Genomic DNA, 553549 nt, shown 5'->3' on the forward strand with positions numbered 1-553549 from the left:
TAACATCACCGTGCCCCAGACACCTCCAACATGCATTCCCATGTAAATAACATCACCCCCTCAACTTTCAGTCACATGTAAATAACATCACTCCACCCCACTGTCCCATGTAAATAACTTCCCTCCCTTCAGCCCTAACATACAGTCCCAGTTAAATAACTACAACTCCCAGCATTGCTCTGCCTCTCCCTTCACTTACCTCTCCTCATGTAGCAGACCTCACCACATCTTCTTCCCAGGAATTCTCTTCACTGCTGTGCCGTCCTCTCCTGCACTGGTCACATGATGGTGACATCATCGCAGGTCCTTTTCAGCTACTGCATTAAGAACTGATCACATAGACTGTGATGTCATCACAGGTCCTTAAGCTCTTGCAGGGCATTAGATTCAAATGTATTGCCGTCCTGAGTATGGCAATACAGTTGTATCTATCTGGCAGGCAGTACGTTCGGGGCCTGGGACAAAACATCAGGGGCCCCAAATGTTTTAACCTAGCAACGCCCTTGTTCTGCTTATAACGTTAGTGCAGCGATCTACAGTCAGAACCATAGTGTTATAAGCAGGATATAGATCTCATTACTGACAGCTCTCACTACATGCTCTCTCATGCAAAGTAGAACTGGCTTAGTTGCCCATAGCAACCAATCAGATTCCTCTTTCCGTTTTTAATGGAGCTGTGGAAAATGAAAGGTGGAATCTGATTGGTTGATAGGGGCAACTAAGCCAGTTCTACTTTACACCAGTTTGATAAATGACATATATATGTGTAATAAAAAAAATAAATGACAGCACTCTCAAACACTTTATTCACCCCTGTGATCACAATGTTTTTAGCTAATTCACAAAGCTTTTTTTTCAAGCTATGAGCTAAAATGTTGCGACTAGTATTGAGTGAACTTGTGTTTCAAGTTCAGTGTACAAGGTTCAGATTATCTAAGAATTCAGTTGTGGATTCCGCTACCACAGACCATAAGGGTCCATTCACACGTCCGCAACAGTTTTTCAGTCCGCAAATTGCGTATCCGCAAAACACGGACACCGGCCATTTATATTAGGGTGATTCCTACAATATATAAATCTTTTGCTAGAGGTGTGTGTGTATATATATATATATATTACTCTTTTTGTGAGGCAAGGTAACCAAAAAATTGCTTTTTATTTTTAGTTTTTTACAATGTTCACCTGACAGAGTAGATATTGTGATATTTTTTATAGAGCAGGCAATACCTAATATTTTTTATTAATTTTTTTTGGATTTGAAAGCCATATTTTTTTTTTCTTTTTGAGCGATTGTCTTATGTAGGGGCTCAATTTTTGCGGGATGAGATGATGGTTTGATTGGTATCATTTTGGGTATAGTATTAAAAAAATAAAGTGTTAAGAATACATAAAATACGTCCCCTATGATAGGGAGTCTGGTCTGGAATCCTGATCACGTTTAGTGAGAGGGTTATACCAGGCTACCTACCCCAATATTAAATCAGATATTATCTTCAAATATTATTCAATTATAAGTTCAGGATTGTCCACTGCACAATGATCTGTGTGGAGAGGGTAGTCTTAGCATACCAACACTGTATCAATAATAAATAACCTACATAGAAAATGCCAGACCGCTGGTACTAAATTAATCTTTATTACAAAATTACATTAGACAACATACATGATTAAAAGAATCAGTGCAGGAGATAAAAAGCAACATCACTGGAGGAGACATACAATGAACGGAGTCCCTATCCTTAAACATGATATTCAGAAGAGATGGTTATGCAAACATGAAAACATACATAGTGGGGAAAAGGGACATTTACCCATACAAAGTCTCCTCCAGGATGGCGCCAACCCCAACGCGCGTTTCGGCGTACCTTCGTCTGGGGGTAGCGTCATCACTGGAGGACATGGTTTAAATACAAATGACGGCCAATCAACATACCGGTAATCATCAATTCATACATCACCGGACTGCGCCGGATTTTTTGTCAGATGGACTTCCTGGATGCCGGCATCTAGAGGAACACGTGACCACCCGGAAACATGTGATCCGCTTCTGGTCACGTGATCCGAATGACGTCACTTGAGCGCGCACTAGCTAGTCGCAGCTCAGTAACGTCATCCAACCTTACTACATGATTCGGATCCATCATATTGGTATATCCCTGTATTCGACAGGCCCAACAGACGTACATACGCAATCAAAGTATATCGAACAAAGCATACATTAATCATTTGATGTAGACATACAAGTTGATATAAAAAGGTTTATACACAGATTTCCCCCACATATACACATGTCATATGTCAAATTATGCCACAAACAGTATCAATAGACCAATGGATAAAAAACACCCTATCTCTCATTATTATAATAACAGATGCTACATCTATCATATAGGGCTCATACCCATCCATAACATCTGTTGAAAATATACTATACAAAGTGATAATAAGAAAGTGCAAAGTGCATGGACTATTTAAAAATATATATATACTAATCCATAAAAACATCTATATATATATATATATATATATATATATATATGTGTAACCCGCAGTGTGTATACCACTGATGAGTAATATATCAGGTGAACAGATATCTATATAGGAAAAACATATTATGTGAAATACATTATATATTATATATACGTGTACCTTCACTGTATAAACAGTGATTGTGAAAAAAGTGCAAAGTGCCTAATAATAAATGTATCAACTCAAATACGTGTACAGATTCAAATAGTGTCCTATGGACCACTGATACCTTGGGAAGGAATAGGAAAGGGATGAGGGGGAAAAAAGGAAGGAAAAAGAGGGAAGTGGAGGGGGAAGAATGGGGGAGAGGGAAGGAGGGGGGGGGGGAAGAGGAGGGAAAGAAGAGGGAAAGAAGAGGGAGACAAATTACTGAAGTAAAATCCTTCAACCATATGAGTGTTGGTTGTACCCTACCAACTTACTGTGCTATCTATGATATACAATTATAGTATTCCATCATTTGCTTCGATATCGGTCACCACATCACATTCCCCGAAGTGTCTAAAAAAAGACAAAATGGGAAATGCAAGGCGGGGACACGACACAAAAACAACGATGCACTACATCAGTCTGCTAGATGATTGCATAGTCCGTCCATACATTGGTCACCGCATCGCACTCCCCAGCACACACGGAAACATGTGAACTGGGGAATGCAAGGCGGGAACACTAGATCCACTCAGCGACGACCCTAGAAGATCAGGGGTAACAAAGTGATTAAAACAAAGTTAAAAAGCCTAACTTAAACCCCTTTTGGGTGTGGAGACCCATGTGAACCATAATGCCTATAGAAAAGTGGAGAAGCCAGTGGATTCATTCAAACCGCCCGGGTACAGTGTATTCAATTTCCAAATCCACTTGCACTCGAGCTGTCCCAATCTTTTAGTGATATTACCTCCTCTGATGTTTTTCATGACACAGTCAATTGCCCGTACCTTCAAATGCACGGGATTACAGTCGTGATATGTCTCAAAATGTCTTGCAACTGGTTTTAGATTACTCAGATCTTCTTACTCTTTTGCTGCCATTATATCTCTGACATGTTCTCGTACTCTCACCTTCAATTCTCTCGTGGTTAAACCCACATAAATTTTTGGGCGAGAACATTTTGCATAATACACGACTGCCGTACTCGTGCATGTGAGGCATTGTGTGATTTTAAAGGTTTTAGTATTGGCCATGTCATTGAAGGAGGTAGCCCTCTCCATATTTGGGCATGCTATACATTTCCCACATGGGACAAAACCCCACTTCGGCTTCCCCAGTCCTGGGAACAAAGGTTGTTTTTGTTTTACATACAGGCTGCGTACAAGATGGTCTCTCAAATTCTTTGAACGTCTCGCCGTTATCATAGGATATGGTGCTATAAATTTTGTCAAAATGGGATCGGTTAGTAAAATCGGCCATGATTTTCCCAAAATGTCCTTCATCTCTCTCCACCTTCCATGATATCCTGTGATGTATCGTGTCTTGTTATCCTTGCTCTTTCGGACTTCAGAAAAGAGTAAGCCCTGCCTGGAGCATGATTTTGCTCTCCTATAGGCCTTCTTAATTGCACGTTGGCTATATCCACGACTTGAGAATCTTTCTTTGAGTATTTTGGCCTGTTGCTCGAAAATTTCTTCCGTCGAGCAAATTCTCCGAGCCCGTAGGTATTGTCCAATTGGAATTGAATTGATCATCTGTAGAGGATGTGATGAGGAAGCATATAAGTATGAGTTTATCGAAGCAAATGATGGAATACTATAATTGTATATCATAGATAGCACAGTAAGTTGGTAGGGTACAACCAACACTCATATGGTTGAAGGATTTTACTTCAGTAATTTGTCTCCCTCTTCTTTCCCTCCCTTTCCCCTTCTCTTCCCCCCCCCCTCCTTCCCCCCCCCCTCCTTCCCTCTCCCCCATTCTTCCCCCTCCAGTTCCCTCTTTTTCCTTCCTTTTTTCCCCCCCATCCCTTTCCTATTCCTTCCCAAGGTATCAGTGGTCCATAGGACACTATTTGAATCTGTACACGTATCTGAGTTGATACATTTATTATTAGGCACTTTGCACTTTTTTCACAATCACTGTTTATACAGTGAAGGTACACGTATATATAATATATAATGTATTTCACATAATATGTTTTTCCTATATAGATATCTGTTCACCTGATATATTACTCATCAGTGGTATACACACTGCGGGTTACACATATATATATATATATATATATATATATATAGATGTTTTTATGGATTACTATATATATATTTTTAAATAGTCCATGCACTTTGCACTTTCTTATTATCACTTTGTATAGTATATTTTCAACAGATGTAATGGATGGATATGAGCCCTATATGATAGATGTAACATCTGTTATTATAATAGTGAGAGATAGGGTGTTTTTTATCCATTGGTCTATTGATATTGTTTGTGGCATAATTTGACATATGACATGTGTATATGTGGGGGAAATCTGTGTATAAACCTTTTTATATCAACTTGTATGTCTACATCAAATGATTAATGTATGCTTTGTTCGATATACTTTGATTGCGTATGTACGTCTGTTGGGCCTGTCGAATACAGGGATATACCAATATGATGGATCCGAATCATGTAGTAAGGTTGGATGACGTTACTGAGCTGCGACTAGCTAGTGCGCGTTCAAGTGACGTCATTCGGATCACGTGACCAGAAGCGGATCACATGTTTCCGGGTGGTCACGTGTTCCTCTAGATGCCGGCATCCAGGAAGTCCATCTGACAAAAAATCCGGCGCCGTCCGGTGATGTATGAATTGATGATTACCGGTATGTTGATTGGCCGTCATTTGTATTTAAACCATGTCCTCCAGTGATGACGCTACCCCCAGACGAAGGTACGCCGAAACGCGCGTTGGGGTTGGCGCCATCCTGGAGGAGACTTTGTATGGGTAAATGTCCCTTTTCCCCACTATGTATGTTTTCATGTTTGCATAACCATCTCTTCTGAATATCATGTTTAAGGATAGGGACTCCGTTCATTGTATGTCTCCTCCAGTGATGTTGCTTTTTATCTCCTGCACTGATTCTTTTAATCATGTATGTTGTCTAATGTAATTTTGTAATAAAGATTAATTTAGTACCAGCGGTCTGGCATTTTCTATGTAGGTTATTTATATATATTTATTGCCATAGGCTTGGGCATTACTTGAATGTTGATTCAACTAACGGTCGAGGTATTTATTTCGGTTACTGTATCAATAATGTCTATGCGGCTACACTGTTGCAAACACACACTATTAAGATATAATGTTGTCAGTGTTAATTTACATCCATTCACAGTTGCGCAAACTTTTTCTGGCCCACCGTTAAACCTTCAGTGAGTACGGTATATAAGAATAATGTCCAGTTGGATATGTGGAGATAGTGTCCGTATCAAATACTGAGTAATGTACAGCTTATGTCCGTTAGGTAATTAGATAACGTAATCACTATATACTTATATTCAGGTATTTACAATCCCACATAAAGGTCAATGCATGGTTTAGAATGTAAATGTCCGTAATCTCCAGCAATATGCACACAGACTAAAGTTTAGTCCTTACTCACAGTTTGATGTAGAGGAACCTGAGTCTAGTGCCTGTCGTGGCGTCCCATGGGGTCTTTGGCACAGAGAGATCTTGCCTCCGAATATTCACTCCTATCTGAGAGTCCAATTGTGGTGTGCTTGTCTCGTGTGCCGGAAAGGATGCAGTCAGCGTACCACGTGGTAAGTGGAACCGAGCCGGACCGCCTCTCAGAATCTGATGAGGGTAATTCTGGAGCGCTCCTTACAGTGTGCAAGGGAGCCACCTGTTTATCATATAATTGTATATATGAATTTTTTATCGCTTGATATCACACTTTTTGTGATGTAAGATGATTAAAATTGCTTTTTTGGCACATTTTTTATTTTATATTTTTACGGTGGTCAGCAGACGGGTTGGATCACATGCTATTTTTACAGAGCAGGTTGTTACAGACACAGTGATGCCTAATATGTGCATTTTTAAAATTTTATTTTACACAATAAAAGCATTTTTGAAAACAAAAATCATGTTTTTGTGTTTCCATTTTCTGAAAGTCATATTTTTATTTATTTTTGGGACGATTGTCTTAGGTAGGGGCTCATTTTTTGCAGGATGAGATGACGGGTTGATTGGTACCATTTTGGGGCACATATGACTTTTTAATCGCTTGGTATTACACTATTTGTGTTGTAAGGTGATAAAATGGCTTTTTGGCACGGTTTTTATTTCATTTTTTTTTTACGGCATTCACCAGACGGGTTAGCTTATAAGATATAATTATAAAGCAGGTTGTTACAGACGCGGCAATACCTAATATGTCTGTTTTTTTTTTTTATATATTTGGGTTTTACACAATAAGAGCATTTAAAAAAAAATCATGTTTTAGTGTCTCCATATTCTGAAAGCCATATTGTTTTATTTTTTGGGCGATTGTCTTAGGTAGCGGCTAATTTTTTGCGGGATGAGATGATGGTTTGATTGGTGCTATTTTTGGGGGTACATATGACTATTTTGATCACTTTTTATACCATTTTGTGGATCGTGCGGTGGGCAAAATTGCAATTCCATCATAGTTTTTATTAATTTTTATTTTTTTATTGCGTTCACCGTGCGGTAAAAGTACATGATCCTTTTATAGATCAGGTCGTTATGGATGCGGCAATACCAAACATGTTTAGTGTTATTTTTTACATTTTAACCAATTATATGTGCGGATATAGGAAGAAGTTTTTTTTTTTTACTTTTAATTTTTTGACTCAGACCCAACTTATAGTGTACTGCAGTGTATTTTCATTCACAGTAAGCCTGATCAGGCTCAGCTATAATATGGCAATCCGTTTGTCTGTGAAGGCGTCCGGTTGCCACGGTAACCATTGGGACACTGCCACAGCAGCACAGCGACCCGATGGTTATCCCCTCCATGCAGCGGTCCCTACGGACAGCGAAATGGAAGGGTTTAAATTTACCCTTCAAGCATCGGGACGCTGCACAGCAGAGCAGCGGCCCGATGATTATCCCCTCCATGCAGCGATCCCTAAGGACATCGACATGGAAGGGTTTAAATGGCCGACATCAGTGCCAGCAACGATGTAGGCCGTTTCAAGCAGAGTGTCAGCTATATGTTTGAAGTAGGGATACCGGCTCACTGTTTCTGCGGTTGGAATGTATCCGCGTGCTCGGTGCTTTGGTTTTTCAACCTCCCTATACAGGTACAGCGACAAAATAGGAAGATTCAGACTCCAGCACTCACTTTTTTGAAGTGTCAAATTCTCTGTCTTTATTTAACAATTGTGCACAGACAATACAGGACTCAAATTCTCTCTGATGTAGGCTGTTGACGCGTTTCGAAAGGTTCTTATTCGTAACAGTGGTGTGCGTTTGATGTTCTCAGGTATAAGTAAGAGCAAGGGTGTATGTAATTAGCGCTAAAGTCACTCCCACCTCTCACTATGCAGAAGGTGGGGGAGGGAAGCAACATGAGGTATTGAGATTCCTCCCCTCTGCGCAGCACTTGTCTCTAATAATTATCACCTGGAACATCAGATTCATTCCATTCGAATATCTGACATACAGAGATTTACATAATGTTACTTTAAAAACAAACTTAGTTCAATACATACAGATTGTCTCTTCTAACATAATAAAAGTTATGTAACATACAGATAAAACAATAGGAAAAGGGAATTAAGAAAACTCTGCTAGCTGGTCCACTGCGTTTAATAGGTACCCATTCACATAGGAGTTACGTTACTTCTAGGTTTGGCTTTTGAAGCAATGCTACTAGATATTTTGATGGGAGATATACATAGTTGTAAGGCATACATAATACACCTGTTTCTGCATATTTTTAAATATATATACAAATGAATGATAGAAATAAGAGAAAAGAGAAAAGAAAAGAGCGACTTTTAATAAAAGTGCATGATTTCCCTTCTCATATTTAATCCTTTTGGATACCTTGTTTCTAATTTAAATATCCAAAAGGCCTCTCTCAGATTTACTTGGTGTTTTATATCCCCTCCTCTAATAGAGGTTTTTACATGTTCTATGGCATATGTTTTGAAATGCTTGGGGCTGCGACTATGTTTCTCAATAAAATGTCTTGCCACATTCGATATGTTAGTATAAGAGGGATTGTCTATATAGTTTAGATGTTCCAAGATTCTGTTTTTGAATTTTCTTATAGTACACCCTATATACATTTTATCGTATTGTTCACACCAGATCGCATAAACTACTGCTTTTGTATTGCAGTTGATGTAAGACTTGATATTATAAGTCTGTGTGTGATCTGTGTTAGAGAACATCTTTGTATTTTGCTCATAATTACATGTGCGGCATCGCTGACTACCGCAGCGTGTGAACCCCTTATATGTCAGCCATGTGTCTGTTTGTGGACAAATTTCCCGTACAAACATGGACGGGGACAGGGAATTTCCTATTGTTGGAGGTCTTTTTGATACTATCCTACAGCCCTCTTTTAATACAATATTCAATATGTTATCTTCATATAATACCAGAAGGAATTTTTTTATTATATTTTGAATTGTATTATATTGACGGCTGTACGTGAGTACCAGGGTGGGTTGTGTTGTTTTATTCTTATTGTCTTCCATTATGTCTCCCTTTGTACATCTTTGTTCATTGTTATTATTTCTGATAACATATTTTGGATGTTTGTTTGCCATTATATTTTTGGGGTTGTTTTTATTATTGTTGAACAACAAGAGTTCCCTAGTTTTATTTCTTGCTATTTGGAGGCCTCTTAAAATCATCCATTCTGGATATTTTCTTTCTGAAAGGCGCTCCCATATTACATGGCATTCCTTTTTAAAAGCTTCTATTGTGTTACAATTTCTCCTGGCCCGTATGAATTCACCTACTGGGATAGATTTGATGGTATGATGTGAGTGATGTCTGTCTGCCCGTAAAATTGTATTCCCTGCAATCTCTTTCCTGTATGTTTCTGTTTGGATGATTTTATCCGGAATACCTGTAAGTTTTAAGTCCAGAAAATTTATCGTACTAAAGTCCTCACTAAAAGTAAATTTGAGATTGTAGGTATTATTTTGTAAATACTGTATGAACTCTTGTACGGCAGGCACATCGCTGCTCCAGATTATGAGCAAATCGTCGATGTACCTGCCGTACCAGTTCAAACAGTGGGCAAAGGGATTATTAGTACTATATATGTATTTTTGCTCCCAGTAGGTCATAGTTAAGTTGGCCAAGGCTGGGGAATATTTGGCCCCCATTGAAACTCCCTGCGTTTGGAGGTAAAACATATTATCAAATGAAAAATAATTATGGGACATGAGAAAGCGGGTTACATCAAGGACATAATCTATGAAGTCATCCCCATATCCACTGTATTTGTGGAGATGAAACTCCAAAGCTTCTAATGCAATGGAGTGTGGAATTGAAGGATATAATGCTACCACATCTACCGTAGGCCATCTGTATTGTGATTTCCATTTTTTGTTGTAAAATGACCTGAGGACCTCTGATGTGTCCCTGATGTAACCCGGTGTCCTCTTGACCATCGGTTGGATTATGCAGTCCAGCCAATTACCAAGTCTTTCTGTTAAAGACCCTATGCCACTAACTATAGGGTGCAGGGGTGGCGGATTTAGTTTTTTATGGATCTTTGGGACTGCATGCATGATCGGGGTAATTGGGTAGTCTACATTCATATAGTCATATTGTTTTTGTGCTTGATTTAAACCTATCCCTAGAATTTGTGTATATTCTATTTGATATTTCACAATAGGGTTTGAGGGGAGTTTGATATATGTATCAGGCTCTCCCAAAATTTTCATTACTTGATTATAGTATACATCTCTGTCAAGGACGACAACAGATCCCCCTTTGTCTGCCATTTTTATTATTATTTTTTATTGTCTGATAGCTCTTTTAGAGCTTGTTTTTGTTTTTTGGAGACATTGTGGGATATGCTGGCGTCCTTGAGAGTATCATGCACTTGTTTTAATTCCTTCTCGACTAATTCCTGAAACAAATCCATATTTGGAGTGCGAGACATTAGTGGATAGAAGGGAGGATTAGGCGTTTTAAAGCTTTGCATTATAGGAGGATTTATCTCCTGTTCACTCTCCCCCTGGAGATCCTCCAAGCATGTCAGAGTTAATTGCTTCTGAAATTCCATACCAACATATTGGTTGTGTATGGTTGGAGTATCCGACACGCTGGTGGGATGTTCAGGGGAATGGACATCAAAAAAAATGCCTGACTACTGTCAGTTGTCTAATAAACCTGTTTATATCCAGCAATGTCATAAATAAATCAAAATTCACACTCGGCACAAAATTCAAACCCAATCTCAATATTTGTTCTTGAGTTAAAGTCTCTTGGGACAAATTGATTACATCATTATTGTTACTTTTTTCTCCGGCTACGGGTACATTAATTACCTCTTCTTCTGTCAGGTTGCCATTGAATGTCCTTTTCCTATGTTTGCGTCCCGCTCTCCGGATTCGTTTTTTGCTGGAGTTGAGTAGTAGTTTTTATTCAGTTTGTTCTTTTTATAGTATGAGGTTTTAGATCTTGTTATTTCATTTGTTCTTTCTTGAGGAAGTTCCTGTGTGGAATCTTGGGATAAATCACTAAGTTCCATAGTATCCAATTCCGATGAAAAGTTCACTTTTGGTGAGTATCCTTGTCCTTTACCTTTTTTTTTTTTTTCTTTTTTTAAATAGATTTTGGGGTGGAGAAGGGGTTCTCTCTCCTACCCCATTCATAAATCTGATCATGTTTGTAATCATATAAGTCCCTTTGGAATTTTTTATGCTTCATTTCAATAATGTGTTCTTCCATTTCTTTTATGTTAGCACTCATATTTTTTTGTAACGTTTCATATTCCAATATATTTTCAGGCCTGTTTAGTTTTTGTTTTAGTGCATTAATATCTGTTTGTAGATCCTGTCAGCTATATGTTACAGCTAACACTCTGCCCCGCTGCCGCTCTGCAAACCTTGACTTGGGGAGTGGGGTGAGGGGGGCTTGTTGCATAGGAAGCACAGCAGGCTGTAGAACAAAAATGAAAAAAGATAGATAAATAAAACCAATTGGAGAAATGATTTTCTCCACAAAATAAATTAGTGTAAAAAAAATAGTTTTTCTTTACAAAGGTGTCCATATCCTTTAATTTATTTATGATGGGGGAACTCGTCCACGTCTCTGGTCTCAAGCCCCAAGATAGAATATTGGTTCAAAATTATTAGTATTTCATATTCATGTCTCGCATGTCTAAGGCCATTGTTTTGGTCCGCATCCGAGCCGCAGTTTTGGCGGCTCGGATGCGGACCTATTCACTTCAATGGGGCTGCAAAAGATGCGGACAGCACTCCGTGTGCTGTCCGCATCTGTGGCTCCGTTCCATGTCCTATTCTTGTCCGCGCTTTGTGGACAAGAATAGGCAGTTATATTAAAGGCTGTCCGTGCCTTTCCGCAAAACACACCACGACCGTGTGCATGTAGCCTAAATCTGTAAAAATATGCTGAAGAACATTCTAGTCATATTATAGGAGGTTCCTATGAGAAGATATAATATAGGCCAGAATTGTGTCTTGCAACTGTTTTGTTGCATATGATTAGCCATCCTCCACACGACCAGGTGGGACGGTTGAACCGGCTTTCCAGGATAAAGCGGATTTCGCAAATCCAACATAATTAAACATAACATGCCTTTAGGAGAACGTTTTAATATGCTTACCATTCCCCGATAAGCAAACGTTGTGTCATTTAACAGGTTTCTGGCCTAAGCTATGGAAGGAACATCAATTCTGCTGTGAATAGGGCCAGAACTATTCCTCTTCCTAGTGTATGTGCAGATGAGGTGGATTCTGGAATTTGTACATGCCCCAGAAAGAAGAAGAGCTCTGGCACCAAGCACAGTGGAAGAGACATCCCATCCATAGCCAAGGCTGAAAATAAAGGATGTAATATCAGCGGAAGCAGGATTTTTAGAAGAGGAGCGTCACATGACCGGGTTCCCAGGATGTTTATATTACAGATTTCGTATATTACAAATTTTCTACTACAAGAGAGTTATGTGTAGTTGAGGTGGGTTTGTGGGAGCTGCTAAGGGGAAAACCTATTTAAGAGGGTCTGGCTGAGAACTTTGAATATACAGACTTGGTTGGATGCTAGGAAGCAACAAAGATAGCAAGAGATCTGTTATTCTTGATTTTATCCCTTTTTATTTGTATAACTTATCTGTATGTCATTTTATATAATCATTTTTGTAACCTTCTTTTTATGCACTAAACTTTTGTATGTTAAAGCTTAAAAATTAATGTTTGTCCTTGCCACTCTGATTTACTCACACCGTTAAAGAGTAAAGCATCTCTTAACTGCCTTAAATACGGGCATTTTTTTTTTATTAGTGCATAGTACTCATTATGAGCTAAAAATCTAATTTTTCACTTAGTCTTTATTAAAAATACGGAATTCTTTTCGTTGTACAGAGCTGAGATGTTCTACTTGCAGGATCTGAATTTTCTCTTTGCTCTGTCAGGCAAGGAGCTGACGGACTTCTTATCTCTGCTCTATGACATTATAAATACTCATTAAAGCTCAAACCCTATCTTACTGATAAGAATGCGGCTTAAATAAATGTTTATGACGTCTTAGTAATTTAGAGATAAGGGTTATTAGATGACCGGCACAAAGTGAAAGTAGGATGCAAACAGAAAAACAGTTAACCTTTTGTGACAGAACGGCTCAATATTTTTAATAAAGACCAATTGAAAAAATGATTTTAAGCCCAAAGAGTAAAATGAAATCATAAAAAATGCCCCTGAAGGAGTGCATAGCTGTTAACCCTTTGAATGGCAAGATGCTAGAAGTTAACCTCTTTGATGCTGGAGAACACAGTGTGTGTCTGTGTATACTGTACTTGTACGCTAAAGTGTTGACATCTCGTTGGCCATAATATCGAGTGGGGGCAGCATTTTGTGTGGATGCTTGGACTGATTTAGGGTTACACTTAACTTGAGTGTAGCCTTGGAGGAAAGATTTGTGTAACATGAAAGTTAAAACCTGAGCTATTTCTTCTAGTTGCATGCAGTGGGACACTACAAATGGTTACCTATTGTTACAGCATGTAACCTACTGTTATTTAGTGCAATGTTGTGATTTTTTGTAAATACTTGTTTTCCCTATGTTTTGCCAAGTCCCATGGCAAGTGTACAGGCAACTATTTGGTTACCATTTGTTTATCATTCAGGTTGTCAGAGAGATTGACCCAGGTCTGCTACCTGTTAATTAGTTATAGGAGTCTTGTCTGAGGAGAGCCTTAAGATAGACATGTGTGATAGATGCTCTGCAGACAAGGCCTCAAGTTCCAGATCTCTGAGACTTTAATTTACCAAAGAACAGCTCTAACACTAAAGTACTTCTGACAGAAGGAGACATCTTGAAAAGTTCTAGAACCTGCAAGGTTGTGCAAAATAACTCCAGTAAGGTACCAACTGTTTATGGCAAGAAACCTTACTGCTTTGGGAGGCATATAATGATCAAGTATCTGCCACACTTTAATATGAACTAGTCATTCATGACTTAATCTACATCCCTCAGTTCTGGAACTGCATTTGAAGTTAAGAACCTAATTGCATGCCTGTGGTTGCTTGCAAAGACTATAAAGAGTATATATATATATATAGAGAGAGAGAGAGACTGGAAGTACTACTACCTCCCTCGTTGTGTGCCAGCATGCTGTTGGGGTAACTGTAAGATATTTCTGAACTGTGAGTTTGCTGCTACTAGTACTACAACTCTCATCATCCATTCAGTGAAGAGACTCATTTATTACAACCCACAGCTCTGATCATTGTCTGATCACAGCTCTGATCATTGCCAGCCCTGCATCCACTCTCCTGCCTGGCACCTTACCTAAACACCTACCGTTAAGGGCAACCCAACTACCACCAGGCAGGAGACCAAGTACTAGGGTGTCCCCTGAGGGTAGAAAGGGTGCACAGAGGGACCCACTGTGAGTACAACTATCTCTCTTAGGGCCACAACTACCATTTACATGCTCCATTCACTCCTACCTGGGGTGCATTTGCTGTGCGTGGTGTATGTGACATCCTACAAAATGGTTATAAAAAATTAAATGGCTGCACACCATTATACATACAAACAATAGAGCTAAGAAATGAGGGTCATTCTAAATAAAAGTGGTACAATACCGACTATAAATGAGTTAATGGAAGCGCGCATTTTTGATCAAACGTGTGTCGGGCCCATCTACCAGGTGTCAAGGTGGCTTCCGCAGATGGGTCCCTATCACTAAAGAAACTGCCTCACTTTGGACTTACTTAAGTCTACAATATTCAGGGCGGTGTAGGAATCAGCTACAAACATACTCTGCTCAGAAGTCCCAGGTAGATGGGCGTGTCCAGTCTAAAAGGGGTGCCACCCCCAATATATACTACAAGATAATTTAGACTAGAACCTTCAGAATCACAGGTGCATATCCACTTTTACTTAAAATGACCCCCATTTCTTAGCTCTATTGTTTGGATGTATAATGGTGTGCAGCCATTTTCTTTTTTATAATCATGTTTGCTTCATGGATATGCACCTGTGATTTCTGAAGGTTCTAGTCTAAATTCTCTTGTAGTATCCTACAAAATCTACATGAAATTTAACATTCTGGGTGGTCTTCTATGTGGACCAGGAAGGAGTTTGCAAAATTTAAAGAAAATGGGGATTCAGATGTTTGGAGACATGTCTTTGCTCTGGAAATCATTGGTAGTAAAATATCAAAAATTTTTATCTTCTCCCATATATTACATATCAGAAAATAATTTGGACTGGATTAATTCTTTAAAGGTGTTGTACTATCAGGACATTTATAGCATACTAAGCATATCGAGCTCTCAGTGTAATTATACTGCTGTGCAGTAGATGGCAGCACTCTGATGTAAAACATTACTTTGCTTCAGTTCCAAACGTTTCAATGCCCAGTATAAATACACACACTGAAGGCAATTCTACACTGCGTGCAGAATTATTAGGCAAATGAGTATTTTGACCACATCATCCTCTTTATGCATGTTGTCTTACTCCAAGCTGTATAGGCTCGAAATCCTACTACCAATTAAGCATATTAGGTGATGTGCATCTCTGTAATGAGAAGGGGTGTGGTCTAATGACATCAACACCCTATATCAGGTGTGCATAATTATTAGGCAACTTCCTTTCCTTTGGCAAAATGGGTCAAAAGAAGGACTTGACAGGCTCAGAAAAGTCAAAAATAGTGAGATATCTTGCAGAGGGATGCAGCACTCTTAAAAATGCAAAGCTTCTGAAGCGTGATCATCGAACAATCAAGCGTTTCATTCAAAATAGTCAACAGGGTCGCAAGATGCGTGTGGAAAAACCAAGGCGCTAAATAACTGCCCATGAACTGAGAAAAGTCAAGCGTGCAGCTGCCAATATGCCACTTGCCACCAGTTTGGCCATATTTCAGAGCTGCAACATCACTGGAGTGCCCAAAAGCACAAGGTGTGCAATACTCAGAGACATGGCCAAGGTAAGAAAGGCTGAAAGACGACCACCACTGAACAAGACACACAAGCTGAAACGTCAAGACTGGGCCAAGAAATATCTCAAGACTGATTTTTCTAAGGTTTTATGGACTGATGAAATGAGAGTGAGTCTTGATGGGCCAGATGGATGGGCCCGTGGCTGGATTGGTAAAGGGCAGAGAGCTCCAGTCCGACTCAGACGCCAGCAAGGTGGAGGTGGAGTACTGGTTTGGGCTGGTATCATCAAAGATGAGCTTGTGGGGCCTTTTCGGGTTGAGGATGGAGTCAAGCTCAACTCCCAGTCCTACTGCCAGTTTCTGGAAGACACCTTCTTCAAGCAGTGGTACAGGAAGAAGTCTGCATCCTTCAAGAAAAACATGATTTTCATGCAGGACAATGCTCCATCACACGCGTCCAAGTACTCCACAGCGTGGCTGGCAAGAAAGGGTATAAAAGAAGAAAATCTAATTTCATGGCCTCCTTGTTCACCTGATCTGAACCCCATTGAGAACCTGTGGTCCATCATCAAATGTGAGATTTACAAGGAGGGAAAACAGTACACCTCTCTGAACAGTGTCTGGGAGGCTGTGGTTGCTGCTGCACGCAATGTTGATGGTGAACAGATCAAAACACTGACAGAATCCATGGATGGCAGGCTTTTGAGTGTCCTTGCAAAGAAAGGTGGCTATATTGGTCACTGATTTGTTTTTGTTTTGTTTTTGAATGTCAGAAATGTATATTTGTGAATGTTGAGATGTTATATTGGTTTCACTGGTAAAAATAAATAATTGAAATGGGTATATATTTGTTTTTTGTTAAGTTGCCTGATAATTATGCACAGTAATAGTCACCTGCACACACAGATATCCCCCTAAAATAGCTAAAACTAAAAACAAACTAAAAACTACTTCCAAAAATATTCAGCTTTGATATTAATGAGTTTTTTGGGTTCATTGAGAACATGGTTGTTGTTCAATAATAAAATTAATCCTCAAAAATACAACTTGCCTAAAAATTCTGCACTCCCTGTAGATTTAGGGATCCATATCACATGGATCAGACATGAGTATATTGCTCTTGTATTTCAATAGGGCCATATGTAATGCCACATAAATATATATGCAGATTAAAATCACAGCATGCGCCAAAAGACTGCAATTGCAGCCAAATGGTGTATGAGCCGGGAGGGAAAATATCATACAGAAATTTGCTTATTAATTTTACAGAAGTTCAAGCACAGTCCATTATACAGCCCTACAGGGAAAAATCAGTGCAGCAACAGATAAGATATGAAAATCTCCTGGATAAAGTGAGAGACACTTTGTCTCACACAATGTTCAACAAATATGGGCAGGTCTGCCGACAACATTTAACATCATCAACCTATTGGGAACCATCTGGCCCTATATCAGCTTGTTGGAGACACAAGGCTTTCATGCTCCAGCACCCCGAAGCTGGTAACTGAGGCATCCCCTGTGCCCCTCCCCTGTGCCTGGGGCTGCCACTCATCAGCACCATATTTACAGAGCACAGCCCATCCCTAATCATACCTGCCCTATCAGAGGAAATACCCTGGAAATGCAGTAAAAATGTGGTATGACATTACGCAATTGTCAAAAGTAACAACAATCCATATATAACATGTATAGTGGCCGGGTTTGCTGTGTTCCCTACCCTGGGTCCCCCAGACATCGTCTAGGCGTCACCATATGTTGCTGCTCTCCGGACGGGATAGTTAAAAAAAATAATAATAGGGTGAGAGGGATTTGCAGTAAAACAGTGTGCTTATTTACTGGGGGTCTTCAAATGCAAAACAATACAGACTTCTCCAATTTCCTCCCTGGCAGAAAAAGGTTCTGTGCTCAGGAAAGGCCTGAGATAGCTGTCCCTCTCTCAGAAGGCTGATACCTTGGCTAAAGGTCTGGTGACCCAGGTCCTATCTGCAGACAACTAGGGTCTCTAACTGCTCTCCTTATATACAGTTTCTAACTTAACTAGAACCTTCTAGTAGGAGGGATGGAGTGGAGAAGCACAGCATAAACAGTAACAATGCTGCAATCTCAGTCTGTCATAGACTTGTATAGGGTTTCAATACAAGTCTATGAGAATGACTAAGCAGTTTTTCCAGACATAAACAAGTCTTCAGACGTGAATAACGAAGCTAATCTGTAATTGCAAACTATAACCATAACTAAAAAGGCCAGACGGATTCCATTGAGTATAATGAGGTTTGTTGTGTTTCCAGTAGGGAGTCTGTAATTTTACAAAAAAAACTAGTCTTGCATGCAGAGCTTTTTTGCCAATATTTTTTACCGGAGGCCACTAATGTAAATGTTAACTCTTTTGTTTGTGTTACCACTATTATTTTCTGGTTCACACATTAGCACTTCCCTGGACGTTATTTCATGATATATTGTCTTTAGTAACAACATAGTAACATAAGTTGAAAAAGGCACCCATCCGTCAAGTTCAATCCATTCTTCTACAGTGTTTTGATGCATACACATTTGTATATTTAGCTGACTTTGCTGCATAAATTAAAGGGAATCTGTCATCAAAGATGTCCTTCTTAGACTATTTGTTTAGTCACATAACTGTGGATCACCTCATTAAAACACAGTTTTTTTTTTGTTGATCTGAGGCTCCATTCCTGATTTATGGTAGGTTTTCTTAATATGCAAATTTGGCCTTTGGTGCAATGAGGGCAACACCATTGCTCTTGTTGCACCCAAGCTCTGCTCCTTTCTGTGGCCAGCCCCTCCCTGCTACTTTGCCACTGCCTGGCCCTGTCAGTCAAAGCAGTTAGATAGGGAAGTATTTGGTGACAGATTCCCTTTAAAGCAGGGGTGCACAACCTTTTTTGGTCTGGGGGCCGCATTGTCACATCGCACTTCAAGGGGCCTATTACACAGGCTAATGTAAAGTGACTGGAGAGGAATGATCACTACCACACTCACTTCTATTGATTATCAGTAGCACATTCCTGATTACACGGTGAGATGTGCGGACGATAATTATACATCTTTCATCCTGATAAAATATGCAAATCAGCCGACAAACAAGTGATTCTTTGTTTATCATTGGCACGATTATACCGCCAGATATCAGGAATGAGCGCTCCTATGTTCCCAGTAATTGTCCTGAATATCGTGCCATGTAACAGGGGCTTAGAGATTTCCTGGTAAAAAAATATTTTGACACTTGCAGCACGGGCCTGAAACAGAAAATTCATACTTTCCTGCTCCCGGCCGCTCCCGCTGTCTCCATCTTCTGGTTCCAGCGCTGTTTACATCCGGCTGGCTATGGGCATAGTCACTTGTACCTCTCCAGCCAATGACTGGCTTCAGTGGTGATGTGGCCACAAGCAGCGTGTCAACGCCGCTCCCGCTGTCTCCATCTTCTGGTTCCAGCGCTGTTTACATCCGGCTGGCTATGGGCATAGTCACTTGTATCTCTCCAGCCAATGACTGGCTTCAGTGGTGATGTGGCCACAATCAGCGTGTCACCGCTAAACCAGGGGGATGGAGACAGCGAGAGCAGCACGGAGCAGGAAAGTAGGAATCTTCTGTGTCAGGGGCTATGCTGCAAGAACTGGTTAAAAATCATTTTAACTAGGAAACTCCTTTACGTGGCGACGTTTCCTTCCTGCCTCCTATTCACAAATGAGCGCTTTACTTCACTGCAGAGGATGGAACTCACTGGTTCTTACCGCCTCCTGCACCCTCAGATATACTGTAGGTGCCCTGCAATAACCAGTAAGCACTTCACTGCAGAGGACGGCGCTCACTGGTTCTTACCGCCTCCTGCACCCCCAGATATACTGTAGGTGCCCTGCAATAACCAGTAAGCACTTCACTTCACTGCAGAGGACGGCGCTCACTGGTTCTCACCGCCTCCTGCACCCCAGATATACTGTAGGTGCCCTGCAATAACCAGTAAGCACTTTCCTTCACTGCAGAGGATGGCGCTCACTGGTTCTTACCGCCTCCTGCACCCCCAGATATACTGTAGGTGCCCTGCAATAACCAGTAAGCACTTTCCTTCACTGCAGAGGACTGCGCTCACTGGTTCTTACCACCTCCTGCACCCCCAGATATACTGTAGGTGCCCTGCAATAACCAGTAAGCGCTTTACTTCACTGCAGAGGACGGCTCACTGGTTCTTACCGCCTCCTGCACCCCCAGATATACTGTAGGTGCCCTGCAATAACCAGTAAGCACTTTACTTCACTGCAGAGGATGGCGCTCACTGGTTCTTACCGCCTCCTGCACCCCCAGATATACTGTAGGTACCCTGCAATAACCAGTAAGCACTTTACTTCACTGCAGAGGATGGCGCTCACTGGTTCTTACCGCCTCCTGCACCCCCAGATATACTGTAGGTGCCCTGCAATAACCAGTAAGCGCTTTACTTCACTGCAGAGGACGGCTAACTGGTTCTTACCGCCTCCTGCACCCCCAGATATACTGTAGGTGCCCTGCAATAACCAGTAAGCACTTTCCATCACTGCAGAGGATGGCGCTCACTGGTTCTTACCGCCTCCTGCACCCCCAGATATACTGTAGGTGCCCTGCAATAACCAGTAAGCACTTTCCATCACTGCAGAGGACGGCGCTCACTGGTTCTTACCGCCTCCTGCACGCCCAGATATACTGTAGATGCCCTGCAATAACCAGTAAGCACTTTCCTTCACTGCAGAGGACGGCGCTCACTGGTTCTTACCGCCTCCTGCACCCCCAGATATACTGTAGGTGCCCTGCTATAACCAGTAAGCACTTTCCATCACTGCAGAGGACGGCTCACTGGTTCTTACCGCCCCCTGCACCCCGGATATACTGTAGGTGCCCTGCAATAACCAGTAAGCACTTTCCATCACTGCAGAGGACGGCGCTCACTGGTTCTTACCGCCTCCCGCACCCTCAGATATACTGTAGGTGCCCTGCAATAACCAGTAAGCACTTTACTTCACTGCAGAGGACGGCGCTCACTGGTTCTTACCGCCTCCTGCACCCCCAGATATACTGTAGGTGCCCTGCAATAACCAGTAAGCACTTCACTGCAGAGGACGGCTCACTGGTTCTTACCGCCTCCTGCACCCCCAGATATACTGTAGGTGCCCTGCAATAACCAGTAAGCGCTTTACTTCACTGCAGAGGACGGCGCTCACTGGTTCTTACCGCCTCCTGCACCTCCAGATATACTGTAGGTGCCCTGCAATAACCAGTAAGCACTTTCCATCACTGCAGAGGACGGCGCTCACTGGTTCTTACCGCCTCCTGCACCCCCAGATATACTGTAGGTGCCCTGCAATAACCAGTAAGCACTTTACTTCACTGCAGAGGACGGCGCTCACTGGTTCTTACCGCCTCCTGCACCCCCAGATATAGTGTAGGTGCCCTGCACTAACCAGTAAGCACTTCACTGCAGAGGATGGCACTCACTGGTTCTTACCGCCTCCTGCACCCCCAGATATACTGTAGGTGCCCTGCAATAACCAGTAAGCACTTTACTTCACTGCAGAGGACGACGCTCACTGATTCTTACCGCCTCCTGCACCCCCAGATATACTGTAGGTACCCTGCAATAACCAGTAAGCACTTTACTTCAATGCAGAGGACGGCGCTCACTGGTTCTTACCGCCTCCTGCACCCCCAGATATACTGTAGGTGCCCTGCAATAACCAGTAAGCACTTTCCTTCACTGCAGAGGATGGCGCTCACTGATTCTTACCACCTCCTGCACCCCCAGATATACTGTAGGTGCCCTGTAATAACCAGTAAGCACTTTCCTTCACTGCAGAGGACGGCGCTCACTGGTTCTCACCGCCTCCTGCACCCCCAGATATACTGTAGGTGCCCTGCAATAACCAGTGAGCACTTTACTTCACTGCAGAGGACGGCGCTCACTGGTTCTTACCACCTCCTGCACCCCCAGATATACTAGGTGCCCTGCAATAACCAGTAAGCACTTTCCTTCACTGCAGAGGACGGCGCTCACTGGTTCTTACCACCTCCTGCACCCCCAGATATACTGTAGGTGCCCTGCAATAACCAGTAAGCACTTCACTGCAGAGGACAGCAGTCACTGGTTCTTACCACCTTCTGCACCCCCAGATATACGGTAGGTGCCCTGCAATAACCAGTAAGCACTTTCCTTCACTGCAGAGGACGGCGCTCACTGGTTCTCACCGCCTCCTGCAACCCCAGATATACTGTAGGTGCCCTGCAATAACCAGTAAGCACTTTCCTTCACTGCAGAGGACGGCGCTCACTGGTTCTTACCGCCTCCTGCACCCCCAGATATACGGTAGGTGCCCTGCAATAACCAGTAAGCACTTTCCTTCACTGCAGAGGACGGCGCTCACTGGTTCTCACCGCCTCCTGCAACCCCAGATATACTGTAGGTGCCCTGCAATAACCAGTAAGCACTTTACTTCACTGCAGAGGACGGCGCTCACTGGTTCTCACCGCCTCCTGCACCACCAGATATACTGTAGGTGCCCTGCAATAACCAGTAAGCACATTCCATCACTGCAGAGGACGGCGCTCACTGGTTCTTACCGCCTCCTGCACCCTCAGATGTACTGTAGGTGCCCTGCAATAACCAGTAAGCACTTTACTTCACTGCAGAGGACGGCGCTCACTGGTTCTTACCGCCTCCTGCACCCCCAGATATACTGTAGGTGCCCTGCAATAACCAGTAAGCACTTCACTGCAGAGGACGGCTCACTGGTTCTTACCGTCTCCTGCACCCCCAGATATACTGTAGGTGCCCTGCAATAACCAGTAAGCACTTTCCTTCACTGCAGAGGACGGCGCTCACTGGTTCTTACCGCCTCCTGCACCCCCAGATATACTGTAGGTGCCCTGCAATAACCAGTAAGCGCTTTACTTCACTGCAGAGAACGGCGCTCACTGGTTCTTACCGCCTCCTGCACCTCCAGATATACTGTAGGTGCCCTGCAATAACCAGTAAGCACTTTCCATCACTGCAGAGGACGGCGCTCACTGGTTCTTACCGCCTCCTGCCCCCTCAGATATACTGTAGGTGCCCTGCAATAAACAGTAAGCACTTTCCTTCACTGCAGAGGACGGCTCTCACTGGTTCTTACCGCCTCCTGCACCCCCAGATATACTGTAGGTGCCCTGCAATAACCAGTAAGCACTTTACTTCACTGCAGAGGACGGCGCTCACTGGTTCTTACTGCCTCCTGCACCCCCAGATATACTGTAGGTGCCCTGCAATAACCAGTAAGCACTTTACTTCACTGCAGAGGGCGACGCTCACTGATTCTTACCGCCTCCTGCACCCCCAGATATACTGTAGGTGCCCTGCAATAACCAGTAAGCACTTTACTTCACTGCAGAGGACGGCGCTCACTGGTTCTTACTAGGGATCGACCGATTATCGGTTTGGCCGATATTATCGGCCGATATTGAGGATTTTGAACGTTATCGGTATCGGCATCTATTTTGCCGATATACCGATAACGTATGGGGAACACAGAACGCGCTGCTCTCAGCGCGTTCTGTGTTCCCTCCGCAGCACAGGGGAGAAGGAAGCAGTGTCTCCTCCCCCTGTGCTGCTGCTGCTGCTGCCGCCAATGACAGAAGAGAAGACAAGAGGAGGGGAGGGGCTGTGGCCGCTGCGCCACCAATGAAGATAAGCCTTTCATTCATTCATATACAGGAGGCGGGAGCTGGCTGCAGAATCACATAGCCGGCTCCCGGCCTCTATGAGCGATAGCTGCGATCCGCGGTAGTTAACTCCTTAGGTGCCGCGGATCGCATGCTACCGCTCATAGAGGTCGGGAGCCGGCTATGTGATTCTGCAGCCAGCTCCCGCCTCCTGTATATGAATGATTGAGAGACTTATCTTCATTGGTGGCGCAGTCCGCCCCCCCCCAAGCCCCCCAGTATTAATCATTGGTGGCGCAGTGCGCCCCCACCCCAATCCCGGCCAATAGTAAAAACATTGGTGGCGCAGTGCGCCCCCCCCCCCACCCAGTATTACTCATTGGTGGCAGTGGCCACAGGATCCCCTCTCCCCTGCTCCTCCGATCGGAGCCCCAGCTGTGTAAGCCTGGGGCTCCGATCGGTTACCATGGCAGCCAGGACACTATTGAAGCCCTGGCTGCCATGGTAAGCTCCATGCTGCTGTGTGCACTATGCACAGAGCAGCAGGGACAGTGTGAGCTCCTATTCACCCTGATAGAGATCTATCAGGGGGAATAGGACAAGGGTTCTAGTCCCTAAGGGGGCTAAAAGTTAGTAAAAAAAAAAACACTAAAATATTAAGTATAAATGAAAAAGACTTATAAAAAAAAAATACACATTAACAATAAACAAAAAAATACACATTAACAATAAACATATTAATTTTCAGCAGATTTGTGTAGGAATTTTTTTTTTTTCTCAAAAATGAAAATTCCCAGAATATCGGTATAAATTATCGGCTATCGGCCTGAAAGTTCACAAATTATCGGTATCGGTATCGGCCCTAAAAAATCAATATCGGTCGATCCCTAGTTCTTACTGCCTCCTGCACCCCCAGATATACTGTAGGTGCCCTGCAATAACCAGTAAGCACTTTACTTCACTGCAGAGGACGACGCTCACTGATTCTTACCGCCTCCTGCACCCCCAGATATACGGTAGGTGCCCTGCAATAACCAGTAAGCACTTTCCTTCACTGCAGAGGACGGCGCTCACTGGTTCTTAGCGCCTCCTGCACCCCCAGATATACTGTAGGTGCCCTGCAATAACCAGTAAGCACTTTACTTCACTGCAGAGGACGGCGCTCACTGGTTCTCACCGCCTCCTGCACCACCAGATATACTGTAGGTGCCCTGCAATAACCAGTAAGCACTTTCCATCACTGCAGAGGACGGCGCTCACTGGTTCTTACCGCCTCCTGCACCACCAGATATACTGTAGGTGCCCTGCAATAACCAGTAAGCACTTTCCTTCACTGCAGAGGACGGCGCTCACTGGTTCTTACCGCCTCCTGCACCCCCAGATATACTGTGGGTGCCCTGCTATAACCAGTAAGCACTTTCCATCACTGCAGAGGACGGCTCACTGGTTCTTACCGCCCCCTGCACCCCGGATATACTGTAGGTGCCCTGCAATAACCAGTAAGCACTTTCCATCACTGCAGAGGACGGCGCTCACTGGTTCTTACCGCCTCCTGCACCCTCAGATGTACTGTAGGTGCCCTGCAATAACCAGTAAGCACTTTACTTCACTGCAGAGGACGGCGCTCACTGGTTCTTACCGCCTCCTGCACCCCCAGATATACTGTAGGTGCCCTGCAATAACCAGTAAGCACTTCACTGCAGAGGACGGCTCACTGGTTCTTACCGCCTCCTGCACCCCCAGATATACTGTAGGTGCCCTGCAATAACCAATAAGCACTTCACTGCAGAGGACGGCGCTCACTGGTTCTTACCGCCTCCTGCACCCCCAGATATACTGTAGGTGCCCTGCAATAACCAGTAAGCGCTTTACTTCACTGCAGAGAACGGCGCTCACTGGTTCTTACCGCCTCCTGCACCTCCAGATATACTGTAGGTGCCCTGCAATAACCAGTAAGCACTTTCCATCACTGCAGAGGACGGCGCTCGCTGGTTCTTACCGCCTCCTGCCCCCTCAGATATACTGTAGGTGCCCTGCAATAACCAGTAAGCACTTTACTTCACTGCAGAGGACGGCACTCACTGGTTCTTACCGCCTCCTGCACCCCCAGATATACTGTAGGTGCCCTGCAATAAACAGTAAGCACTTTCCTTCACTGCAGAGGACAGCTCTCACTGGTTCTTACCGCCTCCTGCACCCCCAGATATACTGTAGGTGCCCTGCAATAACCAGTAAGCACTTTACTTCACTGCAGAGGACGGCGCTCACTGGTTCTTACCGCCTCCTGCACCCCCAGATATACTGTAGGTGCCCTGCAATAACCAGTAAGCACTTTACTTCACTGCAGAGGACGGCGCTCACTGGTTCTTACCGCCTCCTGCACCCCCAGATATACTGTAGGTGCCCTGCAATAACCAGTAAGCACTTTCCATCACTGCAGAGGACGGCGCTCACTGGTTCTTACCGCCTCCTGCACCCTCAGATATACTGTAGGTGCCCTGCAATAACCAGTAAGCACTTTACTTCACTGCAGAGGACGGCGCTCACTGGTTCTTACTGCCTCCTGCACCCCCAGATATACTGTAGGTGCCCTGCAATAACCAGTAAGCACTTTCCATCACTGCAGAGGACGGCGCTCACTGGTTCTTACCGCCTCCTGCACCCCCAGATATACTGTAGGTGCCCTGCAATAAACAGTAAGCACTTTCCTTCACTGCAGAGGACGGCGCTCACTGGTTCTCACCGCCTCCTGCACCCCCAGATATACTGTAGGTGCCCTGCAATAACCAGTAAGCGCTTTACTTCACTGCAGAGGACGGCGCTCACTGGTTCTTACCGCCTCCTGCACCCCCAGATATACTGTAGGTGCCCTGCAATAACCAGTAAGCACTTTCCATCACTGCAGAGGACGGCGCTCACTGGTTCTTACCGCCTCCTGCACCCTCAGATATACTGTAGGTGCCCTGCAATAACCAGTAAGCACTTTACTTCACTGCAGAGGACGGCGCTCACTGGTTCTTACCGCCTCCTGCACCCCCAGATGTACTGTAGGTACCCTGCAATAACCAGTAAGCACTTTCCTTCACTGCAGAGGACGGCTCTCACTGGTTCTTACCGCCTCCTGCACCCCCAGATATACTGTAGGTGCGCTGCAATAACCAGTAAGCACTTTCCTTCACTGCAGAGGATGGCGCTCACTGGTTCTTACCGCCCCCTGCACCCCGGATATACTGTAGGTGCCCTGCAATAACCAGTAAGCACTTTCCTTCACTGCAGAGGACGGCGCTCACTGGTTCTTACCGCCTCCCTGCACCCCGGATATACTGTAGGTGCCCTGCAATAACCAGTAAGCACTTTCCTTCACTGCAGAGGACGGCGCTTACTGGTTCTTACCGCCCCCTGCACCCCAGATATACTGTAGGTGCCCTGCAATAACCAGTAAGCACTTTACTTCGCTGCAGAGGACGGCGCTCACTGGTTCTTACCGCCTCCTGCACCCCCAGATATACTGTAGGTGCCCTGCAATAACCAGTAAGCACTTCACTGCAGAGGACGGCGCTCACTGGTTCTCACCGCCTCCTGCACCCCGGATATACTGTAGGTGCCCTGCAATAACCAGTAAGCACTTTCCTTCACTGCAGAGGACGGCGCTTACTGGTTCTTACCGCCCCCTGCACCCCAGATATACTGTAGGTGCCCTGCAATAACCAGTAAGCACTTTACTTCGCTGCAGAGGACGGCGCTCACTGGTTCTTACCGCCTCCTGCACCCCCAGATATACTGTAGGTGCCCTGCAATAACCAGTAAGCACTTCACTGCAGAGGACAGCAGTCACTGGTTCTTACCACCTTCTGCACCCCCAGATATACTGTAGGTGCCCTGCAATAACCAGTAAGCACTTTCCATCACTGCAGAGGACGGCGCTCACTGGTTCTTACCGCCTCCTGCACCCCCAGATATACTGTAGGTGCCCTGCAATAACCAGTAAGCACTTTACCTTACTGCAGAGGACGGCGCTCACTGGTTCTTACCGCCTCCTGCACCCCCAGATATACTGTAGGTGCCCTGCAATAACCAGTAAGCACTTTACTTCACTGCAGAGGACGGCTCACTGGTTCTTACCGCCTCCTGCACCCCCAGATATACTGTAGGTGCCCTGCAATAACCAGTAAGCACTTTCCTTCACTGCAGAGGACGGCGCTCACTGGTTCTTACCGTCTCCTGCACCCCCAGATATACTGTAGGTGCCCTGCAATAACCAGTAAGCACTTTACTTCACTGCAGAGGACGGCGCTCACTGGTTCTTACCACCTCCTGCACCCCCAGATATACTGTAGGTGCCCTGCAATAACCAGTAAGCACTTCACTGCAGAGGATGGCGCTCACTGGTTCTTACCGCCTCCTGCACCCCCAGATATACTGTAGGTGCCCTGCAATAACCAGTAAGCACTTTCCTTCACTGCAGAGGACAGCAGTCACTGGTTCTTACCACCTTCTGCACCCCCAGATATACTGTAGGTGCCCTGCAATAACCAGTAAGCACTTTTCCTGATGGATCACACACACGGCCATTGTTTTAGTCCGTATCTGAGATGCATTTTCTTTATGTGGCTCGGATGCAAACCCATTCACTTCAACGGGGCCACAAAACATGCGGACAGCACTCCATCCATTACTCCATTCTGCAAAATGCAGAACACACATGGCTGGTGTCCTGCGGACCAAAAGAAAAGGTAGGCTCGTGTGTATGAGGCCTTACTAGCCGGCAAAGCACTTATTGGTTAACCGCTGAAAAGGCCTTAATGACCAGTCACTTTTTTGTGATTTAGTGCAGGTGATTCAAACACTTGTAACTTTTTTATTTTTTGGATTACCAAAATAACTTTTGCAGCTTTTTATTAAATAACACAGGGCTTTTTAATATATTTTTTAAATTTTATTAGGGAAAAACTGTACACTTAATTATTTTTTTTAAGTCATTTTTATTCAAACTATAGCTCATTATTTAAATATGCAAATTATTATAATTAGTTCCCTATATGTGTTGGATCGTTTTATTATATTTCACATGAATGGGGTGATAATTGTAATGGTTTTGGTTGGTGTGGGTGTTTTCTTTTATGTATTTTACTATTTTTTCATTTTTTCAACTTATTTTTATTTACCGTATATATTTCTGCTACAAAAAGACCTTTGGGGACACTTAAATTTATAGAACTACACAAGATCTAGTGGTAAAGCATAGTGATTTACTGATCCTTGACAGGCAAACAAAACATGAATCTGTTCTCTGTTCAAGTACAGAATTAAGATTTAATACAGCACAGAGACCTTGCTGAATAGGAATAAACATTTGCCCAATATAATTATCTTTTACATAAAAAATAGCCCCATGTAAAATATGCTTTAGTTTGTGTGTTTACGATATTGACTTGTGGAAAATCATATCGAGAATTGTCTCACGACTGCTAATAGCTGACTAAGCTGACCATTCACATTGGATAAATGTTGGCCAAACCTGACAATTTTGGTGGAACCTCCTGACTCTCTGACTCTCCCCTGATGACAGATGTCTGGGGAGAGAAGAATCGAGGAGTTGAAATGATGGTGATGGTGAATTCACATAAAGAGTTCAAGAGGGGCCTAGATGTATTTCTGGAGTGTAATAATATTACAGGCTATAGCTACTAGAGATGGACTGTTGATCCAGGGAGTTATTCTGATTGCCTGATTGGAGTTGGTAAGGAATTTTTCCCCCCTATCTATCAGGGGATTTTTGCCTTCCTCTGGATCAACTTGCAGGATAACAGGCCAAACTGGATGGACAGATGTCTTTTTTCAGCCTTATAAACTATGTTACTATGATTTCAGGACGTACCGAAATCATTGTAAGAAACATTGCTTCAAATATCTGGATATATTTGATGTATAGATAAAGCTTTACTAGATATGTATATATGATTTTCACATGGTTTTAAAAAAAATACTTTATTATTTTTTTTTTTATCTTTATTTTAAATTCAGAAACAAATGTGGTGGTATGTGACCTAGTGCAAACCCCTGAACAATCAGTGACCAATTTTGCCCCCCTCCCCCCAAGAGCTCCACAATTGGAACAGTACATAAAGAAATTCAAAGGAATCAGAGAGTAATAGCAATATTAAAGGGAACTATAGAAAATGTCCTTTCCATTATGAAAGCCTAATAGGCATTCGACCAGAGAACTCTTCTTTCAGGAACCAGTCAGTAAATTGGAAGCAACGAAAGAGGGCTCATTTAGTACAGAGCGTAATGACTCAAGAAATTTTGACCACATCACGAAAAATCTGTTGGTGTGTTTCTCTTTGTCCAGTAATGTCTCAATCCAACTTTATTGGAAATAGGACTTAAAGGGAACCTGTCATCAACTTTATGCTGACCTCACTGAGGGCAGCATAAAATAGTGGCAGAAATGCTGATGCTGATGAGCTAAAAGTAAGTGGTTGCTCAGAACCACCATCATAATCATTGCAGCCCAGGCCTTGAAAAGAGTCAAATCTACCTGAGAAGAGTCATGGTTATTAATAATCTCCTGCACATTCACCCATCTGCTGATGATTGGCAGTTCTCTCCTGGAGAGAAAGGGAGAAAACTAAGTAGAAGACTGTCAATCATCAGCAGGTGGGCAGGAGAGCAGGAATTCATGAATAACCAGGACTCTTCACAGGTGGCCAAGACTCTTTTCCAGGCCCAGTCTGCAATGATTGTGATGTTGGTTCTCGGCAACCACTTACTTTTAACTTTTAAATGACAGACCGCTGAAATCAACTCGCCTATCTCTACTTTATAATGCCGTTAGTATGGGCAGCATAAAGTTGATGACAGATTCCCTTTAAGGATTGTTTTGCAGATTGACCCCATAATTACAATATACTTTTATAAGTAGCTGCAGACCAGATTGTTAACATGCGTTTCTCAGAGATTGTATATCTATGACTCTCATCATCTGGAAAGATACAAAAAATTGTCTATTTAGGGGCAGGAGGAGCATTAATATTGAAAAAATCTCTAAGATGTTGTTGAGTCATCTTCCAGACTTACTGTATATTATTAGTTTCCCATAAACAATAAATAATATCTGCAGCTAGTAGAGCACATTTCGGACAACTATAATTCCCTGTTGAGCACATCTTAGATTTTGACCAGGATGTTATATTCGCTCAATGAAAGATCATCAATGACATGTTCTTATAGTTGTCGTATAATAATATAGCATTGAGTTTGAGGTTGGCATCCAACATGGCTTGAGCTCAGATAGTGGACAGCTGAGTGGTCCATCTACCTGGACCTGGAAACTCCAATTAATAGCAGGTTTAAACAGCTTACAGAGATAATTAAGTGATAATGGAGATTGCTTTACCCCTAGAGCTCTCTGGATTTCATGTCTTACCGATTTCACATAATGCCTAATTTGTAAATATGTAAATCTCTGATGAACCAGGAGTACAAATTTAACCCCTTTGGGACACAACCTTATTTCACCTTAAGGACCAGGCCATTTTTTGCAAATCTGACCAGTGTCACTTTAAGTGGTGATAACTTTAAAACACTTTGACTTATCCAGGCCATTCTGAGATAGTTTTTTTGTCACATATTGTACTTCATGATACTGGTAAAATGAAGTCCAATTTTTTTTTTTTATTTATAAAAAATTGCAAATTTCCAAGTTTCAATTTCTCTACTTCTAAAATACATAGTAATAACTACAAAAATAGTTATTACTTTACATTCCCCATATGTCTACTTCATGTTTGGATCAATTTGGGAATGATATTTTATTTTTGGGGGATGTTACAAGGCTTAGAAGTTTAGAAGCAAATCTTGAAATTTTTCAGAAATTTTCAAAAACCCACTTTTTAGGGACCAGTTCAGGTCTGAAGTCACTTTGTGAGGCTTACATAATAGAAACTGTGGCGAAATCAACCTCGCCACTGGGTTTCGGAGGGGCCTGGCTACCAGCCTCTTGCCTCAGGATTATGGCCCATACTAACTTTAAAGGAGAAGACAGACCGGCCGCACAGCTTAAATCTGTCTTTGGAATTGTATTTTATGTTATGTGAGGGTACCCAGATAGCTAATTTTATTGTATTCGTGTAGTCTGAGTGCCATTCACCTAATAATATGCACTCAGACTTGAGCTATCTGGGGATATGTTAAATGTCTGTGTTTAATGTAAGGGTTGTGACATTGCATGTTTAAATGGTGATTTCTGTCCTGTTGTCCCCACATGTGTATTGGCGATTTCCCTTTGTCTTCAGAGATAATTGAATTACTCCTCGGGTGTCTCCAGGGCAGAGAGGAGGAAACCATGATGCATTGTGGGGATGTATTGTGTCTGTGTATCCTGAATTGCTGCATATCTGTCCTGTGTCACAGTCTTCCTTCTGGTCCCCTAGGGGCGTGTCCACCAGATGGGGACCTGCATAAATACGGGCGGGTAGCCCTCAATAAAGTGTGCCTGTTTTATCCTTCATCATGTTGAGGCTGGTGTTTGGGTAACTAATCAACACTGGGGGATTGCTATACGCTGAAGATTTGCTATACTCCCCTGGCTTTACTACTAGCTCTTGTAAGAGCTGTTCCTGCTCTCTGGTTTTAGGAGAGGTTCACCCACTGGAGCCTGGAGCCTTGTTGTAGGTCCAGGGTGGGTAGGAGACGGTGAGACCTCAACCAAGCTTCGGCGGTTCGTGGGGTCTGCAGTGCGTATGGTGTCAAGTGGAGTGCTTGGAGTCCTCGGAAAGCACTAGGAGCATCTATCAACGGAGGTACCAGGTCGGGGTGCCAGGAGATCCGTTACAGAAACCACCCAAAAATGACCCCATTCTAGAAACTACACCCCTCAAGGTATTTAAAACTGATTTTGCAAACGTCTTTAACCCTTTAGGTGTGCCACAAGAGTTAATGGCAAATGGTGATAAAATTTCAGAATTTAGATTTTTGGCAAATTTTCAATTTTAATCAATTTTTTCCAGTAACAAAGCAAGGGTTAACAGCCAAACAAAATGCTATATTTATTGCCCTGATTCTGTAGTTTGCATAAACACCCCATATGTGGCCGTAAACTACTGTACTGGCACACAGTAGGGCATAGAGGGAAAGGTGCGCCGTATGGTTTTTGGAAGGCAGATTTTGCTGGACAGTTTTTTTTTACACCATGTCCCATTTGAAGCCCCCCTGATGCACCCCTAGAGTAGAAACTCAATAAAAGTGACCCCATCTAAGAAACTACACCCCTCAAGGTATTCAAAACTGATTTTACAAACTTTGTTAACCCTTTAGGTGTTGCACAAGAGTTATTGGCAAATGGAGATGGAATTTGAGAATTTCAATTTTTTGGCAAATTTTCCATTTTAATCAATTTTTTTCCAGTAACAAAGCAAGGGTTAACAGCCCAAAAAAATGCTATATTTATTGCCCCGATTCTGTACTTTGCAGAAACACCCCATATGTGGCCATAAACTACTGTACTGGCACACAGTAGGGCGTAGAGGGAAAGGTGCGCCGTATGGTTTTTGGAAGGCAGATTTTGCTGGACTGTTTTTTAATGACACCATGTCCTATTTGAAGCCCCCCTGATGCACCCTAGAGTAGAAACTCCATAAAAGTGACCCCATCTAAGAAACTACACCCCTCAAGGTATTCAAAACTGATTTTACAAACTTTGTTAACCCTTTAGGTGTTGCACAAGAGTTATTGGAAAATGGAGATGAAATTTGAGAATTTCAATTTTTTGGCGAATTTTCCATTTTAATCCATTTTTTCCAGTAACAAAGCAAGGGTTAACAGCCCAAAAAAATGCTATATTTATTGCCCCAATTCTGTAGTTTGCAGAAACACCCCATATGTGGCCATAAACTACTGTACGGGCACACAGTAGGGCGTAGAGGGAAAGGTGCGCCGCATGGTTTTTGGAAGGCAGATTTTGCTGGACTGTTTTTTTTGACACCATGTCCCATTTGAAGCCCCCCTGATGCACCCCTAGAGTAGAAACTCCATAAAAGTGACCCCATCTAAGAAACTACACCCCTCAAGGTATTCAAAACTGATTTTACAAACTTTGTTAACCCTTTAGGTGTTCCACAAGATTTAATGGAAAATAGAGATACAATTTCAAAATTTCACTTTTTTGGCAGATTTTCCATTTTAATAATTTTTTTTCCAGTTACAAAGCAAGGGTTAACGGCCAAACAAAACTCAATATTTATGGCTCTGATTCTGTAGTTTACAGAAACACCCCATATGTGGTCGTAAACCGCTGTACGGGCACACAGCAGGGTGCAGAAGGAAAGGAATGCCATACGGCTTTGGAAGGCAGATTTTGCTGGACCGTTTTTTTTTACACCATGTCCCATTTGAAGCCCCCCTGATGCACCCCTAGAATAGAAACTCCAAAAAAGTGACCCCATTTTCTAAACTACGGGATAGGGTGGCAGTATTGTTGGTACTAGTTTAGGGTACATATGATTTTTGGTTGCTCTATATTACACTTTTTGTGAGGCAAAGTAACAAGAAATAGCTGTTTTGGCACCGTTTTTATTTTTTGTTATTTACAACATTCATCTGACAGGTTAGATCATGTGATATTTTTATAGACCAGGTTGTCACGGATGCAGCGATACCTAATATGTATACTATTTTTTTTATTTATGTAAGTTTTACACAATGATTTCATTTTTTAAACAAAAAAAATCATGTTTTAGTATCTCCATAGTCTGAGAGCCATAGTTTTTTTATTTTTTGGGCAAATATCTTGGGTAGGGTATGATTTTTGCGGGATGAGACGACGGTTTGATTGGTACTATTTTGGCATACATACGACTTTTTTGATCACTTTTATTACCTTTTTTGGGAAGTAAGGTGGGCAAAATTTCAATTTCATCATAGTTTTTTATTTTTTATTTTTATGGCGTTCACCGTTCGGGTAAAGTAACATGACCGTTTTATAGATCAGGTCGTTATGGACGCTGTGATATCAAACATGTGTAGGGAATTTTTATTTTTTTCATTTTTAATTAGTGGTAAATGTGTTTTTTGATTTTTACTTTTTTTCACTTTTTTTTACCCAGACCCACTTGGTTCTTGAAGATCCAGTGGGTCTGATGTCTGTATAATACAGTACAGTACACTATATAGTGTACTGTACTATATTTTCACTTTACAAAGTCTGATTAGACTTCTGCCTTTAGCAGAAGTCTAATCAGCATCATGGACAGCCTCTGATTAGTACCATGGACAGCCGGACGCCTGTGAAGGGGTCCGGTTGCCATGGTACCCATCACTCGCTGCCACAGCAGAGCAGTGGGTGATGCGGAGGGAGGGGGGCCCCCTCCCTCTCCCATCGGGGGCTGAAAAGGCACAGCAGCCCCCGATGGGAGAGGGAGGGAGCTCCCTCCCTCTTAACCTTTTCCATACAGCGGTCCCTACGGACCGCGGCATAGAAGGGGTTAAACGCATGGCATCTGTGCCAGCACAGATGTCAGGCGTTCCGAGCAGAGTGTCAGCAATGTGCTGACACTCTGCAAACCGCTTGGCCATCCTGAGAGAGGATGGCCGAGCGCCCGCCCTCCCTGTCGCACTCCCCACATTAAAATAAAGCTTATTTGAAGTTTCGGATCAGAAACTTCCGAAACCGCAGCAAACCGCAGGTCTGAATTGACCTGCGGTTTGCTGCGATCGCCGACATGGGGGGGGTCACAGGACCCCCCGGCGCATCTAGCCAAGGTGCCTGCTCAACGGGCGGTGATCGGAACCATACATGACGTACCGGTACGTCATGTGTCCTTAAGTACCAGGACAACATGACGTGCCGGTACGTCATGTGTCCTGAATAGGTTAAGAGAGGCTTCTTCATATGTTTAAGGGAACTGTCTAGAAAGTAAGAAATTAAAGGGGTGGCCACCTTTTTTTTAGGGGGAGGGGGGTTGTCATAAGCCCTCCTGGCCAGACTGCAAAAGGGAAACATACTTACGTGTTCCCGGGTACTGCCTACTTTACTCCCTGTTCTCGTCTGCCCCTCTTTGTTCCCTACTGTCAACATCTGCTTTGGCACCACTGCAATAAATCACTGGCTGCAGCAGTGACCTGCCTCCCTTGCGTCATATGACCAATTGACCTGGTGCAAGGGGAGCAGGTCACCACTGCAGCCAGTGATTGGTTTCAAAACAGATGTTGACAGTGGGGGACCCGAGCAAGGTAGCTGAGGACAGGGAGCGAGGGTGGCGGAACCCCATGGTGGAGAGCAGGTAAGTATGCTTCCCTTTTGCAAGTCTGGTTAGGAGGGGAGTTTGCCAAAAGTCCCCCAAAAGGTGGCCAACCCCTTTAAGCTGCAACCTGCATTATCTAATAAATCCTAGGAATTTTAAATTGCCCTTAAAAAGTAGCGAGAAAGTATCATAGTCCAGAGTAGAGGGTTGTCTCTAACAGCGACCTCTGTGCGGCGCTGTTCCCCCACTCATCACCGTGGTCCCTCTGCCTCTTCCTCCGGTTCCTGTCTTGTTGCTCCTGATAACGACCCTGCCTGTCTGACCACGTCTGTACTGTCGGTACCTTCGCAGGTACCTCCTGGTCTGCCTGTACCAGCTGCCACTGACTAGTTTACACTCACCATCTGAGGCTCTAGTGAAATCAGGGTAGTTGCTTAGTTACTCCCCTTCAGAGTATTGCTAGTCAGTGGCACAGTCGGTTCACATCTGCTTATCCGTGACATTGTCTTTTAAGAATTGTGGAGCTTCATGGTCATATACTGTAAATGTAATAAAGCTAAAAGGTTTATTGGTGTACTAAATTCAGCATCCAGTCCGGAATTAGTGAAAAGCATTCTATAACCAAACCAGTCCATATCACTGTAAGGTTAGGAAGGTTAATGTGGTGGTATCGATAGCAAAATGTCAGGGTAACCATAAACAATCTGGGTGACCCTTTAAGCTCACATCCGGAGTCTTAATCACGATTCCTGACAGTGCAGCTCTAATATATTATGACCTTACCTGAGGATAGGTTATCTATATCATATTGCAGTGACCTGGAGGGGAGGCAAGGATAGGAGGAGTGGTAAAGGCTATGATGGTGGTTGTACTATTCACAGACACCCTTGCTGTCCCTGGGCCGTGCACAGTGAATGGAGGGCACACCTTTTCTTTTCTCGGGACACTGCCTGATTTTCAGAGGCTCCTGCCTGATGGTAGTTGGGGTGCTCTTGATGTTAGGTGGTTGGCAGGGTGCAAGGCTGGAATATGGATGCAGGGCCGGTAGATACATTATGGAATCAATAATCAGACCCATTAATTGCAATAAATAAAGTCTGTCTTTACTAAATTGGTGATAAGCATTGCAGTACAAGCAGCAGGAATGAACCCTTTACACAGAGAAAACTTCTCTTGGCATAAACGGGCAATACCTTACTGATGTTATCTTGCAGTACCTTAATGGTTATATGAACATTCTAAGATGGCTGATCTATTTCTCTCAGGGCTACTCTTTGCCTCTTTGGCAGCTGTAGTCTCAGAGATAAAGGTTCTCTGGACTGGGGTCTAGTCTGCAGGAGATTGCACATATAGGTCAGCTAACCAGGAGAAGATCTCTCGACCCTGAAAACCATCCCCCGGCACTTCAAAATGCATCATAATTGTAACGGGTCACTCCTTAAGGTAAGGGGGTTAAATAGAGTTTTGATAGGCGGTAGGGGTGGGGATTGGAAAAAACTGTTAGCACAGAAGGAAGTCAAGTGGATTTTTGAATTGAATACTGTGATGCCACTAGGTCTGAATAAGGCCCTTAGTTTTACGCCCTATCTTGGATAGAGGCCTTCTTAGTTTTCATGCATTTTCATCCTCTGTAGGTCTAAGTGGTGTTTATCTATTTTGACCTTCTTAAATGTTTTTTATGTTGATTTTAATTAAAATGTTTGTGTCATCAGGTCTCCCTTTTAATTTACACGGACATTTATCTCATGTGGACTGTTAAGACGTTCCGCAGTGGGATCATCCAAACACCAGGGGGTTCCTCCGTTTGAGGAAGAAAGTGGGAAGAAGAGAAAAGGAAAAAAGAAAAGAAAAAATATATAAAAAAGGAAAAAAGAGGAAAAGGAAAAGTAACAACAAAAAAAGAAAACAGAGGGGATATAGGGAAATAGTCTCCTATGGGAGGATGATGAAGAAATCTATATTTATTATGAGGGATGGATTTATGGAAGTCTTATTGCACACCTTTGTGTGGTGTAGTATTTTAAATATCCCACTAGTTGGGATATTATAATAATTGTATATTACTCACCTTTATGCACTTTTCACCGTCACTCCTTAATTTCACACCTTTTTTTTCACTTTTTTATTTTATTTTTTCACGATTTGCTTGGTTCACTTTTCGATTGCACAGATTTTTATCACATGATCTTTTGGCATGTTCATTGATATGTGTGCACGTATATATATGTATGTGTAGGTGCATGTATATACACTCACCTAAAGAATTATTAGGAACATCATACTAATACGGTGTTGGACCCCCTTTTGCCTTCAGAACTGCCTTAATTCTACGTGGCATTGATTCAACAAGGTGCTGATAGCATTCTTTAGAAATGTTGGCCCATATTGATAGGATAGCATCTTGCAGTTGATGGAGATTTGAGGGATGCACATCCAGGGCACGAAGCTCCCGTTCCACCACATCCCAAAGATGCTCTATTGGGTTGAGATCTGGTGACTGTGGGGACCATTTTAGTACAGTGAACTCATTGTCATGTTCAAGAAACCAATTTGAAATTATTCGAGCTTTGTGACATGGTGCATTATCCTGCTGGAAGTAGCCATTAGAGGATAGATACATGTTCTCATTCTGTTTACGCCAAATTCGGACTCTACCATTTGAATGTCTCAACAGAAATCGAGACTCATCAGACCAGGCAACATTTTTCCAGTCTAAAGAATTATTAGAAACACCTGTTCTATTTCTCATTAATGCAATTATCTAGTCAACCAATCACATGGCAGTTGCTTTAATGCATTTAGGGGTGTGGTCCCGGTCAAGACAATCTCCTGAACTCCAAACTGAATGTCAGAATGGGAAAGAAAGGTGATCTAAGCAATTTTGAGCGTGGCATGGTTGTTGGTGCCAGACGGGCCGGTCTGAGTATTTCCCAATCTGCTCAGTTACTGGGATTTTCACGCACAACCATTTCTAGGGTTTACAAAGAATGGTGTGAAAAGGGAAAAACATCCAGTATGCGGCAGTCCTGTGGGCAAAAATGCCTTGTGGATGCTAGAGGTCAGAGGAGAATGGGCCGACTGATTCAAGCTGATAGAAGAGCAACGTTGACTGAAATAACCACTCGTTACAACCGAGGTATGCAGCAAAGCATTTGTGAAGCCACAACACGCACAACCTTCAGGCGGATGGGCTACAACAGCAGAAGACCCCACCGGGTACCACTCATCTCCACTACAAATAGGAAAAAGAGGCTACAATTTGCATGAGCTCACAAAAATTGGACTGTTGAAGACTGGAAAAATGTTGCCTGGTCTGATGAGTCTCGATTTCTGTTGAGACATTCAAATGGTAGTGTCCAAATTTGACGTAAACAGAATGAGAACATGTATCCATCATCTGATGGCTACTTCCAGCAGGATAATGCACCATGTCACAAAGCTCGAATCATTTCAAATTGGTTTCTTGAACATGACAATGAGTTCACTGTACTAAAATGGCCCCCACAGTCACCAGATCTCAACCCAATAGAGCATCTTTGGGATGTGGTGAAACGGGAGCTTCGTGCCCTGGATGTGCATCCCTCAAATCTCCATCAACTGCAAGATGCTATCCTATCAATATGGGCCAACATTTCTAAAGAATGCTATCAGCACCTTGTTGAATCAATGCCATGTAGAATTAAGGCAGTTCTGAAGGCAAAATGGGGTCCAACACCGTATTAGTATGGTGTTTCTAATAATTCTTTAGGTGAGTGTATATTGATGTATTTTATTGTGTCATCACAGCTGTATTTATATATTGAGTATTATTGAGTAATAACCTATATTTTATAAGTGGATTGTCACATCTGTGGTTTTTTATACTTCTGTATCCCTCATGATTAATATTTTTATATATATTTTGTATATGATGTATAGTGTCTTCCTTAGGTTTATAACTATTTATTCTGGCGATGGCTACTTACAATGGTTACCTCTGTTTTTTAAAAAGACCGATCCGATGGACTATTGAAGGCTTGCATTCCACAGTGGAACGCAGTGCGATAATACTGATTGCACTGTGATGATCTCGCTAGATGAGCCAAGCATTCTCAGTATGTGCTCCCGAGTTCTCGCGGTAGCACACTGGGGATGAGGTTGGAAGGGGCGGATCGGGTCTGATGTGCTCCACGGTGGAATACCGGATATCCTGTCCGGTTTGTGCGGCCTTCTATGGAGTGCCTTGGATCCGGTCCCCCATGCAGGCATCTTTTCCTAGTTACCATGTTTTCCCTTATGTACTTGTCTTGGTTCCTTGAAATAATCTATTGATGCATATTGAGCGATCTTGTTTATTTACTTCCCTCACTATGGATATAAGAATGTGTCCAGACACTGGAGAAACCGGAAGTGATGTTGTGCGTTCCACGTTGGAACGCACACCACTTCCTCTTCCCCCTCCTTCCTCCCTGATGTGGGTGGGTTTTTTATTCCATGTGTGCTATATATAGGTAGTGAATACACACCACTTGTATCACTTGAGAAAGCGACCGCGAAACACGTGTCGGGATTCAGGACTGCTTTGGTCTGTATATTTTACTTTATTGTCTCCTATATGTATTGATTCATCATGTGGCACTGTGCACTTTATTTATGGCTGAGGTTTACTGATATCCTTTGCCTATGGGAGTAATTATGTATCATGAATGGCTGTGGGTATTATTCCTGTGAATGTAATGCTGCTAATATATATGTGATTTTTTTTTTTAAAACAATTTGTTTAATAAAATTTGTTACCTTTGTATCATACAATTGCTGTCCTGTTCTTTAGTTTTTGGGTATACAGCTAAGGCTATTTTCACACTAGCGGCAGGACGGATCTGACAGGCTGTTCACCCTATCGGATCTGTCCTGCCGCTATTTCGCTGTGCCGCCGGACCGCCGCTCCGTCCCCCATGACTATAATGGGGATGGGGGCGGAGCTCCGGCGCAGTGCACGGTGAAAGGCCACCAGACTAAAAGTACTGCATGTCTGACTTTTTAGTCCGACGGCCTCTCACCGCAAACTGCAGTGCTGCATCGGAGCTCTGCCCCCATACCCATTATAGTCAATAAGGACGAAGCGGCGGTCCGGTGGCACAGCGAAATAGCGGCAGGACGGATCCGACAGGGTAAACAGCCTGTCGGATCCGTCCTGCCGCTAGTGTGAAAGTACCCTAACCAGGGGGCAGATTAAGTCCTTCACCCTGGCAACCTAACCAAATCCGCCAATGTTAACGACATATTGCCCAGACATTATTATTAGGTATATACAATGCATAAGGAAATAAGTGCCTTAACAGCAGATCACAACATTTAGCTCAGCAACATTAAGTTCATCCTTTTAGCACTAATTACGGTAACCCTTTGTAGTTATCCTCTGGGGCACTGTAATAACGGTGGTCCATCTCCCAGCAAACCTGCCGATCATCTGTTTTAAAACACTGTTTAACTGCACTCCGTCTAGATTGTAGTAGCGGTGTAGTGTAACTTCAGCGCTCTCCTCACTCACTTCAATGGTACAAGTAGTTGTAGTTATAGTGCACATCCACTATGATCTAGACAGCATGCAGTTAAACAGTGAAGAGGCCGCAGCATTGACACGAGTGCCTCAGCCTCTTCAAACAGCTGATTAGCAGGGTGCCCGGAGTTGGACCCCCACCGATCTGATATTGATGACCTAATCCAGTGATGGCGAACCTATGGCAAACCCTGGATAAAGTCTGTGGTGCACCAATATACCTTAGACTTTTCCTGCTATTCATCAGCCCCAGGACACACTATGAACAGCACAGGCAGCGCACTGAATGTAGGCAGACTATTGCTTAACCACCTCAGCTCCCCTAGCTTAAACACCCTTAATGACCAGACCACTTTTTACAATTCTGCACTACACTACTTTCACGGTTTATTGCGCGGTCATACAACTTACCACCCAAATGAATTTTACCTCCTTTTCTTCTCACTAATAGAGATTTCATTTGGTGGTATTTCATTGCTGCTGACATTTTAACATTTTTTGTTATTAATCGAAATTTACCGAAATTTTTTTAAAAAAAATGACATTTTTCACTTTCAGTTGTAAATTTTTTTTTTTTAAAACTACATTTCTATATAAATTTTTCTCTAAATTTATTGTTCTACATGTCTTTGATAAAAAAAGAATGCAATAAGTGTATATTTATTGGTTTGGGCAAAAGTTATAGCGTTTACAAACTATGCTACAAAAATGTGAATTTCCGCATTTTGAAGCAGCTCTGACTTTCTGAGCACCTGTCATGTTTCCTGAGGTTCTACAATGCCCAGACAGTAGAAAAAACCCACAAATGACCCCATTTCGGAAAGTAGACACCCTAAGGTATTCGCTGATGGGCATAGTGAGTTCATAGAACTTTTTATTTTTTGTCACAAGTTAGCGGAAAATGATGATTTTTTTTTTATATTTTTTTTCTTACAAAGTCCCATATTCCACTAACTTGTGACAAAAAATAAAAACTTCCATGAACTCACCATGCCCATCACGAAATACCTTGGGGTGTCTTCTTTCCTAAATGGGGTCACTTGTGGGGTAGTTATACTGCCCTGGCATTTTAGGGGCCCTAATGCGTGAGAAGTAGTTTGAAATCCAAATGTGTTAATAATGCCCTGTGAAATCCTAAAGGTGCTCTTTAGAATTTGGGCCCCTTTGCCCACCTAGGCTGCAAAAAAGTGTCACACATGTGGTATTGCCGTACTTAGGAGAAGTAGGGCAATGTGTTTTGGGGTGTCTTTTTACATATACCCATGCTGGGTGAGAGAAATATCTCAGTAAAAGACAACTTTTTCCATTTTTTTATTTTATTTCTCTCACCCAGCATGGGTATATGTAAAAAGACACCCCAAAACACATTGCCCTACTTCTCCTGAGTACGGCGATACCACGTGTGACACTTTTTTGCAGCCTAGGTGGGCAAAGGGGCCCAAATTCCTTTTAGGAGGGCATTTTTAGACATTTGGATTCCGGACTTCTCACGCTTTAGGGCCCCTAAAATGCCAGGGCAGTAAAAATACCCCACATGTGACCCCATTTTGGAAAGAAGACACCCCAAGGTATTCCATGAGGGGCATGGCGAGTTCATAGAAGATTTTTTTTTTGGCACAATTTAGCGGAACAAAAATTTCAATCTTTCATGGACTCAATATGCCCCTCAGCGAATACCTTGGAGTGTCGTCTTTCCAAAATGGGGTCATTTGTGGGGTGTTTGTACTGCCCTGGCATTTGAGGGTCTCCGCAATCATTACATGTATGGCCAGCATTGGGAGTTTCTGCTATTCTCCTTATATTGAGCATACGGGTAATGAGATTTTTTTTCCGTTCAGCCTCTGGGCTGAAAGAAAAAATGAACGGCACAGATTTCTTCATTCGCATCGATCAATGTGGATGAAAAAATCTCTGCCAAAAAAAAAAGAAGAGGGGCAAGGCGTCTGCCAGGACATAGGAGCTCCGCCCAACATCCAAACCCACTTAGCTCGTATGCCCTGGCAAACCCGATTTCTCCATTCACATCAATCGATGTGGATGAATAAATCATTGCCGGGATTTTATTTTTAATTTTTTTTTATATACAAAGTGTTTGCCAAAGCATATGAACACCGCCCCTCAGCTCATATGCCTCGGCAAACGTATCTTTTTTACTGCAGAGGAGAAATCTCGTCTTGCAGCGCCGCATACACCGACTTTTGTGTAATCTGACAGCAGCGCAATGCTTCTGTCAGAATGCACATCAGTGCTGCAGCTCGTTCATCGGTTGGTCCACCTAGAAGGTAAAAAAAAAAAAAAACAGCCCGCAACGCAATAAATTTATTAACATTAACTTTTATAAACTTTATTTAACTTTTTAAACAGAACATTAACTTTTTTGCAATACCGGTGATTTTTTTTTTGTTTTTTTTGTTTTACCTTTATAGGACAAACCTCTCCTTCCCCATGGGACAATGTGCAAAGCGCAAATCGCCCAGAGATGTGGCGAAGTACATTATGCACTTTGTCCCAGGTGAAAGGAGAGGATTGCAGCAGCTGTGAGTGAAAGGGCCCTAATAGCCCTGTGTGCATGTCCTGTGTAACGCAATCCCTATGCTAAGTGTACCTGTGTGTGGTACTTCCGGAAACACTCCCCTAAGCATGGGCAGGGTGGTCAAGGCAGTCAGAACAGAAATAGCGGGTGTCACGCCTTATTCCACTCCTGCTACAGACACAACATCTTTTTCGGGGTGGCGCTTGGGTTGAGGTACCAGAAACGACACTGGGGAAATGTCGCTCGTGTAGACGGCTCACTACACTGGTGGATGGGGCCACGGAACCGCCTGGATACAGGAGGTTCTCGATGATCTCTTCCTGAAATTTGAGGAAGGATCCTGTTCTCCCAGCCTTACTGTAGAGAACAAAACTATTATATGCAGCCAATTGAATCAAATATACAGACACCTTCTTATACCAGCGTCTGGTGCGTCGGGAAACTAAATAAGGAGCCAACATCTGGTCATTGAAGTCCACCCCTCCGATGAGAAAATTATAGTCGTGGACTGAGAGGGGCTTTTCAATGACACTGGTTGCCCGTTCTATTTGTATTGTCGTGTCTGCGTGAATGGAGGAGAGCATGTAAACGTCACACTTGTCTCTCCATTTCACCGCGAGCAGTTCTTCATTACACAAGGCAGCCCTCTCCCCCCTTGCAAGACGGGTGGTAACGAGCCGTTGGGGGAAGCCCCGGCAACTAGGTCGCGCGGTGCGACAGCAGCCAATCTGTTCTAGGAACAAATGCCTGAAGAGGGGCACACTTGTGTAAAGATGGTACCCCACATAAAGATGGTACCCCTTGCCAAAAAAGGGTGACACCAAGTCCCAGACTGTCTTCCCACTGCTCCCCAGGTAGTCAGGGCAACTCCAGGGTCTGATCTTTACCCTCATAGACACGAAATTTGTGCGTATAGCCTGTGACCCTTTCACAGAGCTTATACAATTTGACCCCATACCGGGCGCGCTTGCTTGGGATGTATTGTTTGAAGCCAAGGCGCCCGGTAAAATGTATAAGGGACTCGTCTATGCAGATGTTTTGCTCAGGGGTATACAAATCGGCAAATTTGGTGTTAAGGTGGTCTATGAGGGGCCGAATTTTGTGGAGCCGGTCAAAAGCTGGGTGGCCTCTGGGACGAGAGGTGCTGTTGTCGCTAAAGTGTAGGAAACGCAGGATGGTCGCAAATCGTGTCCTGGACATGGCAGCCGAGAACATGGGCATGTGATGAATTGGGTTCGTGGACCAATATGACCGCAATTCAGGTTTTTTTGTCAGGCCCATGTTGAGGAGAAGGCCCAGAAAAGTTTTAAATTTGGAAACTTGGACGGATTTCCACCGGAAAGACTGGGCATAAAAGCTTCCCGGGTTGGCGGCTATAAATTGAGTGGCATACCGATTTGTTTCTGCCACGACTAAGTCCAAGAGCTCCGGAGTCAAGAACAGTTCAAAAAACCCCAGTGCCGATACGATCCGAGCTGTCTCAACCCGAACTCCAGACTGGGCGGTGAAAGGGGGAACTACAGGTGCGGCTGAAGTTGGGGGCTGCCAATCAGGGTTTGCCAGCACCTCAGGGACTCTAGGGGCTCTACGGGCCTGTCTGTGCGGTGGCTGCGACGGGGGAACTAATGCACGTGCCACCGTACCAGCTTCAACTGCCCTTCTGGTGCTCGCCACTTCACCATGTTGTACGGCAGTGCTGGTACTAGGTCCAGGATGGGCTGCGCTGCTGGTGTATGCCCCAACCTGTGGTCTAGCAACACGGGGCCGGGTACGCCTGGTGGTATCAGGGACCTCAACCTCCTTGTCCGAACTTTGGGTCAGACTGCCACTGCTTTCTACAGGTCCGAATTCTGACCCGCTGGATTCGTCAGATGAGGGTTCCCATTCCTCATCCGATAAGGGTCAGAATCCTGTAGGCCTCTTCAGAAGAATACCCCTTATTTGCCATTTGGTCAACTAAATTTAGGGGTATTCCCTGAGACTACCCAAGAAAAAAAGCAAGCCTGTCTTACAAATGGGAGGCTAGCGAAGTACCGGAAGCCGCTGCAATTGATAAAAAATATCAAAACTGATTTTTTTATCGCTGCAGCGCTTGTAAAGTGATTGTGCAGTGATCTGCGGCGGGGCGGGCGTGGGTAAACGCACGTGTGGGTGACCGATCAGGCCTGATCGGGAAAACACTGCGTTTTGGGTGGAGGGCGAACTAAGGTGACACTAATACTATTATAGATCTGACTGTGATCAGTACCAATGCTGATTAGCGATACGCTAATCAGCGAATCAGTGACTGCGGTGCGGTGAGCTGGGCGCTAACCGACGCTAACTACCTAACAAAGGGGCCTAAACTATCCTAAACCTAACCGTCAATACTAGTGGGGAAAAAAAGTGACAGTTTACACTGATCACTTTTTTCCCTTTCACTAGGTGATTGACAGGGGTGATCAAGGGGTGATCAAGGGGTTAATTGGGGTGATGGGGGTGATCTGGGGCTAAGTGTACTGTTTGTGTGTACTCACAGTGATGTGTGCTCCTCTGCTGGGACCAACCGACGAAAAGGCCCAGCAGAGGAGCACAGAAGCCATTTAACACATTATATTTATAAATATAAGGTGTTATATGGCTTGTGATTCGTTTTTTTTGAAAATCATCAGCCTGCCAGCGACGATCATTGGCTGGCAGGCTGATGACGAACTTGTCCTCTAACTTTTGCCGGCCCGCGATGCGCATGTGCGGGCCGGCTGTGAGCGTAATCTCGCGTCTCGCGAGATGACGCACCGGCGCGTCCAGGAGGAATGAATCGACCGCCTCCGGAACGCAATCCTGCGTTAGGCGGTCCGGAGGCAGTTAATGATAAAGTACATGGAAGATGTATACTATATTGGTATTCAGGTTGAATTGCTGTGTCGGAATTTTGCGATAATTAAGTGGGTTTTGTGTTGCAGTTTGGGCACTCTGTCTATAAAAGGTTTGCCATCACTGACCTAACCTGAGTATAGGTCATCAATATACTAGCGCTGCACAACCCCTTTAATAAATTAATCATTCATATCACTGATTACTGTGTGCTATGGATCCCTCCTATTGTATTGAGTATTATTGAGTAATAACCTATATTTTATAAGTGGATTGTCACATCTGTGGTTTTTTATACTTCTGTATCCCTCATGATTAATATTTTTATATATATTTTGTATATGATGTATAGTGTCTTCCTTAGGTTTATAACTATTTATTCTGGCGATGGCTACTTACAATGGTTACCTCTGTTTTTTAAAAAGACCGATCCGATGGACTATTGAAGGCTTGCATTCCACAGTGGAACGCAGTGCGATAATACTGATTGCACTGTGATGATCTCGCTAGATGAGCCAAGCATTCTCAGTATGTGCTCCCGAGTTCTCGCGGTAGCACACTGGGGATGAGGTTGGAAGGGGCGGATCGGGTCTGATGTGCTCCACGGTGGAATACCGGATATCCTGTCCGGTTTGTGCGGCCTTCTATGGAGTGCCTTGGATCCGGTCCCCCATGCAGGCATCTTTTCCTAGTTACCATGTTTTCCCTTATGTACTTGTCTTGGTTCCTTGAAATAATCTATTGATGCATATTGAGCGATCTTGTTTATTTACTTCCCTCACTATGGATATAAGAATGTGTCCAGACACTGGAGAAACCGGAAGTGATGTTGTGCGTTCCACGTTGGAACGCACACCACTTCCTCTTCCCCCTCCTTCCTCCCTGATGTGGGTGGGTTTTTTATTCCATGTGTGCTATATATAGGTAGTGAATACACACCACTTGTATCACTTGAGAAAGCGACCGCGAAACACGTGTCGGGATTCAGGACTGCTTTGGTCTGTATATTTTACTTTATTGTCTCCTATATGTATTGATTCATCATGTGGCACTGTGCACTTTATTTATGGCTGAGGTTTACTGATATCCTTTGCCTATGGGAGTAATTATGTATCATGAATGGCTGTGGGTATTATTCCTGTGAATGTAATGCTGCTAATATATATGTGATTTTTTTTTTTAAAACAATTTGTTTAATAAAATTTGTTACCTTTGTATCATACAATTGCTGTCCTGTTCTTTAGTTTTTGGGTATACAGCTAAGGCTATTTTCACACTAGCGGCAGGACGGATCTGACAGGCTGTTCACCCTATCGGATCTGTCCTGCCGCTATTTCGCTGTGCCGCCGGACCGCCGCTCCGTCCCCCATGACTATAATGGGGATGGGGCGGAGCTCCGGCGCAGTGCACGGTGAAAGGCCACCAGACTAAAAGTACTGCATGTCTGACTTTTTAGTCCGACGGCCTCTCACCGCAAACTGCAGTGCTGCATCGGAGCTCTGCCCCCATACCCATTATAGTCAATAAGGACGAAGCGGCGGTCCGGTGGCACAGCGAAATAGCGGCAGGACGGATCCGACAGGGTAAACAGCCTGTCGGATCCGTCCTGCCGCTAGTGTGAAAGTACCCTAACCAGGGGGCAGATTAAGTCCTTCACCCTGGCAACCTAACCAAATCCGCCAATGTTAACGACATATTGCCCAGACATTATTATTAGGTATATACAATGCATAAGGAAATAAGTGCCTTAACAGCAGATCACAACATTTAGCTCAGCAACATTAAGTTCATCCTTTTAGCACTAATTACGGTAACCCTTTGTAGTTATCCTCTGGGGCACTGTAATAACGGTGGTCCATCTCCCAGCAAACCTGCCGATCATCTGTTTTAAAACACTGTTTAACTGCACTCCGTCTAGATTGTAGTAGCGGTGTAGTGTAACTTTAGCGCTCTCCTCACTCACTTCAATGGTACAAGTAGTTGTAGTTATAGTGCACATCCACTATGATCTAGACAGCATGCAGTTAAACTGTGAAGAGGCCGCAGCATTGACACGAGTGCCTCAGCCTCTTCAAACAGCTGATTAGCAGGGTGCCCGGAGTTGGACCCCCACCGATCTGATATTGATGACCTAATCCAGTGATGGCGAACCTATGGCAAACCCTGGATAAAGTCTGTGGTGCACCAATATACCTTAGACTTTTCCTGCTATTCATCAGCCCCAGGACACACTATGAACAGCACAGGCAGCGCACTGAATGTAGGCAGACTATTGCTTAACCACCTCAGCTCCCCTAGCTTAAACACCCTTAATGACCAGACCACTTTTTACAATTCTGCACTACACTACTTTCACGGTTTATTGCGCGGTCATACAACTTACCACCCAAATGAATTTTACCTCCTTTTCTTCTCACTAATAGAGATTTCATTTGGTGGTATTTCATTGCTGCTGACATTTTAACATTTTTTGTTATTAATCGAAATTTACCGAAATTTTTTTAAAAAAAATGACATTTTTCACTTTCAGTTGTAAATTTTTTTTTTTTAAAACTACATTTCTATATAAATTTTTCTCTAAATTTATTGTTCTACATGTCTTTGATAAAAAAAGAATGCAATAAGTGTATATTTATTGGTTTGGGCAAAAGTTATAGCGTTTACAAACTATGCTACAAAAATGTGAATTTCCGCATTTTGAAGCAGCTCTGACTTTCTGAGCACCTGTCATGTTTCCTGAGGTTCTACAATGCCCAGACAGTAGAAAAAACCCACAAATGACCCCATTTCGGAAAGTAGACACCCTAAGGTATTCGCTGATGGGCATAGTGAGTTCATAGAACTTTTTATTTTTTGTCACAAGTTAGCGGAAAATGATGATTTTTTTTTTATATTTTTTTTCTTACAAAGTCCCATATTCCACTAACTTGTGACAAAAAATAAAAACTTCCATGAACTCACCATGCCCATCACGAAATACCTTGGGGTGTCTTCTTTCCTAAATGGGGTCACTTGTGGGGTAGTTATACTGCCCTGGCATTTTAGGGGCCCTAATGCGTGAGAAGTAGTTTGAAATCCAAATGTGTTAATAATGCCCTGTGAAATCCTAAAGGTGCTCTTTAGAATTTGGGCCCCTTTGCCCACCTAGGCTGCAAAAAAGTGTCACACATGTGGTATTGCCGTACTTAGGAGAAGTAGGGCAATGTGTTTTGGGGTGTCTTTTTACATATACCCATGCTGGGTGAGAGAAATATCTCAGTAAAAGACAACTTTTTCCATTTTTTTATACAAAGTTGTCATTTTAGAGAGATATTTCTCTCACCCAGCATGGGTATATGTAAAAAGACACCCCAAAACACATTGCCCTACTTCTCCTGAGTACGGCGATACCACGTGTGACACTTTTTTGCAGCCTAGGTGGGCAAAGGGGCCCAAATTCCTTTTAGGAGGGCATTTTTAGACATTTGGATTCCGGACTTCTCACGCTTTAGGGCCCCTAAAATGCCAGGGCAGTAAAAATACCCCACATGTGACCCCATTTTGGAAAGAAGACACCCCAAGGTATTCCATGAGGGGCATGGCGAGTTCATAGAAGATTTTTTTTTTGGCACAATTTAGCGGAACAAAAATTTCAATCTTTCATGGACTCAATATGCCCCTCAGCGAATACCTTGGAGTGTCGTCTTTCCAAAATGGGGTCATTTGTGGGGTGTTTGTACTGCCCTGGCATTTGAGGGTCTCCGCAATCATTACATGTATGGCCAGCATTGGGAGTTTCTGCTATTCTCCTTATATTGAGCATACGGGTAATGAGATTTTTTTTCCGTTCAGCCTCTGGGCTGAAAGAAAAAATGAACGGCACAGATTTCTTCATTCGCATCGATCAATGTGGATGAAAAAATCTCTGCCAAAAAAAAAAGAAGAGGGGCAAGGCGTCTGCCAGGACATAGGAGCTCCGCCCAACATCCAAACCCACTTAGCTCGTATGCCCTGGCAAACCCGATTTCTCCATTCACATCAATCGATGTGGATGAATAAATCATTGCCGGGATTTTATTTTTAATTTTTTTTTATATACAAAGTGTTTGCCAAAGCATATGAACACCGCCCCTCAGCTCATATGCCTCGGCAAACGTATCTTTTTTACTGCAGAGGAGAAATCTCGTCTTGCAGCGCCGCATACACCGACTTTTGTGTAATCTGACAGCAGCGCAATGCTTCTGTCAGAATGCACATCAGTGCTGCAGCTCGTTCATCGGTTGGTCCACCTAGAAGGTAAAAAAAAAAAAAAACAGCCCGCAACGCAATAAATTTATTAACATTAACTTTTATAAACTTTATTTAACTTTTTAAACAGAACATTAACTTTTTTGCAATACCGGTGATTTTTTTTTTGTTTTTTTTGTTTTACCTTTATAGGACAAACCTCTCCTTCCCCATGGGACAATGTGCAAAGCGCAAATCGCCCAGAGATGTGGCGAAGTACATTATGCACTTTGTCCCAGGTGAAAGGAGAGGATTGCAGCAGCTGTGAGTGAAAGGGCCCTAATAGCCCTGTGTGCATGTCCTGTGTAACGCAATCCCTATGCTAAGTGTACCTGTGTGTGGTACTTCCGGAAACACTCCCCTAAGCATAGGGCAGGGTGGTCAAGGCAGTCAGAACAGAAATAGCGGGTGTCACGCCTTATTCCACTCCTGCTACAGACACAACATCTTTTTCGGGGTGGCGCTTGGGTTGAGGTACCAGAAACGACACTGGGGAAATGTCGCTCGTGTAGACGGCTCACTACACTGGTGGATGGGGCCACGGAACCGCCTGGATACAGGAGGTTCTCGATGATCTCTTCCTGAAATTTGAGGAAGGATCCTGTTCTCCCAGCCTTACTGTAGAGAACAAAACTATTATATGCAGCCAATTGAATCAAATATACAGACACCTTCTTATACCAGCGTCTGGTGCGTCGGGAAACTAAATAAGGAGCCAACATCTGGTCATTGAAGTCCACCCCTCCGATGAGAAAATTATAGTCGTGGACTGAGAGGGGCTTTTCAATGACACTGGTTGCCCGTTCTATTTGTATTGTCGTGTCTGCGTGAATGGAGGAGAGCATGTAAACGTCACACTTGTCTCTCCATTTCACCGCGAGCAGTTCTTCATTACACAAGGCAGCCCTCTCCCCCCTTGCAAGACGGGTGGTAACGAGCCGTTGGGGGAAGCCCCGGCAACTAGGTCGCGCGGTGCGACAGCAGCCAATCTGTTCTAGGAACAAATGCCTGAAGAGGGGCACACTTGTGTAAAGATGGTACCCCACATAAAGATGGTACCCCTTGCCAAAAAAGGGTGACACCAAGTCCCAGACTGTCTTCCCACTGCTCCCCAGGTAGTCAGGGCAACTCCAGGGTCTGATCTTTACCCTCATAGACACGAAATTTGTGCGTATAGCCTGTGACCCTTTCACAGAGCTTATACAATTTGACCCCATACCGGGCGCGCTTGCTTGGGATGTATTGTTTGAAGCCAAGGCGCCCGGTAAAATGTATAAGGGACTCGTCTATGCAGATGTTTTGCTCAGGGGTATACAAATCGGCAAATTTGGTGTTAAGGTGGTCTATGAGGGGCCGAATTTTGTGGAGCCGGTCAAAAGCTGGGTGGCCTCTGGGACGAGAGGTGCTGTTGTCGCTAAAGTGTAGGAAACGCAGGATGGTCGCAAATCGTGTCCTGGACATGGCAGCCGAGAACATGGGCATGTGATGAATTGGGTTCGTGGACCAATATGACCGCAATTCAGGTTTTTTTGTCAGGCCCATGTTGAGGAGAAGGCCCAGAAAAGTTTTAAATTTGGAAACTTGGACGGATTTCCACCGGAAAGACTGGGCATAAAAGCTTCCCGGGTTGGCGGCTATAAATTGAGTGGCATACCGATTTGTTTCTGCCACGACTAAGTCCAAGAGCTCCGGAGTCAAGAACAGTTCAAAAAACCCCAGTGCCGATACGATCCGAGCTGTCTCAACCCGAACTCCAGACTGGGCGGTGAAAGGGGGAACTACAGGTGCGGCTGAAGTTGGGGGCTGCCAATCAGGGTTTGCCAGCACCTCAGGGACTCTAGGGGCTCTACGGGCCTGTCTGTGCGGTGGCTGCGACGGGGGAACTAATGCACGTGCCACCGTACCAGCTTCAACTGCCCTTCTGGTGCTCGCCACTTCACCATGTTGTACGGCAGTGCTGGTACTAGGTCCAGGATGGGCTGCGCTGCTGGTGTATGCCTCACCACGTAATCCGACAGCGCCAGCCCCACTCTGCTGCCCTTGAAGCGGATTCTGCGCAACCTGTGGTCTAGCAACACGGGGCCGGGTACGCCTGGTGGTATCAGGGACCTCAACCTCCTTGTCCGAACTTTGGGTCAGACTGCCACTGCTTTCTACAGGTCCGAATTCTGACCCGCTGGATTCGTCAGATGAGGGTTCCCATTCCTCATCCGATAAGGGTCAGAATCCTGTAGGCCTCTTCAGAAGAATACCCCTTATTTGCCATTTGGTCAACTAAATTTAGGGGTATTCCCTGAGACTACCCAAGAAAAAAAGCAAGCCTGTCTTACAAATGGGAGGCTAGCGAAGTACCGGAAGCCGCTGCAATTGATAAAAAATATCAAAACTGATTTTTTTATCGCTGCAGCGCTTGTAAAGTGATTGTGCAGTGATCTGCGGCGGGGCGGGCGTGGGTAAACGCACGTGTGGGTGACCGATCAGGCCTGATCGGGAAAACACTGCGTTTTGGGTGGAGGGCGAACTAAGGTGACACTAATACTATTATAGATCTGACTGTGATCAGTACCAATGCTGATTAGCGATACGCTAATCAGCGAATCAGTGACTGCGGTGCGGTGAGCTGGGCGCTAACCGACGCTAACTACCTAACAAAGGGGCCTAAACTATCCTAAACCTAACCGTCAATACTAGTGGGGAAAAAAAGTGACAGTTTACACTGATCACTTTTTTCCCTTTCACTAGGTGATTGACAGGGGTGATCAAGGGGTGATCAAGGGGTTAATTGGGGTGATGGGGGTGATCTGGGGCTAAGTGTACTGTTTGTGTGTACTCACAGTGATGTGTGCTCCTCTGCTGGGACCAACCGACGAAAAGGCCCAGCAGAGGAGCACAGAAGCCATTTAACACATTATATTTATAAATATAAGGTGTTATATGGCTTGTGATTCGTTTTTTTTGAAAATCATCAGCCTGCCAGCGACGATCATTGGCTGGCAGGCTGATGACGAACTTGTCCTCTAACTTTTGCCGGCCCGCGATGCGCATGTGCGGGCCGGCTGTGAGCGTAATCTCGCGTCTCGCGAGATGACGCACCGGCGCGTCCAGGAGGAATGAATCGACCGCCTCTGGAACGCAATCCTGCGTTAGGCGGTCCGGAGGCAGTTAATGATAAAGTACATGGAAGATGTATACTATATTGGTATTCAGGTTGAATTGCTGTGTCGGAATTTTGCGATAATTAAGTGGGTTTTGTGTTGCAGTTTGGGCACTCTGTCTATAAAAGGTTTGCCATCACTGACCTAACCTGAGTATAGGTCATCAATATACTAGCGCTGCACAACCCCTTTAATAAATTAATCATTCATATCACTGATTACTGTGTGCTATGGATCCCTCCTATTGTCATGTGGATAGAAGAATCCTTCCACCAAGCACCAAAAATCGAAGGTACCATTTTATACAAAAACTGCAAAACCGAGTGTGTAAGCGTACCATAAGACAAGCTAATGAACAGAGGCAGACTCCTTTCAGCCACCTACTGTATTGCATAGCTGACAATACATTAGAATGTCCTCCATGTAATACCATACCTCTCTTGCAGCAGATGTGATATTTCTTCATTCTGGGAATCCTATTTCTATTTCTACTCCTATTTCTATTCACTCTTACCTATTGTTTAGGCATTACATTCTCAGTAGCGGGATTATACGCTTTATAATGCTATGTCCTGTTTATATTTGTACAGTTTCACACTGTGATGGTAGCAATCAGTAACAACTAGAAGGCCGCTCTTTGCTACTGTGATGCCACAGGGACCCTCTAGGTCCTGTGTCACAACTAGAGCGACCAAAGATGAGTCTGGATTAAACATAGTGACGTTGTTCTTGCCTTTATCTGCTACCAGAAAATTGCCATTTACATCCACACAAACTCCAGATGGATTGATAAAATTGAAATGGTTGCCATATGTGGGTCCGATAGTTTTTTTAATTGTACGCTCATTGTCTATAATCTTGAGGCAGCAACCTGTGTGTTGTCCAAACAGTTGTCCTTCTGTCACCAGCAAGTCTTCATCCTACAAGAAAAAAATGTTATATACAGTATGAATATGTGAACTATTACGGATTTCTACAAACTTAGCAGTGTGCATTAAATTATTAATTATTATTAATTTCTGTTGTTCTGCTCTGTTATAGGCCATTTCAGCCAAATGACAAGTCAACAGCTCCTAACAGACCCCACTGACTATGGTTGCATGCATTGGGTTTCCATTAGAAAACCTGTCATTTTTAATGGAATCTACAAAAGAGGCTCCTAATGGATCCTTCAGCTCAGATGTGAACATAGCCTTACATAAAATTTAATTGAAAATGGAAGTCCTTTAATTGTAATCTTCTTTTAAAAACTCACCTGTTTGTTAATTATGATTATTGGTTATTTACTGGTAAGGTATATGTATTTTTATTTTATGCTGTTTCCACTGACCTATTCCTTCTGTTTTAAAGGATCTATGATGCGCTGTGTTATTTGTCACAGGTCCTGACTGATCCCTTTGACTTATAATGGGATTTATCTTTTTTAAGGGCTTTTAACAAGCTGAAGACCTATGCATATTAATCTGCCTATCAATGGAAACAGAACCTAAAAACCACTGATTAAACAATATAAAAAAAATAAAAATAATAATGAATGAAAATATTTAAACTACATGAAAATTTAGACTAGCACATTCATGGTCACAGGTGCATATCCATAAAGCAAGCACACAGAGAACTAATAAAAGCATGGCTTCACAACATTTCACATGCAAACAATAGAGCTGAGAAATAGGGATTATTCTAAACTAAAGTGGTATTATACCTACTATAAATGAAAAAATAGAAGGTCTTTGCGCACATTTTTGATCAAACGTGTGTCGTGCCCATCTACCAGGCGTCAAGGTGGCTTCCGCAAATGGGTACCTAACACTAACAGAAGTGCCTCTCTTGGACTTACCTAAGCCTACAATGTTCAGGGCAGTGTAGGAACCAGACTAAGCAACTCCTATCTACCTGGGGCTTCTGAGCAGAGTATATATGTAGCTGGTTCCTACACTTCCCTGAAAATGGTAGGCTTAGGTAAGTCCAAGAGAGGCAGTATATTAGTGTTAGGGACCCATCTGCGGAAGCCACCTTGACGCCTGGTAGATGGGCCCGACACATGTTTGATCAAAAATGTGCGCTAAGAGCTTCCATTTTTTCATCTATAGTAGGTATAATACCACTTTAATTTAGAATGATCCCCATTTCTCAGCTCTATTGTTTGTATGTGAAATGTTGTGCAGCCATGCTTTTATTAGTTCTAAAAATATTTAAAGAGGATATTCCCTTCTTAGGCCATGTTTTCTTTATTTCTGTTCTGGTCTGTTATAAGAACAAATAAATAAAAAGAATAGAAAATAACTATAACGGAGTCCATCAGGTTTCCATCATGCTGAGCTGTTTTGTTCCATATTTTTGACAGTCTGCATCAGAGGTCCCAAAAGGAGCCACAATGGAGAGGTGAACACAGCCTTAAAAGGGTCTTCTGAGACTCTGATATTGATGATCTATGCTCAGTGAGGGTCTTACCTTCGGGAGTCTCAGAGGGGTCTCAGGTCCCCTTACAGCAATGCCAATGCTTTCAATGGCTGCTTCATTGTCTAATAGGAACAGCAGTTATTTTATCTTCTTACTAGTGTTTGAATAATTTTATTTTTAATTTGAGAACATTTAAATGGAGGTAATGTTTTTTTTTTTATCATTTGTGAAATATGCCACATTTTGTATAATTACACAATATCACAGTTTTTTGCTGCCCATCCCAAGTATGATCTGTGCCTTAAAAACAACATTTTCAGCGAAGTTAGAAAAGCCACACAGAGAAGATGGTACACTAGACATGCTTTAACAAGTCTTCCATCTATCAAGTAAGGACTGGTACAAACAACAGAAAACTTCAAACACTTTTAACATATCAGTTTGCCAACGCCCTAGACAAATCATGCAGGAGATATGCTAAACTTACAAGAACAGATTTTGTGATGCTTCCCATCAAACAGTGCCGCAAGCCCAGGAGGAGCGGAGTGGAGAATGGGTGTGGTAGTGGCTCTGGCAGTGACAATGTTTCACAAAAATCACAGTGGAAATCCTCACACTGATGCCCCCCTAGGGCCAGGCAGTGACAGGAGGGCACACCCTGCTGTTGGGGTTGCCCTTAGTGTTAAACGTTGTTCATGGGTGGTAGGAGATATAGATGCAGCAGCCGTCAAATGGTGCTGGAATCAGTAACCAGTGCAGTGTAACACATAATTAAGTCTCTTTTTACTAAAGTGCAGGATAGGAGTAGTAGCACACCCAACCATTTCAAGGCATCGTTCCAAACTGTTTGCAGTGCAAATCTTCCCCGATAGCAATCTATGGATAACAACAACGATGGGAGTTGTGGTACTTCTTCCCTCTATCTTTCTCTCCAAAGTCTTTCTCTGCTGAATCTAAGGCTGGCAATAAGGTTCTTGAGAAACTTGTCTGTAATTCCCAGGCTGAGGATTAAGAGACGGCTGGCCAGGCCGTGTCAAAATGTGGAGGGGTGTATTAGCAATGTTCCTCTCACTGCAGTAAAGTCTCTGACAGCCTTAAACGAACACAGTATCTTATTAACTGACTTCAGTGCACGACCTTGCAGATTCTGGACCTTCTATTTCTTCCTTTGCTATCTCTCACTGAGTACTGTAGAATAGAGATGGCTTTCTTGCCATAAATCTAGTCTGACTAGTCTGCTCAGTAGGAAGTGCTTGCATCTTCTTTCTATAAGCTAGACTCAAACTCCACTGAACTAGGGGCAGACGTAAGTCCATCTACAAGTATGCCAGAAGGGGCAGAGTAAGGATGTCATGTTACAGGGGTCAGGAAAACCCTTGAACATATCACAAGCGTACACAGAACAGACAACAAGTTCCAGAGAAAGCCAAAAAACGAATGTTTTATTAAACAAAACGAAACAAAAAATCAGAAGAAACCAGGCCAGAAAGGAACTGCAAATAAGATGGACAGCGATTTTCGTAGCTGAGCAAGCTGTATGGATCATGCAGATCAGAGGCAGAAGTCACATGTGACCCTGGCCTTATTGTCAAGGTCTAGTATTAGAAACTATCCTAAGACTCCCCATCAAACACACACAGATTATATTCTCTTGCAACCTCTCTCAGATGTCATACAACAGCTAAGAAGCGTGAGAGTGGGAAGACATGGGCTAAAATCAAGATTTTTTTAAAACAACCTAGCCACTATTTATTTTAGCTACACAGCAACATAGCCTACATTTACTATGGTTATTGCGCCTCCTTTTTGGCGGTAATCAATTTAGACAATTTTATTATTGATTTAATCCAAAATAATGGTCTAAAGTGAGCAAACTAAAGGGGAGATTTATAAACCGCTTATGCCAGAAAACTGGCATAAAAAGTTGCAAACTGCAAGATTGCGACTTCTGAAATGCTATTTGCACTTCATTTTTGCACAGATGCTGTTTCTATGTCACCCTCATCACTTTCAGAAAAGGGGGAGATTTTGTTCTAGGTGCACTGACTGGTGATGCCATTCATTTTATAATGTCGCATGGAAACAAAGAGGGTATCAAGACTGGCTTAAAAATGCCTGTCTTGATAATTTTCCCCCTAAGAGTTGGCTTAAAAAAGAAATGTCTATCTTCTAGCAAGATCCTAATTTATCACACAGCATACACAGTGATAACATTGGCACATCTAGTGACTGTGGGATCTAAGTGTATACTGTTTATTACATTGCATTTTTAAATATGTCAGTGTGTTGAGGTGGGCTACCATGCACACTTTTTTTTGTCAAGACTAAATTCAAACAGGAAGACAAGTAAAAATCTTTCCTTTATACTTCTTCCTTTATGATCTAATTTTAGAAGAAAAAGTTTTTTAATTATCATGCCCAGAAACTTGCTATTGTGGTACAGAAAGACCGATAAACTGGGCCCAAACTACAAAAACATCCATGCCCTCGTAGAACGGGATATGAGAAATTGTAGTGTTATAATACTATGCCCACAAAGATCAGCTGAAGTTCACAAAATTAAATAAAATTCCTTAAAAAGGTTTTACGGTATTAGTTAAATTATACTTAATCACTTTATGTTTCAATTCCTCAGCATTATCAAATACAGGTTGCCAGGCATACTGTTATATTAATGTCAACCATGTTATCTATATCTCAAATCATTTACAAATGAAGTATGGCATCATACATGTACCTTATTAACGGCAATATGCTCTGGCCTTTGAAGACCTTCCACAACATTGGTTTTCACAACAGCATTCATTCTCCAATCCACTCCAACAATGTGAACTTTTCCCCCATCAGTCCAATCTGTCACAGCGATGCTGTTGGAGTTTAGTATAGCCAGCCCATAGGAATGTTTCCAATCTGTCTTAGAGGACTTCAAGAGATGGATCATTTCTCCTTCCTTAGAAAAAACTTTTATACCCTTATATCCATTGGACACCAGTAGAAGACCTTCTTCTGTACACACTACATCTCCAAGGCAGTTGCTTGTTTCGGGGCCATATATAAAAGTCTGCTTGTGTTGACCTTCAGGAGAGAAGATCTGAATTTTTTGATTGCCACTGTCTTTGATGGCAAGATCACCATCTAAAGTAATTGTCACACTGGTCGGCCAAATAAATTTTCCATCCTCAGAGCCATAACCTCCTAGCCCCTCAACTAAACTGTTGTAGTAAATTCTTTGTATTCCTGAAAGCTTCCAATCCTTATTGAAATCATGCATGGCCTTCTAGAATAAAAATGAATGCATTTTATGAACATTAGCATGAAAAGTTCAAATGCATAACCAATAATTCTGCTTCCTCGCTCTCTCACATGGTATCATTGAAAGTGCAATTCAAAGTATAAAAATCTAAAAGAGGCTATTGCTAGAAGGTATACAAAAAAGCAGGAGAAACATTTCATACCTCTTCCTCATCCAGCTCCTGCAAATAGTAAGAATCTAACATAGTTTAAACTCAGCTTCCTTAGGGACAGCATGAAGAAACACAAGAGAATGCAAATATTAAAAACAGCAAAAACAAGGCGAAAACTGTACAACGCTGTAAAATTTTTTTGCATCTGATAATGTAGAACTTGTATGGTAGTTCTAAACTTAACCTCAAATGTTGTAGCCGCGCACTCAGCTACATTGTGCATGCCTCTACATAATGAACTTTAGCAGATTTTATTTTTAAGCTACAAACAATTACTTGCTCACCTATTGTGCTGATAACTCCCCAATAGACAGAGGCCAGTGAAGCAGTTGGGAATGAGAGGGCTCCTGCAGTATCTCTCCTTGATCGTAATGCAGTTACCGTGGAGCAATGCCTCAGAGAATGGCCCTGCACGGTGCTGATACACTTCAGACTATCTCATTTGTTCAGCTCGGATATATTTCACACTCCCTGCTGACAGTGTAACAACTTGTTTGTGTTATGCTCAGGTCATGGTTCCCTGGAAACTCACAATGTTGTATTGAATATGGAATTATTGGCCACTCTTTCTGGGTGACGTTTGCAGTAAATAATACTACAGTACACCCGAGACAGGAGGGTGTTGGTTTGTTACCATGTGCTGAGTGTATAATACTGCAGAAATACAGCATAGTCTAATAAATTTGGAGATTTACTGTATACGTACAGCACCTTCAGTTCCATCAAGTACCATCTTGCAACAGACCAAAGCTGGCCCTACACTTTAGAGGGTGCACCGCACTTGCACAGCCACAGCTCCCATTTCTGTGAGCCAGCTCTTGGCTATTTTTGGCGGCCCTATAGAAATGATTGGAGGGCGGTGCACCCTCTGTGACTTTCAAGGCTCCGTTTACAAAATAGGTGCGGGTCCCAGAAGTGGGACCCACCCCCTATCAGACAATGGAGGCGTATCCTTGTGATATGCCCCCACTGTCTGAGATGGGAGTACACCTTTAAAGAACCTGCTGCATATGTGGACCAAACTTTGGTAGTCTGTTCTGGCAGAAGAGTTTACTGTATCTGGCATATCCTGATACAGCCACATACTGCTGGATCCCATTGACTATAACTGTATTCCACAAGGATCCGACAGTTTTTTTTTAATAAATCCTGACTTTCAGCTGGATAAAACTACTGTGTGCAGCAGTATTTTTCCAGCTAAAAGGGAGCATTTGTGTGGGAAACTGGCAGATCCCAGTTGGGGCCGTTTTGTAGACACAAGGTGGACCTACAGAGTATTAGGCATGCAGTTTAATGTAATGGCTGATTGGTGTATATAGACATATACAAATATATTTACATATTAAAAAATGTTCAGCAGCATCTAATACAAAAAGTATTCTGATTATATCATATGCATTAGTTTTATTCAACAACATAGGTAATCCTTTGGTCAAAATGATTTTGCCAAGACACAGCCTATTGCCTGCATGCTGTTCAAATGTACGTACGATGTAGACAATCACATTTTGGATTTACTTCTTAGTGTTTTACTCTGTTTCAAAGTTGTAATATAAATAGAAGTGCAGTTTCACATTGATTTCACATACACTTTAAAACAAATTGTCTGTCATTCACTTTGCTTTCTCTGTCTGGTTGACCCCCATTGGACATATATATTTAGAATACTTAAGGGGGTTATCCGAGACTAAAAAATTTACCCCAGATGCCCAGGCCCCTCACACTGAATATACTTACCTGGCTCTCCGCGCCGCTCCTGGTCCCCGCACTGCTGCTGCTTCTCCCAGTGCGGGGATGAAAACATCCGGTGTCAGGGGGGGGGAAAGCAGCCAATGGCAGGTGTCACCTGCAATGTTAGGGATGCTCGTCCCCGTCACCGCCTGCCATTGGCTGCTCTCCCCCCCCCTCCCCCGGCACCGGATGTTTTTATCTGCGCACGGGGAGAAGCAGCAGCGGCGGTGCAGGGACTGGGAGCGGGGAGCCATGTAAGTAGATTCAGTGTGAGGGGCACAGGCGTATGGGGGACATTTTTTTGTCTCGGATAACCCCTTGAAACATAAGTGGTGTTTCTGCTAAAATTATACATTATAACTTTTTGATTCAGTTGCCTCACTCTATATTGTCACTACCATTAAGGTAACAAGAAGCCTAATAAATCATGTTGCAGGTGTAGGAAGAAAGAAGACTGTACATGAGCTGCTATCCGAGTATTGCAGTGACATTGGGTAGTGAGCAGCCATAGGCTTTAAATCATTCTTGACAAGTGGCATATGGCCAGCGCTATACCAGATTGTTTTGGTCCATTAACCAAAATGAAGAAGTGGGTTATACATGGCTGAATAGATAAGAAGTAGATAAATAGACACTACTTAGATGGATCACATTTGAAAAGCTACTCTAGGTATCTGGTGGCACCTCCCATCAGTCATTGGGTTTCTTCTGGTGAGATCATCTGACATTTCGTACTTGCATAAATAATGACAGATGATAGTTCCTAGAAACTATTAAGCTTTAATGCATGATTGTTTAAGTATCTAGCCATTAGATATTGAAATGTTTTGTTCTTGCAAAGGTCTTATTAGAATTTATCTATCTATGCATCTATGATAATAATCATTTTTAAATAACACCAATTGCATAGATGAGAAGTACAAGTGCATGCAGCATAGGTGGTTACTGTTGGATGAAGTGATCAAGTAAGGAATAATGAAGACGAGAGGAAATGGAGAAGAGTTAAATAGGGCAAAGAGATTAGGGCGGCTGAGACTACTTAAAGAGGACCTTTTATTGGTCCAATCATTGTAAGATAATTATCAGGCTGTGTAGAGCGGCGCCCAGGGATCTCACTGCACTTACTATTATGTCTGGGCGCCGCTCCGTTCGCCTGCTGTGTCCTCCGGTATCTTCACTGAATTGGTTCTACTAGGCGGAGTCTGCCCTGTTTCACCCTGGGAGTTCCTTCTTCCAGGCTGTAGCGCTGTTCCAATCGAAGCGCAGAGCTGACAGCCTGGGAGAAAAAACTCCCAGGCTGTGAGAGTTGGGGTACATGGGGTTGCTAGAGCACTACACAGGTATTTTGTCTATGGCTCTACAGTGAACTATTTAGCTTTAGCTATCCATGTACTCTGTTATATTTGCACCTTGCACTTTATATGTATATCTTGGTTACCATATATGATACCCTTACTTAGCTTCTGTAGTTTTGCCTGACTATATGTATTTTTGATATCCTGCTTGGCCCACGTGTGCTATACTTATACACCCATTGTCTGTATCCATTTGCCATTCTAGGTGTTAGTTGTGCTCCGGGTTATCTTGTGTGCTCGTTTTACCACCATCTACTGTTTTCTATGTGCTTTTATTGTGATTTGTCTCATATGGAGACGCTAATAAAATTTATACATTTATAATACTACTGAGTGCGAGCCCCATTTTTCTCCCTTTGGCGTACTACCATACGTGCTGGCTCTGCACGGGTACTCACTTCTGTGAGTCATTTATTATTGGTGCTCACTGCGATTGGACAGCTCTACAGCCTGGGAGAAGGAACGCTCAGGGTGAAACAGGGCAGACTCCGCCTAGTAGAACCAATTCAGTGAAGATACCGGAGGACACAGCAGGCGAACGGAGCGGTTCCCAGGGATAATAGTAAGTGCAGTGAGATCCCTGGACGCCGCTCTATGTAGCCTGATAATTATCTTACAATGTTTGGACCGATGAAAGGTCCTCTTTAATTCTGTGAATCTGTGAGTATTAATCTGATTGTCTGGAATAGCACATTCTAGAGAACTGGTGCAACTTGAGAGAAGTCTTGAAGATGGGAGTAGGAGATTCATATATAATGGAGCATGTTAAACTTCTCAACATTGAAATTACAAGACCAAGAAGGACAAGCTGTAAGGTTATGCAAATAGTGGAAGTGGCAGGTGACTGTCATGACTGAGAGTGGGGCAAACCCTCAACTGTGCGATGTTATAGGAATAGGGAAGCTGCTAGGCCAGGAAAACAGAATCAGGGAGCAGGTCACCTCCTAAAGTGTCCCTAACTCTGACCCTGACTCCTAACCGTATGAGCCAACCCAGAAGGTAGGAGGGCTCATACTCAGGAACTTCGGGTCCCTACTAGTCCTCAGAGAATCCCTGGACTAGGAGCTGGGTAAGACGACCTGTTCCTCCTAGACACGGACGAACAGGAGTCTAAACTGGCCAAGCTGCAAGGAAAGGGAAACATATACAATATATGGATATGGCAGGTGAGTGAAACCACTTCCACACCTACCTGCCACAGACACACTGACTGGAACCCGTGCTCAAATGCTGATGTCCACACCAAACATAGAGGGAGACAGCACACACACATTAAACACACAGGAACCAGATCCATAGCTGCAATAAGGTAAAACACCACACAAACATACGCTTAACATCAATACATGTTTTATGACCACAAGGGTGGCCCTCACTGGACAGATGGTAAAAGACCAGGCGGATGACTCCAGCATAAGGCATGGCTGGACTACCCCCCAGCTACAGGAATGCAGCAGAGGCTAAATAGCCCAAGTAGCCACACCCACACACACAAACTAGGAAAGGAGTTAACCCTTCCAACACCAGACAAGGTAAGTGTCACTTAAAGGGGAAATGCACACATAACATAAATCCCGTGCACATAGAAAGTGAACACATACATACATATGTTGCCAGATGCAACCGCATGCCTTGACAGCGAGCCGCCTAGCAACCAGCTCAGGCTGCTACACTGCCAAACCTCATTATGTTGCCAGCGGCAACCACACGTGAGACAAACTTAAAAACTGTCCTCACCTGCGATAGACAACAAGCAGACCGCTGGCAACTGCATGCGACACAAAGAGTCACAACCATAGGCCGTGACAGTGTCGCTAAGAGCATAAAAGCCAGACTGAAAAGTTTTTTAGCCACATGAAACCTCAAAAATTGGACCAAGTCATGTCGGATGATTGTGCAATGTCTTCTGTTCGTTAGAGTGCCAGTTATTGCCACTTGTCGCAAAGTGAGAGGGAAAGAATCCTTGAACGGTGAAACCTTGTTTTATCACTTAGGCAGATCACCACGTACCTAGGCTGAGATGTCAGCACTGTTTATCATTGAGTGTCCCTTTGGTTTGGAGAACAATTACAAAATGGAATGACAGCACAATCCATCTGCATGGATGGATTGTCTGATTAGAAGAATGGTGCAAAGTAATCCATTGTGTACTGCAAATAAAATTGGACATCACATCCCAGGCCTAGGGCAGCAAATAGTGTCTACACAAACATCAGAAGGCATTTGCATGACTTTGGACTATAAGCCAGATGTCCAGCAACAGGTGTTCCATTGACCTCATGCCAACGTTTTACAAATCTATCATGGTACACAGCAAGATGGCAATGGAGGCTGGAATGGGGTTTATCCTCTTCAGCAATGAGTCTCAAATGCAATAATAGCCGGAGACTGGTTTGGGGACTCCATGGGCAATGCCATGGAGAGTCCTTCACAAGTGAAAATCACACTGGTCCTACTCCCAAAATTATGGTGTACAGTATCCAGACCCCCTTATTCTTCATTTGGAGTACACTAACGTCTCGGTGTTACATTGATTTGGTCATGGAACCAGTGGTACTGTCACGGATGATGTTGCAGAAAGCTGGAACTTATAAATAAACATCCGACTGGCTTGATCCCAAACTAAGGAGCCTATGGGTGAGCCCTATAAAACCCCTAGAGCTCTCCCTGACTGCTATGCCCATGCAAAGGTCTCTATGGTAGACGACTGCATGCCCACGTACCTAGACTGTGTGACACCTGAAAACCCTATAATAGTGAGGGGACACGACCACCGGCTCCCTGCACTTAATACGGACGGAGTCAGGGTCACCTAGAATCAAGCCAGCAAGGAAACACAAATAAAGGAAAAAGACTTATCTGAGGAATCAGCAGTAGCAGCCTCCAGCAGTGAACAACTCATCCAGGAAGAAGTATAAACCGCAAAGTGAGGCAGTATGGGAGGGAATATAAAGGGAGACAATTAGTATAAATAGGTGACAGCTGAGAGAAGGAAAGGAGATAGCAAAGTGAAACCAAAACAAAGAACGTCATGCAAGAGGTAGAGAAGAACGTCTAACAGACCTTCTCACAGAACTGGTGGTGACAGGTACAGCCATTTCTCCAAAGACTCCCAGGAGCCATGTTTCAACAGGATTCCAGGCCGCATGTTGCTCATGTCGCTCTGAACAGTCTGCAGGGCCTTTATGTGCTACTGTGTCCTACTGTATTTCCAGACTTGTCTCCCTTCGAGAACATCTGGGATGTCATTGGTGGGCAATTGAAAATGGCACTGCCACTAGCGGATCTTGATGATTTGCAAGTGCAGTGTCCTGAAACACACTGCTTAAAGGGGTTATCCCACTTCGCATTTTCATACTTACCTACTGCCAGTGCGCCGTTCACTTCCTGGATTCTGGCTGGGGGCGGGCTTCATCTTGATTGAAGTCCTCTCCTGGCCGCGCCGCGCGCTGGACTGAATGCGCATGCCGCCGCGCATGCGCCATGGTGACTTATTCCTGGCCAGTATAGTACAGAGCCGGCGTGAGTGCTGGCCAGGAAGAAGTCACCATCGCGCATGCGCGGCGGCGTGCACGTTCAGGACAGCGAGTGGCCTGGCCTCGAGAAAAGAAGGAGTCTTCTGCGCAACCGCGGCCACCGGTATTCCGGAGAAGAGTGGTGGCCGTAACCAGGGGAAACCGAATGACAACAATGAGGTAAGTGGGGATTAATTTTCTCCTAAACAGTGGGAATTGGTTAATCAAATATATTTACAAAAATTATCACTGTCAAATCATTAACAGATTTAACTGTGATCATTATGATGGGATAACCCCTTTAATGTTGTGATTGTGTTTTATGTAAACTGTCCTTGTAAAGATGTTCTCATAAAGTTGCATAGGGAGTGGGAGGTTCTAACCTGCCTCCCAGGGCTAACTCCACCCTACACTGTGTGTGTTCAGAAAGCAGGAAGAAAAAAGTCTGTGTGTGATACCTGAGGACAACCTGCACCTCAGCTTCCATCTTGGAGGGTTACAAAACCTCCATAGTTAATTTTATGTACCATCCCATAGAAGGAAAAAGATCACAGTATCTCCAGACAACTCAGAGAAGTAATGAAGATATTGAAAAAGTCCTGTATGTGACTCCAGCCTCCTTTGCATTAGGTGGAGAGATCTCAAGCTATCAGCTACCCACCATACTTAAAGACAAAAGGATCATTTGTCTGAATATAGCATTCCTATAAAAGGAAACTGAAGTATAGGATTATACAGTACAATAAAAACAGCATTAACCTCCAAGTTGGAGCATTAAGAGAGAGAAAGATTGATTGTCATCAAGGACTATTCCCCCATGCAACTTCTGAGAACTAATGGGAATCCTTGTAAATGCTGCTCTGATGTAAATGACTTTTCATACATTGATAACCTGTGGATCAGCTTCAGTAAAATACAAGGAGTTTATTTAAAATTTTAGTCTCTTTATTCCATATCATCTTAACTACTACTCTCAACATTTGCACCTAACGGTGCTGGAGTCAAAAACCAGGGGCCCAGCCACAATGACCCTAAACATCACCACCATCAAGGGCACCTCAACCAACATCTGGCTGGTGTTCCCTGCAAAAGAGAGTGCCCCAGAAGATCTCGTGGTGTCTTCCCATCCACTACACTGCCGGCCCAAGGGACAACCGTGAGTACTACTATCCTCGGCACCTCATTCACTAGTACGCTCTCACGCCCGCATCATCCTAAGGCCTCTTTCACACTTGCGTTGTCCGGATCCGGCGTGTACTCCACTTGCCGGAATTACACGCCGGATCCGGAAAAACGCAAGTGTACTGAAAGCATTTGAAGACGGATCCGTCAGTGTTACTATGGCAGCCAGGACACTATTAAAGTCCTGGTTGCCATAGTAGGAGCAGGGAGCGGGGGAGCGGTATACTTACAGTCCGTGCGGCTCCCGGGGCACTCCAGAATGATGTCAGAGCGCTCCATGCGCATGGATGACGTGCAATGCGATCACGTGATCCATGCGCTTGGGGCGCCCTGACGTCACTCTGGAGCGCCCCGGGAGCCGCACGGACGGTAAGTATGCTGCTCCCCGCTACACTTTACCATGGCTGCCAGGACTTTAGCGTCCCGGCAGCCATGGTAACCATTCAGAAAAAGCTAAACGTCGGATCCGGCAATGCGCCGAAACGACGTTTAGCTTAAGGCCGGATCCGGATCAATGCCTTTCAATGGGCATTAATTCCGGACCTGGCCTTGCGGCAAGTCTTCAGGATTTTTGGCCGGAGCAAAAAGCGCAGCATGCTGCGGTATTTTCTCCGGCCAAAAAACATTCCGTTCCGGAACTGAAGACATCCTGATGCATCCTGAACGGATTTCTCTCCATTCAGAATGCATTAGGATAAAACTGATCAGGATTCTTCCGGCATAGAGCCCCGACGACGGAACTCTATGCCGGAAGAAAAGAACGCAAGTGTGAAAGAGCCCTTAGGGAGCCCTGGCACGCTGCACAAGCTCAAGTGCATTTAGTGTGACAAAACATTCCTCAGACAACCATTAATACCTGACTGATAGCATACCAATGTGTTTAAGTGTATTTCTGTGCTTGGTGCTCATACTCAATACTAAATAAATCAAGATGTTTGAATAATTTGTTTCCTTTTTTATCATTTGCATATCATTAGTATGTCTATCGCTCCTGTGATTTCCATAATTTCACAACTTTTCCTTCTTGGTGTTGCAATTTCAATGTTGAGGAGTGTATTTTGTTGGCACAAGGTATTGGTAGAATAGTAGAGATGAAGAAAGAGATATTGGGTGATATTGGGAGTGCTCTGTCCAGTAGGTGAGAGTGAGAAGTTGTGTAAATTGTATTCTGAGGGTGGATACACAACTAGTGAATTGTGAAGGTGTCAGTATAGCTATTGGACAGATAGGTGAGCCTGGTTGCTGCTTTCAGGACAGATTGGACAGCAAAGAGTTTAGTGAGACGAAGACTGATTACTAGTAATGAGTTATAATAATCATGAGGAGAATGAATAGAGCAACAATAAAATGTCAGGCGGGGGAGCAGCCTGCCGGATTCGTGCTGCCTCTAGTGCACCATGCCGCCGGAAGTCCGCTCCGGCCCCATTCACTATAATGGGGGCGGGCCAGAGGTCCGGCCGCAGCACGGCAAACATGCCGAGAGAAGGCCGGAATAAAACTACGACATGATAGTGTGAAAGTAGCCTTAAACGGGAAAATCATATTACTTTTTAACTTGGTACTCAGGAAGCATTATTACTTTTTTTTGGAAGGGGAAAATTTTTAGTGGGCACCCAGTATCTTGAGACCAGCTTAAAACAGATGACTGAGAAATGTCAGAATCGTGAATATCCTGTAACTTTATTGGAGAGAACTAGGAGGAGAATTGAGAATATCACGGTATTCCCTAATATTCCATGTGTGAGGAACAACAACAACAATATTATCCAATTTATTACCGCTTATAATACTCTAGTAATAGGATAGCCAAAATTGTCCAGGGGAACTTGAATTTTATGGAAACGACTAATGATCTGGGGATCCACTTCAGCCACATGAGGTCTAGCATTGTCTTGCATTAGGAGGAACCCAGGGCCAACCGCACCAGCATATGGTCTCACAAGGGGTCTGAGGATCTCATCTCGGTACCTAATGGCAGTCAGGCTACCTCTGGCGAGCACATGGAGGGCTGTGCGGCCCTCCAAAGAAATGCCACCCACACCATTACTGACCCAATGCCAAACCGGTCAGGCTGGAGGATGTTGCAGGCAGCAGAACTTTCTCCACGGCGTCTCCAGACTCTGTCACGTCTGTCACATGTGCTCAGTGTGAACCTGCTTTCATCTGTGAAGGGCACAGGGCGCCAGTGGCGAATTTGCCAATCTTGGTGTTCTCTGGCAAATGCCAAACGTCCTGCACGGTGTTGGGCTGTAAGCCCAACCCCCACCTGTGGACGTTGGGCTCTCATATCACCCTCATGGAGTCTGTTTCTGACCGTTTGAGCAGACACATGCACATTTGTGGCCTGCTGGAGGTCATTTTGCAGGGCTCTGGCAGTGCTCCTCCTGTTCCTCCTTGCACAAAGGCGGAGGTAGCGGTCCTGCTGCTGGGTTGTTGCCCTCCTACGGCCTCCTCCACGTCTCCTGATGTACTGGCCTGTCTCCTGGTAGCGCCTCCATGCTCTGGACACTACGCTGACAGACACAGCAAACCTTCTTGCCACAGCTCGCATTGATGTGCCATCCTGGAAAAGCTGCACTACCTGAGCCACTTGTGTGGGTTGTAGACTCCGTCTCATGCTACCACTAGAGAGAAAGCACCGCCAGCATTCAAAAGTGACCAAAACATCAGCCAGGAAGCATAGGAACTGAGAAGTTGTCTGTGGTCACCATCTGCAGAACCACTCCTTTATTGGGGGTGTCTTGCTAATTGCCTATAATCTCCACCTGTTGTCTATCCCATTTGCACAACAGCATGTTAAATTGATTGTCACTCAGTGTTGCTTCCTAAGTGGACAGTTTGATTTCACAGAAGTGTGATTGACTTGGAGTTACATTGTGTTGTTTAAGTGTTCCCTTTATTTTTTTGAGCAGTGTATATATATAATCCTGTAAAATGGAAACATTTTCCTTGTCTTGACTGCAGTCACTGCAATAACTTGACTAGAGGAAATACATTTGCACTTCCACATACTGGAAACAATACAAGATCAGGGGTAGGTACACCTGTCGGACTAATTTTGTAATGTATCTCAATTCTCATCCACTGCCCATGTAGTCTGTATTATGTAGGAGAGATGACTAATGACTGTCAGGTGAGGTTGAATAACCATACGTCATAGATTAGAGAGAAGGATGGGCTTCCATGTTTCAAATATTTTGTTGAATGTGGACATACATTAGTCTAACTAATGCATGAACTAAGATTCAGGATAATTGACTTGGTCCCTCCATTGTATAGGGAGGATGATTGGAATAAGCTTTTAGAAACAAAGGGAACTATGGTGGATTAAGAAATTGGGCTCTTAAAGCTCTAGAGGTGGATTTTTGCCTTATACTATTTTTGTAATAAGATTCTCTATGACTGTTGATAGATAAGGGGGGGCGAGGGGACATCCTCTGCGTCCGGAGGAAAGAAGGTTTGTACACAAACATAGTAGAGGATTCTTTACGGTAAGAGCAGTGAGACTATGGAACTCTCTGCCTGAGGAGGTGGTGATAGTGAGTACAATAAAGGAATTCAAGAGGGGCCTGGATGTATTTCTGGAGTGTAATAATATTACAGGCTATAGCTACTAGAGAGGGGTCGTTGATCCAGGGAGTTATTCTGATTGCCTGATTGGAGTCGAGAAGGATTTTTTATTCCCCTAAAATGAGGAAAATTGGCTTCTACCTCACAGTTTTTTTTTTCTGCCTTCCTCTGGATCAACTTGCAGGATAACAGGCTGAACTAGATAGACAGATGTCTTTTTTTCTGCCTTATAAACCATGTCACTATGTTACTATATAAGGTGTCTGTGCCCAGGAGATTGGGTCTTGATATATCCTAGATAAGTGTATGCAGTTATTTAAATGTTTTAACATTTTCCTTTTTCTCTTTATTTTTAGATCCATAATGATGTGGTGCACATGCCGGATGAAACTTTTATGATGCCTTCTTCACTAAGCTAAAAGCTGACATGCAGGTCACTTAGCTTAGCGGCGCAGGCAGAAGCAGGAGCCCGCTCTGCTCAGCTAATCCTGGCATAGCACGTGGTTACAGGGTACCCATGTGCTATGCCAGCATTTAGTCACCCTCATGGGGCACAGGCAGGAGATGCAATGTGTGCTCCTGCCCGTACTCAATACCTTTTGCAATGTATCTTATTAATGCATGATTAGGGATATTTTTCGTAAAAGTTCAGTTACTCTTTAACAATATCGACAATCGCTGTCAAATTAGGGTGAATCACCAGTAGTAAGGTCCCTCAGGATCAGTTTGCAAAAGGGGTGAAGATAAATATTAGGCAAGAAAAGCTAAAAATGTGCTGGAGCGCAGTACCGAGGGGTGTTCACTTTTTAGGTGCCACAGATCCCAGGTATTTAAAAGTAGCAGTACAAACTGGGTTACCAGTGTCAGTGGCCCCCAGTGTTCCAATTATACAGACCCATGATATGGCACAGGTTTACGTCACATCATGGGGTGCAAGGTTGCACCAATTAATAAAGGTATATGGTGGTGATTAACATGAATCGAGGTACCTAGATCTTTTTGGGGGGTCAGGGTCCCAACAAAGAAAAGCAATCGATCCTGGAGGATATATGACAAAGTCAGGAACCAGAAGGACAAAGCTATAGACAGGAAGCAAAGGTATTTTCTTTCTACAGCAAAGGAGACAAATAATAATTCTCATTATTAATTTACAGCTGTAGTTGCAGTACTAGATGAATTAGCACTAATAACAGCTAAGTTTTAACCCTTATTACACTATGCACTTTTCTATGCTCGATTGGACTCAATCATGCATAGACCTGACACCATTGAGACCTGGATCTATTGTTGTGCAAATCATGTCTATACATTATGTATGTTATTACTCTTTCGTTAATTTTCACTTTGATAATCTTGTCACTTGTTAACCCTTAATTATGTACGTATGTATGTATATAAAGCCACACATGGCACCACCTCATTGCCTTGGGAATAAATGGGTCAATCACCCATTCATTACATTTGGAGTGCTGCTTCATTTTTGTATTTAAGATCTTTTAGTGGACTACTGCCTATTGACCCACACCCAAGTATCACGGTTTTGAAGTTTTTATGTATTGCTAAATATACTGACTCTGAGTAAAGGACCAGTCCAGGACGTCCACTTCTCAATAGCCCTGATTATTGCACATCTTGGGCTGGATCTTTTGTCTGTGATGACAGACAATGGCAGATTACAATAGGGGTGTTCGAGTCGGCAGCCCGAGGTCCAGCATCGCATACTGCGGTGGAGCACAGGAGCGCATAGTTCCCTGCCCCGCCGCCAATCACCGCCTAGTAGGCCTGAGGCCTATGAAGTAGTGAAATCCCGATGCAGGCGGGCGTGATGACGTTATCGCTTGCCTGTACCGGGACGCAGCACTTTGACGTGTGCGCACCTGCCTCATCGGCACCGGCCCGTACCATCTGCGAGCAAGTACCTGGCCCTGGGCATAGATGAGTATTTAGCTTTTAGTTTTTATTTTATTTTATGTGCCTACTTTGGGGGACATGGGGGGGACACAGGAGGACATATTAGTGAAGAGACATCGAGTACATTACCATATTGGGGCTGGCTGTATGGGGACAAATTACTATGTGGGGGGAAATTATTATGTGGGGGCAAATTATTATGAGAGGGATTACTATGTGGGGGCAAATTACTATATGGGGCAGTATGGGGAAAATTACTATGTGGGGTCAGTGTGGGGGAAATTACTATGTGGGGGAAAATTACTATATGGGGCATTGTGGGGGAAATTACTATGTGGGGGACAGTGTGGGCGAAATTACTATGTGGGGGCAGTGTGGGCGAAATTATTGTGTGGGGGCAGTGTGGGGGAAATTTCTATGTGGGGGAAGTGTGGGGCAAATTACTATGTGTGCGAAATTACTGTGTGGGGGCAAACTACTATATGGGGCAGTGTGGGGGAAATTACTATGTGGGGGCAGTGTGGGGGAAATTACTATATGGAGGCAGCGTGGGGGGCGTTGCTATTGGGGAGGCACTGTAGGGGCAATTCTATTATTTTTGGGGCCACTATACAGGGATTATTACCTGGAGCATAATATAGGGTGTTATTATTACTGGGGGCACTCTAGGGGACATTATAACTGCTGTGGACACTATAGGAACATTTGGGGTAATTTATCAAACTGGTGTAAAGTAGAACTGGCTTAGTTGCCCATAGCAACCAGATTCCATCTTTGATTTTTGACAGCTCTTTTCGAAATCCAGTTCTACTTTACACCAGTTTGATAAATGACCCCAATTATGTCTATTGGGGTCACTATTTTTTCAGCAGTATAGTACCTGGGAAATTGGGGAGCACAACAGGCACAGCGGCAGCAGGATGACATTGTCGGGACACCAGGATATGGAGGTTGATCGAAAAATTTAGAACGTGTCTATGTTACAAACTCTGTAGAGACGAGATGTGGCTGAAAGAATTTGTCATGGAGGTCTCGGTCAAATGGAGAAGAGGAAAGAGAAGGTCTACATGACAGGAGATGCCCCTGGATGTAAGAGGTAGGTGCTGCTGTATTCTCCTCCAAGTCTTTTTTATTATAATTATTTAGGAGCCAACTTGGGGTAATTTGGGTTACTTTTTTAGTCTGGAGATGTCATATGGCCTAGGAAGAGACTGTGGCGCTCACGAAGCACCGCAGTCTCTTCATAAAAAAAGAAAACTAAACTAAAATGGAGGGAGGGGCCCAAATTGGATAGACTGCCCCGGGACTATAATGCACTTAATCCGCCCCTGATGACATAGAAGATCAGTCGGGCAAAAGGTGGCATCGCATGACTCATGTAAGCCTAGCGAATGGGCTGCATAAAACTCTGACGCAGCATGGGGTCAGGAGCATGAGGAAATCTCCACCCTGCTGTCTCTTCCTCTACAGGCTCCAGCATCTCATTAGGTGATTTCAGCCACTGGTGATATCAGTGCCTGCAGAGTAATGCACATTTCTCTGAATGATGAACAGACATCCACAGCTGCAGCTCAGGAACAAATGACTGAATATTATGTACCTTTGTACCAGTAACTGACTAAAATATAATACATATATATCACTGTCACGACAGGACTGGTGGGATATTTGAGGCAAATTTCTCTGACCTACAGTACAGATTTAAAGTTTGGACACACCTTCTCATTCAAAGAGTTTTCTTTATTTTCATGACTATGAAGGCATCAAAACTATGAATTAATGTGGAATTATATACATAACAAACAAGTGTGAAACAACTGAAAATATGTCATATTCTAGGTTCTTCAAAGTAGCCACCTTTTGCTTTGATTACTGCTTTGCACACTCTTGGCATTCTCTTGATGAGCTTCAAGAGGTAGTCACCTGAAATGGTCTTCCAACAGTCTTGAAGGAGTTCCCAGAGATGCTTAGCACTTGTTGGCCCTTTTGCCTTCACTCTGCGGTCCAGCTCACCCCAAACCATGTCGATTGGGTTCAGGTCCGGTGACTGTGGAGGCCAGGCCATCTGGCGCAGCACTCCATCACTCTCCTTCATGGTCAAATAGCCCTTACTTTCAAAGTTTTCCCAATTTTTCGGCTGACTAACCATCATTTCTTAAAGTAATGATGGCCACTGGTTTTTCTTTACTTAGCTGCTTTTTTCTTGCCATAATACAAATTCTAACAGTCTATTCAGTAGGACTATCAGCTGTGTATCCACCTGACTTCTCCTCAACGCAACTGATGGTCCCAACCCCATTTATAAGGCAAGAAATCCCACTTATTAAACCTGACAGGGCACACCTGTGAAGTGAAAACCATTTCAGGGGACTACCTCTTGAAGCTCATCAAGAGAATGCCAAGAGTGTGCAAAGCAGTAATCAAAGCAAAAGGTGGCTACTTTGAAGAACCTAGAATATGACATATTTTCAGTTGTTTCACACTTGTTTGTTATGTATATAATTCCACATGTGTTAATTCATAGTTTTGATGCCTTCAGTGTGAATCTACAATTTTCATAGTCATGAAAATAAAGAAAACTCTTTGAATGAGAAGGTGTGTCCAAACTTTTGGTCTGTACTGTATATTTGGTGACCCCCTGCCTTCTTGGACCCCAGTGGTATTAGGGTAATAAAGGAGAAGCTAAGAAGACAGTGGGATTGCCCTTGTCAGGGCAGCAGTTCTGCTCTCAGGCAGGGCAAGAATAGGGACATTATAGGGTTTTTTACTGTGGTTAAGTTTTCATTTTGATGAATACTATTGAAAGTTACGTCTTCCTGCTGTGACGCTGATAATTTTAAAGACCTCAGCTAGACATACACCTTGAAGAAGTTGGCTCAACCTGAACCAGTTGATCATATAGGCTAGGATATGTTATTGTCAGATCAGGGGAGTACTACTCTTGTGAGCCCCAACTAGAATGAAATGGAAGGAAGTGTTAGCTCCTCTCAGCATGGATTGATTATAGTCAACTGTAAAAAAAAGTGTTCACACCATTGAATTCAACACTGAAGTGAAAGGGTTAATGCAGCAAGCTCCTGAGGAGACGGTGCCGAAGATGGGAGTTATAGTTATATAGTTATAGGATATCCTTCCACAAGCTTCTCACAATAGTTGGTCTGAATTTGGGCCCATTCCTCCTGACAAAACTGGAGTAACTAAGCCATGTTTGTTGGTTGCCTTGCTCGCACCTGCCTTTTCAGCTTTGCCCATAAATTTTCAATAGGATTGAGATCAGGGCTTTGTGATGGCCTCTTCAAAACATTGACTTTGTTATCCTTAAGCCACTTTGTAAGGCTACTTTCACACTGGCGTTTTGGCTTTCTGTTTGTGAGATCCGTTCAGGGCTCTCACAAGCGGTCCAAAACGGATCAGTTTTGCCCTAATGCATTCGGAATGGAAAAGGATCCGCTCAGAATGCATCAGTTTGCCTCAGTTCCGTCTCCATTCTGCTTTGGAGGCGGACATCAAAACGCTGCTTGCAGCGTTTTGGTGTCCGTCTGACGAAACTGAGCCAAACTGATCCGTTCTGACACACAATGTAAGTCAATGGGGACGGATCAGTTTCTATCACACAATCTGGCACAATAGAAAACGGATATGTCCTCCGTTGACTTTCAATGGTGTTCAAGACGGATCCGTCTTGGCTATGATAAAGATAATACAAACGGATCCGTTCTAAACGGATGCAGACGTTTGTATTATCTGAACGGATCCGTCTGTGCAGATCCATGACAGATCCGCACCAAACGCGAGTGTGAAAGTAGCCTGACCAGTTTGGCAGTATGCTTCGGGTCATTGTCCATTTGGAAGACCCTTTTCGCCCAAGCTTTAACTTCCTGGCTGATGTCTTGAGATGTTGCTGCAGTATTTCCACAAAATCTTCTTTCCTCATGATGCCATCTATTTTGTGAAGTGCACCAGTCCCTCCTGCAGCAAAACAACCCAACAACATGATGCTACCACCCTCATGTTTCACAGTTGGGATGGTGTTCTTAGGCTTCCAAGCTTCATCCTTTTTCCTCCAAACGTAACAAACGTCATTATGGCCAAAAAGTTCCATTTTACTTTCGTCAGACCACAGGACATGTCTCCAAAAATGTAGGGCTTTGTTCCTGTGTGCATTTGCAAACATTAGGCCTCATGCACACGACCGTTGTGTGCATCCGTGGCCGTTGTGCCGTTTTCCGGCCGGGAGCTCCTCCTACTGGTAAGTGACAGGTCATTAAGCAATGCGCCGCACAGACCTGTCACTTACCAGTAGGAGGAGCTCCCGGCCGGACGCAGACATCGCAGCTCGCAGGTAAGTATAATGCTGCTACAAATTGCTAAGTAACCATGGCAACCGGGACAGCAGTAGCGTCCTGGTTGCCATGGTTACTGATCGGAGCCCCAGCGATTAAACTGGGACTCCGATCGGTACTCTCCGCTGCCACCAATGATAGGGGGGGAGATTTTAATTAGGAGGGGGAGGGAGGGGAGAGGGTCCACTGGCCACCAACGAGTTAACTACAGGGGAGGGAGGGGGGCCCACTGGCCACCAACGAGTTAACTACAGGGGAGGGAGGGGGGGCCCACTGGCCACCAACGAGTTAACTACAGGGGAGGGAGGGGGGGCCCACTGGCCACCAACGAGTTAACTACAGGGGAGGGAGGGGGGGCCCACTGGCCACCAACGAGTTAACTACAGGGGAGGGAGGGGGGGCCCACTGGCCACCAATGAGTTAACTACAGGGGAGGGAGGGGGGGAGGCCGGCCACACTGGCCACCAATGTGTTAACTACAGGGGGGGGGCTGCCCCCTGCTGCCTGGCAGCACCTGCCAGGCAGCAGGGGGCAGTCATGTACACAGTTCTTTTAGTTTATTCTAACCTGAAGCGTCCCCATCACCATGGGAAAGCCTCTGTGTTAGAATATACTGTCGGATTTGAGTTTCACGATGTAACTCAAATCCGACGGTATATTCTAACATAGAGGCGTTCCCATGGTGATGGGGACGCTTCAAGTTAAAATATACCATCGGATTGGAGAAAACTCTGATCCTATGGTATATTAACTCCTGACTTTACATTGAAATTCAATGGGGGACGGATCCGTTTGAAATTGCACCATATTGTGTCAACGTCAAACGGATCCGTCCCCATTGACTTGCATTGTAATTCAGGACGGATCCGTTTGGCTCCGCACGGCCAGGCGGACACCAAAACGACTTTTTTTTCATGTCCGTGGATCCTCCAAAAATCAAGGAAGACCCACGGACGAAAAAACGGTCACGGATCACGGAAAAACGGAACCCGTTTTTGCGGACCGCAAAAAAATACGGTCGTGTGCATGAGGCCTTAATCTGGCTTTTTAATGTTTCTTTTGGAGTAATGGCTTCTTCCTGGCAGAGTGGACTTTCAGCCCATATTGATACAGTACTCGTTTCACTGTTGATATTGACACAATCTTACCAGCTTCCGTCGTCATCTTCACAAGATCTTTTGTTCTTGGGTTGATATGCACATGTCGGACCAAAGCACGTTCATCTCTGGGATACAGAACCCGTCTCCTTCCTGAGCGGTATGATGGCTGGACATTCCCATCTTGTTTGTACTTGCATATAATTGTTTGTACAGAAGAACGAGGCACCTGCAGGTATCTTAAAATTGCACCCAAGGTTGAGCCAGACTTGTGCAAGTCCACAATTCTCTTCCTGATATCTTGGCTGATTTCTTTAGACTTTCCCATGATGCTACACAAAGAAGCAGTGTGTTTCAGGTGTGCATTTAAATACATCCACAGGTGTGGCTCTAATTAACTCAGATGTTGCCAACAAACCTAACAGAAGCTTCAAAACACATGACATCATCATATGGCCAGTCCATAACTGTTTAAAGGCATAGAAATCTTAGTGTATGTAAACCTTTGACATTGCAGAAAGTAATAAAAATGCATTAAAACATTCTCTCTCTCATTATTCTGGCATTTGGCAAATAATATTAATTATGGTAATCCTAATTGACCAAAAACAGGAAAGGTGTATTCTGATTTCATGTCAGATATTGAGAAAAACATGCATATGTGTCTTTTTATATAGTGTATGTAAACTTCTGGTTTCAACTGTAGACTAGCAATCCCTCCTTGCCAGACAATAGGACCAGCCCAGTCCTACCAAGAGGGGAGGAATAGAGTGGTTAGCCCCATCCCTATGCCAACCATATGTCACCTACTGGTGCAAACATTACATAGGATGGCAAAACATAACATTGCAAATATTACATAATAAACCAAATGCCCTATTTCAAAGCTCTATTTCATACAAAGGCTATGTTCACACGTCAGATTTATATATATGTATATACATAATTAGCATGAATATTAGCCCAATGGTCATTCAATGGGACTATGCTTCAGCTTTTCTGTGCAGAATCTAGGTAAGTAACATGCTATGTTTTTCAAATAAAATTTACATGCACATCAAAAAAGTGTGAACATTTTCCATATTATGTGAACAAGGTTGTGTAAATGTGTAAGTGGGGTCTAAGGATATGTTCACATGTTTCTGTGACTAATTTATGGTGTGAGAATGCACATTTAGGGTACAGCAACTCAGTGGGGCCATGACATGATCGATGTGCATTTAGAACTAGGCGGCCATTAACAATAAACAGTGAATAAACAATCAGTTTGTAATGAGTTAATTGAATACCGCTGCAGCTTGCATGGCCGCATGGTTCTTACTGCACGACAGGCAAGACACATCCGCCTCATGGCCATGTGCACTTACCCTTACATAGCTAGTTAGGCTTTTGAGCTGGTTTTCTTGACCGTATTATGTTGTACAATTAAAGTGGTTGCCCAGGATCTTTAAAAAACTTAGACAAACCCTCCAATTGCCTTAAAACATAACAAATGCTGTTATGCTCCCCCCTCCCTCCAGTGCTGATCTCTGCTGAAGACATTGATTGGCTGCAGCGGTGATGTGCCATGTACCTGTATGTCACTGCTGCAGTTTGTAAACAAGCAGTAGGAGAACTGGATCAGCTCCCCAGAGAAAGGGGCGAGTATAACATAATTTGTTATTTTACGGCAAATAGGTGCTATCAAAGCATTTTAATTATCTTGGACCAGCCCTTTAAGACTTGTGGTCTTCAGTGTTGATATTGTAATGTATCCAGGTACTTGAGTTAACAATTGAAGCCTTTGATATTACAACAATATAACTGTTCTGAAAGGAAACCACTGCCAAGCTTAAAGTGTTCAATATAGTGTAGTCCCATGTGAAGATCACGTTGAGCAGATACTAGTCGTAAAATTAGAAACATGTTTGGTATTCAGCTAGATGTTTCTCTTGTCGTTGCATATTCCAAGATTACATTTAATCTGTGTGATTCATTAGAAGTAGGTCAGCTTCTATATTCCTACAGACTCTTACAGCTGCACGTGTAGGAAGTTGACATTCATTATCCCAGTTACACCCCATACATCCAAATAGTTTACATAGCTGAGGCTAGTGATGGGTGATGTGCATAAAGTATAGGCTTATCTTTGATGAACCTATATAAACCCACATGAAATACAGAGGGATTGTTCCAACAATTCACTAGGGCAGACTGGTAAATGACAATTCTTTGGGAATGGCCACACGGTCAGGTTTCCTGATGCAAGCCAAAACCTGAACTGAAAAATGAGAAGTCGTATCTTTATATTTGCCCTTCTTTTTTGATCCACTCCTGATTTAGGCTTCCAAAACTGCATCAAGAAACCTGTGGCTATACTCCTAGATGTCAGCAGACATCTACACTAAAACTCCTAAAACAACACTAACTAACTCATTTGCCAGGATTATCAAATTTCAAGTATATACCAATGAAACCTAAAATTTAATAATGTATTTTCCCATATTCTTGCAAGGTGTTTTTATTGTTGTTTTATTCGTTTTCAGCTTATATAATGCACCTCCTTTGAGCCCATTGAATTTGGTGTTTCTACACTAAGCAGACTAGGTTGAGTCTACTTTCACACTCCCGTTTTGGCTTTCCGTTTGTGACATCCGTTCAGAGCTCTCACAAACGGTCCAAAACGGATCAGTTTTGCCCTAATGCATTCTGAATGGAAAAGGATCCGCTCAGAATGCATCAGTTTGCCTCCGATCAGTCTCCATTCCGCTCTGGAGGCGGACACCAAAACGTTGCTTGCCGCGGCCTTCTCGCTGTTTCCCTCAGGCCCAGTGACGTCACGACTAGTATCAATGGCATGGGCGGGGCTAAGCTCTGTTCACTTGAATGGAGGCCAGTGATACTAGTCATGACATCATTGGGCCTGCGGTAAACAGCGAGAAGGCCGCGGCACTATCACCAGCGCCGCTGCCTTCTCAAACAGCTGATTGGCTGGGTCCCGGGTGTCGGACCCCCGCCGATCAGATGCTGATGATCTATCCAGAGGATAGATCGTAATTTAAAAAAAACTGCAGAACCCCTTTAAGGGTTGAACTTATCTCATGTATCTTATCATAATCAGGTTGGAAAAGTCCAGTGGTGCCCCCATGTGCAGCCTCCTTGCTGAAGCTGCAGTAAGTTGTATTCTATTCATTTAAGTCTCTGTTCTTTGTGCGTGTAGGAGTCCAGAGGGCATTCATCCGTGATTGACAGCTATCTTTGTATACATAGTCATACAGGAAAGCCTGTCAACCACAGAGTAAGGCTACTTTCTCACTTGCGTTTAACTTTTCCGGTATTGAGATCCGGCAGAGGATCTCAAATACTGGAGAATAACGCTTCAGTTTTCTCCCTATTCACTGTCAATTGGGACAAAACTAAACAGAACCGAATGCTCCAAAATGCATTCCGTTCCTTTTAATTGCGTTCCCATACCGGAGAGAAAACCGCTGCAAGCTGCTATTTTCTGTCCGTCATTGGATGCGGAGCAAAACGGACCCGGCATGACACACAATGCAAGTCAATAGTGCTGGATGTGTTTTCTCGGACATAATAGAAAACGGATCCGACACCCATTGACTTAGAATGGGTTTAATGCCAAATTCGTCACTGCTATTTTAAAGATAACCATGCAGTCGGTTGTATTATCAATAATAGAAGCATTTTTGATGATCCCTGCTGCATCAGGCGAAAACGCAAGTGTGAAAGTAGACTAAGACCACTCACTGGACCCCTACAAATAGAAAAAGCATGAATTTACATTAATAAAAGTAATACAGAATCATTTTCTCACAAAACTATATACAGTATATATCAATCTGGTCAGCTTCTCCTGTTCTATAGCATGCTGCCTGCAGTTCAGACACCTCATTCAATGTGACAGGTTCCCTTATAGCAATGTTAATTGATCACTGTATGGCAAACCATAAGATAGGGGTGTCAGTAGATGGGACTGCAATGGGAACCCCTGGCCAGTCTTCGTGGTCACCTTGCTGACACATTGTCTTCAGGCTTCAGCCATTCTACGTGCCTGTCGTAGAATAGGAACATTATTTTAGCACACAAGAAACCAGTCATGATAAATTTGGGCCTAAATCTAACTATAGTTGCTGGAGGACAGAGTATTTAAAGGCTATGTACACCTTTGGAAGCAATTTTGGTTTATGATTGCATTTTACAAATTTTTGGTTAAAAATCATATTTTCAAAAATATTGAGCCATTCTGTCACAAAGGGTTTTTCTTACGGTGTGACTGGTACTTTCACTTGGTCATCTAATAACCCTTATCTCTAAGCTACTAAGATCATAAACATTTATTTAACCGCCTCAGGACCGCCGTACACAGGATTGCGTCCTAGCGGCGGCCCTGCTATTCTGGGTGGACGCATATACGCGTCATCTCGCAAGAGGCAAGATTTCCTGTGAACGCGCGCCCACAGGTGCGCGCGTTCACAGGATCGGAAGGTAAGCGAGTGGATCTCCAGCCTGCCAGCGGCGATCGTTCGCTGGCAGGCTGGAGATGCGACTTTTTTAACCCCTAACAGGTATATTAGACGCTGTTTTGATAACAGCGTCTAATATACCTGCTACCTGGTCCTCTGGTGGTCCCTTTTGTTTGGATCGACCACCAGAGGACACAGGCAGCTCAGTAATAAGAAGCACCACACTACACTACACCCCCCCCCCGTCACTTATTAACCCCTTATTCACTCCTGATCACCCCATATAGACTCCCTGATCACCCCCCTGTCATTGAACACCCCCCTGTCATTGATCACCCCCTTGTAAGGCTCCATTCAGACGTCCGTAAGTTTTTTACGGATCCACTGATACATGGATCGGATCCGCAAAACACATACGGACGTCTGAATGGAGCCTTACAGGGGGGTGATCAATGACGGGGGTGATCACCCCATATAGACTCCCTGATCACCCCCCTGTCATTGATCACCCCCCTGTAAGGCTCCATTCAGACGTCCGTATGTTTTTTACGGATCCACGGATACATGGATCAGATCCGCAAAACACATACGGACATCTGAATGGAGCCTTACAGGGGGGTGATCAATGACAGGGGGGTGATCACCCCATATAGACTCCCTGATCACCCCCCTGTCATTGATCACCCCCCTGTCATTGATCACCCCCCTGTAAGGCTCCATTCAGATGTCCGTATGTTTTTTACGGATCCACGGATACATGGATCGGATCCGCAAAACACGTACGGACATCTGAATGGAGCCTTACAGGGGGGTGATCAATGACAGGGGGGTGATCACCCCATATAGACTCCCTGATCACCCCCCTGTCATTGATCACCCCCCTGTAAGGCTCCATTCAGATGTCCGTACGTGTTTTGCGGATCCGATCCATGTATCCGTGAATCCGGAAAAAACATACGGACATCTGAATGGAGCCTTACAGGGGGGTGATCAATGACAGGGCGGTGATCAATGACAGGGGGGTGATCAAAAGTGTCACACATGTGGTATTGCCGTACTCAGGAGAAGTTGGGCAATGTGTTTTAGGGTGTCATTTTACATTTACCCATGCTGGGTGAGATAAATATCTTGGTCAAATGCCAACTTTGTATAAAAAAATGGGAAAAGTTGTCTTTTGCCAAGATATTTCTCTCACCCAGCATGGGTATATGTAAAATGACACCCCAAAACACATTGCCCAACTTCTCCTGAGTACGGCAATACCAGATGTGTGACACTTTTTTGCAGCCTAGGTGGGCAAAGGGGCCCACAGTCCAAAGAGCACCTTTCGGATTTCACCGGCCATTTTTTACAGATTTTGATTTCAAACTACTTCGCACGCATTTGGGCCCCTAAAATGCCAGGGCAGTATAACTACCCCACAAGTGACCCCATTTTGGAAAGAAGACACCCCAAGGTATTTCGTGATGGGCATAGTGAGTTCATGGAATTTTTTATTTTTTGTCACAAGTTAGTGGAATATGAGACTTTGTAAGAAAGAAAAAATAAATAAAAAATCATAGTTTTCCGCTAACTTGTGACAAAAAATAAAAAGTTCTATGAACTCACTATGCCCATCAGCTAATACCTTAGGGTGTCTACTTTCCGAAATGGGGTCATTTGTGGGGTGTTTGTACTGTCTGGGCATTGTAGAACCTTGGGAAACATGAGTCAGAGCTGCTTCAAAAAGCGGAAATTCACATTTTTGTAGCATAGTTTGTAAACGTTATAACTTTTACCCAAACCATTTTTTTTTCACCCAAACATTTTTTTTTATCAAAGACATGTAGAACAATAAATTTATAGAAAAATTTATATATGGATGTCGTTTTTTTTGCTAAATTTTACAACTGAAAGTGAAAAATGTCATTTTTTTTGCAAAAAAAACGTAAAATTTCGATTAATAACAAAAAAAGTAAAAATGTCAGCAGCAATGAAATACCACCAAATGAAAGCTCTATTAGTGAGAAGAAAAGGAGGTAAAAATTCATTTGGGTGGTAAGTTGCATGACCGAGCAATAAATGGTGAAAGTAGTGTAGTGCAGAAGTGTAAAAAGTGGTCTGGTCATTAAGGGTGTTTAAGCTAGGGGGGCTGAAGTGGTTAAGCCACATTCTTATCAGTAATATAAGAACTGAGCTATAATGAGTGTCTATAATGTCAGAGAGCAGAAATAGGGAGTCCGTCAGCTCCCCAACTGAGGGAAAATAGAGAAGATCCACAGGCTGCTACTAGAGTATCTCGGCTCTGTACAGAAAAAGGATGCCATATTTTTTATAACGACCAATTAAAAATATTTTTAGCTCAAAATAAGTACAATGCAATAATACCCCCTAAGGTGTACATAGCCTTTAAGGGGTATTCTAATAACAAATGCATCACTAACTCACTTGACATCCACCAATCCCTAGTGCACACCACACCATATCCCTTCTTGGCATAGTTTCCACATGGAAACCACTGTTAACTCTCAGGTGACTGAACACAGATTAGCTCCATTGAAAAAGGTTAAAGCTGCAGATGCATTTACTGCATGCACAATGCAAAACTGTGGCAGAAACCTGAGGATCAGGCTTGAATTTTTGCACATCTTCTGCAGTAGAATTTGAAAGGCCCAACAGTGCTATGCTTGACTGCTGCTCCATGCAATCTCCTCCCTACCATGGACGTCTGTTTGGGGGGGAAGACCAGAGTTCTTAATTTTAATGATCAGTGTTGTTTCGAGCAACTGGGTCTCCACGATTAAACATTTTATCATCTATCCAGGGATTGGATGATAAATGTTAAAGTTGAGGACAAGATTCTATCAATGCCTTTGGTGATGTGTAGTGTATCTCTGTTACCTAGAAGAATGCAAGCTTATCACAATTGGTATTGGCACTGACACACAGAGATATACACCTGCTTTATAGGTCGACAAATAAGAAACTGAATACTAATTATAATTGCTTATTTTTTTTATGGTAAATTAAATGACTGCACGTTCTACATGATGTGTAAGCATTCTATGGTGTAAAGAAGTACAGGTGCACTAAGGTGACCAAGTTACAAAGGCATGTGTATAAATATGTGTTACTCATCACCCTTTCTTTCACAATGTATTGCTGGAAATCAGAAGCAAATACAGACTGATAAGGGCTAGGCTTATATTTGCTCATCTGCCCTGACACATTAATACAGTCAGGATGTGTTCTTTCTCTCTATTGCCTCCTGATAAAGATGAGCAGTATAATTACATATAATCACTACTGCATGACTGTGACTCAGTTTCGAACTATCATGTCCTTTATGTTTCACTGACCCACATGATTCTAATGCAGTGTTACAAAATGACCATTGATCCTTACAAATGACCAAATGAATTGATCACACTATTAAGTAAATATTAAAATATAAAACATGAAAATGTCTTAACATCTTAAAGGGGTTCTCCAGGCTTTTTTACAACACAGTGCTCTCTTCAACCCTGGGAAAGAAAGATAGATTAGTGAATGCATACCCATCCGCTGCCGCCGTCTTCGCTCATAGGTGCTGCAGGCCCTTCCAATTGGGTCCCGACTGTAAGGCCTGTTTCCTAATGGCAGCATAAGTTCCAGCAGACTGTTCTGGCAGTGAACAGCATGCCGGAGCTATCTGGATCCAGCGTTGCTGGATCGACATCGTGGATCGGGTTGACAGATTACTGGGAGGGGCTGGAGAAGATCCATCAGTCATGGTCCATATCGGAACCAATGACAAAGTTAGAGGCTTTATGTCACAAGCTCAGGGCAAGGACCTCAAAGGTAGGGTTTTCCAAAATACTACCTGTACAACGAGCCACACCAGAAAGGCAGCGGGAGATTAGGGAGGTCAACAAGTCGCTCAAGAACTGGTGTAGGAAGGAGGGGTTTGGGTTCCTGGAGAACTGGGCTCACTTCTCTGTTGGCTACAGGCTCTATCGCAGGGACGGGCTGAACCTCAATGGGGAAGGGGCAGCTGTGTTGGGGGAGAAGATAGCTAGAAGGTTGGAGGAGTGTTTAAACTAGGGAATGGGGGGGAGGGTAATTACGTTATAGGATGGGAAGATAGTGCTGATAGAGGCCGGAGGCAAGGTAATGGGACTGAGGAAGGAATGGAAGGAGGGAATAGAACAGTTCAAAAGGAAAGGTGTAGGGTAAAAAATATACATAAACCTCTTAATTGTATGCATACTAATGCCAGAAGCCTGACTAATAAAACTGGTGAACTGGAATTAGTGATGTGTGAGGAGAACTATGACAAAGTGAGAATAACTGAGACATGGCTGGATGATAGCTATGACTGGGCGGTTAATGTACAGGGTTACAGTCTGTTTAGAAAGTATTGCAAAAAATGGAGAGGGCGAGGGGTCTGCCTTTATGTAAAGTCCTGTCTAAAGCCCACAGATATAAGTGAAGGACATGAACATGTGGAGTCACTGTGGGTAGAAATGCATGAAGGCAAAAACAATAATAAAATACTAATAGGAGTTTATTATAAACCACCTAATATACCAGTGTCCACAGAAAATCTGCTACTAAACGAGATAAATGAGGTGGCAGATCATAATGAGGTTGTTATTATGGGGGACTTCAACTACGCAGATATAGACTGGGAAACTGAAACTTGTATATCTCTTAAAGTAAACAGGTTCTTGGCAATAACCAAAGACAATTACCTTTCCCAACTGGTTCAGGACCCGACTAGAGGGACGCCCATACTGGACTTAGTATTAACCAATAGACCTGACAGAACAACAGATGTGCAGGTTGGAGGACACCTGGGAAATAGTGACCATAAAGTAATAACCTTCCAATTGTCATTCAAAAGAGTGTTTCTTCAGGGAGGAACAAAAATATAAAAACTTCAAAAAAGCAAAATTTAGCCAACTAAGAGAGGCCATAGGCCTAACTAACTGGGACAAAGTCCTCAAAAATAAAAATACAGCCACAAAATGGGATATTTTTAAAAGCATCCTAAAATCTAATTGTGAGAGGTACACACCTTATGGGAATAAAAGGTTAAGGACCAAGAAAAAAACAACGTGGATAAATACAACTGTAAAGAAAGCAATAAATGACAAAAAGAAAGCATTTAAATCTCTAAAACAGGAGGGTAGCGAGGAAGCACTGAAAAACTATAAGGAAAAAAATAGAATATGTAAAAAACAAATAAAAGCAGCCAAACGAGAGACCGAGAGATTAATTGCCAAAGAGAGCAAAACTAACCCGAAAATGTTCTTCAATTAAGTATAAAGTATAAATCTGAAGGTGTCGGCCCTCTACAGAGTAATGAGGGGGAGATGCAGAGAGCGATGAGGAGAAAGCAAAGCTATTAAATATTTTTTTTTCTCCACTTTATTTACTGAGGAACATAAACTGTCAGATGAAATGCAGAATGTAAAAGACCCAGGAAGAAGTACAGCGGCGTCTTAAAAAGATTAAAATAGACAAATCGCCAGGACCAGATGGCATATCCTTAGAGAATTAAATAATGTCATAGCCAGACTCTTATTTCTGATATTTAAGGACTCTATAGTGACAGGGAGTGTTCCACAGGACTGGCGCATAGCAAATGTGATGCCAATATTCAAAAAAGGTCCAAAAACAGAGCCCGTTAACTAAAGGTCGGTAAGTTTAACATCTGTCGTGGGTAAACTGTTTGAAGGTTTTCTAAGAGATGCTATCTTGGAGTACCTCAATGAAAATAAGCAAATAACGCCATATCAGCATGGCTTCATGAGGGATCGGTCATGTCAAACTAATTTAATCAGTTTCTGTGAGGAGGTAAGTTCTAGACTTGACAGCGGCGAATCAATGGATGTCGCAATTCTGGACTTCTTCAAAGCATTTGATACTGTACCACATAAAAGGTTAGTATATAAAATGAGAATGCTTGGACTGGGAGAAAACGTCTGTATGTGGGTAAGTAACTGGCTCAGTGATAGAAACAGAGGGTGGTTATTAACGGTACACACTTAGATTGTATCACTGTCACTAGTGGAGTACCTCAGGGGTCAGTATTGGGCCCTATTCTCTTAAATATATTTATTAATGATCTTGTAGAAGGCTTGCACACTAAAATATAAATTTTTGCAGGGTCATGTGTGTCTCTGCAGCCAATAACTGGCCTCAGCAGTGAGGTATCCCCAAGTGGCACATCACTGCTGGTCATGTGCTGCTTTGGGGCACTCCACCACTAAAACAACTATAGTTACCCAGATTATAGCATTTCGCTACACAGTAACAATTCCACCAAAAATGCACCCAAGACAGTAATAGAGTCCTCTTAGTGCCCTTCACATCACTAATGCTCCTTTTCTATCCCTACAAAATAATAATATCCCATAATGCTCCTACACAGTAATAGTGCCTCCTCAGAGCCCTCACTTAGTAAAGGTGCACTGTACCTAGTAAAAGTACCCCTCTTAGTGTCCCTTCTTAGTAAATGTGCCTCCTTAGTGCACACTAATAGAGTGCCTTTAGTGACCCAACACTGTAATAGTGCTCAATATGTAAGAATCAACACAGTAAAAACAGCATCTTTAGTGCACATTCTTAGTGTCTCCGCTTAGTAAAATTGCCCACTGTGGCCTATGAGAGCAAATAGCGGGAAAATGGGCTGCTCCGCCATGGTATTCAAATGTATTCACATCCTGAGGACATATAGACAGAAAAAAGTGGCAGGGGGACAATTGGAATAGTGCCCTACCAACAAAAAAAACATGCCCTGGCACCATGACATGACTGGTTGTTATGTCTTTACAAGATAAATATGTTTTATTACTGTATATATAAGTACAAAGATCAGTTTATAACCTGTAATATTCTGGTTCCTGTGACACCGAGAGATTAAAAAAAAAAAAAAAAAAAAGCCAGTGCAGAAATGTGGCCGAGAAAATGAACTAGAGTGGCTGGGGTAAAAGAGAAGTAGTAAGAACAGCTGAGGTCTGTAACAGAGCCCAGGCAAAACTGGCATGCGGTACCATTAAGTAATCAGAAATGTAGTGAGAGAAGTCAGAGGTTAAAACAGATCAAGTCACTAAAAGGTATCAAGCAATAGAAGTAAAGGCTAACGTACAAGCCAATACAGAGTGCAAACGGCTATAGAAGGCCAGCTTGAAGTTTCTTCAAATAGTCAACCTATGGTTTGATTGGCCCAGTGGCATTGTGCACTACTGAAGTGCCATTTGCACCCCTACTTGTGGTATGCCATGGCCGCCATGAGGTGGAGGATGCATCATTGGAGCCTGGACATCTTTAGCAGAATTAGACAATTTTTGTTTTATTTCTGCTGATACAAATGTGAAACAGCAAATATCAATCCATGCAATACATCAACCAAAACTGCTGTATAAGTTAATCCCAAAAAAAAAGGAGTACCAGTTCTTTAAATTTTATCCTCTCTTTGTAATCCATTTCTGGCTTTGGTAAAAACAAAACAAAAAAAACAACAATAATAAAACACCATCAATAAGTGTGATGTATGAACCTAGTTTATTCAAAATAATAATACCTGCTGTATAAGAAGACGTTTCTGACACGCAAGAGGTTAAAATTATGTTGGCTTAACCAACAAATAGCAAAACTTTGAAGTTTGCTTAAGGCAATAAAATATAGAAAATTGTATGATTTTCATACATTTTTACCATGTACACCATAATAAAAAATAAAAATTTCTAAATTACTGAAAAGCCATGAAAAACAGCAACTTAGATTCTGTTCACTTTTCCACTTTGAACTTCTATTCAGGCATTGTGTCACATTAAGGTCTCATGCACAGGACCATATTTTCAGTCCGTGGCCGATCACAAGTTTTTGCAAAAAAGATGCTGACAGCACACAGTGTGTCAGGATGTCCTTTCTGTGGGCACTCAGAAAGATAGAACATCTCCTATTCTTGTCCGTTTTGCAGACAAGGATAGGATGTTTCTACAGTTTAAAATAAATGGTTGCGGACCACAAAACACTTATGGTGATGTGAATGAGGCCTAAGAATAAAGAAGTCAAAGGGGTTTGTTGGGTGTAGGGGGTGTCATATATGGATCCAGCACTTCATTTTTTTTGTTCTGTTCCTCTGACAGAGTTGAAAATAATGCAAACATTTACAGAAATATGAATACAGCCTTTAGCTCAAATGAGATGAGGTATCATAGTGTTACATAGATGAAAGAAAATATGATGAAAACTGAAGTGACGAGTGGTAAAAAGCCAAATAATCCAACAGGACCTTAGATCTAGCCTTCCAACAGAAGAGATTAATAGAGTTCTGAAGATTATTTTTTTTAGTATTTACCATATATTAATTTATGCTGTAGATTTTTCATCTGTCGCTGTGCACAGAACACATGTAGAGCAGAGGATACTTTTACCTAGACAACTAGTTAGTTTATGTTAGCATTAAAGCAGTACAGTAATTTTAATGCAACTGACAAATCTGGTTCAAGAGCCAGTTTTTCCTGTTTGTGTCTTGTGAAGTGTTCCTAGCTGGGAAGGGCCAAATGCTGCCTTTATTGTGGGTGATTAGACAACACACGAAATCAGTATGTAGACATCAGTACAGAGAGAGCTGTCAGAGAAGAACAACTGATCATGAGAGATCAGCCTGGACCCTGTTTGGCCCTTGGAAACTATCCAGCAGCAAGAAGGTATGTTAGAGGCAGGAAGCCGCCACCTATTATCCTGTGGTGTATTGGCATCATTACCTGTTTACTTTTCATGGGGGCTGCAGCCATGCTGGCGATAGGATACCTAAATCCTTTTGGGACAGTTGGTCTTGCTATATTAGGAGTTGGAGCAGTTGTTTACTTTGGAGCAATTCTTTTTCTGGTGCTGTCATGTTTATGGGTGGAAAAGAAGTACCCTGGGATGCCGGCTCTGTCCTTTAAAATATATTCCAAAAAGCCTAACAGAATGCCTCCTACAGCATTTACTAATCCTAATATCAGTGGGCAAATGCCAGGTGACACCACACCAAGATATAGAGCGCATAATGAATTACCTATTCCGGTACCAGGAATCAGTGATGTGAAGGGAAAGACAGATAAACCAAAGGAGAAAAAAGATGATAACCATTCAAGTCATGAGGACTCCTCACCAAGCCAAGCAGATAATTCTAAAGGTCAATCTACAGCTCTGGATATGTTGCAAGAAGAGGACCATAATGGTGGCATTAGTGAAAATGACAGTCCTGACATTAGACAGCAGGTTCAAACAAATCATGACGATGTAAACACGAATGAGCACACAACAGCAGATTTAATCAGTGCTGCTGGAACAGAGGAACAATCACAATCTCTGCAAGAACAACTAAAGACTAAACATGATGAGGCTGCTGTGGAGAGTGTGGACCAGAATAAAACTGCTAAACATAAGCAGAGTCAAAATGACAACAGTGTACCTCTTCCAAATAGAGAAAGAAAAGTGAAATTTAAGACCCATCACATTGAGGTTCCATTGGAAGACTACCCTACTTCTGACAGCTCTACTTCTCTGAGTAATAAGAAAGACAAATCTCAGGAACCCAACTCTAAAAATAATTTCCAGCAAATCAGAAGTACTACTGAAAATGATAATTCACCTACTACAGGTGCATCTAAATCTGCCTCTCCAACAAAACTATCTGCTATGGATAAACAAAAGGAGACCTGTGGCAGTTTGGATAATCTGACTCATGCAAAAGACAATTCCCATCAAAGAATAAAAACGGCAGCACTTTCAACTGTTATAGACATTAACCAGGAGTCCTCAAGCCCCTCTAGCACACAAAAAAGTAGGTTTATTGAAAACAATGAAACACTTCAAGATGGTTTCAGGCCACCATCAAGTTCTAAACCTGTAGGATCTTCTCCAGCCTCCACAAGAAAACAACTTTCTGGACAGCATCAAAATAACCAAGAAAGTCCACAAAAGGTGAGAAGTTTAACACCCACAAACTCTGCATCACCAACTGCTTTTAGGAAAACTGCAGAACGTGAAAGCCAAGCATCTAAACCTACAAATTCAGTGCAGAAGGACTCTGTACTTACATCAAAATCATCTCCTGTAAGTGCCAGAAAACTGTTGAATGTTCATAAAAAGAAAACCACAAACCTTGATCATACTCAGGAATCTGTTCAAGAAAAATCACAAGCACCTTCTCTTTTGAAAACTGGGGAGAATATGTTGCCACACAAAAATAACCTTAGACATGATCAACAAAATATGAAAACATCAGCCAAACATCACACACAAAATCCAGAATCTCCAGGTGGCTCACCAACTCGTCACCAAAAGATGCAATCACCAGAAAGGGCACAAAGAATTAGAAAAGACAATGCCGTTTCAAATTCTCCTATGATAAATAAGAAAGCTGATGGTTCATCACCATCTCCAAGTCATCATAAAAAAAAAACTGATGATTTTTCAAAAGCTCAAGGGACTCAAGAACAATCTATAACAACACAAACTCTTTCTTCTAGTGGAAAGAAAGAAGAAATACAAGAGAAAAAAATCCTCCACTCTTCACCATCTTCACAGTCAAGTGATTTTCCATCTTCCTCATCTCCTCCAAGGCAATGTCAAAGAAGTCCAAATAAATCTCCTAGACTACCAAAGAAAGAAGATCACACTTCCAGCATCAGGATTAAAGAGTTTTCTAACAGACAAAACCGCCAGACTTCAACATCTTTACAATCGAAGGATGTCCCATCTTCCCCATCATCATCACCACAAAGGAATCAGCGAAAAAGTCCTGTTCTGTCCAATAAAATACAAACTCAAAGTCATAAAGAGATACCTGTAACAAGTGTAGTATTATCATCTGGCAATAAGAAAGATGAGCTACATAAAAGGCTTAGTCAACAATCTTCCCAATCCAGTGATGTTTCATCTTCACCTACCTCCACACTGCTTAATGCAACAAAACTGCTACATTACAAAAAAGAACAAGCTAATCAACATAATTAAAATAAATCTGTTCCTCAACAAAGGACAAACAAATGAATCTACTGGTTCTGGAAGTTTACATTTGAAAGGAATGAGCCCACAGATGTCCAAGCTTCTTCCATCTCTCAGAGAACATCCTAGTTCACTATATAATGGTAGATAGAACCTGACATTTACAGGGATTATCAGCTAGTGAATGTACAGTAATAGTAAGCACAAAAAGTTCAGTTTGGGTATTGTGAAAAAGCACATGAGCATGTTTCCTGCTAGAACAGGTAAGCCTGAAACAGTTTATATACTGTACATATGACTTCTGGACTCGCTAGTCTCTAAGGTATTAATCATTTACGGTACTTCATATATGAGGCCAGAATCTGAACATCACTTTCCCTGGAGAAATGCTCACTAATGACGACAAACTTCCACTGAAAGAGCAAAACGTACAAATAAAAATCTTCAAAATTTTTGCTCTGTATCTTCACGAAAATTAGACAGTATTATTACTAATGCTTTATTTATTTATCATGCCATATTGTATAATAATCATAGAAACATTTATGATGACCTATCTATTCTCCATTAATTTATCAGCCAACCACATGTGAAATAGTCTGCTGTTGTATATGCCTCTTAGTTTATTTTCTATAGACATGGTTGAATTGTTTAAAATAATTGTAGTTTAAAAGAAATTTCTCAGATATAATGCTTCATTTTTAAAACACTGTATCATAATGTGCATCTCCATGGAAGATGATGACACAATATGGTACACATGAATTAAACTCTGACATTTTTTTTACATGTACTGTAAAAAAAAACGTCAGAATAAGCACTGTAGGGTTTTTTGTCACCTGTGAATTTTGTGGTGTTTTTCTGGTGCTTTAGACCAAGTGGGGTAGATTTATCAAAACTGGTGTAAAGGAAAACTGCCTTTTTTTGACCATAGCAACACAATCCCCCTTTTTAGATTCCACCTTTCATTTTTCAGAGCTCCTTTGGAAAATGAAAGGTGGAATCTGATTGGTTGCTATGGGCAACTAAACCAATTTTCCTTTACACCTGTTTTGATAATTCACTGTATCCTTAAGGTTTTCTTCATGGCGTTTTTACCTTATGGAGAAGATGTTGCCAAAATGCCTGAAAAAATGTCAAGAGCCTAAGCATGCTGCATTTTTAGAAAAGAATCCAGAAAGACAACACCACCTAATGAACTAAAAATGCTCATGTGTCCTGCATTTCATATTTCCCATAGACCTTCAGCTAACATTTGGAGGTGAAGTTTTTACTGCAAAAACGGGATGAAAAGTGTTGGTGGCAATGAAGCCACTAAAAACCTACCTGTGAAAGCACCCAAATAATATATTAATTATTATTTATTCTACTATAGAAATGGGAAGTTTTATTCTTACATGTTTTATAAGAAAATTTGTTATATATTTGTAACAAGTATCAATAATGTTTAGGTTCATTCCACAAACCAGCAATAACCAGGTTTTTTTAAAATTTTTTGAATGTTGTTCCCACTAACAAAACTGGCTTAAAGCGGTATTACACTGGTCGATTGTCAGCCAGATGATCCGTAATAAGTGTTTGTAGGAACGCTTGTTAGCGATGATCTGGCAGTGTAAGGCCTCATGCACAGAAACTTATTTTCTTTCCGTGTCCGTTCCGTTTTTTTGCATACCGTATACAGAACAATTCATTTCAATTGGTCCGCAAAAAAAATGGAAGTTAGGCCTCATGCACACGACCGTGTTTTGTTTCCGTGTAAGTTCCGTTTTTTTTGCGGATAGGATGTGGACCCATTCATTTCACCGTGTGCTGTCCGCATCAGTATGTCCGCTCTGTTGCCCCGCAAAAAAAATAGTGCATGTCCTATTTTTTTCTAGTTTGCGGACAAGGATATGCATTATTACAATGGATCCGCAAAAAAAAACGGATCCTCAGAAAAAACGGATGCTATATGGAACGTCATCCGGTCGTGTGCATGTAGCTTTACTCTATGTGCATTCCGTTTCCGTATGTTTGTATTTACGTTCCGCAAAAAGATAGAACATGTCCTATTATTGTCCGCATTACGGACAAGGATAGTACTGTTCTATTAGGGGCCAGCTGTTCCATTCCGCAAAATACGGAATAAACATGGATGTCATCCGTATTTTTTGCAGACCGCAAAATACATACGTTCGTGTGCATGAGGCCTAATACAGCCACCAATTGCCTGATGAACGAGCAAATGCTCTTTCATTGGGCAATCCAGATTTTTGAGCTCACTTAAAAATCAGGTGATACCCTAAAAAACAAGGGGAGTGCGGTAGGACACACAGATGGGTGCTCACTTGGTGTCGTTGAGCTGTTTGTCCTTTGTAACTCAAGTAGGGGCAGGACCCCAAAATCTACTTTATGTATGGACTTCCAATTATACTTCAATAATACCACTTTTTTTGGATCAAGCACGGGTTCCAGTGATCTTTTTGGTTTGTTCTACTATTCAAAAACAAAAGTGGGACATGAATCAGTGGTACAAAAAACTAACTCTGCAAAGAAACATTTTCTAAAACTGAAATAATATGCAGACTGACATAATTGTTTTTAAAGATCTAATAAATCAATCTTTTGATATCAGCTATGAACATAGTGTCAGTCTACATACCGACTGAACAGCTCAAACACCGAAGAATGGTTAGAGAAACACTATCTAAGGGCTCATGCACATGAACGTATTGTCTTTCCGCTTCCGTTCGTTTTTTTTGCGGACTTAAATGGGTCCGAAAAATCACGGAAGGAACTCCGTGTGCATTCCATTTCCGTATTTCTGTTTCACAAAAAAGTAGTGCATGTCCTATTATTGTCCGCAAATCACTGTCCGAGGCCACATTAAAATCAATGGGTCCGCAAAAAATACGGAATGCACACGGAACAGATCTGTATGTCATCCGTATTTTGCGGATTCATAATGTAGAAATGCTATGCCCAGCCCATAATGCTCATGTGTTTGGTGATTAATAAGTTACTGTTTCCGTTTGCGATCTGCAAAAAACGGATCGCATACAGAAACAAAACGGATATGGTTTTTGGAATAACGGAACAGAAGAGGACTTAAATCAGAGAAAAAAAATACCTCAGATACGGAACAACAGATCTGTGAAAAACAGACCGCAAAACAACAACGGTCGTGTGCATGAGCCCTAAGGCCTCTTTCACACGAGCGTGTCCGGATTAGGTCCGGATAAGGTCCGGATGCGTTGCGGCAAACCCGCGCGAGTAGGTACGCAATTGCAGTCAGTTTTGACTGTGATTGCGTTCCGTTGTTCAGTTTTTATCGCGCGGGTGCAATGCGTTTTGCACGCGCGTGATAAAAAACTGAATGTGGTACCCAGACCCGAACTTCTTCACAGAAGTTCAGGTTTGGGTTCAAGGTTGTGTAGATTGTATTATTTTCCCTTATAACATGGTTATAAGGGAAAATAATAGCATTCTGAATACAGAATGCATAGTACAATAGGGCATGAGGGGTTAAAAAAAAAATAAAAAATTTAACTCACCTTAATCCACTTGTTCGCGCAGCCGGCATCTCTTCTGTTTTGTTCTGTGAGGAATAGGACCTTTGATGACGTCACTACGTTCATCACATGGTCCGTCACACATGGTCCGTTCCGTTATTCCACAAAACAATCACAGGGATGTAAATCAGATTATGTTTATGAGTTTTTATAAGGTTTTCCAACATAGTATAGCCCTCAGTGATGTTGTGTCCACAGTGAGGCTGAGTAGCCATGTTGTCCAATAGTTATAGATTGCTGTCATGTTTTAACACATTCATGTTACAGTAGCCATTGTTGTTGCATACGGTGGTTGATAATTTTTGACCATTGTCACATGAATTAAAACTAAGGCTATTTTCACACCTGCGTTAGGTGCGGATCCGTCTGGTATCTGCACTGACGGATCCGCACCTATAATGCAAACGCTTGTATCCGTTCAGAACGGATCCGTTTGCATTACCATGAACAAAAAAAAAATATATATATATATTTTTTTTTGTTCATGATAATGCAAATGGATCCGTTTTGACTTTCATTAAAAGTCAATAGGAGGCGGATCCGTTTTCAATTGCACCATATTGTGTCAGTGAAAATGGATCCGTCCCCATTGACTTACATCGTAAGTCAGGACGGATCCGTTTTGCTCCGCATCGTCAGGCGGACATCAAAAAGCTGCAAGCAGCGTTTTGGTGTCTGCCTCCAGAGCGGAATTGAGGCTGAACGGAGCCAAACTGATGCATTCTGAACGGATCCTTATCCATTCAAAATGCATTGGGACTAAACTTATCAGTTTTGGGCCGCTTGTGAGAGCCCTGAAACGGATCTCACAAGCGGACCCAGAAATGCCAGTGTGAAAGTAGCCTAATTTACTCTGTTAGGTCATGCAAAACTGTTTTGAAGTTGGAATCATTGGAAAAATGTTCGAGTGAGTAGATATTGTGGTTCCAGGCTTGTTATGGAGGTCCTTTCTGTAAATCCACCTACTATGTCCAGTGTTGGTGGACATATATGCTCGGTAGTTCAGCCCCACAGTCTGGAGAGGAAACAACAGGAACACCAGGGAACATCTTAACAAATACTGTACCTGTATGTAGGCACTTTTTTTAAATACCGATAACTCCAACTGAAAAATTCTTATGTTTCTGAGTGATCTAACAGAGAAACCACATTAATCATAAAACAGTTTGTTACATTTTCTTTTGAGACTGCACTGAATTTATTGCATTATTTTACATGGTAATATATTACAAGGTACATGAAACTGTGTATATTATATAATTTTGAACAGTTTGTATATACATTGTAGGAAGGCGCAAGGGTCCGTTGTTGACGGAAGGTATGTGTCACCGAGGTTCCTGGCCTCGGTGAAGTAAGAGCCGGTATTTTCAGGTGTCAGCGGCAGCTAATGCTGATTGACACTTTACTATTTTAGTATGGCTGTATAGCTGATCAGCGGCGGCTCTTACTGGGAGTAGGCAAAGTGCTGGGTGGGTGACTACTCCCCGCATTCCAGGCTGGGTCTTGACTGGCCTTAAAAAACCCCAGCTGGCAGTGTCAGCTGAGAGTGATTACCTCTCTCTGACAGAGGAGCTCTGGCAATAGCTGGTGTGGGCTGGAATGCTGAGACCTGTGTGTTGGGAGTGCAGGCCACCTAAAGCCTGCATTTGGACTGATGGAGGCAGAACCCCCGACAAGGTGACGTTTTTTATGCACAAACTTTCTACTCGGTGTGAATAAACACCAACCTTGCAAAGAGTGTTTTTGTTTGACCTTATGTGTGAATAAACATGGATATTTCAATTGCGAATTTGTACTTTGCCTCTGTACTGCACCCGCTTATCCCAACTACCAGAGCGAATACCCACAACATTTAATATTGTTTGTTCAATACTAAAAATAAAAATAAAATAATTATGAATCCATATCACCACAATTGTTGATTTAAAGCATAAGTCATTTACGGTTGGCAAGCAGTTCGTTTATAGACCAGGGCACTGAAAAATAAAATTCACAGTAGAATATAGACTGCCTGTTACTGCCACCTATATTCTTTCTAAGGTGCTGCTGACACAAGCATTCACAGGAAGCTGTCTATGAACCTATTAAAAATAAAGCTATTTGATTTCCCTGAATCTTAACTTCTACATATTCACATCTTACAAACAGAGCAACTCTGATAGTATAGATAGTGTAGGATAGGTCATCAACATCAGACCAGTGGGGATCCAACACCCGGCACCCCCAATGTACAGATGTTTAGGGCAGCTGCAAGTGCCTGAAACTAAACAGTGGACAGAACCGGAAGCAGAATATCCATGCACTGTGCAGTGACGCTGCCGGCATATTTCAGCTCAGCCCCCATTCAAGTGAATAGTAGCTGAACTGCAGTATGCTGGACTGACCACTATACAATGGACAGAGCCTTCTGCTTTCTGCTCCATCTACTGTTTAATTACTGGTGCTGGCGACTGACCGAACCATCTGGTGCCAGATATTGACCGATGGATAGGTCAACATCAATATCAAAAAGCTGGAATACCCCTTTAAGGTAGTTTGCAGCTCAAAAGTTTGAAGTGATCTAACTCCTTATTTTGTACCAATAGGACAGATTCCTTTCACTGCATTTTGTTTTTAAAGAGGATGTTTATACCACTACCAGGCCATATATGTCACTATTACTTTAAGATTACTAAAGATGGCTTGGCATTAAAGAGCTTGAGATTAGTTCCATACAGTCCTAGGAGACCCCAGAATGTCATCCGCAACTTTTGGCAATTGGAGCACATTGGATTTGGGTTGAATTTTTAGTACCTGAATAGAATCCAAACCGAATTTCAAGAATTGCAATTTTTTTAAATATACTGCTAAATATACATAGGTGGCATTGCCGCATCCGTAATGACACGAGTTATAACATGATCAGGTTACTTATCGCGCACAATAAACCTCATTAAAGAAAAATAAAAAAACTGGAACCTCCCAAAAATGATATAAAAAGCGATCATATGTACCCTATCATGGTGCCTCGACAGAAAATTAAAGGGGTTGTCTCATCTCAGACAATAGGGGCATATTGCTAGGATATGCCACCATTGTCTGATAGTTGTGTGCCCCAACGCTGTGACCCGCACCTACATCGAGAACAGAGCCCCGAAAGTGGTGGAGGGGGGACTGCACATGTGCAGCCGCCCTCCATTAATTTCTTTGGGGCCACCGCTGGCTCAGCTTTTTCCATCGGGCCCATAGAAGTGAATGGGAGTGGTGGCCAGTCATGCGCAGTGCACTCCCATTCACTTCTATGGGGGAGCCCTTGGTGGTGGTCGGACCAGAGTCCTCCAGCCACCACATTGTGGGGCTCTGTTTGGGACCCACACCTATCAGACAACGGGGCCATATCCTAGCGAGATGAGACAACCGCTTTAAACATGTTAAGGGTAAAAAAAACATTAAAAGAATTTTTGGCAACCTCAGCTCCCCAGAAAATGTAATAAAAAGCTAATGATATCAATAAAAGCTACCCCCTGCTGTCGGAAAATTAAAAAATTAAATTTAAGGGGGCCTCAGCAGTGATGTGCGCAGGCACGTTAACCGACCACTGCCACTGCTGAGGACCAGGCCCAGCCTGCACATATTGGGATTCCTGGTGTATGAGAAGCCCTTTAAGGCAAAAACTGGCCTCTCTGAAAGCAGCATTCAGAAGAGAGAGGCATGCTGATTTGAACAGTGTGCATTTATTATTGTGTGGTTTGCCTAAACTCACTGGGGGTCATTTACAAAGACCAGCTTTTCATGCGTGCCCTTTGGCATACCTGCGGCAGTCTGTGCGCCTGCAGTAAAAACTACTTCAATCAACGACTGGAGTAGTTTTTAGCCCTCTTTTACGCCTGTTTTCAAGTGTAAATGATAGTTAATTTGCCAGAGCTGAAGTCCCACCTCGGCCACCGTGACTCCTTTGCCAAGAACTTACCTGCAACAAAATACTGTTACATGGGCATTTCAAGAGATACAAAAAAGGTGTCTTGTACCTATTGTAGGCCAAAAACTGGTATAAAAATGTTCATTGTGTAATCCTTGCAGCGTGCAGCCAAAGCTGTACAGGAAGAATCGAATGTCTTTCTAATATGCAGGTTTCCCCGCTCACCTCCACCCACTGAGGTTATGCTCACACGGTTAAAATACACAAAATCAATCAGTTGCAGAACAGCAGCTGAGAACAGGTCGTTTTTGGTGGCAGAAATGTAATTTGGTGGCATTTTAGATTAGTTTTTACAAGTGTTTTACAAGACTTTTTTGGTTGAGGTTTCTCTGCTTCCCCATTGATTTCTATGGAATCCACAATCAAATCTGCTTCCAAGAAGTAACATGCCACTTCTCAATCTTTATTTAAATCAGCCGTAAAAAAACTACTATTTTTACACTGTGTGTACAAGGTGTATTTTATTTTACAAGTCAATGGAAAACTGTTGGAGTTTTGGATGTGGATGGGATGTGCCATTGTTTGCCTCTTCCTACCACAACTAGGCATTCCTTACAGACATGCACCAGCTACTTCATATACATCTGCCCTGTACCTCACATCACAGCATATATAAATTGGAGGTTATTTTTTTTAGTCATAAAAATAGTCGCAAGTCTATTTTTTTAACCAGCCATGCGACAATATTTAGTAGGGGAAGTCGCAGCCCCGGCAAATTTACTAACATTTACACCTGGAAGCAGGTATAAACATTGGTGGAAAAAAGGGGGAGATTTATCAAAACCGGTGTAAAGGAAAACTGGCTTAGTTGCCCATAGCAACCAATCAGATTCCGCCTTTCATTTTTCAGAGCTCTTTTTGTAAATCAAAGGTGGAATCTGATTGGTTGCTATGTGCAAGTAAGCCATTTTTCCTTTGCACCACTCTTGATAAATCTACCTCCTAGTTTTTGTCTCCAGGCACACGGACTGCCTTAGGTCTGACAAATTTATGACGAGGAGCACGCCAAATCTTACGGCAGTGTGGGGGAAATCTAAGACTGGAGTAAAAAGCTGGCCTTAGTAAATCACCCCCATTGTCTAATATAGTTTCTAAAGGACAAAACCCATTTAATGTGGCAATTTAAATGAACGGGGAAGTTCCACAGTATCATAACTTTTATCATCAGAGTCACTGTTAACATTTCACCTACTTTAACAGGGAAGTATGTTGTCAAAGGGAAGTATGTGGTCATACTGTTCAGAGTTTCATGTGTCATCCATTTCATCTAACAAAACATGAATGTAACTATTAGGGAAGCTTGTCATGCACACAACCTTAGGCCTCATGTATGAATAGGTCCGCAATCCGGAAGGTGTTGTGCAGAACCGAGGCACGAAACCCCATGGAAGCACTACGGACCGCAAACAAATAGAACATGTTTTTTTTTGCGGTGCGGACGGATCACAGACCCATTCAAGTTGAATGGGTCTGGATCTGTCTGCGGAATCCGCACAGATGTTGTCCGGGCATTGGGGACAGCAAATTTCTGGCCCCAATGCATGGAAGAGCCGTGTGCATGAGGCCTAATGGGGGAGATTTATCAAAATTAGTTTAAAGGAAAACAGGCTTAGTCACCCATAGCAATCAATCAGTGGGGCGTGGCCTACACGCTAATGGTGCCGGCTGCTTAACTTGCTAGCTCCGCACCAGACACCCAGAAAGCAGCTCATATTGGCTATCCAAGCGAAGATTCAATGCACCCAGAGCAAGCAGAAGTATCCCAAAGGATGGGGAAACTTAGAAAAAGTCAGGCACCTGAGATCTCTTCTCCTGTATCAACATGAATGAGTATTGAGGCATATAAAGACAAACTTCTACCACATGAGGGACAGGGCAGGGGCACTGCTCACTCCGACTTAGACGCAGAGCGGCAGAAGCTAGAATAGAGAAGCTTCACTATAATGCCTCGTGGTCACCCACCCGCAGGGGATCGCAAACGCGTTTGCCTTATATTATACCTGACTGTACAATTGGCATAGTGATGACTCCACTCCTAAACCTACTCAGAAGGACATTCAGTCCTTTCTAGCATCAATAACCTTGCATCAGTTCCAATGGGCTCCATTACCTATTTAGGAGTGGAGCTTTCTCACTCTGTATCTGAGATACTGTCAATATTTTTTTGTAATTTAAAGGGACTCTGTCACCACTTTCTAACCCCCCCTTTTCAAAGTATTGTTATCTGCATGGCGCCCCTGTGATTATAAATGTGTTGTTAGAAGTTAAATTCGCCGTCTCCTTTTGATAAAAAGAGCTTTTATCTAACCTGTCAATCTTCTTGATAAGGTGCCCAGGGCGTTTCTTTTCGTCTCAATCTGCCGCCCGCCGCCGCCACCGTTGGTGCCCAGCTCCTCCCCTCATGCTTTCAGCGCCGCCTGAATGTAATCAAATACGCCTCCGGCTCTCTCTCAGTGCCCCCTCCTCCTTTTCAAAGATCCCGCGCGTGCGCACAGGGCTGTGCCTGATGCGCCCGTGCGGACATTTACAATCAGCCTCATTGAGCGAAGTGCGCATGCGCGCACTTCGCTCAACCTCCTCATCAGACGAGCACTGCAGCCAGCCGGCTGCAGTGCTCGTCTGATGAGGAGGTTGAGCGAAGTGCGCGCATGCGCACTTCGCTCAATGAGGCTGATTGTAAATGTCCGCACGGGCGCATCAGGCACAGCCCTGTGCGCACGCGCGGGATCTTTGAAAAGGAGGAGGGGGCACTGAGAGAGAGCCGGAGGCGTATTTGATTACATTCAGGCGGCGCTGAAAGCATGAGGGGAGGAGCTGGGCACCAACGGTGGCGGCGGCGGGCGGCAGATTGAGACGAAAAGAAACGCCCTGGGCACCTTATCAAGAAGATTGACAGGTTAGATAAAAGCTCTTTTTATCAAAAGGAGACGGCGAATTTAACTTCTAACAACACATTTATAATCACAGGGGCGCCATGCAGATAACAATACTTTGAAAAGGGGGGGTTAGAAAGTGGTGACAGAGTCCCTTTAAGGGCTGATCTAAAACAAGACTATGCAAAAATGTCCCAAGTTCACCTATCCTGGATCGCTTGCATCAATGTGGCAAAGATGTTAATCCTCCCTAAAAAACTATATTATTTTCGATGTCTCCCGCTTCAGTTATCTAAGCGATTGATTACTCAACTTCAGTCTGACCTGATGAGCTTTATATATTGGGTAACTTTCGACCAAGGAAATCAAAACTAGCTTTACACCCCCAATTAGATTTGGAGTACTAATACCTAGCTAACCTGGCAGAGCAGGTGATTGTGTGGTGGTCTCCATCTTCCCCCCAATGCTGGCTCCAGATTGAGGAGTCCTACACCAGGAAGCAATCCCTAAAAGCTGCTCTAGCTGCTTACGGTATAAAGCGTTTTCAACATTCAATGCCATTAGTAACCATGCAGGCCACAATGTTTATCTGGTCCCGCTTCATGGACTCTGGGACGCTCTTACATATACAGATTTTTGACTTCCCTATAACTCCTCTGGAATATCATATTCCTACTATATCCCTATTGAGCTGGTTGTCAAAGGGCATTCACACGATTGGATGCCTATATGATAAGTCCTTGCTTGTGGACTTTGCAACATTGTATGATAAATACCTAATCCCACACAAATTATTTTACAAATATCTTCAGGTCCGCCATTTACTGAATATTTTGCTGCCCCTGCTTTTCCAACATGTGAGCAAACCATTGAACGTTTTGTTTGAAACTCGCACAGTACTATGACCCAAGTTATCTACTTTTTACTCTTGCTTATTAACCACCTCAGCCCCCATAGCTTAAACACCCTGAAAGACCAGGCCACTTTTTACACTTCTGACCTACACTACTTTCACCGTTTATTGCTCGGTCATGCAACTTACCACCAAAAATGAATTTTACCTCCTTTTCTTCTCACTAATAGAGCTTTCATTTGGTGGTATTTCATTGCTGCTGACATTTTTACTTTTTTTGTTATTAATCGAAATTTAACGTTTTTTTTGCAAAAAAATGACATTTTTCACTTTCAGTTGTAAAATTTTGCAAAAAAAACGACATCCATATATAAATTTTGCTCTAAATTTATTGTTCTACATGTCTTTGATAAAAAAAAAATGTTTGGGTAAAAAAAATGGTTTGGGTAAAAGTTATAGCGTTTACAAACTATGGTACAAAAATGTGAATTTCCGCTTTTTGAAGCAGCTCTGACTTTCTGAGCACCTGTCATGTTTCCTGAGGTTCTACAATGGCCAGACAGTACAAACACCCCACAAATGACCCCATTTCGGAAAGTAGACACCCTAAGGTATTCGCTGATGGGCATAGTGAGTTCATAGGACTTTTTATTTTTTGTCACAAGTTAGCGGAAAATGATGATTTTTTTTTTTTCTTACAAAGTCTCATATTCCACTAACTTGTGACAAAAAATAAAAACTTCCATGAACTCACTATGCCCATCAGCGAATACCTTGGGGTGTCTTCTTTCCAAAATGGGGTCACTTGTGGGGTAGTTATACTGCCCTGGCATTCTAGGGGCCCAAATGTGTGGTAAGGAGTTTGAAATCAAATTCTGTAAAAAATGGGCGGTGAAATCCGAAAGGTGCTCTTTGGAATGTGGGCCCCTTTGCCCACCTAGGCTGCAAAAAAGTGTCACACATGTGGTATCGCCGTACTCAGGAGAAGTTGGGGAATGTGTTTTGGGGTGTCATTTTACATATACCCATGCTGGGGGAGAGAAATATCTTGGCAAAAGACAACTTTTCCCATTTTTTTTATACAAAGTTGTCTTTCGCCAAGATATTTCTCTCACCCAGCATGGGTATATGTAAAATGACACCCCAAAACACATTCCCCAACTTCTCCTGAATACGGAGATACCACATGTGTGGCACTTTTTTGCAGCCTAGGTGGACAAAGGGGCCCACATTCCAAAGAGCACCTTTCGGATTTCACCGCCCATTTTTTACAGAATTTGATTTCAAACTCCTTACCACACATTTGGGCCCCTAGAATGCCAGGGCAGTATAACTACCCCACAAGTGACCCCATTTTGGAATGAAGACACGCCAAGGTATTCGCTGATGGGCATAGTGAGTTCATGGAAGTTTTTATTTTTTGTCACAAGTTAGTGGAATATGAGACTTTGTAAGAAAAAAAAATTAAAATAAATCATCATTTTCCACTAACTTGTGACAAAAAATAAAAAATTCTAGGAACTCGCCATGCCCCTCACGGAATACCTTGGGGTGTCTTCTTTCCAAAATGGGGTCACTTGTGGGGTAGTTATACTGCCCTGGCATTCTAGGGGCCCAAATGTGTGGTAAGGAGTTTGAAATCAAATTCTGTAAAAAATGGCCAGTGAAATCCGAAAGGTGCTCTTTGGAATCTGGGCCCCTTTGCCCACCTAGGCTGCAAAAAAGTGTCACACATCTGGTATCTCCGTATTCAGGAGAAGTTGGGGAATGTGTTTTGGGGTGTCATTTTACATATACCCATGCTGTGTGAGAGAAATATCTTGGCAAAAGACAACTTTTCCCATTTTTTTATACAAAGTTGTCTTTTGCCAAGATATTTCTCTCACCCAGCATGGGTATATGTAAAATGACACCCCAAAACACATTCCCCAACTTCTCCTGAATACGGGGATACCAGATGTGTGACACTTTTTTGCAGCCTAGGTGGGCAAAGGGGCCCACATTCCAAAGAGCCCCTTTCGGATTTCACCGGCCATTTTTTACAGAATTTGATTTCAAACTCCTTACCACACATTTGGGCCCCTAGAATGCCAGAGCAGTATAACTACCCCACAAGTGACCCCATTTTGGAAAGAAGACACCCCAAGGTATTCGCTGATGGGCATAGTGAGTTCATGGAAGTTTTTATTTTTTGTCACAAGTTAGTGGAATATGAGACTTTGTAAGAAAAAAAAAAATAAATCATCATTTTCCACTAACTTGTGACAAAAAATATAAAATTCTAGGAACTCGCCATGCCCCTCACGGAATACCTTGGGGTGTCTTCTTTCCAAAATGGGGTCACTTGTGGGGTAGTTATACTGCCCTGGCATTTTCCAGGGGCCCTAATGTGTGGTAAGTAGGTAAATGACCTGTGAAATCCTAAAGGTGCTCTTTGGAATGTGGGCCCCTTTGCCCACCTAGGCTGCAAAAAAGTGTCACACATGTGGTATCTCCGTATTCAGGAGAAGTTGGGGAATGTGTTTTGGGGTGTCATTTTACATATACCCATGCTGGGTGAGAGAAATATCTTGGCAAAAGACAACCTTTCCCATTTTTTTATACAAAGTTGGCATTTGACCAAGATATTTCTCTCACCCAGCATGGGTATATGTAAAATGACACCCCAAAACACATTCCCCAACTTCTCCTGAGTACGGCGATACCAGATGTGTGACACTTTTTTGCAGCCTAGATGCGCAAAGGTGCCCAAATTCCTTTTAGGAGGGCATTTTCAGACATTTGGATACCAGACTTCTTCTCACGCTTGGGGCCCCTAAAATGCCAGGGCAGTATAAATACCCCACATGTGACCCCATTTTGGAAAGAAGACACCCCAAGGTATTCAATGAGGGGCATGGCGAGTTCATAGAAATTATTTTTTTTTGGCACAAGTTAGCGGAAATTGATATATTTTTTTTTTTCTCACAAAGTCTCCCTTTCCGCTAACTTGGGACAAAAATTTCAATCTTTCATGGACTCAATATGCCCCTCACGGAATACCTGGGGGTGTCTTCTTTCCGAAATGGGGTCACATGTGGGATATTTATACTGCCCTGGCATTCTAGGGGCCCTAAAGCGTGAGAAGAAGTCTGGAATATAAATGTCTAAAAAATTTTACGCATTTGGATTCCGTGAGGGGTATGGTGAGTTCATGTGAGATTTTATTTTTTGACACAAGTTAGTGGAATATGAGACTTTGTAAGAAAAAAAATAATAATTTCTGCTAACTTGGGCCAAAAAAATGTCTGAATGGAGCCTTACAGGGGGGTGATCAGGGAGTCTATATGGGGTGATCACCTCCCTGTCATTGATCACCCCCCTATAAGGCTCCATTCAGATGTCCGTATGTGTTTTGCGGATCTGATCCATGTATCAGTGGATCCGTAAAAATCATACGGACATCTGAATGCAGCCTGACAGGGGGGTGATCAATGACAGGGGGGTGATCAGGGAGTCTATAAGGGGTGATCACCCCCCTGTAAGGCTCCATTCAGATGTCCGTATGTGTTTTGCGGATCCGATCCATGTATCAGTGGATCCGTAAAAATCATACGGACATCTGAATGCAGCCTTACAGGGGGGCGATCAATGACAGGGGGGCGATCAGGGAGTCTATATGGGGTGATCACCCCCCTGTAAGGCTCCATTCAGATGTCCGTATGTGTTTTGCGGATCCGATCCATGTATCAGTGGATCCGTAAAAATCATACGGACATCTGAATGCAGCCTTACAGGGGGGTGATCAATGACAGGGGGGTGATCAATGACAGGGGGGTGATCAGGGAGTCTATATGGGGTGATCACCTCCGTCATTGATCACTCCCCTGTAAGGCTCCATTCAGACGTCCGTATGTGTTTTGCGGATCCGATCCATCTATCAGTGGATCCGTAAAATTCATAAGGACCTCTGAATGGAGCCTTACAGGGGGTTACCAATGACAGGGGGGTGATCAATGACAGGGGGGTGATCAGGGAGTCTATATGGGGTGATCTGGGGTGAATAAGGGGTTAATAAGTGACGGGGGGGTGTAGTGTAGTGGTGGTTGGTGCTACTTTACTGAGCTACCTGTGTCCTCTGGTGGTCGATCCAAACAAAGGGGACCACCAGAGGACCAGGTAGCAGGTATATTAGACGCTGTTATCATAACAGCGTCTAATATACCTGTTAGGGGTTAAAAAAATCACATCTCCAGCCTGCCAGCGAACGATCGCCGCTGGCAGGCTGGAGATCCACTCTCTTACCTTCCGTTCCTTTGAGCGCGCGCGCCTGTGTGCGCGCGTTCACAGGAAATCTCGCGTCTCGCGAGATGACGCACGGAGGCGTCCAGGAGGAATGAATCAACCACCTTCCGGACGCATCCGTGCGTTAGGCGGTCGGGAGGTGGTTAATACCTGAAGTGGAGCGCAAACAGTCATTCATGTTCAAATGGGAGAAGGAATTGGGGAAATCCTTCCCAATAGCTCAATGATGGACAGCCCTCTATTGGTTCTTTAAGTGCTCCAAATGTGGTAATCAGGTAGAGTGGGCAAGAAAAATCCAACTACGTTGGTACCTGACCCCTAACAGACTGGCTCACATGATTCCTAACTATTCACCCTTATGTTGGCGGGGGTGTGGAGAGGTAGGGACCCCAATGCATATGTGGTGGTCATGCTCATCCGTGGGTACTTTCTGGACTGCAATTACTGATATTATCAGGGATGTTACAGCAGAGAGTTTAACTCTTACCCCGGAACTGTCTATTCTGGGCATAGGACTAACAGATATCCCTAATAAGTCACATTGGGTAGTTGTCTATATCCTAAGTGCAGCCCGCAACACCATTGCCCGCCAATGGAATCTGGCACAGAACCCCTCAGCCACTGAGGTGGTGCAATCTGTTAACTCTCACATGCACTGTGAGATGGTCTTTGCCTCCACTTTACAATCCAGAATGGGTGCTCACAACTAGCTCCCCTGGTTATCCAGTCAATTTGCCACTGCTCTTCCTCACTATATATTGTAACCTGTGACCTACGCTCTAATCTGATATACAGGTATTAGCACTTTATTACATGGTTATTTTAATATATTCTGTTACACGATGTATCACTCTACGGAAAACTAATTTTCCTTTACACCAATTTTGATAAATCTCCACTTACGTATTTTGTGGTCCACAAACCATGGGTCCACAAAGTACGGATAACAAACATTTGCATGCCATGTTTTTCCCTGTCCCAATAGTAGAAATGCCTATACTTGTCTGCAAAATGAAACATAACATAAAAAACGTAAAAATACGATATGTTCTTTAATTTGCAGGACAGGCACACAGGCATGGACAGCATAGGGATGACATCCATGTGCTTACTGTATTTTTTATGGTCACATAGAAATAAAAGGGTCTGTCACATGCAATCCGCAAAAATATGAGATCCCAAAATATGGTCAGATCCACAAAATACCTATACCTTCCGTGTGCATTCTGCGTTTTTCTCCCTCTCATCAATAGAAATGACTATTCTTGTATGCAATACAGACTAGAATAGGAAAATCTGTGGAATGGCTACAAGGATCCGCCAAGAAAATACAGGTGTGTGCGTGGACCCATAGAAATGAATGGATCAGTGTGCCATCAGGGTCCCATTACAACGCCAACCATAGCAAGAAAAACCACATCTGGAATGACTGGACACCAGTAACTCCAGGGGCAAGTATGGCTTCAGGTAGACAGTGCGGTCGAGCCCACCATGGCCCTGCACAAGGCAAAGGGCACCTAATATATGGAAAGACTAAATGCTAAGGGAGGTAAAAGAATTTTATGTCACAACACGGAGACTCATATTGCTTAACCCTTTCTTTACTGTCCACCAATAGCAGCAAAGAATACAAACAGTAAGAAAACGGTAACCATAGTGATAGACCACTCCCATACCAAGTCCCAGTATAATAGTCAGCACCTCCCCATACAATTCCTCTTTCTTTGCTGCTACCAAACAGATAAGTACATGACTAATTTATTTTCCATATATTTATGTTTCTATACTTTATCCTATTGTGGATTTTATATTGTGTGTGTTATCCTTGAGCCCAGGGTCCCAGACCTCTTTTGGTATTATTATCTGTATCCAGGGTCGGTGCTACCATGAGGCAGACCAAGCGGCTGCCTTAGGGCGCACCCTGGAAGGGGGGGGGTGGGCGGAAAAATGTCCTTTTTTTTTTTTCTTTTTTAATCATTTACTCTTGTGAGTTGCGCTGCAGCGCCGCCGGCCGCCCGCCACAGCCTGCTTGCGCCGTGCGGCCCCGCCCCTCACTCACAAAAGAGCGGCTTAAGCACGGCAACACAGTCAAGGGGTCAAGCCAGGGGGGTGTGACTGGCGAGTGGCGCTGCGGCGGCGGGCGGCAGCAGGGACTGGAGCTGACTGTGTCTGTGAGTCTGACTCACACACAGCCAGATTGCCGTAGGACAGGTGGGTAGGTGATCACTGATGAGCGCACTAGCGCCAGAGCGCACGTCATAAATGTGTTTAAAAAAAATTATTGCACAAACAACAATCATAAATGGAGGGGGGGGGGGATAGTGACCGTGACATGATGCGAGGGGAGACAATGTCTGTAGTCTGTGACATGGGGATGGGGCCAGGGCCGTCTGGGGGGGGATCATGTGCCATGGGGGGGACTGAAATGTGACACAATAGGGGGTAATGATGTGATCATGATGTGACACGAAGGGGGTGATGTGACATGGTTTGGAGGGGAAGAAATGTGACATGGATGGAGGGGGAGAAATGTGACATTGAGGGGGTGAAATGTGACATGTAGGGGCGATGTGACATAGGTGATTTGACATGGAGGGGGAAAAATGTGACATTGAGGCCTTGAGGGGGAGAAATGTGACATTGAGGGGTGAAATGTGACATGGAGGGGGAGAAATCTGACATGGGGGGAGAAATGTGACATGGGGGTGATGTGACAGAGGGGAATGGGATTATGTAAAAAGGAGGGGGAGAAATGTGACATGGAGAGGGGGAAATGTTACATGGAGGGGGAGAAATGTGACATGGAGGGCTGATGAATAGGGGCTGATGGCTGACATGGAGGCTAATGGATGATATGGGGGGCTAATGGCTGACATGGGGGCTGATGTCTGACATGGGGGTCTGATCTGAGGTCTGATTGCTGGTCTGACCTGAGGTGTAATGGAAAATATTTATTTTCTTATTATCCTCCTCTAAAACCTAGGTGTGTGTTAGAGGGCGAAAAATACAGTCCTCAAACCAGCGATTGTCTAAAGCAGAGAGAAGATACCAGGACCACACAGAGGAGAAGCCAGCTGCTGCAGACGGGACCAGGGCCAGGTGAGCTGTGAGGTGGAGGGGGGGGGGGGGGGGCGCAAAAATGTAGCTTCGCTTGTGTTGGCAAAAATCCTTGCACCGGCCCTGTCTGTATCTCTTCTCTTTTCTCCGTTCGCCTTATCTCCTCAGGCTGGCTGTGACTCCATTCAGTGGCGTAACTACCAGGGAAGCAGCTGCTTCGGGGCCCGGGCTGACAAGGGGCCCGGAGCAGTAGTAAACAGTCAGACTGGCCACACCCCCCTCTACACTCACTTCACTGCTGCTTTAGAAAGTCCTCGGAGCAGAGCAGGGAGCTAAGCCCCGCCCATCAGCACGGACCATTAATAGAGGAGCCTGGCTGCTTAATAGTGCAGCCAGGGCTCAGTACAGTGTGCTACAGGGAGATCCTGTCTCCCCTCCCTCTCCTAACTATTAGTACAGCCCAGCTTCTGCTACAGAGACTGCTCTGTAGTCGGCAGTAACAGGAGGGAGAGGGGAGACAGGAAGTGCTGCAGAAAGAAGATGCTGTGCCTGTCACTATCAGGAGCCCATACATTCCAGGCTTATCCTGTACAATGCACCGCTAGTTCACATCACATTTTTGTCCCACATTTAAGGCTGGGTTCACATCACATTTTTCCCATCGGTTTAACGTATACAAAAAAACGTATTCGGATGCCTCATACTGATGCCATGACAGTGACATCCGTTCACCATAGAGTTTCATTGTAAAAAAAAAAAAAAGTATCAATTTTTTTTTACCGGATTGTGCAGGATAAAAGAACGTGGAGTACTGCATTTTTGTATCGTGTACGTCATAGTCCAGTAAAAACACATGTATGTTAAAGAATCAGATGCCACTGTATGACGCCTGCCTGCCCGTTTAAAAATTTGCTGTGGGGCCCAGTAATTTCTAGCTACTCCACTGGTTACCAGGGGCTCAGACCATGGGGACAGACTACAGTCGCTGTCAGCCCTGCAGCAATACATAGAATGGGCGCCTATCCTACAGCAGGGGTCATACTGTGCTGTGCATACAGTGTAGTGTGATGTCATCTTCACCTCTCTGGGTATATTACCCAGGAAAGCACAATTCTGCAAAAAGGACATGTTCTATCTTTTGGTGGAACGGAAGTGCGGAATGGAACCCCACGGAAGCACTGCGTAGTGCTTACGTAGTGTTCCGTGATTCCGTTTCGCACCCTTCAGCATCTCCGGATTTGCGGACCCATTGAAGTGAATGGGTCCGCATCCGTGATGCGGAATGCACACGGAAGGGTGCCAATTTATTGCTGATCCGCATATGCGGTCCGCAATACGGGAATGGCTGGCCCCTTTCACATGAACGATACGGGTTGGCTCCATATGCGTTCAGGGTGCATTCAGTGAAACTCGCACCTTTTTTCAAGCAAGTTCAGTCAGCTTTGTCTACGATTGAGTTTTTTCTACGCAGGTGCAATGCGTTTTGATGCGTTTTTCATGCACGTGATAAAAAACTAAAAGTTTACAAACAACATCTCCTAGCAACCTGGTGGTGAGAGTGGTGATGTCGGCGCAGGTCCTGCTGAATGAAGATAGAAGATTTCTATCTTCATTCAGCAGGACCTGCTCCGACGTCACCACGTTGTGAGCGCGGTGACGTCATCAAAGGTACTTTTCCTGCCAGGTCCTGAAAGAAGACGAGCCGGGCTGCGCGATCAAGTGGATGAGGTGAATAATTATATTTTTTTATTATTTTTTAACCCCTCAAGCCACATGTTACTTAGTATTCTGTATTAAGAATGCTATTATTTTCCCTTATAACCATGTTATAAGGGAAAATAATAAAGTTCGGGTCCCTATCATCTCCTAGCAACCATCCGTGAAAATCGCATTGCATCCGTAATGCTTGCGGTTGCAATGCGATTTTCAAGCAGCTCCATTCACTTCTGTGTGGCCTGCGCTACGTGAAAAACGCAGAATATAGACCATGCTGCGATTTTTACGCAACACACAAGTGATGCGTGAAAATCACTGATCATGTACACAGCCCCATTGAAGTGAATGTGTCCGAATTCAGTGCGGGTGCAATGCGTTCACATCACGCATTGCACCCCCGCGGAAAAGTCGCCCGTGTCAAAGGGGCCTAAGACTTTGACACGGCCCCCACAACAGTATGATAGATTGACACTACATGACAGATAGGGTGTGTGTGTATATAATATATATAATAGGAAAAGGATGGCGTGGCAGCTTGGTCCGGTCTAGATCGTAACTAGCCAAAGGAGCGGGGTTTACACAGGGGGGGGGCCTATACAAAAATTTGCTGTGGGGCCCAGTCACCTCTAGTTACGCCCCTGACTCCATTGCTCCTTCTCGTGTCTTTTTGGCGCCCTTTGCGCCAGTTTTTTCTCCAGCCATTCGGCCTATTCTTCACATAACCTTTTCTTTTCGTTAGTTTCACTGATTTACAGCCTTGTTCGCCTCTTTACCGTGTTCAACTAATTTTATTCGAACGGCCGGCTTATTCTTCTGTTTCCTTCTATTGCTTCGTCTATTTATTTCGACAAATTTTTGGGATTTTGCTGCGAATCTCGCGAGATTCCGACTGCAATTTCTAACATCCTGTCTTTCAGTCTCTTTGCTATTCCTCGTGTCCTCTTCCTATCTACCGGTCTGGGCCCTGGTGAGCTCCCTAACTTTACCCTTTAATAGGTAACTAGTCTGGGGTGATTAACTCCTGCTTGCCTGTGCTATCCCTGTCTTTTAGTTTTAGCTCTCTAATACCAGCAGCATATGTTACTTTTTATATTACTATTTTAAATTTGGTGTCATTGGAATAAATCTCACAGCAATTTTATTATGCCCAAATCCAAAGTGCCTGCCACCCCCCTGTCCCCTGGGGAAATTAATTTACCCCATGTGTTGGATAGCCCCCCGGCCAGCTTGGGTCCCCCTTCCTCTGCAGGTGACCCTATGTCTGTACCTGATGATGCCCAATCCCTGACACTACTTGCGCTCCGTTACGGACGCCATTATGGCCGTCATGGGATCCATGTCCTCCGCCCTTTCCCAGACTATTTCTCAAGCCTTACTGGCACACCCTGTGGCCGCAAAGGGCTCGGCCACGCCGACGTGCTTAACGCATTCTGCTTTAAACCCTACAGGGGATATCCCAAGAAAGGCTATGGCCCAATCCAGGCACTTAAACCCTCCTGCCTCCAGAAACAATACGACTGGTGTGACTATTTCCATCCATGATAGTGTGCCTATGTCACGCAAGAGAACCTTTCCACGGCAGGCAGAACGGGCGCGGCAGTGGAAATGTGCTAGAGCACAACAAGAGAGCGACTCCGACTCAGAAATCGGGTCTTGTGAGGAGGCTGATGCTGAGACCGTACGTGACTCCAATAATGAGAATGGCGGGCAGGACACTGACCCTTTTGCCTCTGCCCTATCAGGTTTGGTAATGAGCGGCTCTCACAGCGATTCCCCCGCTACTGCGGGTTCCGCCCTCATGGATCCATCTGGGGAAACTATGTTTGACCCGGATGCTCTCCATCACCCAAGGTGGGCAGAATGGCTCCCAGCGGACCATGTGGCAAAGTACCTTGAGAACTGGGTACGGTGCCCCCTTAGCAAGGCGGCGTTCAATAAACTCAGGGCAGAATGTCCTAGACCCCTGGTTCCCAGTAAAGTCTGTGAGACCCCCATTGTAGATCCCAAAATGACCCAGCTTCTTTCCAAGATGGGATGGAATCCCCGCAAGGGTCTGGATTCCACGCCAAAATCATGCCAGGACAAACACCTGGACATTTTTGGTCCTTTGGCCAAAATGTTTGACCTGGCTGAACTAGCCAGAGCCGAAAACAGGCAGGTCGACCCAGAAGAACTCTGTGGTTGGGTGCAGAGGGTGATCTGCATAGCAGGCAGTGTGAACACCTCCCTGTCTATAGAGTGGCGAAAAGCCATTCCCTTTAAAATCAAGCCCAAACTGGCTAACCTCGCCCTCACTGAGGCGGGCAAAGACGCCCAGGGTCTGTTGCTTGGTGAATCCTTTATAAAGAATCTGGGGCTCTTTGTGGGTGCTTTTACAGCCTTGGACAAGGCTCAATCCTCTATGAAGAGGGTATTTCAGGGACGGGTCTCTACCAGGGCCGGCAGTTTCAGGGGCCGTCTTTCCGGCCGGTCTAATTACCACGCCCGCGGATCAGGACGAGGCTCCTACAACCAGAGACCACCCTACCACGAGGCGAGACAGCAGTCCCCTTTCTTCCCCTCTAGTGGAAGACCATGGCGCTCCAGAGGCTTCAGAGGGAACCCCGGTTCCAGACGCCTTTACGGTAAGATTACATCTACCTCATGCTTTTTCCAATATCTGTGTAGGGGGCAGACTCTGTCATTTTTTCCAAGCCTGGTTAAACATCTCATGGAATAAAGAACGTGACTTTTAAAAATACCTTTATTTATAATAGGAAGGGTATAGGTAGGTATATACCATTAAATTGTGCACTACAATTACCAAAATTTCTTTACAGGGGAGTCGTAACCCCTAAGAGAAAACATTCATAGTGACAGGATAGAAAAAGTGGTTCCGGGGGAGGTCTTATTGAGAGGGCAGGGCAGAATAAACTTACCCTAGTTGCCCTAAAGACTGCTTAGCCCAGGGCTACCCCCTGATGGTGGAGGTTCCCTGTCCCCGAACCTAGTGCTATCTGGTCCCTAATAGACCCTAATAAGGGAAAGATAGTTAACATACAGAGTGTAAATGGTTTTCCTAGTGGATAGATGCCACTGCCACTCTCTAAAAAGAGAGAAAACAAAAACCCTGACGCGTTTCGTCTAGAACTTTCTAGGCTCATTAGGGGGTGATCTCAATACCAAGATAGATATACCAAATATTATACAGAGTATGATACTTAGCTCCAAGCCAGATGCAAAAAACAGGTTTTGTGGACCACCAGGAATAGGGCTGTTCCACTAAGGATACATGTGGACAGGTGATGGAGTCCCCACAAGAACCAAAATGCTTGGCCCATTCCTGGTGGTCCACAAAACCTGTTTTTTTGCATCTGGCTTGGAGCTAAGTATCATACTCGGAAAAATGAGGAGGCAGCACACTGTATAAACAAGGGGTGCACGTCCGGCTGATGTGGACCAGCACCTAGGTCCAATAAACTGGAAGTAAAAAATATCCAGCAGCACTCCAGGAAATCAAAAGGCAAACAGTGGTTTATTAGACCCAAAGTCAAGCGACGTTTCGACAGCTTGTTGCTGTCTTTGTCAAGCCTTTTGATTTCCTGGAGTGCTGCTGGCTATTTTTTACTTTAAGTATCATACTCTGTATCATATTTGGTATATCTATCTTGGTATTGAGATCACCCCCTGATGAGCCTAGAAAGTGGCAGTGGCATCTATCTACTAGGATAACCATTTACATTCTGTATGTTAACTATCTTTCCCTTATTAGGGTTTATTAGGGACTGGATAGCACTAGGTTCGGGGACAGGGAACCTCCACCATCAGGGGGTCGACCTGGGCTAAGCAGTCTGTAGGGCAACTAGGGTAAGTTTATTCTGCCCTGCCCTCTCAATAAGACCTCCCCCGGAACCACTTTTTCTATCCTGTTACTATGAATGTTTTCTCTTAGGGGTTACGACTCCCCTGTAAAGAAATTTTGGTAATTGTAGTGCACAATTTAATGGTATATACCTACCTATACCCTTCCTATTATAAATAAAGGTATTTTTAAAAGTCACGTACTTTATTCCATGAAATTCCCTTTGAAATTAATGTGACAGAGTATCTAAGCAAAAGAAATCCTAATGTTTGGTGGTGCCTGGTTAAACATCACCTCAGATGCCGGGGTTCTGTCCACAGTGAGGGGGTTTCACATAGAGTTGGTCGACACCCCGTGTCCTATTTCTCCCCCTCACCCTATTGTACTTTCAGGGACAGACCGTGCCTTAATAGACGAGGAGCTATTGGCCCTTCACACGAAAGGGGCGGTAGAATGCGCCCCAATGTCCCCCACTGGGGTTCTCAGCAACATCTTCCTTGTAGAAAAGAAAGGCGGGCAGATGCGCCCAGTTGTCAACCTCCGGGCCCTGAACACTCTAGTGCGCTACCCCCACTTCAAGATGGAGGGCATTCATCTCCTGCGGGATTTACTCCTTCAGGGAGACTGGATGGCAAAATTGGACCTCAAGGACGCATACTTGACGGTCCCAGTGACCGAGACTTCCAGGGACTTACTACACTTTCTCTGGAAAGACGACACTTGGCGCTTCACATGCCTCACTTTCGGACTCTCGTCCATCACCAAATTGATGCGCCCTGCCATGGCTTGGTTGCGGAGTCGAGGAGAACGACTGATAGTATATTTGGACGACATCCCCCTCATGGCACAGGACCGCTTGGTCCTCCTGAAACACCTACAGTGGACGATGGATCTCCTCTCTTGCCTGGGTTTCCTCCTCAATTGGGAAAAATCCTGCCTGTCCCCCTCCCGACGCATGGAGTTCCTCGGGTTCACGGTGGACTCAGAAGTGGAATCTCTCAGCCTCCCTCCGGCCAAAATACGCTCCATCCGCAAGGAACTACGCCGCACCCTAACACGCCCCCGGCTGTTGCTGCGTCACCTGGCATGAATCATCGGCCTACTGTCCTCCCCAATCCAGGCAGTGTTTCCAGCCCCTCTCCATCATCGTGCCCTCCAACAACTGAAGATCGCACATCTTTGCAAGGGAGCATCATATGCAGACATGGTCTCCCTGGATTCGGAAACCCGAGATGAGCTGACCTGGTGGATCCACAATCTATCCGCTTGGAATGGCAAGGCCATCTTCGGTTGGGGGGCTCACTGCAACGGTGTGACTACCGGGGGACGCTGGTCGGAGGACAAATCCCGTCTCCACATCAATGTCCTGAAACTCCTGGCCAGCTCCTTTGTTATCCGGAGCTTCGCGAACGGGACCGCCAGTGCGTGCATCAGACTGCGCATGGACAACATGTCAGCAGTTCGCTATGTCAATCACATGGGCGGCACGCATTCGGCTATGCTGGCTCGCTTGGCAAAGGACTTCTGGGCCTATTGTCTGACCAGGAATCTGATCGTCCAGGCGTAATACCTCCCCGGTCTCCACAACACCCATGTGGATTGGAGCTCACGCTATCTATCGGACAGCAGCTATTGGAAATTGGATGAAGAGGCGTTCTCCGCTATCTCGTCTCTCTGGGGACCTTTTGCCATCGACCTCTTTGCTTCCCGGCTCAACGCCCAGCTACCTCAGTTCTACAGCTGGCGCCCAGACCCAGCCGCGGAAGCAGTGGATGCCTTCCTGCAAGACTGGACCGGCTCCTTTTGCCATGATCCCTCGGGTTCCACTCCAAGTACGATGCCAGATGGCCGACTTGGTCCTGCTGACCCCATTCTGGGGCACCCAATCATGGATCCCACAGCTCCTGGAACTGGAGATAGATGTACCCAGATTTCTGCCAGCCTACCAGGATTTCTGTTGGACCCATTGGGCCAACAACACCCCATCCTACTGGGCAGGTCATTGCTGCTACTCGCATGGAGGATTTCGGGGACCCCAGGGAAATCCAAGGAGTTTCGGACGCAACTTAACGCCTCCTGGCTGACGCATGGGCTCCCGGCACTAGACGATCATATGGGGCATCCTGGAGAGCTTGGTCTGGCTGGTGCCTGGCTCGGGACTTGGATCCCGTTTCGGCACCTGTGACAGCAATACTCTAGTTCCTCACTTCGTTATTTGAGGCTGGTCGGGCATACCGCACGATTAACCTGTTTAGATCAGCCATCTCTGCGGCTCACCAGGGTTTCGACGGCTGTCCAGCAGGCCAACCCCCCTTGGTGTGCAGCTTACTTCGGGATTCATGCCTATCGCATCCCCTCAGGCCTCGATACTCAGCTACATGGGACGTTTCCTGCGTCTTGTCACTGTTTACTTCCTGGCCTCTTAATTCGGATCTCACCCTGCGACAGCTGTCGGCCAAATTGGTTTCCCTGTTCTGCCTCATTTCCTGCAAATGGGTCTCGGATGTACAGGCTTTGGACTACGATGCTAGGTCTTTCACTCCAGTTGGAGTGACTTTTAACATCTCCAGACACACTAAAACGGATCTACGTTCGGTCTCGTATTCGAGTTTTCCAACTTCCGCAGCGTTATGCCCAGTGACCTGTTTGAGGGAATATGAGCTTTGGACAAAGGCCCATTGTTCAGTCTCGTCCCCTCAGCTCTTTCTCTTGATTAGTCAACCCTTCGCCCCGGTGTTCAGCACTACCTTGGCTCGTTGGGTGATGTCACTGGCCGACATGGATACATCCATATTTAGCGCTCACTCCGCACGAGCCACGTCCATGGTGGCTTCGGGAGCACGCCTGGAAGACCTGATGAGGATGGCGGACTGGTCCCAGGAATCCACCTTCAGAGAATTTTACTTTCGGCCTCCGCCACATCTTTTATCTTCTGTTATCGATCAGCTTTAAACTTGCAATATGAGCCTCCGTGTCTTGACATAAAATTACATGATTTTGCTATTTCATGACTAAAAGACACAGAAGCTGTAACGGTCACGTCCACACACACACACAGGGGGAAGGATAGTGACCACTGCGCTCCACCCTCACCCCTGGCCCTGCCTACTTGCCTCAGTCCTGATGACAGGGGACAACTGGACGACAGTCCCTAACTTAGGATACGTGCAGGGAAGACAGACAAGACAAAATACGGAACATGAACGGACCGGGTCAGAACCAAGAGAGCTACGCAGTACAAAGGGTTAAGCAAAGAATGGTCAGGAGAAGCCGGGGTCAAATACCAGGAGAGTAGAGAAATACAAGAGGAGTCCTAAGAGAGTAGTCAGGTGGGAGCCGAGGTCACAATACCAGGACGGATGCGCAGTACAGGAGGAGCAGGCAAAAGGATCGTCAGGGAACGGAATCAGGTGAGTATTCAGTAGTCCAACAAATAGCCAGGAACCTAGAAATTAACAGGCAACCTGTGGCTAGCAGGCTGCCTGTATTTATAGTGGGGAGTGAGGGTCATGTGACGTGGCCAGCGTCGCATGACCGACAGACCAACCAGTTGAGCACCTTGTGATCAGCTCGGCGCTCAAGGCAGACTTAGGAGCAGGGAGCCACCCAGCAGTAAAGCCGCCCTGGGAATGAGGTCAAACACAGATCCTCATTCCCAATGCTAAGCAACAGTTCTGTGGGCAATGGGGGACCGAGTGCACCTTCGGAACCCCGTTACAGAAGCAAGTGTTGTCCCACCCTATTAATTTTCTGTCATTGTATTTCCCCCCCTGTTGTTTTATATCTCAGGTTGGTAAGTTTTGCATTGAGCTCTGCATGATATGGCCTAGTATGTGGATCTGAACTGTTAACGTTATGTCTGCCTGGTGGTTCTTAGTCTGACATTATGGGCACTGTGTTGTTTCAGTTTTTTAAATACATTATGTCTGGGCAGGCGCAATTGGTTTAAGTACCGCTTTAACGTTTGGGTTCCTGTTTTTTATATCTTCACAGGTTGATTTTGAGTTGTTGGTGCTGTATAGAGACCCTCGCTTCTTCCCAAGACTTCACCACGTTAACTGGAGATCTATGGATGCTGCTGTGATGGACTCCCTGTTGTTGACGCTTTGTCACCCAATGATGGTTTAGTCCCAGTTCACAGATGGTTCCTGAAAAGTATCCATCTGGATTTCGGGATGGTTGGTTTTACGGTGTTCTGGACTGTTCTTCGGTTCCCGTTTGCTGGTTTGGTGTCGCATCTCCAAAGAAAGAGGAATTGTATGGGGAGGTGCTGACTATTATACTGGGACTTGGTATGTGAGTGGTCTATCACTATGGTTACCGTTTTCTTACTGTTTGTATTCTTTGCTGCTATTGGTGGACAGTAAAGAAAGGGTTAAGCAGTACTCGCCTCCGTGTCTTTCATAAAATCATGACTTTTCGTCATGAAATAGCAAAATCATGTAATTAGCCACCCTCACTGTTGGGGGCTCTACTTGTATTTATTCTGTTGTGTTCAGCATTGTTATCAATGCATTCAGGAGACTGCCGTGTACAAAGACTATTGCATATATATAATAAGGGAGAACTTCTTCTTCCATTTGTCACTGTGGCAATACAATTGATCAAATTGTTCCAGTAAAGGAAGAGTTAACCCCACCTTATCTGAGTCTGTTTTGTTGCCTGTCCACCTGTACCTTAAGGGCTCATGCACACAACTTTATGTATTTTGCAGTCCGCAAAACACAGATCGGCTAAAAAAAAACGGATCACATCTGTGTGAAGTCCACATCACATCCGTTTTTTTTGCGGATCCATTGTTACAATGCCTGTCCTTGTCTGCAAAATGGCCTAGTTCACCCTCCAGTTATTGTGAGACAGAACAGGTGCAGATCTTTCCATTTTACACTCAGACAAGTTCCGTATTTCTCGTCTGAAAGAGGCCTAAGGCCACCTGCACATGTTACGGAATGTGTGCGGCTTTTCCACACAAATTTCCATGAAGAAAAACCACAGCATAGTACAGTACCAGCAAAGTGTATGAGATTACACAAATCTCATGTACACTTTGGATCTTTTTCAGTGCAGAAATTGACCTGCAAATCCACAACATGTCAAATAAGTCTGTGGTTTTAGCTGCGGATTTCACTCTTTTCAAATGAAGGGGGAAATCTGCGGCAAAACCGCATCAAATCTGCACCAAAAACCGCTGTTAGGCCTCTTTCACACTAACGATATAGATTGTGTCAGGATCTGTTTAGGATAAGGGCTCATGAACACACGCGTATTTTCTTTATGTGTCCGTTAGTTGTTTTTTTTTGCAGACCGTAAGCGGAACCATTCATTTCAATGGGTCCGCAAAATAAAAACGGAAGATACTCCGTGTGCATTAGCAGTAGAGTTTCAGTATGTCCGTACTTCCGTTCCGCAAAAAAATAGAACATGTCCTATTATTGTCCGCATTACGGACAAGGATAGTACTGTTCTATTAGGGGGCCAGCTGTTCCGTTCCACAAAATACGGAATGCACACGAACGTCATCCGTATTTTTTGTGGATAGTTTTTTTGCGGACCGCAAAATACATATGGTCGTGTGCATGAGGCCTAAAACTGATGGTTTTGCATGCAAGTTCAATCAGTTTTGAATGCAATTGCGTTCAGTGTTTCAATTTTTTCCTCGCAGGTGCAATCGATTTTTGATGCATTTTTCATGCGCGCAAAAAAGCCCCCTAGAATTACAAACAACATCTCCTAGCAACCATCAGTGAAAAACGCATTGTATCTGGATGCAATCTGTTTTTCACGCAAGCCCCATTCACTTCTATGGAACCAGAGCTGCAGCTGAAAACGCAGCATATAAAACACCCTTTGAAATAAATGGGTCAGGATTCAGTCCAGATGCTAGTGTGAAAGAGTAACAGTAAATTGTATATGATCAGACAAATCTCGTGTACACAGGGAGATTTATCGAAACCGGTGTAAAGGAAAAGTAACTTAGTCGCCCATAGCAACCAATCAGATTTCACCTTTCATTTTGAAAATGAAAGATGGAATCTGGTTGCTGTTGGCAACTAAGACAATTTTCCTTGATACCAGTTTTAATAAATGCTGATAAGTGCTGTTTGGTGCAGATTTCATGCACATAAATTCTGCACTGTGTGCAGCCTCTCTAAAATTACACACGGCAAATTTGTTGCATAATGTTCTGTGATTGTCTCATTCACCTTTTCAGAAATCCATGCGCTTGCTGCTGAAATAACACCATTAGGCCCCTATCAGACGAGCGGGTGTCACGCTGCAGACTCGCAGAGCGGCACCCGTCCTGACATTCCAGCACTGCCTGGGTTGCACAGCAGTATATTGATTTATGATGCTATGTAACCCTTAGAGGTCGGGAATGTACTGGATAACACTGACTTGTGCTCAGATCGGCTATCAGAAGGTACCTAACCTATCTCACCCTAGCTACGCTTAGCAGTAGAGTTATGCCACCACTTCCGGAGTAGGCCGCCTAAAAGGGGGCAACCCTAATATGAATGATTGTAAGATGGTGTGGGTGGGTGGGTGAAAATCGGCAAGCCAACGTCAGCCTGAGGACGCAGGTGAGTATAAATAGGCCCGTCAATCAGCCTCCCCTCCCACAAATCCGGCAAATGAATTGGCCTATCATTTGTGCTCGGATCGGCTAACCAAAGGTACCTAACCTATCTCACCCTAGCTACGCTTAGCAGTAGATGCCACAACTGCCACAACTGCCGGAGTAGGCCGCCTAAAGGGGCCAAAATTAAACAGACCATAGATTCAGAAAATATTTATATCAACCTACCATTACAACACCAACGTCTGAAAACCAAGACATTTCACGATGAAGGTCTGGAATGTATCGTACATAGCAAGATGAGCCCCGGGTGCCGGCTCTAACGGGGGTGCCAGCAGGCCCAGAAGCAATGAGCGCTTCCATCAATACAGATGGAAGCGCTCATTGCTGAAGCGCTGACACCCGTGACCCAGTCCCACATACTGCAGCAGGGCAGGGAGCGGAGCGCATAGTTCCCTGCCCCGCCGCGGTAGTGAAATCCCGGCGCAGGCGCACGTGATGACGTCATCGCGCGCGCCTGTGCCGGGACTCAGCATCACAGTGCCGGGACTCTGCAAGCAAGCGCAGATAAGTATTTAGCTTTTAGGGTTTCCTTCTTTTTTTTTTTCTTTTATGTGCCAACTTTGGGGGGACATGAGGGGGCTGGGGTGCACAGAGGATGTGTGGGGGCAAACTTTTATTTTATATTATAATGTGGCAACTTTGGGGGACATGAGGGGGCCGGGGTGGACAGAGGATGTGTGGGGGCAAACTTTTATTTTATTTTATAATGTGGCAACTTTGGGGGACATGAGGGGGGTGCACACAGGAGGACGTGGGGGGAATATGGTGGGATACTGTGTGGCACAGTGGGGGGGCAATTTATTATGGGAGGGATGGCAATGTGGGGGACACTACTGTGTGGGGGACACTACTGTGTGGGGGACACTACTGTGTGGGGGCAGTGTGGGGGACACTACTGTGTGGGGGCAGCGTGGAGGACACTACTGTGTGGGGGACATTACTGTATGGGGGCAGTGTGGGGGACACTACTGTGTGGGGGACACTACTGTGTGGGGGCAGTGTGGGGGAAATTACTGTGTGGGGGGCAGCGTGGGGGACACTACTGTGTGGGGGCAGTGTGGGGGAAATTACTGTGTGGGGGGCAGCGTGGGGGACTCTACTGTGTGGGGGACACTACTGTGAGGGGGGCAGCGTGGGGGACACTACTGTGTGGGGAAAATTACTGTGTGGGGGGCAGCGTGGGGGACACTACTGTGTGGGGGGCAGCGTGGGGGACACTACTGTGTGGGGGGCAGTGTGGGGGAAATTACTGTGTGGGGGCAGAGTGGGGGATACTACTGTGTGGGGGGCAGTGTGGGGGAAATTACTGTGTGGGGGACACTACTGTATGGGGGGACTACTGTGTGGTGGCAGTGTGGGGGAAATTACTGTGTGGGGGGCAGCGTGGGGGACACTACTATGGGGGGGGCAGCGTGGGGGACACTACTGTGTGGGGGGACTACTGTGTGGGGGGCAGTGTGGAGGAAATTACTGTGTGGGGGACACTACTGTATGGGGGCAGTGGGGGGGGACACTACTGTGTGGGGGGACTACTGTGTGGGGGCAGTGTGGGGGGACTACTGTCTGGGGCAGTGTGGGGGGGCAGCATGGGGGACACTATTGTGTGGGGGACACTACTGTGTGGGGGCAGCGTGGGGGACACTACTGTGTGGGGAGACTACTGTGTGGGGGGCAGTGTGGGGGAAATTACTGTGTGGGGGGCAGCATGGGGGCCTTGCTATTGGGGAGGCACTGTAGAGGCCAGTCTATTATTTCTGGGGACACTATAGAGGGATTATTACCTGGAGCACAATATAGGGTGTTATTATTATTACTGGGGGCATTCTAGGGGACGTTATAGCTGCTGTAGACACTATAGGAACATTTGGGGTCATTTATCAAACTGGTGTAAAGTAGAACTGGCTTAGTTGCCCATAGCGACCAATCAGATTCCACCTTTCATTTTTGACAGCTCTTTTGGAAATCCAGTTCTACTTTACACCAGTTTGATAAAGGACTCAAATTATGTCAATTAGGGTCACTATTTTTTCAGCAGTATAGTACCTGGGGCATTGGGGGCACAATGGGCACAGGTATTGGAGGTGGCAGCAGGATGACACTGTGGGGACACCAGGATAGAGAGGTTGACGGAAAAACTGAGAAATCTAACGTGTCTTTGTTACAAACTCTGTAGAGACGAGATGCGGCTGAAAGAATTTCTCATGGTGGTCTAACGGAGGAGAAGAGGAAAGAGAAGGTCTACATGATAGGAGATGTCCCTGGATGTAAGAGGTATGTGGTCAAGTATTGGGGGGGTGCCAGAGAAATGACCCGCCTCGGGTGCCAAACACCCTGGGCACGCCACTGGTACCTCGTGATTTGTGACTTAATGGGATATGGAGATTCTTACAGGTGATCAAGCTGTCTAGGTGTGTGTAGCCCTATTTGGAGGGGGGGGGGTAATATCCCTCCCACAACAGACTCTGGTGCTGACCTGTGTGTATAATGGGACCTAGAGCCTTCGCTGAATGGAAGAGTGGGAACATAAGTAAAGTATATCAGTGCCTCCACCCAGGTTAAAGCCTCTGTATTACAGGGAGGATCTCTACCTGGGACTTACATATGAAGTATTGTTAGCAGCCTTAACAAGGATTACTGTACTAATCTTTATAAGGGTAAGAATGATAATAGTACATACATGTAGTATACTGAGGACACAGCAGTATTGCAATACCCAGAGATCCTGCAACAATCTTAAGTTATATACCCGGGTATATATATATATATATATACATACATATATAGAAAGAGTCCTGTGTACGATACCTCCAGACAACAGAATAAATGATCCACGTGCAGGGGCCCCTGTGGATGACTGTAGATCCAGGACTCTTTCAGATGATAGATCAGAAGAAGACGATGATGAAAGGATTTCTTCCAAGCAGCAAACAGGGCAGCAGCAACAGTAGTAGATGCAGGCCTGACTACCCTAACACTGAGTCCTTAACCTGCCAACTAATCTACCAGTGCAACTGGGCCTCTAACTATCTAGTTGGCCGTCGGAAGCCTAACCTAACGGGTTCAGTTCCAAGGCACCAAACATTAACTTCGGCTCATCGGAGCCAATACATTCTAATACTGTACAGAGCTCCTGCTCCGTACAGTATTGGAACGAACTTTTATGCGAATCGACTTCGTATGTTTCATCCGAAGTCAATTCGCTCATGCCTAGCCACAATGGCATGGTCTACTATTGGCTGCTGCTCCCCCCGTCACCGGATGTTTTGATCCGCGCGATGGGGAGATGCAGCGGCAGCCGTGCGGGAATCACAAGCAACGCGGATGGCGGGGGAGCAGGGCAAGTATAACCTATACGAGGGGCCATTATAGGGGTTGTATAACCCCTTTAAGAGGGCCCATCAACTCTCTTTAGTAACTATTTACATGCAATGCCAATTCTGGAGCATCTATTCTTATGACTCTATGTTGTGAAGTTTAAGAATGGTCCGCAGTATGCAATGAAGGCCAAAATGTTATCCAATGAGTACCAGTGTCAGACTGTTCAGGGACACCCCCCCCCCCAACTGGTAACACCCAGTTGGACCTTTATTGCAGACTGCTGGCAATTAATTTCTAAGCTTCTAGCAGCAAAAATAGAGGATAAAAAGAAGATAAATGTTTTGTAGCATTGTTCAATGCCCATAAGACTGCATTTTCCATTAGAATATGTAGAGGCAAATAATAATGGTTGTTAACCAGGGTTCACCTGGCATTAGTCCTGTGCTAGGGGGCTGTAATATTATTTATTTGGTGATATAATATATATATATAGTATGACATGCACTAATTATCCAATAGAACAGTGCAAAATGTGCCAAACCGCAGGTCGGAGAAAGAGGCTTAGATAACATGCTTGCACCAACTTGTATTAATAGACATGAATCATTTGATTAGGCACTTTAGCTTTGGGAGCCATACATATGCAGAGATGTGCTATCATTTTTCATACTAACATCCATGTGCAGTGAGCCAATGAGCAGCTGGTGCAGATGATGGGAGTTGTACTGGCCCTGATGAGATTAACTCCCCTCATCCAATTGATCGCGCAGCTGGCATCGTCTTCTTGTTTCTTCTTTCAGGACCTGCAAAAGGACCTTTGATGATGTAATCGCGCTCACCACGTGGTGAGCGCTGTGACGTCAGCGCAGGTCCTGCTGAATGAAGATAGAAATCAAAGGTCCTTTTGCAGGTCCTGAAAGATGAAGAAAGAAGACGATGCCGGCTGCGCGAACAAGAGGATGAGGTGAGTTAATTTTTAAAAAAAATTTAACCCCTCAAGCAACATTTTAGTAAGCATTCTGTATTAAGAATGCTATTATTTTCCTTTATAACCATGTTATATATGGGAAAATAATACAGTAAATTGACTTTTATCAATTTACTAACATCATCTCCTAGCAACCATGCGTGAAAATCGCATTGCATCCACACTTGCTTGCGGATGCTATGCGATTTTCACGCATCCCCATTCATTTCTATGGGGCATGCGTTGCGTGAAAAATGCAGAATATAGAACATGCTGCAATTTTCACGCAACGCACAAGTGATGCGTGAAAATCACTGCTTATCTGCACAGCCCCATTGAAGTGAATGGGTCCGGATTCAGTGCGGGTGCAATGCGTTTACCTCACGCATTGCACCCGCGCGGAATTCTCGCCCGTGTGAAAGGGGCCTAAGGCTGTAATCTCACTGATCACTCTCCTGTCTTGACACATGCTTTCTTGAAGCCGTGTTCTTGATACTGCAGATCTCTCTGGAGTAGTGGTCTTACAGGAGAACTGGATCTGGTTTCTTAATATGTCTATGGAATGTTGGTCACACAGGAGATTTGGATATTGCTCCTAGGAACTCTGCATGTGCTTTCTCACTCCTTGCTGTCTGGACTGGAATCTGTCAAGAAGTAGGAACAGCCCACTCTTACCAAAAGGGGAGGAAAAGGGTAGTCAGCCCTGTTCCTGCCAACCATTGCCCACCATACCTTCCCTAGCTGGAGCAAATGGCCAAAACATTAAAATACATAATAATAGCAATACATGACCACAGGGTCGTTGCTAGAGTCTCAAAAGATCAGGGGCCCAAGCCCCAATAAATATGGCCCAATTCTCTAAGTCTCCCCCCCTCCCCCCACACACCGCATTTTGCTGTACTTGCTATACAGCAGCGCATACCTGTCACATCCAGGGCCTCCAGGTGACGTCTCCTCGGATGTAGATCTTCTCTGTCATCATCTTCTCCATTAGGTTCGTATAACTTCTCTCAGCTGCCTCGTCTCTGCAGAGTGTGACACACAGACATCTTAGTTTCCTCACATTTGTATCATCATCTCCCAACCTGGAGTCCCCACAGTGTTATCCTGCTGCTCGCTGTGCTCCCCAATATCCCCAAATACTATCCTGAAGAAATATGAGTGCCCCCATAGTAATAGTGCTCCTCATAGTCCCACCAATAGTAATTCCCTTCTAGAATGCCCCCATTAGTAATACTGCCCCCTGCAGTGCTCCCAACCGTGATAATGCTCCCCAAGATTGCCCCCATTAGTAGAAAAGCCCTCCAGTATTAATAATACCCTCACAGAGCCCCCAGTAGAAATAAGGCCCCCTATTTTCCCCCCAGTGGAAATAAAGCTCCCTACAGACCCCTCAGTAGTAATAAAGCCCCCATACTGCTCTTAGTAGAAATAAGGCAGATCTATATGTCCCTCCTATAGAGCCCCCAGTAGTAATAAGAATGCCTAATGTCCCCTGTATTTATACTGCCCCTTACTGTTATAATGGTCACCCTGAAGTGCCCCCAGTATTTGTAATGCCCAATGCAGTGCCCCCTGTAATTATAATCCTCTGTCCACCATGCAGACCCATGTAAATAACATCACACCATCCCTCCTGCCCCCTCCAAAATACAGTCCTATGTAAATAACAACAATCCCCTCCCTTCAGCCCCTCCAACATACAGTCCATGTAAATAACACTATTTCCCTCTCTCCGCCATTGAGTCCCATGTAAATAACACCACACCATCTCTCCAGCCCCCTCCAAAATACATTCCCATGTAAATAACATCACTTCCTCCACAGCCGCCTCCAACATGCAATCTCATGTAAACATCACCCCCTCAACATTTAGTCCCATGTAAATAACATCATTCCCCCCACCAGCCACCTTCAACATACAGTCCCATGTAAATAACATTGCCCCCTCAACATTCAGTCCCATGTTAATAACATCACTCCCACAGCCGCCATCAACATCTTCTTCACCACAGCTTCTTCCCCCAGGTCTTCTCCTCTTCACTGCCCTCCTCTCCTGCACTAGCCACATGATGGTGACATTATCGCAGGTACTTCCTAACCACTGCCTGTTTTGCTGGTCACATGACCTGTGATGTCACCACAGGTCCTTCAGATCTTCCAGTGTATTACATTCAATTGTATTGCTGTCCTGAGGATGGCAATACAGTTGTATCTAGCAGGCAGGCAGGACATTCGGGGCATGGGACAAAACATCAGGGGCCCAGGCCCCGAATGTTTTAACCTAGCAATGCCCCTGCATGACTACATACAATAAAATATTAGCAGAAACCCCCAAGTCTGAGGTACTGAACATGTAAATTTGCAAAGTCAGACACTGGCTGCAGCAGACATAATCTTTACTTGCCTTGTTTGCATGGTATTGATGAATGAAGTTGCTTTCAGGGAAAATATACAATGGTTCTTGGATACAAATGGTATAACTAGTTGGCAGGAACACAACAGATAGAGGCAGGCAGCCTTTGTGAAGTCTCTTTCTGCAGTGACTGGGCTGCAGGGGCGTGTGGGGGAGCGGGTGACTGGATTTGCGTAGTAGTAGTTGTACTCTAGGCTCTGGGGTCCTTCTGCTTGATGGCAGTTGAGGTGCCCTCATTGGGGAAGGTTTTTAGTTGCACTCCACTAAATCACTCTGACATAAACATCCTGACATGAGGTGTAATATTTTACTTTAGGCTATGCAACCAACGTGTAGCTCTCTCTCACGACAGGCAAACATTTCTCTGCTCTATTCTTTAAACTGGTTGCAGTCCATTTCACACGATATCCATTGGGATATGGAGATTCTTACAGGTGATCAAGCTGTCTAGGGGTGTGTAGCCTTATTTGGAGGGGGGGTGAGTAATATCCCTCCCACAACAGACTCTGGCACTGACCTGTGTGTATAATGGGACCTAGAGCCTTCGCTGAATGGAAGAGTGGGAACATAAGTAAAGTATATCAGTGCCTCCACCCAGGTTAAAGCCTCTGTATTACAGGGAGGATCTCTACCTGGGACTTACATATGAAGTATTGTTAGCAGCCTTAACAAGGATTACTGTACTAATCTCACAGTCTGAAGAATACATATAGATACCTCATAAGGTTATAACAGTAACTTTATAAGGGTAAGAATGATAATAGTACATACATGTAGTATACTGAGGACACAGCAGTATTGCAATAACCAGAGATCCTGCAACAATCTTAAGTTATATACCCGGGCATATATATATACACTGCTCAAAAAAAAAAGGGAACACTTAAACAACACAATGTAACTCTAAGTCAATCACACTTCTGTGAAATCAAACTGTCCACTTAGGAAGCAACACTGAGTGACAATCAATTTTACATGCTGTTGTGCAAATGGGATAGACAACAGGTGGAAATTATAGGCAATTAGCAAGACACCCCCAATAAAGGAGTGGTTCTGCAGGTGGTGACCACAGACCATTTCTCAGTTCCTATGCTTCCTGGCTGATGTTTTGGTCACTTTTGAATGCTGGCGGTGCTTTCACTCTAGTGGTAGTATGAGACGGAGTCTACAACCCACACAAGTGGCTCAGGTAGTGCAGCTTATCCAGGATGGCACATCAATGCGAGCTGTGGCAAGAAGGTTTGCTGTGTCTGTCAGCGTAGTGTCCAGAGCATGGAGGCGCTACCAGGAGACAGGCCAGTACATCAGGAGACGTGGAGGAGGCCGTAGGAGGGCAACAACCCAGCAGCAGGACCGCTACCTCCGCCTTTGTGCAAGGAGGAACAGGAGGAACACTGCCAGAGCCCTGCAAAATGACCTCCAGCAGGCCACAAATGTGCATGTGTCTGCTCAAATGGTCAGAAACAGACTCCATGAGGGTGATATGAGGGCCCGACGTCCACAGGTGGGGGTTGTGCTTACAGCCCAAGACCGTGCAGGACGTTTGGCATTTGCCAGAAAACACCAAGATTGGCAAATACGCCACTGGCGCCCTGTGCTCTTCACAGATGAAAGCAGGTTCACACTGAGCACATGTGACGCCATGGAGAACGTTCTGCTGCCTGCAACATCCTCCAGCATGACCGATTTGGCATTGGGTCAGTAATGGTGTGGGGTGGCATTTCTTTGGAGGGCCGCACAGCCCTCCATGTGCTCGCCAGAGGTAGCCTGACTGCCATTAGGTACCGAGATGAGATCCTCAGACCCCTTGTGAGACCATATGCTGGTGTGGTTGGCCCTGGGTTCCTCCTAATGCAAGACAATGCTAGACCTCATGTGGCTGGAGTGTGTCAGCAGTTCCTGCAAGACAAAGGCATTGATGCTATGGACTGGCCCGCCCGTTCCCCAGACCTGAATCCAATTGAGCACATCTGGGACATCATGTCTCGCTCTATCCACCAACGTCACGTTGCACCACAGACTGTCCAGGAGTTGGCAGATGCTTTAGTCCAGGTCTGGGAGGAGATCCCTCAGGGGACCGTCCGCCACCTCATCAGGAGCATGCACAGGCATTGTACAGAGGTCATACAGGCACGTGGAGGCCAATACACACTACTGAGCCTCATTTTGACTTGTTTTAAGGACATTACATCAAAGTTGGATCAGCCTGTAGTGTGTTTTTCCACTTTAATTTTGAGTGTGACTCCAAATTCAGACCTCCATGGGTTGAAAAATTTGATTTCCATTTTGTTATTTTTGTGTGATTTTGTTGTCAGCACATTCAACTATGTAAAGAACAAAGTATTTCAGAAGAATATTTAATTAACTCAGATCTAGGATGTGTTATTTTTTGTGTTCCCTTTATTTTTTTGAGCAGTGTATATGTATATATATATATATATATATATATATATATATATAAAAAAGGGAAAGTAGTGGCGGCACTGGAGACAAGCAATGTGGGTGCTATGTCCAGGGATATTGCTGCTTACCCCAGATGAACAAGAACGAAGAAAGGACAGCACTCCAAGTAAAAAGTAGTGGTCTTTAATCACCCATGCATGGGTGATTAAAGACCACTACTTTTTACTTGGAGTGCTGTCCTTTCTTCGTTCTTATATATATATATATATATATATATATAAAGAGTCCTGTGCACCATACCTCCAGACAACAGAAGAGATGATCCAGGTGCAGGGGCCCCTGTGGATGACTGTAGATCCAGGACTCTTTCAGATGATAGACAGCCAATCAGAAGAAGACGATGACGATGAAAGGATTTCTTCCAAGCAGCAAACAGGGCAGCAGCAACAGTAGTAGATGCAGGCCTGACTACCCTAACACTGAGTCCTTAACCTGCCAACTAATCTACCAGTGCAACCGGTCCTCTAACTATCTAGTTGGCCGTCGGAAGCCTAACCTATCACTACCTTGAACTATATACAAATTTTTTTCATCCTCTGGGGAAGAGATCAGTAAAAAGAAAAAACTTAGAAGAGGATGTAGGGGAGGCAAAAGGAGGGAAAATGCAGGACCATGAAATAAAAATCTTCAACCTATCCTCTCATCTATTAAATATGGAGGAAACATCACTCCTATCAAGGGGCCTCTCATTTTGTCTAGGGGTTTTGATTTATTTTTAGATCTACACAATTTTGTCAGGAAATTAAAAAGACATTTCAGTCTATTAGATAATTCGAGTAAACCAAAAATTTAACACATTGCTGAGGTTCCTTCTATCTCGGCAACAATACACTATGTCTCTACTAGTTTGAAACCCCCTTCGACCATTTACCCGACCCACCACAAGGGGAATTTTATAGACACTTTTTATAACCTAGTGATGGATGACTTTCGATCTATCCATCAGAAACCTATATTGAATCGTAACCTCAATCCCAAAGAATTTAAGGCAGTCCAAAGCCTACAGTACGTGAAAACACCTCAATTGTCATCCGTAACGCTGATAAAGGTGGAGGTGTAGTCATCCAAAATAGGGATGACTATGTTAAAGAAGCCCTCCACATTTTATCTGACACCGACTACTATCTCCCTTTGGAAGAGGACCCCTCTGGGGAACATAGAGTCGCATTAAGATCCTTGATTGATTCAGAGAAACACATACTTACCAAAAAGGAACAAGAATACATTCTCAAAACAGACTCAGTCATGGCACTTTTTTACCATCTACCCAAAATCCACAAGGATACCCAAAATCCCCCTGGCCGCCCCATTATATCTGGGATATCCTCGCTGACTTGCAATTTGTCTCACTATGTGAAAATTTTGTTACAGAAATATGTCATCCAATTACCTTCATATTTGAAGGATTCCACTTCCTTAATAAAAACTTTAAAAGGAATTCCATGGAAGGATACATATTCGTGGATAGCCCTTGAATATTAATCATGAATTGGGGATCAAGTGTGTTGATCTTTTTCTTAATAAAGATCCATCGGTGCCGGATGACCAGAAGTCGTTTATACTAGAATCCATCAAATTTATCTTGACGCACAATACATTTTCTTTTGATGAACAACTATATCTTCAATGCAAAGGTACCGCGATGGGTACGCGTTTCGCGCCCAGCTTCGCGAACCTTTTCATGGGAGCATTTGAAGATAGATACATCCATAAGTCCACCCAGTGGTCAGATAATATTGTCTTATTTTGACATTATTTTGATGACTTGTTATTCATATGGGATGGGGATTCTAATTCTATTGAGAATTTTATCAAATATTTGAATTCCTCTAATTGGGGTATGACTTTGTCTGGGACACATGACTGTTCAAGAATCGAATTTCTAGATCTGGAATTGAATAGCAATGGTTATGAAATTGAAACCCGTACATATTTCAAAAAGGTTGACTGTAACAGTTATCTTGAATATTCTAGTCTACACTTTAAAAAGTGGAAGACAAATATCCCTTTTGGACAATTTAATAGATTAAGAAGGAATTGTTCCTCGACCAGGGATTTTATCCTACAAAGTGACATTATTCGTAGGAGATTCCAGAAGAAAGGCTATCCTCATGGAATCATCGAAGCTGCCTACAATAGAAAGGCCCTTACACAGGAGAACTGTTTATCAGTCAGCCCAAAACATCAGATAGATGATAAACAACAGCAAAATAACAAATAGAGTACCAATTTCATCACCACTTATAGTAGTAATCAAAAAGATGTAAGAAATAACCTTTCCAAACATTGGCACATTATTAAAAAAGATCCTTTTATAGGCAAATCTTTACCTACCCGTCCGCCCCTGACCTTTAGGAGAGCAAAAACCCTAAAAAAACCTGTTGGCACCTAGTAGATTGCGTGAACCACAACTTAATAAAGTAGCAGTACCAACTGTTAGCTCCTTCTTGCTATCTAGATCAGTGGGTAGCTCAAAATGCAGACAACCCAAATGCTTGTGTTGCCTCTTAATATGTAATTCCACTTCTTTTCGTAATAATACCACTGGAGAAATTTTCAATATTAAACAAGAATTGGATTGCGGATCCAAAAATGTGATCTATGTACTTGAATGCCAGTGTGGATTACAGTATGTGGGTTGCACTACACAAACATTTCGCAATAGGCTAAATAAGCACCGCTCCAATACCAAGAAGAAATTCATGCAGCACAGTGTATCTAGACACATCACTGACAAACATCAGGGCCTTTTTTCAAGTATTTCTGTTTTGCCTATAGAACAGATCTATTCAGATAGCCGGAACATTATGAAAACAATCAAAAGACGGGAAATGTTCTGGATCTATAAATTGAACAGCCTAAACCCTCAGGGTTTAAATGAGGCCTTTGAAATCAATTTATAATCTATAGATCTATCGTAACTAATCAAAAACAACAACAAATATTATATATTATTCATAAAAGCAAGAGAAATAGGAGTTTTTTGCAATTATATCAGGTCCGGGCACGCATTAATTGTTTGCCGGATCCTCGGGTTCCCAATCCCTTTCCTACAAACTAATGAGTGCATTATTAGGTTGTATTATTATCATCACTATTGTTTTTAGTGGTAGTCACACCGTTCAGCATCTGGAAGAGTGTGTCGATGTATGCATGCATCCGTGTGTTTCATCACAGACGTGCATGCGTCCATGGAACCACCATCATTTCTAGGATGATACGGTGATGACTATCAATAATCATGTACATTGATCATTTTATGTAGTAATAATTTTTCTGGTCATGATTCATTTCACCAGAAAAAATCTTTTATGTGGTATGATTACTCCTTATCACCCTAGAGGTGTTGTAATATACAGGGAGTGCAGAATTATTAGGCAAGTTGTATTTTTGAGGATTAATTTTATTATTGAACAACAACCATGTTCTCAATGAACCCAAAAAACTCATTAATATCAAAGCTGAATATTTTTGGAAGTAGTTTTTAGTTTGTTTTTAGTTTTAGCTATTTTAGGGGGATATCTGTGTGTGCAGGTGACTATTACTGTGCATAATTATTAGGCAACTTAACAAAAAACAAATATATACCCATTTCAATTATTTATTTTTACTAGTGAAACCAATATAACATCTCAACATTCACAAATATACATTTCTGACATTCAAAAACAAAACAAAAACAAATCAGTGACCAATATAGCCACCTTTCTTTGCAAGGAAACTCAAAAGCCTGCCATCCATGGATTCTGTCAGTGTTTTGATCTGTTCACCATCAACATTGCGTGCAGCAGCAACCACAGCCTCCCAGACACTGTTCAGAGAGGTGTACTGTTTTCCCTCCTTGTAAATCTCACATTTGATGATGGACCACAGGTTCTCAATGGGGTTCAGATCAGGTGAACAAGGAGGCCATGAAATTAGATTTTCTTCTTTTATACCCTTTCTTGCCAGCCACGCTGTGGAGTACTTGGACGCGTGTGATGGAGCATTGTCCTGCATGAAAATCATGTTTTTCTTGAAGGATGCAGACTTCTTCCTGTACCACTGCTTGAAGAAGGTGTCTTCCAGAAACTGGCAGTAGGACTGGGAGTTGAGCTTGACTCCATCCGAAAAGGCCCCACAAGCTCATCTTTGATGATACCAGCCCAAACCAGTACTCCACCTCCACCTTGCTGGCGTCTGAGTCGGACTGGAGCTCTCTGCCCTTTACCAATCCAACCACGGACCCATCCATCTGGCCCATCAAGACTCACTCTCATTTCATCAGTCCATAAAACCTTAGAAAAATCAGTCTTGAGATATTTCTTGGCCCAGTCTTGACGTTTCAGCTTGTGTGTCTTGTTCAGTGGTGGTCGTCTTTCAGCCTTTTTTACCTTGGCCATGTCTCTGAGTATTGCACACCTTGTGCTTTTGGGCACTCCAGTGATGTTGCAGCTCTGAAATATGGCCAAACTGGTGGCAAGTGGCATCTTGGCAGCTGCACGCTTGACTTTTCTCAGTTCATGGGCAGTTATTTTGCGCCTTGGTTTTTCCACACGCTTCTTGCGACCCTGTTGACTATTTTGAATGAAACGCTTGATTGTTCGATGATCACGCTTCAGAAGCTTTGCCATTTTAAGAGTGCTGCATCCCTCTGCAAGATATCTCAATATTTTTGACTTTTCTGAGCCTGTCAAGTCCTTCTTTTGACCCATTTTGCCAAAGGAAAGGAAGTTGCCTAATAATTATGCACACCTAATATAGGGTGTTGATGTCATTAGACCACACCCCTTCTCATTACAGAGATGCACATCACCTAATATGCTTAATTGGTAGTAGGCTTTCGAGCCTATACAGCTTGGAGTAAGACAACATACATAAAGAGGATGATGTGGTCAAAATACTCATTTGCCTAATAATTCTGCACGCAGTGTATTATGATATTGTAATATAATTAAAATTTAACATATATATGCATTTTATTTATCTTATATACTTATTTAATCATAATCATTTGTTTTCCATTTTTATCTTTTTAGAGTTATATTGCCTTAGTATGCAATGAATATTTTTTATCTAGGAGTCTTTTTCCTTTGTCTCTAGTGCATAATCATATTTAAGATCTAATTCTGCCCCTCCAGTATAAGTCACACTGATTGAACCTCTTGTCTCTGCTTCCGTAAACAGTGGACTGCTCCCATACCATCGGAGCGTCCCTGTTACCTGGCAGCGGCTCTCACGTGATCTGGCATCCGTCACGTGACGCTGGTTCGGAATCCATACGCCTCTAAACAACAGACTGCTCCCGTGTCATCGGAGCGTTTCTGTCACCCAGCAACGGCTCCCACGTGATCCCGCCCCGCTCATGTGATGCGGGTCCGGAACACGTGGTAGCAATACATCATCATTATGCGCGATTTTGGACGCGGTAGATGCGCTCCTTGATGCGCTTCCAATTGCTTTTCATTCTAGACCGGCCTCTTTACGGGCACCGCCCCGTCATGTGACCATGAGGTCTTTATTAAATAGGCAAAGATGCTGTTTTTTTGGTGACATATTGCGCAAGCCTATTAAGTTTGTGTATACTAAGTTCTTTATGAGTTCTTTATAAGGACCATGTTGATATACACATTGTATCTGTCCTTTATCCCTTTAGGGAACACCCATCCTGACCCTGTGACCCCTTTATGGGCGGTACTTTGTATGTATAAATATGTGTAGCTTTGTGCTGGTAAACTTGTGCAGCTTTTTTGTACCTGATGAAGGGGAGTGATTCCCCGAAATGTGTTGTATCGCTGCAATAAAAGATTCCTTTCCTGATCCTGGTGACTGGCTGATGTTTTTTTGCGCCGTGGACGTATCCGTTTTCCTTGTGCCAATTATCTTCTTGGGGACTCCAGGCATCTCCAACAAGAAGATCCTTTGTGATCCCGTGGCTGCAGACCGCCATATCCAGGCGTCCAGGTTATCCTGTTAAACTCTCATTAGTGTTGTGCCTACATTTGCACAACCATACAAGGTGAGCCTTGCAATTCATCTCCGCTTACACCCTTGTACTCACAGAATTACCCTGAGGTGCGCACATCTGTTATATCACATTGAACTATATACTGATCCCTAACTACAATCACTAGCTCGATTCTGTGAGTATATAAGTAACGCAGTTCAAAACTACCGGCTCTGTGTGAGGGAGACAGAGAGAAGCAGATGGCAATCTATTGTTATACACTCCAGCCTCACTAGCTGATCTTAAGGATATAGATACTCTAAGCTCTGCTTATCTTTTCCTCCTAGTTATAAAGATTACACATGCCACTTGCCTTAGACTTCTGCAGACATAAGATGTCTTCTTACTGCAGCTCTGTCCCTCATGGCTCTGACATACTGTGTTTACAAAATAAACCTTGTACTGAATCTCTGAGGTTTCTGAAGCAAGACAGCAGGGGCAAAGAGGCTAGATACACTACATCTGAGCAGTATTAGCAGTTCCCTACACTCTCACTTTGGTGAAATTTTCAAGTCATGGTATACAGTCAACATTACCAATGACAACATCAAGATGGTTGCTTTTTGCATTTACAGAGGCACAACAGGTTATTTGGTATACATGCCAACAGGAGCGAAAATTGGTAACATATCGACCAAAGTGGACACTGCACCCACCCAAGCATGATATAAAGTAGTAAATCTGAGGTCCCCCAAACTATCATATGTCAGAATAGATGGGGGGTGTCTGATTCTCTCTCTTCTCCGTACCTCTCTCTGAGGTAAACTAGTATGCCTAGGGCCTAAACTAGGGTTGTTTGCCATGGGAAGTGATGGTGCTGGTGGCATGGGAGAGCTAGATCTCTGCTCATCCGTAGATACAGATTTAAGCACAAATTCTGGAGTTTGAGGATTCATAGATCTCCCTGAAGGAGAAGATATTGGTGAGCTAGAAAATTCAATTCAACTAAAGCAGCCATGGCACACAAAGCTCCTACTCCCGGACTTGGTACTTCTTCCCATTCATCCACTTCTTCTGGACTAGGTAGGCCTGGCCGTCTTGATAGAGCATCTGCCCCAATGTTCTTAGTCCCTGGTTTATACTTGAGTGTGAATTGTTATCTGTTCTTACTTCAAATGTGGCTCCGTATAAGTAGTCATGTAATTTATCAATAATGGCTCACTTGAGGGCCAAAAACTCAAATTTATGCACTGGATAATTTTTCTCGCTGGGGGAAAGACTTCAACTTATAAAAGCTATGGGTTGTAACCCAGCTGGGTATTCTTGGTGCAGCACGCCACCTAATCCTTCAAGGCTGGCCTTCTACATGTAGTACATATGGCATCTGTGCATCAGCATGGACCAGAACAGGAGGTTCTGTCAATTTCTTCTTCAACGACTTAAAGGCTTCTTCACAAGCCGAAGTCCACCTATTTCCAAACAGGCTTTTGGAGTAACCTTTCTTCTTTCCTGGATCTCCTGCATCACTTTTCAACAGGTCGAGGAGGGCTCAAGCAATTTTTGAATATCCTTCCACAAATCGTCGATAGAATCCACAGAACTCCAAGAAAGATTGCAATTCCGTAATATTTTGTGGTCGGGGTCAATTCACCACAGCTTCAATCTTATCAGGATCAGTAGCAACTCCTTCAGCAGAAAAAATATGACCTACATAGGTGACCGAGGATCTACAAAACTTGCATTTGTCAACCGACAACTTCAGCCCCTCTTCTTTTAAGCATTGAAGTACTCTCATGAGTAGTTCTTCATGTTCTTCCAACGTCTTTCCAAACACAATAATGTCATCAAGATCTACAAGACATTCCCGAGGCACTAAATCACCTAACACTCTTTCCATCAACCTCTGGAACGTTGCTGGTGCGCCTCTTATACCTTGCGGCATGCAAGTGAACTGATAGAAACCCAAGGGACATATGAAGTCTTTTCCTGATCCTCAGATGCCATTGGGACTTGATAGTATCCAGATCTTAGGTCCAATACTGTGAACCAACAGTTCCCATTTAGAGCTACCAAAGCTTCTTCAATTCTCGGCACTGTATACTGATCAGGTAGGGTTCTTTGGTTCAGAGTTCTGTAATCCACACATAGGCAAATTGCTCCCGATTTTTTCCTTACCACCACAATAGGTGAGGCATAGGGACTTTTACTATCCATGATGATCCCTTGATCTTTCATTTGCTATAGAGTTTGTATTAACTCTAACAACATCCGTGGTCGCTCCCGGAAGGGAGTAGAATCAGTCAATCGAAAAGTGTGTTGAGCACTTTTAGTGCTAAGAGTCTTAGCACAACCTACATCTGCATCATTAATGGAGAATACTTCTGATAATTCTGACAACATATGTGTCAATCGCTGATTCCACGCCTTTGGTAAATGTGTATCACTCAAATCAAGATTGAGATTAGGGATTGCATCTCTGATTTGAATCCTGCACACTTTAGCGTATGAATTTACTCCAAGCACAGGGTAGCAACGGGCCACATTCTGGTATGGTCCAATTACAATCGGGTGCGGTGAACAATTCCTCACTGTCACACACGTGGATAACCCAACTTTATTCCTCCAGTCTTTTCTCTCCGGGATCACCATCCAGCCATTCTGGTTAATCATTTCTTCAGGGGTTTCCATAAGGACATAACTCCCCCCTTCAAGCAAGTCAGAAGCAATGCTGGAGGCTACTCTAAGAACTTTCTCTCCACCGGCAGGAACTTCTACGTTTCTCTCACCAGTATGATATACTGTTCCATGTCGATAGCCAGCAGACAGGGTATCACAGAGTTCTCGGAGATAAGGGGATATATTCACTGGCCAAACCGCAGGGTTCCAATCTCCTCCAATAAACTTCTGAAAAGCATGATGCACTGCGGAACAATTAGTGCCAAGAATCACAGGAGCTGCACTGGAATCCCCTGTGTCAGGACAGACGAGGGCTGTAATCTTCATAAGAGCGACACTCTGATCTTCTAATTCAGGAATAGCTAAAACTACTTGTAAGCTCCAATCCACAGGATTCTGATCCTGAATTAAGACCCCATAATTCCATTCGTCAGGGCAGAAGTGGCATGACCATTGACTGTGACTTTGACAATGGACTTGGAGCCCACGATAGCTCCTCTGGCCTTTGATCGGCCCGTCTTCCCTTTCGGTTCTGAATAGGGAAGGCAACACTATGCCTCATTTCCTCAATATCCTCCTGACACTGTTTGGCAGAATGCCCCGTCTGACCACACCTATAACATGTTCTAGCATCCTTCCTCCACTGAGTGGTAGTGGGTGGAGCCGCAGACTGGCTGGGTTCAGGACGCTCCACTGGTTTGTTCTTGTTTGAACTGGAAGGATCATCTTCTTTAGGGATGCTTTTCGCTTTCTTAGGGGTACCAAAATTAATGTAAGCTTCTTGTTTCTTCACTAACTTCATTAACTCAGGAAATGGGAGAACCGTGTCAGATAGTAGGACCTTGAGCACTTGGGCAAGATATGAGGTTGTAACCCTCTCACCAACTGACTGGTTCTCATGGTATCCACCTCTGAAATAGATATGGCTGTGTGGTACACCAGACTTGAAAGGAGTAGCTGTAAACCAGGCATGGCCAACTTCTGGCTCTCCAGCTGTTGTAAAACTACAGCTCCCACCATGCCCTGCTGTAGGCTGATCGCTGTAGACTGTCCAGGCATGATGGGAGTTGTAGTTTTGCAACAGCTGTAGAGCCTCAGGTTGGCCATCCCTGCTGTAAACGGTTAATAAAAGTAGAGACATTTTCCCCTTCCTTTTGACGAGTTATTCGTATTCAGCAACCATCTGTGCAAGGTTAAAGTATGGCTCAAAGTGATCAGACAGGACCTGTATATAGACCAATGCACTCGCTCCTTCATGATAGTCTCTGTACAGGCGGATCAATTCTGCAGCAGGAGACCACAGACTTTTACTGATACGCTGCCTCTTGCCTTCTTCAGAGCAAGACCATTCCTACAGGCATTGAAGAGTATGATCTTTCCATATTTCAAAGTTTTCCTCCCCTTGTGGTACCGGAACATTATCAGAGAATACCTTTAGTTTCTTGTAGTGAGTGGCCTGCAGGCCCTGAGCTAACATTTCAGTCAGCTTGGCTAAAGTGTTAATTGCACTAGGTGAGCTGCCAGCACTAGCCATACTGGGGTAGGGGAGGGGGGTGAAAATGGCTGACCGGGGTTCTTCCTTTACCTAAACCAGTGGGAGGAGGTGAGTAATCCCATGTAGCAGCTAATGGGAGGTGCCCCTCTGAGCCATATAGCTTCTCCATATCAATGACTATTCCCACTTCTTAATCTCAGCAGTGCCTCCAAGTGTAGCCCTATTTGGGGGAGGGGGGAGTAATATCCCTCCCACCACAGACTCAGGTGCTGACCTGTGTGTAAAATGGGACCTACAGCCTTCGCTGAATGGAAGAGTGGGAACATAAGTAAAGTATATCAGTGCCTCCACCCAGGTTAGAGCCTCTGTATTACAGGGAGGATCTCTTCCTGGGACTTACATATGAAGTATTGTTAGCAGCCTTAACAAGGATTACTGTACTAATCTCACAGTCTGAAGAATACATATAGATACCTCATAAGGTTATAACAGTAACTTTATAAGGGTAAAAATAATAATAGTACATACATGTAGTATACTGAGGACACAGCAGTATTGCAATAACCAGAGATCCTGCAACAATCTTAAGTTATATACCCGGGTATATATATATGTATATATATATATATATATGTATAGAAAGAGTCCTGTGCACTATACCTCCAGACAACAGAAGAGATAATCCAGGTGCAGGGACCACTGTGGATGACTGTAGATCCAGGACTCTTTCAGATGACAGACAGCCGATCAGAAGAAGACGATGACGATGATGAAAGGATTTCTTCCAAGAAGCAAACAGGGCAGCAGCAACAGTAGTAGATGCAGGCCTGACTACCCTAATAAAGATGGCCTTGCGGTTCGCGGCAAACTTTGCGTGTTTGCGATTCGCTGAATATGCGAACATATGGAGAAATTCGCGCCCGCCATATTCTTTTACATTGTGAAGAACTTTGACCCATGACACATCCATCAGGTGGTACAGGACAGCCAATTGAGACATTTCAGCACATGGACGTACCCCCTACCTTATAAATAAACCTGATCTATCCGCCATTTTACATTCAGTATTTTGCCAGTGTAGGGAGAGGTTGCTGTGTGGAGCAGGGACAGGTTGTTAGAGACACCAAACACTAGCTAATAGGGCCACAAAAGTCATTTTAAGCACTAGTATAGGTGTGTTATCGATATGTTTGATACACAGAGGGGTGCGATATACTTATAATATACTTTTATAATGAGTCAAAAACACATAGATCTATATAGTGATCACCTGGAAGTCATGGGCCTAGGGGCTAGGGGCTTACTAGGGCCATTTTTATATAGGGTAAGGTTCCAGACGGGGTTGCTCTCATCAGGGCGGGTGGTCTGTGGTTAGGCTATCAGGGCCAGAATAGCACCTCCTTGTAGGGCAATATCAGGGACAGTTCTTTGCCCACCCTGTCCTTCAATACCGCATCATCATCTAGCCCAGGGATGGATGTTTTTTTGCTTTCCCTCCTGGATTCATCGATGTGCACTGGAATTCCCCGGATTGTGGTAGGACATATGGTTTCTGATTTGGTGCCGCCGAGCACTTGTTATTGCCTACCACATCTATGCTTTTTGGTTAACTTTAATAATTTAATATATTTTCATTTTGAGGGATATCTTTTCCATTCACACGTCCGCAAAATGGGTCCGCATCTGTTCTGCAATTTTGCGGAACGGGTGCAGACCCATTCATTTTCAATGGGGCCGGAATGTGCTGTCCGCATTTGCGGATCCGCACTTCTGCATCTGTGCTTCCGTTTTCGCAAAAAAATAGAACATGTCCTATTCTTGTCCGCAATTGCAGACAAGATTAGGCATTTTCCATTATAGTGCCGGCATGGTGTGGTCCACAAATTGCGGAATACACATTGCCGGTGTCCGTGTTTTGCGGATTCGCAAAACACTTACGGACGTGTGAATGGACCCTCATAGTAACATTATTAAAGGTTACGTTTTATCTTCATGTATATTCTAATGGATTGCCTTCCTTGTACAATGTTATAATATACTTTCTATGTTAGAAAGTATATTATAGTGCATTTGTATTGTGCGGCAGTAGTGTGCGGTTCTGCTGCGATACTGCAGATATATAGGTGGACAAGCGTTATTGGAACAAATAATTTCTACTGGTGTGATATACCAGTCGTCCCACAAAAAACCCAGATTGAAGCGGGGTGTTATAAAGCAATATACTTTCTTTATAGTGCATTTCGGTACTGTATAGTGCATTTCGGTACTGTATAGTGCATTTGCGCATGCGAAAATTGAATTGCCGATATTTTGCATTGCAAATTTTTTTTTATGGAGATCGCAAATTCGAATAATACATCTGGTATGTCACTGTCCATGCTGTGGGACTATTTGTGCACTTCTAGTAATTATTTCTTGGCTGCAAATATGAGCTGAAGGTTTTTCAGGTTCGCCTGCCATTAAAATGAATGGGACCCGCCACGAACTTGCAGTTCGCGAACATTTGATCGCGTTCGCGAACCGTCCCGGCAGATGTTCGTCCATCACTAAACCCTAACACTGAGTCCTTAAAGGGCTTCTGTCACCCCACTAGTAAAAGTCTTTTTTTTTTTTTGGGCTAGTTAAATTTCTTATACTGCGATATATAAAAATATAATAGTCTTACTTACTTTCCTTCAGCAGTTTCTTATAAAAACGAACTTTTATAATATGTAAATTAGGTCTCTACTTGCTGGTAGCCGCCGCAAAAAAAACGCCCCCTCGTCGTGTTGATTGACAGGGCCAGCCGCGATCTCCTCCTCCGGCCGGCCCTGTCAGTACGTACCACAGTGTTAAATGAAAAATATTTAATATACTCACAAAAAAACACAACTTTTTTAACTTGCTACTATACTTGTGTTTTTTTGTGAGTATATTAAATATTTTCCATTTAACACTGTGGTACGTACTTCACCATCAGTGTGACCTCCTTTCTTTGAGACTTCGAAGAGTGGGGAGTCTGGTGTTATCCTGTGACAAGTGGTTTTCCATCTTCGGGATCGTGGACATTTGCAGGATTCTACACATACGGTGAAGCCCTCCGTCCGTGCGGTTTCTTAGGCGGCAGCTAAGGGTCATCTACCAGCTTCGGCACAAACCTGCATCCGTCCTCCTGACCACTGCAGATTTACTTTCACTTCAGTGTGTGAAGTTCCCTGGTGGATGACATCGTTGAGCCTGCTTGTTACGCGCAATACCATCTGAGTTTTGTGAGTATAACCTGTTCACAGGTGACACCTCCTTTGAGAAGTTACTACACCATAGTGCGGTTTCTATTTTAATTCAGATTTCCACACCGTAGCTGTGATTGATGTGCATAGATGAACCTGTTTGACTGAGGATTTCCATAGACAATAGAACACTAATACCATTGGATTTAAATACAATAAGAACACTCTCCTGCAGCGCAATCCTTTTTTCCTATTTTACTGTGTGGACTATTGCTACTCACTTTGTCCTGGGATTTGCAGCGCTAGAGGGAATAATATCTCAACAGGGATTGTACTTTATAATTTTGAATCTTCTGGACATAGGTGCTGAAGAGCCTATGTCCTTGACAGTTGTCTCTACTGGACCGTCTCTACACCTCTCCTTTAATCCGGTCTGCTTTTTGTAGTTGTTCTGGCTCTATCCAGGGTGGTACCACTACCAGGTCCAGGATGAGTTCAGTCACAGCTTCTCACATTCAGTGTCGGACTAGGGTGCCTGGGGCCCACCATTAAAATTGATTCTGGACAACTACATGCAAATACTACATGCTCACACGGTGGCAGCAACAGCAAGAAATTCAAGAAGATTGATTATGGAGGTCCCTGCAGTGACTTTGAGAAGGCAGGTTCCTGGGGAAAGAGGACAGTGACTTAGCTGCCTCTATACCTAGAAGTCATTGCAACCACTCCATGCATCTATAATAATAAACTGGATATCTTGTTAAATAATATACCCAGTGTTTTATACTGGCATAGACTGGCTGAGATTCTGTATGCTGTCTTTATGTAATGCAGTCAGTCTACTATGCCACGTATTACTTATGCAGGGAATGTGGGACTGGGGCACCACTATACTCAGGGGCCCACCGGGCAATTCATCTATTCCCCTGTGGGACAGTCTGAGCCTGCACGCATATGCTTTATTCTCCTAGCCCTACCTAAGCTAGACTCTAAAACTGAACTCTATGCAATGTGCTGTCTCTTCTATTTAGTTACACCAGCCCCATCTAGTGGTTACTAGTAACATGGCCTGTTGTTACCATGTGCACATACAGTACAGACCAAAAGTTTGGACACACCTTCTCATTCAAAGAGTTTTCTTTATTTTCATGACTATGAAAATTGTAGATTCACACTGAAGGCATCAAAACTATGAATTAACACATGTGGGATTATATACATAACAAACAAGTGTGAAACAACTAAAAATATGTCATATTCTAGGTTATTCAAAGTAGCCACCTTTTGCTTTGATTACTGCTTTGCACACTCTTGGTATTCTCTTGATGAGCTTCAAGAGGTAGTCCCCTGAAATGGTTTTCACTTCACAGGTGTGTCCTGTCAGGTTTAATAAGTGGGATTTCTTGCCTTATAAATGGGGTTGGGACCATCAGTGGCGTTGAGGAGAAGTCAGGTGGATACACAGCTGATAGTCCTACTGAATAGACTGTTAGAATTTGTATTATGGCAAGAAAAAAGCAGCTAAGTAAAGAAAAACAGTGGCCATCATTACTTTAAGAAATGAAGGTCAGCCGAAAAATTGGGAAAACTTTGAAAGTAAGGGCTATTTGACCATGAAGGAGAGTGATGGAGTGCTGCGCCAGATGACCTGGCCTCCACAGTCACCGGACCTGAACCCAATCGAGATGGTTTGGGGTGAGCTGGACCGCAGAGTGAAGGCAAAAGGGCCAACAAGTGCTAAGCATCTCTGGGAACTCCTTCAAGACTGTTGGAAGACCATTTCAGGGGACTACCTCCTGAAGATCACCAAGAGAATGCCAAGAGTGTGCAAAGCAGTAATCAAAGCAAAAGGTGGCTACTTTGAAGAACCTAGAATATGACATATTTTCAGTTGTTTCACACTTGTTTGTTATGTATATAATTCCACATGTGTTAATAAATAGTTTTGATGCCTTCATAGTCATGAAAATAAAGAAAACTCTTTGAATGAGAAGGTGTGTCCAAACTTTTGGTCTGTACTGTACATTTTGTTAACCTTTTGCAGTTTGCAGTATATGGTGACTCTGGGGGCAGGATGTTGCATTACCAAGCAAAGATCTGTTATGTATTGTCAGTAGTGAATTCCGGAGCATATGTAAATGGGCTGGTAAATTCAAGATGTTTAAAGGATTATTAATACAAAAAAAAGGAAAATCATTTTTAGGCCTGATTCATACCGGCGCATTTTACATCCATGTGGTATCCATGTACACAACGAACTGCATGGACAGCATGGACCCATTCAAGTTGCAGAAGTGGGCTGCAACACAAAATATTACAATCTGTTCCACTGAATTATAATCGGGTCCATTGGGTCCTGGGGTGGTGCCTGTGTTTTGACTGTAAAAATACAGCTGTATTGTATCTGATGGGATATGCATCAGATGCCCCATATGAAGCCTCTGGCGGAAGTGTGAACAGAGCCTTGCATATCCAAAAATCTCGACCTAAGTGTTTAGACTAAACTAGGAATAAACTTCTAAGACAACAATTTTACAGTTTAATTACTTGCGGACAGTGTAACATATGGAGCAATCAAGATCAAGCAAGCATGGGCCAGAAAAGAGACGAATATGCTATTAATACACTTGGGCCTTTAGGTCAGACCTCAATGCTGACATTTTCATTCATAGACTTAAATGTTAACTCTCTTTTGAAGGCCTACATTAAAGATTTCAGCAGTAGCACCTAGGATGCAGTGTATCCCTGCATCTGAAATATTCACTGCGTGGCCGTACCCTTAAAGCAGTGGCAGAAACAAGGGTAGGCAGAATACACAGTAGTCTTTGAGGTGGATCGTAAGTTATATGCTGGCATAGTGGGAGTTGTAGTTTTGCAATAGCTGGATAATGCATTTGCGGATCAGAAATCATCATGCACTTCCTAAAGTGTAAAACAAACAAAAAAAAGATTTAGCATCGCATTTACAAGATGATGTTAACTAGTTTAGATTATAAACCAGAAATCATGTGGAGGTCCATCCTCTATAAAAGACTTTGAAATTAAGATTAACAAGATGTGAAGAGATCACATTCCAACAAATGTTCCAGTTTTTAATAAGTTTCTGTTTGAAACTAAAATAACACTCTTGACCTTTGTGTTTGATCCTCATAATGCCAAAGGTATTGCGTTAAAAAGTAAATAATAATAACAGACAAATAGTGATGGAGAGCAGGAAAGAATATAGAAAATATAGGGGGGCGTGGCTAACTACCGTCTGAGGAGGACGTCTATCTCCCCTGCTATGATACAACAGGCTTAATCAGACGCCATCAGCCTAATATACAAAGTCTGATAGCTTTATCTTGGCTATCTGATGTTAGCTGACATTGTTTGCGTTGATTTGAGACCTCTCTGGGACGTCTAAGCTGCTCCGTTCAGGAGTTATGAGTGAGGCCTAGCCGAGACAGAATCCCCGGCCTAAATTTTGAAGCGGTGTGCATACCGGAGCTTCACCTGGGATACAGACTGCTGAGACTAAAGTTTTCTGCAAGTCCGGAGCAAGATAGTGTACCATCCAATGTACCTATCTCTCACCCGACTCCAGCAGTTATCCTAATCGTTATACTGGAGGCTGCCTTCATTACCCAGCGCCATTTTGGGACACAGAGAAGACCGCTCCAGACTGGAATCACAAGCTACATCTAAACAGTAAGAACGATCCGAGCCCTGACAGGATCAGGAGCGCAAATAATCATATATCTATGCGGCTCTTACCCCCCTTAAAGCTGTACTACAGAGTCATATTAACAGCACCCACCTTAACATCGTCATAACGCTGACTGCTGGACAGAGCCGGCGCCATCTTAGTTCTAAGAATAGTGACGATACTGCTAGTTCCCTAATTTATCAGCAACCCCTAGATAAAAGTTAAAATCAAATACAGACCTGTCAGCGGGTGCCCTGCTTAACGATCAAGGAAGCTGTTTTCTTAGCAGTGCTGACATAAGAGGATCGGTCACAACACTCTGCAGCCACACACTGTCTCTGAAGTATAAATACAATATAAGCTGCGCTGAAGTAGTCCCACATAAACAGAGCCTAAGGTCACCTCATACAACCCCCTCTACCACAAGCACCGCATCTCAGGATACAGACAGCGCCTACCTGGACAACGTGGAGATCTGCCATCTTACTCTGCAGGAGAGATCCGATTATTAACAAATCTGAAAAACCAAAAGATGCATAGGTATTGCTTTCTCTGAACTTTCCGATTTAAAGAGACAGTGACCTATTTGTTCTGTCAACCCAAAACGACAGAAGATATCTAGCTGAATTCACAATCTGTTTTAAAACCTAAAAAAAGGGCCCGGAGCCTAGCCGGGACTGCAAATGGCTGTGTGAGAACTCGGCTCCTCCGCACCCAAGCAATTTAAACCATTTAATTAACGGTGACCCACTTCAAAATGGTCAAACATGGGAGAGACAGGAGCTCTGATGCTCCCGATACACCAAGAACCCAAAAAAGCCAGCAGACAATGCAACGCTTCCTTAAGAAAAAAGCGCTCCCTTCACCAGGCGCAGGCACTAAGATGGCAGCGGCAGCTACATGCGCTGAGGAAGAGGAGGACACAGATGCAGACATCTCTCAAGGAGACACATTGGAATCCAGAGACCCATCACCCGTCTCAAAATCATTCCTCACAAAGATACTGGAGCAAACACTAGAAAAAGCTATAAAGCCAGTACTGGTGGAACTTTCTGACATTAAATCGGAAATCACTCAAATGGGGCACAGAGTAGAATCTCTGGAAACTGCAGCACAGGAACTTGTGTCGCACTCCACGGGAGTAGAAGAATATCTCAACTTCCACACTACAGAGCTCAACAGAGCGATGCTTTTACTAGAGGACCAGGAAAACAGAAGCAGGAGACGGAATATCCGCATCAAAGGCTTACCTGAATCCTGGGCCTCCGAAGCACTGAATAAAGTGGCAATGGAGATCTTCGCAAATTTACTAGGTCAAGAGTCGGCCGCCTCGATTATAATAGAGAGAATCCACAGGGTCCTAAGACCAGCCCCGAGGCCGAATGAAAGACCCAGAGATGTTGTCTGCGGTCTATTGTCATTTGTGGACACTGCTCGTATTTTGACAGCAGCCAGAGAGAAAAGGCAAATCTCACATGATGGGGTGGACATAGCCCTCTACCAGGATATCGCACCCTCCACACTGGCAAAACGACGCACTACTACTTTCTATCTTATCTTTTTTATGTATAAATGGCATATGGTCCAGACAACCATGGTCCCCCTTGATACTTTGATATACTTTGCTATGCAATTATTAGGTCTTTACTTAACACCTCTAGGAGTCATATAGGGGACTGAGATCATTGCTATACCGCATGATATTACTTATGGATCTATAAAGATACGTCAAATAGTTAAAATATGTAATGTATATGACCTGTGATATCAACTTTGTATACTACTATATATGGCCAAATGGTCATTGTTTGTTTTGAAAAATTCTGAAAATAAAGAATTAACAAAAATATATATATATATCATCTGAAGGCAATCGTCTATGCTGTGAAGATACGAGATGTGCAGCAGCTGAAACTACGGATACTGGAAGCCTGTGCTAGCATTTCTCCTGCGGTGTTGCTATCAGTGTGTGAAGAGTGGGAGAAGAGGGTTGCATTGACAATCCAACACAATGGGCAGCACATTGAACACATTTTATAAGTTGTCAGAAACTTGTAAATAACTCATGAAAGAATAAAGTTACGTTAAAACCAAGCACACCATTGTTTTTCTTGTGAAATTCCCTATAAGTTTGATGTGTCACATGACCCTCTTCCTATTGAAAAAACAAAAGTTGGATTCAAAATGGCCGACTTCAAAATGGCCGCCATGGTCACCACCCATCTTGAAAAGTTTCCCCCCTCACATATACTAATGTGCCACAAACAGGAAGTTAATATCACCAACCATTCCCATTTTATTAAGGTGTATCCATATAAAGGGCCCACCCTGTACATGTGATCATTGACCAAGTATCACTAGCAGTTTATACTTTCTCAGTCTCAATCACATTAGGTTTTCCATGCTTTTTTTTTTATAGTATATGAATATTTATTTTTTATGATTTATCAAGATGTTAAACGCTCTGTTCACACTAATGTTAGTTTGCCAAGCATGCAAGCAGGGGCATAGCTAAAGGCTCATGGGCCCTGGTGCAGTGCAAGAATTCAGCTTGGGCCTCCCTTCCCGCAGAAAAGCACTGAGGCAAAAATTTAAACGGCAACCCCCCCTCATGCCAAATTCTTCACCTAACCCTTTCCCTTCAGCGAGAGGTGTAACTTGACCAGCATGCACTTTCTATAATACTGGTGTCTTCTTACGTGGCACAAGGGTCTTTGGGTCCCCTCAGGCTCCTGGACCCAGTAGGGACTGCTACCTCTGCACCTCCTATAGCTACCCCCCTGCATGCAAGAGTATGGGGGAGATTGTAAGAAAGCTAATGTGTGTGGCCACCTTAACACCCACCATATACATTACAGCAAAGGTTGGAGGGAGCCGTTGATCTTGGTGATCACCGTCCAACTATCTTATGGGTACCAGCACCAGTTCTCGACACTTTCACAAAGGGATTGTAATTGCATGCATTCTTTAAGCTGGCCAATAATTGCCATTGGAATGCATTTTTGGCAGACAGTTAGTTTTTTAGCTGAGCATGCATGTTTATTTCAATAGGGAGAGAAGAATTAGCAGTCATCACATACTTCAAGCAGCAGCTTATATCTCATGGAACAAAAGATTGTGGGGGTCATTTTACTAATTGATATGTCAGTTTTCTGGAGTATATCTGTACCAAATTGGGGCACAAAGGTTATTTGCACCACAATCTGCAACTTTTCCAATGCATTCCTCATGTCAGTTCTAAAAAAGAGAGCAAAAAGGGAGATATGAGATCTGCACACCCTAAGTGGTGGGTGCTCGTAGAGGACATACGTCAATTGATTCCTAGGAGAAATCCACGGCACACCATGTGTTCTTCATCAGATAGTGTTTTTAATACATAGTAGTTTTTACATCATTTTTGTTCCATCCAGAGCAAATAATAAAGCAATACAATTGGACTAGCAGTACAACCCCAACATTTCGGTCGATTGTCGACCTTTATCAAGGGATCTGAAAAGAATATACAGCAAAGTTATAGTAAGTATTATGGACCAAATAGTGATGTAAAGCTTAATACTATAATCCAGGTAGAAAAAGCTAATGACTGCTGGATGGTGTCATCCTACAAGAGGAATCTAAATCTGAGACGTCACGCCACATCCGCTCAGCAGTCCAGAACAGAATGGCAAAAAATGAGGGAAACAAGAAACAAAACTTAGCTAAAAAAACTGAAAAATATCCAATGTATACAATGACAAAATATAAAACATGCTACTAGCACCTTGGTATATGAATCAATAAATGCACGTGATCACTTCATTTAAATGGCAAATATTGCTATTGGGTATAGAAGAGATATATGCAGTCAAGGGTAATATTGGAAGATAAGAGGCACTAGGTGGTGGGAGAGGGATAAGACTAATTGACACAGCACAAAATAATTGCTATATAGGAAAATATTATGTGGAAAAGTTAGAGGATACACTCATCAGAGGGATATAGAAACAATGTGGGTAAGTATGGGTGATGTCCATATAATAGGATAGAGTAAGTGGGCGCCAGGAGGGCCTTACCTGTGGCTTAAGTCATTCCAAAAAGTGCTCTGGAGGTGAGCGCCTGTGCGGGGATACATCCATTATATAGGGGCTTAGAGTGTAGCGTCTCCCCTGAGGTGACGCCCGTAGCGTCTGACGTCAATGTTACGTTCAGTGTGCGCATGCGCATTATGACTATTAGAGACTTCAGAGGGCCGTAATGTCCGACGTCATGCGTCGGTGTTGTGTGAAGGCGGGCGCATGCGCAATACGTATATTGAAGGCAAAGAAGGGCAGAAGCTATGCCCTCCCTCTATGTGAGCGCTGCTAATGAACAATACATTGTAATGTACCGGGACTGGATGTAGAGGGTAATCTGAGGCAAAGACAAGAATAAGTGATGGGTTAATTGAAGGTAATTGGGAACCTTTATTGGAGCACAGGGAATGTGTGTGGTTGAGGATGGAAGTAATGTTATATAATATATGTTATGGGAAAGGTAGAAAAAGAGTATAGTAAAAGCATAGAGTATGAAGGGGGAGAAAGGTAAAGGATGGGGAAGGAGGTGGGGGGCGAAGGGGGGGGGGCAGAAAGGAAAAGGGAAAAGACGGGGTGGGTAGGGGTATGGTTCTCACCCATGGCTAGATCACTATGGACCGAGATCAAGACTAACTAATCTGAAATAAAAAAGGGGTAATATATCAGACATATTGTGAACACACCATAACATTAAACAATATTATAGAAAAAACTTGTTGTGATGTAAGTCTCATGGTGTGGTAAACCCATCAGAGGTTGCAAAAAAAGTCACATTCCCTGTTAAGTCCTTTGGGTGATAGCGTATCCAGGCAATGTATCCAATAGGACTCCCGTTGCTTAAGTAGTAATGTCCGGTTGCCTCCCCTCCGAGGGATGGGAACCTGTTCCAGGACTTGGAACCGCAAAGAAGAAATTTGATGATTGTGTCCCTTAAAGTGGGCGGGAATTGGTAATAATAATTGGTCTGTTCTGATGGTGGATTTGTGTTTGGAGATCCTATCCCTGATGTGTTAAGTGGTCTCACCAATGTAGATCAATCCGCAGGGGCATTTAATAAGGTAAACTACATGGGTAGAATCGCATGTAAGATATCCTTTAATGGAGTATTTTGTACCCGAATGGGGATGTGTAATGGTGTCCCCCTTTATTACACTAGAGCACTGCGCGCAATGGAGGCAGGGAAATGTTCCACACCTGGGGGAACCTAAAAACCTTTGACGTGGTATCTTGTAGAGGGGGCCTATGTCAGCCCGAACTAGTTGATCCCTAATATTTTTGACCGTTTGTAGCAGGTTAATGGTGGGGTCTGAAATTCTTCTATATCAGGAAATGCTCTGGAGAGAATGTGCCATTGTTTTCTGATGGTGTGTTGTATCTTTCGAACAAGAGGGTGGTAGGTCAGAATGCATGGTATTCTTTTCTGTGTCTGTATCTTCCTAGCCTGTATCTGTGTATTTTCACATTGGACTGATTGTACTGGGTAGCCCCTCTGTATAAACTTCAGAGCCATCTCATCCATTCTTTTTATCTTTGTTGAAGGATTTATAACAATTCGATCTACGCGTGTTAGTTGGGAATGGGGTAATGATTGTTTAGTCGCTTTTGGATGGTTGCTAGTAAAATGTAGGAGACTATTTCTGTCTGTGGGTTTACTATACAGATCGAACTCAAAAAGGAGTGCACTGTATAGTGGTCCTCCCCAAAGGCAAAAAATGTCGTCAATAAATCGTAGCCAAATGATGGCATGTTGAAATAATGAATTCGGGTATACAAACTCCTCCTCAAAGTAAATCATGAAGGCATTCGCGTAAGGGGGGGCTACATTAGCCCCCATGGCGGTCCCCCGTTTCTGGGCATAGTATTCGTCCCCAAAAAGGAAATAGTTCTTATGTAGAACCAAGGAGAGTAAAGACAAGCAAAATTCTTGTTGTTGGGTGTTGAGTGAGGAATGAATAGAAAGGAGTTTTGCTGTGGCTCTCATGCTCTTATCATGCTCAATGCATGTGTACAAGCTGTTTACATCCATAGTCAACAAAAGAGAGCGTGCCGTGGGTGAGGAAGGGGGCGGGCCTCCATGCCCATCTCATTTATCATTTTTATGCCTGTTTTAGGCATAGTAAATGTTCTAAATGTATGCCAGCAAGGAAGCTGGCATAGATTTAGGCCGGCGGTGGGTGTGCCCAATTTATGTAGAGGCCGGCACCTCTACATAACCTCTGCGGATCCACCGCCAGTGCAGGGGTCTAAAACGCCGGGCCTAATAAATGACCCCCGGTGTTTGTTGAAATCCAGCATACTCTATTCTTTTTTTTCCTCACATCTGCTATCAGGAGACCACCATACACTTTAGATCATTGCTGAACTTCTATCTAATGGGTATAGCCAACATAATACCCCTGTCTACCAAATGTGAGACTGATAATGAATGTTTTCATTGCCTTTCTTCTTGATAAACATATTTACTTCTTACCATGGGCTGAACTTGACTAGCCAGGTCTTGTTTTCAGCCTCACTGACTATAGAATAGAAATGTGACTAAAATGCATACAAATGTTTTCAATTTTTCACGTGCTCAGACTGCACATTATCATTATATTGCACACTTAATATGATGGCTGATTATAATCTCCTGTCAAGTTAAATCTGCTATGACTACTAGTTCTGATATGTATTTTACAGTAACCATTTACTGCTTAACCACCTAACTATTTTGCAAGAGCTGCTCAGGCTCTGGGAAAAGTACTTAACTCTTTTGCCACAGTGCAACTCGGGCAGAAGAGGAAGGAGGGTTCTTTAGCTGCTCATATCTACTGATTGGTAGCAGCTAGAGACAAATCACTGTTACAAATCGAGTCGGGAATAAACCAGTAAAACCTGCTTTTGCTTTCACTTTCAGCTGCATTCTAACAGTGATATCTTCCCATGTTGTGAAGATAATGTTGTGATACAAAGCCCATATCTCTTGCTGCTACCAATCCATAGATATGAGCAGCTAAAGCAGCTGCCCCTTTCCCCTTCAGTCTGGTGGGGGAGAAAGGGGGTAGAGTTGGGGAGCTGACAGGCTGCAGGAGGAAAGGAAAAATAGTAGAAAAATATATAGAAAATGTGGCATTATCATTATAATCATTGTACTGACCCACATAATAAAATTATGTTATTTTTACCACACAGTGAATGCTGTAAATAAATTTCACAAAAAATGTAAAATTTTAAAATTGCTGTTTTATCTTTCCCCCTAAAATTAAATAATAAGTTATTTAATGTACTATATATACCTCCAAAATGGTTCCTAAAAAACCTACATCTCATCCCAGACACGCATTAAAAATAAAAAACATTATTTTTTTTTTATTTGAATGTGACTTTGAGGAGGTTAATGTGCTTGTCTGTATGCACTATACTGTTCGTTAATCACAGAAGGACACCCAAAGTGAAGAACAGTATGGCTGTCTTTGATTTTCAATAATCCACCAGCATCCCATTAATGGACACAATTTGGGATGAGTGAATCGACTTTTGATTCGCATAAATCTTCGTTAGAATACTGTACGGAGCAAGAATTTATTTACTTCCTATAATAACTTTGTAAATTAATTTCTACTGTAAAAAACCTTTGTACCGAACTCAGGTTTGGTTCCAAGGTTCCATGAAGTTTTATGCAAATCAACTTCAGATGAAGCATCCGAAGTCGATTCGCTCATCCCTAGACACAATCATACTGTTTGCAAAACTAAAAGGACATGTATGGCATGTAAAGCTGTGGTATTCAGTGCTTTATCTTAAAAAATGGGTGGAGGATGATTTTTAGAACCTGTCATTAATTTTATGCTTACGTATATCGGGGGACCGCGCATATACATACTGATCTTTGTGAATAAGGACCCACTTCACTCTTGGGATTCGCTGCAATTTGGACCATCCAGGCAATGTATTGGAAACAATTAATTTTATGCTGCCCATATTAACATCAGCATAAAGAACTGACAGATGAGTTGATTTCAGCAGACTGTCATTCATTAGATAAAAATAAGTGGTTGCCGAGAACCAACATCATAATCATTGCAGCCAGGGCCATGAAAAGAGTCATGGCTGCCTGAGTCATGGTTATTCATGAGCTCCTGCCTATGCGGTGAGCTGGACCGGGGTATGCACTCTGATGCCCAATTATGCAATGGCTGGGTCAGGTGTAGGTGATAGTTTATAGTTTTGTTCGTGACGCCAATTTCAGCGTGCGCAGGGTACGGTCACAGGGCCCTTTAAGGTGTTGTAACTCACGTACCAGGTTAGGAATGCCAGAGTGGTGTAATGTCTCTGTATGGTAGTGTTAATGGTGTCAACAGTGTCTCCTACCTGGGTACGGCTGGACTCCTGGATCCTGGCTCACTTGCAATAAATTGAGTGTGGTGCTAGTAGGAGTAATAGAGGGATTTGCAGCAGTAATTGAGATCCAGACCCTTGGTAAAGTTCAAACTTGTCTTTACTGATGGTAACTTTCATCCAAGCAAGATACAGCTTTAGTCTGAAGTCCCAGCAGGAATGGTTGGCAGGAATTTATCTTCCACTTTCTCATGTACCTGGAGCTTCCAGGAAAGGACGTCTGCTTTGTTAGCTCTAAACTGTGGCAGGAATTTGGCTTCTGCACTTTCTATCTTCTGCTGTATGGGGACTGACTAGCTGAAGAGGAATATGGCTTCTCCTGGGTCTCTGGATTTTACTCACAGTTATCTTCACAGGGTATTTTTTTTTACTGGAATTCTGGATTTTGACTGCTTACTTCTTCCAGCTGAGGCTGAAGGGCTCAGGCTGGGGATGATGATCAATGTCTCAGCCGAGACAAGATCCTGGCTTGATTCCCTATATCTGGGAGCTCCTACACACACAGCCTTCCCCTAGCAGGGGTGGCTGGCACACTAACTCTAACTTCCTTCTCTCCCATGAGGCAGGATGTGGGAGCAACCCACTTTGCTCACAGAGGGGGAGCTAAACTGGAATGAACTATTCCAGTCTAGAAACACTAGACTGAAACGGACTTAAGTCCCTGCTAACACATTGATGCCACCTGCTGGTGACCATGGAAATTACAGCAACATACAATTAACTAGGCTTTCAATGCACAATTGTGAGAATATGATGTAAAATTACATGAGATGACAAGGTTAAGGCTCTTAAGAGATTGTAGCGGGGTTAAAGAGTTTAGTAATACAACTCTGGGGTGTTACACTTACCTAACCACCTGCTGATGATTGACAGTCTTTCCCTTGTTTTCTCCCTTTTTCTCTAGGAGAGAACTGACAATCATCAGCAAGAAGGCAGGGAAAGCAGGAGCTCATGAATAACCATGACTCTTCCATACTTCTATACCTCACAGTGCATTGGTGATACCACTATGGAGGCATGTGAGTGTATGGCTGTGAGTTGGTCCACACCCTGTTCACACACCACAGGCAGTTGAGTGGTAGGACCCCATGCGTGCTGAGACACTGTGACGTGGTGCATGAGGGGCTCCGATATGTACCTGACTGGAAGATATTGGCAAAGTTCTCAGCTTTTAACATCGGCCTGAGGAACTAGCTAGTATTGTCAGTTGCGTATAATTTTGGTGCATTTTTTGCAGTGATTTTTGTATGTATATTTTTTCATCTGCACAATGTATCATTTTGTGTAAGATGTTATTGTGGTGCATGTGGTCCGCTCCGGCATCCTCCATTGTACGCAGTTTTTGCTGGGGGGAATGCCGTTCTGCGGACGCATGTGGAGGAATTGCACCCCCGGTTATAGACACGCTACGGTGTCTGGGTTTGGAGCATTTTCACCCATTTAGGCCCTTTTTTCAGTGAGTTTTTGTCTTTATGTGTATGGAATGTGCCACTTTATTTTGTTGGTAACATTCATTTGCACCTGGTAACTTCTGTGACACATGGTCTGTTGTGGGTGCGGCTCACAGCTTTATTTTACCTCACAATGCATTTGTGATACCGCTATGGAGGCATGTGAGAGTCTGCCTGTGAGTTGGTTTCTAGCACTGTTCAGACCCTGTTCACACACCATGGGCAGTTGAATGGTAGGACCCCATGCGTGCTGAGACACCGTGACGTGGTACATGAGGGGCTCCGATATGTTCCTGACTGGAAGATATTGGCAAAGTTCTCAGCTTTTAACATCGGCCTGAGGAATTAGCTAGTATTGTCAGTTGCGCATCATTTTGGTGCATTTTTTGCAGTGACTCTTCCATACTTACCAACATTTGAGGGAACCACCAGGCTGCTACCTCTTGGTGTAGTCTTTAGGTTTGTTCAGGAGAAACCAGTGCAGAGCAACAAGGGATCAAGAAAACTTGTAGTGAGGAAACAGGCCACAGTCAGGGCCAGCAGGTTTTATGCAATCCGATAAACAGTTCAAGGCCAGGACTGGCAGCTCAGGGTCAGTATGAAGAGCAGGCAAAGGTCAAGTCAGAAAACTTAGGGTCAAATACAGAAATCAGGCAGAAATCGATAAACAGGCAGATGAATGAGAAACAGCACATTTTTGCAGGAAACTAGAGAACCTATTGCTCAGGCACCCTCCCACAGGTGAAGGTGTCTTAAATACCTAGGGAGGTCTGCCATATACTGTTGCTGGTGTGCACGCTGGTCCTTCAAGAGCCCCAAAGAATGTGCGTGTGCACCCTATGGGCAGCGGAGAGCATAGCAACTGGAAGTTGGGTCACAGCCTGTGTGTAGTGGAAGGAGCAGGACCACTCCAGTGGCCATATCTGTCTAGTAGGAAGAGAGAGAAGCCAGTGGGTCTGAGCCACCAGAGCCCAAGATCAGGAGAGTGTGTGAGCAAAGCAGTGACCGTGCCCACTGAGGGGAACGGAATGGTTGTGGGCACATACTGTCACCATAATAGTGTTCATCCCACACTGAGGATTCATGTAGATATACAAAAAATAAAAAGTCCACCTAGCCTGTTTGGGGTTGAGTTGTTTGGCAGATTCCAAATAGGTCAAATGTTAACAGAAAGTCAAAACAGTTATGAGATGACTAGCCCCTTCTAGGAAATGGCCCTATTCTTCCATGTCCAACGTGCTAGGAATAATTTCCTGTGTGATTATTCCTATTGGTAGAAGAAAATTTCAGAAAGAAGAATGAAGATCTAAGATTAAACAATCAAAGAAGGAGAATATTGGAAATTAACCGGCTACAAAGATCAACTGGTGATACATCACCTGTGGTATTGCCAATTCTGGGGCTTTAAAGGAGTTGTCCAAGTTTTTCCCTGCTTTTTTTTAATAGCAGGGACACATAATAATAAGAAAAATTATACTTACTGCCAGTGTCTGACTGAAGTCCATTGGGCCCACCAGAGGAAATGATTCTGAGGGCCCACCCTTATTGGCCCTGTTTTACTAGGGCTTCATTACTGTCAGAGCTTGGGCCCACGGGAGAATCCTCAGGTGGGCCAGTTCAACCCTGCTTACCGTTTCGAGCCTGCTTGTTCCAAGACTGCTATTCTGTCCTTCCCACTTGTCTTCGTTGTTCCGATTGCAGTGGTGATGTTCCCACATCATGCATATGACCGCTGCAGAAAATCAGTGCTGCAGCCAAATCATTACTTTATGGATGTAGCGTCAGGGAGAGAGGGAGTAGCGGCACAATAACGGAGGAGTCTTAGGAGGTAAATGTAATTCTTTTTATTATAACCATTTTCCTACCATTTGTAAAGTTAATAATATCTTGGATAACTCCTTTAAAGAGGGGAATTCAGGCAATACATCATAAGGCAACTGTATATTTAACTAATTTTTTTTAAATGGATTTGCAGCAGTACAATGATGTTTTAGTTCATGTTAAACTCTATACTAAATAAGAAATAAGAAATTCAGAGTGCATTATACTGAATGGGGTTCTTATGTGCATACACTCCTGATGAGACTGTACTATGGCGCCATCTGGTGGATTATAGCTAATCAGTGCACAACCAGCTACATACTCTCAGAACTCAAACCACTATTTGTTATGTTATAGCATAATATAAAATGTGTAAATATGTATATTACAAAGTTTGGACCTTAATCCAGATCCATTTTTTCAGTTGTACCTTCCTTATTCTAATACGGACTGCCTGAAGTATATAGGCCATAAGCAATCTGAAACTAGTTGAGAAAAACAAAGGGGTAACTTGAAGCTTCTGGTCCCCTGTACAAAACTTTCTTGATCCAGCACAACCTTCCCTTGAAGCAGCGAGGCCATCGCAGGCAGTGTGATGACATCATTATCATTGTGCCATCTAAGCCGCGCAGCACACAATGCGGGGCACCGACCGGAAGAGGCCTGCATCGCATCACTGACAGCTGCATGGAGGTAAGTATTCGTGTTTTTTGCTTTTTTTTATTAGCCACAATGCAGGAGAGGAGCACTATGGGGCACTAAGAAGGGGCATTTTTTTTTACTGGCACATTATGGGGGGCACTATGGGGGCATCAACTGAGGGCACTAAGAAGAGGTATTTTTTTACTGGCACATTATGGGAGGCACTATGGAGAATGGAACACTATGGTAGCATCTAGTGGGGGCACTAAGAAGGGGTATTTTATACTGGCAAATTAAGGGGGACACTATGAGGGCATCTACTGGGAGCTCTGTATAGGGGCATTTTATACAGGGACATTATATGTGGTACGATGAGGGAAGAGGAGCACTATATAGTGGCATTTTATACTGACACATTATGGGAGCACTATGAGGAAGGGGCATTTTATAATGGCACATTATGAGGGCACTATGGGGAAGGAAGGAGAGGAGCACTATAGGGGCATTTTATACTGGAACATTATGGGGGGCACTATGGGAAATGGGGAGAGGAGCACTATGGGGGGAATCTACTGGGGGCACTATATCGGGGCATTTTATACTGGCACATTATGGGGGACACTATGGGGAAGGGGGAGAGGAGCACTATAGGTGCATTATATAGGGGTATTTTATACTGGCACACATTATGGGGGGACTATGGGGACATTAGCTCAACTCAGGGCACTAGGAGGGGATATTTTTGGTACTGGCACACAAAACAGGGTTATTTTTGTACTAGTGCACATTATTGGGGGCATTTTTTGCACTGGCAGACATTATAAGGGGGCATTTTTTGCACTGGCAGACATTATAAGGGGTGTGGGGATGTGCTCGTGGTAGGCTACGGTAGCGGCGGCAGTATTGAGGCAATCACAGACAGTCTTTGTGGTTCACCGTGACTTTATTTACACCAAAGGCATAACAGGCAATGTGCAGACCACACAGGTGCATATCCACATAGTGCATAAAACAAAAGTCCTTCCATAGAAAATAAACAGCAGGTTTGAGTCACCTTGTTTTGGACAGACCACAGCAGTTTCTGCAGGCTTGTAGGCTACCTGCCTTTGTCTCCCTCAGGCCAGAGCCACTTCAGCTCGTAGCACCACAGGTCCCAGGACTATCCTTCAATGTGTGCTGCGCCCAGACTCTCCTTCTCCAGCACTGACTCTGTCTGTGGAAATCTCCAGCACAGCAAGACACACCCCACCCCCATCATCAGCAGGCTGGGTTCTTTAAAGGCCCAGCTCCACCAAAAACCTGGGCTGGCCGTGGGGAACAGGCACCCCCCCAGCTCTTTACCTGTTCCCAGTAAAAACCGGCCCGGACACGCTGCGCCAGCAGCATTCGCCGCTGTAACCGCAATGATCCGGTTCTTACTCCATCGAGGCCAGGACCTCTGGTGGCACGTATCGTCCGTCCATTATTATTCCGGGGACTCTCCTACATATCCCCTCCCTTTGTTCACCCCTGAGGGCTTGAACATACTGTTCAAGCCTGAGGGGGTGAACACATGCACAGCAGTGTACCCGGGACAGGGCATCTGCGTTCCCCTGTAAGCGGCCGGCCCTGTGCTCAACAGTGAACTTAAAGTTCTGGAGGGACAAGAACCACCTGGTAACCCGAGCGCTCCCCTCCTTAGCTCGACTCATCCACTGGAGAGGGGAGTGGTCGGTCACCAGACGGAACCTTCTCCCCAGAAGGTAATATCTGAGAGACTCGAGTGCCCACTTGATGGCGAGGCACTCTCTCTCCACAATGCTATACCGGGTTTCTGCTGGGGTAAGCTTGCGGCTTAGAAAAACCACGGGGTGCTCTTCCCCGTTGAGCTCCTGGGAAAGCACAGCCCCTAGTCCTACTCCCGAGGCATCTGTTTGAACTACAAACTCCTGCTTGAAGTCGGGCGTCACCAGAACCGGGGACTCACATAGGGCCGACTTCAAACGGGAGAACGCCTCCTCCTCCTGCTCCCCCCAGCGAACCATCACCGACTTTCTACCCTTCAAGAGGCCGGTTAACGGGGCTGCCAAGGTGGCAAAATGGGGAATGAACCTCATGTAGTACCCAATCAGGCCCAAAAATGACCGTACTTGCTTGGACGTACGAGGCCTGGGCCAATTCCGGATTGCTTCAACTTTATTCACTTGGTCCTAATGACTCCGCGTCCAATCACATACCCCAAATAGCGAGCTTCCTCTAGTCCCACCGAGCATTTTTTTGGGTTGGCAGTCAACCCCGCTTTCCTTAGAGAATCTATCACTGCATGAAGTTTTGACAAATGACCCTCCCAGTCCGGGCTAAACACGACTATATCATCCAGATACGCGGATGTATACTGGTGATAGGGCTTGAGGACGACATCCATCAGACGCTGGAACGTAGCCGGAGCGCCATGCAACCCAAAAGGCAACACCCTATACTGAAAAAGCCCCTCCGGGGTGACAAAGGCCGTCTTCTCCTTTGCCGCCTCCGTCAGAGGTACCTGCCAGTAGCCCTTCGTGAGATCTAGGATCGAAAAATACCGGGCTTTTCCCAGCCGCTCTATCAACTCGTCCACCCGAGGCATGGGATAGGCGTCAAATTTTGATACCTCATTTAATTTCCTAAAATCATTACAGAACCGTAATGAACCATCCGGTTTGGGAATAAGGACAATCGGGCTAGCCCACTCGCTCTTTGACTCTTCTATGACCCCTAGACGTAGCATCGATCTTACCTCCTGCGAAATGGCCTGTCGCCGAGCCTCCGGTACTCGGTATGGTCTTAGGCGGACTTTCACCCGGGGCTCGGTGACAATGTCATGCTCGATCAAGGTGGTACGTCCAGGAAGGTCAGAGAATACGTCCCTATTCCGACTAACGAATTCTCTCACCTCTTGTGCCTGTTTGGTCGACAGTCCGTCCCCTATCGTCACCCCAGCGGCGTTCTCCGAAACACCTGGTGACCCCGGGTCACTCCCTGCCGTCCAGACAGAGGGCGGGCTGTCTCCAAACAAATTCTCTCTGTCTCTCCAAGGTTTTAGTAGATTCACATGATATACCTGTTCGGGCTTCCGCCGCCCTGGCTGGTATATCCTGTAATCAACTGGGCCCACTTTCTCCTTAACTTCATAGGGTCCTTGCCACCGGGCCAGGAATTTACTCTCGACCGTGGGCACGAGTACAAGAACTCTGTCACCCAGGTGAAATGTCCTTACCCGGGCGGATCGGTTATATACCCGACTCTGGGCCAGTTGTGCCGCTTCCATGTGCTCCCGGACGATCGGCAACACGACCCCTATTCGGTCCTGCATTTTTCCTATGTGTTCTATCACACTTTTATGAGGCGTAGGCTGTTGCTCCCATGCCTCCTTAGCGATGTCCAGTAGTCCACGGGGATGTCGCCCATATAACAACTCAAAGGGCGAGAACCCCGTGGACGCCTGGGGCACTTCCCGTACCGCAAACAAAACATAGGGCAACAGTAAGTCCCAATCTCTCCCGTCCTTAGCCACGACTCTTTTTAGCATAAACTTCAGGGTCTTATTAAACCGTTCTACTAACCCATCGGTTTGGGGATGGTAGACGGACGTGTGCAGGTGTTTAATATTTAATAGCTTACACAATTCCTTTGTTATTTTGGACATAAAGGGTGTCCCCTGGTCCGTCAGAATCTCCTTTGGTATCCCCACCCGGGCGAACATACTCATAAGCTCTTTAGCTATTACCTTGGCCGACGTATGTTGCAATGGGACCGCCTCCGGATAGCGAGTGGCATAGTCTAACACTACCAGTATGTGTTGGTGAGCTCGGGCTGACTTAATAATGGGGCCTACCAGATCCATGGCGATCCTTTCGAAGGGCACCTCTATAATGGGCATAGGTACCAGTGGACTGCGATACTGAGGGTGGGGGCTAGTCACCTGACACACTGGACAGGACTGACAGAACCTCCGGACTTCCTCATAAATCCCAGGCCAATAGAACCGTTGTAGAATTCCACTCCGACGACATGTGGTACCTCCTTCCCACACACCGCCAGGGTAACCTTAGTGGTGGGATACTCCCGGCGATCCCCATGTATACAGACAATGGTAAGGGTTCGCCTATCTGGGAGTTTTTCCGTTACCAGCGATTCATGGACCAGAGTTACCAGGCTCCCAGAGTCCAGCAGGGCCTGCACGGAGTGACCATTGACAACAACATCACACAACGGAGGGGTGTCCGCAGCCAGCAGGGGGTCAGCTATATACACCGGTTGGGCATAAAAAGAGGACCGGCGAGCGAACCCGCAGTCCCTAGGGCAGTTGGCTGCCACATGTCCCCAATCCTGACAATGCCAACATCTGATCCTCGCAGCCTCCCTCCTCCCCAGGATATTCCTCCCACGGACTGGAGATCCACTCCCCTCCTTATGAGGTGGGATCCCTTTTTCAGGATCCCGGGTCGGCAACGGGGGCTGACGTGACTTCGGTAGTACCGCTGAGTCCCGCACCAAATCCTGAGTGGCCATATACCTCTCCACCAGGCTAACCAGTTGTTCCAGGTTGCCTGGATCGCCTTGTCCCACCCAGCGCTGTATGGCTCTCGGGAGGGTATGCACGAACCTGTCGACCACGACCCTTTCAACCATCTGAGAAGGGCTCAATATTTCAGGCTGAAGCCATTTTTTTACTAGGTGAAGTAAGTCATAGGCTTGTGACCGGGTGGGTCGGGACTCGGCAAACACCCACTGATACACCCTGTGCGCTCGCACATAGGTGTTTACCCCCAACCTGGCCAACACCTCACTTTTTAGCCTCTCATAGTCCTTGGCCTCATCGCGGCTGAGGTCAAAATAGGCCTTTTGTGCGTCCCCCACCAGAAAAGGCGCCACCACCTCGGCCCACTGTTCCAATGGCAGCCTCTCTTGCTCCGCGGTTCTTTCGAACACCGTCAGGAACGCCTCTATATCATCTTCCGGACCCATTTTCCTCAGGGCGGATCGGACTTTATCCCTGGCGGTAGACACAGTCGGGGTTGTTGCGGTTGAAACTCCTTGCAGGGATGTTCGCACCGACTCTTGCATGGCTACCAGCTGCTGCATTAGGAGATTGTTTGTTTGCTGCTGTGCACACATAGCCTCCTCGTGTCTTTTTTGCTGTAGCTCATTATTTTCCCTCTGAGCCTGCAATGCCTGTTGCTGCTGTACATTACTCTGAATCAGGTGCTTAATGGCCTCCTCCATCTTGTCAGGAACCATAAAACTTGCAGGCCTGATATATGACATGCAGTCCAACACAACTTTTGCCTCAGGCCTGCCTCACTGCAGGAATGCCCGCTCCAAGCCACCAATTGTGGGGATGTGCTCGTGGTAGGCTACGGTAGCGGCGGCAGTATTGAGGCAATCACAGACAGTCTTTGTGGTTCACCGTGACTTTATTTACACCAAAGGCATAACAGGCAATGTGCAGACCACACAGGTGCATATCCACATAGTGCATAAAACAAAAGTCCTTCCATAGAAAATAAACAGCAGGTTTGAGTCACCTTGTTTTGGACAGACCACAGCAGTTTCTGCAGGCTTGTAGGCTACCTGCCTTTGTCTCCCTCAGGCCAGAGCCACTTCGGCTCGTAGCACCACAGGTCCCAGGACTATCCTTCAATGTGTGCTGCGCCCAGACTCTCCTTCTCCAGCACTGACTCTGTCTGTGGAAATCTCCAGCACAGCAAGACACACCCCACCCCCATCATCAGCAGGCTGGGTTCTTTAAAGGCCCAGCTCCACCAAAAACCTGGGCTGGCCGTGGAGAACAGGCACCCCCCCCAGCTCTTTACCTGTTCCCAGTAAAAACCGGCCCGGACACGCTGCGCCAGCAGCATTCGCCGCTGTAACCGCAATGATCCGGTTCTTACTCCACCGAGGCCAGGACCTCTGGTGGCACGTATCGTCCGTCCATTATTATTCTGGGGACTCTCCTACAGGGGGCATTTTTCTACTGTCACGTTATAAGGAGAATTATTACTACTGTGGGGCATTATGGTGGGCTTTACTACTACTGGGGGACTATGGGGAACATGATTACTAGTATGGGCACTTGGCAGCATTACTACTTCTGGGGCACAGTGGGGAAATTTTGGGAGCCCTGCAGGAACAATATTACTACTACAGTAAGTGCACTCTGGCAGAGAATTATCTCTATTGGTGGGACTTTTGGGAGTACTATTATTGTGGGGGCACAGCATCAGCTTAGCACAGTTATTTTGGGGGACATTATGTTTACATTATTAGTGTCAGGGACACTTTTTGCTGGGGGCAGTTATTTTAGGACACTATGTGCCAATAATTATTGAAGGGCGCTATCTGCATGGTACTAGTATTATCAGGGGGTTATCTGATTCTGCAGTATAATATTGGGTAGCACAGCAAGCACAGTATTGGAGGTGGTAGGATAATTTGTCCAGAAGATGGGAGGATGATAGAAAATAAGGAAACTAAGATGTCTTTTTGTCAAACTGCTGAGACGAGAGATGGGTGAAAAATCATCAAGGTGGTCTTGTCTGAATGGAGAAGATGAGGAGAGAGAAAGTCTACATCAGAGGAGACATCACTGGATGTAAGAGGTATGCGGTGCTGTATGCTTTTTCAGTTTTCGCCTCAGGCAGCAGAAAGGCTAGGTGCAAACCTGGCCACTGTCCTGCTCCTCCGAGCAGGCATGGGTGCCGCATACTCATCCAACTGCTGTACCAGCAGTCTGGACCTGATTGCCCTCCTCTGCTCATTAGCAACAGGCCCGACTGCTGGAGTCCGACATGTTTCTCCCTGCTGCAGGTCGCCGGCCTGCGCATCCCGGCCAGGTCTCTCGGATATGTCCCAAGGGTGCAGCTCTCTGGCTCTGTCAGAGCCATTGCACACGTACCCTAGTCTTCACCAGTGGAGGGTGCCTGAGCAATGAGTAATCTGGTTTACTAGTTCTCTATAAAGTTATGCTATTCTGTTTGTCTGCCTGTGTACCAACTTCTGCTTGTTTACTGAATCTGACCCTCCACTGACTGACTACTCCAGGATGTAGCAGCCTGGTGGCTCACCTGCAGTGAAATCTAGATCAATGTATACAGGTTACAGGGTGAATACCAGGGAACTGCCAGGATAACACCCTTAGGATTAACCCTAATTCAAACTGGTCGGTTGACGCAGTGGTTCCACACCGACTGCCCATGACAATATGACATTCCTATTATATCCAGTGATATCTCTGCTGATTATATCCAGTGTATATCTTCTCCATTGTCCCAGGCTGCCATGATGACTTTTTTCAGCCATGTCTCATCTCTGCAGAGTTTGCCACAAAAACATTTTAGGTCCCTCACTCCATCATCCTCCCCCTGTTATCCTGCTACTATCCTCAAAACTGTGCCATCTTTGTTCCCCAATGCTTTACTGCAGAAATAATAGTGTCATACAGATTGTCCCGCCATAGTAATAGTGCTCCCAATAGCCCCATGCTGCTCCCGTAGGAGATACGTATCTATATTTCTTGGGTGTTATATATATATATATATATATATATATATGTAAAAAAGGCCAAGGCAGCACTCAAGTATCCGTGAAAAAAGGGTATTTTAATCACCCATGTGGAAAACAGCAACGTTTCAGCTCACTCCATGGAGCCTTTGTCAAGCCATAATACATAGTGCAAAATCAAGTGCTTAAATAGCGTACATAATTAACAAAGTGATTACATAATTATACATAAATTTTTACAAAAACACTATTAAAAACAATATATATCAAGTGTACATGATTATATCTCACAACAAATAGACCATATGTCATAAAGTGCTATGTGCCAAAAATTCTAACCATAAATTCATCTGGTTACAGTGCATAACATCATTAATCAATATTACAAATCAGGTGTACATGATCGTGCTGATTAAAAACAAATAATTCATCTAATAGAGAAATTTTGCACTATGTATTATGGCTTGACAAAGGCTCCATGGAGTGAGCTGAAACGTTGCTGTTTTCCACATGGGTGATTAAAATACCCTTTTTTCACGGATACTTGAGTGCTGCCTTGGCCTTTTTTACATATATCTAATAGGATCAGGTCCGTGGTCTGTTTCAAGGAATTGCACTGCTTTGGATTTGTGTGCTGCTCATCAACTTTTATATATATATATAAATATATATATTATATTATATGTTGTTGCTGGTATTTGTAGTCCTTCTGTGCTACCCAGTCTTCTATCTTACTGTCCACTATCAATAGGTGTCTTTTTCCTTCATCTACCCAGCTCTCCCAAGCTCCGTTTTAATTCCCTCCATTCACCGTCTGTTTTTCCCCTGTTACTGGGCAGTTTATCTATTTTTAGCATCCTATCGTCGCTACTGCTTACTTACCTCACGGTCGCTGGTGTTACACCTACGTGCGCTTTTTAGTCACCTCAGATTTCGTTCTCAGTCAGCCGGTGTTCACGTCTTTCTTCAAACTTCTTCTTCCCCGCTCTGAATAGCCTAGTCAGCCATCCTCTGGCACCCTCTAGTGTTCAGACACCTACAGTATCCTTATTCAGTGTTTGTCTACTGCCAAACTGTCTTCTAGCTGTGGTTGTGGCTCAATGGTTTGAGCAGCCATTATTAATGATTACAATAGTGTGTGGGAGACTAGAGTTCTAACCCTGTGTTCTCCCTCAGAAATCTGTTCATTTAATTTCCTAATTGCTAATTTGCTAATTGATTTTGTTTCATATTTAAAAAAATATATAAATTTATTTTATTATTATTCCAATATTATTTCTTTATTTCACTAATAATTAGTAATTATTTTGTTCATGAATTAGTTATTTCTATTATTTATGTGCATTAATATCCTCGTTCCATAGAAATATATACATATAGATATTTCCTATATGCCCTTATATATTTTACTATGTCTAAAGAAGATACCCTGAAGACTCCTGCCACGCCAGGCGTGGAAATGAATGAGAGCGTACTCCAATCCCTAGTGGATACATCTGTTGCTAGATCTGTTAACATTGCTGTTCGTACAGCTATGAGCTCTATGTAAGACGCCATTACTAAGTCCGTGGCCCTACCTATCGCTTAGTCACAACCCACTCAGTCTCCTCAGAAAGGTCCTTCTACCCCATTGGACCTTTTCTGGTAGGCGGAGGATTCTACCTCCCATTTTATGGAAGGCATGAAAAAAGATAAAGCCTCTCACAAAAGGCGACATTTTAATACCGATTCCCTGCCGGTGAAATCCCTGAAACGGCATGATAAAAGGGATCAGGTTAATCTTACAGCTTTTTCAAAAAGCAATACCTGTGCTGCCGAAGCAGCATTATTAGCACCCTCTGCTCCTGAGGAGGTACACGTAAAGCAGGCTAATAAGGCTTTCAGAGTCAAGACTGATTCTTTCAACCCTGCTCCAGACTCTTCTGACAGGTTCGGACCTAGAGACTGACTCACTATACAAGGACATCTCCGATGATGGAGGCGACTTTTTGGAAGAAGGGTCTGAGAACCCTGTACTTTTGGACGGGTCTGGTACACATTTTTTCGACCCCAGGATGACAAAACATCCTAGATCTGGGGAGTTGGTCCCCCATCCACAAGTATCCAAATTTGTATCCTTGTGTATCTCCTTTTGTATCTCCCACAAAAGATAACAGACACCCCAGAGTTGGACCCAACGTTAGTGAAATTTCTTTCAAAGTCAGGGAAGGACCCCAAAAAAGGGGTGGATCGTTCATTTAAAGCCATCCAAGAAAGACTCCTTGACGTGACAGGCCCGTTAACAAAAATCCTGTACCTCTCTGAGACTGCCTCTAACACCGGTGAATCTATTGATCTCCCGACTCTTAAAGGATGGGCCCAAAGGACAATTTGTCTGCTAGGGAATGCCAATGCATCCATTTTCGCTGAAAGGAAGAGGTCAATCCTCATGCCCCTAGACCCACAATTGATCCACCTGGCCACTTCTGAGATTCGTCCCCCATCAGATGGCTCTTTTTTTGGAGATAGATTTGTTAAAGAAATTAACATATATGCGGGGCTGTTTTCGTCTTTAGAAAAGGCTCAGACGTCTTTGAAACGTGTACTTGAAGGACGTGTTTTTGGCAGGGCTGGGAAACGAAGTGGCCGGTTTCCCAGCCACCAATCCCAAGGAGGTCAATATTACCATGCCCCCCCCCCCCCGTCCAGATAGATTCCCTATCCCATCTGCCTCCTATACAACAGCTCCTTTCTTCCCCACCAGAGGACGCCCATGGAGGGCAAGAGGACAGAGGGGCTTCTCAAGGTCCAGACCCGCTACAGGTAAGCAAGTTTCTTCTTTTAGTTTCTTCCCATCTTCCCTTGGGAGGACGAATTGCTCATTTTATCCACGTTTGGGCTATGATAACCACAGACTCATGGATTCTAAACACTGTGGCGGGTTATCAAATAGAATTCATATGTCCACCAGTACAAACACAGACCCGATCCTATATTTTTCTCAAAAATAGACCGAGATCTAGTAAGATCGGAAATAAAGGTACTGAGTTACAAGGACGCAATTACACAAATCCCTTGGCAATCCCAGGGTTATCTGAGCAATATTTTTCTGGTCAAAAAGAGAGACGGCGGTCACAGACCAGTCATCAACCTTAAAACTCTCAACGATTATGTTTTCTACCGCCATTTCAAAATGGAGGGCATTCATCTATTGAGAGACCTACTAATACAACACAATTGACTTGCCAAGGTAGACCTGAAAGATGCTTATCTCACGGTGCCTATGCACCCTCTATCCCAGCCTTACCTTCAATTCATATGGGAAGGTCAGAAATTCCAATTCTCAAGTCTACCATTTGGTCTGTCTTCGGCCCCCTGGTGCTTTACAAAGCTATTAAAACCAGTGGTCGCCATGCTCAGATCCCAAGGTGTTCGTCTAATTATTTACCTAGACGACATTCTTATCATGGCTCAGTCTCGGTCATTAATTCTACTCCATATTCAATGGACTAGAATTTTTGGGTTTCCTGATCAACACTCTATCAGCTAGCTATCCTAAGCCTTCCATCCAGGAAGTTGAAGATCATCCGGAGAGAAATCCGATCTCTGCTCAACAAGAAACTAGTATCTCTGCGAGCTATCGCTCGGATAGTGGGCCTGTTGTCAGCTTCAATCCAAGCCATATTTCCTGCACCACTACACTACAGGGCTCTTCAACGTCTGAAGACTCGCCACTTACAAGAAGGTTTAATGTATTCGGACGAGATCACCTTAACCCCAGACACCAAGGAAGAACTCCTGTGGTGGTTACAACATATCCAGGCCTGGAATGGGAAGGCCATCTTCAATTCAATCCTGGACATGATAATAGAGTCAGACGCCAGTCTCCAGGGCTGGGGGGCTCATTGCGGCTCCCTTTCCACAGGAGGGAAGTGGTCCGCAAAAGAGGCCTGTCTTTATATCAATTGTCTCGAACTTCTGGCCGGATCCTTTGCCCTCAAGAGTTTCACGAGGGACAAGTCACACTGTTGCATTCTCCCGAGGATGGAAAACATCTCAGCAGTGCAATATGTCAATTGCCTTGGGGGCACCAGATCAGAGCGTCTGGCCAACATTGCCAAGGAATTTTGGCACTTTTGCCTAGACAAGAACATCATTCTCAAGTCAGAATATCTTCCGGGTCTTTCCAATTCTATTGCAGACTGGAATTCCCGCTTCCTGGTCAACAACAGCGACTGGAGACTGGATCCTCTCCTCTTCAAACATCTTCAATCTCTTTGGTGTCCTTTTCAGATGGACCTTTTTGCGTCTGAATTGGCAACTCCCTCAATTCTTCAGCTGGCGCCCAGATGGACCTTTTTCCGTCTGAATTGGCAACTCCCTCAATTCTTCAGCTGGCGCCCAGATCCAAATGGTCTAGGCACCGATGCTCTCCTCCAAATTTGGCCCTCGGGGACTCTGTATGAGTTCCCTCCATTTGCCCTAATCCCACGAGTCATTCTTCTGACAAAAATTCAAAAGGCAACCCTGATGTTGATCACTCCTTTATGGCCGACCCAGACCTGGTTTCCCCAGATCTTGGAGATGGCGGTAGACTTTCCCCGCATCTTTCCATCTCATCCTTCCATTCTCATGGACCCCTTTGGGAATCCACACCCCCTGGTTCTAGCAGAGATCTTGTCCCTTGTAGCTTGGATCATCTCGGGCCAACAAACTCTGATTTCGAATTTTCACACGTTACTCAGTGCATCCTCTCTGACGCCTGGGCTCCAGGTACCCGATCTTCTTACGGATCAGCCTGGAAAATTTGGTCTGATTGGTGCAATCAACGGGATCTGGATCCTGTACATGCACCTCTAAACCAAATATAAAATTTTCTTTCCGCCTCTTTTGAAGCAGGGAAAGCCTACTGAATGATTAACATCTATCAATCGGCTATCTCTTTCTATCATTCTCCCATTCAATCTGTACCTGTGGGCAAACACCTCTTGGTCTGTAAACTGATGAAAGGAATTCGATTCCGTAGACCTCCTTTTCCTAGATATCAATCCAAATGGGATGTCAGTCTTGTGCTCAATCTTTTTAATTCCTGGGAGAATAATGATTCTCTATCCCTAACATTTTTGTCATTCAAACTTGCTATGCTTGTATGTCTCAGATGTTTCAGATGTTCATGCCCTAGATATTGCTCAGAGACAATACTTACCTCAGGGAGTAAAGTTCTAAATCGTCCATCGCACTGAGACCAATATTTCTTCACTGTTCTACCCAATGTTTCCCCAACAAGAGAAATTGCGTGTAGTCCACTGCTTACAATCCTACGAGGAGAGATCTCTTCCTCTTAGAAATCCTTCATGCTGTAACGGGGTTCCGAAGGTGCACTCGGTCCCCCATTGCCCGCAGAACTGTTGCTTAGCTTTGGGAATGAGGATCTGTGTTTGACCTCATTCCCAGGGTGGCTTTACTAGCTGGGTGGCTCCCGGCTCCTAGTCTGCCTTGAGCGCCGAGCTGATCTCTCGGTGCTCAACTGGTTGGTCTCTCGGTCATGTGACGCTGGCCACGTCACATGACCCTCACTCCCCACTATAAATACAGGCAGCCTGCTGGCCACAGGTTGCCTGTTAATTTAGGTTCCACCTGTGATTTGGTCTTTCCTGGCGTACTTACCTCCTGCTGAATTCCTGACGATCCTCTGCCTGCTTCTTGTGTACTTTGCTGCTCTCCTGGTATTTGACCCCGGCCTCCTCCTGACGATCCTCTGCTGACTCCTTTGGTACTTCACGTCTCTCCTGGTATTTATGACCCCGGCTTCTCCTGACAATTCTCTGCTTGCTCCATTTGTACTTTGTAGCTTTCCTGGTATTGACTCGGTCCGTTCACGTCCTGTTGTTTGTCTGTCTGTCATCCCTGCACTTATTCCTAGTTAGGGATTGCCGTCCAGTTGTCCCCTGTCATTAGGACTCGCGAGGCAAGTAGGCAGGGCCAGGGGTAAGGGTGGAGCGCAGTGGTCACTTCCCTCCCCCCTGTGTGTGTGTGTGTACGCGACCGTTACACATGCTCGCAACTCCTTATTTCCTACTGCAAACCCCATGCTCCGGTTTCTGCTTCTACTTTATCCCGATGAATATCTCAGACTATGTCCCTAGATGGGATTGATACTTCCATCTTTAAAGCCCACTCCACCAGGGGCGCTATGTCCACTAAAGTCAGGCAGGCAGGAGGCTCTCTTACTGATATTCTGAAGGCAGCCAACAGAGCTTCTGAATCTTTTTTTTTCAGAACCTTTTATTTTCGCCCTGACCCTCATGTGTCCATGGTGCTATTTGACTGATACTAGTCTTATGTTGTCTTACTTAACTGTTATTGTTGATTGCATATTTTAGAAGTATAAGCTTTAAACATGCATAATGGAGTCTCCTGCCTTGAAATAAAATCTTCAATTGTCTCCCAGAGTGCTGTTATTAGTAAAAATGGCCATACAGTGCTCCTTTTATTGTGGGCAGTCTAAGGCACACCTGTGCAATATTCATGCTGTCTAATCAGCACCTTGATATGCCACACCTGTGAGGTGGGATGGATTATCTCGGCAAAGGAGAAGTGCTCACTAACACAGATTTAGACAGATTTGTCAACACTATTTGAGAGTAATGGGTCTATTGTGTATGTAGAAAATGTTTCAGATCTTTGAGTTCAGCTCATGCAAAATGGGAGCAAAACCGAAAGTGTTGCGTTTATATTTTTGTTCACTGTAGATAATGCTTCCCGAGTGATACCATTAGTACTAGTGTCCATATTGTGCCCAATAATGATAATGCAACCCATTTTTCCTCCCATAGTAATAATGCCCCCTACAGAGTTCCCAGTAGTAATAAAACCCCTCATTTACAATACATACTATGGGCCAGATTTATTATTACTCTGACAGCTCACTCCACTTTCACATATGGCTAAAGTCAGTTTTAGCTAAGTCAGATTTATGATCGGCCCTTTAAGAGTGTGATAAATGTGGTTTGACGATAGCAGTTTATTAGTCAGTAAGCCGCTTTAAAAAAGTTGCACGTCTTTACAAAAAAGTTGCATGTTCTTTTAAAAAGTCGCATAAGATAAGCATGGTCCACACTGGAGTGATTTAGCGAATTTTTTTGCAACTTTTTAAATTGTCGCAATAGTAAATCTGTCTAGAGATTCATTTACATAAGAAAACACACCTACTTTCAGAAAACTGGCGAGCATAGTGCAGAGCCAATAAAAGTCGCACATTTTTGCGCAGTTTTAGCGATTGCGCAAATTTTTTTGACTTTTTCACTCCATTATTCTGACTTGAGCTAATGATAAATCTGGCCCTATATGTCTTTTATGTAGAAGAAGGTCTTTGGGTCCCTTCAGGCACCAGGTCATGCATTCAACTGCTGCTTCTGCACTCCTAATTGCTCTGTCCCTTTTAGCTACATCCCTGAAGTTAAAAGTTGTGACAGAAAAGTTAAAGGGGTTTTGCCAACATTAGAATGTTGTCTCACTTCAGCAAATAACATTTATCATGTGGACAATACAAGACACTTACTAATGTATTGTGATTGTCCATATTGCCTCCTTTTCTGGCTTTAATTAATTTATCCATCACAATATACACTGCCCATTTCTAATCCAGCAACGGTGGCCATACTTGCACACTATGGGAAAAAGTACCGGCTTCTCTGGTGGCCAGGAACGTGGGAGCGTACATAGGCACGCATGTGCAGCAGCTCTTGTCTCGGCCACATCATATTTGCGCTGCAGCGGTGGTCGTAACCCCTGGAAACTAGCAGTGTACAGTGCCGTCTTTAATATTGATTGTACCCTGGGCAAGAATTTACTTGGGCCCCCTGGATCCCGCCTTCACACACCCTAGCATGCAATCACGCCCTCCATGACAACACACACAAAAAAAAAAAATCCACACACCTCGTAGAGTAGTGAACTTTAATAATGTAAACAAGAACTGGTTCCCTAATAAGGCTCCTTTCACATCACCGTTTCTCCTTTCCGTTCTCCGGCTCCTTTGAGGAGCAGGAGAATGTAAAGGACGGAATTTGCAGATAACTGAGACCTAACTGAGAGTAACAGAGCCTAAAGACCCCATAGACTATAATGGTATCCATTCAGTGTCTGCTCAGAACATGATTTTTGAGCGGAGACGAAAGTTGTGCATGCAGGACTTTCGTCTCCGCTCAAAAATCATGTTCTGAGCAGACACCTAACAGACCCCATTATAGTCCATGGCTCCGTTACGTTCAGTTAGGTCTCAGTTATCTGCAGAATCAGTCCTTTCCATTCTCCTGCTCCTCAACGGAGCCGGAGAACGAAAAGGAGAAATGGTGATGTGAACGAAGTCCTTACCTTGACCTATTTACCACTTGTAGCTTCTTTTAACCTCGGTAACAGTGCAAATCAACATTATGTTTAAATTATAAAACAAATAACCATGTTAGCTAGTAATATCACAAAGATAAATAAATAAATAAAATAGAATTAACAATGCAACTAAACAATGGAATTAAATAAACAATATTAAACCTTATAATTCGTAGAATACAAGTGCACATTTCCCATTCCAATATGGAGAATAGGGAATCTAGTACCAGTGTTACATGGTGAACCTTATTATAATTCCTGTTAGGTACCAACTGCTGCAGTAGCAGACCATTATAAAAGAATACGTAGTGTGAAAACCATCAACGTAAAGTGCATAGAACTTTTACATAAAATAATAAAGAAATATTTTAATTAACTTTAAACAATGAGTTTACGTGCTTTCTGAGCAGCAAAGGTCTTTGTAATGTATGAAAAATCACGACCTCGAAGTATATCAGATTCAGCAGACATTATAGTCAGTTTGTTGAGACAGCTCTGGCTCATGGTTGTGCGTTTTATCAATTTCATTTTCATTAAGTTTTTTTATCAATTTCATTTTTGAAAAAGATCTTTCACCTGAACTGTTAGTGATCATTAAAGTGAGGTAGATTTTTAAAGCAATTTCCGTGTTGGGAAAAGTATCTCTTACATCCTTGTCATTAATTGTACTGTACATGAATTGCTCTATGCTGCAATCGTCTGGTTTTTCATCCAGGAAAAGAGAAATGAATGACCGAAACTGAATTAGCTCATCACCAAATGTTGTGCCCAGATCATGCTTGTAGAAAGCAGACAACTTTTCTGCTGCAATTTTAATGGATTCAGAGTCCATCGCTGGAAAGTTTATAAAGAAACCAAATAAATCACACACTTCACTGTAGGCTCCTAGGCGATGTTCCAGACACACTAAAAGTTTGTCAACACACGGGAGAAAGGCCTTAACATTAAAGGCCTCCTTTGGTGTTAAAGGGGTTATCCGAGTTATGGGAAAAAAAATAAAACCTAACAAAATTAATCAGGATATACATATACATTAGTCAAGCTTGATTTTTTGAAAAAAAAAAACGATCTTTACACCTTTTCTAGGTTCTGTTATTGCTGTGTTTACATGCAGCAGTAACAACAATGACTCATCTCTCCCTCATGAATATTTGTGGGAGGGGTTGATCATCATGATGGCACTGTTTAGGGGAGGGGGGATCTGTGGATGGCACTGTTTAGGGGGGAGATCTGTGTGGATGGCACTGTTTAGGGGAGGGGGATCTGTGGTCTGTGGATGGCACTGTAGGGGGATCTGTGGATGGCACTGCCTGCCATCCACAGACCACAGATCCCCCTACAGTGCCATCCACAGATCCCCCTCCCCGACGCTCACAGCAGCAGTATAATAATAAACTAATCAGTCACTTCATTTCTCAATGCAGAGCTATTTTCTTATTATTTTGAAATCTCTGAGTCTCTGACTCTTACTTTGGCTTAGCTCCGGTAACAACAGCAGGCAGTGCAGGCGGCGTTCACTCACTGACGTCACGCGCCTGCTCCGCCTAGTGGGAGGAGCAGGCGCGTGACGTCAGTGACAGTGAGTGAGCGCCGCCCCCCGAACTGCCTGCTCTGCTATTACCGGAGTACAGAGCTAAGACAAAGTAAGAGATATCCTGTAATAATCCAAGTAAAGAGCTCACTACAGCGCCCTGTATATTCTAACCCCCAGGCAAGCGTCCCTGTCACCATGGGAACGCTTGGGGGTTAGAATATACCATCGGATTTGAGTTTTTTACGATCTCACTGAGCTCGAAAAACTCAGATCCGATGGTATATTCTAACCAGGCAAGCGTCCCCGTCACCATGGGAACGCCTGGGGGTTAGAATATTTTATACCATTGGATCAGCTATTAGCCGCAGGGAGGAACTTGGAGGTAGCCGCGGCACAAGTGAGGATCGCGCATGCGCGATCAACTCACAGCCGCACGGACTGTAATCCAGAGAGGTGGGGGCGTGGCCAAGGCTGATGACGTTCCGTTTACATGGCTTAGTCACTCCGACAAGCAGAGAGCTCCATGTAAACGGAACGTCACAGCTGATGACGTGGGCGGTCACATGACTGTTTAGTATAGCAGAGAAACGGCACAAGATAGGTACTGCAAGTGATTTAGGAAAACTAATGTATAGGAGAAATAAAGCCATAGAGAGAAATTAAGTTAACTCGGATAACCCCTTTAACTGAGCTTCTTCACTGTGTCCATAGTCAAGTGGCTGCTGACGGACATTCCAGCGTTGAAGATGGCGGTGTTCCACAATATACTCCTCAGTATCTGTTAGACGCTTGCCAGCTTCTTCAAATGCATCAAATTTAGTACGCTGTTCATTAATAAAATCTTTTAACGATTTTAAAACGCCAACAGCAGCATTTAGGTTCAGCTGAACAGACTGCAGAGTTTTGCTGCTGCTGTTGAAACGATGCAAAACAGTGTTCCAGAATTCTGCAAAAATTCCTGTCTCAAGTTTGTTTATCTGATCAAATAGTCCTTTTGCGGTATTACGGCACTCAAATTTTTCTTCAATGTCAGATGAAATTTCAAACAAAATCTCCATTATATCTTCATAGCCATGGACTAATGCTTGACAAGCATCTGCACGACATGACCAGCGTGTGTCACTTAGCTTTTTTGGCATGGACACAGAGAGGCCTTTCTCGTCAAACTTGTCTTTAAGCTTCTTGTAGCGCCGAGTTGAACCAGTAAAGAATGTATAAAGTGCTTGTACAAAATTAAAAAACCTTACAGCCTCACTACACGAATTTGCAGCATCTTTCCAACAAGGTTTAACGAGTGTCCAAAACAAGGTATGTACTTAGCATATTTATTCATGTTAATAATTCTTGCTTGCATACCCTTGTAGTGGCCAGACATGTTGCTTGCATTGTCGGAACTTTGTCCACGGCATTCTTGTATGGTAAGTCCAACACTATTAAGAAATGCTTGGAGCGCATCTGCCATTTCTTCTCCTTTATGCCCTGTTGAGGGTAAAAAAGTTACAAAACGCTCCACAGGTCGATTTCCTTCTAAGTATCGAAAAATCACTGTGAGTTGGTCAGTATGAGAAGAATCTTCAGCTGAATCCACAGAAGCAGAGTAGTATTTTGCCATTTTAATACGGTTGATGACAACTTCTAAGATCTTATCCCCAGTAATCTGTATGAGTTCCTCACAGACATTTGCTGATAAATAACTTGTACATCCTTTGCCTTTGTTTGGATGTGTTGTGCTAGGAAAGCATCATACTCTGACAGTAATTCCAAAATACTGAGATAGTTGCCATTGTGTGGGGATCCAATAGTCTGATCATCACCTCTAAAAGCCAATCCTCTCTCAGCAAGAAAAATGATGACACTAAGCAAACGTTTTACTAGGTTTTGCCCATAGGTGGTCAGCTCTTCAATCTGCTGTTGCATTTTATAGTCAATCCGACCTTCCAGTTTTGAAAATTTGGCTGTATCAATAACAGTGTGTATATGATGTTGAGACTGTTCATGGGATGAAATTCGTTCACTGGCATGTTTCCAGTCGCTGAAGCCATCACTGCAAAATGCATTTGTTGATGAACTAAATAATTTGCAGTCAAAACAGTATATTCGGTCTCTGTTATATGAGTAACAAAGCCACTTCCGTTCAACTTTGTCCCCATTGGGACAGTTCCGAAAAAACATATCTGCTGTACAGCAACGTCCATCTTTTATTGATTTTTGAAATCCTTCATTGCGCAGTTGTTCCAGAGGTTTTCTTACTGAGAAATTTCCATTTTTGGACCAATACTCCCGCATTTCCAGAGTAGATGAGTTGGGCCACAAACCAATGTCAGTTTGGAAACCTGGCTTTTCCATGGATTCTGGCAGTATATCAACTGCTTCAGCAGTAGCGTCTTGCATTTCAACAGTATGGAAGCTAGGTTTTTCAACTTCCATGGGAACTGGAGTGGTTTGTAGTGGCATGGGCTGATTAGAAGAATCCATTGTGTCGGCTTCAGAGACATATTCAGCTTCACTTTGAGGATGAATCTCTTCCTGAGAACATCTACTTGCATGCTCTTGAGAAGATCCACAAGCAGAAGGCTGTGCAGAAGATCCACTTGTAGGTACAAGAAAACCAGTTATTTTTGGAATTCTACATATTTTTTCTTACAACTCCTGCTTCTTCTTCCGCTTCTGAGCACCACTCAGAGGTTTGGACATGTTGAGGGCAGTCAGGCTCCTGAATAAATAAACGTGATTGACACTTCTAGTAATTAAATGTCCACAGAGTGAAAATGCATATATTATAATAGGATTTTTGCATATTTCAAATTTTGATGTTACAACCAAGCATGCTGTTTAACTTATTACAGATGCAAAGTTCCCACAGAAGGCATCTAACGATGGCAGCAGCGCCACACCAATCCACTTCCTCCTCTTGCTCTTCTTCCATGCTTTGTCTTCTGTAGCTGTGCTCATGACTGTTGCATGGATCTTATCTCTGATGGGTTAAGACTCCAGTGCATGGGTGTATACACGCAAGAGTAAATGTGCATGCCAGTGAAGCTTCATCTTCTTTCATCAAATTATTTTGTCCAACATTATTACAGCGCAATGTGAAGTGTATCAGTGTATCGCACGGCTCCACAGAAATACAACTCACAGTAATGTGCGATGTGCAAGTACATCACAGATCACCTCATAAATACAATGCACAGGAATGTGCAGTGTGTGAGTATATCATAGCCAACCCACTGCTTTCCCATAGGGAAGCATTGGGAGGCTATTGCGCATGCGTGGCTTCATAGAGATGCTTTGAATCAATGCATTTCTATGGGGAGTGTTTAGCGTGAATGCCACTGGACTAGGAAGCACCTCTAGTGGCCGTCTGATGAGTGACCACTAGAGGTGTTCCTTTGCAGTAATGTAAATACTGCCTTTTTTTTTCTAAAAAGGCAGTGTTTACAGTAAAAAGCTTGCAGAGACATGCTATAGACACCAGAACTACTACGTTTAGCTGCTGTGGTTCTGGTCACTATTGTGTCCCTTAATATAGAGAAAAAAAAGAATCAGCACAAAAGTATCAAATAAAATGGCTGTATTATTATCATTCGCAAAATTTTAAAAAAAGCACAACTTCTGACACAAATATATAGTATTTTGCAGATTCCTTTTTTTTTTTTTTACAATGTGCAGATAGTACAGTACTACTAACCCCTCCATCCACCCCTCCCTCCACCTTCTCCATCCCCCCCTTCTCCACCTTCTCCAACCCCCCAGCACCCTTACTCACATAAAACAAGTAATATATATAATATAATAAGTCTAAAATAAACATCACAAGGACGGCAAAGCGACTAGATACGTAAGTGGACCTACTCCCACCAGTAATAACCATATAACGCCTATACTACTGCACCCTAATATACTAGACACTCAACCAAGCCCCATAGAACTTTCCACAATTTTTTGGGAAGTATACCAAATATAATGAAAATAACAAAGGGTCGTAGTCTAAAATATATATTATAAGCTGCGAGAGCTCTGCAGCTTAAATAGAAAGGAGGGACCGTGACTATTACAATAACACTGTTATTTTGTTTTGATTTTATATGCTATATTTTATAACTGTTTTATATTGGTCTTATATTGCTATATGTCAATACATGATAGTGTAATAATTTATACATGATTAGCCACACAATAGGCACAATTTTATAAGTTAGAAATAAATAAGATTTAGGTGACTTCTTGTGAGCTGGCCCTTTTTTTGAATATATATAATATAGCATACAGTGAATTACTGGAAATACTTACAGTTCTGAAGACTCCAGCAGACTCAGGATCAGTGTTCTGGCCAGCTGGGCTCAGGGTTGGAAGTGGGCACCGCTCTGCAGGGAGAAGACCGGGGCTAGGCTCACCCTAGAGTTGCAGTGCCTCCGCGAAGTGTCGGACTGGGATACTTAGGGCCGACCTTAGGGCTCCTACACACTAACTTTTTTTTTTCCATGTCTGTACCATTCACTTCACTTCAATGGGGCTGCAAGAAAAAATAAAAAAAATACTCAGTGTGCATTCCGTGTCTGTATGTCCGCATGGCCGTTCTGCAAAATGATAGGACATGTCCTATTATTGTCGGCATTACAGACCAGGATAGGACGATTCTATTAGAGGCCGGCCTTTCTGTTACGCATAATGTGGAATGCACACAGCCGGTATCCATGTTTTGCAGATCCGCAATTTGCAGACTGCAAAACATCCAACGGTCGTGTTTATGAGCACTTACAGTGATAACAGAAATATTAAAGATGAAGGCAGACACTCACAGCAAAATGCACAAACATACATGTGGCAGAATTTACACATATATGGATATCCTGCACTTCAGTCACACGCAGCGCACACCAATCAATCATTGGACAGATGTAGCACACAAGACACTTATACGTGGCTCACATGCCACTGATGCATACAGTATGTCACATACTGCACATGAACCACTAATACATAGATCATATATAGCACACACCAAGACATTTATGCCTAACCCTATTAAGTGTAGCACACCTAAAGGGGTTAAAGGGGGTTCAGCAATTGGCATTTATCATATAGAGAAAGTTAATACTAGGCCCTTACTAATGTATTCTGATTCTCCATATTGCTTCTTTTCCATCACATTATACACAGCACGTATCCGTGGTTTTGACCACTCTGCAATCCAGCAGCGGTGGCCGTGCTTACACACTATTGGGAAAGGCTGGAAGTGGCATAGGCCAACACCTTTATCTATAGTGTGCAAGCACGGCCACCACTGCTGGCTGTCCTGAGGATCGGTGATAAATGCCTGTAGCTGGGAAACATCATAAACCTACCCATTCCCTAGTCTAGATCAATAGACATGATGGTGGCCAGTATGGAGACAGTAATATGTGGGTATTACATAGCAGCGTGCTGCGTGTACCTACTATGTGGCAGTATTATGTAATGTTGGTGTTATATTATTATTAGGTGAACACTGTATGGGGTTATTGATTATATGTGCACATTGAGCAGCAGTAGTGTATGGTTGCTAATCACTGCAGTCTTATTTATTTAGGGACTGTAAAGCCTCATGCCCACGACTGTGCTGTTTTTTGCGGTCCGCAAAAAACGGAAGCCGCCCGCGTTCCATTGTAGACATGCCTATTCTTGTCTGCAAAACGGACAAGAATAGGACATGTTCTATTTTTTGGGCGGGGCCACGGAACGGAGCAACGGATGCGGACCCAAACAACGGCCGTGTGCATGAGGCCTAAGCACATGCAGTCTCAGGAGTGGTCCACACCACACCCTTGCCTTGCAGCCTCACAGGAGTACAGGACCAGTATCTGTACACGTATGTATGGCATAATTGGGATGCACATCACACATCACACAGGTCTTTACCAGGCTGCAGGCCAGCAGACACATTATTATTGCCACATGTGTCACATGCCACTACTGACTGTACAGCCATTCAGAGTTCAGACAGTTCACAGTTCCACTTCCTTCAGAAAAGCGAGTCTCAGATATTGGCGTTGCTATGGCTGGTGTCACCCTTTGCTCAGGGGGGCCCTCATGGTGTGGTGTGGACTGGTCATTTTTACTAAGGAATATAGTTTAACCGTTTATGTGCAAAAGAGAAAAAAAGAAGTCACTAAGTCAGCTCCAATCAGATATCTGCACATAGACCCAGAGTCTTGGTCTATGTGCAGATATCTGATTGGAGCTGACTTCTTATTTTCTCTTTTGCACATAAATGGTTAAACTATATTCCTTAGTGAAAATGACCACTCCACACCACACCATGTGGGTCTTTATTTATGAGGGCCCCCCTGAGCAAAGATTAGTAAATGTGGCCGGTGGTGGCCCCAGGCCACAGTTCAGCAGCAGACAGAGAGAACCCAACCCCTTATGTCTCCTGGGGCCGTCTGTCTCTATAATAATACCCCACTAATTTATGAATGGATCTGGGGTTAATTATTAATTCAGTGACCTGACCGGTCTAAATTTCTAATATAAAATAAAGTCAATATGCGTGCTTTTTGCTTTACCTACCGAGTCCTCCCCTCCTGGCGCGGCAGTGGCAAGTCTGGTCTGGCTGTGTAAGGTAAGGTGAGTGAGTCACTGGTGGTCTGGTCACGTGAGGCCGTGACTCACCACCCAATCCCTTTAGCTCCGGACCAGAGGCGGAGACTTAGTCCCTGCTGCTGGCTGCTCTGCCGTGGCGCCACTTACCAGGCTGCGGTGAGTCACACACCCCCTTTTACCACGTGACGGTGGGGCGCCAACGTGCTTGCTAACTAAGCAGCGCAGTTGTAAGTTGTTCTAAAGACTGCTGCGCTGCTGCATAGTGAATGGGAGTCGCGAGTCGGGAAACGGAGCTCCCTGGGGCTCCCAGGAGCAACTGGGCCCGGGGCAGCTGCCCCTTTTGCCCTGCGGCAAAGATGGCCCTGGCAGTGTATAATGCGATGGAAAAATGAATCCAGCAAAGGAGGCAATATGGACAATAACAATACATTAGTAAGTGCCTGGTATTAACTTTCTCTACATGATAAATGCCATTCGCTGAACTGAGACAACCCCTTTTAAAATGAAAGGAATTATGCAGCACTAGTATATCACCTATGCTCAAGTGAACGGGACTAGCAGTCGCAGTTACACTGTACCACTGCTATGATTTAGACGGCGTGTAGTTTAACACTGAAGAGGTCACAGCACTTTCAGAAGCACCACTGTCTCTTCAAGCAACTGATCAGCGCAGGGCCCAGGAGTCAGACCCTTCAACAATCTGATAATTATGCCTATTGCAGTTGCAGTGTCCCACTCAAGTAACCATGGGCCCCGCAAACGTGCTTTTATCATGTATTAATGTCATGTGATATGCCTGTATTTTGTATTTTATCTCCTGTCATATTCTCCATGTCACAATGTGATTTTACATGCAAATATCCTTTATACAGGCCTAGTCAGGGTGCACTACACTTGTTTCTCCACAAGATGGGGCAGTGTCAGTGTGTATAAATAGCTTAGCTCAGACCTAAGTTAGGCTGCACAGTCATGTGAAAATGTGTTGTTGTGTGCTGTGCAGAGCAGTTCAGTTCCTGGTTTAGGTGAATCCAAACCAGTGCAGATGAGCTCAGGTAAATCCAAGTGGGAGTTCAGTTGAATGCAGTTCTCTCATGAGCCTACAAGAAAGTAACAGCCATGTAGCTGAATATCTGGAGGGAGGCATATTCCTAACCTCTCTACTCTGTCCCTGTCGGTTCCATAGCCGAGGGTTAAGGCCTGCAAGCATTCTTCCTAGAGGTGAGCAATCCACTACTATAGATCGCTCTTCCCGGATGACCAATGTCTAAACTGTATGCAGCCGAGTATTTGAGGAATTATCACGTTTATTTAAGACAAAGGATTAGCAAGATAGTCATAACCTGAGGACTTATTAAGCACCTTTGTAGTAGGTGTAGGAGATCGCTTGAAGCATCTACATCTCCAGTTTAAATCCTGAGGGCAGTCAGGCCAACTGTCAGAACAACATTGGAATAAAAGTTTCAGGATTCAGAAAAGCACCTTTGAGCAAGGATTAGAATCAGGCCGGAGTTGTTAAAAGTGTACCAGTTTCATTATTACCAGCCTAGTCTGAGCAGTAGCTTTCTTATGTATTACAAGAGCCTGTACTTCATTGAGGATTTGCATTTCCCTTTCTCCATATGCATGGGAGATTGTGCTTAATGCTGGATTGTATCAAGAGACTGTTTAATGCCTATGGATGTATTGTAATCAAGAGTCATCATCAGTAAAGTGCCATTTGGAGTTTTACCCTGCTTGCCTCAGACTCAGTTCCTCTACTAACACTATAGTAAATGGTTGTACCTCCATACAAAAGGTACTGGCGTCACGATTACAAGGGACCTTGCCACTGGCACTTTAATACAGACCACCAAGGGCACCTCCAACCACATTCTGCCCAGTGTCCCTTACACCAGAGCGTGCCCCAGAGAATCCTTGTGCCATTCTCCGTTTCACTTATGCGATCCTGCCCAGGGACGACATAACCGCGAGTAACCAGAACTGTATTTACCTCGGCCCACCTAATGATCACACCGTGACCTCACACATAATTCCCCTGCAAGGTCTGGCATACCACACAGTGAGCCCACGAGAGGAGGAGGGATAGTAGCAAGACTGTTGGTTGTAGTACTCAGTCACTCCCCTGGGCTGTGCAGTGATGGCAAAAATGCTCTCTGTTCTTCTCTTTGGGGCTGTCTCTGGGTTCGTGGTCCTCCTGCTTAATTGCGGAACGGGTGCGGACCCATTCATTCTCTATGGGGCAGGAATGGATGTGGACAGCACAGAGTGTGCTGTCCGCATCCGCATTTCCGAAGCGCAACTGATCTTCCGGTCCGCGGCTCCGTAAATTTTTTTAACATGTCCTATTCTTGTCCGCTGACAAGAATAAGCAGTTCTATGGGGGTGCCGGCCGGGTGTATTGCGGATCCGCAATACACTACGGACTTGTGAATGGACCCTTAAAGTGTCCTTGATGTTGAAAGTTTTGAGGTGCAAGACAGGGTTCCTTGGTCCAACTGTAGATGTTGGTGCATTGTAGTGTGCAAGAAATAATGAAGGCAGGTTGAAAGCAGAACAATTCTTTACTGAAGTATTAAAGGGAATCGGTCACCTGGTTTGAGCATATTAAGGTGTTACTACTGCCATGTACAGTCGTGGCCAAAAGTTTTGAGAATGACAAAAATATTGGAAATTGGAAAAGTTGCTGCTTAAGTTTTTATAATAGCAATTTGCATATACTCCAGAATGTTATGAAGAGTGATCAGATGAATTGCATAGTCCTTCTTTGCCATGAAAATTAACTTAATCCCAAAAAACCTTTCCACTGCATTTCATTGCTGTCATTAAAGGACCTGCTGAGATCATTTCAGTAATTGTCTTGTTAACTCAGGTGAGAATGTTGACGAGCACAAGGCTGGAGATCATTAGGTCAGGCTGATTGGGTTAAAATGGCAGACTTGACATGTTAAAAGGAGGGTGATGCTTGAAATCATTGTTCTTCCATTGTTAACCATGGTGACCTGCAAAGAAACGCGTGCAGCCATCATTGTGTTGCATAAAAATGGCTTCACAGGCAAGGATATTGTGGCTACTAAGATTGCACCTCAATCAACAATTTATAGGATCATCAAGAACTTCAAGGAAAGAGGTTCAATTCTTGTTAAGAAGGCTTCAGGGCGTCCAAGAAAGTCCAGCAAGTGCCAGGATCGTCTCCTAAAGAGGATTCAGCTGCGGGATCAGAGTGCCACCAGTGCAGAGCTTGCTCAGGAATGGCAGCAGGTAGGTGTGAGAGCATCTGCACGCACAGTGAGGCGAAGACTTTTGGAAGATGGCCTGGTGTCAAGAAGGCCAGCAAAGAAGCCACTTCTCTCCAAAAAAAAACCCATCAGGGACAGATTGATCTTCTGCAGAAAGTATGGTGAATGGACTGCTGAGGACTGGGGCAAAGTCATATTCTCCGATTGTTTGGGGCATCTGGAAAAAGGCTTGTCCGGAGAAGAAAAGGTGAGCGCTACCATCAGTCCTGTGTCATGCCAACAGTAAAGCATCCTGAGACCATTCATGTGTGGGGTTGCTTCTCATCCAAGGGAGTGGGCTCACTCACAATTTTGCCCAAAAACACAGCCATGAATAAAGAATGGTACCAAAACACCCTCCAACAGCAACTTCTTCCAACAATCCAACAACAGTTTGGTGAAGAACAATGCATTTTCCAGCACGATGGAGCACCGTGCCAAAAGGCAAAAGTGATAACTAAGTGGCTCGGGGACCAAAACGTTGACATTTTGGGTCCATGGCCTGGAAACTCCACAGATCTTAATCCCATTGAGAACTTGTGGTCAATCCTCAAGAGGCGGGTGGACAAACAAAAACCCACTAATTCTGACAAACTCCAAGAAGTGATTATGAAAGAATGGGTTGCTATCAGTCAGGAATTGGCCCAGAAGTTGATTGAGAGCATGTCCAGTCGAATTGCAGAGGTCCTGAAAAAGAAGTGCCAACACTGCAAATACTGACTCTTTGCATAAATGTCATGTAATTGTCGATAAAAGCCTTTGAAACGTATGAAGTACGTGTAATTATATTTCACTACATCACAGAAACAACTGAAACAAAGATCTAAAAGCAGTTTAGCAGCAAACTTTGTGAAAACTAATATTTTTGTCACTCAAAACTTTTGGCCACGACTGTACAATAAAATACCTTATTTCTTGCTGTAGTCTTCATTTTTCGTTTCGTGCTTTCATTAGCGATAAAATCCACTTTTTATGTTATGCAAATGAGTGTCCAAGGTGCCCAGAGGGGCGTTATTATTCTAATCTGGAGCCCAGTAACTCCCCAGTGCCCAGCCCGCCTTCCAATAGAGCCCAAGCACGTCTCTTCCAGCATAAGTAATTGCCCACACCCAAACTCTTTGCCGCCGCCCCCCTCCGCTATGTGAAATCTTACGCAGGCGCAGTACCGCGGACTGCCTGCGCCCAGGGCCGTCTTTGCCGCAGGGTAAAAGGGGCAGCTGCCCCGGGCCCAGTTGGTCCTGGGGGCCCAAGGGAGCTCTGTTTCCCGACTCCCATTCATTAGTGACTGCGTCGCTAGGTTAAAACATTCGGGGCCTGGGCCCCTGATCTTTTGTCCCAGGCCCCGAATGTCCTGCCTGCCTGCTAGATACAACTGTATTGCCGTACACAGAACGGCAATACATTTGAATCGAATACACTGGGTGTAGAGGTGAAGGACCTGTGGTGACATCACAGGTCATGTGATCAGCAAAGCAGGCTGTGATAGGATGACCTGGATGATGTCACCATCATGTGACCAGTGCGGGATTGGACCGAAGTGAAGAGGAGGAGGAGCCTAATGGTGTACACGAGGAGAGGTAAGTGAAGTGAGAGGAGTTGTAGTTATTTAACTAGGATGTATGTTAGGGCTGAAGGGAGGGATGTTATTGACATGAAACTATGTGCTTGAGGTGGCTGGGGGAGGGAGTGATGTTATTTACATGGGACTGTATGTTGAAACTGGATGGTGGGGGGGGAATGATGTTTATGTACATGGGACTTAATGTTTAGGCTACGTTCACACTTGGGTTTGGGGATCCGCTTGTGAGATCCGTTTCAAGGCTCTCACAAGCAGCCCCAAATGCATCAGTTTAACCCCAATGCATTATGAATGGATGCGGATCCATTCAGAATGCATTCGTTCGGCTCCGTACGGCCCCCCGTTCCGTTTTGGAGGCAGACCCCAAAATGCTGCAAGCAGCGTTTTTGTGTCCGCATGGCCTTGCGGAGCCAAACGGATCCGTCCTGACTTACAATGTAAGTCAATGGGGACGGATCCCTTTGCATTGACACAAAATGGTGCAATTGTAAACGGATCCGTCCCCCATTGACTTTCAATGTAAGTCAGGACGGATCCGTATTGGGACTTGGAAATTCTAATATAATACAAACGAATTGGTCCTGAACGGATGCATTCGTTTGTATTATCGGTGCAGATCCGTCCTGTACAAGTACAGGACAGATCCGCATGAACGCAAGTGTGAAAGTAGCCTTAGGGGGTGATGTTTACATGGGATTGTGCGTTGGAGGCGGCTGGGGAGGAGGTGATGTTATTTACATGGGACTGTATGGTGGAGGGGGGATTAAAACTGCAGGGGGCACTGCAGATCCAGGGGACATTATAGGCGGTCTTATTACTACTGGGGGCTCTATAGGAGGGTCTTATAGATCCGCCTTTTTTCTACTAAGCGCACTATGGGGGCCTTATTACTACTGAGGGGTCTGTAGGGAGCTTTATTACCACTGGGGGAACAATAGGGGGCCTTATTTCTACTGGGGACTCTGTGAGGGTATTATTAATATGGGAGGGCTCTTCTAATAATGGGGGCATTGTTGAGGAGCATTATCACGGTTGGGGCAGTGTTACTAATGAGGGCATTCTAGAAGGGAATTACTATTGGTGGGACTATGAAGAGCACTATTACTATGGGGGACAGTAATGTTTCTTCAGGATAGTATTTGGGGGGGATGGGAGGGGGGCACAGCAAGCAGCAGGATAACACTGTGGGGACTCCAGTTGGGGGATAATGATAGAATGTGAGGAAGCTAAGATGTCTGTGTGTCACACTCTGCAGAGACGAGGCGGCTGAGAGAAGTTGTCCAGACCGAGTGGAGAAGATGATGAGAGAGAAGATGATGACAGAGAGGAGACGTCACCTGGAGGCCCTGGACGTGACAGGTGTGTCCTGCTGTATAGCAAGTACAGCAAAGTGCGGGGGGGGGCGGGATCCAGGGGGCCCAAGTAAATTCTTGCCCAGGGTCCAATCAATATTAAAGACGGCCCTGCCTGCGCCATGTAGAAGCTCCTGAGGGCAACAGCTTCAAATGTGTCACTGGGCAGCTTATACATCGCGCAGACAGTCTGCTCTAAAGGAAGGCGGGCTGGGCACTGTACGGGGGAGTTCCTGGGCTCCAGATTAGGATAATAACGCCCCTCTGGGCACCTTGGACGCTTATTTGCATAACATACAAAGTGGATTTTATCGCTAATGAAAGCACGAAACTAAAAATTAAGACTACAGCAAGAAATAAGGTATTTTATTGTACATGGCAGTAGTAACACCTTAATATGCTCAAATCAGGTGACAGATTCCCTTTAAGAAAAATGATCAGATAACTAAGACAGATAAAACAAGTCCTTACATATAACAGTCAGGAATAGCTGCTAACTAGCAACTAATACAGCTCGTTCACCAAAGAAGTGGTCTTGAGTGGTTGGGTCTGACACATTGTATATTGAGTCTAGTTTCAACTTACGATGTGTCAGAAAAGACTATTATATGTTGAAAATATTGTTTGCTGAGGCCATTATATCTTGAGGGATCATAGATCATACATATACAGAAATGCATTTACCATACAAAAATATATGTTTAACCACCATGAGGACAGGTCATCGATATACTAGCACTGCATAACCCCTATAATACAATACAAAGTTCCATCTATTGTGTAGTGGAAGGAGATGGTTACTGTGATACTACTCCAATTGAATTAAATGGGAGCAGCATGGCAGTATCCCGCACCACGCACTACACAATGGATAGAATTGTGTAGTATCAAGGTATATTTCCGACACCAGAGCTACTCTCGAACCCGCTGATCATCAGGGGTGAGAGGTGTTGAACCCCCACCGACCAGATATTGATGTGCCTCGATATAAAAGGAGAGAAAAAAACCTGTAATGGTCCTCTGTGGGATGTTTAATGATTGTGTTTTTGTTTTTTTTATAAACCCAACCCTGTTCTATACTTTTCCACAGTGTTGTCTCTGACCTGTCTGGCGAGCTCCTTGGTCTTCAAGTTGCTCTCTTAGCAGTGTTGCAGATGCAGGGGCCATTCAGAACAGGAGTATTTATACTTACATCATGTGACACTGTGATTGCACCTTATTCAATGAATTATGCGACTTCTGAAGTTAATTGATTGGACCAGACCTTATTTAGATGTTTCATAGGAAGGAGTGAATAAATATGCACTCAAAACTTTTTCATTTTTATGTATTATATTTATAAACTAGATACTTTTTATTCCACTGTAACGATCTGGACTAAAATCTAAATTACAATCCAATTTAATTCCAGGTTGTAATGCAACAAAACATGAAAAACACCAGTACGGTGAATCCTTTCCAAAGAACTGTAACTAAAGGTGTCAACACTCCTTTAATTTCTCATAATTCCCACATACACATACATACACATTAGTTCAGAGAGAGGACAAAGATGCTTATCTCCTGGGAGAATAAAGGGTTATGGTGCAGAAGTTCTGCAATGCTGATGCCTCTCTCCACCGACATCATCTGTCAGGGGGAAAGTCTGGAACTCCCCATACACATTTGATGGTTGGCCAGCTCAGTATCAATAAGTACAATGTGTATGAGGGTCTCTAAAAACACTTTTTGTAAAGAAAGTAAAGAGACGCCCTGCATACTTCATGAGAAAGGAGAGGTATGACACTGAACTCTCTCTAATTGTATTATTCAGTTAACATAGTAAGGCTGGTAGATCAGGGCAGGTGGCAAATAGTGAGTTTTTGAAGCTTTAAAAGGGCTTTCCTAGATTTCCTCTGAAAAGGTCATCAGTATCTGGTCAATGGGGGTCCAACGTTCGTGACTTCCACCAATCAACTGTTTTGAGAAGGCAGCAGTGATCCTGTGAGCGCCTCTGCCTTCTCGCAGCAGCGACTGTACTTGGTATTGCAGCTCAGCCCCATTTACTTGATTTCCTCTGGAAAGGTCATTAGTATCTGGTCAATGGGGGTATAATATTTTTTCATTTGATGTTTGCAATAAATACACTTCCCTATAATACTGGACTAGGAAAAGCAGAGAGAAGGCGGTAGTGCTCACAGAAGCGCCACTGCCCTCTCAAACAGCTGATCAGCGGGGTCCCGGGTGTCGGACCCCCACCGATCAGATACTGATGACCTATCCATTGACAAAGGCTGAGATACAGCCGAAATGTTGCTGCTTAATTTTATGGCACACTTTCTGTAAAGTCTGTCTGAATAAAGGATTCACCATAGATGCTGCCGCTACCTCTCGTTATTTGCTATATGGTTGACTGCTGAGGATCTGCGGTCGTGGTTTGGCTGTTGCATTGCCATGGTGGACGTTTGTGTCCGTGGGTGCTGCTCTACAAACACTTTTGTTTACTATACATAGGATAGGCCATTAGTAAAAAAATCTCCCTTTAAGGCCCCTTTCACACGAGCGTGACGGATTAGGTCCGGATGCGTTCAGGGTGCGTTCAGTGAAACTCGCACTATTTTGCAAGCAAGTTCAGTCAGTTTTGTCTGCGATTGCGTTTAGTTGTTCAGTTTTTTCCGCGCGGGTGCAATGCGTGATAAAAAACTGAAAGTTTACAAACAACATCTCTTAGCAACCATCAGTGAAAAACGCTTCACACCCGCACTTGCTTGCGGATGCAATGCATTTTTCACGCAGCCCCATTCACTTCTATGGGGCCAGGGCTGCGTGAAAAAACGCAGAATATAGAACATGCTGCAATTTTTACGCAACGCAGAACTGATACGTGAAAAACAATGCTCATGTACACAGACCCATTGAAATGAATGGGTCAGGATTCAGTGCGGGTGCTATGCGTTCATGACACGCATTGCACCCGCACGGAAAACTCGCTCTCGTGTGAAAGGGGCCTAACAGATTTGTAATTTTGTATAACCATACTGTATGCTACACTAAACATGGCTATATAATATGGTTGGAGGGGACATTGTTCCAGGGCATGGGCAAGCAAGAAAGAGAGATGAATGATCCCCCTTTATTCCTCTTGGGTAGGAATTCCAAGACCTGAATTGCAGTGACTTTCTAATCTGGCCTCAAGTGTATCCTTATTCTTACTTAGTTACACTTCAGGGATCCTGAGATTTGTTTAATTCTGTAGTTTAAAACTCCATAGCTAGTCATGTCCCTCAGCATACCAAGTACGGTATAAATTATCCATACTTCTTAGGGTAGAGTCTTTTCTGAAATGAGATGGTTGTTGGTGGCTCATCATCTAAAATTCCTTATAAGTTGTTGTAAGAGGTGGAATCGTTATTTGGCTCACAGATGGGTTCCTAAGGGGGAAGCCTGTTTGTACCATTCTAGAATTCCCCTACATACCAGCTCCTTTAGGCCCCTTTCACACGGGCGTTGCGGGAAAATGTGCGGGTCCGTTGCGGGAACACCACATTGTAATGCGTTTTGCACTCGCGTGATAAAAATCGCGCTTGTTTGGTACCCAAACCCGAACTTCTTCACAGAAGTTCGGGCTTGGGATCGGTGTTCTGTAAATAGTATTATTTTCCCTTATAACATGGTTATAAGGGAAAATGATAGCATTCTGAATACAGAATGCATAGTAAAACAGCGCTGGAGGGGTTAAAAAATAAATAAAAAATAAAATTTAACTCACCCTAGTCCACTTGTTCGCGGCCCGGCATCTCCTTCTGGCTTCATCTGATCTCTATGCAGCAACAGGACCTTTGGTGACGTCATTCCGGTCATCACATGGTACGTCACATGATCTTTTATCATGGTGATGGATCATGTGATGACCGGAATGACGTCACCAAAGGTCCTGTTGCTGCACAGAGATCAGATGAAGACGAAGGAGATGCCGTGCTACGCGAACAAGTGGATTAAGGTGAGTTAATTTTATTTTTATTTTTTTTAACCCCTCCAGCTCTGTTTTACTAAGCATTATGTATTCAGAATGCTATTGTTTTCCCTTATAACCATGTTATAAGGGAAAATAATAATGATCGGGTCCCCATCCCGATCGTCTCCTAGCAACCGTGCGTGAAAATCGCACCGCATCTGCACTTGCTTGCGGATGCTTGCAATTTTCACGCAACCCAATTCATTTCTATGGGGCCTGCGTTACGTGAAAAATGCACAAAGAGGAGCATGCTGTGATTTTCACTCAACGCACAAGTGATGCGTGAAAATCACCGCTCATGTGAACAGCCCCATAGAAATGAATGGGTCAGGATTCCGTGCGGATGCAATGCATTCACCTCCCGCAACGCATACGCATCACTTGTGCGTTGCGTGAAAATCGCAGCATGCTCGTCTTTGTGCGTTTTCGGGATGGTTCACGTCACGGATTGCACCCGCGCGGAAAACTCGCTCGTGTGAAAGGGGCCTTAGCAGCAAAAAAATGCTACAGACATGTTACATGTTTAGAAATTTCTAAAATATAAACACTTTTTTTGTAGTAGTGTTTCAAGCCGTCTTACTTTAATTTCTTTCAAAAGACAGGAAGCTCTGGCTGTATATTTTATTTTTTTAATTTGATATTTGCAATAGACTTCTCTATAAGAACAAAAAGTCTGAAAAAAAACACAAGTAAAATGTATAATTTAAAAATACCACCCCAAAAACGCTAAAAGAACCCTCTTAGTGTGGAAATTTTAAAGATGTTCTCCACTTTTGCTATATTGATGGCCTATCCTCAGGATCATCTGATCAGCAGGAGGGCCGGCAGTCAGGCTCCCGCCAATCAGCTGTCTGAAGAGAAACCAGTGCTCGCCATCAAAATTGCAGCAGCGAGCAGGTGTAATTGTAGCTCCGCTGCCCCATTCACTTCATGGAGCCATCCCATTGAAGGGAATGGGACAGTGGAGCTGTTATCACATCTGCTGATCATTGCAATGTTGACGGCCAGCAGGTAAACAGAGAAGAGAACACAGTGCTCGTACAGGGGTGCCGGCAGTTGGACCCCTGCCAAACTGAGGCTACTTTCACACTAGCGTTCGGGTGTCCGCTCGTGCGCACCGTTTGAAGGTGCTCACGAGCGGCCCCGAACGCATCCGTCTGGCCCCAATGCATTCTCAGTGGAGGCGGATCCACTGAGAATGCATCTGCCTGCCAGCGCTCAGCCTCCGCTCCGCTCAGTGAGCGGACTCCTGAACGCTGCTTGCAGCGTTCGGGTGTCCGCCTGGCCGTGCGGAGGCGAGCGGATCCGTCCAGACTTACAATGTAAGTCAATGGGGACGGATCCGCTTGAAGATGACACAATATGGCTCAATCTTCAAGCGGATCCGTTCCCCATTGACTTTCAATGTAAAGTCTGAACGGATCCGCTCAGACAACTTTCACACTTAGAAAATTTTCTAAGTTTTAATGCAGACGCATCCGTTCTGAACGGATGCGAACGTCTGCATTATCGGAGCAGATCCGTCTGATGAAACATCAGACAGATCCGCTCCGAACGCTAGTGTGAAAGTAGCCTGATATTGATGACCTAATCTGAGGTTAAGTTATCAATATAGCAAATGTGGAGAATCCCTTTAAAATGCTAGCAAAACGTGGAATCAATTTAACAGTACACTGTCCCTTTAAGCCAAATAACTACACACTCACGAAAGAATAAAAAATGCATCTTATCTTGGTTTGTGCATATTCTAAATTCTTATCAGACGCTGTACATTCCTTCCTGATAGATGAAAATAGCGAAGGAAATAGAACATAATCAGTGACATAACTACCAGGGAAGCAGCTGCTTCAGGGCCCGGGCTGACAAGGGGCCCGGCTGCCCAGGAGCAGTGTCTCAGACAACTTAACATACAGTCTTAGGCCCCTTTCACACGAGCGAGTTTTCCGCGCGGGTGCAATGCGTGACGTGAACGCATAGCACTCGCACTGAATCCTGACCCATTCATTTCAATGGGTCTGTGTACATGAGCGTTGTTTTTCACGCATCAGTTGTGCGTTGCGTAAAAATCGCAGCATGTTCCATATTCTGCTTTTTTCCCGCAGCCCTGGCCCCATAGAAGTGAATGGGGCTGCGTGAAAAACGCATTGCATCTGCAATCAAGTGCGGGTGCGATGCGTTTTTCACTGATGGTTGCTAAGAGATGTTGTTTGTAAACCTTCAGTTTTTTATCACGCGCATGAAAAACGCATCAAAACGCATTGCACCCGCGCGGAAAAAACTGGACAACTGAACACAATCGCAGACAAAACTGACTGAACTTGCTTGCAAAATAGTGCGAGTTTCACTGAACGCACCCTGAACGCATCCGGACCTAATCCGTCACGCTCTTGTGAAAGGGGCCTTAGTTCGAAGCTGTGCCCGACTCCTTCACATACTGTGCGTTGAAAGTCACATTGGGGGCCCTCGCCAGGCTTGTTATCCATCATCGATCATCCATTCATTAAAAGAGGGCCACCCAACCACTCCACCCCATCCCCATACATAGATTCCTTACTGGCACTGCCAGACTGTGCCTGCATAGCGCACCACGCCACCAGCTAGAGAAAAGTACAAGCTGGCAGGCGCAGAGCGCTATGCTAATTAAGCCCGCCCACCAAGTTCCTGACCTAAAGAAGAAGGGAGCGACAGGCAGGGGAAGCAGAGCAGCAGGCAGTAGTAGGACAGCAGCGCACATCACTCGGCTTTTCAGGTATGTGCGCACTGCCTGTGCCCCCCTAGCTCTTACCTGTACCCCCAGCCATTGCCTGCAGCCAAGTTCTGGGCATGAGGAGGAGGTAAGGCAGTGGGCATGCAGGGCAGGGTGGAGTAGAAGAGACTGTGGAGTCCTGGACACTGTGTGAGACTGGGAGAGTAGAGGAAAGCAGGCCAGGTACAGCAGATTGCAGGCAGTGTAGCTGCCACAGCCACCCCAGCCTCCTGTATTATATGCATCTCTGCTATAATACATAACAGAAGGCTGGCACAAGAAGGAGTGGGCAGAGGCTTCGATGGCTTCCTGTGCCAACTGTCTGTAATAAAGCATGCGGTAAATGGCAGCCTCCCCTCTCTGCTCGCTGTTCTGCCATCTATTACTGCTTATTTTGGCACTTTTATATATGCACACGTGAGGGCAGGATGGTCCTGGGCTGGCATCGGGTGTGCACTTATATGTGCCATAATAAGCACTAGTACAAACAGCGGGCAGAAAGGGGAGGCTGTCATGTACTGCAAACTATAGACAGGAGACTGGCAGAGATTGGGATGAAAGTTCAAATCACCCCCTTCCCAATGTTTTATATAAAGATAAACCTAAAAAAAAAAACATTTCACTATTAAAATATAAAAATACTAAAAACACGGTTTTGGTGACCAACTCCCCACCTCGCCAATACACACATACACCAACCAAAAAAAATAATTAATAAGGGCCCATGGACACGACTGTATGCCCTCTGAGACATACGGTTTGTGAACGGGCCGGGGTGGGGGGCCCGTACAAAAATTTTCTGTGGGGCCCAGTCACTTCTAGCTATGCCCCTGAACATAATTCATGTTAGTTTTCACTGTTACTGCAGCAAAACTGCAACAAATCCATAGTACAAAATGCACACTATAAGGTATTGTTTAATTTCAAGTACTCATCATTGCTCTGTGTGAATAATTTAAGTGGCTGTCCCGGATTAGGAAAAATTGGGGCACAGATAGGGGATGGCATAAAATAACAAAATAATTATCAAATCAATGTCAAGCCCTCACTTGAGCTCATGGTGGGTTCTGGTTCATCCCTTTAGCTCAGCGGTTCTCAACCTGGGGTCGCGACCCCTTTGGGGGTCGATCGGCCCTTTCCGGGGGGTCGCCTGAAGCTTCCTATTGTGGGTCGCCCGCACAACGGCAGCGGCCCCTTATCCTCGTGCACAGGAAGTGATGTCCTATCACTGCCTGTGCTTGAAGGAGCCTGACGTCTGGACGGGTAAGTCGGGCCGCCTGTCTGCTGAGGTCCGAGTTTTTTCGTTAATGACACCGCCGCTGAGCACCACTGCCACCAATGATTTAATTGAGCCTGGCTAATTTTATTTTAATTATTTGGCTGAGCAAGGCTTAATTTATTTGGGGGGACATGAAGCACCGCTGATTTATTTATTTGGGGGACCCTGAGCACTTCTGATTTATTTATTTGGGGGACCCTGAGCACCATTGATTTATTTATTTGGGGTGGGGACCTGAAGCACCGCTGATTTATTTATTTGGGGGACCCTGAGCACTTCTGATTTATTTATTTGGGGGACCCTGAGCACCATTGATTTATTTATTTGGGGGAACCTGATGCACCACTGATTTATTTATTTGTGGGTACCCTGAGCACCGCTGATTTATTTATTTGGGGGAGACCTGAAGCCCCGGTGATTTATTTATTTGGGGGACCCTGAGCACTTCTGATTTATTTATTTGGGGGACCCTGAGCACTTCTGATTTATTTATTTGGGGGGGACTTGAAGCACCACTGATTTATTTATTTGAGGGGTACCCTGAGCACCACTGATTTTTTTTTTTTTTTTTTGGGGGGGGGGGGGGGGGGGGGGGGGGGGGTCTACTGTGAGCACCACTGAGTTATTTATTTGAGGGGTACTATGCGCACCACTGATTTATTTTTTAGGGGGTTGTTTATTATTTATTTTAAAGTTTTATTTATTTGGTTTACAAATATTTTGTATTTATGCTAAAGTTCTGTGGTTATGAATGAATACTTGTGTATTTTAATTAACATTTGGTGTATTGGTGCCTGTGCGTGTTTTTGGTGGGTCATCATAACAGTAGCAAAATTAGTTATGACGTAGCAAGGAAAAAAATGTAATGGTTGGGGGTCAGCACAACATGAGGAACTGTATTAATCGGTCACGGCTTTAAAAAGGTTGAGAACCACTGCTTTAGCTCAAGAAGATTCTAGTGTTCTTGGAGTAGGCAGCTGTGAGGAAAGGCCTGGAGGAGAGAGGAGCTGACTTCAGGTGCTTTTTCCCCCAGGCATTTAGCTAGAAGCTTATGGAGACAACTAGTTCACCGTGTGTGCTCTGCTGCTTTTACAGAAAGAGAATTTTATAGCTACAGTTTGAGGTCAACAAGGTAACCAGTGTAAACCTTTACAAACGTTGCTACTGCAACAGGGAAACAAGTTAAGACACTCCATGCACTTCAACATTTTAGCCAGTAAGGTGATCTACGTACAGCTTTATTAGGCCCCGCTGCAGTAGAGGGATAACAAGTTCAGACACCCTGTACACCTCAGGTATGATGTAGCCATGTATCATATTATAGGAACTGTACGCATGGTACTATGCAAATTGAAGACATTGTGAAAGATTACAGTTGTTAGCCAGAAATTCCAATACTAGATAATGTAGCAAGAGAAAGAGTAATCTGAGGGCCATTACTTCCAACTACTTGCATGGACATCTGTGTGGATGTTACACTGTGTACAGATAATTGCTGAATGTACTACAATTCCTATTTGGTGCACAGTAAAGAGATTTTTCTTAAGTTCAATCAGGTCTGGTCAATGACTCTCCTAGAACCACACCCTGGCCATTGCACCATTTCAAGCCCTGCCTTGCACCCTCATGGACATTTAACATCAAGAGCAGCTACAGGGAGTTCCCCTAGTGAACACAGGGTGCCCCTCCTTCACTGGACCAACTCCAGGGAGCAACAACCTGAGGGAGTATATGGTGACACAACATCATCATCAGGGCCACTACCACTCAAATTCTCTTCTTTTGCTCCTCGGGTGCTTGATGCACCAGGAGCATAACCAGAATATGCTGGGCCATATTCGTCCTCAAGGCAGATATCATAAATATCTACAGAGGGTCATTGAATTTAATAAATATAAAAGAAAAAATGGCAGATCACACTACTAGGTGAAATGTATATAGAGATACAATTAAATAATCAATATCAGATTGGCAAGGGTTTGACTGTGAGGAAGCTGCTGCACTCATATGAGCACAGCAGTCTCCTCACAGCTTACCAAGCATAACACCGTCCCTTGGATAGTGACTGTGCATGGTATTGCAGTTCAGCCACTTTCACTTGAATGGGACTGAACTGCGCATAGCCCATGAGACCAATCAACGTGATGTCACAGCCTTGGAAAAAGCCATGGTGCTCATCGGAGCCCCACCGTCTCTTTTAACAGTTGATCAGTGGGGGTCAATGAGTTGATGTGCCATAGAGACATATTAAAGGTTTTGATTGGTGAGGGTCGGAAAGTTGAAAACCCTCACAATTACTAGAATGAGGAGAGAGAAGCACTTCTCTCTCTCTCTCCTCACTGCAGGAGACAGAATGGAAATCGACTCATAGGGCCAGATTTATCATTACTCTGACAGCTCACTCCACTTTAACATATGGCTAAAGTCAGTTTTAGCCAAGTCAGATTTATGATCGGCCCTTTAAGACTGTAATAAATGTGGTTTGACGGTAGCAGTTTATCCGTCAGTAAGCAGCTTTACAAAAGTCGCACGTTTTTATGAAAAAGTCGCATGTTTTTATGAAAAAGTCGCATGTTCTATTAAAAAGTCTCATAAGATAAGCATGGTCCTCACTGGAGTGAAATTGGGACTTTTTTGCGACTTTTTTGAGACTTTTTTAAATAGTCCCAATAGTAAATCTGTCTAGAGATTCATTTACATAAGAAAACACGCCCACTTTCAGAAAACTGGCGAGCATAGTGCAGAGCAGAAAAAAGTTGCAAATTTGTGCGCAGTTTTATCGTTTGGGACTTTTTCACTCCATTATTCTGACCTGAGCTAATGATAAATCTGGCCCATAGACTTTCTATTGAGTCTGTCTTGCTTTCTCTTCTGCAGAGAGGACCATATGTGAGTGCTTCTCTCTCATCAGTTTATTAAATGTGGAATCTCCCACCAATAAAAACTTTTGAAGTGTCTCTATGACATATCAGAAGTTTTCTGAAAACTCAGCGACCCTTTAATACTTTAGCACACAAAAACATTTTGGACATTTGTAAATTTGCAACTTTGTGGGAATAGTTTGGGGAAGGCAGTTTTCTGTTCCAGCATGACTGTGCCCCAGTGCACAAAGCAAGATCCATAAAGTCATGGTTGGGCGAGTTTAGCATGGAGGAACTGGACTGACATGCACAGACCTGCCCTATTCCAGCTTCTCGATCAAAATCCTTGTTTGATCTCACAAATGTTCTTTTGGCTGAATGAGCAGTCAAAATCTAGTGGAAAGCCTTCCCAGAAGAGTGAAGTCTATTATAACAGCAAAGCATGCCCCAACTCCATATTAACGTCAATGGTTGCAACTAGTAAAGGTGTAACGATCATACAGTATGTTCACATAGTTTTGGCCAGTTCGTGTAGTTGTCCTTTCATTTGGGATTCCAGGTACCACATTCCTAGTGATTTTTTTGATCATAGTTTATTTAGGAGAATGTTCCTGTCCCATATTCAATAGCCCGGAGGGAAGGGCCAGGGTGCAGTATGTCTGTAAGAATATTTTTGCATATAATACCAATTAGTCATTACAGAAGCTTTTCTTTGGAATCAGACCAGTCAGAGATATCTCACAAGAACTGAATTGGTGGAATACATGGCAAGTGTAGGCACAAATGCTTAAAGGGGTTGGCCACTATATAAGTACTTTCCACTAGAGGTAGGGTTAAAAAAAAGAGTTTCCTAATATACTTTATTAAAAAAATCTGAATGGTAATGTTTTTATAATGAGCCCTGCCCCTCAGCCCCGCTCCGCTCTACGCGACATAGAGGAGCTTTAGAGAAAGCTCGTCCATGGCTTTATTCTAACTGCACATGCGCTGATTTTCCTAATAAGAGCAGCGCATGCCTAGTCTGCCCCTGGCTCGTTCCCTGCTCCGACTCTGTCTCTACAACTGGTTTATTCCTGTCAGAGTTCAGAGCGGGAAGAAAAGTAAGAGCGCGTCTGAACCCCGGGCTCATTATAAAAACATTTCCATTCGGAATTTTTTTATAAAGTATATTAGGAAACTCTTTTTTACCCTACCTCCCACTATATAGTTGAAAGTACTTATATAGTGGCCAACCCCTTTAATGGTTACAAGTTTGTCTAACACAGATGGTAAATACAATCGGTTGTTACAGACACATCAGGCTATTATTGTTTACAATCATTCTGGGATGGCATGGCCCTTGCAATGGTACTCATGAAGAGGAACAGTTCTTTGCTCAATGTAGTCCCTCCCTGATGCACAGTGTTAGTCTCTACCACCGGATTAGTCTATACCAGTGTTAGTCTATACCACCGGATGGTAGTTCCTTTTTGGCAGCACTCCCAACAGCTCTGCTCTTGTTCCCTTGCAGCTAATTGTGGAATTAGACAGATTGGAGGTATTTTACCAGCCCCGCTCATCACTTCTGCTGTCTTCTGGGCACTCTGATCCATTCTCCTGCAGACTCCGCTGTGGCACTCCTTCTCCAGTGTTCACCTCCTAAACACTGTTACTACAGTGACCATCTCCAATAATCCCAGTCAGGGACCTTGATTCTAAGCCTGGACTGCCCAATCTTTGGCACATTCCCAGCAGGTGCTCTGAGGACATGTGCACAAAATTCCAGCAACACTTCTTGCTGTAGAAACTCTCTTCTACAGCCATGAATCTAGCAGCCTCCGTACGCTGCTCTGCCCTGCCACAGTGCAGTACTCCAGACACAGGGGGTATCTGCCATTGGTTGTTTTTTTTATGTTTTACCATTTGTATACACTGTACACCAGTAGGTGAGGTATGGCTGGCAGTGTTTGGTATTAAGAATGGGACTAAACATCCCATTCTTCCCGTCTTGGTAGGAGTGGGCTGGTCTTAGTCTGGATAGTGAGCAGCAAGGAAGCATGTCCAATTGCTCCTGCTCCAAGGATCTTAGGAGATCAGGTTTTGATCCAACTGTTCTGTAAGACTACTACTCCAGAGTAACTGCAAGAATACGAAATATACAGATACGTGAAAAGCAAAATCATTCTACAGTCAGCAGTGACCAGTAAGACACAGCTCTGTAGACCCTGCTGCAAGTGAGGAACTATGGCTCAGACACCCATCGCCTAGATTACCTCCCGGCCAGACCAACTCAAAGCCTGCATTACAAAGTGGACTCCTATAGCCACAAGTGCCAGTTTATAGTGTTAGCTGGAAGTTCAGGAGAGAGACATCAGCAAGACCGCATATTAGAGGTGCCATTATCTGCCACTTTGCCAGCCATCATACTTCATCATCTGGGAAGAGGAACTGCACTGGATACAATTACTGCTGGATGTAAAGAGAAACTTGTATTCTTCTACTTATGGCCTGATTTCTTAGACCACCTTTTCACTGCACAGATCCCCATGAAGCAATGGCCTGAGTGAGAACACCATGACACATTGTCTCATCAGGGTCACTACTACTCCCATCCTCTGCTCCAGCCTCACACTGCAACTGGACAAGTTGCATCTAACCACCAAAGCCCCATTTACACTTCCAGTGGAATCCAGACATTTTCTGGAGTTTACCTGGAGGGGCTATATGTGTGAACGCACACATCCGCAATATCTATTCCGGACTTTACCCAGACTTTTTCTCTCCAGAGCCCTAGTACTGACCCCGGGTTATTTCTGAGTGAGTGAATGTGTGAAAACAGCAGTCATGGATCTGCACAAACGCATCCGTTCAGATAATACAACCGCATGCATCCGTTCAGAACGGATCCGTTTGTATTATCTGTAACATAGCCAAAACGGTTCCGTCTTAAACACCATTGAAAGTCAATGGGGGACGGATCCGTTTTCTATTGTGCCATGTGAAAACGGAAAAGGCCAGTGAAAATGGATCGGTCCCCATTGACTTACATTGTCTGTCAGGACGGATCCGTTTGGCTTAGTTTCGTCAGATGGACACCAAAACGCTGCAAGCAGTGTTTTGGTGACCCTCCAAAGCGGAACAGAGCCAAACTGATGCATTCTGAGAGGATCCTTTCCCATTCAGAATGCATTAGGGCAAAACTGATCAGTTTTGGACCGCTTGTGAGAGCCCTGAGCGGATCTCACAAACGGAAACCAAAACACCAGTGTGAAAGTAGCCTAAGCTGGCCAAGCATATCGCTCAGTGTATAGTAACAGTAAACTCAATTCGATCTGAACACTAGTACAAGAAGAGGGAAAGGAAAGTAGGAGGGAAGTAGAGGGAGCTCAGCATACTTGATGGGCGTCTCTTTCTCCACCCAGTCACTAGCAATACAGTGCAGGTTTGCAGAGTTGTGTGCTTCTCTTTCTTTTATCTCTGAAATCTTCATTCTGCACTTACATTACAAAGCAATGAAGGTAGTGACTCCTACTCCTAGGATGTGAACTGCATGGATTCATAAAGAAGTCACATCTGCACTTGGAAGTGAGATCCCCAGGGCACCTCTGCATAGGAAAACATCAAGAAGGGCTTGAGATACTCCTAATAGGTATGTCTGTGTAAGCTTCCCTTTGTTGCATCTAGAAAGCCGTCAATGCTTTTTGAAAAGTGTCATCGCAAAGGTTTCCCACAATATATAAATGTGATCTGAAGAGCTGAAGGTTTCTCTCCAATGTGGCCTAGTTTAACAGACCTTAAAAACAAGAATAAGCTGCTGCTGCTTTGGTTTTTTGCTAACTGGCACTTTGCCAAGATAGTTTGGAAAGCGATGCACAAGATCACTTCCTAGAACGGACATTCTCTTCATATTTACGAACCTTTGACAATTTATATGATACTGAATATTGTATGTGGTTTACAATTTTCATCTATGCATAAAAAACTATTAATATTAATGTCTATTAATTCCTAACCCCTGAGAAAAGTGACATCTTTTGCTGCAGCCTTCTAGGGCGGTCCCTAGGATACTCTGGGTGGTACAAAAATCTTACAGTAACTTTACTGTTGAGTGTATATATATATATATATATATATATATATATATATATATATGTCTCAAGCTGCACTTTGCTGTCAACTGAAAGATCTAGGGGCAGATATTTAATGGGAGAAAGTGAGGAAGTGGGTTAACAGAGTTTTAGGGTCCATTCACACGTCTGCAACTATGTGCTGTCCGCATTCGCATTTCCGGATCCGCAATTCTGTTCCCGAAAAAAATAGAACATGTCCTATTCTTGTCCGCAACTGTGGACAAGAAAAGGCATTTTCTATTATAGTGCCAGTGATGTGCGGTCCGCGAAATGCGGAACGCACATTGCCGGTGTCCGTGTTATGCGGAACCGCAAAACACTTACGGACGTGTGAATGGACCCTTAGTGACGGATATGGAAATCAGTGACTTAAAAGGGGTTGCCAGACCCCCAAAGTAATTGTAGTAGTGTGCCAAAATCTGCATATCCTTAGGAAAGAAAGGCACCCCCCAAATCACCAGCATTCCGTTCCAGTGCTGAGGGTTCGGTCCCCACCGTTTTTTTTTGTCCCCTGTGAACTGGAAATGTGATACCTTGTTTATAGTTATGTGGTCCACTGCAGTCATTCAGTGTCCTCAGCAGCAATGTATCCCCAAGTGGCAAGAGACTGCTGAGGCCAGTTAATGGCTGCATTGGTCAACATGATGACAGATGGGATGGTACATTTCCGGTCAACAGGGAACTGGAACCAGTGGAGGTCTGCTATAAATAAAAGCGGTCATGCTTGCAACTTTTTAGATGCCATTGCCACAAAATAGTTGCAAGTGGCATTTTTATTGTGTGTATGTATGTCCGCTAAAGGAATCCGCACCGTCGCATTTACAATCATGAAATTTGGCACACAGGTACATCTGGTGTCTGGGTAGGTTTTAGACCGTGTCTCAACTCTCTCTGACTGGAGTGTAACTGGCTTTTAATCTGCACTGAAAAATAAAGGTAACATTTTAATCGAGCTGGACTTTTCTCTCTCCTTTACTTCAGCTCTCTAGGACGTACCGTTCCTGAGATATTACAAAAAAAATGCAAATATGGCACATCATATGACCTGCATTAGCCAATAGAAGCCTGTAGGTCTTTCTCTTTATATCCCAACTGCCATATACACGATCACATGTCCTTTATCAGCCAATAGAAGCTCGCAGGTCCTTAGTCTCCACATACACACAGTTTTACAGCAGGTTTCCATAACAACCAAGCCATTTTTCTTCACTGCGGCAGGATCTCTGTGGAGGTCACTGTTAAAGGGGCAGGGTACAGTGGAGGTCACTTAAGGGTGTGGGGTACTGTGGCAGTCAATGTTAAAGGGGCAGTCGCTGTGGAGGTCTCTGTTAAGGGGGCCGGGAATGGTGGTGCTCAGTTAAGGGGACTGTAACCTATGGTCAGTGTTAAAGGGCGGGTGCTGTAGAGGTTACTGTCAAGGGGGACGGTCCTTGTGGAGGTCACTGTCAAGGGGGTGGGGTGCTGTGGAACTCACTGTTAAAGGGGCAGGCTGCTGTAAAGGTCAAAGTTAAGGGGGTGAGCTGCTGTGGAGGTCCCATTTTAAGGAGATGGAGAACTGTGGTGTGGGGGGGGTCATTGTTAAGGGGTGGGGGGCTGTGGATGTCACTGTTATAGTGGATACTGTCCATATCTTTTAACAACACACACAAACATTAAATGAAATTGATTAAACATACCTGTATGAAGCCCGGTCCTTCAGCTAGTGTGTGTGTATATATATATATATATATATATATATATATACATACACACTCACCTAAAGAATTATTAGGAACACCTGTTCTATTTCTCATTAATGCAATTATCTAGTCAACCAATCACATGGAAGTTGCTTCAATGCATTTAGGGGTGTGGTCCTGGTCAAGACAATCTCCTGAACTCCAAACTGAATGTCAGAATGGGAAAGAAAGGTGATTTAAGCAATTATGAGCGTGGCATGGTTGTTGGTGCCAGACTGGCCGGTCTGAGTATTTCACAATCTGCTCAGTTACTGGGATTTTCACGCACAACCATTTCTAGGGTTTACAAACAATGGTGTGAAAAGGGAAAAACATCCAGTATGCGGCAGTCCTGTGGGCAAAAATGCCTTGTGGATGCTAGAGGTCAGAGGAGAATGGGCCGACTGATTCAAGCTGATAGAAGAGCAACGTTGACTGAAATAACCACTCGTTACAACCGAGGTATGCAGCAAAGCATTTGTGAAGCCACAACACGCACAACCTTGAGGCGGATGGGCTGGAACAGCAGAAGACCCCACCGGGTACCACTCATCGCCACTACAAATAGGAAAAAGAGGCTACAATTTGCACAAGCTCACCAAAATTGGACTGTTGAAGACTGGAAAAATGTTGCCTGGTCTGATGAGTCTCGATTTCTGTTGAGACATTCAAATGGTAGAGTCCGAATTTGGCGTAAACAGAATGAGAACATGTATCCATCCTCTGATTGCTACTTCCAGCAGGATAATGCACCATGTCACAAAGTTCGAATCATTTCAAATTGGTTTCTTGAACATGACAATGAGTTCACTGTACTAAAATGGCCCCCACAGTCACCAGATCTCAACCCAATAGAGCATCTTTGGGATGTGGTGGAACGGGAGCTTCGTGCCCTGGATGTGCATCCCTCAAATCTCCATCAACTGCAAGATGCTATCCTATCAATATGGGCCAACATTTCTAAAGAATGCTATCAGCACCTTGTTGAATCAATGCCACGTAGAATTAAGCAAGTTCTGCAGGCAAAAAGGGGGTCCAACACCGTATTAGTATGGTGTTCCTAATAATTCTTTAGGTGAGTATATATATATATATATATATATAGTGGGGATTCGCTCTGGTAGTTAGGATTAGCGGGTGCAGCACAGAGGCAAAGTACAAGTTCTTGGTTCAAAACATCAGTGTTTATTCACATGTGAAATCAAAACAAAAACGCAAGGCCCTCCAGTCCGACTCAAGACGTGGATCCCAACGTGGAGAACATGGAACATGGGGAGTTGTCACCCACCCAGCACTTTGACTACTCCCAGTAAGAGCCGTCCTGGATTAGCTATTACAGCCATACTAAGTATCAAGGTGTCAAACAGCAACTGCTCCTGACAAATAAAAACCGGCTCTTACTCCACCGAGGCCAGGAACCTTGGTGACACGTACCTATCATCCACGATGATTCCTTTTACCTTCTTACAATATATATATATATACACACTCACCTAAAGAATTATTAGGAACACCATACTAATACGGTGTTGGACCCACTTTTGCCTTCAGAACTGCCTTAATTCTACGTGGCATTGATTCAACAAGGTGCTGATAGCATTCTTTAGAAATGTTGGCCCATATTGATAGGATAGCATCTTGCAGTTGATGGAGATTTGAGGGATGCACATCCAGGGCACGAAGCTCCCGTTCCACCACATCCCAAAGATGCTCTATTGGGTTGAGATCTGGTGTCTGTGGGGGCCATTTTAGTACAGTGAACTCATTGTCATTTTCAAGAAACCAATTTGAAATGATTCGAGCTTTGTGACATGGTGCATTATCCTGCTGGAAGTAGCCATCAGAGGATGGATACATGTTCTCATTCTGTTTACGCCAAATTCGGACTCTACCATTTGAATGTCTCAACAGAAATCGAGACTCATCAGACCAGGCAACATTTTTCCAGTCTTCAACAGTCCAATTTTGGTGAGCTCGTGCAAATTGTAGCCTCTTTTTCCTATTTGTAGTGGAGATGAGTGGTACCCGGTGGGGTCTTCTGCTGTTCCAGCCCATCCGCCTCAAGGTTGTGCGTGTTGTGGCTTCACAAATGCTTTGCTGCATACCTCGGTTGTAACGAGTGGTTATTTCAGTCAACGTTGCTCTTCTATCAGCTTGAATCAGTCGGCCCATTCTCCTCTGACCTCTAGCATCCACAAGGCATTTTTGCCCACAGGACTGCCGCATACTGGATGTTTTTCCCTTTTCACACCATTGTTTGTAAACCCTAGAAATGGTTGTGCGTAAAAATCCCAGTAACTGAGCAGATTGTGAAATACTCAGACCGGCCCGTCTGGCAAAAACAACCATGCCACGCTCAAAATTGCTTAAATCACCTTTCTTTCCCATTCTGACATTCAGTTTGGAGTTCAGGAGATTGTCTTGACCAGGACCACACCCCTAAATGCATTGAAGCAACTGCCATGTGATTGGTTGTCTAGATAATTGCATTAATGAGAAATAGAACAGGTGTTCCTAATAATTCTTTAGGTGTGTGTGTATATATATATATATATATATATATATATATATAAATAACTGTTGTTTTCTATGTTTGCAAGTCCAGGATGAAGACTTATCTTTCCATCTATTACCTCATACAATTCTGTGGCCATTCATGGATTTTCACCAACATGACAGTCAGGCTGCTTTTCTTTGGAAAAGGTATGTAGTAAAGTTCTAATTATTTTATGACTCACCTACCATGTAGAGGTTTATATCCTCCAATATTTCAAGAGTGACCATTGCTTTACCAAAATTCATTTATACAGTGGATCAAGTTACAATACTAGTTGGTTCCTGGACGACCATTGTATGATGAAACCACTGTAACTTGAGTCCATAATTCCATGGAAAACTACTAATTGGTGCCAAAGCCCCAAAATGTCATCCCGAAAAAAGAGAAAATTAAGATTTAAGAAAAATAAGCAGATCACTAAGACAAATAACGCAAGCCCTTTCATAACAGAAATAGCAGCTGGGAACAGTAAATTACTTCCTGTGATGAGGACAGGAGCTTCTTTAGGCCTTTATAGCACACAGTGTACCGGAAAAATAAAATGGAGCCGCCTTCACCTGACATCCAAAGGAGCAGCTCATCCTGGCACATGAAGAGGTCAATACAGAACATGTTGTACTGAACTCACACATTATTTATGTCCCTACATAGTAGATATTCCCCTCATTGCACCCCCTGTACTGTTAATAAAAAAATATATATATAACACTCATCCTGTGCTTCCCAGCAGGCATGAGGCGGTCACACATTGTGCTTATTGGGCTGTGTATGGGATGCCCAGCAGGCACGATGTGTCACAGCATTGCACCTGAGGCTGAGAAGAGCACAGGCCACGGAATGGTGAAGCAGGGAGCTGATGGCTTCCTACTTCACTACTGCATTCAACTTTCTCTGCATCCTGAGGATGTAGTGACAGTTGAAATCAAGACATACCTCTGCCATCTTGGGACCGCAGCATAAATATGGGACTGTCCCACTGGATCATTGACGGGTGGGAGGATTGCTATAGTAAAAAAAAAAAAAAGCTGTGCTGCAATTGGTTGATATGGGCAAAAATGAAAGCTGTTGTATTTGCAACCTTTTAGACGCCATTGCCACAAAATTGTTGCAAGAGATATTTTTATGCATTTTTTTAAGGGGATGTGACGAGGGTGTGGAGTGGGTGTGGCCATCAGCCATGACAATTTTATCTTCATTTTCACCAGTTTTCTGGTCCAAATGAAGATGGAAATCTACTGTAAGCTGTAAAGAGTTTCTGTTAAAGCGCAGGGAAGGAGACAGACCGAAATGTCATAGGAACCAACAGAGCTTACTCAAATGGGCACTCCCAAAACATGTACAAATATGTTTCCTGCATGAATAGGCAACTGGGGTAGTAGCAAGTTTTGCAGTCAAGTTTGCACGCATGACCAAAGTGTTAGCATGACCATACACAGTCAGCTATCTCTCAGTTAGAGGTGATCAGGGGAGTAGCCTTGGTCCCCTTGATGGATCCAAGGCTGCCGCAGCTATGTTCCTGTGGAGTCTATATCACTGCCCCAATTTTTTTTTATAAAAAGTAAACAAAAAGTCATACACACCCAAAATTGTATCAAATCGCCCTGTAAAAAATGAGCCCTCACACAGCTCCGTAGACATAAAAAAATAGAATATCAATAAAAAAAATATATAATTTCCAAAGTTTTATTTTTTTAAGTATTAAAACACTGGAATCACTATAATTGTACTGACCCAAAGAATAAAGGGCAGGATTCAGAGTTATAACTGAATATAACAGAATTTTAGAACAGAATGAAACACAAAAGCCTTTAACTCCTTAAGGACACAGCCTTATTTCACCATTTTTTGCAAATCTGACCAGTGTTACTTTAAGTGATGATAACTTTAAAACGCTTTGACTTATCCAGGCCATTCTGAGATAGTTTTTTCTTCACATATTGTACTTCATGACACTGGTAAAATAAAGTTTTTAAAAAAAATAATTTTTATTTATACCAAAGTTGCCAAAAATTTCGAAAAATTAGCAAATTTCCAAGTTTTAATTTCTCTACTTCTATAATACATAGTAATACCTACAAAAATAGTTATTACTTTACATTCCCCATATGTCTACTTCATGTTAGGATCATTTTGGGAATGACATTTTATTTTTGGGGGACGTTACAAGGCTAAGGCTTCGTTCACCTCACGTCTAGGAGCAGGATAACGGAAAGGACGGAAAAGGCACATAACTGACGCCAAACGGAGCCTAAGGACCCCATAGACTATAATGGGGTCCATTATGTTTCTGCTCAGAAGATGATTTTTAAGCGGAGACAAAAGTTGTGCATGCAGGACTTTTGTCTCCGCTTAAAAATCATCTTCTGAGCGGAAACATAACGGACCCCATTATAATCTATGGGGTCCTAAGGGCTCCGTTTGACTCAGTTTGGCGTCAGTTATGTGCCTTTTCCGTCCTTTCCGTTCTCCTGCTCCTAAACGGAGAAGGAGAACGGAAAGGCTGAACGGTGATGTGAACGTAGCCTTAGAAGTAAATCTTGAAATTTCTCAGACATTTTCAAAAACCAACTTTTTAAGGACCAGTTCAGATCTGAAGTCACTTTGTGAGGCTAACATAATAGAAACCACCCAAAAATTACCCCATTCTAGAAACTACACCCCTCAAGGTATTCAAAACTGATTTTATAAACGTTGTTAACCCTTTAGGTGTTCCACAAGAATTAATGGAAAATAGAGATACAATTTCAAAATTTCACTTTTTTGGCAGATTTTCCATTTTAATATTTTTTTCCAGTGACAAAGCAAGGGTTAACAGCCAAACAAAACTCAATATTTATGGCCCTGATTCTGTAGTTTACAGAAACACCCCATATGTGGTCGTAAACTGCTGTACAGGCACATGGCAGGGCGCAGAAGGAAAGGAATGCCATACGATTTTTGGAAGGCAGATTTTGCTGGACTGGTTTTTTGACACCATGTCCCATTTGAAGCCCCCCTGATGCACCCCTAGAGTAGAAACTCCAAAAAAGTGACCCCATTTTAGGAACTACGGGATAGTGTGGAAGTTTTGTTGGTACTAGTTTAGGGTACATATGATTTTTGGTTGCTCTATATTACACTTTTTGTGAGGCAAGGTAACAAGAAATAGCTGTTTTGGCACCGTTTTTGTTATTTACAACATTCATCTGACAGGTTAGATCATGTGGTATTTTTATAGAGCAGGTTGTCACGAACGCGGCGATACCTAATATGTATCCAATTTTTTTTATTTATGTAAGTTTTACACAATGATTTCATTTTTGAAACAAAAAAAATCATGTTTTAGTGTCTCCATAGTCTGAGAGCCATAGTTTTTTCAGTTTTTGGGCGATTATCTTAGGTAGGGTCTCATTTTTTGCGGGATGAGATGACGGTTTGATTGGCACTATTTTGGGGTGCATATGACTTTTTGATCGCTTGCTATTACACTTTTTGTGATGTAAGGTGACAAAAAATGGTTTATTTAGCACAGTTAAAATTTTTTATTTTTTTACGGTGTTCATCTGAGGGGTTAGATCATGTAATATTTTTATAGAGCCGGTCAATACAGACGCGGCGATACCTAATATGTATACATTTTATTTATGTAAGTTTTACACAATAACAGCTTTTTTAAAACAAAAAAAATGATGTTTTAGTGTCTCCATATTCTGAGCCATAGTTATTTTTTATTTTTTGGGCGATTGTCTCAGGTAAGGTCTCATTTTTTGCAGGATGAGGTGACGGTTAGATTGGTACTATTTTGGTGGGTGTACGCCTTTTTGATCGCTTGCTGTTGTACTTTTTGTGATGTAAGGTGACAAAAAAATGGTTTATTTAGCACAGTTTTTATTTTGTATTTTTTACGGTGTTCATCTGAGGGGTTAGGTCATGTAATATGTTTATAGAGCCGGTCGATACGCACGCGGCGATACCTAATATGTCTATTTCCCCCCCCCTATTTTTTACCAATTTTTTTTTACTTTATTTTGGGAAAATGACGTTTTTGTTTATTGGGGGGAAAAACTTTATATTTTTTAAACTTTTTTTTCCACTTTATTTTTTGTCCCACTTTGGGACTTCAACTTTTGGGGGTTTAATCCTTTACAATGCATTACAATACTTCTGTATTGGAATGCATTGGCTTTATGAGTAATACTGTGTGTATTACTCATACAGCTTCCGGCCTGTGAGATCCAGGGGGCTGGATCTCACAGGCACGTCATAGGAAGGCAGCGGCGATGCCTTCCATGCCATCGGGTCCTCCCTACAGCCCCATGGGGACCAATGGCACCGCCGCCGCCCGCACCATAAAAAGCCGCAAACCGGAGGTCTGAATTGACCTGCAGTTTGCACCAATCGCCGACATGGGGGGGTCACGGGACCCCCCTGCGCATTTAGCCGAGGTGCCTGCTCAATGATTTGAGAAGGCACCGGCTTCCGATCAACGCCCGTACCTGTACGCCCTGTGTCCTGAAGAGGTTAAGAGGCATTTAGTTTTGCGCTGTCCTAATACATGTCTACCGGGACAAATAACGGTTCTGTTTGATTCCGTAATACATGACGAAAAAAATAGTCCTGTCGATGGGACTATTTTTCCATCATGTATAACGGAACCAAACAGAACCGTTATTTGTCCCCATAGACATGTATTAGGATCGAGCAAAACTTAATGCCTCTTAAAGGCTTCCGTGTTGTATTCCATTATAACTCTGTTCCATAACGCCAATGCTAACCCGCCCTTAGAAGGTACTTGTTCTTGTCCCACAAAAAATAAAAAAAAGTTAGGGTCTCCGGGAAGGCAGGGAGTAAAAACAGAAATGCTAAAATGGTTAATCGCAATGTGCACAAAGGGTTAAGGAGCCTATAATCTCATAAGGATCTAGAAGGCAAGGAAATTAAAATTAAGACAGCCTTTAATACTCATACAGGGCATTGAGTATTTAGTAACTCTTTTTTGGTTCTGTAATGTCCCAGCCGTCTCCAGGACTTTATCACTAACGTATTTAGAGAATATTTGGGTCAATTTGTGGTGATTTTGGAGGAACATTGTTTTCACATTAAGAAAGTCCTGCTCAAACTGAGGGAGAATCACCTTTTCGCTAAACCAGGGAGAAGTGAATTTAAGGTGTGTCTCCTATTTGGGGTACATTATTTCCCTTACCATTTCCTTCACATCTCCATTAAGGAGATCCAGGGCAAATGCTGGCTGTCAGCCGGACAAGAAAACATTTCATGCAATGGTTTTTGACTGACCAAAACCAAAAGAGGCTGGATCACAGCCAGACCTCATGGCGATGAAGTAGAGAATCAAGCAACGGCGGGTCCTGTGAGATACATACATCCAGTTAAGGTGCAGGCAATCCAAGATTGGGAACTTACTCCTTATCTCAAAACTCTGCATAGATTTTTGGGAATTGGCAATTACTACAGGAAGTTTATTACATCCTTTTCTTCTACAGTGGCTCCCATTACTATTGTAAAAAAGTTTTGAGAAAATTGGCAAGAGATAGTGCGAAAAGAACTTTAGTGAATATTTACAGTAGATTTTACTTTACTTATGTCATTTATTTAGCACAACATAATGGGGCAAATTTAATAATCCTGCTTAACATTTAGTGTAAACTTACACCAGACAGTCTAAATATGAGCAGAATGTGTCACAATGGCTCATGCTGGATGAATTTGGTGCATATGTAAGACACTTTTGTCTAAATCTATACTACTTATTCAATGGCTTACATTGCACCAAATCTTGGCACAATTTTGGAGCTTGGTACTGCATCTTAACCTATGCCATTTCCGCTAAGCAATATCCCTTGCTGAGCAGTGTGCAGAAAAAAATAATAATCTAAAACCCATAATAAATGTGGCACATGGCATGTGCACCATAATTCTGGCCCAGTTTGGTTAGTAAATCAAAAGTGATTCTCTTCAGATATGGCATTAATTTTATGATGTTTGCCCTCTTGTAGCTTTAACCTTATTCTTCTTAAACCCACCTCTATTCTGCATGAAGTCTAAAATCTACCATGAACAGATTCTTTTGCAGATACATTCTATGCAATTGGGCTAGTAATGCAAGTCTGCCAGTTACTGTCTGTCCTGGAGCTACTACACATTCTAATGGGTGAAGAGCAACAATCATTTCTGCCAACATTGTCTCAGGTATATTTCACTTTCACACATTTGCATTTGCCTTGCTGATAAGCCATTTAATTCTGCAGTGCAAAATCTGTAACAACATTCCCACACCTACTATGTTGCATTGATAATAGTGGTGTCTTCATATTAAGGCCACACAACGTGGGTCAGACTGCTACTTCTGTGCTCCCTGAACCTTGTCTCTGCCACCCAAGTACTGTTTTACCACATGGTTCAGGCTTTCTTCACATGCTGGATATGACCAATAGATGATGTTCTCTGTAGTCTTATTCTTACCTGGAAGTTCTGTAATCCGGTATTTTACTAGCTCTGTGGATACTGTACTAATAGAATGTATCTATACGCTGCCCTTCCTTTACAGGTAACAGAAAGACTAGTCATCTTGTTTCTGGTGATCACCAGCCAAGAGGAAATGCAGAGTAAATGTATAGTGTGTCTTCTCTTCTTCCTCTGGAATCTGTGGGATATTACCAGGTAATATGATTTATTTTCTGAAGTCAGAGGCTGGACCTTTACGCTGACAAAATTGAACTTGAGGATTCTGTCGTAGATTCAGAAAGATTGTTCCCAATTGCTGATACTGCATTGAGCATAGTGTAAGTGATCATTTAGACCTCTTTAGACAGTTGGTTTAACCTTTTAAAGACCACTGACAAATATGTTGCAAGGAAGTATATGAAGTGGTCCCTTTGCTACACAATCACAACATGTACAATTGGTCAAGGAATTTCAGGTTCATGTCCCCAGTGGAGACTAAAAATAAGGGCAGCATGTTGGCTCAGTGGTAAGCACTGGTGCCTTGCATGAAGTTTATATGTTCTCCCCATGTTTCAGTGGCTTTCCTCCGGATAGTTTGTCGTCGTCCCCCCACCAAAGACACAGTGATATGATGTTTGTAAAGTAAAGTTGTGTAATAATTACCATTAATTTTAGTTACAGAAAAAAAGCCCATACTGCACCCAAAAAAAGCCAAAAAGCATTGTATGTAGTATGGTTAAAAATGCACTAAAACCTTCAAAGTAGGGCTGCACGATATATCGCAAAAGTAATCGAATCGCGATAATCGGCAAATGCGATTTGGCGATTCGGCCGACCCGAAAATGCTGCGATTATATATGAAGTGGCCCCTATTGATAAAAAGTCCTCTGTCCTATTGATAACAGGTCCAGCCTCTGTACTTACTTTCACGATGAATGCACTGCAGCGACGAGGCAGCCGGCCGGCGCGTGACTGACGTCACCTAGTCACGCTCCTGCTTCCTGAATTAAGTGGGAGGAGCGTGACAGTGACAGTGCCGCTCTCTGCACTGCAGTGCATTCATAGTGAAAGTACAGAGGCTGGCCATTTTATGATAGAGCGGCGCCCAGGGATCTAAGTGCACTTACTATTATTCCTGGGCGCCGCTCTGTTCGTCCGCCGTGGCCCCCGGTATTTTCAACATTCAGAGCAAGGAGGAGGAGATGCCAGTGTCTCTCTGTCTCCCTGACAGCAACGCTGTCCAATCACAGCGCAGAGCTCAGAGCCAGGGAGAAAAAAAACTCCCTGGCTCGGAGCTGTGATTGGACAGCGCTGCTGTCATGGAGACGGAGAGACACTGGCGTCTCCTCCTCCTTGCTCTGAATGTTGAAAATACCGGGGGCCACAGCGGACGAACGGAGCGGCGCCCAGGAATAATAGTAAGTGCACTTAGATCCCTGGGCGCCGCTCTATGCAGCCTGCTACTAAGTTTATATTCTTTGGACCTATGAAAGGTCCTCTTTAATTACATTCATTGGTGGCGCAGTGTGCCCCCCCCCCCCCCAAATCACTTGCCACAAGTCCCCCCCCCCCCTTCCCCATTGTTATATGGTGGCCACAGCGTCCCATCCCCTCCAGTGGTGGCAGTGGCAGATTACACTGCTGGGGCTCAGATCGTTACCATGGCAGCCAGGAAGCTACTGAAGCCCTGGCTGCCATGGTAACCTCCCTGCTGCTGTGTGCACAAAGCCCAGGGCAGCAGGGAGACATGTGAGATCCTATTCACCCTGATAGAGATCTATCAGGGTGAATAGCACAAGGGTGTAAAAAGATCCAGGTTCTAGTCCCTAAGGGAAGAAATGGTTATTAAATAAAAAGTTTAAAAAAACACCAAAATACACCCCTTCCCAGTTTTACATAAAAAATTTACAAACAATAAAGAATAAACATATTACATATAGCCACGTCCGAAAAAGTGTGAGCTATTAATATTACAAAATATTTCCGCTTGGTGAAGGCAGTAACAGAAAAAAAAAACTCTAAACCACGCAATTCGCCATTTTTAGTCACCTTGTCCCCCAGAAGATGTCCCTGGATGTGAGAGGCATGTGGTGCTGTATTCTCCTATATGTAGACCTGGCTCACTACTGGGACCTGCGTCTCATCTTCTCAAAGTCCTTTTTTTAAAATTATCACTATATTACTATTTTCAATTTGGCGACTAAAAAATGTAATTTGGCTCCTAAATTTTTTAGTTTAGGAGCCAATGGCTCCTGGTCATTTTTTTTTGTCTGGAGCACTGGTTATGTGCGCAGTTTAGGACACATGAAGGGACACATAGGGCCATGAGGGGGACCAGCATAAGATGCTATATGTGTGTCTTATGCTGGCCCCCCTCGTGGCCCCATGTGTCATAGCACACATCCCCTATAACAGTGCCCTCCACAGGTCCCCCATAACAGTGCCCTCCATAGGTCCCCCATAACAGTGCCCTCCATAGGTCCCCCATAACAGTGCCCTCCGCAGGTCCCCCATAACAGTGCCCTCCGCAGGTCCCCCATAACAGTGCCCTCCGCAGGTCCCCCATAACAGTGCCCTCCGCAGGTCCCCCATAACAGTGCCCTCCGCAGGTCCCCCATAACAGTGTCCTCCGCAGGTCCCCCATAACAGTGTCCTCCGCAGGTCCCCCATAACAGTGTCCTCCACAGGTCCCCCATAACAGTGTCCTCCGCAGGTCCCCCATAACACTGTCCTCCGCAGGTCCCCCATAACAGTGTCCTCCGCAGGTCCCCCATAACAGTGTCCTCCGCAGGTCCCCCATAACAGTGTCTTCCGCAGGTCCCCCATAACAGTGTCCTCCGCAGGTCCCCCATAACAGTGTCCTCCGCAGGTCCCCCACATAACAGCGTCCTCCACAGATCCCCCACATAACAGCGTCATCCACAGATCCCCCACATAACAGCGCCATCCACAGATCCCCCACATAACAGCGCCATCCACAGATCCCCCACATAACAGCGCCATCCACAGATCCCCCACATAACAGCGCCATCCACAGATCCCCCACATAACAGCGCCATCCAAAGATCCCCCACATAACAGCGTCCTCCACAGATCCCCCATAACTATGTCATACCCAGCCGCGTCAGCGGCTCATATGGGAAAATCCAAGCAAATAGACCTCTAGCACAATTCCCTTTAAAATATCGCATCGCACTTCGTTATCGCAATTTTTAGGGCCCTAATCGCAATCGCACAAAATTCCCATATCGTGCAGCCCTACTTCAAAGTAACATCTGGCCACAATATAGAAAAATGCTGTTAAAAATTTACTCCTTGAAAAACAATGCATGGAAAAGCTACATGGGGCAGACTTTACCCCATTAATTTTGTGACTGCTGGAGATAGCTGAGCGTCTGCTCTCTGGCAGTCCCATAGTGTTGAATGAAGCAATACTGTGCATGATCAACATGGGTGCCAAGCAGTTGGATCCCTGCTGATCTCCTAACAGTAACCTATTCTTTATCCTGTGGATAGGGATAAATGTGTGGACTGAAGAAACCCCTTTAATAGCAGAAATCTGGCCCTGACTCCTGTCAGTATGTATAGACCCTGAAGGTGGGAAAATACATACGCCGAAACCTAAACTCTAGGAGCCCTAAGATGCCCTAAAGGTAGTGAAAGGGAATGAGACTACTGGTTCCTTCCCAGGTGAACGAACCAGTGTCTCCCTGAGGCCTAGTAACAGCAAGCACAAGGGAACAACCAAATACAAGAGCAGTACAACTTATCTTATAGAAAATGGATGAACAGGAACACAAGCAAGGTCCACACACCAACTCTTCCAAATCCAAGCAGAGAATATCAACCGCATGGTATGAAGTGTGAAACCCAACTAAATAGGCAAGCAGTAATGACCGCCAGCTGCACCTGACAAGAGGTTTGGTCATTACCAGACATATATTCCCTCAAGATAGCAAAAGCTACAAATTTCTGTTTGCGGCCAATTTTTCTGTTTCTTAAAAATAACTTTTATTTCAAACCGATAAAAACTTTGTGTGTTCTTTTTACCAAAAGCCATATGTGATTCCAAAAGCTTACAAAACAGAGCGGAATTGGACAGGGCAGGCTAGGAGATATGTTATTTCCACACTATCTCCGCTGATAGCCCTTCCTTATTTAGTTATACACTAAACATAAATGCCCACTGGTGCAGGGATAGGTTGCCATCTTTTTCAGTCTAGGACTGGAACGTATCTATTATCTCAAAGTTCTCAATATGTAACAAAACGCTCTTTCTCAATCATAGTTTTGTTACTAACTAGCTTTTCCCTTCCTCAGAGGTTATGCATGTTTAGCAAGCTTTGTTTATCCCTGCTACCAGTGATACATTTCATCAGCTCTTTTCTCACTAATGTTTTATCAGAGTAATCTACTTTGAATGAGAGAAAATGTCTGCAGTACATTTCTCAATTAATTTCTTACTAATGCCTTGGTTCTAAAATCATTGACACTATTGCCCCCCTGACATGTTTTGCCACAAATTAGAAGAAAGAAGCAACAAAACGAGCGCTTAAACTAGCATGTATTTATGAGGAATGAAAACCCTCCTCTTTATTTTTTTATCCATTAGGCTTGCGTCTCGTGTTAAAAAATCGTGGCAGTGTGTACCGATTGGTGAGAAAGACATGTAATTTTTCTTTCTTCACCTATAGCATACCTTACCCGTCCTTGGAGCTATTCATCCTATTATCTTCTCGTTCCGGCGCTTGCGTGCGGGACTTAGACTTAAAACCCGCTCGTCCAAATTTCCAGTGCGCATGACTTCTGACTTTGTCTTATTTCTTTCCTTATCACCTTGCTGCGCATGTCTTTATGCTTAGTCTAAATCTAGGAATTTGCTAACTCCCTGTATGTATTTTACATTTATTCCTCTTTTAAATAAAAAAGGAAGAAATAGCCTTCTTTCAACACGATAGCTGATTTAATTCCTACAGGAATAATTCGAATCTATTCAATAATTATGAACATGATTTTACTAATTCAATGATTATAGCCATGATTTTACATATTTAATACCTATTTTCATAATTTTTAATGGGATTTCAATAATTCTGTATTAATTCTGAATCTTCATAAATGTTTTTATATTCTTCACATCAAGCTCCCTAAAATTTCAAAATTTGTAATGGATTGTTTTATTTACGAATTCATTTTTATTTGTTGATTATCCCTTAGAAAGAACAAAAAGATGGTGAAAAATTTGCCAATTTTTCAACCATTCCAAGCACACTTCATATTTATAAATAATCATATGAATTAATATTATTTATTATTTAAAAGGGGAGGAGAGAACTTTTTATCAGCTAGCTGGCTGCCTGCAGCCACCACTGGAGGGAGCTCAGTGAATAGGAATTATTACAACTACCATGGTTGTATTGAGCTCCTCCTAGAGGCGGCTGTGTAAATATGCAGAGTTTTAACATGAAGAAGAGAGAGCAAGTTCTGTAAGGGCCCCATAGCATGGTCTGCCTTTATTGCAGGTACACCACTGGGTATTGTTTACCTCAATATTCACAGAAATTTTTTCTTTAATTGTTGGAAGTTGTTTTTATTTATTTCTGCAGTACTAGGAAATACAGAATACTGTCCCTTTAGCAGTCGGCATGGTCATAAAACTTCTTTTTGGATAGGGAAAGCATTGTCAATTTACTGCTCCTGTGAGGAGAAGATGTTATCTGCTAGTATGATAGTAAATTGGTAGAATTTAGGTTTACAGTGTGATAGTCCAGACAACTGAGGAAGTTAAAGAGCCAAAACAGGAAGTAGAATACCTGGAGTGACTTCAAAAAATGATATCCACAACAGCATTCACTGATTTTCTGTAAAATAAATAAATAAATAAAATAAAAAAACTCAAAAACATAGAATATTCATATATAGGCTGCTGAACGGTGATATAAAACATTTCGATGGTAGTGAACCTTTCCCTTTAACCCCTTCCCACATATTGACGTAACTAGGGATGAAACATCCAAAGTCGATTCGCATAAATCTTCGTTCCAATACTGTACGGAGCAGGAGCTCCATACAGTATTAGAATGTATTGGCTCCGATGAGACAAAGTTATTGCTTTGCGAAGTCTCGCGAGACTTCGCATAAAAACTTCATAAATTAATTTGTACCGTAAAAAAAAACATTTCCTGAACTCATGTTCTGGTCCAAGGTAGCGACAACTTCGGCTCATCCGAGCCAATACATTCTAATACTGTACGAAGCATCTGCTCCGTACAGTATTGGCACGAAGTTTTATGCGAATCGACTTTGGATGTTTCACCTGAAGTCTATTTGCTCATCCCTAGAAGTAACCTTAAGTCCAGATTGCATGTAATTTAACGCTATCGTGTCACACAGACCCGGAGTCTCCAAGTCACCAAGTCCCGAGACACAGGAAAAGATGGCAAGGAAAGAATCAGAGTGGTCACTTGCCAGCGATTGCTCTGTGCAGACTAACCAATCGGAGCGTGGAAGTGTAATTATATGGTTTGCTCCCATGGCCTGATGCTCCCTCATACTGCCTGTGCCCCAATTCTGCCCTCTGTGTTCCAATTCTGATCCCTGCATCCTTCTGTGCGGTCCCCTGTTATGGTATGTGATGGTGGTGGCCCAGGAACGGACCTGCCTCCATCAGCAGCGAGTGTCAGCTGTAACATACAGCTGACACTCTGCTGCAACGGCCAACAACGGTGCTGGCACGGATCCAGGCAGTTTGCACCTTGACTCCATGGGGTCAACAGAAGGAGGGGGCTCCCCCTCTCTCAAATCAGGCTGCCACATTGTGATGGGACAGTCCCGATGGTTACCAAGGCATTCAGGCTTGCCATGTACCTAAGCCTGACCCTGAGGGTAAGGCTTAGTGTCAGTGTAATACTGACAATACAGTGCATTGCAATAGATGACTGTTACAATGCACTGTACAGCAGTCAGCCCCACTGGATCTTCAAGATTCATATGGGGCTTGATAAAAAAATAAAAAGTGTAAAAATAAAAAAAGTGAAAAATAAAATAAATAAATAAAAATGTAAATAAAATAAATTGCCTTTTTCAAAATCCGTTCATTTATAATTGATTACAAAATAAGAAAAGACTACACACAATTGGTATTACCATGTCCGAAACAACCTACAACCTAATCTATAAAATAATTATGTTACTAATCCCGCATTGTGAACGCCGTAAAACAAAAATAAATTAAACAACAATGATGGAATTGCTGTTTTTGTCACCTCACCTCCCAAAATAATTGAATAAAAAATGATCAAAAAGTAATATATATCCAAAAATGATACTAATAAAAACTACAGCCCGCCGCACAAAAAACAAACCCTCACACATTGGTGAAAGACTAAAAATGTTATGGATGTTAGTATATGGTGATGCAAAATATACCGGTAATTTATTTTTAATACAAAAGTGATTTTATGCTGAATAAGTAGTAAAACAAAGTATAAATTTGGTATCAACATAACCGTATCAACCCACAGAATAAAATTATATCATATATACCACATGAGGAACCCCATAAAAAAACACTGACAGAAGAGCAATTTTTGCCCACCTCACCTCCCAAGAAATGGTATCAAAAGTGATCAAAAAGACATATGTACCACAAAATGAGACCAATAAAAACTACAGTCCGTCCTGCAAAAAACAAGCCCTCACATTGGTGAAAATCTTTTAATGTTATGGATTTTAGTGTATGGTGATGCAAAATATAATAAATTTTTATACAAAAGTGTATGCTGAAAAAGTAGTAAAACATAAAAAAACTATATAAACTTGGTACCGCCATAACCGTATCAACCAACAGAATAAAATGATCATATCATATCACATATACTGCATAAGGAACCCCATATATATATAAAAAAAAAAACAGAATTTAAATTTTTGCCCACCCCACCTCCTAAAAAATGGCATAACAATCGATCAAAAAAGTCATTTGTACTCCAAAATGGTAAAAAAAAAACAACAACTACAGGTTGTTCTGCAACAAACAAGCCCTGACAGTCAACATAGAATAAAAATGTTATGGCCCCTAAAAACAATTTTAAGCAAATTCCATGTTAGAAAAGCCAGATACCGCTACATCCTTGCCCTCTGAATGTTGCCATGCCCCCAAACGACAACATAAGGGGTTTTGCTGTATTCATTTTCTACTGTTATGTCTTGTTAAAATAAAAAATTTGGGGCTAAAGCAACATTCCATTGGAAATAAAATGTAATTTTAAATTTTCAAAGCCAAGTATTAGTAAATTCTGTGAAACGCTTGTTAGGTCAAATAATTCACTTCACCCCTCGTTCCTTTCCTTGAGGGGTGTATATTCCAAAACGGTGTCACATTTTGAGGTTTCCTTTCTAGGGGTACCTCAGGGTCTCTTCAAATGTGACATGGCACCAGAAAACCATTCCAGTAAAATCTGCACACCAAAAACAATATTGCGGTTCTTTTCCTCATGAGCCTGCTGTGTGCCCATGAAGATGGCTTTTTTTCTGTAAACTGCAGAATCAGGGTAATATTGAGGTTTATTTTGCTGTTAACCCTTGCTGTGTTACAGGAAAAATGGATTAATGGAAAATTTGCACAAAAAAGTAATTTTTTTTAATTTCACCTCCATTTTCTTTAATTCCTGTGGAACACCTAAAGGGTTAACAAAGTTTATAAAATAAGTGGTGAATACATTGAAAGGTGTAGTTTCTAAAATGCAGTAATTTTTAGGTGGTTTCTATTATATAAGACTCTTACAGTCACTTCAGAACTGAAATAGGTCTTTAAAAACACTGTTTTCTTGAAAATTTAAAAAATTGCTTTCAAAATTCTACGCCTTCTAACAAAATAAAATAAACTTTCTTCAATAACGATAAGGCCTTTTAAAAATACTACTTTGCCTGAAACTTCACCTGACTGCGCTGTGGTTCATCCCATATCACCTTTCAAAATAGTGCCAACATAAAGTAGACGGGGAATGTTAATTAATGACTATTTTGCGAGGAATCACTGTTTGTCTTAAAATCTGAGAAATTCAAATTTTAAAAATTACAAATTTTCTCCAAATTTTGGATTTTTCTTATACATGAAAGTAAAACATATCAACTGAAATTTGCCACTAACATGAAGTATTATGTGTCACGAGAAAACAATCTTAGAATCGCTTGGATCAGTAAAAGCGTTCTAGAGTTACTGTATTACCAGACACGTCAGATTTCAGAAAATGGGGCTTCGGCATTTAGTCCAAATTGGCTTTTGCTGGAAGGGTTTAACATAGAAAATATTGATAGTTTTGTCAGGGCAGAGAAGTAATACCAAAAGCATTGCGACTGTGTTCCACCCATCAGAAGAACAGGGGTCCAGTGACAAGGTAGGCTATAGCCACTTCAAAATAGGAGGAGAAGCTAAGTGGAGCAGTTTGTATGTCTCTCATTGCAAAGCTGTTTATGTGACTACGAAAGACTTCAAAGGAGAGAGACGCACAATGTGCATAACCAACTCTTCTTGGCTTCTATTTCTGCTCGCTGCTGCACAATCTTTTACAATACAAGGTAATTCCCCCGCACCCAACATTAGTTCTTTGATTAAAAAACCAAGTATGAAATTCAGCTATTTCTTTAACATCAATGAACAGATAAGATTCTATTGTAAATGACTGCTTGTACACTGTTGCTTGTTTCAGATATCCCTACCTTTTGTTGTCTGCGGCTGGAATGGAGTACCCAGCTCTAACATGGCTCTATCACACGTTATGGATTTCAGTGCACCCGTTGTCACTGCTGGCAGAAGGTAAACGTCCTACCAAATGATCTACAAATAATTAAGTATATTTTTCATCAGAAAGCATTGGTTCAGGGTATTGTAAGTGCCTGGCATACTACTGTGTGTTTGATCATCCAAGAACTAGAACCATAGTGGTTTTGAGGGCACTGCTAAAGACCCTGGTATAAAAGTTCTGCTTCCTCCCTTCAAACAATTCCAACAAAATCTCAACATTTACACTTTAATTCTACTGATCAGGTGTGTCATCATGCCAGGGTGCACCAGGCCTACACCCTGGTACTTTTTTGGCATGCAAGGCACTCTTAAAAGAGGCCCCTGTCACTTTCAACAGCAACGTCAGGACGCAGATACAGTTACATACTATGGCAGAGGTACATATTGCGGTCTTAGATCATTGCCTTGTCTCTCTTTGTATAGGAATGTTTTATTGCCTTCTGTACTTGTGTAAGCTTAGGAATGATCAGCAGCCTCAGTCTATGATGATGATGTGTCATCTATGTCCTGATATCCTAGATGTGGAGCAGGAAATAAATATATCCATACAAACTGAGACATCCTGTAACAAACCAAAGTGTCTATGATCCTACCACAGCCCCCGGAGTTCTGATCTCTAAAGTGCTGCTCATAAATCAGGAACTGGGAGCTTGTTGAGAATCTTGAGCCCCCACCATCCCTTCTGCCCCCAAAGAACAGTCTTAGAGCTCATTCAGACGACCATATGTGTTTTACGGTCTGCAAACTGCGGATCAGCAAAACATGGATACCAGCCATGTGCGTTCCGCATTTTGCAGAGAGCACATGGCCGGTCCTATGATAGAAATGCCAATTCTTGTGTGCAATTGCGGACAAGAATAGGACACGCGCTACCTTTTTTGCGGGGCCGTGGAATGTAAGTACGGATGCAGACAGCACACGGTGTGCTGTGCGCATCCTTTGCAACCCCTTTTGAAATGAATTGGTCTGCATCTTGTGGAACGGGTGTGTACACATAAATACGGTCGTCCGAATGAGCCCTTAGCTAAATGACCTCTGTGTACATGTATAAATGCATGATATATGTTTGTGCACCTGCAGTAGAACAGCATTCCAAAACTTCAAGCAAAAATACATCGACAAGGTCCAAAATTGTTTTGAGGTCTGCACCTTTTTTCCCTTTGAAGACTGTAGTTTCAGCTGTGCAGCTCCACCACTGTGAATTTTCTATGCATATGTAAGTGTATGTGTAGGCTCCTACTGGTCAAAGTACTGGAATAAACAATGCCAGCTTCGTTATCCCCCCCTGCCCCCCATAAACAACACCATCAGTGTATCCACTTCAATTGCCAGAAGTGTGCCCTCCATAAACAAGACCAACCAAATGCCCCTTAAACAACACCAGTGAAATGCCTACCCATAAATGCCAAGAGAGTTTGCCCATAAACACCAGCAGGATGCCTCCTGTAAACCATGCTAGCCGGAAAAAAACTAAACAAAAAAAACCCATTGTGGCATTTAACCACAGTGACTAGTGCAGCTCGAGTTGCACAATACCACTGACAGCTCAGCCCAGAAGTGGAGTGGAGTTTGAGATGCATCTTTCATCATGGGGATAGGGTTAGGTGAGTATTAATTACTTACTTGGGGAGAACTATTACTGTGTAGAGAGCACTTTTACTTAGTAGAGGGCACAAAGTGGCCACTTTCACAGTCTGGAGGAGACTAAGGGGACACTATTAAGTAGGAGGCAGTATTACTGTGTATGGTAGTAAGGAAGCATTATTACTCTGTGGGGGCACAAAAGATGGGCACTTTTACTGAGTTGATGCCACTAAGGGGGCTAAGTACTGTGTGGCGATATTATTTTTGATATACCTATAATTATGTCACCACTATTTCTGAAGTACAGAATTTATTCAAGGATGACATCCCTGCAACTAGTACTTTTTTTGTAATAGGGCTTAATCTTGAAAATACGAAATGTTTGTATTTAGAAAAAAGACAATAAAACTGGAAAACACGGTGGCAGCCCTAGTAACAGGAACAATAATTGTGGCTAGGTCTCAGAGGGAGTGCCTAGCACGGAGGGGCAGCCTTCTGTGCATGGCTGTGAAGCACACAATGTGGTGGAGCATGCATAAAGCTTGCAATGATTTAGCAGAGATTCTAGATTTTGTCTCATGTTTGATGACTAAGATAAAAGAAATCATAACCTCTTCTTTTTCTACTTGCAGTATACACAGTCTATGAATCACTTCCTTATTTCGAAGCCCTTGGCACATTCTGCTACACGATGTCACTGCCTTTTGCGGTTTCCATTCACTTCCCTTCCATTTTAAAAATATATATGGTTCTTTTACTAGCCGGTAAGGTGTCCTTAGATAAAATATGCACTGTATATTGGTGCCCTCTGAATTACTACTTGGCTGACATGAACGTGTTGTCACTTAGGTGTACTGTACACATGCAGTCATCTCTACTCTAAAAGAGAACTGTATCTGAGGCAACAGAAGTTGAAGCTAAAAGTGAAGTGACAGAAGGTAGGCAACAAACCTGAATAAAGTATACAACAACGCCTTTTATATTTCTGCTAGGGTACTTTCACACTAGCGTTATTCTTTTCCGGTATTTGGTTCCGTCCTAGGGGCTCAATACCGGAAAAAACTGATCAGTTTTATTCTAATGCACTCTGAATGGAGAGCATTCCGTTCAGGATGCATCAGGATATCTTCAGTTCAGTCCCTCTTACGGTATTTGGCCAGAGAAAATACAGCAGCATGCTGCAGTATTTTCTCAGTCTAAAATTCCGGAACACTTGCCGTAATGCCGGATCCGGCATTATTTTCCATTGAAATGCATTAATGCCGGATCCGGTTTTACGGTCTGCATCAGTCTACAAATACTATCTGTTTGCACACGGATTTCCGGATCCGGCAGGCAGTTCCGGCGATGGAACTGCCTGCCAGATCTTCACAACGCAAGTGTGAAAGTACCCTCAGCTACATTTTATTCTACAGAGTAGGGAACCAATAGATCAACCTCTCATAAAATAATTAAGATATAGGGACAGATCAAAGAGAATTCCCACCCAAAATTGCTAACAAAAAAAAATCATTTTCACACACAAATTCCTGTGGTTCTGTTAATAGCTGTTTGCGCTGCTGCTGGATTCTGGGATGAATCTGTCTCCTTCCCCCTCTGGCAACTAACAATATAGTCCCTTTTTGCTTTCGAATACATTTTCACAATCCTAACATGCTGAGATGACCGAGTCTTCTATTCTGCCATATTACTGCAGAGGCATTGCACCTTCTTAGACAAGTAGTAAGACAAGGCATTTCTATTGGCTGCTTTACAAGGAATACAAGATGACTAGGCAAAGAACTAGTTGTAGGCAGAGTGACTGAGCATGCCTGTTCACCAGCACTCAGTTCATTAGCATATGCACATTGCTATACTCTATGTACACCAGTAAGTAAGGCTACTTTCACATTAGCGTTTTTTGCGGATCCGTTATGGATCTGCAAAAACGCTTCCGTTACAATATTACAACCGCATGCATCCATCATTAACGGATCCGGTTGTATTATGTCTTCTACAGCCATGACGGATCCGTCTTGAACACCATTGAAAGTCAATGGGGGAGGGATCAGTTTGCTATTGTGCCAGATCCGTCTTGCCCTACACCACATTGCGGACAGAAAATCGCTGATTGCAGCGTTTTTTTGTCTGCGATGGGGGCGCAACCACGCGGAACGGAATGCATTTTGGCGCTCGTTCAGTTTTGTCCCCATTGACAATGAATAGGGACAAAACTGAAGCGTTTTCTTCCGCTATGACGGATCTCAATAGCGGAATTGAAAACGCTAATGTGAAAGTATCCTAAATGTCAAAATTCTTTACCAGATAATTTTTGGGGGCTTCTATCCTATCCTCTGGCTAGATATTTACAACACCCAGCATCTGTTCCCTGAAGCTACCGGAATTAGCACTTTCAGCGGAGCTGGAAGCACAGCTCCGATCAAAGTGTAATGGCTGTGTGGGTTTACTGCAGCTCAATTCCCATTCAAGTATCGGCAGGGTTTTTCCAATTTTAATGTGACTGTTAGGGGGGTTAAGTTAGAGCAGCAGCCAAAGGTTGGTAAATACTGTAAGCTTATATCTGGATGCTCCATCACAATTTGCATTAAAAATGCCAGACAAAATAGCACAGGATGCTGTGCTATGTTGTACGGTAACATGCCGGAAACCCGCCAGATCCTGTTATAGTCAAATGCTGGGTCCCATAATGGAAACCCGGTGGACTCTATTATAGTCAATGGAGACCGTCTATTGCCATTCATGCTCGTTATGCAACAGATCCAGCAGTTCACTGCTTTGCTCTCATATCACAGCAGTACACAGAAATAAGAATGTAGATGTAAGCCAAGCTAACAGATATCGGCATACGTGTATTTAGTTGCACCGGAAGTACAGCCATGTTGGTTGTCACTAGTGTTGAGCGAACTTGTGTTTTAAGTTCGGCGTCTAAAGTTCGGGTTATCGAAGTATCCCGTTATGGATTCTAAATTCCGTTATGGTCCGTGGTAGCGGAATCCATAACGGGATACTTCGATAACCCGAACCCGAACTTTAGACGACGAACTTAAAACACAAGTTCGCTCAACACTAGTTGTCACCTCTGAATTAGCTTTTTAGAAAATGACTGTATTATGGATTCAAGTAATAACAAATTCCAAAAAAGCCAATTCAAAGTGGCAACCAGTACTGATGCACTGAAGTCAATTTAGCAAATAAGGCCCCTTCAAGAAAACAGAAAAAAAAAAAGGGGGGAATGTATTGACTGGAGTTTCTTACGCCAATCTTAACACCAAATCCCGCTGGCATACAATGTCACCTGAATGGGTATCCTCATTTAGGTGGCATCGTATACCAGCGGAATTTGGTGTAATGTCAAAATCACCTGAATGGGTATCCTGTACCCCTTAAAGTGCCCTGAAATGAATGGAGTGACAGTTCACACGCCTGACCTATCGACCCATTCATTTTGGGGCGCTCCGAGGGTTACGAGGTACCGTTGATAGTTATCCCCTATCCACAACCAAAATACCCCTTTAATATACAGAAATTGATGTACTGTTAAAAATAAGTAATCTACAGTCTGGTATATATTTTGCAGTAAAGGATTTGGACCTCAAGGGCTGATTTGTTGTTATCCCTACTCAGAAAATTTTCGGACAAGACCCGATATTCCTGGTGTTTACATTACATAATCCGCAAAAAGAAACTGGTCTGTTCTCATGTTTAACATGCTGTATAATAAAAGAGAAGGTGAAACTGAAGGCACCTTGAGTACTATTCTAACATCTGAAATGTGAAAATGCTGTTCTAAGTGTTATATAAAGGGGTTGTGTAAGGAATATGTATATACTCTATACTACAATATAATTCCAAATGTGTAAAAATAAAACTGCCTTCAATTTTTTTAAAACATTGCTTATGTCTCATATATTACGGAATCTGCATTGTACAAGATGACTTGCAATGAAGCTATGAAAAACTGAACCAAAGTGGCAGATACAGGTCTTCAAAGAGGTTGACCATTTGGCCCTTTCCCTGCACCACTTACAGTAGGCTTGAACAAATGTGGCTCTCAATAGACCAGTGTTTTATTATACTAGGCACAAAAGATGCTTCTTATTTCCAGTCAGGGGCAATGATAAAGGGCTGCATGGAATAGAGCTGGAGGAGCTGAGCAGATTGATATATATTTTTGTGGGGACAGATTCAGGATAACTTGTAACTTACTAGTTCAACTCCCTGTGGGTGGTCATATCAGTGACTAACAGCCCCTCATGTATGACTGTGTATCACTGTTATCACTATGTATCAATCTGCTCAGCTCCTTCTGCTCTGTATAACGTTGCCCAGACAATGGACTGCATGTACAACATGACAAACTCCCTTTAATGCAATAGCATATGCAAACTGCCTGACTAACGCCACCTTCTGGATGTGACTCTCTACAGCATGTGCAAATAGCAGACCTTTTAACAGGCCTTTGAATACTAACACTTAACTGATAGGGAGCCACTAGCGAGATGGTTCTCTTCCTGTGGGAGATGCCGGTTTGCATATTATTTTCTCCATACATAGTGGGTCTTGTTAAGGACATCCAGTACCTCTCGAAAAATGCTACAGGGTACAATGACAGTTTAGACAATCGTATGAGTCCACCTTTGTCGCAGTAGTTGGAAGGAAGGCCCTTTCTTGCTCCAGCATGATTGTGTCCTGTACATAAGGGCTCATCCAGACGGCTGTATGCTGTACGCAAAAATACTGAATGCTATCCGTTTTTTTTTTTTGCGGACAGCATTCAGTATTTTTGCGGACCCACAGACTTCAATGGGGCCATGTCCTGATTTTCACGTACAAGTATAGGACATGTTTCATTTGTTTTGCGGAACCGTGGAATAGAAAAGGGCCCCATAGAAGTGAATGGGTCAGCATCTAATCCGCAAAAAAACGCATCCGCATTTTTGCGGATAGCATACGGCCGTCTAAATGAGCCCTAAAGCAAGACATTTGGTTTTGTCAGTCCCACGGCACACACAGGAAACATTTATGCATTGTACCTGTCCATTGCAGAAATGTATTTTCAAACAAGAAAGGGAAGATCACTTTCAACAGGGCACGAAAATACATAAAACAATACGAATGCAAATTACTGGTGATTCTCCAATTAAGGTAATCGTAGTGATATTTAGGATATTAAGACAGCACAACAGATAGTCATTTAAATAAATAATAGTCACATTGGCTTAAATGGAATATTTTTATTAAGGCAGTCATACAGTACATGCACTGTAAAAAATAAATACATGACATCTTGATAACTATTAAAGGGGTTTTCCCATTACAACAATTTATTCCCTATCAATGTCTGATGGGGCCAACTGCTGGAGCTGATCACCAGAATGGGGGCCTGTGTTCCCCTGTTTGAATGGAGAAGTGGACACGCATGTGCACTGCCGCTCCATGCAGGTCTATGGGGCTGCCATAGATAACCAAGTCTTCTGCTTAAGTATACTCAACAGGCCCATAGAGTTGAATGGAGTGGCGGATGTGCATGTGTGCCTCCTGCTGCATTCAAATGGAGGAAGACAGGCCCCCAATGTCGTGATTGGTGGGGGCCCCAGTGGTCAGACCTCCACCAATTAGACACTTATACCCTATTCCATGGATAGGGGATAAGTTGTTTTAATGGGACAAACCCCTTTAAATACAGCCGACAGTAAGTTTAAATATAAAGGACACTTTTGGTCCAAATACAGCCTGGCATTTTACAAAGTACTACAGGACTACACAAATCAATGTGGCTTGATTCAATAACCAGACGTTGATATAAATGACATTCCTGAGTCATATGATGGCTAGTTGATGAAACAGGAGACGGTTACCAGCCAAAAGCTCTGGTCCACACAGCTTTCCTCTTAAACTCTGGAAGACCTCTCAAGTTAAAAAGTGAAGCTGAAAGACAAAAAGGACACTTTATACCAGTGGTGCCCAACCATTTTTCGTCTGGGGGCCGCATATGGTATGGTATAAATTTCGCAGGCCAGAACCAGGTAGCTTTGCCAGAAAGAAATGCAAACACTGTGAGGGGGCATGTGTGAGCATTACTAAAATACAAAATATGTAGGCCTTCAAATCTGCGTTGGAGGCTGCGATTGGAGCCTCTGTTGCAGATTCTGTCGAAAGACCAGACAAAAAAGCCTTGTATGCAGCACTTTTCTGTCCGGTAAAAAGACAGGATCCCGAAGGGAAACTGAACTGATCCCATCATATTCGGTGGAGTCTGTTCAGCTTTTTCCCTGTGGGTTGACAGGAGGAGGGGGGAGCAGGGTCACTAGTGGGGTGACAGGAGGAGGGGGGAGCAGGGTCACTAGTGGGGTGACAGGAGGAGGGGGGAGCAGGGTCACTAGTGGGGTGGGCGCAGGGTCACTAGTGGGGTGACCGTAGGAAGGGGAAGCAGTGTCACTAGTGGGGTGAAAGGAGGAGGGGGAAGCACGTTCACTAGTGAGGTGACAGGAGGAGGGGGGAGCAGGGTCACTAGTAGGGTGACAGGAGGAGGGGGGGAGTAGGGTCACTAGTGGGGTGACAGGAGGAGGGGGAAGCAGGGTCACTAGTGGGGTGACAGGAGGAGGGGGAAGCAGGGTCACTAGTGGGGTGACAGGAGGAGGGGGAAGCAGGGTCACTAGTGGGGTGACAAGAGGGGGAAGCAGGGTCACTAGTGGGGTGACAGGAGGAGGGGGAAGCAGGATCACTAGTGGGGTGACAGGAGGAGGGGGAAGCAGGGTCACTAGTGGGGTGACAGGAGGAGGGGGAAGCAGGGTCACTAGTGAGGTGACAGGAGGAGGGGGAAGCAGGGTCACTAATGAGGTGACAGGAGGAGGGGGGAACAGGGTCACTAGTGGGGTGACAGGAGGAGGGGGAAGCAGGGTCACTAGTGGGATGACAGAAGGAGGGGGAAGCAGGGTCACTAGTGGGGTGACAGGAGGAGGGGGAAGCAGGGTCACTAGTGGGGTGACAGGAGGAGGGGGAAGCAGGGTCACTAGTGGGGTGACAGGAGGAGGGGGAAGAAGGGTCACTAGTGAGGTGACAGGAGGAGGGGGAAGCAGGGTCACTAGTGGGGTGACAGGAGGAGGGGGAAGCAGGGTCACAAGTGGGGTGACAGGAGGAGGGGGAATCAGGGTCACTAATGAGGTGACAGGAGGAGGGGGGAACAGGGTCACTAGTGGGGTGATAGGAGGAGGGGGCAAGCAGTCACATGAGTCCACGGCTCCTTACCTCTCCAGCAGCCCTGTCATGTTTCCCAAGGTCCTAGGGCAGCACGCCCGCTCTCCTTACAACAGCCACCCCTGGAGCCCGTCCCTCCTACTTGCAGCTCCCGCCGGCTTCCCCTGCTCAGCACCTGTATCGGTCCGGCACGCGCCTATACCAACCAATAACAAAGCTTCTTGCTGTAAGGAGCTTTGCTATTGTTTATTTCAGGCACAGGCAGCATCGCTGCGCTGCCTATGCCGTTCACAGCGCCTATGAATGTGGCGGAAAAGTCTAAGTTGTATTGGTACGCCTTAGACTTTTTCCAGGGAGTCGCAAGGGCCGCATAACACAGCTTCGCGGGCCACATTTGGCCCACGGGCCGTAGGTTAGGTATCACTGCTTTATACCATAGCCATAACCAAAATTAAATATATGGTACATCTAGAAATCCGTACCCACTGCTTGTATTACAACTTATATTCACTATATCTTATAGACTACCTCCGTCATGTCTCCTAAACAGTCTCAGTCTTTCAACAACAAAAAAATTAAATTTAAATAAAAAATTTGCCTCAAATCTGGCCTTCTATTACTTCTATTAACTGTGGTCATACCTTTCAGAACAGTTCTTGATTCCTCTGATAAGGCTCCTTCTGGACTTTCAAGGAGGTTTATCATCCAATCAATAAACTATTGAAAAAAAATTAAAATGTTGTCTTCAGACAGGTAGTCACAAAAATAGGATGATTATTCTTCTAAATAGTCAAGACATTAAGCAGTAATTAATTGAAAGGGGTTGTGCAGCGATATTGATGACCCTACCGATCAGCTGTTGGAAGAGGAGGACACTGTGCGTCGTCTCCTGTGGAGCAGAGGCATAGTGTAATTACAAGTACTTGCTCCATTCAAGTGAGTGGCGTGAGTACTCATCATTACACTGCACTTCAGAGACCGTGCAGTGTAAAAAACAGGAAGAGGCGCGCCTATGGGGCACCAACGCCACTTCAAACAGCTGATCGGCAGGGGTGCTGGGTGTCGGACCTGAGGATAGGTAATCAAGATAAATCTATGCACAGCACTTCAAGTCAGCTTGTAGTGAGCGATATTATTTACATAGAAAACTGAATAGATGATTAAAGGGGTTCTTTGGGCTTTTTATTTTTATTTTTTTTATCCATTCTTTCTTCTAACCTGTGGAAGAAAGACAGTTTAGTACTTACCCTGCTGATGCTGCCATCTCCGCTGTACTCACACAGGCTGCAGGCTGAACTGGGAGAAACGGGAAGACATCCGGTCGGGACTCGAGTGGAAGAGACTGAAGCTTGTGTGAGTACAGGGGAGATGGCAGCATCAAGCGCTGGAGGGGTAAGTATTAACTAAACTGTCTTTCTTCCAAAGGTTAGAAGAAAGCATGGATTTTTTTTAAAAGCCTGGAGAACCCCTTTAAGAAACTCTCTATTGCTGGAGCTTTATTATCAGTTATAATAGTGCACCGCGCAGGCATCTGAGGAACTGAAAGTTTATAGGAAGAACTGCAGCATATCTTTCTTTCATAAATGGAAGAACACTTTAAATGATATGAGGTTTAGGTCTAACTTTTTTTTTTTTGCAATCCAAATCAGGAATGAATCCCAAGATTCTCAAAGGAAAGGTTTTCTTTTTCGTCTATTTTGAGCTTCATTTCTGTTATAGGCAACAAAATGTGGAAGGAAACAAGGACCTCATATGTTCCAACCGTTACACAGGTCTACTGTGGGTTCTCTAGTTGTGATGATGCTGCCTTCAGCTGCATTGGGGGGGAAATAAGAAAGTGTAATCTAGTGTGAGCCTAGTCTTCACAGCAGGACGTCCGGCACACTGGAGATATTCAGTATAAACACGGTCTAATCTGGACTCAAGTCTCACACTTTCCATGCTGCAGCTAAACATCTGTGCAATAAAATATTCTAAGTATTTCACTTTCTAAAAAACAGATTTATTATTTCACTACATCCTGTTCATATCTTCCACGTAGAAAGTGCAGCAGGATGCATGACCTTCCATTCTATTAAAGGGGTTGCCCCACGAAAAATACAGTTTTTTAATAAACCAGCACCTGGATCTGAATACTTCTGTAACTGTATGTAATTAAAAATGTACAGTGTTATAGCTATCTGTATAGCGCCACCTGCTGTACGCCCTTTTTCTAATTTCTCTGTCCTGCTCACTGAGATGGAAGCACATGCTCAGTTCCATCCTTAAACTGCCACCAGCTGCAGCAGAAAGGACACACCCCATAAGCTGACCGCTTGAAATAAATATAGCAGAACAATTGGAGCAATGAATGAGTCGATCTCTGGATCCATGTGAGATACAAGACTGGTTCTAGCCTTGTTTCAAAAAGGTTAACATGTACTAGATTATGTATGAGTTTCATTTTTTACATTATTCATGGGATAACCCTTTGAAACTCAGCACCCTGAAGTGCCAGTAGCATGTCATCAATAGTGGGGCTTCAGTGCTTCTGCAGATTGGTGGGTGACAACATGTGTACCACAGGAGTGAGACGATCTGCTGGTGTTTCTTGCTCCCTGCTGCATCTAGGGTGTCTGAAGGGCTCCATAATGAATACAAGGGAACTGAATACATGCAATGTGTACAGATTGGATTGCAGTATATGTAGGATGTACTGTAAGGCTTCTACATATGCTATAAGAGAAATACCTTCTGAGCATGTTCCTTCCAAGGCTCTTTTGCTAATAGCGACTGCAAACTTGCTGGTAACGCAGTAAAACATTCATTTATGGTCAACATGTCCATAGGCTGCTTTCCCAAAGAACCAGTGGTAAAAGAGGATTCATGATTCCACGACAACCAGCTGCCATGGATCCCAAGAAGTAAAGGTGTTGTACGATCACCCCAGGCCACTACAGACACAGCAAAAACATGTAGCAGGAAGTCCACTCCCTAAACAGGAAGAGAAATACCACCTTTACCAAGAATGCAATATTAAAACATTACAGATCGAAGTCATGACATTGTTCAATTTCCAAGAAATAAACACTATGTACACTACCTTACTTAGAAGAACATTCTGCAAAGGTGTGGACTTATAAGCTATGTTTCTAGTGTAACTGATCAAATCCAGCAGCCAGTCCAATCGCTTTAAGATGCCTAAAAGAATCAAGAAATAAACCACAACAGAATGGGCCAAATGTTACAAAAATGTAAGACTTGTGTAATTCCAATTGCAAAAATATGTAATATGTAATAAAAAAATACGCTGTTAGCAAACTTGTTATAAAAAGTAGCCAATATATACTAACCTAAAGAAGGAACGTAATTGAAGGGCAGCAGAGGGTTAGTGCTACGGGTACAGCGCTACAGCCAAGGTTTTGGAGCCCTACTGATCATAAAGTGATGGCATATCCTAGGATGGGAACCATGGGATCTGTAAGTGCCAGTGCTTTGTACTTCTCTGGATATCCTAGTGATATGCCATGACTTTATAAAACTGAAATACACTTTTACATAATATTAAGGTTGTAAAAAAATAAATAAAAAAAAACAGTACTAGTAACTCATGCTTGGATTATTACAATAAAAGATTTTGTATATGAGGTTGGGCACAGGCTGCTTTGTCTATGTTTTCCCCAGTTTTGACTGAAAGAACCTATAAGCCCCATGCATTCCCAGAACACCATATGAAACATAAGAGAAATCCAAGGTGTTAAAGATCCCCCTTTTCTGCTAGATTTCTACAAGACTGATTGACTTGCATAGGCAAGTGTTTATTTTTTTAAATTTTTTTTAACGTTCGTTACCTGGTTTACTTTTCCTTTAAAGGGGTTGTCCAGTTTCAGGAAGCAACCGGAAAACACATGGGATCCTTCTGCAAAAAAACCCCCTAAAACCTGAGCATTACTAACCTGACAGATCCTGCACCGCCACTCCAGTACTCCCCACGCTCAGCTCTGTTTACTCAGTGATCTCACGCTGATAACTCCTGACCGCTGCAGCCAATCGTTGGCCTCTTTGGTAGGCTGCTGAGGCCAGTGATTGACTGCAGCAGTCACATGTTGTCAACACATAGCAGATCCGGAAGGACCTGAGTGGTGGTGTGGGATCTGTCAGATAAGTAACTCTCGGTGCTTTTTGGCAGAAGGATCCCATGTGTTGTTCAGTTTCTTCCTAAATGGGTTCTCCGGGAATAATTTAAAATGGCCTCCAGTAACCTGTCCCTGAATATAAGCAGGACTGGCTGCCTCCGCTTGCAGAGTTGTCTAAGGAAGAAGGGGTGAGGGGGCAGAGCCTCATTGCACATTACACTCTGGCATTTGCCACCCCATCATCCCCCTAGGCAGCAACCAATCCTGCTCACGTTCTAGGATAGGTTGATGGTGGCCATTTTAACCACCTCAGCCCCCAGTGCTTAAACACCCTGAAAGACCAGGCCACTTTTTACACTTCTGACCTACACTACTTTCACCGTTTATTGCTCGGTCATGCAACTTACCACCCAAATGAATTTTACCTCCTTTTCTTCTCACTAATAGAGCTTTCATTTGGTGGTATTTCATTGCTGCTGACATTTTTACTTTTTTTGTTATTAATCGAAATTTAACAATTTTTTTGCAAAAAAATGACATTTTTCAATTTCAGTTGTAAAATTTTGCAAAAAAAACGAGATCCATATAGAAATTTTGCTCTAAATTTATTGTTCTACATGTCTTTGATAAAAAAAAATGTTTGGGTAAAAAAAAAATGGTTTGGGTAAAAGTTATAGCGTTTACAAACTATGGTACAAAAATGTGAATTTCCGCTTTTTGAAGCAGCTCTGACTTTCTGAGCACCTGTCATGTTTCCTGAGGTTCTACAATGGCCAGACAGTACAAACACCCCACAAATGACCCCATTTCGGAAAGTACACACCCTAAGGTATTCGCTGATGGGCATAGTGAGTTCATAGAACTTTTTATTTTTTGTCACAAGTTAGCGGAAAATGATGATTTTTTTTCTTTTTTTTTCTTTTCTTACAAAGTCTCATATTCCACTAACTTGTGACAAAAAATAAAAACTTCTATGAACTCACTATGCCCATCACGAAATACCTTGGGGTCTCTTCTTTCCAAAATGGGGTCACTTGTGGGGTAGTTATACTGCCCTGGCATTCTAGGGGCCCAAATGTGAGGTAAGGAGTTTGAAATCAAAATTCTGTAAAAAATGACCTGTGAAATCCGAAAGGTGCTCTTTGGAATATGGGCCCCTTTGCCCACCTAGGCTGCAAAAAAGTGTCACACATCTGGTATCTCTGTATTCAGGAGAAGTTGAGGAATGTGTTTTGGGGTGTCTTTTTACATATACCCATGCTGGGTGAGATAAATATCTTGGTCAAATGCCAACTTTGTATAAAAAAAATGGGAAAAGTTGTCTTTTGCCAAGATATTTCTCTCACCCAGCATGGGTATATGTAAAATGACACCCCAAATCAGATTCCCCAACTTCTCCTGAGTACAGAAATACCAGATGTGTGACACTTTTTTGCAGCCTAGGTGGGCAAAGGGGCCCATATTCCAAAGAGCACCTTTCGGATTTCACAGGTCATTTTTTACAGAATTTGATTTCAAACTCCTTACCACACATTTGGGCCCCTAGAATGCCAGGGCAGTATAACTACCCCACAAGTGACCCCATTTTGGAAAGAAGAGACCCCAAGGTATTCGCTGATGGGCATAGTGAGTTCATGGAAGTTTTTATTTTTTGTCACAAGTTAGTGGAATATGAGACTTTGTATGAAAAAAAAAATAAAAAAAAAAAAAAATCAGCATTTTCCACTAACTTGTGACAAAAAATAAAAAATTCTAGGAACTCGCCATGCCCCTCACGGAATACCTTGGGGTGTCTTCTTTCCAAAATGGGGTCACTTGTGGGGTAGTTATACTGCCCTGGCATTTTCCAGGGGCCCTAATGTGTGGTAAGTAGGTAAATGACCTGTGAAATCCTAAAGGTGCTCTTTGGAATATGGGCCCCTTTGCCCACCTAGGCTGCAAAAAAGTGTCACACATGTGGTATCGCCGTATTCAGGAGAAGGTGGGGAATGTGTTTTGGGGTGTCATTTTACATATACCCTTGCTGGGTGAGAGAAATATCTTGGCAAAAGACAACTTTTCCGATTTTTTTATACAAAGTTGGCATTTGACCAAGATATTTCTCTCACCCAGCATGGGTATATGTAAAATGACACCCCAAAACACATTCCCCAACTTCTCCTGAGTACGGCGATACCAGATATGTGACACTTTTTTGCAGCCTAGATGCGCAAAGGTGCCCAAATTCCTTTTAGGAGGGCATTTTTAGACATTTGGATACCAGACTTCTTCTCACGCTTTGGGGCCCCTAGAATGCCAGGGCAGTATAAATACCCCACATGTGACCCCATTTTGGAAAGAAGACACCCCAAGGTATTCAATGAGGGCCATGGCGAGTTCATAGAAATTTTTTTTTTTTGGCACAAGTTAGCGGAAATTGATATTTTTAATTTTTTTCTCACAAAGTCTCCCTTTCCGCTAACTTGGGACAAAAATTTCAATCTTTCATGGACTCAATATGCCCCTCACGGAATACCTGGGGGTGTCTTCATTCCGAAATTGGGTCACATAGAAACATAGAATGTGTCGGCAGATAAGAACCATTTGGCCCATCTAGTCTGCCCAATATACTGAATACTATGGATAGCCCCCGGCCCTATCTTATATGAAGGATGGCCTTATGCCTATCCCATGCATGCTTAAACCCCTTCACTGTATTTGCAGCTACCACTTCTGCAGGAAGGCTATTCCATGCATCCACTACTCTCTCAGTAAAGTAATACTTCCTTATATTACTTTTAAACCTTTGCCCCTCTAATTTAAAACTGTGTCCTCTTGTGGTAGTTTTTCTTCTTTTAAATATGCTCTCTTCCTTTACCGAGTTGATTCCCTTTATGTATTTAAAAGTTTCTATCATATCCCCTCTGTCTCTTCTTTCTTCCAAGCTATACATATTAAGGTCCTTTAACCTTTCCTGGTAAGTTTTATCCTGCAATCCATGTACTAGTTTAGTAGCTCTTCTCTGAACTCTCTCTAGAGTATCTATATCCTTCTGGAGATATGGCCTCCAGTACTGCGCACAATACTCCAAGTGAGGTCTCACCAGTGTTCTGTACAGCGGCATAAGCACTTCACTCTTTCTACTGCTTATACCTCTCCCTATACATCCAAGCATTCTGCTGGCATTTCGTGCTGCTCTATTACATTACATGTGGGGTATTTATACTGCCCTGGCATTCTAGGGGCCCTAAAGCGTGAGAAGAAGTCTGGAATATAAATGTCTAAAAAATTTTACGCATTTGGATTCCGTGAGGGGTATGGTGAGTTCATGTGAGATTTTATTTTTTGACACAAGTTAGTGGAATATGAGACTTTGTAAGAAAAAAAATAAATAATTCCGCTAACTTGGGCCAAAAAAATGTCTGAATGGAGCCTTACAGAGGGGTGATCAATGACAGGGGGGTGATCAATGACAGGGGGGTTGATCAATGACAGGGGGGTTGATCAATGACAGGGGGTTGATCAATGACAGGGGGTTGATCAATGACAGGGGGGTGATCAATGACAGGGGGGTGATCAGGGAGTCTATATGGGGTGATAACCACAGTCATTGATCACGCCCGTGTAAGGCTTCATTCAGACGTCCGTATGCGTTTTGCGGATCCGATCCATCTATCAGTGCATCCGTAAAAATCATGCGGACATCTGAATGGAGCTTTACAGGGGGGGTAATCAATGACAGGGGGGTAATCAATGACAGGGGGGTGATCAGGGAGTCTATATGGGGTGATCACCACAGTCATTGATCACGCCCCTGTAAGGCTTCATTCAGACGTCCGGATGCGTTTTGCGGATCCGATCCATCTATCAGTGGATCCGTAAAAATCATGCGGACGTCTGAATGGAGCTTTACAGGGGGGTAATCAATGACAGGGGGGGTGATCAGGGAGTCTATATGGGGTGATCACCACAGTCATTGATCACGCCCCTGTAAGGCTTCATTCAGACGTCCGGATGCGTTTTACGGATCCGATCCATCTATCAGTGCATCCGTAAAAATCATGCGGACATCTGAATGGAGCTTTACAGGGGGGTGATCAATGACAGGGGGGTAATCAATGACAGGGGGGTGATCAGGGAGTCTATATGGGGTGATCACCACAGTCATTGATCATGCCCCTGTAAGGCTTCATTCAGACGTCCGGATGAGTTTTGCGGATCCGATCCATCTATCAGTGCATCCGTAAAAATCATGCGGACATCTGAATGGAGCTTTACAGGGGGGTGATCAATGACAGGGGGTAATTAATGACAGGGGGGTGATCAGGGAGTCTATATGGGGTGATCAGGGGCTAATAAGGGGTTAATAAGTGACGGGGGGGGGGGTGTAGTGTAGTGTAGTGGTGCTTGGTGGTACTTTACTGAGCTACCTGTGTCCTCTGGTGGTCGATCCAAACAAAGGGGACCACCAGAGGACCAGGTAGCAGGTATATTAGACGCTGTTATCAAAACAGCGTCTAATATACCTGTTAGGGGTTAAAAAAAACACATCTCCAGCCTGCCAGCGAACGATCGCCGCTGGCAGGCTGGAGATCAACTCTCTTACCTTCCGTTCCTGTGAGCGCGCGCGCGCCTGTGTGCGCGCGTTCACAGGAAGTCTCGCGTCTCGCGAGATGACGCATATATGCGTGACTGTGCGCAGCGCTGCCACCTCCGGAACGCGATCCTGCGTTAGGCGGTCCGGAGGTGGTTAAGTCATTCCTGGAGAACCCCCTTAATTCTCATAGTTTATTACCTGTATTCTGATGGCTTAGGACTCTTGCTTGATAGAAGGTCTGTAATAACATCCAAATGATAGTCTTTTTATCTTTGCACTCTAGGGCTACTTCTCTCACTTCTCTTAAGCATGACAGTGGCAGACGTCCTTGAGAAATGAGGTACCCTCGAACAAAAGTAGACTTTAGGATGTTGTCCTGTAGTTAGGGCATAGGATTAAAGCAACAGAAAAAAGAAATAACTTTTCCATTAGACATGAACTTCACATAAAAGTCTGAGCAGTTACTTTAGGTGTTAGGATTTTACCTTGGAAATACAGCAAATCCTTTCAACTTCACTATCTGCCAATTCTGAGATGCATTTAGCGACTTCAATGTACATCCCCATGTTAGTCTTCTGCATCAGGAGTATATATGTAAAAAAAAAATGAAGAAAGGTTCTTTTGTGTTACGGGGAGATGCTGATCATCTTGATCTTTCCTCTCTTTGCTATGGCCATGTGTTCATTGCTTACACTTGAATATGGAATATTTTGCTGTATCTTCATTGTGCTTTCCTACATGTTTTAGCTTCATGTAAGCGATTGTTGTGATCACTTACAATGTACTTGATTGCTCTTATATTAATAAATTGATAAAAATTCACGGCAAGTTAAAATAATTGGTAATGCTTAAAGTGCATGGGCTTTTGCAATCAATTGCCTGGCACATATGAAAGGGATTATCCCACGAAAAATATTCTACAGTTTTAAAACCAGCACCTGGATCTGAGTACTTTTGTAATTTCATGTAATTAAAAATTTATTATAGCCACTGAGTTATTCAATGAAAGTTATCTGTATAGCGCCACCTGCTGTTTGTTCTGTTCTTATTTCTATGTGGATGCACATGCTCAGTTCCATCCTTCAACTTCCTCTTGAGCTGTGATAGAGAGAGAGATCTACAGCAGGAAGGACACTTTCCTTAAGCTGCAAAGCTTCATATAAATCTAGCAGAGCAATTAAAGCAATGAATGTGGAGATCTCTGGATCCACGAGGTACAGGGCTCCAGATGGCGACCAAAACGGTTGGCATTGCGCCTTAAAATTTGCAGATGGCGACAAGACTTTTTAGTCTTATCGCCATTTGCGACTGGACCGCCGCGCTGCTGCACAGCCTAGTATCAGTTAGAGAACATGGCACACGCCATGTTCTCTTAACTAGAACAGTGGAGAAGGAGGGGAGGAGTCCCTCCCTCCCCACTGCGACGCGGACGCCACTGCCACCAATGGGGAGATAGCAGGTAGGAGGAGGGGAGGAGCTGTGGCCACTGCGCCACCAATGAATGTAAAACATATTAATACAAGTATAGGCAGCGGTATCATAGACCCAGCCTCAATAACGGGGTTAATTGCTGCAGATCGCATGCCCTATCAGGTGCCACATCTGAGGGGTTAATTGCAGCGGATTGCATGCCCTGTTATTGAGGCCGGGTGCCGGGTCTGTGATACTGCTGCCGACACTTGTATAAATGAGTTAAAGAGGACCTTTCATGGGTCCAAAAAATATGAACTTAGTAGCAGGCTACATAGAGCGGCGCCCAGGGATCTAAGTGCACTTACTATTATTCCTGGGCGCCGCTCCGTTTGCCCGCTGTGGCCCCCGGTATTTTCAACATTCAGAGCAAAAAGGACGAGACACCAGTGTCTCTCCTTCTCCCTGACAGCAGTGCTGTCCAATCGCAGCTCAGAGCCAGGTAGTTTTTTTTTTCTGAGCGCTGCTGTCAGGGAGAAGGAGAGACACTGGCGTCTCCTCCTCCTTGCTCTGAATGTTTATTCAGAGCAAGTTTATATTTTTTGGACCCATGAAAGGTCCTCTTTAATTACATTCATTGGTGGTGCAGTGCGTCCTCCCCTCCCCCCTATTATTAGTATCATTGGTGGCGCAGTGGCCACAGGCCCCGCCCCTCATTGTTATATGGTGGCAACAGGGTCCCCTCCCCTCTATTGGTGGCAGTGGCAAATTACACTGCTGGGGCTCAGATTGTTACCATGGCAGCCAGGACGCTACTGAAGCCCTGGCTGCCATAGTCAGCTCCCTGCTGCTGTGTGTACTATGCACAGGGCAGCAGGGAGAGTGTGAGGTCCTAGTCACCCTAAAACAGCTCTATCAGGGTGAATAGGACAAGGGATGAAAAGATCCAGGTTATAGCCCCTAAGGGGGGAAATGGTTATTAAATAAAAAGTTTAAAAAAAAGTTTAAAGAAAAACACCAAAATACTAAAAGTTTAAATCGCCCCCTTTGCCAATTTTAAACATATAAAATTTACAAACAATAAAAAATAAACATATTACATATTGCCACATCCGAAAAAGTGTGAGCTATTAAAATATAAAAAAAATATTTCCGCTCTGGTGAAGGCAGTAACATAAAAAAAATCGAAACTACGCAATTTGCAATTTTTATTTACCTTGTCCCCCAAAAGATGTCACTGGATGTGAGAGGTATGTGGTGCTGTATTCTCCTATATGTAGTGCTGGCTCACTACTGTGACCTGCGTCTCATTTTCTCCGTCAAGTCCTTTTTTTAATTATATGCATTTTAAATTTGGCGACTAAAAAAAAGTAATTTGGCTCCTAAATTTTTTAGTTTAGGATCCAATGGCTCCTGGTTATTTTTTGTAGTCTGGAGTACTGGTGCTGGTTCTAGCTTTGTTAGAAAGAGATTATTATGTACTATATGATGTCAAATTTTCTTTTACAGTAATCATAGGATAACACCCCCCCCCCACCACCACCACGCATACTCAACAGGTTGCACAGAGCCCAGGAGCCTCCCTTGATGGGAAAAGCACAAGCATCCGGAGTGATCATGACATACAAGTAATAACTGATTCAACAAGAAGCACAGATGTTGCTTAGATAAAGAATATGCTGTATTCAGTACATTTGTGGTACAGGAACTGTTACTAGTATTAGAGTTGTATACGCTGCTGAGTATTGCTCTATGGGTATAGTTTACCTGAATCTCATCTGGTAATAGCTGGTATAGCCTTTCTATGGTTGTACACAGAAAACTCCAGCAATGTTGTGGGGGGTTAGGAAGCTTCATAGCTTGGGCCAGACCCAGCAAAATATTATTCGACGTCGTCACATCCATTGTCTTAATTTGGGCATCAAACTGAGCAATCATGAACACATTAGCAAACGTCTGCAGCTTATCCTCAGAGACGTGCTTCATCCACAGTGACAGAGAAGTAACCAGGTATGAGCGGGTTGTGACCTGCAATGCAAACAATTTCCTAAATGCTGCAGTTGTGAAAGGGTGGGGGCGACAATAGAACTCATTGAATGCTTAGAAAAAAACATGTATATGTAAAACCAGGCCAGATTCCACATGGAAATATAAAGCGCTCGTATATACAAGTACCACTAGATAGTGGGTAAGACTAGTATCACTGGCCTCCATTTAAGTGAACGGAGCTTAGCCCCGCCCAGGCCATTGATACTAGTCGTGACGTTACTGGGTCTGCGATAAACAGCGAGAAGGTCGCGGCGCTACTGCCAGCGCCGCTGCCTTCTCAAACAGCTGTTCAGCAGGGGTCCCAGGTGTTGGACCCCTGCCGATCAGATGCTGATGATGAGGATAGATAATCAGTTTAAAAAAACTGCAGAACCCCTTTAAGGCTACTTTCACACTAGCGTTCAGAGCGGGTCCGTCTGATGTCTGCTCAGACGGATCCGCTCCTATAATGCAGACGTTTGTATCCGTTCAGAACGGATCCGTCTGCATTATAGTTTGAAAAAAATTCTAAGTGTGAAAGTAGCCTGAACGGATCCGTCCAGACTTTACATTGAAAGTCAATGGGGGACGAATCCGTTTGAAGATTGAGCCATATGGTGTCATCTTCAAACGGATTCGTCCCCATTGACTTACATTGTAAGTCTGGACGGATCCGCTTGCCTCCGCACGGCCAAGCGGACACCCGAACGCTGCAAGCAGCGTTCAGGTGTCCGCTCGCTGAGCGGAGGCTGAATGCTGTCAGACTGATGTATTCTGAGCGGATCCGCGTCCACTGAGAATGCATTAGGGCTGGACGAATGCGTTCGGGGCCGCTTGTGAGCCCCTTCAAACGGAGCTCACGAGCGGACACCCGAACGCAGGTGTGAAAGTAGCCTAAGTCAAACATAATGTAAAAGCAGTCTGCGAACACTGAATATAGACTGCAAATTTTACTAATGCTATTTTAACTATATAAAATTCATTTTACTCATTTATATAGCGACTATAGCATTAGTAAAACCTACAATCTATATATCCACTGTTTGGTTTTATCTTTTGTATTTTCAGCTACAGAGACACACACTCGCGCATTCATTTCACTTTACAGGATTTGATGAGTGTTTTGTTCTTCTCCATGACTGCAGTTAACCTCAAAATTTCCCCTCCGTGTCACAATGTCAAAGGGGTTTATGGTAAGCTGCTTACTCGTGACAATATGTTACCAATGATTTGGTCGTTACCACCTGCTTATTTATCTGTCTAAATGCTGAAGTTTTTATGGGAAAACTGATGACCACATTTAAACTGGTTTCTCTAGTACCTCCTCCTCAACCTCTTCCCCTCAACATAGACTTCTATAAAAAAAACAATAAAAAACTGTAACCTGATCCCTCAGTAAAGCTGATAATCTATCTCCTCTTTGCCTCAATTAACTAAGAGTTAGGCCTCATTCACACTCCTGTGGTACTTCCATGATGGCACGGTCCAGGTTATGTTTCATCCATGACATTTTCATTGATCTATCAGTGTTTGATCCGTGGTTCTGGGATTTTCAGTGGTTCAGTCCATGTGTCACCTGTGTTTCATGGACACTGCTGGGCTGAAAATGCATTTGCAGAACATCTTCTACCAATGATCCATGAAAACCAGAGACAAAACATTGATGGCATCATTGTGTCTGTAGTTTTGTGCATGAGGGATCCGTAATCACGGACAAAATAAGAAATTTTTCTGTGATATAACCATGGACCCACAGTCCGTGGTAAAGCACTGATGTGTTAATACATATATTAAAGTCAATGGATACGTGATTGGCCCATAGAGACCACAGACAGCACACATATATGAATCACTGACATGTGAGAAAGACCTTAGTGATCAGTGCAGGAGGCAAAGGGAGGAGAAGAAAAGGCTGATAACTGGAGAAAGAAGCATTTTTCTGTAATAAGATATTTACAAAGTTTATTATCATTACTTTAACTACTGATTTATGCAAAGTTTGTTGAAACACCAGTGAAGTCTTTGTACTTTATTTTAAAATTGAATAGTAATTCATTGAAAGTACCGTATTTTTCGCCCCATAAGACGCATCCCCCCCCCCAAAAGTGTGGGGGGGAAATGCCCCTGCGTCTTATGGGGCAAATACTAATGAGCGCTTCCATTATGGAAGCGCTCATTAGTACCAGAGGGCCAGGAAGCAGTGAAGGCTCTGTACTCACCGCTTCCTGGTCCTCGGCTGTCGGCTGTGCAGTGGCTGCGCACAGCGTCAGAGCGCTCTGTGACCTCACGCTGTGCGCGCCAGTTCACAGCACAGCCGGAGGAAGCAGATCGTGGGCAGAGAGGAGCGGCGGCACCCAGGAACAGAAGAGGTAAGTGGGATTTTAATTTTATAAAACATGGCAATATGGGGCTAATGTGAGGCAATATGGGGCTGATGTGAGGCAATATGGGGCTGATTTTTGGCAATATGGGGCTGATCTTTGGCAATATGGGGCTGATCTGATGCACTGGGGGCTAATATGAGAGGCAATGGGGGCTGCTATGAGGCAATGGGGGCTCTTATCTGAGGTCTGATTGGGGGTCATTCACATTGGGGTCTGAGCTGAGGTCTGATTGGTGGTCTGAACAGAGTTCTAATTAAAGATATTTTTTTCTTATTGTCCCCCCTCTAAAACCTAGGTGCGTCTTATGGGCTGGTGCGTCTTATAGGGCGAAAAATACGGTAATTTTATGATCAATAACTATTCTTTACAATTACACTGTTACTTACATTAAGGCTGTAAACTAAGGGTGGTACCACCCAAATGCCAAGCAGCACAGCTGCATTCGAAGAGGTCTGGGCCTGAGTTACTGCTATCTGGACACAGAGTTTTTGGATTTCATCACCTATGTAAAAGAAAGCCAGTACATCAAAGTAAAACAAATCTACTATATGCCCCAGGATAGTTCATTAATATAGGAAACTGGCCAACCCTTTTAATAAATTTGGCACAATGTTCACCATTTTCACTGCCTTCCCTTTACTCCCCATACATTTATTTTTTATTATTATTATAATAAAATAACTAATACGTATCATTTACATTTCTGATACCTTGGCTTCAAACAAAATGACAAGGCACAAATCCAAGGAGGTGAAGACAAATATACAATAGAGCTAATAAATATCTCATTGAAATGACTTGCCAAAGTTCAGTCGCATTAAAGGAGCAAGTATGGATGCCCAGTTAACAGGTGGGTACTGATGAACATCAGCGGCTGCAGCAATGGACGACACACACACCTTGACCAAGGCTGGAGGGATTGCTTCAGGGCCTGTAAGAAAAGAAAGAAATGCTGTGTGATTGTGTGCCATAACATGTCCAAACTTACAGCTATAAAATGCGGGAGTCTCATAATGCTACTATACAGAGAATAGATGTAGACAACATAGTACTACTCCAAATATTGCACAGATGTATTTTATCCACAGGATTCAAAGTTAGGCTTCACATTAGCATTAATGGAAGCAACCATGCTTTCCAGTATTTCTGATAGCAAAACTAGTGCAGTCTGAAGTGCTATTTTTAACAAAAAAACGTAATCCAGACAGATTCTACTTAAACCAACGAGATCTATCATCTTGAAAAGAGATCTGTCATAGCCATTATGTCTCTGCTGGGAACCAAAGCCATGATGCTGATGAACCTAATGATATCCTATTTCCACAAAAAGGGATCAGACCATAGTGTTTTCCTAGTGTTTTCAAAGTGTACCCCAAAGGCATGTCTGACATCCAAATACACTGTACAGTACATACCAACTGGTAGCTTGGGGGGCCTACCTGTTACTAAGCACTAATTCAGGAACACGTTGTGGCTGCTATCCTAACAGAGTTCAAGTACCGTCAAGAACTGTATTAGTAAACTGTGGTCAGGCAGAGGAAGCTAACATGATGCTAACTTCCTTCATTGCAAAATTAAATTCTTTTAATGCTTAAAGAGGAAATACAGGCAAAAAAAGATCTTCTGATACATCACGCATTGCTGGAGCCCGTAAGCCACAGTTTCCAGAATGGAAGAGCTACAGCATGCTATAGAACTGCGCAAAAAAAAGTTGGGACTAGGGCTGAAACGATTCATCGATTTAATCGATGTAATCGAGGCAAAAAAATCCTCGATGCAGTTTTTCTGCATCGAGGATTCGTTTAAATCACATGACCACGGAGCGCGAGTGAAATTAAGCTTCTCACTCACCGCTCCGTGGCCTCCCGTCGGCACCGCGCTGCAGGACCTTGCGTTCACACATCGTCAGCGCGCTGGCTGACGCTGTGTGTGACGTCAGGTCCCCAGTGCATGCTGGGATGAAGACACGTCTCCTGCAGACTCCGTGTGTCGGCGCACTCTGCACTGAAAGGTAAGTATAAAGTTAGCAGAGGGGCGCGCGCGCGGGGGGGGCTGGTAAATTGGTGGCACCTGTGATTTGGCATGGGGAAATGTGGGCAGCTATGGTTTGGCATGTATAAAGTTATTGGCGTTAGAGGGGTTAATGGGAGCACCTATGATTTGCCGTGTATAAAAGTATTGGGGGGGAGGGGAAGAGGGGTTAATGGGGGCACCTGTGATTAGGCACTCGGAAGGTTGATCTGGAGGAGTAGGGGACATGGTGCATGGCATGGGGGCACATCATGGCAATCTGGATGGAGGGGCTGATGGCAGTGCCATCATGGGGGCACTAGGGGACATGGCATGGAGGGGCTGCTGATCTGATGGCACTGGGGGACATGGTGGATGGCATAGGAGGCACTGGGGAAGGTGGACATCATGGCAATCTGGATGGCATGGAGGGGCTGATGGCAGTGCCATCATGGGAGCAATGGGGGACATGGCATGGAGGGGCTGCTGAACTGATGGCACTGGGAAAGGGGGACATTTTTATAAAGCAATACATTATTTTAAGAATGTTTTTCTTATTAGATTACTCGATTATTCGTAAAAAATAATCAATAGAATACTCGATTACTTAAATAATCGTTTACTGCAGCCCTAGTTGGGACACTATACAAATCGTGAATAAAAACTGAATGCAATGATGTGGAGGTGCCAACTTCTAATATTTTATTCAGAATAGAACATAAATCACGGAACAAAAGTTTAAACTGAGAAAATGTACCATTTTAAGGGAAAAATATGTTGAATCAGAATTTCATGGTGTCAACAAATCCCCAAAAAGTTGGGACAAGGCCATTTTCACCACTGAGTGGCATCTCCCCTTCTTCTTACAACACTCAACAGACGTCTGGGGACCGAGGAGACCAGTTTCTCAAGTTTAGAAATAGGAATGCTCTCCCATTCTTGTCTAATACAGGCCTCTAACTGTTCAATCGTCTTGGGCCTTCTTTGTTGCACCTTCCTCTTTATGATGCGCCAAATGTTCTCTATAGGTAAAAGATCTGGACTGCAGACTGGCCATTTCAGTACCCGGATCCTTCTCCTACGCAGCCATGATGTTGTGATTGATGCAGAATGTGGTCTGGCATTATCTTCTTGAAAAATGCAGGGTCTTCCCTGAAAGAGATGACGTCTGGATGGGAGCATATGTGGTTCTGCATTGATGGTGCCTTTCCAGACATGCAAGCTGCCCATGCCACACGCACTCATGCAACCCCATACCATTAGAGATGCAGGCTTCTGAACTGAGCGTTGATAACAACTTGGGTTGTCCTTGTCCTCTTTGGTCCGGATGACATGGCGTCCCAGATTTCCAAAAAGAACTTTGAATCGTGACTCGTCTGATCACAGAACAGTCTTCCATTTTGCCACACTCCATTTTAAATGATCCCTGGCCCAGTGAAAACGCCTGATCTTGTGGATCTTGCTTAGAAATGGCTTCTTCTTTGCACTGTAGAGTTTCAGCTGGCAACGGCGGATGGCACAGTGGATTGTGTTCACTGACAATGGTTTCTGGAAGTATTCCTGAGCCCATTCTGTGATTTCCTTTACAGTAGCATTCCTGTTTGTGGTGCAGTGTCGTTTAAGGGCCCGGAGATCACGGACATCCAGTATGGATGCTGGGTAACACCTTTCTGATATTGCTCCACTATCTTTCTGCGCAACATTGTGGGAATTGGTGATCCTCTACCCATCTTGGCTTCTGAGAGACACTGCCACTCTGAGAAGCTCTTTTTATACCCAATCATGTTGCCAATTGACCTAATTAGTGTTAATTGGTCTTCCAGCTCTTCGTTATGCTCAAATTTACTTTTTCCAGCCTCTTATGGCTACTTGTCCCAACTTTTTGGGGATTTGTTGACACCGTGAAAATTGGAATCAACGTATTTTTCCTTTAAAATGATACATTTACTCGGATTAAACGTTTGATCTGTCATCTACGTTCTATTACAAATAAAATATTGACATTTCATTGCATTCAGTTTTTATTCACAATTTGCATTCAGTTTTTATTCACAATTTGTTTAGTGTCCCAACTTTTTGGGAATCCGGTTTGTACATGTATTATAAAACAGGCAGCACAAGGCGGGACACACAGATGAGGAGCAGGACCCAAGGAGAGGCCTGGAGATCAGTGCAAAAAAATACAGGGAAAAAGAATACTAGCTGAAAGAGCATACCTCAGAGTCTCATAGCAGCAACGCCCCAAACACAATGCAACACAATCGCCTCTGTTGCATTGTGTTTGGGGCGTTGCTGCTATGAGACTCTGAGGTATGCTCTTTCAGCTAGTATTCTTTTTCCCTGTATTTTTTTGCACTGATCTCCCGGCCTCTCCTTGGGTCCTGCTCCTCATCTGTGTGTCCCGCCTTGTGCTGCCTGTTTTATAATACATGTATGTACTGTTTATATATATTTACAATAAAGCTTTTTGGATTTTCATACATACGAAAGTTAGTTTAATTTTTTTTTGGTGATTTCTATGGGATGAGGTAGTATCATCCTTCAGTGAGCAGGCAGCCTGCCCTGTTCTTTCAAGATGGATTTATCACAGAATTCAGAGATAATGTTAGTTTAGGAAGGATAGGGAAAAAAGAATTGATAACTGAAGAAAAAGGCATTTTCTCTGCTAAGAAATATTACAATGTTTCTTATTTTCACCTGCACTATTTATGCAATGTTGTGTGAAACAACAATGACCATTTAAAGACATGCAGTATGTGTTTTATACCAATATCTTGTACAAAAAACGGCAGAGTTTGGAAAAATATAGTATGCCTAACATGTTAAATCGGTTATCCCATTCACTTATTTGAAGGACTTGCAAAGCTTTCTGTGGGTGGGCAGCAGCTCATCAAGCACCTGCATCTCACAGGATGCACAGAAATCGGCTACTGTTAATGCCTCCTTCCCTGCATACAAAATAATTCCTCACATATAGACCCAGAGATGCAGATGGTAATGTATTACCCTCTCCAAATGTCCTTTTCTATTGTCTAGAGCAGGAGTATTCAAACTGCGGCCCTCCAGCTGTTGCAAAACTACAACTCCCAGCATTCCCGAACAGCCTACAGGTATCAGCCTACAGCAGGGCATTGTGGGAGTTGTAGTTTTACAACAGCTGGAGGGCCGCAGTTTGTGGATGCCTGGTCTAGAGAGAGATAGAACTACATACCTATGAATTTAAAAGTAGGGAGGAATGAATTAAAGTTGTCTGGGCCACTTCACTATAAGATCAAGACTACAGCATTGGGAAGAGGGTAAGGGATCAGGGAAGATACTGAGCATATTACTCCACCAATGACTGCAGGAGATTGTGGACCACAAAAACAAGACAAGATAGCAGAAAAATAGAATGTACATAAGAAAACATTTTAAAAAAAAGGAAACGCTTCATTTAAAAATGCTGTATTCATTGCATAGTAATACTTTTTGTAGGACACCCTTTAAGCAATATGGAACATTATTTGCAGATTTAGGCATCATATGATACTTTTATTGACTCTTCCCCAATACGTATGAAATTAGAGAGGAGAGCATCGATTCATTCACCAGAGTTCTAGAGCAGTGAGGGGCTGGCCCTGATAATCCTGCACCTGTGCCGCTGCTCCGAGTAGTGGCACATGCACAGTTGCTGCTCCGAGTAGTGGCACATGCACAGTTGCTGCTCCGAGTAGTGGCACATGCACAATTGCTGCTCCGGGTAGCAGCAGCAGAGCCTCTACACTAGTGCCACTCCTTGGAGCAGCGGCACAGGGTTGTCAGTGCCGGGTGACGTGTCCAGCCCTGTCAATCAAGGAGCAGGGGGACAGTTCACTGCTCAAGAACTCTGTTTGATGAACCAGTTGATTCGCCCATCTGTATTTGAAATCCATATTTACATACAGTAAAAGCGTTGGCAGTCTGAACAGACCCCATGATTTAAATATTTGTCTCTCAAATGATTTTACGGATGACGTATCTCTTTCTGTTAAATCATGATATCTTGGTAAGTCCAGTAACATATGCAGTTTTTTCCTGCCAACTCCAGACACTGCAGAGCACACAAGAAGTTTATTCTCAAAATATGAGTCAGTCATATTTACTATGGCACATGTTCCAAAAGGAATCGATAATGGCAGAAAGTGTTGATAGATATAAATATACGTAACAAGCATATGTCAGCAGGACCTAATGTCTGGTAGGGCTGGGACTGCTGATTAATGTCACGAAAGATCATCACTTTTGTTATGCTGATCTGTCGTGACATTATGAAAAATAAGTACTTTTATTGTTTATGCAAATGAGGGTTCCTATGCACCAAAAGGCATGGGCCCTAGCCCCTCCGCTATTAATCTCTGCCCATTCTCCCCACTGAACAGATGATTATGGTGCATGTGCTGATGACTGAATGTACAACACAGGCTAGGGCTCGCCCCCCTTTCGGTACACTGAAGCACTCTGCCAAAATGCTGCTATAGATCACCATGACAAATGTATGTATTTAACCAGGCACTATGCCTGGTTAAATAGGGTTCATCCTGTTGACCGATGGTAACACAATGTAAAAGGATTACTGATATCATCAGTATATTGATCCAGGTCCGTTAGATTGACAGTCAAGGAGAAATGTCTTTTACTTTATGATAACTGGACTAAACCTTCCGCTGAACTCAATGTAAGGCTACAAGCAACATAAATAATACCTTTCTTTCCGGCTGAAACTAGGAAATCCACGAGAGCACGTATTAAACTTCTTTCAGGCAGATAGCTGAAATCTGGGGGAACTGAAGTCAGAGCATTTCATTAATTAGGGAATATGCATGTGTTGATGCATTAGTGCAATTTAGGCTCAGTGCACAGCGGTGTTGAAGACTCTGATGCAATCACATCACAGCAAACAATATAAATACACATACACCGTTGTGACAATGCCTACAAATACTTACACACTATCGTATCCTCACAGACACACATTTTTACACATTACAATGGGGCCAATTAATAAGCACACACATATACTAAGCAAAGACATTAAGGGGGTTCTCCCATGACTAATGTAAAATATGAAAATCAGATATCATATAGTACGTGGCAGTCTCTTTCTAACAAAGTTAGAACCAGCCCTGTACCTCTCATGGATCCAGAGATCTCCCCATTCCTTGCTCTGCTACATTTATATCAAGATGACAGCTCAGGGGGAGTGTCTTTTCTGCTGCAGATAAGGGGGTGTGTCCATGATCTCCCAATCACAGCTCATGCTTTCCCAATAACAGCTCAGGAGACAGCTGAAGGATGAAACTGAGCATGTGCAGCCATCCCAGTGAGCCGGACAAAGAAATAAGAAAAACAGCAAATGGAAGGTTTTATAGAATAACTCACTGGTTATGCTAAATTTTTAATTACATGCGTTTACAAAAGTATTCAGATCCAGGAGCTGGTTTGAAAACTGTAGAATATTTTTAATGGGACAACCCCTTTAAGACCACAGTTAGGATCCGTGCAAATGACTGATAAATGCAGCAACAATTTTAAATTGAAAGCATTTAGGAATGCTGTGGAGTTTTCCATATTTCAATTATTTGACAAAACCACTAGTATACTCACCAGAAGTTCTGCTCTGAGATGAAGACAGACTAGACAAGTGAAGATATCCGAGGATCCAAGCTGCATTAGTCTGTAAGCCAAGAACTCCAGAAAAGCTAACAATCTGCAAGAACAAAAATAGGTTTTCAAATGAAATTATTTCTATTTTTTAATCTATTGATGACTTAAAACAGTACACAGTTGACATCGAAATCGGCCTTGAACAAGTTATTCTGTGGGTCCCAAATTTGACTCTTTTGATGTAGTAGGATTAATTACGGTAAACATAATTAAGTCTTGGATATACCTAGGTTGCAATATTTGGTATAAAAGCTAGATGGCAACAGAGGGGAGGTCATGTATCTAGACCAGGGGAGCAGAACCTGCGGCCCGCATTCAGCCCCCAGAGCCATGGTTTGCGGCCCCCGTCCTGCTGTGCAGAAACACAGCTGATCGTACGATCAGCTGTGTTTTTGCCCAGAGCCGCACAATTGCAGGGTTACAGCTCCTGCACTGTAGCAGGAGCAGGACAGGTCCCCGGCTGTCAGAGACAGCAGGAGACCCGAGGAGAAGGCAGAAGCAGTGTATAAGAGCTTCTGCCTTCTCCTCACACAGGTGAGCGGTGCGCTGTGCAGTTTAGACCTGGCAATCATGTAATCGCCGGGTGTCAGGGGCAGAGGAGCGCAGAGCCTCACCAGCTCTGCCCTGTACAAAGCCCCCCTCAGAAGGCTGGTTTTCCCTGTAACTGGGGGTCCTTTGGATGCTCCAGTTACAGTGGAAATAGTGAAAAAAAAAGTCTGTGTCCCCCCAAGGTCTTTTATGGACCTTTTGGGGACAAATTATGTGGCAAATATATATTTATTAAAAAGGAAAAAAAATTGAAAACCCATAAAAAAAAAGATACAAATAAAAAGAAAAAAAAAGTGCAAAATAAACAAAAACAAGCCAGGGTCCCCTGAGGTCTTTTAAAGACCTCTTGGGGGACATACAGTGCTGCAAAAATATATTTTAAAAATAAATAATAAAGTGATGATAAAAAATACAAAATAAATAAAATACAAATAAAAGGAAAAAAAAGGAAAATGTGCAAAATTAAAGTCATTGTCCCCCAAAGATCTTTTTGTAGCAGAAATATATATATAAAAATAAATAAATAGTAAAATACATAAAATAAAAAAATGCCAACACCAACCAAATCCATTACAATTATCACCTCATTCATGTGAAACTATACATTTTGTATAATAAAACGATCCAACACATATAGGGAACTAATTATAATAATTTGCATATTTAAACAATGAGTTATAGTTTGAATAAAAATGACTTTTTAAAAAACAATTGTACAGCTTCCCCCTAATAAAACAAAAAAAAATATATTAAAAGGCCCTGTGTTATGTAATTAACTTTTGTGGCCCAGTTGAAGTGAATGGGTCCACATCCAAGCCACATAAAAAAAATGCGGCTCAGATGTGGACTAAAACAATGGCCGTGTGCGTGAGCCTTCAGGGAAAATGCTCACTGGTTATTGCAGGGCACCTACAGTATATCTGGGGGTGCAGGAGGTGGTAAGAACCAGTGAGCGCCGTCCTCTGCAGTGAAGTGAAGTGCTTACTGGTTATTGCAGGGCACCTACAGTATATCTGTGGGTGCAGGAGGCGGTAAGAACCAGTGAGCGCCGTCCTCTGCAGTGATGGAAAGTGCTTACTGGTTATTGCAGGGCACCTACATTATATCTGAGGGTGCAGGAGGCGGTAAGAACCAGTGAGCGCCATCCTCTGCAGTGAAGGAAAGTGCTTACTGGTTATTGCAGGGCACCTACAGTATATCTGGGGGTGCAGGAGGTGGTAAGAACCAGTGAGCGCTGTCCTCTGCAGTGAAGGAAAGTGCTTACTGGTTATTGCAGGGCACCTACAGTATATCTGGGGGTGCAGGAGGCGGTAAGAACCAGTGAGCCGTCCTCTGCAGTGAAGGAAAGTGCTTACTGGTTATTGCAGGGCACCTACAGTATATCTGGGGGTGCAGGAGGTGGTAAGAACCAGTGAGCGCCGTCCTCTGCAGTGAAGTAAAGTGCTTACTGGTTATTGCAGGGCACCTACAGTATATCTGGGGGTTCAGGAGGCGGTAAGAACCAGTGAGCGCTGTCCTCTGCAGTGAAGGAAAGTGCTTACTGGTTATTGCAGGGCACCTACAGTATATCTGGGGGTGCAGGAGGTGGTAAGAACCAGTGAGCGCCGTCCTCTGCAGTGAAGGAAAGTGCTTACTGGTTATTGCAGGGCACCTACAGTATATCTGGGGGTTCAGGAGGCGGTAAGAACCAGTGAGCGCCGTCCTCTTCAGTGAAGGAAAGTGCTTACTGGTTATTGCAGGGCACCTACAGTATATCTGGGGGTGCAGGAGGTGGTAAGAACCAGTGAGCGCCGTCCTCTGCAGTGAAGGAAAGTGCTTACTGGTTATTGCAGGGCACCTACAGTATATCTGAGGGTGCAGGAGGCGGTAAGAACCAGTGAGAGCCGTCCTCTGCAGTGAAGAAAAGTGCTTACTGGTTATTGCAGGGTACCTACAGTATATCTGGGTTGCAAGAGGCGGTAAGAACCAGTGAGCGCCGTCCTCTGCAGTGAAGTAAAGCGCTCATTTGTTAATAGGAGGCAGGAAGGAAACATCACCCATAATTTCATCCAGGAAGCCTCCCTGATGTTAGCATCGGAGCATTTCATGCTCTGATGCTCTCCTTTGCCCTGCGCTGGATCGCGCAGGGCAAGGGCTCTTTTATTTACAAAAACCGGTCACCGGCTCTGATGGGTGGGCTTTAGCGCTGCCCTAGCTGTTTTACAGGCTAGGGCAGCTCTAAAGCCCGCCCAGCAGTGAGCCCGGCGACGTCACCAGCACCGCCTGGCAGCCCTATGGAACGGAACTCCAGAAAATGCCTTTGCCCTGCGCAATTTAGCGCAGGGCAAAGGAGAGCATCGGAACATGAACTGCTCCGATGCTCAAGTCAGGGGGGCTTCCTGGGTGAAAATGGGATATGTCCGGGTTCAGCTCTGAACCCGGGCAACCCCTTTAAAGGAGTTTCCTAGTTAAAATGGAATAACCAGTTCCTGCAGCATAGCCCCTGACACAGAAGATTCCTACTTTCCTGTTCCATGCTGCTCCCGCTGTCTCCATCCCCCTGGTTTAGCGGTGACACGCTGATTGTGGCCACATCTCCACTGAAGCCAGTCATTGGCTGGAGAGGTACAAGTGACTATGCCCATAGCCAGCCGTATGTAAACAGCGCTGGAACCAGAAGATGGAGACAGCGGGAGTGGCGGGGAGCAGGAGAGTATGAATTTTCTGTTTCAGGCCCGTGCTGCAGGAGCGTGTTAAAAATGATTTTTTACCAGGAAATCTCTAAGCCCCTGTTACATGGCACGATATTCAGGACAATTACTGGGAACAAGTGTTCGTAGGAACGCTCATTCCTGATATGTGGCCACTGTAATCGTGCCGCTGATCAGCTGATAAACAAGGAATCGCTCGTTTGTCGGCTGAATTGCATATTTTATCAGGATGAAAGATGTATAATTATCGTCAGCACATCTCACAGTGTAATCAAGAATGTGCTACCGATAATCGATAGAAGTGAATGAGGGAGGAATGACTGTGATCATTCCTCCCCAGTCACTTTGCATTAGCCTGATGCAAACAAGCGCTAATTAACATTTTTTTTTTTGCAGCCCCTAGACCAAAAAAGGTCGTGCAACCATGATCTAGACCAGTGTTTCCCAACCAGTGTGCCTCCAGCTGTTGCAAAACTACAACTCCCAGCATGCCCACACAGCCAAAGGCTGTCCGGGCATGCTGGGAGTTGTAGTTTTGCAACAGCTGGAGGCACACTGGTTGGGAAACACTGATCTAGACAAAGGAATTCCTATGCTTTGGTTTTCCCAAGCTAGAATATCCTTAATTGTGTCCAGATAGTATCTTGTGAAGACAACCAGATCTATGTGGCAAAATCCCATTGGCTCATTAGTATTTTTAGGTTGTAAGTGTAGCACCCAGATTTTTGCTAATAAAAGGAATCTTCTGCCATTTGGGGTCCGAAGAGGAAGACTCAAATACCACCATGAGTCATGTCTTCTCATTCTTTTGTTCCTAGACTGAATCTTAAGATTTGGAGCATTACAAAAAACATAGTTAGATCCATTGCTTAGGGATCATAGAAAAATTCTACCATAACCATTTCTACTACTTTATCAGCATAGGATCCCCCAATACCGGCTCTTTTCACATCTGTCATAGGTTCTGTTCAGACCTTCTGTTGCAGATTCCATCACATTTGCCAGAAGAAAAGCACAGCATGCAGCATTAATTTTTCTCTAAAATGAAAGACACCAAATGGAGTCCAACAGACCGTTATTATAAGTCAATGGGTCCGTCAGGTACCATTAGTGGCTGTCATGTGATGGATGCAGTCGGTTTTGGCTTTTGCAGAACAGAAAACAGAAAAAGCAACATAGATGGGAACTAAGCCTTATATGTCCCTTTCCCCAGTTTTGTCAAAAACTTTTCCATACCTGAGTAATTGTTTTTATTACTTCATTAAGTTTGCTTTGGTAGAGAGATGACTGAATAGCTTCAGATTTTAGCTGCAATAGGAGATTTCATAAGCAATTAAGAAACAGAAGACAGTTACAGTTTTCTCATTACGCTATTTGGAATTGTGTCATATTTTCTATATCATACTAGTTTTAATAGCAAATGGCATATATAGGATGCAATGAATATGGTAAACTTAGGCATCAAAGTTTTTCATGTTTCACTAATCCAAATTACCCACCCACAACCCAATGAAGGTTCTTTTGCGGGTAACTCATGGCACTGGTGAAAATCACATTAAAAGAAAACATGATTTGGGGGTACTATCTCTCCTTGGAGAGAGCGCCTTAATTGGCATGAGGAGATTTATAGGCCATACATGCTCCTCTGGAATTCTGGGAAGAAAGGGATGCAAATGAGATCTTAACAAGCTCTGCCTCTAATGTCACCAGATGTAAGGCAGCGATCCTATAAGTCAATGTTCCACCCTTTAAATAGGCCTTGAGACATGACTCGGATATTAAAGAGGACCTTTCACCGATCCTGACATTGTGAACCAAGTATCATGACATATACAGCGGCGCCCAGGGATCTCACTGCACTTATTATCCCTGGGCGCAGCTCCGTTCTCCCGTTATGTCCTCCGGTATGTTCGGGGACTTGGTTATATAGTAGGAGGAGACTGCCCTTGTTCTGCTAGGCGTCTCCTTCTCCTAGGCTGTAGCGCTGGCCAATCGCATCGCAGAGCTCACAGCCTGGGAGAAAAAAAACTCCCAGGCTGTGAGCTCTGCGCTGCGACTGGCCAGCGCTACAGCCTGGGAGAAGGAGACGCCTAGCAGAACAAGGGCAGACTCTTCCTACTATTACCAAGTCCCCTAAGTCTCCGCCTACTATAACCAAGTCCCCGAACATACCAGAGGACATAACGGGAGAACGGAGCGGCGCCCAGGGATAATAGTAAGTGCAGTGAGATCCCTGGGCGCCGCTGTATATGTCATGATACTTAGTTCACAATGTCAGGATCGGTGAAAGGTCCACTTTAAATAAGTCAACATCTCATCTGCAGACAGCTGTTTTGGGGTGATTACCCCCTGTCAGTGCAGAGCAGAGAGTACTGGCTTAATGATGGTACAGCAATTTATAGCTAGAGTAGGTAAATTACGGTATGAACTACCCCAAGAGGTAGTGATGGCAGATATTAGGTTATCATTTAAAAAAGGGTCTAGATGCTTATCTAACAGCAATAGTAGTGAGGGTTACACTTAAAGTTTTTTTTTTTAAATAAGAAGAACCCACAGTAAGTGTTGGTCAAGGGTGGCTGGAGTTACAAAAAGAGCAGAGCGCCACCGTTCCGGCGTATATGTAACTCTGACACGCCGAGAGTTATTCCCATCTTGCCCATGAAAGGCCAAGATGGGACAGTGGCTTTAATCTAAAAACTAATGGAGTATAATTGATCCATGTAAGACAAAATTTTTAAAAAATACAATTACTGTCTTACCACTATAAACACTAACACTTACTTGAATGACTCCTGATTCAGATCCGACCAAGGCCACAAGTCCATGGAGTGCAGCTAAGCGTTGCATTGTAGGACAACCCTGAAAAATATATCACTATTTCACCAATTCTTTCCTGAATACTACTGGAGATTGTAAAATATAGTACTACTTACCTCTGCAAGCAGGATTTTTATCCAGGCAGGCAGCAAGCGATTGTTCAAGTCCTCAGCTTTCCCATGGCCACACACGGACAAGCCGTGAACAATACTTCCCAGTGCCAAAGCTAAACCTGCTGTCTGTAGTATATGAAAGATGATAATGAAATACAAAATGGCTCAATATCAGATAACTTTTGTTTCTGACAAATCTCTACCTACACTTAGAAAGGGAGAGATCTGTCAACCACAGGGAGGAGGGCAGAAAAAGGTGTCAGGGAGCCAGCCACTGGACACATTTTCCAACCTGGCACATTACACTGGCAGCGAACTAAAGAGTAAAGTATACAGATATAGCAATCCTTATCTTGGCTCGTAACAAGTTAAATAAACAATGGCAGGAAAATGTTCTTAATGGCTTTTGTGACGTAATATCACACTCAAAATTAGAACTGCTATATCCATAATTTATCTTAAATGGGGCTATTTAATAAAAGTGGAAAAAAAAAAAAATACTGAACATTTATGCGCATTTTAACCTGCTGCCCCAACACTGAGCAACATGTGGACGCATTTACTTGAATGGGTTCCCAATCCGCAAGATATGGAGCGGTGCGGAGCGGAGGCATGGATCGAATGCCCACAGAAGCACTACTAAGCGATTCTGTTAGATTTTGGTCCGTGCCTCCACACTGCAAAAAAATAGAACGTGTTCTATTTTTTGTTGTGCGGACCGCCTCTTGCGGATTGGGAACGCATTCAATGGGTACACATCCGCAAACAGCAACAACGGTGCCCGTGCATTGCAGACTGCAATTTGCGGTCCACAGCATGGGCAAAGGGCACACACGTTCGTGTGCATGAGCCCTAAGGCTAGCTTCACACTAGGGTTTGACAGCTCTGGCAGGCTGTTCCAGCAGGGAGCAGCCTGCCGGAGCTGTCTGGCTCCAGTATTGCCAGAAGCTACCTGAAGGCCCGTCGGCCCTATTAAGTATAATATGCCCAGAATTGGCCGGACTAAAACTGCTGCGCACAGGCAGCTTCCAGCAATGCAGGATCCAGACTGCCAAAACAGCCTGCTGGAGCTGTCAATCACTAGTGTGAAACTAGCCTAAGCCCATGTACCCACATTAGATTTTTATAGAGACATGTTCTACTAATAATAGTTTGCTTACATGCATAACTAAAGGAACTGGCAAAAGGAAGCAGCTATGAAATCTTTACTTTGCCATTTAAGGGGAACCTGCCACATTGGTTATACCATTCAAACTGGCCACAGTACCTTTTTCATATGCTCATCAGTGATTGATGGAATTCTATGTGTGCGTATACAGAGAGAGATGTCAGTCACTGATAGTTGTACACAGGGAGGTGTTATCAGTGATCGATAGCATTCTCTGTGTACGTGTGTATACATAGATAGCTTTCAGTCACTGATAGTTATACACAGGGAGGTGTTATTAGTGATTGACAGTATTCTCTGCGTAAGTGCATAAACATAGATAGCTGTCAGTCACTGATAGCTGAACACAGGGAGGTGTCATAAGTGATTGATAGCATTCTCTGTGTAAGTGTGTATACATAGATAGCTGTCAGTCACTGGTAGATATACAGTACATGGGGAGGTTTTATCAGTGATTGATAGCATTCTCTGTGTAAGTGTGTATACATAGATAGCTGTCAGTCACTGATCGTTGTACATAGGGAAGGTGTTATCAGTGATTGATAGCATTCTCTGTGTAAGTGTGTATACATAGATAGCTGTCAGTCACTGATCGTTGTACATAGGGAAGGTGTTATCAGTGATTGATAGCATTCTCTGTCTAAGTGTGTATACATAGATAGCTGTCAGTCACTGATCGTTGTACATAGGGAAGGTGTTATCAGTGATTGATAGCATTCTCTGTCTAAGTGTGTATTCATAGATAGCTGTCAGTCACTAATCGTTGTACATAGGGAAGGTGTTATCAGTGATTGATAGCATTCTCTGTGTACGTGTGTATACATAGATAGCTGTCAGTCACTGATCGTTGTACATAGGGAAGGCGTTATCAGTGATTGATAGCATTCTCTGTCTAAGTGTGTATACATAGATAGCTGTCAGTCACTGATCGTTGTACATAGGGAAGGTGTTATCAGTGATTGATAGCATTCTCTGTCTAAGTGTGTATACATAGATAGCTGTCAGTCACTAATCGTTGTACATAGGGAAGGTGTTATCAGTGATTGATAGCATTCTCTGTGTACGTGTGGAATAATGGAATAACAAAAAAATAAAATAAAAAACTGGTGGGGTTAAAAGCCACTCTGTTGGAGATAAAGAAAAGCCTATGGGGCCAGAAATGGAAGGTAACAACAAGCCGATAACAACAATCCAGGCTGATGGGGTGGGGGCAGGGGTGAGAAAGCACAGCAGGCAGGCACATCATGTGATGTAGTGAGCCCTGAGTGAAATTCCCACAAAAGAAAAAATATGCAGCCAAGTCCTCAAAAGGGCAAATAGGGGGCAAAATATCCATACAAATCTTCTTTTTACAGCAGTCTGGGTTTCGCCAAGTTCAGAATGCATTTACTTTTCCTTACCTGCTGATTTTGCTCAGTCAAAGTCTTTAGTTTATTCATATGTAGTTCTGCCTCCTCAGCACCTAAAATGCCTGCACTGAACGCAGACACAGAAACACCAGCAACGGCATATGACAAGACCTGTAAAATGGAGTATTAATGCTCTGTAAGTAAAAGCCCTCATAGAACAGGTCACAGATTTCATTGTATGTCCCCTTCCTACAATTCCCAAAAATATTGTGCTCTATACTTTTTTGTAGTTTACTCGCTGATGCTACATGCAAGTGTGCTCTTCAACTGTTCTGTAAAACCGACAAGCAGTAAAAAGAGTCACAAACCTTACATCTACAAGCATGGTGTCCAATGGTATATATGCTATGCTGGAAAATCCTTCCCCTTCTCTGTCCATAACATAGTATTTGTATTACAAATGACCAAATGTTTCTAGGTATTAATGGCATTCTGAATATTCAGATGATCAAACACTAAAAGATAATACCCTTCTTAAAATTTAGCCGCCCCAGTGATTGGCTTCTCTAGCGATCAGATTCGCATTAAAACCAATGTGAGACCTTGGGATACATGGTGGGAAATGCTATTTGCAGTGGCGCTACCCTTTAACTAGTAATAAAGGCACGGAGCACAACAGCTCAATCACAATGATAACCCTCCACAATACCATCAGTATTACAGGGCCCGGGAAACAATGATAAGGAAAGACCGATTTAAAATGTATAAAAAAGAAATGAGAAATGTAAAGCGAGGAGTCATGAACAACATCTCACCTCTTGCACAGCTCGGCTTTGGTCACTGCTGTTATCCAGACACTCAACCAGTTTACGAAGAGTAGCTGAGACATGGACCCGGCTGTCCGTCTGACTGTTCTGACACATGAAAGAAAGGACCAAGCCCACGCCTAGAATGCAGCCAATGCTGTGCCAGGGAATTAAAAGGTTAAAACATTCTGATTGCAATCACTGTTGTCTGAGTTTCATCGTTACCAAAACCTGTGTCCTATTCTAAGGGCCTTATTACACGGGCAGATAGAGAAGACGATTGTAGGGAGGGAAGCGGTCCCTCCCGGCAATTGCCTGCTCATTAGAGGAGGAGACCGCTGCTATTACATGCAGTGATCTCCTCCTCAGTATAGGGACGAGAGATCTCTAATGCATCGCTCGCCCCTATATGGTCTCATTGTTTGGCGGCACGATCTGCTGCCAGCAAACCAGGATTTTTTTTTTTTTAACAAGTTAAAAGCTCCCGATTACCCAATGAACGAGCGTTTGCTCATTCATCGGGTAATCAGCGGCACTATTATACTGCCAGAATATCGCTAACGAGAGTTCATACAATCATCTTAAAAATAATCTGCCCATGTAATAGGGCCTCTAGTCACTGAGCTTTCATGCTCTCACTAATTTATGTGTTATCCAATGGTCGCCTGTATAGTCATATTCTCTTTGCATACACCTCCAAAATAATGGTTAGGATGAAGACCATGGGGGATATGTATTAAACCTCTATGCCAGTCTTAATAAATTCATCTCTATACGTTTCTTACCAAAATAGGGAGTGGATCATATAAGAGGAAGGCACGCCTGTTTCACACAAGCATATTCAGTCCGGGAAACACGCTCCGTGTGGTGACTGTATTTCCTGGACCAAACACTGCTTCTCTGACATGAACTCTCATGGTTTATGATGCTGTGAGTTCCTACCTGACTGCGGGTGTACTCTACTGTAAGCTCTGCTTTATTGGAGTACATTATTGATGACTATTTCTTGGACTGAACACTGCTTTTCTGACATGAACTCTCATGGTTTATGATGCTGTGAGTTCCTACCTGACTGCGGGTGTACTCTACTGTAAGCTCTGCTTTGAGTTCATTATTGATGACTTTATTTCTTGTTTAACTATTAGAATAACTGTCGCTAAAATATAACTTTTATTCTGATAATTAAAAGGTGGGTCATTCAACTAAAGTGCTTAAATAAATAAACTATGACCGTCCTGGATCACACTAGCACTAGGTATGAGCGTTGTATCATCTACTCAAACCGGATCCTAGGACTGTGTACACACACAGGGAGCAGACTGTGTGTCTGGAGATCAGCGGGGTGTATATATGGCGGTAAACGCTCGACTAAACCCCCACACGTAGTACTCCAACACACAACACATTGACAGGGTTGGACACCATCACTGAACCCTGAGCTGCTGCCCTTGGTAAACCTACTCATAAAGGCTGGGACAGCCGTCAGAGTGCCGCAGGCTACGTGTCTGCACGCTATACATGAGAGCATGCAGCGATATGTGTTTGTTTGTTTTGTTGGATTCTTAATACCACTCTGTGCTCCTGATGACTGAGTTGCACAATACAGCAACTAAGAAACACGTCGAGCAGAATAGGCTAAGATACCTAGAGTGATGCAGAGGCTAATACCCTAACGACAGGAAGCAAAACTACATTGTAGCCAGCCTTTATGAGTAGGTGTACCTAGGGCAGCAGCTCATACGCTCGTACCTAGTGCTAGTGTGATCCAGGACGGTTCATAGTTTATTTATTTAAGCACTTTAGTTGAATGACCCACATTTTAATTATCAGAATAAAAGTTATATTTTAGCGACAGTTATTCCAATAGTTAAATGTTAATCTCGCATTGTCGTCTACTCCTGATAAATTGATATAGTGGACTTTATTTGAGTACATTGTTGATGGCTGTGATTTTTGGATCGAACACTGCTTCTCTGACATGAACTCTCATGATTTAGGATGCTGTGAGTTCCTGCCTGACTGCGGGTGTACTCTACTGTAAGCTCTGCTTTATTTGAGTACAGTGGACTACACCTGTGGTTGAGCAGGAGCTTACAGCATCGTGCATCATTATGATGCAGCAATTTCATGTCTGATGAGCAGTGTTTGGTCCGGGAAACATAGTCGTCACACGGAAGGAGTGTGTTTCCGGAGGTGAACACACTCTTGTGAAACTGGCCTCAAGCAGGTGTGAATGCAGTATAATGTAGTTAACACCTGCATACCTGTCAATCCCCAAGTGATCGTCTGATCGTGCCACAAACTGAAGCCTCATCATGGTATTAACGAATGCCCCAAAATGAACATAAAACACATTCAATGTCTTCCATTTCTAAGGGCACCTTTACATGCAGCAGTTTTGCTGCAGAAATGTCTGTGACTGAAAATCAGTTTCATTCATCTTAATAGGGTTGTTTTGGCAGGAAGCACATGGATTTCTGCAAACTCTATTCAGATGAATAGAAATAATCTTCAGGCGCAGACCTTTCTGCGTGTGAAGGCACCCTTAGATGTAGGGGAAAAAGTGAGATGTGATCATAGCCTGTTATATTTCCGATATACAAGCCAATTATGTCTGAAGAGTATAATAGGGCTAAGGTATGTCAAAAGAGTGTCCTGGCATACGTTGGGTGGTATGTGCTTGAATACTTTATTTACATTTTTTTATTCCTACAATCTTGCTGCGCTTCTATACAGATGGCTAATGCAAGAAACACGTACCATGCAATATAAGCTATCGCTTATAAAGCAATTCAATGGGTGACATATGCAACTGTACAGTATATTAAAGTATATGTCAAGGTCCTATACCTCAGTGCATACAATTGCATACAGTGAGGCTTTACCTCTGGTATATACATAAAGAGCATTCTCAGACCCAATGTAAGGAAAGAACGAGACGCTAACAGAGCATTACAATATAGTATCCGCCCTACAGTCTCCATGTCTATATCAAAGGCCAAGGAGAACTAGTGAACCTTCCACCAGCCATAATGAGCTTTATAACACTGAGCACGTTTTCAGTGAACAAAGGCTTTGCTTTATGGAAGCCAATTCAGAAAGGAACCAGAAGATGGCAGTATAACAAAGCTAAACAACAAGCAACAAAGCAAAAAAAAACACAAGCAACCACAGTCACCTGCACACCCATATGAGACAATTTGCTTAAATTGCTATATTCATTGTGCCAAATGAGACTGTGCATGCATTAGAGCAGAAACATTCATGACACACAAGTAGCAAGAGCTATATTTACCATGAGAGAGAAGTTACAGATAAATCACCAGCACACGAGTATGTTCTGCTTCATTATTGTGGTATAATGTATCAGAGGACCTGTGACTGCCCCAAATAAAAGGCTATATGAAATCTTCAAAGATGATCAACATCATGACTTTGTCTTTAGTATATAAATAAATAACATTTATTGAAGACTTTGAACCTACTCGTTCGGTGCTTTTATAGGGGCGCTCTAGCGGTTGCAAGTAGTGCTCGCCATTTACTGTTACTTACATGATGGCTGCACCTAGGACCTACATTGTTTCATGTTGTAACTTTTGTAGCCTGGCAATTACAGTTAAAGTATAGGCCTTAACCCCTTCTAGCCCAGGCCTGTTTTTACCTTCCTGCACAGGTCATTTTTTGCAAATCTCTCACTTTATGTGATCATAACTTTGGAACACTTTTACTTATCCAAGCCATTCTGAGCCTCTTTTCTTTTGACACATTATACTCCATGACAGTGGTAAATCTGAGTCGATATATTTCACCTTTATTTATAAAAAAATAAAAATCCAGAATTTACCAAAAATTTGGAAAAATGTACAATTTTCTAAATTTGAATTTCTCTACATTTAAGACAGATAGTGATACCTCATAAAATAGTTATCAATCAACATTTCACATATGTTTACTTTATGTTGGAATCATTTTGTAAATGTCATTTTATTTTTTTTAAGACGTTAGAAGGCTTAGAATTTTAGAAGCAATTTTTCAAATTTTCATAAAAATTTCCTTTTAAGGACCAATTCAATGATAGTGTTTTTGAGGGGCTTACATAATGGAAACCACTCATACATGACCCATTTTAGAAACTACACCCCTCAAATTATTCAAAACTGATGTTAAAAACTTTGTGAACTCTTGAGGTGTTCCATAAGAATTAATGGAAAATAGAGGTGAAATGTTTTATGTTAATAATTTTTTTGTTGCAACACAGCAAGGGTTAACAGCAAAATAAACCTCAATATGTATTACTCTGATTCTACTATTTACTGAAATACCCCATATGTGGTGGTAAACTGCTGTAGGGGCTCATGGTAGTAAGAAGGAAATGAGCAGATTTTGCTAGAATGATTTTTGGGTGCCATTTAGTATTTGAAGAGACCCTGAGGTACATCTACAGTGGAAACCCCAACCCTCAAAAAGTGACCCCGTTTTGGAAACGACACCCCCTCAAGGAATTTATAAGAGATGTACTGAACAATTTGACCCCATAGGTGTTTTATGGAATTTAGAAACTCTTTTTGGCACAGTTTTTATTTTCTTACAGCATCCACCTGAGGTGGTATATCATGTGATATTTTTATAGAGCAGGTTGTTACGGATGTGGCAATACCTAATATGTCTATTTTTTAAAACATTTTGTTAAGCTTTACACAGTAAAGGCATTTTTGATTTTCACTATTTTGAGGTACATATGACTTTTTGATTGCTTGGTATTACACTTTTTGTGAGGCAAGGTGAACAATAATGGCTGTTTAGCACAGTTTTTATTTTTATACAGCATTCACCTGAGGGGTTATATCATTTGATATTTTTATAGAGCAGGTTGTTACGGATGCGGCAATACCTAATATGTTTTTTTTTTATCTTTACACAATAAAAGCATTATTGAAAAGAAAAATATTTTTGTGTTGCCATCTTCTGTTAGCCATTTAAAAAAAACTTTTTGAACGACTGTCTTTTGAGGGATGTAGCGATAGCAAACGATTTTGTTCGAGATCAGATGCCAATTTGATTGGTACATACAACTTTTTGATTGCTTGGTATTACATTTTTTGTGAGGCAAGGTGACAAAAAAAATGCCTGTTTTGGCACTGTTTTTATTTAGATTTATTTTACGGCGTCCACCTGACAGGGTGGATCATGAGATATTATTATAGAGCTGGTCAATAGAGATGAGGCGATACCTAATATTTTTCTTTTTTTTCCTATTTTTTACAATTTTATCTGACTTTTTTTACTTGAAACTTTTTTTTTAATTATTATTATGTAAAACTCTTTTTTTTTTTTTTTTTTTTTTTTTTTACACTTTTTTTTGTCCCACTGTGGGACTTAAACTTTTGGGGGTCTGATCCCCCCTACACTGCATTACAATACATGTCAATGTCTCACAGGCTGCCGTAGAAGGCAAGCCCCGATGCCTGTGGAAGGCAGCCCAGGCATCAGGTCCCCGTCACTGCAGCACAAGGACATGATGGGGATGGGAAAGGAGCCCCCTCCCTCCGTAAGCCCTGTACATGCCACAGTCAACACTGAACATGAAGACCATACAGAGGGTGAAAACACAGATTACGGTCTAAACGGCAGGGGCTTGGCCATCAGTGACTGCCTGGCCCCTACTGCTGGTCGGGGAGTGCAGCTCCTGCACCCTCTTGATCAGAGTGTCATACCAGTACATGTACGGCGCCGGTCAGGAAGGAGTTAAAGTCCTTTTAACAGACCAATATATCAGGCAATTATCAGGAACAAACTAAATGTTTTCGATAATTGCCTGATCATTAGAGAAGATGTGGGCTGCATTTACATGCAGCAATCACCTTCACTGTATGGGGACAAGCGATCGCTAGAGCAATCTCTTGTCCCCATAGAAAATCATTGTTCCTGATCTGTTTACACAGTTTACACAATTTGCTGCACAGAAACTATGATTTCAGATGCCGGCAGAACGACAAGATCAACTGATGAATGAGCAAGCACTTGTTCATCAGGTGATTGCTGGCACCTTTTACACCGATCAATTATCAAGACTGAGAATTTACACAAACACTCATCCCTGACAGTAGGCATTGCAGAGGGTAGAATCTACATTGAAAATCCACACAAATTCTACACACCCTGCACATGAAATTTTGAAAATCCCATCTACTTAGCTGGGACTGTATCAAGCTGCCCAAAACGCAGCACAGAAAAAAACGTGCATAATAGGGATTGACAGATATAGATTTTTTAGGGCTGATACCTTTCAGGCCGATAGCCGATAATTTATACCGATATTCAGTGAATTTTCATTTTTGAAAAAAATAAAAAAAAGTTCCTACACAAATCTGCTGAAAATGAATATGTTTATTGTTAACGTGTAGTTTTTTTTTTTGTGTAAATCTTTCTTTTTCATTTATAATTAATATTTTGGTATGTTTATTTTTACTATTAGCCCCCTTAGGGACTAGAACCCTTGTCCTATTCACCCTGATAGATCTCTATGAGGGTGAATAGGACCTCACACTGTCCCTGCTGCCCTGTGCTTTGTGCACACAGCAGCAGGGAGCTGACTATGGCAGCCAGAGCTTCAATAGCGTCCTGGCTGCCATGGTAACCGATCGGAGGCCCAGCATTACACGGATTAATACTGGGGTTGGGGGGGAGGGCGCACTGCACCACCAACGATTAATACTGGGGTTTGGGGGGGGAGCACTGCACCACCAATGATTAATACTGGGGTTGGGGGGGGCGCACTGCGCCACCAATGATTAATACTGGGGTTTGGGGGGTGGCGCACTGCGCCACCAATGATTAATACTGGGGTTTGGGGGGTGCGCCACCAATGAAGATGACTCATTAATTCATATACAGGAGGCGGGAGCTGGCTGCAGAATCACATAGCCGGCTCCCGACCTCTATGAGCTGTAGCTGCACCTAAGGGATTAACTGCCGCGGATCGCAGCTACCGCTCATAGAGGTCGGGAGCCGGCTATGTGATTCAGCAGCCAGCTCCCGCCTCCTGTATATGAATTAATGAGAGAGTTAACTTCATTGGTGGCGCAGTGGCCACAGCCGCTCCCCTCCTCTTGTCCTCCCTCCTCATTGGTGGCAGCGGCAGCAGCAGCACAGGGGGAGGGAGACACTGCTTCCTTCTCCCCTGTGCTGCTGAGGGAACACGGAGAGCGCTGTCAGCAGCGCGATCCTTGTTCCCCATACGTTATCGGTATATCGGCAAAATAGATGCAGATACCGATAACCTTCAAAATCCTGAATATCGGCCGATAATTTCGGTAAAACGATAATCGGTCGATCCCTAGTGCATAATATGCATAGTGTGTATATACCTTAAAGCATCCTTAATGAATGTATTGGTTTGAGTCTCAAACCTATGAATCCATTTCAGATTGAGGCACAATTCTGTCATTTTCGGGGTGTACTCTCTTTTGTTTCCAGTGGTTTATATATTAATGGCTGTGTGTAGAGTTATTTTGAGGGCACACCAAATACTATACAAGCTGTTATACAAGCTGTACACTGACTACTTTACATTGTATCACAGTGTCATATCTTCAGTGTCGTCCCATGGAAAGATAGAATAAAATATTTACAAAAATGTGAGGGGTGTACTCAGTTTTGTGAGACTGTGTATTTCAGGTGTTATTTACACCAGTTTTGTGGCATATGTATTGTTACATTTTACATGAAGTGTAGGAAAAGTCACAAAATATGGCTTCTGACAAAATTTGCTACTTTTCTACACCAGAAAAAAGACATAGAAGCAGCAGAGCACTTTGACTGACACACAACTCTTAGGTCCGACGTGCCATGGGTTGGCAAGTATGGTCTAGATTCATACACATAGAGAAAGGGGCACACATTTACAATACATGGCAGTAACTATGCATTGTTACTTACTTGTACTCCAGGCTGGGGTCAAAGCAGCAGCTCTCCAGTGCATCCAGTGATTTCATTACTAGCAAATTCATTTGCTGCCCAGAAGTATCACTGCACAGAAAGACATAGAACAATAATATGAACAACCAGATACCAATTTGGTTCCACTGATACATAGAATCTGGTGGAGGCATGAAGCATAGATTAGAATCCATGAAACAGTCAGGAGACCTGACAGAAGTCCCCTACCATCAAGAGGTTTGAATGTTTTGTAATATCTAGCTTGTATGCGGAGATATGATACAGCCCAAAGCCTGTGTTGTTAAACCCAGTTGAAGACATTTCCACTTCTTATTTTCTGTCCGGTGCTGAGCCGCCATGGCTGTTTTATCTGGACACAAACCACCAAATACAATAGTGTCCCAGCATATAAAGAGATAACTGCAAGTATTTAATCCAGATAAGAGAAATTATAAGAGGACATATCAGTATTTCTGCTCCGGCTTTGGACCTGAAACTGCAAGTAATCATATCTCACCATACAACATAATCTACACGAAAGGACCTTACTAAATTGACCAATGATAGGCCTAATTTAAGTGTTCACACGTGGATACATTGTGGATTTTCTAAGCGGAGCTGAGGGTGGAAAATCCACAAAGCATTACATGATCACCAAGCTGATGAGATTTACTAAAGTCTCATGTACACACTGCGGAAAAAACTGCAGTGGAAATACACCTCGCTGGGAATTTTAAGTCAATTTTGGCTGCAGATTTCCACAAATCTCATGTACACTTTTTTCTGCACGGAAATTGACCTGCTGTGCGGATTTCCAAATCCAGAGTATGTGAATTATGTTTGCAGTTTTAGCTGCGATTTCACCCTTTACAAATGAAGAAGTAAATCTGTGTGGAGGTACCCTTAAAGGGGTTCTGCAGTTTGTTTAACTGATCATCAGCATCTGATCGGCGGGGGTCCGACCCCCGGGACCCCTGCCGATCTGCTGTTTGAGAAGGCAGCAGCACTCCAGCAGCGGCGCGGCCTTCTCACTGTTTACCGCAGGCCCAGTGACGTCACGACTAGTATCAACCAGTGATGGTCAGTTCGCAGTGTTCACCAGCGAACACATGCGGGCTGCCATCTTGACTCACCCGTCCGGGGATGCACAGGTAAGCCCTTACCTGTGCCGGGAGCCGGTCTGAAATCAAATGCGGTCACCGGGAGCAGGCAGTTCCGAGAACAGCCCGATGAAGGCCCCGGGCGGCTGTTCTCGGAACTGCCTGCTCCCGGTGACCGCATTTGATTTCAGACCGGCTCCCGACACAGGTAAGGGCTTACCTGTGCATCGCCGGACTGCTGAGTCAAGATGGCAGCCCGCATGTGCTCGCTGGCGAACACTGCGAACTGACCATCACTGGTATCAACTGGCCTAGGCGCGGCTAAGCTCCATTCAAGTGAACAGAGCTTAGCCCCGCCCAGGCCAGTTGATACTAGTCGTGGCGTCACTGGGCCTGCGGTAAACAGTGAGAAGGCCGCGGCACTCCTAGAGTGCTGCTGCCTTCTCAAACAGCTGATCGGCGGGGGTCCCGGGTTTCGGACCCCCGCAGATCAGATGCTGATGATCTATCCAGAGGATAGATCATCAGTTTAAACAAACTGCAGAACCCCTTTAAGCGATCAGCACATGAGTGAATGCACATAAGATCCGCACAAATTTCGGTGCGTTTCTGCAGCATATCCACAATGTCCAACAGCGTTTTTTGGTGCAGATTCGATGCAGTTTTGCCGCTGATCTCACCCTTCCATTGAAAAGTGTGAAATCTGCAGATAAAACCACGCACATAATTGACATGCTATTTAACTTGAAAACAGCATGGCAGGTCAATTTCAAAATCTGCAAAGTGTACATGAGATTATTGTACTCTCACTGTAAATACGCTGCGGTTTCTGCACGTATTCTGCAACGTGTGGTCTTACAGTGCCGAGGGAGAAATCCACTGTATGGAAATCTGCAGCCAGGTCCCAGGCAGATCCACATTTAACACATGTAGTTAGGTAGAAAAAACCTTAGAGGATGAATCCCAAGATGAACCTGAAACCAAAGAGTTCATCCACATAAGTTCCCAACTCACTCATTATCCTCCCATACCCCAAATCCCTAAAAATCTGTGTCTGTAGCAGGTGGAAATTCCTATGCACATGGGGTACCTGATTTTCTCCTCACACAGATGGGAGATGAACATCCCAAGAGCCAGTCCAATATGAACTTGTAGAGCCTGAGAATCATCTGCGGCTGGCCGCCCAGGTAACCTTGCTGTGAGAAGGTTTAGAATTTCCTCAACTTTTTCTTTAAATGACATAACGAGTACTGGGACCAACAGAGACAGGCCTGTGGCTGCACAAGAGCGGGCAATGACACTGGCAGTGTTCTCACCGGAGTAGGATTTCTGGAATATAAAGAAATGACCTATAATGCACATCACATATACCAGCTGATAGCAGTACATACATCATTCTTCTACTAAGGTGCAGTCAGAACTTGCATGTCAAAGGGTATGTTCACTCTGCCACGCAGATTTCAGAGCGGAAACCCCCTCCCACGGCTTTCAACAGGAAATCCATACTATAGGTTAATGCATCTTCTTGGTGCAATTTCTGTGTATAAACCATACAGGCACATGGGCTAGCCCCATAGAATGAGGGACAGCTTTGGATTTCAATAGCGGGTTCCACGGCAAACACCCATTCAGATTTTTCTGACATGTATTTTTACTGCCTGACTGTACCCCAAGCGCCAGGTCAAAATGTTTGCCCAGTTTCCATGGAAAAAAAAAAAATCCCCAGAGGCGTTACTGCCAGTGATATATGCCTTTTTGGCCTTCGGGTACTTTCACACTAGCGTTTTTCTTTTCCGGCATTGAGTTCTGTCCTAAGGGCTCAATACTGGAAAAGAACTGATCAGTTTTATCCCCATGCATTCTGAATGGAGAGCAATCCGTTCAGCATGCATCAGGGTGTCTTCAGTTCAGTCTTTTTAGGACGGAGATTATAACGCAGTATGCTGCGGTTTTATCTCCGTCCAAAATTTGGAAACACTTGCCTTCCGGAATAGCATTTTTTCCCCATTGAAATGCATTAATGCCAGATCCGGCCCCGATTGTTCCGTCAAAACGGATCCGGAATTGCAGTCTGTGCATGCTCAGACCGCAAAAAATGGGAAAAAAATAAATGCCGGATACGTTTTTCCGGATGACACCGGAGAGACGGATCCGGCATTTCAATGCATTTGTCAGACGGATCAGGATCCTGATCCGTCTGACAAACGGAATCAGTTTGCATGCGTTTTGACGGATCCGGCAGGCATCGTCTGCCTGCCGGAATCCTCTGCCGCAAGTGTGAAAGTACCCTTAGTGTCGCTGGTAGCCGCGGCGGGTGTCCATTCGCAATTTGCGTAGCTGTATTCAGTGGAGCTTTTATGAGGAAATAGGAGGTGCGTGCAGGCAGAGAAGGGGGAACTGCAGGCTGCTGGAAGTTTTTGCACTGATTAACTACTGAAGTATGCAAAAAGAAAAAGAATCTGCCTGTGTGACATTAGTTTTACTATTATATTGATGGGTCAGCAGGCTCGGCTTAAACAGTGCTATGACTTCTGCTGCAGTACACAGAATTGTGATTAAATAAACCACATGTCAACTGTTTCTAAACACACCTAAATCTATATAAGATGGTCTATAGAGGAGACATGAATGAAGATGTAGTTCATTGGAGGTGCCGGAGAGTTTTCAGCTACACAGAATACAATATGACAGACCGGGTATAACGGAGAAGGAACAATGGAATCGGTTAGACGTCAACGAGAAAAGTCAGTAAAATCAGCAAATAACCGGTGGACCTCAGCAGACACTGAACAAGCAGAAAGAATCTGAGCGACTGGGAACTAAGATGTGCAAATGCTGAAACTGCATGAATAAATGATATTAATGGCAATATAATATAAAATCAATGTGCACGACTGAGCAGCTAAAGAGGATGCATTAGGTATGCCACCTTAAGGATGGCAGGCAGTGCATGGCAGGAAAGACAGCACTGATGTGACTGCAGATATGAAGCAGTATCTACAGCACCAATGAAGGAATTCATTCCACATGGAAAATCATTTCAGTTATTTTATATCCAGTTTTTCTCTATGTCAGAGTGCTAGTCGAGTCGGGAGAAAACTTCCTATCCATGGGCACCTTTGTATAGCGGTGCATTAATGTGCACATTTATGTGCAGATGAGTAGATTTTATTATCGACATGTGGACAATTTTAGCTGAGGAGAGGCTGACTGGATTGGTGACAAATGTTAAGGGGTACATACACCGTCCACAGCTGTCGGCTGAACAGCCAAATCTCTGAACTCCTCCATACACACGCCGAACAAGTATGCGATTTCAATGGAGAGAGAGGAGAAAGGGCTGCTTCCAGACTCCTCTTCCGGTGGCTTATTTGGGAGAAAAGAAGGACTGGGTGTTGAAATCTCAGGGAAAAGTTGGGAGCTCCCCATATATATTAGATAGTCAGGCTGGTCCCACTGAAATTGGTTTGGTTAAGAATAGTCTAATGTGTATGGGGTCATCCACTGTCACCACATGAGATGAGGAGGACTGTCAACAGGGCAGCAGTCATGAAGCATGCTGTCGTTCCATGCAAAGCCTATGGCACTGATGCTGAATTCAAAGTCCTCCCTCCTGTCGTGGGGGTGGGGATGGTAGGGAATCAGTGGTGTCCCAAAAGTCAGAACCCCACAGATCTAACTTTTCTCTTTTATCCAGGGGCAGATGATACAAGCTTTGGGTTGAATTATCTCTTCTTGTAATCTACTTTCATTACTGAAATCGTACATTTCTGTTTACATAACTGTGGAGACTTGCTAACACTAATAGTTATGTAAACAGAAGACAGAGGAGCGTTGCTGAGGCTCAAAATGGCCACTTTACAGCTATTTTTCTAATAGAAATGTGCGATTTCAGTAATTAAAGTATGTTACAAGAGATAATTCAACCCAAAACTTGTAACATTACGAAAATGGTCAGAATCAATGCTCCTATACAGTAGAGAAATAAAACAAAAAGAATGCCAGTTACATTTTAAACTATAACCTACACCTTTGTGTTCTCTTATACAGTATAAGCATAACTTCAAATCAACATAAAACCACTGCCTAAACTATTCAAAGCTAACTACTCTGACCGTATTTCGATGGTTAGTGCTGTAATAAAAACAACAAAGCCCAGAGAGGGTGCTACATGAAAACATTTTAAATTCTATTACAGTAAAGTAGCATCTTACCCCTATTGAGCAGAGTTTAAAATGCAAAACACGTTTATGAACAATAGTAACATGAAGTAAAAAGACATTTCATTCCTTCCATTAAGCAATCTAAAATATTAGAGTCTTTCTAAAAGTAAGAAATAGCTGGCGGCTGTCCAGTGCTACTACGGGAAAGAGGCTTCCAGGCAGATGGATTACTTCCACAGGGATGAAATAATCTGGAGTAGTAATCTGTTTTATGAAGAGGAAAATGAAGCGCGGTTTTAGGATGATCATTATTGTGACCATTAACCTTTTCTCTCGCCTGTGGAATAGTTATGTGGAAATATGGATGGTAGTTTACACAAGAAGCGTTAGACGTTTTGGACGGTCTGAACAAATCCTGCTGGTGAGAAAGATTGATTTTATAGAACAAGGACTAGCTGGACAGGCTGTATAGTGTACAACACAGTGATGGTGTGTGCTGCATAATGTACACTGCTCAAAAAAATAAAGGGAACACAAAAATAACACATCCTAGATCTGAATTAATTAAATATTCTTCTGAAATACTTTGTTCTTTACATAGTTGAATGTGCTGACAACAAAATCACACAAAAAAAAAAAAATGGAAATCAAATTTTTTAACCCATGGAGGTCTGGATTTGGAGTCACCCTCAAAATTAAAGTGGAAAAACACACTACAGGCGGATCCAACTTTGATGTAATGTCCTTAAAACAAGTCAAAATGAGGCTCAGTAGTGTGTGTGGCCTCCACGTGCCTGTATGACCTCCCTACAACGCCTGTGCATGCTGATGAGGTGGCGGACGGTCTCCTGAGGGATCTCCTCCCAGACCTGGACTAAAGCATCTGCCAACTCCTGGACAGTCTGTAGTGCAACGTGACGTTGGTGGATAGAGCGAGACATGATGTCCCAGATGTGCTCAATTGGATTCAGGTCTTGGACGTCGGGCCCTCATATCACCCTCATGGCAATGTCCTGAGTATTGTCAGTTTTCTTCTTGAAACTGGACAACCCCTTTAATATTTCATACAATGTATGGTAAAACTGTAAAAACAAATAGTTTTGGGTTGTATTAAAAAAAAAAAATTACATTTCTTTAAGGAGAGTTCACTGTGCCCTAAAAAGACATTAACTTTATTCTGTGGGTCACTACGATTATGACCATTGGAGGAGGGGGGGGGTTTATCATAAGGGTAATACATAAAGTTAGTTTTCCGTTAATATGCATTGGCGTACTTTACAACAAATTTATCAAATGACACATGTTGTTTGTAAAATATGGAGCCTCATTAAACCTAACACTTTTGTGTAGAAACGCTAATCCAGTTTTTTTTACACTATTCCCAGACTGCAGTGACTTTGGGTCTTTTTTTGTTACTATTTTAAAAAGTTGCAGTGATAAATCTGGAATGAAGCTCATTAACATCGCTAACTAAGCCCACTTTCCAAAGCTGAAGTGAGTTGTGTAAAAAGTCACAGAATTTGCACAAATGACCTAAAAAAAAAATCACAAGTGTCCTATTTTCATATCTTTTTTTTTTATTATTGTTTTGTGTTGTATTATTCTGACACCTGTGATTTTTTTGATTTTTTTTCTGTCACTAGACCTGAGTGAAGGCTATTTTTTGTGGGGTGAGCTGGAGTTCTTATCAGTACCATTTGAGGATACATTGCTTTGATCATTTTTATTGAAACTTTTTGGGAGGTGAGGTGACCAAAAATATCTTTCTAAATGTAAGCCATATTCTAATAAGCCCTATCTCAGAATTTAAAGAGAAACTGAGCAGATTGATATATTTTTGTGGGAGAAGATTCAGTAAAACTTGTGATCGGCCCAGGAAACACAGTCCACGTGTTTCAAAAAGTCACTCTGGGATCCGCACTAGTGTAGCAGACAAACTATATGGTTTAGCACGTATAACGTCAGGTTAAGATTCGTCTCTTCTCCACTCTCCACACGTGCTGCCTCGATATTTCTCAGTCTACAGGCAACACAGAAACAGATTTTTCACCAAAGCTCTTTATTTACTCACAAGATTGTCGTCTTGCTTATCACATAAAAGTTGATGCCCCACCCGGGGCGTCTTTTTTTCTCTTTTCCAGGTATGGGCTGTACTTATACATACATCACAATGCGTCATTTACACACTTACTTTCCATTACAATATTAAAATGCACTCTATCCATACCTCTGTACTTAATAACATTACGCCATTATAGGTTCACTACACATCGCCTTTTCTCTATTCCGTACAAGACCTCAAGTTGCTACCCAACTATAGATAACCCTACAACGGTGAAATAAATATTCTTTTGTAGCAAATCCAGCCCAATCTTAATATTATTTCCCTACTAAATCACATCGTACTGTTTATCTGACCGATTCCAACTAAAGTATTCTGCCGTATATTAATGATACAGCAAACTTTCCCGGTATCTTCTCGATGTCCCTCAATCTTACAAAAATTTGACCAGCTTTCCTTCTACACTACCAGACAGGCCTGTCGGTTACCTCCACCCATACCCATGGTTCCCAACCATTACTACCTCGTCCAGTACCGCTCCTGTAAAGTTCCTTCCCAAGCCAAAAATTAATCTTTTCTTCTCTCATCTTCTTCCCCTTGATCTTATAATGAGGTGAACCACCTTCTGGATTTTGATGGTGACTTTTTTTTAAATGAGCTGATACACTATGTGTATCTAAACCTTTTTTTAATATTTCTTATATGTTTTCAATTCTTGTTTTTAATTTTCTCAGGGTTCCCCCACATATTGTAATTTACATGGGCATTCTAACACTTCTATCACTCCCATAGTCTCACAGGAGATCTGGCCCTTCACTTTAAACTCTTTTCCTCCTGCTGCTAATTCTACCTTACTGTTCTGTCTATCTCCTCCAGCAGATGTGGAGAGGGGAGGAGAGACATGGAGGCAGAGCCAAATCTCAACCCGACGTTATATGTGCTGAACCTTGTGGTGTCTGCTATACTAGCGCGGATCCCAGAGTGACTTTTTGGAACTTTAAGGAAGGAGTTGGGACCTACTCCTGGAGTGGGTTCTGCTGTTTACTTCCAGACATTTTCTTCAGGAACACGTTGTATTTGTTTTTACAGTCCACGTGTTTGCTCGATCCCCCGGGTAGACCGCAGCTCCCCTGAAGTGAACTAACTGTATCTTAGTGTTTTACAGGTCAGTACAAGACATCTACGATCAGATATGCATTATAAATCACTAAAGGGCCCTTTACACAGGCTGAGAATCCTAAAGATAATCGCTTAGGGGGTCATAGGAACGCTCGTTAGCAATTATCTGGCAGTATAAATGTACTGCCGATTATGCTCGAGCTAAACTCTGATTCATCAAGTAATCCACTAGTTTGTGCACACACAAAAATCGTTTGCCGGCAGCAGATCGTTCTGTGTAAACACGACACAGAACGACAAACACGGCAAACAATCTGACAGTATCGGGAAGAGTGATGGCATTAGTGATCGCTCCTCCCCATACTCTGGAGGAGATCTCCGGCACAAGCGAGCAGCAGATTGTGTTCCTTCCAGACAATCTGCTGCTCTGTCGTCCCATGTAAAGTCAGTCAGTTCAGAGGAGCCATGGTCGGCCTGGTGTTTCCCGGACCAATCACGGTCATGTGCATGAGCCCTTATACAGAGAATGCTATCCATCACATAACAGTACCACTCTGTGATCACATTAGGGAGGCTGAACCGGACACAGAGGAAGCTTCCTCTCCCTGTCCAGCTGTGGAGATGCTGCAGTTATTATTGATTATTGCAATTGCAGGGCGGACCCACGCTTATGGAATCGGCTCAGCTCCTAAGCCCATCCCATACAGTTCCTGCCCACCTGGGATGTACATGTACGTTATGATGTGCAAAAAGGTTAACATGTCCGAAGTCCATAAGACCTATTTACCTGTGAATATACCCAACCTCAATACTCCAATTATCTCTGAAATCAGAAATAGCAGCTAATGATCAATCCACATACTGTAAGGTCTTAACTGCATTATTTTTGGCAATCGATAAGCACAGTTGTTTAGTGAACAATATGTGTAGCATACAAACCACTACCAGACAGACACAGCGACTTAATGCCTGCAAAGGCTTTTTTGACAATTCCTCGTCAGCAAACCATTCTCAATACAAGCAAGGAAAGATAACCCCTTGAGGACCCTGTTATTTTCCTTTTTTTGCGTTTTCGTTTTTCACTCCCAGTCTTCCCATAGTCCTAACTTTTTTATTTTTCCATTCACATAGCCTTCTGAGGGCTTATTTTTTGCAGGACAGGTGGTACTTTCTAATGGCACCTTTTACGGTTGCATACCATGTAGTGGGAAGCAGAAAAAAAATTCCAAATGGAGTAGAATTGGGAAAAAACGCAATTCTGATAAAAGTTTTTATTTTTTACATCATACACTATGCGGTAAAGTTATCTTCATTCTCCAGATCAGTACGGTTACAACGATACCACACTTGTATAATTTTTCTTGCGTTTTAATACGTTTTTTTTTTTTTTTTAAAACCTTTGAAGAAAAAAAATAAAAATACATTTTATAACCATATTCTGACCCATATAACTTTTTTGTAGTTATGTGTACGGGGCTGTGTGAGGGCTCATTTTTTCCAGGACGATCTGTACTTTTCAGTGATACCAATTTAAAGTGTGTGCGACTTTTTGATCACTTTTTATAAAAAAATTATTGGGTAGTTGAAGTGACAAAAAATGGCGAATTGTCAGTTTTTATCTTTTTTCCCGTTACGCCATTTGCCGTATGCCATTAATATTGTTATATTTTAATTGTATGGGAAGTTTCTCACGTGTCGATGCCCATTTTTTCCATTGGTTAAGTATTTTTATTTTAAGGAAAGGGGGGTGATTAGAACTTATGTTGTTTTTTATATATATATATATATATATATATATATATATATATATATATATATATATATATATTTATTTGTAAAAACTTTTTTTTAACAATAACTGGAAATCATTAGATTGCCCATTGTGTTTATTGATGGCTATATAGCCATCATTGAACACTTCATTTGCAATATAATAATACAATGCTGTCACCTAGTGGCCTGTATTGGTATATTCTTGAAATAGACTTGGGCTATTTCAGCAATGTAACAGGTTCCCTGATCTCAGCCGGGGAACGCTGTTACCGGAGCAGAAGAGCGCGGCTTCCACTTCCGGACTGCTCAAATGGCGTGGTCACATTTGACTACGGCATCTGAAGGGGAAAATGTACATGTGCCGCGGGTCTCTAATATTTAAAATAGCAGAAACCCAGTGGCTATGGAGCCCGCTGCATGTGCGAGCGGGCGCAATGTTTAAAGACTGGACTTGTACGGTGGAGGTTCTGAAGGGGTTAAAGGGGTTGCCCGGGTTGAGAGCTGAACCCGTATATACCCACAATTGCATCCAGGCAGCCCCCTGTGAATCGAGAAGGGCAAAGGCATTTTATGGAGATCTGGTGATGTACCAGGCTCTCCATAGGAACTGCTAAATGGAGGCCTCCGCCCAGCAGTGAGCCTGGTGACGTCACTGGCTCTGATTGGGGGTTTTAGTGCTGCCCTAGCCTGTAAAATGGTTAGGGCAGCGCTAAAGCCCACCCATCAGAGCCGGTGATGTCACCGGGAACACTGCTGGGTGGAAACCTCCGTCCAGCAGTGTGTTGTTATACACAAAAAAAAAGCCCTTGCCCTGTGCCTTGGCCCATCCAACGCAGGGCAAGGGAGAGCATCAAATGCTCCGATGCTCATGTCAGAGGGCAGTCTGGGTGAAATTGTGGGTATGTCCAGGTTCAGCTCTGAACCCGGACAACCCCTTTAAACGATGTTTGGTAAAGGTAAGAATTGCGTTATTGTCAGTGATTTTATTTTATTTTATTTTTTTTGCACATTGTGTGGATATGGTGGTGATTGCTTTCTCACTGACACTGTCCCTTACTAACACTTGGGATATTGGCAGTGTTCCTGCGTTTTTCTCTGTACTTATGATATCTGATGTGAACACCCCTGTTTTTATGGTGCTTTGCACTGAAGGGTTCTTTATTTGTACATGTATTGAATATAATAACGCTTCGTATTTTTCTTGTAAATGGTCATTGGTCTAGCACCTATTTTGTGTAGGTATGTAGACATTGTCTGGTGTGTTTATGACCAGGTTTACATTGTCTTACAGGGACATTAAATGGAGTAGATCACTTAAATTTCCACACAAAAAATGTAGAACTAGACAGTTGTGCTGCTTTTGTATTCCCAGCAAATGTGGGAAGATATGGGCGAAGACAATAAAATATGTTTGAAATGGAATACAATTAAGCAGATTGTTTAAAAGAGTTTTCTGAGCTTTTTTTTAACTGATGACTTATTCTGTGGATAGGTTGTCAGTATCTGACACCTGGAACTCTCGCCAATCAGCTGTTTGAGAAGGCATCTTGCAGCTTTTCCTAGGCCATGTGACGTCACATTCATCAGTCACACGGGCTAGGCGCAGCTCAGCCGCATGGAAGTGAATTGGGCTGAGCTGCGTTACCAAGCACAGCCGCTATACAATGTATAATCCTGTGCTTGGTGAGATGGAAGAAGGGCGTGGTGCTACTGAGAGCTCCAGTGCATTCTCAAACAGCTGATCGGTGGGGGGCCTGAGGACAGGTCATCAGTTAACCCTTTCACTACCAGCACCATACACGTACGGCGCTGGAGCGATGGGTAAACATGGCACCCGCTCTCGCGTGCAGAGGGCACTATGGCCGGCTGGTCTTCGCTCTTTCAAAAAGCAGAGAACCACAGCTAATGATCGCGACCGGCAATAATGCCGATCACAATCATGAAAGCATTTAGATGCCGTGATCAAATGTGATCACGGCATCTAAAAGCTAAAAAAAACTGGAAGCTTGCGCTTCTGGGCTTCTTGCCGGCATCCTCTGCAGCCAATGAGGATGCCGGTAAGTGAATTCAATACGCTGGGTCTCTCTGAAGAGACCCAGGGTATTGGAGCTGCAATTCTTAATTTGGCCAACAGGAGACAGGCCAACATAAGAAATGAGCAGTTCTAGTACCAATATGGATATATAAGAAACATCATGGTGCAGAATAAAAAAAAAAAGAGGTACAATACCATTAAAAAAAGTAAAAAAAAAAAAAGTTAACATAGTAACATAGTACATAAGGCCGAAAAAAGACATTTGTCCATCCAGTTCGGCCTGTCATCCTGCAAGTTGATCCAGAGGAAGGCAAACAAACAAAAACTGTGAGGTAGAAGCCAATTTCCCCCACTTTAGGGGAATAAAAAATTCCTTCCCAACTCCAATCAGGCAATCAGAATAACTCCCTGGATCAACGACCCCTCTCTAGTAGCTATAGCCTGTAATATTATTATACTCCAGAAATACATCCAGGCCCCTCTTTAATTCCTTTATTGTACTCACCATCACCACCTCCTCAGGCAGAGAGTTCCATAATCTCACTGCTCTTACCGTAAAGAATCCTCTTCTATATTTGTGTACAAACCTTCTTTCCTCCAGACGCAGAGGATGTCCCCTCGTCAGTCACAGTCCTGGGGATAAATAGATGAGGGGATAGATCTCTGTACTGACCCCTTATATATTTATACATATTAATTAGATCTCCCCTCAGTTGTCTTTTTTCTAAAGTGAATAACCCTAATTTTGATAATCTTTCAGGGTACTGTAGTTGCCACATTCCAGTTATTACTTTAGTTGCTCTCCTCTGGACCCTCTCCAGCTCTTTGTCTGCCTTGTTTACAGGAGCTCAGAACTGTACACAGTACTCTCTTGTACATCTTATTGGCCTTGGCAGCAGCTGCCTGACACTGGTTTTTGCAGCTTAATTTGCGGTTTATTAAAATTCCTAGATCCTTTTCCATGTCAGTGTTACCGAGTCTTTTACCATTTAGTATGTACGGGTGACTTGCATTATTCCTTCCCATGTGCATAAGTTTACATTTGTCAGTGTTAAACCTCATCTGCCACTTATCTGCCCAAGCCTCCAATCTATCCAGATCCCTCTGTAGTAGTATACTGTCGCCTTCAGTGTTAATTACTTTACACAGTTTAGTGTCATCTGCGAAAATTTATACTTTACTATGCAAGCCTTCTACAAGATCATTAATAAATATATTGAAGAGAATAGGGCCCAATACTGACCCCTGAGGTACTCCACTAGTGACAGTGACCCAAACTGAGTGTGTACCGTTAATAACCACCCTCTGTTTTCTATCATTGAGCCAGTTACTTACCCACATACAGACGTTTTCTCCCAGTCCGAGCATTCTCATTTTATATACTAACCTTTTATGTGGTACAGTATCAAATGCTTTGGAGAAGTCCAGATATACGACATCCATTGATTCGCCACTGTGAAGTCTAGAAATTACCTCCTCATAGAAACTGATTAAATTAGTTTGGCATGACCGATCCCTCATGAAGCCATGCTGATATGGCGTTATTTGCTTATTTCCGTTGAGATGCTCTAAGATAGCATCTCTTAGAAAACCTTCAAACAGTTTACCCACAACAGATGTTAAACTTACCGGCCTACAGTTTCCAGGCTCTGTTTTTGGACCCTTTTTGAATATTGGCACCACATTTGCCATGCGCCAATCCTGTGGGACATTCCTTGTCAGTATAGAGTCCGCAAATATCAGAAATAAGGGTCTGGCTATGACATTACTTAATTCCCTTAGGATACGGGGGTGTATGCCATCCAGTCCTGGCGATTTGTCTATTTTAATCTTTTTAAGTCGCTGATGTACTTCTTCCTGGGTCAGACAGGACACTTTTAATTAGGGGTGCACCGAAATGAAAATTCTGGTCCGAAACCGAAAATTCAGGATGCCCTTGACCGAAAACCGAAACTGCCTTTTTGCCCAAATACTTTTAAAATACTTTTTTTTTAATGATTGGCGCTGTTATGGAGAGGGGGATCTGTGGGTGGCTCTGTTATGGAGAGGGGGATCTGTGGGTGGCGCTGTTATGGAGAGGGGGATCTGTGGGTGGCGCTGTTATGGAGAGGGGGATCTGTGGGTGGCGCTGTTATGGAGAGGGGGATCTGTGGGTGGCGCTGTTATGGAGAGGGGGATCTGTGGGTGGCGCTGTTATGGAGAGGGGGATCTGTGGGTGGCGCTGTTATGGAGAGGGGGATCTGTGGGTGGCGCTGCTATGGAGAGGGGGATCTGTGGGTGGCGCTGCTATGGAGAGGGGGATCTGTGGGTGGCGCTGTTATGGAGAGGGGGATCTGTGGGTGGCGCTGTTATGGAGAGGGGGATCTGTGGGTGGCGCTGTTATGGAGAGGGGGATCTGTGGGTGGCGCTGTTATGGAGAGGGGGATCTGTGGGTGGCGCTGTTATGGAGAGGGGGATCTGTGGGTGGCGCTGTTATGGAGGGGGGGGGGGGGATATGTGCACTGTTATGGGCATAACAGTGCACAGATCCCTTTCCCCATAACAGTGCACAGATCCCACCTCCCCATAGCAGTGCCATAGACCGATCCCCCTACCCATAACAGCCCCGGCCCTGCTGCTCACAGCATCACTCACTGCATCTTTATTTTACCTTACAATCGTGACGCTCCAGTAAGAACTCTGCAGGCAGAGCGGAGGGCGGCGTAACGTCACTTACTCACGTGACGCACCTGCTCCGCCCACTTTATGAATGAAGGAGGCGGAGCAGGCGCGTCACGTGAGTAAGTGACGTTACGCCGCCCTCCGCTCTGCCTGCAGACTTCTTACTGGAGCGTCACGATTGTAAGGTAAAATAAAGATGCAGTAAACCGCCCGCCCGGCGCCCACCCGCAGATGGTGGGTGACAAATCCCACACCCCATATTTTCGGCCGATATGTAACAATATCGGCCGAAATGGATTAGGTACATTTTCGGCTGCCGAAATTTCGGTGCACCCCTACTTTTAATGGGGAATTTATTTTTACATTCTGCATGTCATCTGACAGTTTATTTTCCTCAGTGAATACATTGGAGAAAAAAATAATTAACAGCTTTGCTTTCTCCTCGTCGCTCTCTGCGACTCCCCACTCATTACTTTTTAAAGGGCCGACACCTTCAGATTTATACTTTTTAACATTTATATAATTGAAGAACATTTTAGGGTTAGTTTTACTCTCTTTGGCAATTAATCTCTCGGTCTCTAGTTTGGCCGCTTTTATTTGTTTTTTTACATGTTTTATTTTTTTCCTTAGTTTTTTAGTGCTTCCGTGCTACCCTCCTGTTTTAGTGATTTATATGCTTTCTTTTTGTCATTTATTGCTTTCTTTACAGTTCTATTTATCCACATTGGTTTCTTTTTGTTCCGTAACCTTTTATTCCCATACGGTATGTACCTCTCACAATAAGATTTTAGGATGCTTTTAAAGATATCCCATTTTGTGGCTGTATTTTTATTTTTGAGGACTTTGTCCCAGTTAGTTAGGCCTATGGCCTCTCTTAGTTGGCTAAATTTAGCTTTTTTGAAGTTTGGTATTTTTGTTCCTCCCTGTAGAAACGCTCTTTTGAATGATAATTGGAAGGTTATTACTTTATGGTCACTATTTCCCAGGTGTCCCCCAACCTGCACGACTGTTGTTCTGTCAGGACTTTTGGTTAATACTAAGTGCAGTATGGCCGTCCCTCTAGTCGGGTCCTGAACCAGTTGGGAGAGGTAATTGTCTTTGGTTATTGCCAAGAACCTGTTTCCTTTATGAGATATACAAGTTTCAGTTTCCCAGTCTATATCTGGGTAGATAAAGTCCCCCATAATAACCACCTCATTATGATTTGCCGCTTTGTCTATCTCGTTTAGTAGTAGATTTTCTGTGGACTCTGGTATATTAGGTGGTTTATAGTAAACTCCTATTAGTAATTTATTGTTGTTTTTAGCTCCATGTATCTCTACCCACAGTGACTCCACATGTTCATGTCCCTCACTTATACACTGCTCAAAAAAATAAAGGGAACACTTAAACAACACACTGTAACTCCAAGTCAATCACACTTCTGTAAAATCAAACCGTCCACTTAGGAAGCAACATTGAGTGACAATCAATTTCACATGCTGTTGTGCAAATGGGATAGACAACAGGTGGAAATTATAGGCAATTAGCAAGACACCCCCAATAAAGGAGTGGTTCTGCAGGTGGTGACCTGACCACTTCTCAGTTCCTATGCTTCCTGGCTGATGTTTTGGTCACTTTTGAATGCTGCCGATGCTTTCACTCTAGTGGTAGCATGAGACGGAGTCTACAACCCACACAAGTGGCTCAGGTAGTGCAGCTTATCCAGGATGGCACATCAATGCGAGCTGTGGCAAGAAGGTTTGCTGTGTCTGTCAGCGTAGTGTCCAGAGCATGGAGGCGCTACCAGGAGACAGGCCAGTACATCTGGAGACGTGGAGGAGGCCGTAGGAGGGCAACAACCCAGCAGCAGGACCGCTACCTCCGCCTTTGTGCAAGTAGGAACAGGAGGAGCACTGCCAGAGCCCAGCAAAATGACCTCCAGCAGGCCACAAATGTGCATGTGCCTGCTCAAACGGTCAGAAACAGACTCCATGAAGGTGATATGAGGGCCCGACGTCCACAGGTGCGGGTTGTGCTTACAGCCCAACACCCTGCAGGACGTTTGGCATTTGCCAGAAAACACCAAGATTGGCAAATTCGCCACTGGCGCCCTGTGCTCTTCACAGATGAAAGCAGGTTCACACTGAGCACATGTGACAGACGTGACAGAGTCTGGAGACGCCGTGGAGAATGTTCTGCTGACTGCAACATCCTCCAGCATGACCGGTTTGGCATTAGGTCAGTAATGGTGTGGGGTGGCATTTCTTTGGAGGGCCGCACAGTCCTCCATGTGCTCGCCAGTGGTAGCCTGACTGCCATTAGGTACAGAGATGAGATCCTCAGACCCCTTGTGAGACCATATGCTGGTGCGGTTGGCCCTGGGTTCCTCCTAATGCAAGACAATGCTAGACCTCATGTGGCTGGAGTGTGTCAGCAGTTCCTGCAAGACGAAGGCATTGATGCTATGGACTGGCCCGCCCGTTCCCCAGACCTGAATCCAATTGAGCACATCTGGGACATCACGTCTCGCTCTATCCATCAACGTCACGTTGCACCACAGACTGTCCAGGAGTTGGCAGATGCTTTAGTCCAGGTCTGGGAGGAGATCCCTCAGGAGACCGTCCGCCACCTCATCAGGAGCATGCACAGGCGTTGTAGGGAGGTCATACAGGCACGTGGAGGCCACACACACTACTGAGCCTCATTTTGACTTGTTTTAAGGACATTACGTCAATGTTGGATCAGCCTGTAGTGTGTTTTTCCACTTTGATTTTGAGGGTGACTCCAAATCCAGACCTCCATGGGTTAAAAAATTTGATTTCCATTTTTTTTTTTTGTGTGATTTTGTTGTCAGCACATTCAACTATGTAAAGAACAAAGTATTTCAGAAGAATATTTAATTAATTCAGATCTAGGATGTGTTATTTTTGTGTTCCCTTTATTTTTTTGAGCAGTGTAAATTCCCGGAGTGTGGGCTTTAGACAGGACTTTACATAAAGGCAAACCCCTCCACCTCTCCGGTTTTGACGATCCTTTCTAAACAGACTGTAACCTTGTACATTAACTGCCCAGTCATAGCTATCATCCAGTCATGTCTCAGTTATTCCCACTATGTCATAGTTCTCCTCACACATCACTAATTCCAGTTCCCCAGTTTTATTAGTCAGGCTTCTGGCATTAGTATACATACATTTGAGAGGTTTATGTATATTTTTTACCCTACACCTTTCCTTCTGAACTGTTCTAGTCCCTCCTTCCATTCCTCCCCCAGTCCTACTACCTTGCCCCCGGTCTCTATGTGCACTATCTTCCCCTCCTATAATGTAATTTCCCTCCCCCCCAGTCCCTAGTTTAAACACTCCTCCAACCTTCTAGCCATCTTTCTCCCCAACACAGCTGCCCCTTACCCATTGAGGTGCAGCCCGTCCCTATGATAGAGCCTGTAGCCGATAGAGAAGTCGGCCCAGTTCTCCAGGAACCCAAACCCCTCCTTCCTACACCAGTTCTTGAGCCACTTGTTAACCTCCCTAATCTCCCGCTGCCTTTCTTGTGTGGCCCGTGGTACAGGCAGTATTTCGGAAAATACTACCTTTGAGGTCCTTGCCCTAAGCTTTTGACCTAAATCCCTGAAATCATTTTTAAGGACTCTCCACTTACCTCTAACTTTGTCATTTGTTCCGATATGGACCATGACCGCTGGATCTTCTCCAGCCCCTCCCAGTAATCTTTCAACCCGATCCGCGATGTGTCGAACTCTAGCGCCAGGAAGACAGCACACTGTTCGGCGATCACGGTCTTTGTGACAGATTGCCCTATCTGTTCCCCTAATAATAGAGTCTCCCACTACAAGCACCTGTCTGGCCTGCTCTGCTCTCCTGGTCCCCTGCTTACTGGAGCTGACATTCCCCTGACTGGCAGAGGAAGTGTCCGGCTGCAGCAGTGCCATCCCTGGACTGACATCCCCCTCATCTGCCAAACGTGCAAACTTGTTGGGGTGTGTCAGATCAGGGCTAGCCTCCCTGGCACTCTTCCCTCTACCCCGCTTTCTAACTATTACCCAGCTAGCTACCTCACTTTCCTCAGCCTCCTCTCTGTCACCCTCCCCCTCATCTACCCCAAAGAGTGCTTGCTCGGTGAGAAGCAAACTCTTTTGCAAATTGTCAATGCCTCTCAGTGTTGCAACTTGCCCGTTTAGAGACTCGATTTGCGATTCCAAACGGGTAAAATTTTAATCACTCCCCCTTTCCGTTAAATAAAAAAATAAATACATAAATAAAAAATATAAACATCATGGGCATCACCGCGTGTGAAAACGCCCATACTATTAAAATATAAAAATATTTTTCCAATACAGCGAATGGTGTAAGGGGAAAAAGGGTCAAAATGGCGATTTGCCATTTTTTGATCGCTTCTCTTACCCAAAATGTAATAAAATGTGATCAAAAAGTCAAAACACACTTCAAAATGGTATCAATAAAAACTACAGATTGTCCTGAAAATAAAATTAGCCCCCACACAGCTCAGTAGATGTAACTATAAAAAAAGTTATGGGGGTCAGAATATGGTGATGAAAAAAAAAAAAAATCTTCAAAGTTTTTATTTATTTTTACACTATTTAGACATAAAAAACCTATCCAAATGTGGTATCGTTGCAATCGTACTGACACAGATAATGAAGGGCGTGGGTCAGTTTTGCTGCAAAGGGAAGACCGTAGGATCAAAACCCGTAAAACGGTGGAGGAATTGTTTGTTTTTTTCCCCAATTCCACCTCATTTGGAATTTCTCCCCCGCTTCCCGTTACATTGTATGCCATGTTAAATGGTGGCATTAGAAAGTACAACTTGTCCCGCAAAAAATAAGCCCTCAAACAGCTATGTGAACAGAAAAATAAAAAAGTTATGGCTCAAGGAAGATGGGATAGAAAAATTAAAATGAAAAAATGAAAAAAAACCTCCGGTATCCTAAGGGTTAAACTATCTCGGAAGAACTACACTCTATTCATATTAAGTTTCCAACCATTTGCAACAGTCCTCAAAGAAAGAGACAACTGTATACCATCACAGACTACATGGGGCCAAGTTCTGTAGAACCTAGAATATTTGAAGTCTTCCTGCACACACATTTATAAGACCCATTTACATGAGAATACTGAAGGACATGGCAATCCAGTATTTTTACCATGCACATAGATAAAAAGATGTATACAGAATGCAAGCTTCTGGTTACTTTACTGCAAAGAAATGTGTTGAAGGCTATAGAGGGCCTGAGTGTAACACAGGAATAAATATGCTATCTGACTGCATGGAATCTAAACCTCTTGGTGCTTTGTGTTTTGATGCATCTAAAGCAAAGTATCCTGGGACTTGTCTTCCTCGTTATTTATGTCTTGGTATTGTTCATTAAAGTGAATTAACCCCCTATAGGAAAGAAGCCATCTGCTGCTACGTTCTCCCACCAGGACCCGATGGAAAGCTGCCAGCTCATTTACTACACACCAAACTTCAAAACTTGGCAGGGCATCAACTTAGGCATTATAGGTATAATGTGAATTTCTAGACCATAATTGATGCCTAACAAAATGGAAGGCAACAAAAAGCCTTTAATACCATCGTTTTTGTAAAAGGAAACTACCGGTAAATGTGTTTACATTTTCATATCATTTCAGAAGGGTAACCATAACCAGATAAAAAAATAAGAAATGCAGCTATACACACATAGCTGTTTATACATGTAACTGTTATGTACTTGCATTATTCACCTCTATTGGAATGCCCTGGAGAGAATGGAGTAGCGGTCATGCACGTGCACTGCCTCTCCATTCACTTATATGGAACTGACAAAGAGAAGAAGGGTATAGTACTCGGCTATCTCCGGCAGTCCCATAGAGTTAAAGGGAGCGGCAGCACACACCCCGTCACCACATTCTTATGATTGGTGGATATGGGATAAATTCTCAGAATGGAGCAACCCTTCAGGCTATGGCGACGTGTTGCACGACTTTTTTATTTTTGTAATAGAAACATAGAAACATAGAATGTGTCGGCAGATAAGAACCATTTGGCCCATCTAGTCTGCCCAATATACTGAATACTATGGATAGCCCCCGGCCCTATCTTATATAAAGGATGGCCTTATGCCTATCCCATGCATGCTTAAACCCCTTCACTGTATTTGCAGCTACCACTTCTGCAGGAAGGCTATTCCATGCATCCACTACTCTCTCAGTAAAGTAATACTTCCTTATATTACTTTTAAACCTTTGCCCCTCTAATTTAAAACTGTGTCCTCTTGTGGTAGTTTTTCTTCTTTTAAATATGCTCTCTTCCTTTACCGAGTTGATTCCCTTTATGTATTTAAAAGTTTCTATCATATCCCCTCTGTCTCTTCTTTCTTCCAAGCTATACATATTAAGGTCCTTTAACCTTTCCTGGTAAGTTTTATCCTGCAATCCATGTACTAATTTAGTAGCTCTTCTCTGAACTCTCTCTAGAGTATCTATATCCTTCTGGAGATATGGCCTCCAGTACTGCGCACAATACTCCAAGTGAGGTCTCACCAGTGTTCTGTACAGCGGCATAAGCACTTCACTCTTTCTACTGCTTATACCTCTCCCTATACATCCAAGCATTCTGCTGGCATTTCGTGCTGCTCTATTACATTGTCTTCCCACCTTTAAGTCTTCTGAAATAATTAATCCTAAATCCCTTTCCTCAGATACTGAGGTCAGGACTGTGTCAAATATTCTATATTCTGCCCTTGGGTTTTTACGCCCCAGGTGCATTATCTTGCACTTATCCACATTAAATTTCAGTTTCCAGAGTTCTGACCATTCTTCTAGTTTTCCTAAATCCTTTTCCATTTGGCGTTTCCCTCCAGGAACATCAACCCTGTTACATATCTTTGTGTCATCAGCAAAAAGACAAACCTTACCAGCGATGCCTTTTGCATTATCACTTATGAAGATATTAAACAAAATCGGTCCCAGCACAGATCCCTGTGGAACCCCACTGGTAACACTACCTTGTTTTAAATGTTCTCCATTGACTACAACCCTCTGTTGTCTGTCACTCAGCCACTGCCTAATCCACTCAACAATATGGGAGTCCATGCTCAATGACTGCAGTTTATTGATAAGTCTTCTATGTGGGACAGTGTCAAAAGCCTTACTAAAATCTAGATATGCGATGTCTACTGCACCTCCACCGTCTATTATTTTATTCACCCAGTCAAAAAAATCTATAAGATTTGTTTGACATGATCTCCCTGAAGTAAACCCATGTTGTTTTTCATCTTGCAATCCATGGGATTTTAGATGTTCCACAATCCTATCCTTTAATAGGGTTTCCATTAATTTGCCTACTATTGATGTCAGACTCACTGGTCTATAGTTGCTCGATTCCTCCCTACTACCTTTCTTGTGAATGGGCACGACATTTGCCAATTTCCAATCTTCCGGGACGACTCCTGTTACTAATGATTGGTTAAATAAATCTGTTAACGGTTTTGCCAGCTCACCACTAAGCTCTTTTAATAATTTTGGGTGTATCTCATCAGGCCCCTGTGACTTATCTGTCTTCACCTTAGACAGCAAACTTAGAACATCTTCCTCTGTAAAGATACATGCATCAAACGATTTAATAGTCATTCTTTCTAGTGGAGGTCCTTCTCCTTTTTCTTTTGTAAAAACTGAACAGAAGTATTCATTAAGGCAGTCGGCTAGCCCTTTATTCTCTTCTACATACCTTCCGTTCTTTGTTTTTAATTTAGTTATTCCTTGTTTTAATTTCCTTTTTTCATTTATATATCTGAAGAATGTCTTATCCCCTTTTTTCATAGACTGATCTAGTTTTTCTTCTGCCTGCGCTTTAGAAGTTCTTATAACTTGCTTGGCCTCTCTCTGCCTAATCTTGTAGATTTCCTTATCTTCATTGCTCTGGGTTTTTTTTATAATTACAAAATGCTAGCTTTTTATTTTTAATGATTTGGGCCACTTCTGCTGAGTACCACATTGGTCTCCTCCTTTTTTTGCTTTTACTGACAAGTCTAATGCAATTTTCTGTTGCCTTCAATAATGCACCTTTTAAGTAGTCCCATTTCTCCTGGACTCCATGTAATCCGTTCCAGTCTGATAAGGACTCATTTATGACTAATTTCATTTGGATGATTTAGATTTTTATGTTATTTCTTACTCCTCAGATTTTTATGTTACTGTCGTGTCGCAGTGCGACACCATTGGCTACCATTATGAAAAATGTTGCGTGCCATAAATGTCATGCAACACATTTTGCCATTAAGTCCTAGCCTTAATTCTGGATCAAATCTTTATATTTTAATTTTTTCAAGAATTTGGTTCCACTACGTGAGCGTTATAAAGCAGAATTAGGAGTGCTCTTCACTGTATTTTGCTTACATTACATTTGTTGACCTATTTTTCCATCAGAAATGTGGCAAAACTTCCCCATACAAATTAAGGCCAAGATCAGTTGCCAAAAATTAAAAGATCTGATTCAGATGATGCTTGCCAGTGCTGCATAGTACAGACGACTTCCGACCTGGCAAGCATCAAAGATGTACTGCGCATGCGCGGATCCCTGAAGCGCCAACGCATGTGTGAGAACACATGGCCAGGCGAGATCAAATTTTCCCTGCCTGGGCCTGTCACTCAAAACTGTGAGGCATGGCTGGCTGAGATACGGAATGAGACTTTTGGTGCAAAAATCACAAAATGACAAAATCACGGATTATGAAGGCACCCACCGGGATAGGGGAAACTCTGAATCAGAAGATCTGAGCACATCTGACATTGCACTTGAATTAATATGGAGGTATGTGGTGACAGATTGCCTTTACAGTCAAAAAGAACACTAACTCAAAGTTCAATGTAACAGACAAACATTTACAACAAACTTACATGTTGGAACCAAGGAAAGATTCTGCCCTTGGGATGGTAATGACTGTTGATAATACTCAGCAGGGTATCAACCACCATACCAAGCCATGCGTTGGTGGGCAATATATCATGTCCAATCTGCAGGAAAGTAATCACAAAGATCCAAAAGAGTTAATGTATATAACAAATAAATATGAAAGAATAAATCACTGACTATGTTTAATGAAATTATTGGCCTGTGCAGAAAACATTCCCAGTGCTCTACTGAAAGTATTATGGATGTACGAAAGATAAAGACCATGTCCTAAAATATTTTATTTTAAACAGAGAAACTAAAATCCATATCTTCCTTAAAGTGGTTGTGCCACAACGGGCATTTTCCCCTATCTACAGCATAGTTGATAGACATCTAATCTCTGTTGGTTTCCCCTCTAGGATCTCCGCTGACCACAAAAATAGGACCCCTAAGTCCTATTTTTGCACCACCCTTTTCTTGTCCCCTGAGCCCAAGACTGCCCCTCTAAGTGCCCAAGCACGACCGCCCCTTCACTTGTTTCCAGAGCCCAAGGCTGCCCCTTCACTTGTCCCCAGAGTCCAAGACTGCCCGGTAAAATCTTGTGCAAGCGCAGACACTTCCCTGCAGTGGGGATGGACTCACTATAAGTAGTGCGCCCATGATACAAATATGATGCCCATAGAAGAGAAGTCTCTAAGCTTGCGTGAGATTCGGCCGAAACAAACGCTAACGATGCGGGTAGTGTTCAAAAGAAGTATGTGACGTCGCAGAGGAGGGGGCGGACGAGAAGGAGAGGTACTGAGAAAAAGTGAAGGGGCGGTCTTAAACTCTGGGAAGAAGTAAAGGGGCGGTCTTAAACTCTGGGAAGAAGTAAAGGGGCGGTCTTAAACTCTGGGAAGAAGTAAAGTGGTGGTCTTAAACTCTGGGAAGAAGTAAAGGGGCGGTCTTAAACTCTGGGAACAAGTAAGGGTGCATTCACACGTCCGTTGTTTCTTTCCTGATCTGTTCCGTTTTTTGCGGAACAGATCTGGACCCATTCATTTTCAATGGGTCCTGAAAAAAAATCAGACATTGAGCTGTCCTATTTTTTTCAGGACCCATTGAAAATGAATGGGTCCAGATCTGTTCTGCAAAAAACGGAACAGATCAGAAAAGAAACAACGGACGTGTGAATAAGGCCTAAAGGTGCGGTCTGGGCCTCTGGGGGAGAGGTGGTGCCCTGCTGGGCACATTAACCTAATCTGCATACCAAACAAAGTTCTTTTCTGGAGTTTTTAAAGTTCTCTAACCCAGATGTAGATATAGTTTTAATCATGTTACACAGTACTACATAGCATTGCCACCATTTTTATACAGTAAAAGCAGGTGACAGATTCCTTTTGAGGAGTAAGAAATAAACATAATCATAGGAATCAGACGTACTTCTGGGGCACCTTCAGTTTCTGAAGGAAGACTGCTTTCATATTTAGATACGGCAACTGCTAATCCGGTAAGTGCCAAGAGAGCATTCCCCTTCACCACGGGGCTATCTCTGCAAAAAGAGGTAAAGCAGTGGTAAGATAAATGACCAGCTTCTGTCTATCTAATCACACAGGACTTTATTGCATACTCTTTAGGAACAACCACTTTTCTTGGCTCTACTTTGGCATATATATATTATATATATATAAAAATCAAAAGCCCAATTAAAGGGGTTGTCTCACTTCAGCAAATAGCATGTATTGTATTGTGATTGCCCATATTGCCTCCTTTGCTGGCTGGATTCATTTTTCCATCACATTATACATGGCTCGTTTCCATGGTTACAGACCACCCTGCAATCCAGCAGTGGTGGCCGTGCTTGCACACTACAGGAAAAAGTTGTCTCTCTGGTGGCTCAGACCATAGGAGCGCACATAGGCATGCATGCTTGCAGCTCCTGTACCAGCCACCATGTATCTGCGCTGCAGTGGTGGCTGTAACCACTGGAAACGAGCAGTGCATAATGTGATGGGAAAATGAATCCAGCCAGCAAAGGAGGCAAAATGGATAATCACAATACATTAGTAAGTGCCTTGTAGTAACTTTCTGTACATGATGAATGCCATTTGCTGAAGGAGACAATCCCTTTAACAGACAACACTGGCCAAACTAATGAGGTCCTTCGTACATGGATGGATGACTTGCTGGATATTCCAGGACATGTAAAATGGTGGACATACAAAAAACAGTAGAAGATAATACACCAGGAGAATGGGTGACAACATGTAGGTGAGGTTCTTAGATCTGTGTCATATAGTTTAATTGAAACATATGCATGAAATAATAATTTGTTACAGCTTACTTGACTGCAGACCGGATGACTTCAGTAAGAGCATCTCTCACCCTGTAATATGCAAAGGACAGACAGACCACTTACTGCTGGTACTGAATCTATTATACTTTGCCGACACTGAAGCAGAGCTCATTACCATTCATTATCCACATAGCTTATACTAGCACTGGCTTGTTCAAACCCCCTACCATTCATCTCATACTCAATGTTGTCAAAGTAGGTGGTCCAATCCTAATGAAAGCTTAAAGAGGAGACGTCATCGGCGCAGGCGCACTGAGGGAGTGCTGAGGAGGCGAGCCTCCTTCTCTGAGAGCGCCTGCGCCGATTGAAGACAGGCGCGAGATTTGAAATGATGACAGGGCCAGCCGGAGGAGGAGAGCGATCGCTGGCCCTGTCAATCAACAGGAGGAGGGGGGCGGTTTTTTGCGGCGGCTACCAGCAAGTAGACTCCCTACTTGCTGGTTGTGAAGCGATTTGCATATTTTAAAAGATAGTTTTTTAAGGAAAAGAAGCCACAGACAAAGGTAAGATCCCTATATAGGGAATAGTAGTTATAAAGGGATTTTAACAAGCCCAAAAAAAAAAAAGAAGGGTTTTGTGGGTGACAGAAGCCCTTTAATCAAAATATACTGAACAATTCAAACATTTTGTAAACAGGCTTTCCTGTAGAATTTCCAGATCTCTGCTGTCACTAAATGGAAACATTCTGGTATACAACCTTAAGGGGGTTGTCCCATCGCGCCGTTTTCCAAGAGCCAAACAGGCGACCCTTCACCATTTCTGTAATTCCCTTTGCAGTGAATGAGAGCTAAGCAAACAGCATAGCAGAACAATCTACGCTGCTTCCGTAACTCTGGGAGCTTGTTCTGTTACGCTGTTTCTGTAGCACCCGTTCACTACAATGAGAGTTACGGAAACAGCAGCGCACCAGCCGACTCCGCTGTTACCCTAAGCCCAGCCGCCTAGGGCCATCGCTTAGTCATGGCTTTCATATAATTTATTGATTAACCATTATTAAAGAGTACCTAAACCACAGGGAGAAGGCATGATCATGCAGCAACACTTCTCAGAGCGCTCTGTACTGTTGGTTTTCATTGGCTCTGTTTGGCATGTGGAGTACGTAACCACATAAAGCAATTGGGATTTGTACCCCGCAGGTTGGAAACGCTAAACAGAGCTGATGGAAGTGGACACTGCAGAGTGCTCTGAGAAATGCTGCTACCCGATCGTGCTTTCTCCCAAAGGTTTAGGTAGCTGCCTTTATGTATTAAGCATTGTCGGATTACCTTTATTCTGCATCAATGCAACACACTTAGAAATATTAAATACTAAATGTATTACTAGTTTTACTACTTTTGCACAATAATTACACTTAATAAAAATCATCTATTTTTGTGTCTCAGTATTCTGAAAGCCATACCTTTTTTATTTTTCCATGATTTGTGTGGGCACTTGTTTTTATGTGGGACAAGCTATAGTTTTCATTGGTTCCATTTTGGGATGCATATGATTTTTTTTGATAACTTTTCATTCCACTTGGTGACAAACAATAAAATGTAATTCTGGAATTGTTTTTTTTTCTTTATGGTCAGTACTTAGCATGATTACAGCGAAACTAAATTTACAGTAAAAATTCTTAATTTTGGTGTTGCCATATTTTGAGAGTCATAACTTTTTATTTTCTGTGGGACAACCTGTGGTTTTTATTGGTACTAGTTTTACATAGAGATTTTTGATCACTCTTTATTCCGTAGATTATACCAGAAAATGTCAATTTGTGCAAGCATTCATTGGTGGGGGCTAAAGAGTAGTAGATAAGCCATACAAGGACTTATTTCCAGTCTTTTCATATAACTAATATATTTAATTAAAAATTATGTAATAGGTAATTAATATATGTACATGTAGAATTACCGTAACCATTTTATAGCGAATGGCAAGGATTTGTCGCAGTATGATGTGTATAATAATGATTGGCTACTTTGCAGAGAATGAGACATAAAAATAAATGGGTTACGAGCTGTTTGGTAGATAAGCCTATTGTGCTCAGATTCAATCACTGATAGGACCGCATCCTTGACTTCAAAGCCCAGAATGAGCAGGAATTTAAATGAATAAAATACAGGTTTTACTGATTCTTTTCCCACAAAACTATATATCAATCTGCTCAGCTCCTCCTGCTCTATAACGTGCTGCATCCAGCTGAGACACCATGTTTAATGTGACAGGTTCCCTTTAATTGAGTTCCATTGTGGATATACTGTATCTATTATTGTGTATTTTGTATTTTTAGATGCGTTAATAAATGTTACACTTCCTCTCTCTGCTCTCTTGTGTTTGTTCTATCCAAGCCTGATAGGGCCATGTACTAGAAGTGAACAACTGTTTAAAAGGAGATCTGTCAGCAGATTTGTACCTATGAAACTGGCTGCCCTGTGTGCGTAGCAGCTGAAGACATCTGTGTTGGTCCTGTGTTCATATGTGCCCCCATTGCTGAGAAAAATTAAGTTTTGACATATGCAAATTAGGCTATACGAGCAATAGGGGCGTTACCATTACACCTAGAGGCTCTGCTCTCTCTGCAACTGCAGCTCATGCTGCACTTGAATTGGCAAGACCAGGCCGTGTAAAAATCATCACACCTGGTCTTGTCAACCCAAGTGCAGTGGGTGCGGCAGTTGTAGAGAGAGCTGAGCCTCCAGGTGTAATGACAACGCTTCCATTGCTCCTAGAGGCTCATTTGCATATATTAAAACATCATGTTTCTCAGCAATGCAGGCACATATGAACATGGGACCAACACAGATGCCTTCAGCTGCCAAGCGAACACGTAACAGGTCAGCCAGTTTAAGAGGTATAGATGTGCCGACAGATACCCTTTAAAATATATGAGTAAACTGGATTTTCAATGTCTTAGCAGTCAGATAATTATTTGTGTGGATAAAATAACAGTAATTTGCCATTTCTTTTTTTTTTTTACCATAGCCAAGCTGTAAATGTCTTATACTGAATTTCTTGTGGGTCATCTTTTCCATGTTTCAGCTGCATCTCCAGCTCAGCTTGTCTGCCCTGCAAATATAAAAGGAAAATTTAGATCCCAAACAGACCAACAAACTGACAGTGAAAACAAAACTTAAGATCCAGGTTTAGCAGCCATACTTCTCGGACAACTTTCCTTTCTACCTACACTCAAGTAGCAAAGATGTACATTGTTTGAGGCTTTATTGCAAACATTTTGGTAAGGCTACTTTCAGACTAGCGTTCAGAGAGGATCCGTCTGATGTCTGCACAGACGGATCCTCTCCTATAATGCAGACGTTTGGATCCGTTCAGAACAGATCCGTCTGCATTATAGTTTAGAAAAATTTCTAAGTCTGAAAGTTGTTCAGACGGATCCGTCCAGACTTTACATTGAAAGTCAATGGGGGACGGATCTGTTTGAAAATTTAGCCATATTGTGTCAACCTCAAACGGATCCGTCCCCATTGACTTACATTGTAAGTCTGGACGGATCCGTTTGTCTCCGCACGGCAGACGGGTATCCGCCTGCTGAGCGGAGGCTGAACGCTGCCAGACTGATGCATTCTGAGCGGATCCGCATCCACTCAGAATGCATTGGTAGCTGGACGGATGCGTTCGGGGCCGCTTGTGAGACCCTTCAAACGGAGCTCACAAGCGGAGCCCCGACGCTAGTGTGAAAGTAGCCTAATATGTAAGGTACCAAGCAGAAACGCCATTCTGAGCTCAGCGGCTGATGTGATTGGAAATATCTGTCACAAACACAGCAATTAGACACATAAGACAACCAGCTTAAAGTCTTATGGGAGTATTGTTGGGGATTGGGAAGATACCATATTTTTTGATCTATAAGGCACACTTTTTAGCAACAAAAAATATATTATCTAAAGAAAATAATGTGTGTATATATATATATATATATATATATATATATTTAAATATATACACAAACTGAAAAGACTAGCATGGTATTAGCAGGAGGTGCTCAAACCCACATGCAGTCGTGCATATATATAGGGGAGCAAATCCTGCACTTGTGGCCCGTTGCTGATGGCGATCCCCAGCAAAAATGCATATGGTGGAGGATGCCCGCAGCGAACCACAAGTACCACAATAGACATCCTACACAAGGTAGCAATTGTGTGGATGTCATAATCAATATAACAAAATAAGCAAAGACAGGTACACTCTGCGGTCTTACTAAACTCTCAAACTGATTTTAAAATTGAGAGATTAGTCAACATGTCCTACGGTGTAGGACATGTCTAAGCCCGGGCACCACGCCAAGGTTTCTCAAGTAGCCCGGGACCTAACACTCTCCTAAATGAGCCGTATGGGCAATACCAGGAGCCAGTGGGCAAATTACAGGAGCATGAGGCCGACTCACATACAACTCACCAGTTACCTCCAGCATGTAACCATGCTTGCAGTAGGAGGAGGGAGGAGTCTGCGAGTCCCACTCAAGACTGTTTTAAGTGGGACTCGCAGACTCCTCCCACTGCAAGCATGGTTACATGCTGGAGGTAACTGGTGAGCTGTTTGTGAGTCGGCCTCATGCTCCTGTAATTTGCCCACTGGCTCCTGGTATTGCCCATACGGCTCAGTTAGGAGAGTGTTAGGTCCCGGGCTACTTGAGAAACCTTGGCGTGGTGCCCGGGCTTAGACATGTCCTACACCATAGGACATGTTGACTAATCTCTCAATTTTAAAATCAGTTTGAGGGTTTAGTAAGACCGCAGAGGGTACCTGTCTTTGCTTATTTTGTTATATTGTTATATATATACACACACACACACACACATATGTCAGCTGTGTAGCAACGCTGTTTTGGTCAGGTGTGTATGCAGCAGAGCTGTGTGTGTGTGTGTGTGTGTGTATGTGTATATATATATATATACAGTACAGACTAAAAGTTTGGACACACCTTCTCATTCAAAGAGTTTTGTTTATTTTCATGACTATGAAAATTGTAGATTCACACTGAAGGCATCAAAACTATGAATTAACACATGTGGAATTATATACATAACAAACAAGTGTGAAACAACTGAAAATATGTAATATTCTAGGTTCTTCAAAGTAGCCACCTTTTGCTTTGATTACTGCTTTGCACACTCTTGGCATTCTCTTGATGAGCTTCAAGAGGTAGTCCTCTGAAATGGTTTTCACTGCACAGGTGTGCCCTGTCAGGTTTAATAAGTGGGATTTCTTGCCTTATAAATGGGGTTAGGACCATCAGTGGCGTTGAGGAGAAGTCAGGTGGATACACAGCTGATAGTCCTACTGAATAGACTGTTAGAATTTGTATTACGGCAAGAAAAAAGCAGCTAAGTAAAGAAAAACGAGTGGCCATCATTACTTTAAGAAATGAAGGTCAGTCAGCCGAAAAATTGGGAAAACTTTGAAAGTAAGGGCTATTTGACCATGAAGGAGAGTGATGGGGTGCTGCGCCAGATGACCTGGCCTCCACAGTCACCGGACCTGAACCCAATCGAGATGGTTTGGGGTGAGCTGGACCGCAGAGTGAAGGCAAAAGGGCCAACAAGTGCTAAGCATCTCTGGGAACTCCTTCAAGACTGTTGGAAGACCATTTCAGGGGACTACCTCTTGAAGCTCATCAAGAGAATGCCAAGAGTGTGCAAAGCAGTAATCAAAGCAAAAGGTGGCTACTTTGAAGAACCTAGAATATGACATCTTTTCAGTTGTTTCACACTTGTTTGTTATGTATATAATTCCACATGTGTTAATTCATAGTTTTGATGCCTTCATAGTCATGAAAATAAAGAAAACTCTTTGAATGAGAAGGTGTGTCCAAACTTTTGGTCTGTACTGTATATGTCAGCTGTGTAGAAGAGCTGTGTTTGTTAGGTGTGTAGCAGAGCTGTGTTTCTGTGTATAATGTGCATGCTGTACGGCTGTCTGTGTATGTGGATAATGTCATGATCATGGAGAGTAAAAAAATAAAATAAAATAAGAAGAAAATAAATCTATCTGAACAAGCATGGCAGGACTCTACAGAGCAATGACAGGAGACATATTTACTTGGATAGGCCATTTCTGTTTGTTACAGTGGCGAGCGGATGACATGCTAAAGTTAAAAGGAGCTGACCAAAACTATAACCCCCTCTACGCAAGACCCCAAACCTTGACCCCTCCATGTCATTAAACTACCAGAGAAGGTTTAATCAGAAGAAAATATATTTTTTCAAATTTTTTGTTCACCAAACCTGAGGGGTGTCTGAAAAATACGACCTATTTAGATTGAACTACTTGATAGAAGACAGGTTTTAGCACTAGGACAGGATTGGGTGAGTTAGTGTAGGTCTGTGCCTGTGTATATATATGTGTATATACAAACTGTGTTGCACTGCACAACATTTTAAGAGACAGAACTGTTTATGTTCAGGAGCCATCCAATTTTTTCCCTGAAAACCTGTTGCAAAGCTTCTACAGTTAAAGGGGTTGTATAACGAGACATATTCAACATTTTTTAAACCAGCAACTGGATCTAAATATTTTAGCAAATTCATATAATTAAAAATTTGGTATAGCCACTGAGTTATTCAATAAAATGTATTTGTATAGCGCCACCTACTGTTTGTTCTTTCCCTCATTTTTTGTCCATGTAACGGAGTTGGTCGAACATGCTTAGTTTAAATCTTCAACTGCCACCAGCCATATGTTGTGTGAGAAGCTGTGGCAATTACAAGGAGAGAACTGCAGCAGAAAGGACACGTCTCCTAAACCAGGATAATCTAGCACAGCAATTTCAGCAGTGAATGTGGATATCTCAGGATCCATGTGAGGTACAGGGCTGGTTCTAGCTTTGTTAGAAAGGTATTATCATGTACTATAGGATGTCTGATTTTCATTTTTTACATTAATCATGGGGTATCCCCTTTAAGAGTTCAATACGGGTATTTTCCAGCATCACTGGCAGTGTATATTCTGCTACAGACATTGTGTATTTGCGCCTTTGTTTCCAAAAACCTGTTGTAAACTTTCTATAGATAAGAAGTCTACAAATAAGCATAAACAACCAACAATTGTTTCCCTTTATCTTACTATATCAGTGATCCAAAATCACTATTAGCGAAACCAATATTTGGATACATGGATCAAATTTAGTCACAAATCATAACTCCATCAACAATTGCATTTAAATATTTATCAATTTTATTAGTACTTAAGGAGTTACAAAAATTCTGGCCTCACAAAAATTAAGAACATTTTAAAATATGTATCAGACTTCGGGTGTATGGCAATTACAATTCATACATATAAAGTGCAAGTGCAGAAGTATATTTGGGATAATACAATCAGTGCATACATAAAGTACTGTCCTGTCCACAGTATATGGTCACAGAGTCAGACTACCGACCCTGGATCAAGCTGACGGCGAAACGCGCGTCGGGGCACAGTCTGACGGTGGTGTGGCAGATACTTGGGCCAGTATGCCAGATTTTTTGCCAACTGTATGATATTCTTGTATGGCAATGTGCTTGACAATGTCCGTTGGATCCAGGGTCGGTAGTCTGACTCTGTGACCATATACTGTGGACAGGACAGTACTTTATGTATGCACTGATTGTATTATCCCAAATATACCTCTGCACTTGCACTTTATATGTATGAATTGTAATTGCCATACACCCGAAGTCTGATACATATTTTTAAATGTGCTTAATTTTTGTGAGGCCAGAATTTTTGTAACTCCTTAAGTACTAATAAAATTGATGATTATTTAAATGCAATTGTTGATGGAGTTATGATTTGTGACTAAATTTGATCCATGTATCCAAATATTGGTTTTACAAATAAGCATAGTTTCCAGGGTCACCAACGTCATATATTTTGCTGTATACATTGTGCTTTTTTTTGTTTTTGTTTCTACAGTTAATAGCTGTACAAATAAGTGTATTTTCAATAGAGAAAAAAAATGAGACCTATGAGACCTCAGAGCGTCATAAACAAATTTGCAGGCCAATAGGAGCACTTTCGATTTGGGTTGAATTTAATTGCACCTGAAACATCTTCCAAACGATTCGTCAGAAACAGACTCCTAACAAATTTCAAGAAATGAGCTCACCTCTAGTAGCTAGATCTACAAAGTGATTCTCTGGGATGCAATGTTCTGCAGCTTACCTGCAGTACAGCATGGTATGTCCTTGTCATGAAGCAAAGCCAAGACTGTGGAAGTAGGATGGATCGATGCCATTCAGAGGTCTGGATATTTACCTACAGAAAAAAAGATAAGCAATGAATAATGTTTCAATCTGGACAATCCCTTTAAGAAAAAAATAGAGTAGTTAAAGGCCATCTGTCAGCAGATTTGTACCTATGACACTGGCTGACCTTGTTACATGTGCACTTGGCAGCTGAAGGCACCTTCTCCTAAAGTCTCCACTGCGACATATGCTTTAGTATCTGGCGTACGAGCAGTACAGGAAAGTGGCTTGCAGTATAGAAGAGAACTGCCGGCAAGCTTCTATCCTGTACTGCACCTGTGTTGGATACTGAAGCTCACAGCACAGCGCGAGACTTTAGGATCAGTCAGGGTCAGGCGTGATCACATTTACACCGCCTGGCCCTGTCAATCAAAGTGTAGAGGGCGCAGCAGTTGCAGAGAGAGCACAGCCTCTGGGTGTAACAGTAACACCTCCATTGCTCCTAGAGGCTCATTTACATATATATAAAAAACTTCATGTTTCTCAGCAGTGCGGGCACATATGAACATGGGACCAACACAGATGTGTTCAGCTGCCAAGTGTACATGTAACGGGTCAGACAGTGTCATAGCTACAAATCTGCTGACAGATGCAGGGGCGTAACTACCATAGCGGCAGACCATGCAACTGCTATGGGGCACAGGGCAAGAGGGGGCCCAGTCTTAGTTGGTATTATCTCCTCTGCTACTGGAGTTGAAAACTTGGTCAGGACTCTACCCTCTAAAGGAACAACTTTTAGCAAATCAGGCAGTGGAAAAATGGCCCAAGGGTCAATAAAAAGAGTTTAGGCAGAACCCTTCTGTCCTGTGTGGGGGCCTGGTGTGATCCTTGCTATGGGGCCCTTACTTCTCTGTGTACACCACTGAACAGATGCCTTTAAGACTGAGTAGCTTAATTATTTCCTACCAAAGAGATCATCATGTTTAATAGGAAAACATGAAACAACACCATTCTAAACATAAAGAGATTTACTAACTGTAGCATGATATTTTAATAGTTCTAAGATTACTGGTATGTGTATATGCGACCTGTTCCAGGCTTCACCATACCTCATGTATAAGAGCCGTTAACATCTGCTGGTAACTGCGGCCCCGGCTGGCAAGAAAGCGATTGATGGGTCTGCCATCTCTGTCCGTCTGAACCGGCAGGTCATAGCACAGCAGCATGCCGGCTGTGAAAAGTTACAGTAGGTGAGGAAAAATGAAAAAACACAAAGTAATGCACATGAAAACAACCGTCCCTACCCAGTGACATATAAGAATGGCGGTGAGGAATAATTCTCCTTTCCATTATACCGATAATAAAACCTGGGTATTATCGCTGCTTCTCTCATACAGAGATGTTTATTATGTATGATAATCTGCTGCTGATTCCATATGTCTGCCTCAACACAGTGACTGCTGCCAGCAACACTGCAAAATAAATATCGGGAACGTGTCTGCATAGCTAGAATTAGAAATTAAGCGGCAGAGGCTGAATCAAAGAGAGGGAGAAAATTATCAGATCACAATGCTACAATCTAACAAATGATCTGTTCCTATTTTATCGCATGTCAGTGTATATATATGAGAAAACCAGTCATCTCTGAGTCGCAGGCCTGTTTTATAAAGAGGGGGCCATAATAATAGGCTTAGACCAATGATTATTATACCTTGACTTTTAACTATTGGGGTCATTTATCAAACTGGTGTAAGGTAGAACTGGCTTAGTTGCCCATAGCAACCAATCAGATTGCTTTCATTTTACAAAGGAGCTGTGAAAAATGATAGGTGGAATCTGATTGGTTGCTATGGGCAACTAAGCCAGTTCTGCTTTACACCAGTTTGATAAATTACCCCATAAATGTTTAAGAATATTAGTCTTCTAAAAGAAGGGCAGTACTTGACTGAAGAGGAGATCTCAAAGTGCCACGTGATGCAAGTGTCTGATGTTCGCATCCTGACAGCAGACAGGTATGACTGAATACTTCCCAATTTCTATCATTGGTTTGCTTAGAACAAGATATGAATATGAGACAAGAAATGATTGAAATACTTGAAGGGAGCCTATCATCTCCCCCCAAGCTCTATGAAGTGCAGAACATGAATAGTACTGCTCTACCAGACTCCAAATCACTAATTTATATATTCATACTCACCCCGTTCCTTCATTGTGCACCAGCAAACTGGCGCTTGAATACATGGTGAGGACTCATGAGCATGCAGATATAATGGAGAGTCCTCTCAATGTATTCCAGTGACCGTTTGTGGGTGCACATTTTGGCAATGGGGATGAGCACAGACATACAACTTAGTGATCTAGGGTCAGGGGTAGCAGTACTATTCATGAAGCACTGTGTATCACAGGGAAGTGACAGAAGCACTCTCCATTTTGTTTATTGTAGCGCAGGCAATGTCTTCATTGGTGGCTCTGGTTGTGAATTATCCACTTCTTCTAGTCCTCAGCATTGTTGTGACTGACACAGTGGGGGAGCTTTGCAAAGAAAAACCTCACTTAGTGGCCCATAGCAGTCAATCAAATCCCACCTTGTATTTTTCAGAGCTCCTTTAGAAATTGAAAGGATTAATCTGATTGGCTGCTATGGGCAACTAAGCCAGTTTCCCTTTATATCTGTTTTGATATATATGTGGACAGAAAGTCAGTTTCTCTATTCATTGTCATGACAACCTCATAGAAACTGACTTCCTGTCCACACATAAGACGCTGTGTTAATTGGAGAGTCTGTTACATAACACAGCGGAGGACCAGAAGGAAGTAAATAACTCACAAATACAGTCACCTGTAAAAAGTTTGCCCTTACATTAGCTCAGTATATTGCCCTCTGTGAAACTTAAAGGGAACCTGTCATGTGGATATTTGATTATAATCTAAATAATTATATCCAATCATTAACTACTAAAAAGTGCCTTAGATGTATTGACTTACTGGTGTGACAGATGGTTACCTCATAATATACACACAAAGATGCCACATGCTAATGAGCTGATTTGAGTCCAGCGTGATGTCATAGAGTCCAGCGTATATTTAATTCAGAGCTATAGCCACTCCCCTGCCCACCTGCTGCTGATTCATATGGAAAATAACTGTCATTCAGCAGCAGGTAGGCGGGGAGAGTCAGGAGCTCATGAATATTCAGGACTCATCATTATCAGCTGGAGCTTTTCAATACAAGATGTTGGCAGATTGACTGGGTCAATTAAAGAAAGTGACCCAGCATTTTGCTAAGAGAATCAGTCACTTATTTATGTTGCCCTTAGTTAGGACACCATAAAACTGGTGACAGGTTCCCTTTAATGGTTGAAGTGTACTGTACTGCCTTAGCTATGATAAGTAACTTTTACAATAGACAATTGAAATAGGAGAAAGAAGGTCCTCAAAAAGAGCAAAGTGAGGGCTGGGTTACCAATGAAGAGCGTTCTGGGTGTCACCTTTAAAAGGGTTAATAAACTGCTAAAATCCTTTTACGTATATATTGTCTTTTTGACAAAACAACTTTGCTTTCAGTTGCCCATCCCTAGATTTTAAACTTCTAGATCTATTATGGGAGCACATAACTACTGTACTTTTTTAAAAAAATTTTTACCAATATCCATATGTACATCTGAGTAAATGAAGCATGTTCACCTGCAAGTCCTGGTTTGAGGCCGGGCTGTTTGTTTTTCTCATACATTTTTAACATAAAACTTGGGATTCCCGCTACAGCTTTCCCCTGGTCAGATCTTATAATGCCACCTCTGAGGGCATTATGATAGACACCACGTGGCATGCGACTCATTTCCTGTTTCACCAGTGAGGAAAGGAACTCTTCATATGCTGAAAGCAGAGCAAGTTTTATTTGATTAGTATGAGAGTAGCAGTTCTTTTATATTTCTCATGGGACATGCAATATCGTCGGCGAGTGGGTAAACAATGAACGGAAGGCAGCACTCGCATGAGCACAGCACTCTTTTCAACTGGTGTCGGACCACCGCCGATCTGATATTGTTGACCTATCCTGAGGATAGGTGATCAACAAAAATAACTTGGACAATCCCTTTAATTGTTATTACATATATGCAAATATCTCATATGATATGCCTGCGCTGCTGCGCAGTCTAGTATCACAGAACATGAGCGCGCAGCTGTCAATGCGCTCATGTTCCTTCAGCAGCACAGGGGAGAAGGAAGCAGTCTCTCTCCCCCCCCCCCCGTGCCGCCGCTGCCACCAATGAACGGAGAGAGGGGCAGAGGAGGGGCGGGTGCATTGCGCCACCAACGATAGGAGGACCTTTAATGATCCGGACTTAGTTAAGTTAGCAGGCTACATAGAGCAGCGCCCAGAGATCTCCCTGCACCTACTGTTATTCCTGGGCGCAGCTCCATTCGCCCGCTGTGCCCCAGTTACAGTCTCCTGCTCTGTATGCTAATTACTACTATCGGAGCAATGGGGAGGAGACATCAGCTTCTCTCCTGGGCGTTCCTTCTCGGAGCGGCGCCCAGGAATAATAGTAAGTGCAGGGAGATCCCTGGGCACCGCTCTATGTAGCCTGCTAACTTAACTAAGTCCGGACCCATGAAATGTTGTCTTTAACACAATACAGGAGGCAGGTGCCGGCAGCAGAATCACATTGCCAGCACCTGCCTCTGACAGGGAGCTGCGATCAGCGGCAGTTAACCCCTCAGGTGTGGCACCTGAGGGGTTAACTGCCGCTGATTTGCGGCCAGTATCCGCCTCCTGTATTAAAGGTTAATTATCATTGGTTGCGATACAACTCTGGGTATCGCAACAACTCTAGTTGGTTCTGTATGATGGAGTGTATAAACAAACACTTCTAGAGCCAGAGCCCCAGAGAATGTTCTGGAGGCATGAAAGTTCATACCTGTCTCTACTGATTCTGATCCTTTAATTTGAAGCTTGGAGTGAAGGCTAAAATGATCCACTCTAACAATTAGCAAAGAGGAGAAAAGAGCTAATGTTCTGTGTTTTCCTGGCTTCTCTGGCATTTGTCTACCAGAAACCGCAAAATAATGTGGGCACCATAAATGTCTATTTCACAGTAATGGAAGTACAGGCAATAATAAATATAAGGCTGGGTTCACACAGGGTGAACTGGGAAATTTTCTGATCCAATAGTGAGAGTTTCATTGGTTGAGCTTGTCAGCGGCTAACGCACCAGTATACTGTATGTGGCCTTTCTTATAGCTCAAAAAAAGCTCATCTAAAAATGCCTTGTGTAAATCCAGCCTTACAACATCAGCTCACTGACAGTAATAGCTAAACGGAAAATCAACTCAAAGAGAAAGTATAAAAGCACAAAAAAAACTGTACCAATGCAGAAGCGTCTTGCGTGGATACATGGCAGCTATTTATGACTGAGCAGCTGCCTGTAGTTAAAGGATTGCAGTTCAGGGCATTCACATACTTCCAAAAGTATCTGCTAAATTTATGGCTAAATTGAATGGTACGTTAAAATATTCAGGTTGTGTTGACTGGTACGTGACATTTGAGAAACATACAAAGACACTGTGGCATTGTGCTGGGCATAGCCTTAGCAATGGCAGAGTACTGTACAAAAGGGTTCAAAAGTTCAGCAGCTCAAAGTATGAAGTTTGGCACAGTTGGAACTATTGCTGCGGTAGATACAGGGCATTGACTAAATGAAACAGAGATTTTTGTCTTGGTACTGTGTCACCTAAATAAAGCCACTAACCAGGTTATGTGTAGAGGTCATGTTTTCTTCTATGGATTGTCAGTATGGATTCTGCACTATAGGGAGTCATTTTATTTACAGATATACTCACTTACTCTTTTGCTGATGTGTCAAATACATTGCATTGAACTTTGAAGGGGATTGGACAATCCATATTTGTTAGAAGAGTCCTTACAAACAGAGAAGGGAACCCTACCATTGAGCTGTAATGTGTGCGGACATCTGACCACAAGTATTACATTTCCCTGCAGCTAACCCATAGGGGGACTGAAGAATTGTTTATTTTAACCCAGGGGCTGTCCCTGTAGAACACATATTTACTAGATCCTCAAGAACAGCAGTCCTGAATATGGTGACCTCACTCCATTTATTTTACTTACTATAAAACGTACATTTTTCACAGTGCTTTACAGATGTTATCATCACGTCTTGTACCCAATGGGGCTCACAATCTAAGTTCCCTACCTGTAAATCTTTGGAGTGTCGGAGGAAACGGGAGTAGCCGGACGAAACCCACATAAACATTGGGAGAACATACAAACTCCATGCAGATGTTGTCTTTGGTCAGATTCGGCCCTAGAACCCCAGCCCTAAAAGGCACCAGTGCCAACTACTGAGCCATTGTGCTGTCCATTAACTCAGAATTCCCTAACAGGGCATTTAAAAGTTATTTTTCTAAACTGAAAACCCCCAAAATGGGTATTTCAGTTACAACAAGTTAGTACTGGAAACTGTTAGGTTGGTGGAGGTTCAACCACCGGACCCCCACCAAACATGAGAACAGGGGTCCTTTGACCACATTTGTGTGGAGCAATAGTTGAGCATGTGCATTGCCACTCCATTAAAAGTTTAGGTGACTGTTGGAGATTGCAGAGTGCTGTATTCAGATAGCTCAGCCGCACCGAACTAACATTTTTCTCCTATTCATTGGATAGGACATACCTTCTTGTTACTGGAATACCCCTTTAACATATGCTTTGAGCTACTTACCAGGTAATACAGAAGAAGGGGTAAGAGCCATGAGTTTGATATATGAAGAACCTGGTACAGATAGGTCCACTTCTTTATCTTCCTCTTCTCCAGTCTCTTCACATTCATCTGGTGGAATAATCTCTGGTCTGGCCTAAAGTCCAATTACATAGATTGTATTAAAGTGATGATCCTCTAAAGCATATGTCATGACATTTTCATCACATAGTCTATAATAAAAAAAATTCAACAATGTGTTTCATATCAAAATTCTGATTCAAACGTAAAAGCTATGTACACTTTTGGGGGTAATTTTTTTTATTTATTATTGCTTTGTACTGATTTTGAACTAAAAAATAATTTTATTAAAAATATGGCTTCCTTTTTTCTGTAGAGAGGTGACATGCTCTAGTAGCACCCTTTGGATTTTCTGTCTTTTCCGTCATCTGAGGAGCAGACGGACTCCTTATCTCTGCTCTCTGATCTTGAAAACACTATATTATAGCTCAGTTCTTATCTTATTGATAAGAATGCGGCTTAAATAAAGGTTTATGACCTCTTAGTAGTTTAGAGATAAGGTTTATTAGATGACTGACACAAAGTGAAAGTACCAGTCACACAGTTAAAGGCTATGTAAGGGTTAGAAAAACAGTCAACTCTTTGTGACAGAACAGCTCAATAATTTAACCTCCTCAGGACCGCCGCACGCAGGATTGCGTCCTGGCGGCGGCCCTCTGCGCGAGACGTGAGATTTCGGGCAGAGCCGGCCCGCACATGCGCAGTGCGGGCTGGGAATCGTTACATCAGAAGTTCGTCACCAGCCTGCCAGCCAATGATCATCGCTGGCAGGTTGGTGACTTTAAAAAAATCGAATCAGAAGCCATTTAACACCTTATATTTATAAATATGATGTGTTAAATGGCTTCTGTGCTCCTCTGCTGGTCCTTTTGTCGGTTGGTCCCAGCAGAGGAGCACATATCACTGTGAGTACCCACCAAACACTACACTTAGCCCCAGATCACCCCCCATCACCCCAATTAACCCCTTGATCACCCCTGTCAATCACTAGTGAAAGGGAAAAAAGTGATCAGTGTAAACTGTCACTTTTTTTTTTCACTAGTATTGACGGTTAGGTTTTAGGTTAGTTTAGGCCCCTTTGTTAGGTAGTTACCGTCGGTTAGCGCCCAGCCCACCGCACCACAGTCACTGATTCGCTGATTAGCGTATCGCTAATCAGCATTGGTACTTTTATAGTATCTGTAAGTGATCAGAACTGATCACAGTCAGATCTATAATAGTATTATTGTCACCTTTGTTCGCCCTCCACCCAAAACGCAGTGTTTGCCCGATCAGGGCTTATCGGTCGCCCACATGTGCGTTCACCCACCCCCACCCCGCCGCAGTGACAAAAAAATATATATTTTTTAATCAGTGCACAATCACTTTACAAGCGCTGAGGCGATAAAAAAAAATCAGTTTTGATATTTTTTATCAATCGCAGCAGCTTCCGGTACTTCGCTAGCCTCCCATTTGTAAGACAGGCTTGCTTTTTTTCTTGGGTAGTCTCAGGGAATACCCCTAAATTTAGTAGTCCAAATGTCAAACAGGGGGTAGTATTCTTCTGAAGAGGCCTACAGGCTTCTGACCCAGTCGGATGAGGAATGGGAACCCTCATCTGACGAATCTAGCGGGTCAGAATATGAACCTGTAGAAAGCAGTGGCAGTCTGACCCAAAGTTCGGACGAGGAGGTTGAGGTCCCTGATAGCACCAGGCGTACCCGGCCCCGTGTTGCTAGACCACAGGATGCGCAGGATCCGCTTCAAGGGCAGCAGAGTGGGGCTGGTGCTGTCGGATTACGTGGTGAGGCATACACCAGCAGCGCAGCCCATCCTGGACCTAGTACCAGCACTGCCGTAGAACATGGTGAAGTGGCGAGCACCAAAAGGGCAGTTGAAGCTGGTACGGTGGCACGTGCATTAGTTCCCCCGTCGCAGCCACCGCACAGACAGGCCCGTAGAGCCCCTAGAATCCCTTAGGTGCTAGCAAACCCTGACTGGCAGCCCCCAACTTCAGCCGCACCAGTAGTTCCCCCTTTCACCGCCCAGTCTGGAGTTCGGGTTGAGACAGCTCAGATTGGATCGGCACTGGGGTTTTTTGAGCTGTTCTTGACTGCGGAGCTCTTGGACTTAGTCGTGGCAGAAACAAATCGGTATGCCACTCAATTTATAGCCGCCAACCCGGGAAGCTTTTATGCCCAGTCTTTCCGGTGGAAACCTGTCCGAGTTTCCGAATTTAAAACTTTTCTGGGCCTTCTCCTCAACATGGGCCTGACAAAAAAGAATGAATTGCGGTCATATTGGTCCACGAACCCAATTCATCACATGCCCATGTTCTCTGCTGCCATGTCCAGGACACGATTTGAGACCATCCTGCGTTTCCTGCACTTTAGCGACCATAGCACCTCTCGTCCCAAAGGCCACCCAGCTTTTGACCGACTCCACAAAATTAGGCCCCTCATAGACCACCTTAACACCAAATTTGCAGATTTGTATACCCCTGAGCAAAACATCTGCATAGACTAGTCCCTTATACATTTTACTGGGCGCCTTGGCTTCAAACAATACATCCCAAGCAAGCGTGCCCGGTATGGGGTCAAATTGTATAAGCTCTGTGAAAGGGCCACAGGCTATACGCACAAATTTCGAGTCTATGAGGGTAAAGATCAGACCCTGGAGCCGGTCGGTTGCCCTGACTACCTGGGGAGCAGTGGGAAGACAGTCTGGGACTTGGTGTCACCCTTATTTGGCAAGGGGTACCATCTTTATGTGGACAATTTTTACACAAGTGTGCCCCTCTTCAGGCATTTGTTTTTAGAACCGATTGGCTGCTGTGGCACCGCGTGACCTAGTTGCCGGGGCTTCCCCCAACAGCTCGTTACCACCCATCTTGCAAGGGGGGAGAGGGCTGCCTTGTGTAACGAAGAACTGCTCGCGGTGAAATGGAGAGACAAGCGTGACGTTTACATGCTCTCCTCCATTCACGCAGACACGACAATCCAAATAGAACGAGCAACCCGTGTCATTGAAAAGCACCTCTCGGTCCACGACTATAATCTGCTCATGGGAGGGGTGGACTTCAATGACCAGATGTTGGCTCCTTATTTACTTTCCCGCAGGACCAGACGCTGGTATAAGAAGGTGACTGTATATTTAATTCAATTGGCGATGTACAATAGTTTTGTTCTCTACAGTAAGGCTGGGAGAACAAGATCCTTCCTCAAATTCCAGGAAGAGATCATCGAGAACCTCCTGTATCCAGGAGGTTCCGTGGCCCCAACCACCAGTGTAGTGAGCCGTCTACACGAGCGACATTTCCCCAGTGTCATTGCTGGTACCTCAAACCAACCGCCACCCCGAAAAAAATATTGTGTCTGTAGCAGGAGTGGAATAAGGCGTGACACCCGCTATTTCTGTCCTGACTGTCCTGACCACCCTGCCCTATGCTTAGGAGAGTGTTTCCGGAAGTACCACACACAGGTACACTTAGCATAGGGATTACATTACACAGGACAGGCAAACAGGGCTCTTAGGGCCCTTTCACTCACAGCTGCTGCAAACCTCTCCTTTCACCTGGGACAAAGTGCATAATGTACTTCGCCACATCTCTGGGCGATTTGCGCTTTGCACATTGTCCCATGGGGAAGGAGAGGTTTGTCCTATAAAAGTAAAAAAAAAAAAAATCACAGGTAAGCAAAAAAGTTAATGTTTCAAAAGTTCAAAAAAGTTTTGAAAAGTTAATGTTCTGTTTCAAATGTTATAAAGTTAATGTTAATAAATTTATTGCATTGCGGCCTGTTTTTTTTTTTTTTTTTACCTTCTAGGTGGACCAACCGATGAACCAGCTGCAGCACTGAATGTGCATTCTGACAGAAGCATTGCGCTGCTGTCAGATTACACAAAAGTCGGTGTATGCGGCGCTGCAAGACGAGATTTCTCCTCTGCAGTAAAAAAAGATACGTTTGCCGAGGCTTATGAGCTGAGGGGCGGTGTTCATATGCTTTGGCAAACACTTTGTATATATATAAAAAAAATAATAATAATCCCGGCAATGATTTATTCATCCACATCGATTGATGTGAATGGAGAAATCGGGTTTGCCAGGGTTTGGATGTTGGGCGGAGCTTCTTTGTCCTGGCAGACGCCTTTCCCCTCCTTTTTTTTTTGGGCTGAGATTTTTTCATCCACATTGATCGATGCGAATGAAGAAATCTGTACTGTTCATTTTTCCTTTCAGCCCAGAGGCTGAACGAAAAAAAAAAATCTCATTACCCGTATGCTCAATATAAGGAGAATAGCAGAAACTCCTAATGCTGGCCATACATGTAATAATTGCGGAGACCCTCAAATGCCAGGGCAGTACAAACACCCCACAAATGACCCCATTTTGGAAAGAAGACACCCCAAGGTATTCGCTGAGGGCCATATTGAGTCCATGAAAGATTGAACTTTTTGTCCCAAGTTAGCGGAAAGGGAGACTTTGTGAGAAAAAAAATAAAATAAATAAATTTCCGCTAACTTGTGCCAAAAAAAAAAAAATCTTCTATGAACTCGCCATGCCCCTCACGGAATACCTTGGGGTGTTTTCTTTCCAAAATAGGGTCACATGTGGAGTATTTATACTGCCCTGGCATTTTAGGGGCCCTCAAGCGTGAGAAGAAGTCTGAAATCCAAATGTCTAAAAATGCCCTCCTAAAAGGAATTTTGGCCCCTTTGCGCACCTAGGCTGCAAAAAAGTGTCACACATTAGGGCCCCAAAATGCCAGGGCAGTATAAATACCCCACAAGTGACCCCATTTTGGAAAGAAAACACCCCAAGGTATTTCGTGATGGGCATAGTGAGTTCATGGAAGTTTTTATTTTTTTGTCACAAGTTAGTGGAATATGAGACTTTGTAAGAAAAAAAAAATATTTAAAAAAATAAATAAAAATCATTTTTCGCTAACTTGTGCCAAAAAAAAAAAATAATTCTAGGAACTCGCCATGCCCCTCACGGAATACCTTGGAGTGTCATCTTTCCAAAATGGGGTCACTTGTGGGGCATTTTTACTGCCCTGGCATGTTAGGGGCCCTAATGCGTGAGAAGTAGTTTGAAATCCAAATGATAGGGGATATGATAGAAACTTTTAAATACATAAAGGGAATCAACTCGGTAAAGGAAGAGAGCATATTTAAAAGAAGAAAAACTACCACAAAAGGACACAGTTTTAAATTAGAGGGGCAAAGGTTTAAAAGTAATATAAGGAAGTATTACTTTACTGAGAGAGTAGTGGATGCATGGAATAGCCTTCCTGCAGAAGTGGTAGCTGCAAATACAGTGAAGGGGTTTAAGCATGCATGGGATAGGCATAAGGCCATCCTTCATATAAGATAGGGCCGGGGGTTATCCATAGTATTCAGTATATTGGGCAGACTAGATGGGCCAAATGGTTCTTATCTGCCGACACATTCTATGTTTCTATGTTTCTATGTTAAAAATGCCCTGTGAAATCCTAAAGATGCTCTTTAGAATTTGGGCCCCTTTGCCCACCTAGGCTGCAAAAAAAAGTGTCACACATGTGGTATCGCCGTACTCAGGAGAAGTAGGGCAATGTGTTTTGGGGTGTCTTTTTACATATACCCATGCTGGGTGAGATAAATATCTCTGTCAAATGACAACTTTGTATAAAAAAAATGGGAAAAGTTGTCTTTTAGAGAGATATTTCTCTCCCCCAGCATGGGTATATGTACAAAGACACCCCATAACACATTGCCCTACTTCTCCTGAGTACGGCGATACCACATGTGTGACACTTTTTTGCAGCCTAGGTGGGCAAAGGGGGCTAAATTCTTAAGAGCACCTTTAGGATTTCACAGGGCATTTTTTACACATTTGGATTTCAAACTACTTCTCACGCATTAGGGCCCCTAAAATGCCAGGGCAGTATAAATACCCCACAAGTGACCCCATTTCGGAAAGAAGACACCCCAAGGTATTTTATGATGGGCATAGTGAGTTCATGAAAGTTTTTATTTTTTGTCACAAGTTAGTGGAATATGAGACTTTGTAAGAAAAAAAACAAAAAAAAAACAACATCATTTTCCGCTAACTTATGACAAAAAATAAAAACTTCTATGAACTCACTATGCCCATCAGCAAATACCTTAGGGTGTCTACTTTCCGAAATGGGGTCATTTGTGGGGTGTTTCTGTCTGGCCATTGTAAAACCTCAGGAAACATGACAGGTGCTCAGAAAGTCATAGCTGCTTCAAAATGCGGAAATTCACATTTTTGTACCATAGTTTGTAAACGCTATAACTTTTGCACAAACTAATAAATATACACTTATTGCATTTTTTTTAATCAAAGACATGTAGAACAATAAATTGAGAAAAATTTATATAGAAATGTAGTTTTATTTGAAAAATGTTACAACTGAAAGTGAAAAATTTCATTTTTTTTGCAAAACTTTCGGTCAATTTCGATTAATAACAAAAAGTAAAAATGTCAGCAGCAATGAAATACCACCAAATGAAAGCTCTATTAGTGAGAAGAAAAGGGGGTAAAATTCATTTGGGTGGTAAGTTGTATGACCGAGCAATAAACCGTTTAAGTAGTGTAGTGCAGAATTGTAAAAAGTGGTCTGTCATTAAGGGTGTTTAAGCTAGGGGAGCTGAGGTGGTTAAATAATTAAAAAAATGATTTTTAGCGAAAAATTTGTAACATGCAATCATTAATAAGATTGCCTCGGAAGGTGTACATAGCCTTTAACCCTTTCTCTCATTCATTGTCCAAAAACATAAACAGGCAGAGATGTAATGGCTAAAATAATGTGTTGAATGCATAAGGAAATAAAATTAGACCATACATAGATACATAAAAATAAATAAATTATGTACTATATAATACATTAATCTGATAAGTACAGATGTAGCATTTGCTAAACTAACCAGCGTGGCACACTACACTGTTCATGTAGCAGTAGAATGTCAAATACTGCAGAGCACTGTCTCTCTACATTAATGGCACAGCGTGCCATCGTTTAGCCGAGTGCTACATCTGTAGCTTCCTTGTTACATATAATTAGAAAATGCCAGCATGGAGGAATACTGGTTATAACCTCTGTAAGAACCCATTTGTACTTCCATATTATATACAGGTAGAAGATATTACAAGGGTATTATCCAACAGAACAAGTTATTTGAAAATTCCTAATTCTTCTTTACCCATTTAGAAAAATCTGAAGCCTTCAGCCATTTTGTAGGGTTCTTCATGTGCCTCGTAAGAAATTATTACAACACCTTACAAAGAAATGCTCACTAAAATGGCTGGAGGCTGCAGATCATGCAACTCCAAGTCCCTACAAGGTGACTACTTGTTCTGTGCTTAGGTTGCCGTGTAATGTGGTCACCATACTGGGGAACAGTACTTTTGCTTAGTAAATGAATGAATTAAAAATAATCGTTTGCTTTGTATGTGGGGAGTAATGCTGCAGTCTGTAATCTATTCAGACTATAGAGATGGATATTGGAGTTCTTCTTTAAATGGGTTTTCCAGTTTGCATGTTATTGCTCCTATCTTCCATTCTGGGCCCTCTACCCATCATCCAGCATCAGTTCCGTTTGGAGCTGCTCATCCATCTCCGACAGCCATTCTTCCCGGGGCTGCTCTTCCAGGAAAGGAAAATCCAAGTCCCATTATTGCCAGTATCGTTCCTCAGATGTAGGGAGGACCTTGCCACAATAGTGCTGCTGCAATAGAAGAGTCTCCCTCCAGATCTCCTGGCGCAAAGCGTCTCTCCTTCTCAGCCTGTCCTGGGTAGAACCAGGATTCTGGAGCTGGGCCAGCGCTTCCATGACCGTAGGCAACTGTGGCTCTTCTCCTATGTCAGCAGAAAACATGGTCCCAGTGCTGGTTTGAATGTCTACTTAGGCAAGGAAGAGCATCCCACTGCTGCCACCAATGTGACAGACCTCCCGTACTCAGGATGAGAATGTCCGCCTCTGTATTCTTCCTTGTTTAGGAGTGTCAGGAATATGGATTAATATTTACTGTCAGCCATGTCCTCACACCTACCATTTGCTGAAAGATAGCAGAGGTAGTGAACTCCACAGGAGGGCCCTGCTTCAAAGCCGCAGCCAGATAGCAGAAAACTCCTAGCAGGCCACATTTGGTTACATTTCACACCTCCATTCAGACAGCACTGATCCTGCAAGAAAACCTCCCTGCAGGGGGTCTAAACTATTCCCCAGTTCAATTGAATCTAGCAGACATGTTGGCACCTACATTTCATAAGGAATTATGAACCGTCCGTCCATCCCAGGCATAATTTGGTTATCTTTTTGCAATCCTGGGGCAAAGCCAAACGTCCACGTTGTCCTGTCTTGAGGCTAGGATGCCCGGCAAGGGAGATATACATATCTTCCCACAGAAACCAAATAGCGTTACCATGTTAGGACTCTAGTTGTAGCCGGAACCCAGGTGGATCAATTGGGCCCGGAACCATCTTCCTGCGACATTCTGTCTGGGGCTATGAGCCCTAAGGGGTTTTATGGGTCATTTACTGCCAGCACCAGAGATGGAGGGGTGGACCCTACCCATAGGCGGGGAGGGGAGCGGCCAGCTACAGGTCATAAGCCCATGCAAGCCAGCGGGCGGGGTCTTTCTCTGAAAGGGGTCACATTGTGCAATGTGTTTGGAGAGACCTGCAACCGGCTGACATCACTGCCTCCTGTGTGAATACAGCTAAGAACTCCCCACTACCCAAAGGACTCATATCTGGTAAACTGACTTATTGTTCTGCTTAACCCTGTCGTACCTATATCACCTGTATGGCTGATATCAAACGACAAGCTGGTGGCAGATACCCGGGTTGAGACGGCGCTGTTTGAGCTTGTTGCCTCTCTGTGCCCGCGTGGGCAGGAGGGGTCTGTGTAAACTGTACCAAGCTGACCTTACCTGCTCCTCTGAAGGGCGTAACGTCATGCTTTGGTAACCTGAGACCAAAGCGCGTCTTGTGAGCTCGACGTAGGTGATGTCAAGCGGGCACGATGTGTGGTATTCGTCACAAGGAGATATTGCAAACCGCTGATCTTTAGCTCCCAGTTTTCCCCAATCACTGGTCGAGACTCAATGTAGGTGAAATAAAGGCTGCTTTATTGAGCAACTGCACAAACTTATATACAGAAAGTGATCAGATGAAACTGTAATCCCATCACATCCCCCTTCCTCTCCCCAGACATTCTGTGTGCACCACACCACAGGGGTCCACCTGCTAAAAAAGCTCCAGACAGCCCTAGCAGGAGCCTGGACAAAATGTCATTGTCCTGAGCTCTTTTAGAGTACAATGGGAGATAACGAAGGGGAGGGGGGTGATAACAAGTTACACAGTATAACATAATTACACATATCCAACACCAGTTCAGTCCGCCACACAGCTCTTTTATGAATACCATGTGCAGGCGCTTCCCTGTATAATCATTTTATATGCTAGTTATTTCAGATTTTGATTTCCACATGTAACATATTGAGTTACAGACAGTGCACTACTCCTAAATATCCCACGGGGTTAAACTAGTGTAAAAGACAATAAAATACTGAAGTAGATTTCTTTTTTTTTGCTTTCATATAAACTCCAAGGCCTAAGGACTACTCTAGAACTTCCCAAGTCATAGAGGCCAACTGAAACAGCAGATGATTGTTAGCTATGTAAGTCCATGCCATGACACGTACTACAAATACAGCGCAACTCTACCATTAAGGGCATGGAAATGTAGATTCACTGGATAGATACAAATATATATTGTGGGGATTTGCCATGGTAGGCAGCTTAGGCCTCTTTCACACTTGCGTTGTTGGGATCCGGCATGCACTTCCGTTGCCGGAGGTGCCCGCTGGATCCGGAAAAACGCAAGTGTACTGAAAGCATTTGAAGACGGAACCGTCTTCCAAATGCTTTCAGTGTTACTATGGCACCCAGGAAGCTATTAAAGTCCTGGTTGCCATAGTAGGAGCGGGGATCGGGGGAGCGGTATACTTACAGTCCGTGCGGCTCCCGGGGCGCTCCAGAATGACGTCAGAGCGCCCCATGCGCATGGATGACGTGATCCATGCGATCACATGATCCATGCGCTTGGGGCGCCCTGACGTCACTCTGGAGCGCCCGGGGAGCCGCACGGACGGTAAGTATACTGCTCCCCCGATCCCCACTACACTTTACCATGGCTGTCAGGACTTTAGCGTCCCGGCAGCCATGGTAACCACTCTGAAAAAGCTAAATGTCGGGTCCGGCAATGCGCCGAAACGACGTTTAGCTTAAGGCCGGATCCGGATCAATACCTTCCAATGGGCATTAATTCCGGATCCGGCCTTGCGGTAAGTGTTCCGGATTTTTGGCCGGAGCAAAAAGCGCAGCATGCTGCGGTATTTTCTCCGGCCAAAAAACGTTCCGTTCCGGAACTGAAGACATCCTGATGCATCCTGAACGGATTTCTCTCCATTCAGAATGCATTAGGATAATCCTGATCAGGATTCTTCCGGCATAGAGCCCCGACGACGGAACTCTATGCCGGAAGACAATAACGCAAGTGTGAAAGAGCCCTTAGCGGACGCAGTATAGAGGCAATCACAAAGTCTTTAACTTAAACAGTTCAGTGTTTATTCAGACATAAGGAAAAACAAAATAACAGTTCGCAGTATTGGTGTTTGTTCACACCATGCAATGTCCATAGAACAAAATCTTCACCTGGTTAGCAGTTTTTCATCAGCCATCCACTGCAGGCTTTAGGGGGCCTGTTTTCCAGCAATGCGGCTCTCAGCCCTTTAGCACGGCACACCTCATGCAGATCCTAAAACCACAGCGTCTCCACAGCTTCACTGTGAAATGGAGAATAATCCACCCAGCTGAGACTGCTGGCTGGGTTTTTATATCCCAAACCAAAACCCGGCCTGGAGCATGGGGAGCAGCCACCCACCCTGCACTTTGGCTGATCCCCGTAAGAGCGGGCCCGGATCGGCTCTACAGCCATACTAAATAACAGTGTCAGTCAGCACTAACTGCCAGTGACACTTAAAATTACCGGCTCTTACCTCACCGAGGCCAGGAATGTCGGTGACACATACCTTCCGTCAATGACGGACCTTTGCGCCTTCCTACTATATGTATATGTGTATATATATATATATATATATATATATATATATATATATATATATATATTTATATATTTATAAAACCATTTATTGCATAAACACTTGTAAATTAAAATTGATGAATTAAAAAATATAAAAAACCCTGATGATATTCTCTAGCTATCTAATTCATTTCAATATATAATCTTAGAACACAATGATTTCAGCATTATTGATCTATATTATAATGGTTATAAAGTGCATATGCATAATACACTGCTCAAAAAAATAAAGGGAACACTTAAACAACACAATGTAACTCCAAGTCAATCACACTTCTGTGCAATCAAACTGTCCACTTAGGAAGCAACACTGAGTGACAATCAATTTCACATGCTGTTGTGCAAATGGGATAGACAACAGGTGGAAATTATAGGCAATTAGCAAGACACCCCCAATAAAGGAGTGGTTCTGCAGGTGGTGACCACAGACCACTTCTCAGTTCCTATGCTTCCTGGCTGATGTTTTGGTCAGCATGAGACGGAGTCTACAACCCACACAAGTGGCTCAGGTAGTGCAGCTTATCCAGGATGGCACATCAATGCGAGCTGTGGCAAGAAGGTTTGCTGTGTCTGTCAGCGTAGTGTCCAGAGCATGGAGGCGCTACCAGGAGACAGGCCAGTACATCAGGAGATGAGGAGGAGGCCGTAGGAGGGCAACAACCCAGCAGCAGGACCGCTATGCTCCGCCACGCTCCGCCTTTGTGCAAGGAGGAACAGGAGGAGCACTGCCAGAGCCCTGCAAAATGACCTCCAGCAGGCCACAAATGTGCATGTGTCTGCTCAAACAGTCAGAAAAGACTCCATGAGGGTGATATGAGGGCCCGACGTCCACAGGTGGGGGTTGTGCTTACAGCCCAACACCGTGCAGGACGTTTGGCATTTGCCAGAAAACACCAAGATTGGCAAATTCGCCACTTGCGCCCTGTGCTCTTCACAGATGAAAGCAGGTTCACACTGAACACGTGACAGACGTGACAGAGTCTGGAGACGCCGTGGAAAACGTTCTGCTGCCTGCAACATCCTCCAGCATGACCGGTTTGGCATTGGGTCAGTAATGGTGTGGGGTGGCATTTCTTTGGAGGGCCGCACAGCCCTCCATGTGCTCGCCAGAGGTAGCCTGACTGCCATTAGGTACCGAGATGAGATCCTCAGACCCCTTGTGAGACCATATGCTGGTGCGGTTGGCCCTGGGTTCCTCCTAATGCAAGACAATGCTAGACTTCATGTGGCTGGAGTGTGTCAGCAGTTCCTGCAAGACGAAGGCATTGATGCTATGGACTGGGCCGGCCGTTCCCCAGACCTGAATCCAATTGAGCACATCTGGGACATCACGTCTCGCTCTATCCACCAACGTCACGTTAGACCACAGACTGTCCAGGAGTTGGCAGATGCTTTAGTCCAGGTCTGGGAGGAGATCCCTCAGGAGACCGTCCGCCACCTCATCAGGAGCATGCACAGGCGTTGTAGGGAGGTCATACAGGCACGTGGAGGCCACACACACTACTGAGCCTCATTTTGACTTGTTTTAAGGACATTACATCAAAGTTGGATCAGCCTGTAGTGTGTTTTTCCACTTAAATTTTGAGGGTGACTCCAAATCCAGACCTCCATGGGTTAAAAAATTTGATTTCCATTTTTTTTTTTTTTGTGTGATTTTGTTGTCAGCACATTCAACTATGTAAAGAACAAAGTATTTCAGAAGAATATTTAATTAATTCAGATCTAGGATGTGTTATTTTTGTGTTCCCTTTATTTTTTTGAGCAGTGTATATCCTAATGACTATGTTAATGAAATTGATCACAAATCAATGTTAATAATATAATAAAAAAAATTGCAAAAATGTAAAATAAATAAATTAAAAAAAGTCCTCCTTGTAGTTCTGTTATATATCAATGTTGTTGGATTTCATATGATTGGGTAAGAAGTAGATCTGTTTAACACTCTCCGATGTTGGTATATTGGTAGTCATTCACATAGTTCCTTATATATACACTATTTGGTTAAAACAAAGTCTTTCTTGCAATGACCAACGTATCTATTATTGTATATATCAATTATGTTTCCATTTGGAAATAGTGCTTATTAAGTAATAAATATTGTTGCTACATTACCACTCCAAAGAGATATTTTCTGTTACATGCACCAAATGAGCTCTCGCTCGTGCTGCCTCCAGCTGCTTTTAGTATAGTATTGTCTTGCTGTGGCTGCTTGCCTGCCCCAGCTTACTTCTCCCAGCGTCCCACATGGCATTCCACGTGGTTGGGGGTTATTTCTCGATCCGCCATAGTTCACACTACTTTTCTCATTCAGTAAACAGGTATAGCGTGCCTCTATAGCGGGAGTGATGGAGTTTAAATAACGTAAGTGGTAGTGGTAAAGAGCCGCACTTATTCTTATATTGAAGATGTTATGATGCCAGAATATCTTTTACCAAATGTGTTTCGGAGCTTAACTCTCTTCTTCTTCAGTGGTTATAAGTTACTATCCACTCGATCTGGCTTCTTTAAATACCCTTTGATAAAGGGGTGGTGTTACCATTAGCTCATGCCTTTTCTAATATCTGGACCGGAATCACATTTTCACATAGACACCCATAGGGAAAAGGATAATCGAATAGAATCAAAGTTTCTTACACATATAACATTTTTACAACATTGTATCTAATAATAATGACCCAAAGGGTGGGGAATCGAAAACAGAAGCTAAGCATAGAAAACATGAAGCTAAAAGTGGCCATAATTTTAAAAACACATCTGCGTTTTCTATGCGTTTCTAATGCTTTTTTTTGGAAAAAAGGTTTTATTCTCCATTGAAATGGTTTATGAACCTTCATCAAATTATAAGAGCCCCAAGATTCTTACATGGGGAAGGTATCTGTTACATGGTGAATTCCTTTTATTTTGCTAGTCATTTTTCTTTTATTAATTTCTCCATTTAATTACTTATTTCTTACAGATGGAGATTTTTTTCTCCTTATAAAGCATTCCATGTGTTTATTATACTTTTTCATGTCTACAGGAATCAACATTTTTTTTTTTTATTACCTCTTATAGTACTGTTCACATTTACATTTAATCGCTGCATATGTAAACCTCATACGCAACTCTATATATTGTATTTTGTTTTATTTCGCTTTTTTGTTTTATATTTTCGTATTTTTATTTCTTCTGTTGTTGTTTCTCTCTGGAACTAAGTTAACACCACAAGAAGAAAATGCAAAACCTGCAGTTCAGCTTCTAGGGAGACACTTTATCTCATGGCTTGGTATAGTCAGTCAATATCTGCCATCATCAAAGGAGGAAATTTATGAGAAGAGATACTGCACTTCTTCACATTATTTGCTGACATGGCCAAGAAAAAAAAGAAAAAAAAAAAAGAAGTAATCCTTGTAACCAATAATGAGGCACTGCAGATAAGGAGATATATCTATATTACACCTTATCAATAATTTACAGCTTCATTGACCTGCCACACTGTGATAGCAGATTTACGCCAAAACATCATTACACAAAAGGCTTTTCCACAAACTATATGACAATATCAAACCGCCAAAGACAGCGCCAGTAAGATGATACAGGAAAACCAAAGAGCAATATTACACATAATATAAATATAAAAAGACAGTATCTATATATCTAATATCTATGTTTATGTGTATCTGTTCTATCTATCTATCTATCTATCTATCTATCTATCTATCTATCTATGCCATATCTAACTTTCCATCCATCTAGAAGAAGCTAGGGTGCAAGTATCAAAACCTCAACTCTGCACCGTTTCTTCCTCACACAAAAAAATAGGTGGCAGCACTGCAAAAATTATTTTGGTGAAGGAAGGCTGGTACCCTATTCACCCATATGTGTGCAACATCCATGTCCGTTTATCAGCTCCCCCAGTGGTAGCTGGGGATGTAGCCTGTGCACATGTAGGGACCCCATCTATATTCATGAGCTGCAGCTCCCACCGCCCACCTGCGTCTTATTATTAAAAGTTGTCAATCAGCGGTGAGTGTGCAGGGAGAGCCAAAGCTGAAGAACATTGAGGACTACACCTCTGGCTCTTGCTGCAGCTGGTAAAGGGCAATTTTATTATTGTCACACCAAACCATTGATTTAATAATGGTCTTTGTCACTAATTTATGCTGCCTTCAGATCAGGCAGCATAAACCTGGAGACAGATTCCCTTTAAATATAATAAAACTGGAAAAACAGAACAAGAGAAGAAGTATTCTGGTTACAAGTAAGCTAAGCAGCAGTACTCAATGTCAAGCAGCAGCTGCCAAAGCAAATAAGATTTAAGGGTGTATAAAAAGAGTGTTAAAAATCTGTAATACCAACGAAATATTACCCCTATATAAAACCCATGTATAGCCCCTTATGGGATTCAGTCTTGGGTTCCACATTCCAAAAACAATACAGGAGAGCTAGTTAGTTCAGAGACGGGTGATTAGGATTATAAAATGGGATAAAAAAAAAGCCTAATTAACAGCTAGAAAAATTGGGCTTGTTCCCATTTACATGTATGAATATACTGTATGTTCAGTACATAGAGGCGGACTGGGACCTTAACATGGCCCTGGAGAAAAAAAAAAAACTAAAAGTGGCACTATGTTGTCTGCAGGTTCAAATTGACAGAAGGCAGGGCCAATACAAATAGGAAGGGTCAGCACAAGTAGGTAAGGCCAGCAGTACCATATTGCAGCACAAAATACCACCCCAGCAGAGCAGAATACTGTGGTTCAGCACAATATACAGCTCCAGCAGGACCAAATGCCAGAGTCCATGTGGTGGCCAGTGCCAGCTGTCGTATTCTGTCTACCTACTCTAGTTTCTTCAGGATGAGGACACAGTTGAATTCAGGAGTCAGGAGGACACCTGCAGCCGCAGGCCAAGTACATAAGTATATGACAATTTTCCCAATTCTGGAAGCGTCAGATCATTACTTACCTGACTTTTGGCCGTGAGAAGGGTTCACCAGGAAGTTTACCTGTAGAGTCTATGGCCAGTCCACCCCTGTCAGTTCAAGAAACTGGCACAGGATGTACGGTTTCCAAGGACCAGGAGACATGTATTACATGTAGAAGAAAGATGATTTCGATATCTGTGAAGGAAAGTTCTTTCCAGTTGGAGGAGTCAAACTATGGAATGCCCTACCCCAAGAGGTAGTAATGGCAGATACTATGTGCACATTTAAAGAAAGTCTAAATCTAATAGCAAATGACAGCAAGGGTTATAACGAGTCTAACAATGATGTAGAATAAATTGAGGAAAGTTGAACTTCATGAAACAGTGTCTTTTTTCAACCTATGTACCTGTTTAATGACCAGCCTGTTTTGGGCCTTACTAAACAAGTGATTTTTATTTATTCAACATTTCCTTCGAAGAGCTATAACTGTTTTATTTTTCCATCTATATAGGCATATGAGGGTTTGCTTTAAGAGTGCAATTTTTGGATACGCATAACCAGGGCTTTTTTTCTCAGAGAAAAGGTGGTGGAACTCACCCTTCCCCCTAACCTGGCCAGGCCCCTACCCAACCCTGGCCACACCCCTACCCACCCCTAGGACCGCCCCTTTAGAGAACAGGGATGCAAATAAAATTGCCAGTGACGGTCATGACAGCCGGGCTGCCAGTGCCGGCCGCCGCCCAAGTCCACACATGGGCAGCGCAGCCTGGCCTGGCCCCTTCCTTCCCTCCCAGTATAAAATGCCCCTATACAGAGCCCCCATATAAAATACCCCTTCTTTTTAGCCTCTGTAGATGTCCCTATAGTGCCACCCAATAATGTGCCAGTAATAAGTGCCCTAATAGATGTCCCCATATCATGTGCCAGTAAGATGTGCCCCCATAGATGCCCCCCAATCATGTACCAGTAATAAGAGCCCCCCATCATGTGCCAGTAGCCTGAGTGCCCCCCATCATCATGTGCCAGTAGCCTGAGTGCCCCCCTATCATGTGCCAGTAGTCCCCTATCATGTGCCAGTAGCCCCCCTATCAAGTGCCAGTAGCCCCCCTATCAAGTGCCAGTAGCCCCCCTATCAAGTGCCAGTAGCCCCCTATCAAGTGCCAGTAGCCCCCTATCAAGTGCCAGTAGCCCCCTATCAAGTGCCAGTAGCCCCCCTATCGTGCCAGTAGCCCCCCTTATGTCTGTGCCAGCAGCCCCTTATGTCTGTGCCAGAAGCCCCCCTTATGTCTGTGCCAGAAGCCCCCCTTATGTCTGTGCCAGAAGCCCCCCTTATGTCTGTGCCAGAAGCCCCCCTTATGTCTGTGCCAGCCCAGCAGCCCCCCTTATGTACAAGGATTGTCATTTTTACATATAAAAAAATAATAATAAACTTCTACTTACTTACCTCCTCCAGGATGCGATGCAGGCCTCTTCCGGCCTGTGTCCCTCGCTGGCTCAGGCGGCGCGATGACGTCATCGCGCCGCCTGCACCAGCCTCTAATAGGCTGCCGGCCTAGTGCTGGCAGCCTATCAGAGGAACAGGGAGGGGACACACCTCTCCCTGCCCTGCTGCATTAAAGACATTTGTATTGCCGTCCTGAGGACGGCGATACAGATGAGATGACTTTGGAGATGAGTGAGCGCTTCCTCATCTCCTGCTGTGCCCTGCCGGCGCCCCCCTTCTGACAGCGCCCCGGCCCGCCCGCCCCAAGAAATGGCCCTGCAGTAACTAAAGGGGGGCAGGGCGAGACGGCAGAAAATAGGTGGCGGAACGCCTTTCCGGGGCGTTCCGCCAGAAAAAAAGGCCTGCGCATAACTCATTTATTATACTGAAATAAGTGTATATTAGGCATATTTCAAATGCAGATGGTGGCGCAGCGGTTTGTTGCGCCGCCATGTGTGACTTTCCCCCGCTCACAACAGGTCTAAAATTGTGGGCTTGTCGTGGGCAGGCCAGTAGGCCCATCTCATTCATCATTTTCTACGCCTGTTTTAGGCGTAGAAAATTGTCTAAATGTAAGACTGCTAGGAAGCGATCTCATTTGCTGGGTGCCGATAAAAAACTGTGGTATTGTCTGCGGCATGTAATGGGTTAAACGGCCCAGATCAGCACTCCTGCTAAGCCCTGTCTCTCTACTGCATAGGAAACCCGTGCAGCACTTAGACTGGGCCGCTAAGGCCCCTTAGTGAACACTCTAAAAAAGCATATTGGTGGTCACTAATGGGTTAAGGCTACTTTCACATCTGCGTTTTTCCTTTCTGGTATTTATATCCATCATAGGTAAACGCTTCAGTTTTGTCCCCATTGTCAATATGGACAAAACTGAACTGAACGCACCAGAATGCATTCCGTTCTTTTTCGTTTCCATGCCGGACAGAAAAAAGAAGCGAGCAGTGTTTTTCTGTTTGTCATGGGATGCGGAACAAGATGTTTTGTCAGACTTAAAAAAAAAAAAAAAAACGGATCTGACGCCCATTTTAGAGATAATACAACCGAATCCGTTCATAACAGATGCAGCCGGTTGTATTATCATAACGAAAGCGTTTTGTGCTGATCCCTGCCGGATATGGCAAAAACGCTGATGTGAAAGTAGCCTTAAGCTGTACTACAAGTAAAGAGTAAGTAACGAATATGCAAAAATGTCCCTGCTTACTGGATGTACTGAGATACGATGGATTTGGGAAAAAGCACATGGCAAAGTGAACTCTTCAACTCACATAAGTCCACTCCCTGTCTGCTTAAGGTGTTGGCTGTGCAGCAATTTTAAGACTGTGATAATTAGAAAGGAAATATGGTAGAGTAGGCCTTTGAGATAATCAGTCTTTCAGAGCAATTCATGTACTTCTAGACGCTTTGAAAGGCTCCCTTCGGTCTATAAACAGCAAACATATTCCCTTAATTAGGAAACTTATTGTAGAGCACAGGCTTTCTGACCACAGCTCAAAAAGTGACAGCATGAGGCAAGAAAACATTCAATGGCTTTTAAAGGGCCGCTGTCATCAGAAACTGGCATATTTAGTAAACTCCACATTCACAGAAAACATTTTTTTTTTTGGATTTTCGGATGTTTTTTTTTTTCAATTAAACACAAAATATTATCCTCCTGTAGTAGTCAGCAAAAATGATTAAACCTTCTAAATAGATAATCCATTGTCAGAGTATTGCTGCTGTAGGGGAAAGACGCTTTCTGCAAGGTAATTCTCATTATAACAGGTGTAGAATTGGGATAACAGTGTCGGCTCCATTGTTCTCTTGATAGAGCTCAATAAACATGACCACAGAGGAGCATTAAAGGCTCTGTACACCTTTGGAGGTACTCGTTATGAGCTAAAAATATTTTTTCCAATTGGTCTTTATTAAAAATATGGAATCCTTCTCCAGAATAGACTGCCCACTAGGGATCAATGTCGAAACTCGCGCCTCTTTAGGCGCCTCATTCGAAAATACGAACTGTACGACCTGTGGAGAATTAACTATCCCACTGCATAAACATTTTCATTTTTCTCCCACCCGCACAATACGCATACCCGTATAGATGACTTTTTCGGTAATGTCCCAATTTTAAGGATGCTTGCTGATGCTGACATAGGGCCTATATCATGGTCTGACCATGCCCCTGTTTCAGTTACCATTAAAACCTCAGGATACCACTCTAGGATATGCCACTGGCGGCTTAATGAGTCCCTCTTGCATCAACTGCCGCTCAGACAAGAACTTCGTGATAACCTCATAGAATATTTTACCCTAAACCAATCCTCTGGCCCCCCTATATCCACGATATGGGAAGCGCATAAGGCAGTCTTTAGAGGCACCTGTATAGCTATGGGATCTCGATTAAAAAAAGACCGTACTATGCAGCAACACACCATTACCTCCCAGCTGAAAGACTTAGAGCGATTGTTAGAATCCCGATGCTCGCGACCTTTGCTCAGACGCATTACTATTCTACGAGCCAGATTGAAGGAACTAATGTTCTATAAAAACGAAAAAAAATTACTGTACTCGCGACAAAGATTCTATATGTGGGGGAATAAACCGCATACCCTTCTAGCTCGACAGCTTCGGGAATCTAGCACTGCAAATACTCCGACTGCTATGAGGCGGGGAGATGGTGCAATAGTTAATGACCCTGAGATCATTTCTAAATTATTCCATGATTATTATAGGGCGCTTTCTCCTTTCTGTCTAATCCGTTGTTTACAATAGGAATGCAAACATCTTTTCTTAAATAATGGTTTCCCAAAAAGCTGTTCCGGTTTGCGGATGTTGTAAACTATAAGACTTTGGGCTCCTTGTCATTTGATGAGATACAATCTTTGTATCAGCTACCGGAGTCTTCTAGGTTCCAATATATGCAGATATGCCATTTTTTCTCAGACCACTTTCACCTACACCATTTGAGAAAATGTGTAAGGCTACTTTCACACCTGCGTTTAGGTGCGGATCCGTCTGGTATCTGCACAGACGGATCCGCACCTATATGCAAACGCTTAGATCCGTTCAGAACGGATCCGTTTGCATTACCATGAACAAAAAAAAAAAATGTGTCAACTTCAAAACGGATCCGTCCCCATTGACTTACATTGTAAGTCTGGACGGATCCGTTTGCCTCCGCACGGCCAGGCGGACACCCGAACGCTGCAAGCTGCGTTCAGGTGTCCGCCTGCTGAGCGGAGCGGAGGACAAACGGAGCCAGACTGATGCATTCTGAGCGGATCCATTTTGATGCATTTTTCACACGCATGAAAAAAAAAACATCTCCTAGCAACCAGCAGTGAAAAGCGGATTACATCCAGATGCAATGCGTTTTTCGCTGAAGTCTCATTCACTTCTATGGGACCAGGGCTGCGTGAAAAATGTATAATATAGAACATGCGGCGATTCTCAGGCAACGCAGAACTGATGCGGGAAAAAAAAAAAAACATTCATGTACAAATAACCCGTTGAAATGAATGGGTCATGATTCAGTGCGGGTGCTATGTGTTCACTTCACGCATCACACCCACACGGAAAACTTGCTCGTGTGAAAGGGGCCTTGACCCCTTCCCGACCAGTGCCGTAATAGTACGGCGCAGCGGGACGCGACTTTCCGCCCAGCGCAGTACTATTACGACGATCAGCAGCGGGGTTCCGGCAGTCACTGATAGCCAGACCCCTGCTGTATGCGCAGGCATCAGTGAAAACATAGATGCCGGCACATTAACCCTTGATGTGCCGTGGTCAGCGCTGACCATGGCACGTGCGATGTGTGCAGAGGCAGAGAGATTCCATCGGGTCCCCATGCTGCTGTGATGGGGACTCGATGGCAGGGAATGCAGTCCGATGCCTTCCTTAGGCATCGTGGCTGCCTTCAGTGATTCATAATTCAGTCATAATTGGTATTTACGCGTCCGTAACAACCTGCTCTATAAAAATACCAAATGATCTAACATGTCAGATGAACACTGTAAATAAAAAATAAAAACGGTGCCAAAACAGCTATTTTCTGTTAACTTGCCTCACAAAAAGTTTAATAAAGAGCAACCAAAAATCATATGTACTCTTAAAATAGTACCTACAAAACTGCCACCTTATCCTGTAGTTTCCAAAATGGGGTAACTTTTTTGGAGTTTCTACTCTAGGGGTGCATCAGGGGGGCTTCAAATTGGACATGGTGTCAAAATAAACAGTCCAGCAAAATCTGCCTTCCAAAAACCTTATGGCGTTCCTTTCCTTCTGTGCAATGCCATGTGCCCGTACAGCAGTTTACAACCACATATGGGGTGTTTCTGTAAACTACAGAATCAGGGCCGTAAATATTGTTTTTTGTTTGGCTGTTAACCCTTGCCTTGTAACTGAAAAAAATGGATTAAAATGGAAAATCTGCCAAAAAAGTAAAATTCCAAAATGTAATCTTTATTTTCCATTAATTCTTGTGGAAAACCTAAAGGGTTAACAAAGTTTGTAAAATCAGTTTTGTATACCTTGATGGGTGTAGTTTTGAAAATGGGGTCACTTTTTGGGAGTTCCTTCTCTAGGGATGCATCAGGGGGGCTTCAAATGGGACATGGTGTCAAAAAACCAGTCCAGCAAAATTTGCCTTCAAAAAATCGTATGGCGTTCCCTTCCTTCTGCACCCTGCTGTGTGCCCGTACAGCAGTTTACGACCACAAATGGGGTGTTTCTGTAAACTACAGAATCAGGGCCATAAATATTGAGTTTTATTTGGCTGTTAACCCTTGCTTTGTAACTCGAAAAAATGGATTCAAATGGAAAATCTGCCAAAAAAGTGACATTTTATTTCTATTTGCCAGTAATTCTTGTGGAACACCTAAAGGGTTAACAAAGTTTGTAAAATCCGTTTTAAATAACTTGAGGGGTGTTTGTAAAATGGGGTCATTTTTGGGTGGCTTCTATTATGTCAGCCTCACAAAGTGCCCTCAGACCTGAACTGGTCCTGAAAAAGTGGGTTTTAGAAATATTCTGAAAAATTTCAAGATTTGCTTCTAAACTTCTAAGCCTTGTAACGTCCCCAAAAAATAAAATGGCATTCACAAAATGATCCAAACATGAAGTAGACATATGGGGAATGTAAAGTAATAACTATTTTTGGAGTTATTACAATCTATTATAAAAGTAGAGAAATTGGTAAATGTTTGGTAAATTTTAAATTAGTTTATAAATAAAAAATAATAATAATTTGACAAAATTTTACCACTGTCATTAAGTACAATATGTGACGAGAAAAAAATCTCAGAATGGCCTGGATAAGTAAAAGTGTTTTAAAGTTATCGCCACATAAAGTGATATGTCAGATTTGCAAAAAATGGCCTGGTCCTTAAGGTGAAAAATGGCAGGGTCCTAAAGGGGTTGGGCCAAAGGGAAAGGGTGTGTAGAACAGGATTTCTATACATTGTCGTAAGTTTTAATGTTATTTTGAACCTTTTTTGAAGCCATCTACTGTATTTGTTGTGACCAGCTCCTGCGGCAGACTATTCCAGAGATTCAAAGCCCTTACTATAAAGAATGCTTGTAGCCTCTTATGACCATCCTTTTTTCTCCAGGTGTAGGGAGTGACCCCTTGTTTTTTGAGGAGGTTTAACACAGAATAGCTTCCCTTGATATTTTTTGTATGGTCCATTTATATATTTGTACAAGTTAATCATGTCCCCCCTTAGACGCCTTTTTTCAAGGCTAAACAAATTCAGTTCATTTAATCGCTGCTCATAACTGACATCTCTTAGGCCCTTTATGAGTTTAGTTGCTCTCCTCTGTACTTTTTTCTAACTCCAGAGCATACTTTTTATGGACTGGTGCCCAGAACTGAACCGCGTACTCCAGTTGAGGCCGCACCAATGCTTTGTATAGTGGCAATATTACATCCCTGTCACTCGAGTTTATGCCTCTTTTAATACAAGACAAAATTCTGTTGGCCTTAGAGGCAGCTAACTGGTATTGCATGCTGTTACTTCGTTTATGATCTACTAATACACCCAGATCCTTCTCAACAATTGACTCCCAGTTTTACTCCCCTAGGACATATGCAGCATGCAGATTATTAGCCCCCAAGTGCATAACTTTACATTTATCTATATTGAACCTCATTTTCCAAGTGGAGGCCTAAACAGTAAGTTTCTCCAAGTCAGTTTGTCACTAATTAACATCTTCCATAGACTGGACCATATTACAAAGTTTGAGGTCATCTGCAAAAATAGAAACAGCACTATTAATCCCATTCTCTATGTCATTAATGAATAAGTTAAATGATAGCAGACCCAGCACAGAAACTTGGGGTACACCACTTATAACCGGGGACCATTCAGAGTAGGAATCATTGACCACCACTCTTTGGATACGATATTGAAGCCAATTTTCAATCCAATTACAAATTTAATTTTCTAAATCAATAGACCTCAATTTACCCATTAGTCATCTGTGTGGGACAGTATCAAACGCCTTTGCAAAGTCCAAAAAAACAATAGCCACAACCTTCACTCTGTCCAGGCTTCTACTCACCTCGTCATAAAAACAAATCAGATTAGTTTGACAACTTCTGTCCTTAGTAAAACCATGTTGGCTATTACTTATTATATTATATACAGTTGCATAATCCTGTATGTAGTCAAGTATAAGCCCCTCAAACAATTTTTCCACTATGGATGTTAAGTTTACTGGTCTATAATTTCCTGATGAAGACCTAGCACTCTTATTGAAAATGAGCACCATATAGGAAAAAGTGCCAGCCTCTCTGGTGGCCGAGATCGTGGGAGCGCACATAGCCTTTTTCCTATAGTATGCAAGCACGACCACTGGTGCTGGATTGCAGGGTGGTCATAACCATGGAAACAAGCAGTGTATAATATGATGAAAAAAAAGAACAGTGGACCGATCTGATACTGAGGACCTATCCTGAGGATAGGTCATCAATATTATGAAACCGGACAGCCTCTTTAATATGTGATTAAATACTTTTGATGGAAGTGTCCTTTTAATGGCCCAAGATTGTAGCGCCCTGCTCCATCATACTTAGGGCTCCTTCAGACCGTATCAGTTTGGCAGTCCGCAAATTGCGAATCCACAAAACACATATACTGGCCATTTGCGGAACGAAACAGACAGCCCTATGATAGAAATGCCTATTCTTGTCCACAAAAACTGAAAAAAATATTTTTTGCGAGGCCACGGAACGGAAGTATGGTTGTGGACAGCACATCTTTTGCGACTCCATTGAAGTGAATAGGTCCGCATTCATTCCGCAAAATTGAAGGACAGATGCGGACACAAATATACAGTGGTCTGAATGAGCCCTAAGGGAGAGGCAGTAAAATACAGCCAAATTGTTTCTTAGAAAGCAGAATCATAATATACCCTAAACACAGAGGCATATTTATACTGACCAGAGGACATGGTAGTCAGTCCTTTCAGATGTTCTTCCCACGACCACTTTAAAGCCAGAACTACATACAGATTTTGAATGGCAGCTCCAAATTATATTTTTTTGACAGTTGAAGTCCACTGGGGGAGATTTATTAAAAGTGGTGCAAAATAAACTTTTTTGCTCATAGCAACCAATCATATTCCTCCTTTCATTCTTCAGAGCTTTGGGAAATGAAGGGTTCAATCTCTGTTCAGCGATCCCCAGTCATGTACTGCACGTGCACAGAACATGCTCCAATGAGACTTCGGGGCCAGGCATAAATACCTCTTCACTCCTGGCCCTGTCAGTCAAAATGGTGGGGGTGAAGCCTGGAATGGACAAGAGCGGAGCCTCTGTGCAATGAGGTGTAAAGGCAACGTCTTCGCTGTACCCAGGGGCTAATTAGCATAACGTTGTAAGGCTAATTTCTCCACAATGGGGGCATGTATTGAAATAGGACCAAGAGCGTTTAAATGAGATGACAAGTGTGTATCTTGTATTTATAACACAGTATCTGGTGACAGATTCCCTTTAAAGACACAACGCACTTTTCAGAGTTTTCATAATGATTTTATACTGATTGGGACCCGCTACCAATGACTGATGTAGATTCCCAGCAATCTAACATTTATTACCCATTTTAGGGAAAATCCCTTTAATCTATTAAAGCAGAATATCAAATAATAGTAAACTGAGCAATTTAAATCACAAAAAAAAGGGACAATGGAGGCCATGGCAAGCAAAGGGTCAAGTTCTAGGGCTACATACCAATAGTATAGAAGCTTTTAATCAATCAATTACTTACCTGCTCAGGAAGATGAAGTATAGTATGTTCATCAGAGTCAAACTCACAGAGTGACTTGTACGCAGATATACACACTCTATGATCCTGCCGGAGAAGAAGACTAACGTTTAGTATATCTACTGAAATGGCAGCAGTCAACCACACACATGTCATACTGAAGCATATCTTTCCCTCCTTGATGCAAAGATCAAGTCAACTTGTGCAAATGATAATCAATCACATCAACTGAATCAATTACATAACTAAGAAAAAGGTACACCTGGAAAGCAAATAAAGATGAGAAACGCATGTTGGTGGGCTCTCCTAGGACTATAGTTTAACACGCTTTAATTTGAATTAAAAAAAGCAAAAAAGAAAACCTATAAATTAAATACAAATTATAGCCCTTCTGTGTCCGTAATCTCAGAGAAAAAACGTCTGAATTGGAGAGCAGAGTAATCTCAATTAGCAACACTGCTGCACAGAGAAAGGTTTATCTGCCAAGTAATCCTTGTTAGTATATTAGGTGGAGGACTGGAATGACTGACAGAATGACAGCTGTATTGTGATAGGTAAACATGCAAACAAAAGTGTAGTGCCTAGATGAATGGGAGAAGCCCTGCCCACTCCTACTAGGGTGGCATAGGATCACATCTTAAATCCTCCCTGATCTGACTGGTGGTCTGTCAGGGAGCGTCAAGTATGACTCTGCTGTGATATAGGTCCAGAGAGGAAATGAGACTCTACACAGAAACTAGTATTCTCAGAGTTCAACAGGGGGTCCGACTCTCGGCACCCCCACCGATCAACTGCATGAAGAGATGGCGGCACTCGTGCGAGCATTACTTTCTCTTCATAATCACCTGCACCTTTTCTCGCCAGTAATTACAACTGCTCATCCCATTCACAAGTGCTGTCCGCAAGCACCTGGACTGAAAACTGCTCTGATATGCTGTGCGCTATTCTTAAGTTTTAGTTCACGTGCGTGAAAACTGATGACATCCATGCGAGGAAAAAAGGCTCAAAAAAAAAACACTGAAACAGACAGAGGGAATTTTTCTGCGTTAAATGCACCAAATTTCAGATGTGCCAAGATGACTTGGAGCAAGGAGAGGGATGTCAATCATAGTGAGATGGTCAGGCTTGCGACTAACTACCGCGACTCAGCCAGTCTAAGAAGACGCCCCAATGACTCCGTGACCCGCATTTACAAGGTGTAACTACATCAAAATGCTGAGGCTCAGAGTTTTGAAAGGCAGGGCAATGATTCTGCTGTGATGTGATCTACAGCGCCATACAATTAGTGAAAATGGCAAACTGATGAAAAGGCTCCCTTTAAAATGGCTGGGGTGTAAAAGTAGTGTGATCTTGTACAGTATCAGAACTACCATTTGACATTGATAATAGTTTATTCTAAGGCGGAATCTGTTTGTTATCTGCCAAGCCAAAATACTAATATATTGCCAACATATGATGTCTCTAATGCTTCATGTACACAGCCGTGTCCGTATTTTGGTCTGCAAACAAAGGGTCCACAAAATACGGATACTTTCCATGTGCAGTCTGTATTTTTCTAACTCCCATTAATAAGAAAGAGCTTTTGTTCTCTGCAATGCAGACCAGCATAGGACATGTTATAAAATTTATGGAACAGCCGCACTAAACCACCGAATGTACCTTTATCCGTCTCAACTCACTCTCACCCCAGAGCTAGCATTATTGCTCATTGGCATAAACAAATTTTAGCCAACATGTAAAACTATAGTGTGCCACCTTCTCCATGCCACCCGGCTCCTAATAGCTAGGAATTGGAAGAGAGCAGTGATACCTACAATAGGAGAAGTGCACTCACTAGTATCAGACAACAAGAAGTCAAAGTATTTTTACACTCACTGGTCTAGGTGGGAATCTCTTCCCCCTTCCATAGCTTCATAACTAGCTTAATGACTATCTCCCATTAGGTGACCCATTGACAATATCCCGCTCAAGTAACCACCTGCCCCCCATTGGTGAGAGGGCAGGTGTTAATCTACATCAACACATGTCCAGGAGTGAGTCCCGACGAATTTATGAGTTTGGAAGCCTGTTACCATCAGGACTAAATTCGGAGTTGGAACTTTTTGTTTTTTTGTGAGGGGGTCCTTGGTTCGATGTAGGGTCGTAGGTCAGGCCGTGTATCGGCACTGCGACCCTCCCTCGACCTGAGGTCTCCCATCAACTTTGTTATTGGGGTCATTAACTTCATTATTGGTGTCATCACTGCTGTTAGCCTTGCTAATACTGCGTTTGTCATCATTGTATTGTGGAACTTATGGAAGGAAATATAGATGTAAGTCTAATATACCAAGTATTGTCTAGCAACTACCAGCACCCCATATCCATACTGTATTAGACATCCACAATTTAAAATTATCCACGTCTATTTTAAAATCATTTTTGAAATTATTTATTATTAAAAGTTTTATTAAGTGTAAATTATTGTGCTATGATCTTATAAAGGATGTATCCACAAATGGGATATTTGATGAATAAAGTTTCCTCTTTCTCTCCTAATATTTGCAAGAAAGGGAAACGTATCTTTAATGATCAAAAGTCCACTTAAGAATAATTGATATTAAAAATCGGAAGTTTTCAATAAAAACAGATTGTGAAAAATCAGAAGTCTCAGATATCGAATTTTACAGAAACGGAAGTATTGAATCCTGAGGTCCGATCCAGGTTTTGAAGATAACTTTGTGGAGTATATAAGGCGTATACAGACAGGTGTGGCGCAACCACTGAGGAAGGGAGAGTTATAATTCCCGAAACGCGTCTGGGTTCAACGCCATACACCTGTCGATATCTCTTCAATTGCATGGCCATGCAGACAGGACTTCTATATTTGAAAAACTGAACATCCGAAAAATTGAAGCTCGGAATCATCGGATTGAATACAAGAGAGACGTCACTACCGGACCATACAGGAAGTGACGTAAGTACTACTCCGCGAGTATTGAACGCGGTCATCAAACAGAGCAACGTGAGACGCCGTTCTCATACACCACCTGGTGCGCCCTATCTGCTCTGTCTGAGCAAACCGCAGGACCAAAGTGGACTACCCACACGAAGGGGAGGTAAGCGGCAAATAAGCCGGCAAGTCCATTCTCAATTTCTTTCGTCCGCAATATCACTAAACATCATGGGACTGTCACCAGATATATGAAGCACTGGTCGATTGCCCGAACCTCTAGTGTTGTATAGGTACTACTTACATCTATTGGGGACATATTGGATTCCTATGGAGACATAGGCCACATCAGAAGGCCCCACATAGCACCTTAGATACAATCTATGATAAAGGATCCTCTGGACATTGATTATATTCATCTACCCCATTGTGGTCATATTGATGCATTTGTATTTTTATTGGGCTGTTTTATATATTATATATTGCTAGCTATTTTATACATTATTATTTCATTTATAATAAATGTGTGCTAATTGGTAGAGTACTCGTCCATATACATTTGTCTAACTTCTACTTTATTTAGAGAGGTAGGGTGTCCTCTCCCTGGACTTGTAGCACCATACCATAGGCTATATAGGAGAGCAGCCACCACCACTACTATATAGCCGTTAATCTACATCACAATTGTGTTCCCTGACACTCAACACATCTCCTGTGAGCCGAGTAGAACTATGTGTTAATACGGTTACAATAGTTTTACCATTGTTCATTATTATTCGTTTAAAATGAAAGATTGCATGGTATCCACTCACTACCGATGAGCAATGGACTAGCAACTACTCAAGACCTGCTGGACTGGTTTAATAACGGCAATACTGAATATTGGCTGATCCATCTGTTGTGATACCTTCCACTGCATTCTATGTATCTTTGTACCATTGCTTACGGTATAAGTATATTACGGTGTAGTTAAAACCCAAGAAAAATCATGTTTAAAAAAAATATATAATAAAAATACGAATGTGTGCGTGGCCCCACAGAAACAAATGGGTCAGTGTGCGAGGATTAAAACAAGATGAATAGCACAGGTGAAATACCGTATATGTATGTGTATAAATACACTTTCTAATCTGCTAAAAACCTTGTAAAACAAAGCAAAATTGAAAAAAGTCTGCCTTACGTTAGTCTGCGAATGACTCCAAAGGATGCTGAGAATTTCGGCTTTGAATTTCTAAAAATGAAGAAAGCAGACTGTTAAACACTATTACAGGACATGCCCATCAGCATATATTTCATCTTGTGGTGCAGTATGCATTGTGTTACTAGGTGAAGGGACATTTAAAGTACTATAATGTATACGTGTAAAAAAACTAAATCTGTTAATAACGTGATCAAAACAATTATAGGGTATACTAGTCAATGAGGGGCATTTACTAATGCTGTTATGCCACAATATTGGCGTACAAAAGTCACAAATTATGGCACAAGCCACATATGCGCAATAGTTTGGCACTTTTTAAGCTTCTCGCCACTTTTCTAAAGTGGAGAGAAAAGGGAGTGTGGCTTAGTGGCCAGAAACTGGCGTATGTTATAGCTCAAGTATACGCCAGACCCTAGCTAGTTTACACTTCAGTTTCTGGCGAACGGACTTCCAAATATGTGCCGAATTTATTATCAGGCATCTGATTCTTAAAGGGGTTGTGTCTCACTTCAGCAAATGGCATTTATCATGTAGAGAAAGTTAATACAAGACACTTACTAATATATTGTGATTGTCCATATTGCTTCTTTTGCTGGCTGGATTCATTTTTCCATCGCATTATACACTGCTCATACCCAGGGGTTACAGCCACTGCTGCGGCACAGATACAAGGTGGACGGAATGGATGCTGCTGCACATACGTACCTACGCATGCTCCTGGCCAATAGAGAGGCTGGTGTTTTTTCCTATATGGCCACCACTTCTGGATTGAAGGGTGGTCGTAATCCCTGGAAACGAGCAGTGTATAATGTGATGGAAAAATGAATCCAGCCAGCAAAGGAGGCAATATGGACAATCACAATACATTAGTAAGTGCCTTGTATTAACTCTTTCTACATGATAAATGTACCGTAATTTGCTGAAGTGAGACAACCCGTTTGATAAATTAGGCGCATCTCACTGACAGCCTTGATAAATGTCCCAGAATGTGTCTGATGATGATAACTTTCAACCAATATTGGTCTATGTCTTTAGTGATCTCCCACCTTCCCAAATAGGCCTCAACTGTTCATTTGAATCTTAAAGGGGTATTCTGGTAGGTACAAGTTACCCCTTATCCACAGGATAGGGTATAACTATCAGATTGGTGGGGGTCCTACCGCTGGGACCCCCACAATCACGAGAAAAGGGGACCCATAGCCTCTGCAGGCCCCCCACTGCTCCCTAAAAAATGACCGAAGCGTCCAGTTGCACATGTGTGCGGCCACTCCATTAATTTCTATGAATGAATGGAGAGCTCTGTGGATATGGGATCATTTGTACCTACCGAAATACCCCTTCAATAGCTAGTAGAGGATAATGAGCTGTACATACCTCATAGTCTTCTGATTTCACAACTAAAGAAGGAACCAAAGAAAAGAATTCATGTAGCACCTTCAGCACAAGGGGACGCTTGTCACAGCCTAGTTTAGGAGACAGAGCATTCCAGGTAGATCGAATGTCCACCACCTAATGATAACAATACAAATAAACATAACTACATTGGGATTAAAGGCATAGGGTATAATATTGTACAGACATTTTTGTATAACTACTGTGAATATCTAGACATTGTAACCCCAACTATTCCTGGGTTAAAAAATATTTGCATTCCTTATATAAAAACACTAAAGCTCTGTTCGAATCTGCGTTGGAGATCCCCCTCTTGTAGATTACATGGCATTTGATCTGAAAAACAGCACTGGATGCATGCAATTTTACCCATCAAAACAATGGACAACACACTAAAACCCAACCCAAGTCAATGGGATCCATTGGGGTGCCGTCAGTATATTCCCAATCCCTACAGATCCAGTGTATATCTACACTCAGCAGTGAAACTGCGACACCTAGAAGGAAAAGTCATGGAATTATGTAAATCAGAGGATCAATAGACCTGACATGCAAATTACGCCTTTTTTCAATGTTCTGCAATTTCAATTCTGAGGTGTATATACAAACATAGGGCAAAAGTCTGGACACACCCTTTTAACTGGTGCAATTTGTAGAACATTAACTTCCAATGTGTGAAGGGAGGCTGCATTATGTGGTGGAGGAAACGTTTTCGGCCTCCATTTTGAAATCCGCCATATTGAATTCAGCTCAGGTTTTTCCAATGGGAAGGGGATTATGCGATATATCAGTCTTGGCTAGAATTTACTGAGAAACACACTGGAAGTGTCAGTTTTGACCTATTTTTAACTGTTTATGAGTTAAGTGAAGTCAGTTTCAAAACATATTCTATGTGTCCACCATTCTGTTAAATGCACGTGGTTTAACGTTTAATCCAGTCTTCGTGAATATGCTGAAGAACCGCAGGTAAGTAATATAAGCAAGCTTAAAGGGGTTCTGCAGTTTGTTTAAAGAGGTTCTGCACTTTCATTTAACTGATGATCTATCCTCTGGTGGATAGATCATCAGCTTCTGATCGGCGGGGGTCCGACACCCGGGACCCCCGCCGATCAGCTGTTTCAGAAGGCAGCGGCGCGCCAGCAGCGCAGCGGCCTTCTCACTGTTTACCGCCGGGCCGCCAGCCCACTGGCGTCACGACTAGGATCAACTAGCGTGGGCGGGGCTAAGCTCCATTCAAGTGAACAGAGCTTAGCCCCGCCCACGCTAGTTGATACTAGTCGTGACATCAGTGGGCCGGCGGCCCGGCGGTAAACTGCTCGAGCGCCGCTGCCTTCTGAAACAGCTGATCGGCGGGGGTCCCGGGTGTCGGACCCCCACCGATCAGAAGCTGATGATCTATCCAGAGGATAGATCATCAGTTAAATGAAAGTGCAGAACCCCTTTAAACTGATGATCTATCCTCTGGATAGATCATCAGCATCTGACCGGCGGGGATCCGACACCCAGGACCCCTGCCGATCAGCTGTTTGAGAAGGAAGCAGCGCTCCAGCAGCGCCGCGGCCTTCCCACTGTTTACCGCAGGCCAAGTGACGTCACGACTAGTATCACTGGCCTGGTCGCGGCTAAGCTCTGTTCACTTGAATGGAGCTTAGCCGCGTCCAGGCCAGTTGATACTAGTCGTGACCTCACTGGCCCTGCGGTAAACAGTGAGAAGGCCGCGGCACTGCTGGAGCGCCGCTGCCTTCTCAAACAGCTGATCGGCGGGGGGTCCTGGTTGTCAGATGCTGATGATCTATCCAGAGGATAGATCATCAGTTTAAACAAACTGCAGAACCCCTTTAAATCTGAATAATAAAATAAGTGTGGAAATGCAGAATGCACAAAAGCTAGTGCTAACTATAAGCATAGAACAAATCAATGATGCACACACTCTTCAACGGACTGTTTTTGCAGAAGGCAATAACTATTCTGGGAAAATTTCCCTAATAAAACTATGTTTACGAACAAAAATTGAAACTGTGTGTACATCATCACTATCAACAAGATGTGAAAGTGAAAAAATAAGAACATGTATGGGAAAAAGAGGTTGCAAAACTAAAACCTGTACTAAACCTATAATGCAGTGTGTAAAAATATAAAAAAACACAGGTGATGAAAATAAAACCATAAAACAAGAATAGCTTAAAGAATACCCAAACTCCCAACAATTACTTCATTTCTCATTTGTCTTCATCAACTGAAACAAACAGAAAATATATATTAGAGCAGAGGTCCCCAACCACCGGGGGTGGACCAATACAGTGTCGTGGATCATCTGGTACTGGTATATGGGGAGCACCGGAGTTGAATGGCAGGGATGGGAACTACTGTCTCCTGTGCCCCGCCATTCACACGTCCATTGTTCTTGGTCTGCATTAGTTCCGCAATATTGTGGAACGGGAGCAGACCCATTAATTTCAATGGGGCCGCAAAAGATACGGAGAGCACGCAGAGTGTTGTCCGCATCCGTAGTTCCGTTCCGCAGCCCCAAAAAAAGATAGAGCATGTCCTATTTTTATCCGCAATCGCGGACAAGAATAGGCATTTCTATCATAGGGCTGGCCATGTGCGGTCCGCACACTTACTCACGTGTGAATGGACCCTAAGCCTCATTGGCTGAGAGGCGCTAGGCCTGAGACCTATAAGGTAGTGCTAAGGTGCAGGATGATCTCAATGACATCATTGCAACCTCCTGTGCCGGGTCACAAGCGGCGTGACGACATCATCACGTCACCAGAAACCCGGCGCAGGAGGCTGCAATGAAATTTACTACCATCAGTACCATAATGCAGGCAGCCAGGGAAGCAAGCTGGAAGAGGTCGGAGGGAGGCAAGTATTTTGTTCTTTTTTTGGGTGGGTTTGTGAACACTACTGGGGGCAATACAGGGGGGTTGATGCATTATTTACTTATTTATATGTAAAGAGGCACTAATGGGTGGGGGGGCATATTTAAAGAGACCGCTACTAGGGGGAACTATGTTTAAAGAGGCCATTACTGGAGGCTCTATATTTAAGGAGCACTATATTTAAAGAGACCACAACTGGAGGGCACAGTATTTAAAGAGGCCACTACTGGACAGCAGAATATGTAAAAAGGGCACTACTGGGGGGTATTATATGTAAAGGGGGCACTATATGTAAAGAAGCCACTATTGGGGGGGGGGGGCATTATATGTGAAGCGAGCATTACTGGGGGCATTATATGTTCATAGGGCACTACTGGGGGGAGGGGACATTATATCTACTGGGGCCTAAATGGGGATGATTACTAAGTAGGGGCACAAAAGGAGGCATTAAAACTAAATATGTTCAATTATGCAGAAACAAGTTGTGGTCAGGAGACAACATCAGAGTGATCTGTGCATAACTGGAAAAAAGGAAAAAGAATGACTCCAATCAGAGGAGACATCACTGTAAGTCACTGAGTGGGGGCCTAAACGGGAGTATTAATTATTGTGTTTTGTTATGTGATTTAACACCCCCACCCCCAGTCTGCGGGAAAATTGTCATGAATCCAGTCCCTGGTATAAAAAAGGTTAGAAAGGTAAAACTGAATGTCTGTACTCAGCACATCATGTAAAATGCCCTCACCTCAGCCTGACATAGAGCATGAAGACCCTGTAATACCAAGGCTGCAGGAGTAGAATGGTCAGGTTTAGTACATTCATTCACCACTTGAGTAATGGCAGCCAGCATGTCTGCCCCATGCTGATACGGCCTGAAAGAATAAAGCATGAAACACCAAAAAGGTTTATAAGAACGTTCAGAAGAAAGGATGCATATGTACACCATAGTAAATGTTCACTTTAGATTAACCTACACTTACTGGAGAACTGCATATAAAACTTTCCCAAAATATACTTCTATTAATGGAATTAAACCATATTCTGCCTACAAAACAGCAGGCACAATCTGTCATAAAGCCGCCTGCATGTGATGATAAACTGCAGGGAACCTGCGGCTATTCAAATTTACAGCAGCTTACCTATACTATTATCTGACTGCTCCCACTCATAATGTAGCAATTCCGATAACAGCCATATATTACAGAATTAGGAACAAATTCAAACCAGCTGGCGGATGTCTGAAGAGAGACTGGTTGTTTCTCGGTATAGGATACAATGGCATAAAACTGCATGCCTTCTAATGCTCATAACAGAAACATAGAAACATAGAATGTGTCGGCAGATAAGAACCATTTGGCCCATCTAGTCTGCCCAATATACTGAATACTATGGATAGCCCCCGGCCCTATCTTATATGAAGGATGGCCTTATGCCTATCCCATGCATGCTTAAACCCCTTCACTGTATTTGCAGCTACCACTTCTGCAGGAAAGCTATTCCATGCATCCACTACTCTCTCAGTAAAGTAATACTTCCTGATATTACTTTTAAACCTTTGCCCCTCTAATTTAAAACTGTGTCCTCTTGTGGTAGTTTTTCTTCTTTTAAATATGCTCTCTTCCTTTACCGAGTTGATTCCCTTTATGTATTTAAAAGTTTCTATCATATCCCCTCTGTCTCTTCTTTCTTCCAAGCTATACATATTAAGGTCCTTTAATCTTTCCTGGTAAGTTTTATCCTGCAATCCATGTACTAGTTTAGTAGCTCTTCTCTGAACTCTCTCTAGAGTATCTATATCCTTCTGGAGATATGGCCTCCAGTACTGCGCACAATACTCCAAGTGAGGTCTCACCAGTGTTCTGTACAGCGGCATAAGCACTTCACTCTTTCTACTGCTTATACCTCTCCCTATACATCCAAGCATTCTGCTGGCATTTCGTGCTGCTCTATTACATTGTCTTCCCACCTTTAAGTCTTCTGAAATAATTACTCCTAAATCCCTTTCCTCAGATACTGAGGTCAGGACTGTGTCAAATATTCTATATTCTGCCCTTGGGTTTTTACGCCCCAGGTGCATTATCTTGCACTTATCCACATTAAATTTCAGTTTCCAGAGTTCTGACCATTCTTCTAGTTTTCCTAAATCCTTTTCCATTTGGCGTTTCCCTCCAGGAACATCAACCCTATTACATATCTTTGTGTCATCAGCAAAAAGACAAACCTTACCATCGAGGCCTTTTGCAATATCACTTATGAAGATATTAAACAAAATCGGTCCCAGTACAGATCCCTGTGGAACCCCACTGGTAACATGACCTTGTTTTGAATGTTCTCCATTGACTACAACCCTCTGTTGTCTGTCACTCAGCCACTGCCTAATCCACTCAACAATATGGGAGTCCATGCTCAATGACTGCAGTTTATTGATAAGTCTTCTATGTGGGACAGTGTCAAAAGCCTTACTAAAATGTAGATATGCGATGTCTACTGCACCTCCACCGTCTATTATTTTATTCACCCAGTCAAAAAAATCTATAAGATTTGTTTGACATGATCTCCCTGAAGTAAACCCATGTTGTTTTTCATCTTGCAATCCATGGGATTTTAGATGTTCCACAATCCTATCCTTTAATAGGGTTTCCATTAATTTCCCTACTATTGATGTCAGACTCACTGGTCTATAGTTGCTCGATTCCTCCCTACTACCTTTCTTGTGAATGGGCACGACATTTGCCAATTTCCAATCTTCCGGGACGACTCCTGTTACTAATAATTGGTTAAATAAATCTGTTAACGGTTTTGCCAGCTCACCACTAAGCTCTTTTAATAATTTTGGGTGTATCTCATCAGGCCCCTGTGACTTATTTGTCTTCACCTTAGACAGCAAACTTAGAACATCTTCCTCTGTAAAGATACATGCATCCAACGATTTATTAGTCATTCTTTCTAGTGGAGGTCCTTCTCCTTTTTTCTTTTGTAAAAACTGAACAGAAGTATTCATTAAGGCAGTCGGCTAGCCCTTTATTCTCTTCTACATACCTTCCGTCCTTTGTTTTTAATTTAGTTATTCCTTGTTTTAATTTCCTTTTTTCATTTATATATCTGAAGAATGTCTTATCCCCTTTTTTCATAGACTGAGCTAGTTTTTATTCTGCCTGCGCTTTAGAAGTTCTTATAACTTGCTTGGCCTCTCTCTGCCTAATCTTGTAGATTTCCTTATCTTCATTGCTCTGTTTTTTTTTTATAATTACAAAATGCTAGCTTTTTATTTTTAATGATTTGGGCCACTTCTGCTGAGTACCACAGTGGTCTCCTCCTTTTTTTGCTTTTACTGACAAGTCTAATGCAATTTTCTGTTGCCTTCAATAATGCACCTTTTAAGTAGTCCCATTTCTCCTGGACTCCATGTAATCCGTTCCAGTCTGATAAGGACTCATTTATGACTAATTTCATTTTTGAAAAGTCTGTTTTTCTAAAATCTAAAACTTTTGTTTTTGTGTGGTGGGACTCTTTCATAGTTCTTATATTAAACCACACTGACTGGTGATCACTAGATCCCAAGGTTTCGCCTACAATGACATCATATACCGAATCCCCATTTGTGAATACCAAATCCAAAATGGCCTCCCTCCGGGTTGGCTCCTCAACCACTTGTTGTAGAGATAACCCCAGTAGGGAATTTAGAATATCTGTACTCCTGGTAGAACTTGCTATTTTGGTTTTCCAGTTTATATCTGGAAGATTGAAATCTCCCATAATGATAACTTCTCCTTTCATTGTCATTTTAGCTATTTCTTCAACTAGTAGATCATCTAGTTCTTTAACTTGACCAGGTGGTCTATATATCACACCTACACGAGTTACTGCATGGTTAGCAAACTGCAACGTAACCCAAACTGACTCTATGTTGGCCTCACCAACTTGTATTAGGTTAGATTTAATGCTATCTTTCACATACAGGGCCACTCCTCCTCCTTTCTTGCCTTCTCTGTCTCTTCTGTATAAAGAGTACCCTGGTATGGTTATGTCCCAGTCATTTCTTTCATTAAACCATTATAAATTTGTATTCTACATTTTTCCCCGGTTTTTCCCTCTGCAGGCTCCATCTGTAATTCTGAGACAGTGGGTGGAAATTCTGCTCCCCTGTCTGTCTGTAGCACACCCTCATAAGTAGGAGCAGTAATGGAGGACATCACACAGCAGTAATAAGTAGATTAGATTTGAATCCAGCAATGAAATATGGTCTACAGCTGAGACCTGTGTGAAGTTGGCACCCCATGTTCTTAAATTTCAAAAAGAAATACACTATTAGTTTGTGCTGCGTTTGTGTTTCGTTTGTGTTGCAAAAATGAACGTTTGCTGCGCTTTGGTTTCCAAGATATTGCGCGCTTGATTTGCTGAAACCCCACCCACTTTCCAACCCAAGTTTTAAAATTTCAAAAAGAAGTACACCATTCTTTTGTGCTGCGTTTGTGCCTCAAAAATGAACGTTTGCGCCGCTTTTGTTTCCGAGATATTGCGCGCTTGATTTGCTGAAACCCCGCCCACTTTCCACCCCATGTTTTTAACCCTGACCCTAGACCCCCCAGGTGTGCTGGCAGCTTGCCCCCCCTTTGGGCGCAAGCATTTTTATTTTATTTTATTCTGCGCACACTGACTGTGGCCGGCACTCTTAGCGTCCGGCCACTGTTAGCGCATCGCACACCCCACCGCTGATCAACTTTTTTCCACATTATTTGTCCTTTTTTTTAATTTTGTTTTTTATTATTGCTTTTGTCTGTTAGGTTTAGGGTAAGTGCACGAACACCCGTGCCCCCACACACACGCACACCAAATAAAGTTCATCACACACACACTCCCCTATGGCCCACCGGATGTTCTCGGCTGAGGAAGCATACGCCCAGCTTACCTCCGAGTCAGAGAGCCCCAGTGAGGACCCCACTTTCCTTTTGTCATCCGCATCCTCCTCATCATCTAGCGATGATGATGAGCCCACAAGGCGGTGGAGACGCCGCCAGGCGGAGCAAAGGGACCGCCATGCTAGGGACCCTGTGGCCTACACTAGTACGAGCAGCTCTGGGGCTCCTACTAGTTTTCTGGGCCAACCAGTTAAGTCCACCGGAGCCCCCTAGCGGTGAACTTGTCTGGTATACTCCAATGCGTTTTGAGCCCGTGATTCCTGATTTTGTAGGCCAACCAGGAATCCAGATTTCCACAGCGGGCTTCACTTTAGTCTTTTTTTCAGTGACCACTTTGTGAATCTGAGGGTGGAGCAAACAAACCTGTACGCCCAACAATTCATTGCTCAACACCCGGGCTCCTTTTTGGCTAGGCCCGGTGGCTGGACCTCGGTCAGTGCAGCAGAGATGAGGACGTTTTGGGGCCTTGTGCTGCACATGGTCCTGGTCAAGAAACCTAGTGTCAGGCATTACTGGAGTGGGGACGTCCTCTACCAGACCCCACTCTACAGTATGGCCAGGACACGTGCATGGTTTGAGGCCATCCGGAAATGCCTGCATTATGCAGATGATGCAGCATGTCCCCTCCAAGGTGATCCTGCCTATGACCGCCTGTACAAAATCAGGCCGGTCATCGATCACTTCGATCAGCCAAATTTGTGCAGGTCTATGTACCTGGATGGGAGGTCGCGGTTGATGAATCTCTCATTGCTTTCAAGGGGAGACTCATTTTCCGCCAGTATGTTCCCTCTAAGCGGGGGAGGTATGGTGTGAAGCTGTACAAACTTTGTGAGAGTACCTCAGGGTACACTTACAAGTTTCGTGTGTATGAGGGGTGAGATTCCCGTATTCAACCCCCAGAATGTCCCCCCACTTTGGGTGTTAGCGGGAAACTTGTGTGGGACCTTATGCACCCACAGCTAGATAAGGGTTACCACCTGTACGTGGATAACTTTTATAATAGTATCCCCTTGTTCCAGTCCCTCGCCGCCAGATCCACGTCCGCTTGTGGGACCGTGTGGAAAAATCAACGCAGCCTCCCTACCCACCCCCTCCAGGTACCTATTCCCAGGGGTGCGACCCGTGCCCTTACCAGTGGAACATGGGGTTGAAAGGGATTTCATCAAATCAAGCGTGCAATATCTCGGAAACCAAAGCGGCACAAACGTTCATTTTTGCAGCACAAACGAATGGTGTATTTCTTTTTGACATTTAAGAACATGGGGTTGAAAGTGGGCGGGGTTTCATCAAATCAAGCGTGCAATATCTCGGAAACCAAAGTTACGCAAACGTTCATTTTTGCGGCACAAACCAGTACAAACGCAGCACAAACAAATGATGTATTTCTTTTTGAAATTTAAGAACATGGGGTGCCAACAGTGAATTGGCAAAACCAAGCACATCGCTGTACAAGTCACCGACTACTATGACTTGCACTGTGAATGGCATTACAGGCGAGTATATAATGTTTTTTTATTATTAAGACATTGTAAGGGTTGTTAGAGTTTGTTAATGATCTCGGACAGCTCCGTTAAGTGTCATGTTAAAGCATGTTACAATTGTATCACAAAGTTTTTTATTTATGCAATATTTTTTTTTAATTAATGCAAAATTGTTTAAAAATAGGGCTACTCTTTAAAGTTACCTTTGCTTGCAGATGTCTCTGATAGTTGCTGCTTTAGCAACAGTTTTTTCCCACTGTGTCTCCTTCCCAATTGATAAGCTTTGAGAATCAGCCTTGGCAATCAGTTTCTGAAGTTCTGGATAGACTCGATCCTGCAACGGAGAACGGTAAAACAAACATAACAGGTTCCGCTACTGAAAGGAAGTATTAAAGACAAAGGCAGTCCACCTTTTAACCTGTCATGATACAAATATGGTGCAAACTGAAGGCATCATATTATAGAGCAGGAGGAGCTTTAAAGTTCTGTGGGAAATTATTTAGTAAAACCTATATTTATTTATCTGTCTACTTATTCTGAGCTAAGGAGTCGTGTGAGCGTCTTATCAGTGACTGACATACTTCTAAGGCTACTTTCACATTTGTGTTTTGGCTTTCCGTTTGTGTGATCCGTTCAGGGCTCTCACAAGCGGTCCAAAACGAATCAGTTTTGCCCTAATGCATTCTGAATGGAAAAGGATCGCTCAGAATGCATCAGTTTGCTGTTCAGTCTCCATTCCGCTTTGGAGGCGGACACCGAAACACTGCCTGCAGAGTTTTGCTGTCCGCCTGACGAAGCAGAGACAAACGGATCCGTCCTGGCACACAATGTAAGGCAATGGGGACGGATCCGTTTTCGCTGACAATAGAAAACGGTCATGGCTATAGAAGACATAATACAAGCAGATCCGTTCATGACGAATGCATGCGGTTGTAATATTGTAACGGAAGCGTTTTTGCAGATCCGTGACAGACCCGCAAAAAACGCTAATGTCACCACAATTTGCCCTTATAGACCACTTACATAGCACTGTAGCATAACTATAAATCAGTCAAATGGTACCTTTGTCTTTTTGTTTGGATGTTCACCAGGGGCAAAAGCAGAGTTTTATTCATATGTAAATGAGGTCTCGCAAGTGCCCAGGGGCGACGTTTGGGCTGTAAGTGCCCAGGCCGCTCTTCCTTCTTCTCACATAACCCCTCCCCAGCCTGTTGCTTGGCCCGCCCTGTAAGCCTCTTACGTCATCCAGTGTACTGGCCGATATCCCGCCCGCGCATGCGCACTGCATGGAATGATGCTGCTGCCCACAATGGTCATCACAGTACGCATGCGCCGGCGAGATATCGGCCAGTACACTGGATGACGTAAGAGGCTTACCGGGCGGGCCAAGCAACAGGCTGGGGAGGGGTTATGTGAGAAGAAGGAAGAGTGGCCTGGGCACTTACAGCCCGAACGCCACCCCTGGGCACTTTGCGAGCCCTCATTTACATATGAATAAAACTCAGATTTTTGCCCCTGGTGAACATCCAAACAAAAAGACAAAAGTACCATTTGACTGATCTATAGTTATGCTATAGTGCTATGTAAGTAGTCTATAAGGGCAAATTGTGGTGACAGACTCCCTTTAACAATCTGTCACTTCCTCTTTTCTGTGAATCCCGTCATCTGGTGCCTAATGTGCATCTCTTCTTATTTCTGATCTGACCTCAAACATTTATTTAAACCAGGGATGCTCAACCTGCGGCCCTCCAGCTGTTGTAAAACTACAACTTCCATCATGCCCTGCTGTAGGCTATCCGGGCATGCTAAGAGCTGTAGTTTTGCAACAGCTGGAGAGCCGCAGGTTGGCATCCCTGATTTAAGCCATATTCTTCTCAGTTTGATAAGAATTGAGCTAAAATGAGTGTCTATGAAGTCAGGAGATCAGAAGAGCTAGACATAAGTCATCAGATAATGGGATTAAAAGAAAAAAGAAAGTGACAGCTTGCAAACAGACAGATTTTTAACCCCTGTATCCCAGAAATAAAATGATTCTGAAAAAATGAAAAATGAGTACAAATCAATCATAAAAAATAAAAATCCCTGAAGGTGTCCACAGCCATTAACTTTATCCTTTGTTTGGACAGACATTTACAGCAGCCAGAGAGGAAAGAAGGATGAGTGAATTAAAGGAAATGTGTCATCAGAAAATGACCTATTGTTCAAATCAAGTTTTTATATTAAGATTTTTTTTTTTTTTTTATTTGGTGAATTTTAAAAATGTATCCATGTTACTATCTATCTATATATATATATATATATATATATATTAAAAAAAAAAAAAAAGGATTATAATACTGTAATTTTTACATTGATTTAACTAAAACGACAAATGAAATCAGACTATATAGAACTTTTCTGCTTGGTTGATGAAGAACAATATATAACTCTACCTGCTTCTCCCACAAGGAAGTCATCAAACGCAGCGTGATGGGTTGAAGCTTTGATGTACTGCCTATCATCTGCAAAGCCCGCAAGATCTGTGGCACGCACACCTATTATTTTGAGAAGGAGAGCGTTATAAAGAACAGCTAGTGCTTAAACATTACTTACACTTTGCTTCATTTTTTTTTAAGACCAGACAACAGAAAGGAAAAAAAAAATCACCTTATGTGTACCCAAGGCAGGCAGTGTATACAGAATTTCATGGGCCAGTTCAGGATCCTGGGTATGACCAAGTCTGAACATCAACACTGAAACCAAGTAGGGGACCTAAAAAACAGAAAATCTCATTTAAATTCTTATTTTGGTTGTGAATAATAAAATCATGATTAAAAACAAATGTAAAATGCAGAGGCAGTTTTATTCAAGATGCTGCTCCTTTATAGATTTCCCCACAGCCATCTACTGTGCAAGGAACTACAAAACTAGCTATATAATCTAAGACAAAGGACCAAACAGGACCCAAAGTACCACAAGTACTATCAAAGCTCAATTAGTGCTTGTTTTAACTACATACCTGCAGCCTTCCTCCCAAATCCAGTGACGTAAAGTTTATTTTTCTAGTCCCCCACACAGTCAGACTATGGCCCCTGCACTTATTTAGGACCAGATATGCTAATAGGCTGCCAAAGGGACAGAAAGGTGGAGCCCACCCCTGTCCTCTGTAGGCACTGTCTAATGCATTGCTCGTAGGTCGTCCACTCTGATTGGACAAAACAGAATAGATAGCCTCCAAAGGAAGCAGAAGTCCTGAAGATTTTAGACCTCTTTCAGGTGAGCGTGTCCTGTGTGGAAATCACGCTCAGTGTGTGAGCACGATTTCCCGTCAGGAGCGCTCGGCATTATACTGATTTATAATGCTGTGTGTCTCTGCCTGACCTTGCATCTACAGAATCCTAGTGATGTAATGCTGTCAGTATAATTCTATAGAAGTAAGGTCAGGCAGAGACACACCGCATTATAAATCAGTATTTCCACACAGGACATGCTCATCTGAAAGTGCCCTTACAATGGCTTGTCTCGTGAAATTTACCTAGCAGGATAGACAGCACATGAACGCCACACACGACCCAGTGCCAGTATTGAAGTGGCTTAATTGTAAGCCTGGTGATTGCTACCTGTTTTTTAAACTTTGTGGCACATTTCATTATGCAATGCCACTTGTTATCTAATGCAGTGTTTCCCAACCAGTGTGCCTCCAGGTGTTGCAAAACTACAACTCCCAGCATGCCTGCACAGCCAAAAGCTGTCCGGACATGCTGGGAGTTGTAGTTTTGCAACAGCTGGAGGCACGCTGGTTGGGAAACACTGATCTAATGTACTAATACCCTCACTACATTCAATTACATATATATTACATGTGGTGTTGCAATTCATAAAAGAGGTCAAAGTATGTTTAGAATTGCTTGCAGTGGACACATATGTTTGGCATATTTACAGATGTGGCATCTATTTGAGCTACATTTAGAGCAGAACACAATACATAGGATGCACCACTCGTAATCTGAAAAGCTGAACATGTGAACAGTATTAAAATTCCAGAACATGAACATTTTCGGGTGCAGCATTGCATTTTGTGAATGCCCCCCACAGAGAAACACATATGTATGTTACAAGTGAAAGCAATTGAGAAGGTTAATCAACCCAAACTTAAAGGAGATTAGTGAAGGTCTCTTCTCAATGGCGAGGCCTACTGGATATTAACCATGGAAAGCTGCTACCCAAATGGAATGAATTTCAAAAATGATTTAGGGTACTTTCACACTAGCGGCAGGACGAATCTCCGATGCAGCACGGCAGTGCGCGGTGAGAGGCCGCCGGACTAAAAAGTTGGACATGCAGTACTTTTAGTCCGGCGGCCTCTCGCTGTGCTGCGCCGGAGCTCCGCCCCCATCCCCATTGACTATAAGCGGAGCGGCAGTCCGGCGGCGAAATAGCGGCGGGACAGATCCGACAGGGTGAACAGCCTGTCGGATCCGTCCTGCCGCTAGTGTGAAAGTACCCTTAGCTTATTTATTTTAGATTTTTATTCATTCATTATATATACACATCTTTCACACGTTTATTATGGTTTCAGTAGGTCTTTATTGTTAGGGTACTTTCACACTAGCGTTTTTCTTTTCCGGCGCTGAGTTCCGTCCTAGGGGCTCAAATCCAGAAAAGAACTGATCAGTTTTATCCCCATGCATTCTGAATGGAGAGCAATCCGTTCAGGATGCATCAGGATGTCTTCAGTTCAGTCTTTTTGACTGATCAGGCTTTTCAGAAAAACGTAGCATGTTGTATTTTTACCTCCGGCCAAAAATCCTGAACACTTTGACTGAACGCCGGATCCGGTCTTTTTCCCATTGACTTGCATTAACGCCGGATCCGGCGCTGTGTGTTCCGTCAAACCGGATCCGGCTTTTGCATGTTAAACCCAAAAAATGTGAAAAAAAGTTAAAGTCCATAAATGGCGGATCCGTTTTTTCCAATGCATTTTTTCCATTGTGATCAAAATCCTGATCAGGATTCAAATGTAATCCGTTTCCACATGTTTTTCCGTATCCGGCGGGCAGTTCCGGTGTCGGAATTGAACGCCGGATTAAAACAACGCTAGTGTGAAAGTAGCCTTATAGCAGTATTTCTAGCACCTCATCTAGCAGTCCATTCTAGTTTTTCTCATAAACTTGTTCCCAGCATGCCTAGTATCTTCATGCATTAAAACAAGTTATTTCTTTTATATACTACGCTATGACTAAGGGTGTTCTCACCGGAAACGCGTAAGAAATTGTGTTTTTAATCTTTTTCTGTCTGAGATGAAATAAAGACCTTTTGCTGAACATTTTCATGTTTTTGTCTCCCTTCAATACAGACGGCATCTGTGATACTCTATATCGGTTTTCTATTAGATAGCTGGAGCTGACAATTAACGCAAATAATTTATGTCTGATGGGCACAAGGTCTGGGAGTTCTTCCATCTTATCTTTTTAAAACAATGCTGCTCCAAGCATGGAAACCGCACTGTTTATTAAGAGACTAACATGTAAGGCTGGGTCCACGTTAGGTTTTTGCCCTATGTTTAACATCTATGTTGCGAAAAAAGGATGCAAAAGCATACTACACTATGCTTTTCCATCATGCCGAGTCCAGCAAAAATAGTATACGTTAATGAATAGTTTTCTTTACTAAGGAACCCTATAGTGACAGATGCTACTGTATGGCATCTGTCGGAGGCATCCACTTAACGTATACATTTTTTATATACGTTAAACATAAGACAAAAATGTGATATGAGCCCAGCCTAAAAAACATAGAGCTGTCTGCCAACCAGGGGGACGCATGGCAGAGAAAGGGTAAACAGCAGACACTTGCAAGCCCTGAATTATCTAACAGCTGGATAAGTGCACAGGACGAGTCATTAGTTCCAGACACAAGTGGACCGCTCAGGAGATGGGGAAGCACGTTGCTAAGCAACTAGGGGCATTTTACATCCCATCTCCTTCCTAAATATTCAGTGGCTGGGTCATCTGTCTAATTAATATCGTGAATGCGTGCTATATCCTCGCATTCTCTTCTCCATAGTTTAATTGCATGTAATTTGCCACTGTCCATTGCTTTGTGCCGCTGTCCCAGAGAAACAGTTCACACTAATATGAATACGGTCACACACTGATAATGTCACATTCTAACAACAGAGGGACCCGCATTCTGGAAGACAGAGCGGGTGGCAGGGATTGTAACGTTTATGTTTGCTAGGTACAAATAGACCATGAGAAGCATACAGACTTTCATGCGTGTTCTTCACATTACACGGAAGTCCTCTTTCATTATCTTTGGTAACCAGATAATATGGCTGCACATCATATTTTTCAGGGGTGCTAAATGAGCAAAGGAAAGTCCACTAAACCAACAACTTTCACAACCTGTAGTGTGTGAGCTACAGGCAGCAGGCAGAAGGAGCTGAGCAGATTGATAAAGTTTTATAGGTAAAGAGTCAGTAGAACTTATAATTTACTAATTTAAGTTCCTGGGCTTTGAAGTCCAGGAGGAGGTCCTATCAGTGACTGACAGCCATCTCTGTATACACAGTCATAGTGGGAAGGCTGTCAATCACTGATAGGACCGCCTCCTGGACTTCAAAGCTCGGAATAAGTAGGAATTTAAATGAATAAAATACAAGTTATACAGAATCTTTCCCACAAAACTATATATCAATCTGCTCAGCTCCTCCAGCTCTTTAAAGGGTTTTTCCAAGCTTTTTTAACTGATGATCTATCCTCTGGATAAGTGATCAGTGGGGGTTTAACACTCAGAACTCCTGCAATAGCGCCACGGCCTTCTCTCAGCTCACCAAGCACAGCGCCATACATTGTACAAAGGCTATGCTTGGTATAGCAGCTCAGTGCCTAGGCCATATGACAGATAAATGTGACGTCACATGGCCTAGGCAACGCTCCGGGAAGGGCTCGGCGCTAAGGTGAACACTGGGGCCTTCTCAAACGGCAGATCAGCGGGGTCCCGAATGTCAGACCCCCATCGTTCAGATGCTGATGACCTATCTAGAGAAAAGGTCACCAGTTAAAAAATATCAGAAAAAATAACTTTTAACATGCTACCTGCAGATTAATTTGCATTTTTGTGTTGACAGGTTCCTTGAAGACAGATCAAAATGCACTCAGTCCCAATTCACAATAGATGCCACGATTGCTGTTGATCATGGCATCCGAGGGATAATATGACGGTGTTCAGCGTGATTGCCGTTCTCCGTCATTGCAACCAGGTGCCTGCTGTATTATACAGCTGGCACCTGCCGCATATGGAGCGGGTTCACCGTATCAGCCGGCTCCGTACAAGCCCTAACATATTATCACGTATGTATGTGATAATGCATGAAGGCATAGGAATAGTGCACTGTACTTGAGAAGCAATCAAAAGATCGCCTGTTATAGTACCTTTGTGGAACTATAAAATGGTTAAATAAGTTAAAACATTAAATAAAAACTCCAACTAAAAAATATGCTTTTTTCCATTGCAAAAACACTTTTCAACTGAAAAAAATTGCAAAAATAAAATCTCCCCACATCCGTAATGACCCGTACTACACAAATATCATGTAAATTATCCCATACCGTAAAAGTTGTAAATAAAAAATACGTAATAAAAAACGATCGAAAAGTGTTTTGTACCCCAAGATGATACTAATGAAAACTACAAGTCGTCCCGCAAAAATCAAGCCCTCACACAGATCTGTAGAATTTTTTTTTTTAAAGTTATGGGTCTTGGGATGCAAAAAGATTTTCTTCTTTTTAGAAAAAAAAGGGGTTTTACTGCGCAAAAGTAGTAAACCTAGTAGACGCATATCACGTTTTTCTTCTCATGTGGATTGGGAGTGACAGCATTTTTATTAAATTTTAAGTTTCTCCAGGTTGTGTAATTTGTCTCTTTCAGTAGCTGTTGCAAAAAGAACTTGCAAGGATAACTAAAATCATCATGCAAAACATAACATATAAGTAAGAGTCCTTTTCACGGGGAGATTACCTGCCAGTAAATAAGCACGATTCTCAATATCGCATGTTCTCTGGCACTCGCTTAAATGCAATGATCGGATGATCTTTAGTGCAATCGTTCGTCCACATGCTGTTTGAATATTGTCAGCAGCATTTAATGCCCGCACTCACCTGCCCTTGGTGGGCATGTAACAGCACCTTAAAGGGGTTGTGCAGCAATAAATATTCATGACCCATCCTGTTCGTTACACTGCCCAACGTCTCGGAAGACACCGCTCCCGAGGAAACGACGTGTAGTGTAATGAAGAGCGCATGGCGCTCGCATGGAGAGCTGCCTCCTCTTCAAACAGCTGATCGGCAGACACCCGGATCTGATATTGATGACCCATTCTGAGGGTAGGGCATCAATATATATTGCTGCACAACCCCTTCAAGTCACCTGTAGTTATCTATGAATTCAAATACAGCAAACAGCGATTGGGAAAACTTATTTTGAAATTCCAATTTATATCAAAATGCAAGGACAGCATTTAAGAGGGGACAGGGCGGCTCTCTTATTAAATCCAATGTCACAAAAATGTTGGGTCAGATTTACTGCTAAAAATACCCACAATGTGAGCCAAAAAACTATGCTGTATGTGTTGTACCACATTTAGTAATCATTTTAAGACACTTCTTTACATCTTGTTGGACAAAAAAGGAGTGGCTTAATGAAAAGGGGCCATGGCCTCACAGGAAAGGGTTTGGCCTAAAATGTGGCACTGACAACAAATAGATGGTGTCAAGTTAGACTCAACAGTATAAAGATGCTCCAGGTTTCTCATCCAGCATCAGCCACTGTGATAAATCTAGCACTTAGCTCTAGTCGTACTATTAGAATGGGTAAATCTGCCCCTCTGAGCTGTATGGTTAATACTAGGCCTGAAAGCATACAGAGGACACATTGTCATAAGGAGAGGTGAGTGGTAGGCTGCAGCGTCACCAATGAGGTGGAGGGATCTCCTATGGAGTTCGCTGTATTCTCTCCTTGCTCCTATCAGCCATGAGGTGCAGTGTTGCCTGTGCTACTCTAATAGGAGAGCAGACTTGTCCCTGAAATATCCTGTCCTTACATAGATGTGGAATCATGTAAAATGTCATTCAAGAGTGGCATTTTCCTTTCACTTTTGAGAAAATGTTAATTAAACATACATTTCATATACTTTTTTCTACGTTGAAGTACAGAGCAGTTGGGGGTTTAAGGGGAACCTGTCTGCATCTTTAGTCATGTCCAACTAATGACATGGCGCTGCTGGTCCCATTAAACATGTTTCCAGTGAAACTCACAGCACTCCCATCTCAGAGATATAGAACTTTGAAAAATAACCTCTCTTTATGTAATTGTGAAGCACGGAGTCATTGGGGGCATTGGTGGAGTTACCGTTGTGAACCCACCCTTGTCAGCTGGATTCACATCCCCTGGCATGAGATTTCAGTTGAGCAACTAATGACATCTATAAGCTAGGAGGATGTCAATCAAACTAAGTTGGCCATTTTTTAGGGGGCAGAGTAAATCAGAATTCTGGAACATTTTGATTAGTAAACCTGCCCCACCTTGCCAGTGTGGAATCTGCCTATCTAATTAATCCATCTATCTAATATAATCTGTCTATCTATGTAATTAATCCATCTATCTAATATAATCTGTCTATCTATGTAATTAATCCATCTATCTAATATAATCTGTCTATGTAATTAATCCATCTAATATAATCTGTCTATGTAATTAATCCATCTAATATAATCTGTCTATGTAATTAATCCATCTATCTAATATAATCTGTCTATCGATATATCTATCTAATCTGTCAATCTAATCTAATTTATATATCTAATCTGCCTATCTAATCTATGTAATCAAACCATCTAATATAATCTGTCTCTCTAATCTATTTAGATTATATATGTAATCTATGTAATAGGTCTATCAATCTTATATATCAACCATATCTTACGGTACATATCTTATCCATCCAATCTATCGTATAAAAGTATATACTTGCAGGTTTTTAGAAGCTCTGTGATTTGCTTCAGATATTTACTAGTCAACATTACAGAACGTTATATCCTACATATCCTTCTGGATCCAAACAATCATATATACCCCTATGAAGTAAATGCATTGACCACCTGAGAAGAATCCGTTTTGGCAACTTCACTGATGACTTTCAGAACGCTTCTCAAATTTTCTCCCGTTTCATGGATAAGTAGATATCCCAGCAGCAGCGACACATGTGTGGGCACAGAGCTGGTGAAGGGAAGCACTGAAGACAGAGAAGCCAGCCAGCTGCAGGCCGCGGTCATATCATCTCTAAGCATGTTTAAGATCTTCAGGGTAGAGGTCACTGTGCAGTGCCAGGAAGCCAGGGGAAGAGGCAGCACCACATACAGCTAAAGGGTAGAAAAGAAAAAGGCAATCAGTGTTTATCAAATGGATTTTACACTGCTTCCAGGTCATAGGTTTCAGCAGACGATATATGACACAGCAGTGCTCCAAGATTAACCTTCTAGGAAAATGACTTAATAGCTGATATGCTGCACTACTACAATATTTTCTGACTGAGCTTGAGCTTTAGGTTGTGTTCACACACTCAGGAATTGTCTATGACATATCTGAAGTGAACTTCTCAAAAGGTTCTACATGAGAGCTCCAAGGCTGCCACAGATGTCACAGCAGGTCCACATATGGACGAGCCTCAATGTCATTCAGTGGGGCTAACCCACAGCTTTCCCTGCTGATCGCACACAAATAATGAACATGCTGTGGATTTTAACATCCGCAGTGCAATCATTAGTCCGCTGCCGGAGAACTGGATATAAAATGCCCCATTCACTTGCAGCAAATTCTGCCAGGATTGGGATGTGGAATCTGAGCCTAAATCCTGACAGAATCATAAGTAGAAATTCATGCAGAGGTTTGTGCTGCAGAGATTTTATTGTGGACTACACACCACAATTCCAGTGTTGGCCACATGGTGTCTGCCTCCCATTGTCTTCAATTCAGTTTAAAGTCGTAACCACTTCAAGAAGAAACATGTCCCTTCTGGACATGGACGGGGTTCCCACTTGTGGTTTAGATACATTCAATGGAGCTAAGAAGCGAGTGGGTCAGCAGCATTTGAAGCTAAAACCCATGGCACAAACCAAACTCCGCCATAGGAATGTACCCTAAATGTTAGGAATTTTAGGTTAGATCACCATCCAAATAAATGTCCAAAAATATCTAAACAGCTTCCATTATTGAATATGAATGTTTGGTTCCATACAATGTATCTATAAAGAAGGCTGAACATGGCCATAGAATGTAAAAAGTAGGGTGTATTCATAGGATGCTTGCAGTGTGTGTCAGAGACCCCAAACATATGCTACTGTATAGGCATACAACTGCATCCGTTGTCCATAGACGCCAATATTACTGATCAGCACTTGTTCCAGCAATTCATCTTCCCGTGTAAAAGGTAGAGATATAAAGATATATCATGTACAGTTCTGCCCTTTCATGTATCTCTTCTGGTAGTACTCTTTTAAGCACAAACAGCATGCTGTTAATCTTAGTCACCAAAATTCTAAATCTTTGACAGAGAGGGAAAAACTCGCTTTCCATTATGTGACCTGATCACAGTGGTTACTGGAAGTGACTTTGCATTGATATCAGAGGCAGTAGACCTTTAAAACTCCATATATTAAACCTAAGAAGAGCTTTTCTTCTTCCTATTTTCCTGTTTATATGGTATATAAGTATATGTTAGTACAGAATAGAATTTCAAAATGAACCGTAACAACGGTGTTCAATATCAATACTATTAGCATATGTTTAAAATGTTAATATACAATACGAACTGTGAGTATTTGTATGCTTGGAACATTGCTTTGTATTTAAATAATACTTCTGTTCAATAAAATGAGTGTACACTAAACCTAAGAAGAGCAGCAGCATCGCATGCTGACACGGCACCTAAACATTGACCATCTTTTCTCAAAAGTGTCAATTCTTTTCCGTGACTTACCATCAAGACAAATGTCTCCACAATTACATTTCAAACAAAGAATCTGAACCTAAGCTAACAGTATGGACAGGAGCTATCTATCAAGTCCTGCAGTGGCTTGGCAAATTCATCTTAGCATTATTTTCTCTGCAAACATCACAGTTACTGTGCAATCCATCCGACATATCATCTTTCACAGGTTAAACATTCCTACTAAGCACACTAGGAATAAAACTCTTGTCATGTACATACAGCCAGATCCATAAATATTGGGACATCGACACAATTCTAACATTTTTGGCTCTATACACCACCACAATGGATTTGAAATGAAACAAACAAGATGGGCTTTAACTGCAGACTGTCAGCTTTAATTTGAGGCTATTTACATCCAAATCAGGTGAACGGTGCAGGAATTACAACAGTTTGCATATGTGCCTCCCACTTGTTAAGGGACCAAAAGTAATGGGACAGAATAATCATCATAAATCAAACTTTCAGTTTTTAATACTTGGTTGCAAATCCTTTGCAGTCAATTACAGCCTGAAGGCTGGAACGCATAGACATCACCAGACGCTGGGTTTCCTCCCTGGTGATGCTCTGCCAGGCCTCTACTGCAACGGTCTTCAGTTTCTGCTTATTTTTGGGGCATTTTCCCTTCAATTTTGTCTTCAGTAAGTGAAATGCATGCTCAATCGGATTCAGGTCAGGTGATTGACTTGGCCATTGCATAACATTCCAATTCTTTCCCTTAAAAAACTCTTTGGTTGCTTTTGCAGTATGCTTTGGGTCATTGTCCATCTGCACTTTGAAGCGCCGTCCAATGAGTTCTGAAGCATTTGGCTGAATATGAGCAGATAATGTTGGCCGAAACACTTCAGAATTCATCCTGCTGCCTTTGTCAGCAGTCACATCATCAATAAATACAAGAGAATCAGCTACATTGGCAGCCATACATGCCCACAACATAATACTACCACCACTATGCTTCACTGATGAGGTGGTATGCTTAGGATCATGAGCAGTTCCTTTCGATCTCCATACTCTTCCCATCACTCTGGTACAAGTTGATCTTAGTCTCATCTGTCCATAGGATGTTGTTCCAGAACTGTGAAGGCTTTTTTAGATGTCGTTTGCCAAACTCTAATCTGGCCTTCCTGTTTTTCAGGCTCACCAATGGTTTACATCTTGTGGTGAACCCTCTGTATTCACTCTGGTGAAGTCTTCTCTTGATTGTTGACTTTGACACACATACACCTACCTCCTGGAGAGTGTTCCTGATCTGGCCAACTGTTGTGAAGGGTGTTTTCTTCACCAGGGAAAGAATTACTCGGTCATCCACCACAGTTGTTTTCCGTGGTCTTCCGGGTCTTTTGGTGTTGCTGAGCTCACCGGTGCATCCCTTCTTTTTAAGGATGTTCCAAACAGTTGTTTTGGCCACACCTAATGTTTATGCCATCTCTCTGATGGGTTTGTTTTGTTTTTTCAGCCTAATGATGGCTTGCTTCACTGATAGTGACAGCTCTTTGGATCTCATCTTGAGAGTTGACAACAACAGATTCCAAATGCAAATAACACACTTGAAATGAACTCTGGACCTTTTATCTGCTCATTGTAATTGGGATAATGAGGATATAACACACACCTGACTATGGAACAGCTGAGAAGCCAATTGTCCCATTACTTTTGGTGCCTTAACAAGTGGGAGGCACATATGCAAAGTGTTGTAATTCCTACACCGTTCACCTGATTTGGATGTAAATACCCTCAAATTAAAGCTGACAGTCTGCAGTTAAAGCACATCTTGTTCGTTTCATTTCAAATCCATTGTGGTGGTGTATAGAGCCAAAAATGTTAGAATTGTGTCGATGTCCCAATATTTATGGACCTGACTGTATGCCTTGAATTGAAGGAAATGGTTTCTAAAGTCTACATTCATTCCTTCACAGGGAAACTGTCAGAAAATGAGATATTGCTTAAAGGGAAACTGTCATTATGGAAATGCAATGTAAACTGCAGGCAGCATTTTATAGAGCAGGAGGAGCTGAGCAGATTGATCTATAGTTTTGTGGGAAATTTTATACATTTAAATCTCTGCTCTTTCTGGCTTTAGTTGTACACAGGGGAGGTGTTATCAGTGACTGACAGCATTCTCTGCTTAAGTGTGTATACAGACATAGCTTTCCGTCATTGATTGTTGTGCACGGAGGCTATCTTACGTTCAGAAAAAGCAGAGATACACTCCTCAATATTGAAACTGCAACACCAGAAGGAAGTCCGGGATTATAGAAATCTCAGGATTGGCAGACATGTTAATGATATTCACATGATTAAAAATGGAAGCAAAGTATTCAAAACAGGTTGATTTATTCCGTATTGAGTATGAGTGCCACGACCAGAAATACACACACTTACATGCCTTGGCATGCTATCAGTGAGTTTATTATTGGTTGTTTGAGGAATGTTCTGCCACACTGAATGCAGTTGGGCACACAAATCACCAAGATCCACTGCTGGCAGCATCCTTTGCAATTACCGACCAATGAGGTCCCAAGTGTGCTCAATGGGAGAAAAGTCTGGAGACACTGCAGGCCATAGTAGCATGTTTAGGCCACACAGACTGCTCACAGTAGCATGAGCAATATGTGGCCTTGTGTTGTCCTGTTGAAAAACAGCTCCTGGGACACTTTGATGCAATGGTGGCACCACTGGTTCCACTACTAAATCAATGCAACACCAAGCTGTTTGTGTACCTGAAATTAAGATTACAGGGGTCCGGCTACCATACATTTTGCCACATCACACCATAATTCCAGGTGTAAGACTAGTGTGACATACCCTTTTAAAGGCCTCTTCATGACATTGCCCACATGGTCTCTACATCAATCTCTGGCTATCCTTGCATCTAAGACAAAAGTGGGGCTCATCACTGAAGAGGACAGACCTCTATACAAGCCTCCATTGTTGTCCTTCTGTGCATTATGATAGCCTTTGAGAGCAGTGGTGTGAGGTCAGTGGAACACCTATAGCTGGATGTCTGGCTTCCAATGTCGTGTAAACACCTACTGATGGTTTATGTGGACACTGCTTGCTGCCCTAGACTAGGGATGTGACATCCAACTTCACTTACAGTACAGAATGAATCACTATGAGTCATTCTTCTAATCAGACGACTCCTCAGTGCAAAAGTTCTCCTCTGTGCATCTCTTTCTATTATTCCAGTTAATTGCTGTTCTTCCAATCACTGGGACATCGTTGAACAATGCTGACATCTCAGCTTAGTCGCCTAGTGATCTGCAGGAGTGATAAACCAAGATCTCTGTTCAAGGAGTCTGTTCCTCTCAATTTGTGACAAGTGTTGATAACTAAATATGTTTCAAAATGACCCACTGGAACCAGGAGGTCAAAATAATAGTTCAATAGTCTAAGACTATAAATTCCTGTTTCTGGTCTTTATTTAAAACATAACTTTTATTCCTTATTTTCAAAAACAAAAACCAAAAATGAGAAAATTTTAAAATACATATGGAGGGGTACTTTGATAGGGGTGCAAGTGTGTGGCGTACTATCACTTGGTATAGTGGAGTCTGGGGGATATTATGGTCATAACCACCTGGAGGTAGTGTGTAATAGTCTATATGTCTTATTGTTTTATCTTGTCTGCAGTGTCATCTGGCACCAAAATTCCTATAAACTAAACTACACACTATTAGCAAATCGAGGAAGTAGCAGGTGTCTCTAAGATCTGCAGGTAATCAGATTTTCAACACTTAGCTCCAGTCTCTGGCATATGAGAGGGGCATAAAAGCCAGATTTGAAGTAAAGTTTTTTAGCCACCTGAAACCTCAAAAATCAGATCAAGTCATGTGATTCCTCCTGTCCATTGATGTGCCAGTTATCAACACTTAATAGTTCAATAGTCTAAGACTATAAATTCCTGTTTCTGGTCTTTTATTTAAAACATAACTTTTATTCCTTATTTTCAAAAACAAAAAACAAAAAATGAGAAAATTTAAAAATACATATGGAGGGGTACTTTTGATAGGGGTGCAAGTGTGTGGCGTACTATCACTTGGTATAGTGGAGTCTGGGGGATATTATTGTCATATCCACCTGGAGGTAGTGTGTAATAGTCTATATGATTATTGTTGTTTTATATTGTCTGCAGTGTCATTTGGCACCAAAATTCCTATAAACTAAACTACACACTATTAGCAGATCGACCATAAGGGAATGCTCCTCGCTACTTGAGATTGTTGTCCTACCTAGGACTTTGTTATCTCCCCGGTTGATTGCTGCCAACTCCTCTAACTCAATATCTATGCTGCCCCTATCATATGAGCTTGTGCGCACAGAGTCTGCAGAGTCTCAATATATTGCCCTACCATAATCTTTAAAATAAATTAAAGGAGCAACTCCCCCGACATGTTTCACCGCAAAAGCGGCGTCTTCAGGGGAAATGGAGCCACAGCTAACACGAGTGTTTGCTATGAGAAGTCCTATATACCCATAGGGCGGATCTTTACAATCACTAGCCTATGAGTGTTCCCATTTTGCGTTAGCAGACATCTTTTAGCGACAATCATATCCGTATCTCAGATCGCGGAGTCAATGTTCTAGGCCAATCCAAAGACTGGTTATGCGCACGCGTTAGAAACGTAGAATATTTTGAGTTCCGACTATTATACCCGCATGCGCTAAAACTTATGCATCAGGAACTTAGAATAATTCTAAGTTCCGAGATGTTAAGGGCGCATGCGTTAAAACTTAGGAGAATCAAGATCTCCACTTGTGCCTGTACGCAGACGCAAGAACTTTATCCACTTTATAGATTGCAGATTTATAGCGCATGCGCTGAAACTTAGAAATTTCACTCATCCCATCTACATAGTCAGTACGCATGTGTTGGGAACTTAGAATTAATCCCAGTTCAAAATACTAGGAACGCATGATACGTGTATACGGAGAATCCATTTAAGAAGGTAAGGTTTACCCAGCGGATGAGCCAAAACTTATAGAGTTTTTATATATATAGATAATATTGTGCAAATGCGTGGAGTTATAATTTTGACGTGTGTATTGGAACTTTCTCCAGATGTTTAGATATACACATCGTATTGCGCAAGTCTGTAAACGTATAAATTTTAGCGTGTGTATTGGAACTTTCTTCAGATATCTCTATTATCATCGTCATAGGTTGTATACTACATTCATCATGAAATTTTGGATATTGTTGCCCTATTTCTTCTCAACATTCTATTTTTTTGCTACTTTTTTACTGGTAGTATTTTTAGATTTCTTAGAAAAGAGAGAGAAACATTATCAGTTTGACTATAATCCCAGCCGATAGAGCCTGGGGAGATTCCTCTCCCTTACACTCTTCATATGAACGCTGTGAAGGAGAAACCTTCATTTAAACCATTTGGACTCATGGTGTTAAGCCTTTGGATCCAGCGTGCTTCACACTGTAGGAGCTTCCTGTCTAGGTTGCCTCCTCTAGGGCCCAGACTTAACTTCTCAATACCCCAAAATCGCAGGACTGATATTTTATTATCATGTACATATTTAATGTGTCTCGCGATCCAGGTATCCTTGCCAGTCTCAATTGAGCTCAAATGGCCTGAGATACGGCATCTCAATTCCTGTGTGGTTTTACCCACATATAGTTTAGGGCATGGGCAGGACGCTATGTATATCACCCCTTGTGTTTTACATGTGATCAGTTGTCTGATCTCGTATTCTTTCCTGTCATCAGAATTCGTACATTTTTTTATTCGGGGCATATATTTGCAGAAGGAGCAATCTCCACAGGGTGCTGAACCACGATATTTTTCTCTCAGTAAAGTATTTTCTGTTCCTCTCTCCTTTAGGTGACTATGCACTAGTTGATCTTTCAAGTTTGGGCCTCTCCTGTATGTTACACTGGGGTTCACGGAAAGGACTGATTTTAGATCTCTATCTGTCTGGATAATGTGCCAATGTCTTTCCAATATGTGATATATTTCTTTATTGTAGCCATCAAAAGTCCCTATACATCTGATAATCTTGTTCTTTTTGGTTGGAGTTGTTTTGAGTAAATTTTCTCTATTTGTAGTTTTAGCTCTGTTATAGGCTCTTTTTAGGCGGGCCGTGGGATAGCCCCTCTTCTTGAACCTCTCAAAAAGGTGTCCACTTTCTCTTACAAATGAGGCCTCATCTGAGAAGTTCCGTCGAGCCCTCAGATATTGGCCAGTAGGTATTCCCCTCTTAAGAGGTGGGGGGTGCCAGCTCGTCCAGTGCAGATAGCTGTTCGTGGAGGTTGGTTTTCTATATACCTCAGTATCCAAATGTCCATTTTCCATTAATTTAATTTTTAGATCCAGGAATACTCTCTCTCTCTCCTGAATTTCATACGTATACTTCATTCCTATGTTGTTATCATTTAAAGCTTGGGTGAATTCGTGAAATAGTGATTGTCCCCCATCCCAAAAGATGAGTATGTCGTCTATATACCTGCCCCAAAATATGATGTGGCAGTTATATGACGACATCCCATCCGTGAAAACCGTGTTGTCCTCCCACCACCCTAAGAAAAGATTTGCGTAAGTAGGGGCACAAGATGTCCCCATAGCGGTCCCATTAATCTGTTTGTAAAATTGTCCCTGAAAAACTAAATAGTTGTGCTCTAAAACAAATTCCAACATGGATAGAACTAAGTGATTGTGTTGTGCAAAGTTACTACTTTTAGTGCTAAGAAAGTTACTGGTTGCATTTATGTTTAGTGAGTGTTGTATGCTGCTGTATAGGGATTCGACATCCAAGCTTGCCAAGATTGTGTTTGGTGTCAATATCATGTCGTTTATTTTCAGGAGGAGATCTTTTGTATCCTTAATATAAGAAGGTAAGGTGGTAACGAAGGGTCTCAGTATCTGGTCTACATATTCACCAATACCTTGTGTTAGATTATCATTACCAGATACTATGGGCCTCCCTGGAATTGGTGTTTTATTCTTGTGTACCTTTGGTAGTGCATAAAAGGTGGAAATTGTAGGATCTTTTTTAAAAAGGTACAAAAATTCATCCTTTGTTATTAGGTCCCTAGATCTGGCTTCAGATAGAAGTGCTTTTAATTTTACAGTGTAGTCCTTTGTGGGATCATTTGGAAGTATTTTATAGGTTTTATTATCCCTTAATAATCTCTGCACCATCTCAACATAGTCATCTTTGTCTTGGATGACTATGTTGCCTCCTTTGTCACTGGGTTTTATTACAATATTTTCATTGTTCTTCAGTTCCTCTAGAGCAGGCATGCTCAACCTGCGGCCCTCCAACTGTTGCAAAACTACAACTCCCTGCCTGCCTGAACAGCCTACAGCCATCAGCCTACAGCAGGGCATTGTGGGAGTTGTAGTTTTACAACAGCTGGAGGGCCGCAGGTTGAGCATGCCTGCTCTAGAGCTTTCAATTTCTGAGGGTTCAGATTAGATTCAATATGATCTTTTTATCATTTTCAGAGATTTTATATCCTGTGTCACTAAGTTCAGAAAATTATCTATTTCCTTGAATTGTGTAAATGATGGAGTGATTTTGGATTTAGGTTTTAGGGTGGAGAAGGGGGGATCTGGGATGACCCATTGTCCATCATTTTCCCTCAACAGGTCCTCCAGAACCTGGACACAGCTCTTTTCATTTTCAAAAGTTTTTCTTACATCCCACTCGGCCTATTTATGGACCTTATGTAGGGCTAATTTATCGCTAGGAATTTATCGCTCTGTGAAACTGGTGAAAAAGTAAGACCTCTGCTCAGAAGGATCCTCTGTGATGATGTCATTGGGTACCTAGATAGATTGATAATTTGTTTATCATTCACATCTTCCTTTGACACTGTTGACTATTTGCTGTATCCCCATTTCTCCCGATCCCTTAATTCAATCCCTGTCTGTCCTAAAAAAAAGGGGGGCTATAGGTGTAATCTGTGTTGTTGACATCTGAGTGGTAGACGGATTTGAACCTAAGTTGATTGTCGTATTTGCTGGCTGTCCAAAGGAGAAAGGTTGTGCAGAGGTAGAGAACATACCTACAGACGGATTTGTATTTGTATTGGTCATTGTTATATTTGGGCCTGTATTTAGTTGTTTTTCCATTACAATAGGGCATATTTTCAACGCTTCTCTCTTTTCTTGAGCGGGTCTTTTTGGAGGTTGGTATCTCCCTTTCTTTGTTTTACGTTTAGTCCCTGCCCTTTGATTTTGAAAACCCAGACTCTGTACTAAACCATCTGTACCTGAGGTGTCAGTATCAGAGTTCTCCGTATATCTTTGATAAGTATTCCTGATATTATTTCTGTTTTTCCAGATATATACCCTATCACTCTTAAAATCCTGGCGATCCCTAATATATTTTTTATGTTTACGTTCCTTGATTTCGTTCTGTAATAGATCTATATTTTTCTTGATCTTTTGCTCCAGATTAATGAATTCTGGATGTTGGTTAAATTCTTGCATTTCCTTGATCTCCTTCTCTAGTTGTTGATCTTGTTTGGAGAAGGAGCTCTTTTCATATTCCAACAAATAATTCATTAATCTTAATGAGCATTCAGTTAAAAGATGCTCCCATCCTTTAGTGAATTGTGTATCTTCCAGATGTGTATTAGGTCTTAGGGGGATACGTAGTCCCCTATACAAATTCCCCTGCTGTATGTATGTCTCAAAACTAGCTATTTCCCCTCCAGGATCGAATATGTTGGCTGTATGTTTTATTCAGATTCTAGGTACCCCATGACAACATCACAGAGGATCCTTCTGAGCAGAGGTCTTACTTTTTCACCAGTTCCACAGAGAGATAAATTCCTGTGGATTAAAGATATTAACCTGTTTGCGCGGAAATTAGCCCTACATAAGGTCCATAAACAGGCTGAGTGGGATGTAAGAAAAACTTTTGAAAATGAAAAGAGATGTGTCCAGGATCTGGAGGACCTGTTGAGGGAAAATGATAGACAATGGGTCATCCCAGATCCCCCCTTCTCCACCCTAAAACCTAAATCTAAAATCACTCCATCATTTACACAATTCAAGGAAATAGATACTTTTGTGAACTTAGTGACATAGGATATAAAATCTCTGAAAATGAGAAAAGATCATATTGAATCTAATCTGAACCCTCAGGAATTGAAAGCTCTAGAGGAACTGAAGAACAATGAAAATATTGTAATAAAACCCAGTGACAAAGGAGGCAACATAGTCATCCAAGACAGAGATGACTATGTTGAGATGGTGCAGAGATTATTAAGGGATAAGAAAACCTATAAAATACTTCCAAATGATCCCACAAAAGGACTACACTGTAAAATTAAAAGCACTTCTATCTGCAGCCAGATCTAGGGACCTAATAACAAAGGATGAATTTTTGTACCTTTTTATAAAAGATCCTACAATTTCCACCTTTTATGCACTACCAAAGGTGCACAAGAATAAAACACCAATTCCAGGGAGGCCCATAGTATCTGGTAATGAAATATCCAACAACTATTTATTCAGATGATTTTCTTTCTGAGTGGCAATCAATTCTATCAGAATGTTCTTTTAAACTTATGCAACTAATCATCACTCAGGAAGAAATAAAAGCTACACAGGAGCTTATAACACCTATGGTCGACAATGACCTGTTCCAGGATCTGGACAATAAATTACAAAAGAACCTGTTTAAGTTGGAAGAGACTTTGATTTCAGTAAAACAGGAGAAGTTCAACCGTGACCTGCAGGATTATAAAACCAATGTGGTGTATAAAACAACAGAAAATAAATCAAACATACCGCGTTCAATCATGAGGAAATCACAGCGCAATAGAAAATTCTAAGCGCCGAAAGTGGGCTTCAGTTCAACGGAACCAAATTCGTCTGATTCCGCACCTGAAGGTGCCACAAGTGATAATTCAGCCACAGCTCAGTTCACATCGATCGCCCAGAATGAATCGACAGCAAGACCTACAAAAAAAGGCGAGCTGGCCGCAAACACCCGAAAAAGTATGCGGTATCCGTTGCGACACAAAAAGATGTAGAAACTTTGCAAGTTGTGAATATCTCTGCTAAAATTTTGTCTCAGCAGCAATTGGACTTACTTTCCAGGGGTCTGTCATTTTCTCCCACAGTTCATTTTGACATTTATAAAACCATTCTTGACGTAAATAAATTTGCCAGAGATTTGACAGTCCAAAAAAATTTTTTGAATTTGGAATGTGATGACACTGTAACTGTGAATAATCAGCTCTCATCCAGGGGGGGTTTATTACCCGAGGGTCCCTCACAGGACAACAATAGTTTACTCCACACCATGTTCAGTTTTCAGGAACTCAGTGTCACATCCCAACTTCAAGAGTGTTGCTCAAGGTGCAATGATACTGATACTCTTGTTAATTGTTCTGATCATAATCCTGACTTTTATCCGATTCAGTCGCGCTCACCTGCATTGGATAATTTCCAAGAGTTGGTGGAGCGCGATTTGTTCCGGTTAAAGGATAATGTCAGCAACAATACAGGCAGGCACAGAAATAATTTAACTGTTGAGGAAAGACTGGCTAAATTGGAGTCTATGCCAGATATTTCTATTAGACAGGCAGACAAAGGGGGTGCGGTGGTGGTCTTGGATCACTCCGTGTATAGGTCCCAGAATCTCCTTATGCTGGTGGTTCCGGACACATACACGGAGCTATCCAGTGACCCCACCCCCCGCTTTCAGGAGGAACTTCTGGAGTTGTTAAGTGTTGGAGTGAGTGGAGGGTTCATTAATCAGAGACAAGCAGACTATATTTATGTTCCTTTTCCTATCACTCCGATATTTCACTCACTCCCGAAAATACATAAGCCAGTGTTTCCTCCTTTGATGCGACCAATTGTTGCAGGCATAGGCTCATACTCTGAAAAAATGTCAGAATGGGTAGATAGTCTGTTACAACCATTAGTGCAAACCTTGCCTGGTTTCTTGCTGGACACTAGGTCAGTGTTACAATCCTTTTATGACTTCAAATGGAACCCGGATTTTGTTTGGATAACAGCCGATGTCACATCACTTTATACAGTCATCCCGCATGATCAGGCTATTGCTGCAACCAAATGGTTTTTAAATGCATACTCAGATTATAGCCTGGAATTCATTGCTTATATTTGTGATGTGATTCAGTTCTTGCTCAAAAACAATGTGTTTATGTTCGACCAGAAGTTATACTTACAATGTACTGGAGTTTCGATGGGCGCAAAATTTTCACCCTCACTGGCGAACATATACATGTCTTGGTGGGAGTCTCGTTTTTTGTTTTCCTGTGATAACCCGTGGTCTTCCTCCCTGCAGTGGTATGGCCGTTACATAGATGACCTGCTGTTCATCTGGTCGTCTGAGAGATATCTCAATGATAATCAAATGAATCTGAGCTTTACGGTTGATTTTCATGTGCACACTATTTCATTTTTGGATCTTACTCTCCATGGTGATGTGGAAAAATCTGAGATAACCACTTGTACTTATAGAAAAGAGACGGCTGGCAATACCACTTTATTAGCCCTGTCCTGTCATCCGAAAAACGTGGTCAAAAACATCCCTAGGGGTGAATTTATCAGATGAAGGAGGAACTGCTCAGATGATTCCACCTTCCTTAGAGAGGCAGAAAAGTTGACTGCTCGGCTGCAGATCAGAGGTTACGGCCAGTCTTTAATAGACACAGCTAAAAAAACAGCTCTTGCATTACCCAGGCGAGACCTGGTTTTTCCAAAATATAAAAAATACAAAGGTTTAAAACAAGACCAGACTGCAATGCCATTCTTTATAACTAACTATAGTCTTGAGTATCTGGATGTGTGCAAGATTGTCAGAAAGAATCTGACAGTTTTGCGCACAGATGCCGCCTGGAAACCGATTGTGGACAAGGGAATAAAATGTGTTGCCCGCAAGGCGTCAACACTTTCTCAAAAACTCAGTCCGAGTCGGTTTTCAGATGGTACGGTATCACAACAATGTTGGCTTAGGTCCAAAGGGATGTTCAAATGCGGGCACCGCATTTGTACGTGTTGCAGTGTCATACAAATAGGACGGTATGTGGCCTCTGTTGCAGCCCAGCAGTCATTTGAGATACAAATACATTAATTGCAATATCACACACGTGGTGTATTGTGTGTCTTGTTCTACATGTCAATTGCAATATGTGGGATGTACATCCAATGCCCTCAAAGTTCGGATATGCAGACATATCTCAGATAAAAAAAAATTGCGCGGTATTGAGTATCGCAATACTTTTTTATGGTGACGAAAGCGAATCAAAATTTTGGTATCGAAACAACCCTACGACGATCTGATCGGCGTAGCGTTGTCACGATACCAAAATTTTGATTCGGTTTCGATTTGGCGACTAAAAATTTAATTTGGCTCCTAAATTTTTCAGTTCAGGAGCTAATGGCTACTAGGTTTTATTTTTAAGTCTGGAGCACTGTAATCTAACACAAGGTATTAGTGAATATTTAGACCAGATACTGAGACCCACCTTACCTTCTTATATTAAGGATACAAAAGATCTCCTCCTGAAATTAAACGACAGGATATTGACGCCAAACACAATCTTGGATGTTGAATCCCTATACAGCAGCATACAACACTCACTAGGCATAAATGCAACCAGTAACTTTCTTAGCACTAAAAGTAGTAACTTTGCACAACACAATCACTTAGTTCTATCCAGGTTGGAATTTGTTTTAGAGCACAACTATTTTGTTTTTCAGGGACAATTTTACAAACAGATTATTGGGACCACTATGGGGACATCTTGTGCCCCTACTTACGCAAATCTTTTCTTAGGGTGGTGGGAGGACAACACAGTTTTCACGGATGGGATGTCGTCATATACCTGCCACATCATATTTTGGGGCAGGTATATAGACGACATACTCATCTTTTGGGATGGGGGACAATCACTATTTCACAAATTCACCCAAGCTTTAAATGATAACAACATAGGAATGAAGCATGCGTATGAAATTCAGGAGGGAGAGATAGCATTCCTGGATCTAAAAATTAAAATCATGGAAAATGGACATTTGGATACTGAGGTATATAGAAAACCAACCTCCACGAACAGCTATCTGCACTGGACGAGCTGGCACCCCCCACCTCTTAAGAGGGGAATACCTACTGGCCAATATCTGAGGGCTCGGCGGAACTTCTCAGATGAGGCCTCATTTGTAAGAGAAAGTGGACACCTTTTTGGGAGGTTCAAGACGAGGGGCTATCCCACGGCCCGCCTAAAAAGAGCCTATAACAGAGCTAAAACTACAAATAGAGAAAATTTACTCAAAACAACTCCAACCAAAAAGAACAAGATTATCAGATGTATAGGGACTTTTGATGGCTACAATAAAGAAATATATCACATATTGGAAAGACATTGGCACATTATCCAGGCAGATAGAGATTTAAAATCAGTCCTTTCCGTGAACCCCAGTGTAACATACAGGAGAGGCCCAAACTTGAAAGATCAACTAGTGCATTGTCACCTAAAGGAGATAGGAACAGAAAATACTTTACTGAGAGAAAAATATTGTGGTTCAGCACCCTGAGGAGATTGCTCCTTCTGCAAATATATCCCCCGAATAAAAAAAATGTACGAATCCTGATGACAGGAAAGAATACGAGATCAGACAACTGATCACATGTAAAACACAAGGGGTGATATACATAGCATCCTGCCCATGCCCTAAACTATATGTGGGTAAAACCACACAGGAATTGAGACGCCGTATCTCAGGACATTTGAGCTCAATTGAGACTGGCAAGGATACCTGGATCGCGAGACACATTAAATATGTACATGATAATAAAATATCAGTCCTGCGATTTTGGGGTATTGAGAAGTTAAGTCTGGGCCCTAGAGGAGGCAACCTAGACAGGAAGCTCCTACAGTGAGAAGCACGCTGGATCCAAAGGCTTAACACCACGAGTCCAAATGGTTTAAATCAGTGCTTCTCAAATAGTGGGGCGCGCCCCCCAGGGGGGGCGCCAGGCTCCGTAAAGGGGGGCTCGTTCAGGGCCGGCCTTTGGGGTGTGCGAATTTCTTCTGTATAATGCCGGCAGGCAGGCCGGGCGGCTGGCGCGTCCCTCAGTGATGTCACGTGCCTGCGCCGCCTGCTTTATGAATGAAGCAGGCGGCGCAGACAAGTGACGCCTGGCCCGCCTGGCGGCATTATACAGAAGAAATTCGGATATACGGTACTATTAGGAGTGAGGGGGGCATGTTTAATAACGTTAAACGGCGGCGGTGGGCACACGGAATCTGTGTATGGCACAGTTAAGGGGTGGGGGTCTGTGGATGGCACTGTTATGGGCTGGGGGGGGCACTGTGGATGGCACTGTTATGGGGTGGGGGGTCTGTGGATGGCACATATATAACAGTGCCAGCCACAGATCCCCCCATAAGTGTCCGTCATCCACAGATCCCCCCATAAGTGTCCGTCATCCACAGATCCCCCCATAAGTGTCCGTCATCCACAGATCCCCCCATAAGTGTCCGTCATCCACAGATCCCCCCATAAGTGTCCGTCATCCACAGATCCCCCCATAAGTGTCCGTCATCCACAGATCCCCCCATAAGTGTCTGTCATCCACAGATCCCCCCATAAGCTTCCGTCATCCACAGATCCCCCATAAGTGTCCGTCATCCACAGATCCCCCCATAAGTGTCCGTCATCCACAGATCCCCCCCATAAGTGTCCGTCATCCACAGATCCCCCCATAAGTGTCCGTCATCCACAGATCCCCCCATAAGTGTGTGTCCGATCCACATTTCTTTCTTTTTTTATTCTCTTATACGTTAAGGATACAGTGTTATGCAGAGGTATACTTATAACAATTTTATAGACAAATGATACTATTTACAGTCGCGGGGGGGCGCGAAATGTTTTCTTCTTCCTAGGGGGGCATGACAGAAAATAATTGAGAAGCACTGGTTTAAATGAAGGTTTCTCCTTCACAGCGTTCATATGAAGAGTGTAAGGCCTCTTTCACACTTGCGTTGTCCGGATCCGGCGTGTACTCCACTTGCCGGAATTACACTCCGGATCCGGAAAAACGCAAGTGTACTGAAAGCATTTGAAGACGGAACCGTCTTCCAAATGCTTTCAGTGTTACTATGGCACCCAGGACGCTATTAAAGTCCTGGTTGCCATAGTAGGAGCGGGGAGCGGGGGAGCGGTATACTTACAGTCCGTGCGGCTCCCGGGGCGCTCCAGAATGACGTCAGAGCGCCCCATGCGCATGGATGACGTGATCCATGCGATCACGTGATCCATGCGCTTGGGGCGCCCTGACGTCACTCTGGAGCGCCCGGGGAGCCGCACGGACGGTAAGTACACTGCTCCCCCGCTCCCCGCTACACTTACCATGGCTGTCAGGACTTTAGCGTCCCGGCAGCCATGGTAACCACTCTGAAAAAGCTAAATGTCGGCTCCGGCAATGCGCCGAAACGACGTTTAGCTTAAGGCCGGATCCGGATCAATGCCTTCCAATGGGCATTAATTCCGGATCCGGCCTTGCGGCAAGTGTTCCGGATTTTTGGCCGGAGCAAAAAGCGCAGCATGCTGCGGTATTTTCTCCGGCCAACAAACGTTCCGTACCGGAACTGAAGACATCCTGATGCATCCTGAACGGATTACTCTCCATTCAGAATGCATTAGGATAATCCTGATCAGGATTCTTCCGGCATAGAGCCCCGACGACGGAACTCTATGCCGGAAGACAATAACGCAGGTGTGAAAGAGCCCTAAGGGAGAGGAATCTCCCCAGGCTCTATCGGCTGGGATTATAGTCAAACTGATAATGTTTCTCTCTCTTTTCTAAGAAATCTAAAAATACTACCAGTAAAAAAGTAGCAAAAAACTAGAATGTTGAGAAGAAATAGGGCAACAATATCCAAAATTTCATGATGGATGTAGTATACAACCTATGACGATGATAATAGAGATATCTGAAGAAAGTTCCAATACACACGCTAAAATGTATAAGTTTACACACTTGCACAATACGATGTGTATATCTAAACATCTGGAGAAAGTTCCAATACACACGTCAAAATTTTAACTCCACGCATTTGCACAATATTATCTATATATATATATATATATATATATATATAAAAACTCTCTAAGTTTTGGCGCATGCGTTCCTAGGTTTTTGAACTGGGATTAATTCTAAGTTCCCAACACATGCGTACTGACTATGTAGATGGAATGAGTGAAATTTCCAAGTTTCAGCGCATGCGCTATAAATCTTTGCAATCTATGAAGTGGATAAAATGGAGATCTTGATTCTCCTAAGTTTTAACGCATGCGCCCTTAACATCTCGGAACTTGGAATTATTCTAAGTTCCTAACGCATGCGTATGGACCGTGGGAGCTGAGGTCTCGAACTTTTTAGCACATGCGCATATAACAGTCAGAACTCGAAATATTCTACGTTTCTAACGCGTGCGCATAACCAGTCTTTGGATTGGCCTAGAACATTGACTCCGCGATCTGAGATACGGATATGATTGGCCCTAAAAGATGTCTGCTAACGTGAAATGAGAACTAGTGATTGTAAAGATCCGCCCTATGGGTATATAGGACTTCTCATAGCAAACACTCGTGTTAGCTGTGGCTCCATTTCCCCTGAAGACACCGCTTTTGCGGTGAAACATGTCGGGGGAGCTGCGTCTTTACTGTATTCTAAAGATTATGGTAGGGCAATAACTTGAGCATCAGCACAGCGATCTGCAGACACTGTGCGCACAAGCTCATATGATAGGGGCAGCATAGATATTGAGTTAGAAGAGTTGGCAGCAATCAACCGGGGAGATAACAAAGTCCTAGGTAGGACAACAATCTCAAGTAGCGAGGAGCATTCCCTTATGGTCGATCTGCTAATAGTGTGTAGTTTAGTTTTTAGGAATTTTGGTGCCAGATGACACTGCAGACAATATAAAACAACAATAATCATATAGACTATTACACACTACCTCCAGGTGGATATGACAATAATATCCCCCAGACTCCACTATACCAAGTGATAGTACGCCACACACTTGCACCCCTATCAAAAGTACCCCTCCATATGTATTTTTAAATTTTCTCATTTTTTGTTTTTTGTTTTTGAAAATAAGGAATAAAAGTTATGTTTTAAATTAACCACCTCAGCCCCCAGTGCTTAAACACCCTGAAAGACCAGGCCACTTTTTACACTTCTGACCTACACTACTTTCACCGTTTATTGCTCGGTCATGCAACTTACCACCCAAATGAATTTTACCTCCTTTTCTTCTCACTAATAGAGCTTTCATTTGGTGGTATTTCTTTGCTGCTGACATTTTTACTTTTTTTGTTATTAATCGAAATTTAACGATTTTTTTGCAAAAAAATGACATTTTTCACTTTCAGTTGTAAAATTTTGCAAAAAAAAACGACATCCATATATAAATTTTGCTCTAAATTTATTGTTCTACATGTCTTTGATAAAAAAAAAATGTTTGGGTAAAAAAAAAAAATGGTTTGGGTAAAAGTTATAGCGTTTACAAACTATGGTACAAAAATGTGAATTTCCGCTTTTTGAAGCAGCTCTGACTTTCTGAGCACCTGTCATGTTTCCTGAGGTTCTACAATGCCCAGACAGTACAAACACCCCACAAATGACCCCATTTCGGAAAGTACACACCCTAAGGTATTCGCTGATGGGCATAGTGAGTTCATAGAACTTTTTATTTTTTGTCACAAGTTAGTGGAAAATGATGATTTTTTTATTTTTTTTCTTACAAAGTCTCATATTCCACCCATCAGCGAATACCTTGGGGTCTCTTCTTTCCAAAATTGGGTCACTTGTGGGGTAGTTATACTGCCCTGGTATTCTAGGGGCCCAAATGTGTGGTAAGGAGTTTGAAATCAAATTCTGTAAAAAATGACCTGTGAAATCCGAAAGGTGCTCTTTGGAATATGGGCCCCTTTGCCCAACTAAACTGCAAAAAAGTGTCACACATCTGGTATCTCCGTACTCAGGAGAAGGTGGGGAATGTGTTTTGGGGTGCCATTTTATATATACCCATGCTGGGTGAGAGAAATATCTTGGCAAAAGACAACTTTTCCCATTTTTTTATACAAAGTTGGCATTTGACCAAGATATTTATCTCACGCAGCATGGGTATATGTAAAAAGACACCCCAAAACACATTCCTCAACTTCTCCTGAATACAGAGATACCAGATGTGTGACACTTTTTTGCAGCCTAGGTGGGCAAAGGGGCCCATATTCCAAAGAGCACCTTTCGGATTTCACAGGTCATTTTTTACAGAATTTGATTTCAAACTCCTTACCACACATTTGGGCCCCTAGAATGCCAGGGCAGTATAACTACCCCACAAGTGACCCCATTTTGGAAAGAAGACACCCCAAGGTATTCCGTGAGGGGCATGGCGAGTTCCTAGAATTTTTTATTTTTTGTCATAAGTTAGTGGAAAATTATGATTTTTTATTTTTTTTTTCATACAAAGTCTCATATTCCACTAACTTGTGACAAAAAATAAAAACTTCCATGAACTCACTATGCCCATCAGCGAATACTTTGGGGTCTCTTCTTTCCAAAATGGGGTCACTTGTGGGGTAGTTATACTGCCCTGGCATTCTAGGGGCCCAAATGTGTGGTAAGGAGTTTGAAATCAAATTCAGTAAAAAATGACCTGTGAAATCCGAAAGGTGCTCTTTGGAATGTGGGCCCCTTTGCCCACCTAGGCTGCAAAAAAGTGTCACACATCTGGTATCTCCGTACTCAGGAGAAGGTGGGGAATGTGTTTTGGGGTGTCATTTTACATATACCCATGCTGGGTGAGAGAAATATCTTGGCAAAAGACAACTTTTCCCATTTTTTTATACAAAGTTGGCATTTGACCAAGATATTTATCTTGGTCAAATGCCAACTTTGTATAAAAAAATGGGAAAAGTTGTCTTTTGCCAAGATATTTCTCTCACCCAGCATGGGTATATGTAAAATGACACCCCAAAACACATTCCCCACCTTCTCCTGAGTACGGAGATACCAGATGTGTGACACTTTTTTGCAGCCTAGGTGGGCAAAGGGGCCCATATTCCAAAGAGCACCTTTCGGATTTCACAGGTCATTTTTTACAGAATTTGATTTCAAACTCCTTACCACACATTTGGGCCCCTAGAATGCCAGGGCAGTATAACTACCCCACAAGTGACCCCATTTTGGAAAGAAGAGACCCCAAGGTATTCGCTGATGGGCATAGTGAGTTCATGGAAGTTTTTATTTTTTGTCACAAGTTAGTGGAATATGAGACTTTGTATAGGAAAAAAAAATAAAAAAATCATCATTTTCCACTAACTTGTGACAAAAAATAAAAAATTCCAGGAACTTGCCATGCCCCTCACGGAATACCTTGGGGTGTCTTCTTTCCAAAATGGGGTCACTTGTGGGGTAGTTATACTGCCCTGGCATTTTCCAGGGGCCCTAATGTGTGGTAAGTAGGTAAATGACCTGTGAAATCCGAAAGGTGCTCTTTGGAATGTGGGCCCCTTTGCCCACCTAGGCTGCAAAAAAGTGTCACACATCTGGTATCTCCGTACTCAGGAGAAGGTGGGGAATGTGTTTTGTGGTGTCATTTTACATATACCCATGCTGGGTGAGAGAAATATCTTGGCAAAAGACAACTTTTCCCATTTTTTTATACAAAGTTTGCATTTGACCAAGATATTTATCTCACCCAGCATGGGTATATGTAAAAAGACACCCCAAAACACATTCCTCCACTTCTCCTGAATACAGAGATACCAGATGTGTGACACTTTTTTGCAGCCTAGGTGGGCAAAGGGGCCCAAATTCCTTTTAGGAGGGCATTTTTAGACATTTGGATACCAGACTTCTTCTCACGCTTTGGGGCCCCTAAAATGCCAGGGCAGTATAAATACCCCACATGTGACACCATTTTGGAAAGAAGACACCCCAAGGTATTTAATGAGGGGCATGGCGAGTTCATTGAAAAAAAAAAATTTTGGCACAAGTTAGCGGAAATTGATTTTTTTGATTTTGTTCTCACAAAGTCTCCCTTTCCGCTAACTTGGGACAAAAATTTCAATCTTTCATGGACTCAATATGCCCCTCAGCGAATACCTTGGGGTGTCTTCTTTCCAAAATGGTGTTATTTGTGGGGTGTTTGTACTGCCCTGGCATTTGAGGGTCTCCGCAATCATTACATGTATGCCCAGCATTAGGAGTTTCTGCTATTCTCCTTATATTGAGCATACGGGTAATGAGATTTTTTTTTTCCGTTCAGCCTCTGGGCTGAAAGAAAAAAATGAACGGCACAGATTTCTTCATTCGCATCGATCAATGTGGATGAAAAAATCTCTGCCAAAAAAAGAAAAAGGAGGGGAAAGGCGTCTGCCAGGACATAGGAGCTCCGCCCAACATCCATACCCACTTCAGCTCGTATGCCCTGGCAAACCAGATTTCTCCATTCACATCAATCGATGTGGATGAATAAATCATTGCCGGGATTTTTTTTTTTATATATACAAAGTGTTTGCCAAAGTATATGAACACCGCCACCTCCTCAGCTCATATGCCTCGGCAAACATATCTTTTACTGCAGAGGAGAAATCTCGTCTTGCAGCGCCGCATACACCGACTTGCGTGTAATCTGACAGCAGCGCAATGCTTCTGTCCGAATGCACATCAGTGCTGCAGCTGGTCGATCGGTTGGTCCACCTGGAAGGTAAAAAAAACAAAACAAAAAAGAAAAAACCAGGCCGCAAAGCAATAACTTTATTAACTTTAGAACAGAACATATTAACTTTTTTTTAACTTTTAACTTTTTTACTTACCGGTAATTTTTTTTTTGTTTAGTTTTTTTTACCTTTATAGAACTAACCTCTTCTTCCCCATGGGACAATGTGCAAAGCGCAAATCGCCCAAAGATGTGGCGAAGTACGTTATGCACTTTATCCCAGGTGAAAGGAGAGGTTTGCAGCAGCTGAGAGTAAAAGGGCCCTAATAGCCCTGTGTGCCTGTCCTGTGAGATGCAATCCCTATGCTAGGTGTACCTGTGTGTGGTACTTCCGGAAACACTCACCAAAGCATAGGGCAGGGTGGTCAGGACAGTCAGGACAGAAATAGCGGGTGTCACGCCTTATTCCACTCCTGCTACAGACACGACATCTTTTTCGGGGTGACGGTTGGGTTGAGGTACCAGGAACGACACTGGGGAAATGTCGCTCGTGTAGACGGCTAACTACACTGGTGGATGGGGCCACGGAACCTCCTGGGTAAAGGAGGTTCTCGATGATCTCTTCCTGGAATTTGAGGAAAGATCGTGTTCTCCCAGCCTTACTGTAGAGAACAAAACTATTGTACAGCGCCAATTGAATTAAATATACAGACACCTTCTTATACCAGCGTCTGGTTCTGCGGGAAACTAAATACGGAGACAACATCTGGTCATTGAAGTCCACCCCTCCCATGAGCGCATTATAGTCGTGGACACAGAGGGGCTTTTCAATGACACGGGTTGCTCGCTCAATTTGGATTGTCGTGTCTGCGTGAATGGAGGAGAGCATGTAAACGTCACGCTTGTCTCTCCATTTCACCGCGAGCAGTTGTTCGTTACACAAGGCAGCCCTCTCCCCCCTTGCAAGACGGGTGGTAACAAGCCGTTGGGGGAAGCCCATGCGACTAGTTCGCGCGGTGCCACAGGCGCAAATCCGTTCTAGAAACAAATGCCTAAAGAGGGCCACACTTGTGTAAAAATTGTCCACATAAAGATGGTACCCCTTGCCGAATAAGGGTGACACCAAGTCCCAGACTGTCTTCCCACTGCTCCCCAGGTAGTCAGGGCAACCGACCGGCTCCAGGGTCTGATCTTTTCCCTCATAGATCCGAAATTTGTGGGTATAGCCTGTGGCCCTTTCACAGAGCTTATACAATTTGACCCCATACCGGGCACGCTTGCTTGGGATGTACTGTTTGAAGCCAAGGCGCCCGGTAAAATGTATTAGGGACTCGTCTACGCAGATGTTTTGCTCGGGGGTATACAAATCTGCAAATTTCTGGTTGAAATGGTCTATGAGGGGCCGAATTTTGTGGAGCCGGTCAAAAGCTGGGTGGCCTCTGGGACGGGAGGTGGTGTTGTCGCTAAAATGCAGGAAACGGAGGATGGCCTCAAATCGTGCCCTGGACATAGCAGCAGAGAACATGGGCATGTGATGAATCGGGTGCGTTGACCAATATGACCGCAATTCATGCTTTTTTGTCAGGCCCATGTTGAGGAGAAGGCCCAAAAAAATTTTAAGTTCGGAAACTTGGACTGGTTTCCACCGGAAAGGCTGGGCATAAAAGCTTCACGGGTTGGCGGATATAAATTGTGTGGCATACTGGTTGGTCTCTGCCACGACTAAGTCCAAGAGCTCCGCAGTCAAGAACAGCTCAAAAAATCCCAGGGCCGAACCGATTTGAGCCGTCTCAACCCGAACTCCAGACTGGGCGGTGAAAGGGGGAACTACAGGTGCGGCTGAAGTTGGTGACTGCCAATCAGGGTTTGCCAGCACCTCAGGGATTCTAGGGGCTCTACGGGCCTGTCTGTGCGGTGGCTGCGACGGGGTAACTAGTGCACGTGCCACCGTACCAGCTTCAACTGCCCTTCTGGTGCTCGCCACGTCACCATGTTGTACGGCAGTGCTGGTACTAGGTCCAGGGAGGGCTGCGCTGCTGGTGTATGCCTCACCACGTGATCCGGCAGCGACAGCCCCACTCTGCTGCTCTTGAAGCGGATCCTGCATAACCTGTGGTCTAGCGACACGGGGCCGGGTACGCCTGGTGCTGCCAGGGACCTCCACCTCCTCGTCCGAACTTTGGGTCAGAGAGCCACTGCTTTCCACAGGTTCATATTCTGACCCGCTAGATTCATCAGATGAGGGTTCCCACTCCTCATCCGACTGGGTCAGAATCCTGTAGGCCTCTTCAGAAGAATACCCCCTGTTTGACATTTTGGACTACTAAATTTAGGGGTATTCCCTGAGACTACCCAAGAAAAAAAGCAAGCCTGTCTTACAAAGGGGAGGCTAGCGAAGTACCGGAGGCCGCTGCGGTTGATAAAAAATATCAAAACTGATTTTTTTATCGCCGCAGTGAGTGTAAAGTGAATGTGCAGTGATCAAAAAATATATATTTTTTGTCACTGCGGTGGGGCGGGCGTGGGTGAACGCACGTGTGGGCGACCGATCAGGCCTGATCGGGCAAACACTGCGTTTTGGGTGGAGGGCGAACTAAAGTGACACTAATACTATTATAGATCTGACCGTGATCAGTTTTGATCACTTACAGATACTATAAAAGTACAAATGTTGATTAGCGATACGCTATTCAGCGAATAAAAGTGACTGCGGTGCGGTGGGGTGGGCGCTAACTGACGCTAACTACCTAACCAAGGGGCCTAAACTATCCCTAAAACCTAACAGCCAATACTAGTGAAAAAAAAAAAAGTGACAGTTTACACTGATCACTTTTTTTCCTTTCACTGGTGATTGACAGAGGCGATCAAAGGGGTGATCAAAGGGTTAATTGGGGTGCAGGGGGGTGATCAGGGGCTACAGTGAAGTGTTTGGTGTACTTACAGTTCAGTCTGCTTCTCAGCTGGATCCAACCGACGAAAAGGACCAGCAGAGGAGCAGAGAAGCCATATAACAGATCATATTTACTAATATGATCTGTTATATGACTTTTGATTGGATTTTTTAAAAATCGCCAGCCTGCCAGCCAATGATCGTTGCTGGCAGGCTGGTGACGAACTTCTTCTTTGAATTTTGCCGGCCCGCGATGCGCATGCGCGGGCCGGCTTGGAGCGAAATCTCGCGTCTCGCGAGATGACGCGTATATGCGTGATTGTGCGCAGCGCTGCCACCTCCGGAACGCGAATCTGCGTACAGCGGTCCGGAAGTGGTTAAATAAAAGACCAGAAACAGGAATTTATAGTCTTAGACTATTGAACTATTAAGTGTTGATAACTGGCACATCAATGGACAGGAGGAATCACATGACTTGATCAGATTTTTGAGGTTTCAGGTGGCTAAAAAACTTTACTTCAAATCTGGCTTTTATGCCCCTCTCATATGCCACAGACTGGAGCTAAGTGTTGAAAATCTGATTACCTGCAGATCTTAGAGACACCTGCTACTTCCTCGATTTGCATAAGCATTAAAAGGGGTTCTCCAGGAATTTAAAAAAATGAAAATACTTAAATATTATTTTATAATAAATATATTTACAAATACCTTTCATTACTTAGAATGGCTTGTTTTGTCTGGGGAGCAATTAGGAGAAATAAAATGGCCGCTGTCTTATCAATACACACAAAACTTGTCCTAATCACAAAGGAGGATAAGTTACTTCACCACAATGAGTGCTGCCTCATCCTCCTCTCTGCTCTACTTGTCAGGAATCATGATTCTGAATACAGGAGAATCTCTGTGGGAATGGAGATGATAAGGAGACATGAGAGGAGGGGATGTGGCTAATGAGCAGCAGCACTTGTATGTAGTCTCTATTACCCCAGCCCCACATTACCACAGTCTGTCCTGTCCGTCCTCTCTGTACTTCATGTCTCCTCATGAACTCAATTCCCCAGCTAAAGTTCTTATCATCTGTATTCAGGATCATAATCCCTGACAAGTAGGAGGATGAGGATGAGGCAGCTCTTTACCTCAGTGTTGTAAAGTAACTTGTCCTCATGTGTGATCAGGACAGGTTTTGTGTGAACTAATGGGACAGCCATTATAAATAATGAAAAGTATTTGAGAATATATTTATAATTAGGTTTTTTTTGTCCGACACTCCACATGCTGGAAAAAGCAGGATCCCTGCTGGGTCCCATTATAGTCAAGGGGAATGACTGTGCTCCTGCCCTATCTGTCTATGCCAGATACAATAAACCGCGGGTCTATTGTACAGTACAATAGACTTGCAATCAGACAGGAACTCACTGCATTGTAAATCACTATAATTAGTTAGCATCAGAGGAACCGCCGTCAGGCCAGGAGATGCTGCTGACAATTGGGCTGTGTTTCCTGGAGTGCACACAGTCAAGTGCAAGCAACCTTTTAGATACCTGTCCTTGTAGAAAATGTCAAAGTAACAAACAGCAACAGACTAGGATCACCGTAAAGCTTTATCCTAATTACCACTTTTTCTTTCTCCTTCTCTGTGTCTTGTACTTTCTCCAAAACCGTTAGCGCCAATTGCTGTAAAGGCATTCCTCTATCCTTCTCGCTGAAGCAGTCTGACAAGGTTGCTGATGATAATACATGTAATATCGGCATAATCAACACTTCAGCAATGGCTGGAGCTTTGCTTCCATCTGGTAATACCAAAATCTTTAGAGCTGTCCAAAAAAAAAAAAAAGAGAATGTGTATTCCTCAGCTGGTGTTATTCTGAATATACAGGGTTCCCTCAGTAGACACTGACCACATATTGTCAGGATAAGCTAGCAATGTCCTATCCACACTAATCCCTTAAACCACGCGACATGCAAGTCGGAAGTGGTGACAGAGCATCTTTTTTTTTTATTTTTTTACTCGTTTTATTGAGAATAACAAGTGTAAATTGGTACATTATCACATATGTCAACATTCCAGTACATAAATTTACTTACTCATACACTGCAATAATATCTTCCGGTACTGGCAGATATGAAGCACATTTTCCCATGTGGGACATCAGCAACATCAATATATAACATCACCTAGTAGCATACAAATCTCTACCTAACCCAATATTACCCACAGCATCACAACAAAAAGATATAATGCTATGTGTTTTGAGCAGAGTGCATATGAGATGGAAGCGCCGTGATCGGAGAGGAGCACCAAGATCCCAATATCTTCTCAAACTTTTGAGGACATTTCCTGTTACCATACATCATTCTTTCAAAAGGCAGTATCTGATTTACCAGCGCTTTCCACTGACCTATGGTCGGCGGTCTGTCTGCCATCCAACGAAGTGCTATTGCTTTCCTGGCCAAGAATAGGGTCTCTCTCAGAAAGGTGCATACATACAATGTGCGGTTATCATTTTCCACTATACCCAAAAGACATATCTTGGGACAACAGGGTATTACCTCTGCAACCAAAGAAGACACAATATCCACTACCTTCTTTTAAAAGGACTGTACACGCCGACAGTCCCATATAAGATGCCAGAAATCCGCATTGGTTTGAGTGCATCTGTGGCATCTAGTGTGATCTATCCTTCCCATCTTGTACAACCTTGTGGGTGTTAAGTAACTCCTGTGAAGTATGAATAGCTGAATCAGCCTATTATTAAGAGAGGGCGATACATTAGACGGTGCACTCAGAGCATCTGACCATTCCTCATCAGTGAGTTGTGGTATCCTCTCTTTCCACCTGGTTTCCACTAACAGAGGTTTGGAACGTATTTTAAGATCAAGGAGGTGTGTATATAAGGTCGAGATCATACCTTTCGGCCCCTGGGTCTTAAGTATGCCAATCAATGGGTATTTGGAAATGGCTCGTGTGTCTTTATGAAATTGAGCATGTAGGTCATGTCTCAGCTGCAGGAATCTATAAAAATGAGAGCGCATAACCCCTACCTTCTCCTGAAGCTGAGTGAAAGAGTATAAGATACCTTTCTCATACAACTCCCCCAAGGTGAGTACACCATAGTTTTCCCAGACAACTCTACCCTCACAATGCAACAAGTGTGGAACATAGGGTTATCCCATAGTACAACAGCATCAGGGAGGTCCTGGTATTGTTGAAGTTTTGCAGCCCTCCAAACCTGATGAGCCAACCTGTGTATGGGCAATATTCGGCCGCCGATAGCCTGTAAGTTTTCCAGAACCGGCCACAAGGTTGAGAGTCTCAGATGGTGTCTCAAATAGAATTCGGAATTCGGTAGAGGTGTTTGTGTGACCCAAGTAGTCAGAAATCTGAGCTGACCTGCTAAAAAAAAATATAAAAATAGATCGGGCAGAGCTGCTCCTCCCTGCTGCCAACCTCTCTGTAAATTAGCCAAAGCCAGCTTCCTCCTTTCTTTTCCCCACACAAATTTTGCAATTGCAGAGTGCAGTCGCTCAAAAAAACTTCTCGGAACTGGGGCACAGGCGTGTTCTAATAAATACAATGCCTTGGGTAGGAGGACCATTTTGACAAGATTCAATCTGCCCATTACGGATAAAGGCAATGTGGTCCAAGATTTGAATTTGTCTACAGCATAAGATTCAATGGGAACAATGTTAAGCTGGTGGGACATTGCCGGGTCTTTGGTAATAATGATACCCAAATATTTAAAGTGATCCACCACCATAAGATTGTGATATACAGCGGGCCAACTCGGGACCATAAGAGCATGAGCGCTGATTTGGACCAGTTAATGCGCAAGCCCGAGAAATTACCAAAGCGATTAACAAGTTCAATTGCCCTTGATAGGGATGTATCCACTGAATCCATAAACAGAATAAGGTCGTCCGCATACAACCCCAACCTGTCCTCCCTACCTCCCAAGGATACCCCCTTAAAGATGGCATCTTGACGTACTCTAATGGCTAGATGTTCTATTGCCACTGCGATCAACAGGGGGGACAAAGGACACCCCTGCCGGGTCCCCCGGTTTAATGGGAAGGTAGAAGATAAAGAGCCATTGATCAAAATATTAGCCGTGGGCCGGTAGTATAATACCCGTATCCAATTGACAAAGGTAGGGCCGAAGCCAAAGCATTCTAGGACCTGCAACAAGAATGGCCATTCAATTGAATCAAACGCCTTGACCGTATCTAGTGCAGCCAAGGCCCATTGACTGCCATCCGCACAGCCCACCTGTGCAACTACCTGGGTTCTCCTGATATTGCTAGAGATTGAGCGACCCGGTATGAAGCCGGATTGATCCTCGTGAACAATGGATGTAATCACCTTGTTCAACCTATTTGCTAAAATCTTGGTTAGTATTTTATAGTCTAGGTTTAATAGTGATATTGGGCGATAGGATCCACATTCTAAGGTTTTTTTTATCAGGCTTCAGGAGTATCACAATAGAGGCATCATATAATGAATCAGGGAGATGACCTCTTTCCAGGGAGGCAGCATACATCTTGAGCAATGGAGGTCCCAGGACACCTTCATATTTAGAGTATACTTCAAGAGGAATGGCGTCTGGGCCCGGGGACTTCCCTAAATTCAGACCTTTGATGGCTGCAACTACCTCTTCCATCATGATCTCTTCGTCAAGAAGACCCCTGTCCAAGGGGGATAATTGAGGATGTCACCTCATCAAGATATGTTCGGAGTTCAGATGGGGTATATTGAGACCGCGAGGTATACAGTTCGCTATAAAATTCTTTGAATCTATTCAAAATCTCGCTAGGGTCCTCAACCACAGCACCCTCTGCATCCTGAATGCGGATAATAGGGGGGGCCATAGTGTTACGTCTGACAACCTGGGCCAGGACCTTCCTTGTTTTGCTACCATGCTCAAATGATTGTTGTTTGAGGAAGAAGAGCTTACGGTCACTCTTTTCTTGTAAACATATCAAATATTGTCTGCCTTTTAGCATCCAATCTAATCTGTTCTCCTCAGTAGGATCAGAAACATATTTATGCTCGGCTGTCTTGCAAAGTACGCATAACTCCTCCTCTTTAAGCCTCGCAGCTTTTTTGATGTAGGAGATGGATGATTTAATGCATCCTCGTAAAAAGCTTTCAGGGTATCCCAGAGGGTGAGGGCATCACTATCCCCTTCTTTGTTCAGGTCCAGAAACATTTGCAATTGGTCCGGTATGCGATCATTTATGGTCATCAGGGACAGCCAGAACGGGTGAATGCGAAGACTGTGGCCTCGTGTCTCCCCACAATAGGCGCATGATCAGACAGTCCCTGAGGCACATACTTTACATCAGAAATTATTGGATAGGCCTGCGCGTCACATAGCAAATAATCAATGCGGGACAGCGGTCCCCTGGAAGGCGTGAAACAAGAGAACTCCCTACTAGATGGGTTCCTCTCCCGCCACACGTCTAACCACCCCAGCTCCGAGATAAAGCGCCCAAGCCTCGAATCACTCGTGCGGATAGTGCCGTCACGGGGATTGGCCTGAAACCTATCCATTGACTCATCCACCACTAAATTAAAGTCTCCCATACACAATACCTTAGGAAACGGAAATTGAGCTGCAAAACTCGCCGCAGCTTGTAGGACAGAGAGGTTGGCAGGAGGGGGTACATATAAGTTGAGTATAACATAAGGTACACCGTTCAAATGTGCAAACATAAAAATGTACTTGCCCTCAGGATCAACCATTTCCTGATGTCACTCCCACCTAACCGAGCGCTGAACTAGCATGGACACCCCTGTGGAATAAGAAGTACCATATGCACTAACTGCCCACTGCACGCATGGTTTATGCAGTCTACCCTCCGTTTCAGCTGTGATATGGGTTTCCTGAAGACATAATATGTGCGGATTATATATGCGGACTTGTGCGAACACCGCCATACGCTTCCTGGGACCTCCCAGACCGTGTACATTCCAGGACATAATCGTTACAGACGCCATGAGTACTGGAGGAATATAGATGAGAGGAAGGGTCCAGGATACCCATAATCACATAATTTAAAGCTACCACAGCGATGTATACCACAGCAATAAGTGATGCACCAATTAACATAAACCCAGTTAGACAGATAACAGAAAAGCCCAGCATGCTGGGTAATAAACATGTTTGGAACACGTAACTTCAGCGGCCATGAAAGTGGGAAACCTGCACAGTGTAAAGGTGGATCAAACTGGTGCAGGTGAGAGAAGTGGCTCCCTAGATAAGTGATCAACAAGGCCAGTAACCTATTACTGCTTGGACAGTACCTGAAATATGTTCCAGTGATGTCCACGGGTCTCTCACACCCGCTAGTTGACAGGTATAACGTTCACATGGAAGTCCAATAAAAGATTCATGTCACCAATCTACACAAGGTAGGCATGTCCGGTCCCGGACAACAAGATGTAGCTTCCCTTGAATAAGTATCACCTCATCTCTGGGGCGAATTCCTGGGTCTCACCAAGAGCCAGTCCTCGGCCTCCCTGGGGTTGTTGAAGAAATGTGACTTCCCTCCATCTAGGACCCTTCTGGCGGGCAGGGTAGGCCATGGAATATTGCAAGTCGAGGTCTCGCAAGCGCTTCTTGATAGATGTAAATGTGGCTCTCTTCTTCTGTAACTCCGCTGAGAAATCCGGGTACAGGGATATGTTAGCAGATCCAAGGGTGATGGTTTGCTTAACTCTCGCTTTAGACAGGATGAGGTCGCGATCCCGCCAATTGAGCATGCGAGCAAGAAGCGGTCTTGAAGGGGCCACAGGTGGGGGCATCCGAGCTGGAACCCGGTGAGCCCTCTCCACTGCGAAGGCCGCAGAGAAGGACGCGTCTGGAAACGTTGATTTAAACCATCCTTCCAGAAATGCAGCAGGATCGGATCCCTCGGTTCTCTCAGGCATGCCAAGTATGCAAATGTTGTTTCTCCTCGAACGGTTTTCGAGGTCATCGCATTTCTGACGCCACATCTCAACCGCTCCTTCAACAGCAGATATTCTAGCTGTCAGAGGTCTGGTCGAGTCCTCCAGCTAGGACACTCTTTCCTCTGTGAGCCGGACCCGCTCCCGCAGCTGTTGAACATCATGGCGCAGGAGGCCTAGGTCTACTCTGACCTCCTCTATCTTGCCTGTGAGAGACGACTGGCATGCCATGATAGCCGCCATCAACTGGCTGTGAGAGGCTTGCAAGGTTAGCTCTGGTTCCCCCACCGTCTCAGTCGATGGGAGTTGCCCGGATTGCCCCCTGGTTTGTGGCGCACGAGGAGAGGAGGTAGCGGCGGCGCCATGTTGTGCCTCCTGGCAAGCAAACTCTTTTAGGCGATCCGCCGCTTGTTGCGCTTTACTAGGACCCATAATCAGAATGTTCGGCCTCTTGGGGTTCCTGGGCTCAGGTTCTGGGTGAAATATCTGGGTTACAAGCAGCAGGATTAGTCAGGATTAATGATGGGAGCCGGAGCAGCTCTCAGACACGTCCAGCCATGTCGGCAGTTGGCCACACCCCCGACAGAGCATCTTTAAAGGGAATATATTGTGTATTTAGAGTATTTTTAGGATCACAAGACAAATTTTTTAGGAGTATGTTTGCTTAAAAGTTCCTGCATTTTATAGTCCGCAGTCAGGGTGCTCCAGCAGTGCCAGACCTCCCTGACTACTTTCTTAATGACCCGGCAGAGCGCTCATACAGTACTTCACTGGATCAATGAGTGAGCTGTGCATCTGCCCACTTCTTTCTCTCCCTGACCGACCTGTGTGATCGGTGTAGGCAGGAGAGGAGGGTAAAAGATCATTCTGCTCCCTGGAGAGGACTGTGAATAACACAGCCCTGACCATGCTGAAAGTTCCCAGGCAGCAGGGAAACACAAGAAAGCTCTGACTTATTGTAGCTAAAGGACCATTGATGACATTACCAGTGGAAGGAGTAGACCAGTAAAAAGTCTACATAGTGGGCACTGCATTGTAGCGTACACGTAACTTCTGATGTTTACTGTGATTATGATACTCTAATCATATGACTACATGCACCACTGCTGTATTTTTTCAATGATCAAAAGATGTCACACAGATTAACAGGATCTCACTGTAATGTATTAACTCCCCTCTACTCTAGACTGTTAAAAGTGGCCCCTTCACATCATTCAACTACCAAATAAACTTTAAAGTAGAAAATAAATATTTTCTACCAATTAAACCTGGGGGCGTCTTATGGTCGGTAGAGTCTTACAGTCCAAAAAATGGGGTAATTTTGGTTTCAAGTAATTTTGGTTTCAATATAGTCATATTACATGTAAGTCTTTAGAAGAGAAAAAGGAGATTTTTGTAAAACTCACCTGTAAAATCTTTTTCTCGTCTTTTCCATTGGGGGACACAGACCATGGGTATAACTTAGGATATTACTAGGAGGGACACTATGCAAAAAAAGAAGCTCCTCCTCCTCGGGCTATACCCCCAGGCACCTCCAGGAGAACTTCAGTCGTTGCAAAAGCAGTAGGAGAAGGAGAACGGAAATAAACACACAATGGAAACCATCACACAGCACACCATAAGGCGTAAACCAAAAAAGGGGCGGGTGCTGTGTCCCCCAATGGAAAAGACGAGAAAAAGATTTTACAAGTGAGTTTCACAAAAATCTCCTTTTCTCGTTCATTCCATTGGGGGAAACAGACCATGGGACGTCCAAAAGCAGTCCATGGGGTGGGAAAAAAGAAACAATCCAACACCGCCAGGAGCAAAAGTCCAGCAGTCAAACAGGAACCACAGCCTGCAATACCCTGCGCCCAAGGACAGCATCAGCCGAGGCCAGCGAGTGCAACTGATAAAACTTTGTGAAAGTATGTAAGGACGACCAAGTGGCCGCCTTACACAACTGGGAGGCGGATGCGCGATTGCGTCTAGCCCAGGAAGCTCCCACTGCCCTTGTGGAGTGAGCGTTAATCCGCGACGGGGGAATCTGGCCACGAGCGCGATAGGCCGCAGCAATAGCGGAACGGATCCACCGCGCCACGGTGACCTTGGAAGCCGCCAGACCCTTACGAGACCCTTCAGGAATCACAAAGAAAGAGTCTGAACGCCGGAAGGAGGCGGTAGCCCCCAGATACGCCTTCAGAGCCCTGACAACATCCAGGGAGTGGAGAGCGCGTTCCTTGGGGTTCGCCGGAGAAGGACAAAAAGAGGGCAGGACAAGATCCTCGTTAAGGTAGAAGGGAGAAACCACCTTGGGCAAAAAAGAAGGCACCGGTCGGAGTACCACCTTATCCTGGTGAAAGACCAGAAAAGGTTCCCGGCAGGAAAGTGCGGCCAGCTCCGAAACCCGCCTGATGGAGGTTATAGCCACCAGAAAAACTACCTTCCAGGCGAGCAAAACCAGAGAAACTTCCCTCAGAGGCTCAAAAGGCGCCGTCTGAAGGGCGCGCAGAACCAAGTTGAGATCCCAGGGGGGCAAGGGAGGCACATACGGAGGAACAGAATGCGCCACCCCCTGCAGGAAGGTTTTCACAGGTCCCAAAAAGGCAATGGACCTCTGAAAAAAGATATCCAAGGCAGAAACCTGACCCTTCAAAGAACTGAGCAACAGACCCATGTCGAGGCCGGACTGGAGAAAGGACAGCACCACTGGAACAGAGAAACGTAGGGGCGGATAGCCCGATTTCTCACAAAAAACCAGGTAGGCCTTCCAGGTGCGATAATAGATCCGTGCAGAAGCCGGCTTCCGAGCCCTGATCATGGTTCTCACCACCGCATCAGAGAAGCCTCTCTTCCTCAGGATGGAGGTCTCAACAGCCACGCCGTTAAACGCAGCTGCCATGAATTCTGGTGGAAGAGCGGCCCCTGAGACAGGAGATCCTCTCTGTCGGGAAGAGGCCACGGAACGTCCGCCAACATACGAGCGACGCTGGAGAACCAGGCGCGGCGAGGCCAATCCGGGGCGATGAGAATGGTTGGTATCCCCTCCGCCTCGATCTTGCGCAGCACCTTCGGCAAACAGAGGAATTGGAGGGAATACGTAAAGGAGGCTGAACCGCTGCCATGGAGATAACAGCGCGTCCACCCCGCCTGCCCGCGGATCTCGAGCGCGAGCTAGATATACCGGCACCTTGTGGTTGAGCCGGGAAGCCATTAAATCTACGTCCGGACGGCCCCATCGGAGGCAGATGTCCTCGAACACCTCCGGATGGAGAGACCACTCTCCCAGATCCACCTTTGTGCGACTCAGAAAATCCGCCGTCCAATTGTCGACTCCCGGGATGTACACTGCCGACAATACTGGAACATGAGACTCCGCCCATAAGAGGATCCTCGCTACTTCCCGCATTACTGCCCGACTGCGGGTCCCGCCCTGATGATTGACATAAGCCACAGCCGTGGCATTGTCCGACTGAACACGCACCGGGCGAGTTGCAAGGAGAGGAGTCCAGTGGGAGAGGGAGTGGAAAATCGCCCTTAATTCCAAAACATTTATCGGTAGACGGGATTCCTCCGTCGACCAGACACCCTGAACCGTGAGGTTCCGGAAACCCCCCCCAACCGATGAGGCTGGCGTCGGTGGTGACTATCGTCCAGGAGAACGGAAGGAAGGACTTTCCTGACGATAGGTTCAGGGAAGACTGCCACCAAGGGAGAGACGCTCGAACTTGCCGGGACAGGCGAAACGGAGTGTCTAGACCCCGAGAGGTCTTGTTCCAGAGGGCAAGGATCATCTGTTGAAGCGGACGAGTGTTAAATTGGGCGTACGGGATCGCCTCGAAAGAGGAGACCATAAGGCCCAGAACCCGCATGCACTCACGAATGGTGGGACGTGGAGAGCGTAGAAGGAGCACCACTGCCAGTCGAATCTGGGAAGACTTGGAATCCGGAAGAAACACCCGAGAAATCGAGGTGTCCAAGATCATCCCCAGGAACGAGAGTCTCTGGGAGGGGTGCAGAGAGGACTTGGGGAGATTGATCAGCCACCCGAACCGTTCCAGGGATTGAACAGTGATTCGGACGCTGTCCTCGGCCTGTGGAAGAGACGGAGCCTTTATTAAGATGTCGTCTAGGTAGGGTAACAAAGAGATGCCCCTGGTGCGAAGAAGCGCCAACCCAAAAGGTAGGGCGACGAACTGGTAATGACGCCCCCCTATAGCAAAGCGCAGAAAGCGATGGTGGGACTCTGCAATAGGGACGTGTAAGTAGGCGTCTCGAATGTCCACAGACGCGAGAAATTCTCCTGGAAGCAGAGAAGTAATAACGGAGCGAAGGGACTCCATGCGAAACTTCCGCACCCGTAGAAACTTGTTGAGAAGTTTCAGATCCAGGATCGGACGCACCGACCCCTCCTTCTTTGGAACAACGAACAGGTTTGAGTAGAAACCTGTCCCTTGCTCTTCCGGGGGAACGGGGGAAATGACACCACGGTCCAGAAGAGAGGAGACCGCAAAAAAGAGGTCCGAGGCCCTGGCCGGATCCCCCGGGACGCGAGAAGGGAAAAAACGTTCTGGCGGGCTGGACGCAAACTCCAACTTGTAACCGGACGTCACAATTTTCAGAGCCCAGGCGTCCTGAACGTGAGCCCTCCAAACCTGTTGAAAGGAGAGCAGACGGCCCCCCACCACGAGGGGTGGGGGCACCCCTTCACGCGGCGGGTTGCTTGGGAGCAGGAGGACGGGCTGACTGCGCCCGAGGTCGCCAAGAGGGCTGGGGCTTGAAGAAAGTTTTTTTGCGGGAGTCCTGGGATCCCCCTGCTGACGAGGATGCCGGTGTCCTGGCAGTGGAGAAGCGACGAAAGGACTGGCCCCGGAAACCTGAAGGCCGAGACCGAAAGGGACGCGGCAGAGATGAATTCATCTAGTTGAGCCCCAAAGAGCCTGGACCCTTCAAAGGGAAGGTTAGCGAGGGAACGCTTGGATGAGGCATCAGCATCCCACACTTTCAACCAGACCTCCCTGCGTTGAATGACCGAGAGGGCCGAAATATGGGCAAAGAGGGAGCCGATTTCCATTGAAGCCTCACAGAGATATTTAGAAGCTTGAGACATCTGGATGATGAAATCCAGAGTATCTGCAGAGGCGTCCTGCTCTGATAGATCCTGGTGGTGGCGCTGTAACCACATCGTAAGGGCTCTGGCGACCCAAGCCGACGCAAAGGCCGGTCGCAGGGGAGCGCCCGCCAGGGAGAAGATGGACTTGGAAAGTGAATCAAGACGTCTGTCCACCGCATCCTGCAGAGAGGAACCGTCTAGGACGGGAAGGGCCGTGTTCTTGGCTAACCTAGCCACCGGAGGATCTACCTTAGGGGAAGAAGTCCACTTTTCCACTGTGTCAGCTGGAAAAGGGTAAAGCGTATCCATGCGCTTGGTGGCCGAAAATTTTTGATTAGGTCGATCCCAAGCTTTTGATATGACCGCAGTGAATTCCTCATGAACAGGGAACACAGCGGACTCCTGCTTTTTGGGTGGAAAAAGGGAGAACTCCCGACTAGTGGAGGGAGGAGAATCCCCTTGTATATTAAAAGTGTCACGGACAGCTGCCACCAATTCGGATACCATGGTGGAAAGCTTAGGCAGGGGTTCCCGCTCCGTGACTTTGTCCGATCCGGACAATTCCCCATCGGATTTGCGCTCCCTGAGAGGGGGAGAGTCAACCGGGCATGCCTCAAGGCGGGGGGGAGAAGCGGAGTCATCCGAGGAGGAATGCTGCGGCTCACGCTGCCTCTTAGACGTCAGACGCCCTCTGTGAGAGTCACTGAGAGGAGATGGAGTGGTGGATGCCACTGGAGTAGTAGCTGCCATGCGCTCCATGAAGGACATGGCTGCCTTGGCAACTAAGGCCAGATCAGCAGCCGCATTAGACATGGCGGAAGCCCATGCGGGTACCGCAGGTTCCGCAGGGGCAGAGGGAGGACCGGGCTGAGCTAGAGAAGGAGACTGATCCTGTCCAGGAGCAGGGCATGAGTCACAGGAACCAGTGACAGAAAAAGGCATAAGGCACACCTTACATGACCCCAGTGGAGGCTGAGAGGAAGCCTTGGAAGACTTAGGGGCCCCAGGTTTAGGCATGATGGCTTCCAAATGTAACAGATTTCCTACCAGGTTGCTGCAATTCCTACCACCCAGGCAACAGCAGAAGTCTCCGGTCACCAAGAACTGAGGAGCTGCACGGCCGCAATCCAGCAGTCTCCGGCGTAGGGAGAGACAGAGTGGGACGCCGAGGCTCCGCCCCCTTGAACGCGTCATTGCGGCACGAAATAAGCGCGCGCGAGCGAGCTTTAAAAAACACCTCTTCGCCTGATACGGCGCAGCGGGGGTTAATATATGGAGGAGCGGTCCGGCGGGGACTGCAGAGAGCGCAGCGGCCATACAGTACACTAGCTGCAGCGGCGTCCTGCCTCTGCCGATACCAGGTTGCCGCTAATTTCCAGAGCCCAGCTGTAGGCAGGTAGGGAAACGAAAGGACTGGCCCATATATTGTCACCGGAGGGTCTACACAGCGGAGGCACCCACCCAAAGCTGCCCTCAGCAGGTCCTTCTCTAGCTCACCCTAGGTCTCAGAGCGCCAGACAGACGACATGAAGAGGTGGGTTGAAGGAAGATTGAAGCAGGCAATACTTAACTGCTCAGCATGCTCCCTCGATGTCCGGACCAGCAGGGATTCACCTCTTCAGACATCTGACTCCAACCAAGGAGAACAGTGCTCTGGTGGAGGGTAGGCAGCAGGTGTCCCAGCAGCTGGTGGGATGCCAGAGCTACATGTCGAGCCTGGATCCACTTTTCTTCTGTGGGGGAATGGGAGGTAGCCAGGAACCTTCAGAAGACCGTGGCAGCCACTCCACAGGGGCCAGGAAAGCGCAATGCTGACCTGCGTCCCCATCTGAAAACAGAAAATAATAAACAGGAGAAGAACAAGCGTCAACCTCCTTGAACGGACACTAAGCAAAGACTGAAGTTCTCCTGGAGGTGCCTGGGGGTATAGCCCGAGGAGGAGGAGCTTCTTTTTTTGCATAGTGTCCCTCCTAGTAATATCCTAAGCTATACCCATGGTCTGTGTCCCCCAATGGAATGAACGAGAAATAATGGGGCAGTTTCATTAGGACTGGTGTTCATTAGGATTGTCAGAGCAAGATGTACCAAATTTAGGCTCAGGCCTTTGGCACATTTAGTGGCAGTCCACATAGCTGAAAATCAGATCTATGAGCTGGCATAGATTCAAACTATACTTCACTACAGTTCCTAATCGAATTTTCAGGCTGAGGAGGCCAAGACACCGGCTGCTAAGCCTTCCTACTTTTAATCACCACATCTGGCAAATCTGTCACCAATGACATAACAATAGTGGTAATTTGTTATATTAAAACATAACTTTTACTAATGCAATTAAAAGATAGGCCCTAAATGTGAAAATCCTACAACATGGTAAGATCAAAAAGCGGGGGAGCAAATAACTCCGGTGTCATCAGGACGCAGACTGCACCCTGGACGTTGACGACAGAGCGGTAGGAGTACGGTTATCAATCCCAAGTGCCGCCGTGCACCTTTACCTTATATTAATTGTTTGGGTGCCGCCCTGCACATTGGTTTTCATTTCCGCCGCTCTTTGATCTTACCATGTTGTATGATTTTCACATTTAGGGCCTATCTTTAAATTGCATTAGTAAAAGTTATGTTTTAACATAACAAATTACCACAATTTTTGTGTCATTGAATCTGAGTTATAGTGACGCCTACCTATGACAAGTATTATTGTCCTTTTTTTGTTTCTCTGGTTACAAATCTGTCACCAGTTTTATGGTGCCCTATCAGATTGCAGCAAAAGGACCATGTTGATTCAAGTGACCAGAATTTTGCTCAGGGTATGTGTCGCATCCTAAAATTGGTGACAGACTTCCTTTATGTACAGCTGCAGTGCAGGAGAATGAATGATCAGAGGAAGGTCAATTGACCAATAGTCACCAGGAAAAGATGAGTACAACACCTTCTACAGAGGAGTAACAGGGGACATGTATACAGAGCATTGTCTGTGCATGTATTGCTGCTATCTTCCCTTATATCAGCAATCAAGCAATGTAAGAGAGCTTCCATTAAACCTCCAGTCTTCTGCTGCTGCTATCCCAGTCTGCACAGCAAATAAGTCAGTGCAGAAAACTGGAAATGTCAGCTTAATGTGTGTGCTCTATATTCGCTTCAATGGGGTTGTTCACTACGATCAAATGTTTGGCATTATCTACAGAGTCGGAGGCAGGCAGCTCTGTCTGCTTTGTAGCGGACCGAGTTCGACATTGCAGCGCTGTTCTCATTGCCTTCATTGGAGCGGTCTGCTTCCAGCGCTATTGCCGAATAGCTAGTTGGCGATGGTGCGGGGAATGAAGATAGGTCATCAATCAATAAAAGGTGTACAGCCCTTCTATGAAAAGAATGCTACTATATGGTGTACAATAAAATGCGAAAAAAGGTTTGCAATTTAACTGCTATGATGAGATATGATACCAATCTTACATATCCAAAACTTCAGCTGCAAGAATTTTGATGACAACATATCCTTTCTAATTTCTTTCTACTGCGGTTTTGTTAAAGACAACTTATATGGTTCAATGCAAGCAGTAGGTACACATCTTAGGAGAACTTAAAGTTTTAGACCTACCTAAATTTAGAATTTGCTTATGATGATTGCATGGAGACTGCAGCAGAAGCAAGCTAAGTCCAGTTAAAATCTGTTCTTTAGGAAAACCCTGCAATGATAAAAAAAAATTCAATATTAATTATAGTCCATAATAGGAGAAGCAATATCTGACTGGTGGTGGTCCAACTCCCGCACTGCTGCCAATCAGCTGTTTGTTCTCCGGTGAGCTCTGCGGCCTCTTCCTAGACCAGCGACATCATGTTCATCGGTCACATGGCCTAGTCACAGCTTAGTCCTATGCAAGTGAACAGGCCTGGGCTGCAATACCAAGCACAGCCACTATTCAACATACAGCGCTATGCTTGGTATGCTGTGAGGAGGCCGCAGAGCTATGGCATCTTTAAAAAACGGCTGATCAATGGGGCTGCCGGGTGTCGGACCCCCACCAATCAGATATAAATAACTCTCAGAAAACCCCTTTAAACCTTTTTTTTACTCAGCTTCTGTATATGAGGTAGGGCTGCAACGATTCTTTTGAATCACGTGACCACGGAACGTGAGTGAAGAGAAGCCTCTCACTCACCGCTCCGTGGCCTCCCGTCCGCACCGCACTGCCAGGGCCATACGTGCACACATAGTCAGTGGGCTGGCTGACTGTGTGTGACGTCAGGTCCCGCCCAGTGCATGATGGGAAGTGGAAAGAAGATGTGGTCCGTCTCCTGCGGACTCCATGTCAGCGCACTGCCACGAAAGGTAAGTATAAGTTAGCAGGGGCCCGTATCTGCTAGGGAAAAGGGGGTTGGGAGGCACCTGTTATTTAAAGTGGTTGATGGCGCTGGGGGACATGGATGGAAATGGCATAGAAGGACTGATGGCGATGGGGGACATGGCATGGAGGGGCTGATCTGATGGCATTGAGTGAGTGGGGGACATGGTGGAAGGCATTGAGGGACAGGGGGAGGGGGACAGATGGCAAGGAGCCATTGGGGGAGGGGGAAAGATGGCAATGGATAGCATGGAGGGGCTGATGGTACTGGGGGAGTGGAGCTGAAGGCACTGGGGTGGGGGAGAGCTGAATGCACTGGGGGGTAGCTGATGGCACTGGGGGGTAGTGGAGCTGATGGTACTGGGGGAAACGGAGCTGATGGCACTGGGGGGAACTGATGCACTTGGGCTGATCGCACAGGGGGGAACGAAGGGTGTCATGAGGTCTATTAACTAATTTTTTCTTATTAGAATACTTAATTAATCGTAAAAATAATCGGTAGAATACTCGATTACTAAAATAATCGTTTGCTGCAGCCCTAATATAGGGTATATTGATATCTATTGTGTCATGTTGCTATAAAAACTGGCATGTCTATTTTTTCCACTTACTTTTTTCAGCAGGTTGATATTTTCTTCCAGAATTTGTAGGAGGGTGGAGCAGTCACCAGTGACTTTTAGGCTGTACTCACACACACACAAAGCCTGTAGTGACAGCAGACAAAGCTCATTTCTCCAAAAGTCAGGATGTTCAAAAAATTTTGTACACATATCCTTCATGTACATGGTAGCTTCCGTCACTTGTGCACAATCTGAGAGCTGTAAGAAATGAAACAACAACCGATAAAGGAATGCAGTTTAAAACCAATCAATTTCTATATAAGTCACTTAAAAAGAACCATGAAATGCAGTGTAATCTGCAGGCAGCATGTTATAGAGCAGGAAGAGCTGAGCAGATTGATGTATAGTTTAGAGGGGGGGGAATCAACAACTGGCATCAGGGACAATGGGCAACAGAAATACATGCTAAACCAAACGGGCAGGTTACTGTCCTGATCAGGATGTAAACGGACACGCTGGCCATAGAAGCCCATAGCCCCAGTTCTTACACTGTGTGCGCACTATATAGAGATGAATGCAGACAGCTCGTCCCTGTGGTAAGTACAAGCGAATGTGTATACTGCACACTATAGCATATGATAAGCAAAGTGTAGGTGCTGCACTTGAGCAAGCACACCGCTATGTACACCTGACCTTTTATGGTGGCTAGATATTAGTCCTAATATTAGCTTGGTAGTATTCTTGAAAGGAGACCACAACGGGGAGAGTTACTAAACAGAGTCTGGCACCATCAAAACCCATTTCAAATTGAAGGGGTTGTCCAAAGATAAAAAAAAAAAAATATGAACTGAGTGGATGTGTGCTGCGATACTACACACAACCTATGGGTAGGAGTGGCGCCGTTTCTGGAAAAAGCGGTAATTTTTTTTTTTTTTTCTGGATGAAGGTTAAATTTCACAAACATAATCTGGTCCAAGTCTGAGAAATGTTTTTTTTTTTAAAGTTTTTATTCAAATAAGGTATTGGTGCACCGTCAGCAGACTCAAAATCCATTTGGTGCACAAGTAATGCCACCCAGGCATCCCACTGTTGTTTGATTGACAGGCCCTGAGACTTTAGAGCGGGTAGCTGATGCAGGGAAAGCCAGGCTTTGCCCACAGCGCATCGAAGACCCTAACTGAATAAATTGAAGCATTTCTCCGGATTAGAGGACAGGATTTTAACAATGTTATATTTTGGAGGAACCTACCCTACATGCCAGTATGCTTACTTTGAAACAGATTTTGATGGTGACAGACTCACTTTAACCCCTTAAGGATCCTGGGATTTTCAATTTTTGCGTTTTCATTTTTCACTCCCTGCCTTCCCATAGTCCTAACTTTTTTATTTTTCCATTCACATAGCCTTATGAGGGCTTATTTTTTGCGGGACAAGTTGTACTTTCTAATGGCACCATTTACGGTTGCATACCATGTAGCAGGAAGTGTGGGAAATTCCAAATGGGGTAGAATTGGGAAAAAATGCAATTCTGATAAAGGTTTTTATTTTTTTACACTGTACATGATGCAGTAAAAGTTTCAATTTGCACTTCTAAATGCATTAATCTTCAATAGTAAAATCTACATTACCAAGACATAATGTCAAGTGGCTGGAACAGACAGACTAACAGGTCCAAAATAAATGTGTCATGGGGGGAATTTTTCACAGGCTTTGCATAAAGAAACAGCAACATTTTTCACAAGCACCATTTGCACCTTGCCTCACACATCAGCTTATAGGTGTTGTAGATTTGATTTTCTGGTGTAGAGTAGGGTTCAGCGAATTTGGATGGGAATTCTTGATAATATTGTCTCAGTCCTATAAAATGTATTGTCTCTGCGGAGGTCTTTCCGAGTTCAGCTTCGTATTCTGATACAGTAATTTATGCCAATAAATTAAGTGACACGTGATAGAGGCGAGACAAAGTTACTCTCATGATATTTGCTGAAACTTTGGAAAGACCTCCACAGAGGCCATACATTTTACAGTAGGACAGTGCCAATATTCTTAAAATGGTTCTCCGGAAATTAAGAACATGAAAATAACTAAATATTACTTCATTATACATATATTCCCAAATACCTTTCATTTGTTATAATTGCTTGTGAGAGACAAGATTTTATTTCTGCTGTAGTACACATGTAGTACACATTTGTCTCCACTAGATCAATTAGGAGCCTCATGTACATTTTCTTTGTTCTAAGATCATTAGTGAAAGAAAGGAGGAGTTAATTTGCTAGTTTCAAATGTGCCAATCAACTCAGGAATAAAGTTTGTAAACTACTCCCTTTTTGTCACAGAGCCAATAAACTTTCATCTAGGACCACCCTTTTGTCTACCTCATGTTGCCTATACAAGTGTGTGTAACTGTAATAAAGAGAGATATTTTCCATGATACCAGCCTGCATTGGTCTCATTGAGGAAGCTGTATGAGCTCATACTTATAATTCTAACTGATTTGGAGCCACACAAAAGAAGAAGTTGTGTCGTAGAATTTGCGACGACATTGCTCGTTTTGTCTGGGAAGCAATCACATGAGGAAAAAATGGCTGCCGTCCTATTAGTACAGACAAAACCTGTCCTAATCACACAGCAGGCCAAGTTACTTTACAACACTGAGGTAAAGAGCTGCCTCATCGTCCTCTCTGCTCTGCTTGTCAGGGATTATGATCCTGAATACAATTTAATATGATCTTCAGCTAACTCTCTTTAGGAATGGAGTTCATAGAACCATCCCTCTACCTCACATGGATCCAGAGATATCTCCATTAATTACTCTCCAATATTTATTTTAAACTGACAGCTCAAGGGCTGTATCCTTTCTCAGACGGCATGTCCTTTCTGCTACAGCTCTCTCCCCATCACAGCTCTCTCTAACCTTTCTGCTGAAGCTCTCTCTCTGACAGCTCAGGGCATGCTCTTTCTCAGGGGCCATGTCCTTTCTGTTGTAGCACTCTTCCTATCTCAGCTCAGGGACACGTCCTTTCTCAGGAGAATTGTCTTTTCTGCTGCATCTCTCTCTCACAGCTCAGGGCATGCTCTTTCTCAGTGAGCATGTCCTTTCTGTTGTAGCTTTCTCCCTATTATAGCTCAGGGCATGTTCTTTCTGGTGCAGCTCTCTCCCTTTACCTGTCACAGCTTCTAAGAGTAGATACAGCTGGTGTGAGTTGAAGGATGGAACTGAGCATGTTTGCTAACCTCAGCGATGTTACTAAGATGGACAGGGAAATAAGTAAAAGAACAAACGGCAGGTGAGGCTATACAGATACATCTTATTAAATGACTAAGTGAATATTCTTAATTTTTAATTTACTGCAAATACAAACGTATTTAGATCCAGGTGCTGGTTACAAATGCAGAATATTTTTGATGGGACAAACCCTTTAAAGGTTCAATCAATCTGTGAAAGATAAAGAGTGAATGCTGTTACAATTTTCATGACTGAACACTGTAAAAAAGTGGGACTTGTGCTAATGTTAAAGGCGCACAAGGGAGAAGCTAGAGACACATAATCCCCTCCCTAAGGCCTATTGCACACGACCGTAGGTGTCCCGTTGCCATATTGCGGACCGCATATGCGGATCCGCAATACACGGGCACCATTCCGTCCGCAAATCCGGAGATGCAGAATGGTGCGGAACGGAAGCACGGAACTGAACCCTACGGAAGCACTACAGAGTGCTTCCGTGGGGTTTCGTCCCGTACTTCCGTTCCGCAAAAAGATAGAACATGTCCTAGTGAATGGGTGCGTGATCCGCTGTGGCTGCCCCGCGGTCAGAGTTCGTGCATTGTGGCCCGCAGCATGGCCACGGTGCTCACACGTTCGTGTGCAGGAGGCCTAAGGGCTCTTTCACACCTGCGTTGTTGTCTTCCGGCATAGAGTTCCGTCGTCGGGGCTCTATGCCGGAAGAATCCTGATCAGGATTATCCTAATGCATTCTGAATGGAGAGAAATCCGTTCAGGATGCATCAGGATGTCTTCAGTTCCGGAACGGAACGTTTTTTGGCCGGAGAAAATACTGCAGCATGCTGCGCTTTTTGCTCCGGCCAAAAATCCGGAACACTTGCCGCAAGGCTGGATCCGGAATTAATGCCCATTGAAAGGCATTGATCCGGATCCGGCCTTAAGCTAAACGTCGTTTCGGCGCATTGCCGCATCCGACATTTAGCTTTTTCAGAGTGGTTACCATGGCTGCCGGGACGCTAAAGTCCTGGCAGCCATGGTAAAGTGTAGTGGGCAGCGGGGAGCAGTGTACTTACCATCCGTGCGGCTCCCCGGGCGCTCCAGAGTGACGTCAGGGCGCCCCAAGCGCATGGATCATGTGATCACATGGATCACGTCATCCATGCGCATGGGGCGCTCTGACGTCATTCTGGAGCGCCCGGGGAGCCGCACGGACTGTAAGTATACCGCTCCCCCGCTCCCCACTACTACTATGGCAACCAGGACTTTAATAGCGTCCTGGGTGCCATAGTAACACTGAACGCATTTGGAAGACGGTTCCGTCTTCAAATGCTTTCAGTACACTTGCGTTTTTCCGGATCCGGAGTGTAATTCCGGCAAGTGGAGTACACGCCGGATCCGGACAACGCAAGTGTGAAAGAGGCCTAAGAGCAATTCAGGAGACTTAAATAATAATGACTAGGGGGATCACTAGATACAAATTTGCTATATAGTTAGACAGGAGCTTTGGGGGAAAAAAAGCTCTTTGCAACCCTAGTGCTGTAGGAGCAGAGTTTTATCAAGGGAGCTCCAACAGTTATAAAGTACTAGCAGAAGGACCCAGATTCGCATGGGTATATTTCATTTTATGTTTTCGTGCGTCGTAAAAAGATATCGACAGTTACCCCCATAACAGTTACCTCTACAGTACTCGCCCCTTTAACAATGACCTCCAGAATACCCGCCCCTTTAACAGTGACCGCCCTTTTAGCATTGACCATCACTTTAACAGTGACCTTCATAGTGGTCGCCCATTTAACAGTGACTTCCACATTGTCCGCCTCTTTAACGGAGACTTCCACAGTGCCCGCCCCTTTAAAAGTGATTTTCACAGTGACTTTCCAAGTGACCTCCCCTTTAACAGGGACTTTCCAAGTGACCTCCCCTTTAACAGTGACTTTCACAGGGGCCATTCCTTTAACAGGGACCTTTACAGTGGCCGTCCCTTTAACAGGGACTGCCCCTTTAACGGTGACTTTTACAGTGACCGCCCCTTTAACAGTAACTTTCATACTGCCCGCCCCTTTAACAGGGACCTTCATAGTGCCCGCCCCTTTAATAACAGTGACCTCCACTGTGCCCGCTTCCTTTAAAAACAGTGACCTCCACAGTGTCCGCCCCTTTAAGCAGTAAATAAAAATGTCTGGGTTGTTATGGAAACTGGTGTAAAACTGTGTTTATGGCAGTTGGGATTTGAAGAGAAAGACTTGCAGGCTTGAATTGGCTTATGTGGATCATTTTTGGGGAATATCTCACAAACGGTACGTCCTAAAGAGCGGAGACCAGATCTAAAACCTTCCCGGACACCTGATGTACCTGTGTGCCAAATTTCGTGAAGATCGGTCTAGTTGTTTGGTCGCGTATAAAGAACGTCTAGACAGACAGAAACCCATTTTTTTTATATACAGTACAGACCAAAAGTTTGGACACACCTTCTCATTCAAAGAGTTTTCTTTATTTTCATGACTATGAAGGCATCAAAACTATGAATTAACACATGTGGAATTATATTCATAACAAACAATTGTGAAACAACTGAAAATATGTCATATTCTAGATTCTTCAAAGTAGCCACGTTTTGCTTTGATTACTGCTTTGCACACTCTTGGCATTCTCTTGATGAGCTTCAAGAGGTAGTCCCCTGAAATGGTCTTCCAACAGTCTTGAAGGAGTTCCCAGAGATGCTTAGCACTTTTTGGCCCTTTTGCCTTCACTCTGCGGTCCAGCTCACCCCAAACCATCTCGATTGGGTTCAGGTCCGGTGACTGTGGAGGCCAGGTCATCTGGCGCAGCACACCATCACTCTCCTTCATGGTCAAATAGCCCTTACTTTCAAAGTTTTCCCAATTTTTCGGCTGACTGACTGACCTTCATTTCTTAAAGTAATGATGGCCACTCGTTTTTCTTTACTTAGCTGCTTTTTTCTTGCCATAATACAAATTCTAACAGTCTATTCAGTAGGACTATCAGCTGTGTATCCACCTGACTTCTCCTCAACGCAACTGATGGTCCCAACCCCATTTATAAGGCAAGAAATCCCACTTATTAAACCTGACAGGGCACACCTGTGAAGTGAAAACCATTTCAGGGGACTACCTCTTGAAGCTCATCAAGAGAATGCCAAGAGTGTGCAAAGCAGTAATCAAAGCAAAAGGTGGCTACTTTGAAGAACCTAGAAAATGACATATTTTCAGTTGTTTCAAACTTGTTTGTTATGAATATAATTCCACATGTGTTAATTCATAGTTTTGATGCCTTCAGTGTGAATTTACAATTTTCATAGTCATGAAAATAAAGAAAACTCTTTGAATGAGAAGGTGTGTCCAAACTTTTGGTCTGTACTGTATAGATAGAGATTATATATATATATATATATATACACATATACATATACATACACACACACACACACACACCTACCTACCTACACCAGTGGCGTACCGCCCATAGAGGCAGACCACGCCATTGCTATGGGGCCCGCGGCACTGGGGGCCCCGAAGCGCAGAGAAGGCCCCGCCCACACGATTTGGCCCCGCCCACTCACGACACGCGGGCCGGCTATGCAGCTGCTTTTTTTCAGGAATCTTCAGCCCCAACTCTTCTTTGCCGCCAAGCAATCCCCCCCCGTCTGACCTGATCCTGACCTCCTGACCTGATCCTGACAGTCTGCTGACGCGGAATCAGGATCAAACCAGCCTGCATGTAGCGCTCGAGTCGCTGGCCAATCAGCACAAGGCAACTCTGTTGAGGCAGCTGCTGATTGGCCAGTGGCGCAAGGGAGGCGGGAGAATCGGTTCGAAGACGTCGGCCGTCGCCAGTGTGCCTGAGCTGAGGAGACGAAGGAGGAAGAAGTTAGAACAGAAGCACCTGTTTCCCTGGCCTGAGGTAAGTCAGAACCATTCGTCCTGACTCCTGCCGTGTCACTGCCTGCAGTGCCTGGCCCTGGCTGCCTGAGACGAGTGAGACTGAGAGAGAGTCAGAGCAGACTCAGTCAGCAGAGACTAGTAGGTACCGTATGTTATGTCACTCAGACACTCACTAATATATGTCAGATCCATCTGGATACTCAGATTGTCAGACACTGACACAGCGGCAGGCCAGGCAGCAAGAGAGAGGAGGGGTGGGGAGGAGGACAGCCAGGACAGGGTGGGACATGCTTCAATCCCACTCCAGTGAGTCCTGTTGTCCTCTATGAGCCCCAAAATGCCCATGGGGGAGAAGGAAGAAAGCACACTGTGACTGTCCTGAGATTTTTGGGGAGCATTAGGGGTTAGGGGGCTCATAGAGGACAGTGTGCTTTCCTCCTACACCTACTCCTTCCTAACCCCCCCCCCCCCCCCTTCCTGGGCATTTTGGAGGGCATTAGGCGGGGTTGGATGGATATTAACTCCTTGCTGCTAATGCTGAGTGTGCACATAGCCACCAAATGATATTTCACCAACCAGCCAAACCCCCCCCCCCCCACACACACACACACACACAAACATATGTGCACACTCAGCATCAGCAGCAAGGAGTTAAAGGGGTTTGGGGTAAGAGAAGTGATGACAAAATGGCGCAGGTAGTAAAGAGGTTAAGATGTGGGGGATGGCTTACGTCCGGCTTTAGCACAGTGGACAGAGGCAGGAGGAGTGATGTGTATGCGCTCCTGCCCTGCACTCGCTCAGTTGTGTGGCATACATATTGCGCCCCATGTCCACTGTCCTGTGCCCACTCTGGCAAGTGACACGCCCATTGTATGAAAATATAAAAAAAATATTTTCCATATGGCAAACAGCAAAACAGAAAAAAAGAGTCCAAAAGGCGGATTAGGGTACTTTCACACTTGCGTTTTTTCTTTTCCGGCATAGAGTTCCGTCACAGGGGCTCTATACCGGAAAATAACTAATCAGGTATGTCCCCATGCATTCTGAATGGAGAGTAATCCGTTCAGTTTGCATCAGGATGTCTTCAGTTCAGTCGTTTTGACTGATCAGGCAAAAGAGAAAACCGTAGCATGCTATGGTTTTATCTCCGGCTAAAAAAACTGAAGACTTGCCTGAATGCCGGATCCGGCATTTTTTCCCATAGGAATGTATTAGTGCCGGATCCGGCATTCAGAATACCGGAATGCCGGATTCGTCCTTCCGGTATGCGCATACGCAGACTGAAAAAAGGTGAAAAAATGAATGCCGGATCCGTTTTTGCCGGATGACACCGGAAAGACGGATCCGGCATTTCAATGCATTTTTTCGACTGATCAGGCATTTTTAAGACTGATCAGGATCCTGATCAGTCTTACTAATGCCATCAGTTAGCATACATGTTGCCTCATCCGGCAGGCAGTTCTCTGCCGCAAGTGTGAAAGAAGCCTTAGCTGTTTTTGGTCGCTTCCTTTTCCACAATAAATTTAAATAAAGTGATCAAAAAGTCATAAACACCCCAGAATGGTATCAATGGAAAGATCAGATCGCCCCGCAAAATTTGAGCCCCCATATAGTTCCGTATACATAATTACAAAAAAGTTATAGGGGTCCAAATATGGCGACAAAAAAGTAAAACTGATTTTTTTTTTTCACTATCAAAACGCAAACAAACAGAACAAATCCTTATTGGAAAATACATGTACATTTTATACGTTACTGCAACAAAAGTTGGTTAATAATAAAATAAAAATGTTTATCCCTAACAGTTTCAGTAGGTCATGTATAAATTTATTTAATGGTGGTGTGGCATGGGAGGAGCCGGGTCAGGAAGTGGGAGGGGCCATGGTGGGTAGTGGGGCCCAATTCAGATTTTTGCTATGGGACCCAGTGATTTCTATGTACGCCCCTGACCTACACTGTATTACTAGCAGAAGGACCCGGATTCGCACGGGTATATTTCATTTAATATTTGTGTGCGTCGTTAAAAGATATCGACATTACCCCCCATAACATTGACATCTACAGTACCCCACCCACTTAACAGTGAACTCCACAAACCCCCACCCCTTAACACAGACTCCCACAGTGCCCTGTCTCCTTAAAATGGAACCTCCACAGCGGCCCATTCCCTTAACTTTCACCTTTTCACCAGCCCGCCCCTTTAACAGCAAGTTTCACAGCACCCCACTCCCTTGACATTGACCTCCTCAGGGGCCCGTTCCCTTAAGGCCTCTTTCACACTTGCGTTGTCCGGATCCGGCGTGTACTCCACTTGCCGGAATTACACTCCGGATCCGGAAAAACGCAAGTGTACTGAAAGCATTTGAAGACGGAACCGTCTTCCAAATGCTTTCAGTGTTACTATGGCACCCAGGACGCTATTAAAGTCCTGGTTGCCATAGTAGGAGCGGGGAGCGGGGGAGCGGTATACTTACAGTCCGTGCGGCTCCCGGGGCGCTCCAGAATGACGTCAGAGCGCCCCATGCGCATGGATGACGTGATCACATGTGATCACATGATCCATGCGCTTGGGGCGCCCTGACGTCACTCTGGAGCGCCCGGGGAGCCGCACGGACGGTAAGTATGCTGCTCCCCCGCTCCCCGCTACACTTTACCATGGCTGTCAGGACTTTAGCGTCCCGGCAGCCATGGTAACCACTCTGAAAAAGCTAAATGTCGGATGCGGCAATGCGCCGAAACGACGTTTAGCTTAAGGCCGGATCCGGATCAATGCCTTTCAATGGGCATTAATTCCGGATCCGGCCTTGCGGCAAGTGTTCCGGATTTTTGGCCGGAGCAAAAAGCGCAGCATGCTGCGGTATTTTCTCCGGCCAAAAAACGTTCCGTTCCGGAACTGAAGACATCCTGATGCATCCTGAACGGATTTCTCTCCATTCAGAATGCATTAGGATAATCCTGATCAGGATTCTTCCGGCATAGAGCCCCGACGACGGAACTCTATGCCGGAAGACAACAACGCAAGTGTGAAAGAGCCCTAACAGTGACCTATACAGCACCCCACCCCTTAACACTGACCTCCATAGGGGTAGATCCCCTTATCTGTGACCTCCAGTGTTCCCTTCCCCCTTAACAGAGACCTCCACAGCACCCGTCCCTTTAACAGTGACTGCCCAGTTTCCTTAACAGTGACCTTCACAGTACCCAGCTCCCTTACAGTGACCTCACAGTACCCTGATGACTTAACAGTGACCTCCACAGTAGCTGACCCTTTAATAGTGGCCCTTGCCTCCATAAAGGCGACCTCCAAAGTGCCCGCCCCTTTAACCCCTTATGGAACGGGCTCATTTTCACCTTAAGGACCAGGCCATTTTTTTCAAATCTGACCAGTGTCACTTTATGTGTCAATAACTTTAAACCGCTTTTACTTATCCAGGCCATTCTGAGATTGTTTTTTCGTCACATATTGTACTTCATGACACTGGTAAAATGGAGTAAAAAAAAAGTAAAAAATATTTTAAATAATAAAAAATAATATGTTTACCAAAAATTTGCACATTTTTAAGTTTCAATTTCTCTACTTCTATAATACATAGTAATACCTCCAAAAATAGTTATTACTTTACATTCCCCATATGTCTACTTCATGTTTGGATCATTTTGGGAATGATTTTATTTTTTGGGGATGTTACAAGGCTTAGAAGTTTAGAAGCAAATCTTGAAATGTTTCCGAAATTTTCAAAAACCCACTTTTTAAAAAGGACCAGTTCAGGTCTGAAGTCACTTTGTGAGGCTTACATAATAGAAACAACCCAAAAATGACCCCATTCTAGAAACTACACCCCTCAAGGTATTTAAAACAGATTTTACAAACTTTGTTAACCCCTTAGGTGTTCTACAAGAATTAATGGAAAATAGATTTACAATTTCAAAATTTCACTTTTTTGGCAGATTTTCCATTTTAATAATTTCTTTCCAGTTACAAAGCAAGGGTTAACAGCCAAACAAAACTCAATATTTATGGCCCTGATTCTGTAGTTTACAGCAACACTCCATATGTGGTCGTAAACTGCTGTACGGGCACACGGAAGGGCACAGAAGGAAAGGAATGCCATACGGTTTTTTGAAGGCAGATTTTACTGGCCTGGTTTTTTGACACCATGTCCCATTTGAAGCCCCCCTGATGCACCCCTAGAGTAGAAACTCCAAAAAAGTGACCCCATTTTAGAAACTATGGGATAGGGTGGCAGTTTTGTTGGTACTAGTTTAGGGTACATGATTTTTGGTTGCTCTATATTACACTTTTTGTGAGGCAAGGTAACAAGAAATAGCTGTTTTGGCACTGTTTTTTATTTTAGTTTTTTATTTGCAACATTCATCTGACAGGTTAGATCATGTGGTATTTTTATAGAGCAGGTTGTCACGGACGCGGCGATACCAAATATGTATACAATTTTTTTATTTATACAAGTTTTTCACAATGATTTCATTCAAGTGAATGGAGCTTAGTAGCACCCAGGCCATTGATACTAGTCGTGACGTCACTGGGCCTGCGGTAAACAGTGAGAAGGCCGCGGTGCTACTGAAGCGCCGCTGCCTTCTCAAACAGCTGATCGGCAGGGGTTCCAGGTGTCGGACCCCCGCCGGTCAGATGCTAATGATCTATCCAGAGGATAGATCATCTGTTTAAAGAAACTGAAGAACCTCTTTAACACTGACCCCCCCCCCCCCCACTGTGCTCCGCCACTTTAAAATGGGACTTCCACAGCAGCCTTTCCCCTTAACTTTGACCTTCACAGCAGTCCACCCCTTTAACAGTAAGTTTCACAGCACCCTATTCCCTTGACAGTGACTTCCTCAGGTGTCCACCCCCTTAACAGTGACCTCCACAGTACCCCGCTGCCTTAACAGTGACCTCCACAGCAGTTGCCCCTTTAATAGTGGTCCCTGTCCCCTTAACAGTGACCTCCCCAATGACCGCCCCTTTAACAGTGACTTTCATAGTGCCCGCCCCTTTAACAGTGACCTCCACAGTGCCCGCCCATTTAATAACAGTGACCTCCACTGTGCCCACCTCTTTAAACAGTAAAGAAAAATGGCTGGGTTGCTATGGAAACCTGGAGTAAAACTGTGTTTATAGCAGTTGGGATTTGAAGAGAAAGACTTGCAGGCTTGTATTGGCTAATGTGGGTTATTTTTTGGGAATATTTCAGGAACGGTACGTCCTAGAGAGCTAAGACCATGTCTAAAACCTTCCCAGACATCTGATGTACCTGTGTGCCAAATTTGGTGAAGATCAGTCCAGTCGTTTGGTCGTGCATAATGAACGTCCAGACAGAAATACATTTTTATATATATATACAGTACAGACCAAAAGTTTGGACACACCTTCTCATTCAAAGAGTTTTCTTTATTTTCATGACTATGAAAATTGTAGATTCACACTGAAGGCATCAAAACTATGAATTAACACATGTGGAATTATATACATAACAAATAAGTGTGAAACAACTGAAAATATGTCATATTCTAGGTTCTTCAAAGTAGCCACCTTTTGCTTTGATTACTGCTTTGCACACTCTTGGCATTCTCTTGATGAGCTTCAAGAGGTAGTCCCCTGAAATGGTTTTCACTTCACAGGTGTGCCCTGTCAGGTTTAATAAGTGGGATTTCTTGCCTTATAAATGGGGTTGGGACCATCAGTTGCGTTGAGGAGAAGTCAGGTGGATACACAGCTGATAATCCTACTGAATAGACTGTTAGAATTTGTATTATGGCAAGAAAAAAGCAGCTAAGTAAAGAAAAACGAGTGGCCATCATTACTTTAAGAAATGAAGGTCAGTCAGTCAGCCGAAAAATTGGGAAAACTTTGAAAGTAAGGGCTATTTGACCATGAAGGAGAGTGATGGGGTGCTGCGCCAGATGACCTGGCCTCCACAGTCATCGGACCTGAACCCAATCGAGATGGTTTGGCGTAAGCTGGACTGCAGAGTGAAGGCAAAAGGGCCAACAAGTGCTAAGCATCTCTGGGAACTCCTTCAAGACTGTTGGAAGACCATTTCAGGGGACTACCTCTTGAAGCTCATCAAGAGAATGCCAAGAGTGTGCAAAGCAGTAATCAAAGCAAAAGGTGGCTACTTTGAAGAACCTAGAATATGACATATTTTCAGTTGTTTCACACTTGTTTGTTATGTATATAATTCCACATGTGTTAATTCATAGTTTTGATTTCTTCATAGTCATGAAAATAAAGAAAACTCTTTGAATGAGAAGGTGTGTCCAAACTTTTGGTCTGTACTGTGTATATATATATATATATATATATATATATATATATATATATACATATACATATACACACACACACACACACACACACACACACACACACTGGAGGCCAGATGGTAAGCCTTGGATAATGAAGTTCACAGATATGTAAAACAAGTGCAAGAAGGGAAGAAGAGCCTGTGCAGTTGTTACGAGAAATCACCGCTGCTTGATGAAATCTGTCTGTGATGCCTCTGACATTTCACATCTGCTGAATGCCTCCACCTCTCATCCAGGGCGCCTCACAAAACTACAGATGGTATTTTAAGTAGTAACTTAGACCTGAGTCCCTTAGCTTACTTACCTGCTATTTTTATTATTGGAAACTATTAAGCCCATGATCCATGGTGTTTTTGCAGGTGGTTATTATAGCACTTTGTGATCACAGCAGGTTGTGGGCTACATTACACATTATTGCAGCTAGTGTTTACCAGTTTTGAGGGGCATAGTAGAGAGAGAAAGAAAACCATCCAGAACTCTCCAAAATGTCAAATAAAACAGGGTGCCAACATACTTGAAGGGGTTATCCAACCCCTATAATCTCCTCCCTATGCTTGGGCCCCTCATGTAGGTTATACTTACCCACTGTCACTACTGATCACCGCACAGCCACCGCTGCATGCCTCCGTCGTGCGGATTAAAACATCTGGTGTTGGGGGTGGACAGCCAATAGCAGGCTGCAACAGAGACGATCCTCCCTAGCGTCACCTGTGATGCTGGGGAGGCTTATCCCCGTCATGGCCTGCCATTGGCTATCCCAAATCAATTACCCCCACCACCACCAAACGTTTTGATATGCGCAACAGGGAGATGCAGCGACGGCCATGCGGGCATCAGGAGCAACGAGCCCCGAACTTACATGAGGGGCCCGGGCAATACGGGGGACATTATCGGGGTTGGATAACCCCTTTAATCCCAATTAGGTAACCCAACAATATCCAAGGAAAACTCTAGCACTCAAATGGCTTTTCTAAAAGTGCAAAAAGTATTTTCAGCCATGTTTCAGCTGAGACATGGTTGAGTAAACCTTTTGCACTTTTATTCAAGCCATTGGAATGCTGCGGTTTTCCTTGGATAAATATACACACACACACAGTACTGAGCAAATATTTTAGGCAGGTGTGGAAAAAATGCTGCAAAGTAAGAATGCTTTCAAAAATAGAGGTGTTAATAGTTTATTTTTATCAATTAGAAAAATGCAAAGTGAATGAGCAAAAGAGAAATCTAAAATCAAATCAGTATTAGGTGTAACCACCGTTTGCCTTCAATACAGCATAGTTTGTTCTAGGTACATTTGCACAGTGTCAGGGATTTTGTAGGATTACAGTCAGGTGTATGATTAACCAGGTAATAATAATCTTCATATGTAGGTTAAAACACAGTCATTACCTGAAACAGAAACAGTAGTAGGAGGCTTAAAATTGGGTGAGGAACAGCCAAACTCTGCTACAAAGGTGAGGTTACGGAAGACAGTTTCATGTCACAGGTCACACACCACGGCAAGAATGAGCAGGGAAACAAAATACAAGGTAGTTATATCGCATCGGCAAGCTCTCTCCCAGGCAAGGTGTCAAAGCAGACTGATGTTTCCAGATGTGCTGTTCAAGCTCTTTTGAAGAAGCACAAAGAAACTGGCAACACTGAAGACTGTAGACACAGTGGAAACTTAATGCAGCAGATGAAAGACACATCATGTTTTCTTCCCTTCAAAATCGGAAAATGTCCAACAGATACTTGTCTATCATGCAGTACCATCAAGGAGGTGTCTGATTGGCTCAAAATTTATTCTGCAACAGGACAACGACCCCAAACATGTCATTATGAACTATCTTCAGCATAAAGAAGAAAAGGAGTCCTGAATGTGTTGACATGGCCCCCACAGAGCCATGATCTCAACATCACCCAGTCTGTATGGGAATACATGAAGAAACAGAAGGATTTGAACAAGCCTAAATCCACAGAAGTTATGTGGTTCGTTCTCCAAAATGACTAGAACCTCCCTGCCATGTTCCTTCAAAGATTGTGTTAAAGCAAACCTAAAAGAATTGATACTGTTATGAAGGCAAAGGATGGCATACCAAATAATAACTTGATTTAGGCCTCTTTCACACAAGCGATACGGATTGGCTCCGGATGCGTTCAGTGAAACTCGCACCATTTTGCAAGCAAGTTCAGTCAGTTTTGTCAGCGATTGCGTTCATTTGTTTTTTTTTTTCCGCACGGGTGCAATACTTTTTGATGCATTTTTCACGCACGTGCTAAAAAAACTGAAGGTTTAGAAACAACATCTCTTAGCAACCATCAGTGAAAAACGCATCGCACCCGCACTTGCTTCCGGATGCGATGCGTTTTTCACTGAAGCCCCATTTACTTCTATAGGGCCAGGGCTGTGTGAAAAACACAGAATATGGAACATGCTGCGTTTTTCACGCAACGCAGAACTGATGCATGAAAAAAAAAAAAACGCTCATGTACACAGACCCATTGAAATGAATGGGTCAGGATTCAGTGCGGGTGCTAGGCGTTCACGTCACGGATTGCACCTGTGCGGAAAACTCGCTCGTGTGAAAGGGGTCTTAGAGTTCTCTTTTGTTCATTCACTTTGTATTTTGTTATTTGATAAAAAAATAAAAAAAAATTTTTTTTTTTTAAAGCACTCCTACTTCGCAGCAATTATTCCACACCAACCTAAAACTTTTGCACAGTACTATTATATACATCTCACAAGACTTTCTCAGTCTGTGTATGTGCCATTACTGTGAGTAATGGTGAATGGATAAATGTATTCCTGATTGAATCCGAACCCATGATTGTGGCGGAAACAAGAAATGTGACTGTTCAGCTAATCACTGGCTGCAGCGCTAATCAATATTAGCGAGTGAATGGATAGGCGGTCTCATTTTCTCTGTCAAATGAGATCAGGAAGTAAAAACTAGTGGGGGACCTTGGAAGTGTCGGAAAATTGGTGATGTACAACTTTTTTTTTTTTCTGCTGATTTAAAGAAAAAAAAAAATTCTCGGTGGGACATGGCGCATAAAATCTTGTTAACAATGCTATCATTTTTGCATTATCACATCATCTCAGTATATCAGCGAGCATAATCCTAAAGGTTAACATATCAGTTACATACCAGCTGAACGTGGAAGGACTAACATTGCCACATCTTACATGCCAAGGGTGCTCATATTTATTGTGTTTGAGTGCCCCAGTTTTTACACTGCACAGATGTCACTGTCCATGAAACGGTCGCTTTGTCTAAAGCTGCGCAGATTTCTTATGCAGTTGGCACTCAAGTAGAAACAGTCAAGATACAAAGATATGTCTGGCAATGACAACCATCAGGACCAATATGCTCCATGGTAAGATCTCCTGCCTTCCAAGTTGATCTGCTCAGTCTGGGACCAGCTGCTCTGCTGGGGAAATCAGGACTCGATGCTATGCACTCTTTACCCAACACCCCCCTTCATCTAAAAAAACATTAACTCTTGCACAGCCACAGAAGAAGAAAAGTTCCATGGAAAGTAAACACCAAGAGACCTCCACACTTTTCACACTCTGTAAAGGCAGTCTGCATTAAGCTGAAGAAAGATCATGCACAAGATGAAATCACACCAGCTACGTTCCAAGTGTGTTATCCATTACTACCTCCAGCACGTGAAACTACTCAGGGATGAAGATTAAATTACAAAAAGCCTTGTGAAAGAATCGGCACAGCTATGTTAAATGAAGAAAGGAGATTTCTAGTCCTCCTTTAGCGGAGGTCCTCTATCTTCGAGGTAGGCTGACTGATTCCCTTTTAATGATTGACCTCATTTAACCTAAGTTACACAGAGATGAATGTGCAGAGATTCAGAATGATCATGAAGTAATATGCCACAGATTATCCATCTACAGTCAGAAAAACAAAGTAGCCACTTACCTGCATGTAGCCTATTAAATCAAATAACAGGCGGACGACTTGTTCTTTCTGCAGCTAATGGCCTGCTAGCTTTAATGGAAACTTGGATCTGAATGAAGTAAAGCTTTCCTTATGCCCAATCGGAAGGCACACAACTCCTGAACTTGTGAAGGCTCGCAAAACAAGTATCTCAGAAAAGGTGTCAGCATGTTAATAGTAGATGGGTCATCCCTGAAAGAATATACAAAGTTAAATGAATGGATCGTTATTGTGAGCTACGAGAAAAGCAACGTTATTAAAAACGCGTGGAGAACTTTAATATTCTACAGGTAAGCACTCACTTCCAGCTTATCTTGCTCTAGATGTTGGATTTCCAGTTATGACAGCATCTATAAAACGGTTTGCCAGATTTTCAAAAACAGTACCTAACAATATATTTCTGGGACAACCCAAAAATCGCTTAAAAAACAAAAATAACCATGTTGAGGGGATAAATGTTACCACCGTTTAGCACTGTTTCAAGTTATGATGGCCCAAGAAACAGTATGTTCAAAGTATTGTAACCTGGAGCCATTGTAACTTAAGGTGTCACTGTATTATGGGAAATGAAGGCCAAGATGACAAATGTTAAAGGGAACCTGTCATGTTGAACATGGTGTCTGAGCTACAAAATGTTATAGAGCAAGAGAAGCTGAGCAGATTGATATATAGTTTTATAGGCAAAGATTTAGTATACGCTGTAATTTATTCATTCATATCTGTGCTCATTCTGGGCTTTGAAGTCCAGGAGGCGGTCCTATCAGTGATTGCCAGGCTTCCCACTATGACTGTGTATACAGAGATCACTGTCAGTCACTGATAGGACCGCCTCCTGGACTTCAGGAACTTAAAGGGCTTCTGTCACCCCACTAAAGTCATTATTTTTCTTTGGGCTAGTTAAATTCCTTATACTGCGATATATGAATATATAATGCTCTTACTCACTTTCCTTCAGCAGTTTCTTAAAAAAAACGGACTTTTATAATATGTAAATGAGCTCTCTACCAGCAAGTAGAGCGGTACTTTGAAGAAACGGCTGAAAGAAAGTGGTTGCCTGTTATGGTAACACTGACAGGCATAAGATATAATAACATTATTTTTAGGAATCCAACAATGTAATGAACGCACTGCAGATATTAAAGGTGTTATCCAAGACCTCTAATGCCCCCCCATATGCCCGGGCCCCTCACACAGACAGTACTTACCTTGCTCCCCGACACCTGCGTTGCTTCTGATGCCGGCAGGGGCGCCGCTGCATCTCCTCATCGCGGGGGTGGGGGGAGGTTTGGGGCAGCCAAAAGAAGGCCGCAACGGGAACGAGCCTCCCTAGCACTGAGGGTGACGCTAGAGAGGCTCGAACCATCGAGGCCTGCTATTGGCTACCCCCTCCCAACGCCGGATGTTTTCTTCCCCATGATAGGGAGATGCAGCGACATCATAAGCGACCGCGGATGCCGGGGAGCGAGGTAAGTAATATCTGTGTGAGGGCCCGGACATATGATGGGGGGGGTGGGGGGGCATTATAGGTCTTGGATAACCCCTTTAAAGTCCACAGTACGTTACTAATGTTGATTAAACCGCGAGAACTACAATGGAGCTAAGTCACGTATAAATCCACTGGCCGATCTGTGGCAGAAAACTGAATATACACAGCAGCACAATAGTCACCGGCAAAAAAAGGCGAGATCCTGAATACAGTGCACTCATAACTCAAGCCCGCCGGTTCTTCAATCACTCCTATTAGTCAAATGGTGCACAAATTTTCTGTGCAATTTTGCACAGGTGTACAGTCCCTGCACTGAAACACACTGCCCATACATAAAGGCAGCCAATTTCAGCTAACAGACCCACTTTAATTCAAATACATTCAAACAAAGCATCGCAGTGCATTTGCTGAAAATTATAAGACCGCAACTCACCTTCATCACCAGCTCTATCAACAAATACATTAGGAGAAAACGCATGTAATTTAGAATTTATCTTGATTGATGTGTAACCTTTTAGCAGCTCTCAAGTCCTCAACATTACTCAGCGCTAATATTTCACATGCTGTCATGCAGAGGAGTATGATTCCAAGACAGCTCACAGGCGGCTTTGTAGATTGTGCCAATTTGCACAATATATGTGAAGTTGATTTTGGCAGCTTGTGACAATAACACGGCAGTAGCTTTCAGGGCCCCTCCTTGTTATCCCCCGGCTGTGTACACTACTCCTGCTGTCACTGTTAGGTGCATATGTGAAGTCTCTGACAAGGGAAATGAAGCCAATAGTAACAAACCCAGGCATGTAGTGCCGAACATAGCGAGCATTTCCCTCTAAATAACCATCCCCTGGTCTCCTGGAGCTAACAATAAGACATTTACATAACGCACCTTCAGGTATTTTTTAGTGCTAATGAATATGCAGAAAGCAGCCATATGGTTTTTGGAAGGCAGATTTTGATGGACTGGTTTATTTACGCCATGTCCCATTTGAAGCCCCCCTGATGCACCCCAAGAGTAGAAACTCCAAAAAAATTGACCCCATTTTGGAAACTACGGATAAGACGCAGTTTTTATTGGGACTATTTTTAGGGTACATATGATTTTGGGTTGCTCTAAATTACATTTTTGTGAGGCAAGGTTACAAAAAATTTAAATTCTGAAATTTCATCTCCATTTGCCAATAACTCTTGTGGAACACCTAAAGGGTTAACTAAGTTTGTAAAAATCAGTTTTGAATACCTTGGGCGTACAAGTTAGTTTTCTCTACCATGAGATTCACGTGGTCTCACTCATGGTTTGCTCTACCATGAGTGACCAAGTGGTCACTGAAAAAAAGAGACTAAAATAGTCATATTCAGTGAAGCCCACTGTGGAAATTTGGATTCCTGCTTGGCCAACAAAATCAGGAATCACAGGCTCAAAATCCTCTTGGGGAACACCATGCAAGTTCACCGGTAGGGGGCTCAGGTGGACTTATCTGGTGGGCTGAAAAACTAGTACGAGCCCCAGAGCTGCTCGTACTAGTGTGGGCCACAGGGTCCCTGGCATGGCAGTCCCCTTGCACCGCCTGGCGGCGTCTCCGCCGCCTTGGGGGCTCATCATCATTGCTAGATGATAAAGAGGACGCGGATGACAAGAAGAAAGTGGGGTCATCCTCATCCTCACTGGGGCTCTTGGAGTCGGAGGCAAGCTGGGCGGTTGCCTCTTCGGCCGAGAACATCCAGAGGGCCGTAGGGGAGTGTGTGTGTGTGTGTGTGTGTGGAAAACTTTATTTAGTGTGCGTGTGTGTTCGTGGACTTTGTCCTAAACCTAACAGAAAAAAAAAAAGAAATAAAAAAAAAAAAGTAAAAACCCCAAAAAAGGCAAAAAAATAAAATAAAAAGATTCATACTCACTGATCAGCCGTCCGAAGCTGATCAGCGGTGGGGTGGGCGATGCTCCAACAGTGGCCAGACGCTAAGAGTGACAGCCACAGTCAGCATACGCAAAAATAAAATAAAAAAATGCTTGCGCCCCAAAAAATACGTGGGGGGGGTCAGGGGGGCAAGCTGCAGTACCCCTTGGGGGTCTAGGGTCACACTGCTGTGCTGTGGACCCCAGACACCCGATCAGGGTGATGCAACAGTGAAACTTATTTTTTTTCCCCCTAAACTTTCCCTGAATATCCCTGCCTAACCTGACCTTTCCCTAACCTGTCCTTAAAGTACCTTTCAGTGCCAGATGGCACTGTGGACGGTCAGAAGGGGGGTGCTGGGCACAGTTCCGACGCAGGCTGCTCGCTCTCCTCGCTCCCGGACACAGAATGGAGGAGGAGAGGAAAGCTGGGGGGGATTTAACTCCTGCCCGCGCAGCCAAAAGCAAGAGATCCTGAGAGGTGTTGTCACCATCACCTCTCAGGATCGCAGGATGGTGATTGGTGGTGTATTATCACACCACCGACCACCATCCTATTTCGGGTTATCGGGTCACCAGAGACCCGAATAACACGGAAACACAGCAAACGATTTCAGCAGGCACTCAGTTGCGATCACCGCGCGCTGAGGATCGTAAATACACATGACGTACCGGTACGTCATGTGTCCTTAAGTACCAGGGCATCATGACGTATCGGTAGGTCATGCGTCCCCAACAGGTTAAGGACCCCATGTCTTTAAAAGGAAGTGCATTAGATCCTTTAACTAATTTTGAAAGGGACACATCCACTTTTGGACAGGAGGTTAACAATGCTTCGTCCTCTTCACTAAAGGGAAGTGTACGTCTGATTGTTTTTGGAATAAATAGCTTCCTATCTGGAGCCTTCCATTCCCTTTTTATCAATTCATGCGTGTTTTTATGGACTGGAAAAACTCTTTTTCCTTTGTTCCAGTCCACTAAACATCTCATCTTGGACTGACCTTTGAACCTTCTTATCTGAGAGGTTAATGGTCGCTCTGACCTCTTTTATCAATTCTTTCGTATCCTCAGAGGAAAAAAGAAAACTTTTGAATTCCATATCAGACCCAGAGGAATCAATTGAATCTTGACTCTCTAACTCAGAGGCTTGTTCTGAGTCGGAAAAATCTGAGCAGGCCATTTTAGGGTCTCTACGCTTGGATGTAGCAGGACCAGGAACAGCCACGGGATTTTCAGATAGGGCAGAACGCATTTCTTCTCTGATTACATCCCTTAACTCTTCCCTAATAGAGGTAACCAAATCTTTTGCCATATTGGCAGTACATTTTTTGCAGAGCTTCTTATTACAAGGCTCTGGCAATTTTACCGAACATATCACACACTTCCTAACTCTAGGATTTGCTTTAGCTCTCTGAGCGCTATCTTTATCGCTCTGCATGCACACAGGGAGAGAAGCGGACAGAGGTAACAAGGGGGTTAGAATAGGTAAAACTATACAGCATCCCCCCAAGTAAGAGTAACTTACAACAGTAGGCCCCCGAGAGGTCTCCATCTGGCTTGTCCCAGTTCAGAATACTGCTAGGCCTCTGTAATACCTTAGTCCCTTTAAATACTCCTTAGCTGCAGATCTAAGATCAGAGGGAGATTCCGCCTTGAAGCCGCTCGCCAAAATTAAACTCTGCCCCCTCTGTGCGTGTCACACATACCGAAATCTTTGCTGGAATGCATGTGGAGTGCACCCGACTTCCTGTGACATCAATCGCAAGACCGAGAAGTATCGGGTTGCAGCAGGAAGAGAGCACAAGTTTAAGTGCTGATAACTTTAAAACGCTTTGACTTATCCAGGCCATTCTGAGATTGCTTTTTGGTCACATATTGTACTTCATGACACTGGTAAAATGAAGTAAAAAAAATTCATTTTTATTTATAAAAAAAAAATTCCAAATTTACCCAAAATGTGTAAAAAAAAAATGCTAATTTCCAAGTTTTAATTTCTCTACTTCTATGATACATAGTAATACCTCCAAAAATAGTTATTACTTTACATTCCCCTTATGTCTACTTCATGTTTGGATCATTTTGGGAATGATATTTTATTTTTTTGGGGATGTTACAAGGCTTAGAAGTTTAGAAGCAAATCTGGAAAAAATTTAGAAATTTTCAAAAACCCAATTTTTAGGGACCAGTTCAGGTCTGAAGTCACTTTGTGAGGCTTACATAATAGAAACCACCCAAAAATGACCCCATTCTATAAACTACACCCTTCAAGGTATTCAAAACTGATTTTACAAACTTTGTTAACCCTTTAGGTGTTCCACAAGAGTTAAATGGCAAATGGTGTTAAAATTTCTGAATTGGAGTCGGGAAGGAATTTTTTCCCCCTAAAATAAGGAAAATTGGCTTCTACTTCACAGTTTTTTTTTTTGGTCTTCCTCTGGATCAACTTGCAGGATGACAGGCCGAAACTGGATGGACAAATGTCTTTTTTCAGCCTTTGCATATTATGTTACTGCTATCCATAAGGGAGCATTCAACTTATGCAATGAATTTAATTTAAAGTGAATCTGTCAGCTTACTTAAAGCGCTGCGCTATACAAAAGGCACCACATTATAGCTACAGGGGCGTACTACTAGAAGCCAAAATGTAGTACTGTCTCGCTACTAACAGCACTGAAAGAACGCACTGGTCCGGTATATCGAAGAGGAGAGCACTCTCCTTGCCTCGCCCAGGTCCTTGAGGGCTGACTGACAGGTTGTGTATGCATTTATACACAGCAGCTTGTGAATCACTGCCTAATGGGCGGGAGGAGCTCCCAGCTATGATATAGCTAGACTCTGTGTAATCTTTATGCATTGTTATTGGCAAAATGGTACCAACATTTTGCACCATTCTGGCTAATAACTGTACAGACCTGTTTCTATAATATGCTGCTCTTATATAGTGCAACATCTTAAGTTGGCAGATCCACTTGAAAAACAAAAAAGGAATTCTGTAACTTCGTTATCGTCACCTAGTAGCAGAATTTTATCATTTTAAAGAGTTTAGGTGTCCCCTATTAAACAGTACTGTCTACAGAAAGAATACTGGTTTGTTGACTTACAGGTTAGCCAGGTAGACATTTAAGGCCCATTTTACATATGGGCAGATGAACAGTCCAATTATTGGGAACAAATCTTCACATAAGCACTCATTCCCGATAACTGGCCTGTGTAAATGTGCTGGAGATCAACCGACTAATGACCAAAAGGCAGGTGATCTGATCATTTATGCAGCACAAGAAAAATTGCTTGCTAGCAAAACATTGCCCTGTGTAAGCAGGGACGTGCTGCCAATAAACAATTAAACTGTGTGGGGATAAACAAGCGTACTAACGGTCATTTATCCTCATACAGCAGTGACTACTACTGCATGTAAATTCAGATAACAAGAGGACAATGATCAGGAACAATATAGCCAGTAACCTAAATATTAATTAATTATATTAAACTGGCTGATGGTCGTCCAGATTATAGCTAACGAGTGCTCGTACAGTCGCTCGTTAGCAATGATCTGGCAGTGTACTACTGCCGCCAATTACCCGATAAATGAGCAAACTCAAAAATCAAGCAGGCCTAAAAATCAACGTTTGCCAGAAGCAAATCTGCTGCTGGCAAACAATGATGCAGTATGGGGATGAGCGATGGCATTAGCAATCACTCCTTCCCCTACTGTGGAGGAGGGCGCTCCTGTCAAGCAAGCAATTGCCGGGAAGGAACGCTTTCCTACCAACAATCACCTGGTTGATCACAAAATCGAATGCAATTTTTTCTTCCTGGACCCCTGCGATAATATCACAGGATGCAGTGGGAGACTGTGTTTAAAGGAAACGGATTCAAAAACTTTCAACACATATAACAAGTGTGGTTTCAGATGATATTACCAGTGTGAAGAGAGTGGAGACATAGCAGAGATTCTGCTGCAAAAAGGACGGGCCCAACAGCTAGGTCTGTTTTCGAGCATGGTGATAAATGGATGTGGGGGGTTCCTAAAAAGAAAACAGAAATCTATTTAAATACACAGTTTGCTCCATCTTCACCTAGAATGCACCATTCTTCTCAATCTTATCTGAGCCACTTCTGTGGCTCTCAGGGTCTTGACTAAATACTAAACCCTATATTACACCTACAAATTTTCAAAGAGATGATCGCTAACATTCGTAGTAACACGGCCAGCCGAATGCCTGATGAACCGTGCAAACACTCCTTCATCGGGTAATGCAAATCTTTTTTTTGACAGGTTAAAAAAAATCATCGTTTGCAGGTGGCAGATCATGGTCTCCAATCACGATTTGCTGCCAGTAAACAATGAGTCAGTAAAGGGAAGAGCGATGGCATAACTATAGCTCCTCCCCATACTGAGGAGAAGATTGCTGCATGTAATAGCAGTGGTCTCCTCCACTAGTGAGCAGCAGATTGCCGGGAAGGAACACTTCCTTCCTGACAACCGCCTGTTAAATTGGACTGTCTCATACAGCCCTAAGATAGTTTCACAACTACTTACAATTCTGTGGTGCCACCAATTCTGCAATCCGGGCTGTGCTCACATGAACACCTGACTTGCTGGGGGCTCTTCCACTGATGTCTCAACTGGATATGCTCATGTCTTCCTTTTTAGCTGCATGTACGTTATACAGGAAGATAAGAACATAGTCAATCAAGACATCATGGCCTGCAGCTAGTCTGGAAGATTTGTGAGCACAGCTAATCATTTCTTTCTGGTGGTATCACACGTCAGCAAGTAAACTTAAAGGGGTTGTCTCACTTCAGCAAATAGCATTTATCATGTAGAGAAAGAGAATACAAGACACTTACTAATGTATTGGGTGTGTTCATATTGCCTCCTTTGCTGGCTGGATTCATTTTTCCATCACATTATACACTGCTCGTTTACATGGTTACAGACCACCCTGCAATCCAGCAGTGGTGGACATGATTGCGTAATACAGGAAAAAACACCAAACTCTCTGGTGGCTGGAACCAAGGGAGGACGCATAGGCTGGCGCTCTCTCTTATAATGTGCAACCACAGCCACCACTGATGGATTGCAGGGTGGTCGTAACCATGGAAACGAGCAGTGCATAATGTGAAGGAAGAATGAATCTAGCCATCAAAGGAGGCAATATGGACAATCACAATACATTTCTAAGTGGCTTGTATTAACTTTGTCTACATGATAAATGTCATTTGCTGAAGTGAGACAACCCCTTTAATAAAGCTTACTCCTTGCATAATGAAAAAAAATTCCAATACATTTTCTGCACCAGTTTTTCCCAATTTTCAAGATTTCAGATAGAATACATCAGTGGATACAAATCTGTCCTCTTCCTGTGATAACCACGGCAGTGCAGGCCTTGTTACTAACAAGTCATGCACCTATGTGATCACCACAAGACCAGGAAAAATAGTGAATGAGTAGAAGCAGAGATCTTAAAAACTGCAGCACATCAGAAGCTGCATACAAGTGTATACACATCACTGAGGTGTATTATTTGTATGTGTAATGAATCTTACTGGATTTTCTGCAGCAGTTTTTCACAATTTTCAAGATCTCTGCTTGGGGTCACTCAATAGAATACATCAGTGGATAAAAATCAATCCTCTTCATGAGAATTTCTCATAGAGCAAACATAAAGGGAGCAACTCTGACATCCAAAGGAGGGATCCAACCCTTTAAGTAGACTTACTGGATACATATATTGGGACAACTATTGAGGATGAGCACCGATGTAAAGGCTTATTCTGAATATTCTCAATAGCTGCCCCGGGTAAAGGTGCTGCCCATTGTGCATCGAATGAGCAAACGCTCATTCATAGGGTGACAGTATGTTTTATACAAAGCAGTCAGCAGCACCTCGCCCTGTGTAAAGAGGGATATGCTGCCAACAATCAATAAAACTGTGTAACATGTAAATGCAACTAACGAGCGGAAAATGATAAGGAAGGAACGTTTTCAGAACTGCTCACAAAGGAATATGAACGTTTATATGAATGGGTTAAACTGTCTAAAATCAGAATAAAAATGAAAAAAAGACAATTATGGAAAAGCTAAAAAGCCATCCTTGGTAAAATGGCTTCCACCTTCAAACAGATCAAATCAACCTGCAACCACTCGGCTGGGGCTGCAAAGAAAGCGAGCATTTCACTGCATGGCATAAGGGATAGTACAGTAGATCAGCAAACCTCTTAGTCCAGCAGATAAATGGGGGGAACGAAACTATATCGCTGATGTAGAAGAAATTACTAGCAGGCATAGCTGTGAGCTGTAAATTGTGTACTGCCATGCTCCAGTCTAGAAGATGCGCCACTCTCGGGTTCACCATTAACAGGCATAAAGCTGAAGTGTACTGACTGTGGCTGTAATGACCCATCTCCAGCTGAATATGTCCTCTTCACACACATCGGACCAGAATAAAAGGTACACTAACTGGAGCTCTCATCTTCATTCCACCTCATTAGTGGTAGCTCTGGATAATGATACAATCCATTATGTCCACTGTGGCACCACACAAACCCAGTAAGCAGGATGTGGGGTCAGAGCTGGAGGCCATTTTGGATGGAGATGGAGTCTGAGTCGGTAGAAACGTACTCCAGCTTCAAAATAAAATTACTAAAGACCGGGAAAGTTAAAAAAATAATTATTCATTTTTGTTAGTTTTTTACTCCCAGCCTTCCCAAAGCTATAATTTTCTATTTTTTCATTCACATAGCTGAATGAGGGCTTGTTTTTAGTGGGACAAGATGCACTTTCTAATGTCTCCATGACGGTTGCATAAAACGTGGAAAAAGAGGGGAAAAAATTCCAAATGGGGTGGAATTAAGCACCATTCTGCCACAGTTTTATGGGTGTGGGGTGGGGGGTTTACACCATTTCCTATGTGGTAAAACTGACCTGTTACATTTATTCTCCAGGTCCGTACGATTACGGTGATACCACATATGTATAGTTTTTCCTGTGTTTTAATACTGGAAAAAAAAATAACCATATTCTGACCCCTCTAACTTTTTTGTAGTTATGTGTACGGAGATGTGTGAGAGCTCATGTTTTGCGGGGTGGTCTGTACTTTTCAATGATACCATTTCGGGGTGTGTATGACTTTTTGAACACATGCGGGCTGCCATCTTGACTAACCCGTCCGACGATGCACAGGTAAGCCCTTACCTGTTCCTGAGCTGGGAGCCAATCTGAAATCAAATGCAGTCACCGGGAGCAGGCAGTTCCGAGAACAGCCCGATGAAGGCCCCCGGTTCGCTGGCGGACACTGCGAACTGACCATCACTGCTTTTTAATTTTTAATGGGAGGTGAAGCGACCAAAAAACGGCAAACCGGCCATTTTGACTTTTTTTCAGTTTTACCATTTGCCGTATGGGACAAATATTTTTTTATTTTAGTAGTACGGGTGTTGCCCATGAGGTCTATGAGAATTTTACTATGTTCCTATGGAGCTCTATAGAAACTAATGTGCAGCAGCCTTCTGCCACACAGGAGGACAGGGGCTGCCACGATCGCCGCCGGGGGGGGGGGGGAATCAGGGAAAACACCCAGAAGCACGCACTTCTGGGTTTTAGGGCATCCAGATGCCATGGTCACATTTGACCACAGTATCTGAAGGGTTAAAAGGTTTAAAACAGCAAAAACCCGGCTTCTATGGTGCCCACTGCACACACAATTTTTAAATGCCTGGCTGCCACTTAAATGTACGTTTGGCGGTCGGGAAAGGAGTTGTCCTGTTTCATGATAATGATGACCGATAATCAGGAAAAGACTTGAATAATCTTGTAATTTAATTTAGAACAGTTTTCCATGCTAGAAAGTAAATTTTACTATGCAACCTATAAAGCACCGGCTGGGAAAAAAAAATTGATGATTTTTTTTAAACTGTCATTTTTTTTTTATGTACCCATTCACTAGAAAAGGAGAGTCTTACAGCAAAATTGGACCTAAATGGTGCATGCTGTGATTTTCTCTGCATGGACTGATGGTCCTTTGCGGAAAATCACACATCTAAATGGCGCACTGACTATAGTAGGCCATCACTCGTCTGAATGAACCCTTAGCCTAAACTAGACTACAAAGAAAACCCCCTACTCATCCCCAGACCATCTAGAATAGGGTTTGCTAAGGGTCAGTAGAGCTGCAATAAAAATGCAGATGAGGGAAGAATGTAGTGATAGTTTCTCCCCGCTGCTCAGCACAGACTATGCAAGCTGCAAAATATTTACAGAATTTATATAAAAAAATTAGAGAAGAAAACATGCTAGTACTATTGAAGGCAATAACTAAACATGCCGGTTGCCATTAACTGTATTCTGAGTCTTCCGGGACTTTTACATGTCATGTACATTGTAGAGGATCCTAAGCGATAATAAATCATTCCTCTAGAACAGGGATTCTCAACTTGCGGCCCTCCAGCTGTTACCAAACTACAACTCCCAGCATGCCTGGACAGCCTACAGCTATTAGGGCATGCTGGGAGTTGTAGTTTTGCAACAGCTGGAGGGCCGCAGGTTGAGCATCCCTGCTCGATAAGATGAAAACGTAAGTACTTTAGAATGAAAAATCAAGTAATTACTGTGAACTACACAAAGCTGACCGTTAACTGCTTACCAGATCTTATAAGCGCACTTGTAGGTTTGGTCTCTATCTTGATCTGCATTCCGTGCTTCAATTTGAAGCAGCCGCCAAACACACCTTACCAATCCCTGCAAATAACTAGAGAAAATAAAAAGAGGAAGGAATAAAGCATACAATGAGATTGTAATAGTAACAAAATATCAATCACATCACTTGGAAATGAAATCATATCCATCTTCATAACAGTTAACAACCCTCAATAGTCCTCAGTAGATCAACTGCAGACATGTGATACTACTCCGCTGAACTTCATATATCACAACTATGAAAAATAATGATATATAGTGTATTACGATAAATGGAAATGTATTATTTTGGTTTTATGCTGTTTGTCATTTTAATGCAATCCATTTAACAATGTGTATATAATATGCACACAGCTTTCCGGATGCTATGTAAAATAAAATGGCAGTGTGGGGTTAAAGCTGAAGCTACATAGTGATCTCAGCCGTGAAAACAGTTGTGCGACCAAAGATCGCCGTGTAGAAGGGCAGTCATTGAAATGAATGGGGTTGCAGTCTGACTCTGAAGTTGCCGAAAGCCCCAAATCGCAAAAAAATCCAGCTGTGTGGGTGCACAGGGAGACCGTGACACTTGTCACAGCAAAAGTCGCTGTGTAGCAGCTTTAGGGCTGAGAGATATCAAGATAACAAAATATAAAAAGATATATATCACTACAAAGTATGGGTTTTGTTTTTCATTGTTAATTAGAAAGGGTATAAAAGGGGTCCTGTCCATAAAATGACCAATGATGGAGGGACATGTGACCAGACACAACACTTGGTCTCCTCTATTCAAACACACTGCACCTGCAGGAAACTCCCAACAGAACAAGTGTGGATGGCCGGTGTGCTGTATTTGAATGAAGGACACATCACAAGGAGGTGATTTGCCTGGTCACATGAAATATAGAAAACGCTGCAGATTATCAACAAAGCTGATATTAGCAAGTGCCATATTGTCATCTTATAAACACACTGGCCAACAGTAACCAGGAAGTAGCCAACCCCTTTAAGGCCAATAGACTGAAGCATGCCGAGTTGGAACTGTTGGTGAACAGTGCAGAGAGATCCAGGAGAATAAGTAGAGAGTAGTCACCATTACATTTAGTCATCAGGAGGTCATTTAAAACTTTGATAAAGGGCAGATTCCGTAGAGTGCAGAAAGAGGTCAAAAAGAGTTAGCACAGAGATGGCAGATTAGGCAAGAGTAGGCCCGACATCCCACAACCTTAGAAAAAGGGGAACATTATAGACAGTTGCTAGTTAACAGCACAAGACGAGTAAAGCTTGGATTTTTCTGTAATGGGGTACTAATAATGTGTTTAAAAGAGGAAGGAAAAAATACCAGACAAAATGAGCCCTGGGGTCATGAGACAACTGCCTCTTGTAGATAGAAGGATCTGAGGCTGAATGCTGAAACAGGTAGTACAGGATGAAAGAAAGAACACTAACAACAACCATTTCCTTTCCAACAATAAAATAGTTCAAATCCTTATAATATGTTAAGTTTTAATGGTATCTACACTTTGTAAAAAAAAAAAAAAAAAAAAAAAAAAAAAAAAAAGGTACAGATACGCTGCTGGGAGTGCTTTGCCCCTTCAAATTGCTTCGCCTCTGCCAGGCTCTCTGAGCTTGTGGAGTATGGATCCATAAATTGTATGTGGGATTCATAATGTCTGCAAAGCACTGCGGGATATAGTAGCGCTATATAAGTGCATAAAATAAAATAAATACACCACACACTCAGAGAGCTGAGCAGAGGCAATGAAAGCGAAAAGGGCACAGCGTTCTGAGCAGCGCTTTTGCCCCTTTGTGTGTGTGTGTGTTTTTTTTTGTTGTTTTTTTTTTATAAAAAAGTTTAATTACCCATTAAAGGGGTTGTCTCACTTCAGTAAGTGACATTTATCATGTAGAGAAAGTTAATACAAGACACTTATGTGAGAGACAAGATTTGATTTCTCCATGTAGTACACATTTGTCTCCACTAGATGGCCAGAACCATATGTATGAGAAGGTCAATAATGGAGGGGGAAGAGGGGATTACATTACAGTCTTCAAATACACCTATAGACTCAGTGAAACCACTCCTATCAGGTTAAGGAGCCAATAGTCTCTACCAAGGCTCAGGGAAGATGAGAAGATGCTTTCATGAAACCACCTAGTTTGTCTGGTCTCATTATAAGGCAGTATGGTGTACACATACTTATTCTTCTAATTGATTTGGCACCACACAAAGAAGAAGGAGAAGCGCATTAATTGCGCCAACAAAATGGCGCCGAGCGTGGGGCAGATAGCTTGCGTAACTTTCGATTCAAACGCCACGAGAGCGACTTAAACGGAACCATCAGACGAGATCACATGCCGGCAAGGTAAGAAAGCTTTATTTCTTACAAATCTCCTCTGTAACTTCCGCTTTTGTGGGTTCTCAAGAGTTGAATTGGTGTTATCGCGATAAAAGGGTTCAAGTTATAGCTGATCTGTGTCCGTTAGAAAGAACCTGTTGAAATATTCCTTCTTTGTGTGGTAGAACATGCTGAAACTAAACTGAAGTTGTTAGACGGCTGAGCTGGATATCCTGTGACGTAGAATTAGTTCCCAGTCAAGGTTCTGACGAGAACTTTAGGAAAAGGGTTAATACCAATTGTCTCATAGGCAATTGGAAGTTATTAAGATTTTGTATCCCGGTGAATTGACTAGGGGTCTTCACTTTGAGAGATTGTGGGTTCAATACTATTATTCCGTTTGAGCTTTGTGCAACTACGCTTAAGTTTGCGGGTTTGATAAGTAGCAATTGTTAGAGCTTTGTGCAACTACAATAATGGGAAATTCTAATGTTGCAGGACAGAGTGTAAAGAGATATTAACAGCGACTCAGTTGATGAGAGAAAAAGAAAGGAAAAGTTTCAATTAGAAATAAAAGTTGAAAGCATTCTGTCATACTAAGTAGCAGCGATTTCCGGTATTATCCGTAAATATGCAGTTTTGTGTAAAAGTTCCCCCTAGAGATTACAATTGCAGGAGGAGATAGATTAAATTAAAGTTTGTGGAAAACTGTATATGGAAAGTTGAAAGTAATTGAGGAGAATGGACAATTGATATAGTAAAATGGAGGATTTGGGTGTGGTAGGGAACAGAACAAAGAAGTTTGCCATGCGGCATTCCCTTCCCCCCACCACATGTGTTGTAACTAAGTAATCCTGGGTCTTGTGGTCCATCAAAGAAGACTACCTATTGCTTTTTCTGTCAGCCCCTCCTCTACACCAGGTGCTGGAATGTGCTAATCAGCACCACCCACTGTGCCTTCTGCTCCCTCTAGCCCTTCCCCATCCCCAAAAACTCTTTCCTTAGGCCTTATGGGGGATGGGAGTGTGTGTGCGAGTAACATGTTGTTTGTTTGAGGACACTATTTCTATCATAGTTCCAACACTGGATTATATCCAGTGATGTCTGAAAATAACCCTTCCCAATTGTATGTCCCATCAGTTAAAAAGGTACCTGCAGTAATTGCCCCTATGATGACTACTAGAAATATTCCCATGATGCTAGTTGGAAGTGTCCTATCAATCTAAGGATGCACCCATTCTAAGTCCTTATTCAGGTATGAGTGAAAGTATAGGGATATCTGCATCATTATATGATGTATGACATATACTACACCCAGTAGTAACATCAATTTTGCCATGATGAATAGAATTCCCAATTCAGAGGACTTACTTATGCTGCTTTATAGAAAATTAGTTAAAATATGGAGAGTTTTCTCATATTATTTATGAGATTTTGAAAATTGAGTCCAATGTAGAGCTGAGGATTTAATGCATAGTGAAGATCAGTGAGTCTGTGATGAAGTGTTTAGATCATCAGTCAGTCACATTGTCCTCAGGACAGAGTGTGTGGAGAAAGTTTTCACTAGACTCCAGAAAAGTTGGGTGGATTTGGATTTTTGAGATTACTTTAGCTATGCATGAGAAAATCCTAAGTGCTGCCTTTGTGTATGGTCTTGAGAATCATCTAGAAAGGTCTAGTGTTGGCTAGGCTTGAGTGAAGTTCATTTTGTCCCTATTTTGTCATATTGTAAAAGTTAAATCAAACAAAGACCTAAGGCGGAGGTGGCTGCCTTTCAGTCCTCCCCACAAGGGGGGGGGGGGGGGGGGGGGAGACTTTGTATGTACTTGCCCACTTCCTCGCCCGTGGGAAGAGCTACAAATGTTTAGCCCCTTCAAATGAAACACCCATAGGAAATTAACAACCCAGAATCAAATACTGGATCCCTATTATTTATATAATCCTTGGGATCTAATTACATTGCCTCATAGCAAACATGTTCCATGATCTCTCATGGCTAAGGGTAGTATCACATGTGTAGGAGCATCTAGTAATGCAATTCCTACTCCTCTCACCAATTAATCACCGTCTTAAGGGTGTGCAAAATTAGATCCGATCACTCTGCTGCATCTGAAAGGGGGGAGGCTGGGAGTAGTAAATACAAATACTTTTTCCCACCTCTGTAAATAAAAATAAAAAGTGCTTTCTGGGAGTAGTAAATAAAAATATAAATATTCAAATTCAAATTTAATGTCTCCATCTAATTAATAACCACATTTTTGAGTTTCTGGTAGATCATTTCAGGTTCCTGGAAGATGGATCACCTCGGACAGGATATGCTGTTCCTACTTAATCTGATGTTGTCAAGAAAGAACCACTCCGTCCAGCAATGGTAGTGCAGGAGACAGAGCTGAAGACACTCGCTGAGGTTGGTAAGATGGCTGAGGGTAAGACTGCTAACATCCAGGTATGCCTTCGATATCACTCATTATTATGGTCTAATCTAGTGAAGCAGAGATTTTGTTGGATCCATGGCTAAGCCCATCAATAATGAATGCTGAGTGTATGAAAGATGTTTGATGCCCTGATGCTGCCTGAGGAGGTAGAGGCTACATTATTATCTGAAGTCTACGCTAAGTGGAAATCTGTGTGATATAGGATGGCTTAAGGCCAGTGGACTTCCAAAAAGTTTGCCTTTTTCAGATACAGGTTACAGAGGCTGAAAGGAAACATCAAAGGATAAAGGTAGAAGTGATAATAGGACTCTGGAGAGTTGGTAAGAAACTCTTCCTTCAGAGGGCACTCTACCTAAAGAGGATGGATTTAGAACATGGGCAAATCCAGAGAGAGAAGGTGTGATTGGGTTCTGTGGTGGACGGCTCCTGGGGTCAACAATGCTGCCACTAGGTGAATGCTGTAATAATGATGGGAGAACTATGGGAGTTCCAGGAAGGCATATGCCAAGGTCATCTTACCCATTTCAGAGACTGCGGATTGACTACATTCATAACAAAAGGTGGAACAGTGTGAATATGTCTGTGTCTATATTGATCTCTTTCCAGGATATTCGGAGATTTGGCCTGTAGCGAAGGCTACAGCTAAAAGATACTGACTGAGGTGAGAGTACCTATCCCTGGGGTTTTTCTTCCTCCGTCCTCATGAAGTACTCTTTGGGAATGCTCCTGGATTAGGTGTCTATTTCCCCAATAGTTCCAGATGCAGCATAGTAGTTTTCCAAAATGATGTTGTCTGTTGCACAATTTATTGTCTAATGTGTATTTCCAAGTTTTAGTTGTTTCCTAGAATCCAGACTGTATAGAAGTGATTCATTCTTCACAATCAGGAGATTGGATAGTGGTGAAACAAGAGACGGGTGGAAAGTCCTAGAGCTACGGTTTGAAGACCTACATCAAGTCCTGATAACCGCCGCCACTGCTGTTGAATTGCAAGGAAAAACTGATCGTATTGCAATCAAGTGTCAGGACTATAAGAGCCATAATGTTGTTTCATGCCTTATTGTTTGTTCCATATTGTACAAAGGGGAAATCACAGTCAAATCAAATTCCAACGGTGATATATTATCAAGATGAGTCAGGAACAACTAAGTTGACTTTTGCAGTATAGTGGACTGTAAGACAGATGACAGGACACTTGGTTTTGGTCTGATAAGTACATCTGTGTGACTGGAACTGACCCAGTCTACGGTAATTGTATTTAAATATGACCATACCAACTGTGGATATTGGAAATTAACAGAATGGAGTACTAGTCTAAAGTGTTAGAAATATAAACTAGTGGAAACTACCTCTAGAGTCAGTAAAGCTGAAGTTTTGTCGCAAAGGATGACTATCCTGAAGGGAACCCCACCAAACAATTGTAAACATGATGAGTGTAATCCTCTGTTCCTGTCCATTAGAAATCCTATCCAACAGGATTCGGGGATATTTAGAATGTTGGTAAGAGAGAAACCTCAAAGTTCAGTAGCATCTGTGGCTCCTACATCCTTACCTATAGTTGGCATTAAATATTTGGCCAAATTTAAAATATAATGACAAAGTGACCTTAGAGACAGGATTTATACAGGAAAACCCTTTGGTGTTTTCCCTCCAGGATATTGTTCTTACATAATTCAGCTGAAGAAGACAAGTAGTGACTCTGACGTTTACTCTGACAGTTGGTTTATCAACCAAAATTATCAAAACGCAGATATCTGGTGATTGTGTGGAGATTTGAAACTCCGACCCAGGATGCAGGTGGAATGAAGTGGTCAATGTACCCTGATCAAGTCCTGATCGGGTACTGATGCCATTTGTTCTATTCTCACCTCCTGAGTGGGATCAAATCAGAAAACAATGTCCGGTCACGACTAAGGAGGTCACTGCCTACATCTTTTGACTCATGTTTATACATGGATGCCATAGGAATCTGTAGAAGAGTTTCTGATTAATTTAAAGCTAAAAGTCAGATAGTTGCAGGATTGGAGTCATTAATTCCCATGATTAGTAGTATAAAAAAATTAATAATAATTTTTTTTGATTGAATTAACATATCTATTGTCATCAACAGAGATTTGTGAATTATATCTGTGATGCTGTTGAAGGAATGGTGGAACAACTGAGCTCTTTTCCAGTGATGACGCTACAGAACCGACTGGTCCTTGACAGCAGAAAAAGGAGGGGTCTACAAGAACGGCTGCATCTACATTCCGGACAACACTGCCCCTGATGGAAGGATCACCAAGGATCTGAAGAAACTGATGGAAGGATCACCAAGGATCTGAAGAAACTGATGAACTTTATCAAATGAACTGATGGAAAAATTCTGAAATTAATATCATGGCCAGAATAATGTTTTGGGAACTGGTTCAGTGACTACAATGTTATTAGAATTTGGTTTTAATGGGCTGTCATATAGTTCTACATTTTAGGAAAATTTTTTGGAAAATGTATAATACATCCATGCCCACACTATGTATATGTGCTGTGCCCCTGTCAAAGACAAAGATTATTCCATCCTGAAGTAAATAAAACCTTGTTGATGGTTGCGGTGTAAATAGGACAAGGTGAAGGCAAACCCGAAAGGGAGTTGAGGGGACCTGGTGAAGCAATAAGGAAAGTCCAGCTCTTCGCTGTTTAGGGCGTTGGGAGAGTACCTCACATTGCTTATTCATCTTGTATCTATTTACCGCAAAAAGGAGGGATTTGTGAGAGACAAGATTTGATTTCTCCATGTAGTACACATTTGTCTCCACTAGATGGCCAGAACCATATGTATGTTTTTCCATCACATTATACACTGCTCGTTTCCACGGTTACAGACCACCCTGCAATCCATCACTGGTGGTCGTTCTTGTACACTATAGGATAAAGCGCCAGCCTCTCTGGTGACCGGGACCATGGGAGTGCACATAGGCCAGTGCTTTTTCCTATAGTGTGCAAGTACGACCACCACTGATGGATTGCAGGGTGGTCTGTAACCATGGAAACAAGCAGTGTATAATGTGATAGAAAAATGAATCCAGCCAGCAAAGGAAGCAATATGGACAATAACAATACATTAGTAAGTGGCTTGTATCAACTTTCTCTACATGATAAATGCTACTTACTGAAGTGAGACATCCCCTTTAAGAGACAAACTGTAAGGTCAAGTGGACAAACTAGACCAATTACTCCCAAAAGTTAAGTGGCAAATGTACTGATTCCCTAGGGGACAAAGGGGTAAAACTTAACATTTATTGTTAATATTCCTAAAATAAATGAGCGCTAATATAAGGAGCCTCTAGAACAAACAAAAAGACAGCCCATTAGGGCCTAAACAAGACATACACAGTATGGTGACCGAAAAAGAGAAATATGGAAAAACAGGAACGTTCTCACCTATATATGCAGTAAAACTGGATGTTGAATTCTCTTCCGTATTGCGGATTTCAGACGGTAAACATTGTTGATGTGTCACCATACCGAATCATAATCGTCACCACAGCATAGACAGGAATCGGGATCAGCAGGCCCTAGAATACCCTACTAGAGGGGCAAGGGCTGTAACACCCTACCTGTCTATACGAGGTACTTGCCCCGCAAGGAGCGTCCCCGTCGGGATACCTATCTCTATGTGGGACGGAGTCCCTAGTACACCCTATTCAGGTAACTCCCGACGTGTCACGTTTCATTCAGCGAACTCATCAGGGGAGATGTACATATGTAATAACAAGCAATGGATGGGGCTTGTATTACAAAAACAACAAATAGTAAGGGGGAAATGAGTACAAGCTAATTGTTAAGGATATTCCAGAAAAACAGGGGGTTGGTCAGTCGGACTCGAACCACCTAGAATGAATAACCCAAATAGCTAGATTGCAGGCGCACCAGTGGGTGATGCCTGCCAGAGTCCGGGTGTGACCCTAGGATACGTGCTATCCAAATTGGCTGTCAGCAAGGAGTGCCTACCTGTCAGCGCCTTTTAAAAGTAAGAAGTCGCGCGCCAGTGTTCCCGATCCGCCCTACTTCCGGTCACGTGACGCCGGATACAGGAGGTCACGTGACAGGTGGGCCGGCGCACCGGCAACGCACCCCAGAGCCCGCAACGCCAAGGTATGACGTCGCAAAGCCACATGGTCGGACCAAGCCGGCCCTGGAGGGCGGCACCAAAGATGCGCCACACCCCCAAATGCACGGACCATAGCAGGGACGGTTACATGTATAATCAGGAGGTGGGACAATGTACTTAGCAACCAATGTGTCTGAATGTTGATACGGACAACAAGGTAGCAAATGGGGCCCATAATAAAAAGGAACCCTTAGTAACAATACAGATACATAGTACACAGAGCTAAAAATGCCCAGCTTAAAGAGACACCGACCTCAGGAGGAGTTAACTAGTTAATTGCCAGTAAGACATAAAGATAATGAAATAAGAAGGGAAGGGGGGGGGGGAGAATGTTGAAGGATTCAAATATAACAACTAAAATTCAGTTGCTCATTTAAGCCCATAGGGGCCATAGTTTTTAGATAATAAATCCAACGGGTCTCGCGCTGAAGAATAGCGCGGTCCCAATCACCCCCACGCCTTGTGGGGAAGACCCGATCTATGCCCATAACCGAAATACGGGCTTTCCCGTTGTGGTAATTATGGATGTGATTAGCCACAGGTGTGTCTTTGGCCTTAGATATATCATTTAGATGTTCCCCAATTCTTCAGCGAAACTCGCGGATGGTCTTGCCCACATATCCTCTGCCACATTCACATGTCAGAAGATATATCACTCCGCGCGTTCGACAGTTAATAAAATGGTGAATAGAGTACTCTTTGCCTGTGACTGTACTGCTGAAAACCTTCCCAGTTTTCAGATCGGTGCAGGCGATTCCAGCATTCCCCACACCTTGGGTATTAGGGCAGTTGAACACTTTTTGAGCACCCGTGGATGTCAGTACCGCGCCTACAGCCTAAACAGCCTGTTTGTCCTCCCCCTATTGGAATTCACTCTGGCCAGTAATGTGTTCTCTTTTAATGGGAGGATCTACCACCAGCTCAGGAGCACAGCGATTGGGAGTTCATGTGCCCCATCGTATGCTAATTTGTTTCTGGGCTGGTGGGAAGAGACCTTGGTTTTCAGGGAGGACCGGTCTGTACTTATGGACCAGGTAGGCTTGTGGGCGCGGTACATTGATGACATCTTCATCATATGGAGCGGAAGCGTATCTTCGTTCCGTTCATTGGTGGAGATGCTCAATGACAATAGCATTGGTATGCACTTTACCTAAGGGTTCCTTTTATTATGGGCCCCATTTGCTACCTTGTTGTCCGTATCAACATTCAGACACATTGGTTGCCAAGTACATTGTCCCGCCTCCTGATTATACATGTAACCGTCCCTGCTATGGTCCGTGCGTTTGGGGGTGTGGCGCATCTTCGGTGCCGCCCTCCAGGGCCAGCTTGGTCCGACCATGTGGCACGCTACGTGATTTGCGACGTCATACCTTGGCGTCGCAGGCTCTGGGGTGCGTTGCCGGCCTACTTCCGTGCGTTCCACCGGTCACGTGACTTCCTGTATCCGGAGTCATGTGACCGGAATTCGAGCGGATCGGGAATACTGGCGCACGACTTGTTACTTTTAAAAGGCGCTGACAGGTAGGCACTCCTTGCTGACAGCCAATTTGGATAGCACGTATCCTAGGGTCACACCTGGACTCTGGCAGGCATCACCCACTGGTGCGCCTGCAATCTAGCTATTTGGGTTATTCATTCTAGGTGGTTCGAGTCCGACTGACCAACCCACTGTTTTTCTGGAATATCCTTAACCATTAGCTTGTACTCATTCCCCCCTTACTTTTTGTAATACAAGCCCCATCCATGAAACGTGACACGTCGGGAGTTATCTGAATAGGGTGTACTAGGGATTCCGCCCCACATAGGGATAGGTATCCGGACGGGGACGCTCCTTGCGGGGCAAGTACCTCGTATAGACAGGTAGGGTGTTACAGCCCCTGCCCCTCTAGTGGGATATTATAGGGCCTGCTGCTCCAGATTCCTGTCTATGCTGTGGTTACGATTATGATTCGGTATGGTGACACATCAACAATGTTTACCGTCTGACATCCGCAATACGGAAGAGGATTCAACATCCAGTTTTACTGCATATATGGGTGAGAACGTTCCTCTTTTTCCATATTTCTCTTTTTCGGTCACCATACTGTGTATGTCTTGTTTGTTCTAGAGGCTCCTTCTGTTAGCGCTTATTTATTTTAGGAATATTAACAATAAATGTTAAGACATCCCCTTTAATCAAGACAGAACAACTGGAACTTTAATAAAAAGAAAGACACTGCAAAAACTATACTAACCTGGCAGAAGGGATAAGGTTTAGGACACCATTGAGAACATAGGTGAAATATGCATGTTTCTGTTGTACTAATGTTACCAGGGCGTCGCAACAGGCTGTCCTCACTACAACATTGTCACAGCAGCACTTCTCCCAGAGGACATTCAGGGATGGAGTCTGGAAGAAGGGATTTCAAGAAAGAAAGGTATAAACAATTCCGGGTTGTAGCCTTATAACGCATTATTAGAGCATCTATTGTCACAGTACAAAGAAGAATCAACATCATTTTACATCCTATATACTGGTATAACCTACATGGAAACACAAGTGCTGATTAACTTTGCAGCATGGATCCGGAGGTACAGCAAGTATTGCAGTGCGCAGTGTGAAAATTCTGCTGGCTGCTACCAGAAACAGTCAACAGCCTGTCAACAGGCTTTATTGCTTTCATCAGATTCAGTGCTATTTTCAGACCTTGGTCAACGTTGTCTGCAAAAGTATTATTTGAGAAAGGAATATTTGGGAATGACAAAAATAAATAAATTAAGGTGTATGCAAGGATGTTTCTTTCTGGTGCAAAAAAATTATAACATTACAATGACCGATGTTTTCCATCAGTTGTGAAAAAACCCTCTGTTGACAATTAATGCATTTTTTCAGGATAAGTCAAATCATTTGCAAAAAAATAAATAAAAATGGAGCAGGATGCAATCTCAAGTGGGCACATACCCTGATCGGGTTGTCCCGTCTCGCCCTTACTAAGGCGAGATGAGACTAAGCTGTAACCACCTGGTTGCCAGAGCGAGCCTGCACTCCGCTGTTTTAGTAGGTCCCACTGCAGCGCATAGGGCTATGGAAACAGTGTAGTATAAGAAGCTGTTTCCATAGCCCACATGCACTATAATGGGAGCTACTGAAACAGCGGAGTGCTGGCTCGCTCTGCAGTTTACTGGCCACCAAGGTCAGAACAGTGATGACTCTCAGCACCTTTGCAGATCAGTTGTTTGAAGGGGTCACGGCGCTCAGGTAAATGCAGCAGCCTCTTTATTGTTTACCCTGCATCCTGTCTACTTACTAGCGGCTGCGCAGGGTATTCTAGCTTTGCCTTATTCATATAAATGGGACAAAGCTGCAAAATCCTGCACAGCGGCTAAGACAGGATGCAAGGTAAACGATGAAGAGGTTACAATGCTCGCCTAAGCGCTGCAGCTCCTTCAAACAGATGACCGACAGGGGTGCCAAGAGTTGCCCCCTCCCCATAGATTCAATATTGGTGGTCAATATTCTCCTAAATAGGTCACTTTTTATTGTAGATTTTGAATTTATGTCTCAAAAAAAGTTATTTCATGATTAATGTAAAAATGGGAATCGGACATCATATACTATAAAGAAATCTCTTTCTCCCAAAGTTAGAACAAGCTCTGTACCTCACATGGATCCAGAGCTATCCCCAGTCATTGCCCCACTTGTTTTGTGGTGCAGTGTGCGATGTGCGTAGACCAGTGTGCGATGTGCGTAGACCAGTGTGCGATGTGCGTAGACCAGTGTGCGATGTGCGTAGACCAGTGTGCGATGTGCGTAGAGCCAGATGTCATGATCAAAAGGAATTGCGGCATCTGTGAGGTTCGGAGCCCCTGCAGTAAAATGGGTTACCATGGCAGCCTGGATGCTTCTGAAGCTTTCCAAGCTTGCTATGGTAAGCTTCCTCCTACGCTGTGCACGAAGCACAGCTCAGCATGGAGCGTATGAAAATCCTATCCACCCTAATAGATCTCTATTAGGGTGAATAAGACAAGGGAACAAAAGATCCTTGGTCCTACCACTCTAAGGGGGCTAATAGTTATTAAATAAAAAGTAAAAAAAAAAAAAAAAAAACAACACCAAAATATTAAATGGAACATTTATTAAGACCAGCGAATTATACGATGCTCTTAATCCCTATGCGCAGGCCTCTACATAACTTTGGCTCTTTCTGCCGCCGGCTGTGCAACATGCTTTAAACTACGCCAGCTGCCTTGCTGGCGTAGTTTAAAACCATTTTCCATGCCATAAACTAGGGTGAAAAATGATGAACGAGATGGGCCGGCTGGCCCCCCCATGCCACACCCACTTTTTCCGCCACTTCGCAAAAGTGGCGTGAGTGGGGTAAAGTAACAGATTTTGTTGCAAAACACCTTTGCGACAAAATCTGTGACCTAATTACACCAAAAACTGGCGTAAATCAGATAATAAATAACTGCCTATAAGTTTAAGTCACCACCTTTCCCAATTTTACATATAATAATATATAAACAATAAAAAAAATAAAACATTAAAAGTATTTTCGCGTCTGAAAATGTCTGATTAAAATATTTAGAAAAATTTCCTGTGCAGTGAACGCCGTAACGAGAAAAAAAAAAAAAAAAACACGATTCGCATTTTGTAGTGTCCTTTCGTCGTCCCCCAAAAATTTAACAGTGATCAAAAAGTCGTAAATACCACAAAAATGGTATCAATAAAAACTACAGTCCGTTCTGCCCTCATACAGCTCTGTAGACCGAAATATAAAAAAATTATGGCCGTCAGAAAATGGTGATGTAAAGAAAATCATGATTTTTTTTTTCCCCAAAGGTTTTTATACTAGCTTGGCATCGCTGTAATCATATTGAGCTGCAGAATAAGGACATCATGTAATTTTTAGCACAAGGTGAAGTCAAAACCCCGAAAACCTTGCCGGAATTGTGTCTAGTTTTTGGAACGTGGGGAGGAAAAATCAAAAAACACAAAAATTAAAATAGGCCTGGTTTTTAAGGGGTTAAAGTTAATGTCTGAACACTACAGTCACTAAAAAAAAATCATTGAATTGTCACAATCACCAACACTCAGGCTGTACCGGTGCACTAAATAATGCATTTAAAATACCACCGCAGGTATAAGGACCTAACTGCATTATGAAAATACGCATAGAAGGTATAAAGGGTGGATTTATTAAGCCCTGCACTCAAGAATTCTGTCGGCAAAAGTTGTAAAAATATAACTTAAAAAAAAACATGAAAAACTGGAGTAGCATTTCTAGACTAAAGTATACATTTACAGATGCCTCAAATTTATAAAACATGTGTTGGATCATTTTGGTGCTAAATACTCACAGGCGCAAAGAAAATTGACTTCAAATATTACCCTCATGATAAATGCCCCCATAGGCTTTAAACATAACAGGGCTTGCCTGCCCTCCATATATTATTACGCTTGTCTGAAAATAACCAGATCTTGTGCTGTAAATGCATTAAACAATTTGGGTTTATAAGCATTGTGTAAGTCTTCTACAGTAAACCCTTTCTATTGTATCTGGAAGCCAAGCTCATATTTCATCCTCAGACAGAAAGACGCTGGTAATTTTCTCTAGTCATGCCATCACTGCAGAGATGCACTATACTTAAGCTATTTCTGCTTTGTTCTATTAGAACGTGATATTTGGCTTCAGTTTTCTAAGTGGGTTCTCCTTCACAGAAATAATAAATTTATTAAAACTGGTGTAAATGAAAACTTGAAGAGGGAGACTTTCATTTTTCAGAGCTCCTTTGGAAAATGAAAGGTGGAATCTTATTGGCTGCTATGGGCAACTAAGCCAGTTTTCCTTTACATTAGTTTTGATAAATCTCCCCCCAGATCTGTCATGTCATCTCTACTGTCCTTATACCAATCAAACACTATTAATAAAAAACAGTACATGCTTTCAAAATAAGAAGTGTTCATAGTTTAAATTGATTCTGAAGCAGGACAACAACCTCAAAAATACAACCAACATCATTAAGTTCTGTCTTCAGAAGAACAAGGAATCCTGGAAGTGATGATATGGCTGCCACAGAGCCCTGATCTCATCATCATCTAATCTGTCTGGGATTACATGAAGACAGAGAAGGATTTGAGCAAGCCTACACCCACGAAGTATCTGTGGTTAGTTCTCCCTGCCATGTTCCATCAAATTCTGGGTGCAGGTGTACCTAGAAGAACTGCTAATGTATTGAAGGCAAAAGGTCGTCGTGGGTTTAGATTTCTCTTTTGTTCATTCGTTTTGTATTTTGCTAATTAGTAAAATTAAACTATGAAGATCTCTTCACCACGAGTGATACGGATTGGGTCAAGATTCGTTCAGGGAAAAGTGATGTTTTGCATGCAAGTTCAATCAGTTTTGTCTGTGATTGAGTTCAATGTTTCCGTTTTTTCCATCCAGGTTGCATCCAGATTACATGCGTTTTTCATGCGTGCGAAACAAACATCTACAGGTGAAACTTGAAAAATTATAATATTGTACAAAAGTCCATTGATTTTAGTAATGCAAATTAAAAGGAATTGCATAAATGCAGCTTAAAATTAGAATATTATGAAAAGGTTCAATATTCTAGGCTCAAAGTATCAAACTCTCAGGGCCGTCTTTAACAAGGGGCAAAAAGGGGCAGCTGCCCCGGGCCCAGTTGCTCCTGTGGGGCCCAAGACAGCTGCCTCTTGAGCCCTGCTGGCCACTGTCCCGGGTGTCAAGCTGTCAGCTACACAGGGGGGTGCTGCCATGACAGCGAACTGTGAGAGCTGTGTTTCTCTTAGGAGAAAGGACCTTAGATGATATCATCACAATGTGACCAGAAACCTAGCAATCTTACTGGTCACATGGCTATGAGGTAATCAAAAGGTCCTTTCTTTCTACCAGGAGTGTTGCTGCAGGAGAAGTTTGCCTTAACTGTGGAGCTTTTTTGTAAAGATTACATCAGGAAAAGGTGACAGGGGCTGTTATGCTAATATACTGTAAGCTACTGTATAGTGTGGGGTGCTGTATAGTGTGGGGTGCAATACTGCTCTACTGTATACTGTGGAGTGCTATACTGCTCTACTGTATACTGTGGGGTGCTGTATACTGTGGGGTGCTGTATATTGTGGAGTGCTATACTGCTCTACTGTATACTGTGGGGTGCTGTATATTGTGGATTGCTATACTGTTCTACTGTATACTGTGGGGTGCTATACTGCTCTACTGTATACTGTGGGGTGCTGTATATTGTGGAGTTCTATACTGCTCTACTGTATACTGTGGGGTGCTATACTGTATACTGTGGGGTGCTATACTGCTCTACTGTATACTGTGGGGTGCTGTATACTGTATGCTGTATTCTGCTCTACTGTATACTGTGGGGTGCTGTATACTGTATGCTGTATTCTGTATAGTTTGGCTTGCTGTATACCGTAAGGTGCTGTATACTGTGGGGTGCTGTAGATTGTAGAGTGCTATACTGCTCTACTGTATACTGTGGGGTGCTGTATATTGTGGGGGGGGGGGCTGTATACTGTGGAGTGCTGTACACTATAGGGTGCTATACTGCATACTGTGGGTTGCTGTATACTATAGGGTGCTATACTGCATACTGTGGGTTGCTGTATACTATAGGGTGCTATACTGCATACTGTGGGTTGCTGTATACTATAGGGTGCTATACTGCATACTGTGGGTTGCTGTATACTATAGGGTGCTATACTGCATACGGTGGGTTGCTGTATACTATAGGGTGCTATACTGCATACGGTGGGTTGCTGTATACTATAGGGTGCTATACTGCATACTGTGGGGTGCTGTATACTATAGGGTGCTATACTGCATACTGTGGGGTGCTGTATACTATAGGGTGCTATACTGCATACTGTGGGGTGCTAGGGTGCACTGTAACACTAGGGGGAGCAGAGCCCCAGTCTCGTTCCTGCAGAGCGATGCCCACTTCCAGCCTGAGCCCAGCTGCCCAGAGCACTGATCCTGAGCCGCTGTAGTCTTCAGAACTGGAAGTATTTACAGTCATTCACTTTACTCTACGAGGTGTGTGGAGTGTGTGTGTGTGTGTGTGTGTGTGTGTGTTGTGGTGGAGGGCGTAATTGCATGCTACGGTGTGGGAAGACGGGATCCAGGGGGCCCCAAGTAAATTTTTGCCCAGGGTCCAATCAATATTAAAGACGGCCCTGCACACTCTAGTCAGCTAATTAATCCATACCCCCTGAGCAAAGGGTACCTGAGATTGTGACTTTGGTGTTTCATAAGCTGTAAGCCATAATCATCCAAATTATAACAAATAAAGGCTTGGTATATCTCACTTTAAATGTAATTAGTCTATCTCATATGTTAGTTTCACATTTTAAGTTGCATTACTGAAACAAATGAACTTTGCACAAATATTCAAATTTTTCGAGTTTCACCTGTACATCTCCTAGCAACCATCACTGAAAAACCCATTGCTTCCAGCCGGATGTCTACTGTTTTTCACACAACCCCCATTCACTTCTATGGAGCCAGAGCTGTGTGAAAAATGGCGTGTGCCACACAGAACATGATGCCATTTTTCCAGAGTGAACGACGAAAACAGACCCATTGAACTGAATGGGTCAGGATTCAGTCTGGATGCTATGCGTACCCGGATGGAAATTCTCATGTGTTGAAGAGCCTTAACATTTCTAATTTTGAAAGCATTCTTACTTTGTAGAAATTTTTCCATACCTGCACAGAACATCTCCAGTCAAACAGGAACATTCACAATAAACACTTTTAACCCTTAGGATACTGGAGGTTTTTTCGTTTTTGCATTTTCTTTTTTCTTCCTTGTATTCCTTGAGAACTTTTTTTATTTTTCAGTTCACATATCCATATGAGGGCTTGTTTTTTGCAGGACAAGTTGTACTTTCTAATGCCACCATTTAATATGGCATACAATGTAGTGGGAAGTGGGGGGAAAATTCCAAATGGGGTGAATTTGAAAAAAAAAAAAAAATCCGCCAATAACTCTCTGAGGTTTGAAGAGCATAGTGACATCTGACGACTTTAGGTTCCTTGAACCATGTTGTACCGAGTATAGGCCCCCATCCTTTGCTGCTTGCATTGGTGGTCACTGTAATTTGATTTTGTGACCGCCACTGGACTCCTGACTGCAGATGCTTTTTTAGCATCCACCAGATGAGTGACCTTTTTACTTGACCTGGAAGTTTGAACTTTTCTTCCAAGGAACTGTGTGTCCCAAGACGAGAGAAGGAAAGACTGCAATATTCTCGTGTGAGCCAGGGTATTGTCGATGGTAGAAGGCCAAGCAATCGCATGATCTCCCTTATCAAGGCAGTCTTCTTGGAACAAAATGTTGTCACTGAGTTTACCAATGCCTCCTGTTTATTTTGGGGAAGAAAAGAGGATAGACAGCAAGAGTCCAGGAGAATTCCCAAAAAGATTTTTGTTGACTGGGAACTAGACTCTATTTGTAGGGATTGATTATCCAGCCCAGCGAGGATAGAGTCTCCACCATTTTGAGATGAACTAAGAGGTGTTGATTTGAGTCTGCGGCAATCAGATCGTCCAACAAAAAAAATAAAAACACATCATGATTTTTGTAAAAATTTGAGGCGCATTGGAGAGGCCGAACGGTAAAGCCTGATATTGGAAATGGCATAGCTCGCCCTTCATGTAAATGGCAAGCCTCAAGAATTTCTAACTCTCACTGTGAATTGGGGCATGGTAAAAGGCGTATGCCTGGCTGAGAAGATTTACTGTAGATTTTATTAACTCCATCTTGAACTTTTTGTAGTGTTCTGAATTTTCCACTTGGTTTTTTTAAAATCAAGAATACAGAAGAGTAAAACCCCCGTTGTATCTCGTCTGCCGGAACTTTTACTATGAAACCCTTCTCTAGCAGGGTCGCTACCTCTGACTCTAGTGCTATTTGCTTCAGAGAATGTGACATAGATCTGTTTATCATACACCTTTCTGGGGGAGGAGAACTTAATTCTATTTTGCAACCTGAGATGATTTGGTCTAATAGCCAGGGGGAGGCACCTATAGAATCCTTGGACAGATGAAATTTTGAAAGCCTACCCCTATGAAACATATGGCGTCATTGCGATTTTTTAAAAGAGGAGTCAAGGTTAAACAAAAACTCTCTCCCTCTACCTTTGGACGACTGCCGTCTCCCAGAAAACTCTCTTTTTCTCCAATTCTGCTTATTTCTGTTTAGGGAACTAAAATTACTTCTTTGCTGAAAGCAATAGGACTCAGATGAGAAACCATTTTTCTTGTCTGAGGCCTTATCCAGTATATCGTCGAGAGCCGACCCAAGGAGCCTGTCTCCCTCATAGAGAATGGAGCAGAGAAGGTCTTTTTTGAGCCTGCATCACCTGACCAAGACCTTAGCCAGACAGCTCTACGAGTGGCATTTGAAAGAGATATAGATCTGGCTGAAAGTTTTACCAGGGCATCTGCAAGGAAGTTAGAGGCCTGCTTTAAAAATGGGAGTAAAGATAAAATTTCCTCAAGCGGACTAATCCACACAGATAAGGAGGCCCTCACACTTTTTATCCATAGGGTCTTTTAACAAACCCATATCTTCAAAGGGGAGGGAGGATTTTTTAGAGACCCTGGCCACTGGAGTGTCTATTCTAGGATTTTTTCCCCAGTTTTATGGCTCCGATTCTGCACAGGGGTATTTGCGTTTAAAGGCCTTAGATATAGCAGCTCTTTTTTCAGGGTCTTTCCACTCCCTAGAAATCTATTTCTTTACATTATCATTTATAGAGAAAACAATTTTTTTCTTGTCCCCTAGACCCTAAAAAATGTGGTCTAAATAGTTTGAGGCTCTTAAATATCCTTAAACTTTATTGTAGCTCATGTAGTTTTCAAGAGACTCTGTGTCCTCAGGTAAACATAATGGACGACCAGACCCGTCATCAGAGGAATCAGAGTCACCATCGGAAAACAGCTCTCCTTCATCAAAATCGATTGCATCTGGAGATGGATCTAAAGATTTTTAAGTTCGAGGATGAGGAGAAGCGGGTGTCATGCGCTGGTCAATTGCAGAATTTACTTCTTCCCTAATAAGAGTTCTAAGATTCTCCATAAAGGATTGCGACTCTTCAGCTACCACTTTTTCCATACAATGTGGACAGACATTTTTACATGAAGGCGGTAGACCTTTTCTGCAAATAACATTTCTTTTTTGCAGATCCATCACCCATGACTTTTGTAGGGACAATTTCTCTAGCCTAGAGAGTATATATATATATATATATATATATATATACGCTTAAGATTAGAACCCTATTAAATCAGAGGCCTACACCAAACAACCAGATGGTGAATTACAGGGAACAAAGGGAATATAAATCCCACTATGCAGACGGAGGAGGTCTCTTACCGGGTTGAGGCATCTTCAGATATGCGTGGAACATCTCCAGCATCAGCAGAGGACATATTGTAGCCAGTAGAGAAGACTACGCCTTCCTGAAACTGCAGTTTCCATTTTACGCTTGGATATCCGGTACACAATATGCGCTTCCACTGGCTGCACTACACTACCTTTGGCTAGCCGACACACGCTCCCACGTGACTTCAGCCGGCTACTGGAAGTGCGTCACTCTTTGGCTGAAGTGGCAGGGTGCAGTGTGATTTGAGAATTCTCCTGCCCACTGAGGATTCCGATCTGCCGGACGTAAGCGGCGCCCCGTACTTGCATGGCACACAGCACAGGATGCCTTCAGCAAAACTTACTCCAAGGGACAGAGAAGGAGAGTCCACACTCCACCTGAAGCCTCTGTCCTCTGCTCAGCCCTCCCAAGAAGGGGAATAGTCGAGGGTGAGCAAAGGGAAACAACAACAGGAAACAACAACAACTGAAGCAGGTAGGAGGAGGTGTCTTTATTGGGACTTTCGCTGCTGTTTCCTGTCCTCGGGAGGTGGGATCATCTGCCTAGCAATGCCAGTGTGGAGGCATTAGGGAAAATAATCAATATCACATTACTTTGTAATCAGTATTTGATGAGAGTGGGTCTGATTTCAGGGACCCGCAACACTCACAAAATCAGAGGGGTAGCAATGCTCCATTAGTAGCTTCATAGCCACAGAATAATTAAAGGGAATGTGTCAGCTATAATTTTTTATGCCAGTTAAAACCAGATAATGACAAACATCCTTTTTTTTTTAATCTGTTTTTATCTTCTGATTGTACACAATTATGGGGGATGCCATTTTGCCTCAGCTGTTAGTATCTATCACTGTGTTCTAGTGGTGATAGATAATTAGTTCTCCCCTCTCCTGTGTTCTATCCTGCCCCTATACTATAAACAGTGATAAGCTGGGTGTTCTAGTTGATAATCAGTTCATACCCCTTGAACTTTTCCAAATTTTTTCATGTTACATCCACAAACTTAAAGGGGTTCTGCAGTTTGTTTAAACTGATGATCTATCCTCTGGATAGATCATCAGCATCTGATCGGCGGGGGTCACTGGGCCTGCGGTAAGCCTGCTACTGGGCCTGCGAGGGTCACTGCGCCTGCTACTGGAGCGCCGCTGCCTTCTCAAACAGCTGATCGGTAGGGGTCCCGGGTGTCGGACCCACACCGATCAGATGCTGATGATTTATCCAAAGGATAGATCATCAGTTTAAACAAACTGCAGAACCCCTTTAAAAGTATTTTATTGGGATTTTATGTGATAGACCGACACAAAGTAGTATGTATGTGCAAAGTAAAAAGAAAAAAAACCATTACACTTTAACTCTGGCTGTATGTTTAGGGTCATTGTCCTACTGGAAGGTGAACCTCCGTCCCAGTCTCAAGTCTTTTGCAGCCTCTACCAGATTTTCCAGGATTGCCCTGTATTTAGCTCTATCCATCTTCCCATCAATTCTGACAAGCTTTCCTGTCCCTGCTGAAGAAAATCATCCCCACAGCATAATGCTGCCATCAGCATTTTTCACAGTGAGGATGGTGTGTTCAGGGTGATGTACATGGTTAGTTTTGCATCACACATAGCGTTTTGCATTTAGATGAAAAAGTAAAATTTTGGTCTCATCTGACCAGAGCACCTTCTTCCACATGTTTGCTGTCTCCCGTACATGCTAACGGGACTTATGGCTTGCTTTCAAAAATGGCTTTCTTCTTGATTCTCTTCCATAAAGGCCTGATTTGTGGAGTACATGACTAATAGTTGTACTTTGGATAGATTCTCCCACTTGAGCTGTGGATCTCTGCAGCTCCTCCAGAGTGACCATGGCCCTCTTGGCTGCTTCTCTAATTAGTTTTCTCCTTGCCTGGGCTGTCACTTTAGGTGGACAGTTATGTCTTGGTAGGTTTGGTGTTGTGCCATATTCCTTCCATTTTCGGATGATGAATTGAACACTGCTCTGTGAGATGTTCAGAGCTTGGGATATTTTCTTTATAACATAACCCTGCTTTACACTTCTCCACAACTTTATCCCTGACCTGTCTGGTGTGTTCCTTGGTTTTCACGATGCTGTTTGATCACTAATGCTCACTAACAAATCTCTGAGGCCTTTAAAGAACAGATGGAGAGGCCGCCCATGTCAGAGAGGAACTAAACAAGCCGTGGACTAGAATATAGACAAACAGAAGCCAGTGCACAGGACCAGACCTGTAGATAGCAGGTAAATATGAATCTTTCCATAGTGGAGGCAGGCTGCGGGCACCTATGAAAAGTTATTTATGGCAGGTACTGAATATAAAAGCTACACGTTTTAAATGTTTCTTTTATTCCCATTTAAACTTGCACATGATTCACTGCATTTCCAGGACATACATATGCAGTTTTTTTTTACTTTTTCAGAGGACGAATTCATAGATTTATTATTACTACTAAAGGGAATATGTCACCACATAGCTCTCTATGAAACCATCTTACATGCCAGATGCACGCTTCTCAGTACATTCTAATGGTGTTTGTCCAATTTCCATCAATGACCCCATTGTGAAGTAATTAGGCTTTTTGTTATGCTAATTAGCCCCTGGATGCAACAAAGGCGGTGCCCTTGCACCTCGCTGTATGCGAGGCACCACTTGTTTTCCATCCTGGCCACGCTTCCCATCACTTTGACTGACAGGGCCAGACAGTGAAGACATACTCACGCCTGACCCTGAAGTCTTGCTTTTACTTGTTCACTTCACTGTTCAGTGCATGTGCAGAGGGAAGTGGACATATTTGGTGTGTGTGTATATATATATATATATATATATATATATATACAGTCATGTGAAAAAATTAGGACACCCTTTGAAAGCATGTGGTTTTTTGTAACATTTTTAATAAATGGTTATTTCATCTCCGTTTCAACAATACAGAGAGATTAAAGTAATCCGACTAAACAAAGAAAACTGAAGAAAAGTCTTTTCAAGATCTTCTGTAAATGTCATTCTACAAAAATGCCTATTCTAACTGAGGAAAAAGATAGGACACCCTTGCCCCTAATAGCGAGTGTTACCTCCTTTGGCTGAAATAACTGCAGTGAGACGGTTCTTGTAGCCATCTACCAGTCTTCGACATCGGTCTGAGGAAATTTTACCCCACTCCTCAATGCAGAACTTTTTCAGCTGTGAGATGTTTGAGGGGTTTCTTGCACGTACAGCCCTTTTCAAGTCACCCCACAGCATCTCAATGGGATTCAAATCTGGACTTTGACTTGGCCATTCCAGGACTCTCCATTTCTTCTTTTTCAGCCAATCTTTGGTTGATTTACTAGTATGTTTTGGGTCATTGTCATGTTGCATGGTCCAGTTCCGCTTCAGCTTTAATTTTCTAACTGATGGTCTCACATGTTCTTCAAGCACCTTCTGATACACAGTAGAATTCATCGTGGATTCTATGATGGTGAGCTGACCAGGTCCTGCTGCAGCAAAGCAGCCCCAAACCATGACACTTCCACCTCCATGCTTCACAGTTGGTATGAGGTTCTTTTCTTGGAATGCTGTGTTTGGTTTACGCCAAACATGTCCTCTGCTGTTGTGTCCAAATAATTCAATTTTGGACTCATCTGTCCAAAGAACATTATTCCAGAAGTCCTGGTCTTTGTCAACTTTATCGCTGGCAAATGTCAGTCTGGCCTCGATGTTTCTCTTGGAAAGCAAAGGTTTCCTCCTTGCACACCTCCCATGCAAGTTAAACTTGTACAGTCTCTTTCTGATTGTAGAGGCATGTACTTCTACATCAACAGTAGCCAGAGCCTGCTGTAGTTCTCGAGATGACACTTTAGGGTTTTTGGATACCTCTTTTAGCATCTTGCGGTCTGCTCTTGGGGTGAACTTGCTGGGGCGACCAGTCCTGGGCATGTTGGCAGTTGTTTTGAAAGCCCTCCACTTGTAGACTATCTTCCGGACAGTGGAATGGCTGATTTCAAAATCTTTTGAGATCTTTTTAAATCCCTTCCCAGACTCATAGGCTGCTACAATCTTTTTTCTGAAGTCCTCTGACAGCTCTTTTGCTCTCACCATGGTGCTCACTCTCACTTCAACAGTCAGGAGCACACCAAACTAAATGTCTGAGGTTTAAATAGGGCAAGCCTCATTCAACATGCAGAGTAACGATCTACTAATTATGTGCACCTGGTGTGATATACCTGTGTGAGATCTGAGCCAATTTAAGAGGGAATACATGTGAGGGTGTCCTATCTTTTTCCTCAGTTAGAATAGGCATTTTTGTAGAATGACATTTACAGAAGATCTTGAAAAGACTTTTCTTCAGTTTTCTTTGTTTAGTTGGATTACTTTAATCTCTCTGTATTGTTGAAACGGAGATGAAATAACCATTTATTAAAAATGTTACAAAAAACCACATGCTTTCAAAGGGTGTCCTAATTTTTTCACATGACTGTATATACACACACACACACACACATACATACATACATACATACATACATACATACATACACACACATACACACATAACCCCCCTAGTTATTATGCTCTCCCCTTTAATAGTTCTGTTTATGACGCGTGTGCCATTGTGTACCATTGTGTACTTGGGGCATGCTCTCATTTACACATTGGACGGGAATTATTTTGTACCTTAGGCTGTACAGATCCTGAGACCTTTTGTTCAAGCCAAAGGGGGAAGGGGGAAGGGGGGGGGGTCTACTGGCAGTTATCTGTTACAGTCTGAGACATGCCAGCCGTTACACGCACAAGATGAAGTCATATCCCTGCGCCTTAGGTTGGGGAGGTAGGGGGGCAGAGTACTTTGGGCTTTAATAGCCCAACCCAGGAACACAGAGGGACTAGATACATGGGACTTGACATTAGATCAGCTGAGCGGCCCCACAAGCGAGGATCACCACTAGCCCCTGGAACCCCTGGCTGAGAATTGTCCCCAACTCCACTAGCCCTGCAATAAGGTTAACCCTTTAGAGAATTTACCTATCCTAGCCTGCCATTATATCTCTGCAGTGTTAACCTCTTCACTGCCACTTTGGGGATTAACCCTTTCATTGCCCATATTGCCAGTTTAGTGTTAGGTGGGGAGGGGCTGCTGTTATATGTGTGTGTATGTACTTTAGGTATTTTGGGTGTGAATAATATTTAGAGGGACTGTGGGTTTTGCATAGTGTTAGTATTATCGTATTAGTTGTGTTGTAGTGTTATATATTAGAAATAATACTGTAAGCTTTTGTAGTTTTTAATAAAATCCTATTTTATAAATACCACAGTGTATAGTTTTCATTCACAGCTATAGTCTAGTGAACGCACGCACTTCACGATAGTAAGGGAACAGAGTTATAGATAGAAGGCGGAGTCAGAAGTAGCAGTCACCTATCATTAATATTAATTATTCATATTCGATAATATTTCATTTAAGAGCACGCATAGTACAGAATCCATCAGCTGGTGATCTTCTGTACTGTACTGTTCCTGCGCCAAACAGTGAAGTGAACGAGCAATAGAGAGACTTCAAGGCCAGGCCTGGGGGTCTGACTTGGAAGTCTGATGAAGATTGGGGGAAAAAGCTGAGGTCTGCTCTGATGAAAAATATTTTTTTCTTATTTTTCTCCACTAAAACCTAAGGATCTTATAATTAGGTGAGTCTTATAAAGCGAAAAATACAGTAAATAAGACGTGCATCCATACTGACTGTAATTTTTGAATTAGCCACTCAGAAATAGATGGCAAAACTATCATTATGTCCGATTTTCTGCCATTTTGACCTTCAAGATAATTCAAAACGTGAAAATCAATGTGTTACCTTCCTACTGTCATTGTTGAGAAAGTTTCTGCTGCAGCTAAATAGAAATGGGTTGGGGATATGCTTTGAATCCTACAATATGCAGATCAACCTCTTATGTCATTTTACTGAGAAACACAGCCAAAGAGAAGTTGTTTGATATCTACTAGGTAGAATTTGGGCAGGGAAGAACAAACAAACCTTTTGTGGAGCTTTTCTCATCAGGAGTAGTGTGAATATTTACTCTGCAAGGATCTGCTCCTGTAAGTGCCCCAGAGGTGGTGCTTTCCCCTCTGAGGTCCCAGAGTCCCCTCTGAGAATGGGGTGGTGGTGCTACAGTGTCCAATAGAGGTAAATAAAGCAGTAGTCATGCATCGGCACCGCCACTCCATTCTTAAATCTATTCTGTGATAATTTGAGATCCCAGCAATTGGATCCATGGTGATCAGATATATGCCCTATCCAGGGAATAAGTGTTAGTGGGGAAAATCGCATAGAACAATGAATAATAATATGTAATATAACAGATACACTATCCATTAAACATAATAATAGACTGAAGTTTCAATGTCTAACCTTTCAGTTTAACACTTAGGAAAATGTCAGCATTCATCCTGTAATATTATTTGTAACATTACTCTTACCTGATTTGAAGATTGTTTGATAATCCCAGAAGAAGCATTTTCTTTCAATACAGAAGCAACCAAGTGGGCAACCGCCTGTAAGAGATACAGTCAACATCAAGGTGAAGGACTGAATGTACCCATAAACAGAGAGGTTCAACTTCCTTACATTATTTTTCCCTTCTGCTAGGATCACATTCTCAGCTTTCATTCATCAATAAAATAGGGCAATTGTCAATTTATATACATCACAGAGCTGCGGAGAGAAGACACCCAGCTGTGTCTGGCTCGTTTTAAAACTATGGATTTGCAAAATTTGTTAACGTAAAAATAAAAATAAATAAAAAGCTGCTAATTTGGCACACACCATTTTGAGCAAAAAATGTGTGACTTCCTGCTCTTGCTACTTTTGAAAAGTTGGCATAGTTAGCTGGGTGAGTAGGTGTAAGCCAGATTTATCAACTTAAACGGGTTTTCTGGGATTTTGATACTGATGACCTATCCTCAGGATAGGTCATCAGTATCTGATCGATGGGGGTCGGACAACCGGGACCCCAGCCAGTAAGCTGTTTGGGAAGGCATCGGTGCTATTATGAGCGTTGCGGCCTTACCTGTGCTTACCAAGCACAGCACCGTACATAGTCTAACGACTGTGCTTGGTATTGCGCTCAGCCCCATTCACTTCACAATGTACGACACTGTGCTTGCTAAGCACGGATAAGGGAGCTGCGCTCACACGAGCCCCAGTGCTCTCCCAAACAGCTGATCGGCGGGGGTCCCGGGTGGCAGACCTCCACCGATCAGATACTGATGACCTATCCTGAGGATAGGTCACCAGTATCAAAATTGCGGAAAATCCCTTCAACTTTTTTAAAAAGTCGCAGCCCACGTTGCAGTCTCACTACAGTAAAGGGTGGTGTAAAAAATTGGAGTAACTTAAAGTAAAAGAGTTATTTTCAAAAATGCTCATAATGAATCACTTTGCCACAAATTATAGCAATGCAGACTCGTGATAAATCTCCCCTACATTTTCTCTGAAACACTACAGCATTTCAAAGTAAAATGAAGTTCATTGTAAAGAGGGAGGCTGTCACTGTTTCATGCTGTCTAAGGTTATAGCTGAATGAAAATGATGACAGGTTCCCTTTAAAAAAAGCACCTCTGCACTCAACAAGCTGCAAAATTATAACAGGTACCCCATCTCCACCAGCTGTTTATAAAGCAATTGTCATTGTGTAAGTCTGACAGATGACAGATCCGCACCTATCTCCAGGAAAACACAATGTAAAGGCACCGTGCAAACATTGCATATATTAACTATATAAATAAATATGAGGTAAATATATTTGATCAAAATCATTTGTGCCCATCCACCACGGAAAGCTGACCTCTTTTAGATGGGACCTTAACCTGTAATGACTCCTCTCTATGTTAACTGGCCTGAAATTAATTCATCAATTTGTGGAAAAGACTGGTTTTGTTAGGAGTGCACAACCAAACGGAGACAGTCACACCTCCAAATGCAAACACTAAACCCAAAGTTAGGCCTCATGTACAAGTCTGTGTCTGTATTGTGGTCCACAAACAACAGATTCGCAAAATATGGCTATTTCCCATGTGCAGTCCGTATTTTTATCATTTCCATCACTAGAAATGACTATTCTTGTCCTCAATAAGGGCAAGAATAGAACATGTTCTATAATTTGCGGAATGGACATACAGATGTGGACAGTACAGGGATGACAACCATGTGCTGTTTGTTTTGTTTGCGAACCCACAGAAATTAACGGGTCCGTGTGCAAGATGTAAAATATGGTCGTGTGCATGAAGCCTTAGTCAGCACATCCTGTAAAGTGAAATTAATACGCAGGTGCAACAAATTGCTGAAAATACAAAACCAAACAATGCAACAGACTCTGCAAACACTGAATTATAGAGTAGAGACCATCTAAAATCGGTGACGTTGCTGTGGTGGATGGGCACAAATGAATGTGATGAAATCATATTTGCTAAGTACCTCACATTCATTAATATAGTGAATACAGCATCAGTTGATATATTCATCGTTTACAGAGTGCAGTTTCATTGTGTTTGGTTTTGAATTTTAAGCCACAGAAACGAGCTGATGAGCATTCATTTCATTTTAAAGGATGTGCTGACTAACGTTGTGTTTTTTTTTTTTTGCGGGATATAGTTGAAGTATGGCTGCCTCCATGATGGCCGTGCACTCCAGACTAACCCATTTTTCCCACTGGCTGTTTTCAATTTGTCCAGTATATAGCTGGTAAAATGGAGTAAAAAAAATCATTTTTATTTATAAAAAAATACTAAATTTACAAAAAATTGGGAAAAATTAACAAATTTCCAAGTTTCAATTTCTCTACTTCTATAATACATACCCACTAGATTTGATCACCGGGTCATAATAAATATATAGTGCTGAGAGCAGCCCAAACAATTCCCGGAAGAAGCCAGGTGTTACTGGCAAAACGACGTCGGGAGGAGGCGGCTGAGGGTTTCACACGCATTCTTGGGTAGTTATTTGCTTATCCTTTCCACACATAGGTCTGTTTATGCCTTACTTTTGGAGTTTTATGTCTGATGGCTTCTATTGTCTTACTGGCTTGCTTGTGTGTGGCTTCTCTCTGCAATCTATATACCCTTGTGTGTTGACCCCCTCAGCCTCCTCTAGGGTTGTTTTTTCCTTACTGAAGGTTTCCCCCTTCCTTGCTACTGTTTTTACAAAGTATATTTTTATATATGTTAAATAAAGACTCTTTCATGTTTATATATACATGTGTTTGGTGCTAATCTTTGGTGTGTTCTATAATACATAGTAATACCGCCAAAAATAGTTATTACTTTACATTCCCCATATGTCTACTTCATGTTTGGATCATTTTAGGAATGACATTTTATTTTTTGGGGACGGAAGCTTAGAAGCAAATCTTGAAATTTTTCAGAAATTTTCAAAAACCCACTTTTTAAAGGACCAGTTCAGGTCTGAAGTTACTTTGTGAGGCTTACATAATAGAAACCACCCAGAAATGACCCCATTCTAGAAACCAAACCCCTCGAGGTATTCAAAACTGGTTTTACAAACTTTAGGTGTTCCACAAGAATTAATGGAAAATAGAGATAAAATTTCACTTTTTTGGCAGATTTTCCATTTTAATAATTTTTTTCCAGTCACAAAACAAGGGTTAACAGTAGAGTTGAGCGAACACCTGGATGTTCGGGTTCGAGAAGTTGGGCCGAACTTCACGGATATGTTCGGGTTCGGGATCCGAACCCGAACCGAACTTCGTCCCGAACCCGAACCCCATTGAAGTCAATGGGGACCCGAACTTTTGGGCACTAAAAAGGCTGTAAAACAGCCCAGGAAAGAGCTAGAGGGCTGCAAAAGGCAGCAACATGTAGGTAAATCCCCTGCAAACAAATGTGGATAGGGAAATGAATTAAAATAAAAATAAAAAATGACCCAATATCAATTGGAAAATCAATCAGAGTCCCATAGCAGAGAATCTGGCTTCACGTCAGCAGAGAATCAGTCTCTTCATGCCATAGCAAAGAATCTGGCTTCATGTCAGCACAGAATCAGTCTTCATGTCATAGCAGAGAATCAGGCTTCACGTCACCCACCACTGGAACAGGCCACTGTCACACATTTAGGCCCCGGCACCCAGACAGAGGAGAGAGGTCCTGTAACAGAGAATCTGGCTTTATGTCAGCACAGAATCTGTCTTCATGTCATAGCAGAGAATCAGGCTTCACGTCACCCACCACTAGAACAGGCCACTGTCACACATTTAGGCCCCGGCACCCAGACAGAGGAGAGAGGTCCTGTAACAAAGAATCTGGCCTTATGTCAGCACAGAATCTGTCTTCATGTCATAGCAGAGAATCAGGCTTCACGTCACCCACCACTGGAACAGGCCACTGTCACACATTTAGTCCCAGGCACCCAGGCAGAGGAGAGAGGTCCCGTAACAGAGAATCTGGCCTTATGTCAGCGCAGAATCAGTCTTCATGTCATAGCAGAGAATCAGGCATCACGTCACCCACCACTGGAACAGGCCACTGTCACACATTTAGGCCCAGGCACCCAGGCAGAGGAGAGAGGTCCCGTAACAGAGAATCTGGCCTTATGTCAGCGCAGAATCAGTCTTCATGTCATAGCAGAGAATCAGGCATCACGTCACCCACCACTGGAACAGGCCACTGTCACACATTTAGGCCCCGGCACCCAGACAGAGGAGAGGTTCATTCAACTTTGGGTTGCCCCGCAATATAATGGTAAAATGAAATTAAAAATAGTATTGAATGAGGAAGTGCCCTGGAGTAGAATAATATATTGTTAAGGGGAGGTAGTTAATATCTAATCTGCACAAGGGATGGACAGGTCCTGTGGGATCCATGCCTGGTTCATTTTTATGAACGTCAGCTTGTCCACATTGGCTGTAGACAGGCGGCTGTGTTTGTCTGTAATGACGCCCCCTGCCGTGCTGAATACACGTTCAGACAAAACGCTGGCCGCCGGGCAGGCCAGCACCTCCAAGGCATAAAAGGCTAGCTCTGGCCACGTGGACAATTTGGAGACCCAGAAGTTGAATGGGGCCGAACCATCAGTCAGTACGTGGAGGGGTGTGCACAGGTACTGTTCCACCATGTTAGTGAAATGTTGCCTCCTGCTAACACGTTCCATATCAGGTGGTGGTGCAGTTAGCTGTGGCGTGGTGACAAAACTTTTCCACATCTCTGCCATGCTAACCCTGCCCTCAGAGGAGCTGGCAGTGACACAGCTGCGTTGGCGACCTCTTGCTCCTCCTCTGCCTTCGCCTTGGGCTTCCACTGGATCCCCTGTGACATTTGGGAATGCTCTCAGTAGCGCGTCTACCAACGTGCGCTTGTACTCGCGTATCTTCCTATCACGCTCCAGTGTAGGAAGTAAGGTGGGCACATTGTCTTTGTACCGGGGATCCAGCAGGGTGGCAACCCAGTAGTCCTCACACGTTAAAATGTGGGCAACTCTGCTGTCGTTGCGCAGGCACTGCAGCATGTAGTCACTCATGTGTGCCAGGCTGCCCAGAGGTAAGGACAAGCTGTCCTCTGTGGGAGGCGTATCGTCATCGTCCTGTGTTTCCCCCCAGCCACGCACCAGTGATGGGCCCGAGCTGCTTTGGGTGCCACCCCGCTGTGAACATGCTTCATCCTCATCCTCCTCCACCTCCTCCTCACCCTCGTCCTCCTCGTCTTCCAGTAGTGGGCCCTGTCTGGCCACATTTGTACCTGGCCTCTGGTGTTGCAAAAAACCTCCCTCTGAGTCACTTCGAAGAGACTGGCCTGAAAGTGCTAAAAATGACCCCTCTTCCTCCTGGGCCACCTCCTCTTCCATGATCGCCCTAAGTGTTTTCTCAAGGAGACATAGAAGTGGTATTGTAACGCTGATAACGGCGTCATCGCCACTGGCCATGTTGGTGGAGTACTCGAAACAACGCAACAGGGCACACAGGTCTCGCATGGAGGCCCAGTCATTGGTGGTGAAGTGTGTCTGATCCGCAGTGCGACTGACCCGTGCGTGCTGCAGCTGAAACTCCACTATGGCCTGCTGCTGTTCGCACAGTCTGTCCAGCATATGCAAGGTCGAGTTCCACCTGGTGGGTACGTCGCATATGAGGCAGTGAGCGGGAAGGCCGAAGTTACGCTGTAGCGCAGACAGGCGAGCAGCGGCAGGGTGTGAACGCCGGAAGCCCGAACAGACGGCCCGCACTTTATGCAGCAGCTCTGACATGTCGGGGTAGTTGCGAATGAACTTCTGCACCACCAAATTCAGCACATGCGCCAGGCAAGGGATGTGCGTCAAACCGGCTAGTCCCAGAGCTGCAACGAGATTTCGCCCATTATCGCACACCACCAGGCCGGGCTTGAGGCTCACCGGCAGCAACCACTCGTCGGTCTGTTGTTCTATACCCCGCCACAACTCCTGTGCGGTGTGGGGCTGGTCCCCCAAAAATATGAGTTTCAGACTGGCCTGCTGACGTTTACCCCGGGCTGTGCTGAAGTTGGTGGTGAAGGTGTGTGGTTGACTGGATGAGCAGGTGGAAGAAGAGGAGGAGGAAGCTGAGTAGGAGGAGACAGGAGGCAAACAATGTTGCCCTGCGATCCTTGGCGGCGGAAGGACGTGCGCCAAACAGCTCTCCGCCTGGGGCCCAGCCGCCACTACATTTACCCAGTGTGCAGTTAGGGAGATATAGCGTCCCTGGCCGTGCTTACTGGTCCACGTATCTGTGGTTAGGTGGACCTTGCCACAGATGGCGTTGCGCAGTGCACACTTGATTTTATCGGACACTTGTTTGTGCAGGGAAGGCACGGCTCTATTGGAGAAGTAGTGGCGGCTGGGAACAGCATACTGTGGGACAGCAAGTGACATGAGCTGTTTGAAGCTGTGTGTGTCCACCAGCCTAAATGACAGCATTTCATAGGCCAGTAGTTTAGAAATGCTGGCATTCAGGGCCAGGGATCGAGGGTGGCTAGGTGGGAATTTACGCTTTCTCTCAAATGTTTGTGAGATGGAGAGCTGAACGCTGCCGTGTGACATGGTTGAGATGCTTGGTGACGCAGGTGGTGGTGTTGGTGTTACATCCCATGTTTGCTGGGCGGCAGGTGCCAACGTTCCTCCAGAGGCAGAGGAAGAGGCCGAGGCGGCGGCAGCAGCAGCAGAAGAGGCCGAGGCGGCGGCAGCAGCAGCAGCAGCAGAAGAGGTAGCAGGGGGAGCCTGAGTGACTTCCTTGTTTTTAAGGTGTTTACTCCACTGCAGTTCATGCTTTGCATGCAGGTGCCTGGTCATGCAGGTTGTGCTAAGGTTCAGAACGTTAATGCCTCGCTTCAGGCTCTGATGGCACAGCGTGCAAACCACTCGGGTCTTGTCGTCAGCACATTGTTTGAAGAAGTGCCATGCCAGGGAACTCCTTGAAGCTGCCTTTGGGGTGCTCGGTCCCAGATGGCGGCGGTCAGTAGCAGGCGGAGTCTCTTGGCGGCGGGTGTTCTGATTTTGCCCACTGCTCCCTCTTTTGCTACGCTGTTGGCTCGGTCTCACCACTGCCTCTTCCTCCGAACTCTGAAAGTCAGTGGCACGACCTTCATTCCATGTGGGGTCTAGGACCTCATCGTCCCCTGCATCGTCTTCCACCCAGTCTTGATCCCTGACGTGCTGAGGTGGTATTCCCATGTCCTCATCATCAGGAAACATAAGTGGTTGTGCGTTAGTGCATTCTATCTCTTTCACCCCTGGGGAAGGGCTAGGTGGATGCCCTTGGGAAACCCTGGCAGCAGAGTCTTCAAACAGCATAAGAGACTGCTGCATAACTTGAGGCTCAGACAGTTTCCCTGATATGCATGGGGGTGATGTGACAGACTGATGGGCTTGGTTTTCATGCGCCATCTGTGCGTTTTCTGCAGAAGACTGGGTGGGAGATAATGTGAACGTGCTGGATCCACTGTCGGCCACCCAATTGACTAATGCCTGTACCTGCTCAGGCCTTACCATCCTTAGAACGGCATTGGGCCCCACAAAATATTGCTGTAAATTCTGCTGGCTACTGGGACCTGAGGTAGTTGGTTCACTAGGACGTGTGGCTGTGGCAGAACGGCCACGTCCTCTCCCAGCACCAGAGGGTCCACTAACACCACCACGACCATGTCCACGTCCGCGTTCCTTATTAGATGTTTTCCTCATTGTTCCCGTTCACCACAATTTTGAGAATGGCAAATTTGGGAATAGTTTTTCAACCCAGAAAAAAAGTGTGCTTTTACGGTCACTACAAATAACTTGACCAGCTAAAACAGTACAGATTTGGTTGAATAGAAATGTCAGGTCTATTTTTTAGGCGCTGGGTGACAGGCTCAACTTGCCCCTGATGTAGTATATGGCCAAAAAATAACCACACTGTTGATGGTTAAATGCACTTGGGTGACACAGGCTCAGCCTGCACCAGATGTAGTATATGGCCAAAAAATAACCAGACTGTTGATGGTTAAATGCACTTCGGTGACACAGGCTCAGCCTGCAGCTGATGTAGTATATGGCCAAAAAATAACCAGACTGTTGATGGTTAAATGCACTTCGGTGACACAGGCTCAGCCTGCAGCTGATGTAGGATATAGCACAAAATAACCACACTATTGATGGTTAAATACACTTGGTGATAGCTTGTGCTGGCGCACCACAAGTCACAAAATGGCCGCCGATCACCCCAGAAAAAAAGTGATCTAAAAACGCTCTGGGCAGCCTCAAAAAAGTGAGCAAGTCAATATTAGCACTTCAATGATCCACAGCTGCAGATCGATCACAGAATGAAGTCTTTTGGAGGAGTTAATCACTGCCTAATCTCGCCCTAACGTCGCAGCTGCAACCTCTCCCTATGCTTCAATCAGCAGAGTGACGTGCAGCGCAACGTGACCCAAGCTTATATAGAGGCTGGGTCACATGCTGCACTGGCCAATCACAGCCATGCCAATAGTAGGCAAGGCTGTGATGGCCTCTTGGAGAAAGTAGTATGACGCTTGTTGATTGGCTGCTTTGCAGCCTTTCAAAAAGCGCCAAGAAAGCGCCGAACACGAACTTTTACGAAAATGTTCGGGTTCGGGTCTGTGTCACGGACACCCCAAAATTCGGTACGAACCCGAACTATACAGTTCGGGTTCGCTCATCCCTAGTTAACAGCCAAACAAAACTCAATATTTATGGCCCTGATTCTGTAGTTTACAGAAACACCCCATATGTGGTCGTAAACTGCTGTACTGGCACACGGCACGGCGCAGAAGGAAAGGAATGCGATACGGTTTTTGGAAGGCAGATTTTGCTGGACTGGTTTTTTGACACCATGTCCCATTTGAAGCCCCCCTGATGCACCCCTAGAGTAGAAACTCCAAAAAAGTGACCCCATTTTAGAAACTACGGGATAGGGTGGCAGTTTTGTTGGTACTATTTTAGGGTACATATGATTTTTGTTTGCTCTATATTACAGGGCTCGACAAATCCCGGGCGCCAGGTCGCCATGGCGACCAGGAATTTGGTCCTGGCGCTTGGGTATTTGTCAGCCCGTTTTCGGCTCTCGGCGCGCACCATGGTTTCCTGAGCTGGCACAGTGGAGAAGGAGAGGAGTCCCTCCCTCCCCACTGTGCGCGGCTGCCGCTGACCACCAATGAGAACAGAGTAGGAGGAGGAGGGGAGGGACTGTGGCCACTGCGCCACCAATGAATGTGCCGTCTATATCCCGGCCCCTATGACTGCACGCTGTGATCCGCGTGATTAACTCCTCAGTTGAGGGGTTATTCGCGCGGATTACAGCGTCCTGTCAGAGGTCGGGTGCCGGGTTCTTCAGTCTCGACTCTCTGCATTGGTGGCAGTGGGCAGTTCCGATCGGAGTCCCAGCAGTGTAATGCTGGGGCTCCGATCGGTTACCATGGCAGCCAGGAGTCACGCTACTGAAGTCCTGGCTGCGATGGTATGTTAGTGAGCAGCATTATACTCACGTGCCCCGTGGCCGACGGGCGCTCCTTCTTCTGTCTGTGCGGCTCATTGCTAATGCTTATAGCATTAGCAATGCGCCGCACAGACCTATGAGAAGAAGGAGCTCCCGGCGATCACGGCGCACGTGAGTATAATGCTGCTTACTAACATACCATCGCAGCCAGGACTTCAGTAGCGTCCTGGCTGCCATGGTAACCGATCGGAGCCCCAGCATTACACTGCTGGGACTCCGATCGGAACTGCCCACTGCCACCAATGATGGGGGGAGGAGAAGGAGGAGGGGGACCCTGTGGCCACTGCCACCAATGATTAATACTGGGGAGGGAGGCGGGGTGGGTTTGTTACCAGAGGGGGCTGATAAGAGGGAGGGGGGGAGGGGCTGATAAGAGGGAGGCTGGAGGGGCTGATAAGAGGGAGGCTTGAGGGGCTGATAAGAGGGAGGCTTGAGGGGCTGATAAGAGGGAGGCTTGAGGGGCTGATAAGAGGGAGGCTTGAGGGGCTGATAAGAGGGAGGCTGGAGGGGCTGATAAGAGGGAGGCTGGAGGGGCTGATAAAAGGGAGGCTGGAGGGGCTGATAAGAGGGAGGCTGGAGGGGCTGATAAGAGGGAGGCTGGAGGGGCTGATAAGAGGGAGGCTGGAGGGGCTGATAAGAGGGAGGCTGGAGGGGCTGATAAGAGGGAGGCTGGAGGGGCTGACAAGAGGGAAGTTGGAGGGGCTGATCAGAGGCTGGAGGGGCTGATAAGAGGGAGGCTGGAGGGGCTGATCAGAGGCTGGAGGGGCTGATGAGAGGGAGGGGGGGAGGGGCTGATCAGAGGCTGAAGGGGCTGATGAGAGGGAGGGGGGGAGGGGCTGATCAGAGGCTGGAGGGGCTGATCAGAGGCTGGAGGGGCTGATCAGAGGCTGGAGGGGCTGATCAGAGGCTGGAGGGGCTGATCAGAGGCTGGAGGGGCTGATCAGAGGCTGGAGGGGCTGATCAGAGGCTGGAGGGGCTGATCAGAGGCTGGAGGGGCTGATCAGAGGCTGGAGGGGCTGATCAGAGGCTGGAGGGGCTGATAAGAGGCTGGAGGGGCTGATCAGAGGCTGGCTGCCATGGTCAGCTCCCTGCTGTGTGTACTATGCACAGGGCAGCAGGGAGAGTGTAAAGTCCTATTCACCCTAATAGAGCTCTATTAGGGTGAATATGACAAGGGTTCTAGCCCTTAAGGAGGCTAATAGTTATTAAATAAAGTTAAAAAAAAAAAAAAAAGTTTAAACCCCCCCCCCCCCCCCAAACATAGAAAACAATATATTGCGATATACATGCTTAAGGCTACTTTCACACTAGCGTTCGGGGCTCCGCTTGTGAGTTCCGTTTGAAGGGGCTCACAAGCGGCCCCGAACGGATCCGTCCAGCCCTAATGCATTCTGAATGGATGCGAATCCGCTCAGAATGCATCAGTCTGGCTCCGTTTGTCCTCCGCTCCGCTCAGCAGGCGGACACCTGAACGCAGCTTGCAGCGTTCGGGTGTCCGCCTGGCCGTGCGGAGGCAAACGGATCCGTCCAGACTTACAATGTAAGTCAATGGGGACGGATCCGTTTGAAGTTGACACAGTATGGCTCAATTTTCAAACGGATCCGTCTCCCATTGACTTTCAATGTAAAGTCAAAACGGATCCGTTTGCATTATCATGAACAAAAAATAAATGAAAAAAAAAAAAAAAAAAGTTTTTTTTTTTTTTTTTTTTTGTTCATGGTAATGCAAACGGATCCGTTCTGAACGGATCTAAGCGTTTGCATTATAGGTGCGGATCCGTCTGGGCACATACCAGACGGATCCGACCTAAACGCTAGTGTGAAAGTAGCCTAAAATTATATCGCAATATAGATTTTATGACGCGGCTCCGCCTGGCTCCTAACTTTTTTAGCTGGCTCCTAGATTCCAAGGAAATTTGTCAAGCCCTGCTATATTACACTTTTTGTGAGGCAAGGTAACAAGAAATAGCTGTTTTGGCACCGGTTTTATTTTTTGTTATTTACAACATTCATCTGACAGGTTAGATCATGTGGTATTTTTATAGAGCAGGTTGTCACGGATGCGACAATACCAAATATGAATCTCAGTTTTACATAACAAAGCATAAAAAAATAAAAAGATTCTTTAGTGTCTCCACATTCTGAAAGCCATAGTTTTATTTATTTTTTGGGCGACTGTCTTGTGTAGGGGCTCATTTTTTTTGGGATGAGATGACGGTTTGATTGGCACTATTTTGGGGTGCGTATGACTTTTTGATCGCTTGCTATTATACTTTTTGTGATGTAAGGTGACAAAAAATAGCTTTTTTAACACTTTTTTTACAGTATTCACCTGATGGGTTAGTTCATGTGATATTTTTATAGAGCAGGTTAATACGGACGCGGCGATACCTAATATGTATACTTTTTTAGTTATGTAAGTTTTACACAATAATATCATTTTTGAAACCCCAAAAAAATATCATGTTTTAGTGTCTCCATATTCTGAAAGCCATTGTTTTTACAGTTTTTGGGCGATTTTCCTATGTACGGGCTCATTTTTTGCGGGATGAGGTGACGGTTAGATTGGTACTATTTGTGGGGGCATATGCCTTTTTGATCGCTTGGTGTTGCACTTTTAGTGATGTAAGTTAACAAAAATGGCTTTTTTTTTTTTTTTTTTTACACAGTTTTAATTTTTTATGGTGTCGGTATCGGATGGGGTGGATCATGTGATATATATTACGGACGCGGCGATACCCAATATGTGCGTTTTTTTTTTTTCACATTTTTTATTAGAAAATCAGGGGAATGGGGTGTGTTTTTTTTTTTTTACTTGAAACTTTATTTTTTTTATTCAAAACACTTTTTTTTTTAAACTTTATTTCTGTCCCACTCTTTTGGGGGTCTGATCCTCTCTGCAATGCATTACAATACATATGTATTGTAATGCATTGCCTGTTAGTGACACTAAGTCATACACTAAGGCTGGGTTCAGACCTGAGCGTCTTTGATATGCGCGTTTAACGCGCGTTTTTGACGCGCGTTTTTTGCAATAGTAAACGCGCGTTTGACGCGCGTTTGTGTGATTGACTGCAATGTCCTATGGCCACAAACGCGCGTCAAAACGCCCCAAAGAAGCTCAAGTACTTGTTTGAGCGTAGGGCGTTTTTCAGCGCGTTCTAACGCGCTGTAAAACGCTCAAGTGAGAACCAGGGCCATAGGGAAGCATTGGTTTTTATGTGTTGAGCGTTTTACAGCGCGTTTGAACGCGCTGTAAAACGCTCAAGTGTGAACCCAGCCTAAGGCCTCTTTCCGACGGGCGTTGCGGGAAAAGGTGCGGGTACGTTGCGGGAACATACGCAATTTTTCCGCGCGAGTGCAAAACATTGTAATGCGTTTTGCACTCGCGTGAGAAAAATCACGCATGTTTGGTACCCGAACTTCTTCACAGAATTTCGGGTTTGGGTTAGGTGTTCTGTAGATTGCTATTATTTTCACTTATAACATGGTTATAAGGGAAAATAATAGCATTCTGAATACAGAATGCATAGTAAAATAGGGCTGGAGGGGTTAAAAAAATAAATAAATATATAACTCACCTTAATCCACTTGAACGCGCAGCCCGGCTTCTCTTCTGTCTCTTTCTTTGCCGATTGCAGGAAAAGGACCTGTGGTGACGTCACTCCGGTCATCACATGGTCCATCACCATGGTAAAAGATCATGTGACGGATCATGTGATGACCGGAGTGACGTCACCACAGGTCCTTTTCCTGCAATCAGCAAAGAAGGAGACAGAAGAGAAGCGGGGATGCGCGAGCAAGTGGATTAAGGTGAGTTTAATTATATATAATTTTTTTTAACCCCTCCAGGCCTATTTTACTATGCATTCTGTATTCAGAATGCTATTATTTTCCCTTATAACCATGTTATAAGGGAAAATAATAATGATCGGGTCCCCATCCCGATAGCAACCGTGCGTGAAAATCGCACCGCATCCGCACTTGCTTGCGGATGCTTGCGATTTTCACGCAACCCCATTCATTTCTATGGAGCCTGTGTTACGTAAAAAAAACGCACAAAGATGAGCATGCTGCGATTTTCACGCAACACACAAGTGATGCGTGAAAATCACCGCTCGTGTGCACAGCCCCATAGAAATGAATGGGTCGGGATTCAGTGTGGGTGCAATGCGTTCAACTCACGCATCACATCCGCGCGGAATACTCGCCCGTGTGAAAGGGGCCTAACAGGTTGCCTATGAGACCCAGCCTGAGGCTGGATCTCCTCGGCACCCGTAGAAGGCAGTTCCCGATGCCGTGCAGGGCATTGGGCAGCCTCTGCACGGCATCTGGTTGCCTTGTCACGCATCGGGTCCCCGCCACAGCAGCGCGGGGACTCGATGCGATTACTCATCTGCCGCAAACCACTTCTATGTGGCGGTCAGCGCGGCCCGCGGCATAGAAGGGGTTAATCCACCGGTATCGCTGTAAACAGCAATGCCGGCGGATACAGCAGGGGCTCGGCTACCAGGGACTGCTGGACCCCTGCAGTGATCGGGCACGCACCGCGACGGTGCCCGCCCGATCATCCCGCCATGCATGTAAGGCGGAATGCATTCTGGCAATGCATCCCCCGCTGTACATGTACAGCGTTTTGCGCTAAGGGGTTAACAATGAAATTGCAACACCAAGGAGAAAAAGTTGTGGAAATATGTAAATCACAGGATCGATATACATGTTAATGATATGCAAATTATAAAAAAAAAAAACGGAAACAAAATAATCAAAACATCTCGATTTATTCAGTACAGAGTATGAATGGCACAAACAGAAATACATGCACTTGATTTGATCATCTTAGCGATACCTGCTACTTCCTCGATTTGCATAACTTTACAACTTATCCTTCTTGGTGCTGCAACCCCAGTGTTGAGAAGTGTATATTCAGTATCTGCAAAGTGGACATGGACCCCTTAGTTGTTGTGCCCTATAGCCGCTGCTACGCCTGCTACCTGGTAGTCATGCCCATGGTGCAAAAAACCTGCAGCACAATACAGTACCAGCAAAGAACATGATATTTTCCAGATCTCATATACAGGGCATTTTTTTTACATGCAGAAATACCCCTGTGGTGCGGCTTTTAAAATCCGCAGTGTAAATTGTTCGTGCAGGTTTTCAGTGCAGATTTCACCCTTTGTAATGCAAATATATGTCAAAATCCGCAACACATGCAGATTTTGGTGAAGAAATACAGCGAAATGTGCAAAAAAATCCGGCCATGTGCATGTACCCTTACTTATGAGCTCAGGTTAGTGAAAACCCTAGTCGGACTACAACACATAAGTAACATGGACATAAAACACGTTCAGCCCCTTAATCTACTGTTAGGGTACCTGCACACTGTGCAGATTTGAGTCCAGAAATCTGCAAGAAAATTATAAATTAGTGCAAAAGAAAATAACAGAAAAAGTCCTACCTGTGTCTGAATAAGCGAGTTTGGAAATTCTAATCTTTTCTTCAAATCTTCTGACATTTTGAGCAATCACTGAAACAATATGATAAAAGGAAGCGCTTTATGTTCGATTCTGCATAACCCGGATGATGAAAGGGCGCGCTACTACACATGTAAGCATAGTGACCAGGCTCTTAAAAGAAGCATTATCGGATGCTGAGTAATAGCAACCTGGCTATACGTTAGCAGCAGGACGATGAAACACTCCCTCCTTATCTAAATGCCGCAGCATGGGTGTCTTCACTTTTGTGCATATGCCACCCACTACTTCAGCTCCTTTTAAAAGAAGGGTTAATTAGACGATGCTGGCCTTCTGTCTACACAACAGGGAAGCGGAGGCCACCACGGACTTGTATGTCCATATGTGAAGGAGCGGCAGCTGCTGGAGCTTGATGCACACCAGAGCAGAGGAATTTCAGCCACAGTGAGTCACTACCTTATGATATGTACTATTATACTAGTTTTATGTGTGTCCCCAGTAAAAGATAAAATCTGCATAAACAGACGATTCTGGGCAAACGAAATACAGGGCAGAATGGTGGACACAGAAAACGTCATGTAAAGCACTTTAGGACACACTGACCTCCCTTAACTCCTAAAAAGGTAAAGATAGGTCAAATCTGTCACTTCCATTGTGTTTCTGAGTAAATTCTAGCCAAGACTGATATATCACATGACCCCCTTTCCATTGGAAAAACCAGAGCTGAATTGAATATGGCGGATTTCAAAATAGAGGCCGAAAACGTTTCCACTACCAAATAATGCAGCCTCCCTCCCAGTTAATACTTTCACACATTAGAAGTCAATTTTCAAGGAGTGGAGGTAATTTATAAAGAGAGTCTGTTTTTAGATAAAAAAAATTTGCTGACGTACTTCATTCACCTGTGTGAAGTATTTATCATGAGGACAGGTTATGAATTAGTCGCGGTGTGTTTTTATTCGTGAGTTTTAAGGTGTGTCTAGTGGTTTATGTCTAAGGCTAGTTTTAGATATCCGGGAGCAACTCCAGCAGGCTTTCTGGCAGAGAACAGCCTACCGGAGTTCTCTGGATCCAGCACTGCCGGATACAACCAGAATACCGCTGGCCCCATTAACTAGAATATCCAGCCGCAATCCGGCAAAAATGATGAGAGTTGGCTGGACACTGTGGTTTGTGTACAGCCGATTCCCGAAAGTCTCTCCCACAACTGGCAGCAGGATCACCCTGCTGCAGATGTGAAAGTAGCCTAATTTGGTACATCTGGGTATGAAAAAGTCCCAAATTAGGTAAAAAAGGTGCATCTTATGACATAATTGAGAACAAAAAAAGTCACACAATACTTCTTAGACCAACCCAGGAAAATTACGCCACCTATGAAGAGTCATATAAATTAGACATGTGCATCTAAAACAGCCCAGAAAAAGTACAAATACATAAATCACACTAAGGGCTTGTTCACGCGAACGTGCCGTATTTTGCGGTCCGCAAAACACGGATGCCGCCTATGTGCCTTCTGCAATTTGTGGAACGGAACGTACGGCCCTTTATAGAAATGCCTATTCTTGTCTGTTTTGTAGACAAGAATAGGCCATGACTAATTTTTGCGGGGCCAATGAATGCGGACAGCACACGGAGTGCTGTCTGCATCTTTTGCGGCCCCATTTCAAGTGAATGGGTCCGCACCCGAGCCGCAAAAAATGCGCCTCACATGTGGAACCAAACCACGGTCGTGTGAATGAGCCCTAACTCAGACACAACAAATAAACCACGACCACAAAATCTGTCAAAAACAGTTGCACCTGGAAAAACCAGGAGCAAACATGACAGTACATGCAACTAAATAATAAAGACAACCGAAAACACCCAAAACTAGACAAAAAAAAAAAGAAAGGCACAAACAACAATGATGAATGACCCTCAGCGAGTCCAGACTTTCACCTAACCCTGTATATCACCAGTACATAAAATCCTTAAATTGAATTGTCCTCCTCGGTTAAACTGTATAATGCTGCTTCTTAGTTATATTTGTTTCTGGGAAAGCTGGGCGACAACCAATGCAAGCAGCCACTATTCCCACCCCTTGGGGAATGTCAGCTTTCCTACATGGCTGTCAAAAAGTGATTCACCTCCTACTCTCACATTTTCGAGATTTAATTACCAGTAGTTTATTCTCTGGACAGGTCATCAGTATCTGATCAGTGGGGGTCCGACACCCAGGACCCCCGCCAATCAGCTGTTTGAGAAGGCCGCGGCCTTCTCTCAGCTTTCCCTAGGCCGAGTGACGACATTTATAGGTCACGTGGCCTAGGAGCAGCTCAGCCCCATTCAAGTTAATAGAGCTGAGCGCGATACCAAGCACATCCGCTATACCATGTATGGTGCTGTGCCTGGTGAGCACATAGAAGGCAGAAGCCCTCACAGGAGTGCCGGTGCCTTCTCACACAGCTGATCGCCGGGGGTCTCAGGTGTCGGATCCCCACCGATCAGATACTGATCATCTATCCTGAGTCATCAGTAAAAAAAAAAAATCCTGGAAAACCCTTTTGACTAAGAAACAGCTAAAGAACATAAAATCAGCAATGTATACTTAACTGTGTTATACTATCTGGTATCTATTAATTCATTTGAGGCTGTCCTCACGTCTTTTCGTGGTTCTCGGCTCTAGCGGCAGGATTCTACCAGATCTGATCACACATATTTGGAGCAGCTTATTCTGCTCTTCCCATAGTTCAGAAGCAATATTTCTCCAGCATCCACATAGATGCCTCTTGCCAAGGTAAAGTACTGTCTTATGTAATGTGGGACATTCGTGGAACAGAGCTCCTGTGGCTTCGGCTGAAGACCAGCTCATAGTGGGAGATGTCTGAAAGTGCCTAATGATGCCTGCTCCGAGCTTGGAAGAGTTGAGATAACATGTCTAGAAGTATTTGCTCGTAATAAGCCTCTGGTGCCCATTATCTTTTAGGGAAATAAAGGATCAGACAATGTGTCATCTGCCATTATGCGACAGGCTGATGGGTAACTTGGGCCTCACAGACATTAGTTGGCCTAGCTTATCAAAATCATCAGGATCATCTGAGAAAAATGAAAAGCTGGCCTTTGACATTAGGGTACAACCCCACGGAGCGGGCCGCATGAGCCGCAGGGAACTCTAAACTAAGGCTATTTTCACACCTGCGTTAGGAGCGGATCCGTCTGGTATCTGCACAGACGGATCCGCACCTATAATGCAAACGCTTAGATCCGTTCAGAACGGATCCGTTTGCATTACCATGAACAAAAAAAAATAAATTATTTTTTTGTTCATGATAATGCAAACGGATCCGTTTTGACTTTACATTGAAAGTCAGTGGGGGACGGATCCGTTTGAAAATTGAGCCATATTGTGTCAACTTCAAACGGATCCGTCCCCATTGACTTACATTGTAAGTCTGGACGGATCCGTTTGCCTCCGCACGGCCAGGCGGACACCCGAACGCTGCAAGCAGCGTTCAGGTGTCCGCCTGCTGAGCGTAGCGGAGGCTGAACGCTGCCAGACTGATGCATTCTGAGCGAATCCGCATCCACTCAGAATGCATTCGGGGCCGCTTGTGAGAGCCTTCAAACGGAACTCACAAGCGGAGCCCCGAACGCTACTGTGAAAGTAGCCTAATTAAGACTGCACAGTTTCGTTGGTCTGCATTGTCAGCAGATTTTGTTTTAGAAAATTTCTGCGACTGAAAAACAGAAATCCATGTAAATCTGAAAATTGTGGAAATCCATGTAAATCTGAAAATTGTGGAAAGCCGGAATTAGACTTACCGGTAATTCATTTTCCACGAATCCACCATGACGGCCCAGAGAGATTGACCCCTGACCTCTGTAGGGGCAGGAACAGAGATAGGTTTAAAGGACCCCTCCCACCACCATTCACCAGTGAGTTCCAGATTATAGTGCCACAATCACCAGTTAACAAGTGAAACCACAAAGTGTTTTTTATGTTTTTTTTTGGTATTAAGTCATACCAAATTTTGGAGTAAAATGTATTTTCGGGTGGGATATAATGCCATCATGGTGGATTCGTGGAAAATGAATTACCGGTAAGTCTAATTCCGGCTTTCCACTTCACCACCATGACGGCCCAGAGAGACATAACAAATTATATACGTCTTAGGGTGGGGCAATGGCCTGTAGGACCTTGCGACCAAAAGCCAGGTCAGAGGACCTGGATAAGTCAAGTCTGTAATGTTTAGTGAAGGTATTTACACTAGACCAGGTTGCAGCCCGGCATATTTGATCTAGGGAAGCTCCTGCTCTTTCAGCAAAAGAGGCCGACATGGCTCTCGTAGAGTGAGCCCGAATGACCTCTGGACAACTGATGCCTTCGATCCTGTAGCAGTCTGTAATAGCCTGTTTTACCCATCGGGCAATGGTAGATCTGGAAGCTGCCTTCCCCTTATTTTTACCACAAAAGAGCACTAGTAAGTTGTCCACTTTCCTCAGGTCTCTAGTGACCTCTAGGTATTTTAGCACTGTTCGTTTAACGTCCAGGGTATGGAAACGTTCTTCTCCAGAATTCTTAGGGTTTTCACAGAAGGAGGGAAGGATGATCTCCTGGTTCCTATGGAAGTCAGTTACTACTTTTGGTAGAAACGTCGGATCTAGCCTCAAGGTGACACGGTCGTCCTGTATTGTGAGGTATGGTTGTCTTATTGACAATGCTTGGATCTCGCTCAATCTTTTTGCTGATGTTATAGCAATAAGAAAAGCCGCCTTCTGGGAAAGATGCTTCAGAGAACTTGAGTCGAAGGGTTCGTAAGGCGGACCTGTGAGTCCGTTAAGGACAGTGTTTAAGTCCCAGGTAGGTACCTTAGATTTGAGAGAAGGTCTTAGTCTGGCTGCCGATCTCAGGAATCTTTGGATCCATCTATGGCTGGCTAATTCGGAATCAAAATATGCACTAAGTGCTGAGACCTGGACTCTAAGGGTAGAAGGACTTAACCCAGACTCTAGGCCCTTCTGCAGGAAATCCAAAATCTTCAGTATATTCGGTCTGGTTTGGTCTGGGGCTTCGTCGCCTGACCAGGTACAGAACTTTTTCCAGATCTTAAAATAAATGGCGTTTGTCACCTTCTTTCTGCTGGCCTTCAAGGTGGAAATAACCCCCTCAGAGAGACCTCTACGTCTTAGAAGGTTGGACTCAGGATCCAAGCCGAGAGACTGAAGATTTCCGGATGGGGATGGAGAACCGGCCCCTGGATCAGGATATCCTTCGTCTTGGGGAGAATAAAGGCTTCCTGAGAGGAGAGTTTGGTTAGAACCGAGAACCAGCTCCTCTTGGGCCAGTACGGAGTGACCAAGATTACTCTGGCTCTGTCCCTGATGATTTTCTGGAGAACCCTTGGGATTAATGGGAACGGAGGGAAGGCATATGCAATGTCCCAGTTCCAGTGTAGGGAGAAGGCGTCGCTAGGGGCCTGTCTCTTGGATTTAGGGAGCAAAAGGTTGATACCTTTGCGTTTATTCTTGTAGCAAATAGATCTACCAGAGGGAGGCCCATCCTCTGGACGATCAGATTGAAGACGTCCCTGTTTAAAGACCATTCCCCCTGGTCTATGGTAGTCCTGCTGAGGAAGTCCGCTGCACAGTTTAGGCTTCCTTTTAAATGAATCGCAGATATCGACCTTACGTTCTTTTCCCCCCAGAGGAAGATCTTTTTGGACAGACCCTCTAGTTTCTGAGACCGTGTGCCCCCCTGATGTTTGAGGTAGGACACGGTCGTTACATTGTCTGAATAGACCTTTATATGTTGATTTCTTAATTTTGGAGCGGCTACCTGTATTGTCTCCCAGACTGCCCTGAGCTCCCTGTAGTTTGAAGACTGAGCTGCAATACTTTGAGGCCAGTCTCCCTGGTAGAGATCGGAAGAAATTTTTGCGCCCCACCCCTTTACGCTGGCGTCGGTATGAATAAGCACTGCTGGGGATCTGAACCAGACCATGCCCTTCGTTAAGTTTTTTGTTTGAAGCCACCACCGTACTGAGGATTTTATGTGGCCTGGGATCAGGATTTTCCTGTCCAAAGAGGATAGATTTTTGTCCCACTTCCTTAAAAGCCAGGACTGAAGGGCTCTGTAATGGGCCTGGCACCAAGGGACTGCTACTATGCAGGCTGTCATCTGACCTAAGAGACTCATCGCTTCTCTGCACGAGAAGGCTCGACGTCCCAGGAAGGCCCTGATAGCTGACTGCAGGTTCTGAATTCTTTCTGCTGGAAGAAAGGTTGTTAGTTTTTCTGAATCTAACAGAACCCCCAGGAATTTTACCCTGGTCTTTGGAACTAGGGATGATTTTTTTAGGTTTATCACCCACCCCAGAGATGTCAGAAGAGAGCAGAAGATGTCTCGGTCTGCTATAGACTGATCTACTGAGTTGGAAATTAGTAGAAAGTCGTCTAGGTAAGGAACGACCGTCACACCCCGAGACCTCAGGGAGGCGACCATCTCTACCACCAGCTTCGTGAAAATCCTTGGGGCTGAGGCCAGCCCGAAGGGGAGAGCCACGAACTGGAAGTGGTGAACAGACCCTCTGTGATCTCTTATTGCAAACCGCAGGAACCTTTGAGACTGGAAGTGAATAGGAACATGATAGTATGCGTCCTTTAGGTCGATTGTACAGAGGGACGCATCCTTTTGAATTAAAGGAATGGTGGAATTTAGAGATTCCATCTTGAATTTTTTGTAGGTAACAAATTTGTTTAGCCTTTTGAGATTTATGATCATCCGGAAGGAACCCTCCGGTTTCTTTACTAAGAAAAGGCTGGAGTAGAAACCCTGCCCCCGTTGAAGTTCGGGAACAGGAATTACCACTCCCAAGTCCCGGAGGTTCTGAACCTCCCTCCAGATCTGGCTGTGCTGACAAGGAGATGGGTGGTGAGAAACCAGAAACACATTTGGAGGGGGGGAAGATAACTCTATCCTGTAACCGTATCTGACAAGATTTTGAGCCCAGAGGCTGGGAGAAGTCTGTTGCCACTGAGCAAAAAACTGGGATAGTCTTCCCCCCATCCTGGCGTCACTGTTTGTCACCTCCCTTGTTTTGGGGATTAAGGAGGAAACCTCTACCCCTCCCCCCTTTTGGGTAACTCCAACGTCCGGATTTACCCCTACCACGAAAGGAGCTATTTTGGGAAAATTGGCTACGAAAGGAAGATTTCCTTTTAACGGTCTTCTCTTCAGGGAAACCCTTCTTCTTATCTGTTGCCTTCTCAAGGATCCTGTCCAGTACAGGACCAAACACATATTCCCCTGAGAAGGCTATAGAACATAACTTCATCTTGGAAGAGATGTCACCCGACCAAGATTTCATCCAAAGTGCCCGTCGGGCAGCATTGGACAAAGCGGCGTCCTTGGCTGAGAACCTAATAGTCTCTGCAGAGGCGTCCGCTAGACTAGAAAACCCGTGGCGGATTTTAGTAGGGGAATAGTATCGAGTATCTGGTCCCTAGATGTCTTGTTAACTAGATGACCTTCTAATTCATTCAGCCATAGGTACATAGACCTGGCGACTGAAGTAGCAGCTATGTTTGTCTTGACGCTAAACATGGCAGCCTCCCAAGACTTTTTTAATAAACTGTCAGCCTTCCTTTCCATAGTGTCCCTTAACTGACAGGAATCCTCAAATGGAAGTGAGGTTTTTTTATTGACCTTGGCCACCTGGACGTCAATTCTAGGAACCTCGTCAAAAATCTTAGAATCTGACGGGTCAAACACAAGGCGGTTCCTGAACTCTTTGGAAATTCCCAGTTTCTTTTCAGGATGGGCCCATTCATCCATTACCATCTCCTTAATGTTTTCATTTATGGGGAAGACCCTGGAGCGTTTGATCTTCAATCCACCAAACATCTCCTCCTGAACCGTATGGGGTCGCTGGATATCCTCCACCCCCATGGTATCCCTGACAGCCTTTAAAAAGGTCACTCATCTCACTGGAGGTAAAGAAATATTTCCTAGCGTCCTCGACGATCTCGCCCTCAGATAGGGGGTCGTCGTCCTCCTTTTTAGAGGATGAGGCATCGTCCTCTAAATTCTCGGAGTCAGAAATATCCGCCATCCTGGGCTGTTTAGGTGGGCGAGACCCCCCGATATCCTCACGGAGGGAGGCCAGGGAAGATTTAACCTCTTCCTGAATCATGGATCTGAACTCCTGCATAATTGAGGGCTGTTCCTCTCTCACTAATTTAGCGATGCAATCCCTGCAAAGTTTTTTTGTATAGTCATCAGGAAGCCGGACGGAGCACTGGATGCATCTGGCGGTCTTCTTTGACTTTTTTAAAGGTAATTTGGCCTAAAGTGAGAGAGGCAGTCCATTAAATTATGCCCCTCAGGTATAGGAGCATAATATAGATGCAGTATACCCGCAGACCCCCCAGGGGGAGGGAACAGTGAATACACTAGGGTGTGCACACCTACATACACCACCCCCCCTCCCCCTGGTATCCGTGAAGCTGCCGGCTGCCCAGGTGGGCTACTCACGCAGGGGCGCTCTGAAGCGGTCTGCTCCTTCAGCTGCGGCTCCTTTTGCTGCGGCTCCTTTTGCTGCGGCTCTTTCTCCCTCTCCTGGTCCGACATGTCCGGTGGGCGAGCGATGCAGAGAGCGCAGCGGGGAAGAGTGCTGGGAGCATTTTTGTAGAGGCCCCGTCTACTTCCGGGTTTCACCGGCAACCCGGAAGTGACGTCAGACGCGCGAGACTGCGCAGAACGTCCTTTCGGTCGGCTCCCCCACAGGGAGGTAGGCGACCTGCGGCAGCTCAGGGCAGGCTTCCCTCCGTAGGGAGCGTGACCCCGGCGTCACCCTGCCAGCTTTGGAACTAGTCCGCCGGAGAGCAGGGGACGCTTTCCAGGATGATAAGGGAGGCCACAAGGACCGCCGATGCGGTCACCCAGGTAACTTAGAAAATAAAAAAACGAGGTCCACTTCACCTCCCTGAAGCCAGAGAGGACTTTTCTCTGTCCTGGCCACTATAGGGGCAGGAACACACTGGTGAATGGTGGTGGGAGGGTCCTTTAAACCTATCTCTGTTCCTGCCCCTACAGAGGTCAGGGGTCAATCTCTCTGGGCCGTCATGGTGGTGAAGTGGAAATCCATGTGCTTCCCTCCAAAACAACCCCCTTCAAATGAATGAAATTGATATTCATTTGCAGAAATTTGTCGTGTGTGAAGGCTGGCCACTTTCTGGGTATTGTTGACCAATGTGTATATAAGATAATTATATGGCACTTACTAATATAGCCTATGTTGAAATTCCACACCATTTTCTGTATTTTATAAGGCAGGGCTCGACAAATCCCAGGCGCCAGGTCGCCATGGGGATCAGGAATTTTGTCCTGGCGCATGGGTATTTGCCCCTGCTTGAAAATAGGCCCAGCACTCCAGCAGCCGGGCGCAGTAACTGGAGCACTAAGACTGCGAGGCTTACAATGCGACAAGCGGTGCACATGACGGGTTAAGCCGAGTGACATCACTCCCTCTCCCCGCTGGCTGTCAGTGTCAGCTGGTCGCGGAGTGACACACGACATGTACGTGGCAGCGCTCACCTGCCCGCTAGGCGCTCTCCACCGCACGCCTCATGTCCCGGGAGTGGCGCAGGTGATTACGACGGGGTTTCCGTTTTCCTGTACGAAGACTCTTCCAGCGTTTCCCAGAGAGGAGCCGTCTCATCACCGTAAAGCCTCGGACACGAGGACCGTATGATACCGGCCTGGATTTCTTCTGAGTGCAGGAGCGCATGGCGTCATTGGTTGCTATGACCCCGTGCGCTTCCTGCTGCCGCCGCAGCCACGGACGTGTGCATGAGGCTTAACGCACTCACAGGACTCCGAGATCCCTCCGACAAACATGACCGCAGCCCTACCCCCCTCCCCATCACAGCACGGGATGTAGATCCGGCAAGAGCTGGAACAAAATTCCGGCCTGGACTCACAGCGGAGGGAGCACAAGGACGGCACCGGAGACGCCGACAACAGCGACTCCATTATCCCCCGGACAGGAGAAATAATTCGGGACAGCAGAAGGGCAGTGATCCCGCAGTGACGGCGGATACAGGCCGCAACAAGGGACATTTTTTCTTCAAACCCAGCGCTGCTTCAGTTTTATCTAGTCACAAAATAAGTTTACAAGAGAAGAACTATGAGATGAATGATGAGCCCGGACCAAACATCCTGGGGAAGGGATCTCAGTTCTGTCAGCTGCAGCACAAGGATTATACACAGTGACGTCACAGCGCAGGGATTATAAACACAGTGACGTCACAGCGCAGGGATTATACATACAGTGACATCACAGTACACTGAAGAGATGCTGCACACAGTGGCATCACAGTACACGGATAAACACTGAAGAGATGCGGCACACAGTGATGTCACAGTACAATGATAAACACTGAAGAGATGCACACAGTGACGTCACAGTAGACTGATAATAAACACTGAAGAGATGCGGCACACAGTGACGTCACAGTACACTGATAAACACTGAAGAGATGCTGCACACAGTGACGTCACAGTAGACTGATAATAAACACTGAAGAGATGCGGCACACAGTGACGTCACAGTACACTGATAAACACTGAAGAGATGCTGCACACAGTGACGTCACAGTACTCTGATAATAAACACTGAAGAGATGCTGCACACAGTGATGTCACAGTACAATGATAAACACTGAAGAGATGCTGCACACAGTGATGTCACAGTACAATGATAAACACTGAAGAGATGCTGCACACAGTGACGTCACAGTACACTGATAAACACTGAAGAGATGCGGCACACAGTGACGTCACAGTAGACTGATAATAAACACTGAAGAGATGCGGCACACAGTGACGTCACAGTAGACTGATAATAAACACTGAAGAGATGCGGCACACAGTGACGTCACAGTACACTGATAATAAACACTGAGGAGATGCTAGACACAGTGACGTCACAGTAGACTGATAATAAACACTGAAGAGATGCGGCACACAGTGACATCACAGTACACGGATAAACACTGAAGAGATGCGGCACACAGTGACGTCACAGTACACGGATAAACACTGAAGAGATGCGGCACACAGTGACGTCACAGTACACTGATAATAAACACTGAAGAGATGCGGCACACAGTGACATCACAGTACACGGATAAACACTGAAGAGATGCGGCACACAGTGACGTCACAGTACTCTGATAATAAACACTGAAGAGATGAGGCACACAGTGACATCACAGTACACGGATAAACACTGGAGAGATGCGGCACACAGTGACATCACAGTACACGGATAAACACTGAAGAGATGCGGCACACAGTGACGTCACAGTACACGGATAAACACTGAAGAGATGCGGCACACAGTGACATCACAGTACACGGATAAACACTGAAGAGATGCGGCACACAGTGACGTCACAGTACTCTGATAATAAACACTGAAGAGATGCGGCACACAGTGGCGTCACAGTACACTGATACACACTGAAGAGATGCGGCACACAGTGACGTCACAGTACACTGATAATAAACACTGAAGAGATGCTGCACACAGTGACGTCACAGTAGACTGATAAACACTGAAGAGATGCTGCACACAGTGACGTCACAGTAGACTGATAATAAACACTGAAGAGATGCGGCACACAGTGACGTCACAGTAGACTGATAATAAACAAAGAAGAGATGCTGCACAAAGTGACGTCACAGTAGACTGATAATAAACACTGAAGAGATGCTGCACACAGTGACGTCACAGTAGACTGATAATAAACACTGAAGAGATGCGGCACACAGTGACGTCACAGTACACTGATAAACACTGAAGAGATGCTGCACACAGTGACGTCACAGTAGACTGATAATAAACACTGAAGAGATGCGGCACACAGTGACGTCACAGTACACTGATAAACACTGAAGAGATGCTGCACACAGTGACGTCACAGTAGACTGATAATAAACACTGAAGAGATGCGGCACACAGTGACATCACAGTACACGGATAAACACTGAAGAGATGCGACACACAGTGACGTCACAGTAGACTGATAATAAACACTGAAGAGATGCGGCACACAGTGACGTCACAGTACACTGATAAACACTGAAGAGATGCTGCACACAGTGACGTCACAGTAGACTGATAATAAACACTGAAGAGATGCGGCACACAGTGACGTCACAGTACACTGATAAACACTGAAGAGATGCTGCACACAGTGACGTCACAGTAGACTGATAATAAACACTGAAGAGATGCGGCACACAGTGACATCACAGTACACGGATAAACACTGAAGAGATGCGACACACAGTGACGTCACAGTACACGGATAAACACTGAAGAGATGCGGCACACAGTGACGTCACAGTAGACTGATAATAAACACTGAAGAGATGCGGCACACAGTGACGTCACAGTAGACTGATAATAAACACTGAAGAGATGCGGCACACAGTGACGTCACAGTACATTGATAAACACTGAAGAGATGCGGCACACAGTGACGTCACAGTACATTGATAAACACTGAAGAGATGCGGCACACAGTGACGTCACAGTAGACTGATAATAAACACTGAAGAGATGCGGCACACAGTGACGTCACAGTAGACTGATAATAAACACTGAAGAGATGCGGCACACAGTGACGTCACAGTACATTGATAAACACTGAAGAGATGCGGCACACAGTGACGTCACAGTACACTGATAAACACTGAAGAGATGCTGCACACAGTGACGTCACAGTAGACTGATAATAAACACTGAAGAGATGCGGCACACAGTGACGTCACAGTACACGGATAAACACTGAAGAGATGCGGCACACAGTGACATCACAGTACACGGATAAACACTGAAGAGATGCGGCACACAGTGACGTCACAGTACTCTGATAATAAACACTGAAGAGATGCGGCACACAGTGGCGTCACAGTACACTGATAAACACTGAAGAGATGCGGCACACAGTGACGTCACAGTACACTGATAATAAACACTGAAGAGATGAGGCACACAGTGACATCACAGTACACGGATAAACACTGGAGAGATGCGGCACACAGTGACATCACAGTACACGGATAAACACTGAAGAGATGCGGCACACAGTGACGTCACAGTACACGGATAAACACTGAAGAGATGCGGCACACAGTGACATCACAGTACACGGATAAACACTGAAGAGATGCGGCACACAGTGACGTCACAGTAGACTGATAATAAACACTGAAGAGATGCGGCACACAGTGACGTCACAGTACTCTGATAATAAACACTGAAGAGATGCGGCACACAGTGGCGTCACAGTACACTGATAAACACTGAAGAGATGCGGCACACAGTGACATCACAGTACACTGATAAACACTGAAGAGATGCTGCACACAGTGACGTCACAGTAGACTGATAATAAACACTGAAGAGATGCTGCACACAGTGACGTCACAGTAGACTGATAATAAACACTGAAGAGATGCGGCACACAGTGACGTCACAGTAGACTGATAATAAACACTGAAGAGATGCTGCACACAGTGACGTCACAGTACACTGATAAACACTGAAGAGATGCTGCACACAGTGACGTCACAGTAGACTGATAATAAACACTGAAGAGATGCTGCACACAGTGACGTCACAGTACACTGATAAACACTGAGGAGATGCTGCACACAGTGACGTCACAGTACAATGATAAACACTGAAGAGATGCTGCACACAGTGACGTCACAGTAGACTGATAATAAACACTGAAGAGATGCTGCACACAGTGACGTCACAGTAGACTGATAATAAACACTGAAGAGATGCGGCACACAGTGACGTCACAGTAGACTGATAATAAACACTGAAGAGATGCGGCACACAGTGACGTCACAGTACACTGATAAACACTGAAGAGATGCTGCACACAGTGACGTCACAGTAGACTGATAATAAACACTGAAGAGATGCGGCACACAGTGACGTCACAGTACATTGATAAACACTGAAGAGATGCGGCACACAGTGACGTCACAGTACACTGATAAACACTGAAGAGATGCTGCACACAGTGACGTCACAGTAGACTGATAATAAACACTGAAGAGATGCGGCACACAGTGACGTCACAGTACACTGATAAACACTGAAGAGATGCTGCACACAGTGACGTCACAGTAGACTGATAATAAACACTGAAGAGATGCGGCACACAGTGACATCACAGTACACGGATAAACACTGAAGAGATGCGGCACACAGTGACGTCACAGTAGACTGATAATAAACACTGAAGAGATGCGGCACACAGTGACATCACAGTACACGGATAAACACTGAAGAGATGCGGCACACAGTGACGTCACAGTAGACTGATAATAAACACTGAAGAGATGCGGCACACAGTGACGTCACAGTACACTGATAAACACTGAAGAGATGCTGCACACAGTGACGTCACAGTAGACTGATAATAAACACTGAAGAGATGCGGCACACAGTGACATCACAGTACACGGATAAACACTGAAGAGATGCGGCACACAGTGACGTCACAGTAGACTGATAATAAACACTGAAGAGATGCGGCACACAGTGACGTCACAGTACACTGATAAACACTGAAGAGATGCTGCACACAGTGACGTCACAGTAGACTGATAATAAACACTGAAGAGATGCGGCACACAGTGACATCACAGTACACGGATAAACACTGAAGAGATGCGGCACACAGTGACGTCACAGTAGACTGATAATAAACACTGAAGAGATGCGGCACACAGTGACGTCACAGTACACTGATAAACACTGAAGAGATGCTGCACACAGTGACGTCACAGTAGACTGATAATAAACACTGAAGAGATGCAGCACACAGTGACATCACAGTACACGGATAAACACTGAAGAGATGCTGCACACAGTGACGTCACAGTAGACTGATAATAAACACTGAAGAGATGCGGCACACAGTGACGTCACAGTACACTGATAAACACTGAAGAGATGCTGCACACAGTGACGTCACAGTAGACTGATAATAAACACTGAAGAGATGCGGCACACAGTGACGTCACAGTACACTGATAAACACTGAAGAGATGCGGCACACAGTGACGTCACAGTACACTGATAAACACTGAAGAGATGCGGCACACAGTGACGTCACAGTACACTGATAATAAACACTGAAGAGATGCGGCACACAGTGACGTCACAGTACACGGATAAACACTGAAGAGATGCGGCACACAGTGACGTCACAGTACTCTGATAATAAACACTGAAGAGATGAGGCACACAGTGACATCACAGTACACGGATAAACACTGGAGAGATGCGGCACACAGTGACATCACAGTACACGGATAAACACTGAAGAGATGCGGCACACAGTGACGTCACAGTACACGGATAAACACTGAAGAGATGCGGCACACAGTGACATCACAGTACACGGATAAACACTGAAGAGATGCGGCACACAGTGACGTCACAGTACTCTGATAATAAACACTGAAGAGATGCGGCACACAGTGGCGTCACAGTACACTGATAAACACTGAAGAGATGCGGCACACAGTGACGTCACAGTACACTGATAAACACTGAAGAGATGCGGCACACAGTGACGTCACAGTACTCTGATAATAAACACTGAAGAGATGCGGCACACAGTGGCGTCACAGTACACTGATAAACACTGAAGAGATGCGGCACACAGTGACATCACAGTACACGGATAAACACTGAAGAGATGCTGCACACAGTGACGTCACAGTAGACTGATAATAAACACTGAAGAGATGCTGCACACAGTGACATCACAGTACACGGATAAACACTGAAGAGATGCGGCACACAGTGACGTCACAGTAGACTGATAATAAACACTGAAGAGATGCGGCACACAGTGACGTCACAGTACACTGATAAACACTGAAGAGATGCTGCACACAGTGACGTCACAGTAGACTGATAATAAACACTGAAGAGATGCTGCACACAGTGACGTCACAGTACACTGATAATAAACACTGAGGAGATGCTGCACACAGTGACGTCACAGTACAATGATAAACACTGAAGAGATGCTGCACACAGTGACGTCACAGTAGACTGATAGTAAACACTGAAGAGATGCGGCACACAGTGACGTCACAGTAGACTGATAATAAACACTGAAGAGATGCTGCACACAGTGACGTCACAGTAGACTGATAATAAACACTGAAGAGATGCTGCACACAGTGACGTCACAGTAGACTGATAATAAACACTGAAGAGATGCGGCACACAGTGACGTCACAGTAGACTGATAATAAACACTGAAGAGATGCTGCACACAGTGACGTCACAGTACAATGATAAACACTGAAGAGATGCTGCACACAGTGACGTCACAGTAGACTGATAATAAACACTGAAGAGATGCTGCACACAGTGACGTCACAGTAGACTGATAGTAAACACTGAAGAGATGCGGCACACAGTGACGTCACAGTAGACTGATAATAAACACTGAAGAGATGCTGCACACAGTGACGTCACAGTAGACTGATAATAAACACTGAAGAGATGCTGCACACAGTGACGTCACAGTAGACTGATAATAAACACTGAAGAGATGCGGCACACAGTGACGTCACAGTAGACTGATAATAAACACTGAAGAGATGCTGCACACAGTGACGTCACAGTACAATGATAAACACTGAAGAGATGCTGCACACAGTGACGTCACAGTAGACTGATAATAAACACTGAAGAGATGCTGCACACAGTGACGTCACAGTAGACTGATAATAAACACTGAAGAGATGCGGCACACAGTGACGTCACAGTAGACTGATAATAAACACTGAAGAGATGCTGCACACAGTGACGTCACAGTACACTGATAAACACTGAAGAGATGCGGCCTCCTAAAAAAAAAAACGCCTCCTAACTTTTTTAGCTGGCTCCTAGATTCCAAGGAAATTTGTCAAGCACCGTTATAAAGGTACACAACATTTTTTGTGCGGTTAACACAGAGATCTTGTCCATAAAATGGCTGCTGATGGAGGATCATGTGACCAGGCAAATCCCCTCCATCCAAACACACTGCTTCTGCATTAAACTCCAAACAGAACAAGTGCAGATAGTGGGGCAGTGTATCTGAATGGAGGAGACATCACATAAAAAAAAAAAAAAAAATGCCAAATTTACCAAAAATTTTGAAAAATTTGCAATTTTTTAAATTTCAATGTCTCTGCTTTTAAAACAGATAGTAATACCTCCTAAAATTGTTATTACTTTACATTCCCCATATGTCTACTTCATGTTTGAATCATTTTGTAAATGACATTTTCTTTTTTTGGGACATTAGAAGGCTTAGTAGTTGAAAATTTCCAAAACCCACTTTTTAACCCCTTAAGGATCGGGACATTTTTCACCTTAAAGGGATTTAACCCTAATTAGCCTCTATGAGCAGGGGGGGGGGGGGCATTGCTCCTGCTCCTAGAGGCTCCGTTCTCCCACCACCAAGTACTGATTGACAGGGCCAGGCCTGTCTGCCAGCCCTGTGCTCTGGTGAAATCTCTGCGCAGGTGCGGTGAGGGAAAGATGCTCGCAGGCTGCCAGCTTCCTCACCGCGCCTGCGCGAGATTTCACCAGAGCACAGGGCTGGCAGACAGATGCAATGCCCCCTTCTCATAGAGGCTAATTAGCATATTATAAAAGTTCGATTTCTGGAGAAACGGGGGCATGGATAAAAGTAGGAATAGGCTACTTAGGTTTAGCTGACATTAGCACATCGCTAATGTCAGCTAGCTTAATAGGGTTAAATCTGGTGACAGAATCCCTTTAAGGACCAGACATATTTTTGCAAATCTGACATGTGTCACTTTATGTGGTGATAACTTTAAAACGATTATACTTATTCAGGCCATTCTGAGATTATTTTCTTGTCACATATTGTACTTCATGACACTGGTAAATTTGAATCAAAATATTTCATTTTTATTTATAAAAAAATACCAAATTTACCAAACATTTGGAAAAATTTTCAACTTTCCAAATTTCTATTTCTCTGCTTTTAAAACAGATAGTGATACCTCATATAATAGTTATTACTTTACATTTCCCACATGTCTACTTCATGTTTGGATCATTTTGTGAATGTGGTTTTATTTTTTGGGAGGTTACAAGGCTTAGAAGTTTAGAAGCAAATCTTAATTTTTAAGAAAATTTCCAAAACCCAATTTTTAGGGACCAGTTCAGGTCTGAAGTCACTTTGTGAGGCTTACATAATAGAAACCACCCAAAAATGACCCCATTCTAGAAACTAAAGCCCTCCAGGTATTCAAAACTGATTTTGCAAACTTTGTTAACCCATTAGGTGTTCCAAAAGAATTAAAGAGGACCTTTCATCTGTTTTACTTATAGGAGCTAAATACCTGTACTTGCGGGGTACCCCCTGCTGATGCTGCCACACAGTTAGTTTTTTTAAACATCGCTCCCTGGCTGGTGACGCTCTCCGCTGTGATTGGATCGCGGCACAGCCAGAGAGAAGGAGACGCCCATTGAGAAACCCTGGCGTCTCCTCCTCCCTGTTCCGATGCTCAGTATTTACATACTGAACATGAGAACATCAGGCGGACGCAGCGGGGCGTAGGAGCGATGTTTAAAAAATAATAATTGTGTGGCAGCATCAGCAGGGGGTACCCCGCAAGTACAGGTATTTAGCTCCTATAAGTAAAACAGATGAAAGGTCCTTTTTACAGGAAAATGTAGATTAAATTTCAGAATTTCACTTTTTGGCAGATTTTCCATTTTAATCCATTTTTTTCCGCTAACAAAGCAAGGGTTAACAGCCAAACAAAACTCAATATTTATTACCCTGATTCTATAGTTTACAGAAACACCCCATTTGTGATCGTGAACTGCTGTATGGGCACACGGCAGGGCACAGAAGAAAAGGAACGCCATATGGTTTTTGGAGGGCAGATTTCACTGGTATAATTTTAAGCTGCCATGTCACATTTGAAGCCCCCCTGATGCACCCCTAGAGTAGAAACTCCAAAAAAGTGACCCCATTTTGGAAACTACAGGATAAGGTGGCAGTTTTGTTGGTTCTATTTTAGGGTACATATGATTTTAAAACAAATTATGTATACCACTCTTAGTGATAGTTATACGTGGTATATAGTTACACCCAAATCATGCAGAAAAAATATTTGTAAACTGGGATTATTTAAAACGTAACCTTTACTAGGTCATTTAAAATAATATGTCACACTAGGTGAGAGACGACAAAGACAACAAAAAGTTCCTCCGCTTCATCAATTCATATTCATATTCCATTCAGAAATAGTAAAAAGAAAAGATGGGTGGATCTCACCTCGGCTGGGCGGGGTCCAACTGTGAAGGATGGTCCTGGCGATGGTCTAACCACGGACCAATGTGACCAGGTGCTGTTGTGGTATTGGCACGATGTATATCCTGGAAGGCCCTATTGTGGCTTTCCTGCCTGCCTAGGGGGATAGGGACTCAAGCCTGCCTACCACAATGGAGCACCCGCCCAGACAGGGGCGACCCCACACCGAGCCTTTCCCTCAGTATGGGTCTATAAACCTAATAAGCCCTAATTATAACGCCCTACATGCCATGTTTCTGTCACTTCTGGACATCATCAGGGGACTCCGTATGTATATTCCAGGGCAACTACAAGTAAAAGTTATAAACAGACACTCAATACAGGTCACCAATTATTGAGCACCGCATGCAAAGTGGCTGGTTAACAGCCACAATTTACTTACTCAGAATCAAGGTGAGTTTGGCCTCGTATTCTTTGGACAAGGTAAAAGATGACACTTGTCCTCACTGATGCAGGGGAAGTGTCCCTTGTCAGTCCATGTCTCACCCAACATAACAGTAGTTTGGGTGAGCATTGAATGGTCGTTAGCCGCCTCCTCTTATACCTCTACCTCTGATGTGTGTACGCCCCCCGTGATCATTTGACTCACCTGTCCAGGTATCGTGGAACACATGTATTTCAACGTGGAACGCACGCCGCTCGCGTGCGTTCCACCGGACCGGAAGTCAGCGTCACATGGTGCGGCTAAACCGGAAGTGAGGTCGGAGCCTAAGTCAGAGCGTTGCCGTTGCATAGCAACTGCTAGGCTCATGACGCTTGGCCTCCGTAGCAGGCACCTGATACCTTGCCTGTCATTTTCATAAATGCACAATCGCATTGCAGATATAAATTGGCATTACCACTGTGCACAAGCTCCTCCCCTTTCGAACACTGACCGATTCTTAGACCAGAAATCCTGAGCATGATCATATTATAATGCTATTTTTTAGGTGAATCCACCATCGCGTCCTTTGCGCTCATGGTTTAGAGGTGACAGCATTAGAACTGGGGGTCATTATCCAGTCAAAAAAGCCCACTCTTTATCAATTGTACTGTATATTAACACAGTGGAATGTAAAATATATCCACCATCATAACCCATATGCTCAGGTAGTACAGCATCTAGTCTGAAGGTCATCCTGAACACTTATGGGGGAGGGGGAGAAGGGAGGGAAGAGGGGAATGGAAGCCGCCGTTGGCGGATTCCCTCTCTGTTATTTACAGTCTTGTCCATCATCCCATCCCGTGCGTCCATATATTGGGCACACACGATGAGAGGAGGGACACGGCAAATATCCCTCCATGATTATTGAGCTTTAAATGTAGGTCACAAAAAACAGCAAAAGTTTTGCTGTTCGTTTAAACCAAATGGATGGACTGTTTTGAGGTAGAAGATCCATTTAGCCTCGCATTGTAGGATCCTTCTATCAAAATCACCTCCTCTGGTGCCAGGTTTAATTTTTTCAATTCCAGAGAAGGATAGACAGTCCGGTCTCCCTCCATGTTTGGTATTAACGTGACGTGCCACCGATGTGTCTTTTTCGTTTCTTATATCGCTCAAATGTTCTCCTATTCTCCTCCTAAACTCCCTACCAGTCTTCCCAATGTACTCTTCGCCGCATTCGCATGTAATCTTGTACACCAGACCTGTGCTTCTGCAGTTAATAAAGTCCGTAATTGTATAGACTTTATTTGTGTTGGTACTCCTGAATGACTTTGCTTTGGCCATAAAGGGGCACGCCACGCAGCTACCAAATTTGTGGTTTCCACTGATGCCTCTCTCCAGCCAAGTCCTAGGCTTGGGCCCTGATGTATAGTGACTGTGTACCAGCATATCGCGGATGCTTCTGCCCCGTCTATAAGTGATGCTGGGGTGCCCCTTTATGGCCCCGCGAACATCAGGATCCATTAAGAGCACGTGCCAATGTTTTGAGATGATATCTCTGATACCTAGGGAGCACCCATTAAAGGTACTAATAAGACGGATCTCTCTGTCATCACTGGGGCTATTGTTTGCAAGGGCATCTGTTCTTGGCGTCAGGAGAGACACTCTGTCCTTGTTCAGGGCGGTCTGGTAAGCTGGTGTAAGCACACCCACTGGATAGCCGCAGTCCATAAAGCGGGTTTTTAAATCACCCGCCTGTCTCACGAAATCCGAGCGCTTAGAGCAATTTCGTCTTAGACGCAGGTACTGACCTCTTGGTATTCCCTTCCTGAGGGGGTATGGATGGCTACTTTCCCACCTCAGGAGGGAATTGGTCGAAGTAGGCTTACGATATATTGATGTTTCCAGGCATCCCTGATGGTTTAGATTTATTGTGATGTCAAGGAAAGGAAGTTTGAATGGATCACATTCAGATGTGAAATGGAAGCCAATCTCGTTCTGATTTAGTTGTCAAACCCATGCCGAGAAGGTCTCCATGCTTCCCTTCCAGATAACGAAAACATCATCAATAAAGCGAGCCCATTTTTGGACATGCTGCAGCTCGGTCGCGCATTCATCCCTGAATACAATAGTGTTCTCCCACCAGCCCAGGAACAAATTAGCATACGATGGGGCACATGGGCTCCCCATCGCGGTGCCCCTGAGCTGGTGGAAGAAACGTCCATTGAAGAGAAAGTAATTTCTCCTCAATGAAAATTCAAGTAGTTCTAATACAAAGGCACTATGTGCCTGAAAGTGTCTCCCCCTAGATGACAGAAAGTATGATACAGCATGAAGGCCCCACTTGTGTGGGATGGATGAGTATAATGCTTCGACATCCACACTGCACAAAATACAGCCCTCATCCAGCTGTATACCCTCTAACTGTCGTAGGAGGTCCCCAGTGTCTTTTACATGGGATGACAGTGAGAGAACGAATGGTGCCAGAATCTTATCTATATATATTCCTAGGTTTTGGCTCAGGCTATCAATGCCTGATACGATCGGGCGCCCCTTTAGAGGCTTATAGCCTTTGTGCACTTTGGGAAGACTGTAAAAAGTGGCAATTTGGGGGTGTGCTGGATACATAAATTCATATTCTTCTTGACTGATAAGTTTGGCATATTTTGCCCTGTCTAGTATATTTTTTAACTCTTTTATACACAGGAGTTGGATCACCTGGTAGAATTTCATAACAGTCCCGTAGGGCTAGTAAAGTCTCACAGATTTCCTCATAGTCCTTTATACTCAGGATGACTGTGTTCCCACCTTTATCCGATGGCTTGATGACAATGCCCTTATTTTTAGACAAGTCATCAAGTGCACACAGTTCATCCTGAGTACAATTCTGAGGTGCTGAATACATATGTGTGGTCTCAAGATCTTTACTGACAAGTTTAAGGAAAACGTCCACGCAGTTCGTCTCGCCTATAGGCGGTGTCCTTTTACTCTTATTTTTAAAAAGTGTAAAGGGGCCCTCACCCAATGCTGGTTCATCAGCTGCCGACAGACTTTCCAATAATTTGACATCAGATATCATGTCTCGAGGAACACCCATTTCTGCGCTCTGTTTCTTTTCGATGTTACAGTAAAGCTTATACCAGCGCAGTTTGCGCGCAAATAGATGCAAATCTACAATAGTTTTAAATGGGTTATATTTGGGTGTTGGGACAAAGGAGAGGCCCTTCTCCAGAACCTTGGTCTCAGTGTTTGTTAAGATGTAATCGGATAAATTAATTATTTTTGGGCCGGCACTGTTGTTACTGCCTGGGATTGTTGTTGTTGTGGTGCCCGATTGCGTAGGGGGTATGTTGAGCTCTGGTCTAAAAAACCTTGTCCTACCTTATTGTAGTAGCCCCCCCGGTTATTTTTCCTACCACGCCCACGACCTTTAGTTAAATTTTTCCGATTACCTGTGTAATGGTCTTTTTCTGATCCTGACAGATCCGTCTCAGTTGATGAGATATCGGTGTCTCTTTCAGTTACTCTCCTCCTTTCGACTGTTTGAACGTATACTTTATTTTCTTTAAAATCAGCTAGATCTCGGGCAGTGCTCCAGACAAAAAAAAATATGAAGGAGCCATTGGCTCCTAACCTGAAAAATTTAGGAGCCAAATGAAATTTTTAGTCGCCAAATTTAAAATATATATAATATAGCTGGGATGCTTAGGAGCATATAAGCCGTCTAAGGCCTCATGCACACGAACGTGTATATTCTTTCCATGTCCATTCCGCTTGTTTTTTTTTTTTGCGGGCCGTATAGGGAACTATTCATTTCAATGGGTCTGCAAAATAAACGTAAGTTACTCCGTGTGCATTCTGTTTCCGTATGTCCGTACTTCTGTTCCGCAAAAAAAAATAGAACATGTCCTATTATTGTCCGCATTACGGACAAGGATAGGACTGTTCTATTAGGGGCCAGCTGTTCCGTTCCGCAAAATACAGAATGCACACGGACGTCATCCGTATTTTATGCAGAACCATTTTTTGCAGACCGCAAAATGCATACGGTCGTGTGCAAGAGGCCTAAGTCTGAGAGGACACAATAACCCCTTTAAGCAGTGCATGTTGATGAAGTCAGCTGGTACATGCCCAATAAGGCAGGTCTGTGAACAGTACCGTACCATGAGCTTTTAATTTACTTTTTTACTAGGCCATCAGCACCTGCAATGACTGAAAATAATCTAACACCGCAATCTAACTCCTGTTATAGGTGCCAGAAAAAAAAAAAAAAGGTGTCAAGGCTGTCAATAATGGACAGCTTAAACCAGGAACACACTAGAAATCAGACAGTAACTGTACATATGTCATTTAGTGCTGATTTGGAAAAATATTAAAAGGAGTTGACAGGGGAGGCAAAATTTTTAGTACAGTGCTCAGGGTGGTTTAAAAAGAATCAATACTCACCACCACTGATCCCCTGCTACTCCTATTTCAATGCTTAATGGATCTCCACTGGTCTCGGCAGCTCAGTCAATCACTGGCCGAGAAAATAGCGCCATAGCTAGTGATTGGCTGAGCAGGCGTCTCCTGGCATTTCCTGCTTGTGGAGACTGGACCATTAAGTAGAGAGCAGTGACCAGTGGGAACCCAAGGTCTGCTGGGAGCTTGACGGGATTTGCGATGCAGGAGTGCTGAATTCACAAGTCTGTGAGATCCCGGCCCGGAGTCCTGCTGAGTGCAGGAGCGCACGGCGTCATTGGTTGCTATGACGCCGTGCGCTTCCTGCTGCCGCCGCAGTACTGTAATACACTGGTATGATCTATACCAGTGTATCACTGTACTGCGGCTGCAGCAGGAAGCGCACGGCGTCATAGCAACCAATGACGCCGTGCGCTCCTGCACTCAGCAGGACTCCGGGCCGGGATCTCACAGACTTGTGAATTCAGAAGCAGACTGCTGGAAGCGGAAGCACAAGATGCGGGAACCCAAACCACGCCCACCCTCTATGCCGAGTAGTGTGAGCGAGCGGATCTTCATCCAGCAGACGGCTGCAGCGTGTCTCTGCTGGATGAAAGCCTTTTTTTCTTAGAGGCAGAGCAGCGGAGGGTTTAGGCGCAAATGGCGACAAGACTACAAAGTCTTGTCGCCATTTTGCAATTCCAAGTCGCATTGGCGACCATTTTGGTCGCCATCTGGAGCCCTGTCGGGTAAACTGTTTATGTTTACGTTCCTTCAGATGGTACTGGAACTTGTCTAGAGAGGTCTGGAGTTGTTTCTCCTTTGTCCCAAAATCCGTTTCCTGTGCAAAGGTTTGTGTAATGACTATCTGTTCTCGTAATTTACTCTCAAGTCCTGTCAGAGTCTGTCGCTCCTGATCAATAAGGAGTCTCATGAACCTTAATGAGCTGCTGGTAGCCTCAGATTCCCATTTGCTCATTAATGAAGCATTTCTGCACCGGGTCGCGGGTGTCAGATTAATGCGCAAACCACGTGGAACAATATTATTTTCTAAATAGTGTTCAAGGCTTTGTACCTCCCACCACGAGACTATCTGTTCCTTATATACTTTTTCAAGTTCTTTAAATGCGGCACCATATGATGGAACGTATTTCGTCTGGCAGAATACTCTATCAGAGAAAACTTCCTTGGCCTCAGTCAGCCAGCTATCGGAGTCATATGATTTTTGGTTGCTCTATATTACACTTTTTGTGAGGTAAGGTAACAAAAAATAGCTGTTTAGGCACGGCTTTTTTTTTTGTTATTTACAATGTTCATCTGACAGGTTAGATCATGTGATATTTTTATACAGCAGGTTGTTACGGAAGCGGCAATACTAAGTTTCACTTTTTAAGTTGCATTACTGAAATAAATGAACTTTGCCCAATATTCTAATTTTTCAAGTTTCATCTGTATTTCCTCAAATACCACCATTTACCAAAACTGCCTTCGGCCTCTTGCACACAAACGTATTTTCTTTCCATGTCCGTTCCGGGTTTTTTGCGGAACGTATACGAAACCATTCTCTTCAATGGGTCCACATTCCATTTCCGTATGTCCGTACTTCCGTTCCGCAAAAATAGAACATGTCCTATTATTGTCTGCATTACGGACAAGGATAGTACTGTTCTATTAGGGGCCAGCTGTTCCGTTCAGGAAAATACAGAATGCACGCAGATGTCATCCGTATTTTTTGCGGACTGCAAAATACATACGGTCGTGTGCATGAGCCCTTAGAATGGCTTCCTATGGCTTCCCCCGATCTCAGGTGTATTCTGCTGTTCCATTCACTGTCTATGGGACTGTACTCTGCAGTCCCACAGAAGTGCACGGAGCAGTGGTCCAGCATGTGCACCACCACCCCATTCACAGAGGGCACCTGAGAACCCCCATTATCACGACCGATCGGAGTCCCACAGTCAAATCCCCAGGGATCATACACCTATCCTTTAGATAGCTGATAAATGTTGTATATTGGAAAACCCCTTTATGTTGCCCCTCTGACCACAGGGTAAAGACAGACATCCTAATTTCAGTGGTCTGTCACTTATGTGGATTTGTGTAGTGGCATTTAAAGGGGTATTCCCATCAGGGACAGGAAATGCCATAAATGTCAGATAGAGGCAGGTATCTCCAGAGTGTGGCCCTGACGTTTTTGGAAGTGCTACAGAAGTAATTGGAGAGCGCCGTGCAGGCCAAAAATCCTTACTTCGTCAAAATACCTCTCGTGACTTCCAGGGGTGTGCGCCTCAGCGCAAGCGCACTACCACGGCAAGGGTAAGATAAAATTATATGCAGCGCTGACTCACGGACACCGTGCATGTGCCGTCAGGGGTAAGGAGATCTGGCAGTCTTTTCTCCTTACACTCAAACTGCGCACATTGTGAAATTTCCTTACCCTCACAAGGGTTAGGGTTTAGGGTTATGCCCCCCAATATGCTGCACCCATAATCCGCGCGTGCGCAGTGTGAGGCTGGGTTCAGACCTGAGCGTTTTACAGCGCGTTCCTACGCTCTGTAAAACGCTCAACAGGCAAAAAACAATGTTTCCCTATGGGCATGGTTCTCACCTGAGCGTTTTACAGCGCGTACGAACACGCTGTAAAACGCCCTACGCCTCAAGAAGTACAGGAGCTTCTTTGGGGCGTATTGTCGCGCGTTCCCGCCCATAGACTTCAGCGGGAACGCGCCTAAATGGGCGTTTGCTTGTTTCCGCCCATTAAAAACGCCAGATACAAACGCCCAATAAAAACGCCTGTAAAAAGCGCATATCGAATACGCTCAGGTCTGAACCCAGCCTAAGGGTAAGGAGAAAAGACCGTCAGATCTCCTTACCCCTGTCCGTGAGTCAGCGCTCCATGTAATTGTATCTTACCCATGCCATGGTAGTCCGCTTGCGCTGCGGCGCGCACCCTCAGAAGTCACGAGGGGTAAGGTATTTTAACAAAGGATTTTTGTTTAAACAATCATCATGCCATAAATGTCCCAGATGGCACAAGGAGCCCGATGGGGTGTGTTGGCAGAGAAACCGGTCAATCGGCAGCTGGTGGGCATGGAAGTCTCACTGAACTCTAAGAGTGACAGACCGACAAAATCAATATCCAATTAGAAATCATGCTGTACAGCAATATACACACTGTGCGTTACTTTGCTCCTACATATGGCTTCAACTGCAGGACAGGCACAGCAGTAACAAAACCACCGCTCATGCAGGGAAGTCTTTACCTACATGACCCGAGGAGATAAGCGCATGCTATGTACATGTATATACTGTCAGGGAGATGACCAAGCCATGCAGCATGACGTCACACAAACCCGCCACTATCAATACGTAACCTGTCATGTGTGCACTATACCTCTCAATTCCACATGAACTCCAGGATGCAGCAACTAGTGAGGCCTGAACGTGACGTCACCACACACTCACGCTCACATTGGCTGTAGACCTGTCCCGGGAGACAAAAGGGGCGGATCTTATTTAATTTTCGGCACTGTGATTGGCCTGGGCGACTGGAGGGGCGTGAATAGTCATGTGGAGAAGCGCGAAGTGACTAGTCTGATGCGTTCTCCCTTTCTGCAGGCTGTATGTGTCGCTGGAGATCACGTGACCATGCGCCAGAGGGAAAGTGTCATCAAATCACTATGTCCCGAGCATAGAAGATCAGCGGCCATTTCCCTAGAGACAATATTCTGCAATGTTGTATAGTGACTAGATTCATTTACTCATTTTGCTCTCCAGAAGGAACCTGGGAAATACCAGTGATTCTCCTGAGACTAGGAGTGAGCCGTGTATATTTTTGTTGATTTTATTATTTATTTTGACCAGTTTTTGATCAACTATGATCATTTAGAAATTATGAGTAGAGGCTGCTGGAAGACTTTTGTCTCTGAGCTTGGATTGTTCCAAATGGTAATTGTCAGATTTTTTTGTACGAAGGATCCCATAGATGATTGTTCAACAACATTCAGGCTTAGGCTACTTTCACACTGGCGTTTTGGTTTCCGTCTGTGAAATCCGTTCAGGGCTCTTACAAGCGGTCTAAAACGAATCAGTTTTGCCCTAATGCATTCTGAATGGATAAGGATCCGCTCAGAATGCATCAGATTGCCTCCGTTCAGTCCCGTTCGTCCTGACACACAATGTAAGGCAATGGGGACGGATCCGTTTTCTATGACACAATCTGGCACAATAGAAAACGGATCCGTCCCCCATTGACTTTCTATGGTGTTGAAGACGGATCCGTCTTGGCTATGTTACAGATAATACAACCGGATCCGTTCTGAACGGATGCAGACGGTTGTATTATCTGAATAGATCCATGACAGATCCGCACCAAACGCGAGTGTGAAAGTAGCCTAATACTTATATTTATTTGGCTTAAAGCTTATAGACACCTTGTCAATGATTTTTTATTTTTTTTTCATTTGTTTCCTAAATTCAGAATGAATCTGTTTTCTAAACAGCCTTTTTCTACTCTTTCTAATTGCGGTCTCTTACTTTCCCTTCTCCCAGCTATACATATGAGACAATGACCATCCACATTGCATCCGATCAGTCGTTTGTGGAGATCATTCATATAAACTATCGCAGCAGGAACATTATAACTTGGTTTCCTGGTCCTTGAGTAAAATGGAAAATGGTTGAATTTTCCAGCCTGGCCGATCACATTTTTCCCAGACTTTGGTCATTTCACCTAGCTTTTGTGTATAGGCATCTTTAGAGATAGCAGCAGGGCAGATGAAAGAGTGAAGGGGGCAGACAGAGAATCCAAAGATGCAGCTCACAAAGGCTGCAGATAGTGAGGAGATCACACCCAGGGCAGTTTGCACGAGAAGTAAGCGGTATCTTGGATGCACAGATACAGCATTCGCTACTGGGAGGTACACAGCCAAATAAGAAAAGTATGAAACGAGGAGCAGGGTTGTAAACTGAATATCATGAAGGTCTACAAACGAATAAAGCAATGAAGACTGCAGAGTGAACTTAGTGCAACCTTTGTTTCATTGAAGGTAACCATAGCACATGTAAGAATATGTTTTTACGTGCCAAAAGTGTGCATAGAGGGATATTTGGTTCTAGACAGCAGTGTAAAACTCACAAGCGATTATGCAGCCATGGTGTGCATGAGGCAACATAAGTGTGGTCTTTAAAAATATATATACCTGTATTTTTCGCTTTATAAGGGTATTTTCACACTAGCGTTTTTTCTTTTCCGGCATAGAGTTCCGTCCTAGGGGCTCTATACCGGAAAAGAACTGATCAGTTTTATCCTAATGCATTCTGAATGGAGAGCAATCCGTTCAGGATGCATCAGGATGTCTTCAGTTCAGTCGTTTTGACTGATCAGGCAAAAGAGAAAACCGTAGCATGCTACGGTTTTATATCCGGCGAAAAAAACGGAAGACTTGCCTGAATGCTGGATACATTTTTTCCCCATAGGAATGTATTAGTGCCGTTTACTTTGCTGACACTGATACATCGCCGGCCGCTATGCTGCACAGCACAGGGCCCTGTGCAGTCACTGTACTCTATTACACCGGGCCCCGCACAGCAATCTTCATATGTAAAGTGTAGTCATGTAATCCTAATTAAAGTAGCGCAATCCTCTGCAGTAGTACTTACTATCAAACTACTGTAGCAGGCAGGCCGGCAGTGTAATGTCACTCGCTCTGTCACGCACCTGCTCCTCCTGCTTCATTAATAAAGTGGGAGGAGCAGGTGCATGACGGAGTGAGTGACGTTACGCTGCCGGCCGGCCGGTCTGCCTTCTACAGTAGTTTGATAGTAAGTACTACTGCAGAGGATTGCGCTACTTTAATTAGGATTACATGACTACACTTTACATATGAAGATTGCTGTGCGGGGCCCGGTGTATTGGGGTCACTATGTACACAGAGACACTTATGGGTGGGATCTGTGGACGACACATATATTGCATGAGATGCTATATATGTGTCATCCACAGATTCCCCCATAACAGGGTCATCAACAGATCCCCCAATAACAGTGTCATCCACAGATCCCCCCATAACAGTGTCATCCCCAGATCCCCCCCATAACCGTGTCATCCACAGATCCCCCATAACAGTGTCATCCACAGATCCCCCCATAACAGTGTCATCCACAGATCCCCCCATAACAGTGTCATCCACAGATCCCCCCATAACAGTGTCATCCACAGATCCCCCATAACAGTGTCATCCACAGATCCTCCATAACAGTTTCATACACAGATGCCCCCCTAACAGTGTCATACACAGATCCCCCTAACAGTGTCATCCACAGATCCCCCATAACAGTGCGTCATTCACAGATGCCCCCATAACAGTGCGTCATTCACAGATGCCCCCATAACAGTGCGTCATCCACAGATGCCCCCATACCATTGCGTCATCCACAGATGCCCCATAACAGTGCTTCATCCACAGATTTCCCTATAACAGTGCGTCATCCACATATCCCCCATAATAGTGTCATCCACAGACCACCATTAGTTCAAAACCCACCAAAAGCACACCTTTTGGTTCAAAATATTGTTTTTCTTATTTTCCTCCTCAAAAACCTAGGTGGGTCTTATCATCAGGTGCGTCTTATAAAGCGAAAAATACAGTAACTATAGTTGCTTGTAAGTTAATGCTGCTTTCACACAGTCAATGTTTGATCAGCGAGTTCCATCATGGTTGTGGCCCAAAACCAGGAGTGGAGCCTACACAGGGATAATGAATAATGGAAAGATTGGCACCTGTGTGTCCAGGATGCTGCTGACTTCTCCTGCAAACTGCCTTCTCTATTTTTTGACCCGCACCTAGTTTTGCCTCACAATCACTGATAGAAATCACTGGCCAAACACTGTGTGAAAGCGGCCTAAGAAATAGCAGTAGTATACTGGGTATGTGACTGTGAAAAACTGAAGAGACACGAGAAGGCCTAAAGCGGAGGTTGACAGCATGAATACATGTGCACACAGAAACTTTAAGGCTACTTTCACACTAGCGTTCGGGTGTCCGCTCGTGCGCTCCGTTTGAAGGGGCTCACGAGCGGTCCCGAACGCATCCGTCTGACCCTAATGCATTCTCAGTGGAGGCGGATCCACTGAGAATGCATCCGCCTGCCAGCGTTCAGCCTCTGCTCCGCTCAGTGAGCGGACACCTGAACGCTGCTTGCAGCGTTCGGGTGTCCGCCTGGCCGTGCGGAGGCGAGCGGATCCGTCCAGACTTACAATGTAAGTCAATGGGGACGGATCCGCTTGAAGATGACACCATATGGCTCAATCTTCAAGCGGATCCGTTCCCCATTGACTTTCAATGTAAAGTCTGAACGGATCCGCTCAGACAACTTTCACACTTAGAAAATTTTCTAAGTTTTAATGCAGACGCATCCGTTCTGAACGGATGCGAACGTCTGCATTATCGGAGCGGATCCGTCTGATGAAACATCAGACGGATCCGCTCCGAACGCAAGTGTGAAAGTAGCCTAAACTGACCACTTCAGGAAGCAGACTTTTAACACCGACTTAGATCAACATGAAATTGTAGAGCTCATTTCCACTTAGACAAACGGCACTCTTTTCCTCTAGACAAACTCACTGACTGAAAATTACTAGAAACTAGGTACAATGACCTGCGTTTCATGCTGTAAAATTCTTGTTGAAAGAGTTCAGTTAGCATAAAGGGCTGTGTCTCTTGCTCTTGCTGCGTGCTTGTATGCAAGTCTGCCGTTCCTTTTTTTTTTTTTTACAAAATTTGGCATTTGGAAGTACATTAGATGACATTTCTGAGCTGATTGAAGTTCATTTTAAAAACTGTAGGGGTTCTGGATTTGTGCTAATATATATTGCCTCTCCGATTTAATTCAGAGCAGAGGAATAGATCCAAGCAACACTGGTTGTTAGAGAAAGCAATGTAAATAATATTATCATAATTAACCAATAATCAAGCAGGACCCTGCATGTTCTTTTCTGAATTGTCATGCTAGGTCATGTGTCCAGTGTTCTGAAGGTGAACGATGCCAAGGTTTCATTGCAAATAAGCCTACAAGCACACGAACGTTTGTGTTTTGCAGTCCGCAAAACTGACAAGAATAAGACATGTTCTATTTTTTTTGCGGGGCTACGGAACGTTGCAACGGATGCGGACATCACACGGAGTGCGGTCCGTATCTTTTGCGGCCCCATTGAAGTGAATGCGGCTCGGATGCGGAACCAAACCACGTTCGTGTGCATGTAGGCTCATAAAAACCATTGCAAATGTAAACTAAACTCATACATCTCTTATCACTCTATGTTGTTTATAACATCTTTGCCAGACTTAAGTTAAGCAGTTGGCAATTGCTTTTGGGCATCTCTGCCCAACATTAATAACTGTGCATTTATCAAACATTTGTTACCTACATACCTACGAAATAAAAGGAAAATGCATAAACATATACTTTACAATAGGCAAGATTTAATAGCTTAGACTCACCCTACACCAACTTCATTAAATTATATTCTGCTTATACACCATTCAATAATAATGTCACTAATGGTAAGGCTTTCTTTTCTTTTTTTGCTTGAGTCTATTTTATTTCATTAACCCCTTAGGGACGCATGATTTACCGTTACGGCATGTTTCCCGAGCCCTTAAGGACCCATGACGTACCGGTACGTCGTGGCTTTAAATCGCGATTCCGGCGCCGCGGGGGTTAATCGGAACGGGATGCCGGCTGAAATTATTCAGCCGGCATCCTGTAACAATGCAGGGGGGGGTCATTTGACCCCCCCCCCCCCGTATCAGCGATCGCATAAAACCGCAGCTCAATTCAGACCTGCGGTTTTCTGCGTTTCCGATCCATTCGGGTCTCCGGTGAACCAATGAACCGGAAAAAGACTGCGATCGGTGGCGTGATTACACACCACCAATCACAGTCCGTGCATTTGGAGAGGCGGTGCTGGCTCTGGTGCTGAACGCTGCTGTCCAGGGTGCTGATTGGTGCAGGGGAGAGAGGCGCAAGATTCAAACTTCCTGCGCTCCTCTCTCCCCTCCTCTTCCTGTTCTGCACGAGCACCCTGCAGCACCGTCCAGCACCAGCTCCTGAGTCCCCCTAATAGCCATCCATCACCCTCCTGCACCCATCGCCCTCCAGGTAGGTTAGGGTCAGTGAGGGAGAGGCACCGTTAGGCAGGGAAAGAAGGGAAAAGTTAGGGGAAAAAAAAAGAACTTTTATTCTAAACTTTCATTGTTCCATCTTTCAGACCCCAGACCCCCCCCCTGCCACTTGTCCACCACTACCAGCATTCCCTTGTTCAGGTCCCTTGCCGCCAGATCCACGTTCGCTTGTGGGACCGTGCAGAAAAATCAACGCGGCCTCCCTGCCCACCCCCTCCAGGTACCTATCCCCAGGGGTGAGACCCGTGCACTTACCAGTGGAAACCTGTTGCTGGTCAGGTATAAGGACAAGAGGGATGTCCTTATGCTGTCCACAATCCACGGTAACAGCACCACCCCCTGGCAACGGTCCTCAAGCCCGATTGTATCGTCGACTACAATCGGTATATGGGAGGAGTTGATCTCTCTGATCAAGTCCTCATGCCATATAATGCCATGCGCAAAACCCGGGCATGGTACAAAAAAGTTGCGGTCTACTTGGTGCAGGTTGCCATGTACAACTCTTTTGTACTATCCCGAAGCGCTGGCAGCACAGGGACATTCCTCCAATTCTATGAGGCAGTCCTCAAGGACCTGATCTTTTCGGACCGGGAAAGAGCAGGCCGGAGTACCTTGGGAATTGGAGGCGCCCGGATCATCCCTGGCCAACACTTTCCAGGTGTGGTCCCCCATACTGGAAAGAAGAGACGAACCCAAAAAAGATGCAGACGGGGATACGGAAGGACACCACCACTCAATGTGACACTTGCCCCGATCATCCGGGCCTCTGCGTTATCGATTGCTTCAGGGAGTATCACACTTCCATGGAGTACAAAATTTTTATAATCCCCAACAGTCCACTAGAGAACATAAAAAACTATGACTCTCAGACTTTGGAGACACGGAAACAATTTTTTTCCCCAAAAAAATATTAGTTTTAGTGCAGGCATCCTCAAACTGCGGCCCTCCAGATGTTGTAAAACTATAACTCCCAGCATGCCCAGAGAACCTACAGCCATCAGCAGGGCATGGTGGGAATTGTAGTTTTACAACATCTGGAGGGCCGCAGTTTTAGGATGCCTGCTTAGTGTCTCCAAAGTCTGAGAGCCATACATATTGGGCATCGTCGCGTGCGTAAAAGTCGTCGCTATAAAAATAACATTTGACCAAACCCCTCGGATGAACAGCGTTAAAAATATATAATAAAAACGGTGCCAAAACACCCATTTTTGGGCAAAATTTCCATTTGAATCCTTTTTTCCGGTAATAAAGCAAGGGTTAACAGCCAAACAAAACTAAATATTTATTGCCCTGATTCTGTAGTTTGCAGAAACACCCCATATGTGGTCGTAAATGGCTATATAGCCGCACGGCAGGGCATAGAACGAAGGGAACTCCATACGGTTTCTGGAAGGCAGATTTTGATGGACAGTTTTTTTGTTGACACCATGTCCTATTAGAAGCCCCCCCTGATGTAGCCTAGACTAGAAACTCCAAAAAAGTGACCCCATCTAAGAAACTACACCCCTCAAGGTATTCAAAAGTTACTTTACAAACTATGTTAACCCTTTAGGTGTTCCACAAAACTAAATTGCGAATGTAGAAACAATTTTAGAATTTAATTTTTTTTTTACCTTGCCTCAAAAAAGTGTAATATAGAGCAACCAAAAATCATATTTACCCCTAAAATAGTCCCAAAACAACACCCACCTTATCCCGTAGTTTCCTAGGTGGGGTCACTTTTATGGAGTTTCTACTCTAGGGGTGCATCAGGGGGCTTGAAAGGGTACATGGTGTAAATAAACCAGTCCAGCAAAATCTGCCTTCCAAAAACCATATGGCGTCCCCCTTCTTCTATGTCCTGCCGTTTAGCCAAATAGTAGTTTACGACCACATATGGGGTGTTTCTGCAAACTACAGAATCAGGGCAACCCATTTTGAGTTTTGTTTGGCTGTTAACCCTTACTTTATTGCTGGAAAAAATGGGTTAAAATGGAAAATCTTCCAAAAAATAGAAATTTCTAAATTGGTTCTCCATCTGCCATTAACTCTTGTGGAACACCTAAAGGGTTAACAAAGTTTGTAAACCCAGTTTTGAATACCTTGAGGGGTGTACTTTCTTAGATGGAGTCACTTTTTTGAAATTTCTATTCTAGGGGTGCAACAGGGGGCTTCAAATGGGACATGGTATAAACAAAACCAGTCCTGCAAAATCTGCCTTCCAAAACCCATATGGCGTTCCCCTCTTTCTATGTCCTCCCGTTTGGCCAAACAGTAGTTTACGACCACATATGGGGTGTTTTTGCAAACTACAGAATCAGGGCAACCCATATTGAGTTTTGTTTGGCTGTTAACCCTTAATTTATTGCTGGAAAAATTGGGTTAAAATGGAAAATTTTCCAAAAAATAGAAATTTCTAAATTGGTTCTCCATCTGCCATTAACTCTTGTGGAACACCTAAAGGGTTAACAAAGTTTGTAAACCCAGTTTTGAATACCTTGAGGGGTGTACTTTCTTAGATGGAGTCACTTTTTTGAAATTTCTATTCTAGGGGTGCAACAGGGGGCTTCAAATGGGACATGGTATAAACAAAACCAGTCCTGCAAAATCTGCCTTGCAAAACCCATATGGTGTTCCCCTCCTTCTATGTCCTCCCGTTTGCCCAAACAGTAGTTTACGACCACATATGGGGTGTTTCTGCAAACTACAGAATCAGGGCAACCCATATTGAGTTTTGTTTGGCAGTTAACCCTTGTTTTTTTCGTGGAAAAAATTGATTATGTTAGAAAAGTTTCCAAAAAATCTAAATTCTTAAATTTTATGTCCATTTGCCATGAAGTCTTGTGGAAGACCTAAAGGGTTAACAAAGTTTGTAAAAACTGTTTTGAATACCTTGAGGGGTGTAGTTTCTAGAATGTGGTCATTTTTGGGAGGTTTCTATTATCTAAGCCTCACAATATGACTTCAAACCTGAACTGGTCCATAAAAAGTGGGATTTTGAAGATGTCTGAAAAATTTCAAAATTTGCTTCTAAACTTCTAAGCCCCAAAAAATAAAATATCATTCCCAAAATGCTACAAACATGAAGTAGACATATGGGGAATGTAAAGTCATCACAATTTTTGGGGGTATTACTATGTATTACAAAAGTAGAGAAACTGAAACTTTGAAATTTGCTGATTTTTCAAAATTTTGGGTAAATATGGTATTTTTTTATGCAAAATAATTTACTTTTTTGACCCAATTTTAGGAGTGTCATGAAGTACAATATGTGACGAAAAAACAATCTCAGAACGGCCTGGGTAAGTCAAAGCGTTTTAAAGTTATCAGCACTTAAAGTGACACTGGTCAGATTTGCAAAAAAATGGCCAAGTCCTTAAGGTGAAATAGGGCTGAGTCCTTAAGGGGTTAATGATAAACAGCAAACATGTGAGAAGTCTACCATATACAGTGTTTTTTAGAAAACTATTAAAAATGCATTTAACCTCTTTTTTGTAAAGGTCAAATAAGGACATTAGGAAAAAGCATTGTGCGCCCTCTGGTGTTTGAATAGAAAAAAAAAAAAGAATGCCTTCCAGACTCAATTTCTGTTAAAGGGAATGTGCCATCAGGAAACAACCTAGTGCTTAAATCATGTTTTTATGTTAAACGTATTTTTAAAGAATGTTTTATATATATATATATATATATATATATATATATATATATACACTCACCTAAAGAATTATTAGGAACACCATACTAATACGGTGTTGGACCCTCTTTTGCCTTCAGAACTGCCTTAATTCTACATGGCATTGATTCAACAAGGTGCTGATGGCATTCTTTAGAAATGTTGGCCCATATTGATAGGATAGCATCATGCAGTTGATGGAGATTTGAGGGATGCACATCCAGGGCACGAAGCTCCCGTTCCACCACATCCCAAAAATGCTCTATTGGGTTGAGATCTGGTGACTGTGGGGGCCATTTTAGTACAGTGAACTCATTGTCATGTTCAAGAAACCAATTTGAAATGATTCGAGCTTTGTGACATGGTGCATTATCCTGCTGGAAGTAGCCATCAGAGGATGGGTACATGTTCTCAATCTGTTTACACCAAATTCGGACTCTACCATTTGAATGTCTCAAAAGAAATCGAGACTCATCAGACCAGGCAACATTTTTCCAGTCTTCAACAGTCCAATTTTGGTGAGCTCGTGCAAATTGTAGCCTCTTTTTCCTATTTGTAGTGGAGATGAGTGGTACCCGGTGGGGTCTTCTGCTGTTGTAGCCCATCCGCCTCAAGGTTGTGCGTGTTGTGGCTTCACAAATGCTTTGCTGCATACCTCGGTTGTAACGAGTGGTTATTTCAGTCAACGTTGCTCTTCTATCAGCTTGAATCAGTCGGCCCATTCTCCTCTGACCTCTAGCATCCACAAGGCATTTTTGCCCACAGGACTGCCGCATACCTGATGTTTTTCCCTTTTCACACCATTCTTTGTAAACCCTAGAAATGGTTGTGCGTGAAAATCCCAGTAACTGAGCAGATTGTGAAATACTCAGACCGGCCCGTCTGGCACCAACAACCATGCCACGCTCAAAATTGCTTAAATCCCCTTTCTTTCCCATTCTGACATTCAGTTTGGAGTTCAGGAGATTGTCTTGACCAGGACCACCCCCCTAAATGCATTGAAGCAACTGCCATGTGATTGGTTGACTAGATAATTGCATTAATGAGAAATAGAACAGGTGTTCCTAATAATTCTTTAGGTGAGTGTAAATATACAGTACAGACCAAAAGTTTGGACACACCTTCTCATTCAAAGAGTATTCTTTATTTTCATGACTATCAAAATTGTAGATTCACACTGAAGGCATGAAAACTATGAATTAACACATGTGGAATTATATACATAACAAACAAGTGTGAAACAACTGAAAATATGTCATATTCTAGGTTCTTCAAAGTAGCCACCTTTTGCTTTGATTACTGCTTTGCACACTCTTAGCATTCTCTTGATGAGCTTCAAGAGGTAGTCCCCTGAAATGGTTTTCACTTCACAGGTGTGCCCTGTCAGGTTTAATAAGTGGGATTTCTTGCCTTATAAATGGGGTTGGGACCATCAGTTGCGTTGAAGTCAGGTGGATTCACAGCTGATAGTCCTACTGAATAGACTGTTAGAATTTGTATTATGGCAAGAAAAAAGCAGCTAAGTAAAGAAAAACGAGTGGCCATCATTACTTTAAGAAATGAAGGTCAGTCAGTCAGCCGAAAAATTGGGAAAACTTTGAAAGTAAGGGCTATTTGACCATGAAGGAGAGTGATGGGGTGCTGCGCCAGATGACCTGGCCTCCACAGTCACCGGACCTGAACCCAATCGAGATGGTTTGGGGTGAGCTGGACCGCAGAGTGAAGGCAAAAGGGCCAACAAGTGCTAAGCATCTCTGGGAACTCCTTCAAGACTGTTGGAAGACCGTTTCAGGGGACTACCTCTTGAAGCTCATCAAGAGAATGCCAAGAGTGTGCAAAGCAGTAATCAAAGCAAAAGGTGGCTACTTTGAAGAACCTAGAATATGACATATTTTCAGTTGTTTTACACTTGTTTGTTATGTATATAATTCCACATGTGTTAATTCATAGTTTTGATGCCTTCATAGTCATGAAAATAAAGAAAACTCTTTGAATGAGAAGGTGTGTCCAAACTTTTGGTCTGTACTGTATGTTTTACATCATGAGCTATAGATACAATGGACATGAGGGGACCTCGTTGACTTCTGTGGGAGGGTTTTCTAGGCATGCTGTGTGACCTATTGTATCCAGAGGTAAGAGGGGAGTATATACTGTAAGCTTTGTCAAAAATGACATTAAAGGGGGAAGTTATCATTATGGGAGACTTTAACCACCTCCGGACCGCCTAACGCAGGATCGCGTTCCGGAGGTGGCAGCGCTGCGCACAGTCACGCATATACGCGTCATCTCGCGAGACGCGAGATTTCCTGTGAACGCGCGCACACAGGCGCGCGCGCTCACAGGAACGGAAGGTAAGAGAGTTGATCTCCAGCCTGCCAGCGGCGATCGTTCGCTGGCAGGCTGGAGATGTGTTTTTTTTAACCCCTAACAGGTATATTAGACGCTGTTTTGATAACAGCGTCTAATATACCTGCTACCTGGTCCTCTGGTGGTCCCCTTTGTTTGGATCGACCACCAGAGGACACAGGTAGCTCAGTAAAGTAGCACCAAGCACCACTACACTACACTACACCCCCCCCCCCCGTCACTTATTAACCCCTTATTAGCCCCTGATCACCCCTAATCACCCCTGATCACCCCATATAGACTCCCTGATCCCCCCCCTGTCATTGATTACCCCCCTGTCATTGATCAACCCCCTGTAAAGCTCCATTCAGACGTCCGCATGATTTTTACGGATCCACTGATAGATGGATCGGATCCGCAAAACGCATCCGGACGTCTGAATGAAGCCTTACAGGGGCGTGATCAATGACTGTGGTGATCACCCCATATAGACTCCCTGATCACCCCCCTGTCATTGATCACCCCCCTGTCATTGATTACCCCCCTGTAAAGCTCCATTCAGATGTCCGCATGATTTTTACGGATGCACTGATACATGGATCGGATCCGCAAAACGCATCCGGTCGTCTGAATGAAGCCTTACAGGGGCATGATCAATGACTGTGGTGATCACCCCCCTGTCATTGATTACCCCCCTGTAAAGCTCCATTCAGATGTCCGCATGATTTTTACGGATGCACTGATAGATGGATCGGATCCGCAAAACGCATCCGGACGTCTGAATGAAGCCTTACAGGGGCATGATCAATGACTGTGGTGATCACCCCATATAGACTCCCTGATCACCCCCCTGTCATTGATTACCCCCCTGTCATTGATTACCCCCCTGTAAAGCTCCATTCAGATGTCCGCATGATTTTTACGGATGCACTGATAGATGGATCGGATCCGCAAAACGCATCCGGACGTCTGAATGAAGCCTTACAGGGGCATGATCAATGACTGTGGTGATCACCCCATATAGACTCCCTGATCACCCCCCTGTAAAGCTCCATTCAGATGTCCGCATGATTTTTACGGATGCACTGATACATGGATCGGATCCGCAAAACGCATCCGGTCGTCTGAATGAAGCCTTACAGGGGCATGATCAATGACTGTGGTGATCACCCCCCTGTCATTGATTACCCCCCTGTAAAGCTCCATTCAGATGTCCGCATGATTTTTACGGATGCACTGATAGATGGATCCGATCCGCAAAACGCATCCGGACGTCTGAATGAAGCCTTACAGGGGCATGATCAATGACTGTGGTGATCACCCCATATAGACTCCCTGATCACCCCCCTGTCATTGATCACCCCCCTGTCATTGATTACCCCCCTGTAAAGCTCCATTCAGATGTCCGCATGATTTTTACGGATGCACTGATAGATGGATCGGATCCGCAAAACGCATCCGGACGTCTGAATGAAGCCTTACACGGGCGTGATCAATGACTGTGGTTATCACCCCATATAGACTCCCTGATCACCCCCCCTGTCATTGATCACCCCCCCTGTCATTGATCACCCCCCTGTCATTGATCACCCCCCTGTCATTGATCACCCCTCTGTAAGGCTCCATTCAGATATTTTTTTGGCCCAAGTTAGCGGAATTTTTTTTTTTTTTTCTTACAAAGTCTCATATTCCACTAACTTGTGTCAAAAAATAAAATCTCACATGAACTCACCATACCCCTCACGGAATCCAAATGCGTAAAATTTTTTAGACATTTATATTCCAGACTTCTTCTCACGCTTTAGGGCCCCTAGAATGCCAGGGCAGTATAAATACCCCACATGTGACCCCATTTCGGAAAGAAGACACCCCCAGGTATTCCGTGAGGGGCATATTGAGTCCATGAAAGATTGAAATTTTTGTCCCAAGTTAGCGGAACGGGAGACTTTGTGAGAAAAAAATTAAAAATATCAATTTCCGCTAACTTGTGCCAAAAAAAAAAAATTTCTATGAACTCGCCATGCCCCTCATTGAATACCTTGGGGTGTCTTCTTTCCAAAATGGGGTCACATGTGGGGTATTTATACTGCCCTGGCATTCTAGGGGCCCCAAAGCGTGAGAAGAAGTCTGGTATCCAAATGTCTAAAAATGCCCTCCTAAAAGGAATTTGGGCACCTTTGCGCATCTAGGCTGCAAAAAAGTGTCACACATCTGGTATCGCCGTACTCAGGAGAAGTTGGGGAATGTGTTTTGGGGTGTCATTTTACATATACCCATGCTGGGTGAGAGAAATATCTTGGTCAAATGCCAACTTTGTATAAAAAAATGGGAAAAGTTGTCTTTTGCCAAGATATTTCTCTCACCCAGCATGGGTATATGTAAAATGACACCCCAAAACACATTCCCCAACTTCTCCTGAATACGGCGATACCACATGTGTGACACTTTTTTGCAGCCTAGGTGGGCAAAGGGGCCCATATTCCAAAGAGCACCTTTAGGATTTCACAGGTCATTTACCTACTTACCACACATTAGGGCCCCTGGAAAATGCCAGAGCAGTATAACTACCCCACAAGTGACCCCATTTTGGAAAGAAGACACCCCAAGGTATTCCGTGAGGGGCATGGCGAGTTCCTAGAATTTTTTATTTTTTGTCACAAGTTAGTGGAAAATGCTTATTTTTTTTTTTTTTTTTTTTTTTCATACAAAGTCTCATATTCCACTAACTTGTGACAAAAAATAAAAACTTCCATGAACTCACTTTGCCCATCAGCGAATACCTTGGGGTCTCTTCTTTCCAAAATGGGGTCACTTGTGGGGTAGTTATACTGCCCTGGCATTCTAGGGGCCCAAATGTGTGGTAAGGAGTTTGAAATCAAATTCTGTAAAAAATGACCTGTGAAATCCGAAAGGTGCTCTTTTGAATATGGGCCCCTTTGCCCACCTCGGCTGCAAAAAAGTGTCACACATCTGGTATCTCCGTAATCGGGAGAAGTTGGGGAATGTGTTTTGGGGTGTCATTTTACATATACCCATGCTGGGTGAGAGAAATATCTTGGCAAAAGACAACTTTTCCCATTTTTTTATACAAAGTTGGCATTTGACCAAGATATTTATCTCACCCAGCATGGGTATATGCAAAAAGACACCCCAAAACACATTCCTCAACTTCTCCTGAATACAGAGATACCAGATGTGTGACACTTTTTTGCAGCCTAGGTGGGCAAAGGGGCCCACATTCCAAAGAGCACCTTTCGGATTTCACAGGTCATTTACCTACTTACCACACATTTGGGCCCCTAGAATGCCAGGGCAGTATAACTACCCCACAAGTGACCCCATTTTGGAAAGAAGAGACCCCAAGGTATTCGCTGATGGGCATAGTGAGTTCATGGAAGTTTTTATTTTTTGTCACAAGTTTGTGGAATATGAGACTTTGTATGAAAAAAAAAAAAAAAAAAAAAAAATAATAATTTTCCACTAACTTGTGACAAAAAATAAAAAATTCTAGGAACTCGCCATGCCCCTCACGGAATACCTTGGGGTGTCTTCTTTCCAAAATGGGGTCACTTGTGGGGTAGTTATACTGCCCTGGCATTCTAGGGGCCCAAATGTGTGGTAAGGAGTTTGAAATCAAATTCAGGAAAAAATGAGGAGTGAAATCCGAAAGGTGCTCTTTGGAATATGGGCCCCTTTGCCCACCTAGGCTGCAAAAAAGTGTCACACATCTGGTATCCCCGTACTCAGGAGAAGTTGAGGAATGTGTTTTGGGGTGTCTTTTTACATATACCCATGCTGGGTGAGATAAATATCTTGGTCAAATGACAACTTTGTATAAAAAAATGGGAAAAGTTGTCTTTTGCCAAGATATTTCTCTCACCCAGCATGGGTATATATAAAATGACACCCCAAAACACATTCCCCACCTTCTCCTGAGTACGGAGATACCAGATGTGTGACACTTTTTTGCAGCCTAGGTGGGCAAAGGGGCCCATATTCCAAAGAGCACCTTTCGGATTTCACAGGTCATTTTTTACAGAATTTGATTTCAAACTCCTTACCACACATTTGGGCCCCTAGAATGCCAGGGCAGTATAACTACCCCACAAGTGACCCCATTTTGGAAAGAAGAGACCCCAAGGTATTCGCTGATGGGCATAGTGAGTTCATAGAACTTTTTATTTTTTGTCACAAGTTAGTGGAATATGAGACTTTGTAAGGAAAAAAAAAAAAAATCATCATTTTCCGCTAACTTGTGACAAAAAATAAAAAGTTCTATGAACTCACTATGCCCATCAGCGAATACCTTAGGGTGTGTACTTTCAGAAATGGGGTCATTTGTGGGGTGTTTGTACTGTCTGGGCATTGTAGAACCTCAGGAAACATGACAGGTGCTCAGAAAGTCAGAGCTGCTTCAAAAAGCGGAAATTCACATTTTTGTACCATAGTTTGTAAACGCTATAACTTTTACCCAAACCATTTTTTTTTTACCCAAACATTTTTTTTTTATCAAAGACATGTAGAACTATAAATTTAGAGCAAAATTTCTATATGGATGTCGTTTTTTTTGCAAAATTTTACAACTGAAAGTGAAAAATGTCATTTTTTTGCAAAAAAATCGTTAAATTTCGATTAATAACAAAAAAAGGAATTGCAAATTATAGTAATAGGCGAGCACACTTCATTTGGCATATGGATAAAATTTAATTAAATCACTCAATAGTAATACACGTGTATATGCAGGTAAAATAAAACAATGATAAATACTAAAACTATTAAAATAAATAGATGACCATATGTAGGGTATAAGCCTCAAAGCTATATAGTCCAGCAAAAGTTCAAAATGTAGTTCCCAATACGTGCAATGTTGGTATGCACTAGGTGGTATTAATTATGATCCCTTAGGGAAAAGTCCATAGATGTATATATGGATTTGTATCCAATAGATTGCTGTGCAAATATTGGAGGACTCAGTTATTCCCGGAGTAGCTTAGGAGATCCGCTTTATGAATAAAGTATTCCAATCGACATCAAAAGTTCAAGCCTTCATATGTTTGTAGCTTGTAATAACAGCTTAGACGTTCTTACCTTCCTCTGTATCGAGGATCCAAGACGCTGGTGTTTGTTGGCGTCTTCCTCCTTGCCTCTCTAGCCGGCTTACCCGAAATATCGCGGGAGTTTGAGCGAGACTTGCAACTTGGTCCGTGCTTATAGCTCTTCCGGCTTGGTGCAGAGGAAGGAATCTTACGGTCCTTGGTTCTTTAGTGCCGATGTCAGTTCGACTGTCCTGGCAATTCAATTTTCATAGCGTGGCCACGCTTATGACTACGGAGGTACTGTTCCCAGGTATCTGATCCGGCCCAGACGCGTTTCGGGAATAAACTATCCCTTCATCAGTGGTATCAGATCACCTGACAGCCTCCGCCTTTTATATCCAGTTAGGAACTGAAACTATGGAGATCTGGATTTTATATGGAACAAGCGATTCTCTATATGCGGTTTTCGTGCGTTTTTTTAAACGCATATGCGTTTTTTCTGCTGTATATTGCCTTTAACCCTTACAGGCTTGTGGCATAAACTAATTTGATATTTATAGTTACTTTACAGAGTTATATCATTATAAAGTTTCATAGATGTACTCACATATCTATACCTTAAATTTCATGACAGTATAATGTCTGGTCACCATATCTTCATAAATAATATAACAATATCGATAAACATGTTAAAATGTATAAAAGAAAATAAATATAGATATAATACATGATAATATAAAATTTATTAATATGTTTTACGACTTAAAATTGAGGAAATTCATGGCGGATATATTATACAAATTTATCTGATGTCATACTACGATTTTATTCCATATAACCATGAATGATCCGTGGAAATGGAATCATAGAAACAGATGAGTAGGATATTGGAGTTGAGATGATGGAGTAGTATGGGGCTGGGGGCCCCTGTCCGAGTCAACGACGCAGTGCCAATAAATGGCCCGACTGCGGCGTATGAGTCGGCACAGGGGCACCCAGCCTACAAAAACCCAAAAATCTCTAATTCAGCGTTCAGACCCGCTGGTAGCATAGATCCGAACTCATAAATACGTCTTGACTCAATCTTGGACATCTGTTTGATATAATTGCCTCCTCGCCAGTGTACATCTACCTTCTCCAGTGCCGTGAAAACCAGATTGGATGGATCTTTATTGTGTATATCTCTAAAATGCTTAGATAAGCAATGCTTATCATATCCCTTCCGTATATTGGATATGTGTTCTGCCAATCTGGTTTTGAAGGGACGTTTGGTTCGTCCTATGTACTGTCTTTTGCACGGACACTGTATAAGGTAGATGACACCGGCGGTATTGCAGGTGAGACAGTCTTTAATCTCCCATTTGTAAGTGTTCTGAGTGGAAGAAATAGTCATTGTTTTCCTCGGTGTAGAATTGATCCTACATGCCATACATTTGCCACACTTGAAGAAACCCTTCAGTTTCATCCAAGTGCCCATCATAGTATTGTCTTTCTTTATTGGTTTCTTAATGGATGGGGCTATTTTTAAACCCAAATTGGGTGCTTTGGTAAATGTTAGAGATGGTGTGGTTGGCAATAGATGACCTATATGTTTATCACTCAGAATATGGTGCCAATGATTCTTTATAATTTTTTGCACTCTTTTATAATTATTATTAAATGGGAGAATAATTCTACTTTTTATTACATCATTCTCCTGACTTTTATTTGTTTGTAACTCCCTTTCTTGAAACCAAGTTTGTCTCTCTCTATTTCTGGTTTTTATCAGAGCTTCATTTAGAATACTCTCTGGATATTGTTTATCCAAGAATTGGTCCTTCATTTTAACGGCTTCCAATTCAAAATCTTCATCTTGTGTACAATTACGTCTGATTCTACCAAACTGGCCATAGGGTATATTAATTAACCAGCTTGGTAGATGGCAGCTGGAGAACTGTATAAAACTATTTTTGGATATAGGTTTGGTGAATGTATTGCACACATATCTATTATCTTGTTTTTTAATCTTTAGATCAAGGAATTCAGTCACTTCCATGATATTGGAGGTAAATCTAAGATTAAATTCATTCTGGCCTATAGCTTCCAGGAACAATTGTAGATTCTCTTTACTCCCTTTCCAAACAAAAAGACACAACCATAATAAATTTAAGTTCAGCACAACTCACTAATTCACAAACACTGTTATTAGAAAAAGGTCTAAAATTTGCACCCACGGAAAAACTGGATAAGTTTTCAGTCTATATAGGGATCCAAAAATTTATAAGGAATCTTTGTTTGAAAAAACATTTTTTAAAAAATCCCATAGTAAGGATGGACCCCAAGGATCAATTAGGGAAGGTGATACTTAAAAATAAGTCGACGCTATTTCCTCGCAATGAAATTAGCGCTGAAATGTCCACTTTCCAAAAGAACGTGGAAATGGACATATACGCAAATTAAATACAAAAAATAGTGGACAGGAGAATTTAACTAGACAGGAGTGTCATGCTATAAAACAACTGCAGAAAAATGAAAAGATCACCATACGCCCCGCAGATAAAGGGGGCGGAGTAGTGATCTTGAATACCATGGATTATAATAGTGAGTGTTTGAGACAATTGGAAGACATGAATACTTATGAGAGGTTGAGGAGTGACCCGCTGAGTAGCTTTGATCAAGAACTCAAGACATTATGTAAAAAGGGTCTGGATTTGTCTGTCATTTCTAATCAAGAACATGACTTTATTTTGGGGACACAGAGGAGACTACCTGTCTTCTACTGTCTCCCCAAAATCCATAAATGTATGGTAAAACCCCCTGGTAGACCAATAGTCTCGGGTATTGGATCTATATCTTCAAACCTGTCGAAGTATATAGATGTACAAATACAACCCATTGTGAAAAAAACGAGTTCGTATATTAAGGACACAACCCATATTATACAAACATTAGAACAATTAGAAGTTGAACCAAATTGGGTTATGGGCACACTTGATGTACAGTCCTTATATACGATAATTGATCATCAACAGGGTATGAAGGCAGTAGGAGAACAAATGAAGAGGGATGGTAGAATGAATGAAAAACACATGAATTTTGTTCTAGAAGGTATCAGTTACATCCTGAATCATAATTATTTTTATTTTGAGGGTAACTTCTACCTACAAAAATGTGGGACCGCCATGGGGACCAGATTCGCCCCGAGTTATGCAAATTTATTTTTGGCAGAATGGGAAGAAAATATCATCAAACCCAAACTTGGGGCGGATCTGGCCCTATGGCGAAGATTTATAGATGATATAATTTTTGTTTGGAAAGGGAGTAAAGAGAATCTACAATTGTTCCTGGAAGCTATAGGCCAGAATGAATTTAATCTTAGATTTACCTCCAATATCATGGAAGTGACTGAATTCCTTGATCTAAAGATTAAAAAACAAGATAATAGATATGTGTGCAATACATTCACCAAACCTATATCCAAAAATAGTTTTATACAGTTCTCCAGCTGCCATCTACCAAGCTGGTTAATTAATATACCCTATGGCCAGTTTGGTAGAATCAGACGTAATTGTACACAAGATGAAGATTTTGAATTGGAAGCCGTTAAAATGAAGGACCAATTCTTGGATAAACAATATCCAGAGAGTATTCTAAATGAAGCTCTGATAAAAACCAGAAATAGAGAGAGACAAACTTGGTTTCAAGAAAGGGAGTTACAAACAAATAAAAGTCAGGAGAATGATGTAATAAAAAGTAGAATTATTCTCCCATTTAATAATAATTATAAAAGAGTGCAAAAAATTATAAAGAATCATTGGCACCATATTCTGAGTGATAAACATATAGGTCATCTATTGCCAACCACACCATCTCTAACATTTACCAAAGCACCCAATTTGGGTTTAAAAATAGCCCCATCCATTAAGAAACCAATAAAGAAAGACAATACTATGATGGGCACTTGGATGAAACTGAAGGGTTTCTTCAAGTGTGGCAAATGTATGGCATGTAGGATCAATTCTACACCGAGGAAAACAATGACTATTTCTTCCACTCAGAACACTTACAAATGGGAGATTAAAGACTGTCTCACCTGCAATACCGCCGGTGTCATCTACCTTATACAGTGTCCGTGCAAAAGACAGTACATAGGACGAACCAAACGTCCCTTCAAAACCAGATTGGCAGAACACATATCCAATATACGGAAGGGATATGATAAGCATTGCTTATCTAAGCATTTTAGAGATATACACAATAAAGATCCATCCAATCTGGTTTTCACGGCACTGGAGAAGGTAGATGTACACTGGCGAGGAGGCAATTATATCAAACAGATGTCCAAGATTGAGTCAAGACGTATTTATGAGTTCGGATCTATGCTACCAGCGGGTCTGAACGCTGAATTAGAGATTTTTGGGTTTTTGTAGGCTGGGTGCCCCTGTGCCGACTCATACGCCGCAGTCGGGCCATTTATTGGCACTGCGTCGTTGACTCGGACAGGGGCCCCCAGCCCCATACTACTCCATCATCTCAACTCCAATATCCTACTCATCTGTTTCTATGATTCCATTTCCACGGATCATTCATGGTTATATGGAATAAAATCGTAGTATGACATCAGATAAATTTGTATAATATATCCGCCATGAATTTCCTCAATTTTAAGTCGTAAAACATATTAATAAATTTTATATTATCATGTATTATATCTATATTTATTTTCTTTTATACATTTTAACATGTTTATCGATATTGTTATATTATTTATGAAGATATGGTGACCAGACATTATACTGTCATGAAATTTAAGGTATAGATATGTGAGTACATCTATGAAACTTTATAATGATATAACTCTGTAAAGTAACTATAAATATCAAATTAGTTTATGCCACAAGCCTGTAAGGGTTAAAGGCAATATACAGCAGAAAAAACGCATATGCGTTTAAAAAAACGCACGAAAACCGCATATAGAGAATCGCTTGTTCCATATAAAATCCAGATCTCCATAGTTTCAGTTCCTAACTGGATATAAAAGGCGGAGGCTGTCAGGTGATCTGATACCACTGATGAAGGGATAGTTTATTCCCGAAACGCGTCTGGGCCGGATCAGATACCTGGGAACAGTACCTCCGTAGTCATAAGCGTGGCCACGCTATGAAAATTGAATTGCCAGGACAGTCGAACTGACATCGGCACTAAAGAACCAAGGACCGTAAGATTCCTTCCTCTGCACCAAGCCGGAAGAGCTATAAGCACGGACCAAGTTGCAAGTCTCGCTCAAACTCCCGCGATATTTCGGGTAAGCCGGCTAGAGAGGCAAGGAGGAAGACGCCAACAAACACCAGCGTCTTGGATCCTCGATACAGAGGAAGGTAAGAACGTCTAAGCTGTTATTACAAGCTACAAACATATGAAGGCTTGAACTTTTGATGTCGATTGGAATACTTTATTCATAAAGCGGATCTCCTAAGCTACTCCGGGAATAACTGAGTCCTCCAATATTTGCACAGCAATCTATTGGATACAAATCCATATATACATCTATGGACTTTTCCCTAAGGGATCATAATTAATACCACCTAGTGCATACCAACATTGCACGTATTGGGAACTACATTTTGAACTTTTGCTGGACTATATAGCTTTGAGGCTTATACCCTACATATGGTCATCTATTTATTTTAATAGTTTTAGTATTTATCATTGTTTTATTTTACCTGCATATACACGTGTATTACTATTGAGTGATTTAATTAAATTTTATCCATATGCCAAATGAAGTGTGCTCGCCTATTACTATAATTTGCAATTCCTTGTTTTGAGAGGGTGGGTGTCCCTCTAACTAGGCTAGCAGCACCTGTTCCTACATTTCGTTTGGAGTGAGCCACCATCTTTGATTTTTACTAATAACAAAAAAAGTAAAAATGTCAGCAGCAATGAAATACCACCAAATGAAAGCTCTATTAGTGAGAAGAAAAGGAGGTAAAATTCATTTGGGTGGTAAGTTGCATGACCGAGCAATAAACGGTGAAAGTAGGGTAGGTCAGAAGTGTAAAAAGTGGCCTGGTCTTTCAGGGTGTTTAAGCACTGGGGGCTGAGGTGGTTAATCTTCCTGATGTAAACTGGAAAATCAAAATAGCTGGTTCTGCCAGGAGTACAGATATTGTAAATTCCCTGGGATTATCTCTACAGCAAGTAGTTGAGGAGCCAACCCGGACGGAGGCCATTTTAGATTTAGTATTCACAAATGGGAATTTGGTATCTGATATTATTGTAGGGGAAAGCTTGGGATCTAGCGATCACCAGTCAGTGTGGTTTACTATAAGTACAGTGACTGAGTCACACCACACAAAAACAAAAGTTTTAGATTTTAGAAAAACTGACTTTTCTAAAATTAGATTAGTGGTATACGAGTCCCTTTTAGATTGGAACAGTTTCAATGGAGTCCAGGAGAAATGGGACTACTTAAAAGTGGCACTATTGAAGGCAACAGAAAATTGCATTAGGCTTGTCAGTAAAAGCAAAAAAAGGAAGAGACCACTGTGATACTCAGCAGAAGTGGGCAAAATCATTAAAAACAAAAAGATAGCATTTAGTAATTATAAAAAAAAAAAAAATGAGGATGACAGGCAAATTTATAAGATTAGGCAGAGAGAGGCCAAACAAGTTATAAGAGCTTCTAAAGCACAGACAGAAGAGAAATTAGCTCAGTCAGTGAAAAAAGGCGATAAGACATTCTTCAGATACATAAATGAAAAAAGGAAACTAAAACAAGGAATTACCAAATTAAAAACAAAAGAAGGAAGGTATATGGAAGAAGATAAAGAACTAGCTGACTGCCTCAATGAATACTTCTGTTCAGTTTTTACAAAGGAAAATGAAGGAAAAGGACCTCAGTTAGGAAAGAAGACTAATGAATGATACATGTGTCTTTACAGAGGAAGAGGTTCTAAGTCAGCTGTCCAAAATGAATACAAATAAGTCACAGGGGCCTGATGGGATACACCCAAAGCTATTAAAAGAGCTCAGCGGCGAACTAGCAAAACCATTAACAGATTTATTTAACAAATCACTGGCAACAGGAGTCGTCCCAGAAGATTGGAAATTGGCAAATGTTGTGCCAGTAGGCCAGTAAGCCTGACATCAACAGTGGGGAAATTAATGGAAACCATACTTAAGGAGAGGATTGTGGAACATCTAAAATCCCATGGATTGAAAGATGAAAAACAGCATGGGTTTACTTCAGGGAGATCATGTATAACTAATCTTATTGATTTTTTTGATTGAGTGACTAAAATAATAGATGGCGGAGGTGCAGTAGACATCGCTTATCTGGACTTTAGTAAGGCTTTTGATACTGTCCCACATAGAAGGCTTATCAATAAATTGCAGTTTTTGTGCGGTGACTCCCATATTGTTGAATTGATTAGGCAGTGGCTGAGGGACAGACAACAGAGGGTTGTAGTCAATGGAGTATATTTAGACCATGGTCTTGTTACCAGTGGGGTACCTCAGGGATCTGTTCTGGGACCCATATTGTTTAATATCTTTATCAGCGAAATTGCAGAAGGCCTCGATGGTAAGGTGTGTCTTTTTGCTGATGACACAAAGATTTGTAACAGGGTTGATGTTCCTGGAGGGATACACCAAATGAAAAAGGATTTAGGAAAACTAGAGGAATGGTCAAAAATCTGGCAACTAAAATTTAATGTTGATAAGTGCAAGATAATGCACCTGGGGCGTAAAAACCCAAGAGCAGAATATAAAATCAGTGATACAGTCCTAACCTCAGTATCTGAGGAAAGGGATTTAGGGGTCATTATTTCAGAAGACTTAAAGGTAGGCAGACAATGTCATAAAGCAGCAGGAAATGTTAGCAGAATGCTTGGGGGTATAGGGAGAGGCATTACCAGTAGAAAGAGGGAGGTGCTCATGCCGCTCTACAGAGCACTAGTGAGACCTCATTTGGAGTATTGTGCTCAGTACTGGAGACCATATCTCCAGAAGGATATTGATACTTTGGAGAGAGTTCAGAGAAGAGCTACTAAACTAGTACATGGATTGCAGGATAAAACTTACCAGGAAAGATTAAAGGACCTTAACATGTATAGCTTGAAAGAAAGACGAGACAGAGGGAATATGATAGAAACTTTTAAATACATAAAGGGAATCAACAAGGTAAAAGAGGAGAGAATATTTAAAAGAAGAAAAACTGCTACAAAAGGACATAGTTTTAAATAAGAGGGGCAAAGGTTTAAAAGTAATATCAGGAAGTATTACTTTATTGAGAGAGTAGTGATGCATGGAATAGCCTTCCTGCAGAAGTGGTAGCTGAAAATACAGTGAAGGAGTATGCATGGGATAGGCATAAGGCCTTCCTTCATATAAGATAGGGCCAAGGGCTATTCATAGTATTCAGTATATTGGACTGTCACTACCAGAGTTTTGAGACGTTCTCACAGCTCTGTTTCTCCACCCCTGTGATGATGTCACTACTAGAGCTTGGAGGAGTCCTCCCAGCTGTTCCTCCTGCGTTTGATTTCCCTCCCTTTAAATCACCCCTCCTCCTTTCTAGGCTGTGGATTATAGTTCTCATTTGAGTTGTAGCTCTTGCTTGAGTATCTTCACTTGTTAGCTTTCATTTCACTGGACCTGTGTTCTGCTGCAGCAAGAACTCCGGATATTGCCAGCTGTCTTTGGATCCGTCTTCTCTGCGGCTGCAGCCCCTTCAGCTAAGTGTGCAGACATTGTTGTGTACCTGTTTATTTTCTGACTGGATCTGAGGCGGCCACGGTTCCCTCCATATACTGAGCAGGGCACCGGTGGCCGTGCCCCTTCCACTATTGTAGGGGTTACAGTGGTCATCAGTCTTAGGTACGTGGGCATGCCCCGTTCCACCATTTGGATCCGGGCATGTGCTTTAGCAGCATAGGGAGAGCTTTGAGGGTCTGACAGGGGTCACCCTTTATCCTCCCTAGTTTGGGTCCGGTCAGTAGCTCTATTAACTGTGTATGCTCTTGTTGCTTACATACAGCCGTGACATTATAATCCACCAAAACCGTCCTTTTTGACATGGATCCGCTTTCTGGCCTGGTTGACCGCATGCAGGGTCTTTCTTTGGAAGTAGCGGATCTCCGTCAATCTATGTCTCAGCTTCAAGCATTGGGCTCTGCTCCGGCTCATGGAGTCTGTTGCGAGCCAAAGGTCTCACTTCCGGAAACGTTCTCCGGGGGCAGTGAGAATTTTGTTCGCTTCAGAGAGGCATGCAAACTCCATTTTTGCTTGTGTCCCCACTCCTCTGGTAATGAAGAGCAGAGGGTGAGGATTGTCATCTCCCTGCTCAGGGGTAATGCTCAGACTTGGGCTTTTTCGCTGCCATCAGGGGATCCCTCCCTTCGATCCGTGAAAAGATTTTTTGTGGCCCTGGGGCAGATATATGATGACCCGGATCGTGTTGCTCTGGCCGAATCTAACTTACGTGTTTTATGCCAGAACAAACTGTCTGCGGAGCTTTATTGTTCTGAATTTCGGAGATGGGCAGCTGATTCAGGTTGGAATGATGCTGCACTCCGGAGTCAGTTCTGTCATGGTCTCTCAGAGAGATTGAAAGATGTGTTTGCTTTCCATGAGAGACCAACGTCCTTAGAGTCTGCCATGTCATTGGCTGTACGCCTTGACAGGCGTCTAAGAGAAAGAAACGAGACCTCTCTGTCCAGCCATTGTCAGTCTAGGGGCAGTGGTGCGGACTCATTCAGTGTGCAGAGGCCTCATCCTGTCTCGGTCCCCTCTGAGGAGGAGCCCATGCAGCTAGGTCGGCTTGCCCCTGATAAAAGTGGATTTAGTCCTCAGAGTATGGTGTGTTTTTGTTGTGGGGGCATAGCTCATTTGGCAAATGTTTGTCCGTCTAGGAGATTCTTGAACTGTACTAAGAGCAATAATAAGAGAAATACCTCAAAAGGTAAATCATCAAATTCTGCTTCATCTGCTACTTTGGGCAAAGTTGATGTAGGAATTGATGCTTTTCCTCTGACCTGCAGTTCCCGTTTTCTCCTGTCTGCCAGGGTGGCGCTAGAGAGCAAAGTCATTTCTTGTGAGATTTTTGTCGATAGTGGAGCGGCCGTCAATCTTATTGACACTCAATTTGTAGCCATGCATGGTTTTCAGGTTTGCACATTAGAAAAGGATATACCTGTTTTTGCTATTGACTCTGCTCCACTCTCACAGAGATCCCTGAAGGGCATTGTTCACAATATCCGGCTAGCTGTAGGTGACACTCATGTGGAGGATATATCTTGTTTTGTCCTTAACGGATTGCCTTCTCCTCTAGTTTTGGGGTTACCCTGGCTCACTAGACATAACCCCACTATTGATTGGCAAGGAAGGCAAATAAATGAGTGGAGTGACTTTTGTAGAGAAAATTGTCTCACAGCGACTTTTGCAGAGGTGTCTACTAAAACTGTGCCATCATTTCTCTCTGATTTCTCGGACGTGTTTTCCGAGAGCGGTGTTCAGGAGCTACCTCCTCACCGGGAGTTTGACTGTCCCATTAACCTCATTCCCGGCGCCAAGCTGCCAAAAGCACACCTCTACAATCTCTCACAACCGGAAAGAATCGCAATGCGAACCTATATCTCCGAGAGTCTCGATAAGGGGCATATTCGTCCCTCAAAATCACCTGTTGCCGCGGGTTTTTTTTTTTGTTAAAAAAAAAGATGGCTCTCTGAGACCTTGCCTAGATTTTAGGGAGCTGAACCGTATCACGATTCGCGATCCCTATCCCCTTCCTCTGATCCCGGACCTCTTCAACCAAATTGTTGGGGCCAAGGTTTTTTCCAAATTGGATTTGAGAGGCGCGTACAACCTGGTCAGGGTCAGAGAGGGGGATGAATGGAAAACGGCCTTTAATACTCCTAACGGGCATTTCGAGAATCTCGTTATGCCTTTCGGCCTGATGAATGCTCCGGCCGTCTTTCAGCATTTTGTTAATAGTATTTTCTACCATTTAATGGGGAAATTTGTATTGGTGTATCTTGATGATATTTAGATTTTTTCCCCTGATGTTCAGACCCATCAGGATCATCTTTTTCAGGTTCTGCAGATTCTGCGGGAAAATAAATTATACGCCAAGCTGGAGAAATGTCTTTTTATGGTATCGGAGATTCAATTTCTGGGTTTTCAACTCTCTGCTTCTGGTTTTCGCATGGATCCGTAGAAGGTCCGTGCTGTACTTGAGTGGGAGCTTCCTGAGAATCAGAAGGCATTGATGCGCTTTCTGGGTTTTGCGAACTATTACAGAAAGTTCATTTTGAATTATTCCTCTGTTGTCAAACCCCTTACTGACATGACAAAAAAGGGGGCGGATTTTTCCTCTTGGTCGGAGGAGGCGCTTGCAGCTTTTTCTAAGATTAAAGAGAGTTTTGCGTCTGCTCCCGTCTTGGTGCATCCCGATGTTTCCTTACCTTTTATTGTTGAGGTGGATGCTTCCGAGGTGGGTGTGGGTGCGGTTTTGTCCCAGGGCCCTTCTCCTGCCAAATGGCGACCCTGTGCCTTTTTCTCTAAAAAACTCTCCCCGGCAGAGAGAAACTAAGATGTGGGAGATAGGGAGTTGTTGGCCATCAAGTTGGCTTTCGAGGAATGGCGCCATTGGTTGGAGGGGGCCAGGCACCCTATCACCGTTTTTACCGACCATAAGAATCTGGCATACTTGGAGTCGGCCAGGCGTATGAATCCGAGACAGGCCAGATGGTCTCTGTTCTTCTCCAGATTCAATTTTGTCGTTACATTCCGCCCTGGGATCAAAAATGTGAAGGCTGATGCTCTCTCTCGCTGTTTTCCGGGAGGAGGAAACTCCGAGGACCCGGGTCCCATTTTGGCGGAGGGGGTAGTTGTTTCTGCTCTATATTCCGATTTGGAGGCCGAGGTCCAGGCTGCCCAGACTGAGGCACCTGCCCGTTGTCCTTCTGGGAAGTTGTTTGTGCCTCCTGAGCTACGTCACAAACTCTTCAAGGAGCATCATGATACTGTTCTTGCTGGTCACCCCGGGAGTAGAGCCACGGTAGATCTCATTGCTCGGAGATTTTGGTGGCCGGCTCTTCGCAAGTCGGTGGAGGGTTTTGTGGCTGCTTGTGAGACGTGCGCTCGCGCTAAGGTCCCTCGTTCACGGCCTTCAGGTTCCCTTCTCCCGTTACCCATACCTTCCCGTCCTTGGACACACCTGTCCATGGACTTTATCACGGATCTTCCTCGTTCCTCAGGGAAGTCGGTGATCCTGGTGGTGGTGGACCGTTTTAGCAAGATGGCTCATTTCGTACCTTTCCCTGGTTTACCCAATGCTAAAACGTTGGCGCAAGCTTTTGTCGACCATATTGTTAAATTGCACGGCATTCCCTCTGATATTGTTTCCGATAGAGGCACGCAGTTTGTGTCCAGGTTCTGGAAGGCTTTCTGTTCTTGCCTGGGGGTTCGGCTGTCCTTCTCTTCTGCTTTTCACCCGCAGTCGAATGGTCAGACTGAGCGCCTCAATCAGAATCTGGAGACATATTTGCGCTGTTTTGTGGCAGAGAACCAGGAGGATTAGTGTTCATTTCTCCCTCTTGCTGAGTTTGCTCTGAACAACCGTCGTCAGGAATCTTCTGATAAGTCACCATTCTTTGGTGCATATGGGTTCCATCCGCAGTTTGGGACATTCTCGGGAGGGGCTCTTTCTGGTTTACCTGAGGAGGAGAGATTTTCCTCGTCTTTGTCTACCATTTGGCAAAAGATTCAGAGTAATCTTAGAAAGATGAGTGAGAAGTATAAGCGTGTGGCTGATAAGAGACGTGTGCCTGGTCCGGACCTGAATGTGGGTGATCTGGTGTGGTTGTCTACAAGAAATATTAAACTGAAGGTTCCCTCCTGGAAATTGGGTCCCAAGTTTATTGGGCCTTATAAAATCTTGTCAGTCATCAATCCTGTTGCCTTCCGTCTTGATCTTCCACGGGTTTGGAAGATACATAATGTATTTCACAGATCTCTCTTAAAACCATATGTCCAGCCCACGGTACCCTCCTCTTTGCCTCCTCCTCCGATTTTGGTTGATGGCAATCTGGAGTTTGAGGTTTCCAGAATTGTGGACTCTCGCATTGTCCGCGGTTCTCTTCAGTACGTCGTTCATTGGAAGGGTTATGGTCCTGAGGAGAGGATGTGGGTTCCGGTGTCGGACATTAAAGCCACTCGCCTCATCAGGGCATTTCATAGGGCTCATCCTGAGAAGGTGGGTCCTGGGTGTCCGGAGTCCACCCGTAGAGGGGGGGGTACTGTCACTACCAGAGTTTTGAGACGTTCTCACAGCTCTGTTTCTCCACCCCTGTGATGATGTCACTACTAGAGCTTGGAGGAGTCCTCCCAGCTGTTCCTCCTGCGTTTGATTTCCCTCCCTTTAAATCACCCCTCCTCCTTTCTAGGCTGTGGATTATAGTTCTCATTTGAGTTGTAGCTCTTGCTTGAGTATCTTCACTTGTTAGCTTTCATTTCACTGGACCTGTGTTCTGCTGCAGCAAGAACTCCGGATATTGCCAGCTGTCTTTGGATCCGTCTTCTCTGCGGCTGCAGCCCCTTCAGCTAAGTGTGCAGACATTGTTGTGTACCTGTTTATTTTCTGACTGGATCTGAGGCGGCCACGGTTCCCTCCATATACTGAGCAGGGCACCGGTGGCCGTGCCCCTTCCACTATTGTAGGGGTTACAGTGGTCATCAGTCTTAGGTACGTGGGCATGCCCCGTTCCACCATTTGGATCCGGGCATGTGCTTTAGCAGCATAGGGAGAGCTTTGAGGGTCTGACAGGGGTCACCCTTTATCCTCCCTAGTTTGGGTCCGGTCAGTAGCTCTATTAACTGTGTATGCTCTTGTTGCTCACATACAGCCGTGACATGGACAGACTAGATGGACAGACTTATCTGCCGACACATTCTATGTTTCTATGTTTGACAATCGCCTATTGTGAATAGTGTATCCTGTGTTATAGATATATACAAGTTGCAAGAAAAAGTATGTGAACCCTTTGGAATGATTTGGATTTCTGCACAAATTGGTCATAAAATGTGATCTGATCTTCATCTAAGTCACAACAATAGACAATCACAGTCTGCTTAAACTAATAACACACAAAGAATTAAATGTTACCATGTTTTTATTGAACACACCATGTAAACATTCACAGTGCAGGTGGAAAAAGTATGTGAACCCCTAGACTAATGACATCTCCAAGAGCTAATTGGAGTGAGGTGTCAGCCAACTGGAGTCCAATCAATGAGATGAGATTGGAGGTGTTGGTTACAGCTGCCCTGCCCTATAAAAAAGACACACCAGTTCTGAGTTTGCTTTTCACAAGAAGCATTGCCTGATGTGAATGATGCCTCGCACAAAGGAGCTCTCAGAAGACCTAGGATTAACAATTGCATAAAGCTGGAAAGGGTTATAAAAGTATCTCCAAAAGCCTTGGTGTTCATCAGTCCGCTTTAAGACAAATTGTCTATAAATGGAGAAAATTCAGCACTGCTGCTACTCTCCCTAGGAGTGGCCATCCTGTAAAGATGACTGCAAGAGCACAGCACAAGGTGAAGAAGAATCCTAGAGTGTCAGCTAAAGACTTACAAAAGTCTCTGGCATATGCTAACATCCCTGTTAGCGAATCTACAATACGTAAAACACTAAACAAGAATGGATTTCATGGGAGGATACCACAGAAAAAGCCACTGCTGTCCAAAAAAAACATTACTGCACGTTTACAGTTTGCCCAAAAGCACCTGGATGTTCCACAGCAGTACTGGCAAATATTCTGTGGACAGATGAGACCAAAGTTGAGTTGTTTGGAAGAAACACACAACACTATGTGTGGAGAAAAAGAGGCACAGCACACCAACATCAAAACCTCATCCCAACTGTGAAGTATGGTGGTGGGGGCATCATGGTTTGGGGCTGCTTTGCTGCGTCAGGGCCTGGACGGATTGCTATCATCGAAGGAAAAATTTATTCCCAAGTTTATCAAGACATTTTGCAGGAGAACTTAAGGCCATCTGTCCACCAGCTGAAGCTCAACAGAAGATGGGTGTTGCAACAGGACAACGACCCAAAGCATACGTAGAAGTAAATCAACAACAGAATGGCTTAAACAGAAGAAAATATGACTTCTGGAGTGGCCCAGTCAGAGTCCTGACCTCAACCCGATTGAGATGCTGTAGCATGACCTCAAGAAAGCGATTCACACCAGACATCCCAAGAATATTGCTGAACTGAAACAGTTCTGCAAAGAGGAATGGTCAAGATTTACTCCTGACCGTTGTGCACGTCTGGTCTGCAACTACAGGAAACGTTTGGTTTAAGTTATTGCTGCCAAAGGAGGTTCAACCAGTTATTAAATCCAAGGGTTCACATACTTTTTCCACCTGCACTGTGAATGTTTACATTGTGTGTTCAATAAAAACATGGTAACATTTAATTCTTTGTGTGTTATTAGTTTAAGCAGACTGTGATTGTCTATTGTTGTGACTTAGATGAAGATCAGATCACATTTTATGACCAATTTGTGCAGAAATCCATATCATTCCAAAGGGTTCACATACTTTTTCTTGCAACTGTATACATATATTATATTGGTGATGTCTGTCATTCTTTTTTTTAAATCAGATCATTTTTATTAAACATTTTACAGTGTAAATACACGTTTTTTCCACAATACATACAAGGATGACATAGAGACATATTATCCATAGGACTAATAACAAAAAGGGCACCAAACTATGTGTATTAATCCAGTTCCAATCCAGCCTCCCCCCCCCATCCCACCCCACCCTAACCTACAAAATACAATTTCTACACATAGTTTGGTGCACCCTAACCTACAAAAATATAATTTCTATTCAGACGTCGAAACGACAGCCATGGATCCCACAATTTTTCAAATTTCGCTGGGCATCCACGCTTCTGGTACACCATCCGTTCATAGCTCAGCATTGTGTCAACCGCACTTAGGAATTCGCCTAGGATTGGCGGCGCTGTCTGTATCCAATGTAGGGCTATTAACTTCCTAGCGACATATAACATTCTCCCTATAGCTATTTTATGCACCTGCCCAGTGGCCAATTCAGAGACATATCCTAACACACACACTTTCGGGTCAGAGGGTATTCGTACCTTGTAAACATCCTGTATTGTCTGACGTACCAACTCCCAGTATCTCCCTAACCTCTCGCACGTCCACATCATATGCAACAAATCTGCAGACACCACAGAGCATCTTGGACACTCATCCGTGGGTCTGAACCCTATACGGAACAAAAAAAAACAGTGTTTTGTAGACCCTATGGACAATAAACAGTTGCGAGAGTTTACGTCCTTCACTCAAGGAAGAGAGAGGTATCGCCTCCAGTATGTCAGACCATTGGTCATCAGTTAATTCGCCAACATCTTTCTCCCATTTACTTTTAGCCGTAAGCGGATGCGACATTAGAAACTTCTCAAGCAGCAGCTTGTATATACAGGAAATCATACCTCTCCTCGCCCCCCTGGACAGAATCTGGTGCAATGCAGCATCTCTCCCAGCCACCATATTCGTACCTTTAAATGTGGAGTTGTAAGCGTGTCTCACCTGAAGGTACTTATAAAAGTGAGTTCTAGGCAGATCATACTTCTCTTGAAATCTGGCAAATGACATGAACTTCTTTTCCTCCAAAAGATGGCCCAACCTCAGAATACCCTTCCTTTTCCATGCCCCAAACTCAGACAGGGAGAGGAATTCCGGCAGCACAGGATTGCCCCACAGTGGAGTATATTCCGTATTGCCGAAAACCCCCCTCAGGAGCTTGACCTTATTCCATACGGACTGCATCAAGTGTCCCAAATCGCCCATCGGACCACTCTTTCCAGCCCCCCTAGTCTCAAGGATCAGCATTAGGTCATTAGAGGACAAGCAATGTTTAAACAACTGACACGACATCTCACTCGACTCCAGTTCCATCCACCCCTTAAAATGTTGGCATTGTGCAGCCAGGAAGTACAACCCAGGGGTTTGGCACTGCAAGGCCCCCTTCTGTTTTAGGATATTGCAACGTTTCAAGCTTAATTCTCGGTTGCCCCTTCCGCCATATGAGCTCCCTGAAAGTAGCATTGATAGGAACAAATTTGGATTTTGACAGCCAGACCGGGGAGTTATGCAGAACATAGAGTAGCTGGGGCATCAACACCATTTTAATGAGATTAGCTCTTCCCGCCACCGACAGATATAGTTTACACCATGCCTTAGTCTTATTACGAAATTTGATAACCAACGGGTAAAAGTTAAGGCGCCCAAAGTCTCGGATTCTCGGAGATATATGGATACCCAAATACTTAAAGGTCGCTACACATGGAATATTTCTGTCTCGGACTGTCTGTGATTGCACTTGCCCGTCGAGCAGCATAATCGCCGACTTACTCCAGTTAATAGTCAGACCCGACAGATCCCCGAAGCAATCAATGATTTTCATAGCCGCTTCCAACGATGGACCAGTATCTCCCAGAAAAAGCAGGGTGTCATCTGCATACATCGCCACTTTATTATTAACTGTCCCATATTGGAACCCCCGGATGTCCATTGATTTACGAATTGCTGCGGCTAATGGCTCAATCGCAACTGCAAATAGCAGAGGCGACAACGGGCACCCCTGTCTAGTACCCCGGCCCAGACAGAACTTGGGGGACACCCCTCCATTCGCCCTGATACATGCTTCAGGTTTAGAGTATAGCACCCGGACCCAGGATATATACTCATCTCCAAATCCCATTTACGCCATAACTCTCCACAGGAATCGCCACTCAATGCTGTCAAAGGCCTTGGCCGCGTCTAAAGAAAGGATAGCTCTATCTCCAACATTATCAGCTGGAAGTTGAATACTGGCAAATACTCTTCTAATATTGATTGACGTTGATTTCTGAGGCATGAAGCCTGTCTGGTCAGAGTGTATGATAGACAAAATCACTTTAGACAGAAGCATGGCCAAGACCTTTGCAAGCAACTTAACATCAGTGGAGAGTAACGATATCGGTCTATATGAGTCAGGGAGAGAGTGATCCTTGTCCGGCTTAGGAATGACTACTATTACCGCCTCCTGCATAGACGGAGGAAGCTCCCCCCTCTCCTTGGAACAATTGAATACCTTCAGAAGTTCCGGGAGCAACACTTCCGCAAAGGACTTATAAACTTCCGCCGGAAGCCCATCCAAACCCGGAGCCTTGTCATTAGCCATAGCAGCCAATGCCGCCCTCAATTCTTCTAGCTCAATCGGCTCCTCTAACCGCATACTGTCTTCCCTGGAAAGCTTAGGAAGATCTAATGTGGCCAAAAGGGTGTCAATCTCTTCATCCGAGCATGTCACCCTGGAAGCATACAGAGAGGAATAAAAATTATTTAGTATATTCAGAATGTTATCCGTATCACGCCTGAGGACGCCACCAGCATCTAACAGGCCAGATATACATTGTGATCCTTGCTGCGCTTTTGCGATAACAGAGAGCATATGGCCTACACTCTCCCCTTCAGTAAAAAATTGCTGCCTGTAAAACAGTCGTTTCCTCTCTGCTACCTCCAAAAGGTGACACCTCAACTCCTCCTGCCTAGTCTTTAAGGTATTGCTTGTCATGATAGAAGGATTTACCACAAAAGCTTCCTCCGCTATCTTCATATTATCATGTTTCTGCCGATCAAGCTCTCTAGATTTAGATTTAATCCGACTGACTGTTTTAATAAAGGATCCTCTGATGAAGGCCTTCATCGCTTCCCAGACGACTAACGGAGACGCAGTCCCTTTATTTATACAAAAATATTCCCTAAGGGATTGAAGCATATCTGACGGGTCACCCATCAGTTTTAACCAAAAGGCATTTAGTCGCCAGTACCTAACCCCCGGCCTGGCCGTCACAGATATATCAAGGGTGATGCTAAATAAGGAATGGTCAGATAGGGTCCTAGAAAGATATTCTGAGGTCTGTACAAACGGGAACATATGAGCATTTACCAGACCCAGATCTATACGCGACAGGGAGCCATAGGTCGAGGAGCAACACGAGTATTTCCTGTCCAGGGGGTGGGTCTCTCTCCATACATCCATCAGACCTACTTCCCTCAGTATTCTTGCAAACGAGGTTTCACCCATATTACTACCACTAGGTGTGATCTGGCATCTATCAAGCGAACTGTCAAGTACATTATTAAAATCTCCCACTATTAACATTGGAAGTTCAGAAAACTCTGCCATGAATTCTATAAGCTTCCTTAAAGGTACCGAGGAAAATGGTGGGGGTATATAAATTGTTGCTAACACCATTCTCATCCCTTGGACCACACAATGCATTCCTATAAACCTTCCCTCTTCATCCACACATACCCTCAGGCATTCAAATATGATATTCTTATGAACTAGGATACTAACCCCCCTGGAATGCGAGGAGAAGACGGAGTGCACCGAATAACCCAACCACGGCTTTTGCATAACATGTATAGATTGTTTGGTCATATGCGTTTCTTGCAGGCATATTATTGCCGGCTGATATCTAGACAGGTAACGGAACAGACCGTGTCTCTTTGTAGCATCCGCCATTCCCCTCACATTCCAGCTAAGTATTCTCGTAACAGGTCCCATAAGAATGCATACATATATAAAAGTACATTTGAGATCTACAACTTTTCACCTCCCAGCAGCCGCAGGGAAAAACAATGTTAAATACCAGATTACAGATTCCCATCTCTTCTCTTTTTCCCCCCCGGACAAAATATACCAGGACTGTACGTTTCAGCATTTTAGAATTGCCATCATAAGCACCTTTGACGATAATAACCCCCGCTAATCCCATCCCCCCTCCCTCCCCCCACCCAACTATCCCTCCCCAGGCAATGAACATATGCAGCATAATTAGATTCAGTAATGAACTTGGGGCCAACATTGTGAACCTGGCCCAACAGCGCCTGAAGCAGCACAGCATCCAGCACGATACAGTACGCAGGCACATTAGAAAGGTGGGGAGCAACCTCGGGCGTATGCTCTACCCACAAAATTTCTTAAGCAACCGGCTAAAGAAAAAAGAAAATGTCCACAACGGTGGGTGGACGGTCCAGTGGACATCAGAACTTCAATCAGGAGCAGGAATGTCCAACAGTCTCAGGTGTCTGTTGATGGAATCCTAAGGCGACGCTCATTTTGATCCAGCCACTTGACCGCAGCGTCCGAGTCCTCAAAGAACACCGCGGATCCAAACGCCACCACTCTGAGCCTGGCCGGGAACATCATGGAGTACTGTACTTGCAAATCTCTCAGCCTCCGTTTAATCTCCACAAAGCGAGCTCTTTTTTTCTGTACATCCGACGAATAGTCAGGGAACAGAGACACCTGAACTCCATTAATTTTTAAATCAGGATGAGACCTTGCGGCCCTCAGTATAGTGTCTCTGTCTCGATAGTGCAGGATTTTGGCCAGTATTGGACGTGGCGGACGTCCTGGCGGCAAAGGCCTGGTGGGGACCCTATGTGCTCGTTCAACAGCATAAAGTGCAGAGAGTCCTCTATCACGGAATTTTTCCGCAAGCCATTTTTCAATAAAATCAGTAGCCTCTGGGCCCTCAGATTTCTCAGGAATGCCCACCAGCCTTATATTATTGCAGCGAGAGCGGTTTTCTAGGTCGTCGGTTTTAGCATAGAGCGCCGCTATATCCTTTGACGCAGCCCGGCTCTCTCTCTGTAGGGTAACAGCCCCATCTTCCAGATCCGAGACCCTCCTTTCTACTTCTGAGGTGCGTTCAGCCACTTTATGCAGGTCATGACGGATAATGGACATGTCCGCTTTTAGACTTCCAATATTAATATTCATGTTCTGGAGGGTGGCGTTGCAGCTAGCAATAGCTGCCATCACATCTTTCAAGGTGGGCTCAGGGGCATTGATCACTGGCAGGCACTTCCCAGTGCTGCACATGCTGGCACTCGACCCCCCCTCATGCTGAGCTGGGAATTGCTGGTCGTCATTACAGGGGCCATCTTGCTCCCCTAAGCCTTCCTCCATTTGTGCCAGGGTGCCCTCTCCTTCTCCCCATACATGACTGGGGGACTGGTGTGACTTGTGAGCGAAGCGCTCTAGCCGCGCTGCTGCTCCCTGACTCACCGCCGCCCTCAGATCAGGCCACTCTTCCTCCTCAGCGCCATCTTGGGATCTTGCCTCTCTGTCCTGCCGGCTCGGCGTTTTGCCTCTCTTTGCAGGCATAATGATTTTCCTCATCACCGGACCGCTTGCTGGCTATGTCCCCCGCTCCTACGGCTGTTTGTAAGTAGTATCGCCACCGTTGTAGGTATTTAAGTCAGGATTCTTGCCGGAGCTAGTGCGGCGTGCGTCCTACTCCATGCGCCGCTAGGCTCCGCCCCCCATGTCTGTCATTCTAAGGCTCTATTCACATGACCATATTTTTGGTCCGCATCCAAACCACATTTTCATTCATTCACATTTATTTCAATGGGTCCACAAAAAGTGCAAACAGCACATTGTGTGCTGTCCACATCCGTATGTCCGTTCCGCAGTCCCAGAAAGAGATAGAACATGACCTATTTTTGTCTGTTTTGCAGATAAGAATATTCATTGTTACAATGGACCCGCAAAAAAAACTATGCAACGCGGACATCTTTCATATTTTTTGTGTGTTTTGTGGACCGCAAAAAGGCCTCACATACAAGGATATAAAAAACCCTGCATGGAGTCTAAAGTCATGTGGGCTTTGATATAATATGTATTTGGGCCCAAAGGGTATCCGCATACAGTATGCTGGTGTTGCTCCATCATTCAGTCCAGTTTAATGCTATTCAAAACCCACTTGGTATCCATAATGAGCATACATCTTTAAAAGGAACCTGTCATCAACTTTATGCTGTCCATACTAACGGCAGAATAAAGTAGCGACAGGTGAGTTGATTTCAGCGGTCTGTCATTTAAAAGTTATTAATAAGTGGTTGCCGAGAACCAACATCACGGTCATTGCAGACTGGGCCTGGAAAAGAGTCCTGGCCACCTGAGAAGAGTCCTGGTTATTCATGAATTCCTGTTCTCCTGCCCACCTGCTGATGACTGACAGTCTTCTACCTAGTTTTCTCCCTATATCTGTAGGAGACAACTGCCAATCATCAGCAAATGGGTCAGAGTGCAGGAGATTAGGAATATCCATGACTCTTCTCAGGTAGATTTGACTCTTTTCCAGGCCCAGTCTGCAATGATTATGATGCTGGTTCTCAGCAACCACTTACTTTTAGCTCATGAATGACACACCGCTGACATCAGCATTTCTGTCATTAACTTTATGCTGACCTCACTAAGGGCAGCATAAAATTCCCTTTAAGTACACTAACATTGCTTCTCATTATCCATTTACTTTCTTTCTTTATTTGTCTGGTATGAATCCTGCAGCTCCATACTTCAGGATATACTTCAGTATTTTGTGCCATCTTGGAAACCTATCATGATGTTCTTCTAGAAGCTAGTAATATGAAGTTGTTATATTCTCTATAGGGGCACATTTTCAAGGCAAGGGCAATCCATCAATGCTGGGCAATCCATCCATTTTCTAATCTGGCTTAGGGCTCATGCAGACGACTGTATGCACTCCGAGACATACGGTCCGTGAGGGGGCCATATGTCCCTGAGCGGCAAATATTGTGCTCATCGGGACGCCCCCGGGGCTATTGTCCCGCACTCATAATATCATATGAGTGCAGGACAATAGTGCTGTGGGCGGCCCGATGCGCACAGCATCATAATAATCTATGATGCTGTGCACTACCGTGTGCACAATGTATGCCGCTCCGAGACATACGGTCCGTGAGGGGGCAGGACAATAGTCCTGTGGGCGGCCCGATGCGCACAGCATCATAATAATCTATGATGCTGTGCGCTACCGTGTGCACAATGTATGCCGCTCCGGGACATATGGCCCGCTCACGGACCATATGTCTCGGAGTGCATACGGTCGTCTGCATGAGCCCTAAACCAGATTAGAAAATGGCATGAAATGATTAAGGAGAATTCCAAAATTAAGGACTTCAATGATTAGACCCCATGTGGGTCTGTAAAGTATCAAGAAAGAAATAGAGGCAAGGAATCTATAGCATACTGTATATCTGAAAATATAAATTACATGACGGTCATGACAACTACTCAGCACCCCGCCACAGTTAGGCTACTTTCACACTAGCGTTAGGTTTCTCCGGCAGGCTGTTCCGGCAGGGGAACAGCCTGCCGGATCCGTACTAACGCTTGCACATGCCTCTCGGCATGTTTGCTGTCCTACGGCCGGACCTCCGGCCCGTCCCCATTACTTTGAATGGGACGGGACGGACTTCCGGAACAGCCTGCTGGACAAACCTAACGCTAGTGTGAAAGTAGCCTTACTCTGGCCTTATCTTTCCTGACTGATTCTTTAGTTTAGTGTCCTTCTCACAACTGGTAGCATGAAGTGGTACCTGCAGCCTAGTCAAGTTGCACTGGCACACAGATACGTGCCATCGCAACGTGGTTTGCTATGCACTGTTATCTGCTCCTCTCCGTAAGAAGGAAAGGGTGGAGCACTGCAAGAGTCCTACAAAATTACCTCCAGTGGGCTACTGGTCTGCATGTTTCTGAGCAAACTTTCAGAAACAGACTCTGTGTGAGCCTGAGGTCCTGTAGTTGTAGTGGGACTTGTGCTCATAGACCAGTACTGTGCAGCTCAAGTTGCATTTGCCAGAGAACATCAGAATTGCCATTTGTGCCTTCTTCCTTTTCATAGATGAGAGCAGGTTCACACTGCGCACATGTGACAGATGTGAAAGAATATAGAGACTCATCATCCAGCATGCCTGGTTTGGCAGTGGGTCAGTGTCTTTGGAGGCATATCCTTGAAGGGTCCTACAAACCTCGGCATGATAGCCAATGGTAGACTTACAGCTGTTAGCTACCGTGATTAAATCCTCAGAGCCACTGTCAGTCCTTATACTGGGGCTGTGCCCTAGGTTTCTCTTGGTGCAGGACAATGCCCAGCTTAGCCTCCAAACAGTCCCATTAAAATGGGAAAAACTCCCCCAAAATATTGTAGGATTTTAATGTGTGTCTGCAGTAAATCTTGTTGGTGCGCAACTCAGGGGACACTATTCCATTTTTTACCCCTTAGGGTACTTTCACACTTGTGTTGTTTAATTCCGGCAGGCAGTTCCGTTGCATGTCATTTTTTCTGACTGATCAGGCATTTTTGAGACTGATCAGGATCCTGATCAGTCTGAAAAATGCATTGCAATAGCGGATCCGTTTTTCCGGTGTCATCAGGCAAAACGGATCCGGTATTTATTTTTTTCTCATTTTTAAAGGTCTGCACATTCCGGTATTTTGAATGCCGGATCCGGCACTAATACATTCCTATGGAAAAAAATGCCGGCATTCAGGCAAGTCTTCAGTTTTTTTCGCCGGAGATAAAACCGTAGCATGCTACGGTTTTCTCTTTTGCCTGATCAGTCAAAATGACTGAACTGAAGACATCCTGATGCAAACTGAACGGATTACTCTCCATTCAGAATGCATGGGGATATGCCTGATCAGTTATTTTCCGGTATAAAGCCCCTGTGACGGAACTCTATGCCGGAAAAGAAAAACGCTAATGTGAAAGTAACCTACTTTCACATTAGCGTTTTTCTTTTCCGGCATAGAGTTCCGTCACAGGGGCTCTATACCGGAAAAGAACTGATCAGGCATAGCCCCATGCATTCTGAATGGAGAGTAATCCGTTCAGTTTGCATCAGGATGTCTTCAGTTCAGTCGTTTTGACTGATCAGGCAAAAGAGAAAACCGTAGCATGCTACGGTTTTATCTCCGGCTAAAAAAACTGAAGACTTGCCTGAATGGCGGATCCGGCATTTTTTCCCATAGGAATGTATTAGTGCCGGATCCGGCATTCAGAATACCGGAATGCCGGATCCGTCCTTCCGGTATGCGCATGCGCAGACTGAAAAAAAGGTGAAAAAATAAATGCCGAGTCCGTTTTTGCCGGATGACACCGGAAAGACGGATCCGGCATTTCAATGCATTTTTTTGACTGATCCGGCATTTTTAAGACTGATCAGGATCCTGATCAGTCTTACTAATGCCATCAGTTGGCATACATTTTGCCTGATCCGGCAGGCAGTTCCGGCGACGGAACTGCTTGCCGGATCTCTCTGCCGCAAGTGTGAAAGTAGCCTTAGGGACATAATTAATTTCAGCCTTAAGGATCAATAATATTTTCCCCCTTTGTGTTCCAGCAGTCATAACTTTTTATTTATTTTTTTATTTTTTTTATTTTGGGGGATTAGTTGTAGATTTTTTTAGGAACCATTTGGGGTATACAGTATATACTAGAAAAATAAAGGTGAAATCCAGCTTCCCATAAAAAACAATGTCTATTTCTTCAGCGGTAAAAGCATATTCATTACACCAAAGGTCTACGCGTTTCGGACAGTAAAATCTTAGTCCTTAAACATGGCATACAAAAGTGAAAAGAAAAACCACTTCCTTTTAAACATAGTAACACCTGATGCTGATTATCCCCACATGTCACATGAGTGTGAGGGGGAGGGGGGAACCTCAGCAAAACATCCAATTTGTGCATTAAAAATCACTTGTAAAAGTTGCTATTTATATTGGGTGTTTTGCTGAGGTTCCCCCCCCCCCCCCTCACAATCATGTGACGTGTGTGGATAATCAGCATCAGGTGTTACTATGTTTAAAAGGAAGTGGTTTTTCTTTTCACTTTTGTATGCTATGATTAAGGACTAAGATTTTACTGTCTGAAACGCGTAGACCTTTGGTGTAATGAATATGCTTTTACCGCTGAAGAA

General features: G+C 43.7%; 3 protein-coding genes across 6 annotated transcripts; 1 reads left to right on the top strand and 2 right to left on the bottom strand.

Annotated features, from left to right (window-relative positions):
* Window positions 1–54543: 54543 nt before the first annotated feature.
* LOC120991550 (E3 ubiquitin-protein ligase TRIM32-like) lies at window positions 54544–60614 on the bottom strand. Its single transcript, XM_040420339.1, has 3 exons — window positions 60498–60614; window positions 59487–60026; window positions 54544–55266 (listed from the first exon to the last, which is right to left on the bottom strand). The coding sequence occupies exons 2-3, from the start codon at window positions 60018–60020 to the stop codon at window positions 54904–54906; spliced, it is 897 nt and encodes a 298-aa protein (XP_040276273.1). The 5' UTR covers window positions 60021–60026; window positions 60498–60614; the 3' UTR covers window positions 54544–54903.
* A 147490-nt stretch (window positions 60615–208104) lies between these two features.
* Window positions 208105–234818, top strand: HACD4 (3-hydroxyacyl-CoA dehydratase 4). Of its 4 annotated transcripts, none has more exons than XM_040417217.1 (8): window positions 208105–208343; window positions 213143–213245; window positions 219158–219285; window positions 219644–219756; window positions 229251–229357; window positions 231562–231693; window positions 231779–231867; window positions 234507–234818. In XM_040417217.1, the coding sequence occupies exons 2-7, from the start codon at window positions 213149–213151 to the stop codon at window positions 231859–231861; spliced, it is 660 nt and encodes a 219-aa protein (XP_040273151.1). In that variant the 5' UTR covers window positions 208105–208343; window positions 213143–213148; the 3' UTR covers window positions 231862–231867; window positions 234507–234818. The 4 variants fall into 4 exon arrangements, with proteins under 4 accessions (XP_040273151.1, XP_040273149.1, XP_040273150.1 ...); XM_040417215.1 differs by having other exon boundaries at window positions 213148–213245; XM_040417216.1 differs by having other exon boundaries at window positions 213148–213245; window positions 234512–234818.
* A 1553-nt stretch (window positions 234819–236371) lies between these two features.
* On the bottom strand, window positions 236372–483336 carry FOCAD (focadhesin). Its single transcript, XM_040417224.1, has 44 exons — window positions 483206–483336; window positions 468224–468298; window positions 452610–452764; window positions 441420–441524; window positions 436695–436799; window positions 429462–429589; window positions 429380–429423; window positions 412059–412265; window positions 410703–410790; window positions 396681–396880; window positions 369602–369862; window positions 362109–362213; window positions 361895–361996; window positions 359666–359796; window positions 353808–353934; window positions 350160–350294; window positions 348765–348815; window positions 344659–344742; window positions 318804–318936; window positions 315748–315936; window positions 313173–313294; window positions 312041–312133; window positions 306858–306946; window positions 303887–303928; window positions 302986–303094; window positions 301569–301685; window positions 279952–280190; window positions 277762–277851; window positions 269833–269980; window positions 269069–269188; window positions 266504–266626; window positions 266352–266429; window positions 264807–264878; window positions 260272–260374; window positions 259371–259451; window positions 253442–253570; window positions 253026–253141; window positions 249995–250255; window positions 247303–247392; window positions 247016–247193; window positions 241209–241306; window positions 240857–241099; window positions 238768–238843; window positions 236372–236857 (listed from the first exon to the last, which is right to left on the bottom strand). Exons 1-44 carry the CDS (start codon window positions 483260–483262, stop codon window positions 236784–236786), a joined length of 5373 nt encoding a protein of 1790 aa, XP_040273158.1. The 5' UTR covers window positions 483263–483336; the 3' UTR covers window positions 236372–236783.
* Window positions 483337–553549: the final 70213 nt, after the last annotated feature.

The sequence above is a fragment of the Bufo bufo genome, chromosome 2 (genome assembly GCF_905171765.1).
Source record: "Bufo bufo chromosome 2, aBufBuf1.1, whole genome shotgun sequence".
NCBI classification, from domain to species: Eukaryota; Metazoa; Chordata; class Amphibia; order Anura; family Bufonidae; genus Bufo; species Bufo bufo.

Coding starts and splice junctions, on each gene's coding strand:
- LOC120991550 (XM_040420339.1), bottom strand. CDS start 60,020: ATGCATGATTTCAATAAGGATTGGAAGCTTTCAGGAATACAAAGAATT. Junction 55,267..59,486: donor AGCATATTGCCGTTAATAAG/GTACATGTATGA, acceptor TTTTTCTTGTAG/GATGAAGACTTGCTGGTGAC.
- FOCAD (XM_040417224.1), bottom strand. CDS start 483,262: ATGTCAGAAGATTTGAAGAAAAGATTAGAATTTCCAAACTCGCTTATT. Junction 441,525..452,609: donor AACCTTATCCCTTCTGCCAG/GTTAGTATAGTT, acceptor TATTTTCTCTAG/TTATTTGCAGGGATTGGTAA. Junction 236,858..238,767: donor ATCAAGAACTGTTCTGAAAG/GTATGACCACAG, acceptor TTTGTCTTTCAG/CTTCACTTTTTAACTTGAGA.
- HACD4 (XM_040417217.1), top strand. CDS start 213,149: ATGAAGACTTATCTTTCCATCTATTACCTCATACAATTCTGTGGCCAT. Junction 213,246..219,157: donor GCTGCTTTTCTTTGGAAAAG/GTATGTAGTAAA, acceptor TACCATGAACAG/ATTCTTTTGCAGATACATTC. Junction 219,286..219,643: donor TTCTGCCAACATTGTCTCAG/GTATATTTCACT, acceptor CTTCCTTTACAG/GTAACAGAAAGACTAGTCAT.